This window comes from Scatophagus argus, chromosome 13 (genome assembly GCF_020382885.2).
Source record: "Scatophagus argus isolate fScaArg1 chromosome 13, fScaArg1.pri, whole genome shotgun sequence".
In the NCBI taxonomy this organism is placed as follows: domain Eukaryota; kingdom Metazoa; phylum Chordata; class Actinopteri; family Scatophagidae; genus Scatophagus; species Scatophagus argus.
In genome coordinates, this window is record NC_058505.1 from 1,389,169 (window position 1) to 1,842,382 (window position 453,214).

Consider the following 453,214-nt stretch of genomic DNA (forward strand, 5'->3'; position numbering starts at 1 on the left):
GAAGCCTCAGCTCCTCCGACCTCCAGAACCCGCAGCCAGAGCGCCTCCCGTCCCGCACGAGACCAGTCAGGTTTACGGGATCCAAAGGTGCGTGTCGTCACTTTTATTCACTAAACTGTGCTGCAGTTCAGTGACTTCACTCTGTGGCTTCAGAGGACAGATTTTCTGAGTAACTTGAACACGTTCTCATTAAGGATGTGCAGATGTGAGTGCACTTAATGTCTGCTGTTACATCTTTGTATTTATTTTCTCCTTTGTCCTCAAAGTTGGACTTTTTTCCATTAATCTCGTGACGCTGCAAACTCGGTAATAAATATTACTGGCTGTGGAGGCAGAACATGACTTTAAGTTTAAAAATGTTCTCTATTTTATCGATGTTCTTGCATTAAAACTCCTGCCTGTGACGCGTGCACATTCAGGACTCACTGCGTTGTGCATTTTAGCAGCGTGATGTGAAGAGCGAGGCTTTAAGGATGAGGTCCTCGTGCTGGAAATCACGTTTGTCTTCACTTGTTTGTTCTGCAGATGGTTAAAAAGGCCAAGACGATGATGAAGAACTCCCAGAAAGGCATGAACCGCCAAGGCAAGAAGGGAGAGGCAGACAGACACGTGTTTGACCTCAAACCCAAACACCTCCTGGCTGGAAAGAGGAAGTCTGGGACCACCGACCGCAGATAAACCTCTTTTTTCTGGACTGTTGAGACCTGGACGCTGTTTTGGAAAGAGTTGCTATTGTGTGTTTGTGTCTCTTTTCCCCAGCAGTTAAAAGGACGTGAAGTTGTAATGCATAAGATTTCAGTCCAGGTGGGTTTTGCGACACTTGATGTCACTGGGGGTGACCACAGGTGTGGTTTAATACTACAAGGAGACAACACACAATACAACAGAACTGGTGTATTTGTTTGTGGCGCAGGCAAACAAACTGTTGTTTCAATAAACGAGTCGGACAGTAACTGGTCTTTTTCCATCATTGTTGGTCTGATGTATGGTGCACATGGTGGGAACCTGCAAAGAGCAGGTGCAGTGAGGAGTGGGTTACCTCACTGAGAGGGTGGAGGTGTGCAGCTCCTCATCTAACAGCTCACTGTGGCAGCTTCTCTGACGCATCTCAAACTCATCTGCTGTCACAAGTACCGAAAAGAACGGCCTTGTTATGTTTTACATGCACTTTTGCTCATCAATACAGTTAAATACAAAGCTCATTGACAAACGTAGCGTTACCTGTGATCGTAGTAAAAGTCAACTCACGTTTCGCCAGTCGAATGCTTTTAATGTGAAAGTGCAGGAGTAGGAAATTGTTTGCAATCCCTTGTAATGCAGTATTTACCTCGTGTTGCCCGAGTTGCCAACACGAAACACTTAATTCGGCATGTGTTTCATTCATTAAGAAACGTCTACAATGCAGTTACTGTGTATGCCGAATTTACAGGAAGATGTCTTTTTATTTATATGAGACCTTTTAGAGTTAAGCAGTGTAGGTGCTAGCGTGTGGCGATACCAAAGAAAACGATAACCTCGAGAAAAGTGTGGTCTGGCGTGATGCCACAGCTGATCAGGGTGTGCTTTTATTTCTACACATTTGTCTTTTATTGTGAAACGCCTCCGGCCGGAATTGGCTTCGTTATCTTCTGTCACGTAGCGGAGCTCGTCAACTGTCAACACGGATTCCGGACAAAACCTGCGCCGCTTTCTCGCACATTGAGGAAAAATATGATGCAAAGGACGACATTTCCCACAACATCCCGGATCAAAACGTTGTATTTGTAGACTTTTTGGTAAGTTTAACTCGATGTTGTGAAGGTTTGTCTTACGGTTAGCGTATTAGCATGCCTGGCACCACCAGCTAAAGGGGATAACGGTGGCTTTGCTTAGCTGCTTAGCTGTGTAACAAGGTTAACATTGTCTGCATGTTGGCGCTCTCTTACGGCCGAGGAATTTGATTCTGTCTCGACCAGCCTTTTACGCGTTTGTCCTCCACATGTACGGCGACCTGCTGTTTGTTGTGTGTTTACGTTGCCCTCACATCCGTAGGTCACAGTGACAGTCAGCAAGAGGAACTGCCAGCCGGGGGTGTCTGGCAGCTAAACAAGGCAGTTCCTTAATTCAGTGGGAACAGACGGTACCAGGTGACGGAGGCAGTAATGTCTCTGTTGGTTTACTGGCAGGCTGGCGGTAGGAAAACACCTGGCCGATGTGTCCGGACACCTTCTTATGTGTCAGCTCAAGGGCAAAGCTGTGTGCCAGCTGGAGCCAGGCTTATGTTGTATCCGCACTGTGATATGAGCATCCCAGAGACTGACATCTGCACTGCTTTTAACAGGTGTTATGGTGTATACGTTTAAAGTGAAGTATCACCACAAAACCGACCACCCACAGGCTATTAAACATATTTAAAACGGGAGGAGTAGACCACCTTCTCACATCTATCATTGTAATAGTGTGTGTGTTTTAAAGATAAGAATAAATATAAGTTAAAATCCCACATTTAAACTAATTTGTCTCCTTATTTCCCATCCAGAGTTAGAACATTTGAGCTTTCTCCAGTCAAACGCTGGTTACACAGACGATTTGCTGCCTTTGGAAACAGGAAGTCAAGCTCCTGTTGCTGTCACACACTTCTCAGTTTGTGCGTCAGTTGTCCTGGGTGTTTCACCTGAAGGTTCCCACTGAGGGTTTGTTGAGCTCCGCAAACCGTTTAACACTCATTAACTTCCTTCATTTCACACTTTCTCACGTGGAAGCTGCCAAATGAAACCTCCGCCAAGTGCCACAGAGCTGTTTTCCACAGAACCTATCAGACAATGGGAACCAGTGTTCTCGTGGTGCTTTGGTTACAGTATTTCCTGTCATTTTTGCAGACCGCGGTTTCATCTGGTTTGAAAGGAGGGATGCCGGTGGAGAGCGGGAGCAGCAGCGCCGCCGCCCGCCAGGCTAAGCAGAAGAGGAAGTCCCACAGCCTGTCGATCCGCAGGACCAACAGCACGGAGCAGGATCGCTCAGGCCTGCAGAGAGACATGCTGGAGGGACAGGTGAGGACTCGCTTACACAGCGCAGATAAGCAGGGACACTAACGAACCAGTCAGTGGTCCTCTGGAGGTGTCGACTGCTCCCCTCCTGCGTCTGTCATCGTTAGCTTGCTGTCCTGCTGTTGTGCTCCAGCTGTAAGCCCTAAGCCAATTAGGTTTTAATGCTCCCATTTAGAGAGCACATAATGCTTTATGTTGTTGCTGGCTTAAGCATGCCGCAATTACCGCCTGATTGTTGTAAGTTTATTTTCACTCCGTAGCTGAACAGATGGACGTATCAGCGGTGCTTGTTTTCATCGATGCCCTGTCGGTGTTTAAGACTCCCTGAATGTGGAAGCTGAATTTGATGTGTGGTTGGACAGACAAAAGTAATCATGCAGTCCCAGTAAGCAGAGCTTTTCTGGATTTTGACAGAGGGCCTGTTTTCTGCCAACAGTGTAATCCTTTCCTCATGATTTTTTTGCTTTTTCACCCTTTTGGTGCCAGTCCTCTGATAATCTGGACTCCTTCATGAGACTGGAGGTAAGTTTCAGGTGTCCGGCCCGCCATGTTTCAGACAGTAGTGTGACTCCCCAGTAGTTGTTAGAGCGAGCTTTGCTTGCGTAGGTTTGATTAGTATTGTGTGGTGAACGTCTCCATTTAGAATCAGTTTTTGTTTTCCCCTTAAAAGATGTGATGTTCTAGATGCTCCAAAGACATTTAGGGTTTAGTCACGGCTGCAGTAGCTGAGTAGACTTGACTGTGTTTTGCATTTGGCGCAGATACAAACCCAACCCAAGATCACACGACTCACAGTGACGTTATTCATTGGGCAGTTTACTAATCTGTGGTTCTGAGAGTAGAAATAAAAGTAGCAGGTGAAATGCAGTTTACTGAAACAGCAGCGATATCTGGTGCAGCTGTTAGCTGCTCGAGGCTCGTGTTCAACTGTCTGCCAAATCTCCACAGAGGATCCAGTGAAGAATGAACTAAAAAAAGGCCTGTTGTTGTAATCCAGGTATTGCAGGGTGTGTCCATCAGATGGGTGTGCCTCAGTGCAGTTTTACCCATGAATCCATGTGGTGCGAGTTGTGTCCTGTGGCTGAGCTCGATGTCTTTGTTGTGTGTAATGAATAGTGCCACATAAATAAACTTAATCAAACAAGTAAGTCCTCCTAACAAGCTGAGAGGAGTTTCTTCGTAGGACCCGTTAAGCTGGACCACAGCGTGTCTTTGTGTACCTGCAGCCTACAAACCTTTCTGTTGCCAGCATCAGCGTGTGGATGTTCACAGCACACTTGACTGATTTTCTTTAGAGAAAATGCAGAGTACGCAGCGCTCACGTGCAGTTTCATCGCGATTGGACAAAGCCTTGAGGACTTCCTGTTTGGCTTCTGTGGCCTCTGTGGCAGCAGGCCTGCCTGTAGTGAACTGTGTCACTGCTGCAGTCGCCTTCTCAAGTCTTAGAATTTGAGGAGCTTGCAGGGGGATTGTGTCAGTGTTTGTCTTTAAATTGATTTAAATGGCTCAAAAAATCTTGTTGTTTATTATTAAAAATGTAATATCCAGTAATACAAAGGTTCACCATCATTCTTTTCAATCATTTTAACTTAATTATGTTGATATAATCTGCAGCATATTGTCATTTTCTTCCCATTTTCTCTTCACTTTTTGCTCCATAATCATGATCATATTGTGACCATCAGCAGAAGATTTGCTCCACTGTAAACCAGTAATGAAAGTCAGAGTGAAGCTGCTTCTTCAGGCTGTTTGTGCTCCTTGAGCCTTTGATGGATACTTTTATTGACTACTTCCTGTTTGAAACCAAGAGTTCGCTCATATTTCCTCCCTCAAGGTATTTTTGTGTGATGAGTCTGGTTTGCAGTGCCAAATGGTAAACTCGTATTATGTGAAGGCTTTCGTACTCAACAGACTCTCATCTCCATAATATTTTACAGCTTAGTCATGTTTCCCTTCTGTACTTTGTCTCACTTTTTTCAACCCTGACTTTTTCTTCTTAATTTTTATGCCTATTTGCAGCCCAAACCTTAATACATCTGTAGGCAGTATAAAACATGGATGGATCTTCTGGGTCAGAAAAGCGAAGCCTTAACCCTGCAGTCTCTCTAATGTCCAGCAGGGGGCGACTCGGCTGGCTTCAATGAGAAGTCGTAAGCTTGTGAGAAAATGAGTGTACTTCTCAGCTGATTTATGGCCTCAGTAAAGAGTTTGCGGATGAGTTTATGGTGTCAGTCACCAGCTTCAAGTCTTCTTCAGCACAGCGTGATGTTCACTTTGTAAGTTAGGCTCGTGTTTAGAGTCAAACACACCATAAAACAGGGGATGCTGTCGGACGAGGATGCCTTGTTACTGACAGGTTGCTACCGCGGCGTGTCCTCGGATTCTCAGTCAGACCCAATCAGGAAGTCCTCTCCAGCTCCACCCTCTTGATTAATCAAGAGACCCTCATAGTGACCGATGGTGAAAACAGCTCTCAGCTGCAGCCCGACACAAACGGTTCATATGATCCTGTTGAAACTCTTCTGCTCACGTTTGGTTCATGTTGTCCTTTTGTTCCCCTGCAGGACTCCAAACTGCCTCTGACTCTGAGGAGCAATCTGCTGGACCTGTTCAGTCAGATCGAGAGGGAGTTTGAAAACCTCTACATAGAAAACCTGGAATGTAAGTCCTCATGAAGGTTTTGATTGGAGTCTAAATTAAAAACAAACAGCAGATGGAGCCAATATACCCAGCACAGCAGCAAGCTTCTCCACAGGCTAATTGTTAACATTCAGATGGAGATTAAAACACCTTTTTGTGATTTTTTTAAATTATTATCATTGTTTGGAAAAAACAACTGGACTTTGTGATTTGTAACCACACGTCTTCCAGTTTCCACAGCAGACCTGAAGGAGCTTTTACTTGACACGATTAACATAATCGCTTTACACAAAATAAAGTGTAGTGTGGTCATATGTTAGTCCTTAATGGGTTACATCATGACATTGAAAGTTAAAGTGATTAATTCATTACAAGAACAAAGATTTTTGTGTCAGTTCAGTGTCTTTAGAGAGTCTGTCTTGAAGAGGTCTCTCGGAGGACTTTGTAAGCAGAATCATTTCTGAATGTCCTACAGTATCTGCTTTCTGACCTGAACCTGGTCTGATCACAGCAGGTAGAACCAAGACCCCTATGTGGTCAGGGCCGAGTGCGGTTGTTGTTCTTGCTTTCAGTCTTTTAACGTGTGACCTGTTGGACTGTCAGTACGCAGAGAAATCGAAACGCTGAACGACCGTTTGGCTGCAGAAGGACAGACTTTCGAGGGGGCAGATTTAGCCAAAGGAGCTCTGAAAACAAAAGGTGAGACACGTTATGAGCATTAGCTCTTAAAAACTACTGGAGCTGCAGTTTGTACCTTACATTTGTCTTATTTCTGACAATCCACAGCGAGTCACAGCACCAGCCAGCTGTCACAAAAACTAAAGACGACCTACAAGGCTTCCACAAGCAAGGTATGAATTTATTTGCTATTTTTCTGTTCCTCAGAAGGAATAATTATCCAGAAGATTGTATATGATTATTGTAAACATTATATGTTGAAGTCTGCCTGTATATGTGTGTGTTAATATTTATTGTTGTCATCAAAGTATTGGATTGAGAAAATGTTGATGTGAAAACTGTGAAGGCAGAATTCAAATGTTAAAAGGTTTACCTGATCAGCTGGCTTCGTTGTTTTCTGGCTCGTCAGAGTAGCATCTCATGTCTGCGAATGTTCAAGAGAAGAACTGCTGTCTCTTTCACCTTTTTGCTCGTAGCCGCGTTCAAACTCTTGCCATGCCAGAGTAGGTGGATCCCGCAACTTCAGCGTAACCGGTTGGGAGTTGTGGGGTGGAGACTCATGGGTAACTTGTTGATTTCTCCCCCTTGTGTGCCAATATGCATGAACAGCCCAGCCAGGGGGTGGACGCTCCCTCCCCGAGAGACTTGGTCATTCAAATGTAGGAGTTTGAGCTTTTCTCTCTGCGTGAGATAAAAACACGACTTTGTTATCTCACTAACAGCCTCTTTCAGTTGCACCTCCTTGGTTTTGGTTTAGCTACTGGTCGGCATTCACGTAATGGTACACGATGGAGACATCTTTAACATGAAGCCGTTGTTACCTCAGAATGCTTTTTGTGCCCTGACTGAGTGTGCGGTCTGCTGTAAACGCTCGGCCATGTCAGATTTTGCTTTTCTTCTGAAATTCCTTTCATGATTAACATTCACAAAGACTTGAATACTTAACATCTGTCAGCAAAGGTCTATCAGATACAGCAGCTTTAAAGGGTCAGTTCTCTCAAAATTGCTGCTGATGGTACCCAACCAGGTGAAATCAGTGGGTTTTCCATTTAAATATTCTTTATGATGTTATTGTGAATGATGTAGTATGGCACAGCCCCATTTTCACAGGATTATACACTAATGAAAACACAGTTATGTCACAGTTGTGCCCCTGAATCACGATGCCGCGGTTACGATTCAGTATATCGTGATGCTGTAAGCGCGGCCCGTGTTCTGTGTTTGTGCTGACTTCTTCCTGTCTCCGCTGGCGTTGTTACGTTGGAGTGGAAGAATCAAATGGCTGACGACGGACTGCAACACTGCCGTCGAGCTGCCCGGGCTTTAAACATGACACAAAACGAACCAAACCTTTGCATGTAAAACATTCATTAGAAATCTGCACAGAGTTTCTGAGAATCAGTTCAGTGTTGCAGGAGAAAGTGTTGCAGTGTTCTCTATTCCCCCTTAGGTCTCACATATATTGATTTGAAAATCCATACTGTCAACTCATCTACTGATAATGAAACTGATCGTGAAACAAAAAAGCAAAATCTTGCGGCGTCTATGGCAGACTGCACGCTGACGCTGCGAACTGCAGAGCCTTAACTGCTGGATGCGTTAGATTTCACAGATCCTCCAGGCTTATTTTGCAGTGCTTGGCGTTTCCTCTCACCCTCCCGTCCCCGTTGGCTCTTTTTGAAGTGTTACGTCAGTGTTACATGGGAACGAATCACTGTCCACCCAGAGTCAGTTTTTCACTTTCTGTCTGCATCCTATGACAAACCTTAACTCGGCAACATCATGTTAGGCTGATTACAGACGACACACAAACCACATCGCTTCACACTCATGTAGCAGAGACCTCAGCTGCTTGATAAGTTTTATTTGTTTTTACCAGAGGTTCTGCTGTGCTGCTTCCTAACAACCAGCAGCCACTGGTTCCCAATCCGCTTGGCACTGGTGTCCCCACTGTCAGCTGATCTGACATCTCCGTAACAGATGTGAAGGATGTTCCATGTGTCGCCTGAGATGAATGATGTCCTTCTTTGTGCTCTCCTGCTTCCTTTCAGTTGGAACTTATTTAGTGGTCTGTGCCCAAAACGAACCAAGAGTCCAGTTTGTATCATCCCCATCTTTAATGTAAACACCAAAGCTCCATACAATTGATAATAACTACTGATCAGTTTCCTCTGTCCCGCCATAACTGTATTTATTGATTTTTTTGGCCCCTCCTCCCCTTCTGGATTTTCTTCCTTCATTGTGGTTTGCATTCATTATAATCCTGTACTGATAAATGCAGCAAACAGTGCTGATACTTGAATGTGTCTGCACTCGTGTTGATACCAGATCTGGGTTGACTGGTCATCGATGGTGTTTGTTTTAAAGCATTCGGAGCATCTGACTGGTGGACATCAGCCCCGATTAAAACAAACTTAAAACAAATACCAATAAAGATTTTTCGTAAGCCCTTTTGAACCCAGGACTGATATGAATAACACTGTCAACCGAAGCTTCTTAGCCCTGGCATACTACAAGGACCCTGCTGAGCAGCTCCTCAGTTCTGCTGACCCGCTTCCTCCCTGTATCAGACCAGGGTTCCTACACGGCTCTGCAGAGGCATCATTTCCTGCCTTTAAAATGTTAGTGAACACAATGTGGGGGAAGATTTTGTAACCTTCATATTCATTGAGTTGGACTTATTGAAGGTATAAACAGCATATAAATGAATCTCTAAATTCATGGATGATGATTTGATTTGATGCAGCTTCACTGACATTCAGCATTTAGAATCAGTAATTTGACTCTGGTTGTGTCTTAAACCCCCAAACTGCCCGTTTATCGTCCTCTGCCGGTGTTCATATCAACACTGGACATCAAACGAATGATAGCACACCCAGCCAGGAGATGCAGGAGATGCCGCTTTGGGCAGTCAAAGGTGTAGGAACCCTGCTAGCTTCAGTGCCACGCTGAGATTTCCTTCTGTGTTAATGTGACTCTGATGTCGGCGTCAGATCGTGTCCAGTTTCAAAGCGACCACGTCCAGGGCTGTGTGCCAGCTGGTCCGGGAGTACGTGGGCCACAGAGACGGCATCTGGGACCTGAGCGTCACCAGGACACAACCTGTGGTGCTGGGCACCGCGTCGGCAGGTATTTCACTCACCTTGGTCTTACCTTCAGTGAGAACTACTGCTCTGCCTTCCTCAGTTAAACGTCAGTGCTCTGCTTCCCACACTGTTGAATATGTCAGAAATGTGTTTGTCATTCACACTGCAGAAACATAATTTCAAGCTGGATTTAATTTCAGAAACTCTCTTAGTATGAAGTCTGTACACATCAGCCATGTGCCATAAAATTCTGTTGAATGTCGACTCTACATCACGTGCTGTCTTCCCTTTGTGTCCGTGATGTGTGTGAGCAGACCACACGGCGATGCTGTGGAGCATCGAGACGGGAAAGTGCCTCCTCAAATACCTGGGCCATCAGGGATCAGGTTAGAAATGTCTCACTCACAGACAGAGCCTCAAGTCCAAAACATCAAAACATGAAGCGAGTCCAAAGTTTTGCTCTGCTGTTGTGGTTTTGTAAGTTGGGTTTTGGCCACACGATGACCTGCTGAAGCCACGTCAAAGTGTCCAGCACTCAGTGTTGTAAATATCTGTACGCTGCATTCAGAGGAAGTGGTTGTACTCTTCTCAAAACGTGTTTCATTTTCTTTGAAATCAAAAAGGCCAATTAGAAACGACTTACAGAAAAGAAACATCTCAGATGGTTACAACACAAGTAATAATTAAGTATTATATCATGAGTGTGTATCATGACGTGATAAAATACATCTTTGTCTCTGTCTCCGCAGTAAACTCCATCAAGTTCCACCCCACTGAGCAGATGGCTCTAACAGGTAACGATCCAAAACTCCTGGGTGGTGACAGCTGCAGTGCTGTCACAGCTGGAAAATAACATCACACACAAACCTCTGGTGGCCTCACGTGGACGCAGCGCAGAGTTAAAGACTGTCAGATTGACTTAAGCCTCTGCAGCAGCTGGGAGAGCTGTGAGCTGGGATGTTTTGGGAAAAGTTGGCTCGTTTGAAGTCATAGGAGAGAATACATTTGTAAAAGAGTAGGAAATCTAAAGAGAAATAAACAGAAAAATAAACAAGGCAACATGCGGGGAAAAGCAACGGATTTCCACATTACGTGTTTCCCCTGTCTGTCCTCAGCCTCTGGAGACCAGACGGCTCACATCTGGAGGTACATGGTGCAGCTGCCGACTCCACAGCCTGTCGCCGACGTCAGCGTAAGCATCAGCAGCACCACAGCCTGTTTGTGGGCGTCGCTTCGCCCCTGACGTTGACGTCTTCATGAGCTGAATCTTTATTCCCTCGCCTCTCAGCAGCAGGCGCCCTTCGATGACGACGTGGACTTTTCGGACAAGGACGAGGCCGACGGCGAGATCGAGGGTCCAAACGACTGTCCTTCTGTCCGTGTGCCCACCACGACTCTGCGCAGCCATCAGGGCGTTGTGATCGCTGCTGATTGGCTGGTGGGAGGCAAACAGGTGGTGACGGCCTCGTGGGACCGAGCGGCCAACCTGTACGACGTGGAGACCTCAGAGCTGGTCCACTCACTCACTGGTAGGATGACGGAAACATCACGTGTGTGTTGATTATAGAGCTCAAACAGCGTGTCCACCACATGCTCAGATGTGCCTGCAGACATTTCTGAAGCTCATTCATTTGCACAGAGTCCCTCTGAGTCGAGTGCAGGTTCTGTTGTGTGTCCCTGACTGCTATCAGTGAGGTCAGAGGTCCAGCCGAGACCACGGTGGAGCTGACGTGTGGAAGACGCTTTGGCAGCAGTTTGTCAGCCTTGAGACGCGCTGTGGTTCAGCTGCTGTCAGATCAGTTACAGAAGAGCACACGGCAGACACCATGAGCACAGATATGAGAAAAACTGTGTGTGTGTGTGTGTGTGTGTGTGTGTGCTTTCAGGTCACGACCAGGAGCTGACCCACTGCTGCACACACCCCACCCAGCGTCTGGTGGTCACCTCATCCAGAGACACCACCTTCAGACTGTGGGACTTCAGAGACCCGTCCATCCACTCTGTCAACGTGTTCCAGGGACACACTGAGTCAGTCTCTCTCACACACACACACACACACGTTATGAGCAGTTAGCACTTGTTGCCAGCCCAGCAGAAACGAAACGTGCCGACCCTCCCTTCAGTCTAAACAAATCTTTTTTGTCACCTTGTCAGCACGGTGACGTCTGCTGTGTTCACCGTCGGGGACAACGTGGTGTCTGGGAGCGACGACCGAACCGTCAAAGTGTGGGACCTGAAGAACATGAGGTCGCCCATAGCAACCATCCGCACAGACTCTGCCGTCAACAGGTGTGTGGGCGACGGGGGTTTACCTGCAGTGTTTGACGAACAGCAGTCCTGTGGTTTCACATTATTCTTAATTTGGCTGAAATGGGAAAACACATGTTGAAGAAGCTGATGTAGGTTGGATGTGGTGCTGAAACGATCGTCTGTCCATCCTAAGAAACCGTCACCAATAATCGATATGGTGAACTAGTTGAGTAAAATGTCAAACTTTTGCTGATTTATGTGATAATTTGCTCCTTGTGTCTGTTTTACATATCAAATCAAACATATTTGGTTTTGGAATTGTCAGTCGGACACAATGAGGTGTTTTGGGCTCTGGGAGGTTGTGCTCAGTGTTTTCCAACATTTTCCAGCACGTAATAGACTTAATGATGAAATTACAAAATTGGAAACATCTGCTAGTTGCTTCCCTCGTTGGATCAGGACTTTGAAATCTGCTCCTCACTGAATCGTCCTGTGTTGTTGTGTCCAGGATCAGCGTGTCCGTCAACCAGAGGATCATCGCTCTGCCTCACGACAATCGGCAGGTCCGCCTGTTCGACATGTCCGGGGTGCGACTCGCTCGGCTCCCACGCAGCAACAGACAGGTCAGTCAGAGGAGGAGCAAGAGCCTCCGATTGGCCCTGCAGGGCTTCCATACGCGCACGCACGTACACACAAAGTATAGCAGCATATGTTAGTCAGTACTGCTGTAGTAGTCAAATTGTATTCATTTGTCTGTAAGAAGACTCTGGCACTGAAGGTACAGGCTTGTGTTAATTCTTCTGGAACATTTTGATTGGTTGTCGGTGCAGGGTCACCGGCGTATGGTGTGCTGCTCCGCCTGGTGTGAAGACAACACCTCCTGCAACCTGTTCACCTGCGGCTTCGACCGACAGGCCATCGGCTGGAACATCAACATCCCCGCCCTCCTGCAGGAGAAATGACCTCCACCTCCTCCTGCTGCCACCTTACAGTGAGCCTCCACCCAAAGTCTGTCTCTGGAGCTTCACACCGTCACGTCCTCGGGGCTTCAAAGGTGGCTTTAAGAAGTTTGGTCCGGTGGTCGGTTGTGTCTGAACGCTTGTCACGTATCATCAGCAATCGTTTGAGCGCTGAAGGAAAACCACAGACTTTTAACAGCCGCCTTTTGAGTCCACAGGAGGTCAGCGTCTGACACTCGAAGCTCCCTGAGGTCTGGAAAAGGACTGAATGTGTCACATTCTGACTCACCACGCTAGGATATACAGAACACGTGTGTGTTTTTTGCGTCAGAGTGATTCCTCGCCAACAACATCACGCGTAAACCACTGATGAAAAAAGCACAGACGAGGTTCTTTGTCTTCTTGCAAATCTAATCTGTGCCACTAACGTGTTTGGGCGAAGAATAATCTGCTCATTTTCTACAACAATTTGGTTTTTAGTGCATTTCAGGAGCTAATTAAACTCACCGTTTAGCTTCTGCTTTAATTGCATTTCCTGGTTTTTATGGCTAGAGGCAAAATGGCAGCTCAAGAAGGAAGCGAAAATATTTTTACGGTCAGTCTTTTAATTCTCTGTCACGTTTTCTGCCTGTGGAAATAACTTGACGAGACGTGCACGGTCTGCGTGGTGTTGGGCTCGTCCTCCATTTTGGTCAGCCTGCCGTTTCCTCTTGAAAATCACTCGAAATGTTGCGTTTGGCGCTTGAGTTGAAGAACATCTGTAAGCCACATGAAACACGTCCTCAGAGCTGTGAAGACCCGAGACTCCGTCGCTGTAGAGTAACGTGATGCACCTTCTTTCATTGCCAATAGCTGTTTGTTGTTTTAGGACAAAACGCCTTTGCAGCTTCTGTAAATAGTCAACACAGTTAGGATGGAAAATAACCCGACAGCTCAGTGCTGTTAGTTTCTGCTGGTGGCTCGTGGGATTGTTGCCTGCTCAGCCAGACGCTTTGGCCCTTAACCCAAAAAGGGATTCATGGTCCTGTCCTGTCTGGTGCCGGATCAGTTCGTACTGCTGCTGTGTTGTTACATACGGTGATGGTGATTGGCTCTCGGACTGAACCTGAGCGTTCAGTCACTCATGCAGTCGTTGAGTCTGTTTGAAGGCCATCCTGGTAATGTGCTGGTCTGGTCTCTGTTCAGGTTATGTTGGTCTTATCCGTGTGGAGACTTGAGGGTGTGGACCGAAGCTCTTCCTGTTCTGTACCGTATGGTTTCTCCTGCATGGCCGTGACTGGTCCCTCAGCTCAGAGTGTTGCCGTCTGGATCACCGGCTGTGTTCGTTTGTGTCGTACAAAGTGTTAGTTGTCCTCCTCTGAAGAACCTTTTCAGAAACTAAGGAACTCCAGCTGTGATTTGACCAGAGGAACCAGGGTCTAAATTTATTTCCTGGGTTCGCCCTGGAGCCAGTCGTGACTAGAGTCAATATTAGGTCAATATTATTTACTGATGTTAGTGGTATGTAGTCGATTTTGTGCAGGCTTTAAAATTTCAAGATAAAGACTGAGAGAACCAGGAAATGAATGAGAGCAACAAAAGATTTAATTTAGTTTTAGTTTAGACAAGGGTCTGACTTCTGGGGGAGAACATGTTGTCCCTCTGAAGGTCCCTTCTTGCGGGGCACAACTTTGCAAAAGTGCACGAACTTTGAGGGAGGCGTTGCAGCATTGAATATTTCTGATTGGTCGAGTAGTTGTCTCATCTTTGTTCATGCGCCAGTTTTGAAAAACTGCCGCTGCACATCAGTTTGGACCGACGGCCGTCATTGGAAAGTCGTGCAAAATAAAAAAACAACAGGCTGAAAGAGTTTGAAAAGTAGTTGATGAAGTTCTGCGTACTTTGGGAGGAAACCGGACTCCGTGAAGCCTGCACAGTCCTTCAGAGTAAGACGAAGTGTGACGGCGTGGCTTCTCGAGCGGCTCTGCTGTGTTCAGTCGAGGGACACAGAAATGAGCTGAATCACGTAGTGAAGTCTGATTTCATTCAGCTAAAAACGAGATACATTTAAAACTGGTGTTGAAATACGTGATCGCTGATGTGGGCTCCAAACGTGTCCTCCAGCATACTTTACTGACTGTAACAAAGTTCATCGCAGCGCCCTTTAGCCGTTCCTGTTCAAACAGTGTTGTGAGGATTCTGTCAGTGTCATGTTTGTTATGGTACCTTCAAACCAGTGAAGTCCCTGAAGAGTGTCGTGATGTGTTTGATGTCACCTGCTTTGCTGTCCCACTGCCACTACAATACTCTGCCAAAGCCTGCGTACGCAAGGAGCTGTAGTGATGTGTGTGTGTGTGTGTGTGTGTGTGTGTGTGTGTGTGTGTGTGTGTGTGTGTGTGAGATGATTTCACCACATCACGAGAGCAAAGTCTGAGTCTTAATGTAGTTTGGGCTGCAGTGCGTCCGTCGTCTTCTGCGGTGGGACGATGAAGAAGCACAGGTCCCAGGTCAGTTCACCCTGATTGTTTCTGCGTCCAGCTGTACATTTGTTGAGTGAACATTCAGACAAGCAAAACAAAAGAAAAAGCACATATTTAGTGAAAGCCCAAAGTTTTGATGTGAGTGCTTGTGGTGACGCTTTAAAACTTTGGCCGTGTGAAAGCAGCATTTGTACGCTGAAGGTTACAGCAGTCGTTTTCGTCAAAAAGCATGTGAAGTGTGAGCCTCCTCTTACTTTAAACATTCGTGTGATACAAACCGAAGCGCGGCTGGTTTGGCTGTTCAGTGCGTCTCAGCTGCAGTAGTTTTATGTCACAGCCCTGCATTTGTTGTTATTTTAAATTCATGTCATCACTTCATGATGGGTGATTTGAGTTCACCTGTCAGAGACTTCACATCCACATAAAGCTGAGCTCATTTTGTCATTTACACCAGGGATGGCAAGTGTCACGTCACGGTTCGCGTTGGACTGAAAGTATCAACTCCTAAAAACTATTTCAAAATATTCTAGTTTATGTTTAGAAAATACCTCTTTCTTGTGAGTAATTATTTATATTAGTGTTCAGGTGTGGTATTTTGCTATATTTTTCACTGTAGGTCACCTTTGGTCTGTGAGGAATTTTTAAAAACCATTTTAGCAGAAATGGATGCAGAGACCATCAGTGTGAGTCGTCCCCGGTTTAACTGACAAAACATTTGGATTTCTGGAACGTGTGATTTCTGTCTTATCCAGTATTGTTTTGACAGTTTAAACACATTTTTCTGCACTCAACTGCATTTTCTGCCAGCGCTGAGCCAGTCTGCTGCCACGTTCATAATTCACCCGCTTTAAGCGGACGTTCACGTCCTCGGTCACAGTTGACCACGTCGCCACATCGTCCCACCCGCCGTCGCGAAGCCGTGTTGAACTGTGGCTCCTCGGTGTTAACAGTGTTTCGTGTGATCAAAGTGTGGTTGATGTAGAAGAAGAAAACGCCACAGCTCGGAGCTGCGGGATCGACCTGGCGGCAGTCTGTGGATTATAACTGTGTAATAAGGGACAAGAACCTGTTTGTGAAATCACAATAAACCCGTCGTGCTGTTTGAACATTTTGTACTGGAGTGGTTTTTGGGTTGTACGTGATTGTCTCTTCAGAGGATTGGACACCAAACAGCAGCTGGTGAAGACAGTGAAACATCCGACAGCTAAAAGGTCTAACATTCATCAGGTGAACACAAAGACAAATGCCTTTTCTCCATGTCTGCTTGTTTGCTAAAACAAAAGTTAAAATATATGAGCTAAATTAGTTTAAAGCTGCTCACGACAAGGTCATGATTTCTGGAAGGAGACATTGTCTTTTCAGCAGTTTCCTTTCTGCTTTGAGCAATGCAAATGAAGTGTAAACTAGTTCCATTATACTATACAATACATATTCTTTCCACTACTGTATACTAATATTAGGAGCTTGCTTTATATTTGAAGTTATCTAAGCAAACATCCACTGACCTCCACTGTTTGTGGATGTTGATGCTGAAGTATAGCTTTGATATGATAAAAGATACTCAAACACAAAACACAAAACACTAACACAAATAAGATCATTTATTCCCAGGGATTAAAAAGACTCATGACCAGTATAGCCCACATCCATTCTGCATACCTAATAAAAGTTTACATCACATTCAAACTGGTCGCTCGCAGTAGAAGTGCTCTTACATTCCTTAACTCAGGAAACTTATAAATGAGCAGGAGGAGACACCAACCACACGAGAAGAATTTCCCTGGAAAGTAAAAGCTTTTGGGATGTTTGTCATTACATTTATCATTATCATGTAACATTCAGTAACATATTTCTGTCTGCAGTAAAAGCTTGACTCCACATGTTGTAGTGCACACAGTGTTTCACTAGGTGGCAGCGTGCTTTCGATGCTGAGTTTCAGAATGCATGAGGGTGGAAAACATCAACCTAACTGAACAAGGGAGGGCATACAGTTACATCAAATTACTGAAACATCAAAACACAAATTTTCTCAATGTAAACAAACACAAAAAACACAAAGAATAAAACTCAGATGTGACTCTTGGTTCTGTCATGTAGAAACCAGAAGCTGTTGTTACTAATAAAAATGATTTTGCTTCACAGTCATCTTCTACATTGTAGTAATCACATTATGGGAGCTATAAATCTTCTCACATATGAAGTAAACCGCTTAGTGTTAGAGTTAAGACTTGGTTTTTGGTTTGGTTTTGAGTAGGTGTGTAGTGGTTATGGTTAAGGTCACAATTTGCTAAAAGTCAATACGACGTCCTCTGAAATGACAAAACCATGTCTCTTATGTGTATTTATACTCCTATTATGTAGAGTTTGTGAGGACCAGGGTGGACTTTAGACCTTATGCGGACACTATTGGACAGTGAGGACATTGGCCTGTGAAGACTGTGTCAAAGAAGGTCCCTTAGAAGTAAATAAATGTACAGATGCAAGATAAAATTGGATGAATGAGTCCATCTTCAGTATCTTTGGGCATCTAATGATGTTCACACCTGGGCAGCAAACACGACCCACACTACACCAAATTCACGGTGTCTTTCGGCGTCTGTTTGCTGTGGCCTTTGGAAAACAAAAGGAGGAAGAAAATCTCCCTTAACTTTCACTTGAGCGCGTACAGAATTATTCCAAAACAGTTGGCCCAAAAGCTAACCTGGAAGTCACAGCAAATGGTTTGAAATTAAGCTTTGACTGACTGTTTTTTAGATTTGTATTACATATTTGTAGGCATTTGGCAACATATAGCAACATCTAACTTCTAATTGTAGTTAATTTTAATTAGCTGAATTGTGTTTTGTGTCTAATTTGGATTTTTGTAGATATCGTAGCTAAAAGTATTAGCCAGATTACATATAAACTCATAACTGGTGTGTCTGCAGCATGACAGTAACACTGCATTAGTGGTGCTCAGCTGACATTTACTCATTCAGCCTTAACTGTACAGTTGTTTCTTCAGTTAACTGACCTTAATAAAGAGTTAAATTCAAACACTGTATATTGCTTAGAAAATGTCTGCTAGCTAAGTGGTTTTAGGTTTAAGTTAGCCAAACAAGCTGGCGTTAGCTTCCAGAGCTTTTATACTACTGAAGCTAATGTTACACACTAAAATGTCTGCTCCAGCTCCTGCTCAAATTTCATTTACTTTTGTGTATGTGTTGTGCTCGTTTGCATAATCAGTTATTTACTTGTCTGTCCCATGTCTCTACAATCATCAGTGTTTATCATTTCTCATAGAAGCTAAACGGAGGAGTGTGGGAGGACGGTCTCATCCACATATTCAAAATGAAAAGCACATGAGAACTTCATTCTAATCCTCCACATCCAGCCTTTAGCACACATTGATGTTGAAGTGACCCAGTTCTGGAGGTTTTCTGAGCCAAGATCCCAGCCCTGCCCCCTGCAGAGTGCTGGTAAACTGCACCATTGCCCTTTGGTAGCGTCCGGCAGCCATCTTGGAGGCAGAATATGTCCCTAGAGGGGCTTCTTCACCGCTCAACTGACAAAGACAGAAGTTTAACATTATTGCAAAATTACAAAAATAAACCAAGATTTGTAGATACTTGGGGAGATATTCTCCACTGGTTCCACAACTGAAAAACTGAAAGCTGACTGAGCAGCCTCAGCGCTGGTCCATTTCTGTTGTGTCCATGTTGGGTTCTCTGCTAAGAATAACTTTTGTCAATCATCTCTTGTACTGTTCAGCCTCCTCAAAATGACGCCTGTCCCACCAAATGTCATTTTTGCACAGCAGACATTTTGACCTGTCAAAGCCCAGGTGTGACAACAGGTGTAACAACATTAACCCTTTAGGTTCCCCCTGTGAGCCACACCGATGGTTCATCAGCCGAGACCTGGAACTGAGGCGTCTAAATGGACGAAATGTTTGGTTATTGGTGGTTATTAGCAGTGAGAAAGCTCCTTTAAAGCCGCTCCAAACTGAACTGACTACTCAAGCTACATTGTTGATGCTGGTGCTTTTGGTACTGAACACAGTCATGAATCAACCACATTGCAAAGTCTTCGTTTTTTATGTATCATATGTCAATCAGGGCTGTCATGCTTACGTGTCCCATCATACCTACTGATCCATGTTTCTCACATTAGGGAGGTCTAAGGTCCGTCTTTAACTTGTAGTTCTTCTGTCTCGCTCCCCCTCACTTCAGTCAATTCTTTTTCAACTCGTCGAGTTTCTAAAATACTGCGTCATTATTTAACTCTGCCCCTCATTCAGTCTTTGTAGCTTTGTCTTGTCTCCGTCTGAGCAGAAACATTTCAAAATCTTTTTAAAAATGCTCTGTGTCTTCTCCATGTGATATTTAGAGCAGCTTTTCCTCCGCTACACGAGTCCAGCGGCTTTTGTAAATAATTATGACTCTGCCATCATCAGATTTTAAACAGCGATCGCTGGGCCCAGCACATGCATATTTCAATTCACAGTGGAAATTAAACCTTGCTTTTAAAAGACAGAAAGACCGATCGCTTCTGTGTGCTAACGAAGTAGCTGGTAGACCTCAGTACGTCAGCTTGTCTGTTCATCTGTTGTGGTGTTTTAAGTAAGCCACTTTTATCTGACATTGTGATTAAGTGCTTCAACAAGCAGCTGCCACATTCCATCCCTGCCTCAGACTGTATGGAAGCAAAAAAGGGCATTAATTCATTAATTCTGTATGGAAGCATTAATATTTTGAGAGCGCAGCCTGCAGTTCACCTTTTGCTTGCATGTGAAACAGAAAAATATATGAACTCATAAGAATGTGTGAATTTTTGTTTTTAAGTTTTTGAGGCTCAAACTCAAGATACACTATATAGACAAAAGTACTGGGACACTTGACATCACAGCAACAGGGACTTTAATGACGTCTCATTGTAAACACTCACACAGCTTTGCAGCTCTAACAGCTTCCACTCTTCTGTGAAGGCTTTCCACAACATGTTGGAGTGTTTCTGTGGGAATTTGTGCCCATTCATGCAGTAGAGCATTTGTGAGGTCACACACTGATGTTGGACCAAAAGGCCTGGCTCACAATCTCAAAGTTGGAAGCATAGCATTGTCCAAAATGTCTTGGTGTGCTGAAGCATTAAGATTTCCCTTCACTGGAAGTCAGGGGCCGAGCCCAAACCCTGAGAAGCAGACCCATGACGAGGGGTGTCTGGATACTTTTGTCTCTATAGTGTATTAATGAGCCTTATGTGCTTCCATACTGCTGGGTTCTCCTGACAAGCCTCACTGTTTCCAGTCTCTGACCCACCTGATGCTGCAGCCTCTGCCAGCGGGCGAACATGGAGCGCCTGCAGAGCCGTGACGCCGCCCCTGAGTCCTTCCTCCTTCCTGTGGAGGTGCTGATTTCCTCGAGGCCTACGTCACCACAGCTCCAGTTCGCGCTGACGTTCGGCGCTTTTCCTGCTGGCCGACCTTCACTGCTGCTCAGGCCTGTGCAGACAGCGAGGAAACCACAGGGAAGGTTTGAGGACAGTTACCCTCTGAGACTGGTGTTCTCATACAGTGTGTACTCACTTACTGACTTCTTAACCCCTGTCATCCACAGTCTGTCAGTGGGCCTCATTACTCAAAAACTTCGTAAGTCTGAAATCCTGTCTTATCGTAGGATAGGAATTTAGTTTGCCACGTTGTTTTTATTAAAATTTTTAACACCATGAAATACAGTCACATAATATACCGTATAATACAGCAACTGCTCTGCAGACTCAAAACATGATATTTTTTTCTATTTTTTTTCAACCTTTTCAAGTTTCTTCAGGTTCTTCTGTTTATCTCATACACTTCAGGTGTGTTAAACAGGTAGTTTGAGGCTGCATGTGGACTTACAGCCGAGCAGCAGCTGCTGCCGTCGGTGTGGGAAGGGCAGGTGCTTGACGGGGGCGAGGCGTCGTGCCATCGCCCTGCCCAGGTGACCCGTGTGGCTGAGCGTCCCCACCGTCAGGCTGTGCAGGTAAACCGGCTCCACCAGGTGAGAGAGGAGCGCCCCCTGGAGGCCCAGAACGCTCCACCTTTTGAGACGAACAAGTTTAAAACACAAGTGAGGTTTGCCTGAACTGAGTGAACATAAGATGAAAATTCCAAGTTGTCTCCAAGTTGGAACAAACTGAAACTGTCCTTTAAAAATTATGCACAATTTAAAGAAAAGAAAACTCACTTCGCCATCTTGTCAGTGCAGGACATGGTGATGAGAGGTCTGCCCTGCGACACGCCATCCCATGTCTGATCGGCTTTTCGTGCTGTGATAGGCAGCGTCCCCTCACCTCCGTCCACCTTCACCCTGAGGTGACAGTGGAACCTTCTGCTGGGATCTGACGTGAAGAAGAAGAAGGAGAGGAAGACTTACAGACAAACACTCTTGTTTTTAGCAGCACTTTGGCCCAGACTGAAATGTCTGCGCAGCTATTGGATGGATGTCTCTGACATTTTGTGCAGATATTCATGGTCCCCATAAGACTGAATCCCCCTGATCCCCTGACTTTTTCATCTCATGCCACCATTAGTTCTACTTGTGCTGTTATGAGTGAAATATCTGCACAGCTCCTGAATGTACTGGGGTTGGTGGACTGGTTCAGACGTTCACGTCTGTCTCAGGATGAATTGACAGAATTGAATTGAATTATGATTTCCTGTCGGGGTGGGGGACATTAAACCTGCCTGAGTCTCTGCCTAATGATGGTGTACTTGAACGTAACATGTTGGAGCCTACATTACCCAGAATGCACAGGATTTTTGCAGACTGGTTGTGGTTGTTCTGTGCTCAGCTGTGGGTTATTCACAAACAAATCGTCATTCTTATTCAAACCCCAGACTGTCCTGTTGTTGCATTGTGATGTTGTCTATTTCTGCTGGATTCGTCTTTGACAAAAGTTCTCACTGTTTGACACTAAAAACTGATGTTTGTTTTGGATCGTTTTCTGCGTGTGGCCCTGAAGTAGCTGCACAAAATCCTTGTCAACTCTAGAAAACATTTTATTCAGTCGCCGACGAGAAGAGGAAACCCGGACTGAGCTGCTTAATGAAGCCAGCAGTATTTATTAATTCATGCTTTCACAGAGCTAAAGTGTTTTATGGCAGATTTTACCTTTAAAAATAAATGAAACTGCCTGAGGTTAGTGGCTTTGTGCAGCAACTAAGGACAGAATATAAATAGCTGCAGAACATGTAGATTATTGAAGAGATCTATAACGACATACTGTGCCGATGACAAGGTGTGAATGTGCACCTGGGTCAGGTAGAGAAGCACAAATGACACGTATCATCATTATCAGAGTCTCACATGCAGCTGAGCTCTCGTACGGGCAGTTGAGTCGAGCGTCTCCGCACGGCGACGAGCTGACGTACATGTGGAAGAGGACGCCGTCCTGCAGGCGGAGGACGCCACCGCCGCAGCCATCTTTATTTGGTACGAAGATGGATTGTTCCTCACAGTCTGCTGGCTTACTTCACAGAGGACACCGAAAAGAGAGACAGAGACAAAACGGATGACAGAAACTAAACTAACATCTGACTAAAGACTGACAGCACAAACTTAGTTAGATAATTTATGCAAAACTCTATCAATCCCAGCTGTGAGGATAACCAGCAGCTTTTAATCGGTCAGTTTGTAGTTACTGATGAGTTTATTTGCACATTTTGAGATGCGGGAACCTAAAATATTGAAGAAAACATATCTGCTTCTGTGTGACTGAAAAAGCAATAATCAGAGCTGAAGTTAGAAAAACTCTCCTGATTAGAAATGAGTCAGTTTAGAAGTCAAACATTCAGCTGATCTGCTTCGTCTGTGCAGATGTTTACGATCAGATTTCACTGACAAAATGGATGTTACAAAAACAAACGCTTCTCAACGTAAAAAGCAACCACAGAAAATCGTTTGCGGGTCGGAGCTCAGGGTCGTACCACAGCAGCAGCTCCAGCTGAGCGTACAGGAAACGAACCAGCGCCCTCCGGCTCACGACCTCAGCGTGGCAGTCGCTGAGCGTACCGCCGTGGTCGCTGACGCTGTCCGAGTCCAGACACTTGGTCCCTGTGGCCAGAGACACAACCTGGGCTGATCTGAGGTCGAATCCTGGAGCAGACGTGTAGGACAGGAGAATGTGAACTGCAAAGTTCAGACTTTTGGTGACTTGTTGGGCCAAAGATTGACTTTCTCAGTTTTGGCCTCCACCACTCACCTCTGGTCATGACGATCCCTGCCAGGACCTTGTGACGGGCGTGCGAGGTAGACAAACAGTTGTCTGTCAGCTCGTTGTATTTCTTTCTCACCAAGTGGAAAATGGACTCTGCGAAGAACTGCAGAAGAAGAAACGGTGCACGCAGAGTTTACAGATTTGATATGTTTCCATGCAGTCCTGAGATAACTCAGGACGCCTTGATGGAATTTCTTCAAACTTGGCACAAATGTCCACCTGGACTCAAAGACGAACTGATTAGATTTTGGTGGCCAGAGGTCACCATGACCTCACCTGTCCCTGTTCCCTCCTCGCCTTTAACTCAACTCATTACTGCTGCCCACATTCTGTATAAAGTTGGTAGGAGAAACTGAGAGGCTACATTTTATTTCAGCTATATTTGAACCTGATGACATTAAGACTTATTTTCCCCGGTAGCCACCAACACCCAGAAAACCTTCAAACGAAGTGTGTGGAGATGCGCCAGCAGCTGTGACGTTCGCCTGGAGCACGAGTACGAGCTCGCCAAGAATCTCTGACAGTCTGTCAGTGATGTCCGAGACTTTTCTCGCTCCAAACTGTGCCGAGGAAGAGAAGGCTCACTCCTGCTTGTCAAAATATGCCTAATTATGTGTTTAGAGGAGAGTCACTCTTTTGGCAGACATCAGAAAGTTAGGTAGTTAGTTATATGCAGCAGAGCATCAAAACAAAACGACGGCGTGGAGATAAAACCGCGGTGACCGTTAAGATCGTGTAAATATCAGCCGTGCTAAATGTCCTCACATTTTTCTGCCGAACATTTGGGAGAAAACAAGACGTCTCGACCCATCAAACTCTCTCCTCAGTCTGGAGGAAGGAGATGAAATGTTTGACAGTCTGAATTGAGCCCAGTAGAAGCTGCAAATAATTCATGTTTGAGAAATATGATGGGTGGGTAAACCAGACGTCCACCGACTGTCTAAACTTAAAAAAAAAAGAAAATAGATCATCATTTAAATGATTTGGAGGTCATGTTTTATGCAGCTTAATTACACAATGAATAAGATTAGTGAGGGTTTGTGGGCACAGTTCAGGTTGTCCTGTCAGCGGTTTTACAGACGTCTCTTTAACTTTGGTGGACCACAGTGGACCTGATGTGGTCTGACTGACATAAACACCAACACGTTCAGACCAGTCACATAGACCAAAGCAAGAGCTGGACCGGCTGACCCTGGTCCCGTGTGGGAACACTGTTGTGACTGTTTCGTCCGGTTCCGTCGATCCTTCACACCGCACGTTAGATGATAAACTGGTCTGATGCACAATAAAAACTTTAAAAAATGCAGGAAGTGGAAATCTAAAACCATTTCCACTTCCTGTGTGGACAGGAAGTTAAAAGACAAAGTCAGAGCTCGTCCTTGCTGCTGAAACATACAGTATAATGTTGTCATGGTGATGTCACCTGTTCAGAGTCAGCTTTAAAAACACAACACATGTGATACACTTAGAATTCAAACCCTGCGTGTCATTAATTACCCCAAACTATGGACCTGACCTCAGGGTCTGCATCGGAAATGTCTTCTTTGTTTCTTTGGAGGGAAACTCCTCTGCTCGATGTTTTCTGGATGACTGTGGCACAAGGTCGTGTGTAATGAGTGTGTTAAACAATTATCTGTCAGATTATTATGCTCTTCACACCACCTCCTCGCTCCACCTCAATCTCCTCGGTCTGCCGCCGCCCCTCCTTCATCCCTAATGTGCTGTAATAATGTTCATTAATGCGTCACGCCGCCTGACAGACAGTTCATACTGAAGGGGAGCTGATGCTAAATGATCATCTGGGGAGGATGTGCAAAAGAAACTACACAAAGAGGAGGAGGGAAGCATCTGCAAAAGTGTTGAGTGTTGGTGGTTCAACCTGAATACGACTAAAATCAAATCTGGAGCATCAAAATGCTTTTATTTTCATCTAAAATGTTACCCTCCTGTCTAAGGATGCTCTCATCAAGCCTCCCCCCAGGGTTTAATAAAGGCTCTACATGTCTTGTCTGAAGACTCCATATTCTTTTGCATATTTAGATGACGGTGTGGTTCAGTATTGGCCCTGCTCAGCTCCGTGAGGCTGATCTTGGAAGACGAATCTTCTTGTATTCATAAAAGGCGACAGCAAAAGACGCAGCGGACAATTCGACTATAATGAAGTTGTTTGGATGCTACAGACGAGCGTACGGGACAGCATCCAGCTCTCGGGCCTCGGGACATGATGGCCATGCTGATGTGTGGCTCACTCCATTTGGTAGCACACGGCGCAACTCGGACCCATTAATCCAGACCATTTAAAAGACTGACGAGAGCTAAAGACACAAGAGGCGAATTCAGTGTCGCTGCTTCAAGCTGATCTGCTGTCTCAGAGTCAGGGAGCGATGTCTATGACATGTGAGGGGCGCTTAAGTCTGGGGCAAATTCCTTTTATTTCTTATTTTATTTATCTGATTTTGTTGACATTCTAAATTGTTGCAATCCTTAAAATAAAGAAATGTGTCTTTGTTTTCAACGCTTTACTTATGCAGCCTGTAAGTTGGGGGGTGGGGGAGTTAGACACAAAATTACTGTTATTTATTACATATTTATTACTAACATAACAGAATAAACCTAAGGAATATGTAAATTGGAGAAACAGCAACTCACAGAGACTAACACCACTGAACAAATGAGATCTGGACTAAACCAAAACTGTGTGCTTACTCTGAAACTGAAAACTGAGTCCTATATAATCCGAACATGAATTAAAAATGAATTAAAAATGACCCAGTTTTATCAGCTGAACTGCTGACTGTATATAAGATGGCAGACAAGACAGAACATCTGATCGCCCCCTGGTGGCTGGCTGCAGTACAGCTCATAAGCTCCTCCCCCAGCGCACATCAGTCATCTTTATGTCAGTGGCTGAAACAGGAACAGAAGATGTGTTTGATCCAGATGCTGTGTGGTGACATCAGAAGCCTGACCAACTCACCTGAGGTAGCTGATCTTTGGCTCTACTTGCCTGGATGACCTTCCTCTCTGGTCCCAGACTTATGTTGTAAAGAGACTGTAGGGCGGCTGCTGCTGCCTGGGCTTTGGCCAGCCTCTTGTTGCGACCACACCCTTCAAACACCCTCCCCTCCACCCTAACCACCATCACAAAACTCCTCATTGGCTGGCCATGAAGTCTCTCTGTCAGGCACATGTACCTGAGTCCAGGTCGCAGCTCACTGAGCAGCACCACCGGGCTGAGGTGCTCTAATAGTGAGGCGCTAAGGGCTCGTCTTTTCGGACTTGCCGATGAGACCAAGTCCAGCGTGAGTCGAACAAGCCGTCTGTGGTTGTAAACGCTGCGGCAAACCTCGTTTTCTGCTGCTGTGTTGCAGTGCAAGAGATCGCAGTTTTCACGCAGCGATGGCTCGAACTCTTTGAGTAACGTGTCGGGGATGTCCGGCTTATCTGCTGTAAAATCTGTGGGAGTGCTGGTGAAGTTCCACATGGTGGCGTGAGCCTGGGAGGCGTTTGGGAACTGGATGAATGACCGGAGAGCCAGTTCTGCAGCCCTCATCTTCGCCTGCTTTTTTGTTGGTCCTTGCCCCTCGAAGCGGAAACCATTCACCTCCACGCCTACGGAAAACACTGGGGCATGAAGCGGGCCAGTCTTTGACAAGACCTCATATTGCAGACCAGGTCGTAACTCGTTCAGCTGCACCAGCGCGTTCTTCTGAGTCACAGTCCAGGCTGCTCTTTTACAAGTCAAGTGGCTTTGGTGGAGCAGTCGTTCCTTTCCATCCACAAGCGGCTGCTTCCTCTTCAGAGCTCTTGGTGCGTGTTTGGGGAAGGTTGTGCAAAAAGTTGATGGATGATACTTTTGTAGTGAGTCACAGTCCATCTGTCTTTTCTCATCCTGATTCTCCAAACTGCTCGTACCTGTGGACAAATCCAAATCATGACATGGAAAAACAGGAAACAAGAGCCAGAGACTGAACTTTGAGCTAAATGCTGACGTGCCTCCAATGACATGCAAATGTTGGGCAGATATAACGTTTACTGTGTCCACCATCTTAGTTTAGCCTGTTAGCATACTAACATGTCCTCATTAGCAAGAAACGCAGACACCAGCTGAGGCTGATGGGATTCTTGTTAGCCTTGCAGATGTTTGGTCCTAATCCAAAGTTTTGGACCAGGTTACTGTGTGATCAGCCTAATTTTTGGAACCAATGAATAATTTCAAAAATCGAAGGCGGAAAGACGAAAACACAGTGTTAATGTGTCTAACTTTACAGTTCAGGTGGAAACCGACTGTAGACTTTGTGTTAGTTTCACTTTCAGTTTGTTTTTGGATAAAACAATGTTAAATACAAGAATGTGTCGCTCTGTGTAATGACTTCTCTTTTCATCCACCGTCTCTGCTCTTTACTCTGCCTTTCTGCAGTCTGCCATGCACATATGTGGTTACAGGTAACCATGTAAGAATCCTGGTTGCCTGGTAAGAAACCTGGTTACCTGTGTAAATTTAAAAATGTAATGTCAGTTTATGCCGTGAGAATGTTTCATAGCCAAATAAACTGCTTACCCACTTGGAGTGTAATACAGTAAAACAATCCGCATAATTTCAACATTTTCCTCGGTTACGTGGCGCCTGTGGTAACGTGGTTGTAGCATGTTGTCAATGACAGCAAATCGTGGAAAATTTTCAGGTGGGAAGACTTACTTGAGTTGTCTGCGTCCTCAGCTGACGATGCTCCAGGATCCCAGCGTCTGATGAGGGGTGACAACGTGTTGCTCCGCCCTGAAAGACAGCATCATCAAACACACAAAGTCACTGAACACTTTCTCCACAGCAGGATGCAGTACTCACACTTCTGTGGTTATGAACTGAGCCCAGTTACAGACTCTGAACGCCTCGACTGCATAGTTTCATATTCACTCCCTGCCATTAAAATAATGAGGTGGACTGAGGTAAACACATTCATGGTGATAGTGCAAACGTGGTGAGTGAGGCCGGCAGGACCGTTAGAGTCCCCACGAAATGGACGGAGTGAAAACAAACAGAAAGGCGGCAGGCGGGGTAATTGAAAGGTGTCGGTGATAAGGACTGAGGTTCTCCGATGGGAAGCGTCCAGGGACTTAAACTGAACGAGAAGCTTTGCCTTGTTAATCCAGTCACACAGTTTTTGAATCAAGCACAATAGTTTTTCATTAGATTTCAAGCGATTTGGCAAGTGGTCTGAAGGTTTCGCAAAGACAGGAGTCCATCGGTGATAACAACAACGCCATCTTGTCAAAGATAATCATGTTTCTCCACATGTGGTGGTTTTCATCTTTACCAATGAGTTTTCTTTGGGAAGACGTCCAGTAAATTGATTGTGACGGTGCCACAGGGTTTGCAGAAACAAAGAATCTGTAGAGACTCCACTGAGTCATTTTGCACCAAAAATATTTAAAAAAAGACTTGATTTGGTAATTGTTTAAAACATGTCTTCCCTCCTGAAACACCTCATTTTCATGTTTTGGCCTGTACTCTCTAATTAAACTTCGTCTTCCATGGGTTTGATTGTGGGATTTTGTCTTCAGGAAGCAGCAGCTCCAGGCCTGTGATGGATCACCTGCTGGTCCCCACTGGCCCCTGAACCAGTGACCCCGTTTATCCCCGTATTGATTTATCTGGTCTGCTGTTTAACAGCAGTTGTTTAGCAGTGCATGTGTGGCACAACAAACTCCACACTCAGACATAAACACAGAGAAACATGAGCTGCAGGGACACAGTTATATTTCATATCTACTGTTTATGAAATATTAACGTCTGCCTGCTGCTGGTGAAACGTATTCTGGATCAACGCTAAAATAGCGAGCCGTCTCAAAGGCACTTCATTATTCACTGTTAATTATATCAGTTTTCCCCTCACGCTCTGTGGCATTTTGATAAAACTTTACTTTAAGGTGCCTTGAAGGAAAATTATTTTAAATGATTTACAAAACCAAAAAGCAGCAAAAACAAATCAAATGAAATCAGTCGTTCGGTCCGGCTGATGCTGCACTCCTCCTAAGCCCTAATGAATCTGATAATGACTGGTGTCATACAAGTTGTTTGACTTCTGAAACAATCCCAGTAAGATGAAAGATGCTTGTTTTTCCTGGTGGGTAATTTTACTGCCCATTTGTACCCCTGGTGACTGGTGATTCTGGAGGGCACTGCAATGCAAACTCAGAGTCATTAGAATAATGAGGATGCACACTAAACTATCCTGCATTAACCCTGCACCTTGCAGTTCTATTAGGCGTGTGATGCCATTAAGTGGTGGGCCGATATGAGCGAGAGCCGCGAGATGGGAGGTGGATGTAATGATGTGAGTCTGGAGCTTCTGAAGGCCGCGGCAGGTGGAGATCCGGAGATGTTTTAATGACCTGCATCATCACCGCTAATGGGGCCATTTATTTTGGGATGAAAAAGATAATAACTGTGTTTGTCTTTGCGTCGTATCAGCTAAGCCCTCGCACCTTCCCACACCTCCTGTCATTTCCACTTCTTCATTCATTCATCTCTCTCTCTCTCTCTTTCTGAGTTTCCACCCTCTGAACCGAGTTGCACTTCATTAACTCACAGCCGTTTGTGAATTGCAGTGTTGGACTTTACACTTGGTTTATGTAAAGGTTAACCAGGTTGCAACGTGACAAACGATTTTCTTAATCCACCTGTAATCTTCACGGCTCGCAAATCTTCACAAGCAAACCTGCAAAATGGTTTTGTGAAGCAAATTCATCAAACAAAAAATGTCAACAGTCGAGTGAAGGAGAAGCACAGCCGTCCCTCACAGACAGAAGATTACAAATGTGTTCATCTCTCCAGTTAGTGTTCCTCTTCCTCCCATAAACGACTCTTCTTCTTCACCCTTCACCTTTCTATACTTCCACATCCCATCACATGGCAGAAAACTCATCAGCTTTGGCTTTGGCCCTTTCACTCGCTCTGTGGTGAAAGCAGAGTGAGCTGACATGAGTAGAATTTAAGATTTAAATAAAGATTTGCAGAATAATTAAAGGAAGCAGTGCAGGTTTGAAAGGGGCTTCGTCATATCATCTTTGCAGGTAAAGGCACAGAAAACAGATCTGCTCCGAGGTTTCTGCCCGTTAAAGGCAGTTTGTCTTCATCCTTGTCACTGAGTGTCCATGGAGGACAGGTGTGTCTCTCTGTGGACTGAACTGAAAAGCACAGTCGCTGTGAGCAGGGTTTGAACCTGCGCGGGGAAACCCCATTGGATTTCAAGTCCAACGCCTTAACCACTCGGCCATCACAGCTGCACATGCTCACTTCAGACCAGCATCGTGGCAGTGAAATACTGATGAAATTTAATCGATTGGCTTGATGCACCTGAGCATCAATTGTGTTTTCTTCATCACAGTCGGGGTGAATTTGTGTCCATATACACCAAATAAGATTAAATGTTGTCAGACTGAACATCTAAGCCAAAATTAATCCCTTTTTGAACAAAAGCATCACTGACAGCAGAAATGACCCCAAAATGCTGATATTAATACTTCACAGAACCAAAGCTGAGAACCTGCTGGAAGTGAAGTGAGCCGAGCAGAGATGGGAACAGGAAGCTTGTGTTGCTTCATATTCCACAGTACTCGTGTTTATCAAAGCTTGGAAGCAAAGTTTCTCCATCCAGCCGCCGTTAATGAACCTTATTTAATAGAATAATGAAATTAGGCATGGCAGGGGGGAAGCGAGAAGCGCCCGCTCGCCGTCCGGTGTGTGTGTGTGGTCTGACAGCTGTGGATAATCTCATTTGCTAAGCGTAATTAATGGCAAGCGGTTTCATTTACTTGTAATGTGGACTGTCTTTCCTCAAGGACAAAGAAATATGGAAACTTTCTGAATTAAATTCTATATCTGCTGCCTCGGTATTAGTAAATGATAGTTGTAACAGTCGACGTTTGGTCCATTGTTTTCACATTTAATCAGATTTCTTTGACCTTTCTTGCTCATTAAATTACTCTCCTGGGATTCATGTGAGCCTGAACATGAAGACGTCCCAGCAGACTCCCGTTGCATGTTGTTCAGGCAGCTGTGATGGCCGAGTGGTTAAGGCGTTGGACTTGAAATCCAATGGGGTTTCCCCGCGCAGGTTCAAACCCTGCTCACAGCGACTCATTTAAACAGCACTTTGTGTGGAGCTGCAGGTAGACAAACTATACTTTTCAGTTCAGTCCACAGAGAGACACACCTTTGCTCCATGGACACTCAGTGACAAGGATGAAGACAAACTGCCTTTAACGGGCAGACCCCGGGACAAGCAGCTGCATGGTGTGCTGTTATGTAATTTAGTATTTCATGATAAAACAGTGAGAGTGAAAAAAAAGACCGTATGCTGATTGATCACAATGATTCAATGCTGCACTCAGCGATGTTTCTTTACTAACAATGGGCGAGGCAGCAGGCAGCTGTGATGGCTGAGTGGTTAAGGTGTTGGACTTGAAGCCCAATGAGGTTTCCCCTCGCAGGTTCAAACCCTGCTCACAGTGATGAAGATCTCAGTTTCCAACAGGGTGAAGACCTGTTTGGATGTGACCCAATGAAAAGAGATGGATGTGACTGAAAAGTTCTTCTCTATGGTTTCCAAACTCAACTTTAGAAACAGAACCTTTTTACCTGCCATCTCTGACTACAACAGGCTGTAACGCTGCCACACTGAGGGCTTCGATCGCCTCTCTGTGGATGTGTAGGCGGGTTCGGAGGCTGACAGCACCTTCACATGAGCTCACATTAACATCTGCACTTAATGGACAGAGTTCACACCCTCCAATAAACATGAACACAGACACGTCCTTACAGCAACACCACCCACAAGTCACACAGAAAATGATGAATGATTCAGCAGCTTACAAATCACATGTTGTATATAATCACTTATTCTTATCATTCAATAGATTATCACAAGTTAGCAGTGATTCAAATGGAAAAAGCTTTTGCGACAATGAGACAATCCCAGTGACAAATGAAACAGTTGATATTTAAACATCAACACCCACAAGCTAAAGGTTGGCTTCATGAAGCACTGACAGGCCGTCCTTTGGTCTGCTGTCTGTATAAACAACAGACCAAAAGACATCATGTAATGTTGAAGGAGCTGCTGCTAGCTTTTTAGCCTCTTTTGGCTTATTGTGTTGGTTTTATGGCACATTTAGGCAGCTGTTGTCAGCGGAAAAGCAGGCAGACGCAGTTGGAGAGCAGCTGGTGCACAAAGCGGAACACGTAGCAGCTAAAGAGGCAGATGTTTTGGTGGAGCTGGTGGAGATCGATGAGGGGTGAAAGCAGGCGGGCAGATTCAAACAGGATGATGATCTGCAGGATGTGTGCGTAGGAAACTGTTTGATGACATGTTTGTCATAACAACGTTTTAAGGTGATATGTCACTGTTTATTTATAGCTTGTACTGCTGCCCTCTAGTGGCCAAGAAGAAAATGTTTTCGCTTTCGCATCGAGTTCATCTCATTTCAGGTTTTTCAGGTAAACAGAACTGACGTCTTTAATCCAGTGCTTTTATTTTGTCATCATTTTGTCCACCTCCTTTAGCTGCTGTGGGACATTTTGTAGAGCAAACAACTAATTACTTAATCAATACAATAACTGGCTGATTAGCTAACATTTAAAATGTTCTGAATGTTTAAGGCAAAGCGCTGCATGTCCTGTTGAAATAATTAGTCTGAACAAAAACCGCAGCCCTGCTGATGTCAGCCACTCAGCCAGCCACCAAACACACATATCTGCTCACACGCTGACTGAAACTTAAACTGGTTCACCAACATGTCATCTGCACTTTCAGTGTTTTCCAAATGGAGGATATCTGACTTTAGAACACTGCATTCAACCACATTTGCATTTATGCGGCATTTGCAAGCTGCGTTTATTTATGTGTTGTCTAATTTAATTGCTGCGCTTGCGTGTTTGTGATTGGTACCGGATTTGGTTTTCCTTCGTGTGCAGGGAGAACAGACTACAAAGCTTTTCTGCATCTAAATTTAGTTCAGTGCAGCAACTCGTCCAATCACATGCCAGCAACAAAGCCAGACAAAGCTAAACGTCCACTTTCAAATCAACAGACTGATGATCATTATTTGGAAATGAGTGATTAAATTATTGTCTGAAACATATGGTAATGTGCAGTGAAATTGCACTGAGAGATAATAACACTGACAGCAATAATCTATGGCAGGCTGTTGACTGCTGACAATGGCCTCGTTTCAACTTTTAATGCCCTCATCTGCTGCTTTACTGTCACTTTATCAGCGTGAAAAATTGTGTTTCATTTGTCTCTAATGGTGGACCGTGTGTGTTGCTGGTGACTCGATGTTAAAAACTCCTGTCTAAGGAGTAGAGTCCAGGGTAAAACCACATGACAAGTTAGACTTTATATTTTACCAGCCGAATCCAGCGGCCACTCATGACAGATGGTGGAAGAGGGATTCACTTTGTTCAAGTCAAAGCAACAGCACACGTATGTAACCACACTGCTGACAGCTGAGTGAGGCCCTAACCCTAACCCCAACGCCCCAGAGTACGTCCACGTTAAGCAGGCTACACATTTAAATTACCCAGTTTCCCTCCAGGGGTTAATAAAGTCATCTGTCTGTCTGTCTGTCTGTCTGTCTGTCTGTCTACACATCTTTTTCCTCTCCATTGCAGCCATCCGTGCACACTAACAAAGCATTTTGGAGCTTTTTTCTCCAGAAAAGCTTTATGTGGACATCAGGGGCGTGTCCAGAAGGAGGGAGGGGCTAAATCTGACTGGCCACCCCATTATCCCAAAGTATGATTGGCTGTCTGCCCAGCAGGAGGCGGGACCTTTGTTCAAACCAGCTGCTTGGCGAGTATTTTTGAATGTGCTTTGTTGTATGTAGCCTACATTTGTCTTTGAGAACTCAGTGACTAAAGCACGGAAGCTTTACTTTTTATTTTTTACTTTTGTATGGTCCCACTCACTGTTGTCATTGGTAGGACTTCTTTTTTAATTCAAAAGCTAAATGAATGTAAATAAAAGATTTAAACGCAGGAATTTAAGACACGGTGAGACATTGCAGTATTGCTAACTAAAGCAGACATGACAAACACGTGAGTGAATGCTATTTCATCATCAACGTCTCGTCTTGATGACTGCAGCAACTGATTCAAGATGAAAATATCAGAACCAGAAGTACTCATCAAGACATCAAACTGTTGTCCTGTTAGAGACACTCTCATCAGTCCTTGTCCTTTAACGTGAAGTCCAGCCTGCATGTCAAGGGCTCATAAATCCATAACAGTTTATTTTGTTATCTCGTCATAACAAGATAAATTAACAGCATTAAAAAGACAATTGGAAGCGGGGCCATTCTCAATTGTACAGGAAACAATCAAAGGAAGGATTTCAGATTATCCGGAAGCAATCAGCCTCGGTGGGGTTGGCGTTCGCCGCAGTTCCCCTCACGCTGAGCTGCAGAGGAAATGGGACCCTTAACCCTGGTGGAGTTAGGGCCACACTTTACCCGCTGAACATCCCTGCAATTAAGTTAAATGGGCACACCAACCATATTGCTGATGTTTTCATGAAGCCGCAGCACCAGAGAAGAGCAGAGATTGCAGAATCAATCAGTGAAATTGCACACTGACATGCGCCACTAAGTTTGACTGCACGATGAAGTTCAATTTATCCAAAATGCATCCAATATCCTGATATGTCCAAACAATGACAGAGCCGTCACAGACAGCAGCTGTTTGCTCCATGTTGGAGAATCATAATCCTCAATGAAAGCTGGACCATCAAATATTTTCTGCCACGGCATTTTACAGCCAACAAATGACAGTTAATTTGTCTGAAAAGCCAGCAGAAGGGGATTTTAAAAACCAAATGGCAATTTGTTCTTCCTGAAAAGCCTGCAACAACTTCATCCTGTCATCTGCACTCAGTGAAAAATCCTCATTTCATCATGTGACTTTTAGTTTTTGTAATAAAGAAGCTGAAATACTTTTGCTTGATTTTAATTGCAGCCACAGTCAGCCGTGTTTGACTTTGTGTCTGAGTAAAATGAGGATCTGCTTCACAAACGTGAAATAATGATCAGCTGGCCTCACCAGATGTTGGCTGTGTTGCAGTTTTGTTGTTTGCCAACTGAAAGCGACGTATTTGTGGGGTTTTTTACCCAATGATGCGACCTGGAAACAATAATTAGGATGCGTATGAGAAAGGTGTTTTAAAATTGCGCCAGTTAATGTAGACATTGTTGAGTTAGTGCTGAGGGAAGGAACACCACAGTCTCCTGACACGAGTTTCCCTCCCGCTGAGCTCAGTCGCTAACAGAGGTGGCTGCCGTTTGAGAGGAAGATGCCACCTTCTGTTTCTCAAATGACAGCTGGCCTTAAAGTACAGCTCATTGTTGGATACAGTGCAGGCATTAGCTAAGTGCACTGCGGCCCTAAAATAGTAGGATTTGAGGAGCTACACTGAGTAATCACTTTCTGGAAGCATTTATTTTTCAGAGAGGACACGCTTTCACTCCAGTGGTGTACGAAAAAGGCCATCGGGTCGTTAATGAGAGTGGAATAGGCTTAGCGCACTTTGAATAACCATTGGACTTAACACAAAAGCCATCATGCAGAAATCTGCAGCATTTACTGAGGATTAGCGCGAGGAGAACAATGCCAGTTTAATCCTAAAAGGCCGACTTGTTGCCCAGGCGACTGTAATTATGATTGCAAGAGACATTTCATTTATGTACGTACATGTATGTGATACAGGGCCAACAGAGAGTTAACGTGCTGTGTCTTCAGCTTTGTGGGACCTTTGATCCACCAGTTGAGCCTCTGAGCCACTCGAGCTTGTTGTTTAAACGTCAAATATTAGTGACATAAATGTACCCTGACAGCAGTGTGACCTGTGTCTCCTCCAGGAGATTTGATGATCATTTTATTCGTCTCTGGGTTTAAAGAGGATGCACACCAACTTTCTGCACTTTCTGTTAATGCACTTCGTCTCCATGGGAGGTTCTCATTTGAATGTTGTAGTTCTGTTATTTGGTAGGTTTTGGTTTTAAATCGTTGCTCTTCTGCTGCTTGTTGCTGAAGTTTTATTACTCTTGATCCACACTCAGTCTACTGGCTCAATCGCCCTGACATCTGACACAGACGTTCATGTTCCTCTCAGGATGAACTGCAGTAATTTGGTTATTTTTAAACCTTTTGGCCACCACCTGGTCAAAACTTCAGCTTGGGTGATGACCAGATGCCTGCAGAACAAATGGCTTGTCCATTAGCCTTAGCTTCACATTTAGCACTGATGAGCAAATATTAGCACGGTAACATGCCAACCTTAATGGTTAACAAGTCAGTCATCATACCTGTTGAACATCAGCCTGTTAGCACACTGATGAACGTGAAGAGCTGCGAGCACAGCTGAAAGTCAGACACTGAAGAAACAACCTCATTGGCTGAGTTCAATCTCAATGACCACAGCAAAATACACACCAAATACTGAAGAGGAAACTCATCATTTTTCCAGTGGGCATTAAATCAGACTGTATGAAGTAAAATAAAGTCAGTATAAACAGAAAAACACAAGAGGATTGTGGTAACTCACATGACATGTCACTCTGAACGCACTTCATAAAAGCATCAGCTAAACTCATGTAATGTGATATAATGTCCCAAAATGACAGGAAACACATGGGGGTAAATTATGGGACGACTGGAATTAAAAGTTTAAAGTATAAAAACAAACTTTCCAATCACAAAGAGACGAGGAACCAATCACATGAGCCTCACATCAACACACATGCAGGACCAACCTTTGCCTTGACACCTCCTCCTCCTCCTCCTCTTCCTCTTGGACTTCCCTCTGATGTCTGACCTCTCCATGTCTCTGCTGCTCGTCCTGCGTCTCCAGCACTTTGTCCTGCGCTGCTGCTTCTCCTCCTCTTCCTCTGTGAAGATGAGAGAAGCTTGAGACGGCAGCTGTGCAGCGAGCAGCCCTGAACGGCGACTGACTCCCCCCTCCTGCTGCCGGCTTCACGAGGAGGCGGCAGGCTGATCGGGCTGTGACATCACGAGGACAGGAAGAGCTGTGATTCAGCATCTGGAGAGCTCAACGTGTCAACATACTACAGGACATCTGATCACATTACGCTCATTTAGCTTTTGTTTTGTGCTTTACATGTGCTGCATTCAGGAAGAATCTCATCAGGCTGCACTTTTTATCCAAAGTTTAAAGGAATTAAATGTGCACCAGGATTCCTGAGATGGCAGCTCAGAAAGATAACATTTACACCATAATCTACAGGGATGATATTTACACAAAATATTACTGATGTATTGAAGATAAATAAATACAATTTCAAGAGATGTTTTTTGTTCAGAAAATAAAGCCATAAGTTCCATCGACTGAGGATGGACCTGGTCCTGGCATTTGTACCAGCTCACCAGTCCAGCGGGGGAAGAAACCAGTGAAACAGCCGGACCGTTGACTGGATATAAAGACAGACAGCCGAAACTCACTGTTTAGGTCCTTTAATGTCTTAATAATGAGCTCAATGGTTTATCCCCCAACCAGTTTTCATTTTGTTTCAGACAGAGAAGATAAAAGCTTTCATACGTGTCCGATTCCAGACCTCCTGCTCCTCTTTAAACCAGTCACTTCATTACTTTGCATCATAATACCAACTTTGCATAATCACCTTTATTTCCAATTAGCAGCAGCTGTCTAATCCCTGCCAATCAACCTTTCTCGAGCTGATAATCTGACTGCGTTACATCCAAGCGAAGATGCAAATCGTCCCCTCTGTTTTGCGTTTCGTTGTTGCTGTGGTTCACTCCTCTTTGGTGTTTGCTGGGTTTCGATCCTCTTGGTTTGCAGGTTTCCAGCGACTGACTCCCTCTTCAGAGGATTAGTGAGATACTGTACCTGGTTGTGTACCTCCAGGTGTGCGCTGTTTGGATCCTGTGCAGCCTCTGGGACTCACATTTCTTTCCAACACTTCACTTCACTGACTCCCAAAGCTGTGCTGCTGACTTCTTCTTTGATTATCCCCCTTTTCTTATCTGGTGCCTTCAGTCATCCTGTGTGGAAGGTAAATCTGAGCACAGCAGACTGAAACGAGGAATGAACTGAAGCAGCTGTGTCTCTCACTGGCTGATTTGGCTTTGTTTTAGAGGATTATTCTGTTGCTGGAGAAAGGATCTGACTTAAAATCACACACACACACACAAGAGCATTTGGAAAGTGACAACAATGAAGCATACGTCACTCGAGTGGATCAGAATGACTGCCAGTTCTTTGGTCCAGACTGAAATATCTGGACCACCAGTCATGGACAGATGCAGCAAGTGCACATGGGAGAAGATCATCTTGAAGGCTTTCTGCCAGAAAGAGCGGCCAACATGCCGCCGTGGGTTGTATGCTATTTGAAAGAACTGCTGTCACACAATGTTGGACAGTAACATGCTAGTTAGGCTGTTGGTAGGCAGAATTTTTGGAAGCTGTTTCCAGTCTCCATGCTAAGCTAATGCTCCTTCTACACACAGACGGCTTTGCAGCTCCAACAGCTTCCACTCTTCTGTGAAGGCTTTCCACAACATGTTGGAGTGTTTCTGTGGGAATTTGTGCCCATTCATGCAGTAGAGCATTTGTGAGGTCACACACTGATGTTGGACCAAAAGGCCTGGCTCACAATCTCCGTTCCAGTTCATCCCAAAGGTGTTGGATGGGGTTGAGGTCAGGGCTCTGTGTGGGCCAGTCAAGTTCTTCCACACCAAACTCATCCAACCATGTCTTTATGGAGCTTTGCTTTGCGCACTGGGGTCGTGGCCAAACATCTGATCAAAACACAATTTGATCAGAGGTTTGGACCTCTAATTAGCTGCTCTACTCCTCAACACTGTGAGAAGCTTTACGTGGTTCCTACATTTTAATACCCTTAAAGCATCCATTCATTTTTTCCAAAATGTTTAAAGTATAAATTTATTTGCCTCAAATTGTCTAACATGTCTGGAGTTTCAGAGATCTCTGACAAATAAAGAAAGAACACACAACCCTGAAAACAGTAACACACAACCTGCTTTGATGCCAAGTGGGCAAAGATGAGCCAGAAACCACAGAGTGTGCAGACATATACTCCTGAGAAGATGGTCTGATAGAAACAGAATATTATAGCAAAAATAAGAACATGTCTATCATCTCCTCCTGCTGTTTCCAAACATCCTAACAGTTAAGGTGAGATAAAGTGGATGTGAGACTTTAGCGTCATGCAGACACAACAGAGAGGCCATTACTGCGTCTGATGAAAAACAGATAGATTGTACTGTACTTCAGCCTGTGGCTAAGATCCCACAGGGCAGGGACAATGAAGTGCTCGCCAAAATGAGCTCCACATCGCAGCAAATAGGACACAGCAGCTTCCCTGCGAGCTCCTGAGGCCAAACATTATACTGTACATTAGATCCATCTCAGTGTTCGCGCATGAAGAGCTGCGACTGCGGCCCGAGGGCTGCACGTACAGGATGGATGAGGGCGTATTGTTGAGTCATCTGGACGCGTGTCATATTAGAATTAACATATTCATAGTGTATTATGATGCCTTCATCAGCACTGAGGGATTGTGTTCCTGTTGCTTCACTATCAGCTCCTATTGGTCGGTCGGCTGCAGACTCTTTGCTTTACGTTTACAGACACCAGTGCTGCACAGCACTTTGTTATTATGGAGGTGGATATTATTATTAGAAACAGGAGCAACAGTTTGTAGCTCCTTCTCTCCTTCCTTCTGATGTTCCCTCTCTCCTTCCTTCTGATGTTCCCTCTCTCCTTCCTTCTGATGTTCCCTCTCTCCTTCCTTCTGATGTTCCTTCTCTCCTTCCTTCTGATGTTCCTTCTCTCCTTCCTTCTGATGTTCCTTCTCTCCTTCCTTCTGATGTTCCTTCTCTCCTTCCTTCTGATGTTCCTTCTCTCCTTCCTTCTGATGTTCCTTCTCTCCTTCCATCCCCTCCTCTTCTCTGTCCCTTCTTGATTTGCATTTTGTAGCTTCTCCTTTTCTGTTTCAGTGTGCTGGTTGTACTGTGTTTTGCTTTCTGTGAAGTGATTTGAAGCTTCTCTGACTTGGCACACTTAATTCCTTCTTCTTTCCCTGTTGGCTTCTTTTTCTTCTCTTTACAGTCTACCCTCACCCACCTCGTCACTGTGTGTGTGTGTGTGTGTCAGTTTTATTGTTTGTGAGAGCGACGGCGTGAAGTCAGCCACCCTGGTCACGCTCGAGTGAAGTGGCGGGGAGTTTCATTACGCTGTGAAATAACGATCACTCCGTGATTAAGTTGATTAGATTCCATGAATATTTGAAAGGCGAACCAAATTGGTGATTAAATATTTACTGGTGCTTTCGTTCCTGACAGACGGCGAGATCAGATCACATCTGACTGTCTGTACTGTACTGGAGAGTCTTTATGTCTTATCACCGCACTCCAGGATCATATAACTGTAATCATATGTTAATCAGGTTTATTATCGTCAGCTTTAATGATGTTTATCTTTAGTTAGGCGGGTGCTCACACTGGATGCTGTATCTGCTGTGATTTCTAATACATAAGTAGTCCACTGAACTGAGCTGTCACAATCTGCTCTTCTGTTTTTGTTTCAATTCAAAATACTCCTCAGAGGAGAAACTTGTTGAATGTGGTCAGAATCTGCCAAACTACAGGGGGCAGCACATCACCAGAGTGACGGCCAGCTGCTCGCCGTGCTGTTGGCTACAGCCGCCGTTGGCTCAGTGGGGCGATCGGACTGTCGCCTCTAGAGGTACAGAGTGGTACTGCATGCTATGGTTAGCGTGCTAACTTCAGCCTTTGACATAATGTCAACGCTCTTGTGCCTTCACATTCTGTTGATGATGTTAATTTACTTTTTGAACGTTTAAAACAAAATTCTGGCCACATCATGCAATTTGCACCCATAAGTGAAAGTTAAAAAGGGGACTAAATGTGCCTGAAGTATTGAAAGGTAAACCACATATTCTGTGACTGACATGTTATTATTTATTTCATTACTACTGAGTGATGATTGGCATCAGTGTATACACACTCAGCATTTTAATAAAGTGAAATTATTTAAAAACATTTAGGCTACAAGGTGTTCAGTCTTTCTGAATTTCTGCTATGTGCATTTGTAATACTTTATTCAGACTTTGATCTAATATCTTGTTGTGGATCATTGGATTGTTTGACCTACTAGGCTCAAAAACAATCATTTAAATAAAAGTGTCTGCCAAGTTTCGAGTGGAAAATGCCTTTTTGGTGGAGCTTCTGGTAACCCTCTGAACCCTCAGAAGACTCTGCTGTCTTGTGAGGGTTCAGGAGGCAGGATGGTTGGAAACCATTTGTTTAATCACTGCATCATACAGAAACAGATACTGCAGCATGACAAAAGTTCACAGTGATGCATTTTGCCAGCTGATACAGTTAAAAGTGTTCCGAATTAGCCGTTAGCGGTTTCTGTCTTCATTGTCGTGAAGACGTGTCGTGTTTCAGTCAGCCATCACTGACTGAAACACGATGATTCTCAGGGAACATCTGGAGTTATTAGGAGCATCTTTTATGTCTGAGAGGATTTCTGATTGATGTGATAGTCAGGTAAGTCTGTACCGACGAGGTGCAGCTCACACTGAATCAGTTAGGATTTTTCTAAATATATCTTCTATCTAACTGTGTAAAATTATGTTTCAGAACAACATTTCAAGTAAATGCAATTTCTTTCTTTCTTTCCTCCACTGAATATAAAGTAGTTTATATTAAGTAGTTCGTGTACCAAAGAAGACATTTTCATATGAGGCCTAAAAATGGTTTATTGATGTGTTGTTTGTTACTGGTTTTGCTTTGTTCAGACATGTTCACCTGAACAAGCCCTTAAAGCGACATGGAACACTGGCGCCTCCAAGTGGCAACAAGAGGTAACAATGAGAAGTTCAGGGACTTTGAGCTCAACGACTTTATGTCTGCATTAGAGATGCAAACCAACACAAATGAACTGAAGGCCAGAAGAGCTTTTTTACTGACTTCAGTGTCGCCTGAACCTCCTCCCTTGTCAGTCAGTTGGTGGTTTGCTCCGTGTGGTTTCCCTCCGCCTCACCAGTTTGTTCTCTGGTTACTTTATGCGTCTCTCCTTTGTTTTTTAAGATGTTATCACAGCAGACTTTTTGATTTTTCGGCCTGCTTTCTTGGTGTTAGTGCATTTGGGTCATGACACACACTCTGAGGCTGGCGAGTGTCACGCAGACATGAATGAATAATACCGAAAATTAGAAAATCTGACAACCTATTTCTGTCATGAATAATAAAAAACATGTTGTGTGAAGTCTTTTAATCTGTTGATGTGGGAGGTCAGACTTATTCTGAATGTTCAGCTTATCTTTTCTGAAGCTCACTGTCTTCTTCATTTGCTCAGCACCACAGCCGACACCGTTTTAAGTCTGCTCTCAAACGTTAGAAGGGAGTCCGCCTCCCGGACCAAAACTGGAAGATGATTCCACAGTAGAGAAGCCTGATAACTGAAGGCTCTGGTTCTCTGGAATGAAGACCTGAATCACTCTACCTTTTCTTGATCCACCAAAGGAGGTCCATTTTTCCCGGTCATGGTGGTGTTCTGCTCCCTTCTTCACCAAAGTGCCTGAGACATTTGGCTGCCAATCTGACAAAACTATAAAGTTGACCACTGACTGTTGGCTGAAGGTGTCCTCACAACACCTTGGGTAGACCTGTGAACCTCAAGGTCAAGCAGGTTTTCTTATAGTTTTTGGTTTACCATCCTCTCCAAGAGCCAACCCAGATACTTGAAGCACAGGCAGCACAGATATGATCAGAAGTCAAAACCTTCATGTCTAAGACTTCAACACCGCAGTGCACAAACCTGCCAGTAATGAGCTCAGACCCTTTTCAGGCACTGGGTTCCAAAAGCCAATACCAGCTGGAGTCACTCAACTGCTGCACCGGCTGTGGTTCCTCCCTCACCCTTCTTATTCATGAGCGAGTTTACTGCCAGTTTCCACAGCCAGTGAAAGGTGCAGGCCAGTTCATGGGCACCTCCCTGTCAGGGGGCCCCATACCCTGTCCTTGCTGTTCAGACTTTAGACCCAAGGCAAACATGTCCATGAAGAACAGACTGTCACTTATTTTAATTTGATTAAACTTACGGAATCTTTCACCTTTGTTCAGTTTTAACTCTATATCTTTGAGAATCTTAAAGTCAGTAGGACAATGAGGCAGCACACTGTCGTGTTGCCAACACGCCAAGTAATAATGTGGAACAAAACGCAACATGAATCTGTCAAACCACTCCTCTTCCTGGAATGAACCAAAGCTCAATGAACCCTCCTCCTTCTTCCTGCTCTCAAACACAGTCAGCTCCTCTCTGTCCACATGTTTCCTGTTCCCTCCCCTTCAGATCTACAGTTTGAAGATGGGTGGAACCAACATGGTGGTGAAGTGCAGGAGCTGACAGGCCTCATTCACTGCAGAGACACATGTTGTTTAGATCAGAGCTCAGACTGGTTTCACTTTTGAGGAAGTGAAAGTCAGACAGTCGTTGTTGCTGAGAGGTGAAATGGCGCAGAAAGCAGTTCAGCTGGACCACGAAACCTTCTGTTGTTCGATCTGTCTGGATCTACTGAAGGATCCGGTGACGACTTCCTGTGGACACAACTACTGCATGAACTGTATTAAAACCCACTGGGATGAAGAGGATGAGAGGAGAATCCACAGCTGCCCTGAGTGTAGGCAGACCTTCACACCGAGGCCTGTCCTGATGAAAAACACCATGTTAGCAGTTTTAGTGGAGCAGCTGAAGAAGACTGGACTCCAAGCTGCTCCTGCTGATTCCTGCTATGCTGGACCTGAAGATGTGGCCTGTGATGTCTGCACTGGGAGAAAACTGAAAGCCCTCAAGTCCTGTCTGGTCTGTCTGGTCTCTTACTGTGAGAAACACCTCCAGCCTCACTATGATGTGGCTCAGCTAACGAAACACAAGCTGGTGGAGCCCACTGAGAAGCTCCAGGAGAACATGTGCTCTCGTCATAATGAGGTGATGAAGATGTTCTGCCGTACTGATCAGCAGTGTATCTGTTATCTCTGCCCTGTGGATGAACATAAAGGCCACGACACAGTGTCAGCTGCAGCAGAAAGGACTGAGAGGCAGAGAGAAGTCGAGGTGAGTCTACAAAACATCCAGCAGAGAATCCAGGACAGACAGAAAGACCTGAAGGTGCTTCAACAGGAGGTGGAGGCCATCATTCGCTCTGCTGATAAAGCAGTGGAGGACAGTGAGAAGATCTTCACTCAGCTGATCCGTCTCATGGAGAAAAGAAGCTCTGATGTGAAGCAGCAGCTCAGATCCCAGCAGCAAACTGAAGTGAGTCGAGTCTTGGAGCTTCAGGAGAAGCTGGAGCAGGAGATCACTGAGCTGAAGAGGAAAGACGCTGAGCTGAAGAAGCTCTCACACACAGAGGATCACACCCAGTTTCTACACAACTACCCCTCACTGTCAGCACTCAGTGAGTCCACACACTCATCCAGCATCAACATCCGTCCTCTGAGATACTTTGAGGATGTGACGGCTGCTGTGTCAGAGCTAAGAGACAAACTACAGGACGTCCTGAGGGACACATGGACAAACGTCTCAGAGGCTGAAGTGGATGTTTTACTGCCACAACCAGAGATCAAGACCAGAGCTGACTTCTTAAAATATTCATGTGAAATCACACTGGATCCAAACACAGCACATACTCGCCTGTTGTTATCCAAAGGCAACAGAAAAGTAACATTGATGTCTGCAGGACTAAGCTTTCCTGATCACCCAGACAGATTCATCGATAGGATTCAAGTTCTGAGCAGAGAGAGTCTGACTGGACGTTGTTACTGGGAGGTGGAGAAAGGCAAGGGAGGCGTTACAGTTGTAGTATCATACAAAGACAACAACACTGTAGATGAAAGATTTGGAGATAATGACAAGTCTTGGGCACTGGGATTTTACAAATGTCGCTATGAATTCAAACACAACAATGTCCAAACTGCTGTCTCAGGTCCTCTGTCCTCCAGAGTAGGAGTGTACCTGGATCACAGTGCAGGTATTCTGTCCTTCTACAGCATCTCTGAAACCATGACTCTCCTCCACAGAGTCCAGACCACATTCACTCAGCCTCTCTATGCTGGATTTTGTCTTGACACTCCAGCTGGAAACACTGTTGAGTTGTGTGAGCTTAAGTAGGCAAAACTTATCGAACAGTAAATATGAGATACTCAGTTTTTTCATCAAGAATTAAGTGCAAGACTAGCTGACACTTTTTTATCATCCATAGTAATCTAATTATTGCATTTCTTTTTATGTTTTTGCAAACCAAAATGTGAAACAGATTTCCACTAGATCTCCACTAGAGGTCGCTCTTACATATGAATTCCACCATGAGACACTGAGATGTACTTTACTGCCATTTACATCATAAAGCCAAAAGTTTGCAGACACTCCTGAGGCCTCTGTGCACTTGAGATGTGTGGCTCTTTTTCATAGTTTTGTGTGGATCGTTCAGTCAGAGCTAAAGGAAATCTTAACGCTACAGCATCCAACAGTGCACCTCCATCTTTGTTGTGACTGTTTGGGGAAGACACTTTCCTGTTTCCAACACCAACAGGATGATCTGGAACGCAGACTGAGAGTCAGACCGTCGTGTGTGACGGCTGAATGGGATTAAGTGCCTACAGTCGGGTTTCATGTTCTGGTGGGACGACTGAGATGATAAAACCTGTGGGTGTCCTTTACAGGTGTCCACATACTTTGTGTGGGTGTCTACAAACTTTTGGCCGGTGTACGTCGACACCAGCGTAGTTGGCAGACATGCAGATGGAAACTGCAGCACATAAATATTTCAGTAGTGATCATACAAGAAAAATGGGTCTGGGTTCTTGAGGGGTAAATAATCTTTTGAATGTCCAGTGAACGTCTTTGAAATAACTTTCTTTTCCCTCACACTTTTAACTTAGAATAAATGTAAATATCGCTGGTGATCATCCTCTCATCTGCTACCAATGTGCCAGACAGATGTTTGTTTTTCTCCAGCTGATTCATTTTGCTGCCTGATTTGATGAAATCAAACATGATATACGATGCATTAAAACCTGTGTGAAGGGTTTGCTTGATGAAATCCTGACTTGACTGTGACTTGATATGAAGGATGGGACTTTATTTTATGTCTTGTGACTGATACAGTAATTCTGTTTCCGTAGCCAATGTGTTTTGTCCTGTCAATCAACCTTTAGTCTACTTCTGCCTTTTATCAAACTAATTTAATTTGAGGTTTTTGTTCATGTATCCCCATAACTTTTTATTCTTTCCCTTTTGTTCAGTTCTGTATTATTTTTTACTGTCTATTCTTACTCATACTGTAATTTTGTGCATTTTTAAATTGTTTCATATTTACACACAGTACAAATAAACTCCCAGTGTCTCCTCTTGATGGACTGGCGTTATGTGTTTCCGGTCAAAACAAAAGATGGTTCGTGCGTGAGGTTTTTGACATGGATGTGTTTTTTTGTTCGGTTGTAGCCGCCTGCTCCTCCCGGGGCGGGTGGTGTAGCTCGGACATGAAGCTTTGAGGGCTGTGTGGTCGCTTCAGAGTGTCAGGTTAGTGAAGAGCAGCGTCGCCGTTGTTGTTTTCGTGTTATTTATTGGTGAACCTCTGCGGGTTAGCTGCTAGCTGCGCGACTAGCCCGGTAGTTAGCCATGAAGTGAAGAGGGGCTTTTCAAAATAAAGTCCCAGCTAAATCGATGATCACATCCTTTTAAAGATAGTGTTACGGCAGTAAGTGTCCACCAGTAAACAATGTCAGATATTTTGCCCATTTTTGAATGTCTCTAGCGGTTTGTCTTCTGATTAACTTTGCACATTTTATTTAGCAGTAAGTCGTTGGTAAACTGTAACCTTCTCTCAGTTGCTCTGCTGTAGCTAACGTTAGCAGCTGAAGTCGGTTTGTTTGTTTGAGCCAAGTCCTGCGTAGCTGATTGAACGCTGAATTTAACCAGGCAAGCCGAATTTATCAATAGACACAGGCAAATCATTCATTTGTGAGAGGTTGGTCACACATGTAGGATATACGAACCTATAAAGAGAAAAAGTTACATTTCTAGATAATTAATGGGACACGCTGTGACACTTATTTTTAATTGCTTTTACTCGAAATTGTTCCTTGCGCCTTAAATGCACTAGTTATTCCACCATGAAACATAGCTACATTAATTACGCCGTTTAGACAGCTTCACGGGGTTATACCACACACTTGGTGATCAACTTGATTCAGCTGCTCTTGGTTCAAAAGACGGATACTTCGCAACAAGCTGAGCTGTAGTTGTGTTTTTACGCTTTTATTTTGAAGCGTCCCTTTCGTATTTTCGAGTCGTAAGAACAGCAGCTTGACTGAGAGCAGCGGGGACTGCGGTGTTTCGGTGCGGTGTTGTTATCAGCAGTCCGTCACCACACTCCTCGGACTTCTCTCGTCTCACACTCGTTTTTATCGACAACTCTTCTCCTTTCCCGATATTTATTTTCCATACGCATCTCCGGGGATTTACTCAAACATATCATCAGTGAATGACAGGCTCTCTCGCCCGCCGGGAGGACAGCTGGTGCGGTGATAACGTCGGGGGGGGTGATGCCCTTCAGTGGGAGAGGAGCAGTTAGGAGGAGAAGGGGGGCACCGTCACCTCATGTGCTCAGAGGAGTGACATTGTGACTGTGTGATCTTCATTGGCAGGAGTGTCAGGGATGCGGCGCCTGCTCTGCAAGTTCATTTCATCCCCGCCAGCTGCGGAGCGACAGCGTCCTGCTGAGAGAAGCCATCCAGTGGAAATGCGGTGCATCTGCAGGGAGACCTGGTCCGGGTGCTCCGCCGGACAAGCTGAGGAGGCCTGAGCGGCCTCCGCCTCCGGATTAGATGGTGGCAGAAGGCAAGTGTGCAAGACAAGATAAGCAAACCCAGAAGCTGTCCTGGCCGCACTGCAGATAAGCAGAAGCTGCGAGTCTGCTTGCTCTTTGGCTGACATTGTTGCTTTTCTGGGCCTCTTTCTGTGCCAGACTGTATTTGTGGGAGTAGATGTTCCTATTAATAATACATGTATTGGGCAGCAGCCTCTGAACTATAAATGTAAGCTTGGAACAGTGGGGGTTTATTCTTCTTAACGCCTAAGTAAGGTGGATTTAGCTTGAAATGATGGCTGACCACGAGGAAGCCGAGTTGTCAGAGTCCCTTCAGAAAGAGGACGGATTCTCCAGTGAGCAGGAGGAGTCGGGTACAAACTTTAAGTCTAAAAGTTTACCTATTTTAAATGAAGAAGGGCCTCAAGAGGAAACCTTACTGTCCAGTTCTGTGCGCATGTCCATAACGGCAGAAGAGAGTGCAGAATTCATCCAGCTCCCGGCCAAGACTGAGTCCTTCCAGGCCGAGTCCCCGACAAGAACGAACTACCTGCCCAAGCCGGGGAAGTCGGCGCTGAACAGGCCCAGCTCCTACATGGAAAACACGGAGATCCGTAGGAGTAAAAACATGGCGAGAAGGAAGCCTCCGGGGTTTTTCACTTCCAGACTGGCTCAGATTCGCCTGCCCAGCAGGAAGTACCTGGGCCTTGTCTTACAGGACTCTCGCTGTTTCCTGTTCTGCATGTGCTACCTGACGTTCATTCAGTCGCTCATGGTGTCAGGCTACCTCAGCAGCGTCATCACCACCATCGAAAAGAGGTACAGCCTGAGAAGCTCCGAATCCGGCCTCCTCGTCAGCTGTTTCGACATAGGGAGCCTCCTAGTGGTCGTCTTCATCAGCTACTTCGGCGGACGGGGCCAGAGGCCTCGCTGGCTGGCGGTGGGCGGGGTGTTCATCGCCGTGGGTGCTGCACTCTTCTCCTTACCTCACTTTATCTCGCCGGCCTACCAGATCCAGGAGGTCAACTCGTCCTCTGGCAACGAGGGCCTGTGCATGAACAGCAACGCCAGCGGCAGAGACCGTGTTGACATCACTTCCTGTCCCAGAGACCAGGAGGGCAACGAGCACAACCTGTATGTGGCGCTGTTTGTTATCGCTCAGATCCTGGTGGGCATGGGCTCCACGCCCATCTACACGCTGGGACCCACCTACCTGGACGACAACGTGAAGAAGGAGAACGCCTCGCTGTATCTAGGTAAGAGTGGGCATCAGCCCCGTGATGATTGGTTTGAGTGAGTGTCAGGTGACTTTTGTTGTTGTGTTCGTTGTGAAGTTCCAGCTCGTTCCAAAGAAGCTGTGTTAAAGTTCAGTAGAAATGGGGACACAAGACAGCCTACAGCGTTTGTACAGGTGAAAGCTCGTGGTCACCTTCAGGTATTCTCCGGAGAAGAAGAACCGTTAACCACAGCTAGCTAAATTTGTGGTTCCACGTGACTTTAGTTTTGACTTGATATTTCAGCAACGAGAGCCGACACAAGACAAAAATCTCGGAGCCGCATGTCGGAGTGAAGAAGAACCACCAGCCGACCAGGTGTGTCATTTAGCGACAACACCTGTCTTTAACCATCCGTCAGAATGTCGTATTTCTGATAAAATGTGTCTGAATTAACTCCTCTGTTTGTCTCACCGTTAGACTTGGTGGTTGGTGACAGATAATAACAGTTAGTAGGTTTTAACTTTCCTATCAGTTATCAAAACGTTTTGTCCGACCAACCGTCCAAAACCCCAAAATACTAAGTTTACTTTTTTCATGCGACAAATGAAGGCACATTATAGAGGCTGGAATCAGCAAACATTTGGCTTAAATGAGTAATCGATTATCAAAATAGTCGCTGATTCACTTTCTGCCAGGCGACTGGTGGATTTATTGACTAATCGTTTAAGTTTATGATGTAGTTCTCGGTTATGTTTTTGATGCTAACTGACGGTTAATTGTGAACATTAAAAATCACACAAATTGATTTAAGAGTAACAGAACACATAATAATCCACGTCCCAGCTTTGTGCACCGAGACGTTGTTGTATTTAGACAGGAAACGTCCGCAAACCTCAAGGTTTAAAGCTCACTGTAGTCTGAAACGTCGCCGACTGCTCAGACTCTGACAATGTACGGCTGCAGCGAGCGTCCGGCCGGCTCAAAGGCACTTCGGCAGACAGTTCCTGTGCTGCGTTCATGCGCCTTCAGCGCGGCCTACATGTCAGACACTCGCTCCAGATAGTTCTGCTGCCAAACCAACTGCGTGACCTTCGAACCCCCCTTCACATGCTTCCCCAGAAGCTCTCGCCCCAGTGGACTCAAACAAGGTAAAGCCTAATTAAACCAACAAATGAGAGCTGAGTTATGAAAGAGGGGGAAGGTCTTATGAACATTCCTGCCGTTGCCCACAGAGGCTCGGTGCTGGTCTGAGGCCCTTTTCTTTTTCCTCTTTTTAAAACAAGCCGAGTGAAAGAGGGAGGCTTTGATAAGCGGAGCAGCCGATTGGTGGTCACCTGCAAACTTTCTGGAGCGTGAAATGTGATTGGACAGTGTCCAGGTGCTAATAGAAAACTAAAAACAGAATAATGGAAAATGTTTGTAAATGTACCTCTTACACAAGCCTGCTGGTCCTAATTTTAAGGCAAAAGATGCCCTGTACCAAGAGTCTGTGGAATATGGCTGACATTGTTCTTTTCAGCTTGACTTTAATTGATTTATTTAAAAAAGGAACTTGATGGTGACAATAACTGCTAGTTGAAGCCCCGCCTTCAGCTCTGAACTTTTAAAACAAAAGATTTTTGTACGATCTGCACAAAAAAACATTTAAACTAACTTCAGCCTGCAGCAAAAATTCTCCATCTGCTCTGCCAGCCACTTTGGCGAGTAACCAGAAAGCGTTTGTCTGGCAAGGCCCTCGTGACCAGTAAACTTTGGTACTCAGTCGCTTTTGCAACTGCTGAATGACGACTTGTGTTTGCGGTGGACAGCAGCAGGACGATGCAGAGCATCCCGGTCAGCAGGAATAAATGCTGTTTGGCTGCAGAAACGTGCTGGTGTGCTCGGTTGGTTTAATGGCCCCTGCAGTCACGGGAATGAAGCCGCCATCCGATAAAACTCAGCACAGTTCAGTCCAGTATCCCGAACAGTTCAGTCCAGTATCCCGAACAGTTCAGTCCAGTATCCCGAACAGTTCAGTCCAGAATCCCGAACAGTTCAGTCCAGTATCCCGAACAGTTCAGTCCAGAATCCCGAACAACACAAACCAGTAAACTCCTCTGAGTGTCGTGTAAGAGTCAGTCACACTTGTTATTATTTTCAGGGTGAGGGCTGCTGTGTTGTTATTCATGTGTTCATTGCGATGAAAGATCTTTTCGTCATGTCATGTCCACCTTTGGATGGGAACACGCAGCATTGTGTGAGCAGTGTGTGTGTCATCTGATTGTCTGCTCAGGACGAACCCCTCCCAGCTGTGTTACGGTGCAGAGCGTTCGTCTGCATGGTTTGTCCGAGTTGAGATCTGCAGTGTGTTTTATGCTGACCATGAAGTGTGCGCAGAGGGCCGGCTGTAGGCCTCTCATGCTGCTTAGCCTGCTTAGGTTATTATGTTAGTGGCGGAAGATGAGATGAGCCGAGGCAGATGATGTGTTTATCAGATCTGCAGCTGCACTGTGCATTCAGCAGGACTGCTGTGCTCATTCAGGCAGACACTTTGAAGACACAGATTGATCAAGTGCTTACAAAAGCAGAGGCGGAATTTCCTGGCACTGAAATCGATCCGACCAAGGTGTCTTTGGATTCATATCAGCTGCTAATGGAGATGAAATGTGAATCTTAATTGTGATGGCTGAGCTGAAGCCAGGCTCCAGGGTCAAAGCAGGATCTTGACTTTATTTTGCACTTCAGTGAACTCCTACTGTGAGTGGAATTACAACAATAACTGATGAAACCTTAATAAGAAAAGGTGAAGTGTTTCTGGGCTTTCCTACACTGTTTTGTGCCAGTGCGGGTGCAACACACTCGCTGTCTGCTGTGGAACAAACACTCTGGTCCACGTTGGCCCTGCTTTGCGTTAGCCTACATATGAGATCATGCCCAAAGGCGTAACAGACATCCATTAGAATAATTCAGCACAGTATTGCTTTGTAACCCCAATAAGAGACGCTCTGTTTGGCTCTCATGCACGGCAGCAGGCCACGCTGCTGCCACTTGAAATTTTAATGTGCCAGCTCAGACGCAGTATGGTCCTCAGTGAGTTTAACGGCCCCGGTCTGTCATGTTACAGCGCTGTGTGTGTGTGTGTGTGAACTCAGACCTGTGCTTCCTGTGTATGCTGTAATTTAAGATCTCAGTGGACTCTGATGCTAAAAACTGAGCTTTTCGCTCAGCTTTCAGAACTACTGATGAAGTACCGTCCCGAGCACCAGCTGTTTCCCTCTGCGTAGTGATACAGAAAGAAAACACACCAATCAGCCGCTACCTTAAAACCACCTGCACGATGTAGGTCTGTAGGTCCCCCTTGTGCTGCCAGAACAGCTCTGACCCGTCAGGGGAAGAGACACGGGACCTCTGGGGGGGTTTGTGGTCACCAGCATCACAGTTTTGGATCCTCTGGATTATCTTGATAAGCAGGATGCACTAAGGGGAAGTTTAGTTTCTCGTTCAGCTTTTGAATTGACAGTTAACAGTTTTGATAAGTGATTGATTGGTTTGGTCTTTTATTTTGTTTTCCCCCAAAGTAAAATGTCAAACATTTGCTGGTGGAGCTGTAGATGGGCAGCCATGTTGTCCAGCATTCGCCCTCAGCTGCAGGCTAAACAAACAAAGTGCAGGAAGCCTGTTCACAGGGGGTCTGATGTCCGTGCTGGCAGCCCGTTTGGGAAATTGTAACGAGACAGTGCTGTGTCAGCAGGTTACCATGACAACGCCGCGCTCATTGTGCCTCCCGTCTTTCACCTCGCCGCGGCCTCAGCCGCGTCCGTCCGTCTGTCCCCTCTCAGCTCTCACCTCTGCTGTCCTGAGAGTGTGTGGAGAGGAAGTGCTGCCAGTCACAAACAAATTCATCCATCAGCTGGCCCAGATGTGGTGAAACCTGATCCTGAATCGTGTTTGTGACTCGTGTCAAATGGCCTGAAAGAGCACAGGCTCGTTCACTGAGGTTTACGTCTTTAAACCCTCTGAGGAGCACGCGGTCATTTCAGAATCAGGTTTATTAACAGAGTTTTTGCAGCTCACAGTCAGGTGGTGGTGTGTGTCGCGGGTCCGGGCTCGTGTGATCGGGGCTGTGGAGCAGCAGGTGTGAAGCGGCGACTGTGTGTGTGTGTGTGTGTGTGATCGGCACATTAGAGGATCATTGCGGTGCGTTCAGCAGGCACCAGCAGAACGTTGCCTCTCAGTTATGTGCGCAGACAGGAAGAAGAAAGCATAAGAGCTAATTGACTGGAAGAGTCGGCGTCGCAGTGAAACATGACTCACAGCACAGTTCAGAACGTGTCTCAAACCAGATCTGACCAGATCAGACTGCCTGTGTGAGCCTACCTGTTGTATAACAGGCAACATGGTGTATTAAAACACACACTGTGTAACTCCAGCACTCTGGATGGCAGGTCTGCTGGGATCAGGATGCTTTATATTTCTGTCTGCTGTGGGCGTGTTACCCAAAGCCACGATACAAACGTCCGCGGTGTGGACGACGGGACCACAGCACCCCCTCAAACCCGCCTCCTGCTCCTTGTTCTGGGCTCGTTTTGTGTCCAGTTGATACCGATCATTAGTAATAAAGGAGATCAATAGCTGTTGTTCAGTTTACCCGAGTGCTATACTTAAATACATTTTGAGGTACTTGTGTATTTCACTTATCTTCCACTACATTTTGGAGTTAAATAACTTCAGGCACTTTGCAGATTCAGATAAGTAATATGAAATAGAAATCTGCTATTATGAACAATTTCTGAAAATGTGTTTGTTTTATCAGCAGTCAGCTGCAAGCGACACCCAGCGACACTGATAATCAGCAACATGTTGAGTATCAGGTAATCAGACCACCTGTAGTTTTGTACTTGTGGAGATTTTGGTTCTTTGGACGCGTCAGTCATCTTGTTTGACACAAGACTATATTTTTAATATAATCGAGTTTCCACCCAAAAGACACAGAACTTCCAGTCGCAGGAACTACTTTTCTAAAAGGTTCCTTCAGCCTCCACATTTGGCTCAAATGTCCACTGGGACTCAAAGACGAGCTGATAAGAATGTGGTGATCAGAACTCAATGTGAGCTCACAAAACTGAAGAATTCATGCACAGGACAAAATGATGAAGTGATGACATCTTCTCTTCAGAAGGTCGCCGTGATGTTTCCTGTCCGTCATTCAGCAGCAGAACTCGGGATCTGAAGGGCAGGTTGGGACCAGATTCCACATGTGGTCCCAGACTGAACTGGTGACTCTGATCTTCAGACTGTGCTGATTGTGTTGATCTTCTGAGCTGTCAGGTTCAACATGTGTGTGAAGCCTCCACGTTTTCCAGTCTGTAGCTTCTCTGCAGCAACATCCACATTACAGACTTTGTAGTCCACCACAGACTCAGTGGTTTGATGATCCTGAGCTTCAGCTGCTCTCACTGCATGCATCATATGAGTCTGGACAGACGTGGATGGAAACTAAGACCTGACTGGTGTACAGGATGTACGACCACAAGGAGTTTCACACCTTCACAGCTGTGGTGCCCTGATGTGTCTTCTGAGTCCCGTCCTCTGTGTTGTTCTCTGCCTCTTCCTCTCCATCTCCACGTTTTCCACTTTTTCTTTTTTCTCGCTTTCTTTGTGACATGTCGCCGCTGCTGCCCGGTCGTCTGCATGCCAGCAGCCTGGTTGTCTTTTATCCCCCAGCTGATGGTCAGCATCACGTTGCGTAACAGGGCAGCCCGCCAGCTGAGGGTTTTCCCTCTTCTCCTGCTAGATAAGGGATTATCCTCTGTGCCGCTGGGTCCCCTTGGAAAGCCCAAGTCCTCAATCCCAATGCGTTATCATCCCAGGCTGTGGCTCAACCAGTCAGATGATGTAATAGTGGAGAGGAGAGATGTGATGGAGGCTCAGAGGATGTGTTTCTGTGAAGGTGCTCTGCAGTGCTCTCACTGATGTTGGCGTTTTGTGAAAAAACACTTTATAGACAAAAGTATTGGGACAGCTGCCCATCACACCAACAGGGACTTTAATGATGTCTCATTGTAAACACACAGACAGCTTTGCAGCTCTAACAGCTTCCACTCTTCTGTGAAGGCTTTCCACAACATGTTGGAGTGTTTCTGTGGGAATTTGTGCCCATTCATGCAGTAGAGCATTTGTGAGGTCACACACTGATGTTGGACCAAAAGGCCTGGCTCACAGTCTCAAAGTTGGAAGCATAGCATTGTCCAAAATGTCTTGGTGTGCTGAAGCATTAAGATTTCCCTTCACTGGAAGTCAGGGGCCAAGCCCAAACCCTGAGGAACAGCCCCATGAAGACGATCAGAGAGATGAACATCAGTTAAGCCTGGGAAATCTTACAGCACGTCTATGTCATTTTTTCACAGTTTATTTCAGTTTTATGGGGGAAAAATTTTTTGACTATAAACTCATTGTTGTGGTCATTTATCAGATGAAACCGGCCTAACTAAAATAAAAACTTTCTTGAGTCTTTGTTTCAGTTTCTCTGCATTTTTTTAATCAGTTGTCATTATTGATTCATTTTTCCACAAAGGAAATGTTGGATTTGTTTTATTTTTCAGTCCCAGCAGTGAACGCTGTCCATGTATGCATCACTAGCAGGTTGTCATTTTAAAAATTAAAATTAAAACTTCTACATGAGACGCTTTTGAGGCCACTTTGGTCGTGAAGTCGGAGCTCCCAGTGAGTTCCCAGGACACTTAGATAAGTTCCTGGCCCTGCTTTGAGTTTTTAAGTCACGCCACCAAAATTTTTGTGTTCGCTTTCAACTTCAGCCAACGGCTTTAAGATGTTAATTCCCTCTAATTGGAGAAATCTTGTTCCCGGTCTGAAACAGGCCCCTCATTACACAGTCATATGATCTGCACACATGACCTGCACACACGGCCTTTTGTACAACAGTCTTAATGCAGGTGCTGCTAGTGCCTAATGCTGCTTAGTTTGACTCAGAGCGTTACATAAGGGTTAAAGTTAGGCACTGAGCTGCAGACCTGACCAACTTTGGCACACATATTGACATACAGCGGTTGTTCTTTTAAAAATGCTCGCAAGACAGAGACAGTGCAGGGAGGTGAAACCCTGTTTCTCCTGCCTCTGTTTCCCGATCACCAGGAGAGGACGAGACAGAACCAAGTGGACCAAAGCTGCTGCTCAGGGTCAGCCATGGGTCCATGTTAGTCAGGTCCTGCAGAGGCAAGACAGGCGGGTGTCACTGAAGAGGTCCTGGACTATGAATTCCTTCACAGTCCACATCACAGAAACACACACACCGTACAGACAAAAGTATTGGGACACCCCTGTTGGTGTAAAGGTCAGGCGTCCTGATACTTTCGTCCTTGCAGTGTGTCATCAGCTTTGCTGCTCTGTGGAGGTTTTTAGCCTCTGTTAGCTCCTGATTTTGGTTTTGTGGCACTTTTGCTGTTCACTTCCTGTCCATCTGCTGAAGCAGTCGGCTGCTAAAGAGCCAGATGTTTTGCTCTGGAGAAGGTTGAGACCAAACCAGAGCTATGCTGGTGTTCCTCTGTGTCTGCTGGGTGTGGAGACGTCAGCTGTTTCACTGAAAGCAGCTTCATTAGATGGTAATATGTGAGGAATTTCTGTGCGTGAGCTTGTTGGGATTCTTTTATGCCACGTTGAACACTGTGCTTGTCTCTTTTCTCCTCTCCTCAGCCATCATGTATGTGATGGGAGCTCTGGGACCGGCGGCGGGTTACCTGCTGGGAGGAGTCCTGATCGGCTTTTACGTGGACCCCAAGACTGTGGTCAACATCGATCAAAGCGACCCCCGCTTCATTGGCAACTGGTGAGGACCGCCTGTGTGCTGTTTTCAGTGCCTTCCTTTGGGGGTTTTTAATCATGTTTTACTCTTCTTTTCATTCAAACAATGAATCTTCTTGTCCCATTGTTAACAAATCTCATCAGACGACCAAAATCGCCTCTGATAACATGGACACACTTGTAGTTTATTTTGTCACACACACACACACTCAGTGTCCTGCTGCCCCACATACTCAATAGAGCACCAAATGTGGATTCATTTGCCACTGAAAATGGTGGTTGGAGTAACGTCTGTTTTAACACTACATGACTAAATGTCTTACTGAGCCTTTGAAAAGTTCAAACTGTATATTTGTGTAAGATTAACATCTTCAGTTGGTAGGTAAATAAGCCTGATAGTCTGGGGTTTGCTGCCGTCTTTGACACTCGGGAGATGCGTCAGTATGAAATGTACTGTTTCTCCATTGTGCACTAAATGTGTAAAGTCTTATGTCCAGTTTGGAGGCCTCAAAACCTCTTAGGGTTATGCAACCCGAGCAGAGATGCTCCTTTACCTAAACAAGCAGAGTCAGCTCATTTCTGGGCTGAAAGTGTGATTACTGAAGCTGGTTTCATAAGAGTGAATCAAGAGGAGGAAACTCAGTGTGACCTCAGTCTTAGGAATATTGAAACACGCTCAACATAATGTGGTGTCAACACGATCATCAAAAACCTTCTTGATAATTGAAATCATACACTATATAGACAAAAGTATCCAGACACCCCTCTTCATGGGTCTGTTTCTCAGGGTTTGGGCCCCTGACTTCCAGTGAAGGGAAATCTTAATGCTTCAGCACACCAAGACATTTTGGACAATGCTATGCTTCCAACTTTGAGACTGTGAGCCAGGCCTTTTGGTCCAACATCAGTGTGTGACCTCACAAATGCTCTACTGCATGAATGGGCACAAATTCCCACAGAAACACTCCAACATGTTGTGGAAAGCCTTCACAGAAGAGTGGAAGCTGTTAGAGCTGCAAAGCTGTCTGTGTGTTTACAATGAGACGTCATTAAAGTCCCTGTTGGTGTGATGGTCAGGTGGCCCAATACTTTTGTCTATACAGTGTGTATGTTTGGTGTCTCCTGGTGAAAGCTAGGAATGAATGCCAGGATACACTGAATCACATGATGAAGGCTTTTGGTTTTGGTACCTTGAAAGCGCATAAAAACTGTACGAAACAAACTGAAAACTGCACCCAATAAAAGACAGTGAAGCACGTCTGAAACTGAACTGTGGACAGGAAGCAGCATCACTTCAGGTACATGAGATGTTTGCTCTTCAGGCTCGTGTGCGCATCATTTATCCATCATGTGTAAAACTGTTGTGATGTATGAGCCGCTGTTAGTCATCTATTTACAGCTCTCGAGCTGACAGCGCAAAGCGGTGACTCACGAGCTAGCAGCCACGGGCTTCCTGCCTGAACTGCAGGTGATGATGGCGGGAAGAAGGTGGACGAGTGGCGCAGTGATTTGCCACAAGCCCGACTCCAGTTTATTTATTCATTTATGTGAGGCTCAGTGATAAAATGATCCATGCAGACTTTATTTCAGCGGCCCTCTCGTCTGTCCAGGTGGAGCGGGTTCCTGCTGTGCGCCGTGGCCATGCTGCTGGTCATCTTCCCCATGTTCACCTTCCCCAAGAAGCTGCCGCCCCGACACAAGAAGAAGAAGAGGAGGAAAAAGCTGAGCATGGACGACATGTCCAGCGACGACGACGTCCTCAAGGAGAAGAGCAACAACGGCAAGAGCCAGACGGTCACCTCGTCCATGGGCTTCGGAAAGGACATCAAAGGTACCGGGAGATGCTGATGTCACTGATGATGTCAGAGTGTAATGGCCGACACGTGCAGCAGTATAATGGTATAGGGTTCACGCAGGACAGTAACCGTCTCAAAGTATCGTCTGTTGCTTCCTTCAGTGTGAAGTTGTGGCGAGCAGGTGAGGGTGCGCTGTGAGAACAGCGACTTCCCTCTTTACAAACATAATGCAGAACCTTTTCAGCCGACCGGCGTGTGAATTTTCAGGATCAAAACACGCGTCTCATCAAACGACCTTCACTGTCCGCCCTTCCTCTCCTCCTCCTCCTCTTTCAGACCTCCCCAAAGCAGCAGTGAGGATCCTCAGCAACGTGACCTTCCTGTTCGTCAGCCTGTCCTACACGGCAGAAAGCGCCATCGTCACCGCTTTCATCACCTTCATCCCAAAGTTCATCGAGTCTCAGTTTGGCATCCCAGCCTCCAGCGCCAGCATCTACACCGGTGAGTTCGCTCGTCGCCCGATCGAACGTCTGGTCCGCTCCGAAATCTTCGTCTGTGAAACCGTCTGGTTGTCTTTCACTTACTGCTGCTTTTAAAGCGGATGTTTGGTAATTTATTACTCATAAAATTCTCATGTCGAGAGGCGTTTGAGCATCCTGGAGGCAAAACAGACAGGATGCAGACCAACCGGAATGTTAGCTCAACATCCTGGACTAATTTCTGCCGGTTCAGCGCTGCTCTGCAGGTTTTATGTGAGAGCAGGAGAGGCTCAGCTGAGCCCCGAGCTGCAGGCCAGCACACATTAATAATAAAGAAACTGCTGGTCTTCAAGTGAAGGGGGCACCTGGGACAGACGGAGCTGGAGCTCTGAGTCCAACACACACACACACACACACACACACACACTCAGTCACATGATGAAACACTTGCATGCTTAAACAGGCTGATGCCTCACATACTCAAGTGTGTGCGTGTTAGTGAGCTAAGTTTTACACACAAAACATTTCAGATTGTGAGCTTTACAACATGCTGATGTCAGCGTGATAATATATATTCTACAATACTGAAATTAAAATTCAATCTTAAGCTTAAGATGCATAAAGGCTTCAGTCTGTGACCACTCCAGATCATCCACCAGCTACACTATATAGACAAAAGTGTTGGGACACCTGCCCATCACACCTACAGGGACTTTAATGACGTCTCATTGTAAACACTCAGACAGCTTTGCAGCTCTAACAGCTTCCACTCTTCTGTGAAGGCTTTCCACAACATGTTGGAGTGTTTCTGTGGGAATTTGTGCCCATTCATGCAGTAGAGCATTTGTTGTTGTTGTCTGCTGTCACAAAGTTGGAAGCATAGCATTGTCCAAAATGTCTTGGTATGCAGAAGCATTAAGATTTCCCTTCACTGGAGGTCAGGGGCCCAAACCCTGAGGAACAGACCCGTGAAGAGGGGTGTCTGGATACTTTTGTCTATATAGTGTTGATGCTGCAGCATGGACACTTTTCGGTGTTCCAGTCAGGCATCAGAAAGCTCCGTTAGAGGTGGCTGAGGTGTGCTGAACAAACTAATTTTATCCAATAAAATCTACGTTTCTGCAGCTTTAGAAACCGTTTTGGTCACAGTCTCAGTGGCATGAGAGTGTTTGTTCAGAGAAATTCCTTCTTTATCAGAAATGTTTTAGTGTGCAGTTGCGTAACTGTCTCAGCTGTAGGTGGTGTGGGCTGTGAAGCCTCTGATTAAAACTGCCACTCAGACATATTTTCTGATTATGCCAGCATTGAGTGGGTGAAGTGAAAATATTCACCGGTGACCTGTTCAAGGACTCGTGAAGGTCTCAGGGCCGCAGTTTGGTTTCAGCCTCGGAGTCTTCACGCATCATTTTCAGTTCAAGAAGGGGAGCTGAGAGGTCGAGTGATGCATCTGTCTCGCCACACTCATTCAGTCAGGTTTTCCTGGAAAGGCAGACTCATCACTTTCCATTTAGCCAAGGACTTCCTCCATTTAATTCGGGTGTCCCTGAATGCCTCATGCTGAATGCTTGGCCTTGCTCGTCCAGAGAAGAAAGAGAGAAATCTCAGCCACGTGCGAGTTTATTTGGTTTGGGACCACTGATTACAGAAAATCACTTCTTACAAAATGACGTTAATGTCAGTTCTTAGCAGCGTTTGACTTACAGCTGAAGCTTTGCTGTAGGAAATGAGCAGTGAATTCAAATGAGAAGTGAAGTCATGTCTCTGCACCACAATTTAAGATCAGCTCTCTGTAAGACGCTTCAAATAAAAGCTGCACGTTTGCTCACCAAGCAGCACACCTTAATATGGGCCTTCCTCCCCCCCAGGTGTGATTATCGTGCCCAGCGCCGGCGTGGGCATCGTCCTGGGCGGCTACATCATCAAGAAGCTGAAGCTGGGAGCTCGCGAGTCGGCCAAGCTGGCTATGATCTGCAGCGGAGTGTCCCTGCTCTGCTTCTCCACGCTGTTCATCGTGGGCTGCGAGAGCATCAACCTGGGAGGAATCAACATCCCCTACACCACCGGGTGAGCAGGCCAACGTCCGGGCTTGTCTGTCCGTCTGTCTCATCTGAGCTGGACACTCGTCATGTGACCGTGGAGGACGGAAGGAGACGCACTGGAAGGATAAGGCCGACAGAGACGTCCTCTCGGCACATGAGTAGTCTGCGTCTCCTTTGTCCCGTCTTATTCTCTGTCTCTGTCTGCGCTGCCGTCCAGTCCACAGTCTTTATCAGTCATTTACAAGGACGGGGACAGCAGCCCGCCCCGCAGGGTGAGAACCACTGAGGCGACTCCGTCCTCACCTCGCCAGTGCGAAGGTGGTGAGCAGGACGTAGTTTGACTTGTTCTCGGGTTTCTCAGATGTTTTATTTAGTTTTATTTTTCCTCGCAGGCTTTAAGTTCTCAGGTTGTTCTCGGCCTGCCTGGTTTTCCTGAAAGCTTTGAGGGAATTTCGTCAGATTTGACACAAACACGAATTGATGACCTCATGTAACTGAAGAGTTTGTGTACTAAATCTGATGGGGGAAATGATGAAGTGATGACATCTTCTGTCCAAAAGGTCAAAGGTCATCCTGGCCTCGACGCCGTGATGTTTCCTGTCCGTCATTCAGCAGCAGAACTCGGGAACTGAAGGGCAGGTTGGGACCAGATTCCACATGTGGTCCCAGACTGAACTGGTGACTCTGATCTTCAGACTGTGCTGATTGTGTTGATCTTCTGAGCTGTCAGGTTCCACATGTGTGTGAAGCCTCCACGTTTTCCAGTCTGTAGCTTCTCTGCAGCAACATCCACATTACAGACTTTGTAGTCCACCACAGACTCAGTGGTTTGATGATCCTGAGCTTCAGATGATGAAGCTCTCAGTCAGTCACTGCATGCATCATACGAGTCTGGATGTGAACTGAGACTCGACCTGGGTGTCGAGGTGTACGTCCACGAGGTTGTGGTCTTAGTTGAGTCAGATTCCAGAGACTTTGAAACGACGCTCAGCCTCAGTCCTGGTAAGTCCAGGACTAAAACGAGGTGTTTGGAAGCTTTCGTTTCTGCTGACTGCAGCTTGGCCTTTGTCGTGGTAAATCATCTCGCGGTGTGACGGAGTCAGTGGTAGTTTTTATCGCCCCATCTGTGGCCGACGTCGGGCAGGAAGCGAGTGTTCAGATCGGTGCGGGATAACAGATAGCGAGCCAGTGAACGGAGGCGTTTTCTTTTGGACGCAGCGTCCCCTACAGCGATTACATGGCAACGATGGAAAATGTCCAAGGACAGCTTGGAAGAGAGGATCTTTGGCTGACCGCCCTTTTTTTTCTCCCTCTGGTCTTTTTGTATTTCCCTCCATCCGTCCGTCTGTCCTCTCTGTCCTCCTCTCCACATCTTTAGTTCTGTCTCTGATGCTCTTTTGTTAATCTCATTTGGCCTCGTTATCTTTGTCTTTTATCTCTCTCTTGTCCGTCAGTCTTTTTCTTCTTCCCTCTTGTCTGCCTTTTTTCTTTCCTTGTCTCCTTAAGGCCCTGTTTTCTCTCTAATCTGTGGAGCTCGCTTCCTTCTTGTCTCCTCTGTCTTCGTCTCGCTTCCACGTCCGTCTCCTCTCATTGTCCTCTAGTTTTCTTTGTCTTCATCCATCACTTTACATTCTCTCTCCACCCCTCGTCTTTCCCTCTGGTCCTCTTCTTTTACTTTCCTTCCCTCCTTTCTCTCCTCATTTGCGTCTTTTCCAGAGGACAGTAAGCACTTTGACTTCCTCAGTAAGAGATTAACTTATTCACTGTGTTCCGCTTGCGTTCCGCTCGCGTTCCACAGCGTTGATCTTCTCTCAGCCTTGCAGCGACCTGCAGTCATGACCGTTTGTGTCAGAATTCAGTGATGACTGCTTGTAAATCCGTTTCATTTCGTGACAAACAGTCTGAGTTCATTTTGCTCATCTTAGTGTAAAAATCCATCCAGTCCAGAGAGGCAAACTGCAGTAAGTGTAGTCTCTGCGCGTTCAGCTTTTTGACTTTCCGTGCGGTCCAGGAGAGCTTCAGCTGTCGTCGATTACACGGAAACTAACCGCACTTTCCTTTGAGTCCAGTAGCAGAAATGCAGCTTAGCTTTCAGAGGAGTCCTTAAACTGCTGCTGTGGATTTTCTCCCTCCAGACCGACTCTGACCATGACCCAGAGGAACCTGACCGGCGGCTGCAACGTCAACTGCGGCTGTAAGATCCACGAGTACGCTCCGGTCTGCGGCTCCGACGGCATCACGTACTTCAACCCCTGCCTGGCGGGCTGCAGCAGCGTGGCCAACGACAGCACGGGGGTAAGACACACGAGGCGCGTTTTACATCCGTCAGATCTGATCGCAGGAATCGGCTTCGTCCTCTGTGAGATGATGTGAGGCTGCTGCTTTTAAAGCAGCTGAAACGCTGAGTTGAAAGAAGTCGGTGTCATTCGGTTCGTCTAAACCTCCACACTCGTCTCCACCCGCCCTCCAGATTCGGAACTACTCAGACTGCGCCTGTGTCCAAAGCCGGCAGGTCATCACGCCGTCGTCCGGCGCTCAGGGCGGCAACCAGCTGCAGCTGGTCATCGTCAAGACCTACCTGAACGAGAACGGCTACGCGGTGTCGGGGAAGTGCGACCGCACCTGCAGCACCCTCATCCCCTTCCTCATCTTCCTCTTCATCGTCACGCTCATCACTGCCTGCGCCCAGCCCTCCGCCATCATCGTCACCCTCAGGTGAGACCTTCTTTTACTCAGACAGCTCAGCACGCTCAGAGGTCCATATTTTCTAAAGAATCTGAATGTGACTGATGATGTTCTTTAAAAATCATCCAAAGAAGCCCAAAAACTTAGAAAAGTTGTCTTCGTGAAGTGTGAGTTTAAACTTGAACGTTGTTTGTCTCTCTTCCTGTCTGAATGGCCTCAGAAACGCGTCAGCTCAGTGTGGCTTCATGTGGCCTCAGCAGACAAATTCAGTTCTCAGCGATCTGGTGAACCAACATCTGACTTTATTCTGTGCATTTATGTTTTTGGTTTTACATTCCCAAAGTGTAGATGTTGTGTATAATTGTGGCGTCTTCAAAGCTGGTCTGATGATGACCACTAGGATGCGCCAAAGTCATAAATCAGACACGTGCAGGAACTGCAGGACTTGACACTCTGAGGCAGATGACCAAACACGATGAAGATGAACAGGCTGACGAAGCTGCTGGCCTGATTGGACAGCAAAAAGACCAGCCCAAAGCATCCTCATCCCATACAGGATTATCACTTAAAAATAAGAGACACTTTGTTGTTTTGCATAGTAAATCCTGTTCACCTGGTTTGTGTGCGGTCCACCTGTGGTTCTGTGTGTCGCAGGTCTGTGGCGGAGCAGGAGAGGCCGTTCGCTCTGGGAATGCAGTTTGTTCTCCTCAGGACTCTCGGTGAGCAGAAAAACTTCATTATTTTAAGCTAAACGTCCTGCTGGAGGAGGAGATGCTGATGTCACTGTGGCCGAGCAGGGAGGGCAGTGAGAGACGCTTTGCATTGTGGGAAACGTAGGACCCAGCGTGTCCTGGAGTTTTGACTGACAACAACTGTATTGACACGCATGAATCAGCAGAGTAAAATGTTTGATTCCTGCTCACGAGTTTTCTCTCTTTTTCCTCCTCTCTTCACTTCCCTCCTCCTCTCATGTCTTTCTCCTGTCTGTCCTGCACTCAGCTTACATCCCGACTCCCATCTACTTCGGCGCCGTCATCGACACCACCTGCATGTTGTGGCAGCAGGACTGCGGCGTCCACGGCTCCTGCTGGGAGTATGACGTCACCTCCCTGCGTTTCGTCTACTTCGGCCTCGCCGCCAGCCTCAAGTTCCTCGGCTTCCTCTTCATCTTCCTCACCTGGTACTCCATCAAGTACAAGGAGGAGCGGGTGGAACGCTGGCTCAAGCGCCACCTGTCGCCCGTCGACACCGTGGGCAGCCTCGTCTGCCACCCGGGTGGCCACAAGGGCCACGCCCGCACCCGCTCCTGCCCCGTCAACATCCCCCGCACCGACCCCAACGCTCTGCCCGCAAACGCTCCACCTCGCGCCGGCGCCCTGAACCGCGGCGTCAGCACCCAGAGTTGCCCTGGCAACGAGCTTAAAGCAATAACTCCTCCCCCTCCGGCCACGCCGTCGCCCGCAGCGCCGCCTGCCCCGGCGCCGGCCCGTTCGCTGGAACACGTCTCCGTCCGAGTCTGAGTTTCAGAAAGGGGGGTGGACAATGAGGCAGGTCTCACCCACTGACATGACTTTTATTCTGAAATCCAGTCTGGATTTTAGCCGCTGCCAACGCACCAATCATCACGCGGAGGTCCTGCCGTCATCTCATCACCAAAGCGGCTTTTGCGTTTTGTCTGCGCCACCGGCCTGGACGTCCTGATCCACTCAGAACCTGCAGGTCTGCAGTCGAATGATGAAAAGTTTGGCGAACCAACCAGGAGCGACACGAACAGTCAGTTTGCTCAGTGAAAAGGCTGAGGCGGTCTGGAGTTTCCTTTGCGATCACCAGCCGGCGCAGTAAGCGGACAAAGACTGGATGGCTCATAAACCCCCACCTGCCCCACCTGCCCCCACCTCCCCCTCACCTCGGCAACATGTGCCTTCTGTCACCGCGGTCCTCACATGTGCAGCATCCGTACGAACAAACACTCGGGACACGCTGGACGTCCCGCAGACTGTGGTCACCCTGTAGGAACACGAGTCACATGACCAGATACCTCAGCTTCGCCAAACCTACGGCCTCCCCTTCGCCTCACGTCTGCCAGCTTCTTCTTCACTTTCATTCCTCCTCCCTCACGCGAGGGATTTTTGTTTCGCACTCACAGGAAACAAAAAACAACACAAACCCCGTGGAAATGTGACCGATGGCATGGTGCTACGTGAACAACGATGTTTAGTGTCCTTTCTGTTCTTCTTCTTCTTTCTGGCGGTTCTTCAGGGGTTAAGAACACTTGAAAGGAGCCCAGCTGGATGACGGGTCACTGGGCTAAGCAGCTTGGCATGCACAGAATGCGTTCCTGTGCAGCGCGAGGCCTTTTGGCGCCCCCGTGACACAATGACATGTAGTATTACTGCTGGAAGTCGGATTGTTTGGCTTTCGCCAGCTCCGTACAAAGCATCCATACACCCGAGCCGTCCCCCTCCCGACGAGCCGCTTGACCCGAAAAGAGTCGACCACATTCCCCAGCTGGACGAGTCACCAGGAGCCCGCCGCTCGTCTGGAAGGACGAGGTCGGACTGGGAAAACGCTCTGAGCGCGTGTCAAGGCTCAGCCACTCGCTAACCGACACCAACATCTGGACCGAAGCTGCAGGCAGACGCGGTCGCCCATCAGCGCGTCGCGTGCTCGAAGCTGGAACAGTTAGAGGTGGAGTTTTTACTCGGTGAGATCTTCAGAGGCGGTCAGGAAGAGGAAGGATCGAGAACGTTTCAGCAGTAACGAGTCAACGTTCAAATCGTATCCCAAACAAAGACAAAACAAAAACGGAAGCAAAGACGTGACAATTTGACTTTTATAAGTAACTGAACTGAAACACCAGTTAACTTAAAAAATCATCTTTTTAAACTCACCAAAATGATTTTTCTGCTTTGAGCAGCCCGAAGTTAACCCTAAAACAAACGTGAAGCATCCAGTAATGTTCCCATTTGACGCTCAGAGGATCAGTTACTCAATTCCAACTGTAAAGGGTTAATCCGAGGCGTTTCTGAGCTGTGAGAGCTGCAGAAACACATTTTGGACAAGCTGAAGCAGTGTTATTTCCTAATAATCCACTCACTTCCTGCCTCCTGGCTCGTGACGGGCAGCCTGAATCACTGAGTGCTGAGATCGTATTGGTTTGACTTCTGCTACAAACCCATCCTTCGCTTCTCGTCTCCCTGTCCGATCTTCAGACCTTCACGAAGACGCGGCGGAGGTTCGGTGTCACATGTAAATATGTAGGTGAGCTGTCCTCTGGGGACGCCTGCTGGACAGATGTGGAACAGCATGTAGGAAGGCCTGAATTCAGCCAACATGTCGTCCTGGAGCAGCACAGGACAAAGAGGACAATGTGAGACAAGACCAGACAGTATGCAGTAACAGCAGAAGTGTTGTTTGATGGACTGGTTTACATACAACAGGTATTCTTTTATTTTATTTTATTTTATTTTATTTTTTTTTACATTTGAGACTTTTGATTCAGTGAACACATGGAGGTTATTCACACCAGGACTGCAGTATTCTCATCATGAAATGATCTGATGGTTTTCTGGATTAATGGGCAATAGTTTTGTGTCAGTAAATGAAGAAGAAAGCCCCAAAATCTGAGTTGAATTTAAAAAATGTCTTTTGTCTTGAAATGATCAAAGACAGTTGGGGAGTCTCAAATGTAAAGACGATTTGTAAGATGTGAGAAGCAAGTCGGAGCTGCTCTCAAACTTTTAATTCTGAGAAAAATTTGATGCGCGATGTTGAATGTTCTGCAGACGTAGATTAGAGCTCATTAGAGATGAACTGTTTGGAGGACCAATAGGACGGAGGACGATGATCCCACACATCCTGCCAGTCAGTTCGTGTCCCTCAGACGAGAGAGCTGCTTCCCCGTAAATGACCGTGTGGTGTGATCATCCTGCGCCCGCCAGGAAGCAGCGAAGAAGAAAACTCAGCGCATGGTTTCAGTACTCATCACGGTAGAGACAGTAGACTAGAGTAGAAACACACAACTTCCATTTTCATGTAAAGCAACAACACGAGTCACTGACAAACTCCGGGTCTGTCGTGTTAGTGAAGCACCGAGACACGCGTCCACCCACTTCCTGTTCCCCTGTGCCGACATTTCACTTCTAATCTGCTGTTTCAGTTTGTTTGTGTCCTGTTCAGCTGGGGTCAAACCAACAAGCCACGCCGAGAGGATGAAATGCTGAGTCCACTTTCAGATCATGAGAAGTCAGCTGGTCCTTCACCCAACCAGAGTCCTGCCAAACCGCAACCGAGTCTGAGCCCAAATCCACCTCTGAAGTCCTGCAGAGCTGGAAATGTGGCGGCGACCGGCCCGACTCGACTCAGCAAACGTAATGTGGACGTTACTGTTAACAGATAAACAAACAGAACGCAACATGTCAGCTGCCAGAGCCAGGCTAGCTTTATGCTAAGCCAGGCTAGGCTAGCTTTATGCTAAGCCAGGCTAGCTTTATGCTAAGCTAGGTGAACCACATGCTAACTGCAGCCCCACAGTCGCCACTGAGACATGAGATCGATTGACACCAAACTGCTCCTTTAACAACACAAACTCCTGTTATTTCACGTAATCAGCGTTTTTTTATCATCACTTCAAGGAACAGTTTGTTTGTTTCATTAGCTGCTGCCGTAATCCCCTCATTTTGCTGCACACGTGATATTTTTCTTGTCATATTTTGTCTCAGAAACCGTCTGTTTGACTGATTTTAAATTTAGCTAAAAATAAGCACAATTTGTGTTTTTATCAGTTTCCAAAGTGTCCCGACGCACATTTTAAGTGAAGGAAGGCAAGAACGACGACGTGGTTTGCAGTCAGTCTTGTGGCCTCAGTGTTTCATCCTCCAGCTGTTTGATTGTCTCTGAACCTCCTCCTCTTCAGGACGAAGGAGTCGTTTTACCTCCGTGTTTCGTGCCGTCGTTTCATGTAGTAATGTGGCATCATTTCCAGACTGGGACTGCAAAGACTGAACCCAGACGAGCTCCTTCAGGCAGACGTAGTTTAGAATATTCGGTTTTTCTTCTTCTTTTTTAAAAAATCAGTATTGTATTTATTTGAGCAGGACGGTGTTTTTGACTGGTGAGAGGCAACATGTAGATTTGTGGACACACTGTTTACAGATGCCTTGGATACTTGACTTCTATCAATAAAAATGTGAAGCTGAAGTCTGCGTTCTGTCGCTTCTTCTGACGATGCAAAACTGCCCTAAAAACCCCCGAAGTCCACCCTTAGTTTATAACCGGCCGGCATCCGTTAGAACCTTTAATTTATATGACTTTTATGACCGCTGACATCACGTGTGTTTGGGTGCAGTCACGGAGCCTTATGAATGCATTATAACGCACTGTGAATGCCCCATAACACGCTGAAAGTGGTGTGAAAGAAAACACTGACTGACTCTTATTGTGAAAAGAAGGAGGAGGAAATTAAACTTTAACAATCATGAGTCGAATTTAATTTTGCTTTGCAGTTTTGGTTACATTATGTAAGTAAATATTGAACACTCTGGGCCTCCATACTTGTGGAGAATGTTGACAAAAGACGAGAGCGCAGGATTTCACATTTTAATGATGCTATTTTACAGAGAAGCTTTTGGTAAAAACAAAGCGATTTGGCTTGCAGGACACGCGTGAAGACACGGACGAGTTTTTCCACCAGCAGCTCACAGATCCTGCGTGTTAACGTGCTGCAGATTCTTCTTCAGTAAAACAACACGTCACACTCCAGCCTTCATACTGTCAGACTGATCCAGTGTTCTGTTAAACCTGGAAGTAGTCAAACATTCATGAGAACCGCAGTAATCTGTAAATATTCCTTCTGTCCTTTGCTACAAATAAGCTCAATACTGGCCAAGAAACTCCTTTCTGTTCTTTATGCAGAGTCTGTGGTGAAAGCTTGTTTTCCCACTGACCTCAAACCCAACACGTGTACAATCACCAGCTAAAATAATAAAAAAAAAAAGACAGTAGAAATAAAAGAACAGTTTGTTTTTTCTGTCTAAACTGAAGGCTGTGGATTCTGATACTGAAATCAAGCTGGAAAAATGCCATCAATTAAGATGATTTCCCTTCAAAAGTCCAGAGTCCAATAAATGTGGTGAAGTTTGTTTTCAGGCAGCAGGTTTCAGTCCCAGCGTGAACGCAGAAGGCCGACGTCAGAGTGAGGCGAGGAAAAACTAAACTGGCAGGACGTGGAAGGCAGCAAACAGGAGCCACTTCAGACGCCGACGACCTGCGGAGGAAGGAAGCGACAACAGACGAGAGGAGGTCGGTGATTTGGGGACAGGATACGGACCGTAACCGCACGTTACTCCATCCTGTTACCTGTTAGGTCACCCGCTGAATGAGCCCCTTTTCTGGATCAGGTTTGTCATCCAGGTCCTCGTCAGAGTCTGGAGACAGTGAGAGGAAACAGCAGAAAGCCTTCAATTAGGAAACAGACTCTCAACAGTTTTCATCTGAAGTATGAGGACATTAAGCAGCGCGGCATCATGGGAGTTGTTGTCCTCATCGTTAAAGACGTAATACAGAGACTCTGCATTAAAACGTCTACAAACGGCCAAACCTTCGTCACATATTTAGATTAACAGTTCAAATGTTTCAACGGTGTTCAAACGCAGAGAAACGTGTGATTTTCCTCCAGTCGGTGGTGCGTTTCACTTTCTGTCGCTGTGGCGTCCAGGAAGTCGTGAATAAAACTTTAAAACACGGACTGGCAGTGACTCAGGAAGCGACAGACAAGTAAACAACACGTGTTCAGTCAACAGACCTGCCACAGACTCCGGCGGAGAGTAAAACTGTCCGTCAGATAAAGGACCCGGACACATGAGAGGAGCTCGCTCTGCGGCGTCCGCGATGGACAGGAACCCTGAAACACAGGCAGGAGGACACGTGAAGGGACAGCAGGGCGACGGCTACGTCCTGCAGCACAGCGTTAACCGTACCAGTAGTATTCGCAGTATAAGTACAGTATCAGTTAATTAAAAAATAGTAGCAGTACTGGGTAAACAGAATACTAGCGAGTATTATTACCAACCATAGCAGTAAGCGTTACAGTAGCAGTAGAAGAGGTATCAATATGTAGTAACAACAGTTAGCAGTAGTAGTGATACCAGTGGTACTGTTGGTAATAGTATTAGTGGTAATCATACTATTAGCAGCAGCAATAGTTACAGTATATAGTGAAAGTATATACTTTTTACTGCACTGCACTTATCTGACAGCTGAAGCGACTTTTCAGACCAAAGGTTCAATGAAATAAAAGAACACTTGATAACTTAAAGTGGTACTTTGAGTGTAGAACTTACTTTAATGTATTACCAGTAAGTAATGAACTGAAATACTCAGAGGTTCAGCAGTAGTTGCAGTAGTGGTGAGAATGTGAGCAGCAGCAGTACTGCAGTACTAACAGCAGTACTCACTGTTTTCATCTTCGGCCTCCTGAGGCAGAACCTTGAAGTCCAGGAGCCAAGTTTCAATCCAGGCCAACACGAAGGAGATGATGGGCAGCAGGTACCCGAAGGCCCCCTGAGACAGCAGCTACACACACACACACACACAAGCAGAACTAATCATCATTTTCTGCAGCACATCTATAATCACAAAACTACAAATCTGAGGACAGAGCGAATAAAACACATGAAGTTCGGTCGTTGTTGAGTCTCACCTTTGATAAGATGACCTTAACGATGAGGAACGCGCAGCTGATCGCCGTGGTGATCTGTGCAAACACAGGAAACGCTGATGAGAGACGCCCACGCTGCACACATTAACCTCGAAGCGGTCAGATCTTAGACCATTTCAGAATGTTGTTTTGTGTTTTAGCATGGTTATACACTATATGGACAAAAGTATTGGGCCAGCTGCCCATCACACCAACAGAGACTTTAATGACGTCTCATTGTAAACACACAGACAGCTTTGCAGCTCTAACAGCTTCCACTCTTCTGTGAAGGCTTTCAGGCCACAAAGTTGGAAGCATAGCATTGTCCAAAATGTCTTGGTGTGCTGAAGCATTAAGATTTCCCTTCACTGGAAGTCAGGGGCCGAGGCCAAACCCTGAGAAACGGCCCCACAGACAGGGATGTCTGGATACTTTTGTCCATGCAGTGTATTTTAGAATGTTAAGATAATCCTTTATTTGTTATGTTTTCACTTTGTGCTTTAGCAGTTATGCTTGACCCTCATTTGTTCCTGTATTAATTTTAATCCTGTAATGTAATCACACTTTTTTGGTATTTCTTGGTTTTGCTTTTGAAATTTCTAACTTCTGTGTGACAACTGAAATATAACTAAAGTTAAATTAACGTGTAGACACTGGCTTTTTTAAAAAATATATCTAAATGTAGGAATGATTGTAAGGCCTTGTGGTGACAATAAAGTCTTATTTTCATTCAACAAATGACCCCCCTAATCAATCACGTGCAGGAAACAACACACAGTCGTGGGGCAGTCGTGGATCAGCGGTTAGGGTGTCGGACCCGTAACCGGTGGATCGCTGGTTCGATTCCCCGTCCCGGTGTCCATGGCTGAGGTACCCTTGAGCAAGGTACCTAACCCCCACTGCTCCCCGGGCGCTGCACGCGGTCGCCCACTGCCCCGGGTTTGCTGTGTGTGTGTGCACGTCACTTGGGTGGGTTAAATGCAGAGCACGAATTTCGTTGGAGTGAGTTCCCTCCAATGACAAAATATGTCACTTTCTTTCATCTTTTTTCACACACAGCATGCAACTTTTAACCCAGCAGCGCCCTCTGCTGGCACACACAAACACATGCAGTCAAATCAAAACTCACCGCGATGGCCCACCAGTGGCGAAGCTTACAGACGGCGTAGGCCAGGATGAGGGTGGCGAACCTGAAAACAGCCAGGAGCTGAGGAGGGAGGGAAAAGAAGAAAGTCAGAAAGAGGAAACACAGCAGAAAGTGAGCAGCGACAGGATGACACAATCACAAATGGAGAATCGCAGGCAGGAAGGAAGAGACGGATGGAGAGAAAAACAAAGATAAGAGGAAGAAAAACGAGCTGATCACGTGTGATAAACATGTTTTTCTTCTGCGAGGGCTTACAAAAATGTCAAAGAAGGAGGCGTGGTAGTCGTACTGCAGGACTTCTTTCTCCAGCTGCGTCTTAATGCCGCCGTTCACCTGCCAAACACGAACACAAACTGCAGGTGAACACACTCCAGTCTTTGAGCATGAATCACCACCAAAACATGTAAACACTGGGCCCAGAAACAGAAACACTGCAGCTCCTCCCTCACTTTGACCTCACAAACAGCTACAGAGCCTGCATCTCTTCATTCGGGCAGTGCTGCAGGTTACCAGGTGGACTTAAACTTTTGTCAAGAGGAGCAGAATATTTTGGTTCGAGGGCCGCCTTTGGCCCACGGGCGTCACGAGAATCCTTCAACGTTTTAGGACTCGAATGAAGAGGCTCTCTGTTGAAATGACAGGAACGCCGAACTGTGACGAGGCTGAACTGAAACCATCTAGCGGAGGTGGTCTTCACATCATCAGGAAGCTGTGAAACACTACAGGAAGTCAACAAGAGACCCAGAGGGGGGACGGCTGCTGGCTGTCGGCCCCGCCTGGCTGGATGCGGTTCACGCAGGCGGTGGTTTTGTCAGTACGAGTGGAATGAAGCGCCTGGCAGGAAGGGCCGCTTGTTGTTCAGACTGATGTGGTGACTAAACTTTTTGGTTGTGGGATTTCCCAGCCCAGCGGCGTGTTTACTGTGTGTTTATGAAGCCTTTAGTTTGAGTAATTATCGTTCTTCGCCCCACACACACACAGCTTTTGGTGTAGCGACAAACAGAAGTAGAATCACATCTAAAAGTTAACAAATATCTATTTCTGATAATAGAACAAACCCCCCCCAGCCGACTATCAGCAGGATGGTTCTCCCTTGTGAGTCGGGTCCTGCTCAGAGTTTCTTCCTGTTAAAAGGGAGTTTTTCCTTGCCACTGTCTGCTTGCTCGGGGGTTCAGGCTCTGGGTCTCTGTGAAGCATCTAGAGACAATTTTGACTGTATAAGGTGCTATATAAATAAATAAAACTGAAATTAATATGCAGTTCAGACAAACTGATGTAAGTTTCCTTCTGCAGATGTACAGAAAAGATAAATGTTCTTATGTGAAGCTGCTAACAACAACTTGAGTTTGAATGAAAGCATAGCCCCATCCAGTTCTATTAAATTGAGATGAACAGCACCACAGGTAAGAGGAAAATGTGTATTTTTCTTGGATTTTGGGGACATATTTTAAAGGTTCCTACTGGCTAAAATAAAGGCGGCCGCGGCCTCTTAGTGCTGCCACCTGCTGTCCTTCTCTACAGCCTGCAGCGCAGCACGAGTTTGTACAGTTAAAGTGAATGCTTCCAGTCATTTGGAAACGGGCCACACTGAACCTTGTGTCGGGTTAACATGCAGCGTCTGTCCTCTCTCAAAGATCTTTAACGAGCAAAGGCCACATTCTCCCAGTGAAGCTGGTCCTGCTCACAGTTTGGACCCAGGAGCTTCAGCATTTGGATCCAGCAGCAGGTGGGAAAAACAAGGTGCACCAAAGGCTACAGCTGGTGCTTCAATGAGCCACACACATTTCTAATCATCACTACACATCCTATGGAAACATCAGGTCAGTCTCTGTACCTGCACATAACTCAATATCAACGCAGTCAGGCTGGGGCCAAAAACCCTGATACCTCCAGATCCCCCGTGCTGCCGTAGGGCCTCAGAGAGCTGCTGCACACTCTGATTCAGGAGCAAAGATGGTATTCAAGTTAACCAGCGCTGCTTTGACAGCCTGACTCTGGTCTGAGGGACAACCAGACGGCTCACACTGAGTCTCCACAGGCGGATTCCCAGAAAGGAAGGAAACCCTGAACACACATTGGAGTTCCGGTCCGACGGGTTTACAGTGACGGAGACACGAGTTCAGCATCAAGAATGATTTACCGTTAGCAACGTGTGTGTGTGTGTACACAAGAAAACCATTTCCTCATTGACAGCACAAAGTTTTATAGCTTGATGACCTCAATTCAATTCTCCAGCAGCACCTGATTGGGTTTCTGTTGGGCCTTGACACCATTCAAACCAAACCACCTGATCATAAAGCCATCGCTGTGTGTGCGGTACATGAGGAGTGATGCTCGCACAAAGTGACACATAACACAGAGCAACACACAATGAGCGACGTCAGCTGACTCCTTCACCTGACACGCAGTCTGTAAAACGTCAGAATGTTGTCAAGTGAAATAAAATCAAACCCACTGAAGTCCACCATGCCATCCTCCTTTGGTAAGAGTCCAGTTCTGTTCTGTTCTGTTTTCTGTTCTGATGTTCAGTATGTAGCACACAAACACAGACAGGTCTTACATTGAGCTCTATGATCCAGAGCAAGGTGATGAACAGGAGGTCGAAGGTGACGAAGAGGCAGAAGGTCCTCCTCACGTCCGAGATGCACTTCTTCTCCCCGGCTTCGTACGACTCCACCCTCGCACATGTGGGCGTGGTGCCGGCAGAACCCACCCCTCTGCCGGTCAGCCGGGAATCGATGCTGCTGCACCGGCTGTCCATCCTCGGCCACGCCCCCCGAGCAGGGCCAGCCCCGCCCACCGGTCAGCACAAGGTGGTCTCGGGTAGAGTCAGAGGAGGCGGGTCATCGGAGCAGGAAACCACGCCAGTTTACGGGATGTGGACTCAATCTGCGGAGGTAAACGTCATCACTGCATCTGCAGGGAGGATGAAGCAAAAGGTGAGAAAACATGATGACATCCAGGATCATGTTCAGTTAGCCTCAGCTGATCCGTTAGCTCGTCGTCTGGTTCGGTCGAACAGCCTGTAGCTTTACTGTACTGGTTCACTCTCATCAACCTCATGATATCAACCCTGAGCAGATTAAAATACCGACTAAGTGAGTAAACTAAGACAGAGAATTAAGTGGAATTGTTGAAAATGTTGAAATAAGAAAAACATTTCCATGTTTTCCACTTGCATTTGACTGGCAGCAGTTGCTGACTGTGTGCTCTGCTAGTTGGCACAGTGATGCTCTTTGGGTATTATTTAAACTGTATAGCTTCCCAATACACTATATGGCCAAAAGTATGTAGATACCTGAACTTTACACATGTACACAACATGATGTTTGAGGAAGTGAAACTTGTTGCTTTTCTGCACTAACTGTAAGTCGATCTGATAGGAGGAAACCAAAACGAGAGCAGACACACAATTCAAGCAGATTTTCTCTCTCATTATAAATCAGTTGTGTGGTTTCATGTGATCTCAGAATAGCTTTCCATAAAAAATAACTTTCACCGCTTTGTACCTTTTAAATGACTCGTTCTGAAGTTTTGCAGTTAAATATAGTGTATATATATATATATATCTATATATATATATATAGTATAAAAATAGATCTCAGGATTTTCATTTTTATACTATATATATATATATATATATATATATACACTCTATATTTAACTGCAAAACTTCAGAACGAGTCATTTAAAAGGTACAAAGCGGTGAAAGTTATTCTTGTTGAACTGCAGGTTATTATAAGTAAGCTTATTTCATAGGAAAATGAAACAAAGACCTTCCACTGCTTGCAGCTTCCTCTTCGCATACTGATTTGACTGAGCACACATTTTTTTAGGAAAGATTTTCCATGACAAAATTTCAGGATTTCATGTTAAAGATCAATCTATTCAGAAAATCACAAGTTTAGATTAGCTGCTCCTGATTGGCTCAGACAGGTGTTTGGGGGGGAACTCCGCGGCTTCACCTCCCAATCGCTACTGCACAGACTCTGGCTCCAAATGACGTCATATACCGTACTGCACTGGTGAGAGCTTTCATTCACAAAATAGAAAATTAATCTGCATCTGTTGATGATTAATTATTTAAATCATTGCACAATAAAACGCCAAACACCTGCTGGCTCAAGCTTTTCAAATATGAAGACGTGTCATATATACATCTAAATGAAATATCTTTGGGTTGTGCACTGTTGGTGAGACAAAAACAGCGATCTGAAGACATGACTGTGGGGTCTGGGACGCCGTGATGGATATGGTTGGTACTTGAGATAACGCGCACTGTCTCAAGGCCCACAAACTGCCCAAACCCTTGATGACACCGCACTGAAAACTTGAGGGAAATGTTCGTGGGCGCTGGCTGAGGCTCCTCAGCAGCCCTGAAGCCGTAAGAGACCGCTGAACGTGGATGCTAAGCCACAGTGGGTGAGCTAGCAGCAAATTAAAGCTGCTCTGGACGATGCTTCCCTGCACCACTTTGGCAAAGTGAAGCTACGGATGACAAACTGCAGCAGGAAGCGCAAAGTCCAACACCGTCTGCTTCGGCAAAAACACGAAAAGGAGGCCAACAGGACCACCAGATTCCCCGGCACTCATTTCACCTGCTTAGCCTGGTGAATTTATGAGATAATGAACATAAGACAATGAAATAAGCCGAGGCAAACACTCACAGCGCAGCTAGGACGCCGTCCGAAGATGCGCTAACACCATAGAGCTGTTTACCAGCATCGTTCAGTTCACCTGACAGCTAGCTAGCTAGTTAGCCGGAAGACGTGTACTAAAACCCGGTTTTTAAAGGTCCCATTCATGGTTCTTACCTTTTAAATTCGCTCCTTGGTGTATTTAAATTTTCTGAATCAGCTCTCCGGTTTCGGTTAGCAAGTTTCAACCACAACAGGGCAGACGAGTCATCTGTTTCCTCCTCGTCTTCTCGGACAGGTCGGAGGTGGGGAAGACAGAATGAAAATGTGACGCAAAGGATTCTGGGACATGTAGTCGTCCGAAGTCTGACTGACCTTTACTACGATTCACCATGGCAACGGCCAGTGAGAGAAAAAACGCCCCCAGTTTTCGTCCGTCCAAGCTTGATGCTTAATCATTTCACACGTCAATACTGGTGAAAAGGTATTGAAACTAAAAATGAAATATTAAAACATAATTCAATCAGGTTAGGTTTAAGTGTGACAGGCTTACGTCTGACATGTTAAACAAAGTAAACACCATTCAGGGGTTATTTCAGTGTGCAGCAGCTTCATCACAACGTCCTCATCTGTCCTGTTTCATTAGTTAATTGAGGCTGAACAAAGTAACATTTGACGGGAGGAGACTAACGATCCAGTCTGCGCCTCAGAATTCCCTCCGGACGTAAACGCAACTCCCCTCATCAGCAGACTCCTCAGTGAAAGAACCTGCCGTTCTAACGGTGGTTACTGGGTCGATCTCTGCTAAAACGTGCGTGACTTACTGACTGAATGAATGAATGAATGAATGAGGAAATGAAGCAGCGGTTCGGCTCTATAAATGCCAGGAGACAGACAGAAACTCGGGGTTTACTGAAGAAAATCTACCTCTGACCAGGTTACGTTCACAGACTGAGTCACCACGAACCGCCGGCAGCACAGGCAGACTTCGGGGTCAGGAGCTTCAGTAGTCTCAGGCTGCTGAACCAGAACAGCAGAAACTTCACCGGCCTGAACTGTCTAAGTGGTGAACCTCAGAAACCAAAGGATCGAGAGCAGGATGGCACCTGTCTGTGCGCTTCCTCATCTGTCTCCCTGCATGTCTCTGTCTCAGGGACCGACAGAGAGACACCGCAGTCTGCTGGTCGAGACCGGAAAGGACTCACAGCAGCTGCTTCAACAGCCCAGGAAAAGATTACAGCCGTGATGTTTCCCAGAGGAGAGACAGACGCGTCGGTGGTTCTTCCACAAAGAGACAGGAATATAATGTTTATGGAAATGTATGCGGGCGGCACGGTGGTTAGCACTGTCGCCTCATAGCCAGAGGGTTCCAGGTTCGAATCCCGGTCTGGGCCCTTCTGTGTGAAGTTTGCATGTTCTCCCTGTGCCTGCGTGGGTTTTCCCTGGGTTCTCCGGCTTCCTCCCACAATACCAAAAACATGCACATTAGGTTAATTGGCTGCTCTACATTGCCCCCTAGGTGTGAGTGTGAGAGTGTGAGGTTGTTTGTCTTTGTGTGTTGGCCCTGCGATTGACTGGCGACCAGTCCAGGGTGAACCCCGCCTCTCGCCGTAGTCAGCTGGGATAGGCTCCAGCTCCCCCGCGACCCTGACGGATAAGCGGTATAGAAAATGGATGGATGGATGGAAATGTATGCACCAATAAGAAATATGTGTAGTAAATATAACTGAATTGTGAAAAGGATGTGTTGATTTGCACGTAATGTTTTACTTTTCGCCTTCATATACGACTCGTCTGCATTTACAGAGTTTATTAATGTCACACAGTCGTGTCTTGCATAAGCATTCAATGTCGGGAAACAACTCAGAAAAGAAAAGTTTGCGTTTTGCTTCCTTGGCAGAAATAATAATTTGTCGACAAGCTGTGAGCGTCTCCACAGGTCCTCCTCCAGTCATTCAGATCCACTTTACTTTGGGGCTTTGATTTCAACCTGCTGGCAGAACAAATGATGCACAAACGAGGTTCTCTAAAGCTGTAATCATCATGACCACAATCAATAAGGAGATTCACTGTTTTCTCTAAGAAGGAACAAAGAATTTTCTTCTCGTCTTCATTCCAGGCTATCAAACACGGCTGATGGAGAATCATGTTCAAACATTTCAAACACGAGTTACTTTCTTCTGTTAAGATGGATGAGGACACACAGTGAACGTTCAGATTAGTACGAGTCAAGAGCCAAAATACCACCAGCAAAATCAATAACTTATCAAACTTAACAGGATCTTCTGACTGACAGAAGGTTGACACCACAGACCGCCATGTATGACACAGTTAGAAAGTTAGAAATAACATTTTACACATAACTCACATGAGGCTGTTAGCCTCCTGACTTCCTCTGGCAAAGCAATAAATGTAAATGTAATTATAAATTTCCTTACAAAAGTACAAAGTGGTGAGAACAAAATATTGACAACAATGTTTGACTGACAGCTGATCTCAGTGCAGTGAAGAGACGCCACAACAATCAGCTCTCAGCAACAAACATGAAGACAAAATGAGTTGAAGAATTAAAACAGAATTGAACCCACAGCCCATTAAAGGACTTCTGTCTATTTCAGTTTACAGAACTCAGCAGTGTCTCCACAATCATAATAAAGTCTAAGTCCAGCATAGAGAGGCTGAGTGAATGTGGTCTGGACTCTGTGGAGGAGAGTCATGGTTTCAGAGATGCTGTAGAAGGACAGAATACCTGCACTGTGATCCAGGTACACTCCTACTCTGGAGGACGGAGGACCTGAGACAGCAGTTTGGACATTGTTGTACCAAAAATTATAACTGTTTTTGTCACAATATAATGACCAAGATTTGTTGTTTGACCCAAATCCACATTCATGTCCGCTCCCTGATCTGCTGATATTCTTGTATGCGACTGCTACACGAACTCCATCTCCTCTCCACTCCACCTCCCAGTAACAACGTCCAGTCAGACTCTCTCTGCTCAGGACCTGAGGCCAATTAGTGAATCTGTCTGGGTGATAAGGATAAGACTGAAGTTGATTCATTCTTGTCACCTTTCTGTTCCCCTCAGATAATAACAGCTGTGTGTTTGCTGTGTTTGGATCCAGTGTGATTTCACATGAATATTTTAAGAAGGCAGCTCTGGTCTTGGGCTCTGGTTGTGGCAGTAAAACATCCACTTCAGCCTCTGAGACGTTTGTCCATGTGTCCCTCAGGACGTCCTGTAGTTTGTCTCTGAGCTCTGACACAGCAGCCGTCACATCCTCAAAGTATCTCAGAGGACGGATGTTGATGCTGGATGAGTGTGTGGACTCACTGAGTGCTGACAGTGAGGGGTAGTTGTGTAGAAACTGGGTGTGATCCTCTGTGTGTGAGAGCTTCTTCAGCTCAGCGTCTTTCCTCTTCAGCTCAGTGATCTCCTGCTCCAGCTTCTCCTGAAGCTCCAAGACTCGACTCACTTCAGTTTGCTGCTGGGATCTGAGCTGCTGCTTCACATCAGAGCTTCTTTTCTCCATGAGACGGATCAGCTGAGTGAAGATCTTCTCACTGTCCTCCACTGCTTTATCAGCAGAGCGACTGATGGCCTCCACCTCCTGTTGAAGCACCTTCAGGTCTTTCTGTCTGTCCTGGATTCTCTGCTGGATGTTTTGTAGACTCACCTCGACTTCTCTCTGCCTCTCAGTCCTTTCTGCTGCAGCTGACACTGTGTCGTGGCCTTTATGTTCATCCACAGCGCAGAGATAACAGATACACTGCTGATCAGTACGGCAGAACATCTTCATCACCTCATTATGACGAGAGCACATGTTCTCCTGGAGCTTCTCAGTGGGCTCCACCAGCTTGTGTTTCTTAAACTGAGCCACATCATAGTGAGACTGGAGGTGTTTCTCACAGTAAGAGACCAGGCAGACCAGACAGGACTTGAGGGCTTTCAGTTTTCTCCCAGTGCAGACATCACAGACCACATCTTCAGGTCCAGCATAGCAGGAATCAGCAGGAGCATCTTGGAGTCCAGTCTTCTTCAGCTGCTCCACTAAAACTGCTAACATGGTGTTTTTCATCAGGACAGGCCTCGGTGTGAAGGTCTGCCTACACTCAGGGCAGCTGTGGATTCTCCTCTCATCCTCTTCATCCCAGTGGGTTTTAATACAGTCCATGCAGTAGTTGTGTCCACAGGGAATCGTCACCGGATCCTTCAGTAGATCCAGACAGATCGAACAAGAAATTGTTTCCACCTGAACTCCTTTCTGCGCCATTTCACCTCTCAGCAACAACGACTGTTTGGCTTTCACTTTCATCAAAAGTGAAACCAGTCTGAGCTCTGATCTAAACAACATGTGTCTCTGCAGTGAATGAGGCCTGTCAGCTCCTGCACTTCACCACCATGTTGGTTCCACCCATCTTCAAACTGTAGATCTGAAGGGGAGGGAACAGGAAACATGTGGACAGAGAGGAGCTGACTGTGTTTGAGAGCAGTAAGAAGGAGGAGGCTTAGAGATCCTGTGTGTTTAACACGTGTTTACAATGGAGCTCATTTATCACCTTAAAACACTGTTCACTTCAGCTCAGAGGAGGTAAACTCTTTTCATAATCAGGAGGTTTGGAGATGGCTCCACAGTTTTCAACAGCAGCTGATTGGTCCGCTAATTCAGATTAATCAAACTTTTCATTGATTACAGTCAGTCAAATAGAGTACATGACAGTCAGTCTCTGCTGTAAAGATACTGAAACGCCAACAATGTAATAAAATATGATGAAACTGTTTTAGATGTTTCACATTTAATACCACAAATTTAAAGAACCTCCTATGCTATGACAGGTTACCATCCAAAAAATTATTAAACTGAAATCAGAGATAAATTTAACATATTGCTTTTTATTATTATGCAGTTCTGCATGTGGTTTGTACAGCTGTATAGGCCGTTATCCAGACACACCTGGGCAGGTATAATCAGTGTTACTCACTATATTTCATTGATTTCAGTGTTTCAAATGTGTTAGAGTGGAGAACTATTGAGTTTTGTCATGCTAATGTTTCTGACGCGCTGACGTAAGGCGTAGGTTTGAGTAAATATAAACAGCTCTCTTACTCAATTGTGAGGCTGTTCTGTAAAACAGAATTTTCTAACAAATGATAAATATAGCAACTTCTGATCAATCTATATCAATTTCAGTCTTAAATTAACAACTTCCGGTTGGCCACACCCACTTTCGAGCTAAGCCACGCCTTTTCCGAGAAACAGAAACAGGTGTGCTTGCTCAGGGGGGCGGGCCTTCAGAGCTTTTCACCTGCTGCTTTCTGTTTAGCTAGCATTTTCACTGCTGTTTCTCCCTGTAACTCAGGTCTCTGGTTAGCCAGCGCAGGTAAATCAGTCGTGTGTGGACATGTGAGCACAGCTAGTTTTTGTGAATTGCTTTATTGCTAACATAGCCCATCTTGATCTGGGGTCTGCCCCGAGGTTTCTGCCTTCTTAAAGCCAGTTTTTCCTCGGGTTCTCTATACTACAGTTTAATTAGAGAGTTTGGTCTCGACCTGCTCTAACTGGAAAGTCTCATATGAGATAACTTTTGTTGTGAATTGGATTAGGGTTAGGGTTAACCCTAATAAACTGAATTGAAATTGAACTGAATCATCATCAATCAATCATGTGAGAAAGTGAAGCAGGAAGTGATTTCAGACTCAGAATGCTGTTGAGTATCTAAGGTCAAAGGTGAGGCTTCAGCAGTCCAACTCGGCCATCCTCTGGGGCCGAGCCGATTGGCAGGTGCTGGGCGGGGTGAACACGTCAGGGTCGCTGATGCCCAGCTGGAGGTTGAAGAAGCGGGTGGAGGTGGTGACGCTGTTGTTCCTGGTGTAGGTCTCCTGCACCGGGTAGCAGTCCTTCAGGGTGTAAACACCCACCCAGGTCTCGTCTGGTGGGGACACGAGCAGACATTAAGGAACAAAGTGCTGGATGAAGAAAAACACTGAGTCAAAGATGCTCTGAAATGTCATTTATATCATCAGTGGATCAGATTACTCTGTGTAATGAGAAGAGGATCGCTCACAGCATTAAGACCAAACTCTTCAGCTCGCAGCTGAAGAACCGCACGTCTTCTCAGCAGGATTCAGCAGAACATGGACTCTGATTCATGTATGATTTTTTAAAGGTCGGTGGTGTAAAAATCTCTTTATCAAATTAGAAAATCTTCTAGTAGCACCCCTTGATTTATATAAATTTAAGAGACTTCATTTGCTTTCCAGTGGTGTTCATAGCTTTTTGAACCTGCATGATTCAAACAAATGCACCGTGGTGTTAAAAACCAAACTTACGTTTGCGTGCCGGCTTCCTGTCTGACCACTCCTGAACCTCCACGTTGTCCCCAGGGCCTCCGATGAAGTACTGGTCCTCGAAGGTGGAGTTGTCTGGGATGTCGAAGGGATCCCAGGCCTCCGTCAGGGCAATCTTTGAGCAGTCCTTGGTCTTCTGATCAATCTGGAACATCACCGTGTTCTGGTACAAATAAATGTACTCAAAAAACCTGGAGCGGACGGAGAGAAAAACAGTCATTGACACTTTGGCCCCTCAGAGGCAGCAAAACGGGATGAACATCTGAGATATTAGTACTGTATAAAGCTGTTTTGGTGAATATGTTAGCATCTGACAAACATTCATCGAATATTCACTCGCTTTTAGCTCTCTTTTGGTCTCCACCGACTTCTGAGAAAAATATCTGCTAAATGTTCCACTTTCTTCACCTGCTGGTTTCTGTTTATGTCTGCTGGACAGATAAAGATCAGTGTCGGCCCACATCAGTCGATCTGTACATCTGATGAGAGCTTGTATACTGAAAACAGCTACTGTTGTATATTTTAATTTCTGTAAAATGTGCCAAAGCTAAAGCCACACTGCTAACTAAACAGAGCAGAGTGGATTAACAGGCTTTGCTCTTGTTTACCGACCAGATAATATTTCTCAACTGCAGACTTCGGTCCTGGCAGAGTCGGTGTTGGTTTAGTGCTTCACCACTGCTGCAGTCAATAACACACACTTTCATACGGCAGCTAACAGGGCTGCACTGCAGGGCCGTTACAGGACAGTCACGTGGAGTCGATTCAGAGAGTCCAGAAGGGCGAAAATGCAACAAACTATTGTTCATAGACTCTTACTGTAAATGAAAGACATGCACTGGAAACGTAAATATTCTTTATACAGGTGTTAAAACAGCTTATAACTTGTGAGTAACTGCTTGCTAATGTTCTGTAGCTCATTACAGAACATTATTAAGAACAACTGTTGGGTTGCCAGGTTAAGAAAACATTTTGGACTAATTTTGTGTTAAATGTCTAAATATATTTTTAAAATGTATTTTTGTGATTTTATCATTAATGCAATTATTTTTATTGTTAAGTAAGATAAGCTATTAATGCAGTAATTAATACAAACAAGGTTTGGGTTGCCAGGTTCTTAAAAAAACATCTTTGACTTCTCACTTGGTGGAACAGGACTGCAGGGGATTCGTTTAATGTTTAAAACAGCAGACAGACCAACAAAAAGCAACGCCAGCTCAGGTGATGTTTCACAACCTGGCAACCCAAGTTAGTTCTTCTTAATGGCTTCTCACTGATCTACGGCTTTAACAAACCAATTATCAGCACTGATAAGGCCCTTAATAACTCTATAAGATGTGCTTCATCAGAAAGTCTGCAGTCCTGTCATTATTATTGTTGTTATTCATTTATTTTTTATGCTACGCATGTTGGTACATTTCTCAGACGGATCTTACCTCTGACACGGGGTGTGTTTCTTGTTCTGCTGCAGGACTCGGATCCTCTGGTTCAGGCCGTCGTAGGAGACGGCGGCCCGGCTGTTCCTCCCGGTGCTGTGGTCGTACACCACCCACCGGCCCTCCCACTGCAGCGGGGCGAGGCAAGGCCCGGCCGCCCGGGAGCCGCCCGGCCCGCGGAGGCCGAGGACAGACGCTCCGGCAGCGGCCAGGAACGCGAACAACAGGCGGCGCATCGTTTGTGAAAAGCGGAGTCCCGTTAGCTGATGTTGCCGTTATTATTATGGAGAGCGGACTGCACCTGCTGCTGACCAGCGGGCTTTCCGGTTTGGGTTTTCAAAATAAGTGTATGTGTGAAGTTTTTAAAGCTAAAACCCATCATATTAAATAAGTATGTTTTATGGAAAACATAAATACTCAAAACACAGTACACGTAAATACATACATAGAAAATAGGAAGATTTGCTAGGTTTATTCTTATTTATTCTTCTGGGATATAATTATCGGGTTATTAATATAGGGGGCTACCACTATTTTCATTTAACTGTTTTGTATACAAATGTAAGTAATTGCATCAAGTAAATGTGTTGGATTCCACCACAGGCAATAGAAATATCATATTATAACGTTTATAAATGTGTTTCTGTTTCGCAAGATCCTTCATATTTCTATTTAGTTTTCGTCTTAATTTTTTATGTTGATTCCTAAAATTCAGAGTAAAATTCTGGATGATTTGGCTCGTTGTCAGGTAATACATTACATGTATTATTGTATACATGCACGTTATATCCGCAGCCCCACCCTCCCATCAGTCGCATTCTTCTGACGTCACGACGTGGCGCGGCAAGATGACGCCTCTTTACCAGCCAACATGGCGAAGAAGCAACGTGGGAAAACAACCTCGACCTCAAAGACAAAGGATTTTGATAAAGAAACGGAAAGTTTCGGCTCAATGCTTTCGTCCAGTGACGACGAGGCGCCGGAAGAGGTGACCTTTGAAGACTCGAAGGCTCAGGCTTTGCGGAGCCTGAAGCAGGCGCTGGACACAGCCAGGAGGTAGCTAACTGCTGGGCTCCGGTCTTCCTCAGCCAAACTCCATTCAAAATAAAGCACATCTCGGAGTAGTAACGGGCACTATAAAGGGGTTATTTTTCTCAAAGTGTTCACGTATTGTGGCTTCTTTGGGTGCACTTTTCTTAACTTCGGCTTGTCCATTCACCAGTGATTGAGAAAGGATGTCGTGTAAAAATCTGAGGCGTGTATGTTCGCGTGTGATCGAGACACTCCGTGTTTGACCGCTGATCAGCTGGAGTTTGGTGGGACGGTTTTTGAGACAGTTGCGCTGCGTGCTGCCACAGTTTTAACATGAAAACAGCCTTACAGCCGTTTAATGAACATTTGGTGTTTCATTTGTGTTCTCACTGAAGCCAACGACACATGTCGGTGTTTGCAGGGAGAAGGAGCTGCTGAAGGAGAAGAGGAGGAAGAGACTGGAGTTATTCCAGGAACAGAAGGTCGGTGTGTGTTGTGTTCAAACTGTATATAAGTATATGGGTAAATATCATTCTGTTTTCTAAAATATAACATTCAGAAAAAATCGAAATCATCAGAATGAGCTTGACGTTATTAAAGGCAAAGCAGGAAGTGCGCCTGAACAAACTGTCCTGAACTCCACTGCGTGTAAAATAGTTCCGCCCCCCCATGTGGACGTATTAAATTATTAAACTGGTTTAACACCGAAGTCAGCGAAATCTTTGGTCTGCACACACACAAACCACCACAAACGTAAATGTCTGAACATTTCTGAGTTGTTCAGTGACGTAGTTATCGGAAAAGTAAACAGACTTTATGGACGTTTCCAAGGAGATGATGAATAAACAAGACTGCACAGACGCTCAAATTATTTAACTGTTTTCAACTTTCTTCTGGTTATTATTTTTAAAAGCCTCTAAAATTACTATTGGGAACAGAATGATTCAGTGTGTTCAGGAAAACTAACACGAGTGTTGCTGGTCGGTTTGTTTACTTCCTCTCAGGGAGGGAAGTTTGACTTTCTGCGTGTGTGTGTGAACTTAAAGGCTCCATTCACGGGGTTAAAAGGTTCATTTATCACTTATTTAATCAATTCGTTCATTCTGCCGTTCACCACAGAAAAGGAAACTCCTGTCAGCTGACGTGTTGGAGGAAATCGACTCGGCTCCTTCAAAGTAAGTTTCCTGGTCTGACCCTTTCAGGTCATACGTGTTCTGCTGCCGTCTCTGCTTAGTGACCACGTCGCTCTGCTTTGTTTCCCAGGAAGCAGAAACAGTCCGAGGATGAAGGTAAAGGGACTTCCCACCTTTTTTTGTCAGATTTTAAACATTTAACTGACGATCTCGTCCAGAGTTGTTGACACAGCACAGCAGAATAACTTCTCCCAAACTGTCGTCACCCAGCGGGTGAGGAGGAGGAGGAGGAGGAGGGAGAGGAGGAGAGCAGGAAGAGGAAGAGGAGAGGGAAACTGGCACACACTCGGAAGTATGTAAAAATCAACATTTCCAGGATTGTTCCAATATTAACCATTAATCCCTAAATCAAATGACATTAAAGGACTTGTTCCTGTCCGTCAGTCTACAGAGAAACTACACGGTGACCACGGTGACGGAGCGAGGGCCGACGTCCTTCCAGCAGCAGGCGGCCGAGGAGTTCGTCCAGTCCAGACTGTACGGACCAGGAAGCTGCAGGACCACAAGTAAGAAGGAGCCAATCGCAGTGCAGCGAGGCTGTCCGGGCTGTTTGGTTCACCAGTTTGATGGCTCACAGCTGCTGCTAAAAACACTTCAGAGCAGCAGCGCCAAGTGCTGCTGTAGCTCAGACGTTACTGCTGGAACCAGTAAGGCCCTCGTATGATATCGCAGTCAACACCATCTCGGGGCTCTCTAGAGCGCCAAATGTGAATTAATGCTCCGCTGAAAATCGTCCCCAGCAAACACACGATTTCCTCTTGGTTGTTTGAGTAAAAGCTACAGTGAGCAGCTGTTTGAGGAGATGACTGAGCCTCATTTCTTTGGTCTGAGCCAGTGGCTTTGGAGCAGAGACAGGAAGTCAAAGTGTTTGATTTTGTCATTTCATGTGATTTTTGGAGAGTGAAGTTATAGACATCACAAATATGTAAAAAGCAAGCTACACTCTGTGGCAGTAGTCTGTAAAGACGATGATCTGTCTCAATTTGAGCTTTGCTACAGCGACGTCCCGTCTCGTCCCGCTGAGGCGTCCGTCCTCCCAGGACGCCTGCCGCGGAGACGACGGCAACACTCGCGGCTTTCAGCTGAAGGTGTTAACACTTCATTTCCTCCTGCCTTCAGGTAACGAGCTGCTCTCCCTCCAGAACAAGAAGGGGAGAAATAAAAGTGCCGCAGTGCAGTTTGTCAAGAAAGACTGGGGTACGTTCAATACAATTAAAAAGGATTTTTCAACGTTGATGATGCATACAACAGATGAAGTGTGTCCAGGTGCGGCACTGGCCGAGCAGACGAGTGTTGAAACATCTGGACGGCCCTCTGGTTGCTGGCTGCAGCACAGCTCATAAACCAGGCTCCGCCTCCTGGTGCTCCTTATGATGTAATCGTAACACGATGGCACCACTTTTATTTTGACTTCGCTGATGTGCAGTGGGAGGAAGTGGAGACTCATCGGCCATCTTTACATACATCACCAGTTGATTCTGGAAGCAATTTTAAGACGTCTCTTTGCATTTAAAAGAAGTGTTTCACAGTTTTGACATTTTATCTTGAAAATAATCGTCCATGACATGATTCTTACCTTAAATGTTGACTTGTCTCTTGTGTCTCGCCCTCCAGCCTGTAAGGAAAAAGCCAAAGCGGAGAAGCTGAAGAAGAGGTGGGTCCACAAGCAGCAGGTTCCCTCCTGAAGAAACCCTGGCAGCGCAGACTCCTTCTGCACCCTGACTTGAACACCAGCCGCTGAGGCTCGTTGACTCCGAGTTCGGAGAACAAATTGTATTGACTTAATGTGGATGCATCAGCAGCTGGAATCCGGTTCATCGCCAGGATCCAAGCAAATGATCTAAACGTATCTGAGGACGATGTGCGGGTGCAGCAGACTTCTCGTATCTCTCAGAACCTGAACCGGAACACTTTTGGGTTCCTTTCATTCACGCTGCGAAAACGTTTAAGGAGCAGAACTGACAACGCGGTTCTTCTGGATTTTTATCTGTAAGAATCTGACGTTCTGCTCGGTCGTCTGTAACATGACTGTGTTAATAAATGCTTACTTTGTACCACATGCGACTGTCCACGCTCTCACTGCTTCAGGTGCACAGCTTCTACATGGACGTCCTTTAAGTGAGATTGTTTTTTGAACTATCAGAACTGTCAGATTTCCCATCGACTGACCCCTCAGCAGGAAAGAAAATCATCGAAAGTAACTTGAGCTTTTAAGTTTGTCAATCAAGATTACATTAGCTTATTACTGAGTCAGTAAAACAGTTGGTTACTATGGTGCAGTTAATGTGTATTATGCTTTGTAAAGCTTTATGACTGCTCTCGTGAACACAGTGCCTTCTGATGCACAACATCAGCAGTCATAAAACATTACAGATGTGACTTGTAATGAATTACAAATTCAGGTGTCTTATGGAGGCTCTTGCCTGGTTATAAACTAGAGGCTGATTATAATGCATTATGACTGCCTACACACACCTTAACAATCAGCTGTAGTTGAGGACTCGGTGTGCTACAACAGTCCAGTTAGTTTTCACTGAATGTGTACACTAAAGGGAAGAACATATTGAAGCATCTTTAAAACACGATATAGACAAAAGTATCCAGACACTCCTATTCATGGGGCTGTTCCTCAGGGTTTGGGCTCGGCCCCTGACTTCCGGTGAAGGGAAATCTTAATGCTTCAGCATACCAAGACATTTTGGACAATGCTATGCTTCCAACTTTGAGACTGTGAGCCAGGCCTTTTGGTCCAACATCAGTGTGTGACCTCACAAATGCTCTACTGCATGAATGGGCACAAATTCCCACAGAAACACTCCAACATGTTGTGGAAAGCCTTCACAGAAGAGTGGAAGCTGTTAGAGCTGCAAAGCTGTCTGTGTGTTTACAATGAGACGTCATTAAAGTCCCTGTTGGTGTGATGGGCAGCTGGCCCAATACTTTTGTCTATATAGTGTATGAAGCTGTTTTCAGATTGAAATACAAACAGTTACCAGGATTCTCATCATTCAGGATTAAACTGAACTCAGCAGCGTTTGGAAACAGACTTCAGCTCTGGGCGGCAGGCAGCATCCAGACAAAGTGCCATCATCATTTGTCATTTTTAATATAAATCTTTTCACCCTCACACAAATTGCACTTTTTTTTCTCCAAATGGACACACAGTCAGCAGTGGACAACTTACTGGTTGACATCTTCCTTGTACACCGTGAACTGGCTAAAAGAAGGAGAAACAAAAAGAATAAAATAAGAGACATCTAACTTGATCTTACCACCACTTTACTATGGCATGCATAGGTTTCAGACCTTACTCAGAAAGAGACAACAGACACTTTGTCTAAGAAGTTTTCTAAAAACGATGCTGTGACTGCTTTGCGATCCAAAAAAAAAAACCAAAAGAAAACCAAAAGAAAAACGGAAACTAACCAAGGGACAAATAGCTCGGTTCCACCGTGAGAAGTCCGCTCCGGACCCCTGGGAGAACCTCAGAGGGGGGGTGGATGCAAACGGAGGCTTCACACACAGCTGCGATGTCCTCTTCCTAAAGTATTTGGTTCTTAGTTTTGAAAATGTGGTCGCCACAGTGCAGTTGACAATACTGGATGTTCTTTTACTACGGTGCTATTTTCCCCGCCAACGCCTTGAGAGCTAACGGAACACGTGAGGCCAGAGGAGGAGACGTTCGACGAACCTCGTCTCTGGGGGCTGATGGGTAGACGGAACAACGTGAGGGCTTTTCACACCTGAATGCTCTTCCGACAGCAGCTTTACAAAATTTACCGGGACAGCAGAATGGCATGAGGGAGCGACGCAGATCTCAGCTGGGGACGTGTTCACGAATCACCTCCTTTCGTCAGTCTGAAATTTGCTTCAAGTATGTTGGAAATACTTGAAGTTGTGCGGCAGATTTCAGACAGACCGCATGTACTGTGCACCGCAGGAAGTTGGTATAAAAACGGACTGACTGATTGTAATACAGCTCTATTTACACACGTTTTCTAAGAAAAGTCTGACAGCACATTCAGCAAACACTGCTAGGCTTGCTTGCTGTGCATCTTGACAGCATTTTAGCTTTGCCACTCCGGGAACCACGAAGCAGAAACAGCTAAAGCTAGCAAGACGCCCTCCTTCGCAGGATGAACACCGAGCACCGAAAGGTTTTGGCGGGAAGCAGCACAACGGTCCTTCCCCAATGTTGAATCGATGTTTAGAGTCTTGAACCCTGAAGGGTTACGATTTTCTTCAGTCAGTAGCAACGCTGGCTCTCAGGTTTCAGTCAAAAGATGGGAAACGCCCACTCAGAGGCTTGTAGCTTTGAGGTCGTTTCCACGCGTCCAAAAAATAAAATAATGGAAAAACAGCTGCAGTGTCAGTACTGAAAAATTAAATTTCAGTTTAACTTTGAGCTGATTTAGAGCCTGAATTTGTAGCAGCCCAGTTTTACTGTTGCTTGTTTTTCTGGTGCGAGTTCAAGTCTGAAAAGCCCGTCGCCGTTCTGCTTAAACACAAACAAAAAAGCAAGCGAATCCAGCTGTAATCGAGGCCCGGGGTCGCTCAGCTGCTCGGCTGGACCCTCCTACTCTAAACCGGGGAGGAGGAGGAACAAAGGGACAGTTTGGCTCCTGAGTTCTTTGTGGGTTAAGGATTAGCATAGACATTAATATGAAAATAAAGATCAACAGTGTTTGCATCAAACCTGCTGTGCAGCTGAGGGCGACAAAGAAAAACGGGCTCATCACAGGGTTCCTACGCAGGGTTTCGGAAATCCCACAAGTTGGCCAGAAGCGTTTGAAGTGTCTTTCCCATTTACTGCCAGTGTAGTAAAGACAGATTACTTCACAGCAAGTACCACAATACGTGAAACTCAAGTTGTAAATTGCAGTTTAAGGACTCCAAGATCTGGAAGTGGTCAAATATAATCAGCTTTCCGCCTGCGTAGGAACCCCGGAAACATAAAAACTTGTACAGACGAGGAACAACCAGCACACTTCAGGAGTCGCTGGTGTCAGTACAAAACATTAAAGGATTGCTGTTTTTTTTTTCAATGATTTCCTTTCATTTGATAACTAAATAACTCACTCTATTGATATAATTCCATTTTGTTAAATTCATATATAAACGTTAACATGTACACACGCTCGTCACGGGTTATCAGTGGAATCGGGACCTTTATTATAATAAGTTGGTGGAATTTGCTCTTGCTGGCGCTCAACAAATATACTGTGAATGCAAGTAACAATAATTAATATAATGATAATTAGAATAATAATAATAATCATCATCATCATCTGCACCATACCTTGTAAACCTGCAGAAACTAAAAACAAAACAAGAGCCAGATAACCACCCCTCCCCACTCCGCCCATGAAAAAACAAAACAAAACAAAAAGATTAAAAACAGGGAACGTTGGGTCGACTGTAGGTTCTCTCCGGCTTCCCCGAAGTCCCGAGTCCACATGCGTCGCACGAATCTGCGACGTCCTGAAGTGAGTGGAGGGAGGGGAGTCGGTGCAGGGGGGTCGGGGGGGGGGGCTGTCCCTAATGAAGCCTCGCGCTGGCCCAAGTTCGAGCCCTCGGTAAGCCTCTGAGGACGTGGACTCTGCACTCCTGGTCACAGCAGCAGCAGCAGCAGCAGCCTGCCTCCGTGTCTGCTTGTTTGCGTGTTATCTGTGTGTGTGCGTTTAAGCCAGGTTTACAGGGACCACGACAAGATGGTCGGCCTCAGCGGTCACTCGTCCGCTTTATTTTTATGTTGTTGTTTTTTTCTTATTTTTCCTTTTATAACTTGACCAGAGTTTTTGTTTCTCGTCTGTCCGCCCCGGCTCGATGCCCCCGGTGTGTGTGTGCGCGGTGGGTTCCTGCAGCGAGTCCACACGAGTTCGGCTGCTCTTGGCTGGCGTCCCCGCTGTCAGTCAGAATGATGCGGACGCAGCCCCAGAGGGCTGCAGGTGGGGGTTCACGTGGCCAACCGAGGTGGAGGCGTCATTTCATATTGACAATGGGAAGAGAGGTGGGAGGTGGTGTGTGTGTGCGTGTGTGTGTTTCTCTGCGTGTTTTAAATGTGACCCTAAGATGTGCCCAGAAACGACTCCTGATCCTCGGTGGTGTTCAAGCCAGTCTGTAAAAGCGGGACAGGAAGTGAGTGAGGTGGTTTACTTTCTACGACTTGTTCTCGTGCAGAGGAGCATCTCCTCAGCTAATATGAATACACTGATGGCAGGTGGCAGGAGACGTTTCTGGACAGGTCCTCAGGTCCTCAGGTGTGTGTGTGTGTACAGGGCTAGTGCAGGTAATCGTCCACAGAGGCGAAGGCGCAGGAGCCGCTGCCAGTTCGTGCCATGATGGCGAGGCACTGGGCGGCCTGACCCACGGCCTGGGCCAGGGGGGGCTGCTTGGGCAGGTTGTGAGTCTCTGCAGAGAAAACGGAGGGAGAGGAGGCACAAGAACAGAGTCAGGACTGCGGACACAAAGAACAGGAGTGATGATGAGTGGCTTGTTGTGGTCTTTTGGTTCTGTACTTGCACCCGGGTTTCAAACTGGCCATTTTAAATGACAGAGTCTGGTTTCTCCACTTCCCGATGCTGATTATGTGAACGTGACTTAAGCCAACTGTAACCCCAGCTCCTCAAGGTAACTACTAATGCGGTCCCATCTGGATGTGTTTCACAGCCACAGCGAGGACAGCGGACTCACCTAATATTGCACTGTTGAGCGTGGAGCAGACAGGCTCTCTCTGAATGGCGTCCAGCTGGTAGCCCACCGGGCTGTTCCAGGGGTCCGAGTAGGCCAGCAGGCTGAACGCATCCTGCAGCGCGAGACAAACAACAACACATCACACCGCAGCATTCTGTCCTATTCTGTCTGGTCAACAACAGACGATGGCTTCCTTCTTGTGTGTCAACTTGTAAACGCTTTCTTCTGCCCCCTAGTGGTCAGAAATGCAGCTTTAAATCTCTGCTGACATTACTTGTACTTTAAAACTTCCTTTAGTCATTTATTAGTTCCAAAGTTCGGCTAAGAGTCCTATGACTGAGTTATGTACATTTTGGGTTCAGCTTCATGACTGACTTGTACATGAACTCTGCCTGCAGGTGACAGCGCAGACCAGGTGAGCTTAGCGCTTTGAGTGTTACCTTCAGCATCTTTTTGTTGGCCGAGTTCTTGCCACACTCGCGGCGGAGGTGTTCGCTCATGCTCTGGAGCTCCCTGCCGAAATGGATCATCCTCTCGATGGCCGCCTGGCTCCCGCCACACAGCTGCCTCTTGGACTGAGCCGACTCCACCTCTGCAGAGCCACAGCCGGTTTGGCGTGCAAAACGTTGGTTAAAGACAGCTTGGGCATGCAGCAGCTGGAGGGCTTCCCCAGCGACTCGCAACAACAGCAACAGCACAATACGTCTTACAAGAATAGTTTGAGTTGCTCTCCGGTGATGTTAGAGACAGAGACACACACACACACACACACACTCTGTCTACCCACCCATGTCTGCGTCACAGTCGTCAGGCTCTGTGGTGTGTTTGGAGCTGCCGTTGAGGAAACCATTGGAGGATGATTCTGTCACTCCGTTGGTGAAGTGGTCAACCTCCATATCCACATCGCTACTGAGGGAAGAAAAGGGCCGAGAAAGACGACGTGTGGCACAATGAGCTCGTGTGGAAAAACTACCAGAGAGCATGCTGGAGGTCAAAACGTCCGTGATAAACCCTGAGAACAGCTGATTCCCAAGTTCCAGCACCGTTAAACAACACAGAATTTGGTTTTGAGTTGGTGATTAAGATATCCAAGATATTTTACACCGACATTAGGACGTATCCGCAGCTTTCTGAGGTTTTTTCCTAAAGACATTCAGTGTCACAAAGGAGCCAGAAAACAGGAAACAGTAGAAAGAAGCAGATCGGAAACCATCCAGTCTGAATCAACAACATTCTGAACAACATTTTTAAATCCAGAGTGAGTCGTCTCGCCTCCTTCCCATCTTTGCTGAGCTGCACATGTGCAGTACTGATCGGATGCCATGAGACAAGGTGACCGTGGTTGCATTTACTTCAGTCTGTCAAACTCAAAGCCGGCTGAATGATGCTCGAGATGCAAAACTGACAAATAGCCGTGAGACCAGCAGAGTCATGTGACCCGCACATGAATGCTGGCTCACAGTGAGGTCAAAGGACAGATGTTGGTGGATGTCAGTGTTGGAGGCCTGCATCTGCTCCAGCTGAAACCACACCCAACTTTGTACTGACCCAAGGTGGAGATGCTCAACCACTGGAGGTCAGCAAAAACAAGATTTTCAGCTGCCGTTAAGCCAGGAGTTCATGTAAATCAAAACATCAGCAGAGAAATAATAAAGATGAGGAATTCTTGCTGATATCACAGCTAGTTTTTAGGACCACACAGCCAGACCCCAAACATGAATTTAGCTTCCTAAGCAAACAAAAGGCCGTGTGTGCCTACCTGGTTATGGGCTGTTGGCTGCGGCTCCCGTTCAGGCTAATGTCCGACGCTGGGAGGGTGGAGCCTGAGCTGGGGGGGCAGGGCTTGTGACTGTGAGGGGAGGAGCTGTGGCTCTTATTAGATGTCACACCGTTACAGCAGTTGCTGTCGAACCCTGAAACAACAGCAGAGAGAGAGAGAGAGAGAGAGAGAGAGAGAGAGAGAGAGACAGGGACCTTTTACACTTTTAACACAGGATTCACCAGAGAGTAAACTCAGTGCTGATGAGCCCCCCTGAAAGTGAACATTTCAGGTGTTTCCTGCTCCTTCCTACTCAGAGGCCGCAGCTGAGAAATGAATTCTGAGCTCAAACTGTGTCATCTGATGCCTCACCTCAAAAAGAGAGGACTACGATTACTGTGTTTATTTATGGTTCAACACGATTACTAAACCGTACCAAAACATCTACAATGACAGAGATCATAAAATACAGGCGTGTGTGCGACTGGTCACTGAAGACATTTAAACGCTGCCACATGCTGCATTTATGGCTCGACTTGCAATGAGGATCCGATCTGTGCCGGTAACATGAAGGTGTTCAGCTGTCGCCCCACATGCCGTCTGAGTTTCTGTTTGAACAAACTTCAAAGCTGCATGGGATCACACCAAGCCCACCGTGCAGAGCAGACACCAGGCTATAAAAAGGCATGTTCTAGCATCCAGATGTGAATGCACAGAGCACAGCTGGACCGTACCTGGGAGGTAGGGCTGGGAGCTGCTGGCTTTGTGGCTGGGGCTGCTGAAGGGCCGGGGGGAGCCGGGGTAGCTGTCCTGAGACTTTGGGCTGCGACCTCCCAGACACCTCACCTCACTGTCCGTCCCATTCACCATCTCTATGAACTGTCTCACCCTGAGGACACGGGGAGACGGGAAGGAAGGGAAGAGCATGCAAGGAAGGAGAAGGAAGGAAAGAGGAAATAAATCCAGACAATCCCAAGCAAGGACAAGAAGAGCATGACAGAAGGAGAAAAGCAGATGAAAGAAACAACAAAGAAAAATAATTGAATTAATAGTATTATCAAACATGAGGCCATGGACATGAAACAGAGCGAGTCCATTTACAGGAAAACATAAAACAATGATAAGATCAAACTGGTTTTCAACAATTTTCTCCCATTAAACCAAAAGATCCTGAGATAAAATCCAGCTTGTTTCAACATAAAAAATGTTGACTTGCAGCCCTGAGGCCTTCTGTAAAAAAAAAAAAACAACAAAAAACAACAACAAAAATACAACAACATAACACAGTGCTGGTCTTACTTGAGCATGAAGAGAAGGTCTGGGTTCCTCTCCAGGAGGTTGGGGTACAGCTGCTGGGTGGTCTCGATGGCCTCGCCCATTCGACCTGACAACACCAGCTTCTGGATCTCTGCAAGCCATTACAATTAAACGCAAAATGTCTATTGTGTTAAATTTAAAAGAATTTTTTATAAAAAGATGAGTAACTTTGCAGTTAAAATCTGGAATACAGCATTTGACTTTCTGGACACTGCACTCTCGTAGAATAAGTCAAATCTCGTAATGAAGGAATGAATAATCACATTAGCTCAGTTGGCACATGGATCTTCTTTATCATGACAATTTACACCCACGCTGACTCCTACCTGTAAGCTTCTACCTGTAAAGTGTCTGACAGGTGAGCCGCCTCAGCTCCAAAGAGGATGCAGGAAAGAAAAGAAGCTAATCACCCAAAACTAAGAAACATCGTGTTTTCACTACCTTAGAATGAGCCTTTAGTATCTACAAAAGGCAGCGGGTGCTCTTCCACAGAGTCCACCAGGACGTTACAGCAGCCCAGAGCTGACAAACTGAACTCAGTCAGGTTAAAATGTGCTGATGCCTTGTCAGAGAGCTGGAAGTGACGCCTGATTTTACACAGCTGTGACAGACTTTGACAAAAGGTAAACCCCCAACTGAAAACTGAGAACATGTACAACCCACTAAATGCTGAGAAAACTCCCGGTTCCCATGTGTAAGCCGGTATCAACACCATGTAGAAACATGTCAACACAGACGGACTCACTCTGTCGGTTTTTGATGGAGGCCAGCTCCTCGTGCACGGCCTGGTCTGTGGATTTGGCGAAGGCTTCAGCTGTGGCACAATAGCTGTGATGCACCAGGTAGGAGGCCACCATCCTGAATGAGACAAATGAAAGCAAACACACTCAGTGGCTGCTGTCTGCCAAAAGTACAACTGGTAGTTCCAACTACAGCACTGCAGCGAGCCAATGAGCAGAGGGGCTCTGTGCGCAGACCACAGATTAACACCGTTTATTCACGTGAAGTAACGATACGGAGCTGGTAGGAACATCTTATTTATGACGGAGAAATAATTTTGTCATAAAAACATCCAACTGGTATTAATGGGAAACTAGCTGGATCAGTCAGTACTGACATGACAGGCTCCCACAATGCATTAGTGTTTTAAGGGTGAATCTGCTTCTTGACTGTTGATTAGCACACAGTCAGGTCTGCCGTTCAGCTCCCGTGATGAGGGAGGTTTGTGATCAGAGGCCGTCGCTCTTGCCGGCTTGCCGTCCTGTTCGTGTTGCTCTAGAAAGACATCAACTCTTCCCATCCACCAATCTGACGTAAGCTTAAAAACGTCCTGTTTTCAATCCCAGGCCGTGAGGCGACTTTCCCTGGATAAAGGCAATGGCGCCCTCCACTCCACCCCACCCTCAACCTCAATCCACATCAAATGGAGATTAAACCCATTCAGGACAAGTAATCATAGCAACAGAGAGCTAATCCCATCAGTGCATGGCACGAAGAGAAACCGAGTCCCACAGCTTTAACTTCTGGATCACAGCTGCTGCTCTCCCACGGAGGGCCGGTCCATATGGGCCTTGATCCTCGTCCCGTCACCCACAGCGTCCACTACTTCTAATACTCTCACTGCTCGGCTTCAACTTACACATGCCAATAGTGCAGCCAAAAACACATAATGAACTATGCAGAGTAAACCCACAACCTTCCATTAGCCCAGTCTGAGCATCTTCATCAGAAGGATAAAACTGAGTCAAGACTAGCTGCTGGAAGCGTTTGTGTCTTACTTCTGGATCATGGACTGCCACTCGCCCTCGCGCTCTCCGATGGGGAAGCGGTCAATCTGAGCCTGGATCTTTGTCCTCCACTCACGCATGTAGTCCTCAATGTCGAACACGAAGGGGTGCTGGCCGAAGTTCGCATCCACCACCTCCCCTGGAGTCTGCAGGCCCACGGTCGGGTACAAATTAGGCTGCGGCAGACAGACAGATTACAGAGTAAAGAATTAGGATGATAGAGCAAAGGAAGTTCGGGAATGTAATCTGGACAATAAATCAAAACAGGAAACAATGAGAGGAAAAACAGGAAAACAGAAAATCTCAGGAAATAAGCTTGTCTACAATTAAACCTTAAAACTGGATTTACTAACTGATTCTGCAATAAAACTGCAGTAGCAGGTCGACGGGATTCAAAAGAGCAGCAAGACTTGTGTGGCCCAGATTGACCCCAATACATCTATAACGCTGATCAATGGACCGGTTTGTTCTTAGCAACAGATGGCAGAGCGATTATATGACTTTCATATTAATAAAAAGAACATGTCACCCTGTGCCACCATGTGCCTCATTGATGTGTTTTTATAGTTTCTGGACAACAATGGAGCTCTGTGGCACAGAGGAAGAAGATAAATGAGGCTTTGGATACACAGACAATACTTGTTCACAGCATGAAGTCAGTGTTGGTTTTGGTCTTTAAATATGTTGTAACACCAGCATTGCTTCAAAGGAGGAAGCTGCTCAAACACTCAGCCTGGACAAATGAAGGAACGGATGGAATATCAGCACAGTACTGGACAAAATAAAAAATTGTCAAAAGGATCAGTAAATTCTAATCTACTTTAGACAAAGAGGAAGACGCACCAGCTTTCTGTCACATTGCTGTCACCACAGTGCGAGCATACTGAAACACTTCCCCTTAAATAGGATGCAATTCATGTATTGCTGGTTTGGACAACTAAAAATCTAACAAACTGTTTCAGTGCAATAAATGTCATGTTGGTAAAGGAGTTTCAGACAGAATCGGAAGCAGCGTGTTGCTTACGCTAGTAAAAATGCTCAGCTAATGTCACTGAGGTACAGAAGTTTGGCACAGATCCGTTTTACGTAAATTCATGTTCGGTAGTACCAACGTAATTCAAACACCATTTGAATATGAAATGTTAATGGGATTAAACAGGAAGACTGACAGCACTAGCATGGAATCATGAAGATCTGAATACTACAAACGTGTTCTGACGGACACGCAGACAACCACACACCAAACAGGAAACTGTGAAATCCGGGATGTGGCGTGTTTAAGGGTTTTCTGTGCAAGTTGTTGACATGTTGCATGCCACTGCCTAAAGGTTAAGCACATCAATTCCTTCTTCCCAGGAAGTGTTGTTGTTTTTAAGTCCCTGATAAAATCTGTGACGACAGGATGAGGAGATAAACTAAAATACGAGGTGAGGAGGTGCGACTGGGCACTCTGTTCCTCCATTTTTAATCACAGCCTTGACTTGATCAGAGGAGCTGGTGACAGACAAGAGGCAATCACCACCATCATGTGAGAGACAGTTCAAGACATTCAACAGCACAGAGAAAGAAAGAAATGAATCAAGGTCTAGTCCAAGAGTGAAGGTCAGTGATACTTCAGGGTGAGCGAACCAGTTTACATTAGAGTTAGGAGCAGTTAAGGGTTGGAGAACAAATGTAGTTGATCAAAGTCCCCACAAAAACAGTAGTACACAAGGTGTGTGTGTGTGTGTGTGTATGTGCATCTTAGAGCTGCCTCCGTCATGGTCCAATAACCACAAAGGTCAGATGTGCCGAGGTGACGCACTTCACTGCACAACTCTGGAGGAACATGAATGCCTGGCTGGCAGCCAAGCCTGTTTCGCTGCTCAATGGATTATTGTTGCAGCTAAGACTCTTATTTTCTTCTCCCACGAAAACAGCCGGCCCCGATTTCATTTGCCACCGAGCGAGAAGGGAGGAATAAAGAGGCTGAAACAAGTGGCTCCCTCACAGCTCGGTGTGGTTAATGCACGCATGAATCCCATTCGAGTTAATGTCCGTTTGGTGTGGGAGTCGTTCACATAGTGAAGCATGGGAGCCGGCGGGAGCGAGACTCGCCTGACGGGGAGCCGCAACAAGAGGCGTTTTGTTCACACACACACACACACACACACACACACACACACACAGCAGCTCAAGTGATGTTTAAAAATAGTGATAACAAATTCTTTCACCATTTGGGGGCAGCAAAAGCAATCAATGACACCAACATATCAAAACCTTCCATACAGGACAGAGTTAACAGGTCCATGTTGACAGGTTACAGCGACCACACGGGACACATGACTGACGCGTCCTGTTTTGTGTCAAGTGCACGGTCCAACGATCTATTCAAAGTCATATTCACTACAGTTTCAATGACTGCATCTACAGAATTAGGTCACAAAAGACAGCATCCTGTCTGTCAGTCTTTGTCTCTCAGAACAAAAATCTCATGATCACATCTGATCCTTATCAAACTCGATGTACAAAGACTGGGCTGGCAGCAGCAGCGCTGTCTGTCCGAGTCATTTACCGTATACAAAGATGGACGACACGAGAGCTCCCAAAAAGTGAAACCAAAGCATATGCATCGCCCCCTGGTGGCTGGCTGCAGTACAGCTCATAAGCCCCTCCCCCCTGTGTAGGCAGATGGGACATACCAAACTAAAAGCTCAAAGTACACATCAAACAAATTTTTCCAAAAGATGGTTTCTATATTTTCTGTTCATTTATCACTCAGATTAAAAAGAAAAAACGAAACACTGCGTCAGGCCTGTGACAGCCATAAAATAAAGCAGTGTTTCCCAACCCTTTCTGAGCCACGGCACATCTCTAACATTAGAAAGATCGAACGGCGTGCTGTCGGGCAAAAACGTACAACCGCACAGCCGACAACTGTGCCTAAAAAAGTACGCATAAAGCGTAAAGTACGCTTCATTAGTTATGCATAAAGATGAAATCAGATTAAAATGATAGAAGTTTGATTTAAAAGCTAACTTCAAAATGAAAATATGGATAAAGCCTGATAAAGGTAACAAAAAAGGAGAGAAATCATTAAACATTAACAGTAAAAACATTAAAAGTACAAAAGTGACTCAAAAAGATTAGGTTCAACCAAAACGCAGACTGAACAACAACACCTCAAATTATATGATTTAACCCATTATAACATTTCAGAATGCATCAGTTTCAGGTGTGACAAGGCGAAATGTGTTTGAACTTGTTTCTCCTCACATGCGCAGTCAACATCTGAAGCACTCGGGTTTTCCAGGCTCCAATCCCTTTTACAGAGTGTAAACAGTCTGACTGCAGTGGCCAGTCTGAATCAAACATCTCACTTCTATAAATAGCCTCTTGTCATACAGTTCTGATTAATCATGGAAACAACACAGGAGTGAGCAAAATGTGAGTACTTACTGGTAGGTCTGTGAAGGCAATACCTGCATAGGAAGAGAGAAAGTGTCAGCACGAGGGAGTCACTTGTATTTCACCACACAACACCAGGCTACAGTCAGCAAACCACACAGCAGCAGGTGCAAGGAGAAAGGCTGAGTTAAAGCAGTTCAGAGGAGCAAAAGGAAAGGCCGCGACTCTGAGCAGTGCATGTTTGTATTCAAAATAATTCAGTCTCATGTCATACTTAAGCTACGATACATTACATAAAAGTTTAAACTTTCTCAGTTTAAGCTGAGAAACTCAGCTGAAGGCTCAGTTAGTTTCTCACTGAGCCTTCAGCTGAGGTCAGCGGGGAGGAAATCTGAGGACAAACCAGTAGCCAGATTTCCACAATCCATGTAAACACCTCCTCTGATTTCCTGTGCCAACTTCATTTCCCCATTCAGACACACAGAAGTTGCTTAATGCCAAAGTACTACATACTAATACATCATTACTGCTCACTGACAATACTGTTCCACAGGTTAATACCCATACATCAGGTCAGGAGCATAGTTTTGTACTGAGAAGCTTACCTAGGCTGTGGCCATTCTTTGTGTAGAAGCAGGTGTTGTTGATGAGGTTGACGCAGCAGCCAATCACGTCGCCTGTTGTGAACGTGGGTCCGTAGGGCTGCCCGGTGCCAGACGAGCAGAAGGAGTGGCCGTCGTCTCCGTGGTAACCGTATGAGTGCTTGTCCCAACCTGAGGGATGTGAGGTGTCAGAGTGAGGGCACCGTGCAGGCAGTGAAAAGATGCAGTAACGCAACAGATGGTTCACTCTTACACATTTTAAACACACAGAGTCAAAGGTAAGACAGCAACATGGACACAACTTGTCCCTGTCAAAAATCATGGCTGAGCAATAAAAAACATCAACCAAAATGTAATTCAATTGCACAATTAAATTTAACCATACTTTTAAGGAAAACATGATACAGTGCAGACAAACCGCATAGTCAGCTAACCAGGCTTTGGTTTTTAATGCTTGACAAAATCATTATCCAGTATCATTATTCCAAAGCTTCAGTAAATACTGCCGTGTGTTGTTAACCGAGACCTGGACAAGGACATGTCACACATGAGGGCTTGGACACCTGCAGGGGTTCAACGTCATGTTCAAGGACTGCAGCAGGACACAACCTTGGACTAAATGAGTCAGTCTTTTCAAATCACTGGGACAGATGTGTTCCCTGTGACTCCAGTAAGACACAAGGCAGCATTTCCACAGAGCAGGAAGCACTGAATTTAGAGACTTTTAGCTTTTTTTGGCCTTCATTTCCCCACTTACAGGCCATCTTTGTTTGTACTCATTAATTAACCTGAGTAAATATCACCTGTTGTGACCACTTCTATGAACTATTTCAATTTTTTTTAATGTTAAACAAAGCCATGAATTTGAAAAAAAGAGTGTCCAAGTCCTGCATTAGTCCTTGACACCTATTTATATACTAACAACTTTTGAAATTTGGAGATTAAAAGCTCCAACGCGGTCAGAACAAACATTTCAAGAGAACCGAGCACATAAGCACTTTCACATGTTTGTGCTGAGTGTGTCTGTTTGAGCCTTATATCTCTGGGGCCAGAGGAGGAAGCAGCACGGCCTCAGGGCTGTTTCAATGTTAGAAACCAAGTGGCAGGATCCTGTGAGTTACTGCTGAGCTAATCTTGCCATTGCCACATTCACTGCTGGAAGAGAGCACTCAACTCTGAAGCAGTTTGGCATCAGATCCTTGATAATTAGTGAATTTTCATTAGCATATATCCATCGGCTGGGACTCTGCAGTTTGCTCGGGGCCTCCTGTTATCTTTGCAGGAAGAGGGTTGAGCTGCTGGGCGGGTCCAGTTTTCTAACTGGTGAACGGGTGCTGAGGCTCCTGTGAGGCCTGATAACCTTCACACCTACCAACGCTGTCTCAATAGCACTGTGTCATGCCTTGTCATACACTCACAAGTGGGTGACACAAGAAACTTGGACCATATTTATATAAATCTGTTTATTTAAGCACTAAAAACTTCTTCTCAGTGTATCTCTATCACGTGGTAGGAGAGGGAACACCTGACTCACTGAATGGAACAACCACATTCATTTTCCTGGCCTCTTCCTGCTCATCATACATGTGTAGAATCGAGGCGTTACGTAATATCAGGGGTTTATTTTTAATAAAACATCCCAAAGGTATAATGTTCAATACGTACACTCCTCTTTCTATGAAACTGACGACAAGATGCTGAGACAGCAACACGGATGAAACTGTGGGTCCTATTTGCCTCAAGAAAGTTTGGGATACAACATGATTTCATTCAGCTGCTAGTTTACCACCACCGCCTGCACATCATCCCTGTTCAGCCGAGCAAGACATGTCTAAGCAGGCTAACTGTATATTAGATAAACAGCACTGTAGGCTACACAGTGTCAATCACACTTCAATGGCTTATGGCACCAGCAGCTTTTATGTTTTGTTTTTTTTTAAACACAAATACGTCATATGACCTCGGTGAAATGTCAGGAAGGTATGAAGAAACCGATCCATGCAAACATGCAATTGGAAAACTGACAGATAAACCTTTAAATAAGCTCTCACAGTCACACCTACACTCGGTGCATCCAAGGCCAGTCTGTAGCAGACAAAATGACACCCACACAAATACTGTTGGGTATAAACTCCTGCAGACACGCTAACAGACAAACTCTTCTCACCACACCCAAAGGCAGTAGCACTGAACACTCAAGTGTCATCTTACCAGGGAGTCTGTTCATGTTTACACCCTGAGCTGAGAGGCCGATGCCCATGTACCTGTGGAGCAGACACATGACAGTTTAGTTAGACATGTAAAAAAAGACTCTTAAATAAGTAACCAACCGCCAATCGTGCCTTGACGAGTAACATCTCAACATCTTCAATTAATGCAAAACCTGTGAGGTTACTCAGTAAACATTCAAAGGAAAAACACTGGGGCAATTTTGCTTCTCTTACATCCTCTTCATCTGTGGTGCTTACAGTTAGCATGTTAAAGTCATTTATCGTGCTAAAGTTAGCTTCTTATGTTAGCATTAAGTCTTGTTTATTCTTGACACAATGCAGGTGAGGAGCATATTGTCACAGTGAGTAGCTGTGCTCCTCTCAATCAGATCCAGGAAACCCCACAGGGATCAACAAAGTATTCTGATTCGAAACAGAAGGTCACGCTCAAAGACAACGAAGAATTTTGCTTTGCTGTAGCATGCGGGCAGTGTGAGCTGCCAGGTGTTCTAAATTCTCCAGGTAAAATCTTGATGCTCCCCAAAATACTGAGTATTTCATGTTTTTGGACATTTCAAAGAAACTCTTAGCAGAGATTTGGACAGCTTTGACGCTAAAAATCAGGATGATCCTGGTCACACTGGAGATGTGGATCCAGCCTGGACTTAATGTGGATGCAGAGACGGACAGGATAAATGGCACATATTTAATCATTCTTTTAATGAATGATTGTGTATTAAAGCAACACAAAACAATATCCATTCTAAACTATTAACCAATGGTGCCAGTAGTGCAAATGTTCCTCTTGAGCCACCATCACTCTACAGTTGAAGCACTTCCCAATTCGGTACTGTCTCTTTGGCTGATACCACATAAGCCTCAAAGGGAGCACACTTCCTTTCCTGCCTTGCACCCTGGTACTGCTATTCTGGCCTCAAACTCCCTAAAATATAGCAAAATTGGGAATTACAAAGTGTGATTAAAGGTTTTGAAATACTAGGCCAAAGAGATCAGCACACTGATCAGGATTCATGTCCCTGAGATCATGAATATGTGTCCAAAAATTAAAGGGAAATCCATCCAGTCGTATTTCCTACATGTGTGGCTGTCTGGCAGGAGTGCTGAACTGACAGACCAACTCACACTGCAATCACTGGTGCAAAGCTGCAAGTGTGGTTGAAAATAATTCAGAATTTACTTAAAGTGAGTTAAATCATTTGGCACTTCTATTTTCAAGTATTACAGGCGCTGCACTATGACAGAATCCAATTAAATGAGTAGAATTTTGGGGGGGTCATTAAAGTAGTCAGACTTCTTGGATCAAGGAGGGTCAATTGGTTTCAAACAGCCAGGGAAATCATGTGACCTGTGGCTCTTACACTGTAAACATGAGGCCCTGTAGATGACTTAAGTCTCAATTTAAGACTACAAATTGTTCTCCAGTCCTCAGAAGATTTTAAGCATATTCATGTTTCAGTTACATTTTGAAAACATGAACAGGTTTTCCAACATGTAAAGTCAGTAACTTCAATAATCTCACTAGTGCCCCCCATGATGATAAAGTTTCTTGTTGTCCCTCCATTTTGTTTTGTGTTAAAAATATTCCAACTTCACAGGGCTGTGCACTCAGTTTTCATTAGTGTACAGCTCAACTGTTCTATCAGCTCAGCACTAACATTAGCATTAGCAAGCCAAGAAGCTTACAGTTAGCATTTTAATATGCTAACCATTAGCATGTAACATTTTGAGTTAATTTTGTCATTTCAACCATAAGAATATTAAGCTCAATGAAACATCCAGAGAACAAAACCAACATGATACGAGTGTCAAGATAAAAAACATGTCATATGCACACTGTACGCTTACATTACAGCCACTGTGCAAACTTTTAGTACATCAGAAGAGTTTAGCTATTTAGATACTTAGTATTTTGAGGTGCTACGTGTTAGACTAAAGTCTTGTAGAAACAGACCGTCTAAGCTGCTAATGACACCAAAAGCATCGTGGTATTCCTGAACGTTTGGCTGTTCTGTGTTCTTACCCATCTCGGCCTTTGCTGATGATCTTCACCTCGAAGTAGTAGACCCCACAGGCTGCTGGGATCGGATGGGTGGCCCGGACAGACGCTGCATCTTTAGGGGTTTTTCCATGACCTTTAGGAAACAGAAACAGACACAAGGGCAACAGAGTGTGGTCACTGGTCATGGACAACTCGATCTATTCATCTTTACAAAGAAATGCTGCAGAGAGACAGAAACTCTTCCACAGCAACGTAGGCTGATGACTACCAATTTTGGTTTTGTCTGTCACCATCCATTTTGATTCAAGGCACACTGAAGGACTGTATGTAGATTTTAACAGGAAGTGGAGAGGAATAGGCCCACAACCTTGACAATCATGCTGACTTGATCAAACAAAACATTCAACATAATGTCAGTTGTGTCCCGTAACTGAAAGAGCACTGCTCTGAGCAGATCAGGTCAAAGTCATCGTCAGAAAAAGGTGGGCTGTTCTGCAGAGACTCAATACCATAAAAAAACTGCTTTCCAAAACAGGTTAATTAATCAACAGTTGGATAATTAAAGTTACATCCATGATTCTGACACATGTACACAGCGACCAGCTGAGGTGGGAGGTGGGATGTAGGGGGAAGGGCCAGCTTTAAAATAATAACAATAATAATTTAAAAAACACAAAAAACAAAACCATTGTAAGGAGACAAAAAGTTAGCTTAGCAATCCCAAAACATCATGCTGTTTCTCAATTAACTTGAGCACAAAATGTGACAGTGGGATAACATTATCACCTTAAATGCTCTAAATGTCTGTAAAGCTAAAGTTATCTCAAGCAGCTACAGTGTGGAGCTGTCAGCAGCAATATTATGGTTCAGACATGTTTACACAGTCAGATGTTACTTAGCAACACCTTGTGGGACAATCTTACTTTGAAATAGTGATCAATGTCCAGTATACTACTGACAACCCTTCTAGCTAAACTGGAACTCCATCAGTTGTTTTTTTTTCTTAATGCTACGTTTCCTTGGAAGGTGCAGAAAACAGTTTGGGGAAAAAAAAAACCTGGAGAGGAAGTCAACGACAAGCAACGGCATCTGACTGTTTCCTGCACAAACAAGAGAAGTTTGTGATGTGCTAGATACAAATCAGACCTTTTTAATACGACACAGACCACAACACAGACATGAGTTTAATCTACAAAAATGGTCAGAATTTAAATCTCAACTGCAATGTTGGCCCAGAAATAAAAATCACACAGATATTTGCAAACTGTTGATGTTTGAGTGATGGCTGATACAAACAGTGTCATTAAAGGTGTGATCATCCCATCAGAGTCTATTCCAAAAATCTGGCGTCATCTGGATCTTCTTGTTTAGGAATCCTTTAAAATCAGTAGAAATAAAACTTTCCACCATTTTACATTTGCTCCTGTGACAAAATGGTTGACAGATGATGAGGCCATTCAGGTAAAGGACACACGGAAAATGTAGAGGCTGGAATCAAAACTAAGTACAGATTATTTTCACTGTTGTTTAATCTACAGATTATGGTCAGAAAAATCCTATCTGAAATATAGACAAACATAAACTAAGAGTGAATGATGATTTCTTAAAATTTCCAATTATGACCAACCAGAAATCCAAAACCTAAAGATTCAATTTAGAGACAAACCAAAAAAGCAGCAAATCCTCACAGTTGAGCAGGTACAACTAGAAAAATTTTGCCATTTCTGCCTTAACCAACAACCCAAAACCACTGATGCAAGACGAAAACATCGATCTACAAATCATCTTCAAGATACGGCTTTATTCTGAAATTCTCACAGCATCGGAGTCACCGTTTCCGTCGCAGCAGACGTCCTTCCTAAACATTTAAACGGTGCTAGCACCAGGCAGAGGATGGCAAGCAGCCAAGAAAAAGACAACGAGGATATGCACTCCCCTCTCAGGAATAAATCAGAAGCGTAGAAATGTTTTGGATTTTGGAGAAAAGATGGGTCAACAGACAAAGCACATGCCATACGCAAACAATGCGTTTACGAGATAAAATTCTCAGGAAACACAATCTCACTCAGCATTCAGCCAACTTCCCCGTACCGGTGTCCATGGCTGAGGTACCCTTGAGCAAGGTACCTAACCCCCACTGCTCCCCGGGCGCTGCACGCGGTCGCCCACTGCCCCGGGTTTGCTGTGTGTGTGTGCACGTCACTTGGGTGGGTTAAATGCAGAGAACAAATTTCGTTGGAGTGAGTTCCCTCCAATGACAAAATATGTCACTTTCATCTTTCATCTTTTCATCTTTGTTGGTCTCATTACTTCTCTGCTTCAACAATGTTAGGTCGAAATTCAATTACTGTTTCTGTCAGGAGATATAGTGACGTTTACTAAAGTACAAGTAAAACATGAAGAGATCCACAATATGTTTTTTTTAAAACCAATACCAATAATTAACTGCTTCTGATGGCTGACATGGTAATGATAATGTCACATTTTTGTATTTTAAAACTAAGTTCACAAGCTGTAGTTTAAGCACACCTTGAAGTAAGACAGGTTGAGACCCAGTGAGAAAAGAGGGATGATTTAATATTCCATAGCTTTCAAAAGATTTATCGTGTTAGACCATGCAGAACAGGTAATGTGAAATTACAATTGTGTTGTCTTCCTATCCTGTCTCTATTTATCAACTACAATTTCACTATGAACCAATAGCTGATAATATATAGTTCCCATTACAAAGCCAATATATATTAAGCATCCCTAAATAAATGTAATAGGTTAAGCTATGGGTAGAGAAAACAAGCCTGCTCACTGCTAGGCTAATTTTTACAATGTAAAAGGCCACAGGATGAAGCTAATAATGCTGACTGGCAAAAGACAATCATTTTCAGTTATTAAAGCTGAGTTTTAGACTTTTGTTAAGTGTCATTATGTGATGATGTGTGTGTGTTAGTGGGCTTAATTTAAAGTATACTCTGGTTACAATTACTTAAAATTATTTATTTGTCTTTTTTTCTTTTATGACCAAAAGTAGGAAATAAAGTTGTAACATATTCATAAGTTATATGCTTTTGATGTTGTCAGAAATGACACAGATTATTGTCTTTACAGAACTGTTTTGTAGGAAATGTTGACTAATTCACAGTGATTTAATTCACAGAAGTGTTCATCAATTAACTGTTCACTCCATTATTATAAATATTATATTACACAAGTCTAGGACAAAAAGCAAATATTTGCACTTAAGCAGTTGGAACCAGTCATTTTTTTTAATAAGCAACTGACTGATTATTAAAAACAGGTGCAAATTATTCAACCAATCATCCTATTATTGAATTTCCTTGCCATTTCAACAAGTTATTTTACGTATTTACACAAATAATTAATGGAAGACCCTCTTATATAGGTAGATAACACTTAACGTTTGATAGAGATGACGACAGATGAGCTTATTATTATTATTATTATTTATGATCCAGAATCCATCCCATGTGATGAGATCATTTGGCACAGAAAAGCACAGTTGATCAAAGAGGCCCTAAAATTTTCATTCAAGCACTGCTGTGGAAATACAACATTCAAGAAGTGTGACTCTTAAGTGCTGGTGTGCTTTAGCTCCCTGTAAAAGTTTGCACTGTCTGAATGTTAAAGTTGCACAACAGCTGCACACCTGCTAAAAGACATTCAGGTGAATTTTCTAAACAGAGAGAACATTCTAGCTGTAACAAGGAAGAGTGTGTGTGTGTGTGTGTGTGTGTGTGTGTAGAGGGCCGGTCAGACCCAGAATAGTAGAACACACCCAGGAAGCACAGTTACACCTTTTTTTTTACTCTAGCCTTTTCTTGTAGGCCTGCACCAAAAATCTTCTTGAGTAGCTTTACTGAGCAACTAGTCAATCTGAATGTCAGACAAGACACTTGATATTAAACCCTCAGCAATAAACTACTAGCGTCTATCCTGTCATCAATAACTACTTCACTGGAAGCCTATTAATTCGTCTGAGTAGGTTAGACTAATCATGATATTCGACACTGTCATTTAACTACCCAATAATGCTATATTAGCCTGTCTAGCCCATGTCCATTTTGACTCACGTTGAACGGTATGAATGTGTGACTCACATCGAGCCTAACCACTCTAAGAAGTACTTTGTCTAAGGATGATTCTTCATTTACAAGTAACATGTTATATTTCAAATGATAACTGGACAGATTGTCCGCGGTGCACGCAGTATGGTGACAGCTCATAAAGCTGACAAACTGGTTAACAGGCAAGCAAGGAAGCTAACAAGCTAGTAGGTCAATTTTGGCTGTGAATACACCTCGCCAGCTGGTCGGGTTGCAAGATGTCCTCTGCCTTGTTGTTGATGAAGCTCCTAGCTTAGCCTACTTTGTTTTTAGCCACAACGGCAGCTGGCTTTGAACCGCTAACCAGCAGGCTAAGCTAATGTTAACAAACTTGGCGTTAGCATTGGGCAATAAAGTGCTAAACTTGAGTCTGTCTTTGTGTCATACCTTTATAGTGTACACGGAGATTGTTCTGAGAGAGCCCGATGTAGCTAAACTTGTCCTTCGGGCTCCAGGAGCGGGGAAGCGGAGTCTCATTTTCATTAACGGCTGGATAGAGCCGTCGGAGTCGCTGGTTGAGCTCCTTTTCCTGCTCGTTCAAAACAGAGTCTCCGTGGACAACAACCGACATCAGAAAGCCACAACCCGACGACTGTCCAGACATGACTACGACCCGAGTTTCAGTAAATTGGCTTGTCAGCAACAAGCCAGAGCCACTTGTGTCAGTCAGTGTCAAGTTTTAAGGGAGGTTTAGCAAAGCTAGCTAGCAGGCTAGGCTAACTGGCTTCGCTTGTCGTTGAGAGGCAGCCAGAGCTGGTTAGCCGAGTAGCTAACCTAGCTAACGCTTTTAGCTTGGCCAGCAAAGGCAAAGCGATCGCTGAAATGGCTCAGGTTGACATTAGCGGACACAAAGCTACAAATAGAGACACTAGAAGAAGACTGTCTGCCGCACAAGATTAGAAGAAAGTAGCTGAAATACAGAGGAGAAGGTCGTTGTTGAGAGCAAAGTGACAACTAACGTTAGGCTAGACGGATCGACAAAGTATAATGAGCTCAGCTAGCCTCGATCTTTTGTTTGTTGTCGGAGAGCTATCCGCAAATCTGATTGGCTGAGGGCAGCCCCACTCACTTCCTATGGGAATGTGAAATAAATACACAGAATGAACAGTGAACGTTAAAACAGGACAAGAACTACTAACTCATCAGTTGGTTTACAAGGTAGACACAGTCATTGAGTCATCTTCATCATATTCTGTTCATCACCTCCTCTCATTTACTTACATCATTATCACTGTCACCATCACAGCGCACATTGTGTTTAATATGCTATCATAGGCCTGTCTCTTTATTCTTTATTTGTACAAATCAGACATTTCACCGTGAGCAAATTTATACACTGTTTTATATTTTTATAGCTAAGGACAAAACGGCTTTCTTTGCAGTATATGGCATTAGCTACTTGACTTGCACTGTAATGTACAAGATGTGAAAATGAATAATCATTATTGAGTATATATTAGAGTCGAATATGGTCATTCTTTCTTTCTTTTTTCTTGCATTTAATTTAGTTCTAATTTAGTAATTGTATGCTGTTTAAATCAGCATTTCAATAGTATTTTTTTCTTACTAACCTTGTTAGGCTGACACTGCAATTGTCCTTTGGAATTAATGACATACTCTGTCCACCTGTCTACAGATGGACAACATCTTAAAGGAAAAACAAACATAAAGTGTCTTAGGAAGGTGTTGTGCCACCATAACAAGATTACATGACTCTACAGCTTTCTGAACCTGACTGGAGGGGTGAAACATCATTCTAGTTATTCCCTCATTTGGTGTTTTCATGACAGTGCTGTGGACTGCTGTCCGACACGTCAGTACAAAGTCTCCCATAGCTGTTTAACTGGGTTGAGATCTGTTGAATTCAAAGGCCGTAGAATATGAGCTTATATCTCTGCAGCACCGTACATAGAGGTCTTAGGCTTGACGTCAGTGCTGTTGTTTCTTCACATTCTGTCGATAATGCCTGTTCATTTTGTTGACGTTTTAAACTAAAATCCCAGTCATAGCTTACGAATTGTACCTTTAAACACATATTTGTCCAAGAATATGCAATATTTCAGCATAGTCTCAACAGAAATAAAAATGGTACACTGATTTTAACTTAGAAAGTGCACATATTTTAAACAGACATTGTGCTGCTTACAAATGATCAAATTACCCCAAACTAGGAACAGAGAAAATTATCAGCATGTCATCTGTTGGCTCATTAAGGCTTTAAAATGAAATGCTGGAATCAGCTTGATATGACAGGCGACTAGATGCTGCTTTAATCGTGTGCAGCCATTGAGAATCGTTGCCTTAAATAGTTTTCTTGTTTTGCCTTGTGAATGTGTGCATTTTGAAAGGCTCTGTATGTCTGCGTCTGCCAGGGGGACATTATGGGAAGAATAAGAGCAATAATGTCTTAATTCCGCCACAGCACAGACTTGATGTATTCTGCAGTAAAGTGGGAAAATATCTGCATATTTCAGTATTGGCATCCGCTTTGGAAAATTCTGGCAAAAATCTGATTTTGTGCTTCCTTACCCCAAACTAATGAACACACACTGAATTTAAGGCCTTTGGGACCTCCGGGGGCCAAGGCCTTGGGGCAGATGCACCCTGCCATAACACACTTTAACAACTAGTATCTAATACACTGCAGCTTCATTTCTCAAATGGTTTCCAGTAATCTATTGTTCACGATTGCCAGTGAATTAACTAAAATAAAAACCATTCTTTAAACCATCATGATTTGTTGTGCTGTTTTTGTTTCCAGTAGCTCTGATCTGACGTATGAGGAGGCAGACGAAAGGCCGGCGGGAGGTTTTGCAGCCTGTGGATGTCCCACACACCAACATGTGGGAATGTTCATTGCATCAATAAAAAGGAATCTGAAATGATGTTATGCTCCCTGTAGGAAGCACTCGCTCAGATCCAGAGTCCTCTGCAAAACAAACGATAGAAGGCCTGGGCTGTTTATTATCAGCAAGACGTGCTGCAGCAGGAGAGCAGGGACAAACTGTTCTGGGAACAGCTCCTCAGTGTTTGTTTTATATGCTGCTTGGATGACTGGTTGGGTGGAGTTTAATAGCATCATGACAGCGATGAGCCAGAACTTCATATCATTGCAGTACGGGTTAAAGTCCTGGACTGCAACAGCCACAGCCAGAACCTAAGTACTTGAGACGTACTTTTTGCAACTTTGTATTTTTTTTAACCTTTTTTATCCACCACATTAATTTGATGGCTACAAGTTACCTCTCTTGCACTGATGATGAGTGATTTCACCTCTAAAATTATTTGCTTGAAATTAGAGAAAAAGACCCTCAACATTTCACCAAAAAGCAGTCCAGCTTGGAAATGTCTTCTTTCCCAACACATCAACCAGCTCACAAGCCTTCAGATTTATCTTGCAACCCTTTAGAGGGGCTCAGAAAGCTGCCCCCGGCCAGCCTGAGGAGGTCAGGGATGATGCCCAGGATGATGCTGATAGTCGTGAAGACGTTCTGAATGTGTTTATGCTGGCTACGAGACGCATGCATTGAAATGAATAAAGCAGATTTGCAGAGGGCCCATTCAGTGGACCTTGTTCAGGGTCCTTGGCTTTTCTGTGAACAACATGTGCAGCACATTCCTGATGTGCTGATCAACAGATGTTGGTGTTAACATGTAATGTAGCTACATAGATGCATGAATCAAAAAGCCTAACAAATAATTTATGACACTTCTGTTAAACCTCAAAGAATCAGACATTTTAAAACATAACTGCTGTTTGTTTCCAAGAAAACTCCACAGGGGATCTTTAATGCACAACATGTTGTTTTAAAGCCTTTTTATTATTACAGTTTCAATTGGACTTACGTGGTGCACATTTCTACAGTAATTTGTGCTTAGTTGAGTTTCCACAAAGTAACAACTACTTACCAACTGTACAGAGAGTGGGGGACAAACTGGTCTGTCGGCAGGGGCCCACAGCTCTTTGTGCCCCGGGCCCCACAGAGGGTTTTTGTGGCCCTGACCTCTACAGTTCAGACAGTATCTGGTCATGATAATAACAACATGACAGTTTCATTTGACTTTCAAATTCTTTGTGCAAACACTCCTGCAGGCTTTGCATCATCTTTTGACTCAACAGTTCGAGATTTTTAAAGTGAGGTTTCTGTTTTGTTTGACAGAGAATCTGCTGAATCACAGGAGCATCATCAGTCATCAGTCAGTCTCTGCCATCAGACCTTTTCTGGTCATTTGGCACAAACCCCGACAAACTGAATGAGGCTCTGGATGTTCACTGTCGGTGCAGGACATCAAGTACAGGAGGAGGAGAGCTGTCACAGCACCCTCTGGTGGTTCATGCTGGGGATCACCACAGAGAATCAGACACGCTGTAGTGAAGGCTGATCTACTTCAACAGTCCCACAGTCAACAGTGCAAAGCCTCTGACAGCATTCAGTCATCTCAAAGTAATTTTTCCTGCTTTTCAAAATTATTCTTCTTTCCTTTTCCCCCCACAGAAGCAACAAGAGCATCAAGTAGGAATCTACAAAGGTGTGATCCTTCACCAGCATCCCACCCTCACAAACTAAACTGTGCTTGACAAAGCTTCTGGCTGCCAGGGGTTGAACGTGGGTCCCTCAGTGAATATACATTTCCTCTGCCTGGCATCAACAGGAAAAACACAGTTTTTGTTTTCTGAGAATAAAGAAGAACCCAGTTAAAAAACATTCAAAAACTACCAGGATGACACAAATCACAAAATTTTCAAGAAAAATGGATTGACTTAATTATTTTCAACACAACTACCAGTGAGTCATGTATAAATGGGTTCTTCAGCTTCAGCAAAATTCACCTTTAACAGTTTATTTTGGGGTCAGAAAACTGTGTATGTTTATGTAAGTGACTTCCTTATACGATGAGAAAACACACTTGTTACTGCAACGCCTTTCAAAAACTTCCAGGACTTTGTGATTTTAACACATTTGCTGCACTCATGACATTTATGACACAACCTGAAACACATTAGATGCTCAGGAGTTAGAGACTGATGCTATTAACACCTCAAATACCTCCTGGTTTCTCACTGCAACTGTAGGATATTATTTATAATATTTAGCAGATTCCACCAGTATCGGTTTTAGCTAAATCTGAAAGTTTGAGCTCTATTGTGTATTTAGTTAGCTACCAAGCTAAACACAGATTAACATGTATAATAATGGAAAGCCCTAATCTGTGGGCTCCATTTGTAATGGTCTTAATGTGTTTGATCTTTTCTTCACAAAAGAAAAGCAGCATTTTTTTCTCCCATTGAAATACGGTAAGCGTCTACATGGTCAGTTACACAGTAACATCCCCCATTAGTGAATTCTAGAGATCCATTGTCAAGCATATTCAAAGCAGGCCATTCATGTGGTCCCATTATGGTGGCATGCAGTCCCATAACTCATGGCAGATACATTGGCAGAACCCGTAAACCATGATCATGACCAGGCTGGCAGGAACCAGGCTCACCAGCAGCACCCCGAGCGTTGTCCTCTGCATGATGAGCAGGTACACTCCCAAGGGCAGCGAGCTGAAGTACAGCAGCCCCAGGACCCACACCAGCACCCGGGCTGAGGTCTGGCACAGAAGGGCCGCACAGTTCCACACCGTCCACCTCTGCGTGATGGACGCCATGGAGTCCAGACTGGATGAGCGGTAGCCCTGGTTGTGGTCTTCAGTGGTTACCATCATGGAGCCTGGTGGAGGCTCCATGATGGTAATGACCACAAAGTTAGGAGAGCCCCGGATGGAAGAGTAGGTAGTAGAGGAAGAGGCAGAGGAGGAAGAGGAAGAAAGAGATGTCACAGGTGGGTTCATCAGCGAGCTCAGGCTCCTGGGGTTGAGGAGCAGCTCAGTGGCCGCCTCCTGGTGGAAGTGGAGGTTCCTCTGATTCCTGTTTTGAAGGGCCAGCGCCGCCACTAGGTTGCAGTCATCAGGCAGGCTGCTCACTGCCTCCCCTGGCAGTCTGGTAACGTAGCGGCAGAATGGGCACACCACAGCATTGGGAGGCGACTCACCCAGGTCCAGGATCTTAGTGAGGCATTTGGCGCACAGACGGTGGCAGCACTCGAGCACCTTCGGCCTGCGACTCCCCAGGTTGTAGGCACAGTAGCAGATCTTACACTCCAGCTCCTCTGAGCCCAGCGTGTCCACGTGGCCACATCCACCTCCACCTCCACCATCATCCGTGCTTTGCAGCTCAATCATCATCCTGTCTCCAAGCTCTGTCCTGCCTCGAGACAACTGAAAAATCCAAGCTAAAGCTCAGGTCCAGACTCAGCGCAGAGGGACACGGCAGGTTTCCCATAGATGGAGACGGCGACAAAGGTCCACTTCATTAAAGGTCTGGGGTTCATTGTGGCTGTCCAACATGCTCCTGCAGTGTGTGTGTGTGTGTGTGTTGCTGAGGTTTGGGAGATGATGTAGGAAGTCCTACACGAGTTGTGACCTCTGGGGTTTGCCCGCCTCTGAGCAGTTGGGGTAATGGTGCTTCGTTTGGGGCAAAAAAAAATCCTTTCATGGGTCAAGTGAAAAAGAGAAAGTGAGAGAGAGTGAAAGAAAGACAGAGAGAGAGAGAGAGAGAGAGAGAGGGAGAGAGGGAGAGAGAGAGACAGAGAGAGAGAGTGAGAGGGAGACAGAGAGAGAGAGAGAGAGGGAGAGAGGGAGAGAGAGAGGGAGAGAGAGAGGGAGGGAGAGAGAGAGGGAGGGAGAGAGAGAGAGGGAGAGGGAGAGAGAGGGAGGGAGAGAGAGAGAGAGAGAGGGAGAGGGAGAGAGAGAGAGATAACTGTTAACACAGCATTAGAAGAGAACAAACAGGCGAAGGCACAACAAAGCAAAGCCTGTACAAACCAGAGCTGGAATTTTCGAGCCTGATCTTTTGTTGCTCAGTGAAATTCAGTCCAATTAGTGACTCACACACACACACACACACGCACACACACACGCACACACACACAACATTACAACCTCTATCATCTACAGTTCTCTGTTAATGGTGTGTGAGTGTGCATGATGATGTTTGAGTGCATGTGTGTATTAGTGTGTATGTAATAAATGAGTGTTTGTGTGTGTGTTCTCTGTACAGTTTGATGTTATTTCACTCCTTTATGAAGATTTTTCTTTGTAAAACAAAAATCCTGCAGCTTTATGATTTCTACTTTCTTGTATATTTTTGCTGCACATTATGGGACTTCATGTACAATTCTTCATTCTTTTACGATCAAAAGTTGAACACATCCCAACCAATCACAGAACTGCCATCTGAAACAAAACAAACAAACAATAACAACAGTATGGTTGTTTCTGCTTGTGTTCATGTGATCATCTGTGGTGTAAAAGGTTCCCATTCAACACTGATCGAAGGGCCTTCGGGAGCATTTGGGGTTCAGCTAGGACCCTTCAACCAAGCAGCTGGAGCCCAGAATTGAACCAGCGACCTCCTGGTTAATGGACAATGCACTCTACCTCTTGAGCCAAGACGTACCTTGTCAGTGTGGTACAAGTACCTAAGTAAAAGTACTTAGTTAAATTTCGGTGGTTTGTTGTATTGATGAAAGAAATGTTTAGAAAACCACAAACAAGTCAGTGTAAATCAAATCGTAACCTGAGGTGGCAGATCAGAAAACACTCACATGGGTGGTTTTGAGTAAATTAAATAACTACTAATTTGTGGATGAAAGTTCATTCATAAGTTAGTAGTAGACTGGCAACGGAATGTGGAGCAGGTCGTTGTTGGAGATCGCGGTTTGGTGCTGAGCTCTGATCTGGATTCGGGCTCAGAACGGTGCAGGCAGCAGCGTAAAATGGGTCATCATCTCTTTGTAGTCTCAGTTTCCTCATTGCCCCCCAACACGAGTTCATCCCGACTCTGGCATGTATGGCCCAGTCTGCTTCCTGTCCAGCAGCGTCTACCACACAGGCTGCATTCATCTCACCATTATTCTGTCTGTCTAATGCATCATTCAGTCTATAAAATGTCAAAAATAAGGACACCAAAATGAACTGAATTAGGCAAAACATCAGATTTACAACCAAAATGATGGACTCAAAGAAATCAAAGAAATGTATTAAGTTGCAAATACTTTTATTTAAGTAACATTCTCAATGCAGTACTTCAATTTTTAACAGAGTATTTTAATTATGTGGTTTTAGTATTTTGCCTTAAGTAAATTATTTGTACATGCGTTCAACCACACTTCAACATCTCTTACAGTGTAAAAAATCATTGACATTATAAAACTGGCAAATATAAATTTGGTGTAATGATAAATACATCATTACTGTATTATTGATAGGTACTGTATCGGATTTGACAGTTCGATTTAAAGCTGCGATAACCAATTTATGACCACTAGGGGGCAATCTGATGGAAACAGTTCATAATGGTGTTATGGTTAACAAATGTCAGTTTACACTTGGAGCCCCATTACCATCTTAGTGTCCATCTGATGTCTCTTTAGCTGTGGTTTGATCTCCATAAACCCACCAGCTAGTTACTTTAACTCCACTTTCTGTTTGCTGTTTGGTGCTGTGCAAAATTATGAACTCAAAGATGCCAAAAGCTCTATGGAGCCGCAGAGGAGAGTTTCAATGAACACACACACACACACACACACACACCTGACGTCAATGCCCTGAACCACAACAAAACAAGCAGCAGCTCAAGTCCGCCCGCTTCAAGTCAAAGAAACTGAAGTGGACAAAATAAGACAGGAAAAGCTCCGATGTTGTCTTTCACAACAAAAGAACCATAAAAATAAAAAAAGGAAATTAAACCTTCAGGGAAAATAAATTCAGCAAAGTTTCTAGTAGTAGTAGTTGTTGTTTTAAAAATATATGCAAAAATATATCTAAAATTATTATATATTATGAAAAACTTTTTTCACTCTTTTTTCCTCGATTTTATTCTCTAGTAATGTAATAGATGTTTTTTACACGTCCACAGTTCAAGGAATACCTTTATATTCAGGAGAGTAAACGGAAAACAAATGTTAATCCTCCACATTTATCTTGGGAAAATGTCAGTAGTCAAGACCCACCGGATGTGGACCACTGCTCTGTGGTTATACTGCTAGTCATCATAACAACTTAAAAAACCAACGTGAGCAGGCGCTTTGACTTTTTATTACTTTTATTTTGAAAGTCACGAAACCGGAACTACTATCATATAACGTCCGGTTAGCTTGACACCGAGTTTTCCAGGAGCTGCGGACCGGCAGAGCGGAGGGACCGCGGTAGTTTTCCAATGCTCGGGAGTCGGGAAACAGGAACCGCGGACAGCGGGGAGGCGGCTGCCGGACCGTCGGAGCCGCTGGACCGGGCACAGCGCAGGGAGGAGACGCCGCCCGGCCGAGCCGGGTGTCGTCTCACCGGCCTGGTCAACTGGAAGCAGAGACCGTGCAGGACTTCAGCCCTGTTCGCTGCAGCCAACACGGTGTTCTGGTAGGCATCATGACGCAGGGATATCAGCTCCTGTCAGTTACAGGGAACATTATCAGCACTTTGGACTGACCCCAAACCTCAGTAAAACTAATATTTTTAAGATGCTTTATGTTTTTTTCTTTAAATCCTTCCTTTCATGGGAATTATTGTAATCCTGTTCGGCCTTAAAGGGCAAACACTGACTTTTATAGCCACCCATACTGGACAAAATGGTAGCCTCTTCTTTATTTCTTAATTTTGGTGTCATTGTTGAGAGGGGTTTCTCTGTTTATCCTTTTTGTTTGAAATTGCTTCTAAAATTGATCAGAGTTTCTCATATTGTCTAAATTCATAGTAATATCCACATGTTTATATTCCGGGCCGTCGGCAGGATTTCATTAGTCACATTTAATTGTTCCACGCTGCTATGAATAAAATGATATAATTATGGAGGCATAGTTACATTTTAATGTAGTCAAATGAATCGAATATCGAAATCGAATATTCACTATTTGTCGTGAACATGACATTGACAGCTAACAAGATCTCTGTAGTTAAGTGTAGCAATGATTTTAGACAACCTGAATTTACATTTTGGCCTAAAAACACTGAAATGTGAAAGCACTGACTTTTTAAAACAACCAAAATCCTTTAATGTGTAATTTTAAAAACTCCTCATGAGTGAAAGCCCCCCAAGTTTCCAGTGTTTCCATTTTATTTTTCCATTAAATGGTAAGCCAAGGCAAGGCCTCCACAATCCTGCATCGTATTGATACTGACAGCAGTAAGTAAAGAAGAAAATGATTGAAATTGCAGGATATAATTCATACTAAAATGCAGTATTCATTTAATAAAGTCATTCCTCTGAGCGTCCAACAGCAAAGATGACAGAGTAAAAATAGAAAAGCAGATTCTTTTTACAACAAGATGTTTTGTTTCCTCCTCAGGTTTGTGGCCTTCAGCTCTCTCCGAGCCTACAGCCTCCTGGCCGTGCTGCTCGCCCTGCTGGTCGTCACGGTGACCGTCAGAGACGTCGCTCGATCCAGATCCACAGGTAACGTGAAAACACCTTCTTAAGTACCCCAGGGACAGCACAGTGGAGCAGATCAACTGTTATGACCTTTTCTGATTAAAGAAAGAACCTGCTGCGTAATCAGTCAGGTGATCAAACAGGAAATACATCAGCAGCTCCCTAATAATTCGACTGATTCAACACATATTAGGCAGGTGAATCAGATTTTGTTTTGGAGCGAGTGAACGCTGGCAGCAGCAGATCCAAGCTGCTGGATGCGAGTCGATGAGTCAGATGAGTTCGCCCTGATGGCGACTCGTTAGCCTGATGAGTCAGTTGGAGACGAGGATGAGACACACATGGTTACGCGTCGGCCTGATGGTTTCCCTCCGCTGCACTCCCGTTCACCTGCAGACGCACCTTTTCTTCAGGCCAGGGAGGTTTTTTATGAGCAAAAGGGAGATGAGATGCAGTCTATCACTACACTGCTATGTTCTCCAGAGGAATGATGACAGCTTTACAGGTTCATGTCTTAGCCCGATCTGTACACAGCAGCACCACATCAGGCCGGTAGTGGGAAATACTGTCGGCCATCTTTACTCGCTACGCCTCAGCCTTTATTACCTACAGGCATAAACTGCAGCATATGAACTTCTTTCTAAAATACAAAATTGTGAAATTATTGGTGACCTTATCGACATCCCTCTCTCTGACCTGTGCACTCTTGATAACGGGTGGATGTAACGTCTCAAAGGGACAGTTCACCCCCAAAATAAGCAGTTTGCCAGTAGAAGTGAATGGACTGTTGTCGTGGTTTTAGTTGAGTTGAGTATGGATTTCAGAGTTTATGAGGTGCACCTGAATGCACCACAAAGTCCATGTCCCCGTTGGAAGTCAAAGTCATCACAGACAGCAGATCGCCCATAAATGACACCAAAACGCAGGAAATACTTCAGTATCCTCTTTGTTCACATACTTTGTGTACTTTTGGTTTTGGTTTGCTGTGATGTTCAACACTTGTGGTCTTTCAGCTTTGTGTTACTAACTTGCACAAAAGGATTATGAAGGGTTCATAATGAGGTGTAACGCAGGTGTGAGCAGATATACAGACACTGAAACTGTACCTGCTTCTACAGCAGTCTTATTTTTAATTCATTTACTCTCATTATTGTGGCTCATTGTTTTCCTGTGATGTGACCTACTCATTGATTATCAGTAACAGATTTCTTCTTTTCCCGCAGGAGCTCACTTATGGCGGCGCATGACTACAAGGTAGGACAGTGAAGAGTATCTGATGTGTGTGTGTGTGTGTGTGTTTGGCGTCAGGCAGCGATTCCACATTTAGTTTAGAAACAAATGTGAGGGGCAGCTCTGCACTGAAGGCACGAATCATGTGATTGGTTGAGTGAAAAGTTGATGGGCGGGGCCAGAGTTCTGCTGTCTTTTATTAAATTGCCCAAGTTAACTTGACGTTTAACCATAACTATGGATGTAGTATGTAGCTCTTGTGTATTGAAATAAAACAGACTCGATATTTGTTATATGTTTTGTTGAGTCATGTGCTTACATCATCCCATATGTTTCCAACAACATTCAAACTACTAACATATGAAGATGGTTGACACGGTCAATGCACACAAGTGACTGGAACAGGACTCGACTCTATCGGCTCACTGTGGTTTGACTCGTTAACACTCTTTCCATGCTACGCTAACAGCTGAGGACAATCGATGACTCCGTCACGTTGGGCTTTGGACACATGATTTTGTCTAACGACACCTTTAACAGATGTGGAATGGAGGCTGCATTCAAGAGGGCTTCTTTTCTAGCGTTTCTTTTGATTTAATCTCTTTTGGTTATTGTTTGGGTCTCTTCCTCCGTCAGGACTGGAATCAAGCGTACATGTCAGCTGTAGGTAATTTAAGTTACTCTGTGTCATGATGTAAAACTGTCTCATTTGGAGAAAAAAATGTAGCGTGTGTTTTTGTGAGCAGTTCTTTGGACATATTTTTATTTCTTTTGACCAGTTTTATACATTCATGATTGAAGTTAATACCCAACATACATAATAATACATAAATCCATTGTTTAACTTACCAAAGAAAAATATTGCAAGAATTCAGGTACAAAATAGTGTCAGCACAGAAATCAAAAAACACCGACCGAAGTCATTAACGGAACACTTGGTTCCATTCTTTGTTATAATTTACATTTTTATGGATATAGATAGATAGATTCTAATTAATTATAGATTCTAAAATTAATAATTGATTTAGATATCACATTGTAATCTTCTGGTCTCCCTCTCTATTTTTTTTTATTATTTAGATGTTTTCATTTTCGCTGTTTTTTCTAAACTAAAATCTATTTTTCTGTCTCTTTTCAGTCCATTTCAATGTGGATCAATACAGATGATGTTGCTCTTGGCCATGTGGTCAACTTATTTTGCATGTGGATGTTTTTTATTCATGAAGAGAAGATTTTGAAAACATCCTTAAAGTTTTTAGCTTTTCCTCAAGAACTGAAATTCTGCTGAAATCCTTCAATTTAATAAACAACAAAGTGTAATAAACTTTGGAGTCAATATGAAACCTGGATTGCTTTTATCACGTATTTTATTTTCCATCCCTCCACCATATCTGCTTTGCAACTTTTTGTCTATTTCAGTTTACAGAACTCAGCAGTGGATCCATAATCACAATAAAGTCTAAGTCCAGCATAGAGAGGCTGAGTGAATGTGGTCTGGACTCTGTGGAGGAGAGTCATGGTTTCAGAGATGCTGTAGAAGCACAGAATACCTGCACTGTGATCCAGGTACACTCCTACTCTGGAGGACAGAGGACCTGAGACAGCAGTTTGGACATTGTTGTACCTAAAGTTACACCTGTTGTTGTCACAATCTAATGCCCAAGATATGTTCTTGTACCCAAATACACATTCAAGTGACCTGCCTGATCTGCTGATATTCTTGTATGCGACTGCTACACAAACTCCTCTCTTTCTCCACTCCACCTCCCAGTAACAACGTCCAGTCAGACTCTCTCTGCTCAGGACCTGAGGCCAATTAGTGAATCTGTCTGGGTGATCAGGATAAGACTGATGTTGATTGATTACTGTGACCTTTCTGTTCCCCTCAGATAATAACAGCAGTGTGTTTGCTGTGTTTGGATCCAGTGTGATTTCACATGAATATCTTAAGAAGTCAGCTCTGGTCTTGGGCTCTGGTCCTGACGGTAAAACATCCACTTCAGTCAGTGAGACGTTTGTCCATGTGTCCCTCAGGACGTCCTGTAGTTTGTCTCTGAGCTCTGACACAGCAGCCGTCACATCCTCAAAGTGTCTCAGAGGACGGATGTTGATGCTGGATGAGTGTGTGGACTCACTGAGTGCTGACAGTGAGGGGTAGTTGTGTAGAAACTGGGTGTGATCCTCTGTGTGTGAGAGCTTCTTCAGCTCAGCGTCTTTCCTCTTCAGCTCAGTGATCTCCTGCTCCAGCTTCTCCTGAAGCTCCAAGACTCGACTCACTTCAGTTTGCTGCTGGGATCTGAGCTGCTGCTTCACATCAGAGCTTCTTTTCTCCATGAGACGGATCAGCTGAGTGAAGATCTTCTCACTGTCCTCCACTGCTTTATCAGCAGAGCGACTGATGGCCTCCACCTCCTGTTGAAGCACCTTCAGGTCTTTCTGTCTGTCCTGGATTCTCTGCTGGATGTTTTGTAGACTCACCTCGACTTCTCTCTGCCTCTCAGTCCTTTCTGCTGCAGCTGACACTGTGTCGTGGCCTTTATGTTCATCCACAGAGCAGAGATAACAGATACACTGCTGATCAGTACGGCAGAACATCTTCATCACCTCATCATGACGAGAGCACATGTTCTCCTGGAGCTTCTCAGTGGGCTCCACCAGCTTGTGTTTCTTAAACTGAGCCACATCATAGTGAGGCTGGAGGTGTTTCTCACAGTAAGAGACCAGACAGACCAGACAGGACTTGAGGGCTTTCAGTTTTCTCCCAGTGCAGACATCACAGGCCACATCTTCAGGTCCAGCATAGCAGGAATCAGCAGGAGCAGCTTGGAGTCCAGTCTTCTTCAGCTGCTCCACTAAAACTGCTAACATGGTGTTTTTCATCAGGACAGGCCTCGGTGTGAAGGTCTTCCTACACTCAGGGCAGCTGTGGATTCTCCTCTCATCCTCTTCATCCCAGTGGGTTTTAATACAGTTCATGCAGTAGTTGTGTCCACAGGGAATCGCCACCGGATCCTTCAGTAGATCCAGACAGATCGAACAACAGAAGGTTTCGTGGTCCAGCTGAACTCCTTTTTGCGCCATTTCACCTCTCAGCAACAACGACTGTCTGACTTTCACTTCCTCAAAAGTGAAGCCAGTCTGAGCTCTGATCTAAACAACATGTGTCTCTGCAGTGAATGAGGCCTGTCAGCTCCTGCACTTCACCACCATGTTGGTTCCACCCATCTTCAAACTGTAGATCTGAAGGGGAGGGAACAGGAAACATGTGGACAGAGAGGAGCTGACTGTGTTTGAGAGCAGGAAGGAGGAGGAGGCTTAGAGATCCTGTGTGTTTAAAACGTGTTTACAATGGAGCTCATTTATCACCTTAAAACACTGTTCACTTCATCTGTCAGCTACTGTACATGACAAAAGTGTATTTTAATGTTAGATCCATTTCAACAAGTAAAACAAATCAGTTACTTTTTTAACTCTGAATCTTACAGGACATGACGACATCAAATTTTGTTAATTTGGTGACAAGTATGTAGATGGTGAATCATCTTGTTTTATATTATTCAGATTTATCAGATCAGATCATCTGATTTTCTCAATGTATGTTTTTCTCAATAAAATCAAATGCTTTATTTTCCTTTTAAACAATGCTGTTTTCCAGTGTTTTCAAATGGTTTCCAATTTTCCAGTGTTGAAATTGAGTGCTTTTCTGCTATTGACATTCATCAGCTAAATTCATATTTTCATCTAAACTAGAGTTCAGCAATCTTTAACATGAAAAGAGCCATTTTGCATGTTAATTAGTTAACAGGCAATTAATTAAATAAAACCCCCCTTGGAGCCACGAAACCTATTTGACCACTAAACTGAAAGTAACACCACATATAGTTTCCTTAAACTTATGCTTTACATATAAGAACTACAGTATGTTACTTTTATGAAATTAATAAACTTTAAACAGAAAACAACAGTTTTTTATTTTCTGTTTTTAACAACACAAAACACATAATTATTTTGTACTTCAAGAGAAAAAGACACTGGCACTTATACATTTATTTTCAAATAACATAATATATGGATATATCAGGGCTGTGGCAACGTTAACGTTAATTAATAAATCCCGACAATTATTATTTTTTATTTTATCGCACATTAATGCAGTTTTTTGTGAGCAAAGGTTAGACAACTAGTGAGCAACAGACTTTAAAAATAATTATTATAATAAAAACAACAGCACGATAAAATACTTGTAGGTGTTAATTAATTATCGTGTTAACGCATACACAACAATAATGTGTTAAATTGTTAAATCGGCCATTATTTATTCACATCATTTTTTTCCCAAAATATGCTCGCCCTCTCTTAGCCATGGGAGCCACAGAAGAGGGATTAAAGAGCCGCATGTGGCTCCAGACTCGCGGGCTGCCGACCCCTGATCTAAACCAACAACATGCCTCTTAGACCCCTTCCCAACTAGGCTGCTCAAGGAAGTTTCACCCTTACTTAGCACTGCTCTATTAGACATGATCAATCTGTCCCTGATAACAGGCTATGTTCCACAGTCTTTTAAAATAGCTGTAGTCAAACCTCTCCTTAAAAAGAACACTCTTGACCCAAAGGTTTTAAGCAACTATAGACCAGTATCTAACCTTCCATTTATTTCCAAGATCCTTGAAAGAACAGTCACCAATTGGCTACATGACTTTCTTCATAGTAAGAGTTTATTTGAGGACTTTGAATCTGGCTTTAGAGCTCATCACAGCACAGAAACAACATTAGTCAAAGTCACAAATGACCTCCTAATGGCATCAGACATTAGAAGGTTGGACCTTAGTGCTGCATTTGACATCATAGACCATTCTATCTTATTACACAGATTGGAACACCTAATTGGCATCAAAGGAACTGCAAGAAGCTGGTTTCAGTCTTATTAATCAGATCAATCTCAATTTGTTCTTGTTGATGATCATCGTGCATCGTCCATACCCACCAAGTTAGTCCTGGTGTTCCCCAAGCTTCTGTCCTCGGGCCAATGCTCTTCACCCTCTATATGCTCCCCATTTGTGATATTATTTGGAAACACTCCATACATTTTCACTATTATGCAGATGACACACAATTGTACTTGTCAGTGAAACCAGATGAAACAAATCAGCTAGTCAAACTAGCCAGACTTGCAATTTTCTACTTCTAAGTTTGGACAGTTGATATAACAACTCTAGATGGCTTAGCCTTGACTTTAAGCTCCACTGTAAGGAATCTAGGAGTTATCTTGGACCAGGACATGTCCTTTAACTCACACATAGCGAATATTTCAAAGACTGCATTCTTTCACCTCCGCAACATTGCAAAAATTAGGTACATTCCGAGTCAGAAAGATGCAGAAAAATTAGTCCATGCATTCATTACCTCTAGACTGGATTATTGTAACTCCCTTCTATCAGGCTGCCCCAATAAATCTATAAAGACTCTCCAGCTAATCCAGAACGCTGCAGCACGACTACTGACAAGAACCAGCATAAGAGATCATATTTCTCCTGTACTGGCTTCTCTACATTGGCTACCTGTAAAATTCAGGATAGATTTTAAAATTCTCCTCCTCACATATAAAGCCCACCAGAGCTTTGCGTTCCCAAAATGCAGGACTACTTGTGGTTCCTAGAGTCTTCAAAGGTAGATTGGGAACCAGATCCTTTAGTTATCAAGCTCCTCTACTATAGAATCATCTTCTGGTTTCAGTCCGGGAGGTGGACACCCTCTCTACATTTAAGAGTAGGCTTAAAACTTTCCTGTTTGATAAAGCTTATAGTTAGGGCTGGCCTAGGCCGGCCCCTAGTTACGCTGCTATAGGCTTAGACTGCCTGGGTCCTCCCATGACGCACTGAGCTCTTTCTTCCTCTCCCTCTCCTTCTGCACACATTTATGTCCCATTAAGGCATATTACTAACTCAACTTCTTCTCTGGAGTCCTTGTGCTTTCTGGTCTTGCAGGTTCCCATGAAATTCACTGCGATTACTACTGTTTTGTCATAATTTATTTTAATTCTCTTACTACTCTGTACAGCTATTACCATTATTATTGTTAGTACTACTGTCATCATAATCACCATAATACCTTCTGTATGCTTCATCATTATCAATCGTTCCTACTTCTAGTATTATTGCTGTTGCTACTCATTTCTGTTTGTGTGCTCCTTCTCTCTCTCTCTCTCTCTCTCTCTCTCTCTGGTCTGGACCTGCTCTAATTGGAAAGTGTCTCGAGAAATCACTTTTGTTGTGAATTGGCGCTATATAAATAAACTGAATTGAATTGAATTGACCTCTATAAAGACGACCGATGTGTCTCCACTTCCTCCAAATGCGCAAAAGTGAAGCCAGAATATTCCAGATGTGAGTGCTGTCATCTTGTTCTGGTGATGTCATTTGGAGCCAGAGTCTGTGCAGCAGTGATCAGGCATCTGTGCTTGGCTGTCAGTCATGACTGTTCAGCCCCTTTTTATAGCATTAAATAATTAATTAAGACCAAATTGATCAGAAAAAATGAACAGTTGAACATACACCAGCGTGATAAGGACTACCTAAAATGACAGAAATCATCTTTGGGAAAAATTTATTTGACGTGTACTTTGAGTTTTTAGTTTGGCTCATGTCCCATCTAACATGGAGGGGGAAGAGTTTACTGCAGCTGTACTGCAGCCAGCCACCAGGGGGCATCCAGATGTTTTCACTTCCATTTTTGTGAACCCTCGTGTCACCCATCTTTATATACAGTCAGTGCTTCAGGTCCCATGAATGGGGTTGGGTATCTTTTGAATTTTAGAGACTGGTTCCTGTGCAGTCTGAGTTTTGGTACCAAAACCAAAAGCCTCTTTAGAAAAATCCAAAAACTTAAAGGATGTTTTGAAACTTTTCTTTTCATGAATAAAAAACATTCACATGTAAAGTTGACCACATGGCCAAGAGCAACATCATCTATATTGATCCTCATTAAAATGGACTGAAGAGGATCAGAAAAATAGCAAGAAGATTTTAGTTTAGAAAAGACAACGAGAACTAAAACATCTAAATTAAAAATAGAGAAAAGAAGATTACAATGTGATTAATAATTTCAAATTTTCTTATTACTTAAAATTTATCAACACCACATCATGGAACCGACTGTCCCTAAAGGACTTTTGTCTGTTGATGTTTACAGAACTCAGCAGTGTCTCCAAAATCATAATAAAGTCTAAGTCCAGCATAGAGAGGCTGAGTGAATGTGGTCTGGACTCTGTGGAGGAGAGTCATGGTTTCAGAGATGCTGTAGAAGGACAGAATACCTGCTCTGTGATCCAGGTACACTCCTACTCTGGAGGACGGAGGACCTGAGACAGCAGTTTGGACATTGTTGTACCAAAACTTATATCTGTTTTTGTCACAATCTAATGCCCAAGATATGTTATTTCCTCCAAATCCACATTCTTTCCAGCCGCCCGATCTGCTGATATTCTTGTATGCGACTGCTACACAAACTCCATCTCCTCTCCACTCCACCTCCCAGTAACAACGTCCAGTCAGACTCTCTCTGCTCAGGACCTGAGGCCAAAGAGTGAATCTGTCTGGGTGATCAGGATAAGACTGATGTTGTTTCATTCTTGATACTTTTCTGTTCCCCTCAGATAATAACAGCTGTGTGTTTGCTGTGTTTGGATCCAGTGTGATTTCACATGAATATCTTAAGAAGTCAGCTCTGGTCTTGGGCTCTGGTTCTGACAGTAAAACATCCACTTCAGTCAGTGAGACGTTTGTCCATGTGTCCCTTAGGACGTCCTGTAGTTTGTCTCTGAGCTCTGACACAGCAGCCGTCACATCCTCAAAGTATCTCAGAGGACGGATGTTGATGCTGGATGAGTGTGTGGACTCACTGAGTGCTGACAGTGAGGGGTAGTTGTGTAGAAACTGGGTGTGATCCTCTGTGTGTGAGAGCTTCTTCAGCTCAGCGTCTTTCCTCTTCAGCTCAGTGATCTCCTGCTCCAGCTTCTCCTGAAGCTCCAAGACTCGACTCACTTCAGTTTGCTGCTGGGATCTGAGCTGCTGCTTCACATCAGAGCTTCTTTTCTCCATGAGACGGATCAGCTGAGTGAAGATCTTCTCACTGTCCTCCACTGCTTTATCAGCAGAGCGACTGATGGCCTCCACCTCCTGTTGAAGCACCTTCAGGTCTTTCTGTCTGTCCTGGATTCTCTGCTGGATGTTTTGTAGACTCACCTCGACTTCTCTCTGCCTCTCAGTCCTTTCTGCTGCAGCTGACACTGTGTCGTGGCCTTTATGTTCATCCACAGAGCAGAGATAACAGATACACTGCTGATCAGTACGGCAGAACATCTTCATCACCTCGTCATGACGAGAGCACATATTCTCCTGAGAACCATGAGCTTGGAGTCCAGTCTTCTTCAGCTCCTCCACTAAATCTGCTAACATGGTGTTTTTCATCAGGACAGGCCTCGGTATGAAGGTCTTCCTACACTGAGGGCAGCTGTGGATTCTCCTCTTATCCTCTTCATCCCAGTGGGTTTTAATACAGTCCATGCAGTAGTTGTGTCCACAGGGAATCGTCACCGGATCCTTTAGTAGATCCAGACAGATCGAACAACAGAAGGTTTCGTGGTCCAGCTGAACTCCTTTCTGCGCCATTTTACCTCTCAGCAACAACGACTGTCAGACTTTCATTCCCTCAAAAGTGAAACCAGTCTGAGCTCTGATCTAAACAACATGTGTCTCTGCAGTGAATGAGGCCTGTCAGCTCCTGCACTTCACCACCATGTTGGTTCCACCCATCTTCAAACTGTAGATCTGAAGGGGAGGGAACAGGAAACATGTGGACAGAGAGGAGCTGACTGTGTTTGAGAGCAGGAAAAAGGAGGAGGGGGCTTGGAGATCCTGTGTGTTTAACACTTGTTTACAATGGAGCTCATTTATGACCTTAAAACACTGTTCGCTTCATCTGTCAGCTACTGTACATGACAAACAGGTTAATTAATCACTGATGTAAAGATACTGAAGCTCTAATATTGTGATAAAACATAATTATTTCATAAAGGCAAGCAAGTATAAAAAGTTTATATTAATGTGAATCCCACAGGGCATAACAACACAATATCACTGTACTGTGCAGTTAAGTTGGTGACAAGTATGTAGATGCTCCATCAGCTTGTTCATATTGTTCAGATTTTTGCCAACACCCTCTGATTTTCTCCATGTCCTTAAAATCCTACACTTTATTTTCCTGTTAAAGGCTGTGTGAATTGTGAAACCTCATGTTTTCCAATGTTGCATTGATATGTCCAGCGATGGCTGGCATGTCTCCACTTCCTCCCACTGCACAGAAATGAACCCAAAATGTCCCTGATTCGAGCTCTGTCATCTTGTTCTGGTGACATAATGCAGTAGTGACTGTGCATCTGGGCTCAGCTGTCAGTCGTGCTGTTGAAAAATGAACACTAGAACAAACTTCAGCGTGATAAGAACTACCCAAAATGACAAAAATTTATTTGAAGTGTTGGAGTTTTTACTTTGGCTCATGTTCCATCTGGTAGCATGAAAGCATGAAGGGGGAGGGGCTTATGAGCTGTACTGGTGCCAGCCACCAGGGGGCAACACAGATGTTTTCCTATCACTTCTGGGGCAGCTCTCAATTCAATTTTTTTTCAATTCAATTTTATTTAAAGTGCCAGTTAATAACACAGTTATCTCAAGACACTTTACAGGTGTGTAAACAACAACAACAAAAAACAACCAAAAAGAAGAGAATCTGAGAAAAACAGGTCCCAGGGCAAAACCCCACACAAAAACTTCCTTTTAACAGGCAGAAACCTCGAGCAGAACCAGGCTCAGTATAGACGGCCTTCTGCTGTGACCACCTGGGAGGGAGAGGGGGGAGAGGAGAGACAGGGAGGTGGAGAGAGACAGGAGAAGGGAGAGAGGAGAGAAAAAGGAGAGAGAGAGAGAGAGGGAGGATAGAGAGAAAAGTGCAGAGCAGGAGCAGCAGGATCTGGGCAGGGCCATGAAGAGGGTTCTGGATCGAGCAGCACTATCAGTGCTGTAAGCAGGGCCATAGAGGGCTCAGGATCCAGCAGCGGTACCAGAGGGTAGGAGATTCTGGATCTTCTGGATTCTGGAAATCTTAAATTCTACTCTAAATTTTACTGGAAGCCAATGTAGAGAGGCAAGCACAGGTGAAATGTGGCCACACCTCTTAGTCTTAGTTAGGACACGAGCTGCAGAGTTCTGAATGAGCTGCAGAGTCCTGAGGGACTTTTTAGGGCATCCTGACAAAAGAGAGTTACAGCAATCCAGCCTAGAGGTAACAAAAGCATGGATAAGCTTCTCAGCAGCATCTAAGGAAAGGACATGCCTGATTTCTGCAATGTTACGAAGGTTTTTGTTTTTAATGTGCGTGTTGAAAGACAAGTCCTGATCAAAGCTAACACCCAGGTTCTTTACAATGGTACTAGAGGCAGGAGCTAGTCCGTTATGAAAGGCTATATCATTAGCTAAAGATTGTCTAAGGTGTTTTGGACCAATTAGTAGAACCTCAGTTTTGTCTGAGTTCAACAGAAGAAAGTTGTGGGTCATCCAGGACTTAATATCTGCAGCACAGGATTGCAGATGTGTTAGCTGATTGCTTTCATCTGGCTTCATTGATAAATACAGTTGGGTGTCGTCAGCATAACAGTGAAAATGTATAGAGTGCTTTCTAATCACATTGCCTAGTGGGAGCATATAGATTGTGAATAGGATCGGGCCAAACGCAGAACCTTGTGGAACACCGTGGCTAACCTTAGTGTGCATGGACGAATTGTGATTTACATGTACAAAATGATGTCTGTCTGATAGATAGGACTTGAACCAGCTTAAAGCAGTTCCATTTATACCAATTTGATTTTCTAGTCTCTGTAAAAGAATCTGGTGGTCAACAGTATCAAATGCAGCACTGAGGTCCAGAAGGACAAGTACTGAAACACAGCCCTGGTCAGAGGCCATTAACAGGTCGTTGGTGACTTTCCTAGTGTGGTCTCTGTGCTGTGATGTTCCCTAAAACCTGACTGAAAGACTTCAAATAGGCTGTTATTATGGAGATACTTGCACAGCTGACTGGCAACGACTTTCTCCAAAATTTTTGAAGTGAAGACCAGGTTGGAGATAGGTCTATAGTTTGCTAAAACTCCTGGATCAAGAGTGGCCTTTTTTAGCAGGGGTTTGATTACAGCAACTTTTAAAGTCTGTGGGACATAGCCTGATGTCAGGGACAAAATAATAATGTCTAGTAAGGAGGTGCCAAGTAAAGGGAACACTTCCCTGTAGCCCAGTAGGAATAGGATCTAAGAGACATGTAATTTATTTTTATATACAGCTGGAGGTCAATCCGATAAGCACCCTTGCATTGAATTGTCATTTTGAAGGAAAAATTATAATTGAAACAGTTCTCAGAAGTAGATTTTTTAGTTGCATGATTCTACGTGCATGCCAGAAAGAGTTACTGAACATAATTTCTGGCCAATTGTGACACGTCTGATTATCTACATTCACGGTTACAGCAGAAGCACTTAAAGACTAAAAGATACACATGAACCTGCTCAATTAGAAACAAAAGTATGTAAGTATGTGACTTACTGTTTGTTAGTTTAGAACTTTTTTTAATATGGTCGATGCTGATTTCTGAGCCTTGTTTGGCTGAGTGGTGGTGGTGGGCGGGGGGCAGTCACATAAGTCACCTGGTTCAAACTCCTGTCCTCATTTTGAAAGTGACTGTGTGTGTGTGTGTGTGTGTGTGTGTGCTTCTCGATGCCGCTGCCAGCTCTGAAGGCTCGGTGGGATAGAACGGAGGTGACAGGGATTTGTGGGCGCCAGGCTGGATGCAACATATCTGAGTTACATAAGAGATAGTCCAGGTTGGGGGTCGAGTCTCAGAGTGTTTGGGCACAGCGACACGCAGAACTGATCAGCTGGGGTTCCGTCTCGGTACAGGGTACGGGAATGAGACATCAGTGGCAGCAAATCGTCCGTTTTGCTGTGAGTGAGTTTAGGGCAGACAGAATTGAAAAGGAAACACGACTACAGCTTTAACATCATCTCATTTTTGGGTTGTGAGACATTTTGCTGGTTATGTAGGCTATTGAGTCTACACAGAACGATCAGGGGGACATCCAGCACAACTTAACCTTTAACCCTCAGACCTTCGCAGTTTAATTGATACATTTCTCACAGCATCAGCCAAAACTGAACATCATCCACTTTGTAAGGACGGCAGTCGGACTGGATTCTGTGAGATCGTACAGGTGTACCTAATAAAGTGTACAATGTGTAGGTATGGACAGGAAAGGACAGAGACGGGGTATATGTTTTGTTTTTCTTGCACAGTGGAAACAGTTTGTCTTAATCCACATTTCCACCTCCAAATATCTTTCTCTCTCGTCCGCCTTCGTCCCTCCTCTCCCTCCCTCTGTGACATTTAGTCGGCAGGCTGGTTTGTGTTGTGTGTCACCTGCTGTTGTCTGTCAGAGGTGTCTTGTTTGTAATTGTACATCAGACTCAGAGTGAGTCTCAGGCAAAGGTTCATGGGAGATTAGCTGCTGACCCAAAATGCAAGCTGACAGCTGGGATGTTTGAACCAACAACACCCCACCCGACCCGACCCCACCCGGACTCTGTGTGTGTGGAGTGTAAAACATACACTATATAGACAAAAGTATTGGGACTGAGCTGCAGAGGGGGGGCCATATTAATGTCTGTGTATTTAGAATGTAAGACAAAGACCGACAAAGCGCGAAGAGTTCACTCCCTGTTGGTGTCTTTGAACCACAAATTCTCCCCAACTTTAACCCAGTAGTTTTTATCCATAGAGCAGGTTGACTCTAACTTGAATCTCTCACTCAGTTGTAAACCGTCTCAGGAGGCTCTGATTGGCCTTCATCCTGCGTTATCACGGACGTGCTTTGTAGATCCACTCGGAGGACTTGTTGGAGTGTGAGTGTGTCTCTATGAGTTTCAGGAGATCTCTGCTTTGTGAGCACACACTCTGAGTATGAGTAGACAACACATCATCCTCACATGTGCACAAACGCCATGTGACTTCACATGAAGTTTGTTTTTATGGCTTCGCAGAAAGACTCAGCGAGCTGCTGGTGGTTCCCACAGCAAACACAAAGTGTCTTCAGAGCAGAGAAACCTGAGCGCAGTATCATCACTGTGTGTGTGTGTGTGTGTGTGACTCAGCTGTTTCTCTGCAGACGGAACTGATCCAGAGGTGTGACATGAAGCAATTGAGCCAATCAGATCATTTGACACAGAGGGGTGTGCTTCAGAGCAGGCCGTCTGATTGGACGGAAGGCGACGGGTAGGAAACAACACAACAAAGCAGCTACGAGTGTTTCATCACAGCCAAATGTTGATGTGAACAAGTCATCGAAAACAACAGTCAGTGTCAAAAATTTTTTGTGGGGAAGAGAAAAGCTGAAATCTCATTCATCAAGTGGTACATTTAAAAAAAAAAAAAATTATGAGAAATTCAATTTCAGAAGTCATCATCTTTAATTCTATAAAACATTGTAGTAAGAACCAACAATCCGATGTAAGTAAGTGGGTACATGAAAAGAAAACAACTTTTTGGTTTTCTGATTGATTATGGATATCATCGGGCAATGCAAAAAACTAATGTCAGAATTGGTGATAGGCTGACATCATTACTGTTGTTTTGTTTGTTGTTGAAGTCTTTACATGCTTTTAATTTGTAGGGTTTACATTTCTGTCTCCTGGGGTAAATAACCTTTAAAGTTCAGCAGCAGCAGTGCATTGTGATCCTTTTTAATATTGTGTAATCACCTTACAACTCCTGACAAAGTGACAATATCTTAATTTACCCTCAGCTTTCGACAAAATAAAGCAGCAGCATGTGAAAAGTCATTCTCCTCCGATAATCCCTGGTTTTATTTTATCTTTGTAGTGGATTAATAATGTGTAGAGTCTGCTTTATGCAGCTCACAGCAGCATCACACTTGAGGTTGTTGTTAACCGGATTACTGTAACTTCCTCTGTGCTTTGCCAACTCTTGACTGAAGCAATGGCAGCAACTGACTGACACATTTTGAGGTGTCCGTAAGCCTTCTCATGCTTATCCCCAATTCTAGATCAGGTGACCCTCGTGTTTCACGTCTCTAATGTCCTGTGTACCGAACATTATGTTTACCATAAAATAAGGAGCATCTGTGTGACATCTAAAGTAGAGCTTTGCGCAACTTCCAGGAACTTGTGTGTAGTAAAGTCCCTCTGCTGCACGACAAAATCATGTGACTTGCAAAAATAATAATATCTTCACATCTGAATTTAAAAACCTGGAGAAAAATGTTTGACGGTAACACAACCAGCTGCAATAATTATTAGCCAACTCATGTTATGTAGTATGAGCTCGAGTTTATATCACAGTAAACCGTCTCAGTTTCTTTGATGGCAGTCCATGTAACATCTTTTTTTGTATCTTACATAAAGCTTACTTCCTGTTGTGAGCTTATTTCTGATGTCATTTGAACTTTGATGTCTGTATCCTAACTGATTGACCACCACTGCCACTGGTTCCTACTAGGAAGTAGTTGGATCACCCTTGGTAAATCGCTAAACTGTCGTTTACTTCTTGCTTTTTGTAGAGATGACTTTATGAGTCTTAGAGGTGCTGGTTGGTGAGCCAAGCCAGCTGTTTCCCCTCTTCAGTCTCAAAGCTAAGCTAAGTCAGGTGGCTGCTTTCAGTAGCTTCTTATTAAGTAAACTGATAGAGGGTTTCTGCCCATGTCTTGCAGGCCCAGCGGCCCACCGTTCAACTCTTGACGCTTTCAACTGTGACAAGCTGAGGCTGCTAGGTAATGTTAGCTTGTGACAGAAAGCAACACGGATAACCACCAGGTAATAATCCAAGTGTAATCCATCATGGATGACTGAAATGAGACGATAGTTACGAGAAACCCATTGAGCCACCAAACCTCAAGACTTTTCTTGGTGGGGAAACGCTGTGATGTGAGTGTTGTGCTGATCTTCTCAGCTAACTCTCAGTAAGAAAGCGTATTTCTACAGACCTTTCCTTCAGGAACTCTGTCGCCAACATACAAACAACACTGTCAGTCGCACATGTCCCCTCTCGCCTGGCTGTCGATGCCATATTGGTGATACAAGAGGAGGCGTGTTTGGGAGGTTGACGGTGTTGGGGTGGTGTTGGTGGTGGAGGGTGTTGCTGTCTTCACACCCCCCCCCCCCCAACCCTCATGTCTCTGTCCTCATGATGGCTTCCAGTTGGAATTTAGTGTGACCGCGGTTATTTTTAGACAAGGCTGCTTGAAATACACCAACCGGGGCTTCATTCAGGATAAACAGAAGCTGCTCTCGCACTGTGTGGCACGTAAAACCAGAGTTTGGCTCAGACCTGAGCGTGTGCTGCCTTTTTCTTTTACTGCAAAGACAAGTTCTAGCTGTTTCTCGTTTGACAAAAGTGTCTCTTTGACCGTCCAGCATTCGCCTTTGATAGTGTCGTCAAATCTTCTGAAGGTACCCAAAGATCTTGAGATGTCTCCTGAAGATCGTGGGGCAGGACTGAGGTATGGCTGGAGGTGTGTGTGTTTGAAGAAAGTAGAGAAAACATAAAGAGCAACAGCTTGTTTGTTTTGTAAAGGGTTTTGTTTACCCAAATCACAGAAAAACAATAGATTCTTACTTCATTCCTGAAATAGTTTTAGTTTTATTTGTCTCGGTTTGGAGATGTGTGCCTCAGAGTTTTATTACACCACAAAACAATGGAGGTAAACGGGAATTGAACTCAACTCATGCAACATGTTTTTCCTGGTAACTTTTGACTGAGGAGACAACTTCACAAACAGATATGTGGTAACTGAAATTTTCCCCTTTTTTGGTGATTTGGGTGAATTGAACCTTGAAGGATTTTGACATCCCTTAATAAGTTAACAGATCGAGGACTGCAGTCTCATTGTTGTTTGTGATTGGACCGTGTGATGAGTGTTTTACTGTATTTTTGGACCTCATCACATCAAACTGTGAGTTTCAGTCTAAGCAGATCAACAACGTGATTAACGCTGCGTAGATCTTCTTGGAAAGCAGCACACATCATTGCATCATCTCTGCCTATTGGTCCATAACACTGGTGTCTTACATTACTTGTAGCTCTTGGTTTCATGTCTTGGGCAGACACATGCAGATGGGCCTGCAAAGGTATTAACTGTAAACTCGATCAGCTGGCATTCTCACTCCATTAATGTCACTCACTGTATACGCGGCTGTAAGCAGAACATAAACAGGTATTAGGTGCATCAGAGTGAGCCTTTCTCTGGTACATACCCGCACAGACAGGTGGGTAAACATATTTACACTCGCCCTCCTTCAGTCTCAAGTGAAGCGCTGGGATGTTTTTGCTGCCATTCCTCACATTGTTTGTCTCGCTCTATTTTTAAAGTGCCATCGCCGGGGCTTGTTAGAGGCTCAGACATGCCACTCCCTGTGTTGTTTCAGAGATTACTGATTGGGTAAAAACTGATATGTGGCCGACAGCTGCTCGTGTGGTGCCGCCATGCTGCAGCCCTCTGACGTGGCTGTTGCTGACAAGCTCTCTGTTGAAAGTTGGACATTTTTCTGTTGGACTGTTGACTGAAGTCTTCAGATTAGGGTGAAAAACATTCTTGACTGATTGGTCAGTGGTGGTTTGCAATGATCTGGAAACGCGATGCGTTCGTGTGGTAGCATGTGACGGAGGGGCACAGAAATGATGTGATTCGTATCTCATGACATTTATTTCTATCAAGTTGTGCAAATGCTTCTGGATTCAAACTAGTGAGGTCAAACAGTCAGAGAGATAAATCCAGCCTACGTTGATTTTTTTTCTTGTGTGTCATACAGCTACATAAACCATGTTGACAAAATTATCCAGACAGACCTATTTATGGTTGGATGAGTTTGGTGTGGAAGAACTTGACTGGCCCACACAGAGCCCTGACCTCAACCCCATCCAACACCTTTGGGATGAACTGGAACGGAGATTGTGAGCCAGGCCTTTTGGTCCAACATCAGTGTGTGACCTCACAAATGCTCTACTGCATGAATGGGCACAAATTCCCACAGAAACACTCCAACATGTTGTGGAAAGCCTTCACAGAAGAGTGGAAGCTGTTAGAGCTGCAAAGCTGTCTGTGTGTTTACAATGAGACGTCATTAAAGTCCCTGTTGGTGTGATGGGCAGGTATATTCCCTCAGGTTGGACGTGTTGCCTTGGCCAGCTTTGTGCCTCACATTACTGATATTAATGTACTGTCTGCACTGAGTTTTGAAAGGTGTGATGTCATCATCTCGCTCTCTTTCTCTTTCTCACTATGCTCTATGTCACTCACTCGTCCAGATACACTCTCAGGTACTGAAATTTGGCACAAATCAATTTAACATACATGAAAAGTACCATCACTAGCTTCAGAATAGAGTGTCATGACATGCTATTTCATACCAGGGTCATGGTATTCGTTTCTGATTTGTTGGATTGTACCAATTGTGCCAAATTTGTTCCGAAGTTTTTGTCAACTGTTTAATCAGATAGCCACACAGTAATTTATGCTATTTTACTATGCAATTCTGCCTTTTATAACTAACCTAAACATAGGCTGAACTGATGACAAGCAAACCAAGACAGTGGATGACATTTTGGCTTAGTCTGTGGCGTCTCACGGTTTCTGCTGTTGTTTGACGCCGATATGATAAAGAAAGCTCTCCTGCTGTTTCATGTTTCCAACTGGTCCACAGCACCATTTTGTAAAAACCGAACGTCATGTAAACGCTGGTGTGATCAAAGAGGTGGATGTGAAGCTTGAGATCAGTGGCATTTCCACCAGGAAGTACTCGGCTGTAGCACTAAGAGCAGTTTAAATACTTCCCCAAAGGTTTTACTTAGATGCAAAATGGTGTGGCCAAATTCATCATCAGCAGTGTGTCAACAAAATTTTAACAACTTTGCCTGGGAGCCAGATTTAGGTATTTTCTCTTCAAAATTTAAAGCATGGACTACCTGAAACGTTGGTATTTGGCTCACACAGTGGATGTATTTTTAAATGGAGTTTTCTTATTGCTGAACATGGTCAAACTTTTCCCCATACCACTGAACCTTTGTCTCCATGTGAACGGGAAAACAAACCGTATCAAACTTCTCATCCACTCTCCAGGTGATCTGTGACATGGTGAGACTTGACTCAGTGCTTCATCCATGAAGACTCTGAGGACTCTTTCCAAGTAGACGTCTGTCTTTCACGGAACAGTATCGCTGTCACATGTTTGACCCATCATGTTTCCCTGGAAATCAGCCCCCTGCTCGGGTCATGCGCCTGGAAGTCGAGAGGGGGGGCAGTGGGTTGACCTTTCATCATGAGGGTCATGTGAGACAAGGCTGGGTGTTTGGGTCAGGTGGAGGGGTGCTGGGTGCATGTGAGATGCTGTAGCTCCTCGTTTCCACTCGTGCTTGCTTATAGCAATCTAGCAGATACACTATATAGACAAAAGTATTGGGATGGGTCTGATTCTCAGGGTTTGTTCTCGGCCCCTGACCTCCAGTGAAGGGAAATCTTAATGCTTCAGCATACCAAGACATTTTGGACAATGCTATGCTTCCAACTTTGTGGCAACAGTTTGTTGAAGGCCCTTTTCTATTCCAGCATGACTGTGCCCCAGTGCACAAAGCAAAGCTCCATAAAGACACGAGTGGCTTTAGTTTGTGAATATAGATTTAAACAGCTATGTGTTAGGAAGAAAACCGACCTGGGGAAAGGATATTGCTTAACAGGACTTACATTGTCAGCAGCTGCCAGCGAATGCTAATTTGCACCACTTTGAATGTCAGAACTTTCCCTTTGGAGGTGCCAGCAGGAGGGATAAATGTGGAATGTGGCAGATCACTTCCTGGAAATTTAAATAATGCACTTGCTCCACAGTCACATGAACAGGTACAGGTTTGCTTGTCTCAACAACTCACTGGGTTCTGCCTAAGCCCTCTGGTCCCTGAATGGCTGTTGACCCACCAGGCCAACCTGTGCAGGGATGATGTTACAAAGCCAACCTGCTCACCTGTCCTGTAAAAAAATTATCAGATCATGGGTCATATTGTCAAACCCAAGCTGGCTCCCCTTCTCTGCAGCAGATCATAAGGCTTATAGGAAGTTTTAAAACAGACATCACATCTGACCTTCGCATCATCAAAAGGCACTAGACCAAGATCACACGATTTCCAGTGAGCACAGGAACCTCACAGCTGCACCGACTGGTGGAAACCTGCTCAGCTGTTGTAGTGACCAGAATGCCACGGTGATTTCACATCTGCCAGTTTCCAGGACAGCTGCTTTCACAGGGCATGCACTTTCCATCCTCTGTTTGACTGAAGTCATTTCATCGGAGGAAGACTCAGTTTGATTAGTTCAGTCCACATCAGAGCGGAAATTTGACTTGGTCTGCCAGTTTTTGTGTGTTTTAAAAACATCTTTGTTCCTGTCCGGTCCTGTCTTTGATATTTGTATGTTTTTTATCCTCCGCAGCATGTTCAGCGCTGACTAAACCCACAGGGTCACAGCTAGTTAAGCTAGCAGAAAGGAGTGTAGCTAAGAGACAGAGCAGGACCCTTTTCTATTTATCGCACATGACCTACCCAAGAGCCTTTTATAGCCGTTTTATGTGCACGGAGCACGAGGGCTGATAGTTGCTTAAACTGGAGATGATTGGGGACCCTGGAGATGGAGGGGAAAGTTTTATACCTCACCAGGTGACCCAGAATTTCCAGCAGGGAAACAGCATGGAAAGCACTTCCATCTGTCTGTTTAATCATCTTGCCAGTTTTATGGTGGGCCTCTTAATTTAGACTATGACATTTGCATTGGACTGGCTTTTCTCTTGGACTAAATTTCATCAATGACCCTCAACCAGTAGAATTCTAAGCCTCTGAATAAACCTCTTCAATCCCTCTCTTTGCCAAGTCAAATGTCGGTACTATTTCCAATGCACTTACCACGTATATAATTACACGGTGAGCAGCCACACATGCCAACAAGACAATTCATTTGAGAAGCACATTTAAAGACAACACAAACCGAACAAGAGAACGTAGACCGAGAAAGTCCCAACAGCTTTGGGTCAGATGATCTCAGAGTCCTGGACCAACAAATAGGAGCCAGAATTTTTTCCAGGTTAAGGTGTAAGGGAAAGACTCAACTTTGGCGATTGTCTTTCTTCTGCCCTGCCCTGTTGCCAGGCCCATAGAGTTCCTCTGTCTACCCCCGTTTAAACCCATGCGCTTCGGCCGTTTTCAGACAGTTTATGGTCTGACTGTCACCCGTTCAATTCATAGAACCGTGGTTATGTATGTGATTTGTATACTGAAATTCAAGCCAGTAGCAGAGGGGGAAGTACAGAGTAGCAGAAAATAAAATACTCAGGTGAAGTACAGGTACCTCCAAATTATACTCCAGTAAATTGTGCTTAGTTACATATTCATTCCTGGATAATCTTTTCATTATCACCACAAATGTTGATCAGTTCCAAATGTCGGTTCGCAATGACAAAAGTGGTCTGTGAGTGTCCTCACGGGTCAGACAGTGGACAGTGGACAGTGGACAATAGCAGCACACGCAGACTTACCTTAAAGATGGCTGACCTTGCTTCTATCTGTCTGATCCTGTAGCTGGGAGATCATCAACTCGGGCCAGGAGAGCCGGTCTGGGACTGGACCTCAGCTCGGCGACTCCCTCAGGCTCTTCCTCCAGGAGACGTCGGCTTTCAAACAGCAAAACCCGGGCAAGGTGAGGCAGCGGACGACCCCGGGCGAACCTGGACCTGTTTGATCCCCTCTGACATAAAGAGATTTAGCCACTTGGGGACTTTAAAAGTTGATCACTGCAAAATCTTGATTCAGTTTAAAATGAAAGTAGAGAATCACACAGTTTTCTTCCAGAGATGCCAGAGGAAAGTCAGTGCAGTACATGTTGAAATGTAAAAAGTATATATACACTGTATGTTGTTCAGCTTTGTGAAATTCATCTGCTTTGTGTTTGTTCGAAATTCTGTAATTCTTAAAATACAATTGAGCCGTTTGACCATCTGCATCAGATTATCAGGTAATGAAGAATCACGCTGCATGATGAAATCTCTATAACTGGTGTCCTTGTGAGCATTTTAAAGGAATAATTCACCTTATTAGGTGTTTAGCTGTGACGTCTCCACAGATTTTCTGCATATTCTAAACAAATAAAGACGCTGCCCATTAAAGCGCGTTAATTACATTTCATTCATTCATTTATAATTAACTCCTTGTGGTATTATGTTTGCTGGTTGTGTTCCTGTGAATGTTTTTATTTTCCTTGACCTCAGGCCTTGAGAAAGAGATCCTAATCGTGCATGAGACATTGAGACACCTTACATAAAGATTAAAATAAATTAGAAGCAGCTTCTGTTAAAACAATCTGCAGTGTTTTTGTGCCCGTTGATTCGTGTTCGAACTGCTTCAATGCACATTTTGGTGTCACTCTGTTTGTGTTTGGTTTCTTTCTCTTCTAGTTTTGCCTGCTGGTTTGCAGTTTGTGCACTTTCTTTGCTGTCTTAGGACGCTACATTCCAGGGATTGTTATCTCATATATTTTAGGTGAGTAAACCAAAGTTTCGAGACCATTTCTATCATGCTAAAGAAACAGGATTTATTTATATGTACTATAATATGTAAAAGTGGACGACGTGTCTTCACTTCCTCCCACTGTACCAAAGCCAGAATATCTCGAAGCCGAGCAAAACAACGATGGTTTAAATGACGTTTAAGTATGATTTTAGTATGTTTATGGATCCTTATTTGGTTGTATTTGGTCTCTCTCCTTCTGCAGTGCTGGGCCTTTTCCTGTGGCCTCTGATTTCATCTCAGGAGGTTGGTCTGTGGCTGGAGCCAGTTCTGCAGAAGCTGGACTTTGGCGTTGGGGACTTCCTTCAGAAAATCAAAGAGAACCATGGTAACTATGAAACTGGATCCCGGATGGGTTCAGAATATTTTCAGTACTAGCATTCCAGATATTTAGACATAGAGATGCTGTTATTATGCCTGTAAGGTGCTATGAAGTTGTTTTCCACAGTGCTGGATTTTTACTGGGACAGTAAACATAACTTTTGTGAACAGTGCAGACAGGATGAACTGCTGATGTCCTTCGCTTGGCGTGTTCAGTGTTGTACCAGCAAACTAAATGTTTTCTTCCTTCCAGAGAGGAGAGTCATGCAGGCCCAGACCGAGAAGGAGGGCATCGAGTCGGACCTCTCCTCCATGTTTCCCAAGGTTGGCTGATCATCTCATCTCAATCTAATTAAGCATCTGTTGCCTGACAGGCTCCAGTTAAAAGCTAATTGAAATTCAGCACACATGATCCACATCAGCATCACGGCCTGTGCCAAAGTAAAGACGCTTTTTAAAAGTCGCTCTGCAAGCCAAACACCTGGTTATCACGAGCCCCGAGAGGATCCTTTATTTCCTCATGTATAAATAAAGAGGATGCAGGATGCAGATGGGTGAGTCATCACACTAGCAGGACTCACACCAGAGACGTGGACCCAAGTCACAAAAATAAGGACTTGATTTGGATTGACTGTTGTGAGACTTGAAAGCAAAGGTTCACATCTGGCAGATTGCAGTTTGAACAGTTTAATTCCATCCTGCTGTTTCCAAGGTCAACAGTCAACCTTAAAGCTCAGAAATGTTCAAGCCTTAACCTGTTGACCTGTTCTCTCCCTGCGTCAGGTGTTCAGTGATGGGCCTAACAGTTAATATCTCTGACGTTTCATTAAAAGGAAAAGTTAAAAAAAATATACTCAGAAAACAGTCAAAATTGGTCGCATTTTAATCTGTAAGGTTAAATGTTCACTCTCATAAAGTACAGAAAGTACAGTATTTTGTGCATATTATGAAGGAATTTGTCAGAAGACATGACATTTCAGTGTACATGATGTCAGCGTGTATTGATTGTGTCCTGTAGGCAGGCTGATAACTGACAATGGTGACACCTGCTGGACACTGTGGTGTACTACATATTCTTAGCTCTGCAGATGGCTCCTACGTGGATGTTAATACAATAATAATAATTAGTTTAATCACCGACCAGTGAGTGCACATCCCTTCTCAGCATTCACAGACTGAATGACTTCAGTCGGGTTTCATCCACGAGCAGCTGACGGGCTGACATGGCCGCTCTCAGCACGCAGTCCCTGTGAAGGTCACATCAGACTTTATGGCCGCTTCATTACATCAGTAACGCTGACAGGCGATTCCTGTTGATTGGTGTCATAAGTTAAGACTCTTTCTCCCATCTCTCAGTCTGTTAAATCTGCTGCTGTATTTGCTTGTGAAGTTCGGTCGTACAAACATGTTTGCTTCGGGCGGCCATGTTTTGCCAAGAGCTTCAGTTGGAAGTCAAGTACACCGACTCAGAGCAACCGATTTCTGACTTGTAACGGATTGCAGATTTACTTACACGGCAGAAAAAGGATTTTAATTGCTCCACCCACTCGGGTCCGAGTCAACCAATCAGCAGCTGTGTAAACCTGCCGTTTCCCCTCCTGCAGCTCGACTCCACAGCGTGTAAGGAGATGTCTGTGTCGGACACAGAGGTGTCGGACGTGACGTGGACGGACAACGGGACTTTCAACCTGTCAGAGGGACACACACCGCAGACGGAGAACTCAGAGGGTACGTCTGTGAGATTTAGAAATGATCTGACTGAACTGAGCCGTTCACCTTCACTGTTCACCTTCCATTTTCAAGCTCCAGTAACTTCATTAAAAATCCAAAACTAATTATAGTTTGTTAAAAATCTTTGTTTTTGTCTCAACCTCGCAGACTTCGACAGAGAAGAAGCCTTCACTGGTGGTCTGCCAGAATTCCCTTCACTTGACAACGGCGCAACGACCAACGGCGACGACGACGACGACCTCAGCCTCGGCCTTCCCTCGCCTCCACCTCAGTCCCAGGAGCCATTCAAATCCAAGCACACACCCTCTCTTCACAAAGACCAACCGACCAACAAAGTCCTCGATTTAGTCAACCAGATGGCGGGCGACGTCATCACCGCCGCCGTCACAGCCGCCATACACGAGAGGATAGAAGCAGCGGTCGACCTCGCGGCGCTGAGCCGCCCGGAGCGGCTCCCAGAATCCACCAGGCTGCTGGAGCTGGCCGAGGAGTCGGACAGCGAGGTGGAGGACTTTGAGCTGCTGGACCAGTCAGAGCTGGAGCAACTGGAGGGGGAGCTGGGGCTGGGAGAGGAGGAGGCCAAGGCCAAAGAGGAGGTGCAGGCCAAGAGTGACCAGCCAGCCTCCTCGGGATTCTTCTCTAAACTCATGAGACGCCACTGATTGATGACGAGTGCGGTCGGCAGAGGACGAGGAGGACGGGTTTCCATTTATCTCTTTACCCAACATCAACATTTCAAAACTGATCAGGCTGTCAGATGTGGAGGTGTGAGTGACGTCACTTTGGTCAGAAGCCACGTGCCGAGATCAGATCACACGATATCAGCCGGATCAGATCCTGACCCGGCAGACGTGCCATCATTGGTCATTCCTTCTCTCACCGAGTTTGACCACGCAGAAGACATGTCCCGTGCTGTTTCCTGCCGCCGTGCGCACACGAAGCCAAAACGTCCCAGATGTGAGCGTCAGTGACCACCATGAGATTCAGAAACTGGTGTAATCTGATCCCGGCAGGTGGTTTAAAGACTGATCAGTTGCTGTGGTTACATTTGTCTTTTCAAAACAACTTTTATCATGCGGTCACGTTTCACGGCGAGGTCAGTTTAGCGTAGATGGTCCTAACACGCTGTTTGTTGAAGGCTGATGCTGTAACACAGCTGGAAGATAATCCACACACTTTGCTGGGAACTTTTTACTTCCTGTAGCTCAACACAGATGAAACGTCTTCTCATGTTGTACATGTTGATTAGAAATGCTGAGTAGGGGATTAAAATAAAGTGATAGCAATCAAACTGAACCGTTCACAATTCATAATAAAGATAATAATAACTTATACTGAAAAGGACTTAAACATTCCCATGCAAACAGATAAAAAGCTCTCATATCCAACCCCAATTACATCTGAAAATTGCATTGAAAAGACCAGTCGAACCACAGCAAAATGCTACAGTGACGCTGGGTGGAAAGATTTCCTGTTATATATTATTAATATGTTGTATTATTAAAACTCTGTTGAGTTTTAATCCAGTGACAATCACTAGCCATTTAAAACACCTTTAATACTCACTAAACTACCACCAGTTGGAGAGTTGGCTATGATGGTTAAAAAGCAAGAAATCTTTTTTTTTATTATTGTTTTTTAATTTTATATGAACTTTTTTTCCCTTTCATGTAGTTGAGGGACTATTATTTTATTACAACATGCAGCAGGTCTCACAATACTATGCATGGAAATCCCATTCTGAGACATAAATGTATTTAAACATTTTACTTCCAGTGCTTCAGGTTTCACATGGCTCCTGGTGATGAAATGGCTTTGGGATCATCCTCCAAGCCGTCAAAATGTCAAGCGACAGTTGTATTTTTGTTCACTTACACACTCACAGTTAGCTCAGGCTCAGTCAGCTCACAGGATGTTTTTCAGATGAAGCGACGGCAGGAAAACCACAGCGGAGGAGAAGCTCAAGCTTCACGTCTCATTTTGTTTTAATTCTTTCTGGTTTTATCACTGAGACAAGTGAGAAAATGGCTCGTTTAAAGCCACAACAAACTAATTTTGCCATAAAAAATCTGTAAAAGAATATGAAGAAAATGTAAAGAAACATATGACTGACTTTTATATTTTCACATTCTTTATTTAGTTATTCATTCTTTTATTTATTTCTCTCTGTGTTTCTTCATTTCTTTTCTTATTCTTTCACAGATTTATTCTTTTTTGTTGCACTCTCATGCCTCCGTATGTGTTGAAAGACGACTGAAAGACACCATGCAGGAAGTTTTTAACGGTTTTATTCACCTTCTGCTCATCAGGATCCCTGATGTTACAGTAAATGAATAAAAGTAAACTGAGCCATCGCACGGCTGCCGTCTCCTGTTGGACGGCGGGACATCAACATTAAGCTAACTGAATGTCAGTCCATGTTGATGAGGACCGTATGATCAGAGCTGGCAGAGTTGGGGTTGTGGGATGAGATGCGACCCGGTTTGGTTAGACTGAACATAACTGGGATCTGGTCCGGCTTTGGCCCCTGGTGAAGTCTCACATGGAACCAAATCAGCCGTTGAAGACCTCTGCTCCTCAAGTCACAGGATGTTCCAAATTCAGACTCAACATCAGGTGTAATTTAGTTTGAGAGCACTGAAAGTAAAATGTTACGAGGTGGCTTATTTCCATTTGGGCCTTAGCGATTGTGTAACGACGTAAGGCTGCCTGCTGTGTCGAGAAAGACTGAACGGTTTGTTTGACATGCCTCATGCATTAGGGGACATTGATTTTGTAATAGAGACACACAGCAATGTATAAAGTATCGTGCTGAATTAATCATGTAATGCCTTGTGTTAGCCCAACTCTACAGGCATTGGCGCCTATGAGGACTTGGTAGTGGCTGCAGTTCATCTCTAGCTCACATGTGATTAGTGTACACAGCAAAGAAAAGCTCCGACCTTCAACTTCCAGGCTTCACTAAATGACTTTTTAAGTGTTTAGTAAATTAATAAAAACAATTCAGGTTTTTCATTTTCCCTTCTGGTTGTATCACGAAGGCTTCCGTGCGGTTGTCTAAAAGGTGAGGCATCGTTTTAAGTTTGAAAGCGTGTTGGAGGGTCAAAACCAAACTGCATTCACAAAACGGGCTTTTATGTAACTAAAAAGTCGAGAATGTCAATAAAATGTTGTGGCACAGTCTGTAGTTTCAGAGTGTGTGTGAGTGTGATGGCAGCTGTCTGGCTCCAAGTCTGGCTTATTTCCCATAGATCCTCGTGTTAAAATGCCCAACTTCACAACTGAGGGACAAACCACAGCTCCCAGTTCACGACGTCCACCCAGGGCTGAATTTTTATGTAACTCAGTCGTTGAAATTATATTAATGCTTGAAGTTTTGCATAAGTGAGGGTGTGGACACTTGTGACAGGCTTCGCCTCAGCTAACCAAAGCCACTGAACCTGTTTGTGGTGCACAACCTTTCAGACAAACATCAGTTGAATGATGTGGCTCGCTAAATGGGACAGGATACTATAACTACAATATGTTTATCTCAAGTTGTGTCCCTTTGTGTGGCGTTTCTGAATCCATAAATGGTAAATTAAGTCAGAACTGAGGATGGTTCAGAGTAACCAAACCGCCTTTTCTGAGCTGAAATGAACCTGCAGCAAACACACACCTCCGTTTCACTTTCGATGTGGGTGTGTTTTGGTGACTGAGGCTTTTAGAACAAGAGATGTCATTAAATCTTCACTTCATCTGCTGTCCTGCTCAGCACCCCATAACAAAAAATATGGCCCGACATGGTAAGCACATGAAGCTTCTCAGAGTACAACACGCTCCACCTGTGTTGGCGCTGGCGTTTTCAGTGATCACGAGAGAGGAGTGTGATTCCCCTCATCCACTCTGCATTTCTGCTAATCACATGACGAGTGTGCAAAGTTGACGGGCATTGATTTCTTTAGACACATCCAGTTATTTTGTGTGGCGATGACAGCTTTTCTGTAAAATTCTGACCGTCAGTGTTACCTCCAGTTTTCTCTGAATGCAAATCTTACTAAGTCTGTCACCAGAAAAGTTTGATACTGGACAAAAACTGGGATCGCATGCAGTGCCAGCATCTCTTTTGTCAAGGTTCTTCTCTGTACCATAAATGTCCAGCAGTCACAATGCACAGGTGTGAAGTACTTGAAAAACTCAAATTGATAACGTTCACTGTCTTCTTCAGAAGCGATGAGACACAATAATGAGGAGCTCAGGATTGTGATGGTGGGGAAGACTGGAGCTGGGAAGAGCGCCACAGGAAACACCATACTGGGGAGAAAGCACTTTAAATCAAAGTTCTCCCCGATATCTTTGACTCAACACTGTGCCAAAGCCCTTGAGGAGGTGGATGGACAACAGGTTGCTGTTATCGACACTCCTGGTCTGTTTGACACCAGCAATGATGAAGAGAAGACCTCTAAAGATGTCGCTCAGAGCATTTCTTATGCTTCTCCTGGACCCCATGTCTTCCGGGGTGTCTTGTCTTCTGTCTTCTTGTCTTGCCATGTCTTCTGGTCGTCATCAAACTGGACAGGTACACAGAGGAAGAAAAGCAGACAGTGCAGAAGATTCAGGAGATCTCTCGAGAAGAAGCAGACAAGTACAGCATGGTTCTCTTTACCCATGGTGACCTGCTCAAAGGAGAACCTGTTGAGGAGTTCTTGGCAGACAGCAAAGACCTGCAGGAACTTGTGGCCAGATGTAACAACCAGTACCACGTCTTCAATAGTGACCAGCAGGATCGTTCTCAGGTCAAAGAGCTGCTCAACAAGATCAGAGAAATAACAGAGAAGAACGGAGGAAGCCACTACACCACTGAGATGTTTCAGAGGGCAGAGAAGGCGATTGAAGAGGAGAAACAAAAAATCCTTAAAGAGAAGGAAGAGGAAATGCTCAAAGAGGAGGAGAAACGGAAGAAGAAAATAGAAGAAAAGTATGAGCAACAAATAAAGAAAATGGAGGCTGACAGAGAGAAGGAGAAAGAATTAATGGCAGCTCGTGAGAGAGAAAAAGAAGAGGAAGTGAAAAAACTGAAAGAAGAGAAGGAAAGGCAGGCTCGACGGGAAGCTGAGGAAAGTAATGTGATACTTAGAATAATTCATGGCTTTATTCAAGAAGTGGTGAAAAAATTGGTGAAAACTGTGGCATCCCGGTTGGGATTAACTGAAAAATGAGCTGGTTTGCATTCAAAATCATGATTTGTGATGCAGATTTATCAAATTGTTGAGACTCCTTGCAAATCTTCACAGTCCTTTTTCTCTTGCTTGCTGTGATTTGTAATAGTTAGTTCATGGGTGTTAATAAACGTCTTTGGGTCACAGATTGTCAGGAACAAAAATGTTATGATGCTGAAGTGATTTAACCAAAATGAAGAATCCTTTTCTGAGGTCATTACGGTGTTGGTTGTATAAGCACCTTTTCTCCTTCAATAAAAGATTTAAAGGATAGTTTCTGTTTTTTCAATTCTTAATACAATACGCACATGCAGTACATACACAGCTAATGAATCTCATTCAAGGCTATAAACATAAACACAAACACAAAGTTAAATAATAAAGAAGGTCAGTTCAGAATGAAGGCAGGCAGGCAGGCAGGCATCAGGACGAAATGTTCCCTGGAGTGAGCGGATTTCACTCCATAAACCTGCAAGTCTGTAAAACATCCACTTTATTTAAACAATCATTTGCCTCAGCTAACCGTAAACTGTGTAAGAAGTAGTATTTTATTGACATTTGAAAGTGTACAAGTTCCGGTGACATGAGCAGTAGGTGGCGGTAATGCGCCTGAAATGATGTTTGCCAACCGCCAAAGGCCTGAAGAAGAAGAAACCAGGAAGTGAAAACCCTCGTGTAAGTGTGGTTTGTTGGGGCAGAGTGACGCGGGAGTATACATCACTAATAAAGACATCCAGGACACCTTGAATAAGTAAGCAAGCATTGGGCATCAGCCGCCTGTTGTATCGCGGTTCTGTCGCTGCTGTTAGCTGTTAGCAGTTGTTTACACTGGAACGCATTGGGTTTGGAGAGCCATTTTGCTAGCCAAAGTTAGCGGCGTTTCTCTCTCAACACAGCAGCAGCAACACGGTTTAAAGGTTCATCTATATATATAGCTAATTTTTGTTTTGCTAGCATACGGTTGGTACCGTTAGTTATCGCTCTTTCGTTGCCGTGTGAGTTTACTCGACTGTTAGCGAGCTGCTGTGTCGGTAGGTATGCTAAGCTAACCAGCTAACCAACAGACACTGTGAAAGTTACTGTCTGGTTTGTAGTGGAACTGCGTCAGCTCTCTGGTCTTTTTGGACTTTGTACAGGGAGATATTTTTCATCGTGATGGTGATTTGATCATGACACAAATGGAATAGTTAAAATAGTATACTTGTATGCAGTCGATTTAGTTTGGATAATCAAGCGTTTCAGTTGTGTTTTAAGCAAACGTTCACGCATTTCAGCCTCTCAGGCTGATGATTTGATGATTTGCTGCTTTTTTGTCATAATGTTGGTAAATTAAATTTATTTGGGGCTTGGTCTGTTTGTTGGACAAAACAGTTGGCAGTGTAATCAGTGATGAGTTTTGTTTTGATCCATGTGTGGGTTTGCGTCGTGTACAGTGAGTGTTTAAGCTCTAGTGTAGCACCTGGTCCCTGGAGGGCTGCTGCCTGCCTTCACTGTTACTGTACACAACTGAAGTGACAATAACAACCTCTTGACTCCTGATGTGACCTGTTCCTCGTATCTCCAGGTTGCCATGGCCTCCTACACCTGCATCAGCTGCCGAGTGGCTTTCGCAGACGGCGAGGTGCAACGAGCGCACTACAAAACCGACTGGCACCGCTACAACCTGAAGCGCAAGGTGGCCGAAATGCCTCCGGTCACGGCTGAAAACTTTCAGGAGCGAGTCCTGGCACAGCGGGCAGCCGCCGAACAGCAGCTGAGCGACGCAGCGACCACTGAGGGCTGCGCCGTCTGCAACAAGAAGTTCTCCAGCACCAACGCCTACCAGAACCACCTGCAGTCCCACAAACACCAGCAGGCCGAGAAGCAGGCCCTGCTCGCCGCCCAGAGGAAGGTGGAGAAGATGAACGAGAAGAACCTGGAGAAAGGACTCGGTGATGAGAAGGTGGATCACGATGCCAGGAACGAGGCCCTGCAGCAGGCCCTGAAAGAGCAGCAGCGGTCGAGCCCGGCCAAGCAAGGAAAGACAGGAGACGCAAAGCAGAGGGCGGAGAAGCTGGAGAAACCTCCCAGGATGTTGTGGCTGGAGGAGCAAGCCAAGAGGCGAGAGAGAGAAGACGGAGCCACAGCTGTGGAGGGTAAGGAGGAGAACTCAGAGCATCATGGACATCACTGAATGTGTATTTCATTAGAGTGATGAGTGTTATTTACAAGTAGCCCGACACAGTGAGCTGCGTTTGACTGTCCTGCTGTCAGAAACCATCAGCAGAGCTTCACCTCAATCCGAAGGAAACCTTGAACCTGCTCAGTCCCACAAGAAGGAAAATCTAAAATGTCACCAGATTTATCTTCCAGACAAAACCTTTCATGTTTGTAAAATACAAACTCCGGAGTTTTGTTCTGTGATTTTCAGCATCGTGTTATGTCTCAGGGTAACAACAGCTTGTCTTTTCTCTGTCCTGAGCTTTAGCTTCATTAACTGCTGTGAGTCTGTCAGTGTAATGAGACTGTTGATTACATCTTTTATAAAAGACTAATTAGAGTAAGATAGAAGTGCAGAATGTCAGCTAGTTTTAATTAGAGTTCAGGATGTTTTGTTAGTTTTTTGTGTTTAAAAAAGTGACACCATGTTCCAATAAAAACCTTCCAGAAGAGTGGGAGGATGTCGAGGAGGAGATGGAGGAGGAAGAGGAGGATGAGGAGGAAGAGGAGACGATGGATCAAGAGGAAGGCGACTCTGCAGCTCTGTGTGACCCTCAGCCTGCCGCTCTGCCGGGCTCCATCGCCGTCACCGACTGCCTGTTCTGCTCCCACCACTCCAAGTCACTCATGAAGAACGTCGACCACATGACCAAAGTCCACAGCTTCTTCATCCCCGATGTCGAGTTCCTCGTCGACCTCAGGGGCCTCGTACGCTACCTCGGTGAGTCTGGTGTGTGAAGGTGAGGAGAGCTGGTGGCCGCGCTGTGCGAAGGAGTCCAGACCTGAATGTGTCGTGTTCACTCGACGTGTCGCGCTGGCGGTTTTGTTGTGCCTCCCTGGCTGTTGCTGCTCAGCGTGTGCTAACGGAGCCTCCTGTTACGAGCTAAGGATGTCGTCTTACGTTTCAGGGGAGAAAGTCGGCGCTGGAAACGTGTGTTTGTGGTGTAACGAGAAGGGCCGTTCGTTCTACTCTACAGAGGCAGTGCAGAGTCACATGACCGACAAAAGCCACTGTAAGCTGTTCACAGACGGCGACGCTGCCTTGGAGTTTGCAGACTTCTACGACTTCAGGTAAGGACACCACTTCCTGTCTAATCCGTCTCCTTGTTAAGTGGCGTGTTTCTCCTCCTACAGATCTGACAGCACAGGAAGCCTTTTAGGCTTCGTCTTCATCTGTTTGATTCACACTTTTTGTTTGTTTGTTTTTGCCCACAGGAGCAGTTACCCTGACAGGAAGGAGGGAGAGGATGCTGACATGGACGAAGAAGAGCTGCCTGATGAGAAGACGCTGGAGTACGACGACGACACGCTGGAGCTGACTCTCCCTTCAGGTGACCTGATTTGTAGCCAAATGTATTTCTGCTTTGTCAGCCTCGCAGTCAAACAAACAGTTTGTCTCAGAAAGTGCAGAAATAAATTCTTAAATAAAAGCAGCTGTGGTGTTTTTCATATGAAAATGATGACTTACCGAATTCAATTGTCCGCTAACCCAAGAAAAAAATGAACTGCAAGCAGTTTTCTTCATTGTTTCTTACTTCACATTTTGTGTTTCCAGCTTCCATAACATGAGGATTTACTGCTCTCAAACGCCTGGGACTTGAATGTTTTTGGGTTTTGCACTTTCAGACCAAAATAAACAATGCAAAGCACGAGAGATCGCCAGGGGGAGCATCTTTACTCCAAGCTCGACTAAACCGGTTTTAAATACGTGTGTTGAGGATAATTTATTTATTTGTTCATGTCGCTCTGCAGGCGCTAAGATCGGCCATCGCTCCCTCATGAGGTACTACAGGCAGCGGTTCGGCGCTCAGAGGGCCGTGGTCCTGACCCACAATAATAAGGCTGTGGGCCGAGTCCTGCGGCAGTACAAAGCTCTGGGCTGGGGAGGAGAAGCAGGTAAGAGCCACAGACATCACGGACGTTTCTGTCTGTAGTCTCACTGAATGTCCCGCCCACAGCGCTACCTGATTGGTCTGATGGTGTCTCCTGAACATTTAGACCCAAGTGGATGTTCGTCCTCCCTCTTAGTTGTCTCATTTATGAGGCTCTGTTCCATTCAGCTTATCTTCTCACTTGTGAAGCACTTTTTCACTGTAAGGTTTAGCATGAGCTGTGAGTGAGTCCTGCTCTCCGTTAACCTTTTGTGTTAGCAGAGATCAGCCCCACAGGAAGACGATCAGTGGACACCGTTTGATACTCTGACTCATCCCAGATCTGATTTATTGTGTCTGGGGAGTCCCAAGGAGCTCGGATTTTCAGTTGTTTCCTTTGCTGTGTTTGGGGGGTTTGAGTGTCAGCTGTTGTCGTGGAGATGACGTGTTTATTGACAGTTTGGATTCACTGGTGAAGTTACTTCCTTCAGTTGCTCTCAGGAGTTTTTGCGGAGCTGTCGGACCCACTGGATAAAGACCTTCTGGGGCTGTTTGTGTCTGCGCTTTGAAGTTTTGAAGTTTAGTTTCATTTTCTTTCAGATGTCAGAAACCTCCTCTGCTGCTCACCCTGAGGTTTCTCCCATTTTTTCCTGTTAAAGGTTTTTCTGGGAGTTTTTCCTCAGTCGATGTGAGGGTCGAAGGGCAGAGGATGTTGCTGATGTTATGTTAAGCCCTTTGAGACAAACTGCTTGTAAAAATGGACTATACAAATAAAGTTGTCTTCATTTTACTGCTAAGGCAAGTTTGCCTTCAGCTGTAGGGAGTCGTGTTAAGTCACTGCTGGTGAAAACCCAACATTTCCTGATGTTGTTGCTTCTGATAAAAGCCTGAAAGTAACGAGATAAGCTCACGAGGACCCCCTGTCCCTCCTGTCTCTCTCTTTCAGGCAACGGCTTCCACCAGAAACAGAGAGACATGCAGTACGTGCAGATGATGAAGTCAAAGTGGATGCTGAAGATGGGAATGAGCCACAACGCCACCAAGCAGAAGCACTTCAGAGTCCAGGTCATGTTCTAAACTGGGCCCGGAGGGAAACGTGGACTTTGCTTGTTTTCCAGCCAACAGGACTTTGAGCATTAAAATGTTGGTTCCTCGCTCAGTGGCAGCAAGAAACATGAGAACGCAGCAGCCATGTTGATTTGAACTAAACTGCAGCAGAAAACGTTAACGGAGAAAAATCTTTACCAGCTTCTTCATTATGAAGCGCAGATGTTCTCCGTAATGCTTCTTCAAGCAGGTTCTTGGTGCGTTCAGGTCCACCATAAATCTGCATGAAACCGACTCGAGGTGGAACTTCTGTCATCTCGGCCGCTTTGGTGGAGATCATGTCTAGAAATTTATTTTGAAAAAGTGAAAGTGACAGCAGATTCATATTAAGAAGGTGATTTTAGTATTTGGTTCAAATCAGTTAACCTCCTCATCATTCATCCAACCAAATAAATGAGCTTCGTATTTGTGGGATAAATGGCTTCCTTCTTCAAGAATAATAACTCTTTTACTCTGTTTTAGTTTTTGAAGAAACAACTCAGCTAAAATGAGTGTTTCTGTCAACAAACAACTCGGCCCTCTGAAGTGTGTGTGCAGCTCGTGTGTTACAGTCGCCATCTTGTGGTGAGGACGTGTAACTGCAGAACTGCGCTCACTCTTCATATTCACATTGTTTTCATGTCATTTATTTCTAATGTCCAGGAGCCTGCAGCCAGAGCACTCATTTAACACACAGTCTGACTGGAACTGCTGAGTAGGTGTCCATTAGCAGGAATTATTGGACACCCTGCAGCCAATCAGAATCCAGTATTCACTGTGGTCTAAAGCACGTGGCTGAATTATGAAAGAATTTCTGTCATTAATTTTCAAGATTAAGATCAACAAAGACCATAAATTCAAACGTTAAACTTTGTGTCATTGATTTCTCTCCTTCCTCCTCCTGCTTGATTTCTTTTCTCACCTGATGTGAGGGCACTGAAAGGTAAACACAGCTTCACCCTCCTCCTCCTCCTCCTCCTCCTCCCTCTTTCTTTTGGTGCTGGAGTCACATTTACTGGTGATCTTTGTTCACGTTTGAAGTCAGGTCGTTTCCTTCCTGGTGTTGCTGCTGGTACTGAAGAGGACGACTTGGGCTCATCTTCATCCCTGTCGCTCTCCTCAGGTACGTCAGATTTATCAATGACTCTGAGGCTCGTGCAGATGATGTCATCGAAAAGTGATGGGGCTTCAGCAGGATGCCGAGCCACCACGCCATCCCTGTAACGAACTCACTCGCTCCATTTGTCTGTGTGCTGCTCCACTTTATCCTTGGCAGGCTCTCCACTTCCTCTCGCTGGCTGGGGGGAGTGTTTGCGGCGTGATGGTTTCACTCTGCACAGTCCCACGCCGTTATACAGACTCCACAGGAAAGAATAGAGAGGGGGGAGGGGAGGCCAGCAGACAGGCCGACGGCGAGAAGGAGACTAATTGATCAGGACGACTTGGGAGAGAAACGGTGCAGATGGCTGAGAGGCATTAGCACTGCGGAAGTCATGGGAGGAGGTGACGGCTGGACCGACGTGTCTCTCTGAGAGCCGTCGTTCATCGTTTTGGTTTTTATTCGCTTTTCAGATGTACTCCACCTCGTGTTGGTCGAGGTGTCTTACACACAGCAGCTCCCCGAAACTCGCATGAGGTCACCGAGTTGGGGGTTTGTAATTAAAGCTGCTGGAAACCTGCCTGATTGAACTGATTAGACTGATTGGATCACAGCTGCTTCTGATTGGATGGTTTTGGTCCAAAGCCAGCATGGAAAAACTATTTATAGCCATCCAAGCAGTGTGGCTGTAGGACAGAACTGCTGGTCTGTTGGTCCTTCACTTTGCTCCAGACTGAAATATCTTGAGAAAACTATTGGATGAACTGGCTTGAAATTTAGCACTGACGTTTATCGCCCCCAGAGAACGAATCTCGCCAACCTCACGCCTTTTCCTCTTGGTGCTCTCATAGTGATGATCAGCAGATGTTAGCATGCTAGCAAAGATGATTTCTGTGACCTGTCAGCAGGGGTCCTAGCATGTTAGCATTTAGCTCGGCTACAGCCTGTCAGTGCGGCTCACACGGCTGTGGGCTGTCGAGTGTTCAGATCACGTTTAATCAAGTGCTCCTCAGTCAGAGAAGGCAATCAGCTGTTGCTTGATTGATCTCCTGACTGCAGCTTCATTACTGTCTCGTTAGCATTAATTAAGCATAATGTATTCCTCTCAGCCTCGCAACATAAAAGTTGGTTGGAAATGTGACCTTCCCATGTGGAAAACCTCAAATCACTTGTGAAGATACGCCGTTCACGTGACATCATCCCACTTTTAGCTCACATCGTGAAGAAGTGAACTTCATGGGCTGTGATTTGTTTCTGCATGTGGGAACTCCTGAAGAAAAGCCACGTGTGAATCTGTTGAGTAAACGATGTATTCACGTTAGCGTGCTGAACCTCTGATGAAGGGTTGCTTGCCAGAGTCTCCTGTGACAGATTTGGTCTCGCTGGCGGCGCTCTGATGTGGTGTTTCCTGTATGAGCAGAGTAAAACCATCTCACAGGTCTGTTAGATGTGTATTAACTGGGCGGGCGCCACCCTACCAGACAGAAGTTAAAGTCCAAAAGTAAATTCAGAGCCAGTCCATCTCAGGCCTCCCAAACGGAGCGCGTGGAGGAGCAGCTCAGCCGGCCCTCCCTGCTCTCAGCACGAGCCCGGTCTCCCTCCGAGCCCTGGGGACCTGCTATTGATCGGTGCCTCGTAGGTAGTGATTGGACATGAGTGGATAATTTCCTTTGCTGCATTAGAGTCCATTACTGGCCTGCTCCCCCGGAAAGCGATAGACATCCTCAAAAGAAAGAAAGAAAAAACACTTGCAGCACCGTGTTTGTTTGATAATAGATTCACATTTGAAATGCAAAATATGAGTATATGAGTATACTTTAACACTATTAGAAACATTTTTTTAATTTAATTTATCTCCAATCAGACAAAAAAAACCCCACAATAATCAGAAAAATGCTGAATATCTGACCCGATTGTCTTTCTGTTCCCAAAATAAGAGAACACGTAACTGCTGCACCGCTCAGACACATGTGAGACAGATGTGGACCAGCTGAGTGCTGAACGTCCTTCTCAGGGAACCACAGTCAGGGACCGAACCTGGATCTAAGCCCATCTCCTGGCGTTCAGGAGCTCTGGACTGGACTGTGATCAGCCGGACTCGTCGTGTGGGATTTCTGACCCGTGCAGAAGACTTTTCCCACTGAGGAGAAATCTCTCCATATGACCCCTTCAGGAACCCTTCAAAGGAAACAGTGTGGCCCCCCAAAATAATTAAATACTCATACTCTGGCCATTGATAAGCTCTAGTGAATATATATATATATATATATATTTGCGTTTAATTAGTGACACTAAAATGAAATCCGCCAAACCACGTTCCTGTCGTGGACCCTCAGAACTCCCTTAATGGACCCCTAAATTCTCATCAACCACCTTCAGAGAACCACAGGCTGCTGTTAATGGCTCCATCACTTACAGGCGGAGGCGCCTCTTTAACATTCAGGGGGGTTAAGCCACCAGCCTTGATGATGGAGGCGTTTGTTAGGCAGCAGGTGAGCCCTTTAACGCGGGGAGGGAGCTGCGGGTCGCCACATCTCACCGCATCCAGTCCTGACGGGCTGCTGGGCTCGGAGTGCGCGTCTCGCTTTGGAAAGTTATCTCCTCCATCATATTAATGGGATAATAATGTGATTGATTGGTCATCTCCCGGGGGAAGTGGTCCTCTCTGCTTCCTGAGAGTGCAGGGCTCATCAGACCACTCGCAGCTGACTCAGGAAGGATTCCTGCTGCTGAACGCTCGACCAGCTCAGTGGGGGGTTTCAGCCCGGCTTCTCCCGGTTGGAGGACGGTCCTCCTTACTCCACCGCTGCGGTGTAGCTCCCAGCTTCCCCGGTGGGGACCACAGACGCGGAGGAGGAGGAGGAAGAGGAATCAGGACGGCTGAGTCCCGTTGCGATGCATGGAGGCTGCTTGGAAATGCTCCCCGGGTCTCCGGAGCGCATGAGGCGGTTCCTGCCGACCGACGGGCCGCAGCACCGGGCGGATCCGGCCGCTGATCCGCAGCTCCACCGAGCTGCCACCCCATAGGCTCGGCCTGAGCAGCAGGGCTCGGCTCGGTATCAGCCGAGCGGAGGCACATCCTCCGACAGCGCTGTGATCGGGGAGCCAAAGGGCTGCATCACATCTGCGCCGCAGTGGTGACGGGTACCGTGTGAGCCATCGGGGGGGCATCTATGCAATTTTTGTCTCTTGTTTCATTTTATTATGAGCACAGAGGAGGGAGAGGAGGGTTCAGCCCGCGCGGAGGCGAGGGGAGGCACCGCCATCACCCACCGCCACACCTGGCATGAAGGCGAACCGCACGGCTCCCAAGGACGTCCGCAACCCGACGACGAGGACGAGGCAGAGCAGGGAGGGGAGGAAGAGGAGGCAGAGGGCTGCCGGGAGGCCCGGAGCTGCGGGGATGCGTGCGGGGCCGACAACGCGGGGAATTTTTCCAGTGAGGACGGGGCGGTCGGGGGCTGCAAGCCGCAGGCGATGCATTCAAACTGCAGCAGCGAAACCTGCATCCCCACTCCCAGCTGCAGGATCTGTTTCCAAGGCGCAGAGCAGGTACGGGTCCCGTCCGGGCTTTCATTGTCTTAAAGCTTCTGCATTTAAAGTCCTGCTCTGTGAAGGTGAGGGCACAGTGGTCACAACACAGGAGCCTGATTGGCTGACAGCCCACATCATTAAACCGGACTACAGCTGCTGGAGGCTGGTCTGACTGGACCCATTCAGTGGCAGAACCACAACCAAATGAAATGTGGAGATTTAATGTGAGACAACAAAATCAAAACTGATGAGTGAAGGAAGGAAGTCAGACTGGACCTCCAGCAGCTGCAGCACCATGGACAGCACGCACATCAGCAGCTCGGGAGGGCCCCGAGGGAGGCCCCCGAGGGAGGCCCCCGAGGGAGGCCCCCGGCTTCTTCACAGCTGAGTTAGCAGTAGTGGAGAGCACCAACAGAGAATAGTTCATCTTTTTATCCTCAGATTTGGTCATTTGGCAGATTTTCCTAATGAAACAAAGTGCTGCTCACACACTGTGCATCAGTAAAATCAACCCAACAGGAGAATGTAACGTAACAGTCTTCAGGAGAACACGATGCAGAAGCAGTTCTTTCACATGTCACAGTTTAAATAGATTTTTCTAATAATATGTTAGGAATACAGGACGTGAGCTTGACATGGAGTATTTGTACAGTGTTGTAATTCTGCTTTTATTGACGTAGAGGATCTGAATCCTGCACGGATGTTGCAGCAGTCAGTGACGTGACATGAGACGGCTTGACGAGGTTTAGTGGGATGTGAGGGGCTGAGGTGCAGGAGTTTTGGTTATTTCTGACTGATGCGCTCATATGAATGTGTAGCAACAGGTGACGCATCCACTGCCGTCCCACTTCAGGTGCAGCTGATGTGGTCGATCTCAGCTGAATCGGTTTCTGAACACGAACACAACATCAGTGCTGTAAAAAGTGACGCCAAACCACAGGACTGCACTTAATGTTTGTGGTAATATGATGTCAGGAGCTCCAGATGTCCCAACTCATACCAAACTTCTGGTTATACGTACACTATATGAACAAAAGTATTGGGCCAGCTGCCCATCACACCAACAGGGACTTTAATGACGTCTCATTGTAAACACACAGACAGCTTTGCAGCTCTAACAGCTTCCACTCTTCTGTGAAGGCTTTCCACAACATGTTGGAGTGTTTCTGTGGGAATTTGTGCCCATTCATGCAGTAGAGCATTTGTGAGGTCACACACTGATGTTGGACCAAAAGGCCTGGCTCACAATCTCCGTTCCAGTTCATCCCAAAGGTGTTGGATGGGGTTGAGGTCAGGGCTCTGTGTGGGCCAGTCAAGTTCTTCCACACCAAACTCATCCAACCATGTCTTTATGGAGCTTTGCTTTGTGCACTGGGGCACAGTCATGCTGGAATAGAAAAGGGCCTTCAACAAACTGTTGCCACAAAGTAGGAAGCATAGCATTGTCCAAAATGTCTTGGTATGCTGAAGCATTAAGATTTCCCTTCACTGGAGGTCAGGGGCCGAGCCCAAACCCTGAGAAACAGCCCCAAGGTCAAGGACAAGGACCCCTGCGAGTCCACAAACCTCACATTTGGGAGGACTCATGTTGGGACTGCATGTTTCTGCACACCAGAGGTTATGTTAACATTCTAGGATAAAGAAATGTAAAGATTTATGTTGTGACTGTGCTGTGCTTCAGATCTGACTGGGTTTAGGCACTAAAACCACTTAGTTAATGTTACCTTAAAAATACCTGCTTTAGTCATCAGAAACACATATTGTTCAAAATATCCAGTTAACACATATTGTTGACAAACCCAACAGATTTGTGGTTCACAGAAACATTCAGCTCTGATTAATTCTGTAAATACTTAAGACGGTACGACTGCCTGATGCTGAATGTCTGATGTTAAAGTGATGAGACTTTAAATCAACACCATTAAAGTTGCCAAAGTTGCTGCTGTGCTGAAAAGTCCAAATCCCTAAGAAGATGAAATCAGTGATGGCTGAATGAAATCAAGCTGCCTTTCCTCTGGCAGGTGATTATCGTCCACATCACTTCCTCTTTGCTGATTGTTCAGTTGACTCTTTCAGTGCAGAAAGTGAATTTAACGTGCAGTCAAAGATACAATACGGAGCACTTAGCATTAAAATGTCAAAAAGTGACTAAACCTCTGTTATATTTGAGTTGTATTCTGACATCATCCCACAGTGCTCAGACTCGGCTAACTGCTTTTCTGACTTCCCACACACTCAGAGAGTGAGGAAGGAAGTCGGGAATAAAACTTTAAAACACGACCTCGTCCGGGAACGTTTCTGCCCGAGTCCCATCAGATAACAACTCCCATGAGCCCACGCTGCATTACGCCTTTTGCCCAGTGTTTTCTGAGAGACCCCTAGTGGCAGAAACTACACACTGCATGTTTAAATGCCATTCTGGAGGGGAGAAGTTGATAGTTCAGCCTCAGTCTGTATTTGACTGAACTCTAAATCACTTTGGAAGTTTATTTCAGATGCAAAGGAAAGTATGAAAATTCTTAATAAGGAAAATAAACCTGTGCACTGAGAACAGAGAATAATGTTGACAAAACTCATCATATCCTCAGAACATCTGTGGTGTTTTTGCTTCCTGCTTTATGTCTTCTCATGGTCAGCTGTCCAATCAGTAGATGCCAAGGACTCAGTCATAACCTCTGCTTGATGAATGTCATCGCCCAGTGAAGCATCAGTCTGTCTGCACGTCTTCCTGGACGTGGATGGACAGATGTGCACCTGCAGGGACAAATGAGCACTCCGTCCAGCCGTCTCTGAAACCTGACACTCTGCAGGCCTATTTGTAGTGGGACAGCGAGCCTCGATGAGGGACGATTCATCCTGGCCAGAGCCTGAGGGAAAGCGAGGAGTCCGGGCAGTAAATGCCTAAGTGAATATCCTGTCTTCTGAACGTGGGCCGCAGCCTATTAGCACAGCTAATCTAATAGCTCAGCCTCCGGGTCCAGACTGATATTTGATTTTGATACAAGGCCGCAGGCTGGGAAAGCTCACCAGTTAGCAAGAAGATTGGAAAACAGAAATCTGACACTTTAAATATTCGTGTCAGAGCTGACAGAGTGAGGACGAAAAGGCGACTTCCTTTAAGAAACCGCTGCTTCATTCACAAAACCTGCTTTTCATTGTTCACTTTGGAAACAGCAGCCGAGCAAAGAGTGTGAAGTCGAGGTCCTCTGACACATTTTGTCTGATGTCCGCTGAGGAAGACCACCAGAACAAGCCAGTAAGAGCTTAGGCTGTTTTTTGACAAGATACTCTTACTTTTAGTGTGTATTCAGTGGTGGTCACAACACAAACTCCATCACTTAAGTCAGAGCTTAAGTACTTTCAGTATCCAGAAGTTCATTTTGTCTCTGATGTCACGCCCTTCAGCCGAAGCCTTGTTGACCTGGAGTAAGTGAAATCTTTTCATGAGTCCAAAAACACGTTCAAATTGCCTGCGACGTCGGTTTTATCAACTGCTGAGCCGCGTCTGCTCAATCGAGCAGCAGCCTCCGAGGTCCTTTTCAACCCACAAGGTTAATATGACATGATGAAAAACGAGCTCTCTGACCGCTGACCTTAACGTACTATTAATATGCCACTCAGAGCGCCGCCGGCAGGTCAAAGCTACAGTAATGGCTGCTCGAAGGAAGCCTCGAGGAGAAAAACAATACATGGCAACAAATAGACACGGCTGTAATGATTAATGTCACGCTGCATCGTTAATATCCGCAAGCGTTGTAGCTTTGAGAAATGACCATCGATCTGAGCGATGCTGCTAAAGCTGATGTACGAGCTGCTGAGGCCCGACTGAGGCCTGAAAGCGAGCGTTTGATGGTTCGACGGGAAAGCCGACACACAGGTTGATACTGGGCCGACCGTTCTGATATCCAGCCTAAAGCACATCGTTTCTCTGTGGTCCTCACAGAGAGACAGTGGAGACGAGTCAGGAATATTAAGTAGCTTCACATTATGGTGGGCTCTGATTCGCTGAGAGCTGAGGGAAACCTTCTTCACGGCCGAAATCTGCTTCCTCTGAGCTGATTATCAAAGCCGGACAACAAAAACAAAAGAGTAAGAGTCTACATGCTAACATGCAGGTGTGCTGGATTCTGATTGGCTGCAGGGTGTCTATTAATTCCTGATGATGGACACCTACCGAGTAGTTCCAGTTAAACTGTCTGTTCTGCTCGACATTAGAAATACACTACATAGACAAAAGTATCCAGACACCCCTCTTCATGGAGCTGTTCCTCAGGGTTTGGACTCTGACTTCCAGTGAAGGGAAATCTTAATGCTTCAGCACACCAAGACATTTTGGACAATGCTATGCTTCCAACTTTGTGGCAACAGTTTGGTTATAGCTGTTAGAGCTGCAAAGCTGTCTGTGTCTGTTGGTGTGAAGGTCAGCTATCCCAATACTTTTGTCCATAAAGTCTAAATGGCATGGAAAACAATGTGAATATCATCCTCAGCTTGTGGCTCCTTCATGTGGAGGCTTCAGAGTCTTCTGTGATGAAGACAAACCCTTTCTTTCTGCCTTGTTGCTGTTGTTTTTGTCCCCTGCAGTGTATTCATATGTGACCTTTGCCCTCTCCCCGGTCTCCAGGGCGAACTGCTGAACCCGTGTCGGTGCGACGGCTCGGTGCGTTACACCCATCAGCACTGCCTGCTGAAGTGGATCAGCGAGCGAGGATCCTGGACCTGCGAGCTCTGCTGCTACCGCTTCCACGTCATCGCCATCAACATGAAGAGGCCGTGGCAGGTGAAGCACTGCTCTCGTGTTCCTGTGTCGCGATATTCTCACCTGTGCAAACACTCACCTGCTCACGTTTTTATCAGTAAAGTTTTGCATTTACAAGCTCAAACCTTCCAAGCTAACAGTTTAGTTACTCTGCAGGGGGGAGGACGTCAGCACAATAACTCACGTTTCACTGAGTGGGAGTTTTTAGAGCATGGAAAGTACGCTATAGGGACAAAAGTATTGGGCCAGCTGCCCATCACACCAACAGGGACTTTAATGACGTCTCATTGTAAACACACAGACAGCTTTGCAGCTCTAACAGCTTCCACTCTTCTGTGAAGGCTTTCCACAACATGTTGGAGTGTTTCTGTGGGAATTTGTGCCCATTCATGCAGTAGAGCATTTGTGAGGTCACACACTGATGTTGGACCAAAAGGCCTGGCTCACAATCTCCGTTCCAGTTCATCCCAAAGGTGTTGGATGGGGTTGAGGTCAGGGCTCTGTGTGGGCCAGTCAAGTTCTTCAAAGCATTAAGATTTCCCTTCACTTCACTGAGCTCAAACCCTGAGGAACAGCCAAACTGAATACTTTTGTCTACATAGTTTAACGTGAATGGATGGATGGATGGAGTCTCTCTTTATGATTCAGGAAAGATGGCGACCGTGATTGAGAGACATCAACAGGTGATGTCACCTGTTGGTAGGAAGCTCAGTGTGGAGCTTTAAAGAGTTTGAACACCACGTGATGCTAAAAACATGCTCCTCCGTCTCGTTCATTAACACAGAAGTCACATGTTGAATGAACGCCCACTTTGTAGGTTTACGTGACAAACTGCGAACTCACGGACGTCCACCAAACAGTGTGTGCTCAGAGCGCCGGCCACCTGCTGATATGTCAGAAACTTTGAGCGCGTTTAGCAGCCAAAAACACAACACAGAACCGTAACTGAACCAATGAGCAGCGGACTGACATCCCCTACAAACCAAATAATCTGCACACACGCTCACACTCAGTCCTCTCACATCTCTGAACACAACGAATCTGAAATCACCCTTAGTTTGTTGAGTTAGGCGACAGGAGGCTTAAACAAACCCTGAATCATGCGGTCTGTGAGGACTAACGTGAGCGCAGACTGAGCAGCAGAAACGACCCGGAGAGCCCGTTTGGCGGTTTGGCGACGTGAAGGGAGGCCACGGACTGAACGTCAGTCTACTCACAGCAGCTGCTGGATGGACTGACGTTACGTTCAGACGTTCATGACGTCTGACTTTTCCTCTCACTCAGTATTGACTCAAACTTTCACATTTTATTCCCGAGGAAATAAAATGTGACTGACACCATCAGAAAAGCATGCGACCAGTGAATTCATGTGACTGCACGCTCGTTTGCAAGACGTACACGCGGTCATTCCTGAAGAGATTAACCTCACGCTGGTTGTTTGCAGATTATTTTCACGTAATATGGAGATGGTGCTGATGTTGTCAGTTATGAAACAGTAGCAGCCAGCAGCAGCTTGTTTCCTTACAAATGCCAGAGAAATATTTCAATAAGTGAATATAGACATCACATATTTTAGCGTTATCAGCAGAAAAATCAGAAAATCTCTCATCTCAGAGAGGAGCTTCTTCTTCTTCTGCACATCTAAACTGAGCAACCTTCTGTGCATCCAAAATACTGAGGAGGAGGAGTTTATTCATACGAGCGCAGTAATAACGTGGGAGCTTTCTGGCATCTTGAGGCAGATGCAGTGTTGCCTGTGAGCCAGCCGAGTGTTTCATCCTCAGCTCTCCTTCAGCTTAAAATATCTGCATGTTGGATCTTCTCTCCGGCTGAAGAACATTCAGGCCTTGTGTGGTTCTGTTCGCTCCAGATGGGCTTCGAGTCGCTGGCGGGCTGAACAAACACGCCGCCGAGGCTCAGCACATCGCGGCCTGCCTCAAGCCTCTTCCTCTGAAGCTGCTTCACAACCATCCACTCAGCACCTGCAGCATCTACTGCTTTCTGTTTCCTCCTGTAAGGGAAGTTTTTCCTCAAACTAACTGAAAGAGTTTGGTGTGGACCTGCGGTTCTTCTAACTTGGTAACTTTGCCTGTGAATTAAATGAACTGAACAGAACAGAACTGAACTGAAGTGAATTTATTGATTCGGCTGTGTTACACCAACGTGTCCCCACAGCTTTTCCCTCCTCTCGTCCTCCTGCTTCACATTCTGCATGGCTTCCTTCCACTTGTTCTTGGCCTCCCTCATCTCCTTTTTGTTGATTTTGTTGTGCTTGTAGCAGGTTTTCAGGGCAGCGTCAAACTGCCGGGTCATGATTTTGCGTTGCTGCCTTCTGACGTGACCCCTCCTGTTCCGGCTGAGGTGGTTTCCCAGCCAGGTGAGGGTCCTGCTGGTCAGGCCGGCAGCTGCCTGTAGGACGGCAGAGAGGACAGGCTGTTTTAGCCACGAGGCAGCATGTTTTGCTAACTCCCGACGCCTCGTTTCCACGCAGTTTGGTTTGGTTTGGTTTTCAAAGTCTGCATGTGTGCGCCCAGCAGTGGCGTTTGGCTTGGATGCCCAGAACTTCACTGATTAATTAGTGTCACAAACGGCTCTGAAACACGCAGGAGGTCGTCATCCTCGTGCTTTCGTGGCTCTTGGTGCGTTTACTTCTTACCTTTTGCATCCTGTGTGTGGCGCTGCTCAGCAGTTTGGCCCAGCTGAAGGACAGTCTGTCCATCTGCGTCTGTCCCTTCACACACATAAGGACATCCGGTCACACAGGGTTAACACTAAAGGACCAGTTCAGGCCCTCACACTTAAAGTGAAAGGTACAAACTTTTACCAGATGCTGTTTGACACGACTTCACATGTCAAATCACTCACATGATGGAGGCGTGTGCGATTTTAAGACGTGTGGCATGTCAAACATCATTTGGTGGCATTTTGCTTCTGTGGTGGAAGAAGTACTGAGATGCTTTACTTCAGTAAAGGTACTAATACCACACTGGGAGAATACTCAACTACAAGTAAATCCTGCTCTTAAAACATGACTTAAGTCTTATGAGCAGAATGTAAGAAAGTAAAAAGGTAAATGTAGAGAAGTAAAAGTACAACATTTGCCTCCGAGATGAAGTATAAAGTTGCACTGAATGGAAATACTCAAGTAAAGTACCTCCGATCTGTACTTGAGTAAATGTAGTTGAATAATTTGAGCTGACAGGAGGCATGACTCCATCCTCACATGTAAAACCTGACGACGTTTAAACGCGTTCAACATGTTAGAGTACACGTGGACTTTTCCGTCTGCACGAGCTTCACTCGTACTTCAGATGATGTGTTAAAACGTGTTACCGTCCGGCTGAGGATGGAGTGTGTGCGCGCGCTTTCCATGGCTCCTAAATGCCTCAGGAGTGATGAAGAGGAGGTGAGGAAGCAGCTCTGCGCAGTGCCTTGAATCCAGCTGAGGTCTCACCTGGAGCTGAGGTCTCACCTGGAGCTGAGGTCTCGCCTGGAGCTGAGGTCTCACCTGGAGCTGAGGTCTCGGCAGGGTTCGGCTCGATTCGGTTCCATACACGGGGTTCTGAAACCCTCATAACGTCACCCAGCTCTCTTCTCTGCGGATCATAACTGCTCACAAACATCCCGGATGACGAAGTTATTGAAGAAGTCGCCGGTCGACGGTTTCAGACTCGGTGTGTTTTGACGCTGTGCACGAACACGCGTGGAAGTAACTGATGTGCAGAAATGGAAACTGGCGCGCACTTCGCATCCTGTTCCTGCTGAGGAAATTCATAAATGCATCGTGTCTAATAATTTGTGCGTGCAAGTTGAGTGTGAGCAGGAAAAACACATCTCCCCACGATTCATTCAATCACAAGGCAGAAGAACCTGGAGAGATGAGGGTAAAACACGCAGGTCAGTCCACCGGAAGCAAAGGGCGCCCCCTGTATGGCGTACATCCAGAGGTGCATTTTGTTCATTAGCAAAAGCAATGAAGATTTAAAATTTAGAGGACACTGATCCTAAATTCATTCGTGATATGTGAGGCTCATGTGCCCTCATATAAAATATCTGATATGCACTAAATAGACAAAAGTATCCAGACACCCCTCTTCATGGGGCTGTTCCTCAGGGTTTGGGCTCGGCCCCTGACTTCCAGTGAAGGGAAATCTTAATGCTTCAGCATACCAAGACATTTTGGACAATGCTATGCTTCCAACTTTGAGATTGTGATCCAGGCCTTTTGGTCCAACATCAGTGTGTGACCTCACAAATGCTCTACTGCATGAATGGGCACAAATTCCCACAGAAACACTCCAACATGTTGTGGAAAGCCTTCACAGAAGAGTGGAAGCTGTTAGAGCTGCAAAGCTGTCTGTGTGTTTACAATGAGACGTCATTAAAGTCCCTGTTGGTGTGATGGTTATGTGTTGGCTCTCTTGTCTGTGTGCAGTGGCAGTCCATCACCATCACCCTGGTGGAGAAGGTGCAGATCATCGCGGTGTTCCTGGGCTCTCTCTTCCTGGTGGCCAGCATCTCCTGGCTGCTGTGGTCAGCCCTCAGCCCACAGGCCATCTGGCAGCGCCGTGATGTCCTCTTCCAGATCTGCTATGGCATGTATGGCTTCATGGACCTGGTCTGCGTAGGTGAGCCCAGGAATGACAACACACAACAGCACATTGTCAGGAATGGGATGGATTGTGTTTCAGTCCCTCATTTGCTCTTCTAGTCCAGGTTCTCAAACACCTTTTTCTGAAACTTTAATTGTTGGCATTGTGTGTTTCTGCAAACCTCACGTGTGTTACGGTTACATCATCCGTGTCACGTCAACATTCAGGTTACAGCCAGCCAGCAAACTGCCTCATTTTAGCGACTGTTGTGACATTTTGCAGGCATGATTGTGGCGACTAAAGCAAATCCTTTCACGCAGATGTCGGGAAGATTTCTAGCCGCTGTGTTGTTATCACATAGTCATGGATTAGAATTGATTAGAATCAATGATTTCTGTGCAGATTTCTGTACATCTATCTATATATTTATCTGTAGAAGCCTGGGAAAACAGATGCAGTTACAACATACACTGCTTTGCTAGAGGTGAGGGATGTGAGTATTAATGAAAGCTTAAAGATTTGTTGAAGGCCAGTTTGAGTGGCACATTAGTGTGCTTTCACTGTGTTTTTGACTGGCTGTGGAATTTGGATGTTTTAACAATCAGTACTATGGTTTCACGGAGATTTTTAGCCTCTTATCGTGATCTTTGGAAGTGGCCTCAGGATTTCATCTTAATCTGTGAAACAGGTGGCCGAGTTCCGCCTTGAGTCAGGCTTCTCTAAAGTCTCCCCTGAAGCCTGTTTAGTCTGGGAATTGTTTAAAGATGTTGCTGGAATTGGGAGAAAGCATTAATGGAGGAGCGGAGATGAAGCATGTTGAAGAAAAAGCAAGAAACAAACACCTGATTCAGAGTGTTTCCTGGAGTTTGACTGTACTGTTAGTGTCAGAGGATCAACAGTTTTTTGATCATGTCTTTTTTTTGTCCTCATGACAGGCTTGATCGTCCACGAGGGGGCAGCAGTGTATAATGTCTTCATGCGCTGGCGGGCCGTCAACCTCCACTGGGACGTCCAGAGCTACGATAAGGCAAAGGACATGGAGGAGACGAGCACTGGCCATTCCTCACTGGCCCCCAGGACGCTTTGGTTGCCTCTCGTCACCTTTGGACCCAACGGCCCCTTACACCCCACCCAGCTGGGGCCGCAGCCATGGACCTGCCTCTGTTTGGCCCCCTTCTGCCCCGGCTTGTTGCCCCGAAACAACCTGAGCCAGGACACTGACTCCGGAGAGGTCGTCATTCGTGTAACATCAGTGTAACGCCAGGCGGTATTTATGCAGGAACAAAGCATCTGATGGTTTACACTCAGTGGTAACAAGCTGAGCTTCTCCAGGCAGTTGATAGGATAACGTGGTTGGATTTATTTTTTTTTTAATCTGATTTTACAAAATGTTTTCCCACTGAATTAGGATTATTTGTCTACTCTGGGGCTGGTCCTCACAACAGTCTCAGCAGTTAAAGTGACTGACGTGTGGTGTTGTTGCCTTTGTGTTTTATTCTCAGCATATACTGAACCACGACCCACACTCACCTTCACCTTTTCTTCATCCAGTAGCCATGTGAAATAAACGCAGCTAAGGACTGATGTGTACTGAGGCAAAACATCTTAACATTAACTTCAGGTATCCTGCTAATGCTTAATTTTACAGCACCACCGTTTCCTGTGATTTGATAGAAAGAAGCTGATATGTAACTGTACACTGGGAACATGGAGACTAAGTTCGAAGGATTCACCTGTCATAATTCAATTTCCAATAAAAGAGTTTATTATTGGGTTTACTGGGTTTTACTTTGGTTCAAATGGAGCCGTTATTTCAAGGGAATTCTTCTTGAAATCAACAATCCATTTGTAAAGTGAAGTCCCTGGCTCAGAACTTGGTCTCTATTCTCCTTGTAATTAGCATCAAATTGTTAGAACATTTTGGGCCTGTAAAATAAAGCATTGATTATGTATTACAGCAGCAAGTCTGTAGGTCTAAAGCCTCGTCAGTAGCCATGTGAAGTTATCATAATCATTACACATCAGAAAACATTCGCTGGATGGCTGCAAACTGAGAGGAAACGAATATTCCGGGACGCTTACCACTGCTGGTGCAAAAACCTATCAGTCTAAGCTAGACTTGGTGTGGGTGTGTTCAGACTCACTGCGAAGGGGATTTTAGTGGTGCTACTGTTGCACATTCGGTCAATGCACATTTCCTCAAGGCAGCACAAAACTGAGACGAAGATTTGTAAGTTTGGCCTCCTGCCAAATCAGAAATCGGTCGTCACGAACACAATGAGCACAATAAATACGTCAAACCACCGGTAATTTAGCCTGACTATCAGGCTAACTGTTGTAACATGGATGTAGCCAAGGCTGGGCGTACACTGTACGATTACAGCCTGTTTCTACCTACTTTCTGAGCTGCACAACTCATTTTATAGTTAGGTCAAATATCAGATGAATTTCTGATACGTGACCAGCTGACCATCACACCAACAAAGCTGTTCATGACATTGCAGCTCTAACAGCTTCCACTCTTCTGTGAAGGCTTTCCACAACATGTTGGAGTGTTTCTGTGGGAATTTGTGCCCATTCATGCAGTAGAGCATTTGTGAGGTCACACACTGATGTTGGACCAAAAGGCCTGGCTCACAATCTCCGTTCCAGTTCATCCCAAAGGTGTTGGATGGGGTTGAGGTCAGGGCTCTGTGTGGGCCAGTCAAGTTCTTCCACACCAAACTCATCCAACCATGTCTTTATGGAGCTTTGCTTTGTGCACTGGGGCACAGTCATGCTGGAATAGAAAAGGGCCTTCAACAAACTGTTGCCACACAGTTGGAAGCATAGCATTGTCCAAAATGTCTTGGTATGCTGAAGCATTAAGATTTCCCTTCACTGGAGGTCAGGGGCCGAGTCCAAAGCCTGAGAAACAGCCCCACACTGCACCTGAATTCAATTATAATAGTAAAGAGGGGTGCAGTGGTTAGCACTGTCGCCTCACAGCAAGAAGGTTCCAGGTTCGAATCCCGGTCTGGACCTTTCTGTGCAGAGTTTTCATGTCCTCCCTGTGACAGTGTGGGTTTTCCCGGGTACCACGGCTTACTCCCATGGTCCCAAAAACATGCAATTGGCAACACTACATTTCCTGTCTTCGTATGTCGGCCTTGTGATTGACTGGCGACCAGTCCAGGGTGTCCCCCACCTCTCGCCTGTATTTAGCTGGGAGTGGCTCCAGCCCCCCGGCAACCCTGATGGACTAGCGGTATAGAAAATAGTTGGATGGATGGATAGTAAAGAGAGGGGTATCCCAGTACTTTTGTCTACTACATTATGTGCACATCGTGAACTTTACATCACGGACAATTTACGTCGTACATGAGTTGGAATTGAACAACAATATCTCTAATTTGTGCAGTGTATGCTCAGCTTCATGTGTGTACTGTAGCCGTCATCAGCTATTTTTGGCTAATAAAGACAAAAAAATCTCATTCATGTTCAGTCTGAGTTCACCTTCGATCAATCAGCTCATCAACTTTAGCTTTACTTTGTCAGTTGTACGTGTACTGAGCTGTGCTTGCAGCCTAAAATACTGAAACTTTACTATTAGCATTTTAACATGCTATAACTAGCACAAGATCATGTTTTAAGCATGTTAAAATGCTGAGTTTTACCGTAACGTTGAATGTGTTAGCATGCTAACACTGGGTTGTTCTGAGGCCGGGAAACCGTTTGTACAGCTTTGAGTTTCAAACTGGGCCTTTCCTAAACTGCTGAACCACGTAGAGAGCTTTGCATCTTTATCACTGTGCTTCCTGGGGGCAAACCGCTTTGTGTTTTGTACAAATAACTCTTACTTAATAGAGGATCTTTCCCAACGAGTGCTTGATGAACAGGGATGTAGGATTTTAACAGTTCAGACTGCACATTAGCACAAAAAGAACCATGATGTCAGAAAGATTATTTGGTTTCATTTAACAACAAAGTGAATATGAATGTTTGTTTGAATGCCATTCTAACTTGATCCTCAGATGATTTGTGCCAGTATAAATACATCTGTTGAAAACTGTGGTTTTGATCTGTCGGTATGCCGTTCTGTTGAGCTTCCAGGAGCCCTGCGGTGTTTGGGTTGTGGGATTTTGCGCTAGCAGATGACTTTGGGGCTCTATTCTTGACCCTGTGTTATTTGGGTCATTTGATTTTTTTGGTGCCTTAGGAAGCTGAGTGACGACGTCCCAACGCGCAGCACAGAAATCACTTGAATGTGACTTTTGCTGTTGGCTGTATTTCTATTTCTTTTGAATGTAACATGGATGTAATGTATAAAGAATATTTATATAAACAGAGAGCAGTGTGGGTTATTTGCATGATGTGAAATTGAAATTAATTTGGCTTTAAATCTGCACTGCCAGACAAATACATGACTGAACTACAAGGACGACTGACCCCTTTCTGAGGACTTCACTTCCCCGGATACCTCAGGGTGACGGCAAGAACATCCTGACATCGAGAACCATGAAATGAAGAGGAAGATCCAGTGCTGGTGAGTCCAGCTTATACAGTATGCACAGCTTGTTGCAGCTGTTTAAAACCTTGTATTTTTTTCTTTTTTGATTAAACTTAATCATTATCAAGTAAATATTGATTGCGAAGAGTAAAACAAAGTCTAGCAGAAAAATGAAACTTAAACAAACAGTCTGCCCGATAAGAACTTGTCTAATATGGCAGAAACCACCTCTGGGTAAGATTTATTTGATGTGCACTTTGAGCTTTTAGTTTGGCTTGTGTTCCATCTGCTAACATGGAGGGGGAGGAGCTTATGAGCTGTAATGCAGCCAGCCACCAGGGGGCGACACAGATGTTTTGGCTTCAATTTTGGGGAGCTCTCTTGTTATTCATCTTTGTAAACAGTCAGTGGTCTAATCTGAGGCGCCATGATGTCAGCAGTCACTGCCCTCATGATAACTGGTCTTTAGGTCACAGTCTCTGGACTACCGATAGCAGGACAAGAGAGGCGTTTTTGAGTTTTCATTACCAGATAATTTATCTTCCCGCTCTTGCCATGTTACAGTTTGAACTTTTTTGTACCTTGTTCAAAAATATATCATACAAATATTAATTCTCAGAAGTAGAGGAACTTGTTTTTGACTTTAATCAGCTTTGTTCATTCGCTGCTCCCCAGACACTCAACAGTAAGCAGTAAATGGAGATTTCACTTTGCGCTGTCCTCTCATTAATTCAAATAAACTCAAATCCCATTAAACTCGTGTAAACTAAAGAGAAACCGCGACACCGAATGCACCTTCAGACCAAATATGTAACCATTTATTGTTAGAATCATCCTTTCAATACATAACACAGCTAATACAGATAAAAAACAAGAATCCAGTATTGTGTTAAGTATCCAGTCAGTCGGATGCGTAGAGAAAAATACAGCAAGATTTTTATCTTGAGAAAATCGCCATGTGGTCATCATTCAGGAGAAAAAAATAGAAGGCAAAGATTTAACAGTATAAAATGTACAGCCACATGATTATATAATAACATTGCACATTATACCAAAAAAGGAACCACGCGTGGAAAACGAAATAAGTGTACAGAATATACAACAAGGCACCGTGGAAGAAACCTGCACACGCGTCTTTGGATGGATCTGCCGCCTGCGGAGCTCCAGTGAAATGTTGTAGGAATGTTTCACTGCAAACCGTCCAGCTGAGCGAGTCGCTCAAACTAAAAATCCACAGCTCATTGTGATGCTCCGGTCACCGCCGTCTACGTTACCCAAAAGAGAATCACGTCATATTTTACAGCCCAGTGTGGCCCACGGTAACGGAAACTGTCAGGCTTACGGTCAGATTTTTTAAAACATTTTTTAAGTGCTTTGCAGCTGCAGAAAAACAATTACATGCAGACAGCAACGTTTACATATCTGTTAACCATTCTGCCTGAGAAACATCCCAAATCAAATTGTCCAAATGTTATAAAGAGCACCAAAAACTGGGGTACGTCCCAGCAGGCAGGGAATAGATGACTTCAGGCCTCTGCAACGAGTCGTTTTAGTGGCTGATCGAGAACCACTATGTATATCTCTATAAACATAAGCTGAAATCACAACAAATTAGTTCCCTGGAAATTGGAACCAAAAGCATTTTGATCTCTGTCCACACGAGATGAAAACATTATTGACGTCCTCCTCGGCTAATGCAGTAAAACTGCTGCTTTTCTGTTGCCGTGTGTCCACGCTGGGAAACAGAGCAGTGACCAATCACGGCGAGTTAGCAAGACACACAAGATAACAGATTTGTTACTAGAAAAATAGAATTGAAATAGTCGCGTTTAGCTTGAGTGACTGGCACAGCTGGACAGACTTGAAGAGTGTGAGTCCATTGGTAGTTAAAGGGAACGTGGGAGCACCTTCCAGATTCTGCTTACGTAGGACCGAGTGGCATCGATAAGACAAAGTCCAACTTTGAGTCCGTCCTGCTTTACTTTGAACAGGCACTTGTCTGACCTCCGTATCATCAGCAAATCAATCAGAAAACAATGAATCACAAACGGTGAAATGCTTGAGACGAGTACAGTTGCATATTATTTACAGTTCATCCTGGAGAAAGTCTGTATGGAAGGTCAAGTCCCAGAGTTTTACAAAGCAGACGACGAGGCTTCTAGGCTTTCACTAGTTTCTTTTCTGTGTCTTCTGCTTTCTTCTTCTTTTGTACATTCGGACATTCAGATTCACACACACACACACACACACACACACACACAGCCTCAGTAACAAATCACTCCATCCTGCAACAACTGCAGCACTTCAGAATCAGAAAGAAATGAACAGTTTCATTCCAAAACAAGACACGTCCACACTGTGAGACTGAGCTGACGACATGAGGTCGTGTTAAACCTCCTTCTGGTTTTCTTTGGTCTGAGAAACGGTGGAATTACGAGTTACATGTTTTTATTCTGGTATTTGGCTTTGTTAGGAGTCTAGGTGTGATTTGTGATTTGTACCCGAAAATGAGCCGATTAAAAGGCTTGTTTGTTTTTGAAAGGCTTGTCGTTTGTTTTTGTCGATGCAATGGGCCACTTTTATTTTGAAAGTGGACTCTTGCTGTTAAACACAACATTGTTATCTGAGACTAAACTTTATTCTCGTCAGAAAGTTCGTTAAGTCTGTACATCCTGGCCATCAAACCTTAGGTTCAAGGTTCTCGAGCTCTTCGTGGCTTCAGGAGGCAAATTAATTAAGAATTAAAAATACTGAAGTCAATTTATCAAATTTTGTCTATGATAACTTCTGTGTAGGAGAAGTTAGATGACTGAAGCAACAAACTTTAAATGCATGCTGACTTGCATTCTTCTGAGGATCATCCATTGACTTTCTAATCCCTGGAACCTGTTCATCATGATGATCTCCAGTGTTTTCAGCTTTACTTTCTCAATCACAGCCTCTGGGAGACTTTCGCTGTCCTGCATGTCAAAAGAGTTGCGGTTACATCACAGTTACGAGCAGTAAAAATAGAATCGATCACAGTGGGGTAACTCTTTCCTTTGTCGACCCTGAAGTGTCAACTAAAAACAGAACGTCCATCCAGCTCGAAAAGCTTTCCGTTTCTTTTGTGACTGATTGTGTGTCAATGTTTAATGTTTTGGAAGGAAACCAGTGAAAAAATAATGAGCTAGTTAACATTAAGAGCATTGTGGTTTGTCTCCAGCATTCAGAGTCAGTCCCGAGGGCGGGCGTCCGTGCGTGGCGAGCGATGACGACCACACTCCACCCTCTGCGGTACCACGACGAGTGGCCATAAGTTCAGACGTTAAAGGACGGAGTTCACCAGGCGCTGCACTGGCTGCCGTGGCTGCTGACGGACTGACAGTTGCTGTAGCGCTTCTTGACGATCATGCTGATGTAGGCCTTCATCAGCTTGGCGATGTCCATGACCTGCAGAGGAGAGGAAGAGGAGACTTCATCACACCAGCATTTCTGATTGGACTTTCAGAACTCATTTATTCCAGTGGAATCACCTGCCAAAACAGATTTGTGCAGGCTGTAGAGCTGAGCTTTGAGCTGCTGGCTAACCGTAAAGGGATCTGGCAATTACGAATTAAGAGTTTTAAAGGAAGCGTGTTGTACGAACCATTTGTGTTTCAAAGAGCAGCTCTCGGCCCTCCACGGCGATCTTGTATGCGTTGGCCAGCGGTGCTCCGAAGGACAGAATCTGTTCGTACGGGAAAACCTCCAGCGGCCACGGTTCCCCTCGTTTGTACACTGATATGGCCTCCCGGCTCACGCCCAACCACAACTCGGACGGGAACGCGCCATCTCGGCTCTAAAGCAGAAAACAGCAAGCATGAGCGCTCAACAAGCACAAACGCTCGTATTTCTTGTGTGTTTATGACACCCAGACTGCCATTACGTGTTACTATAACTTGTCATCACTGGGCTTTGTACGCTAATGGAACAGAGAAACTCTCCTTTCACGAAGCGGCAGCCATCAGCACGGCCTGACTCTTACTGACTTTGAATACTTTTTTGGTGCCAAGCTAATGGCCTTGTTGGTGATGTATGACAGTGAAGTGTGAGAGACTCTACGAGAGGCCATGTGACCACAGAGATATGGAGGAGGAATGTGCAAACGTCATATCTCTGAGTAAACATGTGAGAGGAACATCTGGAAACTGAACTAAACGTTTCAGTCATGAGTGGTCTGACAATTTGTCACGAAACAACAAAACGTTCGAACTAGAGAATCCAACAGACAGGCCCTGGATGTGAATTCTGTTACCTCGACGTTGAACAGCGTGGATCCGTATCCCTGCCACTCCTTCACGAGGGTCATGTATTTGACCATGGCCTGTTCCTGGGTCATCCCCTGCAGCTTCTTCCACTTGTCCATCACGCTGGTTCTCACCGCCGCCGCCTCCTCCCTCATCCACACCTCCAGGCTGTTCTCCTCCTCCAGCTTCTGCCGACTCAGCGAGCCGCTCCGGAAGCTCCGCCTCAGCGTTCCCTCCAGGAAGCTCGAGCGTTTCCTCTCCGCCGTCCCCGAGCGGTCGGCCACCGAGCCGGTTCCTGGTGCGAACGCCTTGGCTGAGTTATGCACCCGGGCCCGCAATCGCGCCATGGGGAACACCTGGGACATTTCGGGCAAGTTGGCCTGAGGGCTGTGGTCACCCAGGAGATACTGAAGTCTCAGCGCCGCCAGGAACTGAAGAGTCTCCTCAGGGGCCGGATACTGACCACGGATGACGGCTTCGTGGGCCTGTGGACAAAGAGACGACTGCCTCAGTAAGGAAAGCGACTCCAAGACCCTCGAAGAGAATTTGATTGACTAGAAACCTACATGGTTACCGTTAATGAAATGAAAGTTATTGCAGTAGTTGAAAGGTTAAAATTCTGAAAATCTCAGTCAAGACGGATTTTTTCTTGACTTGATTAGAACTGAAAGGATTAGTGAGTTAATTAAATTAATTACAAAATACTTTAATACATTTATTTTCCTTGTTGAGGATGCTTTAGGAAGCAGAAGAGGAGCCAGAGGACTGATTGGTCAGCTTATGTCTTACCTGTTCAAACATGAAGGCGAACTCCACACTGTCCTTGGGAACGTTATCCGTGTCCAGGAAACAGTACAGCTTGAAGTAAAACTTCCAGCCGGTGTTGTGTTCATCTGCGCTGGCCGAAAGCCTGGAGACCAGAGGGTGGGTTACCGAAGACCGGAGGACAAAAACATTTTTCTGCTTCGCACACACACACACACACACACACACAGAGTGACGCTTACTTTTCAAACTTGGCGAGCACGTCGGCCACCACCGTGCGGCTCTCGATGGCTTTCTCTGTGGTGTCGTTGTGTTCAAACAGAGCAAACATGTTCCTGCTGTCCTCCATGGCCAGGCCGCGGATCAGCTTCTCCACCACCTGACACACACACACACACACACAGAAGAAGCACTGTCTGCAGTAAATTAAATAATCAAAGATGCCACCGTTAAAATCCCACGATGCATCTACAGTTGTGATTCCAAAACAAGTTGTGCAAAGCAGAAATGAAACAGAATGTGATAATCTGCTAATCCATTCTGAGACGTGCTCAGCACAAAGAGGACAACATGTTTAATGTTTCACTGATTTTTCATTGATCAGCTTCATTGATTTTTGTAAATATATGCTGATTGAGAATTTTCTGGCAGCAACACGTTAAAAATAAGTTGGAAGGGGAGCAACAGAAGCCTGGGAAAGTTGTGTCCTGCTCAGAAAACACCTGTCTGGAGCGCTCCACAGGTAAGGCTCAGGAACACTTCCGCAGCTAATCTGAGAACTGCTTTTGCTGTCACCCACCTCTCCGGCTGTTGTGTGAGAGTTGATGGTGATCTTGCAGGATCCTCCTCCGTGACAGTAAACGGTGGTGCTCATGTCCTGCCGGGCCACTATGGAGCGGATCTCCTCCTGTGACGGGACGTTCTCTCTGGCTCGAGTCTTTTTCAGGGAGTCGAGGGCGAAGGCGGCGTAGCGATCCATCTCCGAGCCGGGGAAGAGCTCTCTCGTCCTGCGGAGACGGTAATTTGGTTACTTTACAAGAAACGGAAAATGAGCAGGTTTATCTATAACCCTTCTGTAAACCTTCAGCACCTCTTGAGGTGGAACTTGAGGTATCTGAGGATGCTCCTGGTCGGGACGAAGGTGCAGGACATGCAGGCCAGGATCTTCCAGCTGCAGAGGTTCCCGGGGCTGCCGGGGTGCGGCGGCCGCGTCGTCTGCTTGATCAGCTGGCAGAAGAGCTCGTCTCGCAGAGGTTTCAGCTCCTGGCCGGTCTGCAGGATGCCCTGGATGATGGGCACCGGGTCGGCCACGCCCTCCAGGTGCTGCAGAGAGCTGAACACTTTCAGGGCTTCGTCCTGCAGAGTCGTGTAGCTTCTGTTTCTTGGAACTGAAAGGGACGGAGGGAAAGGAGGTGAGGTGATGGATGGTCTGTGATCACTGCTGGACTGTGACTTGACCTGTGGCAAAATGCTAGTTTGTCTGGGAGGATCTCCAACCTTCCATCATGCGTACGGCGTAACAAATAGTCAGCTTCAAAGAGCGCGCCACCAAACTCCCTTTAAAAATCTATCGATTTAATTTTCTCCTTGCTGGTGACAAACAGCACAGTGAAATACTTCAAAAACATTTTGTCTGTGTCTTCCAATGAATTCTGTATGAAAAAAATAATAACAAGATATGATACAAATATTGACAAGTTCTCAAACTCATTTAGACAAATGCTGGAGAAAAGGTGGCACTCATATTCGCAGGTTTTAGTCTGCTTAACTAGAAGGCAGCAGTTAAGGCACTTCACGCTAAAACGAGAAGATGAACGAACAACAGACAATACGGTTTTTGAAAACCCAAATGTTTTTGCGATGCCACTGTTAAAGTAACGATGTGATGGCAGCAGCTTATTTCTGCAGGTGATACTTGGTGACTGCTCCTCCTCCTGAATGCTCAGAGACTCACCGCTGAGGTGGATGTCCCCGTAGGGCAGCGGCAGCAGCGGTGAGTGCAGCGGGTGGTGGCTGTAGCGGAGGATGGGGTTCCTCTTGTAGATCTGCTCCACCACCTCTGAGTTCAGGCAGTTCTCCTGCAGAGAGCGGAGAACAGACAACTTTTCATCACTTGACTGCTCTGCTGCTCCAGCAGGTGCAGCAGGTGCAGCAGGTGTATTTTAGGACTGAGACCTGAATGTTGGAACTTTAATTGCTTTTGGAATTGATTAGTCACAATTAAATGCTTGTGTTCTCCAGTTTCCTCTCACTCTAAACACATCTGTATCACCTGTATTAGGAACTCTTACTTAACTGCAGACGTGAGTGTTGGCTGTATCTATTGGTGCTCTGACCCATTGACTGTATAAAGATGGATGACACGACAGCTCACAAAACTTCTGGGACTCAAAGTACACATCACATGAATGTTTTTCCCCAAAGATGGTTTCTGTCATTTTAGGTAGTTCTTATCAGTTGTCTCAGACGGGTGTGCAGGTGGGAACTCGATACCGCAGCTTCACTTCCTGTTCAGCACTGCACAGATTGTGGCTGACATCACCAGAAAAAAACTGGCAGCACAACTGGCGAATATTTTGGCTTCGGTGTATGCTGGGACAGACTCAGACTCGGTAGGATTTGTGGCAGAGTAAAACATGCTGTTTTAACTTTTAAAAATGAAGAAAAAGTGTTGCTGAATGGCACTGAATGTGACTGCCTTTAGTGATCCCTCTTGTATCGCCCTCCAGCTTCTTCCGTTTCAGTTTCCTACCTTGATGTCCTGGATGAGCTGCTGGGTCGGCGTGTCGAGGGGGGCTTTGCCGTCGATGACGTTCTGGATGGAGTTGGCCCAACGCGTGGCCTCGTTCAGCAGCTTACAGTAGAGACGGTACGAGTGTTTACGGCCGTACACGATCACGTTCCAGTATCCTGTCAGGAGAAAACAGGTTGCGCTTAACGTGGCGAAGGAAAGGAAACGTTCAAATGGCACTTTCAGCACTCAGATTCCAGACACAACACACACTGGGATAAGATTTCTTACCGGTCTCTTTGAAGATCCTCTCGTCCGGCTGAACCACTGAGCAGAGGCTGTTCAGCACCAGCGTTCCCAGCTTCAGGGCGTTACGCTCTGAGCTCTTGTAGTAGTCCAGGGAATTGTGGGTAAGCAGGAACCAGCGCTTCTTCAGCTTCAGTGAGGCTTTGCTGCTGTTCTTCATCTCTTTGTGCAGCCAGCCTGGTGGAAATAAAGGAATCAGACATTTGTGTAGCTGGAATATTGTGTCCTCTCATTCTACAAGTCTCTCGCTTTCTCAGGTTTTAATCCCGTTTTTAACTTCAGAAAAACGCTTAAAACTTTAATGGAGTTTGGTGTGAGCTGGCATATACGTAAACCTGCCGATTTTCAAAGTTCAATCTGTTTTATCTGCAACATGTTGATACAGTTTTCAATAAACGTATAATGATTGTTCTTCTGCCTAAATGCATTCTGGGATAGACTCCAGCCATCGACAGACGTAATGAGTGAAAACAAAGTGTGTTGTGACCGCGCTGTCACCTCGGATGATGAACTCCTGTCCATCGACGCGGGTGTCGCCTTTGGAGCGCTGCAGCAGAGTGATCCAGTGGTGCATCTCCTCGGGCGTGTCGGCGTTGCAGTGCAGCACGCGGTTCGCCGTGATCATGACAAAGGAGTTCGGCCTGTGACGGTTCAGAATGCAGTTGACGGTGATAAGAATTAGAAAAACAGAGCGAGAGATTTTCCACAAGCTCAAAAAACATTTTCAGATCAGATGACAAACACAAACTGATACAGGAACTGTTTAATTAGCAGCTCCCCCTAGTGGCTGAGTTGAAAACACAACAAAAATGTAACATGATCCCTCCTTTGTAACTTTGCAGGTGATTTTTTTTCCTCCAAACGTTATAAATAAAAAATACAACCGGAGACACTGCAGGAGAAAACACACATGAGCTGTCGTCCCTGTGAGGGATATTAAACCTAACGCCACTGCTGAAAAGTTGCCTTAGGTTTCAATAGAAGAGAAATCCAGGCCTGAATGGACAGCGGTGGACTTTTCCTGGTGTGTTAAACAGAGCGTGTGAAAGAAAAGCCAGAAGATGTGATGTTTGATGAAGGTTCTCACCTCTCTGGATTATCAGACGCACAAACAGAATCGATCATGCCCACATCCAACGTTCCCTGAAAGCACAAGCAGAGAAGTTCAGTGACAAAGTTCAGAGTGCGTTTACGGAGTCTCTCATACACACACACACACACACACACACACACACACACACACACACACACACACACACACACACACACAGAGATAAAAGCAGCAACACATTTGTTCACAATCTATGTGTCTCGTTTGAATGAATGTCTCTGACAGAAGAGAGAAACTGGAACATGGTTGCATGTTGCCGTTGAGTAATGAAAACAGGTGACTGAACACACTGTGACTGTCGCCTCTAGAGGTGCAAAGTGCAGCGTTACAACTCCATTTCCCACAGTGCTTTGCTCCCATCTCAGTACTCACCACAGCATTCTGGGGGTTGGCCTGCTCGTCGTGCATCTCTCTGATCTCCTGCTCTGTGGAGCCGTGGACCTGACTCAGCACGCTGAACCATTGGCTGTAACCATGGAGACGACATCAGCAGCATCAGCATCGAGACAGCAAAGAGGATGCGCACGAAGATCTCAGCATATGAAGTTTATCTTGTAATGATTTGCGTCAGATTGTGTCACTTGTCTTAAATTTGACTTCAGTTTGGAGGTCAGCTACATCTGAAATGTGTGTGTGAGTGAAATGGGAATTCAGCTGGTTGTGTCTCAGACATATGCAGCTGATGTTGGCTCACACTGAGAGAGAGGCAGCCATCACACACACACACACTTCATCTTCTCGTCATGGCAGATATATGGAGGAAGTGAACTGTCCCTCTGAAAGGAAAATCAATGTGTTGCCCGGGGCAACTGGCACAGGAACCCCATAGCGACGACACCTCCTCCTCACGATGCCGTGTGTGACTGTGAGTGTGAGTTAAACCTGAAGAAACTGGAAGCAGTTTCCTTTAATTCGGCTGAGACAGGATCTCTCTGGATGTATGACATCAACTGTATGTGTCAGCCCTCATGGAAAATGACAACGTGATTACGTGCATCAGTGTGGTGAAAGGTGCCGATTAGTCTCTTAATCCTGGTTTCCTGTCTGTCAAACCTGTTCTGTAAATCAGTCTGGAGTACATTTGGATTACATCTCTGATTAACGTACAATCAGTCTTTGGAGACATGTTTGTTTTCGCTAGTGTGTGTCTGAAACAAACACACAACCCACCTGGCGTCCTCGGCCGACTCGGCGATCAGGTGGTAGGTCCTCTCTGGCATCACAATGTCGATCCCGTTCTCCTTTCCGGTGTTATCGATGATTTCTCTGCAGATGATCACAACAAAAACAGGTGAATCTCTCCACACAATCTGTTCGGTGGGTCGTTTGTCGTTGTCACCAACAGGATGCCACCAAATCATACGACGTTACAATCCACAGGCTTTGTTGTGAGCAGTTTCATGTAGGAACTATTTTCTTCCAGCATCACCACGCTGAAAGCAGAGTGCACCTCCTCTTGGACGAGTAAACTCACTAAAGTTACAGCTCGTCCGAGGAGGATGCCATTAATGTTTACGTTCCAGCTTTCAGTTCTTTGTGTTTAATTACTCTGTTAACAATAAGAAAATCGGTTTTCGAAGCCACTAAGACATTCATATTCTACAGAATGCAGAGAACCCACATGTTTCTGGGAATTTAAACCGACTCCGCCCTGTTTGATGACATCATGCTGAAGATTTTGAGGCGGAGTTTCCTTACCTGGCAGCGTGTATGTCCAGCACCCCCTTCATCTTCTCCTCGCCGTCGTTCTCAAAGTACATGAGCTTGCTCTGCCGCAGCACGAACCAGCGGCGCTTCCAGTTGCGGCGGGACAGCGTGGACGAGCCCCCTCCCTTCTTGTGCAGCCAGCCCTGCTTCAGAGCCTCCTGCTTGGCCCGAAACCACAGGAAGGTCTCGTCCTTGAGGACACACCAGCGCCGCTTCCACGTGTTCATCAGTCCGCCTGGAGAGGAAAACATGAGGTTTTTACTCCTGTGTTCACACTCTGCTGCAAAAATATCTGAAGAGGAGGGCGGAGATGTTAGGAATCACATGACATCTGGTACATTTAATCACCTGGAGGGAGGAATTTGATTCAAGGATTGAATATAAAGAATAAAACTATTGAAACGATTGCTAATTCTATCTTGGATTTGAGGAAGTCAGATATGTAAAAAGAACGTTTCTCTATTTTCATTGCGAAAACTCTTTCTGGTTCGCTTGGAAAATAAAACAAGGATGGAAATGTAGGAAGGCCGAGGCTTATTCTTCATTTTCAGTGAAGTGTAAATGCGCTGATGATGAAGATACCTTTGATGTAGAGGAAGCTGTGGAAGTACGGCAGTGTGACGCAGCTGTAGACGGAGTCCCGCCGATACGACAGCTCGTCGTCAGTGTCGAACCTGTCGAAGTCGTCCTCGCTGTCCTCAAACTGAATTATCAACAACAGGAAGGACACGTTCAGGAGGCGCAAACTCGGCTTTACAGGATGTGTTCATTGTGAGTAGTGGAGTCTGCGGTGTATTACATGTTGATGACATGTGGGACCTTTTCACTCAAGCTCTCAACTTGGTCCCACATTCACGCAGCTGAATAAGATGGACAAACTCTGATCAAAAATGTCTGCGAACCCAACTCACCGATGACTGAGCCCCCTCCGAGCTGAAGCGGTAAGCGCCTGAGCTGTTGTAGGTGCCCACAGAGCCGCGGTAGTCAGGAGACCACTGGCCGCTGCGAGGGTTGGAGAAGGCCACGCTGCCGCTGGACACGATGGCACCTTCATCGTAGTCGTCCTGGTCGTAGTCCGAATCCTCGTCCGGCGGTATGAGCTCCACAAGGTCATCAGACTGAGCCTCAGATGAAGCCTGGGGGTGGCAGTAGGCCGAGTCGCCGCTGGAGGAGGCACTGTGGCAGGCGGGGGGCACCGGTGGTAATGGCAGCGGCTGGTGAAGCAGGGTTGTTGGCGGCAGCGGTGGGATCACGCCATCGTTGGCGTACGGATCTTCTTCAGACGAGTCGTCGCTCGTTCTGATCCCGCTCGTTCGCTGACCGTCGGAGTGGCCGTGCTCACTCGGGTTTGGCGAGTCTTTGAAGGCTTCATCATCAGCCCCGAACCCTTCATCGACCTCTTCCTCGTCGTTGCCTCTCCTCCTTCTGCCCTCTTTCTCCTTCTCTTCCCCTTCGACTCCCAGCGAGCTCTCAATGTTCCTCACGCACTCGTCAATCTCGTCAAAGTTCAGCGAGTCCAGGAACTGCTGCGCCGCCTTGCAGGCTTCGTCCTCCAGACGCCGGAGCTCCTGGTCGCGCAGAAGCTGCAGGCGGTTGAGGGAGGCCTCCGTCAGAGAGAGCTCCTGCTGTTCCTTCTGCCTCTGCAGCGCCTGGATCTCCCGCTCCAGTCGCAGGATCTCCTCCACCTGAGACGCCTCGTGAGGGCGGACTTGGTCCTCTGCGGACTCCAGCTCCTCCAACACGTCCGCTAATGTTCCAGCTGCTACTGCAGGCTGAGGAACTGACTCCTCAGAGCGATGAAGCTCTTCCCGTCTTCTGGCCTCCTCAGCCTGAGGATGGAAAATAAAACTGAAAACAATCTGATGGAAACAGTTTTTAGAGTGATGTTGCCACATCCGCGTCATCTGCATAAAAATGATTGTTCTCTGTAGACGTGGATGAATTATTGTCTTACTTACACCTTTAAGAAAAAGAGGGCGTTTAGGGCCAAATTGCAGACAGAAATAACCGGATAAGATGGACATTTTTACATTCTCAAAGTGGACATTTGTCTTTTGCAGTCTGACAATAAAATGTAGAGTGTAAATACTGAATGGACACAAGATTTCATAGTAAACTTTGGCCTGTGTCTCTGTTGAAGAACATAATAATGAATGTGAGATACAAAACGTGATATGAAAAACGTGGCTTGCAGATGAGCTCAAACACAAATGGATGCTCGATAATCCGTCTTATCGCACCTCTCTGGCGAGTCTCTCAGCCTCCAGCTTCTGTCTCTCCCTGCACAGACACAAACACACAAACAGTCGTCAGCCGACTGAAACAGGCAGGAAGAGATAACATTTACCAAAACATGAGTAATTACATTTCCTGTCTCATCGCGCCATGAAATTCCCATAAAACCCATCAACGATACAGGTTGTTAAGGTCAGACAGAAATCCACCCAAACAGCACAAAGCAGCATTTCATAAACCCAGTGTACAAAGGCATCCTGGCATTACTCAGCTAACTCAAAAAATCTAAATGAAAATACATCCACTGTGTATTTGTTTGCAGGATTGTGGTCCTGCTGTTGGAGGGGGGTTTGGAAACACATTTAGACCATCATGAGACAGCAGCTGACGTGATCTGAGCTCAAAGCCCTCTGAGGATTTCGTGTTGATGGACTTTTCTCTGTTGTCTAGTGGTGATTGCTGCTCATTCTAACCACAAGCTTCTGTTGTTTATGACAGTAAATGAAGGTTTTGAAGACGTCACGTGTAAATTCTGATGACAGTTTACAGACTGACTGATCGCTCATTAGCAGATTAATTGATAAAGACGACAAACTGTGGGCTGCAGTCCTAATACTTTGAAGTGACGAGCCCACCTCTCCTTCTCCTCCTCCATCCTCCGGCGGCGCTCCTCCTCCTCCTCCTCCTCTTTCCTCCTCCTCCTCTCCTCCAGCAGCTGGCTGTAGGCCCGGCGAGCCAGCTGGCCTCGCATGCGTTTCTGGAAGGTGAGCGCCGCCCAGCGAAGCAGCAGGAACCTCCTCCTCCAGTAGAAAGCCCGGTAGTTCTTCTGAATGACCACGATGCACTGCAGCAGCTTCCTGTACTGCTTCCTGGCCATGTAGCCCATGACGTGGGCCTGAATGATCATGGCTGCCTTCAGCACCTCCATCTCCCTCTGCTTCTCCAGCCGATGCTCCAGAGACTCGCGGAGAAACACCTGAGAGACGAGGGGAGCGAGAGAACAGGTGAGAAGGATAAGAACGAACCATAATTGTCACAGAGTTAAAAAATGAGGTGTCAGGAAAGGACCAATGGCAGCGCAGTATTCCGTTTTCTTTCCTGAAATGAAAGTTTACCGGCTTAAACAGCTTCTCATGACATGCAGAACATTTCCTTTAATTGGCTTTTAAACAAGTTTAATATTTATTAATGAATTCGTCCAATTTTGACTTTTAAAACTGTACCAGTTCTACGATCACACCCTTTAAAACATTTCCCCTGTTCTGCTTTTTTACTGAATGAAAAATGAATTGGATTAACAAAGATCCTCCCCTCATTGCACACAGCAGAATACAACTGACTCCAGCCTTTGCTTAACACGCTCTATTACACACACATTATGAACAGAATTAAAACGTGACACTCCCTCCTTTTCTGTACAACATGTCCATTTAACAGACACCTCCAGAAGAACAACTGAACTGAACAAAGCAGCCGACGTAAATCAGATCCAGATCCTCCTCTCCTTTTGTCTGCACCGCTAAAGAGCGCACATTACAGCAGCGACTGATTTCAGCCACGTCTCTCTGTGAAAAGACATGCAGCTGCCCGCTACAGGAGACAAGCCGTCCTGCACCGACAGAGAAACCGGGCCCACCGAGGGACGCCGGGGGTTAATCCGATTAGGGAGGGAGGAAAATGAGATATGGGACGTGGTCTCAGGCGACAGAGATGGTGGGGAAATGTCACTGTGCTACAGGAGTACAGACTGCCTTTCTCCTGTTGAGTGATGTACCGTGCTTGTGTGTGTGTGTGTGTGTGTGTGTGTGCGTGTGTGTGCGTGTGTGTGTGCGCGTGAGCTGTTGGCAAAGTGACAGAGACTTGAATCCTCAGCAGTGAAGCACTAATGAGATTTTCAGGAGGAAATGCAAACTTGTCGGGGTGATTTGGATGTCACTGACAAGCAGGTTAATTAACAGAGAAACATGCAGTACATGCCCCAACACGTGCACACACACACACACACACACACACACACACACAAAACCACCTCCTACATTCAGGCTTTGTCAGGTTGTATTTAAAGCATCAGAGCTGATTAAAACCAGGCTGATGTTAAAACTCCAGCTGCACCAACACGTTAAAATACTCGGTTACAAATAACAGCCCAATAATATTCTTTGTGGGGCAGTCGTGGATCAGCGGTTAGGGTGTCGGACCCGTAACCGGTGGATCGCTGGTTCGATTCCCCGTCCCGGTGTCCATGGCTGAGGTACCCTTGAGCAAGGTACCTAACCCCCACTGCCCCGGGTTTGCTGTGTGTGTGCACGTCACTTGGGTGGGTTAAATGCAGAGAACAATTTTCGTTGGAGTGAGTTCCCTCCAATGACAAGATATGTCACTTTCCTTTTCCTTTCCTTTCCTTGTGACGCTGACAGCTCAACGACCCCTGTGGCCACAAGATGTAATTACATGTGGATGATAAAAAAGCGTTGGCAGTTTTTTCATTTAGAAGAGACAGAACGTGTTGTTAGTTTAATACATAATAATGCTTTATATTTTAGAAGACGACCATGAGCTTAGTCTGGAGGGTGACCACCTAAAACAAACAAACAATCTAATTAATAAAGAAAAGCAAGAATGCCCTCTAAAATGTAGTGGAGTAGAAGTATGAAGTGCAGTGTAAGTGCAGCTCAGTGCAGAACTCGAGCGAATGTTCACTGGACGCTAAAGAGGCGAACTGTTTGTACTCATACAACACAAAACCGACGTTTTACTTCAGAGTGCTGCTCTGATGGTCAACACGCTGTGCATCCGTCGTGAAGAAAACCTCACTGAGATTTACTGCTTCCAGCGAAAAGCTTTCACTTGGCTGAGCATGAGTCGTCGGTTTCTTTTCACTGTCAGGACTACTGATAGATAAACAGATGTTTAAAGGAACAGTACACCCCAAAATCAAACACACAGGTTTGCTCTTCTCTGAAGAGTTAGTTTTGGTGTGAGTTGCAGAGTTTTGGAGGCGCAGAGACGTCTGCCTTCTCTCCAGCATACCAGAACTGATTTTGGGTGAGCTGTCCCTTTAAATGTGTTTCTACCAACATTTCTGGATGTTTCTGTCTTTGTGCGTACAGACAGATTTATTCGAGGTCTTTGTGAGTCCTTACAATGTGAAATCAGATTTGTGCTCCCCAGGTGTAAACACGTGTATAAAAGACAACACACAGGCCCAAAGTGAGACGTACACACACACACACACCGTCACTTTACTGAACGACTTCCAGCAGGACCCACACATGCTCGCCGAGCGCGACTGCACACATTTGCATCCCAGTGAACTGAACCGCTAATCCTTTTTAATCATTACTATGCTAATTAGCGCAACAAAAGCCGCGCTAAGCCTCTGCACACTTTTGATTCGTGCTGTCGGGGCCTTTGGGGAGCGCCGCTCGCCGTGACAGGTCAGGCCCGTGGAGAGAACAGAACCCTGGGACAGGCGAGCAGAGCCGCATCACTTCCAGGAAATTAAGTTTGAGGCTGTAAAAAAAAAAAAAACAAGTCCGGGACAATAGTCAGGACATGTGCCGACTGAAAGGAGCTGGAGGACGACTCGATGTAAATCTCACTGCGAGAGGCAGCGGGACAAAGTGGACGAATCCCTCTGAGGGAGATGGAATTGATTTAACGGTTCACAGGCAATCGCAGCAGCAGGAGGTTCATGCTGGGGGGTGAAGGCAAACCAAAATGTGTTTCTGTTCTGCTCTCAGGACTTTCTGTCAAGAGGACGTGATGAAAAACCAGCATGAGGACACGTCACAGTCCACATGAAGGTTGTGTGTCGTGACAACAGGACACGGCGTAGGGAGGAACAATTAATGAATCTTATCTCTGTGCTGATTTCTTTTGAAATCACTGCAATGCTCTGTTAATTCTCCGACAGGTGTCTCCTGTCATCTGATTTCACCGCTCCTTTATTTCACTAATCCATTAATCACTGAAGCTCTAGAGAGAAACACAACTGATGTTTAGCAGGCTTTAATAGTCTTTTAATTTTTTTATTCCTCATTTTTGGCATAAATATTCGCTGCAGAACAGATAAACCGGTCTCATATTTTATCATTCAGGTTGTTCTGCCCGAGTGCTGTTGTCTTAATTCAGTTTCTTGCAGTCTTGTTGGTCTTGGACAGACAAACACACACACACACACACACACACACTCTCCACTGCTGTCACCTCTTGCAGCATCACACGGTCATGCTGTGATTGGGGATCTGTGTACCCCATCTGTCATTTCCCCCACAGCAATCACACACACACACACACGCTGGCAGTATGTACACTCTTTCTGATCTGGTGTAATGGAAGCACAGAGCAACAGACCGAGGGGATGGGGACTGGATCCAATAACTGTTGGCCTCCACGCTTCAGGTGCTCTGGACTTCAATCATTCATGATCTCTGACACACACACACACTTAGAGCCTGCAGTCACACGGGTACCTGAGCTCGAGCTGGATTTGTGAGACACGTGAAGCCAAATTAAGCCTTGAGGGGAGCAGTCAAAATGGACTGAAAGCCCCCCCAGTGAGTCTCCATCCAATCATATTCCTATCAGCACGGAGGATGCGGATCAGCTGGAGTGAGCCGGAGGCAGGATGAACGGCAGGACATTCAACAGCTCAGGGTTTGACAGGAAAAAGTCAATTATGGAGCAGAGAAGTGAGCTGGGGGATATACTGCACAGGAAATGCAAATCTGTGGCTGTGAAGACAGTTGAATAAAGCTACTGATTCACACGTTTTCCTGAAGGTCATTTGGTCCCAGCCCGACTGAGACGTGGAGTCAGATCTCATTTACATGACATCAAGAGGACCCCTGAACACTCCTACTTCATAGTCACGGCAAAAGTTCATTTCCCAGTGGGAAACCTTATGCAATAAAAGCATCACAAAACAGGAAATGAGGATGACGTCATGTGAGCAGGCGCAAGAAAGCAAACAACATGCGTCCTCACCTTGGTCCTACCCAGCTGCCACTCTGCACCGCTGCTGTCGTAGACGTGCAGCAGTTGGACGCAGCGCCCCCTGGGGTCATCTGGCTGCATCACGCCCCGCATCAACACCTTGTACCTGAGGAAGCAACAGTCCTGTTTTTATTTTACGGATTTAAAGAGCAGTTTCTCATCTTGACCTTCACACTTCAGGTATTTTATAGCTCAAATGAAATTATTAAAAATGTTAGTTTAGATGTACAAGTATTTATTTTATGTATGAGATTGTGATGTCAAGTTTCAATCAAATGTGAGATTTTTACATGTAAAATAGGAAACTTTGCATGTGTGGCATTTCAGCAAGGGGGAGGAATGTGTGACTGAGTCGATGGGCTGCAGGTCTGGCTGCAGACACACACCTGGAGCAGAAGTCGAGGAAAGGTCTCCGGACGGGGAAGCCGGAGCGGCGAATCTTGACTGTCTCCAACATGCCGGAATATCTGAGCTGGTTCAGAACCAACGTCTGGTCGAACTGGTCAGGCATCTAGAGGTGAGGGGAAAACGTAGGATAAATACGAAGCCATTTGGCTGACGACATACACACACGCACACACACACGGTTTGACATGTGAAACAGCCAGCTGTAGTCCCTAAAGCACAGAAATACAATCTGTGACACCACAGGACGTTTTCACTGATGCTCCTCTGCAGTTCAGTCAGTGCAGCCAGCCGCTCTCATATACAACACTGTTAGAACAGTATCGACAGCCTAAGACGTCAAGCACCATGTGATCCCACCATCCAGAACAGGCTTTGACGTGGGTGTCATTTGATTGATTTTGGATTCCTGTTTGAGAGCAGGTTTTGAATGCTGATTGCTCTTTTTATACAGAGTACTTCACCATGATCACAGACCAGACAGCCAAAACCACGAGCGAACCAAGAGAGGCTAAATGTCCTCGTAAAAATCTCCTCCAGAAACCGTCAAACCTCTGTCAACCACACGCCGCTCACACATGCACTTCCACATGCACGTATCACCACAGACGCTGCATCCCACTCGTTCACGACTCTGAGCTCAGGGAATCACAATCACAAGTGCATACGACAGCAGCAGCCAGCAGCAAATCAAAACCCTCCAAAAAACACACTTGGCATTGACATACCATCATTACTGCATTCAGCGAAAATCATTTTCCCCAGGAGCCCTCTCACCCTGTAACCCCAGTGGGCGTAGGGGGGGCTCAGAATAAGGGCCTGCTTTCATACTGGCTCCTAATGCCCCCTTTATTCAGCGCCCATCTCCCCTGATAGCCTGTTGATGGCCCATTGGAGCTGCTGAGATGAAGGGAGGCCAATTCACTAGCAGATCTTCACTGAACGATTGAATGGCGCTCTTTAACTACCGATGGCCACAGAGGGGACCTCATTAGCATGTTTCACATTTGCATAAGGCCGAGTCGCGGCGCACAAAGCCGAGCCGTGTCAGGAAGCTGCCCTCCGCCTCCCGCCTTTCTTCTTCTCCTGCTTTCTATCTCCATCGTTACCTCTTTTTGCTCAAGTCCTGGCTGCTTCTGGGACGTCAGCAACCAGACATTTTGGGAGGCTAACACAGTCGTAAATGGATCAGCTCCTTCTTTCTTTTTTAATCTTTATTTCATTCATTCAAAAATCTGGAGACGTTTCAAGCTGTCAAAGCGCTGCCTCTGTGTGGTTCTGAAAGACTTTGTGCTCATTTGTGCTTTTTCACTTCATTCGTGATGTTTACTGTGGTAGAAAGGTCCCTTTTATCTGCTCCATTCAGTTTTCTTCATTAAGGAAATTCACAATTTAATGAACAAACTTGAGCTGCCTGAAGTGAGGATGAAAAGCTCAAACTGAACGACTGCATCCCAAAAGATAAGAATCCTTATGGTTCTCACACTGAAAAATGCTCTCCGGCTGTCATAACGACAAACACATGAATACAGCTTCTGTACCCGAGAAACTGCTGCTAAGGTTACAATATTTTAAAGGAGGTTTAAGTTCATTTATTATATGGTGCAGTATCCATCTGATGTCTAAGTGCTCACTGCATTCATGTTAGTACTCCTCTGATACTCATGTGTATCAGAGTCTGGCAATCCATCAGCTCAGAACAACAACAGTGATGTGAATCAGCATCCAGACCATCTCAGGTCCCTCCAGGGCCGTGACAACAATGGCCTGAGGGGTAAACTCTGTGTCTTTCTCAGTCCAACTTCCCTGCTAAAAGACTCAAAGCTCGGGGCCTTCAACAGGACAAAGGGGGGCGTGGCAGTCAGCTCCCGAGGGGGTTGGGAACCGGGGAGAAGGGGGACAACTCTGGATGAGCCGTCCATCCTTCAGCTCTGGTAAGAAGGTTCAGAGGGCTGGGACTCTGAGTTGGTCTTCTTCACTCAGCAAAGGTTCCCCTTTTTCTATTAATTCGAAACAAATCTGTAGTGCAGCTTTGATCAGGCGTTTGGGATCAAAGGAAGTCAGGATGAGGTTTGTTCCTCTATTAAAGGCTCAGCTGACCTGCAATGACATTTGTGCAGTGCAGACTACAAGCCAGGATCTCAGACCGGCATTTGAAATTTAGAAAACAATGCTTGGTGCAGTTTTGCCCTTTGAGTTTGACAAAATCTGCTTGTGTCTCCACATGGAAACAAAATGACACAGTTTGTAAAATGCTTCAAGTTTGTGCCACAAATGTCTGTGCTTCAATCTCTCTGTGTGAGATCAATAACGTTTAGGAAACGCCGCTTGGGTTTTGTGAAAAGTTCATTCACAGTCCAGGTTTCATCTTCATCATGTCATGTTACACGACTCTCACAGTGAACACGACTCTCACGTTTTCCTGAAGAGCGTGGACGATCCCCTGGGCTCACCAAAGGTGACCTGTGGAAATGAATGACTTTCTCTTAATACTTTGTGGTTAAGGACCAGTCAGCTGTCCTGCCATCTTATATGACAGGAAAGTGGTCCTGTGGGATCCAGGAAGAAGGATTTAGACACAAGCTTGGGCCAAATGTGCCAGATGACTTTTCATTATGGATTTATCTGCCAATTAATTGATTTATCAATATTTAATCACATTTTAAAAAGTGAACAATTCTCATCACAGTTTGTCAGATTCCAAAGTAATGTCTTCAGGTCATGTTTGTTGTCCAGCCAACAGTCCAAAAACCAGAGACTCTTTACTTGGAACCACTTTCCTGTCATATAAGATGGCAGGACAGCTGACTGGTCCTTAACCACAAAGTATTAAGAGAAAGTCATTCATTTCCACAGGTCACCTTTGGTGAGCCCAGTTTTCCCGGGATGAGGGGATCGTCCACGTTCTTCAGGAAAACGAATGGAGTCGGACAGAATTAAATCCTTTTATTCCAGCTAAAACATTTCAGGGAAATGACTGATATAATCTTCATGTCCAAAAATCCGAGGTTACATCTTCTGCTTGGTTTGTCTGTCCAGCAGTCCAAAGGCGCTCGATTAACAATCACATCAACGGAGAACATCAGCAAATCCTCACATCTGAGAATACTTGGCATCTGCCTGATCTAAAGCGCTGGAAGACCTTCTCTCTCTTCAAACAGGACTAAGAGCCTGGAGAACCGTGAGGACTCTGTGTTTCTTTGTCAGCTCCTGAGCGTCCGGCGAGCCAGCAGGGATTATCACTCACTGCTCAGTGGGGGCTCCTTCACAGAGTTGTAGTGAATCCCCACAACAATGTTTTCCACTCATAGATGGACAGAAATCCAACCTAAATCCCATCCTGACCCTGCTGGATTTAAGCCTGACCCTGTTTGGAGGAGGATTCTTGAGGATTTTCTTTTTTAAAAATGACACAAGGAAACCTGCAGAGGTGGTGCTGCTGAGATGAAAGCAGTAACTACAAAGACAGGCAGACATCATGTAGAAAATCACTTCTGCCTTCTTGCTGCAAATTCTCATATTAAATAAGAGCATCAGACAAATGCTGATAGCATTTTTGCGCATAAATTACAAATAACCCACTGACTGCACACAGCAGGTCCGGTCCTCTCATAAAAAAGAGAAACAACACATTTAAACATGCTGGATGAAGAGCAGCTATGATGGAGGGAGTTGGGATTCAACTGATCAATTAGTGGTTTGTTAGCAGGGAAAAATAACCCTCACACAACCCAGGGTCACACAGTTCACACAATAGTCACAAAATTAAATCTACCGGATTCGTGCACATGGAGACAAACTGTCCCATGTGTGTCCATGTCAGGGTGAATTAAACACATCCACGTACATGAATCCTGCAGGTTAAATGTTAGAAGAGCCCTGCTGTGTTATCCAGCACACGAGCCCGAGCTGACGCCTTGGAAATTCTTCATTTTCAATTTTTAAAATCTTGCCACCTCGCTTAAGGACGTCACTGACATTATTTTCCATCTTGGCATCACAGAGATCAACTTCAGAAACGACAGATCATCTGATCATCAGATTCTGACGGATCAACAGCAGTGAAGTCCGGTAACCTTCAAACAAAAGTGAAAGCCCGTGACAGCGAGAACTGAGCTTCATCAGATGAAGCCCCTTCTCTTCATCAGATGAAGCCCCTTCTCTTCATCTGATGAACAGCCTCCTCACTACATATTCAACCTCCATCAAGCTTTGCCCTGCAAGCTCGATTAAAACACTCATCATGCACTTACAAAGCACTGGCTGGCAGGCTCCACCTCAACTCAAATGTTTGTTTCTCCTTCTTGAAATTCGATGTGGATCATTTTGGTTCTGAAAGCCTTCACGTCCAATTAAGGAGACGGCGAGCAGGAAGCCTCAGAGGGACCGCCTGCTCGTCCAGTGCACGGCAGCATGAAATTACACAGCAATGATGATGCTGATGGGATGAATTCTTATTGTTAAAGTAAACATAATCTTTTTAGTCCTATTTTGAGTGGTGGAAAGACGACATGTGTCTTCTTGTAGATTCTACAGAGCACCCGAGAACACAGACAAGCTCCAACAGCTTTCCCACCTTTGTACCAAATCTAAACTCCCTGCAATGTGAAAAATGCAGCAGTCCATACATTGATTTAGACTGGTTTGAGTAACTGCTATATCTTGTTCCAGAAATCTAAACTGACTGAGCAGAAGAGCATTTGACAACTCATTCAGACATGCTGGCTTGATAATATGACTCTCTAGTCTTCTTTTTCTGCAGCTCCACCAGAAGCATCAGTTTTACTTTTATGGCACTGATTGTTCTCTGAGAGCCGATAGAAAGAAATCAGACTTTTGTATGCAAAAGCCTGGAAATCAAACTGCCTGAGAAAAACGAGAAACTCGCTTTGTGCATCTGTCACGCAGCCGAACACACGCCGCCGCTTCTCGCCTCATTCCAAAGCACTAAAACCCTCCACTTAAACCTCCTGAGCAACAAGCGTGCACTTGAACGCATCGCTTCCCATTTAAAACGTGCATCAGGTCTCACCGTGCCTCGTCGCTTCCTGTCTCGCTTCCATCAGGGTTTGTCAGATCGGAGAAAATGACAAAACTTCCCAAAGCTGCAGTCTGTCCTTGTGTCTCTCGCTCACACACACACACACACACACACACTCTCTCGCTCGCTCTCTCTCTCTCTCACACACACTCTGCCACCACAGAGTCAAACAAAGGCTTTCAAACCCAGAACTCCACTCCCCTTTTTGTGTGCAGAGGGGAGGGCCGTGGTTGCCATGGCGATGCGTCTCCTGCTGAGGCTAATTTGTGCGGGCCACTTGTAGGGCCGGTGTGTGTGTGTGTGTGTGTGTGTGAGTGTGTGTGAGAGCAGGCTGTTTACATTCAAATGTGGTGGTGACTTTTGAGTTAACTGGTCTCAAACCGGTGCGACGCAGCTTCATACTGGCTGAACTGACTGTCAGTTGCAGCATCTGTCAGCTGCCTGTCGAATCGTGTCACTTATGATCAGTCTTTTGAAAATCTGAGACAGTTTCCATAGTAACAATAATAAAGTAAAACAGTGCGGTATATTAATCACCTGAAACTTTTCTTGAACTGCTGCATCATTCGCTTCCTCAATTTATTCAAAATTTTCTCCACTTCTACGTTCATTTTATTATCTTTCATTCAAGTATGCATTTTATGATGGGATTTTACTTTACAATGAAGATATTTACACTGTGTTTATTTTGCTATAATGAACACCTTAGGTACTCAATTGGAAATGGTAAAGTTGGATTATTTAATTTTTATCAGATCTCTAAAATTCTGCTTTCCCACTTCAAGAAAAATAAAATTAAACCTGACAAAAGGTCCGTTTTGCGTCATCACAGTGGAAGGAATACAAGCACCTGGCATAGAGCTGGACAATACAGAAGTGTTCCAGTGAGCCCTCTGCTTCACTCAGCTCTAATGTGGACCTGCTGACTCCAATGTCTTTGATCAACACATGCAATTTAATTCTGCAGACTTTGTCAAGTCTGCTGTCGCTGCGCTGAAAGTTAAAACTGAGAAATCTGCCGTTGATTCTTGAGTCCACCGTGCCAAACTGGCCTCACAGACCAGGACTGGTCCTGCAGGCGTGCGTGTGTTTTGATGTCCTCGTTTTATTTAGAGCCAACAGTCTGTCCACACTATTATGCACTGGGTCAATATATTGATATTTCCACAGAGACTCCACTTACCATCTGCAGGAGTCCCATGAGCCTGCAGGCGTTTTCAACCCACCGTGACAACACTGCGCCGAGAGCAGCCGCCTGTCAGTCGGTCCGTCCGTCAGTCCGTCTGTCTTTTTGTCCCTGCTTCCCAATACGCGCAAACAAACCGGAAGAAGGTTTCCTCACTTTTTCTCCCTCCGTCCTCTCTGACACCTGCTCAGACCCAAGCAGGCAGATGACAGGGACGTCTCTCAGGGGGGGCTTTTAGGGGCCGCGTGCCGTGTCGCCCTGACCCTCGTGTCCCCTGGGGCAGGACCTCCACCCCTCACCTCCTTCACTCACTACATTAAGCCCCATCCAAAAGTCATCATCCTGCCGTGTTTAACATGTGATCAGAGGAGGAGTCCAGACGGTCACGTTTCGCCTCATAAAAACACGCCGGCTGTCCAGCTGGTCCCTCAGAGGACACTGCAGATACCCACAGTGTGCATCTTATCTGTGCGTCCACGTACCTTTCTGTGTATCCACTTATTAGTTAATCTGCAGCTCTGCACTTCTGAATCTGTTGGTGTCTTTCCATGTTTTATAGCCACAGATCTTCAGAGTGCAGATGCTGCACTAAATCACGTTATTGGAGGGTTTCTATAAATACTGTGATCATATTGTTATTCAGAAATGTTAAGTGTAAGTGATAATTGTGCAGTGAAAATATGATATTGTGACAGAAATCTGGCGCCATTTTCCTTTTTTTTACGCCGGACTAAATTCAAAGTCAAACTGAATATGGAAACACTGTGTTCATACGAGGCGGTTAAAGTGTGTTTAACTGAGAGTTTAAGTGCTTTTAAATGGTTGCTTTCTGCCCTGCTTTATGTGAGGACGTCGTAGACAAAATGTGTGTGTGTGTTATATGTGTGTATACACCATCTGATATACAAAGAACACACACACACACACTCACAAAGTTATGAACAAAGGGTCCTGTGTGTGCGTGTGTGTGAATCACAAACCGCCTCAGAGTGACGGGACAGATGAGTTACATCTGCGTCACAAGCCTCCGACTGTCCTCAGCAGACTCCGTCACAGCCGCACGCCAGAGAAACGAGTGGCGTGACAACACAGGATGTGGACAGAATATACGAACACCATTCTGATTCAGCCAAAGGGACAAAAGGGCCAAAAGGGACACCGTATGCCTTTTATAGACAATAAAAACTACCACCAGTTGAAAAGAAAATTCCACAGTGAAATAACTGCACTGGAAGCATAAACTTTGGCAGTCAAACACTGCTTCACCTCATCTTCATTTCCTTTAAACACTAAAACCTGAGCACAAAATGCCCAGTGTTTCCTGTCCTTCAGGTCGGGAGCGGCAGTCCACAGCTTTTCACAGTCGGCTGCCAATCACATCAATTAGCTTCTAATTAAGAGGATCACATTGTGTGGAGGCAAACCATCGCTGACGACCATGCATAGGAACCATCAATAATTACTGACATCAGCAATCAATATTAGATTAGATTCCATGTTATTTCTCGTCAAACTTGACACGTGACGACCGCAACGATGACGCAGTGAGTGGACGCGTCCCTCCAGACAGACATCGATAAGAGTTTCAAACCACAGACTGTAGACGAACATGTGACGTCAGCCACAGAGGACTTCTGGATGCCATTTTTCCAATTACAAGCCAGAAAATAGAAACCAGAGCAAAGAGGGTGGAGCCTGGTTGGTGCTGAGGTGGAGGGAGGGAGCAACAAGCACCAGTCCAGCAGACACAGTCCAGAGTGGTGGTTTGCCTCTGTGTCTTTTAGTCTTTCTCAGAATCTTTCATTGGTCTAAAGCGCTTACTGCCCAGTGCTGCAGCAGAAAACCATTTTACTTGTTAAATAGACAGAAAACTGCAGTATCAAATTCTTTTTGTGGACAACATCAGAGAAACAGAAGCTCACTTTGAAAGGGACGGAACATTTGTTGTGAAAAAACAAAATCGCCAGAATTGTGTTGGGGGACAAAAAGATCTTGAGGATTTTCCTATTCACTTCAACAGAGTTTAAACACTGATAGTTATATTTTTGTTTGTGCCATCTAGTGTCCAACACTCTGAAGCATCAACTTCAGAATTCAGCCGTGGCTTCTATGTACTTCAAACCTGTCCTGGTAGTATTCATGGTTACATTTACATTTATTTATTTATTTCAGAATGTGGTATCGTGAGTAGTACTTTGACGAATGTGTACTGCTGTATTGTTTTACACACGTTTCAATGTCTTATGGTGAAACCAAAGCAAATTTCTTAATTTCATCATTATTTTCTAATATGCACATTTTAATTTCGATTTATGTTGTTTTCTACTGCCTATAAACTCTGCTTTCTGTCAGCAAAGAAAATGAAAATACTTTGTTCATGTGTTCAGGTGTTCATGTCTTCATTCGTTGTCATTCAGTGGTTCATTAAACAGAGTATTCGGTTAATATGGATCATCTCCACACAGTGAAGACGGCGAATCCCACCACTCCTTCCTGTTTACCATTTGTGTACATTATCCCCACATTCTGCACCTCTCCAGCCTGTTGCCGGGCAACCCGGGGTCAAAGGGCACCCAAAGGGGGCCAGATGATTCTCATTCCTGTCTGCGGCTGGTTGGTGGGGAGGACTGTTGGACTATTAAATGATTCACACACAAACACACTCACTCACTCACTCACTCACTGTGATACTTCAGTGCGCTGACATCCTGACCTGCTAATGTTTGCTCAAGGCAAGATGGTGTGTGTGCGCGCGCGTGCGTGTGTGTTTATGAATACTTCCATCAGCACTCACCTTGTGTGTATTTGGTTTGATGCATCGAATGAAGTACGGGTCAGAAGTGCTGAGTGTGGCCATCAGAGAGTGCAAAGAATCCTGCAACAACACAAACACTGCTGTTACTGCGAGTACAACTACTATTAGTGCTACTACTATTACTCCTGCTACTGCAGCTTCCACTTATACCAGTACAAGCACTAATATTACTGCTATTTGTACTCACAGCAGAGGGAGTACTACACCTACTCAGGCTGCTACTATTACTGCCACTGATTTTAGTATCTGCTCTGGTATTTTGGTTACTGCAGCTACTACAGCCATCTCTTCTGGGTATTCCTACTGCAGGACTGATGAACACTGAGTACAGATCAGTGAGCTGTGTTGTATTTGTGTACTCAGCCGCAGTATTCAGCAGGAATGAGGACTGACGACGTGTTTGAGGACGACTCGACAGTGAACGTGTGGTGTGTTAGCGGCCGACCTTAAACTGCGAGCTGACGGTGGGTCGTCGGTGTTTGGTGCTGATCTTCAGAGTGTCCTGTTTGTTTCGGCTCAGTACGTGTTCAAACAGATCGTAGACAAAGTCCAGCCTGACGAAAGCGAAGGAAACAGTTAGAGAGGAGGAAGACAAACACGGCACAAGGGCTTCCTGTTTATTAGTTACTGCAGTTACTGTAGTATTGATAAAACACCACACTAATAATTTTCTACAGCCTAGTGGCCTCAGTCACACTTTGGATAAACTTCATTTCAATCTCTATTTTTATGTGTTACAAACTACCTGTAACGCAAAATAAAGTGAACAAATATTTAAATCAATACAATATTAAAGCCTCTCATTAAAGTCACTTATTATAGTATTTCTGGTAGAATAATCAAACTCTTAATTCACACAGAAACATTCAGATTAGCTGAATCAGCTGTGGAGAAAACAGCGCAGACAGGCAAACTTTCCACAGACCTTATCAGTGAACAGACTGTTCAATCTGCTCTGGAAAAGACACCAGTTATGTTTGGAAAAGTTCAAAGTGTTCACTTGTGCTCATGAGCTGAAGGTTTGCACTTTGAATTGTCGGTCTGACTGAGCCAATCGCAGGCCGACGAGCCCCTGACAGCAGAGCATTTAACCCCGAACTCTTCCTGACGCGTAAATCACAACAGCAGGAAAGTGAGAAGCGCTGCAGCTCACCTGCTCTCCCTCAGCAGGTTCAGGATGTCGTCTCTGAAAGTGTCCCTGTTCTTCTCCAGCATCCCCCTCACGTCGTACACCACCTGCAACGAGCCACAGGGGGGCGTCAGGGAGTTTCAAAGGAGGAACAAAGAAAGAAGCGGCAGCGAGGGCTTTCCTCTGCATACATTCAGTTTTCAGTATTAAGCAATCTGACAACAAAGAAGAATAGAAAGCCTCAGCGATGTACACTAAAACAACACATTATTAAGGTCTTACCTCCCCTGCGTAGTGCTTGACTCCAAAGTAGTGCACAGCAACACGTGGTTTCACATAGAAAGGGTTTTTCTGCAGCAGGAGAGAAAGAAAACCTTTAACTCGATTTAGACAAACACTCCTCTGTAACATCACAGCCGCAGAGAAAAGAAGCAGACTTTAGATAATCATAAATCACATCTGTGATCCTTCCTGTTCGGTCCTGAGGGCAGAACCGAAATTATACCTGCATGAAACTGGGAGAATTGTCTGTTCTTAACACTGTCATTAAATAATAATAATAAAAAGACTGCGATTTATTCTTTGTCTGGTTTTGATTTACTAAATAATTTGGTCACAATCTGGTTTAACAAGGCTGTAAAGCTTAACTAAGAAAGAAAATATTGAATGTTCATGTTTATTCCAATTAAAGCCTCTCCTACTTTCTATCACATCCGCTTTTAAACGAGTGTGACAGAAATATCCTACATTTCCTAAAAACATTCATTCAGTCCAGGCTTCACATGTTACATCTAATCCTTTTCAGTGAGCTTCTGTCTGACTGTAATGATGCACAAACAAACAGCTCAGAGCACGCTCTCAGTGATATTTATCGGTCTGTAGTCGCGCTGTGGTCAGGCAGCTCCTGATGACATGCCGTCTCACGTTGAGGGCTAAATGAGAGCTGCTGTAAAGTGCTGCTGGGTGAAAAGGTCGTACTGAGTGCTGGCTGTGGAGTTTCTCCAGTAAGGTGTCATCTGTGGCTTTGGGGAAGTGACTCTCCTCATTCATCAGTGCCAGGAGACCCAGTTTCTATGGAAACGCAGACAGAACTTCATCTTAGTTGTTATTAATCGTGAAGTTAATATTTTTTACGTTTATCTCCCATATGCTCCTTCTTGTTTCAAAACACAACCAAACACTTTCAGGTAAACATTCATCTTTCGTATCATCTTCATCTTATTAGTTAGCTAATCTTGCCTGCAATAAGACTTTCTTTCTCAAACAATTTGTTTTGAAAGGCTTCACAGAAACGCTCTCTATCATCATCATCATCATCATCATCATCATCATCACCACACTTGAGCCTGACACGACTCGATATCTCTGCTGGATGTACCTTCTCGATCAGATCCAGACACTCTCCGTTGTCCATCCAGTTGATGTCGACCCAGACGAGGCCTTCCCTGCAGGAAGTAGCACAAATGAAAACACAGCTGGGTCAGAGACATGTCGCAACAGCAAAGGAAGAAATCGACGGCAAAAAAAGTGTAGCTGCAGCTTTGCAAATAAACAAAGTGGTCAAAGTGGGAGTAACTTGAAATCATGTTTTGCATGTGCGATGTTAACGCTCGACAGACGAGGTGCAGCGTCTAGCTTACATGCTAGCTTAGCCGATGCAAAGCAGTGTTAAAGACTGAGACTTCATCTTATTCCTCTGAGAACAATGCAGTCGCAACGTTAATTTCTTCCCACAAAAACACGCCTTCACCAATTTAAAACATGACCAAAGCTTGGAGAAAAAGTTAGTATGAATGTTAGCTTTAATATCAACTGACGTTAGCTACACAGCCAACAATACACGTAATCAAAACCAAGTTAAGACCACAATCTGACATTTTTTTTAAAAACAGGAAATTTATTAAATTATAGGAATTTATAGTTTCCTACTTACATCTGGAAGCAAGAGACCTATCTTAAGTTAATGCTAACGTGTGAGGTAGTGAGAGCTAGCCCTAATTAGCTAAACTAATCTTGGCTAGTTAAGTTATCTATCCTAGCTTAATTCCAGCCTCTAACTCCAGGAGAGTTAACACAATTTCATGCACCTGATGTAAAACAAAACAATTCATTGTGATTAAACACGTACTTGTTATATTCAAGTTGCTCCAGGGAGAAAATGTGCTTGTTAAAATATTCCTGAAGCTTCTCATTTGCATAGTTGATGTTGAACTGCTCAAAACGGTTGACCTGCAGGGAACAAAATCAGGCAGATTTTAGAAACAGATGGAGAGTTAATGAACAGGAAAACAAGAAATCCCTGCGGTGGCTTTACTGAGTTCTTCATGAACAATTAAAAAACAATTAAAACACTTGGGAAAGGCAAAATAAAAGGTCATACTCAGTGAACGTGCTTGTGTGAGGGACTGGAATTTAATTTAGTCAATTAAATCAAATAAATCTTGGCTATCCTGCAGGGAATTTTATATGATCAGACCCAAAAAAACTGCTGGAAAGCACTGGAACCCCTGAGTTTTTATTTTTTCCTCAGTATCTTATTTTTTTTGGATTTAATTTTAGGATTGTTTGGTTAGTAAGTGTGTGTCTAACAACGCTGAAGGTCTTTTAGGGTGAATTTATCCTCTAGTCCAAACATACCTCGAAGTTCTCAAATCCAAAGATGTCCAGGATGCTGATGGACTTGAAGTCTTCTTTGCCCCTGATACGGTTGTTGAGCTTGCAGATGATCCAGTTGAAACACTGGGAATAAAGTGCCATGGCCATGGAGTCTCTGGAGTCCACCGCCTGCAGAGGAGCAGGGACGAGGACATTACAGCCAGTTAACTTCAGTGGTTTAGACAGAAGGTTAGCTGCATTTCTGTCTTTTACATGATTGTTAACTGAATATGTTTGAGGTTTGGGCTGCTGGTCAGACAGAACAACACATGAAGAAATCACTCTGGGCTGTGGGGACTTGAGATCAGGAATTCCCCACGTTTGTAGACTAACTGATTAATGAGTTAATCAAAAACTATTTCCAGATTAAGCAATAATGGGAACTCTAATTACTTGCAACCACTCTTTCATCATTACCAAAAGGTACTGCAATTTAAAATGAGCCTCAACAGCTTGACCTTTCATTTGCATGTTATCCAATGCATATTATTTTTGTCCAGTCATGCAACCAAAGGGAAACGTCCAATGACTTTAAGATAAGATAGGCCTGCATTAGTCCTGCTGAGGGGAAACAATACATGTCAAGATCAGTTTGCTAGTTAGTAGTCATGGTTTGTTCTACTCAGCCTGTGAAAGCAGCTCTATAATGTCTTCTCTGTCAAGTCTCAGAATACAATGGTAAGCCTAGCTGGATTTTAAATGTTTCTATTTTATACGTAACACACAGTGAACAAATGTACGGATGTGTCTGTCCACGTTGGAGTTTCCTCGTGCAAAATGTAACGTCTGAGTTGTCTCCTGAAAACGAGGAGACATCTCTGATTCAGAATCAGTGAACATAAAAATGCTATCAGCTGTTGCCATCAGATTTGGCACTCTGTGAAACGAATAGTCCTCATCGTTGTGGTGGAAATGTGGATCACACTTTAGTCAGGATGGCAGGTTTACTGACCTGTTCCACAGTGAGCGGCGTGGAGATCTCCTCTCCCCTGAGGATCATGGACCGATGGGTCAGAACCTCAGCCAGCTGATCTGAGTTAAGCCCCAGGAGGTCAGACGTCCGGCTGAGAGCTGCAGGAACACACAAACCTCATCATCATCATCATCATCGCCTTGTCAATAATCAATACCTGCTGTCACCAGCTTTTTACACGTGACCTTTAGCTCTTGAAAATCAAATCGGTTTGGATTCGATGTGGTGCGAAGGAGGCTGTGGTGGGCCAAATGAGGGCGTTTGCACAAAGGTCAAAGCTGTCTGTGTCACACAGAGAAAAGGTGTGACGACCGGAGAGAAGGTTAATGAAGGCTAACACACCTGACGTGTTTGTTCACCAAACTGTGGATGAACGGCTAGTCTTTAAACACCCTGTAAGGTGTGTGCAACTCGTAACTAAAAGTCCCAGAGACAGAAAAACAAAATATAAAGAGGGAAAGAGGTTTTCACTGTTTCTGAGCAGAAGAAAGACAAGACGGAAGGCCGGCTGAAGGCCATCAGTCATTGTCTGCCAAAACGCCGCAGGTTAAAGTAAAACACTGTGCACACAAGCAACCTGATTCTCTCCAGCTTTGAGCACAAATGTGTTAAAGTCCATGTTAGTCAGCATAGTCCATAAGAATGGAAGCAAAAACAAAAGAGCTGCGTTCGTGTTTGAGGTTTATAGCGATTTCTGGTGTCATAGCAAAGTGCCTTTTTTTTGGCTTTTTTTTTTTTTTTTACAAAAATAAAACAAAGGAAACAAAGGAAAGAAGAACTGCTAACAAGAGGGTCTCACAGCTTACATGACATGGCACAACATGACCACTAGAGGTCCTTGTCAGGTTAATGTAAACATTCAGGAGTTTAACTGCTGCTGCTGCTGTTGCAGTCAGACTGACTGAGGATTAGAAAGTGAAAACTCTCTGACCTGATTTGGAGGAGACTTGTGCTCCTCCGGCCGTCATGAACTCGATGTTCCCCGCGTGGAGGATCCCAGCCAGGAGGCGCAGGATCTCCCCAATGTTCTCCTCCGTGAACTGCATCGTTCTCATGGAATGCTGGGAACCACAAACAGACAAAGAAGTCGATGCTGCTGTTAGTTCATCATTCATCAGCGGCTGAAACTTTTCAGTTTCACCAGGATCAGATATGCAGTGAGTGTCTTACTCTCACTTATGATTCTGAAAAAATCAATGAATGAGTCGTAAATCCAAAAATATGTACAGTTTGCATGTTTTAATGTACACAAGGGTACAGAAAAACATTTTTAATGTGACCAGATTACTGCTTATAGCCTTCAGAGAGTGAATGCAGTGTGCGTATGAATGCACAGGTAAATGTTTTAAAAGTGTACCAGAACATCCTGAAAAGTGTCGTGGTCGTTGATTGTCTTGTCAGTGAGGGAACCCGACTGTCTCAGGTAGTGGTAGCTGTCAGGGTGGGTCAACCCGAACGCCTCTGCAACAACACGAACAAACGTATGAACACGGTGCACGCTGTGATTTGCTTCCTTTTGAACATATTTCAGCTTGTGTATTTCTGTTAGTAAGAATTCAACGGTTGATATTTGCTCTTTATTCTACTCTTACTGTAGTTCATAACAATAAGCTTAACTATGAGTTGTACATCTCTAACTGTTTTACTGTGCAACTGACTGCTTCCTGTGAACAGAAAAGATGTGAATGTGGTAAATCATATTTTATAGGACAGATTTGTGGCAGTCAACACTGTCTCATTGATAAACCGCCCTGTTCAGACTCACCTCTCTGCTGGCTGTTGGTTCCTGCTAACAGGGCGTAGAAAATGTGGTAGTTCCTCTCTCCTGGGTTCTGCCGGACCACTCGGTTCTGTAGGGAACACAGTACACAGTCAGTCATGCACAACCTTAAGGTGGCACTTCAGTCGAAATATTTTCCTGAGCATCAAGCTCAGCATTCAGACGTCTCTTGCAACATAATCCAATTCTTCCCCTCTCGCAGCTTTGCCTTTAGTCAAACAGGCGGGCTAGAAGAGCATCATGCTGCAGAAGGCATCCGAGTCTTTGGTGGGAGGAATGACACTCACCTTTTCTAAGAGGTCTGTGGTCAGAAAAGCGTCAGTCAAGGCACACAACAGTTGGACACTTCATGACTCCACAACCAAACTGCTAACATTCTGCAAACGAGCAAACGTAGCCACGCTACAAGGTGGCCCCAACTTCACGAAAGCCATATTAAATACTGGCTCAACAGGTTAGTCTCTGTCCCACATAAACACATGGAGGATTTCGTTATTATCCACCTCCTCACCTGACAGGTGGAGGTGGCTCCTTTAGTGACCATAGCTGAATCTTAGCTCGTAACGTTAGCTGTAACGTTAGCCTCCAGGTTATCGCGTGCCTCTTCAGCCTGGCTGAGAGCAGCTTCCTGCGCTGACTGAAAAAACAAACTGTCCATAGCCACCATTGTTGTCTAAAGCCCTCACCAGCTCCTCCTTTTTCTTCTCCTTTCTTTAGTGGCTTAGAAATTCAGAAATCCAGTTTTACCTAATAGTTAGTTTCTGTCAACCTTTTTGATGTGTGGATGCTGCTTTTAAGAAATAAAAAAGTAACTCAAACCATTTTCATAACAGGAGAGTACATAATGAAACGGTCTCCATGTTACTGAAGCAAAAACAAACATTTAGTTACGCAGTTTTAATAAGAAATGGTGTGTATTTTGGTCTTGTACATCTTTACCCCTAAAAGCAGCTTTGCCCATTTCAAGTACTTCCTTCCTGTTTATTAATCCTGCGCAGGAAATACTCAGAGGACAGGAGCTGGCGGCCACTTCACATTATGAGGGCTTTAAAGGATACAGTCGACTATTCGGCCTCCCTGGATGTTGCCCTTCTGGCTGAAATGCAGCTGGACAAACTTCCCAAAGCGGCTGGAGTTGTTGTTGTAGACCGTCTTAGCGTTTCCAAAGGCCTCCATGATGGGACTGTGGCGTGAAGAAGAAGAAGCAGGATCATTAAAGACAAACAACGCTTCTATGGGAATTAAACTGTTCCTGTGTAAAACCATAAAAGAGATAATTACCTGCTCTCCAGGAGCGCCTCCTCCACACGCGACGTCCTGTCTCTGGACGATACCTCCAGGGAGTGCTGGCTCATGCAGGACAGGAACTTCAGGATCAGCTTGGTGCTTTCTGTTTTCCCAGCGCCGCTCTCTCCACTGAGGGGGATTAAAAACACACGAGTGTTAAGACTGAGAATCCTCTAAAGTGCCTTGAGCAAGGCACTGGCCTCCCCGTGATAATAACTATCACTTTATTTAATATTTCAGCTGAAGCACAAAGTTAAGTCAAAACGTGAGAAATAAGCTCACATTAAGCAGGTAAAAGTCAATGTAGAGAGAAGTTTCCCACTGAGGTGCTGGAAAATCACAATATAATTCTTATTCTTATTGTTGTTGAAAATGTTGATATCCATTTTCTTCTGATTATTATTCATGTTTTAGTATTTTCTATGATAGTGGCATGTTATTGGAGCTGTACTGATAAGAGCAATAACAGAAGCAGCTAAACATCTTGTCAGAGTTCATGTTTGATCCCAGGTTCCCCTCCAGAATCCTTCAGCATCAACGTCTGATTGTCCAGCTTCAGTTTGGGAACACTTCTGTCCCTGAGAATGTGTCGTCATTTAAGGATCACAGGAAACCTTAAGGGTAAATGTTCCAAAACTCAACCACTAGATGGCGTGCTGGACACTGCTGATCAGCCATATGCTGACCTTTGCTCTGCAGGATGCAACAACAACACACCAACAGGCCTCAGAATCACACATGAAGATCAAACTGACAGGAAACTGAAATAAAAGGGCACAGAAGCATCGCAGAGTGGAGACGCATGACAGCAGACAAACAACTGTTTTAATTATTGTTCAATCTGCCAGGCAGTTTAATCAGAGCTTCCCAGAGCCCATCCAACCAACAGTCCAAAACCCGAGACTCTTCACAGACTTTACAGTAAATCCATCACAGTTCAGTAAAATAAGACCAGGATTTCCAGACAGTGACAATGCTGTTCAGGATTTTGGCTGCATGCACTGTAATCTCTGCACCTTCAAACAGCTGCTCTCCACTCCCTCTGATGATGACTATGATTCCTATGTCAAACCGCCTGACAAACTTGATTTGTAATCACTCATCATCATCATCATCATCATCATCATCATCATCGTCCCACTGCAGGCTTCGCTCACACACCCACTGACCAGTTAAAAGGCAAGATGAACTTTCCTTCTCTGTTTTCTGACGAGCTTCAAGGATGTTTGGAGTGATTCAAAATTTAGGTGGTCAAATAAATAAAGAAACTCTTCTTTCCGTATCTTCTCTTCGTCTTATAACACATCTTATATTCCAAAACGACGTGTATGCAGTTAACGTTTTCTGAAAAGTGAAGAAGTCGTCACGGAGCACCTGACTTAATGTGATTGTGTCAAGAAAAGCAGCAAATCATTCAACTGGAAGCTGGAACCAGAAAATGTACTTTTTTGGCATTTTGGCTTGTTGCTTCCTCCTGATTGTGTTTGTTAACAACTGTCAAGCGCCTGAGGGCCACTGAATGCAACACAGAATATTTTAAATCCTAAGAACTGCAGGTGCATCCTACTTTTCCACATCAGTACGAGGCAACAGGACTGAACGCAGTGAGGGAAACCCTGACCTCGAGTGATATTAAACATGAACCTGCAGCCACAGTGTGTTAATTATTAACCTGTAAACCCATTCCACAAACACTGAGAGCAGCTGAAGAGCGTTAGATTAAGACACATTCGTCAGCCCAAACAGGACGCTTCACAGCAGAGGTGACCTTCACTACAAAATAAAACACACCAAGACCTTTGGAAGATGTGCTGGTGCTCATAAACAATAACTACAACAAAGGCTCCGGCGGCTTTCTTTGCATGAATGAAGGTTTGAAAAACCTACAAAGGGGCAAACTGGTTACAGTTAGCTTGGTTAGCTTAGTTAACCCCATAGTTGCCAAAAGGAAAAACAGACTGAGCTTGATTTTCTGTCTCTCTTATGAACTGGATGGAAGTTTGGAAAAGCACAGTCTGTTTAGTTAACTGTCACATGTGAAGTTTGAACACAGCCATTGAAAGTCCTCCGTTTGACATTTTAATGTTAGATTTTCAGTAGGTGTGACTCATGTCAGCGACAAAACTCTTCATTTGGATAATGGCTGGGTGGCTCCCCACAGTGCAGTCACAGTGAGGGGTTTCAGATGAACTACTGTAAACTGTGATGACTTTTTTGTTGTCAGTTTACTTCCAATAAAAAGGCTTCAAAATAGAATGAGAAGAAAGATGCGGAGGAGCAATTTTTTACAAAACTGAACCCTGCAGAAGTCGCTGAATTCAAATCATATTAATGTATGTGTGCTAACTGGGACTGCAGGCCAGAGGCAGAAAAGGAAAACTGATAAAACACTGAGAAAGATTCAAAAGCTCCAAGTTGGACCAACCCAATAAGGACCAGTGTCTTCCAACAACAACCTCACAATCCACGCAGAGATCACTGACCCATGAAAGTGTCTTGTTTTACAAACTGAATGTGCCTTTTCCATGAACTGCCAGCAGACTGAGGCAGTGCTGCCCACTGCCCCTCAGTCTGCTGTCACTCTGCTGTCACATGGACGGACTACATCACAGCAGATCGTCCTCCTGCAGAGCTGCTGGTGGCTCACAGGCCTGACGTACATACCACACAGTCACAACACTGAGAAATGCATCCTCGCTCATTCGCTTATCTCTCCTCTCTCACCACTGGAAACTAATCTAATAAGACAAAAATGTTCTTGCTGTCCTTTTCAGAGATTTCAACCTTTTAAATCAAGCTGGAGATCATCAGCCAAGTCAAAACAAACACACACACACAAAAACTTTAGTTCACGAGTTCATGAACATGTTTTATTTAGAGTAATATAACTTTGTGTAGTGACAGGCTGAGAAAACCGGTTCAAAGTACTGATGGGGCTTTCAAACAGTATCTCATTTATGGCTGGAGCCCATAAAAGTTATTTTAAAATGAAGGTTTAATCTGTAACTGATTAATATACTCAGTGATTTATTGGTATACAACGATTTTCAAAGAAAAAAGGCACAAAAATGAGTACAAAATGACTTTACGTACAGTTTTATTTCTTGGATGTTCTGCTGTATTTGCGTGTATAAATCAGTGTCTGTATATAAAATGGACGACATGAGAACCCCGAAAGTGAAGCCAACAGACCTGGATCGCCCCCTGGTGGCTGGCTACACTACAGCTCACAGACCTGGATCGGGTTTGAGAGTCTTCAGTAATGTTTCAGATAAATTTAAACTTAAACTTGAAGAGAACCCACCGACATAAACCTGGTAAAGACTTGTTAGCTTTAAAGCCGATTTGTGCACAAAACTTTCTGTGTTCTATAAATAAAGCTGAACTTGCACCAAGATCAGTCATGTCCGTCGAGCCAGTGGCACAGTCCTGATGGACAGAAAACAGGACTGTGGATAACGTAAACTCTCAGGGTGTCTGGCAATAGCTTGAGACGTGGCCACGCTGCAGATGTGCACAGATGTTATTACAGGATGTGCTGTCATCGCCCCACATGGGAAGGTCAAGCCAGATACGATTTGGGTCGTTACCTTCTTTGCAAACTGCTGTTAGGAGCATTTTAAAACATCAACATGTTATGGTCATTTTCAGATAATAATTACCATTAACACCTGGAGGCACAGAGAAATCTATTAGTAGCTTTTATCTGAACAAGTCAAACAGTTTTTGCTTTTGTTTCTCCAAACTGAGAGCACATTTTTGTTTTCTTTCTCCCCCTCAGTGAACAAGACAAATATCTGCTGCCCTGCTTTCAGTCCTACGGTGGCTGACAAGGTCAAACGAGCAACAGCCCAAAACATTTTAACTGGGAGAAACATGCAGTAGCCTACATTTAGAGCTCCCCCTAGAGGCCTGGAGGGCCTCTGTTGTGCAGACCAGGTATGCAGCGCTTCTCTGTCGCATTAGTTTTCTGGGAATGTTTTTGACTTTGCATTGTTTTGATGTTTTTTTGATGTTGTTTTGATGTTGTTTGATACATTATCCTAAAAAACTTGTCACTGATATGGCAGTCTTTCCTGGATTTCACCTGGTGTCTTTCTGCCTCCTCCTACAGAGACATGAATCTCAGCCTCCAGTTTTTGGCTGTCTTCTTTACAGCTGAAGAGAAATAGTAAACTGAAACACAACTCCAGATCTCAGCAGCGACTCTTTCCAGCAGTGGATGAAAGTGTGTTAAAGGGACTGGATCTTACTTTAAAGGACTTGGTGTGTGTAACTCATTTAAACAGTTTAGACTACAGTGACGGTCAGATCTGAAAGGGTCTGCTAAATGGAAGTTGTTTAAAAGACCTCTGGCTGCATTCCAGCTTATCCAAACTGGAACACACACACCTACACAGCACCCTGCCTTTGTACCAATCACTGGCTCTCCACAGACTGTTGCCACCCAAGGAGGAAGAAGGGAGTCTTCAGCGGCGCGACTCAGCGACTTGGACGAACCGCCATCGCTCTGGACATCACCTAGCGGAGCTGCACACTAGAGTTTCTGATCAGAGATGAAAAGTGAAATGAAAGAGAAAAAAAACCTCCATCCATCTACACACATCGTTTAATCTGGTGCTGAGTCTTCTTAAGAACTGAGAACTTTTTCACAGGAAAAAAAAGTGAAATGATCTCACCAGGGAGCGTTTAAAGATGATTAAATGTTAAGATGGACTGGAATGCACGTCGAAACTCTGCAGGAGATGTCCTGCTGCCAGAAATGTTAAAACTTAACAAGTCAATTAGTCGAACATTAAAATCTGAACTTTTCAGCCACGCGAGCAGGCTGACTTTAGAGATGGTGGGTTGGCCCAGAGTGAAAGATCTCAACAACTGCTAGATGAATTTCTGTAAAACAATCATGTTCTCAAAGACATGAAACACTTCTGTGCTGCTCTGGTTGAAATGTACACGTGTCCAACAGTTCCATCCCTGACACAAACTTCGACAACTGCTGACCAAATCTGTTGCTCAATCTGATGGCGTGAACCCAACACCCTGAATTGTGAAATCAGACAAAACAGTGATTTGGTCTAATTGTCAGTTACACTTGGGCCTGAGTGTAGCTGTGGCTGGTGAAGTCCAACTTAGACTGATGTGCAGCTGACAAGTTTAGTCTGAGATGTCCTAAAAGGGCCACCGTACAGAGGATCTACCCTTCTTGGTTTAGCTTACAACATGTGCTCTGCTACAGCCCAGGCTCACACTGCATATTTTTTGTCCCACTGGAGGTAATTATCTTAAAAGAGGCTGGTGGTGTGTGATGCATGTCAAAACACCCACACCCATTGTTTTCTGTATGAACCTCACCGCCTCCTTCCCACAGCCTCCAACCGCAGGTCCACATCTTCCAGGACCAAGTGCCAGACCTGAGGTGTCTCCTCTGGAATTCTCTGCCTAAACACATATGCAACTGGACTCTGTTGTTTAAAGTGTCTTTTATCGGTCTTATCTTGAAATATCTCGGGGTTGACACGTGTCGCCATTTCCTTGTGTCGATGTCGACTCTCCTCGAAGGCTCAGATCGGCACATCACGGCTGCAGAAGCTGCAGTTCTTCTTCCATCTGCACGATGCATCTGTTGATGTACTTCAGATGAATTCCCATCCACTCAATGATTATGTTTCCTGTTGTCTGTCGGGTGTTGCAGCTGTGACTTCAGGCCTTTGGTCTTGTTAAAGATAGAGCGAAAAAAACACACACTGACTGTGTTTGGTTTGTCCACCAAACCACAAGAATCCAGTGTGATCTGTACTCCATGAAAAAAAGAAAAACTATTTCGCTTTTAGGCACTGAAACTCATCCTAACTCATGCATGACTGTAATTCAGAACAGATCAGCTCTAATTTATGTGAGGCATTAAGAAACACAAAAAACAAACACAGATGTTCTTCACAAAATGTTTTAACAACCACTCGTCTCATGCAACACCTTAAACCAAAATCATCAGACGTGTTTCCTGCTCTCTTCCTCTGCTGTGATGCATTCCTTCCATTGGTCACAGTTTAGTCAGATTATTAATCTAACTCACAGTGCAGATGATGCAGTTAAATCCTGCAAAATCCCAAGAGAAAACCTCTCAGGTATGTTTTCCCAGGGCTTTGCTGCAGGGCTTTTGTGACCCCACACATGCCTGAGTGATTAACAAGGCTGGAGAGTCTTGAGTTTGACCTCACACCCGCCTCTGGGGTCAGCAGGTCAGGGGCTGGCGGCTGTGCAGGATAAAACTGAGCCTTATGATTGAATCAAATCTGAGCTGTTTTGGACACAACAGCAGCCAGTCAAAACAACATCAGCCCTGAAGGGGTTTCAGATATTCTGTGCTTAAATCTTCACTGTGGGAAGAGCAGTAGTGCACATCCTGGCTGAAGCGGGTGCACAAGCTCAAGCAATGACTGAATTTCAATTTTTCAGTGAACTGTTCCTTTAAACGTCTCATTCTAAAACCTACACTCTCCAGGTTTTAGTCTTTCCACCAGGCGCTGAACCTCCTGTCGGGAGTTTTCTCAATTCAGACACCAAGAACATTGATGAAGTTCAAAACTGGTGCTGGCTGATCTGGTCCAGCTCGCAGCCGGTGTTCCAGTTCATCCCGAAGGTGCTGATGGGGCGGAGATCGGGGGCTCAGTCGAGATCTTCCACTTCAAACTGGGTGTGGGTCTTCATGGAGCTGAATTTGTGCACGGTGGCATCAGAAAGGGACAAACACTGTGAACGGCGTGTCTGAAATATTTATTGTGCTGGGATTTCCCAACACTCAAACTAAGATGCTGAAAGCAGTAAAAGCAGACCCAAATGCAGAGTAATAAAAACACAGATTAGAAGTCTGACTCAGACTCCTGTTCTGTTGCTTTATAGTCCAGAAGAAAATCCGCCACGATGGCATTTCTGGGAGTTTCATCACTGGCGGTTCAAACAAGCTGTTGCTGAAATCTGCAGCAAAGGGGGTCCATTAAAACCATGCAGCAGGTATCCACATCAGTGAAAATGCAAAGTGGCATTCGTGAGCATTAATGAGCAGATGTCTTGTGTTTTCTTCCTCCTCTTCTCTTCCATCAGCTCCTGTTTCAGTCACCTCCCTCTGCCTGGATCTGGTTACCCACAATCCCTAAATCCGATGAGAAAGCTTCCTGCCTCGCCTGAAAGTGCCAGCTTGCAATTTATAGCTCTTCTTCCTCTCTCTCTCTCACACACACAGACACACACACACACCATGAAGTGATCCTTTCTCCGTATGGGTGGGGGTGCTGCCATGTCACATGTTTTACGAGGGTCCGCTGTGTGTGTGATCATTGTGAACCAGACCACGTACTGTGGCGGCAGCGAGTGTTAAAGTGATCCTAAAATCCAACTTGAGATATCAAACACACAAACTTTACAAGCTTGAAACCTGGCTGTAACATTTCCGCTTTGTGGAGTTTCTAGCAGAAGCGTCAGTTTGCACACATGAGCTTTTTTTAAAGTTTGTTTTCCTGCAAGTCTTTCTCATCGCCTCTGATCAAAGGAAAAAAGTAAGTAACTGAACTTAGACGATAACGTCATCAGCAGGCACATCTATACTGAAAATTAAAATGAAAGCATAAATTCAAGCTTTTTCCCTGTTGACTTTCTAAGGTGAGCAGGTTTTTCTGAGCTGCTATTGCTGCTACAGGACTTTGTGAGCTGTGACTGTGGCTAAAGGTTGGTCTTGCATACAACACAACAAGTTTGGCCCCACAGGAGTGTGAAATGCAGAGGAAAAAATCTGCATGTTTGGCAATAAAAAGCAGAAAATGAAGAGCCTGCAGTCAGCAGTACTGAACCACTGTTGGCAGATGGAGGATAAGTGGAGTGAAAATGATTGAACATTATTTAACACTCGACCTCTGACTGATTGGAGCTCAGTGCAGCCTCAGCCCTGACGGAGCTTCCATCCTGATGCCCACACAGATGAGCCCTCAGGACAAACACTTGCTGTTCCACCCTGCAGTAAACATCCATCACCCACAGCAGCAGCAGCAGCAGAGGAGGTCCAGCACTCCTGCTTTCAGAGTATCAGAGCAGAGAGGAAGCTGGAGTTTCCAGCTGTTTATTCTGGGCAAATTATTTTTAAATTATTATTTTTGCGTTTGGAAAAGGCCATCTGATATCCTGCTTTATCAATTTAGAAACCTTTTAACTTTATAACCAGCCGAACAGAATAACCACAACACAGCCCACGGTCGGAAGATGAAATGTTCACTCTAGAAATCTTCTGGAGGATGCAGATACTCAGATTTAGAAGTGGATAATCAACCCTTTCAGTGTGTGTCTTGGGAGGCTCGGTGTGTCATTTACTCCCTTCTGACAGACAGTAAAGCATCAGGTTGTGTTTTAGCCGAGACAAGAGTTCAGGTCACGACTGCGGTCTGTGGTTCATCCTCTCTGGTCTCGTGTGCTGCTGCTGTCATGGAAAAACTACACAACCAGATTGGTGTTTATCTTCTTCTGGAGTTAAAGATTCTGTGGTAAATTAAGTGTCCTCATGAATTCCAGGCCCTCAGAAGTGGTTGAAAAGTCTGTGGTGTAGTTTGAAAAACACACAAAGTTTAGGGAAGGAAATTAGAAAAAACTGTGAAAAGTAACGAGCGACGAGGCTGCTGGTGAACTCAGAGCAAACACACAGCAGATCCATGGCACTGATACGTCTCTGCTCAACAGAATGGCGGCATTGTGAGGCGTGGGGCCTTCGCCGACGACAACATGACATGTTTGTGTTTACGCCTCGCTATGCACGCCCTGCTGCGTATTCTTCCTACCGACCAACATCCTGCCGGACAAAAGGCCTCCTGTGCTCTGAGCAGAAAGACGAAGGCAACTCACACCAGAAAACGACTAACTGAGCCTGAACAAGAAACTGGGCCCACGGCAGAGCTCAAATAATGTGCTTAAATTAAACCTGGTCAACCCGTAATGATATTTGTATAGGTTAATGAGCCTGAATTATCATGCAAAACCCCTTTAGATGTTAAAACAGAGTAGACTGAGTGGATAGTTGATTATAATTTAAGATAATGGGAAGTGCCACCCCTGGCCCCCCCTTCTGCACACGCCCCTGTAAGCCAGCAACCGCCATGTTCTGCTTTTGGAAAAAGCACTAAAATATTCTCAATGTATTGTGCGCTTTGATGATGTTGAGCATTTCAGGGGGGCAACCTTCATGGTGATCTATCTGTCCTTGTTCAACTCAATTTAAGTCTGTGGTCCCTTTCATGCTGCAATGCTGGACACACACTAACAATTCTCATAACATTAACAATGAAAGCAAAGCCACTGTTCACTTTCTGCTTTCCTCACAAACTCAAACCAGCTTATGTTGCTGAAAGGTGGTTGTTGGCGATGCTGTTAAAATGGGACACGTGGGTCTCATTACCCATAATGCCAATGAAACAGGACCAAACAGGCCCGTAAACTAATGCCAGCTAATTGTCAGAAAACTGCCTGAAGCAGCACCTCACAGCTTGCCCCCACTAAACCTCTCAAGCTGTGTTTTTATCTTATTCTGCTTTACTTGTGGTTTTACAACCTCTCCATGTTTGCTGAAAGGGTCAGCTTTATGCCACCAGACGCAAGAGAAGACAAGGTCGGCCTCAGGTGAGTGCTGTTGTCTCTGGACAAAGGGTGGTCATATGACAGCTCGAAACAGTTTTTAACTTATGTTTAATGCTTTGCTTCTTGCAGAAGGAGAAGCAACTAGAGTGACGTGGCTGGTCTTTGGTATCTGAAGCTGCAGAGATGGGACACTCTGCACACTTTTGCAGTCTCACTTTGGAATTCAGGCTGATGATTCAGGCAAACGCTGAGAGAACAACTTGTTCTGTGGCAGCTTTGACTCGATAGTCTTGTGGCAATGCAACAACACCAACAGATCTAATCTCTGATTAAAGTAATCCAATTCAAGCCTCCAGAAGCTCTGTTATCTGAAATTGAATTGACGACATTATCTACACAGCATTAGCACACGTTCGAGCTCGTCCACCCACTTGGACAGGGTGCAACCCTAACCCTAACCTTAACCCTAACGCTTTTAGTTTACTGGCTACAGTGAAGGGTTCGGCTTATGAAAGGGTGTAAATGACATCTTTTCAACTCAGTTTGGGGATTCTGGAGACTTGGATTTTGCCTGTAACTATGTTTTCTATGCAATCTCAGCAGCACAGAATCCTTCAAGGATGGAAAAACTGGTGCTTGAACTCAAAAAGAACCTCAGAAATGTACTAGCCGGAACCCACATATTATTTGAAAGCTGGGAATCGAACTCATGCAGAGCCAGACCCAAAGGCCAGACCCAAATTAGAGCCAACTGGATGTATAAAACTTGGATCTGGGTCATGGGTCGGGTCTCCGGTCCCTGTGAAAACCTCTAGAATATATTTCCCCTGCAATCTTTAAACAGGGTAGGTTGGTCCCACAGTCTGTTGCTCCCCGAAACTCGATAGAATTATTCAACCCGGAGAGAAATGATCAGATTAAGTGTTGCCGTGGTTATCAGGCACGTACATTTACCTGTTGATCATACCATCAAACACATTCAAAACTCCTTCTCACAGGGCTGGATCCGATCAGTCTCTTCTTATTGAGATGGTTACAGGAGAATTAGTGCCCATGTAAACACAGCTAAAACGACCCACTGTTGGAAACAACAATGCACCCATCAGATTACGTTGCTCTTACATAATTCTCTTCCTCTGTGACTGTCTGAGAATCCCCACGTCCACACAGGAATGAACCGAGTCCACTGGCCACGTACTGAGGATACCTCGATGACCACAAACACAACAGTTCCTGCTGTGTCGAACCCTGTCATGTCCTCTGCATCCGCTCTTTTGCTAAATCGGGGTCCAAACATTTTCATTTCTTAGACATAAAAATAACTTGTTTTGAAGTCTGTCTGACAAAACAATGGAGGATGTGAAAGTCGTCCAGCTGAAATCAAAGAGGAAGGATGTGAGGAAGGAAAGCAGTCGACAGAGGATGCAGATAGAAGGAGAGTGTGTGTGTTTGTGTGTGTCGTGGCGTGTGGCGTTCAGATCCTCAGAGCTGAAGCCAAACTGCCCGGGGGACTTGAAACTTGACCAAAGTGTTTGGCAAACTGAGTAGAGAGCGAGCTTAAGACCACAACACTATTTTTTCAAACAGACAATTAAAGGTCTCGATGTAACCTCCGACAAGAAAGGTACGGATATCCTGACTGGGTCGTCACCTTCAAGTCAGCAAAACTATGAGGCCTTTTTCCGCCTCTTACGGGATTTGAAAATTTGAGTTTGATTCAACTTCAACCTGCTTGATTCAAAGACCACAACCGTAACCTACCTGATCAGGACACACTGGTTTTGCAGCCTCTTCCACAGTGAGCGGTAGCACTCGTTGGCGATGGCGAAGATGTGCGGAGAGATTTCGCCGAGGTGGTGTCGGCTGTACAACTCCATGGCCGGACGGTCATACAGGCCGGAGAGCAGCTGGTAAGGGTTCACCGCCGCCAGGATGGAACCAATGTACGTCTGAGGACCAGGAGGGAGAACGGAAAGTGTTAGGAACACAAGCTAAAATACAGAATCAAAGAGTGGAGATGTTATGAAAAAGTCAATACGTAAAACCCATTTTCACCAACGCGGTGATGTGAAAACGTGCGCCATGTTCATGTTAGTAACTGCAACTGCTTTACAGACTGGTGGGCTTGTCAACACAAAGGCTTACATATCAAATGATATATAAATCAGTAAAGACAGAATTTGGTATTATGACAATTTTCCACCTCTGCTAATGGACAAGGGGCTCACTAACTACACTGACTAAGCTAACTAATCTAGCTAACCTTACAACACAGGACGCCGTCAATGTTTACATCCTTCCCTTTTGCGAGCACGAGCCAACGAGTCAGTTCCAAACACTGGTTATCGGTCTGCCTGATTACTAATAATCCTTATTGGCCCTGAAGAAAACGCATCAGTCGATTCCTTGTATTTACAGTATTTCATCTGTGAACCTGTGCATCATGACTTGTCAGTTAATAATCAAAAACATCTCTGCGGCCTAAGCTCCACGGACGGTGGATGCCGGAAAACAAAACAAGCATCCGAAAACGCAACTTGGGCAACACACAGAATCTGCCTCAGCAAAGCTCAGCAGCACATTTAACAGGTCTGACCTTTTCTCTTCACGCCCCCACCACCACCACAACCAGAAAAATAAAGTGCACGTTTTCCAAAGTAGCTTCGGATTTCAGAAGTTCAAAGCAAAACAAACCAAAATGCTGAAATTGAAGCTTGTGAAGCCAGAAGTCTTGGCAGCAGCTTCAGTGCTGCGGTGGTGACTAATGGATAAAATAGGCAAGTTTGGGAAAAAGGCAGCACAGAGAAAACGACTGGATATTCCTACCACCGGCCTCGGTTTGAAAAGGTTACTGCAGCATCATCGGGGCTCTCGAAGTCACTGCTGTCGGGAATATTCAGCGCCATCATCGGAGGCGAAGGTTTGAGCAGTTGCAGAACATTCACTCGAGCGTAAAAACCGTGATGTGCTGTAATTAAAGCTTTTCCATCTCAGGCTTACGCTGCAGCGAAACAAATCTTACTTGTTCCTTAGTTGTTACTTTAAAAAACACAGGAAGGTCATTCACAGGTTGGAGAAGTTCCTGATGATCACTTCCAAATTTGGTTCCCTTTTTTGTGCACAAACCCTAAAATGTACCATCAGCCCCTTTGATTACAGGAGCTTAAAATCCCAAACTGAAAACCTATAAACGTGAAAGACATTTGGTTCATTTGAAAAGTGAAACATAAGTGACACTTCCTGATCACAGATTTCTGAAGACGAAAACATTTCGGTCCGCGCAGCCTGCAGCTGAAGTGAAGATCTCATTACAGTCAGTGCACTGTGTTCCCATAACACACATTAGGATGTGAGTGGCTGCTGCCTGGAGGAGGATGAGGAGACGAAATGCATTTAGGAGGAAGAGACAGAGAGGACGGGAGGACATTTCGCTCTGCAGAGCATCTCGCTCCTCTCTTACTCAGTTCGTCTCCGCCGGGCCTCACTGACCACAAAAACACAGGATGGCGTCTGAAAGCAAACCGTGCTGTCAGTCTCCTGTCAGTCACACTTTAATCACACTTTCCCGCTCATTTCGCTTGTTTCTACCAGGACTAGATCTTCCATCTGTAGCTGTTTATTATCGTTTCATTAGCTCTAATACCGTTAGTGAAAGTGCTATTCCAGTTTATTATATTAGGGAGGAGCTTAGCCTCAACAAGCAGATAAGTTAGAAACAGAACGCTCCTTAGAGGTTAATCGAAACTAGTTTGTTTAGTTTGGATGTATTAGAGGGCGAAAAGACATCGTCTGCCATGACATCGTGTTCAGTGGTGAACTCAAATTACAGCCATAATAACGATAATTAGGTTAACGCATGCCGATGTGTGGAGCACGGAAGGAAAGCCAGCGCAGGTTTCATCTGAGCAGGTTCGTTTGTGTGGAGAGTTTGAGCTGAATGGAAACAGCTTCTGCTGCCTTGATGTATTTTCCACACACCAACAGTTAGAGACAAAAGACTCAGCTTCCAGTGTACTTCAGTCATGAAATTCAATCATTACACGCATGACAAATATTTAACTTTGGTCTCAGCACAGGTAGTGCTGCCAGAGGGCCTCTCACCACTTTTTGCTGAATGTTATGCTGCTGCAGCGTCAGCCTACTGTGACGTGACTCGTGGCTTTGTGGAGTTGATTTGCCATCATGGCTGCCACCATCCTGTTTGTTTATGAACAGGCGGATTCGCTCAGCCCTCAGCGTTGACTCCGTGGCTACAGGCTTGCATGGGAGTAAAAACTGCAGCGGCGTCAGGCTGCGTTCAGACACACAACAGCCCCGAGTGGAAGAAAGGCAGACCAAACAGTGGCTCAACTTTGGCTCTAATAAACCGTGACCTCATTCATATGTGCAAAGTTGTAAATGGGTCGTAAAGTCCCGTGTCACAGTAACGTCAGCTCTCTCTGATAAACCTTCAGAGTGACGGACCTGTGGCCCGAAGCAGATCTCACCTGAAACCACGTGGCTGCAGGCCTGTTTGCTGTCTGAAAGTGTTTTTGATAGTGTTTAAGTGTGTTTGACTGCGTGTGTCACTGTGTGCTCAGCCATCCAACCAATGAGCATCACTGTTTCAGGACCAGACGTGGCGTTTGAGTATTTTACTTTCACGTCTGTATAAACATGACAAAGCAGAAGCTGTAAAAGGGCAAATGAACCTACGGAGCAGACACACAGTGAAGACTTAAACATGAAGACACTTTTATCATGACGCCATTCAACTAAACCCACACGTGCACATGAACTACAGAAACCTTTAGGATAAGACTGCAATGCTGTCTGTGAAGCTTCAGACACTTCAGCAGAGTTTCTGTCAGCAGATAACAACTGAATTTACACTTTTGGGTGAGCCGTTCCTTTAAAAGACAAGGTCAGGTCGGCTTGGCGTCACCTGCCCTGTGCTGCTCGTCAAACCCTTTGCACTAATCTCCGCCGGCCACAAACACATCCCACTGACTGACTGACCTACATTCAGCCGGGAGTGCATTTGAATGTCAGTTGAAGTGACAGTATTTACATGACAAATCCTGTGCAAATGAGCCTGCGCTGCAGCAGGCAGAACAGGAGTGTGTGTGTTATAGTAAGGCACAGCGGATCATAAATCAGCGTGTGTGTGTGTGTGTTATCTCTCAGAGCGTAAACACAGTGTGGCAGCTCTCCGCTCAGGTGAACGAGGCTACGAGCTGCACTGTAAACAGTTTACTGAGCGACTGATTTCTGGCTCCGAGGCGCACGGGCATCGCTCAGCCCGTCGTCCAAATGTCTCTGCAGATGTTGAGGCGTGTCGTGTTCAGGATGTGTTCTTGAGTTCCTCTTTGTTAGGAAAGCCGACACCCTGAAAGAAACCCCCTGCGACTCAAACTTTTCCACCGCGTGACAGCTGAGGTTTTGACAGCCCATCAAAGAAGACACAACTAATGTCGTTATGAGGTGTTTTATCAACAATTTTTATGTTTTACAGCACCTCATATATTATCACTACAGTGACGGACATCATGACTCAGGTGACAGCTGATATGTATAATTTGTTGATTAATAAATTGGTTGATGAACAAAAACTTATTAGAACTGATTATTAAAGTCACTGTTTAAGCACATGTCTGTGGAAGCTCACTAAATAAAGTTATAAATGGGGAGGGAAGAAAAGACTCCCACTATACTGAATTTAATAGGCCTGACCTGCCACCCTGAACCTCCCGCCAAGAAAAACATCAGAAAAGTCACGTGTGCTTCAGCAGCAGCCTGGAGCAACAGAAAGCTTTGGGTAAAAGTCGTGCCTCACCTTAACTTCATGAATTACAACCATTTGGACTCAATTAGGTCCCCCTGTTGCTCCGTCCTGGTAACGGTTTCCACGGCAGCAGTCTGGCTGACAGCTAATTGGCTGTGACTGTCATCAGAAGCCCCCCCCCCCAATTGGCTGGTGTGATTAACCCACGGCCCCCCATCCTCCATCCGTGGTGTCGACTTTCACAGTCAGACCACGGAGGTGAAGCAACAAACGTGATCTCCACATTTACACTTACATTGTCTGAGGTGTTCATGACGGTGGACCCGTAGACCGACGGCTGCTACCAATACTGTTAAGTCACCAACGTCAAACAACATTTTCACTGTTTTCATGCCAAATGTTGCACTAACTGGTTGCAGACTGTTTTCATTTTCGTCTGAAGTGGAAACAGACCAGAGGCATCACTTTTATCTAACTGCTAAAGAACTAAGAAGACAAGAAGGCGGAGTGAGAAGATGTGTGACTGTGACTCTCTGATGATAACAAATATCAATAACTACAGGAGCCAAAATCTTTCAGCTTGCCGGGTAACAAACTGCTCGGAGACCGGATGTGTGGTTTAGCCCCCCGCTAGCTTGAATGGATAAAACAACAACAGTCCTTTAAACTATACTGAAAATAGAAGGTCTGAGCTGCTAACTGAACCTTCCTGTTGAGAAAATCATCAGAAAAGTCACGCGTGTTTCATTTTATAAAAGTAACAGTACAGAGTGGTGACAGCTAACACAAAGTTCATGACAACACAATGTTCTGACTGTATGCAACGCAAGGCTGTTCCACAGGTCCAATCTGATTCAGCGAGAACCGTGTCCATCTGATCGTCAAGTGAATTTAAAGCAAACTTTGAAATGTTCCGAAAAGAAGAAATAAATGAAGAGCGTTTCCATCAGCTGGTTAGCAGCGAAAAAATGAGGCTACACAAAGCGAAGGTCTAAGCTACATCACGCACGACTGTTAACAGAGCAGAAGAAGAAGCTGAGCATCAGCAGCGAAACTGTATCCATCACCTTCTCTGGTATAATTCATGCTAAAAATGTGCCCATAGTGAAACACATAGTGATGATTTGGATGGAGGAGTGGATTAAGCTGCACGAGTGGTTTTCATGTACGCTCGTGGTTATGTTCATGTTCCTTTTTCTTCCAGCCACGGACGCTTCATTCATTCATCATCGGATCAGCTGTCACTGGAAACGTCTGCATCAGTGAATTCCAGCTGACCACATTGTTTGAGTTACTACAGCGATGTGCAGAAAATATCGCTGTACTTTAGATATATTATATAGACAGAAATATCCAGACACCCCTCTTCATGGACCTGTTCCTCAGGGTTTGGGCTCGGCCCCTGACTTCCAGTGAAGGGAAATCTTAATGCTTCAGCATACCAAGACATTTTGGACAATGCTATGCTTCCAACTTTGTGGCAACAGTTTGCTGAAGGCCCTTTTCTATTCCAGCATGACTGTGCCCCAGTGCACAGAAGAGTGGAAGCTGTTAGAGCTGCAAAGCTGTCTGTGTGTTTACAATGAGACGTCATTAAAGTCCCTGTTGGTGAGATGGGCAGCTGGCCCAATACTTTTGTCTATATAGTGTATCATGCATCTTATATTCAGCAGTAAGTGAAGCTACAGAGACCTGATGTTCACAGAGAGGCGTCACTCACTACTGATGGTGTAACTGTAGAACGGAGGGAGGCCTGCAGGCAGTCGGATCGGCCAAGAAAATAAGAGCTCTCTGAGACAGAGCCAGATAAATGCACTGCGAGGGAAATGAAGACCAGATGGAGAAGGATCAGAAGCAAAGTGCTCGCCAACCTGCCTGACTGACGGCAGGAAATGTAGGAGAGGGCAGTGAGGGGGGGATACGACGCGGTTACCGTGTCAACAAGACAAATTCCTGCACATTTGTTACACTTGGCGATTAAAGCGACGCTGATCCGTTGTTTGTGTTTAATATCGCTGCTGACGGGACGGAAACCCCACATCTGCTGAGGTCCAATTGTCCAGCAGAGGAGAGCGCTGATTCTCTCAGCGGCGCCCATTTATTATTCAAATGACGCAGTGGCAATTCTGACAGGTTTCTATGCAACATGAAACCTTCTGGAGACGTATGAAGTTTTGATTCCAGTGGGGGGAAAGAAATGTATTAAAATTCAGTTTTGCTGCCCGACAGGAGGACGGCTTCACGAGACAAATGATGCTCAGTGAGAGGACGAAGCTGCGGTGCAGAACTGGACAGAGCAGATCAGGTATCCTGTCACGTCCTTTTGCTTTCCTGTTTTAAGCTATGAAGCAATTGCAGCATGTTGTGGTTATTCCACATTCCAGATTTTCTGTTAACAAGATAATTTAACAAGTGACAGATGGCAGGACAACATCTGACAAAAGATAATTAATCAACCAAAAAAATGCTTAAAATGGTGCAAAACATGTGCACACAACCACACAGGCCTGTAAAACACCATACAGGAATTTGGTGCAATTAAGTAATCGTTAACTTAACGTCAATATACAAGCTTTAGTTAGTTTTATTTTCAAGTTAAATAAAATCAAAACTTTATAGTTTTTCCTCGCAGTCCACGTTACAACAAATGGCCGTGCAGAAAGATGGACGACATGACAGCCTCCCCAAAACTGATCGAAATTTGGTTTCACAGGAAATGACATCAGCACGCAGTATTTGTGTAAAACACCTAAAGGAAATGACATCAGGAGGGTTTTCTGGCAGAGCGTGAAGCCGGTCGACCGTTTTCTCCACATCTGACAGTAATCAGGACTCGGAGCCGGACGGCGGTCTCAGCTCAGACCTCAGAAACGTAAACGTATCTTCCCCCACATGCACACGTTCTGCTTTTCATAAGGACTAAAGTGGGTTCGTGTTCCAGTTTGTCTAAAGGAATGTGCATGTGGTCTGTGTGTGGTTGTTTACCGACGAGGAGTTTCATTCCAAAAGTGCATATTCACTGTGAAAGAAACGTGACATGAAATCCGATGACTGAAAATACGGAATCATCTGCATTTGTTTGGGGGAAAAAACCTTTAAATGTCGTCATCTGCCGGTAAATCCACAGTTCACACATTAACTGCCGTGCTCGAAGGTATTCAGACAACAGCGAAGGATCAAATGAGGTGATCAGCAGGTCACTGCCAACGTTTAAACAACTCAACAGGAGGTTCTTTTTGTCCATGAACGTCGAAGGTGTAGCAGCAGTTGGAGGCTGCAGTCCGGAACCAGACCAGGAGACTTGTTAAAATTAGCCAACTGAGTCACGAGATTCGAGTCAGTGCTGGAACTTGGCAAAGATCAGAGGCAGCAGCTCTTACGGTTATCACAGCAGGTGAAATATGTTTGTTTGTGGCAGTCAGGATGAGCTGAAAATGGAACATTTATTCCATGTACATGAAAATTAAATATCTTTTGTTCCATACTATCAAAAACATGATCTTTCACAAGCCTAAACCAAACCACAGATGGGATTCAAATCCTGGACTCTGGTCTGACAGTCCTGGATGTCCGACATCCACCCAGACCCCCAACTGTGAGTCCACCGGTTTAGAAATGTGGTGTTTCAATCAGTCAAAGAGATGTGGTGAAGACATGAAAGATGTCAGAAAGTGATATACACTATATAGACAAAAGTACTGGGACGCCTGACCATCACACCAACAGGGACTTTAATGACGTCTCATTGTAAACACACAGACAGCTTTGCAGCTCTAACAGCTTCCACTCTTCTGTGAAGGCTTTCCACAACATGTTGGAGTGTTTCTGTGGGAATTTGTGCCCATTCATGCAGTAGAGCATTTGTGAGGTCACACACTGATGTTGGACCAAAAGGCCTGGCTCACAATCTCCGTTCCAGTTCATCCCAAAGGTGTTGGATGGGGTTGAGGTCAGGGCTCTGTGTGGGCCAGTCAAGTTCTTCCACACCAAACTCATCCAGCCATGTCTTTATGACATCACATTATGAGGTTGGTTGTGAGTTGTGACTTCACGAGTGTTTCACTGACATCTGACACCTCTGTGGTTACGGTTTGGTGAACTATTAGGCAACTAAAATTTGGTTAATGCTTGGGAAAGATTGTGATCGTGGTATAAAGAAATAAATGTTGACTGATGGTTTTAAATGTCAAAGTCAGACCATCCGCCCTCACTTCCTCCATAACCACTAACGTCCACTGACTCCACGGCAGCTGCTGGAGATGAACGGCTGCAGCTCCACAGGGTACACGACCGGTTTTCTTCTCAGTTTTCACACATCGGGTTTGTTTTCATCTGCTTCTCTTGCTAATGTGTATAAATGTGAGTATTTACTGACATGAATTTTTGACATGTCAGTTTTGATTGAACTGTTTCAGATTTTCAAACCAGTGAAGAAATCTTGTGTCATATCTCCTTCCTCTTCTTTCTTTCTGCCTGAGAGGCGTCACAAACGGTCAAACTGCTCACTGAAAAGCACATCGTGTATGTTTGTTGACTACTGGCGTCCACATGTGCTGCTCGATTCTGCACGGTCAGGCCAAATCAGCCTCAGGGAGTCGTGCTGCACAGGAGCAAAGGTGAAGCTTCAGAGTTCGGCTCGTAGCTGTTTAAGTTAAAGTTAAGCCGTCTAAAAGTAAGATCTGCCGCCTTCACGTAATGAACACGGTCACTGAAACTGCACAAACGGCCCAAGTCGTTAAAACTGTGCAGGGGGCTTCAGGCAGACATGAAACAAGTCAGCTTTGACTCACAGATTGGTGAGTTTTAAGGCTTCTCAGATAGCAAAAAGCAGCAGAAATGTGGAGGCCGCGTCGACTGTTAGCTGACTTTGAGCTGTAAACCGAGACAAATTAGGCAGTTAAGGAATTTCCTGCTTTTAGTTGACATCATACAATATATTTATATAAAATATGGGAGACAAAAATTTACTGATTTGACTGAAGCCCCACTGGGACGAGAGAGAGAGGGGAGAGAGAGGGGAGATGTTGACACCATAATACCCAAACAGAGACTGTGTGTGTGCGTCAGGGGCAAGAAGAAAATAGATGGGGGGGGCAGATGAAAAAAGAACAATGTGTGATAGAAAAATGAGAGAATGTGTGTGTCAGTGTGTTACAGAACAAGCCAGAGATTCCTGAGTGTGTGTGTGTGTGTGTGTGTGTGTGTGTGTGTTTCCACTGGAATCTGCAGAGGAGACGAGTGAGGCCACCAGTCGACAGCACAGCTGGTTATAATCATAGCAGCTAAAGACTGTACACACACACACGTATACACTCACACACACACACACACACACACTCCAGTCTGGTAGCCCCCAGGCTAAATTCCCTGTTCAGCTAAGTAATGCTAACACCAAAGAAACTGTGCTGGATGCCTCCTCAGTTTATCCAAAACAAAAATATTTTTCCAGCAAAACAACCAGAAAGCAAATAAAAGTTTCAGGAACAAAAACCGTGCTGCTATAGCAGATCTGTAGATGTGTGTCCCGTCATAAATGCATTTCGTCCCACAGATATCACTACCCCCCCGTCTGCAGGACCTTTTCCTGGGAGCCAATAAAAAAGGTTAAAATTTCTCTGTGAATAAAGTGTTTTCTATAAAAGTCTCTGTGGCGATAAAGGGGTTAAAAACAACTTTGACATACTGCACAGAAATATTCCTTTTCTTTCAAAGAAATTACCAAAATTGAAACTTTTTTCTTATGTATACATTTTGTATTTTTTTTAACCATTAGCTTACATTGCTTTCAACAAAAGTGACTTAAAATACATGCATTTAAAAAAAACGGTAAAACTATAATGTAAAGCTTCCATACTTTATTCATTAAGTCCTCAGAAACAAATTTGTATGTGCAAAACTAGCCAACATACAAAACAACAAAGCACATTCAGAAACACCAGTCAAACTGTTGGTTTGCACTGAGGCCCCGCCCCTCACAGGGGAAAGATAACCAATCATGACTATGGTTAACAAAGTGGATCAACCGACCAATCAGATTTCAGGGGCCTCTCTTCTGGACACGCCCGTGGAAATGTGTGTGATAGTTGGACTCCATACTTTGTTTGCAGTCATAACTGTTGTATGTAACAAAGAAAATGCAAAAGGTAAAACATGTGACACAGCACCTTGTGAACGTTCATACATTTTCATCCAAAGCGTGTAGTAAGTCTAACAGTGAAATAAGCAACAATTTCTTTAATCGTTAAAATTTTGTGACCTGTTCAAAGACACAAAAATAAAAGCTGTTTGGTTGACTGAAAGTTGACTTTCAGCAACAGAGCCAACTCATTAATTTAATTCTCTCAGTCAGTCAGCTGGGGTGCACTCAGGAATTTCAGGGGCCCCCGGCAGGTTATGACTCGGGGCCCCCGGCAGGTTATGGCTCGGGGCCCCTCGCTCTCATGCTTTAGCTGTCACCGCAACTTTCTCTGCCCTTTTTCACTGCACGGACTTTTCCAGGAACCCAAGAATCCTGAAAGTCAGAACTTTACCTGCGACCAAACAGTTGCAGGTGAAGAGAAATGGTAACTCTGCATCTTACCTCTACACACACACACACACACACACACACACACACACACACACACACCACCCTGAGTATCCACAACTTGCAGTCTTTTCATAATCTTTGCACATGACAAAACATCCTGCTCATGTTATCGTCAGGACAGACATTAGACAGGAATGCAGAGGGGCGGGGCGTCCACGAGCAGCCATTTTTCACCAGGCACATGCAGTTACTGCATGTGGCATCACATGAGTCATAATAATAATAATAATAATAATATGAGCTGAGGGTTCGAGTCCTGTCTGTTGTTGGGTTCAGCCAACAAAAGCACTTTAGTTTAACTCTGGAAAAAATTTGGTTGATCCGGTGATTCTGGTTGCACCTTAATAAAATATAGCTCAGGTCAGGATTTGTGTAAATGACGCAAATATTTCATTTTTAAGTGACTGTCGCAAAATTTTGTCATTACTTCACGAACTCCGGTGATACCTGAGTATCAATAAGCTTCTGGGTTTCACAAATCCTGCCAGCAGGAAACAGGAAGTGGTTCCAAACCTGAGGTCAGGAGTTCAGAGACCCTGGCAAGTTCTCAAGTCGGCAGAGAAAGAGAATCACTGAGGGCTCTGTGCTGCATATATAATGAGCCACAGGTAGCTCGTAAAGATAATGAGCTGGTATTTAAAGCTGTGACTTCATGGGGTATCAGCCTGCTCTGAGCACCACATAGATGGCCTAGCTGGACCTGCCGGCTCCCTGGCTTCAGCTCCTAGCCCTTCCCTTTGGTTTACCATGACCCACTTCACCAAAACCTCTCCTCTAATTTTCCCTCTTTGCAGCTTCTGGCCCAAGAAAAAAAGAAAACCCCGTCAGAGTGCAGATTGGGCGGCTGTGATGAATTGGCTGGATAATTTTGACCATACGGGAGTGTTCAAATGTGATTAAAGTAACGTGATGGCATTTGTCAAAGGTTACTGTGGCTAATGCGTGCAGAAAGCACAAGGCCGCCTTTGTCGCCGGCTTGTTTTGCTGAAGTAAGTGCTGGGTCAGGTTTGTTCATTAAGAACAAAACAAGACAGTAATGGTTGAGAGCTATTTGTCCCACATAGTCCTTTGTTTTCCATACAGTAGACTTTCATAGGCTGCTTTGCTGTGACTGGGGTCAACAGGAACAGAGCTCCTTTGTTTGCTAATTAGCTCAGTGTGCAAAGAAGGACAGTGTGGAATAAATTACTTGGACAGCACATGCTTTACATTGTATAAAGACTAGTATGATTTATCAACATGAAAGTACCATTCAGTTTGGAGATTCAGGTGTGTTATGCTAGTAGCAGCTAGCGTAGCATCCAGCCTGCAGCAGAGCTGAGGAGCAGCCGCAGATGCCTGCTCCACACCAACACATTTCTGTCATTTTCAAACCTGTCTTCATTATGACATGGACAAAAAGCTTGTTGGAAAGACTGATGAAAGAGACACTCGGTAATAAAATGTCCCGAGTTACAACAGCTAGTGCAGCACAGGCTAACAAGGAGAAAACTTCTAAAGGGTCAGAGAGACGCAACCACAGCTTTTGTTTTACATGATCTCCATTTTCAGATTCACTGTGGTTTTGCTCCAAAGCTAACAGGCTCTTAACTGTTACTGTCTCCCAGCTTGGACGACGCGGTCGCTATCAGATCCGAGCCAAGACCCATTAGCTCGCCGCCAAACCCCCAGTGAGGCCACCGCTGGAATAACCAGCCCCTAAAACGAGCGTCAAACCAAACAAACACAAACTCTAATCGTCCTCTCTTGGCAAACTGTCGCCGTTGGCTGCCGAAAAAGGAACTTTTGTCCAGCACCGGAGTCCAGCACCAGGCTGAAAATCTCTCTGCTTGATGGGTTTTATCACCTGTGCCTTTCATCACCTGGTCAACACTGTAGTCGTGGAAACAAGCTGCACTCCAACAATATGTAAAAGCTCCCGAGAAAACATGGTGGAACAGAGAAAATTAACCACACTCGATTTGTTTTCTGTGATTACAAGAACTCGACTCACAAAGTGATCCAAGGAAAACAATCAACTATTAACACGTTAGATCATATAACTAACGTAACATAATGTCTTTACTGCTTAACAAACACCAGGAATGCTTTTTTTGCTAAAAAATATAAGAAGTATAAGAAGTGTTTCGGGACAAAGACCTTAAACTGCAATACGAGCAAGCTGAGAGAAAAGTTATGCCCCATATAGTAAAGAAAAGCCGCGTCTGAAACGACTGTTGGCAGAGTTTAAGACAAAACCACAAGAGCTCAAAATGGAAATCTGAATAAAACTCTAAAAAACTCAACAGTAATGTCCCTTTCCAAAAATCATGACCCGGTTACTCAATCCACAGATAATCCACAGACCTCAAAGTGAGTTCTGTGACAGGGACAACCCTTTTGTTTTAAATTCTAATCTGTTATATATTCCTCTTGCATTTTGTTATTGTTCTTTTGTTTAGTTCTGATTTGTTCTTGTCTTGTGTTTCAGACTTTGTCATTACTGTTAATACTGATTCAGTACTGATTCAGTTTATAGGATGTGAAATGGAGGAATAAACATTACTTTTAAGACATACTCTTTTTTTTGCAGGAAATGATTAAATGAAGATTAAATCTCAGTTTGATCCACGCTGCATTCACGCTGTGGTGTTAGAAAGGCAGAAAAGCAGCCGGACTGATTCATATTGAGTAAAACCACTGAAGGTGTCTGCACATGTTCTCAGTATTAAACACACCTTTCAATCAACTCCACGTGTGCGTTTCACACCAACCTCGAGCTAAACCTTCACCGTCTGCCGCGGGTAATAAATCAGAGACTGAAAGCCAAACTCTTCTCGACAGGATGTCCACGGGGAACGCCGCCGAGCACGGATCATTTCAGAAGGACACGACCTCCTCCGTCGTCTCTTATCTGCCTGCGTCTAGACCATTATCTCTGCTCTTACGTAACGATTGAGCAACATCTGAGATTCCTGTGTGCAGCTTTTGTGGAGAAGGCAGCGAACCCGAGCTGTCAGCGAGACGCGGCAGATAGAAGTCAGTTTGTCTCCGGCTTCGGATGTCATTCGCCTGAGACGCTTATTTAAAGTGCGGGAGGTTCAGTTCAGCTGATCGATGAGATGAGTTCAGTGTTAGAAGATGAATCTGTGTTGAAGCCGTGCAGTGTGGCTGGACTCACGTAGATGTGTCCCTGCTGGTAGCGCAGGAAGAGGTTGCGCATGATGGCGCCGTCGTGGAGGTCCTCGAGGGTGGCCATGTCCTCCACCCCTCTGATGCTGCTGGGGTGCATGGGCTGCACCTTCTGCCGAGTGAGCGCGTTCTGCTTGTAGGTGTACACCTGCGCCAGAAAACACACACAACAGGTGTAAAAAAATAAAATAGGCTCAAGTTGTTTTTCCACACATCACAACAAAGTGAACTTTTCACTGATGCTTTTGCTTAAAACGCACCTAAACCTGAATCTAAAACTTGTTTTCATAAGTTTACTGAAGAGATTTTAAAACCACAGGAAAACATTCAGTGCTGTTCAGTCGCGATGGTCCGTGACTTCCTCTGTAAGTCTGCTGCGGTCGGCATCAGGCTTTCGGTTCTACATCTTTATTTTTACATTGGGCTCTTTCTCCGACTGGCTCGATGAAGGCTGAGTGAGCCAGTCCAGAACAGATGGAGACAGACAGCAGCAGACCTCAGCAGCTTTCCATGAATGTTAAACAAGCCCTGAGATATTAAAAGAATAACATGACAATCCTCACATTCTTTAAAACGCACCCGAGTCAAGTCAATTACTGCAACACAGTTTTGTCACAGCAATAATGACTCCCCATAGAAAACAGCTGTGAACGCTGTGACTCGTGAACATTAACAGAAAGCCTGGACGAGCTCAGGTGTCGTCCTCTCCAGAGGAAGACGACGTGGGTCAACATTTACTGCAGCAAAAAATCAATGTGCGCTTTAAGTGTGTACAAGAGTGAAGCTTGGTGAGAGAAGAAGAGCTGAAAACCTCCAAAACAAGCAGCAACATCCAAAGTATCACCAGTACCAGCATGTAGTATTTGAAGAGGCTCAGAGATCACTTTGCTGCTGATGAAACATCAGTTCATCAGCTTCATGCTTTAAGATCATTAAAAGACAGAAGAGAAAAATTAGGAGAAGAAATTAATTAGAAAAGGAATACGAAAAACAGCAAGCGCAGACAAAGAGACAAAAGAGTACGGAGGAGGAAATAAAGTCACAGTTTAAATCCTCTAAATCCATTTATACAAAGTCTAACCGTCATTGTGTTGTTGAGATAAAACAGATGATTTCCAGATTCATCTGACATGTCTGCTTTACTGCTCTTACACATACTGTATACTTATACTGTATTTACAGTACTGTAAGTATGTCATGCTGCAAATCTGCTCTGACTTTACATTATTTATATTGGTGTGTTACTGTGGAGTCAAGTCAGTTTTATTTTTACAACCCAGAATCACAAATCACAATGTCAGGAAGGGAAAAACTACCCCCAAATAAAACCCCTGAAGACTGCAAATTGACACATGAAGTACAAGAAGGTCAGTCCATGAGTGGAGCTCTGCAGTACTTCGTGCCTCTGGCTGCTGTTGTCTCCTGTGGGCACCACATTTACCTTCCTCACAGCTCATGTTTCATGCCAGCCTGCACACAGGTGACATATGGCAGACAGCCGAGGCGAACACGACCCTGAGCTGGTAACACGACGAGTCAGGAGCCTGATGGGGGTTCGAGCAGGCGGCTGCTTATCGTCTGTGACTGAGGACAACAGCTTCTTGAGACAAAACTCTCTGTGAAGCGTTTGTCCTACCCTGGCGGGTGATAACTCCAACCTCACATCCTGTCACCCTGACAAAACCCTCTCATCACAGTTTATTATCATCTCAGTCACAGCTTCCACAGTCTGGTCCTGTCCAGTTTTACAAGAAAACTGCAGCTCCTCAAACGGCCACTTGAGGTTGGCTCCAAAAGTGAGTCAGTCCCAATAAGACCCCCATATCAAAATGTCCAACAGGCAGAAAGAAATGTGTTTATAGCTTTTGGTCTTCGTAGCTGATCTCCCAGTTCATGATGACTGTACAGTGTACAGGTGGGACAAACAATATGGATAACAGACTGTCCATGAAGTCTGTGCTCCTCATCTTTGGACTGGAGTCGGGTTCTGCCGAGATGCGACGGGTGGAGCCACCACACTGAGCTTAGTGTGACTACGTCCATTCAGCTGTGTGCGTCACACTGCAGCTAAATGATGCTGCAAAGCAATGCTAAGGCTGAAAACGGAAAGAAACCTGTTGGTGATGTGGTCACATGACTTCCCTGCCTGTTACAGCAACTGCTCCGAGAAGCCGTCCGGGAGAAGGAGAAATATTTACTGTCCGTCTGTCTGCAGCCTTAATTTAAAACCCGCCTTGTCTTACGCCTGCAGCGCTTCTCTATGCATGAATGTCGACTGTCTGCTGCTGTCCAATGTTTAGGCTGCGTTCACACCTGTTAGCACGCATCCACGCAGCTGCGCATGTACCCAAAGCTGAAACCTGAAAATGATTTGACTCTTTAGCAGGCGAACACGCAGGCGACGTGTTTATTAATGCATCTCTCAAGAAGCACAAACACAACAGCTCCCAGTCAGCGCTGGAGGAAGTACGATCAGGGACGTCCTCAGGAAAGCAGTCAGCTGTGGTGCAGTAAAAAGTCCAATATTTCCCTCTGAAATGCAGTGGGACAGAAGTAAAAAGTGGCATGAGAAGAAAATACTCCAGTAAAGTACATGAACAGGTACAGGAGTCAAAATTCCTTTATTTATTTATCCCTGAAGGGAAATTCTTGTTCTTACAGAAAATTAGAGTAAATGCAAGCAAACAGGTTTTTCTGCTTTCTGCTCAAATTGTGCAGAAAGAAAACCAGCAAACTACAAAGTGTCTTACACTGAGCTAAAGTGTTTTACTCTTCAAGGTTTGAACTTCAGTCAAAACATTTGAGCCTCATCTCTGACATCAGCATCACACAGGGAGGACAGTTTGTCCGTGAAAACGCGTCCAGTGGTGACCGCGAGACGAAAACATCTCGACATCAGCTCGAGACATGATGGATTTCCACATCAAGGATCGACCCTGGAGTCTCAAGACACAAGAAGACCACACTGACATGCAGACAAAGGAGCTGCTTTCTGCAGTGACATCAGCTCGGGACAGTCCGCTCGTGAAAAGGAAGAGGACACCGAGGTTAATTAAGAGAAGGCCTCAAATTCTCATCACTCTGCAGGAGCTCGCAGGAGCTCTCGGTGGGGGTCCATCACTGCAGCATCAACACAAGAACATCAATGACTTCACCTCATCGGCTTGTTGGAGGAAATCTGGCGCCTGAGGCGACGCTGAAGGCGTCCTCGTCGTCCGACTCTGTCGAGGACACCTTGGCGGGAGCTCTTATTTACATTCTGGGATCTTCAGCGAGGTTTTACACCGTCAGACTAGAACCACGTTGGCTTCTGAGTGGAAAAAGGAGAGCAGCCAAGCCCGGTGCTGTCTCAGCCTTTTCCATAAACAGCAACACCACAAGGAACATTCAGCAACACACACAAACACAGCCAGACTCTGATGTATTTCAGTGGCTTAAAACCTTTTGTGGCTGCTGAGCCTGAAGAGCAAAAAAACCCTCACAACTCACTTTGTCATATTTACATCTGAGGCTCTCAGCTTCAGCTACAGGCTGATGTTGATTTAATGATGATGACTTCATTTAAACTGTTTAAAGCCTGCAAAAATAAACTGAAGCTCAGCTGTAAAAATATGCTTTTTAAATCTTGTTTGGCTCCTCATATTTATTTCACACCCACATGGGCGCTTTGGAAAAGCCATTCACACCTTCCACCTCAACTAATTTTAGCTGGATTATCTGCTGGTTTTCAGGGAGCCACGTAAGGCACTTTTCTGAAAGCAGCTTTACTGTCACTTCCGCTAATGCACACAAAGATAATAACCTCATGATAACCTGGTCTGAGCAGTAGGCCAGCGTCTGAAGCCTTTTCACGTCTTATCAGAACACATTTCTTTGCTCTTCACGCATCACTAAAGGTCATCTACATCAAGCTTTTCTCGTCACTTTAGAATGACAGGATGTGCAAAAATGTCATCTGATGAAGCACAAAAAGTGAGGAGGAGGAGGATGAGGTGGTGTCAAACAAACTAAAGTAGACTTTTGATTTTAACCTAAATCATACTTTCTAAAAGTCAACTGAAGTCATCTGCTGCACGTCTAAAACTGGCAGGAGAATCAACCATTTGAAACAAACGCAAGATTCAAATTCTCCCACCTCCTCCACTGAGACCATCAGGAAATAAAGCCTAAATATGAAGGACATGTAGGGACAAACTACATGACCAGCTCCTGCTGCGGTTCAGCTCCAGTCAAGATGCCCGTTTGAGCTGTTTGGGACTTCAACAAACAGACATCAACTTGACAAACAAATAAAGACCTGACCAACAAAAAGCTTGTCAATGCTGCTGGTTTTCTCTTTTGGCAGATTCATTTGGTTTTGTTTATCCAAAGAAATGAAAAGTTATGGAACTGAGCGGTCAATCAGATCGAACAGCAGAGTTTTAACTTCCACCGCTGCTACAAACCCGCAGTGGCTTTGAGGCAGGAGAAACCTGCCAGTTACAGGGAGATAACGGACTTGTTAGACCAGTCCAGTGCACACAGTGTTTACAGCCAACAGTGGGACATGTGCAGTCAGGTGGTGGAGACGCAGCTTCAGCTCTCCGTCAGCTGCTTCCTCCGTCCTCGTTCCAGTCCGCCTGGCGTCTGAGCGACCTAATTAACATCAGCAAACACATTTAGTCCAGTAGGTGAAGCATCCATGATGTTTTGTTCTGTCAACATGACCAGGAACTTTGTTTATTTTTCTTAAATATTTACTCCTGGCAATGAAAGAATGTGGCTTTAAGGTTAAAGGAACAGTTAACATCTTGAGAAACACGCCTACTTACTAACAGATAGATAAAAAGATTGATACCACAGTGAGGTATCGCTGTGACATCAGCCTGTGGTTTGAGTTTGGCAACCATTTCCTTATGGAGCTTTGATTGTGAGGTCCAGACCAGTAAAACCAGACAGGATGAGGACGCTATCTTTTTGTCATGGACAGTAACCATAGTGTCACAGTCCCCATCCCACCACAATGTCCACTGGCTTTGGCCTAATTAGGTTTCTAATTGGTCTACTTGTCTCTGAGGGAAAACAAAGCCACAGGGCCCGGCGCTAAGCCTAGCGACAGATGCTAACGGAGGTAAATCTCTGTGAAACAAAGCCATTAGACAGCATGGGGGGGTCAGCGCTGTAGCCTCGGATCAACGGGCTCTGCTCCCGGATCATTCAGGATAAAGTTTGTTGTTCTTACTCATGTGGATCAGAAAAGTGAATTCACATTTGTGACTGTGAATTTGAGATAATTAGAGGACTCTTAACCAGAGAACCAACCATTGAACTACTGTGGAAACGTTTGCAATGAAGCAGTTAGTCTGATACTGAAACTCATTCATTTGTTCGTCTAACCTTCCAGTACCTCCACTTCCACATTCACACAGGCTAATGATAAGCATAATAATAACTCTGTCCATATAACAACAAAGTGCATCGTGTCTTGTGGGATACATTTTTGATTTTTTTCCCTCGTAGCCTCAGTCAGTCTGAAGCTCTGAAACTCCTCCTGACATGTTGGCAGAGAACCAAAACGCTCTTCGCTTCAGTAACATTTAACGACCGCTCTGACTTTCTCATCAGCCGTCGGTTTGTCAAAGCACGAGGAATGAAACTCTTCATTATGAGTCTTCAGGAGGGAAAGCTGAGCCCTCGCTGCTGCCCCTCAGTCTTTCTATCTGAGAGCAGGTAAAACCTCCGCCCGCCTCAAGCTTCAGCCCCACCACCCATCATCATCATCATCATCATCAAAAGCAAAACAGCTGCTCTTTGAATCACCATTCATCTCCTGCTGCATTGTCCTGCAGTGAGCTCAGGAGGAGGAGGAGGAGGAGGAGGAGGAGGAGGAGGAGGAGGAGGCCGTCCACGCCGTCAAAAACACTGAAACCCGAGCAAGACGAGAGGAACCCTGCGACCCCACACACACACACACACACACACACACACACACACACACACACACAGTACAACCACTCGAGACCAGTTTAAGCTGTGAAGCACACGCCACAATGTTCAAGCAGATGAACAACAACAAGCGCTGGGGATAAAAATGTGAAGCGTGTCCTGAGTCAGAACCAGAATATGCTCAGTACATTTCATGGATTTAGCAATCAGATTACATTCTCACAAACGAATCAATTCCAGTTAATTCAGTGGCTTTTCCCCCTACTGTTGACGTACTGATGCATCACGCAGTTTGGAATTAAGAAACTTTGGAATATCACAGCATAAAACCTTTTTTCTCTGTTTAAACAGTATAAACGTGTGCAAACAGGCTACTTTAGCAAACTGGCCTGAACCCCAGCACAGCTGACACAGCTGACAGGGACCTGGTTTGTTTACATGACGTAACAGAAGTGCATATGTTTCAGATTCAGAGAGAAGAAAACACCATCAAATATTCTTAAAAACAACCTGCCTTTAATGCGCAGAAATAACAACCTGCAGGGGGCAAAAAGCTGCTTTAGGGGTAAACTTTGGCCAGGTGGTGGCGCTATACCAGAGTCTTGCCTCAACATGTATGTACTATATAAAGAAATACACTCAAATATACACTATATAGACAAAAGTATTGGGACACTACACCAACAGAGATTTAGCACTGTCAAAAACATCTTGGCATAAAGTTTCCCAATAAGAGATGAGTCTGGATACTTTTGTCTATACAGTGTACTGTATGTACTCACACAGCAAGGAACACACACTCCTCAGCATAATGAACAAACACACTCAGAGACACATACAGTGTAAACTACATGCACACATGTAGATTAATGTGTTAGCAGGAACACACACACACACACTGGAGTGGGTGGAGTTTAGAGGGGAGAGCTTCTCTGATTGGTCAGCACTGGTTTTCTTCACAAAGAGCAACATCTGCTCCGGAGCTGAACAGGTGACGTCCATCTCCAGTTACACACAACGGACGGCTGGCAGACACACACACACACACACACACACACACACACACTTATGCATATCAGTCTTTGGATACAAACACACAACATGACAAACACACACACAGGGGCTGCAGTTCACTGACGTCCTGTTTCAGGGTTTGAACCTGTGGCTTCTCTGCTACAGGACGGTCCTGTGAGGCTCTTCACACACTCATCTCACTGCAGCTCGCTGCTTGCAGTAGAAATGATTCTGAGCAGCTCATGCTAATTCCTCCAAAGCTCTTAAACAGGCCGAGGGTGCTGAGAGTCTTGCGCTGCTGTCATTTCCCAACATTTCTCTGCACAGCAACAAACACATGGTGGCGTAGAGTCAGGCTGGCATCGCTTCGGTAGCACAGCTAGCGTGGCTAAATGCAGTGCAGCTCTACACGACAGCAACCTCCTCCAGCCGAGGCTGTAAGCGGTGCTGTGGAGGGTCATTAGCTTCAGCGAGTCTCTGAGCGAGCAGGAGCCGGGAGATAAGAATGCCTTAATCTGCTAGTAAATCTTCAGGACAATACGCTGCCTCAACATGACCCTAAATCCCTGAGCGCTCACATTTACAGGCCGTCGTCTGGTGGCGACCCTCTGCTGCTCGGCGCGACACAGGAAGTCTTTGCTAAAGCTGTCAGCACGGGAGCGTAGCGGCGAATACATCCACCTCGACGGTTCACACAGCTGATTGTCTGTTGGCCCGACTTTAAGGCTTGTGTAAAAGTAGGGAGCAGTGAAGTTAGAGACTGACTCAGCCAGAGGATCCCCACCTGAACTGAGAAACACCAGCACTTTACTGCACATTGCTGGCAGAATCAAGGCCCGTCTTTACGTCTCCCGTGTTTTCCCCCCTGAATAAAACAAGACAGCATCAGGCCGTCCTGATGTGATGTATGACAATCCTAACAGGAGCTCTCAAACCTCGCATTGTCTCCCGGTTTGCAGACACTTTCTGTTGCTGTTCATGCACGAGTTAGCTGCTAACTGCCGCTAGCTGCTTTTTAAAACTCCCAGCTGTGGGGTGCACATTACACCTTCAACCGGCTACCTTTGATCCAAAATGTCGAGGTGGAGTAAAGGCACAACAGTCCCGTCTCAAGAGGCTGTGTGAAAGGAGCTACTTGACAAACTGACATAAAAGAGTCTTCTAAGAGTGTTGTGGAAGTCGTAAACCAGCTGCTCACCAAGCTGTGTTGGTTTTCTGCAGAGCAGATCAGCTCTGTGTGTGTGTTTGCACCATAAATCATATATAATCATGTTGACGCGACTCAATGCAGGTGGCTTCGTCTGCCATGTGATCGCTTTAGTGTTTGGAGTCAAAGCAAAGCTTCAACAGCAGAAGACTCCCACTGTGTGAAGGTACACACATCCTGGTGGCTCCACAACACCTGATGGTCCATCCAAACCTGTGGAGTTTAACACCTTGAGGAAAAGATCACAGCTCACTATGGCCAAATGTTTCATGTCAAAGCAAGCCACAAACTGCTTGATTCTTAAAAACCAACTCATGTCACACATAAAACTCACTGTGACCCTCATTCCACGTCCTTCACCTTGTCTTTATCTGCTGTTGAGACAACACGTGGACCAAAGAGGTAATGCAGAACCATATGGGGTTCAGGGGATTTGCCACATGATGATGAGCTGATCCCAAATTATGAGTGGACCTCTTCAAGCCGCTGCTCTTTTTAAAGGTTTACGACAGCATCAGAAGACGGTATGTCCTGTCAGGACAGCGAATGTGATCTGTGTCTCATGTTTCTGTGTCTGTGGGACAGTAAGGTCAGCTGAGGCAAAGGCAGAACGTTGTATTATTGTCATGGGGTGAGAAGTTAATCACTGAAGTCATCATTCTGGGGTATCTGTTCCTTTAAACATCAGGACAGAAATTCCTTTCACCCAATCAGAAAGTCAACGTTCAAGGAACAAAAGTTCTTCCTTATAACCTAAATGATGACGTACACGTTGTTACAGTCTGCAGCCTCACGTCTGATCACCAGAAATCCCATCCCAACACCTCCTGGACCAGGCAGTACTACAAAAGGGCCAAGGACTTTGTGGTAAACAGGAAGTACAGGCCAGGTCCATAAGGGCCGGAAGAGGACAGGATGTCCTGATGGGATTTTAAAAATGTCTGTGTGGTTTCAGAGAGAAGCTGTCCTTACCTGGCCATAGTCTGTGGCAAAGACAACAACACCTCCGGAGCACGAGGACACGGTGCTGGGAAGATACTGCTCATCCTCCCACAACCACACCCGCTCACCCTGCAGGAGAAGAAAAAACATGTTAGAGTTCCACGTCAGCTAGTGGAGGTCACTGCTCGGTGAAGGTCCACATACAACAGGCAACAAAACACGAAAGCATTCAGGGTAAATCTGAGCTCTAAATGATCATGGAGATGGAGATCACGGAGAGATCGTTCACGTTCACGATGGTATTTTGTGATCTCATGAAAATGTGATTTTCGGGGTCATAAAATTTTCTAAAAGGTGCAGGAAGCCGCTTCCATCTGTTGGTTGCCATGGGATTAGCACGGCTTTGACCTTTCTCTGACCAATAGGAAGGCTGGCTGTCGTGGAAGTCTCAGCAGTGTTGGGTTTCGGAAATCTCTACCTGCAGCTGCCTGGGAGGCCAGTAAAGCTTCATGTTTATTGATGCCTTTTTTATTGAGCCACGGCAGAGTCAGAAAGCACTTTCATACCTGTTGACCTGTTGAGTTTACTGCTCCTGGTTGCTACAGTGTTTCCCCCCGGCTAACAGCTGGATATTTAATCACTAGCTTCCCCACTCCGCTGTGTTTGTGAAGAATTAGCTGAGAATGTGGGGAATTCAGGAAGAAAGTCTTAGCTGTATGTTTGGAGGTTTGAATTTCAGTCTTTCTATATTCAGAAAAGCTTTTGGATTGTGATACAGAACTTCCTCCAGTTTTTGCCTTCCTGTTTTCATAAAGACATGGTTGGATGAGTTTGGTGTGGAAGAACTTGACCGGCCCACACAGAGCCCTGACCTCAACCCCATCCAACACCTTTGGGATGAACTGGAACGGAGATTGTGAGCCAGGCCTTTTGGTCCAACATCAGTGTGTGACCTCACAAATGCTCTACTGCATGAATGGGCACAAATTCCCACAGAAACACTCCAACATGTTGTGGAAAGCCTTCACAGAAGAGTGGAAGCTGTTAGAGCTGCAAAGCTGTCTGTGAGTTTACAATGAGACGTCATTAAAGTCCCTGTTGGTGTGATGGGCAGGTGTGTTAATACTTTTGTCCATATAGCGTAAGACTTGTTTGATGGTGCTTGTTGGAAAGGGACCGATCACAAGGAAAATTCCTCTTGCTGAACTGAGCTAAAGAAGCCGAGGGGCCCTGCAGAGTGGATTCCCTCTTAATCGCATAGCCACATGTGCTGCTGCTCATTAGCGTGACAGGCTAATGCTAATGGGAAAAACAAATGCTGCACTTTTGTGAGATGCCCCTCATGTTTCTGAACCAGACATATGAACGACCTTTGACCTACGAACCCTCATTCTGACAGAGTCATCCTGGCGTGGCGGAGGGGGGCACCTGGCTGGGAAAGAGTTAGAGGATGAATGGACAGAGTAAAACACACACACACACACACACACACACACACAGCGTAAAGCTCAGGTCTGCAGTGTCAGCAGTGGATCAGAGCGTAGCTGCATGTTGTTCTAAACCCTCAGACGTCCTCTCTGAAGAGGGAAACCACAGGATTCAAAAGGTCCTGGGGAGAGATAAATCTGCCACTCAGAGGAAGCTCATAAACTAACTTTTGATCCATAAAGCCTGTCAGAGAACTGACTCGTCTTTCTTTACTTTTTTTCATATGCAGATTCTAAAGCAGGGGTTCTCTTTTGTACCTCAGGGCCCACTTCTGACTGCTTAAACATTTCTGAGGACGGCGTCACCGCCTGCCTTTATCAAACTTAATGTATCAACGGTCATATTTCACTTCATCACACTTGGGAGCTTTTACTGGTGCAGAGTTGCCTCCTACATCATGTTTTTTTGGACTTTTTAAAAATCTAACTATCTAAAGACAGTGATTTTGTCTTCAGATAGTTTGATTTACTTTTGATGGTTTTGGACATTTGAAACACAGAATAAGATCAACTTTGCCACTTAAATGAAGGCTAATTTTCAGAAGTAAAACACACCCAGAGAAACTTGACTGTGATGTTGACAGCGGCTGACGTCTGGCTCTTTGATGCTCCACACAGGAACCAAACAAAGGAAGATGTTCCATTGTGCCGAGCACAAAGAGAAGCCGTGTGTTGTTTACCAGCCCACGCCATACGGACGTTCCTCACGTGCACCACCAGAGGAATCTGACGCTCGCCTCAAGTTCGCGTGGAGAAAGAAAGAGAACCTGGCGTCTCCCACCAGCACACTTTTCAAGGCTCTTTTACCACCAAAGACACACACACATCCATGCTCTCTGTGGGCAGCGTGTGCCGCCCGCCCTCTCTGAGCTCAGGGAAAGGAAAGAGGGGTCCGACAGCAGCGCACATCTTATTGTGCCTCCCTCCCTCCTCTCTTAATCCACTCCCTCCCTGCCTCCCCCCCTGCCTCCCCCTCGTCACACACACTCTGACCCACAGAGCTACTGGCCCAGATCTAAATGAGGCTCTGAGCCAAAAGCCTCTGCTTCATCTACTCTCCCTCATTCATCACCACTGATTGCCTGAAATCTGAACATCAAAGACCTCGTTTGTGCTTTCCGATGGACCAAAGAAACTCAGGACCCGAGGTGCACAGCTATGCAAAAGAGATAAACACACAGGAAAGCTAAGACACGAGGTCTGTAGCATTTGAACAATGTGTTGTGGAACAAACGTGAAATGTCGTCAATCTGACCAGTCGTCCATTTAAAACAACATTTATTTATGTTCCTGAGTCTGCAAAGACATGCCAGACTGGCCTTCAGACCATCTGATGACATGACTGCTGGAGATGATATTCCAGACATTTTGGCAACTTAAAGGAACCACACTTAACATCTCTTAAATAACGCAGGGAAACAACTGCTGTTAGGTGGATTTCCTAGCAAAGCAGAGACATGAAAGGAAGCTTGGGCTTCGGCTGAGCTAATGTCAACATGTGAGCCGGGGACCACTAAAGGGTCTGGACTGGGACTGGGAGCAGTGGATCAAGGCCCAGCTGTTGCACCAGTTCAACCGCCGAGCTTCTCATACCAGTTAAACAGACTGGGGTCAGGCTTAAGCCGACAGGTCGGATTATTAAAGTGGGATGTCTGAACGGGTTGGGGACTCCAAACTGAGAACATGTTCGTATAACAAGCGATTTATCCTGAAATCTCGACTCGTGAGAGGAGAAACAGACGACTTTGTCATTGGAAATGTTTGGCTGCAGTGAGGAAATGATGTGTTGCTTTCTCTCTGAGGACACTTCAAGGAAACAGCCTGAACCAACACGGAAAGCCTGCAGAAATGAAGTCAAAGTGTGACGCCGCACCAGAGCAAAGATGCAAGAAAAGGGTGAGAGTAAGACAGCTTCAGAAGCCGTCGAGCTGTTTACTTCTCAGTCCACTCAGGTCGTAAGAGCTGCACTGTCCAACATCCTCGCTCATTAAATCAACTGTCCACAGAGACGCGTCTTTCTGGCCTTTGTCTCAGTCCTGACACGTCGTCCCTGCCAGAAACCAAAACACAACGCCAACCGGCCGCCCTGAGAGCTGTGGGAGTGAAAGCGAGGCAGTGACCCTCCTCCTCCGGAGTGTGTTTTCCCTCCGTAACCTCGACATGTGTGGCTAATGCTCGCTCTGCAGGACGCCGGGTGTGTGGGCGGGTACGACGGCGATCTGTGGCGCTCAGAGCATTCGTACACCATCGGGGTCTGGAATGAGCAGCTGTCTCATCTGAGCGGTTCCACTTCCTGTGCTGCAACAAACAGGGTCCTGTGTCGACCGCAGCCATCCTCTCCCTCACAGCCCTCAATGGGGAAGCCCGTTTTGTTCTTTTTGGTTTGTTCTGCGAGCACTAAAGCTCGACACGACTGCTGGTATGTTCTCTGAGATGATGATGATGATGATGATGATGATGCTGCTGCTGGCTGCAGTCTGAGGTTCAGCTCCACATGTGGAAGCGCTGCTGGTGAGGACAGCAGGGAGACGTTTACAGAGAAAACGCATGTAAAAAACCTCCACGTGGAAGTTTTCCTTCATAAACCATATAGACAAAAGTATTGGGGCAGCATTACACCAACAGGGACTTTAATGACATCACTAGAACAGCTTCCAGTCTTACATTCTTACTGCACATGTTAACTATATGAAACGGCGACTTTCACACGACAGTCACATTCTCATGAGGGACAAACGAGGCGCCGTAAGTCCGCGTGTTTTCCACCGAGTGTGTGAACACCGTGCTGCCCCTGCTGAACTTTCACCTCAGCACATCAGCAACAGCTGTGGTCCTCCATCACTTTCTGCTCTGAGGGGCTCAGGATGGACTGAAGGAGTAAAAAAACAAACGCTGGACACCGTGAGCATAAACCACAAAGTGAGGACCGTGAGTTTGCCAACACGCGAAGACAACTTCACCTGCCTAATCAGAGGAGTTTTCACTGCACAGCGGATCAACAACTCTTCCTCATATATCCTCATCACAGCAGCTTCTGTGTGGGCTGAACACTACAGTATGCGTGAGTATCAAGTACACCGTTCATATACTGTCTGGATGTCAGCATATTTGTCTTGGAAATGTGCTGGTGATATTTTAATACACACAACATCTGTGGCTCTGAAAGATGAATATCTGGATTGTAGTCTAATCTCCTTTGTGCGTCCTCAACCTGCTCACGATCTTCATGTATGAGAAGCTTTGTTGTTTTACTCTGCATATTGTGCGACTCTGACGGCGGGTTTTGACTGAGGGATCCCTCCTCACATCAGTGAATTTGGGATATAAAGAAAAACGTAAATAATCAGCTCCTCCTGATTTAAATCCCAACTTTTCTGAGACTTGGATATTTTTTTATTTATGTTCCTGTGCGGCTTTTAACACATGAAAACTTTTGTTTTGTTAAATTTGAGAGCATCAAGTAAAGTGTTCAGCATCAGTACTGAAATGTAACACTGAATTAACAGCAGAATATCTCAAAGGATACCCGCTGTGGCTGTCAGTGTGCCGTATGAACAGACACTGTAAAACTCTAAGGCTTGGAGCTGAAAGAGTTGAACTGATGATGTGCTCCTTGTTTGTACAAGCCCCACATGTTCTGCCTCCCTCCAGCATCAGCCTGAGAGCAAACGCGCTGGTGTTGATCGCTTGAAAGCGTCCTGCAGCACTTTCACAATGAGCGCTTTCAAAGGTGAGCAGCGGATCAGAAGCGGCGCGTCACGCACCATTTGTCTGATGTCTGAGATCAGGGCCGATGGCTTTTGCACTCGTCGTTTTTCATCTCAACCGTTTTGAGTGCAGGTGCGCTCGCCGTTTCTCTTGGTTTCATGACCCATGAGGCCTCGAAACCTTTTGAAAAACACTCGGCTATCAAAGAGGAAGTCTGAGAGGCATCACCTGATGCTGCGACGGTTTGCTAAACGCACATGATAAAACTCATCATTCAGCCTGGACCAGACCGCGAGGGACTCCCAGAGCAAACGCAGACGCCTTCATCACGTCTGCAGTCCCGCTGGTCCGGCTGTTATCAGGCCTTTTGTTGTGCTGTGATAAGCACGCTAACGGCTGATTGGACCGATTAATTATTAACTTTAAGAAGGAACTGCGTTTTACGACTGGGGTTAAAGTGAGCAACCGTCTTACTTATTACCACACGGCTGTTTTGGAGTTTGTCTGCCTCTCATCCAGCCAATAAGGAGCAGGAAGACAGACGCAGATTTCAAAATGAAAGCTGTGCAGGGGAAGGAATCTGACAGCGTTTGTGATCATTTTTGAAATTTCAAAAGCAGCCTTTCGTCACACCACTAATTTGTCTGAAGGTTTTCCTCTTCCCAGAGTGTGCAGGTTTTAACCCTACAGAAGGTGACTTTGCAGGACAAATCTCACATCCAGCTGCTCAAAGAGTTTTGGCAAAACCAGCAGAAGAGTTTGGGACTTGAGGGTAAAGAAACAAAGTGAAAGTATTCAGCTGCTCCCCCGTGACGACGGCGAGCGACCGCAGACAGAAACTGCCGTCTGGGAAAAGCAGCCAGGAGCAAAGTCCACGAGTGCAAACTGATCTTGAACCTTTGCCAGCGTGTGGCACGGACCAATCACCTCGCAAAAGCCTTTGTGGAGAGCCAATCAACACGGGTTCAGCTGCAGAGGTCATCCAGGTTTGAATGGAGGGACACACAGAGCGAGAGCAGGGGATTGTGGGAACTGATTAGGGAAGGTCTGACCTTTGGGAAGGTCTGGGAAAACCTAACAATGACTCACACACACACCAAAATAAACACACAATCCTGTGTGATTAAACAAACATGTGCACACACTTCTCTCTCACACACACACACACACACACCAGTACACACATGAATAAACACATACATGGCGCCATGCAAACACCACACAGCCAAGCGTTAACACACGCAGACGTTTTGTGACTCTTGAAATGATGATCTGAAAGAACTATGTGTGTGGAAAGCTGAAGCTCATGAAGCTTTATGAATGCATTATAACACACGAATGCTGCATGAAGGCTTCACAGAAATGAAATGAGTCACAAGACAAAACGCCAGAGCTCAGTGAGGTTAGGATTCGTCCTTTGCAGGTCCTGAATGTCTGAGAAGGACTTTCAGTGCAAACGAGTCGCTGGCTGAAAATGTCACTTCAGATTCCACATTCAGCATCTGATTGGTTGAGTTTTTTCTCGTCATGCTGATTGTAAACACGAGTATCCCAGTTTTCTCTGACGTCTTTCTTACTTTAATGTTCTTCCAGCAGCTCGTTTCTGCTGTTATCGCCAGTCAGAACCAAACTCTTCTCTAATCCACTGAGGACTTGAGTCCATGATGTTATGCTGAGTTAGGAAACAACACTACATGGACAAAAGTTTCCAGACACCCCTCTTCATGGGGCTGTTCCTCAGGGTTTGGGCTCGACCCCTGACCTCCAGTGAAGGGAAATCTTAATGCTTCAGCACACCAAGACATTTTGGACAATGCTATGCTTCCAACTTTGTGGCAACAGTTTGTTGAAGGCCCTTTTCTATTCCAGCATGACTGTGCCCCAGTGCACAAAGCAAAGCTCCATAAAGACATGGTTGGATGAGTTTGGTGTGGAAGAACTTGACTGGCCCACACAGAGTCCTGACCTCAACCCCATCCAACACATCAACATGTCAGAAATACACATAATGTATTTACACATAGTGTATTTCTGACCTGTTGAGCCTGATATAAATTTGCTTTTGCTTTAAAGGAAAAAGTTCCCCATTCACGGATGTATTATATACATTAAAAATGTCTGATGTGAGTGTGATGTGGTTTTCGCAGGAAAAAAGAACACTAACCACATTAACATTCTTATAACGACATTAATTCCCTCCTTAATTAAAAATTTCAGGACATACGGTTCAGGATTCATTCAGGTCTCCACACTCATGCACGCTGAATGCTGGACCGTGATTGGCTTCCAAGCTATCTGTGATGTCACAAATCCTGCTCGTAGGCTCCACCTCTTAAAATCAGGTTTTCACTGAGCTCCGAGAGACTTTTTTCTTTGGAAGCCTTAGCATGAAAACATTGTGGAAATCCTCCAGTAAACGACATCGCAGACAGAAACTGGAGTTACAGAATGAATTTGTCATAATAACTGCTGCCTTCACTCTATTGAATCTCCAGGCCTTAATACCCCTTAATTAGATGTTACACACGAGTCACCCACCCGACTCAGCGAGCACCACCACACGTTGCTCCACGCTGAAGCCTGCAGCTCATCATACATGACGTGTCATTTCATACAACTCACTGAATGGCGGCTGAAGGGCTGAAGGGTTCTGAGTGCTGCTGCAGTCCAGCCTGCGTGTGCATAATCAGCAGGTTTCAAACAGCAGGGAGGCGTTTGCTCACACACACATGTTCTTATGTCCTGTGCAGAAAGCCTGAGCATACTGAGTCAGGCCTCACCGCGATGGGAAGGTTCAACAACCCACGCAATGCAAGTATCCATAAAGCCTTATTTTAAAGGGTTTGGAGAACAGGATCAGTTTACCACAGTTGGGATGCTGCACATGATTTATCCAAGTTGCCACAGAACTACATCGTGACATGAGCTTCATCTGTTCAAACCGTTCATTCAAATAAAATGTTAACAACTGCATCGCTGTGTGGCACTGCAGCTACGATCAGAGACCGAGCTGCATTCAAGGACAACAAAACCAAACAGCAGCCCGGCACAGCAAGTCGTCTCCTGAAATGTCTGGCAGTGACTACAGAGGAGAAATGTGCAGAGCATCCCTGACCACCAAGACAACAGCAGAAAGCTGCAGCGCCACACAAAGTTAACAGACCGTCGCCGTGACGGAGCACCTGGTCTGAGGGCCTGCAAGAAAAGAAAATCTACAAACACATCAGAGGCTGCAGCAAATGTCCAGCAGAAATCTAAAATGTTAAGCTGGTGAGTTCAGACTGCACTCCAAAACGCGAGCACGAAAATGACAAAGGAGGCTCCTCAAAGGAAGGAGGAAGGAAGGAAGGAGCAGAAGCTCTTCTCCTTCCCGCCTGCTCATCACACTCCACTCGGCTCGTAAGGTCAAATCCCGGAGAGGCCGAATCTCAGCGTCTCTGACGGAGAAGGAAACCCTGTGTGTTGCAGGAGCTCTGTGGACCCATCCGGCCAATACAAAACTCCCTCTGAATATTCACACATTTTAGATTTGGACTCTGGAAGCTGATCTTCCTCAGGCTTCTCTGTGTTTCTACAGACGAACAGGGTGACTCACTGCACTGTGGGAGAAAGGAAGCTGGTGGTTGGTTGGTTGCAGGGGCCGTTTCTGTGGTGACTGATCATGATGATGATGATGATGATGATGATGATGATGATGATGATGATGATGATGATGATGATGGAGAAAGGAGGACCGTGTTTATCGCACTGAAAAACACGCCAACAGACAAAGACACACAAGCAGCTGTGAACACACACATACAGTAAGTCTGTGAACACACACGCTCTATTGTGGATGATCTCTGACTAATTGCTATCACATGAACACACAGAGGACTGGTTCACAGCAGCCAATCAGACGCTTTGACTGGAGAGCTGACTCCTGGCTGCATGAAGCCGCTTTCAGGGCTCCTTCATGCAACTTATTCAGTCTGTTCACACACAAGCGAAGTCTCCCCCAGGATTCAAGCTCCAACTCCACCATCGTGGTTTGGACCTGTTTTTTCCCCATCGTACACACAAATCTAAACATCCCAAAATTCACTACACGTGCACGTCTAACATCCCCTGCAGTGATTGGTCTCACGCAGCACGAATGGACGATGGACGTTTAGGGGGCAATAAAACATTATGTCTCAGTGCAGAGAAGTCAGTAATCTGAACTTTAACACACGAGTCAGCTTTGAGAGGGTCCCTCAAAGAGCTGAGTCAGTGTGCAACACAACATCTAACCAGCCTGACTAACCTGCTCAGCCCAACCGAAGGACTAAATGCTGGAGGAGGTAAGTCTGCGTCTGCAGGACCAGGAACAAGGAGGGTGAAACTGATTTCACTACATTTACTCAGCTGCCGTGGGTCACCGCTGAGAGAAAGCGGATCTCCGACGGCAGGAAATGTGAAATTACAATAATACATTACAGTGGAACTGAACGCCTCTTTCTGAACACACAAAGTATTCAGCTAATAGCTTCAGTTACTGCATTTACCGCTGAGCCCCTCAGAACAGATTTAGAGCCAACGCTCACATCAAAACCAAAACCAAGAGGGGAAATGAGGGGCAGATGGAAGGCCAGTAACGAAAAGCAATAATGAAATATGAAATCCACATGAAAGATTTAGCCCAAAGCTCTGACAACCTGCAGCCTTTGTGGACGTACTGCGATCACGGTGAGCTGAGGTGAAGCTCAGACCTCAGCAGCTCTGCGGCTCCCATATGTTTGGTCGACATTTAGACGTCGAGTGTGGTCTGACTTTTGGATTGGTGTGTGATCATCTGCGCCAGCTGGCAACACACAAACAAAATGTAAACCAAGTTTATCAAGCTGATTTACTACATGACTTCTAACTGATATGGCAATGGCTATTCTAACTTCTGATTGGTTGTTTCCAAATATTGTCTCCTTTATTATTAATAATCAGTATCAATAAAAACATTGATCCCTGGTATTGATTATGCATTGTTTCGTTCCTGCTTCTATTGCTTCTACTTCTATTTGATTTCATCTGCTGCTGTTGGACCCCGTGACTTCATGTGGACGTTGATCTTACCTGCGGTTTAATGTGGACAGAAATCCTGTCCACCAGAGAAGGAACCGCAGAGGAAAGATGAGAAACAGCATACAGAGCCATTTCAAAGAGATGTTCAACACGCAACACCTGGTAGGTGTGAATTATTAACAAAGCAATTGTCAGCAGGGGTGAGAGGTCACGTCAATCAGCAGCCGGAGGTGGGAGGCGTTGGCTGGAGGCTGAACAGGAAGCAGCTGCTGAGCGTCCTCCTGTCCTCAGGAAACGTCCAGCACAAAGAGACCTGATCGAGACGCGTCCACCAGGTGATTAAAGGTGATACTGACTGAATAGGACTGTGCTTTTCAGCAGACGGTCAGCCTAAGAGTCAGCTCACCCAACAAACAAATAGCCATAGTTTCTGAAAGCCTTTAAACCTAAACAAATGGAGCACTTTCCCACGCTGCCTTCTCAAAACTTCAGAGATGTCAAGTTTTGGGAGATGAAGCTCTCAGTATGCTCCTCAGCTGCTTTGTGGATAATTAAAAGGCATGTAGCTGTGGATCTGGAGAGCAGCTGTGGGGTGGATCCATGTGAGCTTGCAGCTGACTTGGGAGAGACTTGGAACCTCTTTTGGTTGGACGACAATCAAACTGCCAGGGGGAAAATACAAGAAGGACTGTTTCATGAGTTGTGAGAGAACAAAAGAAACGCTCAGCAAAACACACACAGGCCTGCGTTTGCTGTACGAAACCAGTTCTGTGGCAGGATCAGTTTGATCCAGCTCAGCAGGTGGTTCAGTCATTAATGTGAAAAGAATGTCACAACAGATGAGAACAGAACATCCTGTTAGACTAGATGGACAAAAGTATTAGGACACCTGACCATTACACCTAAAAAAGCCTGTGAATATTCTCATTCATCCAGGTCATGGTTATCTCAAGGAAATTCAATCGAATGCAACTGGACTTAGTTATTTGTCTTTGAGGACGTTTCACCTCTCATCCAAGGGGGTACAGGCTGTGGCTCAGTCTGCTCTCTGGGAACATCAAGGCTCTGTAGCTTCACTTACTGCTGAATTTAAGATGTGCGATACACCATATAGACAAAAGTATTGGGCCACCTGTCCATCACACCAACAGGGACTTTAATGACGTCTCATTGTAAACACACAGACAGCTTTGCAGCTCTAACAGCTTCCACTCTTCTGTGAAGGCTTTCCACAACATGTTGGAGTGTTTCTGTGGGAATTTGTGCCCATTCATGCAGTAGAGCATTTGTGAGGTCACACACTGATGTTGGACCAAAAGGCCTGGCTCACAATCTCCGTTCCAGTTCATCCCAAAGGTGTTGGATGGGGTTGAGGTCAGGGCTCTGTGTGGGCCAGTCAAGTTCTTCCACACCAAACTCATCCAACCATGTCTTTATGGAGCTTTGCTTTGTGCACTGGGGCACAGTCATGCTGGAATTCCAATTTCAGTAATAAAGACATGTGTCCCAATACTTTAGTCCATATAGTGTAGGTAAAAATATATTTTTATTTATCAAAAATTTGTAAGTCTTAGTCCAGATGTGAAAGATGAAAGTTTCTACAAACCAAAGCAGAAGCACATGGGACATAAACTCACAGCTGATCCCTGCAGTGTCAGACTGCTCTAATGACAGTTTTCTCTCAGCTCAGAGCCGTCATTATCACACTGCTGGAACGTTTACTTTCTCATCTCACCTCTGCAGGTTGTCCAACAGGTAGTTTTCTCTCACTAACAGTCAAACCTCGTGTCAACATGAGTTCAGTTTGAGCTTCAGTGAACAAACTGTCTGTTATCCAAGTCAATAAGACGTCATCTGTCAGTTGAAAACCTTCTAAAGCAGCAGCATATCAGGAAAAAAGATATCAGTCTAACTTTATTAATGCAGAAATTTGCCTCATACTGAACAACCAGTCACTTTTCTAATTGCTCAATCTTTCATAAACTTGCTTGTGGCCTCCTGTGTGTCTGAACATGTCTGACTGGAGTCTTTCTGGATGAATCTGTAGGATCTAGTGGTGAAACCTGCCTGATCCAGCAGGATGTATGAGGTTTCACGGTCCTGCAGACTGCATCCACAAACAGGAATCCCTCAAAGACACGTGAGTCCCAACAAGATATGATTCTATACGTCCCTGTGGCTGTAATGGTCATCTTACAACATCAAGAGTATTTTTGTTTTCTCAGGAATCACAAACATTTTAACAAAATTGTGAATGCCTGAAAGTTGGAATCTGACAAATAAATCTAACATGAAACCAACAGCAACACACAATGAAAATTCAAAAACCGTGACAAAGCATCAAACTCCATGTTTTTCTGTTTTGGAGCCATGAACTCGGCTCATCCACAGTGTGGACCGCTGAGCAAACAGTCGCCCTCCCTTAGCTTCCTGTTCACAAACAAACCTTGAAATATTTATTCATCAGAGCTATGAACCCGCGATGACAGCGAACATTTGTTTCGTTTGAGCCGCTGTGCCTCATTCACTATTCAGCAGCTTTCATTATGTTGTTCTGATAACTGAGTGCTGATTCACGCTGTACGCCGACGACACCAGACTGTTAATGAGGCGAATGTGTTTGAGTCATGAGTGCATTCAGTGCTGTAACAGACAAAAGACAAAATCGAGGTCTCTGAAGCCTCTCAGAACAGTGAAATCGTCCTCCATTTTCTTCTTTGGTGCCATCACATGGGCAGGAAGTCCTCACAATGGGCCTGAATGGTGTGCATGTGCATTTTCACCGCTCGGTAACGTGTTGGAGCCGCTTCTGATGTTCCCTTGAGGAAACCAACAAACTCCTCAACACAAAGGAAGACTTAAGTTAGACTGGGAGGCGTGGAGCATGTGATATATGAATACGCAACAGACCAGTGCTGGAGAGAGCATTCATGCCTCGCAAACAAACCAGCCAGTGTAATTACAGGCTGAAAATAAAACAATGTGCGATGAATCAAATCACAAAGAGAAAACAAATGTGAAGATGTCAGGAGGTCAGAGAGGGAAAAGCTGGACTGGAATCGTCTCCCCCTGAATATCTGATTGAGGCGTGTGGTTATGAGCAGAGGCTGATGATGAAAACAGGTGTTTACAGCTATGACCAGGCCACGAGCCAATCACCATCAGCGGAGGACACAAGGCGCTAACACAGCAGCGATTAGCGTGGGATTGGTCTGTCAGACCGAGTGAAAACGCTCCACAGCCGCTTGCGCCTTCTTTTTGAAGACCATTTCAGGTCCAGCCTGTGAAACGAGCTGCTGGCTGTTGGACTTGTTACAGCCGACTACTTGAGCTTACACTGATCCAGTTGTTTTTTTTGACTTGACCCTCTAAGGCTGAACTCAAAAATATTATTTCTGCTTCTGAAAAATGCTTTTGGTTCTACTCAAAATTGCTGATGTAAGTCCAGTCCAGCCACCTGCACTCTCTTCATTTCCTTCACACTGGCTCCTTATTTCAAGTTTAGTGCCAGCACCTGGTGGCTGGCCCAGCTACAGACGACTGACGAGATGCTTTTGGCTTCCCAGCCACATGAAACAACAAAAGGGGGTGGAAAAAAAATCTTGAGCTCTGAAACACTTTTAACCCCCCCACTGGAACATAAACACATTTATCCTGTGCATGCCAGAAAGATGAACACGTTCAAAAGAGATTTGAAGGAGGACAATCAGCTTTGAAGTGAAGAAACTCTAACTTGCTTTTCCTGTCTGGACTCTTGGCTGACCGACTTCCTGCTTTTCAGATATTTTTATCCAGATGGCGGCCATTTTGGTTCATCTTCATATCAGTTAGCCCAGGACACAGAAGGGTCTAACCAGGTAAAGACGGGGACCAATTAGATCAACAGCTGATGAGGTTTGTGGATCAGTTAATCCTGCAGGTGAGAAAGCAGCAGCAGCATGTGGCTGTAAAGAGCGTGAATTCAGTCAGCCGACCTCACATGGCTGAAAGAAAAGAAATAAAATAAACACTCTTTTTCATTACTTGCTGTTTGAACGAGGAGGTGCTTTCAGGCCGTTTTTGGTTTCCAGAACAAAGCGGCGGTGAATCCCACAAGCCCAGGCTGTAATCTCAGTTATGCTTGCCGGGCAGCTTCCTTGTTTTCTCCTCACTGAGTCAAACATGCAACATCCACAGAAAAAGGCAGCAGGGTTTTGTCTGCCATTTTTGGTCGGGCATGTCTTTTTTTGGTGCGGGGGGAGGGCTTCAGGACGTAAAACAGACCAGGACTGGGACTGGTCAGTTTCTGTGTCGTTCAGCCACACTCACTGTGTTCAGGTCCTCAGCAAACCCCTGGCTGTTTTGCAGTGAAACTTTATGGACAGTGAATCAAGGAATGATTGATCAGATTGTGGTATGGACGCAAATCTGGTATTTTTGGCATCAACGTTGGCGTGTTTATTCCGGCACAAAATCTAAATACGGCCTGCATGTATGTGTCTCCTTCTGCTTGTAACCACACAGTTATATTTTCCAGATTTCGTGAAGCCAGACCACAGGAAAGCCTGCTCTTTATCAGATAGAGCCAAGTTATTTTCCCGTCCGAGAGCTATTAGTCAAAGGAAGATCAATGCTGGGCTGTGCACGATGCACTGCAGTCGTTGTTCTTTATTAAAGGGTAGGAAAGTTCAAAAATAGGGAATGATAGAGGATTTCAGAATCAAGGTTTCAACTTTTAATCAAGTCAAAAAATCCCTGCAAAACTGGTTCCTGATTGAGCAAACGTCCTGCCTGTGACTCATTAGTCACCACAACCACGCGTGAAAAGCGATTCGCCGTCTGAAGCAAACGAGCCAAATCAAACTCATGTGAAGAGAGGAGTTCTGAACCCCACGGAGGAATGTGAACGAGACCCTCAGATCTGGATCAGCGAGGCTCAACTCACCGGGCTTAGACCAGTTTCCAGCACTGAAGACCACTCAGGCCCGCAAACGAGGGAAACAACCAAACTCCCCTCACTAAAGCCCACCTGACCTACTTTCTGTCTGCTCTGTGTGTGTGTGTGTGTGTGTGTGTGTGTGGTTTGTGCAGTTCTAAGACACTGTTTGCACAAGTGTGTGAAAGCAAGAGTGGTAAAAAAAAACAAAAAGTGTGTGCACATACAGTTACATGCATTGAGTAAGTTTTGAGGAGGCGTACTTGAAGGATACTGTGTGTGTGTGTGTGTGTGTGTGTGTGTGTGTGTGTGTGTGTGTGTTACAGGCAGGCTGGCAGCTGAGGCCAGAGCTGCCATGTGTTGCCCAGCTGTGGTCGCCTGGCGCTGGTTTTGCAGAATTGTAGCGGAGGGAACGGGCAGAATATAAATACTGTCTTCCCCTTTCTGCCTTTTCTTCTGGGACAAACAACAGACGCCTTGTTGTACAGAAACTTCGACATTTTTACCCTGAGAAACTCACTGTGTGGCTGCACAAATTAAAGCAGTAGTTCACCGAGACCTGAAAATATCTGGAGCCGTTTAAGGCTGGGAAAGCAGTGACACACTGAAACAGGGTCGGGTTTTCTTTCCAATCTTAAAGTCCTTCTCATATAACTCAAACAATTTTTATGCTATTTAAGGTTTCAACAACAGCCTTTCAATTATTTTTGACATATTCTTTAATTAGCTCTCTGTATTATGCTTCCATTGTTAGTGGCAGAGTCTGCCACTCCTGCACAGGGAACCACAGGGAACAATACAACATGTAATCCAGCACAACTTTACCTCGCTGATGTTAGCCACTCTGCTAACTGCTGGCTCTCGAAACGCTGTGCTCTGCTGATAGAATCCAAACATTTCCTACAGCTGCTTCACAATAAAAGTGTCAACCTGCTGAAACACGAGGAGGCTTTTATTGTGAAGCCGTCACAGGAATCTCCATCAGGCTGCGTCACTGCAGGTGGAGACATCATGGTTGTCTCAACGTGTCTGCTCAGAGCTGTCAGGAGACCTGCTGCTGAGCTTCTGTCAACACAAAGTCCTCGGCCTACATAATGATGTGGACGTTCGTCTCTGGGGATTTGTTTTAATTCTTGCAAACAGAGGAGAGTCATTAGAAGAGGAGCTAACAGGCACTTTTAGCAGTTTACGCAAACATCAGAACTTGAACAACATCACAGAAGTAATAAACACCTTTTGTCTTCCGTGTGAAAATCCACTCCGACTACCGACTTTCTTTATTTGGGATTTCTAGCCTTTCAGCCCTTTTGATCAATCCATCATCTACGTTCAGTTCACATTCTGCCTCTAATTTCTGAATCCCTTCTATCTCGGACAGATCAGAGTGGAGGAAACGAGCCTTGATCTACAGGTATAAGACCCCTCTGAAGCAGCTCGGCCCACTAAGCTGATAACCTTATTTATTCTGTCTCAGGCTGTTTGTTCAGTTTGGTGTGAGAAAGACCCGATCCTGCTTCAACCCACAAGAGCTTTCAGCCTCCTCTAATGACTTTATGGCTTTTTTGGAAAAGTGTCAAGTCACTGAGTGCACTCGCACAGACAAACAATCGAATGATTCTGGTGGTTTGGCCGTTGAAGAAGTGGGTTAAGAGGCGCGGCGAGGCTGCAGTCTGAGGAGAATTACTCTGCAGTGCAGGAGGAAACCAACTGGAAGCGTCTCTTTGATCACAGGACAACCCAAAGAGTTTCCAACGCCGTGTTTCACACAGTGGAAGCGCGTAAAGTAAGCTCTGACGTGAAACAGTTCTTCAGCACATGGGACACAACCTTCACCAAGAAACTATGGAGAAAATGTCTTTGCAGGACTGTTGGAGGAATTAGCACAAGACACCAAGCTGGAGGAGGAGAAAAAAGATCCATTAGTCGATTAAACTTACCGATTAGATATGAAGAGAATGAAGAGAGGAAGACGATTACGTCTTAATGCAACTATCGCTTTTTAAAACGTGGCTCCACGTTAGAAAGATGGCCCTGAGCTAAACGCTACTTCTGGTTAAGGAAGTCGAGCTAAAAAGGCATCCAGAGTTTGAGCCAACGAAAACAAACTTGTTTATTCATCCGTTAACATTCCTCACAGCAGACAGAGATAACAACAGGCCACATGAGGATTACATGGGGACTAATATGTGATGGTGTAAATTAGATGTCCAAAGTGTGCCAAACACACACTCTGCTTCCTAACACTGCAGGCAGTTTAAGTTCTTCTGTGTGTTCAGCGTCCTGCTGGGGTCTGATGACCGAAAAGGAGATCTGCTCACTGAGGTCCATTTAGTGGATCTTCTGGAGCTTTTGTCCACATCACAGGGTCCTCGTCAACAGCCAACATGTTGCTGCCATGTCGATTTAAAGTTTGAGGTTCAAAGTTCATTCATGAGCTGGAAAACAGCAGCTGAATGCACATATTTCTGTCTGTACAACGATACTCCGGTGAGTACGTGCTATTTGTACATGTTTGAACCACGTTGTGTATTCTGAGGCCGAGGTTCAGCGTTCGGCAGAGCCTGAGCTCCACCTCGTCCTCTCCACCTCTCAGACCTCAGTGACAAAAAGAGGCGTCCACAGGCTGACAGCAGGGAGGACGGAGACAGACGAGCGTCTCTTTCTGTTTCACTCAGCAGTGAATGAACACGAGGCTGATCTTTACCCGAAGCTGTTGCTCATTCAGCGCGGGTTTTGTTCAGAGCAACTGAAGCAAGTCAATTGGTTGATTAACCGCTCAGTCACTGATACAGCAGAGGGCCGTCACTTCTTACTCACCTCAGGGGAAAAACTCTGTTTGTGATGACATGACGTGGCATCTCACAGGCGTGTTTATCCATATTAGTCACTAATGAAGGTAAGACAATGAGTGAATGATCACGTAAACTGGGAATCTGCAAGTCATCGGTCACCAGTAATGCGGGACAAATTCAGCAGAGTTAGAAGCATGAAGATCCGGAGTTGCTTCCCACCTGGAAGAGGAACTCAAACAGAGACAGCCGACAAATAAGTGACTCATAAGTCAACTGAAGTAACTTAACGAACGTCTGGAATCAGGAGTGAACTGATGTCTACAGAGCTGAGATGCTCTGATTGCCTTTTTGGCTCCAAGCTGCATAGAAAACAAATCAATCAGCTCATTAATGACCGCACTTCTCAGCTTTTCCTAATAGCCAGAGTAAAAATACTCTGATGTACCACTGAGTACTGCGAGGAGCCCTTAGAGGAGCAGAGCCGCACTCTGCAGGGCAACAGGATGGCATGAGAAGGAGCTAATTACTGGAAATGGATGTTTGGCTTTTCAGCCTGCACTTGTGTTGTGTTGTGTGTGTTTGTGTGGACGGGGCTTTCCAGGAAGCTGCTGTCAGCACAGAGTCTAGGATCAGATAACCCGCCTCCTACTCCTCTCCCAGACCCGATCAGGAACAGAGCCGCATGTAGCCGCAGGTTTAACAATATCAGAATCCCACTTCAAGGCTTTGGCGTCAGATTTCTGGTTGATTTTACGAGTAATTAATCAAGACTTTGATTGCGGGATCAGTCCTGAGGCCTGAAGGTTAGGATGGGAGCCATAAAGCCTCAACATGTCCGATCTGAATGCAGCAGGGGGACCTTTAAAGACGTAAAAACGCCACCATTCAACATCGCAAAATAACAAAAAGTAAAACGTAACGTTGGCTCAGACAGGAGCAGACAGTTTCAGTCAGGCTCCGGCGGTTCGGGTTTGAGAAATGATAAACATCAGAATGTGCAGTTAAGTGCAAGTCTGCATGTTAATTCACTCTTCAAAGACTTCTGGGTAAAAAAGAGAATATCTTCCTCCTGCAGGTGTCTCCGTTAAATCATTAAAAAGTGCTTTGCAGACCAGGTGATCCTTTGTGGGCCAGGTGTGTGTGCGTGCCGTGTGTAAACTGCCTCCAGGTATTCGTGAACCATAAACTGCAACTATAAAACGACCTTACGATGTTAATTACACACATCTTTTGTCTCAGGTGTGTATTTGACTGACAGGTGGGACAGAACAGAAGGTGAGAACACGTAAATCACATCCTGGTGAAGCATTTTCTCTTTCAGTTGTCAGATGTTTCAAAATGTTCCAGCTTTACTACCAGGTCCTTTTGTTTTGGAAAGGAGGGACGAAGAAGAAGAAGCCAGCCGCCGAGTTAACGTTAGCCTCAGCTCAGCCCGCAGCGCGTCCTGGTCTCCTGGGTCCTTTACCCAGGACACTGCACACATTAGTGAAAAGGGTTAGGCAAAAAGCAATAAAACGACTCCAACTGTGACTTTTTTCTGCTTAAGTTTCAGCTCAGTGTTTACTTGGATTATTTTCTTTATTATTAAAATCTGGAAAATGTGTTCTGGTAACAAAAGGCAAACCAAACTCAAAATAAAAAATTACAAATCAATTTTGCACTCCTGAGTCCATAAGTAAAGACGCTGCATCACACGATCAGCAACACCCGTGTTTCATCGAATGCCCTCTGCAGAGGACCAACACCTCATCAGAGACAGTAAATCAAACAGGGTCGGATCCATGTCTGCAGTCAAAACATATGTGAGCTTGGCCTTCAGCTCATCCTGGTGTGAACCATAACGCCGCCCGACCTCGTCCTCCATGACGGCCTCTTCGTCACAACAACGCAGGCCTACATACACACTGTTGCCTTCTAAATCGTGGATTAACCCACAAATTGAGACAAGAAGCAGATGTGAAAGAACCTGGAGGACAGTATGACGGAGCACTTTGGACATCGAGTCAGAAACGTCTCATCAGATCGGATCCCTCGAGATGTGAACGACAGCGAGGTCCTATAGCGTCAGCCATGTTGGAAAGTCTACTTTAGTTTGGGCGGCTGCACCAGAATAACTCAGAATGACTCGCCAAGTCCCAAAGCTAGAAGCGTTTTGAATTGTTTCTGTGGATTACTGGCTGCTCTGATAAATCAACATGACAGAATAAAGAAACGTGAGGGGGGTTAGAACGATAAGGTCTTACCAACAGGCCAAAGGTTCTGATAATAAGATGACCTGAAGCCCTTTTGACCACCGTAGGAACAGAGAGATCTCCGCTAACGGTTTAATTCGCCGTCATTGTTCCTCACACATGGTGGAAATGCAAACAGGATTACACAAAAGGTGCCCTCAGATCCCACTTTAGCTCCTGTGGCTCCTCAGTTTCAAGAACTAATTTCAGCACTTAATTACATGCTGGTTTTAAACCAATTTTCTGTCAATAGTTGAACACGTTTAAGTCTCAGCACTGTGGGAAACCTGCCTCGCCCTCTTCTGCTGAATGAAACTCACAAGTCAAAGTTACTTCAGCCACCGGACACTTTAAATCCACACCTGATGTCTAAGTTCCTGTCTCACCATCGGGCTGCCGAGCCGATCTTTCAAAATGAGAAATTTCATTTTTGTCGTTGGTCTCCACTGCAGCCTAAGGAGGAAAATAAAAACAAAGAGGTTTCCTGTCTGGGTCTGGAGCTGCAGGTCTGAGACTTTGTTTGATTTCCCACAGTCACAGCTGCCCCTGTGGCCCACATGCCGTCAGTCGAGAGCAGTGAAACCAGTTTAGATTTAAGGAGTGGAGGCGGCCCTGGATCACAGCCAGAGAGTCTGCCTCCTTGGGAAGGTGTTATTTCAGCAGGGGCGTGAAAAGGCCTCAGCAGGCCAGCAGCCAAGCATCAGAGTGACGTGACGAGTAAAAACTCCCTGCGAGTGTCGCTGCACGAGAACATCTCTCTGACAAACGTTAGAAGGCATTTCAGCTCCTGCTTGTTGCAGTGTGACCCTTCAGAGGCCCCTTACAGTAAACGGCCATGTTTATGACAACAGTGACGTGAGTGAACAAATGTCCTTTCATAGGTCATGTGTTGCCAACTCAATCACCTCTTCACAACTGAGCGACTCCATTCTGCGAGGAAGGTCGTGAGATGTGGATCTGAATTTAGACCAGATTCAGGTCCTTGTTGTTCAGGTGTCCACACACTTTTGGCCATGTTGTGTATCTCCATAATTAAAATAGTTGGCTTTTATTGAGTCTCCCATAGCTTTAATGTTTCTTTTACTCTTTGTTTAGGTAGGAAAAGGAGGTCCATCAGCCATTCGCCTCTGAGATTCCTCACACTCTGATTGGTCACTTGTCAAGGTGACCTGGAGGAAGTCCTGAACGTACAAAAGCTGCACACTGAGGTGCACCGCAGCTGTCCTGCGAGGACAGCGAGGAGCTTCTGCAGTGCACAAAACGACAAATCTGCAAGCTGTTTAAATTCCTTGCGGTTCAGGTGTCAGGTTTCAGCTTTAAAACAAGCCGGGGAGCCTCAGAGGGCGGACGGAGAGGCGCTCGGACGCAGCAGCGAGACTCCGGCGTCGGAAGGCTGCGTTAAAACGAGCCAATATAAAACAGGTAGGGCCTCTGTTTGCTGTGGTGAGCCTATTAACGTCTATGATTGGCCCGTTACTTTTTATGGATTTAATGAGGAATGCAGGCGGCTGAAGCTCGCAGCAGGAGGAGAAACGAACGAGAAGCTCTGAAGGTTTCGGGGCTGCTCGGAAACCTGGAGAACCAGCATTCAGATCCCGACAGGCTCAGTTTGCGACCATCGCCTTCCACGCGATTTTCAAGAGAAGCAGAATCAGCTGAGCTCAGACCGCCGTAACGGCTCGCGTCTGCCGAGTGCGCGTCTTCCAGAGTTCATTTTCTGACACACAAACGCAACACAGCTCTGACATCCTGACCGTCTGCAAATCAGGAAATCTAAAAATCCATATTTCATATCCATAAAGGGACAGTTCACCCATCTACTCACAGACGAGAGGCTGAGTAACTAAGCTGCGTCAAAGCAGGACGCTCTTCTCTGTTTTCCTGTTAATAACAGGATGAGTTTACCCTGAAATAAAATCTGAGAAAGGATCATCTCAGGCCTCAGGCTCCGCCGGGTGTCTGATGAAAGCTGCTGCTGAATAAATTTGCCTTCACTGTCTCAGACAACACAGTGTCTACTGTGGACTCCTTTAAGTTCCTGGGAACTACAATCGCCCGGGATCTCAAGTGGAAGTCCCACGTAGACCTAATCAGAAAAAAGGCCCAGCAGAGGTTGTATTTTCTGCGACAGCTGAAAAAGTTCAACCTGCCTCAGGAGCTGCTGACCATCTTCTACACCTCCATCGTCCAGTCTGTTCTCTGCACTTCCATCACTGTCTGGTTTGGATCGGCCACCAAACAGGACAGAAACAGACTGCAACGGACAATCAGGTCTGCAGAAAAAATCATCGGGGCCGACCTGCCCTCCATCCAGGACTTATACCAGTCCAGGGTCAAAAAACGGGCAGGAAGCATCACTGCAGACCCCTCACACCCTGCACACAAACTATTTGATCTGCTTCCCTCTGGTAGGCGTTACAGAGCTCTGTATGCCAAGACCACCAGACACAAAAACAGTTTCTTCCCCCAGGCTGTCTCCCTGATCTCCCCATAAACCACCTGCCATTGCGTGAACCATCACACTGATTGCACTACCTCATTCCACTGTTTGCACTACATGTATATATATATATATATATATATATTTTTTTTTTCTTGTAAATATTTATTCTTCTTTTATTATTATTATTGCTTTTTTGTATTTTGTATGGTGCACAGGACAGAGAAAAATCCGGAGTCAAATTCCTTGTATGGTCACACATACTTGGCAAATAAAGCTGATTCTGATTCTGATTCTGATTCTGATTCTGAGATGGCTGCAAACCCACACCTGAGGCCAGCCTGCTCTGTGATTGGTGGACAGGTGAAGCCCACGGCTCACCCCGCCCACCAGTTCAAACAAAAACAAACCCTGTAACCGTCTGACAGGCCCAACACTCCGCAGCTCCTCAGAGCTCAAACTGAGCCGCCGCTGCCTCTTCATTGGCTGCAGTGAATCTGGATAGCAGCCAATCGCTGGAGCCCACCGACCAGGACTTTGTGCTGTGCAGCCTCGAGGGCCCCAGTCTGTTAAACCTGAACCAAACCTGCCTCGTCCTGCCTGCCCCAGCTGCTGGTCTTTCACTGTTTCAACACACCATTTAAGAGATTTTTACACTCGGCAAAACGTCTTCATTTTTGTGGGATCCGATTTTCTCCACATAAATATACAAATATAGTGAGCAGGTTTGGGCTTCTGATACAAACATGTCATATCATGTGCCAGTATTCAATAGATTTGTCTTATCAGGCTTTAAAGAGGCTTTATAAAAGACAGCTTTATAAAGCTCCACCGATTAGTCGATTCGAAGAAAATTTGTTGCCAACTATTTTGGTAATCATTTAATAGTTTCAATCCTTTCCCAAGCAAAAAAGCTTGGGAAAGGAAAAAGCTCAGCTTCTTAAACGTGAGGACTGGACTCTGGAAAGTGAAACTAAACTAAATGATTAATTGTTAAAATAACCAGCAGACTATTGTATGATAATGAACATCACTGTTCACTGCAGCCCAGTTTGGCGTCATCACCCACTGAGTGTAAGACACGAGCAGTTTGAATCGTCCTACTCTGCTGACTTCTCTGCATCAGACCTGCACAGGATGTAAAGTGACAGGAGACACGAAGCCCAAGTGATGAAAATCTGCAGTCTGACTCTATTTATAGTCCCCGGACTGACTCTGGTCCAGACTGTTTTGGCTGCAGCTCAGTAATCAGAGAGAGACAGAGACCTTCTGCCAATGGACATGTCCTCATCAACTCGTTCACGTCTCTGCAGTTTGGGACAATGTGCTTCCTTCAGTGTTTAGATGCTCAGACTGTCCTCAAACATCTACAGAATCGGATTAAATGAGTAAAAGTAAACAAGAAAGTCCTGCAAAACACAAAATCTAAGAGTAAAAAAAAAAAACTGGACTTTTAAACAATTTCACAGAAATTAGCAAGCACAAAGAACAAGCACAGGTGAGAACAGGTGAGAAGAGGCGTCGACACAAAAGGAATCAACACGGAATGAAACACAAAGCATCCACTGACATCTAAATATACCCATGATGCTTTGCAGGCCTGAGTGTGCACAGACAATCAGTTGTTTTTAAACACAGCAAATTTACTGAGGGAGTAAACCCTGTGACAACAGGACGACGGCTGAGGGTTCGAAGCCCTTTGACAACAGAGTGTCTTTGTCAACCGTCCTCAGCATAAACACGCAACACTCCGGTTTCCAGTTCACATTCCTCCCGGCTCAAACTGCTGGCCTCCGTCTGCGGCGGCTGGAAGCTGCTTCGCTTCCTCGTCAAATGGCCTTTTCCTCAAAGACTGGGCTCTTTGTTTCGGCTGCGATTAGCTGGCAGATATAAAGGCAGGCAGGCTGATATTTGAGACTATTGTGCCTGCCTGCCTGCCTGCCTGCCTCTGGCGTCAGAAATATCCCCCCTCTCAGACTTGAAGGGAGAGCTCAGCAGCCAGATGCAGCGTCCACTCAGACTCTGCAGCAGGAAAGAGAAAAACCCGAAACCTCACGAGCCCCCACGAGCCTCGTGACCTTCGGCCTCTCGTACGGCAGGCAGGACCGAGGATCGCTTTGAGCGTTTCCTAATCCAGAGGCAGCGTGCCAGCGATGTGACAGCCGCCGCCATGAGCGGTGACTCAGGTGTTGCTGCCGTTACCTGGCCGACGTCACGGCACTGAGGTGTGGACGCTGATGGTGTAAATGAGTGAGTCACAGCTCATGGGAGGTTTACACAACCGGAAGGTTTCAGACTGTCAGAACTGTTTGGTCTTCACGTTCTAACAGAGGATTCAGTTATCACTAATCAATGTTTTCAGCTCTTTGTGTGACGACTCAGCAGCCTCATGACAAAATTCGTGTTCATTTTCTGTTTGTTTGTTCCAAATAAAAACGGAGGTGTGACTGAAACCAGGATCTCCTAACTTAAACCAAACCAAACCGCAGATGGGAATCAAAACCTGGATTCTGGTGTGATAGTCCTGACCCACCCAGACCAGCACCCTGAGACTGACATCCACCCAGACCAGCACCCTGAGACCGTGCAGGCACAGAACCTGGTCCTCACGTTCGGGGAGGGTTTGATGGAGGGCTGTGATAGCACGTTGGCTGACAGGATGTTTGAATCCCTCTGCTGGCTTTCAGATCAGCAACCGTCCTTTATCACACGACCATTCAGTAAAGATCTCCCTGCTGGCGGCTGGCCAACCGAAAGCTCCGGTGGGACGCACGTTCAGACTTCTATTAATAGGTTTACTGGACGGTTTTTTTTCTCGGAGGAAACGAGAAAAGAGGTGCGGAAATACCACGGATCCGCTGGGACCCCGTCCAAACCCCCAGGCCGACCAGCACGACCCCTCTGATATTCCTCTCACTTTCCTGCAGAGCTTTCCAAGCCTCTGAGAGTCATGATGACTTCAGGGCTCCAAGAGGAAGGCACAGCAGTGTGTATCACCTTTTACCTGCACATTACAGCACGTTAACAACTGGCGGGTTTAAGCTCACTTCGCTGGACTGTTGCGGGGCTGCCTCGGAGAAGGTTAACGCACAGAATCACACAAACACCCTGAACCTCGTAAGGAGTAAAGTCTCCTGAATGAAACCCCGGCGGGTCCGACATGCTGCATGAGAGGAGCAGGAAAACATCTGAGCCTTCTTACCTCCGTGAAGAAATTATCCATCGCCCTCGTTATTTTAATCCCCGAGGATTTACTGTATGGAAAGCGCGCGTCCGGTCGGGCCACCTCATGTGTTGTTAGTGTGGCTCCCAGCACACGCGGAAAAACAAGCAGATCCGACAGTTTCAGTCCATCACGTCCCCGCGGAGTCCGTCCGTCCGTCAGTCACTGTGTGAGGGGCTACAGTAGGAAATTTACTCTTTGTTTCTCCTGCTGCAGAGACCCTTTAAAAACTTTCGGAGTCCGGACTCCTCGGTGCGCCTGCGTGCGTCCCCGTCGGTGCTCCGCTCAGTCCGGTTCGGCGCTGGTTTTGGCCAGCGCTCAAACGTGCAGCTGAGGCGGCTAAACGACAGACCGGTCAAACTTTGGAGACCTCCACACAGTCAGTCACTCAAACCGGTGGACAATAAACCTGAAGCTCCACCTCCCCGCCCTGCAGCGCCCTCCTCCTCCTCCTCCTCCTCCTCCGCCTCCTGCTGCCGCGGCCCGCCGTCTCTCGGACTCCTCCTGCTGTCGATGCGAGGAGCCCGAAGCTGAATGAGTGAAGCACCGGAGGTGATGAGGAGCACAGCGGACGAGGAGGAAGATTCGACTGAAAACCGAGAAGAGTTCGGCTTCAGGAAGCCGCTCGTGTGACGTTTCAGAAGTCACGTGACGCGTCACACCTGAGAGGAACTAAAATGAACTGTGAGAGGTTCAACTCGACTTCGGTCACTACTTTCCAACAGGATCACGTGGTCTTCATCAAACAATAACAATCAAAAAAACAACATTTTTATTCCGTCCAATAAAATAAAAAGTCCTGATTTGGTCAGCACCTTAAGGCTGCTGTGGGCAGAACAAGAACGTGTCAATAAAATGGAATTAACGTTTTAAAACTGACACGAATGTGTGAGTTAATCTTCATCATTTAGATCCACACAGAGTGATCACACACAGAAGAAACTCAGACATCAGACATGATCTCAGCTGAACAAATCCCAGCAGCTTTAACATGAACAGGAGAACAAAGTGCTGAGGAGCTCCTGGCTGCTTCTGCTAGCACCCGTCCAGAAGTTCTCTGGATCACTGAGTTCACTGGAAGCCTGACGGTGAAGATGAGTCACGTTTTGTGCTGCTGTCCATCAGACTGTCATTGTGCCAGACATCTGCGAGAACATTTGCTCTGAATTTCACACAGAGGCTGTGAGATGTTCAGCGTTAACCTTCCTGCTGCAGGTTAACAACCCTGAGCCTTCACCCCTGACCTCCATCCTGTCATCTGGGATGTGGTGCCCCCTGCTGCTGACTGACAGGACAGCAGCAAACCCGAGCCCCTGAGCGCTGGTCCCTGAGAGCCGGCCCCTGAACAGCGGCCCCTGAGCATTAGCCCCTGAGCATTAGCCCCTGAATGCTGGTCCCTGAACATTAGCCCCTGAGCACCGGCCCCTGAATGCCGGCCCATGAGCGTCGGCCCCTGTGACCATCAGCAGCTCGGAGCAGAGTGGGAACGTGGGAACGCAGAGGAGAGAAAAGGTGGCCTTTTGGCATCAGAAGTGATTGTGTGCAGAAGTCCATCGCCTTCATTAATGCACAGCAGTGACGGTGGGCGCCCAGCTAAGTGCCTGAACTCATCAGCGCTGGTCTGTTTGTCTCCACCCGCGCTCGCACTCCTCAGCTCACCTGTCACAGGTGACAGCGCCGCCTCAGTGACCCTTGACCTCTCAATCCAAGCTGCTGATGGAGGTTAAGTGACGCTCGTTCTCTGAAGCGAAGCCCCTGAGGGTTCTCCAGTCAGGGTCAGCCTGGATTTAGTGACAGTAATGAGTTGAGTCCACCTTTAACACCAGCGTGAAGGCGGCTCCGCCCCCTGCCTCGACCTTTTGTGTCGCTGACGTGTTGAAGCCCTCAGCTGTGAGGGAACCTCTGCGTGTTGGAGCGTGTTTACCACAAACCAAACTTTGCTTTTCCACACATCCAGTGATTCTGTCAGAAGAACAAATGCATCTTCGCTCTGCTGAATTACACAACACGCGTCAGTCTCCTCAGTCTCCACGGTTTGCTGTTTGAAACGAAACCTGAATCAGAAACAAATGGATGCTTTGAACATGAATTACGTCCAAAAATATCAGCCAGCCTGTGATTTACAGCTGAAGGGCTGAAGGTTGCAGGATCTCAGAGCTGTCGAGATATTTTCTGATGCTGTGAATTTATTCGCCAGGCTGATTACACTCTGTGTGCTGACAGAAACAAGATCACAAGGTTGGGTCCAGTTAGTTTCAGCTCATTTAACAGAATAATATTAAGTCAGTGTCACAGCTCCACCTGCTGATCGGGTGAAGCTGCTGAGATGCGCTTGAAAGCTGACAAATGGAACCAATCAGCTGCCATCTGAAGACTTTTAGCTAATCTACACTTTATAGACAAAAGTATTGGGACATCACACCAACAGGGACTTTAATGACGTCTCATTGTAAACACACAGACAGCTTTGCAGCTCTAACAGCTTCCACTCTTCTGTGAAGGCTTTCCACAACATGTTGGAGTGTTTCTGTGGGAATTTGTGCCCATTCATGCAGTAGAGCATTTGTGAGGTCACACACTGATGTTGGACCAAAAGGCCTGTAAAGCCACCAAACAAACATTTCAGGCTGAGATCTCACTGAGAAGTTGGTTGGCTCTTGTTTGATTCTTTGCCAGCATCTCCAAACAGCACCAAAACAGGATGAGGAAGACAAACATTTCCTGTGGTCGATGTGAGATAAAGGAGCCGGGACGCGTGTCCATGGTGAGGCCGAAGCAGACTTTGTCCCCGCCGGCGTCCTGCTGAGAGGACGACTGGCTGAGGGTGGTGAGTCCGGTAACGCACATTTGATTTGCTGAGTCACTTTAACTTGAAGGTTTCACATTTTTAAGTTGTGTGATTAACACGGTAAAAGTCTTCACATTCTCACACATTTCAGTTTCAATGCAAACTCTCAGCCTGGTAAGTAAGCAGCATCTGTGAGTTGAAAATGTACCTCTAGAATAGAAGATTAAAGTAGCATAAAAAGGAAATACTCAAGTACAATTATATGTAATGTAAGTGTACTTAGTTACTTTGCACCACATTAATGGCCCCTACAAGCACACTAAACGCCCCGCAGACTCCTCAAAGCCTGGAGGCGGGAGATGCTGATAATTCGCTTGCAGTCAAGCCTGTCTTCACCTCCCTGTGATTACTGAGGGCTAAATGTTCATCTGAACTGTTTACCGACAAATGATGACGCAGCAACCTCTTTAAATCTGGGCAGGGCAGGACAGGCCCAGATGTTACTCATTTCAATCAGAAATACGACTAACGGCTGATTGTGGCAGGACAAAAGTATTGGGACACCCAGTCTTCACACCAGCAGGGATTTTAATGCATTAAAGCGCTTTGTTCAGGTGTGTCGCGCTGACAGTGACTCCATGGTCACCTTCCCCTCAGCGGCTCCCATCATCTCACCTGCACACCGACACTGCACAGGTTTTTTCTCCTATTTTACTTATTTATTTTATGTCTACTTGGAGCTGCTTGCCTGCCTCAGATGACCCCGTGGTGCTCCTGTGTTAAAGACAACGAGCCTCTTTGAGTCTTTGAATGTCACCTTAAGATGTGACGTTTAAGTTCTGCAAACAGGCCAACGAGATCGGACGATCTGACGACTTGACAGAAACCAAAGGGATGAAGCTGAGCTACAAAATCAAACAGGAAGTGATTGAAGAATGAAGAAATGTACTGATGTTTACATTTTTAATGTTTGTGTTTTGACCACAGTTCATTCTGTAGTTCCTCATCAATGACACACTGACACAATGTAGTGGATCCGCCTGATTAAGTTCAACTCAAACGATAAACTTCTGCTCTGCTGGGTTCTACATGAAGACACTTAAACTGATTTTGTTCCCTCAGCTGAAGCTCTGTTCGGTGAAGAGGCAGCTCCAGCTCAGGGTGGTGTGAACTGTGAGTGTGGTCTGACAGCAGCAGAACCAGACGCTTCAAAGCCACTTTTGAACTCCACTCTGATGTTTGAAACGGCTTCTTATTTCGACCTCAGGCCACCCCCTGGCTTCGGCGAAGCTTTCCACTGGCCGCGTGGCGACGACTCGCTCTTCGGTTCAGAGTGAAGATGAAAAGGTGCAGAGGTGCCTTCAACCACATGAGTCAGCTGCAAATGAAAAACAAGTGCGGGAAGGGAAACGCCGGCTGGAGCTCATGTCATCACATGTGAACCACAGTGCACTGATAAAGACAAAAATAAACATCCCATAAACACATGACGCGATCGGTGCAGGCAAACGCTTTTGCTGGCTGGGAAGTTAATGCATTTTAACCTTAATTTTCCTTCACAATATGTCTGCTGAAAGTGTTGAGATTCCCGCCGTCCTCACCTTCCATTATCATCATCATGTCACCCGGATGTTAGCTTGTTAGCTCGAACCACTCTGCGGGTTCTTCCACAGTTTGTGTGCAGTGACCCTTTAAGTTGAACAGCTCGGAGGCTTGTTCAGGTGTGTTTTCAGCACGTGTGTGAGCGAGCACAGGGGGGTGCAGGATCTGCAGCAGGATTTATGAGCAGCTCCGAGCAGAGGTCGCGTACAGCGGGGTCAGTCGGTGACCTCCCCCTAATCCCCACATACCTCCTGCTGGAGGGCAGGGCAGCGAGCTGCTCTTCCCCCCGGGACTCCCTCCAGAGCGGCTGACCCGCTGACAGCAGCCTGCTGGAGGAAGACACCACAGTGTGAAACGGCTTTTGACACCGTTTGGTCCTGCACGTGGACTGTATTAACACATAATATGTGACATGTTTTGCATTGGAAACGTATAAACGCTTCACTGTCATGTCAGGTAAACAAACGCTGGATCACCGCTTCCTCTGTAGGAGGCTTCACAAATGAAGCAAGTGTTTGCCTGGGCTGCCGCCTGGTGTCCAACAGGCGGTACTGCACAGAAACCGCTGAGAAGCTCGCAAAGCTCAATCTTCTCTCGTGTTACTTTCAGCAGCAGGCCTGATCGTGTACATCATACAGTTAACTTTGCTTAGCACTAATGCAGCAATCATTTCACATCAGATTTTTCCACGTAACCCCCCAGGACAGATTCATGCTCAGGCCTACTTAAGACAGCTTCATTAAGTAAAGGATCCGTGATTTTCTTCCACCTGCACGGTGTCCAGTGCGCTCAGTGGTGCATCGAGAGCACCAAGTCCTCCGTACGGAGCTACAGAGCCGACAGCGAGCGGCAGGGGGCGCACAGAGGCAACGAAAACACACACACACACACACACTGACGACGGACGATGGAGTATTTCCACTAATACAGGCGCAGAGGAAATTTATTTTACCGTCCAGGGCGCAACGCAAAATTATTTATCTGCTCAAACAACAAATCCACCGAGTAAGTACAAAGTAAGTACCAGGTCTGTTAAATAGGCTTGTAGGCTAAATGTACAACTTTAGTATTCGGAAGCAGTAATAACAACATGGTGAATGTTGTAGAAATATGGCAGGAATGTTACAGCGACAACACTGGAGATCAGCTACCACTCAGTAACTGAACACCTCATACAGGATCCTAAACCCGCTACAGGATCCTAAACCCGCACCCAGTGGACCCATCATGTCCACCGACTCTCACTGGTGCGTCGTAACGCTTTATTGACCACAGCAACAAGACATGAAATACATGAAATACATGTTCCTCAGGAGGCAGATCTGTGCGTGTGCTCTGTGTGCGTGCGTGCACAGTCCGCGCGCGCGTGCACGCACGTAGGGATGCGTGTGCGCGCAGGCGGAGGATCGCCGAGTCGACCCGTAACGTGCAGCAGGCACAAGCCGCTGGGCGCGCAGGAGAAGCCGCAAAAAAATTACAGCAGCCGCGACTCGAAACTGCGAGGAGAGCAGAGGGAGCGTCGGAACTTGAGTGTGCACGGTAAGAGCCGCCACGGCCGTGGGTTCTCCCCGTTTCTCCCCCAAAAACGGGTGCGCTTGTGGATGCTTTTGGCTCTTTTATTTTCATCTCTTTTCATCTCTTTTGTCTTCTCCATCATCTCTCCGTTTCGGGGAGCCCGGGGCGCACGCTGCGTGGTCAACGAGACAAAAGCTTTCGATTTGATGGGAAATCAAGAAGAAAATTGAACAAAAGCTGAACTGATTTGAAGGATTTAGAAATTCCACAAATTTCCTCTTCTGTCCTCCCTTTTTTCCCAGGCGTTAAAACGCGCACGGGCTCAGAAAAAGGGGTGTGTACCGTGTGGAGGAACACGCGCTTCGCCCTCACGCACGTTCTCGTTTTCCCCACTTTTATGGAGGGGGAAACTGCGCTTCGGCCGCGCACGCGCGTCCTCTCACGCGCTCTTTATTATCATTTATTGATTGGCCCCGGAATTGTTTATGATCAGTTATATAATTACTGCAGGCTGCAGCACAAACGGGTTTTTCTCTTTAATTTCCATCCGGTAAGCAGCTGAACATCCAGAAAGAAAGACGCCTTCTCCACCTCTTTGTCTGTGTGGAGGTGTGACACCGCTTGGCTGCGTGCAACAAGAACACACACACACACGCACACACACGCACACACACACGTTCAGTGGCTCTAAGCAGATTATGTCATGATTCAGATGAATTATTGATCTCATATTTCCGTTTTATTGCACTGAGAAGATGGAGGAGGATGGAGGGGCAGACGGGGATTTGGGGAGCGTGTGTGTGATGTGTGTGTCTGTCTGTCTGTGTGTGTGTGTGTGTGGGTGGGGGTTGATGTAGAATTGTGGAGGTGTACCTGAACAACCACTCCCCTCTCTCACACACACACACCCACACACACACACCGATGTTATTTGTGCAGCGAGTCAAACTTTATTAGCCATCCTCCGTCGGTTAATTGTCCGGTCCTTTGTTTGCTGCGGCACGCATGCGCAGTGGGAGAAGGGTGTGGATGGGGAGAGATGCCACTTTGCCTGTCAATGGGATGGAGAGGAGGCGGAGGAGGCGGAGGAGGAGGATGGTGGGGTTTTAATTACTGCTCTGTTTATTTAAGGCGGAAGGATAGAAAATGATAATAGAACTAAAATGAGCTGTGTGGTGCGCGTGCGTGCGTGCGTGTGTGTGGTGTGTGTGTGTGTGTGTGTGTGGAGATGCCAGACGCCGGCCTGTGTGTGAATGGAGCCACGTTGATGGTGATGCTGCTGTAGCAGCATTTGACCGTATTTTCACTGTAATAGCAAAGCAATCAACTAGTCGATCAGTCGATGAAGAAAATTAATAATAAATAACGCTGATAATCAATTAGTTTTATCAGTAAATCATCAGTAATGAAAAGGGAAAATGCCAAACATCAGCCTCTCAAAGGAGGATTTGCTTCTTTTCTCAGCTTCACATAAATATCTGAATATTTTTTGTCTCAGTTTTCTGGCATTTTATTGATTAAACAAGCGGTCGCTTGGTCAGAGAAATAATCTACATATTAAAAATTTTCATTAGTAAACCTGAAGGCGTTTACACTGGATGGACGGCTGAGAGAGGTATTCTCATCAGGGCCGTAAGTATAATAAGCACAGGGGGGCACATCCCCACCCTGAACATTCAAATATGCTCAAAATGCCCCCCAGCCGTGTGACGTGTAAAACATTATTAATACTACAGGTTCTACCAACAGTACTGCAGTACTGTTGCTTGACTGCCTGTCGCTTCGTTTCATTACTTGTGTGTGTGATATGAGTGTTTTGTGGGCCAAATTGTTTTTGTGAGTGATGTGTGTGTGTGTGTGTGTGTGTGTGTGTGTGAGAGAGAGAGAGAGAGAGAGGGATCTTCCATAATGATCCATGCAGTATTATGTGATACTCCTCCCAGGTTGTGAATTCTTTTTAGCGATCTGCAGTGATGAAAAGTGAGCAAACATAACAGAAAGCCATTCTGAGGGGGTTTTATTTTATCTGAGTATTTCCACATGATGCTACATAGTACTTCTACTACTACTACTAGATAATTCAATGTGAGAGCAGGTGTGTACTTGTATGTGTTCCCCACAGTAGTTCTGTCCTATATGAGAAAGCCTTGACATGTTTAAAGTGCGTCTCAGATCCCTTAAAGCCAACAGTGCTATGTTTTAATTTATCCACAAAATCGTTTGGTGAAAATAATCCTGTTACTGTAGTGTGGCTGCAGATTTTGAAACAGAAGAAAGTCATTAACAGTGTGGAAGCATGGAGCACTCTGATTGGCCATGTGACTGTGACATATGAGCCCACCTGGGGACACTTGTCAGGTGTCTTTACGCTCTGTCACACTCGTTTTCTGTCACTTTGCTGGCAGCTTAAATACAAGAACAAAACAAAAACACCAACATTATCTGGTTATTGACTTGGCAGCATGTCTCTGAGCCGTGCTATAAGATCACCATGGTAACGGAGGGACAGTAGTAATGTGCCCTGTCCGTCCGGCTGCCGATTGGCTCGTATAAATCGAGCTCTGAGTGAGCTCATTCATCCTGCTGGACGGAGACGAACAGAAACCTGATGAGAAGTTAGGACGGTGACTCATCCATTAATGCAGCCGTCAAGGTGTGTGTGTGTGTGTGTGTGTGTGAGAGAACTCTTCATTCTGACACACACACACCTATACAATATATGGCCAAAAGTATGTGGTCAGAATTTATAGAGGACAAGAGTGAGCTGTCCACATATTTTTGTCAGGCAGAAATGAGAGGTGTGTGTGTGTAAGTGTGTGTGTGTGTGTGTGTGACAGGGTGGGGTATCATGTCACGTCATGTCTCCCCTCCTCTCAGCCCCCTCCTTCACTTAACGATTATCATAAAAGGAAGTGAACTCTCTGTCGACGCTCCAGTGAGTCATGTGATGAACAGGATCACTTTCACACGACGTGACGTCTGTCTTAATTAAAGCATCAGCCGGCGCGGGATGCAGACGGAGGCTCGTTAGCTCACAGCCGAGCACATGAAGCAGGACGATGGGAGGCGCCAGCTGCTGGAGGAGGGTGGAGAGCGGCTGCAGCTGCAGTTTGAGTCGCTGCTACTGCTGTCACTAGCATATACTGCTACTTTATGCTACTATGACAGCAAGGTGTTAGCGTGTCAGAAACAGCAGGTGAAATCATCTCACCTCAGTGTCAGGTTTCTGGGATTCAGTGACACGCAATGAGCTGTTGTGCTTTTTGCTCTAATGTTTCATTATGAAGTAAATCTTGATTTGACGACGTGATGCCTTCAGGTCCCGGTGGACTTGGCTTTAACGCTGCAGTTCTGTCTGCCACTGGGTAGGCTGCTGCTGGTGTTCAGTCAGGCTGACATCGTTTCTGTCTCCTTTCACGTCTCCACTATGCACTAAGTGAATGGAAAACATTTAGTCCAGCTTGGGACAGAAACAGTTACATGACTTGGAAACACCAGGTTGGTGAAAGGAGAAAGAGGAGATGTTACCAGAACTGTCCTCAGATCTACACCCGCATCTCCACATGACCAACCAGTGATGTTTGCTCAGGTGCGGCTTTGAGTCCGGTCGCTCACAGTACCGAAACTGTGCGTCTGTTTGTATTGAGTGAGTGGGTTTGTGAAAGAAGCCACAGTGAGCACAGAGCGGCTCACAGCAGCATGAAGGTGTAAATGCTGAGTGTTGGCTGAGTTTTCACTCTGCCTATAAAGAGTCTATTAGCTGCAGGGAAACCAGAACGAGTTGCCATTTCACACTCAGACTCGGCGTACAGCCGGGCTGCCTTCGGTTTGCTGATCGCTCGGCGTCCGTCGCCACAGCGCGCTGCTCCGACTGGAAAGAGGAAGTCGAGAGTTTCCACGTCATCTCAAAGGAAGAATGACTCTGTGTGTTTTCTACAAGTTTATCTTGGTCCTCTTTAAGTGGAGTCGGTGCAGCAGACGGCTTACAGGGAAGATGGAGGAGGTGCTGATCAAGTATTTTTACATTTCCCAAAAACACTTTGCCTCGCAGTCTAAATGCGACTGTCCTTTTATGGACGTTACAATGAGTCGTGGCTGCAGCGAGTCGCACTGAGGTCACGTCCTCGGCCTGTTCTCTTCAACATCTTTCAGGTTTCCAGTAAAAGCTGTTTATGGAGAGTTTTGTTACCCAGCACATTTTGTTTTAGTTTTATTATTAATAACCAAGACATGCTCTCTGAAAACACATTAAAATAATAAGACTTACTTAAAACCACCTGCGTGATATTCTCGTGCTGCCAGAACACGGGACCTCTGGGGGGGTTGGTGGTCATCAGCATCAGAGTTTTGGATCCTTTGGGTCCTGTGCATTGAGAGTGTTTGTCAGAGAAGACACCTGATTGCCAGAACCCAAATGTTTCCCTGCAGAACTTTGCATTGTAAACAGATGATTAAGGTTATTCACTTCCCTTCAGTGGTCTTAATGCTGTGGCTCATTGGTGTATACATTTGCAGTGTATTTGCATTAATCAGAGTCTTCAGATTAATATTGTGAAATGAGTCTTTTACCAGCCAAATTGAAAATAAAAAGCAGGCAAGTTTGATAAAAACAAAAAGCAGGCTTTAATAACGCAAAGCTGAAATTCAGCCAAGGAGAAATTCACAAGTTAAACTGAGAACAAACAGGAAGGCCACAGGGAACACAGGCAACAGTCTGCAGGAAAACAAAGCAGCAAGTGCAGGCCAAAGCTGAAAGAGTGAGAACACACTGACTACATGCACAAAGAGAGAATTAACCAATGAAACCAAGACACACAAAGACAGGAAGTAGTGACAACAAAACGCAGGAGGAGAGACTCTCTCAGCATAAAACAAGAAATAAAACCCAAAACCCTCACGCTGTCATAAACCAAAACTTCTGGCTTCTTTAATTTAGCTTTTAAGGCTCACAACCCGACTTCCAGCCGTTCTTTTCATCAGACAGGCTCCGATGAAGCCACGCCCCCTGGCTGCTCTGCACGTTTTGCTCAGCCCCCTAGTGGCTACGAGAAGACGCACGCAGCTTTAAAGACGCTGGCTCATTTCATCATCCGCCCTCACGTCCATAAATATCCTCACGTTTTATGTTGTCACAATCAACAGGAAGCTGGGAATGTGTGTGTGCATGTGGCTGCACTCTTAACAAAATCTGTACCTTACATTAATTGGTAACATGGTTTTACAAAAGCTAAAATCGCGTCTTTGACCCGAGGTTTGATGCGTCTTGCAGTCATTTTTTTCTGCGTAAGAAAATGAAAGTGGAAGTGGCGGCCGGCCCCTGCTCGTGTCCCTGCCTGCTCCAGTCCCCGCCGGAGGTTTGACGGCGGTGCAGCATGTCCTCGTCCTCGGCAGCTCTTTCACCATGAGCGCCATCTGTCACATCGCGCCTCGTCTTCCAGGAAATTACAGCTCAAACCGAAAGCGACAACGTTATCTGATATGTACCCCGGCGGGACGGGAATGAACTCAGCAATCTCAGCTCGCTCTCTGCTGAATCCCCAAATCCACTCACTCACCCACTCAGTTGTCCTTGTGGGTCTGAGAATCATTTGGCGAAGGCAGATAAAGGGACAATCTGACCATATTTCTTCCACCAGCCTGTCCTCTTTATCTGTGCGGGAGACAGATCTCGTCCTAAGAGCAGAGCCGGTAGTGACAACATTTGTGAGATTTTAATGGCCAAACGGCTTCATTTGAGACTTGGATAGCAAACTGGCACCTGTTACTGCGGAGTAATTGCTGTGAAAGCGGAGCAGATTGTGGAGGCTTTTGCAGCAGCACCTGCTCACTAAACATTTTACGGAGATGTCACTTGTGGTTTTGTTAAGTAATAACTCTTGGCTTTGAATGAAAGTGAGCTTTTGTTCAGCGGCTTCAGGTTTGTGTACCGTCTGAATGTAAAGAGCAGTAAATCCTGAGAGAAGAAAAAGAAATTTTCTGCATTCCTGCCTCACGGTCTCATGAGTGTTGACTGCAGTGGAGGCACTTATGAGATTGTATTGTCAGTTATTAACTGCAGGAATTTCCTGATGCAAATATGCGGTGTGAATTATAGATCAGTGTGAACCTCAGTAAAAGTTCACATTCATATCTGCCGGCTATGGGACAGATTTTTTTTAAAAATAAAGTGACGTGGGCAGCAGCCATCTTGTTTGGCCCACCAGTGAGACTGCAGCCTGCAAGAGCAGGAAATCTGGTGGCAGTGCGTGGCAGCACCGACGACTGTTGTTTCAATAATGATGTCAGGTGAGAAAGTGATGAGAAGAACAGCATTTAAAGGCACAGTTACGTAATTAATGAATAAAAACTAAAGATGTAGTTTGATGAGGCAGCGAAGCAGCGTGGGATTGTGGGAGCTGAAGTCTTCATTGCTGCTGATGAAAATCTGACGTGACTCAGGCAGAAATGTTCACCAATACGTTTTAAAGTTTTAACGTCTACGTCAACATTTAAATTGCTCATCAGGCCACAAATTAGAATTCACGAAGGTAGAAGCTCCTCCCACCAGGACTTGATTGATGGAGTTTCTTTCAAACATGCAGTAAAATATTTTCCTTTTTTTAGGGGGGCATTTGGGGACAACAGACACAAGTTGTGAGCACCACATTAACATACCATCACCTTTTAAGTGGATATGTTGAACCTCTTAGTGTAAACAGTAGCTTACACATCCAGCAGTCACACAGCATGTGGAGTTCATGTGGAGTTGCGTTTGATGAACGTAAGTCCAGTGTTCCTCCTCTTTTAGCTCTGCTTTTGGTCTCCACCAGCACCTGTGAAGTATATCTGTCTCTTATGTCCCCCAACACAGGAATATGATGGACGAATGAGCCGAAAGTACTTTGAAACTGATGGGAGCTGCAGTTTGTTTTCATTCATTTATTTTGTATTCACGTTTTTATTTCATACAAAGATCTATTACACTTTATCGTATTTTAGATTTACCATTTTAAGCACATACAGTAAGACTACAGCTGAACCAGCTGCATTAACTAAAGTTAAAAAACAAACTGAAATGGAGCCAGTAGAAATGGAAGGTTGAGGTCACTGAAGTGAAAAATCTCTCTCTGAATGTCGCTGTGTAAAATGTAACTTCTCAGTTCAGAATGAGCTGTTTTTAGAAGCAGCTCCTGTTACAGTTAGCATTAAAGCTGGACGAACAACATGAATCCACTCAGCAGTCAGAGGGAACGTGTCTGAGCCCGGCAGCCTTCAGAAACCATCGGCATCTCGGCTCTTCCTCTCTGCTGTCTCTTCTTCTCCCAGCAAATCTCCGAAACAGTACAGAAAAGTGTACGTGAATCTTAAGCAGCGCAGAGTCTGAGAATAATGAGATGGTACAAGAGAGTTTAGACTCGTAGGTGCTCGGCCTCCTCGTGTTTGTGTTGCAGTCCCAGTTCTGTCAGCTCCCATCGACGAGACACGAGATGACGGCGGGATGAAAATTACAGGAAAATCTCTCACCGGGTAGTTTTTTTATCCTCAAGTGTGAGACGTGATCAAGGGCTTGTCTGAAACGCTCAGCGCTGTGTGTGTGTGTGTGTGTGTGTGTGTGTGTGTGTGTGAGAGAGAGAGAGAGAGAGAGAGATGATGGACGGGTGTGTTTTCTACGTACGTAGTTGTTTGCAGTTACAGTCAATATATTCTTTATTTTTGAATATTTGCAGTATTTTCATTCAGTTTTTTTAATTTAACTTTATTAAACTTGATTTTTAATTATGTAGAAATATATTGAATATATTTGTTTTAATTTTAAATCTTATTTATAATGTACCTGCAGTGTATTTCAGGTCATAAATGATGTATTTCTGAATATTTGAGTATCCTTGAAATGAGTGAGATGAGTAAAGATACGTTAGTAATGAATGTAGTCACCTTTAAATTAAAATGCATTTATTTTTATTCAATCATGATGTAATGCATTGAACTGAACAAAGACAACAAGTTTCAGCTCCGTGTGAAATTCTGAATTTTATTCATTCTGAATAAATAAAATCTGATCTGTTGCATCTCTCTTGTGCTGCCTGCTCTGCGATGGCACAGTGGACACCAATTAGAGTTCAGTCTAGACTGAGCGTGTCCTCAGCGGAGTCGCCGACCCGCCTGCCTGCGTGGTGCTGGCTGATGTGTGTCTTGGCTCTCGCCCCCCTGTGGCTCTTTTTGGGGTTAGCTGGAGTTTAGAGTCGACTTTGTCCCGACTCCTCGTCTGGCCTGCCACCCAGCGCCGCTGGCTGCAGGGCTGCCCTCCTTCTCTCCCTCTCTCGCTGTCTCGCTGTTGTGGCTGGAGACAGCGGACGACCGCCACGTCCAATTTCTGTCCGCCGGCGTCTGGCCGCGAGCTGACGACGCGCTGGTGACAGGGGTCATTCAGATGTGACGCTGAGAGGGCCAGTTTAGCCGAGCCAGACAGACTGACAGACAGCCAGACAGACGGAGGAAAACAAGGCAGGCTGGATGTCTGAGTCTGCAGCTGATATGTTGCAAACAGATGCAGTGCTGTTGTTAGATCCCAGCCTAAAGCCACTTTGACTGCTGCGTCTGTGTGTTTGGTGCTGAGTCCGGTTTCTGGTCACTTTGAGCTCTGGTGGAAACACGACTCAGGTACAGCTCCTTTATGCTGACCCGTCGTCCCTCCGGGGGAGACGTTTGGCCGGCACACCTGAAAACAATCTAAAAACCAAGTTAATGAAGAGGAGATATTTGATTGTAATCTCAAAGATGTTGATGCTGTTCTGCTTCTTTTAGTTCAGTCAGTTCAATTTACTAACTGACTGACCCATTAAAAGGCAAAAAAAACATTTTTTATGTGAGAATGAAATGACGTCCACCAGATTTGGACAAAACAAGGCGGCTCTGACATGGGACAGACCTTATCAGGCCTTATCAACCCGTTGGAGACGGCAGAGCACAAACTGGCACACAGCTGATTTGTTAATTATCATAATCAAATACCTCAGGATGCCTCAGGATTGACAGAAGATGTTCTTTGGATTATGTAATCTCTTCAGAAGAATACGGGAATATCCTGAATGGACCTGAACAGCCTCCTCTGGTTTCAGTGTTGCCACCAGATGTTGGCTGCGGGGATTTGCTTCCATACAAGAGAATTAGTGAGCTCCAACACTGACGCTGGGTGATAGGGTCCGGCTCGCAGTCAGCCGTCCTGTTAATCCCAGTGACGCTGCATGGGGTCGTCTGTACCATCGTGTTTAATCACCACTTACTTCCTGTTTAAGCCCCGCCCAGTGGTTGGACAAATACAGACACAGAGAGTAGTGTACTCGCTCATTGACGCCAGTTCTTTGACACAAAGATGGCTGGAAAAATTTCTTGCTGTTTTCAGATGAAGTGACCTCGAAAGGCGGCGAACGAGTCAAATGAAGGTGTGGTTGATCTGTGACCCCGTGGCGGATGGGAACCGAGGGATTGGGCCGCATTCTCACTCATAATGAAAGATACTGCAGTTCTCTGTAGATTTTCTGACATTTGGAGCAACAAGAGTTTCATTGCCTCCTTCGAACATCAGAGGGAATCTTCCTCTCCCTTCAAGCGTCAGATTTATGAAACGCTACCGAAGACGATTCCGGTGAAGGTGCTTTATGTTTTCCTGTGCACTCGGATCTCGCCGGTAAAGCGGATCACAAACATCACAGAAGAGTCCCCAGAAAGCAGTCAGGAGTTATTACCTCCGTCTCCAGGCTCAGAGTCAGGAGGAGCAGAGCAGCTCTAGGATCTTTATTACCGACAGCTCGAGTCCTCAGCTCTGACTGACTGAGTCTGGTGTGAGGCCCAAACAAACACAAAACCCAACACATAAATGCTGAAGGCAGGGGTGACGTTTTACCGGCTCGTCAGTAAATTGTTAGGGGACTCATTCACTGCAATCATGAACACAGCAGTCCATCGATGCTGTTGTACTTCATAAAGTGAGCAGCCATGTTGGATGTGCTCAGGGTTAGTTTGGTCACACAAAACAGGAACCTTCCTCAGCTGAAGAAACATAACCAGATTTTGATCGTGGAAAACAAGTGCTGTCTGAAAAGTAAGAAGCTAATATAAAAGCTAGTGAAAGGCATGTACAGTAGCTGCACACATTACAGTTAATGAGCAAAAAGATGCAGAACAGCTGATAGTCTTTCAGAGGCCGTTTCCCATCAGAATTTCTCGCTCGATTCCCAGGACTTTCTCAGAAATGTCACCAGGCAGCAGCCCTGCAGAGATATTGATTGATGTTGGACCGTGTCTGGCTCCGGGTGGAAGCCGGGGGCCTCGGGGATCCGTGCAGACAGATGGAAAGCAGGATGGTGTGGGACACTAGGATGGCAGAGCTGCCAGTGGTGGGCTCAAAGCTGCAGTGCTATTGATTGACATAAGAGATAGAGCCCCGCGAAGCCGAGCTGAAGGAGAGACAAAGAGAAACGAAAAGCGTTCGGCTCTGAAACAATCCCCGGGTGGGTTTGGTAGCCACATGAAGCCTTTATGTGATACGTGCAGATATGTACCTCTGCAGTATCCGTAGCTCCAGGAAACAGCAGATAAGCAGTAATTAGACATATCCCCCCCTCCCATATCTTAGACTATCACAGATAAACCAAAATCTCTGTCTGTCTCCTGATTTCTCATTTCTTAAAACACTTTCAAGGTTGCAGTGTTATTGGTACGTTTCTCCACACTGATGTCAGTCAGCTCGGCTGCTAGAATTAAATGCTAAAACTGTACATTTGCTGGTTTTGTTGTGTAAGCATCACAGAAACATTCCTAGTTTAAGTGTAAGTGTTCTGGTCACATGTGTATGAGCAGAAGCTTTCAGCGGTCGGCGATGGCGTGCAACAGCTGCCCAGCGAGTGACCGCCGCTCGAGACTCTTTGTGACACCAACAGCTGATATGCTGAGGCATGTTGGGAGATTTTTCAACAAAACATGACCTTTTCCTAACCCTAACTAAGTGTTTTAGTGCTTAATCATAACCGGACCTCAAATTGAAACTAAAAGGTGCAAAAATGTAAAATTTCAACTGAATCCCTGGTTTGCGGAAACCCAAAGTGCGAAAATTTATTCTGCTGAAAGCCCTGTTGGTAATTCAGGAACTGAACTTAAGTTATTGTTGCCTTCACTGGAGGAAAAAACCCTCGAGTCCAGTGCAGGTTTTCACGATGACACTGAGCTTTCAGCTACTAAATCTTCATCAGAGCTAAACGTCTTTCCCAGAGCTCACGTAAAGCACGCTGATGGCTTGTCATGCGGGTGCACAGGAGAAGTGTACAGTAGTTCATTTCATGTTACAATAAGTCAGTTCAGACAGCAATGAGGAAATCAAAAGAAAGCAAATGCAGAAGTAATAAAAGGGAAGGAAATACTGCTGATTCGCTGCAAGCTGTTCAGGATAACAGTGTCAGATAAATGTGAGATGTAAATGTGATCAGCTCTTTCAAGCATGCAGACTGAACACATGACACAAATCTCAAACCAATCAGAGGCTGCTGACATCAACAGTTTCATAGACCCTCAACAAAGGTTTTTGTTGTGTCTGTGGAGGTTCATCTCAGTCAGTAGGTCATAAGATGTCAGGAAAAAGTTGCATCCAAATCACTGGACTCTGGACTGGACTCTACTTAATGTTTAATCATGTCTAAAACTGTGGCTACATTTTCAAAATAGTGAAAATCATAAATATAAACCAACAGAAAATATCCCTCTTTAATATGCATGACTCATGAGACAACAGCTAAGATGTCCAGATGTCCCTTTCATGGCTTGTACATCACTTTTGTAAATATTTTCATGACAAAAGTCTTAAAGTCACGTGTCATCACATCTCATCTGTGACATCATGTGAAAAACATGAAATAAATGATCATGTTTTGTCTGTATTTTTGCGTGATAGTGTTCTGTCAGCTTGCTTTAAAGGGACAGTTCACCCCCAAATGAAAAACTACATATTTTTACTGTAGTGATGTTTACCCATCTAGATAGTTTTGATGTGAGTTTCAGGGTTTTGGAGATAGCAGCCGTGCGATTGTCTGCCTTGTCTCGAATATAATGGAAGCAGACCTACAGGTAAGAGGAAAAATATGTGAATGTCCCCTTTAAAATCTGACATATCTAGTTATCGATATCCTTTTTTAAAGTTCATCCATTGTGTGTGCTTTTGCTTGATACCTCTTTCTGCAGACCAGTTTGTCGTCTCTTTTCTGACACTGAACACCTGTTCAGGATTTTCAGGTATTCCATTGTTCTTTGTGTGCTTAAACAAGACAAAAAAGGGAAGGTATTCAAATAAAGCAGCAAACAATGCGGCTGTACATTATCAATAACATGCAAACACAGCTGAGAACACGAAGCCTCAGTCCTGTTCGTGACAAACAGTGGCTACAACGACGTGCACCATCTTTACAGGCTTATTGAAATCAATTTTTAATATTGTCTGTTGTTTTCAATTAGTTGATTCAGTATGAAAACCTACTTAACATGTGCTGTCTTCAAATCCAGTAATGAAATAACTGGTCACGTGAAAGAAGTTTGGTGTGTCCGCGCCACAGGTACATCATGTCGTTTCTACAGGTGAACAGGTAATTTTTTCTCCCATCCTGAGTCAAAAGCATCAAAAAACAGTCAGCTCGCCAGGCGGGAGGCCTACTCTCATTTATGTTCAGCAGTGCCTGTGAGGAAAGATGCACAGACGAGATCACGATTCCTTTGAAAGTATGCAAACCGAGTACTTGACAGCACTTGAAGTCTCCTGTCTTAACAGCGTGTATCTCAGGCTGGGTGGCGGCGGCGGCGTTGTGTGTCGGGAGGAAGGATTATTGGCAGGAGCCTGTGATGGAGTGGAAGATAGAGCTGGCTGTCACAACAGTTTGGGAAGAGTCCCTTTGAAATGACAGAGGACTAATAAATCCACCCTGCGCCGTCGCCGACTCCACTCAGAGTCCATTTTGATTAGTGGTTTATGATGTGCACTTTATTGCAGCTTATCTTACATGTACAGTGTGCACTCCTGCTCAAAATGGCTGCCGTGTGGACTGATCAGAGAGGATGGCAGACTGCTGCTGTTAAGGCTTTCAGCGAGGGACCATCGCACAACAGATTTCTGGAAGGGAGAGAAAACCTGCGGCATTCAAATTACACGTCACAGTACAAAGAAAAGAAAGCAAAAGTCCGACGCTGACATTCGTCATTATCATCCAGCTCAGCTAAAACTCAAAAACAAAGTTGACATTAAAATGAACAGTCTTTGATGTGGTAGGAGACATCCTGAAATCCAAGTCTGACTTCATCACTAGAAAGCACATTTTGTTGGGACAAACCGAGGAAGTCATCAGTCAGACAGGTTACCCAAGTCCGAGATGAGCATCAATATGGCTGCCAGAGGACGCATTATGTTAGCTGAAAGCCCTCAGTCCTGGAACATTAACAAAGACAATACAGAACAGCTGATCCATGACACACACTGTGTTTTTGTTAAGACTCACACAATGCTGGTCACTGTGTGGACGCAGACCGAGCCGACAGTGTGCCCTGGCAGGACGTGAGAATGGTTTGTCCTGCAAGTATGACTAAGACCTTTGATCAGATCGGCCATCGTACAAAAACTGTGATTGGTCAGAAATATCAAAAACTCACCTCGGTGTCATGAGATTTCGTAGAAATATACCTTCAATTACTGCTCCAGGTGCTAAAAAAGAAAATAATCATGTAAAGACTGAAAGTATTTCAGTCCAAATTATCGGTCAGTGAAATCCAGAAGTGAGTTAACAGCTGAGGCCAGAATTGATGATGTAGGCTTCAAATCACACAATCCAAAAGGTTGCAGGTACTGCTTTACTCTCCCATAATTCACAAGAAAGACCCCAATCCTTTTCAAAGGACTTCATAATTAATGCCATTGGCTACAAAAGGCTGAATCACCGTACAAGCACAAGAATTATTGCACATTTCCAAGTTATGTGTGCATCTAACGCTATAGGAGCACAGGCTTACGTGTCTGTCTTCTAGAGCTGGATGTATTTTCATTGCTTTTTCAAGAGAGTGGTCCTTCACTCAGCTGAAAAGGACTGTATAAATGAATATTTTATGGAGTGTCATAGTCATTGATATGCTGCAGCCACCCCAGACACAGACTGCTAGTCATTATTCTGTGGCATTTTCTGTTTTCGTGTGCAACACAGTCGTGATGGAGAGGATGGATTTCTGTGAATGACTGAATTTAATGCATAAATTACACCAAGTTATGTCCAGTGTTGCCCATATACATGCTGTACAAAGTGGATCATCCACTAAATGGTGAGCACAAAGTCATGGCTTTTATTTCTTCACGTCTGGCGTGTAATATTAGCAGCTCGCTGAGGCTGTGTCACTTCACAGAGCTCGGGTTTAGCACTTCAGCTTGTTTGGTTCCCCTTTTGAAACCAAGAGGAAATATTAATAAAGTGGCTTTATAAATAAATTGCTCTGGCAGATTCACTGGTATGAAAACACCGGTGGGTTTTGGCTACACTTTGCAGCTCTCCTAATTGAGAGGATTCAGAGCGCCTTTGACAGATTGAGTGGACTGCAGTGCATCGCATGATTTAGTAGACGGAGGGGGCAAGTTGCCAAACTGAACATTTGGATGGTTGGCAGCATCCAGAGCTGCACTCAAAGGAAAAAGGAAGCAGGCAGCTCATTGCTTCATTTATTGCTGTCTGCACATTTGGTTAAGTAGTCTCTGATATTTAATTGAGTTCCACCTGGGCTGTTGAAGTGCTGATTTGTTGGCTGATGTGGCTCCCAGTGAGGCTAGCTGGTCATTGTTAACATATTGCTTTCCTGCAGATTTACTTGGTTTCTTTTGAAAAACTACACTAAGCAGTATTTCTATATGAACAACCGATCAAATGACTGCCTGTAATTTGTTGCTTGTAGTGACGAACCTACAGAGAATCAAAACAAGATGACTCTGCAGTTTCCCTTCAGCTCTGCTCAAAGTTTGTTAGCATCACATAACTTTACTGTGTGGTTCAGTCTTCCTGCTGTCATCAGCCTCCTTTCCAGCAGCCAGCAGGCAGCTGTCTCAAGCAAAAATAAAACCACTGAACACCACCTGCCCATCTCTAAGTGACAGATGAACAAATTGGTGACTATCTAACTAGCTAACTGGTAAAGTAGTGGAATGCGTAGAGGCTAAAGACCCAGATGTTTATCCTGTAGAAATAAAATGGTTCTAGCTGATGTGGTTGGGAAGATTTCAGTTTGTCTCAGAAAAAATCTGGTCTCATTTTATCTGTACTCAGAGCAGATTGGAGCAGAATCTGGTTGTTTCTTCCTCCAGAAGCTCCGGTTCTGCCAGAAGTTGTCTCCTCCAGAGCTTCTCGATGCTCAGCAGCTGAGCTGCGGCTCTTTCCCTCCATTCTAATTGGTCTTCCCTACACAACACTTTTTCACTAAAGATGAATATTTTCAAATCACACAAATACACTTTGTATTGGCTTTGTGCTGTGTAAAAAATTCACTTCATGTTTGGTGTGAACACAAGGGAGATTTTTAAACTGATATTATGAATGAGAGATTTGCCAAAGGAATATGTCAGACTTTAACAGATTTTTCAGGTAACCGACCTTGACGGAGAGGACAAACCAGAGTTAAAAGCGTTAGACTTCTTATCATCAGGTTAACTCAAAACGTCTCCTGATGAATGTCAGTGTCGCGCCATATTTGCTTTTAATTCACTCTCCCAACTGCAAACGTGCAGTAATGAAGATGTGAAGATCATCTGGTCAGGACACTGAAGCTACACTCCGATTGTGTGCTTGTGTGTCGATCATTCTGTGCTTGTTTACGTCTTTTCTTCTGCTGTTAAATTCCTTGTTTGTATATCTGTGTGGTTTCCACCATAAATAGGAATCGCTGTATGAACAGGAAGCTGTTATCTGCACACGCAACCAGTTCCTCCCCTGTCGTTTCACCTCGGGAAGCAGTGAAACTGAAGAATCTCTTCAGACTCTTTGTCACTCTGACAGGCTGAGCAACAAACCAGAACAAATGTGGTCTCTCTGTACGGCTGTCTGTGCTCATCCGACGGTGTCACATCTATTTGTCTGCATGGCCTGTGGCCAGCGTCAAACCCTCAGCTAAGGACTCGCGTTGTTACGTTTGCCAGCGTTACGATTCTTCTTTGGTAAGAAAGAAGGGACTGTGGTGTGTTTGATGAGAGTCGCTCTTTTCATCGTTGTGCATGAATTTCGGAGGGTTTGTTAGTCAGAACCATCTGATAAGTCGTCCAATGGAAACTGTTTGACAAAGGTCAGGCAAAGAATCCTTGACATGTGATTGGATGACCTTTTGTTTTTTTTTCTTTTTTAGAAAAATCATTTGTGTTTGGTGCTGTTCTTTAATACAGCACTTTGTAACTTACTGTTTTTATTCAGTAACGCAACAGGATCAATAAAGTCTATCTATCTTTTCTTTTGTTGAAATACTCTACAGCTCTGATACAGCTGATGCAACAGTAGCATGTATGCTAACCTCTTGTTGCTACTGATCGGCATTTGCCCACGACTTCCTGCCTACATCTGGTTGGTAATTGAGTGTTGCACAATATCAACCAAAACTTAACCTTTAAAATCTCCAAATGGCAACATTATGTTTGAAGAAACATATTAATGAATTTGACCAGACATTTGCTGCCAGCCGTCTTTACAGTTTCGACTCAGTACTCTGGACCGTTTCAGTCTGTGCCCAAAACACGTTGAGGTTCAATAAGAAGCCCTTCTGTTTGTACGAGTTGTAATTATAGAAGGAACATGATTAAGGACATGAAAAGGGGAAACTGGAGAGATACACTGGAGAGTTTGGGTGCTTTGTGAAATCAGGAAGTGATGACTTACGCAAACATTTTCCATTAAATCAGCAGAAATGCCACCGAGGTCTGCCCACACTGGAATTAAAACCAGTAGCTTTTGGTGTGATGGCAACCAAACTACAACAATACTGGATCATAGCATGAAATAACCATGAAATATAATACGTAGGATTCGGGGTTTTTTTGGCCGTAGTTTTATTCTGGACTCTCATTTGAGAGACTCCACATGTCTTTGTCTGCACGAAACACAGCGTTTATAAACTGTGTGCTGCTCGTACAAAGTCCAGGACCATCAGACCAGAATCCAGAGTTCATGTCCTGCCTGTTACGTTTAACCACAAATCTACACTCCAATTCAGGGATTCGCTTTTCCTCATGGAGGACTCTAAACAAATACTTCTAATGATGGTGCTTTCAGGAGGAAATGTTCTGTCTCATGTGGACATGCTCCACTTTCTATTCCCAGAGACCCGAGATTTCCCAGAGGATGTGAGTCCTCTGGGGGCTTTGTGGCTATTTATGGAGAAATAATTCGGGAACATTAGTTTAATTTTCATAAAGAGGTAAATAAATGCTCAAGTGCTTTTTTGTGGGCTTCTCATCTGTTTTGACAATCACAGGCAAGTGAATGTTTCTTTTCAAACTAACTACAACATGTATATGTGAAGGACTTGAGTTTATTAATCTTATCTTAAAACTCATCCAGACTCTGAACTGTCTGATGTGAAGGTTTCTAAAACTTAAGCTTTCAAAACCAAAGCTGTCGCATCAAAGTTCATCAAGTTCAAGCAGTTCAGGAGAGGAAAGAAATACGAGAGTTATGGAAATCCACTGGCTCTTGTCCAGGGTAAACGGTGGAAATCACATAAACCAAACAAAGAGGCAAGAAAGCAAACTGTGACGACGGCTCAGCGGCTTCTTCTTCTTTTCTACAAATTAAACTTGGATTTTTTGGAACTTCAAGTTTGTAAGTGAGGGAGGAGTGAGACTGAGAGCCAGCATGGACAGTCACGCTTTCTCTCCATTATTTCTGATTTGAATTGACATTTGGTGCCATTGGTCTTGACCTTTTCTCTGCTATCAGGCAGTGCTATTGTCATTAAACCTGTCATTCAGCTCTTAGGTTAAATGGGGTTGGTCAGCGTAAATGTTGCCCCCGAACGTTAATGCCAACCAGTGATTGTGTTGAGGGTTTAGGTTTAAAGTTTGCATTTCGGTTTTCCATTTTATTTGGTGACAGCACTGTGCTAAGGTCTGGTCGGGTTTGGCACAAATAACTCTAAGATTTTTACAGTTAGTTAGCACATTGACAGGATAAGGACATGATTCTCCACTGTGCGAGTCGGGTTTTACTCTCTTTTCCTGCTCGTCCCAAGTTTGCTGAAGTGATATCAGACTTACCTTACGTTTTCAGCCCGGGAGGTTTCACCGTCACATCAACAAGGCTGCAGGTCTTATTGTGCAAATTTCCCTGCAGTTCATCGTGACTCGCGCCTTTGGAAAACTCCTGAAGAGAATTTAAAGTGAACTTCTGTCTGTGAGCAAGACTTCACTGAAAGTGACTTTGTAACAATGGAAACAATGTGTTGGGAAGAAAACGCAAACAGAAAGTTAGATACCATAACAGAAAGGAAAACTTTTCTACCCTTCCACCACCACTTTTTCTCTCAAGGTCTTTTCTATTTCATGGCCACACTGGGTACACAGGAGGGCTTTATTGCCACCACTCTGACCTCTAGCAGTGCTATCTGTAATGTTGTTGATAGACAAAACTATCCTCAGTGTGCCTGGACGTCAGCTAAAAGTCTTAAGTGCAGAAGGTGATGCGGATTTGTGGAGGCCTGACATTTACCAGGTGACACAGAGGCTGAATTTGATTGGCTAAAACTGCTGAGGTGAGAAGGCTGCAGAGATGAATCTTTGTTGCAGCTTAATGATTGGTTGTTTCCTGTTCAGGTGCTTGTTCTCAGAGGACAGCAGCGGTTAAGATGGCAGGAAATGATCCGACAGCCAAGGCGGTGACCCTTTTTTGGCAACTTGACCTGACACTGTCTGACTTGCACTGGCATATTAAACACCACCCATCTGGTACAGCAGGCAGTTAAAAACAAACACCCCACATGGTCTGATGCTGACGAGGGAGGGTCCTGAGCTGGACTGTGTCAGCTGAGTATCCGGTCAGTGTACGCTTACTGCACTCGAACCAGGCCACAGGTCACCATGAAGAAAGAAACGAAGCTCTGCGGCTCGTCCAGCTCATTCATGCACCCGGCGAGGACTCCCACCTGCGGCGTCTAGTAGAGCATATTCTACATCGCAGTTTTCTCATAAAAACTGATGAGTCATGTAGTGGCCTGAAGCTGGTGTTTGTCAGCAGGTTCACCCCCCGTTACTGAGTCACAACAGACTGCAGCTTCTCAGCTGTTTCTGGAGATCATTTTGAACAGCGTGTGACTAATGGTACTCTGACAGAGTAATACAAGATGCAGCAATTTTTATTATTAAGTTAGTTTTTGTTTTTTTTACCAACAGCAACAAGTTTGCTCCATCAAAAACCGTCATAAACTCCTGCTGTAATCCAGTCAGGACTGATGTTTCTTTAATCACTTTTCTGAGGTGAAAGAAGTAATTCATGTTTTGTTGAAATGTGTGTTTTGACTCAAGTGAGCACGTGTCAAAACGCCATGTCCAGAGTTTCCTGTCTGCTTACCGTCTGAGTGGCTTTTCATACAAACACCGCAGGGTTTATCTGAAGAAAGTCTAAACTCGGTTGCTTGTTCTGTCTCTGCACGGGCATTTTTTAGCCGTGCTATCTCTTTAAATGTGAATGTTTGGCTGAGTTTACATTTTGCGACGCAGGGCCCCTTCTTGTTTTCTTTATGGCAACCTTGAGGCTGAAGGATGGTGTGTGTGTGTGTGTGTGTGTGTGTGTGTTTGGAGCTGTGGGCTTTTCAGAGGTCACATATTTCTCACACACACACACTGTCCCCATCGCTCATTAATAAACACTGTGTGTGTTTATCTGTACACACATGAGCCAAAGTGGGTCTGCTTTTGTATGCGTGTGTGTGTGTGTGTGCATGCGTGTGTGTGTGTGTGTGTGTGTGCACATGCGTCAGTGGTGCCTCACTGGCCTTCTGCAGAAACACAGCCTGTCACACTGATGACTGGAAGCTGTTTTTACCGTCCGGTCGTCACATCACCTCCACAACATGCATGATGTGCTTGTAGACAAGTGAGGACCCTCAGTGCTAACAAAACCGTCAAGTAAACAGTGTGACTCGGCTCAGCTGGTCACAGCTAACGTCGACACCGAAGCAGAGCCCAGCTTTGTTGACTTAGCCTCGTTCTAACCTATTGAGACAAAGCGTTCAGTCTCAGAAGGTTCAGGATATCAAGACTTTGGGGGTGATGCTAACCTTTTCAGTTTCTGAAATTTACACCACTAGATGCTTAAAAAATGTTTTATTTTTTTATTTTAGTTTTTGTCTTTGTTCCTTACAGCATTGAAGACGTTTTATTCATCAGATTCACAGCAGAGCAGGAATTTGAGCGTGGTTGACATGTTTGGAGGTGACATACAAAGTGAGCCGTCCTAAAATGTGGTTTATAACCCCACACTGTGTGGTGTACATGAACAAGTGCGATAAGTGCAGTAGGTCAAAGTTGGACCAGGACGTTTATAAAACACAGTCACTTAGTGTACTTAGTTTGGCCCATCTGCTAACATGGAGGGGGAAATTAGACGTTGAGACTAATGAGTCTCTAACACTGTAGTTTGTAGTGAGAGGTTTGAGGTTTTAACGAGTAGTTAAAGTCGTCTCTCTCTCGTCTTCTCTGATGGTGTTTTGAATTAAACAAGCCAATAGCTGAGTGAGTAAGTATCACAGGAACCATCTTCATTGGAGCGCCCTTAACTGGGAGCTGTCCCGGATTGAATTGGATTTGATTGATTTTTTTAGTTTCGTTTCCCTCTCTGTATATCAAATATTTATGGTTGTGACAAACAGCTGTTCTACCAGGCCACCCAGGAAAGCTAGAAGACAAAAAAAACGGTCCATTAATGCATTAAATTAAATCAGAGTATATCAACAGAGCCGATGAAGACTGAGAAGCTCGCTGTAGCCAAACTGGGTTTGTGTATGTTAACATTGGTGTCAGGGATACACTGAAACTGAAACGCACCACACAACCACGTACTACTGATGCTAAATATTATTCATTTTGATACATTTGGTTCCAGGAATTGTCTGCTTTTCTGCTACTATATTTGCTTTACATTCTTTCATTTAACAGAAGTCAGGTTACAAACAAAATTCAGTTAAACAAGATAAGACATTTTGTCAAAGCTTTAGGAATTGATTGATATGAGCCAATGTTGATTATTACTGATCAAGGAGACAATAACCAATATTAGTCGCAAAAATGATGGAATGAAAACTAAGTTCAATTTTTATGTAAGTGTTTCACTTAACTGCCACTACTTTCATAATCCATTAATCTGTTGGTTATTTTCACAATGAATCCATTACTCTCTTATGACTTTTTATTTACTGTCAGCAGCAAATCTTCACTTTAAGTTGCTGGAATCACCAAAGGTTTGACATTTTTGTTCAATAAATGCAGTTAGACAAAAGTCCTAGGAAGAGTGTAATGGTAAGATGTCCCAATACTTTTGTCCATATAGTTTATTATACTTACTAATTTATAAATGTATGGCACATAGCTGCTGTGTATGTGTGGATGGCGTAGAGTTTGACTTCCTGCCAATAAGCAGCCGTTACGCGTTGCACTGCAGTCGTTTTAATCACAGCTGCCGTACGCTGCTGATGCTCATGAACACACAGTACTGAATGTACGTGTGCACGGGTCACATACAGAAACACACACAGAGTCACAATCACAGAAAAGGCCGTCGTAGAGCACTGGTAACGTACGGCGAGCCTCGGCGGCATCATTCACACAGTAAACGGAGCCCTCGGTTTTCATGCAGCCCACATTAGGAGCCTGCGATTAGCCGTCGATGTCCGTGTGATCCATGGGATTGGGTGGGCCTCCTGTTTTAACACAGCACTGGTGCTGTTACTGAGCAGACAGATGCTCCTCTGTCACCATGAAAGTGACTTTAGCTGTTGAAAAACGGCTCCCCTGAGAAAGATGCATCACTGAGGAATGTGGTGTGAAGCCTCGTAAACAAAAAACAGCAGAAGAGAGAGTGACGTCTTCGAATCAAGTCAAAGATGCGCAGAACAACCATAACTAACAACAGACATGTTGATTGCTGAACGGGCTTTTAGTTTGTGCTAATGCACAAAAAATGTTCATGTGACATTCCTCACCTCCTTATTTGTTTTAGATAAAGAGGAAACCTCCTGCACTCAGTTTGCTCTCAGAGACTGAACTTCTGCTCCAGATGGAGAAGTTACATATTTACTCCTGAACTTCTCCTGTGCCTCCTCATCTTATCTTCTCATTACACAGTGACTGCTGCTCACATTAACGGTGTTTGCCTTAATGCAGCAGCTTGTCGCGTCCACCAGCTGACACATCCACAGTTCAAAACAGATTCAGTCAAGTCAAAACTCTAATCAGTCTAAGAGTCAGCTCTTTCAGGCTCGAAGGGAAGAGGTTCCTGGGTCAGAACGAGTTTGGAAGAGCAAGCAAACATATAATGAGAAGTGATGTTTAGAGCCCACAAGAGGGCTCGTCCTCCTCGATTTGAGCCAACGGTTGAATTTGTTTCCTCGCTGTCTTCAGTCGTCCTTCTGCTCCACCGATCTGAATTCATGGCACTTGATTGGATGCGAAGTGAGTTTACTCCCGGTGTTGTCGGACATCATCTTCATTTGTCTAAAGGTCTTGCAGTGTGAAGCTGATCTGACCCTAAAAGCCAGATTTGCGGCGCGTCTTGTTGAGGTTTGTCTGTCAAAAATGGCTACTAAATGTCGTGTTGTCGTGTTCTCAGGTGCTCCGAGTGACGAATCTAAAGGTACTTTGCATTAGCTCTGCAGCTCCTGTTCCTGCAGAGGTTAAATACCTTCACGTCAAGAGGGCCTGATGTGATCATAAAGAGACAAAATGATGACAAAAACTCTTCTGCATGAAGGCCGTGTTGCTTCAAATGAAAAACTAGAAACTCATCTTACTCTGCTGCCAGCAGTTCCAGAAATTGAAAATTAATTATTCTTCTAAGTCATTTTTACGCATTAATTACTCCAGTGTTTCCAGCTGAAACATGTGATCATCTGTGGTCTTGTGTGGTGCTTTGAGCTGTTTGTCCATCAGGTGTGACGACAGAAACCCACAGCAGAACTCGAGTCCAGAGGTTGCGAGTATGGATCCATACGAGCAGGCCCTCTGTGACTGGTTGAAGTCCATTTGTGGTGTTAAGTGCAACTCACAAAGACCTGAAAAGCTGAAGTGTCGCCCTGCGTGTTTGTGAAGACGTGTTGAACCTCAGCCGTCTTACCTGGTTAACCATTAAAGTCTCGTTTCATGTGCTCGGATGTTTGAAAGAGGCGCACGAGTCAAATCAATGCACATAACAATACAGCAACACTGCTTCAAGGACTGTACGAAGGACACATTAACATTGACTCATACATGTAATTTGATTCTGGTTCAACTCCTACTTTGAAAACCTTTGATGTGTAATATGATGATACATAACTACACAACATCACGGCAGTCACGTGGCGTGATGCGGAAACTGAAAACTTAATCATTTCTCTTTGCAAAGCAGAACTGTGAGCCAGTCGGATTCCTGCTCTTTTGCACGTTGTTGTTGCATCCCGAACTCCATCGCATCCAGCAGCAGGTTGCGACAGTTTTTAGTCTGAGTTTGCGTCACCTCCCAGAGGGCCAGCCGGGCGAGTCCGGTCACGTCGTCCCCCCACACCCACACTGCTTCTCAATGGGATACAGACTGAAGCTCAGTCAGCAGTTCATTACTTCACAAGGAGTAATAAACAGGAAGGACATGTAGAATTCTTCAGCTGAAAAGCAACAAAGTTGTGCGTTGAGAAAGCCAGAGAGACTGAGCTTCTCTGAGGCAGAGCTGTCTGGTCCAGGTTTTCAGAGGACGTTGTGTAAAAACTAAACTGGCCTTAAGGTTCACTGGTGGGTATTTGTCTTCGGCCTCTCTGAGTCTCTTTTCTGACATAAGAAAACAGAGTGAATGCATCTGACGAGTCCAATCCCTCACATTAACCACAGCGTTGGTGGCGTCGACAGTCTTCACAGAATGTGAAGTGGCCAGGTGCATCTACAGGTGTTTCTACCCTGTTCTTACTGTTCTACATTGTGTCTTCACCTTTTGCAAGTTGCTTTAACGCAGCTTACATACTTTCCTATGAACCTTCAAACCTCTTGACCTCTTGACAACTTTAAAGATAGTAAAGAAAGTAAAAACATCTGGATGGCCCCTGGTGGCTGGCTGCAGTACTGCACATAAGCTCCTCCTCCTCCATGTAAGCAGATGGGACACGAGCCAAACTAAAAATTCAAAGTACACATCAACTAAATTTTTCCCAAAGGTGGTTTCCGTCATTTTAGGTGGTTCTTATCACACTGTGGCCTGATCAACTGTTCATTTTTCAGATCAGTTTGGTTTTGTTTAGTTGTTTGATGATATAAAAAGTGGCTGAAACTGACAGCTGAGCACTGCTCTTGATTGGCTCAGACGGGTGTGAGGATGGCACCTCGATACTGCAGCTCCACCTCCCGGTCACTACTGCACAGACTCTGGCTCCAAATGACATCACCAGAACAAGATGGCAGCACTCTATTTTGATATTTTGACAGTGGTAGAGTAAAACCAAAAGACCTTGCGGTTGACTGTGATGAACTCCACAGTTTGCAGAGAATTGTAAAAGCAATTTTCAGGAAAACTTATCAGTTTTTGTTTCTGTCAGTAAAAGATTTCTCTCATACATGACTTGGACCAACAGAGGACACCAAACCTTTGCAGTGATAATCACATAACATTTTCATACTTTCAGTACTTTTCATTTGGGGTGAAAAACTGACCTAATTAGCTGCCGATGAGACGCAAACGCCTGTAACACAATGAATTATGGGTATTTTTCCTTAAGCTTGGAAAGCACCTGTTCAGACGCTTCACAGAGCCTGACCTGGATGTGTCAGGCAGCGACATTTTACAGGAGAAACAAGGCCGGAGGCTTCGCTCCATTTCACAAGACATCGAGATGGGATGATGAAGTTCTGCAGGTTGGAGAGCAGAGGGAAACAGACACCTGAAAACGTTGGTAATTAATTAGACGGGTTTACAGGCTTTATTTCAGTGCTGGCTGTGATATTTAACATTTTCATCCAAATTTTCCAATCAGTTATGGAGCAACAGTTTTAATCTCTCCTGGGTCTCCTTAGGTCATAAAATGTCAGCTTTCTTTCCCCTCTAAATATGTGACTCATCAAGTTTAGATCATTTTGAGTCAGTGCCCATTCTGGTACACTATATAGACAAAAGTACTGGGACACGCCTCTTTGTCTTTGAATTCAGGTGTGATATGGGTCTGTTCCTCAGGGTTTGGGCTCAGCCCCTGACTTCCAGTGAAGGGAAATCTTAATGCTTCAGCATACCAAGACATGACTGTGCCCCAGTGCACAAAGCAGAGCTCCATAAAGACATGGTTGGATGAGTTTGGAGAGCGGAAGTGGAAGCTGTTAGAGCTGCAAAGCTGTCTGCGTGTTCAGAATGAGACGTCATTGAAGTCCCTGTTGGTGTGATGGGCAGCTGGCCCAATACGTTTATCCTTGTAGTGTATATAGCAAGGTCACGTTAGTGTTTGGCACTGAGAGATCACCTGTGGAGATGTGGAGGTCAGACATGGCCACTAGATGTCCTTCTTTAGGAAAACCTAAATGTCCCTGTTTTCCAGCATTTGATGACTGACGCTGTCGGTTTCAGGATTGTAAGTCTTCAAGTTTAGATTTTGAGGTCGAAGTGAAAAACCTTCTGGGACTCTTGGAAATATTTCCCTGCAGCTACTGAAACACACACACATCTGATTGGCTCATGGGTGTCTGTTTAAACTGCATGTCAGGAGGTTTGAGATGCTGCAGACTGCTCCACAGTTTAACCACTGTAACTATGGCAACAGTACGGACGCACCAGTTTGCTCTGTGATGACACTTAAAGCTGCATCGACCACATTCGCTGAACAAAGTCACAATGTGATGACATATTGGACTCAGTCATTTTGATGGTGCGTTGTCATGACATTTGGTTTTCTAAAAACAATATTCAGAAACAAAACCGACATGCGCTCAGTCTGTTGTTGCTATGGTCACACATGAAGGGACAAGCAGCTCATTTGTGCTGAGTTACTTTGCATCCAGACAAACTTGTGCCAGACGTGGAGGTCATGTGAGCGTCTGAGGGGGTTGGGACTGTGTGGAGCGAAATGCCACTGAATCCAGAGGGAGGGGACGCCATCCGTTTCACTTCTCTTGTTTTGTTTTGTGTGCCGTCGGTTTCCTCCGCAGCTCAAAGCGTCCGGAGCCATTTTGTATTCGGTAAAACACGCCTCAGCAAAGCGTCTCGCTGGCTTTCGTCTCTGCTGAGCGCGTCCTCTGACTCGTAAGCAGCAGCTGAACACACAGCGGCTCTCTGTGGCCGCTGATCAATAACCATTTCCAGCCTGGGAGTTTTCTCAAGCCCTGTCAATTTGAGGATTGATTCTCTAAACACCGATGAATGTGTGCGTGTGCGTGTTTAGCATTGGTTTGAATGCACATGGTTGCGTGTGTGTGTTCGGCCTGAGGCCAGAATGAGCAGTGGGCATCTCAGGGTGATTAAAACAAAGTGATGACTTCGTTTAGATCACTTCCTGCTTTGGTATTTGACCGAAAACAAACTGCGCTTTAAATCCAAAGTGATTATTGACTAAATAAAATGCTGACTCAAAAAAATAAAACTTTTAGCAGCATATTGTAGTTAGCAGGACAATCAAATTTATTAAAAACAAGCAAAATAAATCGACAGAACGTTGTGAAAGCCTTCGTCCTGCACACAGCTGGAAGCCGCTGCAGACTGGAAGAGTTTTCTGCTGCTGGCTCTGACACGGGGGGCCGGTACTAAGCTTTGGGCTCGCTCCGGTATCCTGACATTCACTGGCAGCTCGGCGCTTTCAGGGCCGGAATAAAAGTGGAGAAAATGTGGTGGAGACGGTGGGGGAAAATACTTTTGCATCAACTTTGGCTGTGATGTCGTAAGGCTGGCCAGGGTTTGGAGCTCGGCGCTTTAAAATAGCTCACTTCTGTGGGAAAATCATACCAGCACAACATGAGCGTCTCACCTCGTCATGGACTCCAGTCTGTCATTTCTCAGGCTGACTGTGAGCTCCCAGCATCCTCTGCTCCCCCTTTTCTTCCAACTCAGTGCGGAGGATTTTTTTTTTCTATTTTATTTTTATTTGTGTGTGTGTGTGTGTGTGTGTGATTGGGCCAGATTTTCTGCTCCAGTTTTCCAGCCGGTCCGCTCAGCTCTCTGCACTCGTCTGCTGCAGTTTGGCCTTGAATCAGCCAGCTGGATGGCAGCGGGAGGAAGTGTTCAGGCCTGTGTTATGAATTATGGCGTTACATTCATGTCGAGAGCACAAAGGGCAGATACTTCAGCCAACTGCTTCACTGGATTCCTTCACATATCACTAACACCAACGCGGTGTTAAGTTATCGCATTTATTTATTTACAACAAACTTTACAAAATAACAGACCAAAACAACAAACTGTGGCTTTACTGGGGGTTTGCAAAACAAAACCAAAACTAAACCTCGGTGTCCATATGTAGCGACAGGAACTGTTTAACAGAGAACAGCAGTGCAGTTCATCCAGTCCATCACGTCGGTGTTGAGTGCTGATTAAACACACAACATAAAGCGACAGACTGACTCTAAACCTGCACCAACCGGACTGCTTCACTAACGCTCTGATGAGGTTGGACTGTTTGAAAATGGAGGTCAGTGTGACACTGAGTTGTTTTTAGCACCAGGCTGTCTTCAAAATGGGTTACTGTCACTGTCGGTGACCACGAAAACCACGTTCCTCTCAGAACGTCAACTTCCAGGAAGAAAGAGACAGCAACGCTAATGCCAAGTGACACATCTTTCATTTAGCGTCATTCCAGCCGAGTTTATTTTATAGGCCACAGTCTCAGCGTGTTTACAGGCAGGCAGCAGCAGCGGATCGGCTAGCCGCTAGCAGCCGTTTAGTCTCCATCCCAGCTAACGTGCACCTGGCTACGAGCCTTTTAGCTCCAACCTGCAGAGCACGTCCTGTAGTCGGGTCAGACCGAGGCTGGTTAGTGGCCCTGCAACAAGCTGCACCAGAGTTGAACAGAGAACTGAAACCTCTGCTTTATGAATGTTAAATAAAAGGTGTTTACTTCCAGTCTCTCTGCTCTGACACCAGACTGTCCCTCCTGCAGCTCCTCCTGCTTTCTGCTGTCAAGCCGATTTTCCAGAGGACATGAAAGCTGAGCGAGTGTGTCCGAGCAGCTCGCGGGGTCGTCCCGTGACAGCTTTAACCTTTAATGTGTCATCTTTGATGGCAGGAACACAGAACCTGCCAGGCCAGGCTCGCCGCTGCTCCAAGGCCGGGGGATTTAGTGAGACCCCGGGACCTCCTGGAGACCTCCATCTGCCTGAGCAGAGGGACAGGAGGACAAATCTGACCTGCAAAACATGTGCCAAGAGGAAGCGGAGATCCTCACAGAGGGACAGAATATCATGCACATGCACCTTGCATATCAGCCAGAGTAAAGCGTGTGAGGAGAAACAATCGAGTGCAAACCAAACCCATCAATTCACAGTCTGAGCAAAAGAAAGAAAAGGTACCTCGGTAGCATTTCGGTACAAGGTGCACAGACTGGAACAGAAAGAGGAGGAGCATCTAACCAAAGAAAACGAGAAGCGAGGAAAAGAGGAAAAAGAATTCGGAGGATCGAAGACACTGCAGGTGAAGCCAGCGAGGGCCGTGGAGAGGAGGGGAGGCCGCAGCGACGATGGAGGGACTACTGCAGGAAGTGGGAGGTAGCTGGGAGACGGGCAAAAGAGAGCAGAGGCGAGCAGTGGCGTCGGCGTGTGGGCGTGACAGATGACTCGCCAGAGAGAGCGAGAGAAAACCAAATGTGAGGAGGACTCAGCCATCTGCTCCTTCGTCTTAAAGCGCTTTGCAACTCTCCACTCGCGAGGCAAAAAATTTGACGGTGGATTAATAATGCAGTCTGAATAGTTTTTCACAGGACGCCGCGGTGGTCAATCATGTGTTCTGTCAGCTCAGCAGCTTGTGCGGCTGAGGGCTCGGACAGTCGCTGGTTAAAGGAAGCAGCTGCTGAGCGCAGTGGAAAAGCAGGAAGAGTTAATCTGGTGTCTGTGCGAGTTCCTCAGGAAAAATTAACGGAGTTGAGAAAGAAAAGCGTTTTTTTACTGTAAAGGAGTGTCAGTCCTGTTGGAAATCCATCAGCTGATTCAGAGCGGCAACACGTCCTCGTCTCCAAATTGGCGCTCTGTAGGTGTTGTCTTATGGGCCACTTATGACTTTAAACTCGGCAGCGCCAGCCTGGATGGCGAGTGAGCTGAGTTTGTGAGGAACTCGTTCTGTAAATCGTGTCTCAGAAACATCAGAACATCTGAAGCTACAGATCGTTTTCCAATATCCTCTGATCAACACATTGAATTCAGTCTGGCCACACCCACTTCTGGCTCAAGCCCCGCCCATTCTCACTGCGGGTACACGTTATTGATTTGGTTTAGCTGCGTGCTCATCCCTGTGAACCAAGTGGTTTCTGTTGTTGTGTTTTTCCTTTCCCGCCGTCGCCCACGTGAAGCGCTGCTGCAAGTTCACGTGTGGCCGCTCAGACTTCCCTTTGTGCTCGTGTGACTGCGCTTTGCAGGTTAAATGAAGTCTTTTGTTGACCCGCAGCGTTTTGTCCAGGTTGTCTCGGCCCTGCCCCGGCTCTTCAAACGCTCGAACCACACGCCCAGCGGCGACAAAGCGGCCTTCGGCTGAACAGAAGCCACTGTGGACTGTGAAGTCATTGTACTGGCAGCACAAGCCGGGAGTCAAATGATGTGATGCAGCAGAGAGACCTTCATTGTGGCCCGTGTTAAGCGGCGGCAGGAGCGGCGGCCTCGGCGTCCGCTGGACCTTCAGGGCAGTTTTGCATGAATAGTGGAGTAATTCAGGGAGCGGCGACGAGGTGATTAGCATTTTGAGTGGATTCACCGCCAGCTCTGTTCCCATTGGCAGGCGAATCTGTGAGTAGCCAGCAGAAGCTCTCGGCGGTCGGGTTTGTTTGGTGCTTTCAGAGACGCTTTGACAGGCTTAGGCGACCACACACAGGAAGGACGAGCTCGTCCAGGCAGTCCGTCAGACAGACATGATGTCCTCCTGCGACTTCAAACACTGTGGATGAGGTGAAACATCTTCAACCTCACAGAAATCCGGTCGTCTTTGCTCCTGATGTTCAGATGTTCCTGTCACATTTTACTACAACAGCTTTCGTAAAACTGTTTTTTTGTTTTTTGAAGGCAAAGAAAATGAATGTTTGTACTTTGACCTGCACATGACAAGAGGACCAGCAGAAGATTTGTGTGCTTGTTTTGAAAATGAAAGAACATTTGAATGAAAATATATCGAAACAACTTTGATGTGAATCTGACGTTTTCTTCTCTCAGAGTGCACACGGTTTGTCGTTTGAGGAACTGGACTGTTTCGTCGGCAACATAGTTGAAATATTTTCAACAACGTGTTTGATAAGCTGCACAACTGAATTTACATGAAGCAACAACATAGAAAACAGCATTGAAAGTAAAACAGAACAGATAAACACAAAAATGTCCAGATAAATAAACTAAAGAAATACTGTGTCTTTTATCTGATCATGAAAGGCTTTAGCATGCGGTCGTTTCATATCTGTTGGATTAAAGCTGACGGTAGGAAATGACATCACATTATGGTCACATTATGGTACGTTTTGAGATGTGAGCTCTCTGGGTGCCTTCAGTCTTCAGACTTTTCCCTGTCAGAAATCTGTCAGGCTTCTCAGTGAACTGACACAACTTCTCTTCCTGGCTTTTCCTAACCAGCAGAACCGCCTGCCAAGTTGGTTTTGGTTTTAGCTTTAATTAAGCATTCAGACTTGATGTTAGAAACAACAAATCGTCCCGTCCTCGACTCTTTGCTGCTAATAAACCTGATTTGTTGGTGGTTTTGAAGTCCTCTCCCCCATCGAGCAGACAGATGGTGATCCTTCAACTGAAGGAACGAGCCAGGGATCTGCAGGTGTGTGTGTGTGTGTGTGTGTGTGTGTGTGTGCGCGCGTTGAGCCTGTGCCTGTATGTGTGTGTGTCTTGAGCCTGTGCCTGTCTGTGTGTGTGTGTGTGTGTGTGTGTGTGTGTGTGTGCGCGCGTTGAGCCTGTGCCTGTGTGTGTGTGTGTGTGTGTGTGTGTGTGTGTGTTGAGCCTGTGCCTGTGCCTGTCTGTGTGTGTTGATCCTGTGTGTGTGTGTGTTGAACCTGCCTACACACAGTGTTGTGTACCTGCTCAGTAACTGATTCACCTGCTGCTCTCCAGTCTGCACAGACCTCAGGTTTCATTCAGGTTTCACTCAGTTTAAGAAAATCACGCGTTAGAAAGGCTGCTGGCGAAACTTTCTGCAATAATTAGTATTACTGTTTCCACTCGTGTCTGAATGTGCTCAGCCTGATCTGAAAGAGGAAAACGTCCTGCTGGGCGGCTCTGAGGAGCCTTTGGTTCTGCTGAGGAAACACATCAAAAATGCAAACTGCAGCATATCGTTTCACTGGGCGTCTTCTTCTTCTTCATGGCCTTACGTGGACATGACGTTTGTGCACGGAGAGTCTGTTTGCTACAAAGCCTACTCTTCATCATAAATCACCTGAGGAAGAGGAGCAGTGACGCTTCATTCTGTCAGGAGACTTGATGTTTGTGGCTCTTGCTCACATTTGGTTTGTTCTCGTCCAAAGTGTTTGCTTCGTATCAGACTCTCTTTGCAATGAATGAGTGAATGTTTCAGTGTTACTAAAATGTGTCCTTCCTGTCTGTTTCAGAGGCCAGAAATCCAAAATGGGAGGCAAGCTGAGCAAAAAGAAGAAGGGATACAACGTAAACGATGACAAGGCCAAAGACAAGGATGCCAAAGCAGAGGGGGCATCTGCCGAGGAGAGCGAAGCGCCGAAAGACAACAAAGACGAGGCTGCCGCCGATGCTAAGGAGGTAGCAAACGACACGGCGGCCAAGGAGGCGCCAGCAGCAGACGCTGCAGCGCCTAAAGAGGAGGAAAAAAACGCCGCTCCTGCTGCAAAGGAGCCCGAGAAACCTGCCGCCAACGCTGAGCCCAAAACGGAGGCACCCAAGAGCGCAGAGCCCGCCAAGGCTGAGGAGAAAGCAGCTGCTCCCGCCCCGGCCAAAGAATCGGCCCCTGCCGCCAAGGAGCCCGAGGCTAAGGCGGCGCCGACCCCAGAGAGTAAAGATGAGGCCGACGGCAAAAAGACTGAGGCCCCCGCGGCACCAGCAGCCAAAGCCGAGGCGGCCCCCGCCGCCTCCCCTGACCCCAAGCCCACAGAGGCGGCTCCCGCACCAGCAAAGGAGGCCGCCGCAGCCCCTAGTTCAACACCAGCCGCCGAGCCCCCCGCCAAGGAGGCGAACGCCACAGAGGCACCAAGCAAGGATCAAACCGTAGCAGTTCAAGATTAATGGACAGCTTCTTTTCGGAAATGAAAAAATAAAGTACCTAACTCAACGACGATGAAGATTAAAAAAAATGAAAATGAAATTAACTAGCCCACTCATATTATGATGATAATAACAATAATAATAATAATCGTAATGATGATGATTTGTTGAATGAGGAGGACTGGAGCAAACCACCTGGAGAAGTTTCCCGCCGCTGCAGATGATTATTGCTATTATTATTGTTATGTTTTATTTTTTTCTGCTGTAGTATTTGAACTTTGATACGAGTCTGTGCCATTCCATCATCCCTCTCCCTCATAGAGTCAAGAGGTTTACCCCATCTCCGCCCACACGAGGCCTACGTTCATACCTTCACCTGCACCCTCAGAATTTGGGGAAACGGACTGAGGGAAGGGGGACGGGGGGGTTATGAAATCACCTTACCGACTGGACCACTGAGTCTGTCCACGTCCCTTCCGCTCATCCTCCTCTTCAGAGTGTTGGCTTTGGCTCGGTACCTTCAGCTTTTTGATGCCGTTAAATAGTGGCTGTATCCTTTCAACCCCCCCGGCCTTTTCGGTGTTGTTTGGTTGTGTTGCTGTCCGTTTTCTTCCTGTGGGTTTCATGCCACTTTCTCTCAACGGCAAAAACTGGAGTCCAAATTCACGGCGAGGGCTGCGAATGTTCAGGCTTTCTAAGACATTCTGCTGGTTGAGAAAGGCCGACTTTGCAGAGCAAAACACATTCTTAGATGTACAAAACAGTCGTAGGAATTTTTCAAATACACTTCTAGATTTTGTACTGAAACCCTTAGCTATATTATAAGTGAACTAAGTGGTTTTTTAACATTTGTAATATGCTTATAAAATCTGCAAAGCCTCGCTGAAAAGATCTCTGCAGTGTTCTTAGAAAGTCTGGTGGAAATCTCTGATCCTCCATCCAAATCTGATGACAAATTTGAACAAATTCTTTTATTTTGAAAGACAAATGTGCTGCTGACGTGGGTCCTGGAGACGGTTTGACTTTGCTTAGGATACCAACTTGGTGACGTTTTCTGCATCATGAGGAAGGTTCAGTTGGGTCTCTCAAAACTAATTAGACAAAACCGGCTCTTAAGCTCTTCTCTGTGATTGTATTCGTTTTCTGCACTGGAACTCAGATCCTCCACTTGAGTAGAAGCTGCACCACAAAGGAGACGAACTACAGTCTCCGTAACTCCAAGTAAAAGCTGCAAAATGTTCTTAAGGAGCAAAAGTATATTGTGAGAGGATCTTGTGGTGCTGCTTTTAAAGTGCCCATCGCAGGTTATTGCAGTAAAGAAACCACATAAACTGGTGGTACAAAATGAGACGAAACCCTCAAAAACGACCAAAAAAGTGTCCATTTTAGCTCACGATCAGATTACGCCTACGTGAGCCGACTTTATCAGCCGGTGAAGGTGAGACACTCCAACCCTGTGGTTTTTGTGTGTGAGCCAGATCACAGTGTTGTCATTAAAACATAAAGCTTCAGCTTATCCAGGGTTTGCCCAGACAGCAGTTTGTTTGGTCAGTTTGGCATTTTCCTGTCCTGTTTAATAGCAAACTAAACATCTGGAAAATGAGACAGCAGATCCTTCTGAAACCGACTTTTACTTTACACGACTGCAGCCTGAGCGATGAAAACGTCAGCACTTTGGTATCCACGCGGGTCTGCAGCTCCGGGACTCTCGGTCTGATCCCAGGACAGCACAGGAGATTTCACTGGAGGGTCAGAGCCGTCGCCTTGCTCCCCGTTTCTACGGCAACCGTACGCCACGCTGTCATTATGGGATGGAGAAGCCTCGCACACGAAAAGGGAGCTTCATCATTTTCACCCCTCATGCATTGTACTTTACTTTTCAGAAATATATACTGCATATGTGTACATGTATGCAATGGTGGAAGACAAAAGTACTCACACTCTACTCGAGTTGTCGTATTACAAAAAATACCCCCAAAGCCCCGCATTGTCATTTTTTACAAGGTACAAGTATACATTTGTACCTCTTTGTTTTTGGGATTGTTGTGCTTTAGGTTCAGAAGGAAGGAAGGAAAGAAGGACGAAAGGAAGATAAAAGGCAGCTTGGTTGCTTTTCATGACTTTAAATGAGCCGATAAAGAAAGGAAGTAACTTAAGTAAGGAGAGAAGGCAGTGAGGAAAGAGTGAAGGAAATGTCTGATATTTCATATTCTTATCCCTTAAGTGGCCAGTTAAATATATCGCAGTAAAATTTAAAAAATGTGCCCCTGACATGTGCTGGACCAAATACTAAGTGGAACATAACCCGTCGTATACGACACCAGCAACCCAAGATGCTTGTGTACAAGTACTTCTGTAACCTCCGCCTCTGCGTATATGTACGTATACATGCATATATTTACTAAAGTCAGCCATCCATTTGCCAGCTTTTCAGTTCCATCCACCTGACGCACGACGTTTTCCTCCCAGCACTCGTCAAACCGTAGCAGAAACAAACAGCCGAGGAGCGTCACGTGTCACTTGGTTCGCTTTTTCTTCCTCTCTTGACTCAGTAAATTGCATGTCCGTGGTTGGGTGAACCTGTAGTCCTGTCTTTTTGGTCAAGTGGAAAAAAAAAAAGAAAAAAAGAAAATTATTATTTCTCAGTCTGCATCCATGGCAACTACAGTTGATATTTTCATTCCATGTCTCAGCACTGCTATTTCCACACCACTCGCTCATTCAAAACAAACAAAAAGATGATATGGAAATTGATGCATTCAAAATTATATGTACTTGTATAAATGGTGCAACAGTAATAAAATGTAAGAAATTGACGGAAACTTGATGGATTTTGTGCAAGTCAACTCTGTGGCGCAGAGGAAGAAGATTCACTGGTGGTTTTGATCTTTTCACAGTTTGTTGAACGTAAGAACATCGTTAGCCATCAGCCGCAGCATTAAGACCTTTAAGTAATCAGGTGTTTACAGAGCACATTTCTGCAGGAAAACCTTTGTTTCCTCTTCCTGTCAGCAGCAGCCTCGCCCCCAGCGGGGCACTGACACATTTCAAAAAGCCCAACGAAGGCCTGCAGACCACCAAGACCCCAACCTGATCGAGAATCTGTGCAAGGCGCCGGAATAGGTCCAATCCACCAGCACCCACCAGGACCGCAATGCACAGGACCTAAAGGGTCCCACATTCCAATGCTGGTGACCACAAACCCACCTGACAGCTCGGCGGTCAAGCGAGACCTGGCAGATATCACGCAGGTGGTTTTAATGTTGTGGCTGATTGTCGTATCCAGCTCGCCGGGCGAGGAGCGGGCTTCATGCTGGACAGGCTGTTGCTATATGACAGGCTTCACTTGATCTGTGTGGGTAAAGTCTGCAAAAGGGACAGTTCACCCAAAATCAAACAGTTTTTTTTTATTTATTATATTGAAGGAAGGCTGTCGTCTCTGCAGCCGATTCTTCCAAAACTCTGCGACTCACACCAAAACTGTCTCCATGGATAAACGTCACCACAGGTAAGAGGGCTGAACTGTTCCTTTAAGTATTTTTATATTATTTTTTCTTCTTAAATTACTGACTGAGCTGAGTCAGAAGTGATACTTTTTGATATTAATGTCGGACACAAAGTCAGGCCATCTTCAGCCCAAATCTGATTGATTTTTCAAAGTCTGCACAGATGAAAACCTCGGGAAACGTGATGTTTTTTTTTAAATGTGATTACAATTGGATTTGTTCCAGCTGAGTCTCAGTCAGGCCACTCAGATCACATTTCTGTGTGTGTTTCACGGCGCTCGGATCACGACGCACACTCAGCAGAGCCGCCGAGCAGAATCCAGCCTTCACGGTGGGATCGTGTGGAGGCCGAGAGGCTTCTGCCTCGGAGAGCAGAGTCGTCACCACAGCAGTGAATGGTGGTCGGTGGTCTGAGCTGAGTGTGGACTTGAGGAATGCAGCAGCTCAAGATATTTTTAAAATACTTGTTGGTGGAGACCAAAGCAGAGATAAAGTGATAAAAGATAAACTTTTCCCCTGTTAGCTTAAGAACTACCAGAAAGTCACCTGGTTTTTAAAGTGCTTTGCCTCCTGCCTTTCCTTTTCATTTGGCCTGAACCCAATCAGACTCGTCCGGTGATTCACACCTGAAGCACCTGGCACAAGTTCATCTCCCCGTTAGTCTGCTCAGTGGCAGACATTAACAGCAGGACAGACTTTAAGGATCCAAGAGTGAAGTTTGTGTTAAATCAGTGAAGAGCGTCTGATGGATCTGAGTGATGACACAGACTGCACTGATGCCACAATTAATCAGTTATCTGTAAAGCAAGCTGCACTTTTTATTTTATTATAACTTGAGGAGTCGTCATGTTTCACACAAGTCTTCTTTATGCACATGCTAACATTAGACACAAAGCAAAGAAACACGGACTGATGGGCTCTGAGTTACAGCAACATCACAAAGAAAGGAAAAATGAGCCAACGGAGCAGCTTTTATAGCTGAAGGAGGCTGACGCTGACAGGTGAGTCACATCAGCTGACGAGCACACGACGCAGCACTGTGTTCTGATTGGTTGGTTTGTAAACATGGTCAATTTGACTCAGGCTGGTGGATGTTTCACAGTGTGATGTAAAAAGGTGTCACTCACACTGACGATGGTCACTGTTGTGTTCTGTTTGTCCTCATTCAGCTGTTGATTGGGTTTACTCTCACCACCATCAAAATGCTGTTCAGTTCAGTTCAGAGGGAAAAGCTCCATCTGGCCTCATGTGGTGGACATGAAAATGATTTTAAATGGGTGTTCATGTCGGGAATAAGTAACTTTTTACGGATAAAGTTCACCGTATGGACTTGATATGTCAGTGCTCAGTCAGAACTTGTGTCTGCTGCCCCCATGTGGACAAACAAGTCAGTACTGAAGATTTAAACCAAATCTAACAGCAGCCAGTTGTGTAAATGTCAGCTGGCTAAAAAACATCCAACACATCAGCCAGTAGATCGATCAGTCAGTCACCAACAGCCTCCCACAAACCTGAGGCTCCTGCTGGACGAGAACGTCACTCCGCCTTCTCACATAGAAACAAGAAAATTCAACAAATACAAAGGGATGAAGCGTCGCCACGAGGTGATGACTGACTGATTTACGTCTTCCTCTTTCTCCTGGCTCACTGGGAGGACAGGACAGTAAATCAAGGACTTAATCTCACCGCTGTGATTTACACGTGTTCAAACGCCGTTTCTCACCCCGTGACACCTTCGCCGTGCCTTTCCTCACGCCACAACAAGGCTGGATGAGATGTGACGACATGCAGAAGCAGGAAGTGAATGTTACGTACGATAAAGTCGGCTGTGTGAAAGAGTCCAGAGGAAACTCCGCACTACGTGAATTCATCAGGTCTGATTTGTGAGCAGGAGGCAGGAAAAGTCTTGAAATATTTTACTGAAATCAAAGTACTGCCTGATATGTTTCCCCAACATAACCAATCAGATTTGGTGCCTGCACCCAAATAAAATAAATAAATGAAAAGACGTCATGGGGCACAAAGCTCGGTCTCCGGTTTACCTGACTTTGCTGGCCTACGTGATACGTGGCCTGGGCGGAGACACGGTCTGTAAGACCGCTGAACAAAAGGGTTTGTAAAGCCTATAGCCTTTACTCAACGACATGTGCGCCGGTGCTCATCTGCGGCTCTTTCAGGGGGAAGATGTAAGCTAAATCCTCCAGCCCACAGGCGGGCAGAGGGGAGCTACACGACCACATCTTAACAAACAAGCAACACAGACAAGAACCACAGGAGACAGCACGGAAAAACGCTGCCTTCATAGTGACAGAATATTCCAGCCAGGAGCGGCGCTGACATGAAGCTCCCTCGATGGCTGTGGAACGTTTGGTGGGGTACGTTGTCGTGGCTTGGCACCAGGATCCAAACAGGAAGTGCATCTCATGTGACGTGAGTAACGCCAACTCGCCCAGGTTGTTCCAGGCTATAGATGGTTGCTATGGAAACTGGGGCCGTTAGTGGACTGGATTCCTTCGTTTAGCAGAAGAGATGTTTCTATGTTTCCGTACGTCGGGATGGCAAATGTCATCACCGCCCAGATGGACGGCGTTTCCTTTCTTTGGCCTTCCCTTCCATCCCTGAAGCCGTCGGTGACTAAATATAACCATAAAATCCTTAACAGTGTTGAAGCTTTTACAAGCAGAATATTTGACCTGATTTTACAGTTTGATGTCAGTTTTGTGAGCTTCTGTGTGAAAGTGGGACACACTTTTCACTTCAGAGCTAAAACGTGGAAATTATTTTATGAGATGTTTTCCGACTTTACTGAGCCGGCGCTCCACGGTGACATCTAGTGGCGGTGAATGTCGTATTTAACCTTTAATGTTAAGCAGAATCCAGTTGGATCTCATGTCTCCATCTAGCAGATGTGGTTTTGTAGCCTGGTGTATGAGGTTGTAGGAGACGCAGTTGGCTGGTGTGGACACGTGAGACGGCAGGCTGACTGTAGTCGGTTTCCGTCTCTGTTCACTGAGACTCAGCAGTGTGACACTGAAGACAGGTAAGACACGACCACAGGAACACACGTGTCACTTCCTCTCGCGCTCAGACATTCCTTCTGTAGTAACGTGTGCGTCAGGTGATGCACTCTGACATTTCTACTTTTGTTTGTTTGCATTTGAAAGCACCGTGTCTGTCACAGATATTAAAATGCTCAGAAGCAGAAGCTCTGACCTTTAGTACGTGGAGCCAATCAGAACACACACACGCACACACCCACACGCACAATGGCACTCACAATCACACACACAATGGCACTCACAATCACACGCACGCACACACACACTCACACACTCACACACACACTCACACACACACACACACACACACACACACACTCACACACACTCACTCACACACACACACACACTCACACACACACACACACACTCACAATCACACGCACAATCACACGCACACACACACACACTCACACACACACACACACTCACACACACACACACTCACTCACTCACACACACACTCACACACACAATCACAATCACAATCACACAGACTCACACACACACACACACTCACCACACACACTCACACACACTCACACACACACACACACTCACTCACACACACACACACACTCACACACACACACACTCTCTCTCTCTCTGTCATGGTAACTACAGGCTGCAGAGCTTCACGTCAGCAGGCTTCCTGCAGAGACACAAACCGGCTGAGGACGGATGGAGAATAACGATGGAGAAAAATCAAACTTTTGTCTCGGCTGCTATTTTCTGTCACAATGCAGCCGTCATCCCCATCAAAGATAACGTCTGAGACAAAAGAGTGAGACACGCAGTGATTACAGACACACGATGCTGTCAGTGACTGTGAAGTCGCGGCTCCACAGCGCTGACATGAGTGCAGCAGGTGTTCAACAGGAACGTGTGCTGCAGGTAAACATCTGACACGCTGATGCTGACCGTTCTTCTCTTTAACGGACGTCCTAACCCATCGGGTTGGGACGTCCCTCGTTACTGTAAGACTGGAGCTGCGAAGCCCTTCAGACGCCTTCACTGGGTGATTCAGAGCTTCTTCAACAGCCAAGAGATAAAAAGCTTCTCATGCCACAACCAAAATGTGCGATTTAAGAATAAAAGCATGCAGATTATCAGATACTGCTTCCTGTGATGGAGACTGCCTGTTCTTCCAAAGTCCCAGAACTCTGAAAGCTGTCCCATTGGACCGAAAGACCACAGACCTCCTACTGCTCTGATGGCCTGTTGTTTTGAGGTTTGGCTTTGGATTCCTCATTTGGAAAGATTATTAAGAGAAAACCCCCACAGACTGAGAACCATGAACTGAGCAACAGTCGCTGAACGACTGCAAGGACAGTGTGAATATCCCCAGCGAAGGGCGTTTGCTTTGGGGTTAATGAGCTGTTGGGCAAAGGGGATTTGGTCCAGTGGGGCATTTTTCAGAATATTTTGGCCTCAGAGAAACGGGCCATCAGAACCAATACACGACAGTCTCGTGTTATGCTAACCGCCGTCTGTGTTGATCAAAGGTGAATGGGTCACAGTGCAGTCCAGGACCAACACCAGAATCCAGCGTTCGAATCCTGTGACCGTGATTCTTACATGGAAATAAAAACTCAGAAGTGGACTCATCTACAGAAGTGGAATTAATTATTTCACTGGGTTTGAATGGGACGTTAGTGGCTTAAGTCCAACATCAGTCTGAGCCGCTTAAAACACGTCAGTCATAATGCTCGTCTCTCAGTGGATGGAAGCAACCTTTTTAATCGTGTGCGTAAGTGTGGACCCGAGGGGACAGTGTGTCCAGAAGCTGGTCTCTGGTCTCTGGTCTCTCCTGTCTCTCACTGGTTCCCCTTTTGCTTTCTCTCCGCCAAGCTGGTCCTTTGAAGCCCGAGTGAGGAGCAGCACGTTCAAAGCGTCCGTGTCATTTAGCTTGCTGACTGCGAGCAGGTCCTTACCCAGCCTCCATCACTCTCCATGTTCAAAGCAAGGCGTTGTGGGGGAGGATCAGAGAGAGAGAGAGAGAAGGGTGGAGAGGGGGTGTAGATGGAGGCGAGGCTCTGTGGAAGATCAGTCAGATCCTCCTGACACGTGGATACTCTGAGTCGGGGGGCCTTCGGGCCACAAGTGCAGAACCTGCCGCCGTCTCTGCTCGGCGGCTGTCAGGGAGGATCTGTTAGGATGTTCGTCACCTGATGATAATCAGACACGTTTCGGGCTCAGGGGACATCGAGAAGGATTTAATGTAAAGCTGGAGATGAGAACTTGATATATTCTGCTCGTGATGCTGTTAGGATGAATGTGGGCTCCGGGGGTTGCAGGTCCTCAAGGTGCAGACTGTAATATGACAAAATCTGAACTGAAACAAAGAAAATCTCAGAGACGTCAGCAGCAAGAGGGTTTCCTGATTAAAGAAGTTTTTGGGTATATTTTGCGTGTGGGTATTTAATTAAGGTTTAATTTATGGCCCAAAGTGCTGGACAAATGAAGATGTTGGCGTGATGATGGAGCTGGAGGATGTTTATCCATCATGGAGGCACATTTTAAATGGAATGAAGTAGGACTCAGATAATGTACTCTTTAAAAGTAAAGTCTGTCCTTGTGATGAAGGCAAGTCCTCACTGGGTAGCTGACTGAAGCCTGACTAAGAGCTCCTCTGCTTTGGTATCTCCAATGGGATCTTATTTTGAAAAACGTCTGTATGGTGAGATAATCCATAATGTGCTTCTGCGGTCGCTTTTAGCCACTCCTTGGAGCAAGTGAAGCATGAGGGCACTCCTGAAATATTCAGCGTTTCCCATGATCCCCCTCATGTTTCCTGGTCTCCCTCGTTCTTGCATAATCTTACATAATGTGTTGAATATTTAAAGAAGCGGGTTGAGCTCAAGTGCTTGTTTGTCGCTGGAGGAAGCAGGACGATAGTTGGATTCACTCGAGAGGAGACAGAGACAGAGACAGAGAGAGAGAGACAGGGGGACAGAGAGACAGACAGAGAGAGACAGAGAGAGAGAGACGGCTGCTGGAAACATTGTCTCTGAGACGGATGCTCCACCCTCAGGTGTAGACTGAATTCTTACTTTGTAGTCGCGGGTCAACGTGATCTTTGGACTTCAATCCAGCTGCTGGTTTTCAATAAAAGTTGAGAAGCTGAGACTGCTGACTAATCATTTCAGTCATTTCTCACTGGTTTCACCTTCTAAAATACAAATAACTGCTGGTTTTCTTTGATGATAATCTGTCAGTTGGTTGAACAAAATTACTTGAAAGTGCGTCCACTTTGACTGTGGCACATTGTGATGTGCCTTTTAAATGTTTCGGACGTTTTATATATCAAATAATGAATCAGTTCAAGAGGACGTTTGTCTACGGATTAATAAAAGAAAAGAAGAACTGAAATCGTCGTAGCAGATCACCACACTGACTGCCAACTGCTGCTCGCTTTACTGTTTTTTTTATTGTTTTAAACTAAAATTCTGGCCGTAGCTTACGTGAAGTAAAAAAGCTAAGTTTCAGTCTCATCATCTGTTTTCCTTAAAATAATCATTTAATCTAAATATAAATATGGGACTAGGAGGAAAAGACACCCAGTCTTTGGCCTTAATTCTATTTCTTCATTAAGGGAGATAATAAGAAACTAATGTTTTTGTCAAATTAAGTATCTTCCGTGTAACAAAATAAACGGAGCATTAACTGTAAAATTACAGGAATTTAAACTTAAACACCGAATGCCTCGATGCCTTTTAATTCAACGTGTTAATAAATTCTTTAAAAAGAACTAAGTGATCGTGACATTTAAAATAAAACAATGGAGCACCTGGAGACACTGGCAGAGCAAAGGAGTTTGGGTTGGAGCCTGAAGATCGTTTTTAACAAACCTCACAAACAGACAACAACGTCAAAATGACAGAATTAACGATCACTTTAATTACTCCCAGGACGCAGGAAACGACGCCACGGCGGCCGAGACGAAAAGCAGAGGGCTGAGAATAACTCCAGTTACCTGCTTTGATGTCCAACACATAACAACCCCATTGAGAAATCAGTCGAAAACACGCCATGAAGAACCTGAGCGTCGGCCCACCGCCTCGCTGAGCCGCCTCATTGGTCCGGGAGCTTCCTGCATCGTCGTGATTGGCTGTGGAGGCGACCACGGTGCAGACTCTCGCCTAGCAACAGGCACAAGCACAGCCACTGCAGAGCAACACACACACACACACACACACACACTCCTGCCTCCGTGTGGGGGAGCAGCTGAGAGATCGAGCATGTGGAGACACACAGAGAGAGAGGCAGGAACACAGGATGGCATATGTACATGAGCACACAAACACATAATCACAGGGCTGAGGATGCATGCAGTGTGAAGCCTCTCACACACACACATGAACACACACACACACACACACACACACAGATACTGTAAGTACATCTTGTACTGTCTTGTTTAACCCTTACATAACCGGGCTAACGTTGGCTACAGCGAGATCAGTTCGGTCTCTTAGACGTCTAACGGCGCCTCAGAAGAAGTCGAGTCGCTGTGGAAAAATTGAACAAAACAGGATGAGACCATGACCAAATTTTAAAAAGACAACATAAAACGTTTTAAAGTCAGCCCACTTTCCTTCCCGCTTCAAAAGCGTCTGGTCTCTGTTTCTCTCTGGTCCACTTAGGGCTCCCTCTAGAGGCCTGGAGACCTTCTGTTGTGCTGACTGGACTTGCAGCAGACTTGAGACAAAACTCAAACTTTAACTTTTTGTTTGAAGGGAAAGTCTCAAACTTTAAACTGAATACACATCAACACAAGGTGATTTTTATGCTCAGCAAGCAGGTGGACAATTAAAATTTCACAAATAAAACTATGACAAAGCTTTCGGGTTCTTCTCAAGTTATTGAGACCAGAAGTGAAGCGGGACAATAATGAAGTTCACTCATCGCCAGCGTTGTGGTCAATAAAAGAGAAAAAAAGAACAAAAGGCCATTGAGGAAAATCTGCAGCAGTCTGATGCCTTTGATTCAGGTGTCCACGCGTTGCAGGACAGCAGGGATGAAGAAGGTGCTGTGAGTGCGGTCTATCAGTCCCTTTGACGTGTCGCGTCTCAGAGCCAGTGAACCGTCGTCCTCTCGCTGTTTTCCAAATTTAGATATCACAGGTTTGGCAGACGGTTACAGAGACTGACAGGCCTGGGAGAGCGTCAGCCATCATGCAGGTCTGCTGTCAGTACCTTCTCTGCATCTCCAGCTTCCTCAGACTGGTCTGAAACACAACACTCACACTCATTTAAGAGGGAGTTTTGGATGTTTTTGGACAATTCACGCTACTGCAGATTAAGTTATGGTAAAATACACAGAAAGGTGCTCCTCGTTTACATGAGGCATCACTAGCACAGACCTTCTCCTTCTCTGTGAGCAGAAGGTCTTCTCATGACGTTTTCAGGAGCTCGTGCTTCACAGTCTGTCCTCTGGCAGTACAAGAGGAAGCTTGAGTGACACGAGTTCATGTTGATCTGTTGAACATGAGTCAATGCACCAGCGTCACCCGTGGGAACAACAGCTGGTGATGCTAGCCTAATTTCTTTGTGCTTCGTTGAGTTTTGTGACACTAGAACACTACAAGCCCATCATTTCCTGGATGTAACTACAGAAACTTCATATAAGTTGTTCTCAAGTATTTCCACGTCGATGAGCCGTTTTCATGTGTGAGAGCGCCTTCCAGCCTCACAGAGCTGTTCTCTACACTCACACTTTCTCCACTGAATTATTAAAATCACTTTCATTTGCCAAGCACAACAGAAATGTGCGGGAGTCAGTCGCTGTGGTGCTGCTGTGGACGAGTCAGGTGTGGCGGTGGCTGCGTTCCTCAGGCTGCTGCTGAATGATGCAGTCAGTATTAAATCTCATTCCTCCCTCGGATGCTCCTCCTCCACGGCGGCGAGGGAGCGTTCACAAAGTCTTCACCTCTTTGGCGCTTCAGCCAGCCGCTTCTGTCTGTGCTAAACGTCTTCAGCTCAGATCGCGTTCTTCTCCACAGTGTTTATCATATGTCTGGTTACGGTCCAGTCTGCTGCCACTGACTGGGGCTCACTTCTTCTACCGATCGAGTACTGCAGAGCGTGGACGTGACTGCCAACCACAAACACACAGACTCCCATAGATAAAGAATGCTACACGTGTTGAATGTGCAGGTATGACTTTGGTCATGTGACCTCTGGTCGCAGGTTGGTTCCAACGGTTCTCACTGGGCAGAATGGCGTATTGCAGAGTGACGTATAATATTGGATTATAAATATTGATGCACTGACGTGTCTTTGATGTTGAAGCTGGTAAATGTGATTTGGTTGTTTTGTTAAAGTAAAGTGCAGTCTTTGTCTTTTGCAGTTTTGTGGATCTTCGTTCAGTCATTCAACAAGCGTTTGTGCAGCTCAAACTGCAGGATGGATTCGACGCTCCTGCTCCCTCCCTCCCCTCCACCCTGCTCAGTGTGGGGTCGGTGCATCCGTCAGGCGCCGGGTGGGAACCGGAGGGCCTGTTGATTGTTGTAATTTTCATCTCACCCCTCCTCCCTCCTCGTCTTTCGTCCGCAGCCACCTGCCTTTTTTTTCCTGTTGGTTTCCAGCTGCTGATGCTGCCGGCCTCTTAGGGGAGTCGGTGGTTTTCATTGGCTCACTCGATCGTCATGGCAACCCCATACTTGGTAATTTGCAGCTCTCAGAGATGATGCAGCGAGTTGTTAGATGTATATGTGTGTGTGTGTGTGTTTGCTGAATGTGTTGTGACGTCGTGATGACGGTGGTGCAAAGTGTCACTAAAAACCTGCACAAGGTGTTTGCACCGGTTGCAATTTTACCAGGAAGTACAAGTACATTAAAAGTATAAACAAACAAACAGTCAGACTTTGGCTCTCAGAGCACACAGAGTATCTCTGAACCGAGCTTACAGTAAAACTGAAGTGTGTGGAACAGGACCGTCAGAGTCTCAGATGAAGCCGGGTACTCGCTCCACTCAGCAGTGGTCACATCGTCCCAAAGCGCGGCGAGGACCAGGCCAGTCGGGTCACAGTGACCTGCTCGTCCTCAGCTTCTCCATGTAACTGCACACACATTCACAGTCTGCATGTGCACTGGCAGCACAGGAGTGTGTCCTCGTTGTGGGTGACTGACTACACCTGCTTGGTTTGTGCTACATGTGTGGTTAAAGTTAAAGTCACATGCAGCTGTCAGTGCCGCCGTGCGTCAGTCTCAGTTACCGATTCCATCAGGTTTATCGTTGTGTTTGTGCAAACGTGCACACTCACCACACAGACGAACGGTTAAGGCTGCAGTTTGCGCTCTGTTTTTCTGCTCTGGTGGCTTCAGCTGGCGCTCGGCTCGGTCTCCCCGCCGAGGACGCCCATCACAACCTTTTTAGAACGAGCAACAGAGAGGGAGAGAGAGAGAAAGCATTCAGTTCTGGCTCGTTCGCCTCAACAAGCTTCAATTTGTCTCCCACTCAGAGACCAATCAGCTCGCTCAGCCCTTCGCCCCTGAGACCTGCCAGCAGTTTGGATTAGAAAATGGAGCTGCGCTAAACGGCGCTCAGCGGCGTGCAAGGTCTTCAGCTGGATGTCCGCTTCAGCTACACCTGACCCGCTGAGCAACGATCGCCTGGTATGGACAGAGCGAGTCGGCCCATTTGTTTAAAGAGGGGACAAAAACAAGCTTAACTTGTGCGTTTCACACGGATCGTTTCAGCATCAGGATCTTCAGTTTGTGTCGTCTTACATTCACGTTTGAGCGGACCTTCTTAGAAAAGAGTTAAAAGAGTTCATTTATTTATAGCGACTGGCGGGACGTTTTCTGTCTGTGTTTGCTGTTCTGGTGTCTCGGCTCCATTTTGGCTCACAGACGTAAAATGTCAAAGGAAACGACAGACCGACGCGTGCGACCGATGAATCAGCCAGCAGCGCTAACGCTAACAATGAAATACAGCAAAGTTTGCAGTACAAGTCAGGTGCTGTCTGCTCTTTTTTCTCATTTTCATTAGATGTGTGAGCCTCGTGCTGTTTTCTGTTTCTTCAGGATATACTGATGGTTTGCTTAAGATGGAGTCTGCTTTATGCATATGCAAGCCTGAAAACAAACTCAGGCCCGCGGCAAAGTCACTCGGCCGGCCTGAGGACATAACATCCAAATGAAAACGGGCTTAAGCCAGTGAGTTCTGTTTAAAAATAAAAATAAAAACTCAGGATTTATTTTCGTGAAAGGACCTTAGTATCAGGTTTTGGCCTTTTAGAAAGAAGACACGCAGTTTGGCTGAGACGTGAAGACCAGAGGCCAGCTGTGAAAGGCCTCAGAGCTTCAGCTGTCAGCATCACAGCTAGTGTGGCTGTTTGTGGGGGGACTGCTGTCACATCCTGTTAGGTGTGTGTGAGACAGCAGCTGTGTGTGTGTGTGTGTGTGCGTGTGCGCGTGCGCGTCTGATGCTTGAGATGGCTCCTTGGACGTGGGTTGAGCCCTGACAAACCAAACACCACCACCCTCCACCACCCCCAGCCAGTCTAGCAACTTGTCCTTCCCCAGGGCCCCGTGTCTGCCATGTCAATCCACACACACACACACACAGACCAGCTGTGTTTGTGTCAGTCCTCGGCTCGTTCTTTATGAACATTATGATTTATTTGCCGCTCGTCTGTTTCCACGGCGCTTTGCTGCATTTCCCCTCCATCGATCCGCTGGCTTTCCCGCTCTGAGGTGCTGAATCTCAGAACCTGAACTTCAGAGTCAGTGAAGTGAGAGTTATTTTCAGTCAGCCTCGTTGCAGGAGGCACAAAGATTACAGCATCTTCTCACTTTTGTTCATCATATTTTCATGGGGTGTAATGGTTGCTAAGCAACAGCAGCAGCAGCAGCCTTGTTGAGCAACACAGAGAGAAAGTGCAGACAGGCTGAGTGGGATTTGATTAAAAAAGAAGAAATCTTAGATCTTTTCTCACTTTGCTCGTCCAAAACACAGTTTGTCTGTAAAATTAGTTTTATCAGCCGATGTGAACTTTCTGCAGCATCACAGACTGCACTCTCATTATTTCCACACATTTCAGCAACATTTTCCACAGTAAATTCTTAGGGTTTTTATCTTTACTGTCAGTCTTTGTGTTGTTTTCATGCTGGGAAGTCGCCCATAACCTCTAAATTCTTGTTAGTTTTACTGTCCTGAGCTTCTCTGGAGGACAACAAACCAATCCGAATGTGCCTGAGCTGCCACGTCCGTACCAGGTTTTGTCTCAAACAGTCCTTCAGTCCACTCACAGCTGTTTGTATCATCAGGTTTCTGTGGAGACTAAAGGGAAAGACCAGTGCAAAGCCCCCAAAGCACCACAACCTGGTGTTTTATTAAGCTTAATGTTTTAAATGGTTAATGACAGCTTAATCCCTCAAAGGTCAGTGTAATCAACATTTGTTGTTTCCAGTTTGGTTAACATCTGCATGACAACATTCCTCATATTTGAACTAAGCACCTTTTGGATTTACTCTGCCTTCACAGGCTTTGGCCTTCATTAAACCGTGAGCAGACCTCCTGGTCACATGGGTGAAGTTCAGTCAGGTCTAATAAAGTCCTGAAGTGGCTCCAGTAAGGAGGATTTGTAAAATATTTTCTGGTGGTAGAAATCTAACAGCTTTCTTCAACTGTCCAGCAATTTAGGTTTTCTGGTGTTGAATGCAGCCTCACAGACTTTTTCCATCTTACTGGACTCTTGGTCAAATCGTTTCTCCTCGGGATGTTCACTTTATTGTATCTTATCTTCGATCTGAGTGAGCACCAGCCACGCCGCTAAGTGCTGTCTGACTCGGTTTGTAAAGACAGGCTGGACGGATCGGACAAGGACGACCCTGCTGGACTATCGGGAGGTTTAAGGTTTCCACATGTAAACAAAAGCTGACTTTTAACTTGCTGGTCTCTTTCACTGTCACAGCTGTAGGATTTCACATCGAAGCATCGGCTGAGTGCCAACATACACATCAGACCATCGATCAGACCTCAAAGTGAGGGCGGTTGTACATAGAAAGAAAAATCTACAGCAACAGAGTGGAGGAGCAGACGTCGCAGTAATCAGAGGACTGGAACAGAAACGTCTGTGACCCTGCAGTGGTCAGTGAAGATGCAGATGTGCCAGCTGTGAAGCTTCAACTCGAAGACGTGTAATGAATCTTATTTTCTGTAACAGCGCAGAAAGTCATCAAATCATAGCAAAAGGCTCAACTGATTTTCCAATAACCTTCAACAGAAGACCGGAGCATGTGGCTCGCCGGTGCTTGACGACACTTGATGCGTGTACTTTACCGAGGGCATCCTCCCAAAGTTCCTCAAAGACCTCCTCTCCCAAATGCAGAGATCAGGACTGGGAATGGATCTGAGCGTAGATGCGTGACCTTCAGAACAGGTCCTGGTCTGAGGAATGTGACTAAAGGAGAGTCAGCAGGTACATCAGGAATCTCCCATGGAAAGGCAGGGCCAGTTCGTCACATAACCACTGGAAAGACACGACGGTGTTATCGATATCGAGGTCTGTGAAGGATTTGATGCGTAGGTTGGACCGAACAGCGAGCGTCTGCCAAAAGATGGACAACAGGCATCATTTGAAGTTCTTGGGGCTGACGTAGAGCTGATTCCAGACACTCAAGGATGTTTGGACAAATTTTTCATGTAGCCAGATGAAGGGACTATGATGGGTTTTTCATCCCACCATGATGCATTATTTCCCTCCAAATCTAATTAATAAGCCGCTGCTGTCGCCTGTTTTCAGATGCTCCCCATCGAGCAGAACTGAGGCATGTGATAAATTACTTCCAGCTTTATTGAAAGTCTGTCTGTCCTTTGAATCAGGCGGCCCTCACTCTCCTGAATTATAGATGGTTAAGCTCAGTGATTACAGCACATTGCCATACAATTGCCTGCGTCAGTCAACCGGAGCGCCATCGACTGTCCTAGATTCACAAATACTCCCTCGAGTGTCTCTCCTGAGACGCAGGGGACAACTTGTCTCCGACTGCTTCTGTTTAAGCGCTTTAGAGGCTGAGAAGTGCCAGAAATTCATCGAGAGTGAAACTATTTTCAGCCCTTTTCAAGTCAGGTGGTCTGATGAAGGCTGTGGTGGGGCTGTTGTCATGAAATCTGGAGGTTATTTTTGGCATGAAATTAACAAGGCTGCTGCGTTGTTTTTGTCAGCGTGAGGCAGAGAGGAGAGCGGGAACAAAGTGGGTTCAGATAAACCTCTTACAGTAAAACTTGGAGGCTTTGTGCACAGCGCGACACCTGAAACATAAGTCACACACACACACACACACACAATATGTGTTGTGTTCACTCAGCAGCTCAAAGTGTCTGCCGATGTTTAATCAGACTAAAGAAGATCCCACGTGAAACAAATGGATCCTCACCCGCCCGCCACTTCGCTCGTTCAACAGCAGTTTCATCACAGCAAGTGACGGATGAAATGTTTCCTGCGTCCGATTTCTCATCGGCCCTGACAGCCACCCCGAACTGCTTGTCAAACAGCACAGCAACAGAAAAGGGACACAACGCACAGCACGTACGTGAAACATCTGGGCGAGCTGTTGATTCTGGCGCACGATTTTGACTCATTTAAAACTGTGTGATAACTGCGTTTTAAACATCATCAGTCTCCGTCACTTGAATGCGTATGACATGAGGACGAAGTGTCGTTCACACGTCACCAGCTGTGATCAAACTGTGAACAGTCAGAACAGTCAAATATGAAACATAAAGGTAAGATTTTATCTGCTAAAATCATCAGTACCTCTCTGAGAAGCTGAATGCCTTTGGACACATTTCTTGATGTGACAACACGTCTGACCAAACAGGAAAGATGAGCGCAGTAAACCTGAGCTGTTTCGTGGCGAGCTGTCGGCGTGCTGGTCCTTCCCCTGCTGCCTCGCGGTCCACACCTTCACAGAAAACATGAAGGAAATTTGACTTTTGTGTGTTTCATGTTTCATTCCTCTTCGTTGCAGGTTTTTCATGAATAAGTCACATTTAATGCGCACATTTGTGTTACTTGTACTCTTAAATGTCTAACTTAAAGTATAATTGGCACATGTGCCTTATACAGTACATTATTAAGGTATTAGTTGTAGTAGTCAAGATATCTCTGCAATTTAAACCATCTGAAATGGAAAACAAGCAGAGACACGATGAGGGAGCAAACAGAGGACATGAGACGTCCACATGACGTGTCTGCGATGTGGCGGCGCTTCCCTTCATGACGCTTCACAGGATTAATGCAGGATTTAGCGCTTTGTGTACACACAGTAATTGACTTTGCAGGCTGATACCGAATATTAACATGAACTCCAGATGCCCCCCCGCCTGTGAGGAAGGACGCGAACTCGTCATCAGTCTGCGCTGAGACGACGTCCTCATCTGTCATATGAAAAACTCCCATTCATCACTTCATGAGCAAGAGCCTGAACGGAAAGACCCGTGCTGACGAGCATAACGAGCTGGCACAAAGAGAGAGGGAACAACCTGAACCTGAACAGGTGAGGCTGAAAACCCTGCGAGTGTGAGCTGAGGAAAAGTCCTCTTAAAACACAGCTCGGAGTCCTGCTTCCTGTGGCTCGGCTGTAGTTTTGTCTCCCTGATGATTTCCTGTTGACGCTCTCAGTCAGGTTCTCCAGTGAAGTGCTCATGAGGGACACGATGTGTCCTGGACTTTGGAGAAGAAGAAGAGGCCGGTTTCAGGTTTCAGCATTTTAGTCAATTCACAGCTTAGAAAATGTTTAAAGCCATCAGACGTCGACCCAAATGGAAGATTTTTGAGTCCTTCACCTCCACGCTGTTTGTCCTTTGACAGTTTCTCTCTTTCCTGTGTCACCTGTCTTCAGTCCCTTCAGACAGACAGCTGGTGTCTCTTCCTGTCTGCTTGCTGTCCCGTCAGTCCTCCCTGGCTAACAGACCACATGATGCTGACATTCTGCTGAGTGCAGACTGAAGGACGCGACTTATTGTTCTTTCCTTCTCCCCGTTGGGCCGGTTTGTGTCTTTCCCTTTTGTCCTCGCTGACCCATTTGAGCACTTTCAGGTGCAGCGGCGGCCCAGCGAGACTCGACGATGGGGCTCCGGGGCTTGTTGCCTAGCAACAGGCAGGAAGCCGAGCTGTGTGGCGGCGGTGGTTTTATGTAACAGTGGGCCTGATGGCTGAATGTAGGGCGCTGAGTCTCTTGGGGGGTGGGGGGTGTTTGTGTGAGCCACCACGACCCCTCCCGGCCCTCACCCGTCTCCCGGTGGATGGAGTGGATGGACAGGAAACAGAAAGAGCACCCAGCGTGAGTAACGTGCAGTCCAGCTCTGTCTCTCTCTCAGCATGTGAATTCGGGTGGACGGTGGTCATCAAGTCTGTGGGCGAGCTGACGGGTTTTCTGCTTGATAACATTTTAAAAAACTGCTAAAATGATCTCATTTTGCCAGTGCAAGGTTTTATAATGAAAAAGAATCAGAAGTAAACCATGTGGACCAAAGTATTGGGACACCTGACCATCACACCAACAGGGATTTTAATGACATGGCGTCCTAAACTAAATGTGGACAGCTCTGCAGCTACAACAGCTTCCACCGCCGTCACCTGAATGCACCATGAGTTTTGGTGGAGAGTGAAGGTGTCAGATATCGACGTCGTCTGTGATTTAGCTGAAAGAGCTAAATAAAAATAATCTTGTTGGTTGTGAATGAGGATAATTGGAAGCATTTTCACAGTCACAACCACGTGGAAACGGCTTCTCTCAACTCTGGAGCCGCTTCACGAAGATTAAACGTTGACGCTTTAGAGAGAAACGACCGTCTGACGTCCAGTCAGCTGAGCTGCTCCCCGACCCTCAGCTCAGCATTTCACAGCGAAGCTTTTTGTTTTTGTGTTTTATCAGTCCTTTGAGTTTCACGTTCTGCTGCTGAGTCTCTACAACTTTGGAATATTTGAGGCTGAATAAGGCTGAATATTTGCAAAGGTTGTGCTTGTGTTCAGCTTCCACCGTGTGAGTGTGTGTTAAGTTATGGCTGCCTGGTGTGTGTGTGTGTGTGTGTGTGTATCCCCCCTCCCCCCGCCTGTTAGCCCAGATGGCGGTCGTCTCTTTGTGGTCAACTGAGGAGCATCACCGGCGGGAAGGAGGCGGTTGCCATGGCGAAGGCGACGTCTGACTCATATTCAAACAGATTCAGAATTTGTTGTTTTGAATTGAGCGTTTTTCTGTTCGCACCAGCAGACGCGGCTCAGCTCTGAAGCGTCGCGTTCCTGCTTTAATAAATCAGTGTCATCGGGTCTGTGCACAGGAAGCAACAGGAGAAACTCCTGCTCTTCATTAAGTCCTGATGGCGGCCGAGGGGTGAATAAACGCTCGTCTCTGCTCTCCGTTTGGACTCGGCTGCTTCATTTGGTGCAGACAACAGGCTCTGCAGCTCTGAGGTAATAATCTGAGCTCAGCTGTGATGCCACAGGCTGTGTGTGTGTGTGTGTGTGTGTTTGACATAACAACAGTGCAGATCTACAAGCTGTCAGGCTGTTATTACATACTGGATGCATGACAAGACTGAGACACATCACTCTTTAGCATGACTAGTACTTATACTGTGTACTTCTACTTCTGAAAGTGCTGAGACGGCCTCAGAGGAAAGGTCGTACTGTTACGTAAAAGGTTTGTCCTCAGAGGACGTTTCAGGGCAGATTCAGCTCTTACTGAGGAGGTCCAACTCCTCACACACTCCTGATCAGTTAGGATCAATACTCACAAAGATCCATCACGTGTTGGATGACGCAATGGACAGCAGAACAAGCTGCGAGCGCAGAGTTAGCAAACAGTCGTCTGTTCACGAATTCTGCAAATACGAAGCGACGTAATCAGCGCTGTGCTCGTGTTTTTGGTAAACGATGAACTAATGAACGTTGCTAACACCAACAACACTCAACTGAAGGTGTCTGGGGCAGTGGAGGACTCACAATCACCCAACAACGAAGAAACTGTCACAGAAGACGTTAAGTGATGGATTTTATAGACTTAAACTATATGGACAAACGTATTGGGCCACCTGTCCATCACACCAGCAGGGACTTTAATGACGTCTCATTGTAAACACACAGACAGCTTTGCAGCTCTAACAGCTTCCACTCTTCTGTGAAGGCTTTCCACAACATGTTGGAGTGTTTCTGTGGGAATTTGTGCCCATTCATGCAGTAGAGCATTTGTGAGGTCACACACTGATGTTGGACCAAAAGGCCTGGCTCACAATCTCCGTTCCAGTTCATCCCAAAGGTGTTGGATGGGGTTGAGGTCAGGGCTCTGTGTGGGCCAGTCAAGTTCTTCCACACCAAACTCATCCAACCATGTCTTTATGGAGCTTTGCTTTGTGCACTGGGGCACAGTCATGCTGGAATAGAAAAGGGCCTTCAACAAACTGTTGCCACAAAGTTGGAAGCATAGCATTGTCCAAAATGTCTTGGTGTGCTGAAGCATTAAGATTTCCCTTCACTGGAGGTCAGAGGCTGAGCCCAAACCCTAAATGTAGCAGTTTTGCTGAAACCCTAATAGTAGCGTGTTAAATTATTACATTACTAAATGTAATATAATACGGGGATCAAACGCTGAAAACAAATATGAATGTGGGCTTGTTCATCTGAATGTGTGTGAACTGAACTTGGAGCTCACACTGAACATCTTGTCTGAGCCCACCTGAGGGAGGTAACTCTGCTCCTCTGTCTTCTAAACCCACATAGAAGTGATTTCAAAGATCACCACAGGATCCTGGTTCTGTGTAAAAATGTTTAATCATGAAATCATGAAAACTGGCGCTGAGCTGGACTTTTCCTCTCTTTTGCTCTGGTCTGTTGAGCCTTTTAAGCCAACAGGAAAAAGCCATTAGAAGAAATGGATTTGGCTGTGGTGCGTTTGTGGTCAGTCGGGTCAGAGAGCTCTGGGAGCAGAAGTGAGGCGAGCACACGAGGAGTTCAGCCTCAGTTTGGACCTCTGAGCCCTGCAGGCCGAGCCAGACCCTGTTGGCTTGCTGTGGTGTGTTTCAGTGCTGCTGTTCGACTTGACTGACAGCAGGCTACTCAAACACGCAGCAGAGGATCTCTGGGTGTTTGCATACTGATGATCCCGAGTTTGCTCTCCTGTTGAGTAAGACTTTTTTCCTCTCTTCACTGCTGCTTTTTATTCTGCTTCATCTCACGTTTTTGGTGCCTTTTTACAACAAAAAAATAAAGACGAGTTAAAAGGGTTTGTGTCAAAGTAAAAGTTTTGTTTCTTTTTCATCCACATTTGAGGTGGAATCTTTTTAAGATGCCAGCAGTATGTTTGCATGATTCTGAGATGATTTCTCTAACATCCCAGCTGATAGATGTGGTGTCTTTGGCTCTTTTTAAAGCCAACCACTCATGAGAAACTTTGTGGACTGAAGGATTTTCCCTGCAGCAACAAAAACCAAACAGTGTGGAAGGCAGGTGAGAAGGAGCGTCTTTAAACAGTCTTACCTTCAGAAGCAGGTGAGCTGATTCTCTGTGACGAGCTGACTCCGCCCATTAGGCTCCTGGAGGGGCGGGGCCTGCTCAGGGGGGTAGTGGTCACACCCTGCACTGTTAACCTGAATGATGTCTGCTCAACACCAGAGACCTGTTGGTCTGCACCTCCAACACCTCCAACACACGTCAGTGCAGAAACCAGGAATTGGCGCCAAACTTTTTCGTGTCATAAGATTTGATCTGATGAGATGATGCTTTGAGAAAGTCAAACATTCTGCCTCTATGAGAATATAAATGGTTTAAGCTCGTTCCTTCACTGGGACCGGGACTCGTTCCTTCACTGGAACCGGGACTCGTTCTCTCACTGGGACCAGGACTCGTTCTCTCACTGGGACCAGGACACACACATTGTGGCTGCTGTATGGTACCTTAGGCAGGTGTACAGGTGTGATTCCTTGGCTGCGAGGTGTAAAAGCAGCTCTTTCTTCTTGTGCGTCGAAGTCACACCTTCTTCGCTCGTTCTGGTTCGTGACGTCACCAAACGTCACGTAACTGCAGAGCAGCTCGACTCGGCCTGAACCTGAGCAGGTGTGACAGTAAACACCTGTGGAAGCTTCGACAGACGCTCACTGCTGTGTGACTTACAGCTCTGCTTTCTCCTCTGCTGAAAGATTCCCTCACACGTTTGAAATGTAAAAAACTAACACACACACACACACACACACACACTCTGCACCCCCAGCATGCCAGTGGTCGCCATGGCAACTCCGTTCTCCACATCTCCTCCTCCTCCTCTTCCTCCTTCATGTCTAACAGAAAGAGAAACAGTCAGTTTTGTGTTTGTCTGCTCGTTCACTGATTTACTGATTTATTCATCAGTGACGTCTCTAAGCAGACAGAAGAAGGACGGAGGAGGAGGAGGAGGAGGAGGAAGCTGCAACACCCAGCGAGAAACACATGAAATATTGTCAGTCTGTGTCTTCAGGAAAAAAGTACATGTACTTGAGTACGGTATTGAAATGAAAATTTAAGGTACGTTTTCCTCTCACGCCACTTTCCATCCACTACACTTCAGTGTTCTTCAGATTTTTGGTGTCTCCGATTTTTGAGGTGTAAAATAATTTTAAAATGCACCACGTGTCTGTGCGGTCTCGCTCGTTGTCTGGTTACCCGTCATGAGTACGTTATCAACTAAATGTGGAGCAGTAGAAAGTACAATATTTGCTTCCATAACGCAGTGAAGCAGATGTATAAATTAGCATAAGACTGAAATCATTGAAACTTCACATCCTGTCGTCTGAAAGGCTGAGAGCCTCAGGGAGGCCACAGGGTCAAAGGTCAGAGGACGCATCGGTCAGAAAAGCATCCCGACTTCCCTTCAGTGGCTCATGTCGGTCGGCCTTCATGTGTCCCTGAGCTTCGGTCTGTCCTCAGCCTGATGCACGACCGTCCGCCACACGACGTCAACGCTGCACCTTAACTTGTGTTTTCGGATGTGAAACGTCTGCGGGATAATCTCACTCCTCGCCAGGCTGCACACGGACACACACAACAGGCTGTTTTCAGAAGTGCTTTATCAATGAAAGTTAGCGGAAATGTTTCACTTCCTCTGCTGACAGTTTTGTCATTCCTGCCTGAAAACGAGGAGGACTGATGTTCTCAGGTTCAACCCCTCGACAGAGCAGACGACGAGGCGGCTGCAGCCACACCGGGATCAAGCCTGCTGATCCGCCTTTGGGGCCGAGAGCCTCTGCAGTGTCTCCCTGGGCATCTCCTGCCACCTGCTGGCCGTTCGCACACAGTGCAAGAGGTCTGTGTCGAGTCACAGCTCTGCTCCTTCAGTTCACTGTCAGGTCGGATTACTTTCAGACGAAGCCAGTCACTGAGTACAAATTACACGTCAGTGTTTGTAATTAGCAGCATAATCCAGAGGAAGTATTACACCTCGTACTAAAAGCCACAAAGGTTCTTTTTTCTCTTTAAACGTCTCAAAACATTTTTGATGCTAACTCAGGGCACAAAGCAGACTACATGTGTATTGTGTTAAAAAAGACCCAAATCACACATGTAATGAAGTGATTTTTTGGTAATTATGATCTAATTATTTTTCCAAATATAATCTGGGAAGATTATACTCATTATATGTCTTTTATAGCTATGAGCTTTTGGAAGTTGGCTCTCATCCTTTTCATGCCTTTGTGTTCAGATTGTGGCGTCTGCAGCCAAACTGTACAGAAGATCAGCTCTGATGCTGATAATCAGTCAGAGTCCAGATGGCTCAGGATCATCCAGCAGGTGTCTGCTTTCATTTCCAGCTCCTCCTCCTCCTCCTCCTCCTCCTCTTCGTCACGCTCGTCCGATGATGTCATTCATCACAACCTTTTCAGGTAGAAGTCAGAGTTCTTTCTCTGGCGTGGAAATGAAAGCTTCTGGTTTTGTCTGCAGTCGAGCGTGAAGCTCTCACAGCTTGGATTTTTTCTGCTTCAAGGTGAAAATTTGAACTCAGGCTCTTTTCATCTGATGCACCGAAAGAGGAAGAGGAAACCATTTTATTCTGTAATGTGGTTTTGTAATCGAGTTAAAAGTCCTACAGAGTGGAACATGAACTCAGAGGACATCAGAGGGTCACGCTGACACTAAACTTCACTGTGAGATTCTCATCATCACGCCTGATCACCGGCTCACTCAGAAATCTTCAGACAAATCTTGACCTAAATGAGCTCTTTCACTAAAAGTCACGAAGAGAAATGTGTCTGAGTGCAGGCTGTACTTTCACAACCACAACGAGCTGATCAGACTTCCTGGTATCAGAAAACCCAGAGCTTTTCGCTTCCAGCTCCACTTTGTGGTTGTTAATCTTTATTATTTGCTATAATTTAAATCAATCACAGCACAGATTTCCTTTGTTATGATGTGCTATGAATATGAAGTGTGTCATTCTGCCACTTTTTAACAATATATGCCAAACAAATGACTAAAAACCAATTTCTTTGTATTTTTATGTCAAAATCCGACGTTTTCTTCTGGTCGTGAGTCATACATAATATATCATAAGATCATCACAGAGATAACCGTAAGATTTCACGTCAGAGGAGGCTGAGCGTTTCGGGCCTCACTGATTATCATACAAAAACACAACTTTATAACTTAACTCACTGATTTTGATGAATGTGGCTCCTGTTTTGTGGAGAAAATATTTGGATCCACAGAGTTCCCTGATAAACACATGGTTTGTCGCTGAGGTAACTGCTAACTGCTGTACCAGACTCAGGAGATGCTAGCTGTAACGTTAGCTTACCAGGGTGGTGACGCTTCTGTTTAAGCTCAACGTCCTGACGTTTTTTTAATAGTCTATCTTCATCCCAAAATGTGCTATATGTGGAAATCAAAGTGTGCATGAATATAACATCTGTTAGAAATGAGATGATCAAAGTTGACCTCAGACCTTCTCGCAGTCAGACAAGTTAAGCACACGTGACAACACAAAAGCAACCACACACTTGGCTTGTATAAAAAATTAGACCCCTTTTATTGTGTTCTCAGATATAAAAGAAATACAAAAAAGAAACATCGACACCGGGTCAGAGCGGGACAGGGTTTCTGGGTTCAGGGCGGGGCGGGTTGGCGGCCAGGTGGGCGACATAAAAAGTAGAAGTGGAAACGACAGGAGGAACGTCAGACAGTCCGAGGGGATCGGTCGAACAGACATCGAACAGATGAGGGTGGATGAAAACAGAACGCGGTGGTCCCGTCCAGTCCCTCCCTCCCTCCCTACCCCACCTCCTCCTCCACCTCCTCCACCTCCTCCTCCTTCAGGAACAAAGTGGAGTTTCAGTTCTACAAACATTCATCAAGAACAGAGCTGCTTCAGGAGGCAGAAATCATCTCGCTGGCTGAGTTAAATCTGAGGGGGAGGAGCCAGAGACACTTTTTCATGTTTCATGTTTGGTTTAACCGACAAACCTGAAGATGCCTTTAATGAAAACATGTCAGTGACTTCATTCGCCCTTGCAAGACATTCATGAAAGGTCAGCAAGTTTGTTCACGAGGTTATGGCAAACCTCTGCAAGGCTAACTCGCTAACTGACCTCGTGTGAACTCGCTGCATTTCCTTAAGCATGAAGCCTGCATTGTTTACACTCACGGATACTGAAGCTGGATGTCTTCTTCCTCACCTTCGTTGGCACAATGAAACTCCACATTAATTAATTACGTGATTCGATGTTCATGAGGGTGTTGGTGCCTCACGCCTCGAGTTTTGAAAAGCCAAACCAAACTTGTGAAGGCTTTTGGCTACCCGCCGCCCTGACTCAGGCTGCAGGGGTGTTTGTATTCTGCCTGCTTTAGTCGCTCATGACATCCAGGTGAGCATAATTCAATCTTTACCCTAAAATTTACAGAGTTTGGCGTTCAACCCTGGCAGTCACACTCACATATTTCTTTAGAGAACCAAGGAGAACCGAGAACCAACCAATCAAGGTCAGAAGGGTTTACAGAAACCTAATAATAACTGATTACATTTTGTCCACCACCACCACACTTTTGCCACATTTTGTCATTTATGTATAAAATGGATTCTGGCTCCAGCACAGGATCTTGATATCCCTGTTATTAATCCTACCTACAAAACCCTGACTGGTCAGTTGTTCTTCCAGATGGACAAGTAAACAGCAGAACAACTTCTGAGATGTGGGCAGCCATTCAGAGGTCTTAAACCAGGTGAAAATTTCAGTGCTGGAATGCTACAGTGTTGACCTCCACCTGCTCTCAGGTGTGTCTGTCCAAGTGTTAGTCATTCAGAAGACCAGCGTTCTGCAGCTGCACCCACTGAACTCAACCACTGAGATAATTTCTGCCTGAAGAGCAGCTCAGCCTCTGAGAAATCCGAGCTGAACTCAAACTCCAGTCCGCTCTTCAGGACAGCTCGGTCTTATCAGCTGCTTCGGTGTGATGCCCCCCTCCCACCTCGGAGCCACCGGGCGCTAACAACGTCCTCCGGTTGTAGTGGTGGTGACCCTTCATGATGCCAGAGTTGTTGTTCTCGTTGAGGATCTGCTTTTGCTTCTGCCTGTTGAGCGACTGCACCAGGCCAAGCACCACGGCCGCCAGCGAGTACTGGCCCGTGATTTTGCGCGGCTGCAGGATGAGCGGGTTGGGTTGCACGCGGCCCAACAAGAAGTGTGTTCGGATCTTGCCCTCCTGCTCGCTAATGCCCTTCACGTAGATCTCTCCGCGGTACTCAAAGGCGAAGCCGCGCTCCTTCAGGATCAGGTAGGTCTCCTCTGGGACCTGGATCTTGCCGCTGACCCCTGTGCTGTCCATCCGGCTGGCCAGGTTCACCGTCTTCCCCCAGATGTCGTACTGAGGCTTCTTGGCGCCAATCACACCTGCCACCACCGAGCCGTGGGCCATACCTGCCGAAGACACACAGGTGATCAGTTGCTCAGTCATCCAATAAAATAAAACAAAATAAAATGAAGGAAACGGAAGAATGAATCTCCTCCCTGAGAGCGCTTACCGATCCTCAGCTCGAAGTTGTTGAAGGAGTGCTTGTTGATCTCCTGGATGCTCTCGTTGAGGGCGATGGCGAAGTCGGCCAGCGCACACAGGTGACCCCATTTATCTTCACATTGCTGTGGGAGGAAGAGGAGAAGAGAAGAAGAGTCAGCTGAACGACAGGACCAGCCGGAGGCCAGAGATGAAACAGGAACCAGACTGGAGTGTCAGAGGAAACAGTTTTTAACGTGCTGCTCAGGTGTAGCCGTCCTGATGTCACCGTGGTGGACGTGGAAGCTACAGCCAGGTGAGTTTCCACATTCAGGTACACAGTGTACATTTACTGACTACTACTTCTCGCTCGTCAGATTCTTTGTCAGCTTTTGGCACAATTTTTCATTCTCTGCTGAGTTTTGCACAACAGCTGACGTAGTCCACATGCACATTAATGCATATAGCTTTACTTTACCTTACTTATTCATACTCATATTTATATTTTATGTTTACTTTTGCATGATCTTTTTCAAATTGCCTATTTTGTTAAATTATTCTATTTTTTTAATATACCTTAAACTTCTATGGCATTCAGTGTGGACAGCAAAGTAAGTATTTCATCGTACAGGGAAACCTGTTTCCTGTTCATACGATAATAAAAGCTTTGAATCTGAATCTTTGAATCTTTGTCTCGTTGCTTATTTTTTAAATCAGATACGTCCTCATTTAAGCTCTACTTTATTGTCAAGACACAACAACATAAAACCAAACCCAGAACAACAAAAATCAACAAATCAAAAGAAGCAGGCTGAAATGCCAACCAAAAAACAAAGAAGAAAACAACAGAAAGAGCGAGAAAAGAGAAATCAAAGTGGAACACAGCAGGAACCTCAAGCAGCAAACACAGAACATCTGAAAAGCACACTGACTAAACACACAGCAGGCTAATGAGAGGCAGGTGGGCCTAATCAGGGCCATCGCGAGGCAGGAAGTGTGAAGCAAAACATGACATATGAGAAAGCTTTAAAATAAAACAGGAAACATGTAAAAGCCCAAACTGTGGCACAAACAGCACTGAGCATAAGAAAAGCTCCTGTGCAGCTGCTTTTGGGAGGTTACGAAGGCTCGGCTGGCTGTCGGCCTCGCTGACGACCACATCTCATACTCAGCATTTTCAATTAGCAGTTTTGGCTCTGATGCAGCAGGTACTCAGCACAGTAAATAATCAAATACGTGCAGTGGAGTTAAATTGAATTAAAAAATTGTAATGAAAAAAAGTTGGAAATACTCAGGTAAAGTACTTCATAACTGTGCTTCAGTAGAACAAGAGTAACTACAGTACAGTACGCAGGCCTGTAAATCCTGCCTGCCATGCACAGTGAGGAGCTGACCTGCTGTCTCCAAACTGTCTCCATCACAGTGACAGACTCCTGAAGTAATGATGCTTCCAGAGATGTGCGTTTCGTGGCCTGGCTATAAAGAGGAACCCATCAAGGAGGTCAAAACCTGCAGGATCTTACCTGTTTTTCTGGCGACAGACCAGAAACGGCCATGTAGGTGCTGCCAATGGTCTTGATCTTCTCGATGTCCTGGAAACGATCCTCACCGAGCAACTGAGACAAAGAGATTTTGTTCATTCAGCTGGTGGATTTTTGATTGCATGATTGTGTGAATGTTGTTCTAACAGGACTGCACACTTTTGACTTTCAGTGTTCTCGTATCGAGACAAACGTTAGCCGGACGCAGCTGTTGGTCTGGATGTTCACCGCCCAGCCTCCAGCCACACATGAACGCAGCGTAAAGAGAGAATGAAATGTGTCCCTAACATGGCTGAAAAACTACCATCTGCTCAGAGTGCATAAACACAAGACTCCAGGTAAAAAAGGCAGCGAAATCCCGACACGGCGACTGTTTTGAGCTGCAGCAGCAGAATGTGAAAGAGAAACGAGACGCAGACAAACCAGTTCAGATCCGTTTCTGTGGAAAACACTACGCTTCACCTTCTCTTGCTGAACGTCTCCTCCTTATTCTCCACCTCTAATATGAGTCCCTGACTGTCTGAGGGTGAAGAGAGTTTGTGTGAAAGTGAGAAGATCGGCCTGAGGCGACAGTGTGTCTTGTCTCTGCTCTGATCAGGAGATTTTTTCTGTCAAAAACTCTTCAGCTGGGAGACTCGATCAGAACCTGAAGATGCCCCAGACTTCGGTCTGTCCACAGGGCATCGACACGTGCCGGAAACTCGCACTGAACTGCTGGAGTTGCAGCGGTCTGTGAAATGCCGGCTGAGATGTTTTCCAGAAAAGTGAATCCAGAATTCAAACTTCAAGCCTGACATAAAGGAGACCAAATGATCAAAAAGTATCTTGTAACAAAGTTCAAATACTTCAAATGCTCACCAAATTAATCTGAAAACACGTTCTATATGATTTGTCACATGATGGACGTACAGCGGCCAATCAGGACGGCTGGTGATGTGAACGATGGATGCTTTCTGACTGACTCAGTGAACGGCAGCTGAAGGGCCCGAACAGTTCGACCACAGTGATGCACTTGAAGATCTGCAAGATCTCCAACCTTTGCTTTTAGCACAAGCCCACTGTGAAAATGAGGAAACTTTCAGAGGGAATCCTGAACTGACCGATCACAGAGCTGCAAGTCCTGCTACAACACAGAGTTTAAAAGCTTAGCAGTCTTTCCTGTCTGACATGAAAACCGTGATGTTTTGGCCCCTGCATTAATGGGTTCTGAAGGGCTCAGGGGGGCTTGTTGTCGACGGTCCCCCCGCATGTTTCAGAGCTGATGTGACTGCACTCTCACCTCGTCAAAGTCGGCGATGATTTCGTTGAGCAGCCTCAGGCACTCGACTCCCTGGTTGTTCATCTCAGTCTGGGAGTAGAAGTCGGCGAAGCCTGGGATGGATGCAAACATCACGCCCACGGCGTCGTAGGACTGGGAGTACAGCTCCTGTGGGGTCACAGATCGCACAATCGTTGTCACATTTGTCTCGATAAAAATCCAAAATTGCTCTCACCTGTAGTCAGCTGGGATAGGCTCCAGCCCCCCCGCGACCCTGACAGATAAGCGGTATAGAAAATGGATGGATGGATGGAAATTGCTGTCTCATTCAGAGATAATTTATATGGGCTTTAAAATGGAACATTTTTAGCCTTTGGAGTTTTGGATGCCTACATGAGTAAATCAGATTATTATTATTTTTATGACTATGAGTTTTTGGTTTCGGTTCAGATGAGAGTTTTCTTTCAGAGTAAGTGAAAGGTCCCTGGTTTTGTCTGCCACCCGACTGCAGCTGCACTACACTGACTGCACCACCAGGGGGCAATGTTGACATGTGACCGAGCAGCACAGCAGGCCTGTTGGTGTCCTCACACACTCTTGTCGCGCAGTGATTCATCATGTGGTTGTGAAAATATTTTAATAACAGGCTGGTAAACATAATGTCCAGCCATAGTTCAACATTTCATATTAATAATTAAGTCTCTCCGTATTCTGCCTGACTTCTCGATGTAATTACCCACCCATGGAAATAACCCCGTGACTTCACTGCGACATCCCGGCTGACATCATACACACTTAATGAGCTCAGTCAAATGTCAAAGCTACGCGGTAAAAGCTGGTAAAAGTGGAGCTAATCAAATCTCTGCAGGACCACGTCAGTGTTATAGTTAACCTACGCGGATCGATGGCTCCTCCAGAACAGCTTCAGTCCTCAGTTCACTTCTCCAGTTTGGTTGAGATCTGGTGACTGCCGGTCTGTGAGACCTAACTGTAAACGTCCTGACTGTGAAGTCATGTGCTGCTGTTTGAGGTGAGGCGCTCACAGTTTCTACTGTCATGCACACTGTCATGTGACAGTCATGACACGGGACCTCTGGGGGGGTTTGTGGTCACCAGCATCAGAGGTCTGGATCCTTTGGGTCAGGTGATCAGTGTTCTTCACCTGTCAGTGATCTTAATGCTGTGGCTGATTGGTGTATGTTTAAAACCGAACTTGTTCCAGCGATTAGGTTGCTTTTTATTGACAAAAACCTACGAGTGTTCAAGCAAATAAAAGCTTAAAAAAATAACGACAGCAACAATAAGCCTAAAAATGACAGTGTTGACATGAATGACACGCGGTTAATTCTGAAGACCAACAGCACCTCCTCGGGGGTGTAGGAGCATGTTAACGACCCAGTGCTCCAGTATCTGAAGCACGGAACAATAAACAGCCTGTTCAATAATGAAACAAGTGATTAGGACCCAGCCTATCCTAATGGATGCATTTTTAATCACGTCCTTTTTAATTAGGAGCAGACATGGGAACAGAATGATATCAGCTCTCCTCTCCTGGCATTCATAATTCATCGGTCGCTCGCCTTTTGTTCGGGGAGGAAACGGAAGATCGGAGGAGCCGATAATGAAGGAGCCGACAAGGACAATACGGCGATTTGACTCCTGCGTGCGAGAACCGTGAGCTCAGTCATTACGAGTTGGCTAACGAGAAGAACGCAGCTGAGAAAAATGGAAAAAGAGAAGCTATTTTCTCGTCACCTTTTCCCCTCACATTGAACAAGAAAAGCCACAATGTTTTATTTTTGTCTTAGCTAATATCAAAGCCCGGTGTTGGATGTTTAAGCCCCAAGTCGTCTCATCTTTCATCTTAATTGCTGGCAGCTCATTACAGAGTGACTCTGAAGCTGGTTATTATGACGTTCTCACATTTCTGAATATTATTTCTGTGCATATCAGCTTTAATATTCACAGGCTTGTGGAAAGGAACAGGCCTCAGATCAACATGTGGTTTAATCCACGTCACTGTCTGCCTGACTGGACGCTTCCTGTTAAAGGACATTTTAATGCTGCAGACAGTAACGTTTGTCTGCTGCTAAGGGAGCTCAGCACACCACGACCGCGTCTCATTTTCCAAATGCCACAGATTGATGAAGACGTTCTCTTAATTAGCTTGTGTTTTGTCTGTTTGCACGTGCTTTCTGAGCTCTCTCCACCAGCCTTCTCTGCTGTTTCAACAGGAAATTGTGTCGGTGCACAAAGTCAGTTCCATAAAGGAACGGTCTGCAAGGTTTGGTGTGGAAGATCTCTGGCCTAAACCCCATCCAGGACTTTTCGGACGAACTGGAACCTAACCTGCCAACAGTGGGGCTGGACCTGACAGATGCTCTAGTTGAGTGTCCACCCACGTTTACCTGTCCAAACACTGTAGTATGACCTGAAAGGACGGACCGTGTGGGTTGCAAACATCAAACAGCTTTACAGAACAGCCATCAGATCCGTGAGTTAATGTGTGTGTGTTCCCATTAGACCTTTAACAAGTGCAGAGCAGCTCTATTCAAGGGAAATTAAACGCAGCAAAGGAAAAGGGCAGCAGAGATAAGGCGAACAAAAGGAGAAACTTTGTAAAGTTTGACTCTCTGCGGAGTGAGTCACTGAGAGACAAATCAATGTGCTCTCTGCTGCAGACTGACAACATGTTATTAAAATCAAATCAAACGCATGCAACCAAAAAAAACTCTCCAGCTGAATGAACTAATTCCCTCCCTCCTCATCTCTCTGTACAGTTTGAAAAGCGATTACGGAGCCTTTTCTTCTCAGGCTGGAACACCGAGGCTCGGGAAACCAATTGTAATGAAGTCAGGGGACTAATTTTGGGTCTGTGCTGAAGAATGAGGTGAAATGTGCTTTACAAAAACACTGAGCTGAGTACCGAGCTTCAGAGTCACTGTTGTGCTTCAACGGGGCCTGGCACGTTATGAAAATATTCATCTTGGTTCATCTTGGTTTGGTGTTTGACAGAAGTCGAAGTCTTGTGCTGTTTTTCAGTCTGAATTGTATTTTACTCACGAAATCTGCTAAAGAGAAAGAGAAAACAAAGGTGCAAGCTAAGATTTTTGCCCAACATTCTGCTGTTAGCCTCCATCGTGGTTAACAGACGCACTTCCTGCCTGTTGACTGACTGTGCACGCTGTAGTTGTGCTAAAAGAGATGCACGACTTTGGTATTTAAGAAGAACTCGAGTCTCGGAATTCACATAAAGCGAATGGAGTATCCATGGAGACGGAAGAACGCACCTCCACAGTGTTTCAGGACTGTGTTCAAACGTGTGACTGGGTTTTTGTGCACACCTCGTTGTCGCGGTCCTTCTCCAGGAAGTGTCGGGCCACGTGGCTGGGCAGGATGTTCCTCAGCATGTTCTCGTTGTGTTCTCGGAGTTCCTTCATCTCGTTGATCTCCTCTTTGGCCTGGACACGCCACAGGAAGTCCAGCCGGGCCGTGTACTCCAGCTAAAGAAACACAAACAGGACAAACACAATCATCACTTCCTGTGTCTCTGCTCCCATTGTAGCCCTTTTCAGATCCATATTAATGTGCGATCATTCATCTCTACCGCCTGGTCTGGCGCTTTCCGTCCACAGTGCTGCACGATATTTCTCAGCCATTCACGCATTCAAACCGAACTTTCTGGGGTTGATTTTCTTCTTTAAACAAACCTAGAAACCATGCATATGGAGTTCAACACATGCATGATTCATAGTCACTGTGATCTGCATACAACTAGTGCCGCCCAGTGATCAAAGGTTACCACCGAATGTCCTGGGAGAGGATCTGTGGACTCTCAGGGCCTGAAAATCCACACTCCTTTCCAGACCGGCCTGTTACCTGCTTGTAAATCTGACCAGAAATCAGGGAAAAGTCTGTTGTTTTTATAATGTAAATGATAATTTAAAGGCTGAGCTGCTGTTCTGTAATGAACGGCTAAATTAAAAAAGTCTGTTAGTGGTTGGATCAATTATAGAACACAAGCGAGTGCGCTCAATCTGAAGTGCTCGAAAAGGATTCTAATAGGCAGCGCAAATTGCCTTTTGGATTGTACAATTAATGCAAAATCATTTGAATCCATCAGAACCAAACAAAAGTCGATACCATTTCGTTCGTACTCCTAGGAAAGAGGGCAGAATAAAATTTCTGATATTGAAAATTAAATTTGGAGCAGGCACATAAGCCCGTGAGAGTATAAACGTGCCTCTGTGGCGATTTGGTGGAAACAGTTTTGCGATAAATCCTGGTATCAATTAGTCCCTTAATCATATGAGCGAGTACAAAACTTAAATCTCATTTTCTGGTTTTCTAATTAAGAATGCAAAGCCCACAGGGCTGGCTGGCTCGGCAGTGGGGTAATGAGATGGTCGCCGGTGAAATAAAGGGGCGCTCAGGCGTTAACCAACATGGACTCCACAGTGCACAGCTGGATGACACTTCGATTAAGCCTCAGAGAAAGTAAAGAATAAACGACACAAACAACATTTCACTGAGCTGCTGTCATCTTACACACTGTGTGATTAGGCTTACAGTCACATGTTCTGAGTTACGACCACTGACTGAATGTAAAGATGGAGGACATGAGAGCTTCTCTAAAGCGAAAACAACAGTATCGCCCCCTGGTGGCTGGCTGCAGTACAGCTCATAAACTCCTCCCCCTTCATGTTAGCGGATGGGACACGAGCCAAACTAAAAACTCAAAGTACACGTCAAGTAAATTTTTCCCACAGATGGTTTCTGTCATTTTAGGTAGTCCTTATCACACTGATGTTTGTTCAAGCGTTCATTTTTCTGATCAGTTTGGTTTTATTTGGTTAGTTGATGCTATAAAAAGGGGATGAAGGCCATGATTGACAGCTGAGCGCTGCTCCTGATTGGCTCAGATGGGTGTGAGGGCAGGAGCTCGAACCAGGTTTAGGCTTAGACTGGGATTAGGAATGTACGTCTCCTGTGGAAATGGAAAGTGTGTGCAAGCTAAGCTCTGGTTTCAGCTTTTCAGTCACTGTTAAAATCCTTTGACATTATAACATAAAGAGTATAGGACGTTATATCATATTGTTTCAACATGACGACTTGTTATTACATTTACTCCGATCTGCTGGTCTGAAACGGAAAAGTGAGGTGTCAAAAACCCTAATCATTTCAAAATAAGAGTCTTTGTGATGAAATGCTTCATGTTCACTGTGTCTGATAACGTAATCGTTGCGCTGACAGGAAGCAGTGTTCATGACGAACAACCTCATCTCACTTCAGTGCTCGGTTGCCATTAGTTTGTTGTGTAATGAGAGCACGGCTCAGTTTCCTCTACTGAAGCAAAAAACATCCTCATACAGCAGAATACGTATAAAAGTAAAAAAAAAAACTGCTCACATGAATACATTACATCATATTTCTCAGTTAAATGCACAATACGACTGTGAGCTTAACATTATACTGTAATCATTCTTCTGTCTGTTTGTGTCTTTTGTCCAGATTTTCCCAGGCTCTCGCACATGATTTGTTGCATATTTGCAACTTCAACATAATTCAAATGGAAAATCTGTGCAAATTATGTGTTACTGTGAAGACAATGTACATAACACTCATATTTAACAAGCACCGCATGGGAGCCTGAATGACATTTTTGTAATCAAAGAAAGACGAAGAATCAAAGAGTGAAGGTTTCCTCAGTCGTCCTGCTCTGAAGACTCTTCGTATGAACACAGTTAGAGTATTTAAATTTCTCTTAAGGAGAACTTCCAAATGCTCCTATGATGGCGGCGCTCGTCTTCGCTGAGGAACAGGTAAACTGGTGACCGCGTTGGTCAGAAACAAGTAATGTACGTTAATACGGCTCGTCGCGGTTCACTGCATCATGATGGTTGTTTCACAACTCTGATCAGGAAGATCGATACCCAATTATCTAGTGATGTTTCTCCACGTTAGGTGGTCTGTGCTCCTCTTGCTCCTGCTCCATCTCTCTGAGGAGGTCCTGCTGAGCTGATCTGAGCCCATGTTTAAGGAGGCTGGAGAAGGAGTTCAGCTCGTGGTCTTTGTTGTCATTTTGTCGCTCTGTATTTGGCTGCTGTGTTGCGGTCGGTGTTAGGGGGGTGAAGCTTAATTTTGACCTCCGTTTAACTAAAAACCTCCAACTCGTCTGTTATATGATCTGTGGTCTCTCTTTGTTCCTCGACGACCGCTACTCCAACATATGTTAAACGTAAGGTAATTTTGAGGAGACAAGGCAACGTAAGCCTGAGAAATAAAAAGTTGCTTCTCTCTCACCCAAAAATGATTTTGCACAGAAGAACCAGAGCCAGCGACAGAGCTCACATTGTGCCTTCAATCTGGCACATCCAACCATTAACGGTGCACTAAAGCGAAAGCCGGATCACATCCTGCACTCCGGACCTCCCTTCAAAGAGTCTCTTCTGTATTCGTCCTTTTCTCTCGGCGACGCGTCTCACACAAACAGCCTTTCAGGGCATCACGCTGCGAGCTGTCATTGTCTCTGCTTTGACAAACAAGTGGCAGAACTGACCCTGGGAAAATCAATATGCCACTGGATGACTTCAAATGCGGCTGCTTTCTACTTTAATGGGGCTACAAAGGACCCTCAATTACAGCCGTCTCTCGTCCAGCTCTGACCGACGCTGAGCTGCTGAACTACATGATCAAAGGTTGCCATAGAGAGAGCATGAAAGCAGCGCGGTGATGCCAGTTCTCCTTCGTGCTGAGATCTTCACCAAAATGGCTTGTATGTACCAGACGTGTGAGCAACGCGGTTTGTTTCTGTTCGTAGCTGAAGACGTGTCACGCAGGTCAGATCTTACACAGCAAAAACTCCTGACAGGACGGGCTGGAGTTGTGGATGTGATGCTTCTCCTTCGTCACAGCTTGCATGTGTTTACGAGTAACCAAAGCATATCTTCCTCTTTCTTTGGCCTTCATTTTTTATCTCACAACTGCTCAGATTTACTGAACATCCTTTTGGAGGGATTCATCCCAAACACTGGCAGCTGCTGTCCTCATGGTAAACTGTCTGTACTTGGTTTTATTTGTCCAGGTTTTAAGATATCTGAGGTTTTTACAAGGAAGGTGAACCAGACTTAGTTTGTGGCACTCACAGAAGATAAAAATTACATTTCAAAATACAATTTTCATCAGCAGTATTTGTTTAAGCTCCATTTCTCTGGGCAATAATTTGAAGTATTCCTCAGTAGAGGCTCAGTACTCGCAGCTCGAAGGCCAACAAGTCACGTCATGAGATTTAGCTTCAAGGGTCACTGCAGATGAGTACGAAGCAACCAGTAAGAGATTGCTAAAATATTCATTGTGACGTGGACAAACGTTTGTTTTCATCTTTTTTCACTAAAGTCTGGTAATTTGAGTAGCTCTGCGGCGACAAATCACAGTCGACTCAGTCGAGTTGTAGTGAGATTAGAGTGAAGCTAACAAAGTCACATCACAGCAGTTAGCGTTGACTTTATTCTTCAAACAGCTGCTGCAACAGACTCCAGCTGGAGGTTTCTCACAGTTTACCCATAATGCACATTGCTGTCCATCACAGTCAGCAGCAGCTGGACACAAAGCACATTTCTGAAGCTGGACTTCTCGTTGTCTTGTTTGAGTAACGTCAGGGCTTCTAATGTGATGGCTACACAGCAACAAGACTGATGCGACTCTTGTTAGCATGAAGGTGATGTTTTTGGCTTGTTTGTCAGCAGCTTTGCGGGCCCAGTTCTCACTAAACTCAGTGGAAAAGCTGAACATGAACCAGCAAATATCTGAATCACAGGGTGCATAACCAAATTCTCTTTAGTTGATGCTGCCTTGGTCACAGTCTCTTGGTTCTCACTATTGCATTGCATTGTGGGGTATTTATGGTAATTCTTTGGACAATCTCCCATTCAGCTTTAAACTGAACTAACGTGCACCTTAAGACACTTCAGACGCAGCCTTTGTTGCGTTTGTGGCTGCTGCCGCCGTGAAGTTTGTATTGTTTCTACGTCTTTGTGTTGTCTGCTGTGCTGTTAAAGTGGCAGCTGTTCAGTTTGTCAGCTGTCATAGAAGGGAGGACGGACGCTGACGCTATGTGTGATTAGAAATGATCAGAAACCGCAGTTTTCCAAAGACTGAACAGCAAAGGTGTCGTTTTGGGGAGGGGATATGGTGGTGAGGGCCTTACAGCGGACATGAAGTTTGGTCACTACGTTTTCTTTTACAGCTCAAAGCCAGTGTCTGACCAACTGAATATCTGACGCTGCTTACATCTTCTCAGAATGGAGAAGGAAGGTTCAGTCAACGTTCCCTAACAACAAGATAATTCGCTAGTGCTTCCCTGACATCTCTGGGTGGGATGTGCAGAACATCTAGATTGTGTCTTGGGGATTAACAAAACACCACTGATGACAAAAGTGTTGAAGCTGGTGTCGTCTTACCTGCTGGCCGTGATAAAACACAGCGAGGAGGAACATGGCCATCAGGAGCAAAGACGTCTCTTTGGTCCCCAGGAAGTTTCTGTCGGGACGAAAAATAAAGAAGATGATGCATTGGATCGAGTTCCCGCCCAAACACCCATCTGAGCCAATCAGGAGCGCTCAGCTGTCACATGACATTTCACCCACCAAACATATGAGGAAAAATGAACACCTGAAAATACATTAGTGCGATGACACCTAAAGTGGAAAGATTAGGAAAAGTTTCTCTTATATTTGCTCTTTCTAATTAGTTGTATAAAAACTTTAATGGCGCTCACCTCAGCTGAGCTGTAAAGTTAGCAAGCTTAGTTAGCTTGGTTAGCTAGCCTTTCGTCCATCGGTGGAAAATATGTATTGTTAATTTTGGGGTGAACTGCCCCTTTTAAGATTAACAAAATTTTAGCATGTTAGTATTTAAGTTCTTGACAATAAATTCACACCACTGAGTTCATGAATTTCTGTACAAGTTAATAAAATATTACATGAAATCACACAAAGAGGTCTTTTCATCTTGACCTTCTCTCTCTTGTCTCCCTGAGGGCCTTAAAGATATGAGTCTGAGTCCCTTCAGCTCCCTATGGAGCCTCTATAGAAACCTCTGCTTGGAGGAGGTGCGGGGCCTCATGCCAACAGGTCTCAGGATGTCTTTATTCCTTGTCACTGTAAAGGTCACTGTACTCTCACTGACAACGCCTGTGAGATGAGTTTTCTCACATTTGCAACATTTACGTGCAGACATAAGGTCAACGTGGCTCCCTGATGTGTTTTTGAAGAGAAGGAGGAGGAGGAGGCGAGGAAACAGATGGAGAAATGACGAGACTTTAATGGACGTGTCCTCGCTTTAACACACCTGCTTTATTAACATGAACTTTCCAAGGAGGTAGTTTCAACATTTTCAAATTTACGCAGCAAAATCTGACTGAACACGGAAAACTGAAGTTTCATTCACATGCAGAGTTTATATTAGCTGATAAAATAACGACTAAAATGTCTGATGGTAATGATGAGACATTAATAAATCAATTCATTAAAAGTATATAAAATAGCCTAACTAGTCTATTTTTACATAAACACTTGCATTGTCCACTGAAATAATACTCTACACTACACTACATACAGTATTCCACATGTGCTGCGTGGAGAGAGCCTTGCTTTTCAATCAGAGAACCAAGGTTACAGTGTAACCAGGCCCTCGACAGGAAAATGTTTGTCAGCTGTCAAACAAACTACTCGGACTCAACAGCTCAACGTTACACCCGGACGTGCGATTGTAAAAAACACTCACTCTGTGTTGTGGTGGACGGTGTCGTAGCGAACAAACAGCGAGGTGTAGAAAGCTTCGGTCAGCAGCGAGTAGATGGCGATCATCACCAGCAGCACCGCCAACTTCAACACGGAGTTCAGCCGCAGGAACACGGCACACGTCACCATTGCCAGCACCCCCGTGAACACAAAATACTGGGAAAAAATTAAATGTATGATCAAGATCATTACATCCGTCCTGTACTTAAACAGATCACTTTACAGTACATTCAGAAGTGGAGTTGAACTGGAGTATATGTAAGAAAGATAAGTTCTAAAAAGTGAGACAAATGTTGATGTTCCCCCCATGGATTCACTGTCATGACTTTGGTGGAACACTAAAGCCTACATTTCCCACAATGCAACTCAGCAGCACCTTTTCATGAGACTCTACTTGCCTGGTAAACCACATCCATTAAAGTGTGCAGGCTTTACGTCACCGACTCGTAGCTTTCAAACCACAAACTGAAACACCTCTGATGACGTCACTGTGACATCATCAGGTGCGATTTCCTCTTCCACAGCCACCGAAGATATTATACAAATGTTCTATACTTTCCTTTATGGTCCCAGCTTTTTAACTCTAATGAAATAAACAACTCTGTCATAAGCACGAGCTAAACAGCAGCCACGTACCTCAGTCAGAAAAGGACCGGATTCAGTCCAAGCTTGGAGCTACAAATATGTTACTCCTGTACTGAGTCCATCAACTGGCTGCATATTGTGCCAGCAAAATAACATAATTTATGTGTCCTGTGACATTCTGATGGCTCCATCGGTCGCCGTTGTCTGAGGCGAGACCTCCCTCTGGGCGTGAGCAGATGTCGGAGATGTTTAATTCATCATTTTTTTTTCTGCTGTTGCAGAAGTGAAGAAACACAACAGATGGACCTGACTGCATAATTCAGACATTTAGTGGGTACCTCTGGGTAGAAGCAGATGTCTGGGATGGAGGCCGACTCGTTGTACGTCTGGTTCCTGAAGGTGCTGGACTTGTCGAAGTCGCACCAGAGCTGTGAGAGACCAACAGGGGAGATTATTGTTGTTGTACACAATCAAACTGACGCGGGACCACAGGAATGTAATATGCAACATGTTATATTAACCAGCTAACAATGGTGATGGACAATACTGTACACTGCTGCCAGCATAATCCCTTCAATTTTTAGAAGTCAAAATTCATGTTTAAAATTATATTGTTAAATTAAAATTCATCCTCCCTTTTGCTACACGCATTCAATTTTGATTCAAGGTGATACTGTATAAATTATATGTTTAAGGCCCTCACTTGTTTCCTGCAAAACCTTGTAGCAGTGCAGCAGTGTCTGTGGAGTGTCTGTGTACCGTCTGTTGTGTGTTATTGGGCAGAAACTAACAAAAGTGTGGTATCATTCACGCCCTTGAAATTACATTTGCAAAACTGAATTCTGTTGTCACAAAACCTTCAAAACAGTTGATCAAATATTCAATAAAATTATCATGTACAAATTTCAGCAGTAAGCTTTCAAATGTGGAGCAGATGTTAACTGAGGCTTCTTTCTAAATGAGGACACAAATTCACAGTTGTTCCATTTTCTGGAATGAAGTTCTTCCTGCTCTCAAACACAGTCAGCTCCTCTCTGTCCACATGTTTCCTGTTCCCTCCCCTTCAGATCTACAGTTTGAAGATGGGTGGAACCAACATGGCGGTGAAGTGCAGGAGCTGACAGGCCTCATTCACTGCAGAGACACATGTTGTTTAGATCAGAGCTCAGACTGGTTTCACTTTTGATGAAAGTGAAAGTCTGACAGTTGTTGTTGCTGAGAGGTGAAATGGCGCAGAAAGGAGTTCAGCTGGACCACGAAACCTTCTGTTGTTCGATCTGTCTGGATCTACTGAAGGATCCGGTGGCGATTCCCTGTGGACACAACTACTGCATGGACTGTATTAAAACCCACTGGGATGAAGAGGATGAGAGGAGAATCCACAGCTGCCCTGAGTGTAGGAAGACCTTCACACCGAGGCCTGTCCTGATGAAAAACACCATGTTAGCAGTTTTAGTGGAGCAGCTGAAGAAGACTGGACTCCAAGCTGCTCCTGCTGATTCCTGCTATGCTGGACCTGAAGATGTGGCCTGTGATGTCTGCACTGGGAGAAGATTCAGAGCCCACAAGTCCTGTCTGGTCTGTCTGGTCTCTTACTGTGAGAAACACCTCCAGCCTCACTATGATGTGGCTCAGTTTAAGAAACACAAGCTGGTGGAGCCCACTGAGAAGCTCCAGGAGAACATGTGCTCTCGTCATGATGAGGTGATGAAGGTGTTCTGCCGTACTGATCAGCAGTATATCTGTTATCTCTGCTCCATGGATGAACATAAAGGCCACGACACAGTGTCAGCTGCAGCAGAAAGGACTGAGAGGCAGAGAGAAGTTGAGGTGAGTCTACAAAACATCCAGCAGAGAATCCAGGACAGACAGAAAGACCTGAAGGTGCTTCAACAGGAGGTGGAGGCCATCAGTCGCTCTGCTGATAAAGCAGTGGAGGACAGTGAGAAGATCTTCACTCAGCTGATCCATCTCATGGAGAAAAGAAGCTCTGATGTGAAGCAGCAGCTCAGATCCCAGCAGCAAACTGAAGTGAGTCGAGTCTTGGAGCTTCAGGAGAAGCTGGAGCAGGAGATCACTGAGCTGAAGAGGAAAGACGCTGAGCTGAAGAAGCTCTCACACACAGAGGATCACACCCAGTTTCTACACAACTACCCCTCACTGTCAGCACTCAGTGAGTCCACACACTCATCCAGCATCAACATCCGTCCTCTGAGATACTTTGAGGATGTGACGGCTGCTGTGTCAGAGCTCAGAGACAAACTACAAGACGTCCTGAGGGACACATGGACAAATGTCTCACTGACTGAAGTGGATGTTTTACTGCCACAACCAGAGATCAAGACCAGAGCTGACTTCTTAAAATATTCATGTGAAATCACACTGGATCCAAACACAGCATACACATGGCTGTTATTATCTGAGGGGAACAGAAAAGCAACAAGAATGAATCAACTTCAGTCTTATCCTGATCACCCAGACAGATTCACTGGCTGGTGGCCTCAGGTCCTGAGCAGAGAGAGTCTGACTGGACGTTGTTACTGGGAGGTGGAGTGGAGAGGGAGAGGAGTTTGTGTAGCAGTCGCATACAAGAATATCAGCAGATCAGGGAGTGGACATGAATGTGGATTTGGACGAAATAATAAATCTTGGTCATTATATTGTGACAAAAAAAAGTATAAGTTTTGGTACAACGATGTCCAAACTGCTGTCTCAGGTCCTCCGTCCTCCAGAGTAGGAGTGTACCTGGATCACAGAGCAGGTATTCTGTCCTTCTACAGCATCTCTGAAACCATGACTCTCCTCCACAGAGTCCAGACCACATTCACTCAGCCTCTCTATGCTGGACTTAGACTTTATGGTTATGGAGACGCTGAGTTCTGTAAGCTGAAATAGACAGAAGTCATTTAATTCTCAATTTAATTGAGTGTTCAGAGTTCAGAACTCTTAAAGGTGAAATACATCCCTTTCACTGTTGTGTGTCGTTTACACAATGAAGTTTAGGGGGGAAAGAAGAAAGCAGCATTAAGAAAGTCACAGTTCTGGTAAGTCTAATTGCTGCATGAAGTTTCCACTGTCTTACTGACTCTGAACATTCAGATGTCACAACGTAAATGGATTATTTACAGCTTTTTCTTTTCAACAGTTTCAATTCTTTTGGCTAAACAAAACATCTCATACTGTGAAGCTTCTGTTAGTTTTTTATGGGACAATGTTGTACAACAAATGCTGCTTTATGCAGTTAGACACCAAAAGGTCATTATGAGCTTGTTTAATGTGTCTTTAGGGAAACAATGACTTGTGAGCCAGTGTCTTTCACATGCTGAAGAACAGCAGCTCTGCCAAGTCTGGTTAAACCTCAGTGCTGCCACAACAATGACATGATCACATGATCCTCACTGTTTTAAAGTTCAGTAAATCATGACACATCACTGGAGACCTTTTGTGACTGGTTGTAGGGTTTATTATAGATGTAAATGTAATTTTTTATACAATTTAAGGCCTGGGTTGGTGAAATTGAAGCATTTAATTGTATTGTTTTGCAGTATAACGAGACATCAAGCTCCATTTTGTTTCATCACTAATGTTAAAGCCTTAAACACTTTCTGTCACATCTACAGTGAGTTATGAGCCTCCATAAGACTCTTGAACTTATAACTCATTATATGTAACATCTATAAGGTTTTATGGCTGTTGACTTAGTGCATCGGAAAGGACCATGAATGCATTATAATACAGTATGAATGCACTACTGATGAGGTGTTGATAGAAAGTGTTACGACCCGGGGGACCTTCTGGGGGACCGAGTGTGTTGTGTGTATCAAAGCCTGATATCCCTTATTGCTTCTTGCTTTCTGTCACAGAGTTTCATGGTTGTTCAAAAACTATTAAAAACACACCAGTGAGCCACACTGTTGCACTGTTCCTTCATTACCCTGCACTCACACTCTGCAGTTTACTCTGACTCAATCCCTCACGCACAGATTGGCTGTCTAAGAATGACTGAGAGTGTAAGAATAACAAATGTATGTTAATCCGCCACTGAAAATAGTCCCTTGTCCCGTTACTAAGATACCAATTAGGTTTAGACACTACGAATGAGACACAATAATCCCACACACCACGAAAGCCCAGGTGAAGGAGCCTTTTCACTTCTTGGGGTCCTGCCACAACTGAAACTCTTGGGGTCTCGGAAGAACATTTAGTGAGCACAAAGAGTGAAGTCAGAAATCTCACGACTCTGCTGTGCTGAGTTTGCATCCTTGCGGGTAGACAACCAACATTCAACACTCTGTTATCAAACAACAACCTGGAAGTGGACTCTGAACTTACTATATTGATCATGGCTGCCAGGAAGTTGATGAGGATTGAGACGAAGACGATGACGTTTCGCGCTGCGTACGTCTCGTTGATCCAGCAGCAGGCTTTGCGCAGGACCAGAGGCAGACACTTGTAGTCTTCTGCTGTCGTAACCAGGACCAGACAGGAGTGGAGGACGATGAGGACCGAGAACTGGATCACCATGGTTACCGTCCTGCAGATAAACGATACACGGCAAAATAATGATAAAACACGTCGGCTGAAGTCTGAGGATACAACATTTAAGGATTTCCCGATATGATAAAATATCATAGACATTTTCATTTTTTAACTGTAAATAATGAATAAGAGATCAAAAATAGAATATGCAGAATACAACTTTATTTTATATTGTCATAATAGATAAATATTTATTTGATTGCATTGAATGTTTTTTTAGAATGAAATTTTTCTTTGTTTACTCCGGAATAAATACATACTTACTACATTTAATCAGAAAATACACTATATGGACAAAAGTCTCTTCATGGGTCTGTTCCTCAGGGTTTGGGCTCAGCCCCTGAAGGGAAATCTTAATGCTTCAGCATACCAAGACATTTTGGACAATGCTATGCTTCCAACTTTGTGACAGCAGACAACAACAACAAATGCTCTACTGCATGAATGGGCACAAATTCCCACAGAAACACTCCAACATGTTGTGGAAAGCCTTCACAGAAGAGTGGAAGCTGTAAGAGCTCACAGCTTTACATTTTTGTCCATTGTATTGTCATTTCACAAAAATACTACCACTTGTTCAACAGTAACATCGACTTTTTGGACGTACTGCTGAGCACGTATCACTTCCTGAGAGACTCGTTGTCTTAACTAAACTAATTTATCAAACTATATTACACCTGGCAAAGTAAACCTTATACTCAGCTCTTATTAAATGTTACTGACATTACAGCAGAACTGTTTTGATCGCTGTCCACCATTGGCTGCTATGTTGTTGTTGTTGTCATCGTGATGTATTGCCCTGTGGGATATTTATGCCAGCATTCTGTAGCATTTCCCTTGGAACAGTAGGACTTAGCATACTTCTGGTTTCATACTGAGCCTTTGGATGCAGCCATTGCACTGAGTGACGGACATTTTTTTTCTGCATAACACTGACATCAAGGGGACGTTGACATTTGACATTTTGGACATAAAATCACTTAATCATTTTATCCTGTTAGACATTTGTTAAATTTTGTCAGTCCTCACTCCTGCTCAAAATGACGTCACCAGAACAAGATGGCAGCTCTTGCATCCGGGATATTTGGGCTGGAGATGTGTCATCTGTGTTTATACGTGTCAATCATATGGACAGAGTTGCTTCTTTAAAACCTTTAAAATGTGTTTTGGAAACACTGATGGAAGAAGCCAATTGAAGAGAAGCTAACTTGGAGGTGTGTTGGTACTGTGGTTCTTTGTGAACTCTTAAAGTTTCTTTCAGCTAACAGTCAGAACTGTCCACCGCGTTGACAGTCCGTACTCTTTTACCTTGCGGAGGGAAGCAGGCTTTGGATGGTGGTGATGAAGATGAGCACGATGAAGGCGCACACCAGGTTGGACTTGAACACCTCGTCCCTCATCTGCGAGTACTGCAGTGTGAAAGGGAGAAGAAGAGGAGAAACAAGTTTTCAGGCTAACAGAGAAGACTGGACACGTCGACGTGCAGCTCAGACACACCAAACGCACCGACACAGATGCATGCAATGGTTCAACCACAGGCGTTAGAGAGAGACAGGAGCCGGTGGGTTAGCTGTGGGGTCCTGGGGAAGGTGCAAAGCTGGCAAGCACAACGCTCTCCGTTAGCCGTTTGCTAGCAGCTGGTAGCGGAGTCAGATACACAAACGCAGAGCTAACACAAAAAAAAAGAGGCCTGACCGCAAAGCTATGAACGTTTTAAAGCTAACCAGTTCTTACAAGTCAACCACTAAAATATCAGAAAAGCAAAAACAGCAAATATATGCATTTATTTCAGTGTTAAGGTTTGGCTAATGACTTTCTACTTTTCCTCTACTACTGTGAACTGACATTAGTAAATGTTGTTGGGTGAAAATCTACCTTCACCTGATAGACTGGAACTAAGAGGAAACCTTTTCACAGTCAGTCTCTATAACTATTATTTTATTAGTTCATTTGTCGGGGACCAACTGACAGAATGACGAGAAGCTCGCCCAGATGGATAATTCCATCAGCCAATTTGGCCAGATGTCAAAGAAATTAATGGACATTTTGGAAAATGCACTAATTTGCTTCCTTATCAATCTCAAGTCTGTGAATTACATATGGAGCTGTGGATTGTAAGCAATTAGCTTAACTTAGCATAAGCTGCTGCACAGGCAGAAACATAAAGCCAGCAAGTTGTGGATTTTGGGATTGTTGTGCCAAGAAACAAACAGCACGTAGCTCCCTGTAAAACCATGAACTGAGGTTATTACATTTCTACCTGACTCTGGGAAAGAATCCTAAAAATCTTATTTTCCAAAATGTTGAACTTTTTAGATACACTTTCAGCAGAGAATAAAATGTTTTTTCTTGTAATGTGAATATGTTGAAAGGAGCATTGCAAATTTCCACTGTTATTGCTTCTGTTTAGATAAAAGACGGAAACGGGCAGGGATGTGAGACTGTGGACATTATGATTTCCTGATTTCAGACTGTCACCAGCCTGGACTAACAGTCTGACTCATCTTAATCTCAAACTTTCTACCCGGTGACCCCCGCTGCCCCATCCTCGCTCTGTCTCTTTCTCAAAGGGTGCTGGGAAATTAGCAAGATGATGCGTCACGTTTCGTCACAACTTTGGCAAAAAAACAAAAAGGAGAAAAAAAAGGTGGAGGTAGGCCAACAGCAAATCACTGCACATTTACTGAAGAGACTGAGAGGTCAACAAAAGATAAGGTTCTCGGAAAAGTTTTGAAGATGGCAGCGGGATTCAAAGGGGAACATAGATGTGGAGGCGGGGAGAAGGGCCAATATGAAGGTCAACTCAAAGGTTAAAGGTGATCGTATTCATGGAACAAAAAATGGAGGGGGCTACAGAAGTGCATTGCATTCACCAAAGAAAACATCAGACACATTTTCTTGTATTTATGACTTCCATATCTCGAGATTCTGACTTAAAAGCCTTGTAAGAGAATTGCCTGTGGATCAGGAGCATTAAGGGATCAGTCAAAAGGCTGCTATAAGCTATTTCATTGGATTTCTTTGCTATGGACAAAACAAGTTTACTTGGCGTCAGCTGTTGACAGCACAAATTGCTGCTCTGTAAATACACCCATTTATAGTGTTAATGTACCATAGCATCAAACCAAAGAGGAAACAAAGCAAATGAAGCCCTTCAAAATCTACTTTTCTACTTTCATTTCCCTCTAAGTGATTTTATCTCTTATCTCTTAACCTGACCATTCTTTACCACTGAAGACTCCATTAATTAGAAAACGTGTAGCTTTCCCTGATTTCAGCGTGATATATTTAATGTTTTTATAAACATCAGCATCTCCAACAGAAAGTTCTGTGGGTTTGAACAGTGCATGGTTACACAGTCTGTATTAACTGACCCAAAAGCTGATTGTTGGGGAGATAAACTGAGGTGGATGTCATCACAGAATTTCTTAATTATACTGACATTTTGTCGTTATTTTACAAAGATCTGATTCTTACTGACTTTATCTTTTTTTGTTTTACAAATGTTTTATAACACAGCTGCAGCAATGCAATTTCCATCAAAATTAAAAACCTTGCAGTGGTCTAGTGATCCAGCCTTTCATTAATGAACTCTAGTATCTATACACTTGAAGGTCTTTTAATTTGAGAACACATCACAGAAACATTTTCTTTTCTTTCATGAATGCAATGTGCTCCTGTAAAAAAGGAAAAAAAAAGTCAAACATTCAACTTTTTCCACAAGACTGTAAAAGGGTAACAGGTCCATGGCATGGACTTTGAGTCATGAGTAAACTGAAGGAAGTTCTGCAGTCTCTGCAAAACAAATCAATATTGCCAAACTTCAGTGTTTTCACCCAGCTGACTATTCTCTGCTTATGGAAGTAAAAGTCAAAGCTGATTTAATTTTTAATTTTTTTTTAAATTTCAGAATCAAACATGAGTCATGGTTATGTTGGTTTATAGTCTGAGTCTACTGTAGGAGATTAGATTCACGGTGTCTATTCATGCATGTTAATGTGGAGTCTGAAGTGTGCCGGCTGAATAATTATACTTCCACAACATTTAGTTAAAAACAATTAATAAATTAATTTTAAAAGTTCTCAAGAACAATGTATTTATACATATATTATCTTATTATGTTGTTATACTGTTGCAGCAGTTTGACTAGTTTGACATTAAAAATTATTTTATTTTATTCTGGTATTGTTCTGTATTTGCTTGTTTAAATTGCTAATTAAACTTTTTCAAGTACAAATGTTTCAATTCCAATCTTTCCTTTTTAATTTCAGATTTTTTAAATTTCAATGCCAAAATCCTTTCTGGCTGACATTAATAAAATTTTAAATTCAAGTACAAATGATGATTGAAATCACAAAAAGAACATTTTTAAATTTTTATTTTTTTATTTGTACTTATTTTTACTCAAATACCTAATAATTAGTGGCTGTGAGTCCATAATTATTCTGGTGGCAGACTTCAGACTCCGTACACTGGAGGACCAAACAGAGGAAAGTAGTGTGTGAAAAGAAAGCCCCAGCCTTGTATATGTATGAGGTATTGCATGATTTTCACATAAGTTTCACATCATCTCTCGGTTATGCCATTAAGGTTTGCATCAGTGACTCATGTAAATACTGTAAAATAAAATAAAATGCTATGCTTTATTCCTCTGTGATTAAACAGGTGCCTTTAGCTTACTCATGATAGGGAAAAAAAGAGAGTTGGTTCTTGTTTTGCTTCTGAGTATCTTCATCTAAGAATAGATATGAGCAGGGAGAAAGAAAGAAAAATAAACAGTTATCTGTCTAAAACCCCAGCTACCTTCTGTTCCAGGCTGGAGTCTTTAAACATCAGTGAGAAAGGCTTGATATGCTCTCTTCTCAACTTATCGCCACTCCGTAAGTCGATGGCGCTCTCTATTCGCTTGTTAATTTCCTCAGGACCAGAGTGGACATGCAAAGCTTGTGCGAGATGGTTTGGAAGCAGATTTATCGAATTTCTCGTTAGGGCAGCCAGAGTCTAGGGGGGGAAGCACATGCACATAGAATGAACCTGCTTGTCCCCCTTTTGTTTCATTCAAGTTACAAATGAAAAAGAAGAACAGACACACGCACAAAGTTACGTTCATTACATACACAAAAGAAAAAGAAATTTAAGGTAAAGGAAGAAAAGGGAAGACCAAAATGCAACGTTCGCAGTCAGACAGGCAGCTCAGAGCAAGTCATGCATCTGTCATTCACTCGCAGCATTTTCACTCGGCGCTGGTGTTAGTGGTGACAAAGCTTGTAATTATGCTCGCATTATGACAAAGCTGTTATTTATGTCCACAGCTGTGATTGGAAAAGGGTTGGACAGGAAATGGAAACACAGAAAACAGGTGGAAATTAAAAAAACTAAACAAAACAAAAAGCCTGAAATGGAGGACAAAAGAAAAACAAAGCCGAGAGAAGATGAAGACTTCATTTGTAAAGTGCGAGGATAAATGCACAAAATTACATCTAATTCAAAACATTTATGTCACTGTGCTCATCTTTACCAAGGGAAACTTTAGAAAATAATCACGTTTTCAAAAGAATTTAAAGGCACAGTTCACTCCAAAATCAAAATCCACAGACCTTGTTGTGTGCAGCTTCACGTAGGAAATGTTTTACTTCCGTATCACCAAACGTGCATCTGCTCCTGGACAAGAGGCTCGTGGTCGTGACAGGATGTTAACAATAATGATTTGGAATGTTACTTAGGTTAGTTAGCTTAGTTTGCTAGCCTCTCATCCGTAGGTAGCTGCACTTTATTTCCTGTGCGCTGACACAGAAAGAAAATGACCTTCAGTAACCAGGCCATGATTTCTGGAAAGACACATTTGTTGAGTGTTTCAAATGCCCTTTTTTTGGTGCTTTGAGCACCACAAGTGTCATCTAGTTCCATTAATTGAAGAGAAGGCAGACACCTCTACAACCGATCCAAAACTCACTACAAACCTGGATGGATAAACAGCACTACAGGGAAGAGGAGGAACATGTAGTTTTGGTTTTAGGGTGAACTGTCCCTTTAAAAACTTCAAAATGTTTCAGCAGTTTTGAAACAAAGACTTAAAATGCATTTTGTCCTCAACCAGGACAACCTTGTAAGACATTAATATGAAATACTGTAAATGGTGACTGGATGACAGCAGGTTTTTAAGGGCCTCCTCAGGTTTTAATTTTCCACTTCATCACTTCCCGTCTCGCTTCGCCTTCCCTCTCTCCTCCTAACAAAAATACACTGAAGGTCGTAACCTTCCACGACTCTGTCTTGTTTTTTTTCTAGCCACCCTGATGGTTTTTCATTTGAATCTCATCAACTATTCTGTTTTATTTTTTTAGTTAAATCTTCAATTATATTTTCATTACATTAAATATCCCAGCATGAATATCCAAACTCACCATGTTTCAGTTTTTCAAACACCCTTTGAAGATTTTTAAACTGCCAGACTGACCCCACAAAAAGTTTTTGACCTTAGTGTCCTCATTAATACCTGGCTGCAGACAGATAATTATTGTGAATTATTTATCACCTTGATTTCTTCTTGTTGGTTATGGAGCTTACTGCAGTAACGCTCCATCAGAACACTTCTGGTGATCCTTTCTCTCCTACATTTTAATTATCCAACTACAAAAAAGGTAACCGACTCAAATTTTTCATGTCAGTGTCCTTGAACACAACAGACAAGCAGGTTTTCAGTCACTGCATGCAACTTCATTAATATGCAATGACATTGGAACGAAAGCATAAAGGCTTTAAAGCTTTGGTGGATTGCTAATCTCAGTACTCCAGCCAGTATACCAAAGCACTTACAATGGACAAATGAGTGCTTGCTATGCTATGTGCACTAGTCAAGTCTCAGTTTCCATCCACATCTGTCCAGATTCCTATAATACTCTATGTGGACAAAAGTATTGGTCCAGCTGCCCATCACACCAACAGGGACTTTAATGACGTCTCATTGTAAACACACAGACAGCTTTGCAGCTCTAACAGCTTCCACTCTTCTGTGAAGGCTTTCCACAACATGTTGGAGTGTTTCTGTGGGAATTTGTGCCCATTCATGCAGTAGAGCATTTGTGAGGTCACACACTGATGTTGGACCAAAAGGCCTGGCTCACAATCTCCGTTCCAGTTCATCCCAAAGGTGTTGGATGGGGTTGAGGTCAGGGCTCTGTGTGGGCCAGTCAAGTTCTTCCACACCAAACTCATCCAACCATGTCTTTATGGAGCTTTGCTTTGTGCACTGGGGCACAGTCATGCTGGAATAGAAAAGGTCTGCTAGACCACAATGTCCAGTGTCAAAGTTGTCTCCAGTTGCTGCAGTACACATTTGTCATCCACAAGCTTAAGCATATTAAAAAAGCCGTGGTCCATTGATGGGCTGCACTGTGCGATAAGTCAAGGTAAAACGCTGTCACATTTGTTAAAGCGAAGCACTTGAGGTGGAAGTGATAAAGGTCATACGTGAGGAGTAATTTTCTCTGAGCCATTAGCTCCCCACCATTAGCCCTGAGCTAAAGCAGCCACTTGGCAACTTTGGACAAATTGCCCTTTGGAGTGTCTGAGTCCCAGAAAGCCAGCAGCCATTAAAGTGATTATGAGACAAATGTGTGATGCGTGTGAGAAAAGTGTCTCTCACCAACTCTGGCCAATCAGACGCCTCAGCTGCTCTCACTTTGAGTCCTGGTCATTAACAAATTAATCCCTCACAGGGAGATCATTTAAAAAGTTCACCAAAGGGCTGATGTTGTCAACGAAACTTCTTTTACCTGTCAGCCCCCTTCTAACTTTCCCTGAGTGTCGTTTCAGTCTAATTGGAGCCACCTGGAGAAGACAGCAGTTCAAAGGTTTATCACTCAGTGCCCGACACACACTGAGACAACTTCAGTATTCAGCTGCGAGACACGTAAGCAACTGACCAGTCAAACCTCTCACTCAGTCCTTCCATCAGCGCCACAAAATCACTTGGAAGCAGTTTGAGTAAATTTCATTATACCCAAATGAACCTGAATGAATGTAATGTACATTTCATACAAATGCATCACACAGCAGTACTACAGCACCTGTTACAACATGTTCTGATTACATGGGTATGAGCTGAATTGATCAAGAGGTGGAGGAGCTGCTGCTGCTGCTGGTGGTGGTGGTGGTGCTGGTGGTGAGGCTCCTTGGCACGAAGGATACCAAGCAAGATTCAGAACCACAAACCGGCTCATTGTGAAGCTGTCTTTGTGGCACCGACAGCAGATATTTTGAAGCACACACCAGGTGATTTTCCAGCTGTGTTTGAGGTGACAAAACCAGGTGTTTGAGTGAACCTTAAGTAAACCTGACCAGACCTTAAGCACAGCGTTTTCACAACATGAAACTGAAAATAAAAATGCAAAGGAGCATGAAGTTTCAACATAATTCCTGCACGGTTTGCAGAACAGTACAGTGCTAACGTTTATTCTGCCAGCTGGGCTGAACAGCCACACTGACTCACATAAATTTATGTTTAAGGAAATTAACACACTTCACCTTGTGAATTTTAATTCATCTGATAAAAATGAAATAAAATACGTTTAAAACGTAGACCTTACCTAAATGTGCCTCTGCCAGAACACAGCACTCACTGAATTTAAATTGGCCATTTTTGCTCTCAGCACACAGTGAAGATAAGGCAGAGAGCTGAACTCAAGCTGAACCTGAACCTGATGAAGACCTCTGTTGCATATGAATGAAAACGTGTGGCCTGCGTGTCAAATCATTAACATCTCAACAGTCCCGGAAAACACCGGAGCTTCATTAGAATGAAGACAATCGGACGGCATTTTGTGGAATCAGATGAGTTTGTGTTCGTGGACGATGACATGTGGACCCTCTAATCAGCTTGTTTTCATGAGGATCTCAGCTCACACGGTGGTTTTATGTGTGAGTGTTAACGCCTTCCATCTAACGGCGTCATTACTGAGCCTTTTCACCTTCAGCCCATTTCAATGTCCACACTGTGTATTCCTGTCAATACAACAATCTGAATGATTCAATCGTTATAACGCAGACTGATAACCTGTGTCACCTCATCACACACTACGGTGGTCAGAAGTGTGTCAGAGTCTGGCTGCTGAGAACTCAGAAGAGGTGTCAGGTATCGGGTTTTTGTACTATTATGGAAGCTTAATCAATATCGTTCTGTTCCTCCCCGCTGATTTACATGATTTAACGTGTCCTGTCTCGTCTGTTTAGTCAAAAAGCAAACTGTGAAAACAACACGTTATGGTTTTTCAGTCAGACTATTTCTTGGCTGGTCACTTCCTGTTGTGAGGTTGCCTGGCAACTAATAGAGTCTGCAGGAAGTCGGTGCTGAGTCGGGATCATGAAAATATTTCATGCCCCTGCTGTGAAATCCGCTAAAATGTGTTCTTACCTTTTTGTAATCGGTGCTACTCACTGTTTCACAAACTCAGCTACGGCTGTTGCTGTTGTACTACCTTTTAAAGAAAAGGCCCATCAGTATGTGAGGAGGGATATTTTAACACTTTCTTCCTTTGTGAAACATTTCCTTTGAAAAACCTTCAAAGATGTCCCTCACGCCACACGTATTCTCTTCTTTCCAGGGACTCGATGAAACTGCACGAGTCTGTCATCGAGCTAAATATTCAAACCCAGGATGACACTTTCTACAGAGATTCTGTGCACTAAACTGCCGCTCTGCGAGTCAGGCTGAGACACGTCTGAGAACACTGCAGGCGCTCCACTGCCACTGAAAATAAAGGCTCAGCTGTGCTGTGGTGCTAGACCCTGTTCTGGGACCAGCAGGGTACCGCATGGATCACAGGAAAGAGGCACAACTCTACATCGGAAATCGAATCGAACATCAGGATCGGATGCATCATAGGCCACTTCACAGAGTCAATAAGATCCCTGCCCTCAGCCGTCCAACCACACAATCACTCAGAGGGGACGGTTGCTATGAGCCCGGCTGCCATGATTGTTTTTGACCTCCCTGAGGAAACATGCAGCCTAAAGGGCACATGCTTCCATGTCTGACATTTCCCTCCTTTAAAGCGGCCAGTGTGATGCTGCCATGAGCTGTGGTTGGCTGTATAGGGGACGCAGTATGGGGTTACATGTTATGATACACATTAGTAACAGGACATGTTTGTCTCCTGGAAATGCCAACATATGATGCCAGGAAAAGGCCAAGCGGAGGTGGGGCGGGAGTGTGGGTGGACCAGTCAGCGTGGACACACACAGTGATATCAGAGGATTTTCATGTGTCTCACATGTCTGGTAGTGTGACACATTATACTTGGGAGGCAGAGAGTACAATTCACTGCAACATGACTTGTTTGGAACCGGTGTTCTTCAAAGGATTGTAAGCAGGCCGTTATGTAAACCAGAAACACGCCGCGGGGCACATGAAGGATCTGGAACAGCACTGTAGTGCACACTGAAATATCAGACAGATTGCACTGAAACTTACAAACATGTACAAATATCCAAGGATGGATTCTCACGGAGCTGTTGATCCTTTGGATGTAGCACCAACAGGTCAGCATTTTCACCTGCTGGCTAGCATTTCTTTAACAGAACTTCTTACAAACATCCACCTTCTGAATTCAAGTTTCTCTCTTTCACAAAGCCAATATGAGCTGAACTTTCTTGTTAAGTCATCATAAAACGCACGTCATTCAAACACAAACTAAAACTCAACCAAAGCCGTCTTGGTTCGTCTTTCTGCTGTTTATGCAATCACCTCTGATTTGATGGAAACAAATCCTTTACTCACCAAGTTAGACATGTTCAATAATCGCAACCTATTGCAACCTCCCAGGCAGCCTTTTGACTGCTTACAATCTGACAGCAAACTGGCGTGTAGACGCTGGACACAGTCAGACAGGAAGCACACGTCACAGATCTTTTTGCCGTTTCTACGAGCCTCAGCTAACCGACGTGTCAAAGTGTCAGTACGTGACGAGCTGAACGGGAACGTGTTGTTCCTAACATGGCTACTCACAGATAACAGCCGTCAGGTTGAGCTAAAAACATGAGCAACCAACTCAAGGACCGGAGCTGAACCGGGGCTGATGGAAGAGAGAACATGTTGGTATTTATTCACATATTCTTGCTAACGGGCATGTAGCCCGCATTAAGGCCGGTCTTTAATGTGACCAGGCAGGTGGAGGCAGAGTGAATTAAGGTGGAGCTGCAGTGTGTCTCAGACCACCGAGCCTCCCGACATCGTTTGAACATTCAGCAGACTCGCCTCAGCTGACGGGAAAGCAAACGTCTCAGAAAGCCCAGCATCAGCACGGACTGGCTGATGCTGGGCCAGAAAAGGAAATGTGGAAACGAACCCGTTTCTTCACAGTGCAGAGACACCGACTGGGTCTTCTGAGGAGACATGCAGCCTCCTTTGAGGCGAAAGCGCAGTGACAGTGCTGTGCATCATGGGAGCCAGCAGGCACACAGTGAAGCATGAAAGAGGTGAAGACAGAGCCACTCAGCCGGGACGCAGAGCCTGCACAGAGCTCATCGGCCCAGTCTTCCCTCCTGATAAATCAGTCCTGTAGTACTGACACACTGATGGACAGGATATGATGTCATTTATTCATTAGTCCTCAGTGTACTTCATAATAAAACAACAATTAGCACCTTGTGGTTGGACGCCTCCACGAACCAGCCAACTCTCACTTTCCATCCACGTCCCAACCTGCCCTTCAGTTCCCGAGTTCTGCTGCTGAATGACGGACAGGAAACATCGCAGGGAAGCTGACCTTTGACCTTCTGGATCAAAGATGTCATCACTTCATCATTTTATTCTGTGCACGACTTCTTCAGTTATGTGAGCTCAGTGAGTCTTGATCACTTTTGATCAGTTAGGTTCACTGTGCAGCACCACAGTGAACGCACTCACATAATTTAAATCCAATAAAATAAAATATGTGCCGTCTCTCGTTTCCTACATTTCATTCACTCCTCCTCTTTTTATTCCTCTGTCTCTCACACACACACTAATATTCCACCTTGTCCTCAATCCAGTGATGCTGAAAACTGAACAGACCAACAGGAAGTGAGGACGGGGACCCGCAGGACAGAAAAACCACCGGAGAAGGAGAATTTCGGCTCCAGGCGGAGCCGGGCGGCAGCATGAAAGACACTTTAAAACGTCTCGGAGAAGCCTTTGATATGCAAAGAGCCACTCTTTGAAACGACTGTCCTGACAGGCTGTCAAAGACGCAGCTCGTCTCAGAAATAACATTCCTCAGCATCCAAACGCACGCTTACGCCCGGCGCTATGAGCTGTTCAGGTCCTTGTGTACGGTGGCGTGGAGTCCAGCGTTCTCTCAGAGCTGCAGGGCGGAAAACTGAAACGCTGTCGTGGTGCACATGAGCGCTGACGACTTCTGCTTCAGATAGACAGACAGACAGATACTTTACTGATTAAAGGAAAATACAATGTGTGTTCAGCTAAGGATGGGTCAAATGCAGAAGACAAATTCAGTGTGTGTATGTAAAAATATATATACTGTCAATAAAACAGCTGATTCTTCTTAAAATGGTGTGATGGTGAAGTTCCTCCCTGATAAGCAGCCATGCAGTCTAACAGTACATCTAAGGCTTTTATTGTGAAAGGGAATCTGTGTACAGGAAACGTGAGTGAAATAAAAGTTCTTGATTCAAACTGCGTAACTAACAATTATTTTTATTATTGATAAATCTAATATCATCATTATTATTATTACTTTCTCAATTAATCACTTCTAATATAAAAGCGAGACGTTTCACATGTTCCTGATGAGATGTGATTAACAGCCCGCAGCAGAAGCAGCAGGTTGGAGAAAGTCACCGTTTGGTTCTGGTGGGGGAACATGGAGTCCCGACCAGGCGGCGTGTTTTTGCTGCTGGGAGGCGGCCAGCAGCCAACAGCTTGTCCCCTCCATCCAATCTGGGACTGCAACTGTGGCCTGAGCTTCAGCCACTCCCCTCTGATGACACGTCTGTGAGTGTGTGGGGGGACAGCAGCTCATACGTCCACGTACGAGTCGGGGAACGGCTGACATCGTCTGGACCGAAGCCCAGGAGTAAACGCAGGCGAAGTTTGTCGGCCCTGCTTGTTGTCGTGATTCACATTCATCTCTTCTGTTGATTTTATTTTGGGTGGCAGCAACTAATGAGGCTTAATTTATTTACACAGAGCTGTTCCAGACCAGACGTCCCAAAGTGCTTTCAAATAAAAGACAAAAGTAAGACATAAAATACACTGTATAGACAAAAGTATTCAGACAGGGGCTGTCTCTCAAGGTTTGGGCTCGACCCTGACCTCCAGTGAAGGAAGACCCTTTTCTATTCCAGCATGACTGTGCCCCAGTGCACAAAGCAAAGCTCCATAAAGACATGGTTGGATGAGTTTGGTGTGGAAGAACTTGACTGGCCCACACAGAGCCCTGACCTCAACCCCATCCAACACCTTTGGGATGAACTGGAACGGATGACTACAAAGCGGTCTGTGTATTTCAAGTCCAGTCTCAATAAAGTCCCTGTTGGTGTAATCGCCAGGTGTCCCAATACTTTTGTCTGTATAGTGCATGTGGCTTTGCACTGTATAAGATCAGAGGGAGCAGGTCAGGTATGAACTCTCATGTCATGTCTTGCCTTGACTTAACGCCCAGCAGGACACACGGTAAAACCTGTGCAGATGACAGTTTTCATCACAGTCCATCTGGGTTGGATACTGAACCTGGTACTTCTAAAGCTCTGTGTTATGATACTGAGTTATGGAAAAACACCTTGACCCTGCACCATTTTCTCAAACGTTCTAACGAAAATCACCAACAATGTCCACATGATGCCTCTGATTTGGGCGGACGGGGACGCAGACAGATGAAGAAGGGATGAAGAGGATGTTCAATGGGCCACACAATCAGAAGCTCGTCATCCTCACAAACAAGCAGGCTGACACACAGTCTCTCCGCAGAAAGCAATCCGCTCATTCGCACAAATAAAGACAAAACAACCAACAAACAGGCGGGACAACTGAGAAGATCCCATGCACTGCAAAAAGCGTCCATCTTTGTCCAACTTTGTCCTGCAGTGAGGCTTAAAGTCTTATTCTAACAAAGTCTGCACACAGTCTCCAGGTCATTTCATTCCTTTCTATTTGGTTAAATGGCTAAAATGTCCTGGTAGAAGAACTTCCTCCTGTGAAATGCTGTTTGAACAAAAATAAAAGTTTAATCCTCAGCTGCAGAACAAGTTTGCTGCTCGGACTGACGTTTTTTTCACAGTGTGACAACTGAATTACAAGCAGCGGCGGGACTTACATTCTGCTTCCCCACAATGTTGTCGAAGGGAAGCTCGGGGCTCCAGGACGCCTCGTTGAAGGTGGCGCTGCTGGCCCGGCGGTCGGCCGAGCTCGCCGCCTCCTTCATGATGTCTTCCGGCAGGGTGAGCAGACTCTCCTCCGGCTGCTTGATAAGGTACGTCTCGATGTTGTGGCGGCGCAGGAAGTCGTTGCGGTCCTTCCCGTGTCCCTCCTCCACCTCGTAGTCGCCGTTCAGACAGTCTAAAGCAGCTTTGGAGATGTGGATCCTCCTGGAACAAGACAGGAAGCCACAAGGGCCATAAGGGATTTTATTTACCGTCAGATGGTGGAAAAGCACCACGGCAAGCCGACTGAGACGCACTTATCGGTGAGTGCTCGGTGTTTTGGTTGAGTTGAAACCATCTTGTCTGTGGCTCACAAAAACTGCAGAGAAAGTGGAGCTTCATGCACCTTCGTCATGCAGCACAGGTCAGGGTTACAGCCCGGCTCAGTAACGCATGCCGGCAGGATACTTAAAACCAGAGAACTAATCCCACCCTGAGCCTCAAGCTCAAACAGGAACACAACAGTGACAACACAAACAGAATTTGGCAGAATGTACAGAACATGTCTCTACTGTCTCTCCCCCTCTCCCTGTCTCTCCTCTCCCCCCTCTCCTGTCTCTCCCCCTCTCCCTGTCTCTCCTCTCCCCCCTCTCCTGTCTCTCCCCCTCTCCCTGTCTCTCCTCTCCCCCCTCTCCTGTCTCTCTCCCTCTCCTGTCTCTCCTCTCCTCCCTCTCCTGTCTCTCCTCTCCTCCCTCTCCTGTCTCTCCCCCTCTCCTGTCTCTCCTCTCCTCCCTCTCCTGTCTCTCCCCCTCTCCTGTCTCTCCCCCTCTCCTGTCTCTCCCCCTCTCCTGTCTCTCCCCCTCTCCTGTCTCTCCTCTCCCCCCTGTCTTGTTGTGTTTCCTTGTTGTTGTTTACACACCTGTAAAGTGTCTTGAGATAACTGTGTTATGAATTGTCACTTTAAATAAAGTTGAACTGAATTGAATTGAAGTTTTTTCACCTGCTCGGAAGTCGTGAACGCAGGAGAGAAAACAAGATCAGACTTAGAAACTGGAACAAGTTCACTCACCCTGGGATCCCTCCAGACTCCAGCTTGTTGGCGATGTCCACGTCCCAGGACCAGACGTCGAACTGCCACTTCCTGAGTCCCAACACGCCACACAGCACGGAGCCCGAGTGGATCCCAATACGCATGTCGATATTGTGTTTCGTACGCGATCTCACGTATCTGGAAGAAACACGAGTGTGGTGACCATCAGAAACAGCAAACTTTATTCATGTTTAGATTATGTAAAATGATTAAAGATATGTTCTTGATGGTAATATAAAACACATGGATAACAAACACTTTACCCTGTGAGGTTCATGGCTTACTCACGGACACATGGACACGAAGACTGAACCAGCAACTCTACCCTTTAATAACTCACCAGCTTCATCCTGACTGATGACTCGTAATAAATGAGTCACAAATGGTATGAAATAAAGTTTTACTTTGTGCTCTTGAGTTAAAGGGAAGGAGTCGGTCTGAGATATTCCTGGGGTAATTTTGGCTCAGTGTTTACAATGCAGCGTCTGTGTGGAATAATTAAATGAAAATACGTGAAATTGACCTTTGGCTAGCGGACAGACAGGCAGCACTGACTGACAAAACGCTGTTCACAAATTCACCAAGAAATAAACACAACACACTTCATGCATATCAGCGAGCCTGCAACAGTGGACTTCAGCACACTCGTTATTAAATTTCTCATTTCATACTTTATTATCCCCAAACACAATAAAAGCAGAACAAACTGAAGCTGATAAAAGTCAGTGAAGAGCGTGCGGGGATGTCACGCCCGTCCCTGCCTCCCGGCCTCATTTCATGCTTTGTAACAGCAGTGATGAATGTGAGGTGAAAGGCATCCTGGGAGTTTGTGACAGGTGCTTAAAGTCAGTCGACTGCTGCCAAACGACTTCCGGGAGCTGGAAATGAAGTGCAGTTCAGTCATGAGGATGTTGTGATACTTTACTGACTCTGAAGGGAAGTCCTTCACCTCCCTGTGGAGGAGCTCAGAGGTCAGCACCCAGTCAGGGATGGTCTCTCATGTACATCAGTCTAGTACACTATATGGACAAAAGTACTGGGCCACATGACCAATATGGACCTTAATGCCGTCTCGTAAACTCACAGACAGCTTTGCAGCTCTAACAGCTTCCACTCTTCTGTGAAGGCTTTCCACAACATGTTGGAGTGTTTCTGTGGGAATTTGTGCCCATTCATGCAGTAGAGCATTTGTGAGGTCACACACTGATGTTGGACCAAAAGGCCTGGCTCACAATCTCCGTTCCAGTTCATCCCAAAGGTGTTGGATGGGGTTGAGGTCAGGGCTCTGTGTGGGCCGGTCAAGTTCTTCAAAGCATTAAGATTTCCCTTCACTGGAAGTCAGGGGCCCAAACCTGAGAAACAGCCTCACACCACACCTGAATTCAAAGATAAAGAGGTGTGTCCCAATACTTTTGTCTATATAATACATCTAATATGAGAAGGGGAAAGACATGGAGCAGAGGACAGCAGGCTGGACTCGAACCCAAGTAGCTGCCACGAAGGGATTCCACCCTTCTGTACGTGGGCCGAGCCCTCTAACCGTGTGCTTCCCCTTTTCCAAACATTTCTGAAGCTCAAAGGCAGTAAGGCTTTCTGGGTGAATCAGTAAGTGATGCTGACTGACAGAAATGACCCACCAGTCCTTGGACTGATGCCTACGACGTCTCTGCTGAAGGGGAGCACAGACAAGACCATTTGATGAAAATAAGTAATAAAGTTTTTGACTTGGGATGAAGCTGGTTCACCCTGAAAGGTGGAGTCAATGGACACAGATCTGATTCTGTTTCATAGCTACTGTTTTTGACGTGATGCATGCCAATCCGCCCAACAAGCTGCTGAGATGTTTCGGTCTGCAGCAAAGCTCACCATCAGTAGACTCGAATGGAAAGAAATCCACAGCCACACTCATAAACATGCTTATTTTTTGTTGTTGTTTTCATCACGGCACTCGTGTTGGACCTCAAGGACTTTATCAGGAACATTTCATCTTGATATGCATTGATGGTGTTGATACACGAGGTTCTTTTTGTGCGCAGTGCCAATTAGCTCCCCTCTTGTAAAAATGGCCATCATCATCAATAGAATAAAAATGTGATGATGAATACATCCAGTAAATTCAAGTTATTAAAGTGGTACAAAGGAAGCTCCATGTATAAACACAATAAGTGTCACACACTGTCTGTCTGAGCTCTGAGTCACCACTTGAAGCAGGCAAACATTTGGAGCCAAAAAAAACAAAAGTGTTCACCGCTGCTGTCTGGTTTTTAAGCCTCATCTCATCCGACCTGAACCTGGTCTGACCAGAATCCACTCCGTCTCTGACGTCTGTCCCATCAGCACCTCATAACAACAGTAAACCTACAGAATCCTGCTGTGTTTTATTGCCACTGTATGACACCGTGACCTTCTCAAAGCCTTCACAGAACCACGTCAGCTGTGTCCACAAACACCGTCTGCTCAGAGGCTCGAGAGCGGGACGTTCAGCAAAAACACAAAAAAATCCCTCACATCAGGGCTGAGCGCTGAATCGATTCTTTTAATGAACACCTGCAGACAACAACAACCTGTCTGAAAGACAAAAGGACAACAACACGGTGGAAGTGATGAGAAGCAGCTTGAGACCGAGAAAGGCAGCTCTCATATGGAGTTAAAAGCCAACAAACAATAACATGTTTTTAAAAGAGGCAGTGCAGGAGGCAGCCTAACACACCGACACATTCAGAGCTTCAACCGAGATCCTGACGAGATGTGCGGTTCTTAAAGGTCAGACGGGTGAGTTAGAGCTGCCCATCCAATGTCTTAATCTTAAGTCCATCATTCTGATTCTGAAACATACAGAGAGACCAGGATGTGGGAGATGGGGGGACGATGGGGGGAGAGAGGGAGGAGGGAGGTCTGGCTGACGCCCATAGAGTTGGTTTGAGATACACTGGACACACAGCACAAACCTCACAGCTTATCCCCCACGCGATGCAACATCCTCCCTCACCTTCATGCTGAACGTTGGATCAAATCAAAGATAATCAGAATGAAAAGCTTTGCAGGGCAAAATGCAGGACCTGTGAGCCTTTTCAGCAGCGGCTTCAGACTTTTTACATGGACTGAAGATTACACATTTCATTTAGGAAAATGACACCTTCACTGACGTGTTCTTTCCCTGCCGTCTCGGTCGCCATCAGACGTGTGATGTGGTCGCAGCCTGTAACTGTATGCAGTGTTTGTCACTGGGAGGGAAGCTGTTCTCAGATCAGAGACCTGGCGTAGCAGGAAAAATGAGATCAACACCTCCAGGGGTGAGAGACGTTTGTTTTGTTAAAGCTGCAGGGAAAACAGCACACATGTCCTGCTTCTCAAATTCAACATCCACTGTATAGACAAAAGTATCCAGACACCCCGCCTCATGGGGCTGTTCATCAGGGTTTGGGCTCGGCCCCTGACTTCCAGTGAAGGGAAATCTTAATGCTTCAGCATACCAAGACATTTTGGACAATGCTATGCTTCCAACCCCGTTGTTTTCTCCATATAGTGTATGTGCAAGTAAAAGTTCAAAAATACTGTGTGTGATCTTCTGCTTCAAAAATAAATAAACTGCAAACCAAAAAGCAAACTTGTACCATGTTTCATGCACTGAGTCAGTAAGCAGTGATTGTTAAACATAAATACAAACTGTGTTAAGCCTCTGACGCTGAAACACGTCACACACATAAACTCCTCCAATCACCGTGACTCCAGTGATGGCACGAAGAATAAACCCCAGAAACTGTACTCTGCAAATCCTTTTACATTTTCCACAGTATCAGCAGTAATCCAGTACATCCACAGTTACAGCGCAAACAGAAAGTGCAGCCAGAGGCGCTGGCTGATGAGGAAGGCAAGAGCCCATCGCCACTAAGCCTGCTGCACACAGCAAGTTAAAGAGCAAGTTAGAAACCAACAGGATGTGATGGACACTTTTAATCTGTACTATCATTCACATGACTTGCAGTAATAATAATAACACTAACGATGATCTGAAACAGCTTGGTGACACTTGCAATAGAAACATAATTAAAAACACCTCAGCTCTGGTAGCGTATCCGTGTTTACAAATGCGGGACAGTCAAAACTCTTCCTCGCCGGCTGCCACGGCCACCTACAGCCAGCCCATTTCCTGATATGCCCTGATATCTGATATACACACATCACTTGAGAAGTTGGCCTACTTTTGCTGCATTTTTGACTGTGTCTTATTGTAAGTTCAGCGCATAACTGCTGTTATGAACAAAATCACGTTGTTGTCCTTCACGGTCGTCAAAACAGTGTGGCAGCTGCTCAAATATGCTTTCCCATCCTATGATAAAGCATAAAAAATAAATAATAAAAAATAGACAGGGAAGCGGGGGAGGGGGGTTGCATTCAGAAAAAACAAAAGCTCTGAATTTGTGAGATCAGAGCCGATAATGCTGTTTCTGTTCCCACATCGTTTCACATCACAAACACACAGTTTAAAGGTACCACAAAACCCACAAAACCCACAAAACTGATTCTCAAAGTCATGACTGTCACACCACACGAATGTTCAGCTTCAGCGTGACTTACATTTCCCCAGGACACCACGTGTCTGTCCCATACACTCTGTGGTTTGGACCAACCCGAGCCTCCATCACTACAGTTCAGTGCTAAAAGCAAAAACCCTTTGGGAAGAAGACTGTACCTGATGGTTTTGATCATGCTGAGGCCCATCTCCACGCAGCAGTGGGCGTGGTCCTGTCTGGGCTCAGGTAGACCCGACACGCAGTAGTAACAGTCTCCCAGGATCTTTATTCGTAGGCAGTGGTGCTCCTGCAACAACAGAACATGTTGAAACACACAGCAGGCAGTAAATTCGTTAGATGATCCTCTGGGAACAAATAAAGCCATATGTTCATATGTAAAAGTTGGAGACTTTTCTCTTTACTTGAGTTTCTCATGAGGTTTGTACGAGGGGCATTTGAAGGCACCATGGTTGAATTTGTCAAGTCAAATTTGTTACTCGTCACGTGACTCGAGTCCACACTTCTGGTTCTGAGCAGTCTTTAAACCACCAGATGTCTTCAGAAGAACATTGTCAGCTCTCTTTTTTCTGGAAAAACCCGTCCCACATGTTGGAATGTTTCCTTGACCTTCCTTCCTGAAGGTCATTTTAACCCTCTCAGTATACTCAGACAAATGAAAAATCAAACAATCCGGCGCTTCTTTGTCAGTCCAATTGAATTAAACGCCTTTCCCAGACCTTCACCATGCAGTTTTCGTTGCCTGATTTGAACCACACCCCGGCCAGAGAGCCGTCAGATCAGACTCTGCCCACAGAAATTGTTTTTGGACTCGCCGTGGTGGTTTTGGAAGAAGCTGACAAACTATTGGATCATTTCAGCGTGAGTACTTGATGGTCCATCTGTGAGCTCAGTCTGTTCATAACACTCAGTCCTACAAAAATATGACTAAAGACGCAGCTTATGGTGAGAATGTGAGGCTTTGAGGACAGAGACGAGCGCAGCAGGAGCTGGAAAAGTCTCTCTTCTTCTATTGTTTTTCTTTATCCACATGAACCTCGACTGGAGCTGACCTGACCTGACCTCGACTGCTCCAAGAAGAAGCTTCAAAGCCTGAGGGAGTTTATAGTCCTCTAAACCTCGTGACAGAATCGATCACTTTAGTTTAAATAAAATAACACACACACACACACACACACACACACACACACACACACTGCTGGAGTCAAAAGCTGAGTCACTTACGTGTGCGAGGCGGTCGAAGCGTGCAAAGAGTTCGTTCAACATTCGCACCAGCTCCTGCGCTGACAGCGTCGTGGAGAGGTTTGTGAAGCCTTTAACATCTGCGAAAAGAATGCTGAATAAAATACGGAAATGTCACTTTGATATCCAGCTCAGTTCTGTCACACCATCCAAACACTTTAATGAACCTTTAATGCATCTTAAACTCCGTGTGATCACCTAAGCTGTGACCTCGCTCAGATCTCAGAGAAGCTAACCTGACGACCCGAGGCCTGATGGAAAGTCAGGCTCTGACTTGTCTGAGCTCTGCGTTACTAGAGGAGGATTTTATTAAAGTAAAGAAAGCAGTTTGGTTAAATTCAAATGAGGTTTTCTGCCAGTTTCAACAACTTAAAACTTAAAACCTTTTAAGGCATTTTATTATGAAAGCACTTTGAGGCCTCACATCCACACTGGGAAAAAAACAGTACAGAAGATATGAAAGAAGCTGCAGTTCCAGAATAACTTTGCAAAGTAAAGAAATGTATTTTGTGGTGATCCTCAGGATGTGAGCAGATCAGCTTCAGGTGATGGCAGCCGTTTTCTGGTGGACTTCTAATGTGACTCTGAAGCCCTCATACTCAAATCTGAGCGTTTTCTTGCAGCAGGTTTCAAACTGGTTATTTTCAACAGGCTTAAATCTGCCACCGAATGTTCCTAAAGGTGTCTGAGGTCCTATCATTCACACTGTTGGACCCTGGACTTTTTAAGGACCTGCAGAAGCCCAGCTGACCATGTCATCATGTGGAGCTGCACACAATACACAAAGTTGATCAGTGGGTTCAGGTGGTTGGCGAGCGCATATGTTTGCAGGTCGGAATAGATTTTTTTACTACTCGATTTGCATTCGACCGCAGCAGCTGTACTGCACCCGAGTGAGTGTCTGCAGCCATTTGGGTTCAGCAGCTCTGATGGTGCGTCCATCACCTGCAGACTGACAAAGCCTGGCACACTTTTTATATTTCTGGTGAATCAACATACACGCGAGACACTGCCAATCAGCAGCCAATCACTGCAGCTGTGATGTCACATCCTGTTGTTGTCTCCGCATCCAGAGGACGACTGAATCACAACATTCCAACCAAAGCGCTGGCCTCACCTGACATTCTCATAGCGGTGGATGTAGATTCTGTGAAACTGATGCTGGAGGTGTTCGTCCTCTACATTTGTCATGTCGTTGATCATTTCCAAAACTACAAAACGTGGCAGGACTGATAGCACCAGTCTCTCCTGTGGGGGGAGCAAAATGAGTGAGATCAGTGCTCTGAAACAGCAAAACAAATGTGAGCAATAATCAATCAGCTTCTTTCAAGGCGTTTGTTTTTCCACCTCACCAACATAAAGGTTTTTATGGCTCAGTATCCATACTGTATGTGTGATTATATATGGACTGTACCACATGGAGATATGTGAGATGTTTTTGCAGCAGATTGGAACTTTGTAAGCTTAAAAAGCTTCACATATGAACATTTAAGTACACATGTTGGGTGTTTCCTACAGTACAGTTAAGGATTAAGAGCAGACAGGAATTAAATGGAGACACAAAGTCAAACACTGCGCATTAAGCAGGCAAACATGAGTGAAAAATCTTGTAAAAACAACTTACATAAAGGTCTGTCTGTAAGAAATGATTTAAAAGATGAGTCTGACTCTGCCAGCTTAAGCTCCTCAAGCAGGATCCTACAAAGCCTCCAAAAAACCGAATCTTTCTCGTGGTTTTGTGCTCACGCGCTGCCACTTGGCAGAAGCAGAAACAGATTTGCAGTGGGAGCCACGCAGCAGAGTCCCTCACTAGTTTTTGGCCTCGGGGATCTGCACCGGCGCCAAGCGACTGCATCTTTCAGATGGTGAACACACTAAAACTCAAGTTTCTCTACCCTGAAACCCCGCTAACGCTGAAAAACTGTCAGAAAACCAGCAGGGTTCTGGTGCTCCACACAGAGAGGACACGTCCAGTAACTGAAAAGAATCTAAAACAACATAAAAACGGCTACATGTTCCAGGTTTTCATCAAATGTGGTGCAGTGACGCAGACTCTGGTGCTGCTCGGGAGTCCGGATGCGACACCAGCGATCTGCAGACCACACAGAGGAATCGAAGGAAACGTGTGATGGTGGGGGACCGAACTCTGAGGAGGACACCTGCTGGGACTGGAGGATCACATCAGGCCAACACCACAGCACTCATCAGATCAGGGTTTCCACAGTGGAGATTCATTATGTTTTATTAATATTTTAAAGGTTTGCAATCTTCAAACTGTAAAAAAATGAAGCCACAGTACATCTTTAATTTGTTGTGAAATTAAACCATAAATACGCTGAAATTATTAAAAATTGAACTTCTTAAAGTATATCTGCCCCTTGATTTGCAACAATTCATATATAATAACAGACAACATGAGATACACGTGGGTTAATTCAGAGCTTTGCAGATGTTTTTCCTGACTCAGTTATATTTTTAACAAATTTATTTTGAGCAAACGCTTTAGCTGGTCAGTTAACAGCCAGATCATTTAGCAGCCAACCTGAGAACAAACAAAAGACAATAATCAACAACGTAACACTTTACATTAAACTTTTACATCGCTAAGCTAGGCTAAGCTAAGCTAAGCTCAGCGTAGCTCAGCGTTTCTTCAGCTGTTCCGAATGGTGACACAGTGCTGCTCCGCCAATGATATGCTAGGTGGGACTTCTCACCTGTTACCATGGTGACCAGGAAAATGGAGGAGAACCCCGTTGTGGTCGATCAGACAGAAACTATCACAACAGAGAGAAAAGGGCTCAGGTACACCTGACACGCAGCCTGCTTGTTGTTCTGCGTAGTTAACCCTCTGCTAACAGAGCGCTAAATTAGCTGCCCAGCTAACGTGAAGCGTCTATGACACACAAAAGTCCTTCATGTCATCCTGAACTGAGTAAACATTTCAGACTGTTTCTGCCACAACTCTTGACAATCAATCGCTGTTTGTGAACAAATGCATTTAAATTCATTTTAAAAAATCAACAAAATACCAACTGATAATTGTGTGACTGTAATTATTACAATCAGCACAAGCAGGTTTATGCCAGCGCTTATAGAAACGGATGCTCGTACAGCTGATGTGCGTAATGCTGTTCTGTCTGTGGTGCTGCAAACAGGACACCTAGTGGTAAAACCATCACCTGAAGCTCAGGATCATCAAACCACTGAGTCTGTGGTGGACTACAAAGTCTATAATCTGGATGTTGCTGCAGAGAAGCTACAGACTGGAAAACATGGAGGCTCTCAGATCTCAGAAGATCAGCACAGTCTGAGGATCAGAGTCACCAGTTCAGTCTGGGACCACATGTGGAATCTGGTCCCAACCTGCGCTGAACAGAAAAGTGTTTTGGTTCGTGTGAAGTCTATTCTCATCAACCAACAACAGCTCAGCTGATCGTTCTTTCTATCTACTGATTTCCCGGTCAACATTCAGCTGTGTCAAGCAGCCTCAGCACCAGCCGCAGGGTGGAGGTTTGGTACGCCCCGGATGTCCCGTACAGACAGGTGAAGCAGCTGGTCTAACTCAGGGAGAAAATGCGATAAAACGCTGCTCTTCAGGAGAGTCGCGTGCGTCCCTCCTGACACGATGCGTTAAGACACCACCGCTGTGCAGGCTTAAACAGAAAACAGCAGCTGAGCGTGTTGTGACGCTCGTCATACGCCGCAGGTGACCCTTCACTGCCTCCGCTTCTACCTGCACACACACCAAAAGTCACATATTCAGTCCGACACAGGTTTACGTTGGCAGCTTCGCTTTGTCTGTTTCGATTTGTTTGTTACAGAAGGCGTGGGTCAGCTGAGTGTGCTGGAGGAGCGTTTGTGCACCTGCACGCTGCCTCCTGCCCTCAGCTCGGCTCTGCTGTGGTGCGTTGACCTGCTATCTGTGCCGGAAAGCGGAGCATTCCCAAATTAAGGTCCAGACAGACAAACATTTCAGTGGAGCGTTGCTAACACTCGGGCTGCTGCATCACAGCCAGGCGCTCCGGGGGTCTGGTGCTGGAGACTCACTGCAAGAAATGCTGCCTTCACGGAGTCGTCTGACCCTCTGAGGAGCTCGCTTTGTTCAGTCAGGCCCTCGCGACTGTTGGCACATCGACAGCAGATATTTTCAGGAGAATTTCCAGTCGTGTTTGTGGTGAAGAAAAAGCTTCAACACAAACCCTCAGGATGTTTACTCCTCATCTGTTTTGTTGCAGATTTCTTGACAGTGACTGACAGTGAACCTGTTACACACAACATGGCGAGTGTTTCTACTTGATAACTGCATTCACATCACATTTTCACATCACGTCTCTGAACAAGTTTACTCCAAAATACAACAACACTTTTGTCTTTTTCTCCTCACACAACAGCTGTAAAAGACCCCTCGGTTTGGCTTTTCTCAAGAATTACTGATGATATCAGTAATTACACAGTGAATTCATTTCAAGTCGCTGTTGCTAAGTTAAACTCCTCTAATCATGTGAGTGTTTTGCTGTTTGTTAAAATTCTTTCCAGCCACAGCAGCGAGCGAGTTGCTCGGCTGGACATTTTTTGCAGTGTGGACAGTTGACGGGGGCTGTGTGTGTTTGCTCCACTGGACATTGTCTCCGGTTTGGACAGCTGAGAGCCAGCGGACTCAGTGTCAGATTAGCTCTGAAAGTCATTAGCGCAGCTTGATTTTAGCTGCGAGTCGAAGGCCTCCAGCGGCTCGCTGACTGCGTCCTCGTCTTCAGTCCGTTCACTGGAAAACACTGTGTTCCCTCGTCCTGCTTTTGCTGTCGCTTCAGCTCGGTTTCCAGCTTAAAGCCAGCGGTTTTTAGACCCAGTTTAATGTCAGTCTGTGCTTCTGGACTGAACTGTTAGCATTTTATTCCAAACCTGTCAAGAGCAGATTCTTCCAAGACTCTCGAGATGAAGAATTTCTTGTTAAAATGACTTTCATATTCAGAGTCTTGTCTTAAGTAAAAGTATTGATTCCACACTGAGAAAATACTCTGTGACAAGTAAAAGTCCTGCACTGAAAATGTTACTTCAGTAGTAGGATCAAAAGTATGTAAGTACAATCAGGAAAATGTACTGCAAGTATTAAAAGCAGTAAATCTAAAAACAGGATTTTCCTGTTGGCCCGTCGTGGTCGAGTCCCTGAACTGATGCTGTTGTCTTCTCTCTGTGTGGAGACAAGTGAAGACACTCCAGCTGACAACAACAACTTGTTAGGTTACAGTCAGTGCTATAAGTGATCTTCTTCACATTGTCACGGCAGCTCTTAGTTTTTGTCTCTCCACATCACACAACAGAGAAGACACGCAGAGAGACGGAGTCCATCTTGTGCCGTGGACAGAAACATGGCTCTGTGTCCCTGCAGCATGTTGACAGAAATACCGGGCCCTGATTGGTTCACATGGAGGTGGTTTGCTCTGGGCGGGGCCACGTCTCGCTCCATTACAGCCATCCCCGAGCTCATCAGAGCCGAACCCTTCCAGGAAACACGACGCCGTAAAAGCTTTCTGTGGCTTCTCAGAGCCTCGCCGTCCACTCGACTGCGTAAACAAAGCTGTGTGTGTGTGTGTGTGTGTGTATTGTTCCTATTTGAGCGTGTGTGTGTGTGTGTCTGATGCACAGCTTGTGTGACAGCAGTGGATCGATGCAGCGTCCGTGTTATTCTCATCTCAGCAGGCTCATTAGCTGAGCTGCTAACATTCGGTCCTGTCGACTGAAATCCATCAATCGCTTTGCTTCCTTCATCAGACTCGCTTCACACTGAGCTCCGTCGCTAAACGGCAGGAGGTACAAACGCACCACAAGAAGAGTCCAGCTGCAGGTTTCCAGACCCGATCAGGACCAGAGACCGGAGAAAACACACCTCCTCCGAAACAAGGCCATGAGCAGCACCATGAAGAAAAACCGTGTGGGAAAGACAATAACAATCCAGTCTACGTGTTTGAGCCCCGACTGGACCAATCAGGGAATTAATGCAACCAGACGTGGCTTAGGAAAACAAAATAATTTGAAACATAAACAGAACTACAACAGCTGTTTCTGACATTATGTCATCACTGTTGTTTCTTCACATTCTGTTGATGTTAGTTCATTTATTTTTTAGTTTTTATTCTTTCACTAAAATTCTGGACATTTCTCACAGGTTGCACTTTTAAAGCCTTTTTCAGTCCAGCTCGAGGTCATGATGTGAAAAAAGTCGAGAGCATCCATTGTGCTAAAGCAACCAGTAAACCGACTGTAATGTGAGGAGAGCAGTTCACGAAGCTGAGCCTCAAAATTAAAACTAAAGAACAGAACAGTCAGAGAACCAACCAAACCTTTAGACATTTTGAACATCTGTAGCAAATGTTCCAAAGTATGTCCAAAGATATTTCACTCTGAATGTTAACCTCATGGTGGCGCTACAGAAAAGGACACCAAAGTCTGCAGGCCTCATCTTCTGGGGTTCCTGAATGTCTGTGCACAAATTCATGGTAATCCATTTAGTAGTGTAACCAACGTGTTGTCGGACCGACGTTCGCCGACCCTAAAGCTACCATGGCAGGAACATCAAAACCTGCATCAAAACCAGCGAGCGACAATGAAACCGTGACCTTGCGTGAGCAGCGTCTTGAGTCTCGCGTGTGGACTCACCTGTCTCTGGTTCTCTGTCTCGAGTCGCAGCCGAGCCTCGATGCAGCGCCGCGTCTCCAGGAAGGCCTGACGCTGAGCCCGGTCCGACAGGTAGCTGATGAAAATCCCCGCTGTGTTCATGCACATGAACAACACAGCCTGAGCCGCTACCTGAAACACAGACAGGCAGACAGACAGACAGACAGACAGACAGGGTGAGATCGGTTCAGCTCGGTTCAGCTCACACAGGAGCAACAACAGCAGCTCATTCACTCAGCACAGATTTACCAACGCTCCAGAGACAAACCACCAGGCTCCAGTCGTTCCTCAGGGATTTCCTGATGAGCTCTTGGATTTTGTTCTTGTGTTTGTCAGACTACATTTCTCACTTCTAAATAACCAAAATGTTATTGGGAAAGAAGTGAAACTCTCCAAAACCTCTGCAATCCAATTAATCTGTTATCTTTCAAGCCCTCCAGGTTAAAACTGGAAAATCCCTGATTGTTCCCGGCTACATTTAAGGTTTTGAGTTTGTCCCATTGGCCAACATGGAGGGGGAGGGGTTTATAAGACGCACTGCAGCCGGCCACCAGGGGGCAGGCCAGATGTTTTGGCTTTGTTTAGGGGGAATGAAATTCAACATTCTGTTTAATGTGTCTGCAGATGAAGTGCCCCGTTTGTCCACAGATGATTGCAGCATCACACCTCTGGCTTGACTCTGGACGGGACACCCTGCCATGAAAAACAGTCTAATCAATCTCTTCTGAGGCTTTTGACAAAACAGATCAGGCTGATGTGGACATGAAGTGAAGACAAAAGCACTGAGGGGAAGTACTGCAAACTGCTGGAGTGATTTATGATGTTTTCTGTTTAAAGTGATGAGGCGGCTCGTCTGGACCCAAACTGTGGCAGCTCGGAGAAGCTTCGGGTTGTGCAGCGGTGGGTTTTCTGTGGCGAATCAGTCGAGTAAATTCACTCCTGCTGATTTAAAAAACATCAGGAGCAGAAGTCTCGTTTTCCCAAGAGATCCTACGTGCTTCTCAAACTATTTTCAAGTAACCAGGAAGGGGAGAGCAGCCCCGTAACGCTTCAAAACCACACACTCAGAAAAACATGACTGCCTCTGAAAGACGACTGCGTGAGACCGAAGGTTTCATCGGCTGTGATGCTGCAAAGTGAGGAGCGGTTTGCCCGTTAAATCATCAGGAAGTGGAGCTGATGTAACGCTCTGCAACACGAGCGTCCTCCTCAGCTGCAGAGGGGATTTCGCCTCCGCCGCCTCCGCCTGCGCCGCCGCTGCAGCCCGGCCGGCTTCCTCCTGCCTGCTGGAGCTTTACATGACGCAAGCTTTGACCCAGGTTGGCTGAGAGTTCAACACGTCTCACAGATGGAAACCCTTCACTGCTTCCACCTTCACACACACACAGTATGGTGTGTATGGAGAGTAATTACAGCCACAGACAGGTCTGAACAGGCTCCGAGCAGCTGCTCTAATGTTTCTGTGTTTCTATCAGGATGTCACTGGGGACACTTTTTATGGCCCCACAGCGAGCAGACTGAACCGTGTCTGCAGGTGGCTGATAAATTTGTCCATCAATGAGTCATGATTGTCCACCGACACCTTCTGACTTGTCTTGGGACCAGAACTCTGGAGTCTCAGTCTTTGGAAAAAATCAGCTCTATAAAGCACAACAATAAAGGGATAATTCACCCCAAAATCAAAACTATTGATTTTTCTTTTGAAACGTAACTCAGCTTTCCATCAGCCTTTACAGAACCAAAGAGCCTAAACCAAGAAAAAGTGAGCAGCAGGGGTGTCCACATTCTTTTGTCCATATATTCAGACGGACTGTGCTGTTCAGACGAGAGCATATCTGTGTGTGTCCCCCATAATCTGTTAACCCACATTAACCCCCCCGACTGTTTGGGGCCAATAGCCCTGAGCCTGGAGCTGGACATCATGAGACCGACCTGTTCAGGTGATCCACACAACACTGGTGACTCGTTTTAAACCCAGAAACTACATCGGTGCCGAGGCAGGTCTGTGCTGTAATTCACCACCTTTGTTCTGCATGTCTCAAAGTGAAACAGAGTCTGTAAAATCTAACACAGTGATTAGATGCTTTTCTCATTAGCATGAGGCGCACTGTAGATCAAAGCAATGGTGATTAAATGACTTTAAGCCTCCTTTATTGCTCCCACTTTTCTATTTTGTTTTTCAGGAAGAGAAAGTGCTGTTGCTCTCTCACTCGAGGCAGAGTCGTGTCACAGCTGATAAAAAGCTCAAACAGACGGTTCGGCGTCCTCCGCGGCTGAGAGAAAAGCTCTGAAGAGCTCCGCCAAGCTCTTCCTCTGCAGTGAAACTGCTGCACCGACAGCACATTTCAAGAGGAGCAAAACAGAGCATGAAGAGGGGATTTTCTGATTTGGTGCTCCAGACGGCTCGATGCTTTGTGGAGAGAGGGATGACATTTTGTAAGGGGGCGTCCCCCTGTGTGCCTGCTGGCCCCTGCACCACTCTGCCCCGGAGTCTGCTGGTTAGAGCTGCGAAGCATCAAATGCTTGATTCAGGCCTTTAAATGAGGAGCTACGCTCAAAGCAATAAGTTCTCGGAGCCAAACAGAAGAATCTTTTAAAACAAACCCGAAAGCTATTTGTGCTGCTGTTTTCTGACCTACCACCTCCATGCTTCAGGTTTATACGCCAACACTGACTGAGGCAGGATGTGGACAGACGTCTTGTGAACTGGTGCCAAAAGAGAACTCTCTTTAACACAAGTTTGTGTTTTAATGGTGCAAACGGACGAATTCGAGGGCTTTCTCAAGTCTGGCTGTGGTCTATGGGCCTCTGTTCACTCCTGATCCAGTCTACAGGCTCCAGGGGATATTCTCCAGTGCTGTTACCTGACAGCTCAGAATTTTTTAATTATGTATGGGAATATGACTCACTGTTTTCATTTCTTCAGACGGCGGTCGAGGCAGTCGTTAACTCAGCCGGCCTCTGCTGCTTGAGGAAACCCTCCATGTTATCATAAAGATGTATTTGACTCTATAACTACATGTGTGTAGGAGCATCTTTCCCTTAAGCCGTCTTCTCCCCTGAGGCTGAGGAGCCTCCCCGTACATTACGCCATGTTATTGTGTCTTATTGTGAATCTCCTCTCCCAGGACGCCGTCAGCACTGAATCAATTTCTGAGTCGCCCCCTGAAGGCCTCTGCTCCTCCCACGGAGATGAAAATTAAAACCCCATAAGCTGCAGCAGCTGTGGAGGCTGTGGCGGCGTCTACGTTGTTTTGGAAAAGAGCAGCGCCTGCTCGCCATAAAGGCCATCAGCATGGAGACCGCCGGTGCACTCATTAAAGCAAAATGCCAGTGATGTGGATGTTTTTAACAAGGTCTCATTAAGAGCAGTGGGCCAGGAAGACACACAGCTTACAAACAGCTACATGGAAAATAATGAGGCAGGGTTAATAATAGTAATAATTATCATAATGTTTTCAGTCTGATTCAAGGGTGACGAGTGGCGTACAGCATGACATGGAAAAATAAAGAGGCACGTTTGTAGTCAGTCCTGTAAATAGATGGTGAGGAAGGTGAAACATAAACACCTCAACTAAATTTCTCCAGAAACCCAAAATAATGCAACTGAGCACAAGACAAAAAGAAAAGTGAATATAAAGAAAAGAAGGAAACAGATGTTTTTATGAAAGAATGAAAGAACTGCAATCTCAGAGCAAGTCTGCATTTTATCATTTTGTCTGTGGCATCATTATTCATCTCTTTATACACTTTTTCTTCTCTAGCATCTTCTTCATTTCCAGGGACAGCAGCATCCTTCAACACCATGTCCCAAAAATTACCGTAAAATTAAGAGCTATTTTGACTCTTTAATTCTCGCCTATCGTGGATGTTTTACATGTTAAAAACACAATTTAAATTTAGCCTATCAGGTACAGAGGGACCGTGGAGTTCTGGTCATGTCTGTGCAGTAGCGATCGGGAGGTGGAGCTGCAGCATCATGTTCCCACCCACACACCCCTGGCTGAGCCAATCGGGAGCAGCACTCAGCTGTCAATCATGACACTTCAGCCCCTTTTTCAAAGCATCAAATAACCGATTAAAACCAAAATGATGAGAAAAATGAACACAATCGTCATCAATGTGATAAGAACCACCTAAAATGGCAGAAACCATCTTTGGGAAAAAATTATCTGACGTGTACTCTGAGTTTTTAGTTTGGCTCGTGTCCCATCTTCTAACACGTAGAGGGAGGGGTTTGTGAGCTGTACTGCAGCCAGCCACCAGGGGGAGCTCTCATGTTATCCATCTTATTTTTACAGTCAATGCTCCACAGTCAGATGCAGAGTCATTTGTGCGTCATAACTTTTCCCTTCCTTGACTCCATGCAGTCAACACATTCTTGTCTTGCATTTATGCGTTTTAAACTGCACTGTTTCAATGAGGAAATGCATACCATGTGGCGCCGGACGTCCCACTCACTCACAGCAGTGAACGCCACGCTTCAGTTCACTTTGGCCACTAAAGGAGGACAAAATGCCAAAGAGCTCAGCTGTGTGGGGACCCGCCCACCCCCTGAATATCCAAATGTTAAGTGTTGATTTTTAACGAAGCTCCAGAGTTCAGAGAAAGGTCACTGGATGTAAAATGTGATGCACAAAACATCCAATATGAACCTGGCCTGGATTAAGACTTCAATTTAAACTGTCCACTAATGCAAGCTCACAGCCAAGAAACAACACTAACATGCGACTCTCATCTCCCGACCTTCTCATCTCGTCACATCGGCACGATGATGAGCCAGTGTCACCTTTTAATGCAGAAAAGGACCGGGACAGAGAAGGCAGGCAGCCAGATGTGCAGACGCCCGCCCAGCATCAATATTTCAGAGCTATCAGCTGCCTCCCTGCACAGTGAGTGGACTTCCATCACATTCACAGCGCAGACTGTACAGAGTTACACATGGAGTCAAGCCACGTCTCTTTAACCTGCTCTTGGTGTTTGATGACAGCAGTATGAACACACGTTAGAGGAGCAGCTGGCGAGGAGCAGCAGGACTGAACTTCCTGCCAGCGCCGGTCTCTGCAGAAAACACTCCTCTGCCAAATGAAGAGATGCGCTCTGAGGCTCCGAGGGACAGAAGAGGACAGCGAATGATTAACCCGGCTTCACAGGCGCTCGGTCATCTGCCCGCGACTAGATGGAGATATTCCACAGTCAGCACGGACCGTCGAAAGATATCACGTTTTAAATTTAACGTGACATGAACGGCCTGGACTGATGACTCACAGCTGAGTACAATAGCACTGCGATGTGTGTGAGCACACTGTAGAAAAACAAGCCAAAGCTCTGTGCATTGTCTGACCACATTTACTCCACCTGTTATCCAGCAGTGATCAGTCCCTCTGTTTTAGAGGAAACCATCATGAAGCTCTTTTAGAACCTGGACTGGACTGGGACCTGTGACAAACAGTCCATACAAGCTTTCTCTAAAGTCACGAGCCCTGCTAAAGCGGGATGTTTCAGATCAGTCCGCAACATCATCACCCTCTCTTCCAATGACCAGCAAAAGCTTTAAAAAGTCATCAGCAGCAGCCACCTGCTGAAAACAGACGCACTGAAGAGACTCAAATGAACCAATCAATCAATCAGTATCATCATTACTGGACAGTGTTTTCTCACATCGCAGGCCTAATGAGGCCATGATGACTTACAGCTCTGTGTTTCTGGAGAAAAACAGCCAAAGTGTCAAAGTGAGCGACTGCCTAAACGCTGAGGGCCAGGCCTGAACATGCAGGAGAACAACGTGCCTTGAAAAGAGTCACATGTAACACACACGCACACGCACGCACACGCACACGCACACGCACGCACGCACGCACACACACACACACACACGCACGCACACACACACACACACACATACACACACACACACACACACACACACAGGTGAGTGAAGGAAAACGCTGCCCCAGCACCGCAGGCTCACATCACAGCAGTGGTTTCATAACGGCGACCTCTGACCCCCTGACAAACCTTCTCTGTGCTCCTGCTCGGCGTTCTGTCGTGGCCTCAGGCAGAGCTTCTCCTGAACATGTGATCCTGACATTTCCCCACAGCTCAGCCTGCAGCTCAGCAGCATGCTCGCCTCTTTAATGTCAACTTATGGGCGTAACGTCTTGTTTTTCTGCCTCAGAGCGAGAAGCTCAAGGCAGCCATTGTGGCGAGCTCCGGCAGCTCCCTGCGTGGCGGTAAACAGCTCTGATGGATTGTTGCCTGAATGCACAGGGTCACTGAGTGCTGACACTCATATCTGACTGATACATACTGTGTGCAGTGTGCACGATGCCTCCTCGTGTTCTCTCTCACCCGATCAGAGTTCATCTACATTCTTCTCGGGGTGATTTACTGATATCGCTGATGTGATCCTCGCTCGGCGAGATGCTACATATGAGCTCCTGGTTTCTCGTCAGATGTTGGGAATCTCAGCATTACTTTATCATGTGCCTGAGGAAGATATAAAAATTATACTACATAACAGGGCTGTTTAGTTACAAGAATCTGGTGAAATAATACATGTCACAATACACTGGTGATATATGCTATATGAACAAAAGTATTGGGACAGCTGCCCATCACACCAACAGGGACTTTAATGACGTCTCATTGTAAACACACAGACAGCTTTGCAGCTCTAACAGCTTCCACTCTTCTGTGAAGGCTTTCCACAACATGTTGGAGTGTTTCTGTGGGAATTTGTGCCCATTCATGCAGTAGAGCATTTGTGAGGTCACACACTGATGTTGGACCAAAAGGCCTGGCTCACAATCTCCGTTCCAGTTCATCTCAATCCCAGTGGAGGTCCTGCCTTGACGGATGGGTCTCTGCACTGACACTGCATTATTCTCATGTTTTTGTCAAATATTCTGGTCATCCTGCACGTGAATCGACACACTAAAAGGTTTAAAAAGAAGGCAACAAAACATTTCCGCTTCAGCGTTTTTCTGACTGACCACAATGAGGGCTGAGCACGAGAACTGCCATGAAAATAAACTCAAGAATCAGAGCGGACGGTCGTGTTTGTTCTTGAAAGGCGAGCTGAGGATGATTCCCTGAAACTGTCCAAGCGGCAGATCCCTGAGGGGGAGGCAGCAGCTCGAGAACAACAGCCTGAGGGGGAGGAGTGAAAGTCTGTGATACTGTAGCCGCTGAAGGCCGGCCATCCCTGGAGACACCCGACACATGCAAGACGACAAGCCGCTACAAGCCCGGAGAACAAGCCCATACGGTCCAGAGGGCCGCGAGGACGAACATCAACTGCAGGAGAGGGCAGCATGAACAGAACTCTCAACAGCTCTGCAGCTCCACAGAGCTCCTCAGACCTTTAGCTCCTTGTTTCCCTTTTGTTTTCAATTTATCAGTTTTAGCTTTGATGAAATTTTGTGTCAGGGGAGGAGAGGATGTTAGCTCGTCCAACAGGCTAACATCAGCATTGAGGAAATACCTTTAGGTGTCTCGGAACAAAACAGTTCGTCTGTCCAACGTTAAGTAATTCCACATTACACCTGCATGAGCCAGCAGTCTTTAAACGTCCATCACAGTCCACAGAGGCCTTTCTCGGTTTCCCTGCCCCATTAGGAAACGTTTGGCTGCGATGATGTCTGTGTTTTTACTGACGCTAACGCTCCCTAAAAACTAATGGTTTTCCTGCTTCCAGAACCTTATCAGACGTGACAGATAGTTGTTGTTGTGTAATGCCAGAGTGTCAACCTGCACACATCCCCGAGGCACAGTCACAGCCAGCCAGGCAATTTCATTGGCAAGTGTCAAACTGCTCGGTTTGCGGTCAGAGTCCCCCTGCGAGCCGCTCCGACACGCAGGGCGTCCTCAACCAAGCCAAATTAATGCTGGAATCATGAGAAACGACTAAAAAATCTTATTTTCAGGACATTTTTCCTGAATACGTATCACTCCAGGTCAAGACTTTTATGTCTGCTGCAGTCTGAACTCAAACTTCTTCAATAGTTGTGTAACGACCTGAACTGAAATGACCTGAATCTCAGGACAGCAGTAAAATGCTCGTCCTGAGCCTTCAAGGCCAGCCTGGACACATTTTGACAGACGACCATCAGCAGACACTTGGTCTGAATCCTGTGAGAGATGTTTCTGTTTTCAGGCGCCGACTTCAATCAGAAACAGGACAAGTTTGTGAATAAAGTCTTTGTGGTCCAACATTTGCACCCTGAGGGTTGAATGCAGACGCTGTTGGTTCGTTTTTCCCAGTGCCTGCTGTTTTTCCACGTTTCAAACAGATAACAGTAATCCAAAAGTAATCTCATTTAAACGCTGACCCCGGAGGAGAGCGGTGAACGCTGCTGGCTGTCGCCCGGTGCTATGAATAGATTACAGCTGGGAGGTAATCCCGTCTGAAATCATCCTCAATGTGAAGAATAAGCCGAAAATCACCCTCACTTTAAGCTTAAAACCTCACTCAATATGTTCTCAGTCTCAAACAGGCCAAATGTTGCATATCAAACCCACTTTAATCTGTGGGGTGAATATTTAGAATATTATATTTGGACTTTAGAAACACTAAAGTGGGGAAGAAATGTGATCTCAGTGTTGGTTTGAGTACGTCTCAAACTGCTGATCTGATTGGAGTCTCAGAGTTGACCAGAAAACATGAGAGGCAGCTTTGTGCTGAAAACTACACTACGGACAAAAGTATTGGGCCAGCTGCCCATCACACCAACAGGGACTTTAATGACGTCTCATTGTAAACACACAGACAGCTTTGCAGCTCTAACAGCTTCCACTCTTCTGTGAAGGCTTTCCACAACATGTTGGAGTGTTTCTGTGGGAATTTGTGCCCATTCATGCAGTAGAGCATTTGTGAGGTCACACACTGATGTTGGACCAAAAGGCCTGGCTCACAGTCTCCGTTCCAGTTCATCCCAATCCCAGTGGATGTCCTGCCTTGACGGATGGGTCTCTGCACTGACACTGCGTCCCTGCAGCCATGACCCCGTCCTCAGTTCTTCACCTGTTTCTGGTCATTATTGTGTTCGTGGACCTCAGGGGACCCTGCAGGACGGGTCGCAGGGTCATCTCACCACGCTGTCCATTAAGAAAGAGCAGCAGAGTGTCCTTTAACCTCCTGACTCAGCCTCAGGCCACAGGAGGAGCAGTGAGGAGCACACAGGGAGAGCAGCACAGAGGACGAGTCCCAGCGGACATTCGTGTTTGGTTCTGGCTTTTTGGATGTGTTTGAATTCAAGTTCAGATGCTGTTTAAAGTTAAAGTGGTTATCGATTTGTAGATCGACTGATCGATTAAACACTAAGCAGCTCAGTTCAGCAGGTGCATTGATCTCTTTTGTGTGCCCAGCTCAGTTCATACTTCACAGATTTTTATTTCGTTTGATTTTTTTAGCTGATGAATAAGGAAAATAGGCTTAATGCTAACCCCTAACCCTCAGCCAATAATCACTGGGATATCAGCAACACTAAAGAACACGACGAAGGAGGATTAACTTGATACTGAGCGCAGAGACTACAAGACCAGTCCATATATTAACTTGTGTGATCGCAACACTAGAAAATTACGTGCAGCCCCTGAATGCACCGTGTAGAGATGTGAGAGGAGTCCAGTTTGAGGGTTTTTTTGTCTCCGTTTTTGCCCTTTTGGGGACAGGACTGACAGTCCAAAGTGGTGATGGAGCAGCAACGGCAGGCTGGAGGTGCTGGGGGCCTGCGACTCCAGTCTGTTGGTATTCCGGTATTATTTTCAAATATCTGTGAAGCTCTGAGCTGTTTTGGAAAACTGTAATGACCTCATTGGGTCTGCTAAGTAGAGATTTTCAGCTGTGTTCTTCACTTGTCAGGCTGAAACAGAGAAGGACTTCCCCAAACTGTTGGAAGCATAGCATTGTCCAAAATGTCTCGCTATGATGAAGCATTAAGATTTCCCTTTACTGGAAGTCAGGGGCCGAGCCCAAACCCTGATGAACAGCCTCATGAAGAGGGGTGTCTGGATACTTTTGTCTATATAGCAGATGTTCTTTTACAAACACCACACACACTCCTGAAACGTCTTTCCACAGCCCACGTGTCTGGTTGTTACTGGATCACAAGCTTTCGTGCACCAGAAAAGCTTTGGGAGAATCGTGATGCAGCACATTTTGGTGGTCTGCCTGCAACCGAGGTCTCAAAAAGACTCATCGACTTTGTTGAATTTACGCCCAAGAGCTCACCAGAGCACTCAGCCCTCTCACATGACCCAGCAGCTGTGCAGCAGCCAGTTGGTGTCGACTCAGCGTTTGGCATGAGAAACTGAATGACTTGCAGGTAGCTTTGGAGGTCGAAAATGACACATTTCAGGAAGTCTGGATGATGAGACATGACGTCTGAATAAAAGCAACACTTCAGAGAAAGAAAGACAAAAGTGGAGAGCAGCTTCCACGTCCCCTGAAGGCAGTTACAGGACAAACCGTGAAGTAAAACCACACAAGGTTTCATTTATCAGGTCAGGATGCTCTTCTGGCTCTAAAACTCAAACAGCAGACAGAGGAGGAAATGAGCCACGGCGAGGCGTCTTTTTTATCGTTTTAGAGCCCAGACTGTGCTGTAATTCTCAAGGCCAAAGGTACAAACGCAGTGACAAACGGTGGCCAAAATCCTCTGAGTAAAGTTTGCAATGAGCCAAAAACTAAATCAAGCTTTTCATTTGTTTTATCTTCAAACAGACGTGAGGGACTGAAAGTTTCTCAGACAGCGTGGACTCCCAGTACGCCGAGTACAGTTTATTTTCACTAGCGCATTAAATGAATACTAATTTTTTTTACAAATTGATTGTCAATATTTATTGCCACAAATTGACGAAAACAAGTCCCTAACGCACAGAGGTTTTGCACTGTAAGACTGATGTTTTCCAGGAACAAAATATCTAACTGAGCTGAGCCTCACAGATGCTAACCAAAATTAATTCAAGTGCATGTGGAGGAAGCTTTTGTAGTACTCCTGAATTTAAAAAGTCACTTTCCTCCCGTCGGAAGCCTCTCTTCAGAAAAATAATAATATAAAAATAATAAAGTCATTTTTGGATGATTAAATTATAACAATGTCTGCTGCGTTCTAATTGGATGAATGGTATTTATGTCCTGATTTGGGGGTTCATTCATGACAGACGAATGAGAGTGAAGGACGGTAAAAGCTTTTCCGTCCCTACCAATTTTTGGAAACGCCTGCAAGGTCAGAGCACAGAAAAAGTAAGTGAAAAAGTGTGCCGTTAAAAGCTCAGACAGCAGTTCCTGATGGCCCCTGATACTTCATTAAATATTAAGAGAGGCTGAGTGCAGGGTCTGGTAACAGCAAGATTGTCTGAGATCAATCGTGTGAAGCCGGCGAGATAAAGGACGAGGAGGAGGGCGAAAGTGAGGTGAGGGTGGAGGGGGGTGAAGGAGAGGACATAAAGGACTTCTTCATCCCTCTGTGCCTCCCCCATCCCGTCCCCCTCCTCCCTGAGTCAGTCCGAGGACACGTGGCTGAAAGACTGGGGAAAGCTGCTGCAGAAGTGAGCTGTCATCCAAATGACAACCAGACCTTAAAGGTCACAGCAGCAGGACAACAGGAACCGTGTCAGGATCAACATGGCTGCCTTTTGAGAAGCAGTACCCGAGCCAGCAACTGCCAGGCCCACCTGATTCTCACCGCCTCACCCAGCTGTGACGAGCGAGAAAATACAGGCCTTTATGTGGGAAAGTTGCAACAAGAGGGAATGAAACATGTGCAGGAGGGGGAGGGGCTTATGAGCTGTACTGCAGCCAGCCACCAGGGGGCGATGCAGATGTGGTGGCTTCGCTTCTGAGGAGCTCTCGTGTCGGTCATCTTTAGAGACAGTCAGTAGTTTGACCAAATGATTGTGGACGGTGCCAACTGAGCAGACAAAGTGGACAGAAGGCCGAGCTGCTTGTGCCGCAGTGAAATCCTTCCCATGAGCCACCACTGGCACCACATAAATAATCACCTCAATCACCCAGCATGTACACAGAAACATACAATTACTGCGTGTGCATGAAACCTGTGATTTACATGCAGATGCAGCTGTGAGAATAATCACAGAGACGTAAATTTTATTCTGTGTTTGCTGTGCGTGGATGGCGCCGCAGCGTTTTCAGTGGAGACTCCACAAAATGCTGCATTTAAACCATGAAACGGGGTCGTGATCAGCCTGCGGCACAAAACATCTGAGAGAATCAGTCAGGAAATCTGATCATCTCTTTCGCACTGAAGTCTGAAAGGTAAATGAAAGCACGCAGAATGGACACAGACGCCTCGTTGTGATGGCGGTCGGCTGACGGCGATGAAAAAAGCCCTTTTAATGTTACAGTGCATGAAAGCAGGTCATGCTGACGGCAGGAGATGGAGGAAGCCTGCATGTAGAGTCCTTATGACACACACATCTGGTCTGTTTTATCTCCTTTTCTTCCTGCTGTATCTCGTCTGTGCAGCTGGCGCTCCAGGTAAGCCGAGTTTGACCTTGAAACCGGTTGAAGAACGGCTGATTGGCGGGTGTGAAGCTCCTGCTGTGTGTGTGTGAGGGAACAACATACAGCGCTCGTTGAACACACACATTATCACAAACACACACACACACACACATACAGAGAACAAGAACAACCTAATCTGTTATTTACTGACTCAGTGTTCATTTAACTGCAAGTAAAAAGGCTAAATGACTCGAACACAAAGGCAGCCGTCAACACGGCAGCGACCGGAGGACCCGAGCCTTTCAGGACGAGAAGAAAGGCAGGCGGCGGGTCAATATGAGCGTATTGTTTGGAGTGCGAGAGGATGGGATGCGACCGTGTTGGTGTGAGGGCCGATAGCGAAGCCTTGGACGGGCCGGAGACAAAGGATGTGTGGCCAGCAGAGGGGACGGAGCGGCTCTGAAGAGACGGATCGATGGGGGTTATTCCCCGTCTGACGGGAGGGATCGGGCTCAGAGACGTGAGAGACGACCGCAGCACCGGCACGAAGACATCTCATGGGACAAACAGCACGCCGCTTTCAGGGACGTTTTGCCTCTCGCTTAATGCGTTTTAATCTTTTCATAACTTTGAGGTGATTTCTTACTCGTGTGCCCCATGATCGCAGTTTAGTTAGTTTTTAGTTTTGTTAACATTTCAAAGACATTTTCTACTTAGTTAATATTAATAATAAACTCTTTTTGTTTACTTTGCTAATTTACCTTCATCGTGTCATTTTGAATTGTTGATTTGCAGATTGTAAGAAAGCAGTCTGAACTGGACTGTGGACCAGAACCTTTACAGTCCTGCTTCACACTTAAGTGCTTACACCACAGCATTTGAGTCATGCATCAGATTAAACCCAGCCTACGACGATCAACATTAATTAACCACAGCAGTTTCATAAAATCACAATAAATATGATCTGAAAAACAGAAACCAGCTGTTCGAGTGGCCTTGACAGTCTGGTTTCAGTCTGTCTCCATGCGCTGGTGTTTGGTGTCAGGCTGAACCTCCTGAAGTGCAGACTTTAAAACGCTCATGAACACACAGTGCAGGAGCACCTTCAGCCCCTGAGCCTCCTCTTCTTCCTCTAATTAATCTGACAGTCAGAGTCCTCCCCTCCTCGCCTCTCCTCTCGCTCGTTAATATGTGTTTTACATGTTCACCACATCCTTAAGCAAAGACAATTAATACGCGCCGATTAGCGCCGCCTGAGTCGAGGACGTTTCATATCACAGCGAGCCCGGTCTCCCTAACCCCAGGAGAGCAGCGTGAGCCGTTCTAATCCTCCCTCCGCCTCCTCCACCGCCGTCGCCGCCGCCTCCGTCCAGCTGCACGAGCTCGGCCGCAACACAGCTCGCATGTCACCACAGCCGAATTAAGACAGAGCATGTAAGACCTTTCCAGGTCAACTCATATCAACACACTAAAGCAATCCCTCCCGCCCACAGCGTGAACTAATACTCAGAGGAAAGACACCAGCTAAGACGCACAGCGCGACAGGAAGCTAATGAATTGAGCAGTGAGTAAGGGAAGAGTTTACGTGAACTGTCATCAAGGCAGGGATCCATCAGAGTCAACACGAAGACGTTAACCAAAGACATTTACACCAATAATGAGTCCTGTCTTCTGAGCAGAGACAAAAATCTTTGAAGGACTTTAATGATACTAGTTTGTTCATGTCGATCTTGAATTTGGTGATTCAGAGGTCAAAGTGGAGGTTAAATGCTGCTTCAGTCGTACTTTGGTTTAATATTCTTCGTCTAATCTTCGTTCTGATTAATTCCTTGATTATCGTTAATCATTTGTTTTACAAAATCTAGTAAATGGTGCGAAAATGTCCCCGAGTCTGAGGCGACACCTTCAAATGTCTCCCATCCCCACTCCAGTCATTTTCCATCACTGCACGAGCTGATTACCTGGCAGACTGAAATCTTGACTAATGTTGGTGCTTGACCTTGCAATAAAACATCTTGCGGCCTAAACCCGACCTTCAGCCGTGTCACGGGTATGACTGAAGCAGCTCAGTCTGATGTGGTTAATTCAGCCAGGTGTACACGACTTCTGAGCTCACATGAGCCAAATCAGACGCACCTGCAGCGAACGAACACGTGGCCTGTCTGAACTTCACTGCCATCTTGATATGTGGGACATATACAGTAGAACGAATTTTGTCAAGCATCGCAGAAAGTTGTTTGGAGCAGCAAATGGAAAAGCTTCCATGGACTGAGAACAGGTTGTTTTGTTGGATCTGTCCGGTTTTGTCTGTTTGTAATCTGACTCAATAAACCCAGAAGACTCGACAGTCTGGGGTCAACCTGACTGGGAATCGACAGCAGCACAGTCCAAGCTAACGTCTTCAGATGTCTACCGCCTGCAGTCCAAAACCAAGACATATTTACTTTACTTCCACTGTTCATCCAGTTGTTCCCAGTCTGAGGTTCTGCAGACCACAGGGCCTGGATAAACAAACCTCGATATAAAACTCTGTTCAAATTGTTTTTCAGTCAGAGTACAAGTTTTAAATATGGCTGAGAAACCTAAACCTGCTGATGACTCATCAGCATTAAAAAAGAAACTAAGACCTCATCTCCACAGTCGTCTTAAGTTTGGCTTTACTGAAGGACCGGACACGCTTCATAATGACAGCACGAAGCCGAGCGAAAACGATTGGTTAAAGGTCGGGCTCTGCTTGTGTGAGAGTCGAGTCGGGTCGAGCCTTCAGTCGGTCTCCTCATTCGCTGAGGCCACACGTGCATCCTGTGATTGGCTGTTTGACCAGTTTCTGTTTCTTTCTGCTCTGTTGTATTTCATGTTTGGTGTCCAGACTTCTGTCCTCAGGTTTATGATGCAAACTCAACTACAGATTACCCTCAAGAAGCCTGAACAGCTCGAGCCTCTCGGGGAAAACCGGAAGCTGCAGTGGAGCGAGCTGACACGGAGAAACTCTTCACATGTCACGGCTGATGTGAAGAGTTTGGTGCTGACGTGAAGGCCTTCACTCTCAGATGAGACGCTGCACTCGAGAACGTTTAACGCTAAAGTGAAACACACGGCTGTGAATGTGACACAGCGAAGAGACACGCCCTGAGTCGCTTCTGATTTTCACCTATTGAATAATTCACCTCAGGTGAGGGTTTGCTATCAAAACACACACACACACACACACACACAGCGTGTGGCAGCTTGTGACCGAAAACATTCATTTAAAATCATCTCGACGTGTTAAATCAACGGTTCTCAAACATGTGGAAAGTGGAGGATGAACCAACAAACTCCATCAAAACCTAAGCAAGCAAATGAGTCAAAGTTAAAAATAAATCAACTTTTGACTGATGAATAATGATGTGATTAACTCAGAGTACATGCCAGTGGCTCTATAATCACTTCAAAACACTTTTAGTCATGACAGCACAGACACACCACTTACAATCTGAGGCCTACACGGTCCAATCAAAAAGCACTTCTGCTGACTTTTATCCTGCGTAGTCGTCACATACGCGTTCCCGTGTGGCTCGATTTAACGCACGATGACCACGTTTGTTCACATGAGACTGTACCCAGTTTTCGGGCCCACATGAGGCCAGAGTGGAGACTTCAATGGACAGAAGAAAACCTTGCCGAGACCCATTTGTCCTCCTCCACACACCAACACACAACAGGGAACCAAAGTGCTTTTGTTTGCTAAACCGAGCCACAGATGGGATGCGTCTCCGGGGTTTGCGGTGTGAGAGTCCTGGACTTTGTGCACCCAGACCTCCACCCCGTGACTGTGGATTTCAAAATGCAGAGTGTCATTCAGTCACAGGAATGCAGAGCAGGGATGAAAAACAGTCCTGCTGAGAGTCCTGAAACGCAGCATTTATGTTCATGCCAAGAAGCCTGCAGATTTTATTTTGTGACTACTGGACGAATAGCCGTGATAACACGCTTGAGAACATCATGGAGGCTAAAAGGTGTGTTTTAGCAACCACAAAAAGTTGAAGACTTTTGTTCCGCCTGCATCAGTCATCCAAAGGAAGTGAACAGCAACTTTATGTTTCAGCCGCTGACTGAGTGCCTTCGAAAGCAAAGACTCCAGGAAGGGAACTCTGAGAAGACTGCAGAGTTTTAGCATTTCCTTCCCAGTGGCTTAAGACTGTGAGCTTCACTCTGTCCTCACTCCCACAGAACGGACAGAAAGCAGCAGCTAAACGTTTTCACACTAAAGCTTCCCCTAATCCTAATGAGGATCTGATATGAACCACAGATGAGCATATTCAGAGCCCTTTTAATCCCAAAATTTCAAGGAACAAAAACTTGAATTAAAGGCTTTATGTCTTCAGCTGTGACACACGACGAGCTGGACTAACGTCATGAGAAAATATTCCACCGTCTGTCAGTTTAGAACTGATCTGATCTTAAACATCACGTGCAATACGCAGCTGAAACACTGCAGCGTGTGGTCTGCATCTGACAGCAGCTGGCATTCAAAACAGAAAGAAAACACAAGACAAAGAAATCAGACATCTTTAAAATTTCTACCAGTAGGGGGTGCTGAACCTGTTTAGATCTGCATTTCAAGAACTCTCTCTCTGTGTGTGTGTGTGTGTGTGTGTGTGTGTGTGTGTTGGACAGCTCTTGGTGCTGAAGCCTCTCAGCATCCGTCACTAACTGCCCCAATTCACGATTAAAACAGAAACTTTTCACAAAAGCAAAACCAAGTCAACAAAAGCAACACGTGGACAGCTGATCACTGAGGAGGAAACAGCTGATCAGGTCCCACACGTCCATCAACAACTCTGGACCTTTCTGCAAAAACAGGCCCTGAGGAGCACACACAATAATAAGGAGAAGGAGGATGAGGAGGTGAATGAAGGAGAAGAGGAGGAGGTGAGGAGGGAAGGAAGTAAGGAGAATAACACAAGAAATGTGTGGAAGAGATGTGGACAAGAGGGGAGGAGAGGAGGGGAGGACTGTGGGAAGATGGATGGAGATGAGAAGGAAGTCAGTAAAGGAGAAGAAGATGGAGACAGAGAAAACAGGAGGAGAGGAGGCTACCAGAAGGACAAAGGAGAGACTGAGGAGGGAGAGGACTAGGAAGGAGAAGGAAGAAAGGGGGAGAGGAGGTGAAGAGGGCCAAGGGAGGAAGAAACGGAGGAGGAGAGAAGAAAACATAGAAGTGGACAAGAGAGGAGAGGAGAGCAGGACTGTGTGGAGGTGGATGGAGAGGAGGAAGAAAAGGGGTTCAGGTGAGAGCTCACCTGGTTGGTAGAGAGCTGTGCGTTCTGGGAGATGAGCAGCTGGACCAGGATGTGGAGCCCCGAGGTGAACAGGCCGGCCAGGATGGCCCAGGTGAGCGGCAGCGGCAGCATGCTGTAGGTGGCGAACAGGGTGAACAGCACGTATCCCACCCCGTCACCCAGCAGCCCGTAGCCCAGCCCGGCCGCCAGGATCTGCGTGGCCATGGCCACCCAGGTGACCACGCCGCTGTACTGCAGGTAGCTGTGCGACGTGGTGTCCTTCCGCACCACCACTAAGGCACAAATAACGACTTCGATGCCCGTGAAGAAGCCCAGGAGCGTCCCTTTGATCGGGTCCATCGGGGAGGAGGCCAGGGTGAGGTGCAGCACCAGCAGGGTGAGCTTGGTCACCACGTCCAGGATGTTCATCACCACCACCGACTTGCGCCTCTGGCCCAGAAAGTAGCGCTGGTACAGCCGCTCCAGGTCGCGGGACTTGAATGCGTTCCGCAGCGTGGGGAAGATGACACCCCGGTACGTGTAGCCCCAGTTCAGGAAGAAGTCAGAGTTGCTCGGCGCACAGTCGATCTGCAAGAAGCCCAGGTCGCTGCTGGCGCGCTCCGGGAACACCTTGGTCCCGCCGTTGTTGTGCCGGTCTCCCACCGACGTCCGGCCCGCTGACTGCTTCCGCGCGCCCTGGCTCGGGTCGTAGGGCTCGTCCGGCGCGATGCCCTTCACCCCCCCACCGCCTCCCCCGCCCTGCTCGTGGATGAACCGCTGCTCGGTGATGTGCCGCACCGCGTTCTGCCACAGCAGCCGTTTGGGTCGCGCGCTGCCGCTGCCGCTGCTGTTGCTGTTGTTGCTGCTGCTCGGGGTCTTGTTGATGGTGTACAGCTCCTCGCTCGCGCTGGAGCACCGCACCTCGGACAGCTCCATCACTGCTGCCGCTTGTTGCTGTGGTGCTTGGTTTTTTCTTCTCCTATCGCTTGTGTCGGTTGGTTTTATCCCAGTCTTCCCGGTGGTGAGTTAGCTCAGCGATTTTGGGGAGACGACGTCCTCTCGTGCGCATTGAACCGGGGGCGCGTGCTTCTCTCTCGGGTTGCGACGAGCACGGCACGGGGTAAAGCGCGGTTGGAGGTCATCGTCACGCGAACGATTCCACTGAAGAAACAGCACGTAAATCCGACTGGAGCGGAAGACCATGTCCCGGATTAACCGCGTACCACCATCGCCACGCACCGTGTCTCCGGGCTCAGGGCTAAAAATCACCGGGCGGCGGGTCCAAGCAGCAGCTCGAGCCACCGTGCGCCGTCCGTCCGCACCATCAGGGCGCCGCGGCGTCACGGAGAGCCGGGATCCGGGAGAAACAAGGCGGAGGTTCTGGGAACACGCGGTGTGAGACAGCAGCTGCCGCAGAGAACCAGATGTTTAAAGAGACCCCAAAGAAATGGCTCGTGCGTCGTTGGCACAGCTGGGTCCGTTTACTTTGCCATTCTGTTCCGAGGCGGTCAGCGCGTGCCTCTGCAGAGAAAAGAGGGCTGAAATAAACCACAACAAACAGAAATCCGTTAAGGTCAACAGCCGACACAAGAGGCCAGCAAAGAAACAAATCCGCCAGTAGAATCCGTTTCTTCAAAACGCGGCGAACACTCAAAGGTGGTCAACTTGTCGTGGCTCGGCAGGGTCCGCGGACAGGATCGGTGTCGCGCGTGCGAGCTCCGCAGCGCGGATCAGTCCTCCTTCTCGCGCCTCGTTGAATGCAACACCTGTTTTTTTGGGGAGGGTGTGGAGCGGGGCCGAGACACGCAGACACACTGTGCCGTCCTCCGTCACAGTCCTACTCGGCTGTCTCTCTGAGGGGACCGCGCGAGGAAAAGCGACTCGTCTTCATGGAGGGTGTCCAAATAATAACGTCCTGTATGTCTGAGAACCGGAGCCTCCTTCCTCCTCCTCCTCCTTCTTCTCCTCCTCCTTCCTCACGTGAGTCCTCCCGATTTTCCCCTCTCCTCCTCCTCCTCCTTCGTCTTCTTCTTCTTCGTCTCCTTCAGCTCCTCTTCGGTGCTCAGAAGGGCGTGCAGCAGCGGCAGCCGCGTGGAGTCGATGTGCAGAGAGCGCGAGGCTGGTCAGCGAGAGGCACGGAGCGAGAGAGTCAGCTGGGCTCCGGCTTGACGTCACACTCACCTCTGTGTGTGTGTGTGTGTGTGTGTTCTCACAGCCGTCTTTATCCCACGCTCCGTTTCCACCCTTCATGCCTCCCCGTGTCCCCACGTCTTTCTGTCTTTCTTCAGATTCCTCGCTGTTTGTCTCGCCCCCCTCCTCCTCCTCTTCGTGTCCTCACTGAGTTCGGTGAACCTTGAACGAAAGCTGGCTCGGTTTCGGCCTCTGCATGGGTCCACCGAGGGGAAATTTCACTGCTTATCCTCGTAACGCCGTGGACTCCGTGGAAACAGCAAAGCGACGCCTCGGCAGCATCTGCATCAGCAGTGCTGAACTTTTCCTCGTGTTCCATCAAACTGTCTGTGGCTGAGACGGCGGGTTTTGAGCATGTGTGGCGTGGAAACATCCCTGCTTCCGCCACACTGATGTAGGCTCATCACAGGTAACACTTTGGCCTCCTGCACACCTGGACCTTCCCGCCCAGAGTCGTGTCCGCGCGTGGAGGCTGAGAGGCCCGCAGAGAGCCAGTGCGGACTGTGTTCGCTGCATATGAACGCGCGTGGTTTCTTAGCTATTTGACATGAGTGACACGGGTTTTGGTGTCCACATACTTTTGGCCATGTGGTGAACACAGCGTAAGCAACAGGGTGACGAATAAACAAGAGCACTCAGTTGTTGGTAAGAGCATATGGATAAAGTCAGGAGCAGTCAACTGAAGCACAAACAGCAGGAACAAATGGACACGCGTGGTATTAAAGGACAGAAAAGAACAACGGGACGACACGTGAGCGGACTGAAGGCCTTATTTTTGAAAGAATAAATGAACATAAAAGACATGTTGTAGCCCTCATTGTAAGTCAAATTAGACAGTAATTTAAATAAACTGTAAATAATCATAATTAGCTGTCAAATCTCTTGGGACTCCAGAAATGTTCTGAGTCAAAAGATAATGACAGAAGTTTGGCTGTTGGGTGAACTGCTCCTTTAACGCTGTGGCATGTGTTGACTATGAGGCTGCGTTCAACTGATCTGTGCTGTGGTGTTTTATAACGGGGCTCACTGCATCAGGCAAGCAGGCATCAGCTGGTGTAGCAGTAAAATGAGTCATCTTGGACTCATTGTCCCTCAAAGCTCGCACACACACACACACACACGCACACACACACGCACACACACATTGACTCATGTTGGTTAGAACAGGTTTGAAATGATTAGTTCTCTTGTGGAAACACTGAGACGTTTTGGGACATAAGCTTCTTTTGTGACTCAGACATCAGAAGACAGTTTTGTCCCTGTGTGTCCAGGACAGAGACATGATGGGACACAGAGCCCGGACGGCGTGGTGAGAAGAATCATCTCGTTGACGTGTTGTTCATGTTGAGAGACGTGAAAGTCAAAGGCTTTTCTTGCAGCAGCCGCTCAGCATCAGAGCTTTTTGGTATCCGGCTGAACAACAGACTTGTTCATCTCAGTGGAGCCAAACTCGTCCTCCCTCACTGCATTCACGTCAGTTTGCTGGAGTGTCACTGCAGTGTGTTTTACTCTCAGAGAAAGCTTAAATGAGCGCAGATGAACGTTAGCTGTAGCTTTTAGCCACTTAACAGCATGTTTGAGTGACAGCACTGACATGAGCTCCACTTTGTGGCCAGACAGCCTCAGATAAAGATTATTCTTCTGCCTGGAGGGGAAATGTGCTTTACTTCATGAGGGGGACAAAGCAGAGTCTAGAGGGAAATGACTGGAGTCTGTGCTGAGTGAGGTGTTCAGCCAGAGGTGGCGCTCACGAGCTAACTGCTAATGTACAGTAAGGTATTCTGGTTGTTCGGGCGGATGATCACAGATGATCTTGCAGGAGCGACGTGAGGCGAAAATGTGCACAACATGAGCTGTATGGAAGGAGAAACACGATTGCCGAGTCTCATTCGGAGGTCGTCGGACAGCAGCAGCTCGGGTTGGAGACGCAGCGTTAGCAGTCTCCATGACTCGTTTTTATTTCAGCTGAGTTTCTTACGTTTGTTCACAGCACTGAAACCTTCCAGCACACGTGGACCAAACAGAAACTCTGCCCTGGGAAAACTTAAAGCAATACCTTATTCCCATCAGCTGACTTTGTATGCAGTGGCCTCTGAAAGTGTAATGTGTCACACTGTGTATTCATAGTCATGTGTTTGACATTTGCTTTGAGGGCAGAGTGCCTTTGGTTGCTGCCCTGCTTCTGATTTGTAATTCTGCTAATCTTTAATTTAGGTTTCATTCTGCCGCCGCCCTCGGTGTAAGCCACCTTAGGTAACAGCATCACTTCAGCAAGCAAAATGTGAATAATATTCTGACTGATTCAACTTGATCATGAATCTTATCTGAGGCTCACAGGCCCTCAAATGTTAATCACAAACAGTAAACTTCAAATTAATCATGAGAGAGCTCCCCAGAGATGTTTTTACAATCATCCTCCACAGATCGCTCCTCACCGTCTTGCCCACGGACTCCGGGTGAAGTAAAATTAATTCAGATTAATTCAGAGTGCCGTCAACAGGCCCAAAATGTACACACAATCGGAGAATGAAACGTGTGGCCGTCCCCTGCTGTGTGCGAGCATCTTGTCCCGCGTCTCCTTATCCGAGAGAAGCAGGGCCAAGGCCTGCCAGAGCTCGCTGGACTCGGATTAGATCGGCTGAAATTATTCCCTCCTAAACCTTGAGGAGCTGCAAGGGGTCCTTATGAGGAGAAGCAACCCCCACTTTGACTCACGCATGCCTCCAGGCTAGAGGAAAGTTGCCTCATTGCTATTCAGTCTATTTTTACCCTCCTTTCGTCTGCCGTGTCTTTACTGTAGCTTTTCTTCCCTGCTGATTCCCAGGAAGGGAGAATTACTGAAATCCCTCCCCAAATTGAACCACACTGAACACTATGAAGCACCAGTAAGAGCCGGCTATTGTTCAACATACCCTTTATTTGTCCTTATAAGCAGGGCGTCATAACCGATAAGGAAAAAATATAGAAACTGCAGAGCCGCAGTCCCCATTGAGTCCAGAAGGAAAGCAGCTTCAGAAAGACATGAAAATACTGTCTGTTTTTTAAACAAAAGTTGTTAGTATAAGCAATGTAAGGACTATTCATTATCAAAATGTAATCGTAATGTTCAGTAACGAGTGGTCTCAAACGCAGCCTCAGGGGCGGGTTTTAAAAGGTTTAATGCAAAACCCAGATTTCAAAGATGAAAGATGACAGAGAGCGGACTTTGGGGAGTGGATGATGAGGATGATCCAGTGGCTGCCTGGCAGGACGAAGGCAGATCAGAGGGACTCAGCTCTCAGTGGTGACGTCATTAAAACCATTAAAAACACTTGAACAAACATCAGTGTGATGAGAACTACATAAAATGACAGAAATCACCTTGAGGTAAAGTTTATTTGAGTTTTTAGTTTGGCTCGTGTCCCATCTGCTAACATGAAGGGGGAGGGGCTTATGAGCTGCACTGCAGCCAGCCACCAGGGGGCAACACGTATTTGTTTTGGCTTCAATTTACATTACTTTCCTGAGTCCATTTTCAAGGTAAATTTGCACATATTTTCATGGTCTGATGTCACAGAAAACACAACAAACGTCGGCACCAGGGATTATGTCGGAACTTTCCTTTTTCAGTTGAAGTTGTGACAACTCTGTGCTTAAGTTCTGGTTAGACACTTGGTCAAACACCTGGTTAGAGTTGGAGAAAGGTCAAGTTTTGCCTTCAAGCACCTGTTTTAGTTGTGACAAACACAGGTGAGCAGTCTGATATACCTGTAGCGTCACATGTTGTAGGGTAACCTGAAATCCAGGACTCAGTACATCACCTCGTCACCTTCAGTGTTAGCTAGATATTGTGTTAAAGTTACTCTCCTGCTTTCCTTTACCTGTTCAAACCAGCTCACCATGAAGCACATTTGATTGTTTTGTGTTCATTAGTCATGAAAACATCACATTTCCTCTCCCGCCGTCACATTAAAGGCTGCACACATTATCAGCAGAGCGTCGGTCTGCGTCGTCCCTCGGCTGTCAAAATGTCGCAGTCCCCCCCAGAAATTAAGCTGTTTGCCACTTGGGCCTGCTCACTGGGGGTGTCAGCCCCTGACAGCTCTGCAGGGCCGCGCCTGGCAGCTCATCAATTCCACTGTGCCGTAATTTGAGGTTTCAGTGACGAGATGACAGGAAATGAGGGACGGCCAGCCCTCCGTTTGTGTGCACAGGGCTTAAAGTCGGCGAACGAGCCCAGCGAGGACGAGCGTGTCCTTTCCCTGAGCCGTCACCGGACTGTGTGTCAAGACTGCAGTCCCTGTGTGGACCTTGTCCCCCAGCCCGCTGCAGAGCTAAAAGAGGCCTTACCTTGAATAATGGAGGGAGACACGGGAAGGTTTTTAGCTCTGCAGGAGCTTTTACTCTCATCATTTGTCCCCACTGGAGGTCACAACCTGCCAAGTGCAGGCTGTTGTTTCAGCTCTGCTTTCGCTTTCTGTCTTTTGCCCGTTGAGGTTTTTAATTTGTCCCTGCATCCCCCACAGCAGACTCGTTTCTCATCTCAGGGAAACCACAATTGGAGTAAAGATTTGCTGAGATTTACAGCAGCGGAGAGACAATTTAATGCTAAATTTTACGAAGCCACAAGAGAAATGTACTCCCTTACAAGACACTGAATCCAACTTTTAATGCAGTAACAGTAGAGAAATGATGTACCTCTGTCTCTTGTTATTTGAGTTGTCTGCCCATTCGTCCCATTCCTGTCCATCCTGAGTGATACTTCTGTGTTACTGCATGAGAATCAGACTGCAGGGATGACGTCATCTGAAGCTGTTATACAGAGGAACTGCTCTGAGATCAGTCAGGGTGATTTTACTGAGACGATTCACTACGAGAAACTGCATTCAAATCAAACTCATTAGGACGTGAGACATCCAAAAAAACAGCATAAGTCAGTCACTAATTAATCATAAATTATTAATTATTATGCTAATAAAACATCACCTGATGACACGCTGCAGCCTTGATGCTCTGCTTGAAGCTCACTGAGGCAGGATTTGGTCTGAGGCTCAATGAAGAGGCTTCAGTCTCATCACTGCAGACTACACAGTACGTTTTTGTCTTTTGAGATGGCCACAGTTTAATTAAGTGATCATGAAGCAACAGATTCATGCCATCCAGCTTGATAGACGTGGCAGGTTGGACTCCAGCAGCCTTTGATGCCCTCCCCATTTCCTCTCTGCTTCCTCATCCTGTCAAATAAATGTGTAAAATGGCTGCCAACATTATAAAAATACTTCACCTACTTTCATGAGCAATAAAAACGAGTTACAAACAAACCAATCGACTGTGACGTTGGCTCACTCACGTGTCGACCACCTCCTCGCTCTGACGTGTCTCGCTCTTGGTGCTCCCTCTCTCCCTCCCTCTGGGGGGCGCCATCTTAACCTAAAGGGAGAAATGAGGTGGCAGGAGCAACTACAGCACCACACTCAGAAGTGACGGGAGTGAGAACAGGCAGACTCGGGTTGAAGACTTAAATCACCTTGAAAAAGTGACGAATTCCTAACGGTAACAAGTTGTCATCACAGGAGGACTGAAGCTGTCTGATCAGACGCTAAAACCACAAAGCAAGTCAAGTCAAGTATCATGGTGTCAGCATCTCCAGCGTGGGTGTCGTCAGGGCCAACCGGGCTCCAGCATCAGCCCCCCCTCCCCACCCCCCCTCTGGATCTGATCCCACCTGTTATCTGCACCAGCACTTCCTCTTCCTCTCCTCAGACTGCGTCCACCTGCTGTGAAGGTCATTTGCCACTTCATTTGTCAAGCCGCTTCAGCTGCCCATGTTTCATACCTCACCACTTACAATTTCCTTCCCGCATAATGATTTATTGAATGTTACGTGTTTGTGCTTGTCCAAACTTTGTCGTTTGCATAGCATGAGTAATAACGTTATTAATTCTCCCGGCAGGCTGGTTTCTGGTCCATTTCCCCCACAGACGACGAGGTCTCGCAGGACTTCTCGGGCACACGGTTTGATTCCCAGTGTGTTTCAGAGTAGAAACGTGTTAATTATCTCATATTGATGATACGCGTGCCCCCCCGGTGATTTAGAAACAGAAGCACCGCTTGTGTTAAACATCAACGTGACAGCCGTGTTCATGTAGTTTTAGATTTCTACATTTAAAGATACACTATATAGACACAAGTATTGGGGCGCCTGACTTACATCAATGGGGAATTTGGTGACATTGCAGGGGCCGAGCACAACCCCTGAAAACATACCACACCTGAGCTGAAAACTAAAGGTCTGTCTCAATACTTTTGTCTATATAATGTATCCACCAGTTTCTTAAACGAGCGACTGGACGTGAGAATCTGGCCACAGAGCATGTTGAGTAATTCTATTTTTACGGTTAACAATAATGTTTCCTCTGGTTTTAAACTTGACTTGATTTGTTTATTTCCTTTGCATTTTAATGGTGTTTTTGTTATGTCTCCGATAACAACTACAGACAGTAATAAAGTAAAGAGACAACATGTCGATGGACGAGCAGTGATTGGTTGGTCGGTGGGTGTTCAGCTTCCACAGTGTTGTGAGATGATCGATGTTGTTCAGTGAATGTGAAAAGGTTCAGCCTGATTCGAAGTATTTCGTTTCCTTTCCGTAAATATTCATTCTGACTACATTTGGCATTTCTCTGATTAGAGAGTGAGTCAATTTTACTCCCAAATTTCTCCGTTTACTCTAATTCGGCTGGAACGAGAGCAAACTGTGATTGTCCTGGCCTGCTGCCAGGTGTGAACGTATGAGCGAAGGAGGCAGCAGGTGGGAAGAGACCCACCTTTCTCCAGTTAAATAAAGGTTAATGATTAGACAGATTAATGCTCGTCTCTGCACTGAGCCATCAGGGTTCAAAACCGGAGCTCTGCTACAAAACAGACTGCAACTGAGGCAGATAATCAAGCAAACAGACTCTCTTCGTTCCCCGTAGGATTCCCGCTCAGCAGTGGATGGAACAAAGAGGAGCGGCGAGACGGAATGGAGGTCTTGTTTTAGTTTGCCTCGGTGCAGCGTTGTCTCAGACTGAATCTGGGTCAAACACGATCCGAGAGGCAGGGCCTCTGATTATCCTGACAGGGAGACGAAAAGAAAAAACTTCAGAGCAAGAACACAGTAACTCACTGAGGATGCAGCATCCAGAAAAACTTCAGGTGATTGGATACGACGGAGGATCAACAGATTGATGCAGTGCAAGGAACCCGAATTTAATTCCTGTTGTAATGTCGTTATCCTGCTTCCAGACCTCTGAAACCGCCAAGCTAATGAGAGGCTGGACTGAACACTGCTGACGTTAGCAAGCTGTGTCCAAATCAGATAGACGTGGACTCCGTAAAGATGCTGAAAACCTGTTTTCTCACACACGAGAGACTTTGGTCTGAGCTCCTGGTGAAGTCGTCTTACCCTCACGTACCAAAGAAGGCAGAAGATTGAGAGCATTCAGCTGGGGGAGATAAGTCAGCAACACGATAACAGCAGAGCTTACGTGTGGGATGTTAGCTGGGAACTCAACACCGGCAGCTTGGTCAGATTTTGTGTTCACGTGAGGTAAGTTAAACCTGCAGTGTCTCCCCTCTCTGACTGTGAGAGTAATTACTTGTAATTATGACAGAATCTGTTTTTCCTCTTGAAATGAACCTAAAGCTTAAAGTTCCTGTTCCTGACATGAAAAATAACCAAGTCAGGCTTGTCAGTCCAGACTAATGATCTTCTGTTAGCTAGCAAACATTAGCCTGTTAGCTCATCATGTTCTGTCTGTGAAAGGAATAAAGAATGGCTGAAAAACCAGCATGTGACCTTCCTGATTGCCGCCGTTCTCTGCTCATTGGCTCGCTCCTAGTCTACTGAATGCTGTTAACCCTGAAGGTAAAGGAAGATCTTGAAGATCTGCTGTATGGAAACGTTCTTCTTCTCAGTTTTTGCCGGTGTGTTATTTTTATTCAAGTTGTAAAGCGAGTGAAAAGCCTCTGCTTCCCTGTGCAGCTAGTTGCTTGGTCTTCAAGTGGGAGAGGAACTTCCCAAGTTTTACTTCTATTTCCTTTTGATGAGAGCAGCTATTTGTGGCCGTGGGAACACAACGAGGGCGCCACACAGCTCAAGTGAGGATTCCTGGACGTCCGGCCGACCTCAGCAGTGCGTCTCCGTCCTCTGTGAGACAGAGGCATGCAGATTGTCCTGATGTCGAGCAGGTTTCGACTCAGCTGCGGTTTATCTGACGGATCAGAGGCAGGCTGGGAAATGAGAGAGGCTGCAGGAGTCTTATCATCACACACACACGCACACACACACACACACACTCTGCACCTCCTCCTTTTCCTTCATGCTCACCTGCACTTCACATGCCACCATCAATGAGCGGCACGTCGACGGTGTGTTACAGCAGCGAGTGTGTGTGAGCGTGTTTGTGTTTATGGCTACACACACATCTGCACCTGTGTGTGTGTGTGTGTGTGTGTGTGAGACGTATGCATGCATGACTTCCAGCCATATGTGTGTGGCTGTAAACATGCACAGGCTACATATGACCTTCCTGCAGCAGCGAAGAATGTGTTCATTCACACGGGAAGCAGAAAGACGTCAGTGAGTATGGATCTTTCTGCGTACGTGTTACCGCTAGCGTAGCTAAGAAACAGTCAGTGAGTCCAGAGCTTTGGTCACCAGGACATTTCAGTTCATTTGCATGAAGATGAATTATTTTGGTGAACTCTGTCACAGTTCCTTTTGGAAAACGTATTCCAGGTGACTGTGTGTGCGCAAAAAGAAGCACAAACATTTTGTCTCCAACCATTTGTGGTGTAAAAGTCCCCTCCATGCTGTTCAAGTCAATCCAATTCAACTGGAGCTCCACAGTAAAACGGTGTTACAGCTTTCTGCTGAGCAACAGCTAAGCAACAAGCAGGTGAACAGCTTGTTCTGCTGGTTAGCACAATGCTACGACGCTGTTTCACTGAGAGAAGACGACCTGTTAGCTCCTCACATGCACAACCACCACCAGAAGAACAAAAGACAAATCTGCTCCCACAGAAATGCTCTGCATGCGTATCTCCGCTGAGCAGGATGCTAGTTTGGAAGTCTAAGTAGCAGAGTATAAAAAATTACATAACCTGATCAAAACGTCTTAAAAGCAGCTGATCTATGGTGAGAATCGCTCTCACGTATTCCGAGCGGTAGAAGTTTTTAATCCCGTGCTCAGGATTAAAGAACAGGGCTGAGATTGTTTTGATGATGACGTGAGGCGGTCACGGAGGCTGAGGCCGGATCTGGAAATGATCGCGTTTGAGGGTAACGCGGCGGTTTGAGCCTGCTGCAAATAACCAACTGTGCTGGCATCATATCTGAGAGGCAGCCTGAGGGGATGAGTCATCCAGAGGACTCTTTTTTCCTCCTCCTCCTCCTCCTCCTCCTCCTCCTCCTCATTCCTCCGCTCCCTCGCTTGTAATCTGCTGCGCTCAGCTCGTCGTCCATTTGGCTGCTGGTCCTCATCGTTTGGCTCCGAGCCGCGGCGTTAATCATCTGTGATCGTCCTGGTAATCAGAGAACGCTGGGATATTATCAATACAGAAACATTTCTGTCATACTGATTGTCCTCTTGAGCTGAAGACAGTTGAGATGCTGATGTGAACTAAGATTTAAAGTCCTCATTATGTCTCACCGTCATTTGCATCATCTTTTCTTCAGAGCTGAAATTTGGATTTTAATTTGTCTTGACTTGTTTCTCTTCTCCTGGTGATTTTTCTTTTGTTTTCCTCATTTGTTGATGATCACATGGCCCACTTGAAAGTCATAATTGAATTTTCAGTGACGCAGGTGAGCGTTTATGCTGAAGAACATCACTTCCTGTGAACGTTCTGCGCTGCCTCGTGGCAGGTGGGAGGGGCATGTGCATCTCTTCAGGGTCATGTGTACTATTTGATTATAAAGGACGTATTGTGGTCTGTTTAAGAGCTCGACTGTGATCCTGGAAGTGTGTGTGTGTGTGTATTCTAACTTAGCAGAATTAGCATTACTTAGCATTAGCACCTCTGGCAACAGCCTGGTCATTCTGAACATTACTGAGCAGGTTCTGAAGGTGAACATTAGCAGAACTGAGGCTGGATTCTTAAACTGCCTCACTTTAAAATGAGGTCCAGTGTGTTCGGTATGTAAATAAGCTCAAGTGTTTTCGATCAGATGAGTGAGAGAACATTTACAGAACAAGTGACACAACAAATGGGGATTTTCCTTCATCAAGAGTTCAGCTAGTTGGCACATTTTACTGTGAGGATACCTTGTAAAAACTACATTATCTGTACTGCAGACTCTTTTCAGCTGAGTACTCGTAGCTGCCTTTACGTCATATAAACTGGAACCAGATTCCACTTCTGCCTGATATCCACGTTTGGGGAGACTCCTTTGATTTGATGTTAGAAAACATGGAGGAGCAAACGTTTCACACGGCGCCCGTCGGAGTGGAGGAGGCCTTCGCAGCAGTCGCTCCTGGGTGATTTATTAAAACGAGGCTGCTGCCGCTCGGCCGCATAACGACGTCGATCAGCACCACCTTCACCCCTGTTCCCCCGTGGGTCGCCGCTTCAAACAGGCAACGCAAATTACCTCAACGCCGAGCTCATCAGCCGGGTGTCCGCGCTGCCTTTCATTTGCTGCTCAAACAGCAGGACAGTCCAGTTTGTAATCATTTAGTTTAATGTAGCTCACAGTGAGTCAGTTCAAACTGCTTTCATTTAGTGTCATCAACGCATCAGTGGGTGGGGCTCTGAAGGTGTTTGTGGGCGGTGCTCTGGTCTGCCTGTTCACGTCAATCCTCCAGTTTGTTCAGAGACAAAGTACAAAATCCCACAGTGAGAATTTCCCACAGCAGGACCAATAAAGGCTGCTGTGTCGTTAGATGGATGTGTTAAGCTGCAGTTCCTCTGATGGCCACTAGTCCAGAAAACTGTGATCGTCTTGATTCTAATGGGAATTTAAAGAAAATTTCAGTCTAATCGTCACCACGCTGCAAACTAAACTGTTAAAACTATTAACATGTCAGCCTTTCATTTGTCTTTTTTAGCATTTCATTGAGATGAAGGCTAAAAATGGATAAGAAACGTCATATTTGGCAGCTTTATATAAACCCATAAACATCATAAAATGCTAAATAATAATTTTTTTCCGTTTTTGTGCGGTTGCTCTCAGGCCTTCCTGTGAGAGCACAGCAGCAGCAGATGTCAGGGTCCCAGGCTGGACGCTGTCAGCCTGATGTATGGAGTCGCCGAGTGTTCACACGCTGTGTCACATGTCGTGTGTCTGGAGCGCCGCCGAACTCCGGCCACGCCGAAGCTCCTTCCCCTCAGACCCCTGCAGCTGACAGAACATGTCGCCTGCCTGAACGATGCAGACTCTCCGTCTGTCGGTGTGTTTTCGCCGCTGGTCTGCGGCTTCCTGCTGCCAAAGCAGTGAAGACTCTGAAGCTGCTGTGACAAAACACCTGCAGGCAGGAAACAGAAGCTTCCTGTTCAGGTGCAGATGTTTAGATCTGAGAAATGTTCGTTTTTATGTGTCCACCTGAGGTAACATCATGATGGAAACAGGCGGTTTGTCATCAGTAAACTGACTCTAATGTTGGCTTCCTTTGTGGCCTCCCAACGTGAGCCGACGTTGTTTGCGTCCATTTGGAAAGCGAGCTGCGGCTTCATGTCTTCCTGTCCTGTTATCGTTGAACCGAGCGTTACGTTGTCTTGTTTTCCTGCTGGTCTCTCGCCACTGAAACGCTCAGTCGATGGTGGCCGTCGCACTTCTTTCAGCGTGTTCACCGTCCTTCCTGTTGCTTGGAAACAGACACAAACTGGCCATTAAGTCAAACTTCATCTGTGAAGTACCTTTCACACAGGTTAGTGCAACTGAAACGATAAAAGGTGAGACAATAACGCGTACTCCTGACACTACGCGAACCAGGTCTGGCTCTCAGGGCGTCCGTGTGTCTCATCCAGACCAACACGGTTCGCGGCGTTGGTGTACCCTCAAACAGATCTGTCGTTGCTGTGCCTGAACCTCAGCAACACGGCGTTTCACGTGAAACACGTGTTAAGACTCCGTCCGCAGCGTCAGGATGGAAACGCACAAAGCACGCCGTGACAAAGTGTGGTCATGTGACAGGCTGGATGAGGACGTGCTGAATCTGAAGACCAGAAGAAAATCCAACACAGGTGTGACATCATGTGTGTGCGTGCGAGCGTGTGTTTACATCAGGTTACTGACAAGTCAGGGTTTCCTGCTGCTGAGTGATGAGTCACATCAGTGTGGGGACCAGTTGTTGGTGTGTGTTGGTGAAATCATGTGTGTGTGAGTGTTTAAGATCTAATACAAATCTTAAAATAACCGTGTGAGTGTGTGTGTGTGTGTGTGTGTGTGTGTGTATGTGTGTGGAAGAGGAGCCACTTAATGAGCTGCTATTTTCGACCCTCTCCAGGACAGGATGTCAGGATGCTGTGGCTACACGGCGGCGGGTGGCGAGCATCAAATCAGCTCAGACAGAAACGGACCAGTAATGAGCCTTCGAAATCCAGACAGCACTTCTGATGTGTCAGTGGGCATGCTGCTGCTGTGTGTGTGTGTGCGTGTGTGTGTGTGTGTGCGCGCGCGTGCGTGCGTGTGTGTGTGTGTGTGTGTGTGTGTGTGTGTGTGTGTGTGTGTGTGTAAGAAAGCCTCCCTGAACAGCGAACGCTCTCTGAACGGCAACATTAATCTAGAAAAGCGAACGGGATTTGCTGCAGATGAAGAGTCTGATGTCACACGATGTTCTGAGCTTATTTTAGTATCTTCACTCACATCTCGAGCTCGAGTGGCAGCTGCAAGACGAGAAAAACTCTGCTCAGAACAAACAGGCCGACACACCTGGACTGTACCTCAGGACTGATCGTCCAGGTGATCCAAAGCTAAATGTCACTTCATGATTTTACTGTCTGCCTTTGTTTTCACTTCCTGATTAGTTTCAGCTATTAAAGGAACAGTCCAGAAAAACGCTTTTACACTCTTTAAACATGCACTATGTAGACAAAAGTATTGGGACGACTGACCTTTTCTCCGCATTCTGAATACATAATGTATGGAGTTGGTCCCCACTTTGCAGCTAAAACAGCTTCTTCTGGGAAGCTTATCAATAAGTGCCGTGTTGGCAGCCATCGCACAGACGGACAGAAGAAGTTGAAACCCAAAACCGGACTGGTGATAAGTTTGTCATGTTTCACTACACAACACGAATCACAGTCACGGCGGGCGCCACGAAGCAGCTGCAGCAGCTAACGACGTGATCTGATGGCTGATTTTTTAAAGATAACTCAGTCAGATCTTTCTGTTTACTATCTGCTCGGATCACGCAGCAGTCGGCGTCGTGCTGTGCAGCACCGAGTGTTTGTTTTTGGAAACCACGAAACACAAAGATTGAACCCCACCGGATGAAATGACTTGTCAGTTCCAGTCCTCCTCCACGCTGCAAGAAAAGTCTGATCCTCCCGGGTTCAGAATCACGCGGCTCTGCGTTCAGATCCCGGCATCTTACCTGAGAGAGTCAGAAGATCTGATTGGACTGTTTCTCAAGTCAAGTTTCCTCACTTCTTGTGCAGAGACCTGCCCTTTAAAGCAGGTTCTTAAAACCAGTTAAGCAACGACTTGAGGATGTTTCAGAACAAAATCGCTCAGTAAAATTGAGATTTTTGTCTGTTAGGACGTGATGGCGTAAACATGGCAGTTCTTTTGCTCTTGTTCAACATCCAGATTCACTTGCAGCTTTGGTTTCATCCTGAGTCGAACGGGTTGTGCAGCAGTGGCTTTTGGCGACAGACACTTTTTGCAGCGTGGGACGAGGCGAAGCAGAGCCAGGCCGGCGTGGTCGGCGTGGTCGACCTCGCTCTATGATTAAACTGACAGTTGGGATGTCGCAGAGCGCCAAAGCACTGCTATCGAAGCTGAGAACTGGCTGCAATAATTAACGGCTTCGACTGCACGAGGAACAATGTGCCAGAGCAGCTGAGAGAGTCAGACACACAGTCAGCGGCCTGATGGGAAACAAACTGAGGCTCTGCAGTAGGAGGCTGGATGGAGGCCGAATGTGCAGCAGTGCCACCTAGAGGTCAGCCTCCGTCAACATGTCCGTCAGAACAACCACCGAACGCGTACGAGAAGTGTTGGCACCGGGACAGACCGTGGGAGCAAAGAAGTGGACAGGAATGCATTTAAGGAAGTCAGAGATTTATTTACATTTTATTAATACTTTGATTTATGAAACTAAGATAAAAACACTAACATCCATCCAGGAGGCTGCAGCCTATCCCAGCTGACTACAGGCGAGAGGCGGGGTTCACCCTGGACTGGTCGCCAGTCAATCGCAGGGCCAACACACAAAGACAAACAACCACACACTCTCACACTCACACCTAGGGGGCAATGTAGAGCAGCCAATTAACCTAATGTGCATGTTTTTGGTATTGTGGGAGGAAGCCGGAGAACCCGGAGAAAACCCACGCAGGCACAGGGAGAACATGCAAACTCCACATAGAAGGGCCCAGACCGGGATTCGAACCTGGAACCCTCTTGCTATGAGGCGACAGTGCTAACCACTGCACCACCGTGCCGCCCAACAAGAAAGCATTTAAAGCTAAGCTAAGCTTTCTCACTGTTCATCTTTGTGGTAAGTTTGGGTTTAATTAGTTATTTGATGCTATTGAAAGAGGCTGAAACATCATGACTAATAGCTGAGCGCGGCCTCTGATTGGCTCACAGACTCCGGCTCCGAATGACATCACCAGAACAAGATGGCAGCAGTCGTATCAGGGATATTTTGGCTTCACTTGTGGAGATACGTCAGAAATCTTTTTATGTGTCAGTGTTTGGAACGGTTCACCCTGGAGAGGACAGGAGAGAAATGTGCAAAGTCTTATTTTTATTTCTAAAGAAATGAGGCTGAGGCGTGACGCTGCAGATGGCTGAACGTATGATCAGTTCCTCCTGTTGTTTTGCTCCAGCTGTTGATCCCGGCCCACCGGCTGTGGGGATGAGTTGTGTCTGAGTGTGTCCTCTGCTGAATAAATCCACACACACTCCGAGGTCACACCTGTAAATACTGACTGCAGGAAGTTACTCTCTGCTTCACGTCACGGCTTAAGGCACACGGACAGGACGAAGACAAAGAACAGGACAGAACGCAGGTCGGCGGTTTGCGCGGGTCCACGTGCGACGGCGGCAGACAGGTGAGCTGAGCGCCGTCAAAGTGGAACAGCTTTAATCGTCAGTCTAATGAATTAAAATGTGATGTCCGTCTGCCTCGCTGAGTCATTACCCGCCTTCATTTCCTGTATGGACAAAACCTTCAAAAGCTTCATCGACAGCTTCATAATAACGCTGCCATTTCTGAACGATGCCAATGGAATTAAAGCAGCTGATGGTGTTAATGTTGTAGGTCTGTGACTGATATAACGTCTTATAAGGTCTGAATGTCAAGTTGTTACAGAGAAACAGTCTCAAATCAAATTACAAATGTGACCAAACTCACAGCTCATCAGGACGATCCAGACAGAAGAAGACGAGACACCACAAAACCAGAAGCTCCACGACATTCACGACCGATCAGCCTTTAACAAAAGATCAAAACATGCCTGACAGATTTCATTTCTTACGTGGCCACGATGAGATCTGATTGGCTGCCTGGTCAATACGTTAACCTAAAGGCTGTGCGTCATCACAGGAAGTTACTGAACGAGAAAAGCGTATTAAAGGCTTTGAAGTCTGTAATTAATCTAAATGTTTGTACGTTTGCTCGCCATTTTAACATTCTTCACTGAAATAACGAGGCGTCCACACGGTCAGTCGTTACTGGACGGGATCTGAATCAGAAACGAGTTCCCCTGTTTCAGGAGGTGATGCTTCAGTCCAGGAGGAGGAGGAGGAGCTGCTGGGTCACTCACTGTCTAGACATCCAGCTCTGGTGCTGTGACAGAAATACACAGTGACCTGGTGTATCTCTGTCCAGATAACACACACACACACACACACACACACACACGCTGCAGCACAGTACATTTGTGAATACCTGTGGACGTCTCTGATCTTTAAATTGCTCCTCTATTCAAACGTGTTTTAGGCAAAGTCTGAGGCTTTTACGTCACACAGGAAGGAAACACGTCTGTTATTTCATTAAGAAGCGCACCTGGTTTTTATGGCTGACTCTCGTTTGTCAGGTAACTCGTTGTCACATTAAATCCCCTCCAGGTGTGGCGGCACCACCTCACTTTCACTGTAAAATATTTCCAACAACATCCAGTAACGATTAGAAAGAAAAGCTCAGAATACGGAAAAGCAGTCAGCTTAAACCGGAACAGGGGCAGACAAAGTTCAAGCTGTTAATGAAATGTGAAATTGATGTGCATTCATCAGTTTTTTACAGAACAGCCTCAGAACTGAGCTTCACATCGACGTTATCGACCACAAGACAACAGAACCAGTTGTTACGAAGTCGGACACCCAGTGAGGATTCTCCCTCGTCGTGAGTGTGGAGACTCTCACACAGATGGTGTTAAGACCCGCGTATCGCTGCTGTAACCAAGAGTCTTTAAAGAAAACTCTCTTTGTTTCCAGTCAGCTGATGTTTTCTCTCACGGACTGAGGAACAGTTTCATTTAGCCCCTGTGACAAACCTGAGTCTCAGTCATTTATTCTGATTGATGCATTAGCAGAACTGAGCCTGTAAATCTGTTTCACACTCCAGTTCCCTTTCAGGGCCTGATGGGGACGGACCTCCACCCACCCCCCCACTCACCCCCTCACCCACCCCCTCACCCACCCCCTCACCCAGAATAAAGTCCTCGTCCTCATCATCGCCCCATCAACAGCGTTATCATCACATGGGTCTGTATTGATCCGAATGACAAACCTATTGATCCACAGATACACTTTGATTTGATAAAGTACAAGACCAGCCGAAGTGCAGTATTTGTACCACACATGGTAATAGTACTGCAGCTGTCAATCAAACTGCTTGTATCAAACTTTATTAACTGAATCGTGTATCCCAGTGTCCTCAGTGCAGATTCAATTGTGAAGCACTGTTTGTTCCTTATTGATTATTTATTTATTTTTACTGAAAACGGTGTTGGGTGTCACAGTGAGACACAGTTACCGCCTCAGACTGCGGCTCTGATCGAGTCTGGATTTGTTTCAGTCGCCAGTTTTTTGGCGAGTTTTTTGCAGCTTTGTTTATCCGTCACATCTTTGTTATTTCTCTACGGGCTGAACTTGCGTCCATCGCGTTTCCCTGATTGGTCCACCTCAGGGTTTCAGTCTGTCTTTTGACTGGGACATTGTCCTGGCTCGAGCGAAGCTGGAGAGTATTCTGTGTGACCTGAGCCAGGCGACAGCAGGGCTGATCGAGGATGATGTGTTTACTGACACTGGCCATGGGTCAGTAAACACACTGAGGAGGGACAACACCTGAACGCCTCGCAGCCCCCACCGGCTTTTACTCTACAAGAGGACAGAAGAAGAAAAACTGCTTGTCTCAGGATGACCTGCGTTCTCTCATCAGCTCTTTTATACTTTGTAGTTTTGTCTTGATAAAATATGCCGCATGTGATATGATGTGATAGCTTGTACAACATGTCGGTCGTGCTTTTGTTTATCAGCTGTGATTAACATGTTTAGCTGGCAACCCGCTCACAGTTGCTGTCGTACAGTCTGAGCAGCCACACCTGTGCAGTAGCTGGTCATTAGGTCAGCACCTCACACACACACACACACGGAGCGTCAGCATTTAACCTGCACAGTCACATCTTCACAGGTGTGACTTCCTTTAACTGTGACAGTAAACACAGACAAACTCCCGTCTTCAGCTGGTTGGGCCTCGTCACTTCAGGTGTCGTGTTTGGATATTTTTTTGTTGGCAAAGAGAAGCAAACTCACCTTCCATATTTTGACGAAGCTCAAAAGTTCAGATGAAGTGAAATGACAGAAAGGAGGACTTCGGCCTGCGTGTCTCCAGACGCAGAGAACGAATGAATGAACGAATGAACGAGCGAGTGCAGCTGATGAAACGGCGGTGCGGCGACAAGAAGGACACGGAGCTCAGTTAATCTGCCTGCAGTCGTCCATCAAACCGAAGCGCAGCACAACCTTTCTCACCGCTTGATGCTCTGTTGTGGAGCCGAGCGTCGGCTCCTGCCGGGGTGCAGCATCGATCAGCTGGATCCCACACACAAATTCACATCTCAAGTCTGAGGCAGCAACGCCAACATGACAAATAGGACCAGTAAAATTTAAATGTCTGCAAGCCCTTCAAACAAGCTTCTGCCAGAGACTTTCTTCTTCCTTTATGTCTTCACACTGCAAACATCTTCAGGATGTCATGCTTTTGTTTGGATGGTTTGTTGACTTATTCACTGTAATCTGAACTGGGGGTTTGAACTGAGGACCAAGTGTGTAAGTCACCATGTTGGACTGCTTCTTCTTCTTCTTCTTCTTCCTCTTCTGGTTGAATCATTAAGGATCGGTGCTCCCTGTAATCAGACTACTGCAGTGTGTCCCTAAACTAAACTGACACCTCTCAACATTTAATTAAAGTCTAAATGTTTATTCATCATTATCATAATAATGTTTTTAAATGCCACATCAGATTGTTCAGTGCATTATGTCTGCTGCAGCTCGTATACACACACAACAGCCACCCAATGAGTCGCTGACAGGAGGTTAAATAAGACAGCTTCGACCTTTCGCTGTTGAATTCCACTGGGCAGGAAACAAGCGCGTTGGCAGAACGTGATGTTTTTCCTGCAGCTGACGGCTGTTCTTAACCTGCCTCTTCAGCGTGGTGTGGTTTTCTGCTGTCTGCTGGCCTCCACACTTTCACCAGAGAGCTGTTAGGATTCGTATCTTGAGGTGTTTTTATCTCTTTGTTTACTGTCTTTGTGTGATTCGTGCAGTTGGTTTTTCTGTTCTGCCTGTCCAATCCGGAGCAGAGTTGGGCGGAGTCGCTCCTGTACGGTCACCTGCCTGCACACCTGTTCCTCGTCTGCCTCCAATCACTCAGCACTGCCCCTGGATAAGTAAGACCGGCTGTTCCTCGCCTCCCTGGCCAGGTTGTACCATCTATCTTATTGGTGTCTTGTTAGGCTCAGTTTTTGAATTTTATTGTTGCTTGTTCTGAGAGCACAAATGTTGTCCTCTTTGCTCAGGATCGTCTCGATCCTCCTGTCTGCCCTGCTTGGCTCTGTCTCTGGACTGGACCTCACCTGCTGACTGGTTATCTGCCTGTTTTGTTTTCCGTTCTTGCGAACTATTTCCATGTTTTGTACTGAATATCTCCACTAAAAACTTTATTAATCGTTTACCTGAGTCTCTCGTGTGCTTTTTGGAGTCCTCTCTGAAACCCAAACCTTAACAAGAGCGACACAGGACACAGCAGAGAGCAAACTTTGAGTTGAATAAGAGCACCAAGCAGCATTGAAAACCAAAATGTCGTTCAAGCTGGATCCATTCATCCTTCTCCAAACTGCTGCCACGAAGTTGGAAGCATAGCATTGTCCAAAACGTCTTGGTGTGCTGAAGCATTAAGATTTCCCTTCACTGGAAGTCAGAGGCCGAGCCCAAACCCTGAGGAACAGCCTCACACCACACCTGGATTCAGTAATAAAGAAGTGTGTCCCAGTATTCTTTGTCTGTTCAGTGTATCGATCTATTGATATGAACGTGTTTGCTGTAAGTCATGAGTTCAGATTTCTCTTGAGGCTTTGAATGTCAGAGGCCCTTTGACAGCAGGGGACACATGGGAATTTGTTACCTCTGACTTTCACAATGTCCTACTTACGATCAAAGAAAGTGGGAAAGCGAGTGAACCTCCAACCAGCCCTCCAGTGACGAGGATGAAGAGGATGGAGTGCTGTGAGGCCAATGTCACGCTTGGTATGCATGCCAGAGGTTCTACAAACACGGTGGCAGGCTTCATCGCTTCATCAACAACCCCTCTGCTCCTCTTGTGAGCCATTGATCAGGCAATCAATGATACATTATCCTCCCGGTGACCTGAGATCATCATCAGGGAGGCGCGTTTACATCGACTGGCACAATAACAACTCATTACCACACCATCTGACATCCACTGTTGGGCCGCCATCGAAGACCCAGGGGAAGACCGGAGGCCGCTGACGGTGACTGATACGCCATGTCTTTGTCGGCGTCCACGTGGGGAAAGAAGGGCCAGAGGAGATGAGGAGCAGATAGAGAGTGTTAGTTCTCCAGCAACCTCAGGCTCTGTTTCAAATATCACTTCTTTAATTAGAGACGCCAAACAGCACAGCGAGGATGAAGAGGAGGAAGAGGTCGGATCTAATCAGGACAGCTGCCTTCAACGACCTGCTGCCTGCACGCCACTCTAAAGCAGGGCTCTGCGTCACGTTTTCAAACTGAGCGCTTCAACCGCTCCAACGAGTCGTTAAACATCACAGGGAATTACTGTACGGTCAGGGTCTTCCTCTCCATCTTCATCAGTGAGCTCATCCACAATCATTCTGTCCACAGAGAAGGGAGGAAGTCATCCAGAGAAACCGCAGTGAGGGTTAGCATCGATAACGAAGGACAACTTGTTCTGCACTGTTAATAAGGTTATACACTGACTGTACTGTATGTAAGCATGGACTAAATGACATCATCTGCGTCCCCCTGGTGGCTGGCTGCAGCACAGCTCATAAGCCCCTCCCCCTCCATGTTAGTAGATGGGACACACACAAATTTGAAACTCAAAGTACACGTCGAATAAATTTTTCTCAAAGATGGTTTCTGTCATGTTAGGTAGTTCTTATCACACTGATGTTTGTTGAGGTGTTCATTTTACTGATCAGTTTGGTTTTATTTAGTTATTCTATAAAACTTAGGTGAAATGTCATGATTGACAGCTGAGTGCTGCTCCTGATTGGCTCAGAGATATTTTGACTTCATTTTTGTACAGTGGGAGGAAATGGAGATGTGTCAGCCATCTTTGTGATATCACTGCCCATAAGGGAAGTGAGGTGACCACACCCACTTAGGAGACAGGAAGTTGAATTTACGCCATTTAATCTGACAGCCTAAATTCTTGCCTTTAAAAAAATATGATTGATTTATTGAGTTAGCTGGCTGTACTTATCTCAGTCTTTTCTATTTCACAAACAGCCAACCCCTTACTGATGTTACCTTTGTGCACTGTGATCTCCATGTCTGCTGCGTAGATGTACTGTTACTGTGTAACTGTACTGCGAGGACATGTCAGTGTCACAGAGAACAGTCATTTAACCATCACAGTCACATGCTGATTGTACAAAGCTCTCCGTCACGGACGTCGCCGCTGACCTTGTTGTTGGAGTTGTGGAATTAATGTGTTGAGAAGAACAAGTTTCCTGACTGACATGCATATGATGAATGAATTATCCGCCCAGGCAGCTCTCCAGACTGACTGATTGTTTTTCAGCTGCTGAACTGATGAACAGTCTCTGCAGCCGCCCCGAGTAGTGAATCATGGCCACAGTGTGCGCTTGGTTTTCCGTTCGTTCTCGTGCAGTCTGGAGTAAAACACTAAAACAAATCACTTTCACATCCTGTTGATGATACGGTGCAGGTGAAGCAGGGCTCACAGCTTCGATGCCTCCCTCCTGAGGGACAAAACAACAGCCAGATGAACGGAAAGATGAGCAGTCAGTCGTTCAGAAACAGACGCTCTTTGCTGTGTGTTCACACAGGTGGAGGAGTTAGTGGATTCACAAGATTTATGTTTTATGTTTGGTAAAAAATCTCTCCCTGAAAATACTTCCATACAGCCGGTTGTTAAGTCACGTGGCTCCGTGTATGTTGTAGTTTCACCTCGCTAATACATTTGCGTGAACACACGTGTCGTCTCACCGTAGGAGGTGATGAGGTGACGTCGACACACAGCGTTTGTGCGATTTGGTGTAACGTGTGAAGGTGTACAGACTCAGCGAAGGTCTGCTGAGGTCAAATCTCAGGGAGCGGCTGAATACGTCTGCTGGATAACAACACTTCCTCCTTTGATCAGACCCAGCAGCATTCTTAATGAGGCGGCGGTGCTGGCGGAGTCTGCCGTCTCCCGTGGATACAAGTAGCTCTAAATCAGTCAAATGAAAAAGTCTGACACGGTGGGAAGCCTGTAAAATCCTGCCTCTCGCTCTCACGCTGAATTGAATCACAGTGAACGATTTGCAAAAGATACTGAGCATTTCTGTATTTATACTGTACATCTGTACTGATGTTGTGTATTTCCATATTGTGTGTGAGGTCTTCAGGTGTCTCTTGTGATATCCTCTTACTTTGTTATTGTTTCCTCTTGTTCATTTTTATATACACTTTTTATCTTGCCTATAATCTGCACGTTGTCTTGTGTAAATGTACCGCGAAACGAGGGACGCGAGCCCTCAGACTTGATTTTGTGGAGACTCAGCACAGACTCTTTCCACCGAGCGGAAGACGTTTTCACAGCAGAGCGAGCAGCCTGACATCCAGAGCACCAGACTGAAGCTATGAAGCCAAAGTGTCATCTTCAGTGTGCACTGATTGGTCGTTAGTGAGCACATTCAGTCAGGCAGGAAGCACAGTGTGAAGACTCAGGTGCTTCACACCTTATCCTTCATTACCTGCCACTCCGTCGTCTGAGCTGCCATCCATCTCAGGGTTTAGTTAAAGGGCAGGTTCACATTTTTTAAAATGGTTTATCTCAGTACAAAGACAGGATTGTATCACTCCTGTAACCGCCCCTCTGGACCGCACTCCATCCACAGAGTCCTATTGAGAACACCTGAGACTTGGGACTAGATGTCAGCGTTCCCTCACCTTCTTGTCCTCCTCCGTCTTAATTACTGTTACAACACTGAGAATTTTCCAAGTGAGAACAGCCAACTAGAACACAGGCAACATACACCAAATATGAAATATTTTGTCACGCCTGAGATGAATCCACAAAACTTTTACCAACTCAGTTCACTTCCACAGAGCGATTCACTTCCTGTCTGGTCCAGTTAAACACCAAGCAGCACACAGACAAAGGCTATTTGTAGGTTCTCAGACATCTGAGTCATGGTCATTAAAGTGCCTGAAGTGAAAGCAACCAGATTCCTTTTGCAGATTGTTGAAGACGTTTCACCTCTCATGCGACAGGCTTCTTCATGTCAGAGATCAGCTGGTGCCAAATATTTCCCCCAGCAGCTGGTGGAGACCAAACCAGAGCTAAAGGAGAATGAACACGGGACTGGCCTGCGTCTGCAGCAAACATGTGAATGTTAGCCAACAGGTCTGCAGCTCTGTACGATGATAATAAGGCCATGCTGTGTTTTGTTCTGCAGACCAAACAGTTCTTGCAGATTTGCTCTACACTATGATTGTCTCATCTGATTTGGCATCAGGTGGAAGACACCTGCTGCATGTCTGCACTGGTGGAGCTGCTGCCATAAGCCCAACAACTTTGTTCTTTTTCCTTGTGGCCTGAGAAGCTGATGTGGAACATGTTTTATAATTAAATAAAGGAGAGCTAGTTTTTTTTAACCATATAACGGATGCATTAGATACATCTTTGGTTAAGAGAATGAAACTATCTTACAGCCTTTTGGGATAGTTTTTAGGGATTTTTTAGGATATTGCAAAGTAAACTTGAGGGACATGTCTCCCAAAATAGAGATATAATATGATATGAAATAAATCTCTTCCATTTCTAGGCACAAAAACAATCAGAGTAGAGCTCAGAGCTTTGCTAATAATGGAAGGATTTGGAGGCTTTTAGCAAAATTGCAGCAACTCGAGGTCACGAAGGGCAGGAAGAGCTTCACTGTGCTTCAGAGGTCTTCACCAGCCTGATTTCAGGTCAGACCCAAACAGACAGGAGTCACAGTCAGTTAATCAAAAATAAAGAAAAATACACCCAGTTTCAGCACCGTTATGTTTCATTTTTGACCACATTTGACCTCATAAATTAATTAGAAAGTATCCCGACAGACCTCTTCATGGGGCTGTTCCTCAGGGTTTGGGCTCGGCCCCTGACTTCCAGTGAAGGGAAATCTTAATGCTTCAGCACACCAAGACATTTTGGACAATGCTATGCTTCCAACTTTGTGGCAACAGTTTGTTGAAGGCCCTTTTCTATTCCAGCATGACTGTGCCCCAGTGCACAAAGCAAAGCTCCATAAAGACATGGTTGGATGAGTTTGGTGTGGAAGAACTTGACTGGCCCACACAGAGCCCTGACCTCAACCCCATCCAACACCTTTGGGATGAACTGGAACGGAGATTGTGAGCCAGGCCTTTTGGTCCAACATCAGTGTGTGACCTCACAAATGCTCTACTGCATGAATGGGCACAAATTCCCACAGAAACACTCCAACATGTTGTGGAAAGCCTTCACAGAAGAGTGGAAGCTGTTAGAGCTGCAAAGCTGTCTGTGTGTTTACAATGAGACATCAATAAAGTCCCGGTTGCTGTGATGTCAAGTGGCCCAATACTTTTGTCTACATAGTGTACACTTTGATCTTTGTATGAGTTTTATTTTATTATTTTATGTTCGGATTTTATCATATTGTTCTTGTGCATTGACAGTACTTGCCGTTTCAGAACTGAACTGACGAGGAGGCAGGCTGGATTTGTTTGCTTGTCCTGAGAGCCAAACAGGTCGAGTACCCGATCCCCTCTGCTTCAGAGCAGCCTTGTTGAACCCCTCGCATTTCAAAGTGTACAACCCCTGAGCCTCAGACCCTGCAGGCCTCCATATCTTTTGTCCGCTGACATTTCCTCAAGAGCAGATTTATTGGCCCACATAATTAAAATGGCTGGCGTCACATACTGCAGCTCAGCTACCTGCTGCCACATAAACGCTGTCGGAAAATGTGACGGATGGGACACCCGAACGTGACTCTGAGGCCGAAAACAAAACATCTGCACTGTAAATCTTTCAAAATGTTGTCTGTATAGACATCACGTGGCTGATCTGCATCGATGAAGGCGGCGCATGCGAGGCCGAGCGTACGGCGGGCAGGGCAGATTTACTGCGGGGAAACGGATAAAGGTTGTCAGCCACAACATTAATCTCACTTTGCAGAGCATACGTGATTTTAATCTCAGTTTGCAGATAGCATGTGTGTGTCTTTAATCCATCTTTAACACTCCAGCTGGATGGAAACAGGAATACAGTAGCCAGGATCAAATTTATCTCAGGATTTGATGTGACTTTACTCTGTAACGTGATCAGATATGGTTTCCCCACCGAGGACGTATGTTACTGCTCTCACTGGGCTCAGATGACTTTTTTAATAAAATGTCGGCGCTGAACCACAGAGAGAAAAGTGGATACCTTTTCTGCTCAGGTAGACCCTCAGACTCTCCTTCTGACAGGACTCACTGATCCATCTGGAGACGGGAAGGAAAAATAACCAGCGAAGGTTTACACATCTTGTTGGAGGAAAAAACAGATATTATTATTATTCCATTTCAAATCACTGCCTTCATTGTCTCTCACTGTTTGTCCTCCTACCACTCCTGCTTTGATTCCCATCCACAGAGATTCTGCCGTTGGCCGAGCGTGGAGGGGATTTGCGGAGGATTGATGCCTCGGTCGAATTTAAACACCAGTGTTTGCTTTTTTTATGCACACGCTGAGTCTTTAATTATTTGCTCCAGAAGCCTTTCTTCCCACTCCATCGCCGTGCAGCCTGTCGCCTTCGTCTGTTTGACAATCAGCCACCTGCTCGCTGGCTGCAGCACAGTTTGACTGCAACCAGAGCAAAATATAAATGGACGGACTGGCAGAGCGTGCACGACTCGCTGCAGATGACGCCGCAAACACGGCGTGGCTGCAAGAGCGGACTGAACTCGTGACCCCGCGGCTGAAGCTCCAGCCATCCATCAGCAGGAAGCACAACAGTAAATGAACCTAAATGATATTGATTTTTACTTAAACTCCCTCCTTATTATCTTCCTGCTGCTCTATCAGTCAGTCGTAAACGGATCAATGAGGGTTTCGTGCTGCTGACCCGTCTTCAGTGCATGTGATGATGATGCTCCTTTAATCTGATCTCTGCAGATTGTTCAGGTCACACACCTCGAAAGGCACCGAGTTCATCATTTATCATCACGTGATCAATACTTTTACAACACAACACATTTATCGTTCTTACTCTCTCCTCGTCTTTTTGTTCTCAGTGGAGATGAAGTCCACGAGCCGTCTCCAGATCAAATGTTGGGATTGCTTCTGAAAATCTGTCTCTCCCCACCCTCACAGTCACGGTCCTCGTCTGGGCTGCTGTAAACCACCTCCACGCCAAACTGGCCTCAGCTGGTCTCAGGAACTGGTCCCGGTTTCCAGCTGTGTTCTCTGGTCGGAATCTGAGCCCCGTTGCCTGTGATGACCACCTCCCATCTCAAGTCACGGTTGGCCAGAGCCTGATTACAGCACAACGGGTTGCTGTTGGTCGACTTATGGAAGTAAGGACTCATTATAACAACACTCGCTGTAATTAAATCATATGTTTATTGTTTAGAAACTTTTTAGTTATAAATACAGCGAAGCAAACAGACGGTGTGATTTATTGATCAGTTTATTATCGTCAGCAGATGGTGATCTGCTCATTTAGTCACCCGGTTCAGTTTTATTTATGTTGTGCCATAAAAGTGGTCTCAGGTGTGGTCCTTGTGTCAGGCAGTTCTGCTGTTTTTTGTGGGTCCTTGATGTTTGGAAGTTTTCCGTTTAAACTTGTGAACCTTGCCCAGGTTCACTTCTTGTCCAGGTCCTTGCCGCTCAGGTTCCCCGTGTATTTCTGGATTTCTCCGTGGATTGAATCTTGGTTTGGACTGTTTGTTGGACAGGTTACTCAGCTGTCACTAGACCACATGCACTCACCTGCTGCTCGGTGGACCGGATGCCTTGTTTAAAAGATTCTGCCACTCTGAGCCACTTCACTGAAAGCAGTGTAAATAGTTTGTGAACTAAAGACTGAATTTAAGCTTTTCCACTCGTCTGTTTTTGGGTTCCTGTTCCCATAACACTCATGACACTTTACAATAAAGCTTGTCTAGACCAAACTCTTTAATTTAGTCTTTTGTACAGCGCGCTTACAGCTTAAAACAATGCAGCCTTTTATGGTGATGTGTGAGAAGTCACAACCGTAGAAACAGAAAATGGTGGGTCACAGTTTTAACCGTCAACTCACAGCTCTGCTAGCTGTCAGTTAAAGTACACTAATATATACAGAGGAAACAACACACAGAGTCTAAGGCCTCAGTGTGTTTACGCCGACTGTGTGCTCTGGTGCAGCTGCTCTGAATAACCAGCAGGGGGCCGGGAACGCGTCAGGCTTCAGAATCAGGTCACTGAAACAGAATAAGAGCTTTATGCTTTTCCCATTTTCCTGCAACATTTTCCTGTTGCTCGACTTAAATTGTGAGCTTGGAGGAGATGCTGACACATCCTCAACACCCACGCTTTGCAGCTTTCCCACCAAGGGGCCCGGGGCCTCGTCTCTGCTGAGTCGAGCTCTCTGTTCTCTCTCTGTTTGTGGGGAGGAAGGAGATGATAAATTAATGTTCTCTTTGTCTCGCTCTCTAATTTAGGATTTCCACCGAGGGATGTGAAGAACACTTAATCCACTTCTCTGGAATGTGAACAGAGAGGAAACAGGTGCTGCGCTGATAAAACAAAACCCTGACCACAGATGATTTAAAAGGTCCATCCACGATCGACGTATTGATCCCGTCGAAGCTTTTATCGGTTTTATAGTGTAGAACAGCGATCAGGTTTCTGTTGTCACTCGACACACAAGACAAATCTGTCAGTATTTCTAATCTTTTCCTGAATTACTGTACGTTTTTTGTGATTTGCTAATTTGTCCTCTCCTTCATCATATCTAATACAAATTAGCTGCATGTTGCTGAGTAAAGTAAGTTTGCTTGCTAACAGAAGCTTGCGGGATTCAAAGGAAGAACAAACACAAATTCTTTGATTAATGATTTAGATGCACAAATGAACTGCATCTGAACGGCTGTGAGTGCAGGGAGGAGCAGGATGCTTTTGAAGGATTTTATCGGTGAAAACAAGTGCAAGTGATCCTTCCAAAACATATTTGATAAAATGTATTATAAAATATATTTTGCAGGCGAGCAAGACTTAGTACATTTGCACCCAAATCCCCCATTTTTAGAGTTAAGACCGTCCTCACGTTTCCCATCTGAGAGGTCAAAGGGCAGATTTCTTCCATGCACGTTCAAGGCATCAGCAGGCCAACAGCAGCTCTGCAGAGTCGCTTCATTTTTTCCTTCCTTCTTCTCCCCCCGAGCCGCTCTTCTGTTTCCGCCTAAAAAATGACTGGTCTCCTGTTGGAGGACTGCTGAGCAATTTAAAAGCTAATGAGAGAAAATTAAAATGACACAGTGTTTCACTGGCGAGACATCTCTCTTTGATCGAGTGGCCCAATTAAAAGCCAGGCAGATAAAGAGACTCGAGGGGAGCTCGTTCTTTGTTCGCTTTTGTCAGGTGAATTAAGGTGGGGCTTGCTTTGAACTGCAGACCAGAACATCATGCTGCCGTTCAAATTGGACCCAAAAGGGGAGTGCCGTCGTCGGCCCACCAGTGAATGTGAGTTGGCTCGCGTGCTTATGCTGTGATTGTCGTGATTTTTCTTTTCATTGTGTAGCCGAGCATAATTTTCATGTGATGTTAGCTCGTGTGAATACATATTTTAAATTTTAAACTGGCAATATTTTCTGATGTGAAAACACACCGCTAAATGATGGCTAACTTCATCTTTTATGTCCATCAGGTTAGGATAAAGAATTCCACGTATGAAGCTTGGAACTTTATGTTTGTGGGTCACGGAAATATGGACCTAAGATGTTCAGTTGTAAAATGAACCCGCCACGCACCACATGCCATTTTTCTGCCACGGCGTGTTAGAAAGTTTAGTAGCAATGTTGTGTGCTTGTACTCGCTTTGTGTTCTCCCACCCTCATGAGTGTGTTTTCATATCAGATCAGATGATGAGTGTGCTCCAACACAGGTTCACGCCACAATAAGGCGGCTGAGAGGTGAAGTGGCTGAGCAGCTGCCTGTGAAAAGGAGGAGGAGGAGAAGATCCTGTTAGTCTCTGCTGCAGACGATGATGAGCTCAAATCGTGGAGGAGAACAAACATCCCTGACGGCTGCCTCCAAACCACAATCTGAACCCGAAACAGGTTGGCCTTCCTTCTGCATCTTAACGAGCAAGCTGATCACAGCCGAGCATTCAGAGCAAACGGCAGAATGTGAAGCCAGGTACACTATGTAGACAAAAGTATCAAGACACCTGCCCATCACACCAGCAGGGACTTTAATGACGTCTCATTGTAAACACACAGACAGCTTTGCAGCTCTAACAGCTTCCACTCTTCTGTGAAGGCTTTCCACAACATGTTGGAGTGTTTCTGTGGGAATTTGTGCCCATTCATGCAGTAGAGCATTTGTGAGGTCACACACTGATGTTGGACCAAAAGGCCTGGCTCACAATCTCCGTTCCAGTTCATCCCAAAGGTGTTGGATGGGGTTGAGGTCAGGGCTCTGTGTGGGCCAGTCAAGTTCTTCCACACCAAACTCATCCAACCATGTCTTTATGGAGCTTTGCTTTGTGCACTGGGGCACAGTCATGCTGGAATAGAAAAGGGCCTTCTTGAACTGAACTTTGTTTGAAAATCTTTGTTACTGAGAAAATCATTTTCACTTCAACTACTCAACAGTGGACGAGTTCACGCTGAGTTACAGAAGAGATCATCGAAGGCACAAATATGTTTTCACTACATCGTTTAATAGGAACGGTTTGTCTCTCAGACGAACGATGCATCTCTATGGCACCACTTCTGTTAAAGTGAGCTGAAACAGTTGGCACTGGTTCATGTGTTCATGTGTTTGGTACATACTTTCTGTGATATTTTCTGTATCTGCGACGAAGGCACGTTGTTTTTCAGACAACATTTTGTCTTGTTTCTCTTTATTCTGAACAGAAAAAACAGCCAACTCAAGAAAATGTGCCGGCAGAGGAGAAGAAACAGCCCTCCATCCCGGGGAGGAGGTAAGCAGACTGTTATTTTACTGTTGTCCAAACTGTTTCTTCATTTAGTTTTCAGGTGATTTTACTGTGTGAACACAGTTTCAGTTTTTCAGTGGGAAACCCACACTCACACTTCATGTAGCGTTGAGACCACGTGTGTTGAACTGGGAGTTGTTACAAATTTTTCATCATTTTTGACCTTATGAGCAGCAAAAATAAATAAATAAATAAATATTGGGTGCACCTGAAGTGCCAAAGTTGGAGTCACAAATATTTGGTGTGTAAATGTGGGAATAATTGTTTTGTGATTCTGTTAAAAATGACTGCCAGCACCAGTCAGGTGTCAGTAGAGCCAAGTGATGCTGGGAAAGACAAGAAGGCCAACAGCAGCAAATGGAGCGATCGCGTCTTCGGTCACATTCTGGTACATTTGACAGGAGGAGTCGCGGCCTTGCGTTTTCCTTCTTTAAGTCACCTGTAACATTTTCGCTTTAGTGAGCACAGATTACGTTACGGCTAATCTATAGATTTTTACGGGCTAACGGCCCGGTGATGCGAACAGGAAGACGCTAGTTTTAAGTGTAACTTTTGACAGTCATTTTGCGTGTCATGCACACACCGTCATCATGGAAAACACGCGAAGAAATGCATATGATGCAGCTTTGAAGTTAAAAGCAATCGAACTGTCTGTCCAAGAAGGAAACAGAGCTGCTGCACGTAAGCTTGGCGTAAATGAATCAACGGTGAGACGTTGGAGACGGCAGCGTGAAGAACTGACGCAATGCAAAAAGACGACAAAAGCTTTCAGAGGTCATAAAAGCAGACGGCCTGGACTTGAAAACGTATGTCATGTTACAATGTGGACACCTGCGGCTTATAGTCAAGCGCGGCCTGTATATGTACAAATATTATTGTCTTTATTTAATTTGGTGGGTTCGTTCCATAGTCCAGAAAACACGGTATGTTATTATGCCATATAGTTTTTCCATATTGTTCCATACTTTTTTGGTTTTTCAGTGTTCCTGAAGAGAAGCCCTCGGCAGACAAAAGGTGAGACACTTCAGTCTCAAAACATTTTACGGGTTTCTTCCTGAAGGTGTCCTGTCTCCCTCAGGATGTTGGCTGCTACAGTCTGGTCAGCATCATCACGCCACTTTGGCGTTTCAGGAGCAGGTAAGCAGGCAGAATGTGACCTTCATGAGTTCAGACATGTTGTAGAAAAATTTCCGTTAATTATGGAAATTCCTGATGGCAATTAGTCAATTTATTTTAACAAAGCTGTTTTTGAAAGACACTTTAATCTTTACTTGTGACAATCACCATTTATACAGAAACTATTTTCTGTTTTTACTTGAACTTTCTGAGTTTGGTTAATTAATCACTTGCTAATGCTTTAACGATGTGTTCAAAGTCATTATCTAGAACGAAAACCTTTGCGTTGCCAAGTTGTGAAGAGTCTTTCAGGGTTAATATTTGTAAAAACCTTTAATTAATAACTTAACCTTTTGTGCCTGAACACTGGATGGATCGTTAGAAAGTGGTTTCACTGAGAAATAAGGACACAAATACAAAAGCTTTTCTGACTTTGTTAAATGCTAAATCACCTTCATCCCATGCACCATGTGTTCACATAGTAACAACAATCTGTCTCCTGTTAGGACACTACATCTGTGACAGCGTTCACTCTGACAACGGTCCAGGTATGATCCCTCGGCTGTCTGAATCGGTGGTTTTGAGACAGCATGGGTACACTGCAGGTCCAGAGCGTACGTCCTCACATAGCATATAGGAAACACCAGATGGATAAGGTTAAAAACTTGATTTTCCCAGAAAATGAAGCACAATACCAGATGTGGATTGGTGTAAAAGGTGGGTAAGTAAGGAGTTGGGTAAGTGTTTTAATCCCACTGTGTGGAACTTTTTCACATCCAAACTATGAACAGCAGACATTTTCTACATTTTAAGGTCATGCTTTGCAAACAGGGATCTCAGTTAAGAAGCTTAACGACAGCCCAAGTATCATCTCTTGAGTTTTATTAAGCGAACAGATCATCAGCTTATAGAGAGAGAGGAGACTTTAGCAAATCTAGTGGAAAATAGTGCAGAGAGGGAGGGCTGGAGAGGTATCGGGGTGGTATATGGGATTAAATTCCCTGTGCCTGAGGAAATGTTGGCCATACAAATATAACTATTTTCAGGCTTGTCTTGGCTGAGGACATTTTGGGAAGCTTTGGGCAGAATGTTGGAAAGATAAAAAAGTTATTTTTGTCTTGTGGAGCCCGTGTTGTTGTATGTATGATGTCCGGAGGTTTTTACTTTACACCATTATCAACACAAGCTAAGACTAGCACTACACGCTAGCTGGTGTCACTCACACAAATGAAACATCTGGTAACAGGAGATCAATGGGAACAGCCACTCTTGTGGATCAAACTTCTTTAAATACGTTACTATTAAGCGACATAGCAGACAAAAACCATGTCATTGTTATGCTCTACGCACGCTCATGTTAGCATGCTAACAAGCTAGAGTCTAAATGAAAGAGTACATTAAACGCGGTGGCTCACAAAACATTTCTACCATGCTAATAAGGTGATACTAAACTTCTCATAAGGTGCAGCATGAGTATTGAGTGCTGCTATTACAAACTAGCTTGTGTAATTCAACCAAAAAGCTGTGATGGTGTTCATGACAGAAACTCCTCCCTCCTCTACAAAACATTTGGCACGCAAACATACTTTGGAAACATAATACGTAATGTGGTGTACTACTTTTCTTCACTGGTAAGCTAATTTTAGCAGCGATTGATCTGCTAACTGGGAACAAAAGAGTTCAGTGATGAATAATTGAGTTGAATGCTCTTGTGTGTCTCGCTGTTTATCGACGTCGTAGCAGACTGTTGGCTGATCTGCAGGCAGGACGCTGCTGTAACCTTGGCATCTTATCTCTGTGGACACGCACACTGTTTGTGTTCTTACATTTAGCTTTTTACACAGGAGGTTGTGGTTAAATCCTGCATTGAACATATGCTATATAGACAAAAGTATCAGGACACCCTGCCCATCACACCAATGACTTTTGGCCCCACACCACACCTGAATTCAGTGATACAGAGGTATGTCCCAATACTTTTGTCTATATACAGTATATTAAGTGCTTTTTATCACACCCCATCCTACACCCCCCGCACACACACACACACACTAAGTGCTCACACAATGGGAGGTTAAATGAAGCTGCACAAAGCCGTTGATCTTCCTCAGAGAATATCTGATGACCCGTGGTTTTTATTCAGACTGCACAAGGACAAAGCTAAAAACAGCCTCAGACACGGCAAATGTGCAGCGTTTGGAGGTGTGTGTGGGTATGTGTGTGTGTGTGTGTGTGTGTGTGTGTGTGTGTGTGTGTGTAAGACCCAAACAGGGTCAACAGAAAAACAGAAACACTGAAAAACAACAGACAGGTGAAAACATTGATCTGTGGGTGCAGTGAGTAAACTTTACACATGACGCAGTGCTTCAAAGTAGGAATTACAGTATTATTCACGTGTTATGATTTTAAAAATATTTTCTTTCTATCATTTTGCAGCACCTGTGTGAAATAAAATAATATGCTGAACTAGTGAGGAGGTAACAAGCACTTTCAAACAAAAGCTGACACTTTACTTAATGTAACAAAAATGATATTCGGTTCAGAGGAAAAGATCCTCTTTAGGTTCATTCAAATGAACAAAAGGGAAAAGAATCCGTTTCAGTTCAGCTCATGACAAATCCAAATGCTCCTGCCGCTCGGGCAGCGAGTGTATCAGCAGTCCGCCAAACGCAGCAGGTCCTCTCCACAGTGCGGGGAAGGTTAGAACCGTAATCCTGGTGGGCTCGCCATCTTGTGTCTCGTCGTGTGTGTGTGCATCTCACACACACGACGGATGACTCTGCTTCTCCAGACATTCGACAAAAAAAACCTGACCTGTCCAACAGCTCATGGAGGAAACTCCATCGATGCTAATGGAAAATACAAAACTCCACAATGGCTGTAAGTCTGTAAACTGCTTCATTTCCAACGGAGCGGCGCCTCTGAAGTCACAGCTCTGACTTCTCACATGTCATCTTCACATCATGTCACATCTCACATGTGAACAAGCTCACATTTTTCATGAACACAAAGTACATTCACATACGGGTTCTTACACAAACTTACAAAATGACTCTCAATGATCAAGCTTGGATCAATCAGATTCAGTAAAATTCGAGTCTTGAGGGGCCGCATCAGCAAAGAATTCTCATGGCAATCGACTGTGTGGGGAGTCAACAGGACGTCAGTCAGGAAGCCTGAAGAACCGATTCTCAACGAGCAACTTTGCACCAAAATATCCATGTAGTTTAATATCATTTTTCTTCGTGATGTTGCCACATTTTCAGATCTCAGCAGCTGAGTTTGATCAGTATTGTGTCAGTTATTGCTCAAAGAAATTACCCAAATAAACCAAAGACGTGACAACCAGGAATCATCCTTTAATACAACAGCTTGTAATTCAGAATGAATGGAGCAGAAACGTTGGGATGGACGCCGGATGAGCGCTCGTCGGTTTTGACTCGAGCGAGCTGCTGTGTCGCTGCTGTGCTGCACAAAGAGACAGAGAGCTGCTGGCTTTCATTTCACTCCCTGTTTTCATTTTTCTTTTTGTCTCCGTCCCACAATACAGCTGGACGAGCTGCTGCTGGCGAGCTGCCACGGTTCAGCTAGCATGATTTCAGCCTGCGTGCCGTCACACACACACACACACAAGAGACTTCACACCAACAATGACACAGACAGCAGCCTACAGGCATGCCACACACACACACACACACACACACACACACACACACACAGTGGCTTATGCTCGCTAATCGTCTTCTCATTCATTCTCACACTAACTTGAAAAAAATATGGAAGGGATTTGCTGAGCGCTGGGCCAGATGTGCTAATACTGATCCAGGAGGGTTGACCTGGGGGGAGGGTGTGAGTGTGTGTGTGTGTGGTAGGGGAGGAGAGGATATCACAGTGAGTGTCCGCCTCCCCCCTCTCCTCTCTGTGAACAGAAGCACAGGAAACAATCTGCTCCTCGTTGTGTGCTGATTTCTCTTCGTCGAGGCTCCTGCAGAGCCACAGCAGATTGGCAGCTTCATAAACATCTAACGGTGAGGTCGAGGGTCAGAGTAACTGTGACGATTCAGGAGCTAATCCTGCATCACAGAGGCGAACGCAAGGAAGCCACAGACTAACAAACACGCACGATGGATCAAAGGCCAAAAGGATGGCGGTGCGTCTACCCTCACATACGTGACACCTGTACAGACCTGTGTGTGCGCCGATCACCACAGCATCAAGATCACTGACAGGTGAAGTGAATAACATTAATCACCTGGTTACAATGCACAGGAACCAACCGACCTAATATTATGCCAGATGATCTGTGTCCTTCCCCTGACAGGTCAGAGCTGCTTTGGCACTTTGGTTGTTTTGCAGACGAGATTAAAAAGGTTAAAAAGGATATGAGTTTTAAGAAAAGATAGCAAAGATAATGATGGATCAGGATAAAAAACTGGAATGAGCCTTTAAATCAGTTTTCAGGCAGCGCTGAATCATAGATTGGAACTAAAAATAGCTGAAAACATTTCACAGGGAATAAATAATCCTGCGAAAAGCAGCAAAGCACATTTTCATGCCAGAAAATAGTCGTTTCTTTTATTTAAGCCTGATTTTGTCTTGCACGCAGACTCTTGGACATGAAACATCCCATTAATTATCATTATTCTCACAAGCAGACGTGTGATCTAAATGTGCCAAATGTTCCCACCTGCTATAAATGGCGGCACTTTTCTAATTAGCGTCGGGCTCCTCCAGCTTGTGAGGGTGCGGGGAAGTCATGAGGTGTCAAAACAACCGTTAGTGTCTGCAGCCAAATTATCAGCGAGGCGATGAGTAGCACCCGGGCTGCGAGATGCTAATGCAGACGAGCTGGGTGACAGCGGCTGTTTGCAGGCGGTCAGCCTGAGAAAGGTTAAACACTTCACTCTCTGAGATGGGTTCGAGCCCGGGACATCTGTTAGGGTGTGATAAGACGCTCGCCGTGGTAATAACATGATTCATATGTATAGCTGCTGAAATGTTGCGGCGGTGGGAAGTATTTATAGCCATGAAGCAGTACAGTGCAGGCACAGCACAGACAAGTTGACAGCAATTTGATGTGTTCAGGGACGCTTCAAAAAAAAAAAAAGAAAAAAGAAAGAAATCTGGGGGTCGGCTGCCGATTAACGCACAACCAAATGAAAATGATCCCCCGTAATCTCCCATAAAGTATAAAGTTTATTGTCAGATGACATCATGTCTTCAAACGCACCACCAGGTCGTTCTAAATGAAAGGATGAAACCATAAATGAAATGACGTTTCACATTCAGAAGACCATTCACACTGATGAAAGCCTATTACTAATAATAATCCCTTCCCTTCTCAGACAGACGTCTGTTGTGTACGATCGTATTTCTGCTCTTCAGTTTTCTGCCGTGCTGTTAAGCACTTTGGACTGCTGTGCAGCGTCTGTATCGTGTGTCTGCTGTGGAATAGCTCGAGGACAGCACCGCCCCTCCACAAATGTCCTGGAACATCATATTCATGCCTTTGTGGCGCTGCTCCTCAAAGACTCATTTCTGATGTGTAGGACGAGCGCTTGGCCTCGAGGGCCCCTCATTGTGCCAGGCTAATGGTGTGCATGTGTCGCAAAACGGCCTCTCATCTTCAAAAGAGGGCATATGTTTGGCTTTCAAAGGCCCTCGGGGCCATTTGTGTCCGTCTTCCTTTCCGGCAATCAGTGGACGAGCTGCTGCCCGCGTGCCCGGACCGCCGATACGCTTCAGCGGGGAACTCGTGAGTGTGGGAGGCTGCCGGACTCGTCCACACATGCCACTAAGTGGATGCTGAGCAGGACCGTCCCCCCAGAAGCCTGATAGGCAGAGATTCAGCCCACCTGGTCTGGGAGCAAGACTCTTCAAACTGGTAACAACCAGGCTGTCTTTGTCTTAGCTTCCATTCTATTTATGTGGAATAAATTTTCTGTGTGTCCTGCCCTCCTTTGTGACTCTCGTTAGACGAAACGCTGAGAGTCTGTGACGCTCATCAGGTTGAGGACCCTGATGAGGACGAATTTTAAAAGCTGCAATAATCACAGAAAAAATTGGACACGCAAATTTTCCTCACCCGGCGGATTTGGCATTCTTCTGCCACGTTCTTTCTCTTGTGATAATTACACGCCACAGTGAACAAACTGCTGGCCCTGAGAAAGGTTTATTCACTGTCCACTTATTTCAATCACACATTTTAATATCACCCACACACATTTAGAAGCTCACCGCCGCTGTCATACCCCGTCAGTCCGGGTATTGTCAGGGGGTTTTATTTGCTTCACACTTGGTCTAACCTGTAATTAAAACTCCCTCGACACAAATAAAAAACAGACGCATCAGCAGAGCGTGTGCAGCTAAATGTGAAGCGTTTAGAGGAACACAAAAAGCCTTTTGTTTTGACCTCCATCTGTTTGGATTCCCTACAGAAGCTGTGGTTCTGCTGCTTTTTTACTTTATTACAGCCACGTCCTGCTCAGTCCACAAATGATTAGGGATCTAATCCCACCATCCCGCGACTGATGTCACCATCCTGCCAACGTCATGCTGTGGCTGTGGTGGAGGTTTGTAGGAGCAGCTGATGGAAACAGCCATCAGCGAGCAGAGCACCTCTGGATTCAGAGCTCTGTAACCCGGCTGGCACAGGAGGAACTGAACTGTTTAAAGCTGATAGACAGCCAGGGTGTTTCCAGGGTGTATGATGACACGTTTAAACCTTCTCACGCTGTGAGGTGAAGAAGTGAAGCCTGAATGTGTCGCATGCGAGAGCTGTCGTCATGTTCTGCGCACCCACTAGGGGGCAGATCCAGATGTTTTGCTTTATTTTTGGGGAGCTCTCATGTTGTCCATCTTCATATACAGTCATTGGTGCGAAAGGGTACAATCACCATTTATCCCCAGGTCACATGACTCCGCGGTCATCATGAGACCCTCCTTTGGACGGACTGTCCGCTCCCTATTAAACCCCACTGCAGCCAACGAGGTAGTTCACAATGAACAAGAGAAATTATTTACACTAACCTTTGCACAAAAACATTTTCATATTTCAGTTTTTGCAAATATAGTATCAATCATATATGATAGAAAATAACTTCTAAATAAAAAATGAAAGATTTTTTGTTTCTCTCACAAGGCAGATGGTCTTGCCCATAAAGCGCTAGCATTCTGCTAACGTATGCTGATTGGTCGGTTAAAGATTCACAACTAGCAACGTTACATTACAGGAGACTGATTTCATCACATAAACATAGCCACAATAATACAGTTTTGGTTTTGTGTGTTATTGTATTTTCCAAATGAAGCGTCGTGAACACAAAACACAACACACAAACATGCATGTAGCCATGGCAGCCTGGTGTAAGAGCTGGACCCTTTGCAGAGAGCAGACGGTGGGATGATTCCAGTGGTTCACTGATAACAACAAGACTGTCACAAAAACACAAAGCATGAACAGATGAATATTGGAAAATGAGTTGGTTAATTGTGTGAAGGATCATTGAGACAAGCGAGGACAGGTGGGCAGGGAAGGTCAGGTGATGAGAGGGAACAGGTGAGGAAATGGGTGAGGCAGTCAGGTGGTGGGAAGGAGGGAAGCCCCGCGGTCCTGAATACTGTGCTTCAGTACCGTGTGTTGTGTGCTTGTACTCGCTTTGTGTTCTCCCACCCTCATGAGTGTGTTTTCATATCAGATCAGATGATGTACCGACATCAAGCCATTGTGCTCTTCCACTGAGTGTGCTTCAACACAGGTTCACGCCACAATAAGGCGGCTGAGAGGTGAAGTGGCTGTGCAGCTGCCCGTGAAAAGGAGGAGGAGGAGAAGATCCTGTTGCAGATGATGATGAGCTCAAAACATCCCTGGCGGCCGCCTCCAAAGCCACAATCTGAGCCTGAAGCAGGTTGGCCCTTCATCTGCATCTCAATGAGGAGTTTGATCACAGCTCAGGAAACCGGGGCCACTGCTTTCAGGTACGAGAATACATCTGGGAGACAAATTAAAGACGGAGGGAGACGAGAGACGTGTGAAGAGCCAGAGGGAGTCGGGGGAGTTTAAGAAGAAAAGCCTGTTGTCTGGGACCCGGTCGGACCGATCGTCTTCTACACCGAACGATGTGATGGGTTTTCGTTGCCAGATGAAACAAAACATCTCACCTGGAAATCTCACACTTCTAATTTGCCTCCAGATCTGCTGCTTCTTGTTCAAATCGTGGTGATTACAGTTAGTGAAGTCACAGAGCTCCGGGTGTCCAGAACCCTCCGGACAAGTGACCAATAAGTGATTTGTCACTGATCAGAAAGTTTTCAGCTTTGAACAGGTGGAGAAGTCAGAAATGGAGGAGAGTGTATTACTTAAACAACACACACCCTCACACACTCTCCCTCTGCGGCAGCCATCGCAGCGGGAGGTCGATGACTCATCCCTGTTGCTTTTATGCAGGCAGTGCATCAATCACCTTCTCCTGATGGGAGCAGATGGCGCGTGGCAGCTCAACCAGTGTGGAGAAATGTGTGTGTGTGTGTGTGTGTGTGCGTGTGTGTGTCTGGAAGTGGGTTGGTGCTGCCAGCCAGCGAGGCAGAACAGTTGGATGAAGACTGATGCAAACAGCAGCACTGAGGCCACCGGAGAGCAGCCGCCCACAGACAGGAGCGCTCGGTGATCGCTGTTGAACCGGCGCCAGGCGACCAGCTGCTGTGAAAGAAGAGAGAGAAGAAGAAGAGGGAGAGGAAGAGGGCGGGGCTTTGGTCGGAGGGGTGAGTGACTCCTCGGTGGAGCAGGAGACGAGGATGATGAAGCAGAAGGACGTCAGGTTGTCGAGGTTGTTTATGGTGGGATCAGTGATGAGCTGGTGCACGTGAGCCAGCTGTGTGTGATGTGTGACACTAATGTCAACAAACTGTTGCCACAAAGTTGGAAGCATTGCATTGTCCAAAATGTCTTGGTATGCTGAAGCATGAAGATTTCCCTTCATAAAACAGCCCCATTCCACACCTGAATTTAATAATTAAGAGGTGTGTCCCAGTACTTTTGTCTATATAGTGTACGTTGGTCTGAAAAAGATGCACATGTATGACATGGACACGGAGAGCAGCTCCTCACATGATAAAGTGCCACATTCTCCCTCCTCACACACACACGCACACACACACACAGTGAGGAGACTTGAGGCAAACAGCACACACACACACATCCTCTCTCAGATGCTCTGCGTGCAGCCTGACCTCACACCAACACACAGAAACAAACGCACGTGTGGCTGTTTGCCCTTCGGCCCTCAGCTGCATCTTTTCCTCTGACATAATTTAAGATGCCATCTTTTTGTCCACTTTTTCCTGCAGTCAGATGGCAGAGCTCTCAGGGCCTCGGATGTGCGTGCTAGAAAAGAGTTGATACGTACATATAATATCAGAGCTGGTGAACTGCATGTCCGTGATGCATACTGATGGTGTCGCAGACTGACTGAAGCTCTGGGAGGAGAAAAAGCTTCACAAAGCTCGGGGAGGAGTCCCGAGGGCTCCGAGGGGCCGGACGACGGTTGAGAAATGTTGTCTTGTTTTGCCCTGAAGGTAAAGTTTTTGCTGTAATGCATCCGTGATATCAAAGTGATTATGTAATCACGCAGCCACACTGCTGGGGCTGATGGGCTCTCCTCATACAGTCCTCTGGGAAGCAGACAGCACCAGTGAGGCTGAGGAGAGGAAAACAGGCGTCGTTTAGAGGAGACGCCATGTTGACAAGCACACTGCTTCAGTGTACAGAAGCGTGGAGGGTTTAAGACCGACGTGACGTAGCCCACGTGGTGCAGTGGTTCTCACTGACCCCGGCTGCTCCAAGGTATTTCCACAGCGTGGTATTACTACCTCATCATGTGTGTATTTGTCTGTTGTGAGTCCTCCCTCCTGAGAATCAGTGAAACATCTTCACATTTTTAGCTCACAGCAGACTGTGTGTCCTGTTAACACCTGGGTCACGCGTTACAATCGGGATTCCTGATTCGGAGCTCCTGAGGTTAACCCCGAATGACAACACGCATGCTAACACGCTAACACCTCGCTGAGTGTTAGCTTCAGCTCGCTGCTTCTCTGCCGTCGTGGCGTGAAGTCAGGATCTATTTGTAGATCAGTTTGTTATCACTTAGCTGCTCAGGCAGACTGATCCTCCAGTTAGATTTCTTTTCCTGTTGATTAAATCTGCTCACACCTCACCTGCAGCTTGCGAAGACTAATCCCTTCAGTTTGTCTTGCAGGAGGAAAAAAATGCCTTTATTGATGGACAGTTTTGCATCTGTTGGAGAGGCTGGCTAACTAAGCTCACTAAGCTAGCTGATGTTAAGGTTCAGCTGAGCAGGATGTTGTTTCACACGTGAGTCACTTTCTAAAATCAAATCAGATCTTTAAGTCCTGAAGCTCCGTGTCTGCTCTGTGAATCACCTGTCCTGTGTCTCCTGCACCACTCGAACCCAGCACGGTGAAAACCAAGGCAGGCTCCATCCCTGAGGACCGTTCACACGCCGTCACCGCTGCGTTCAGACAGCCTTTCAATGCTGGATGTAGTTCTGTTGTCTGTGAGCCCCCAACCCTGAGACGGCTGTCTGTCTGTCATTATGTGATCGCTCACACTGAGCCAATCAGCAGCTATAGAGTCCATAGATTGTTTTAAAACACTCAATAATCAATGCCAGAGAGCCAAACTTCCCAGCTCTTGTAAAGAAGTCTCTGCGACACTTTTCAGTTTGGGTCAAAAATTGATCCGAGTGTATTGATTTATTGGCTGAGTGCAGGCGTCAGACTGACAGTTTACTTTCAGCAGCTGAAACCTCAGTCGATTTCTGTCCAAACTGAGCCAGACTTCGTATTCTAAAAACGGCATCCAGCTGCTCTGTACAAAGGCTGCTAATGGCACAGTGTGTGTGTGTGTGTGTGTGTGTGTGTGTGAGGACAGGGTGTTAGTGTGCACACACAGCGTTCACATGGGGAGCCCATTTCCAAATGTCAAGTGTTTGTGAAATAAATGTCAACTAGCTCAGGAATGAGAAATCAAAGGCCTCCTTAGCGCCGGCTGCAGCCGATACGACAGGAATAAGATAACGACTCGGCTGACAAAGAGCCCGAAAAAGAAGGAGGAAAAAATATCGCATCGAATTTCTGTTTCCCCGACTCTGAAAGAAAGAAAGAGAGAAGCTGAAAGCCACGGCGAGGAGGCGAGTGAAGACGGCAGACGGTCTTTGGTGCTGAAGCTCTCTGAGTGTCAGCAGGCTCGCTGGGAGGTGCTGGGAGAACATCGTGACTCGGTTCTTCTACAGGAACGTCTGGTCTCGTCCAGTTCTCACATCACCGCAGGTCAGCTGATGTTTAAAGCCGTTTGACTGAGTGAAAACATTCGATTCGATGGAGTCCCGTCCAGAGACGTTCAGAGGGTGAACAGTCCTGGGCTTTGTCTCATGTCTCGCCTCCATGCTTGTCTCAGTGACTTCACTTCCTGTCTTTGTGTTTTCACCTGTTTCACCTGTCCCGCCTACTGTATTTAAGTCTGTTTGCCTTCCTCCTTCTCATCTCAATACCTTCGAGGTCTAAAGTTTGAGCCTTTTTTCCAGGATTTCTAACTTTTGTCTGCTGTCAGATTATTATTATTATTTTTTTTGTCTGTGTGGACTCATTGTCTTCTCTGACTTTGACACTCGCCTGTCTCACCAAGTCTTTTGCTGATGCACATGAGAGTTGTGATAAAGACTCAGTAGTGGGTTTTCAGACTTTTGTCCAAAAGTCAGATCTCCTGTCCTTAATGAAATGTTTAAAGATCCTGTTAGCATGAGACTGTGACTGTAAAGTCAGATAACTTGTGAGCGGATCCACTTTCACTGTGTTCTGTCCTCTGACTGAGTGGTTTATGGATGCACTGAAAACACTCGCCTGCCTCTTGCTTTTCCTCACTTAAAGCTGCCCTTCGTGCCCCACTTTCAGCCTAATCCCAGCCAAGCAGAGATTTGTGTTGTGCATGAGTGTATGTGTGTGTTCATGTGTGTGAGCACAGCAGCTCAACTCTGCCCTCTAAGGTGAGAAATGTGGTTACTGTAGGTCCTCTCATAAATCTGCTGTGTTATTCTGATGTTCGAACTCCTGCTGATTTATCCACATTCCGGTTTTCAGTCGGGTCCTGAGTGATCAGACGGGGGAAAGAGTCTAAAAGGAAGCAGGACAAGAGCCGACTGAGTGTTTTAAAATGGCCCACGATGACGTGCACTAATTCACCCTGCGCAGACTTTTCGATCGTACGGCACATGAAAACGGATAAAAAAAGAAACGGTTTCATGACATATTTACGGCAGAAACACAAACATCAAGGGAAAACAAATCAACAAGAAAACAGATCAACAAGTCAACAAAGGTGAGCAGAGAAAACAAGTTTTCTGGATCATCCAGAGCATCATGGAGGCTGTTTATGAGTAAAAAACAATGAAGAATAGAGAAAAAAGAATAATGAGAAAGTAAAAAACAAAATAAAAAAATAAAATATGACTGAGGTGTCAAATTACTGAAATTTTCTTAACACACATAGAAATTTATAATTACAAGGTACATTGTTGTACTTGTGTTGTACTTGGATAGTAATACTGCTTTCATTTGACTAGAAGGCTGAGAAATCACAGAACAGCGTTAGCATCAGCATGCTGACATGTAGCTTAGCATGCTAACACTTGCTAATTAGAAGCTGAAGCTGATTGGAACGAACAAAAGATTCTGACGTGATGATGACACCAGACCAAAGGTCCAGCGATCAAAGTGTGGACCACATTTTGTCTAGCAGCTGTTAAGATATTTCATGATGTTTTCTTCAGTTTCCTCTTGTGGAGGGCTGGAACTGTCTCTCAAGTAAAGTCACAAAAGCATGTCAAGGTAAGCTAATTTTTCCTCAGGTTTTCTTACCCTGTCTGTCTTTTCAACACACACACACACACACACACATACATATATACACAAACATCCACTTACACAAGAGGAATGTCAGCAGGATTTGTCTGAACATGATGTGATATTTCACTGAAAAGGAGCTTTGACCTGATGGGATGCTGCTCGAGGCTTTGAATAGAAATAAAAAAGGTGAAATAAGTGGAGAGCGTAAAAAGAAAAGGACAACTTGTCGATTTAAATGTGTACGTTGGTGTCCTCGTTAAGCAGACAGTATTTCTTTTTGTTTTTCTTATATAAATTTCACTTTGTCTACAGTTTTAACCTTTCACAAAATGTAGATCACATGTTACCGCCTGCCTGTCTGTCTCTGCAGGTGAGCAGACACCTGTCGTCTGTTTCAGGACCGACTTCTTCTTCTTCTCTCCCCCTCACTCCCTCAGACCCCTCGTCTCCTCCCTCTGTGGCGGATGACTCAGGCTTTTCAGACGCATCGATCGCAGTCGGCGTGTTCCTCGCTGTGTGCTGTGGGACTCCTGCCTCCCCGGCTCATCAGCTCTAATGTGAGCCGCCTGGGAGCCGCCGTCTGACAGCAGCTTTCTGAAAGCCACAACTCAAACAGAGTTCAGACCGAAGCAATTTGAAAACAATTACAACAAACGCTCAATAAACTCTTCATTTTGAAACTTTTAAAACTTAATTTTGTCATGGTAAAACGTTCAATGTGACATCGTTTAGATCAACAAGACTGAGACCCACTTCCTGCAGGCCTGACCGTCACCTTGCGTTTCCTCTGGCAGGTGTGATGGCAGACAGCGGATCATAAGAGACAACTTTGAGTGAGTTGCAGAGGTTGAATGAAACGCGATTTAACGATTTAATTCATTTTAGTAAGATCACATGATCACACAAGGTGGCGTTGAGCGTATCTGCTTTGCGTTGTTTCAGACGTTATGGTCTTCTCACCTAAACTCCACCGAAAGCCTCCATCCTTTCCTGCATTTCTAAAACCACAGACGGTTCAGAAACGAGACGGCTGGCTGAAGAGTCACTTCCTGTGTCTGTGTCACATGGTTTGTCCACAGCCCTGCCCTGTTGGAGACCAGCCGCAGGTCCTGAGCCTCGCCGACAAATGCTGGACCCGTTTTTCACAGGACACAACCCGACACACAGAGCTGCGGTTGTGAGCTTACGAGCCAACAGGTAGAACTGAGAGGCTAAATCGTTTGTTGGCAGCTGGCTGGTCGTGCCTTCGCTGATGCAGGCTTGATGGATGTACTGAGGCATTGTGGGTAATGTGTTTGCTGTGCAGGTGATTCTGCAGGAGTGAGACCTCTGTTATTTCCCATCTCAGACTCTCACTGTTTCTGCAGAGCTCTGATCTCACAGTTGCAGGTACACTTTGTCTCTGCTTTCGTTCCTCCACACCTCCCGCCTCACCTCCGTCTAAACGCTGCTATTCTTAGCCGTCAGGTGCTGTGACACCTTTCACATCTGGCAGAAACCAGATGACAGCCTGAACACCGAGTGCAGAACAGTTTTGCTGTCTGTCATTAACTCTTCCACCGATGAAACTTGTGGTTTCGCTGTTAGACTCACTGCAGAATGACTCAGCGCTGAGGGAAGTTTTTCATCTTCTGGTTCAGTCAGCTGTTTTCGTTGTTATTCACAGATTATCTGCTGATGAAATTAAAGGTTAGTTGCGTGTCAAGCTTGATTTGTAACTTGATTGTCATGTCACTTTAAACAAAAAGAGATCCAGCAAAAGGAAGTGACAACATATGAAATCATTCGGTTTATGGGTGACTGAAGGCTGATGATTCACCATCTGTTGACAGAAAACAGTCCAACCAAACTCTCCTCCCTGCTTCACACCCGTCGTCTCCTCTGGTTTTGAGGGTGGATCTACAGGTTTAACAGGTCAAGTCAAGACAGGACTCTGCTGTGATGCCGGACGCCTCTTAAAGCATGTATTTTGATGGAAGCTGTGTTGTTGTGCACCTCCGCACTAACAGGCTAACTGACAGGACAGAAGCGTCTGCTCTCGCTGTCTGGATCCCTGACACGATCACGTGTTTGTGATGAGACATTTCTCATGTTAGCTCTCGGATCAGGTCTTTGTACCGTTCACACCGATTTGCCTCCGATCCTGGGCTTCTCCCCTTCGTTTACTGCAAAAGCTGCTGGTGAGCGAAAAGTCAGGGCTGCGGTCCTGAACTGGACACGACTCAGCTGTCCCACCTTAGCACGGCCCTACATGAACTCCACTGTGCAAACGCATGGGGGGTCGAGAACGCTCTGAGCGCCAGTCTGGGACCGCTGACACGTCCGTCCAGCCTCCTGCAGGCTCAAGCATCTGCTGCTGTATCCAGAGTTTGTCGGATGCTGGATGTTTCAGCGGAGGTTAAACTCCAGCAGTGGCTCCTTTCACGACTGCACTGCGGCTCCCGGCAGGCGTCCGTCATCCGCCCACGCGAGCCTTTGAAGCGCAAACCGAGGCTTTCGACAGCACTTTTCACCTCCACCTCTGGGCGCTGCAGGAAGGCCTGTGTGAAAGACTGAGTGTGCACAGAGATGTAAGTCTGCAGCAACAACCAGACTTCTTCTGCCTTTAATGTGAAGGCTGGTTTAATAAGGCTGGTTCACAGGTAAACACGTGTAGCCACTGCATGTGTGTGTGTGTGTGTGTGTGTGTGTGTGTGTGTGTGTGTGTGCAGCAAAGGGAGAGTCAGCAGTCCACAGTGTAAAAGGAGGTTTTTGTCCTCCTCACCTGCGCTCTCATTTATTTCTTTCACAAAGCTTTTCATCAGATTGAGTGCACTGAGAAAAAAGAGAGTAAAAATACTGCACATTTCACAGTACTGGATAAAGCCATCGATCTGTCTTTTTCAAAACTCCAGAGACCATCTCTTGTGAAGCGAGCCAAATGTCTTCATTGCCAAGCGTCAGTGTGCAGTTGGAATAATAACCTGTTTAACACGAGAATGAAAATTTGGTAAAATTCCTTTTTATTTCTTTGGAATATTTCATGATAGATTTCATGACACAGCTTGAGTCCCTGAGTTAAACTTAAATGGTGACTCCAGCTGTCGGCCTTCAGCAGATCAGACTGATGGAGTCTGTTTGTCCACAGAGTTGGCTCGTCAGCTGGTTCTGACTGAGTGCGTCCAAACGTCCCAAAGCAGCCAGACAATCAGCATCCTGCTTCCAGCTAATGACAAACCTGTGACTGTCTGAATGTCTCACTGGCTCCAGCTTTTGGCTCATTACACTTGTCAATATTCTGCTGAGGATCGCCGCTCGCTCGCTGCTGCCTCCTGGACTGCGAGGACGGAGTCTCGGCGAGTCTTCCACCTTTGAATTAAATAGTCCTCAAAGACTAAAGACGTCACAAGAAGAACTCGCTTTTCCCTCAAACGAAGCACAGAATTTCAGTGACGGCCACAAATCAGTTCAGCGCGCCTCAGTTAACATTTGTGACTTAGCTCCTGCATATCTCAAGACTGTTGCTATGGGAAACTGTGCGTCCACAACAGATCCACGTTTTCCACTTCCTGTGGTCTGAGCTGCAGGTGGCCAGTGCACGACCTGCTGGTCGAGGTCACTTTGTGTCTGTGACGTTAACACTTCAACACTCACACCCCATCGAGTCAAACTGAGTGTCACACCCTCCCTGACGTCTGATTGGTTTAAATGGCGAGTGATGTCTCCCTGTGTTAAATCCTACTTCCTGTTTCAGCAGTAAGCACCTCACATCAGGCAGAGTAAACACCCTCCTGGTTAAATAATGTTAATACTACAAAAAGCCTGTCAGTGAATCGTCGCTCAGGTCAGTGAAGACACACACACACCTCCAGCTTTATCCTGAGCCTGTGTCACTCTGTACAGTGGTGACATGTGGACGTCCCTGCATTAGAGTAATTACACAAACAGGATCTCTCTCTTTTTATTTGGAACATATTTTATTTATTTTCCAGGGGTGCTGTCTGTCATTTGACTTTAACGGGCGCACAGCTCGCCATCTGCAGGGCCAAAGCCTTTAATCACCTCTAAGTCCATTGGACGGCCTGGCAAAAGGTCCTTAAGAGCTTAAAAAGCACAACCGGCACACTTTCACACACATTCACACACACACACACACACACACCAGCTCTGAGGGATGCATTCAGCTGACTTCTGTTTTGGTCTCACTGTTGATCTGGATGACAACATTGAACTGTGGACACAGTACGAATGGGATTAAATTCTCCAAACAAACAAACAAAACAAAGCAACGTGTGTCCAGAATGTTTTACAGTTTAGTATGAAATGAGACTTTCAGTCTTGTAATACCTCTTGTGTGCTTATCTTCGCTTTTAAACTTTTTTCTCATGGCTGCAAGACTGGCATTCAAAATATTCATTATATAGACGAAAGTATTGGGACACATCTTTATCTTTGAATTCAGGTGTGATATGGGACTGATTCTCAGGGTTTGGGCTCGGCCCCTGACCTCCAGTGAAGAGAAATCTGAATGCTTCAGCATACCAAGACATTTTGGACAATGCTATGCTTCCAACTTTGTGGCAACAGTTTGTTGAAGGCCCTTTTCTATTCCAGCATGACTGTGCCCCAGTGCACAAAGCAAAGCTCCATAAAGACATGGTTGGATGAGTTTGGTGTGGAAGAACTTGACTGGCCCACACAGAGCCCTGACCTCAACCCCATCCAACACCTTTGGGATGAACTGGAACGGAGATTGTGAGCCAGGCCTTTTGGTCCAACATCAGTGTGTGACCTCACAAATGCTCTACTGCATGAATGGGCACAAATTCCCACAGAAACACTCCAACATGTTGTGGAAAGCCTTCACAGAAGAGTGGAAGCTGTTAGAGCTGCAAAGCTGTCTGTGTGTTTACAATGAGACGTCATTAAAGTCCCTGTTGGTGTGAGGGGCAGGTGTCCATATTGTGTTGTTTCATTCTTAAGCTCTGGTGAATCCCTTGAGTCCAGGTTTTATGCAACAGATTCAGTCAAATCTGTTTTTTCTGTTATTTTATTGCTGTAATTCTGTATTCTCCCTTATAAAAGAGATCTCAGTGG

The 453,214-nt window shown here is 45.5% G+C and overlaps 21 protein-coding genes, 2 long non-coding RNA genes and 3 other non-coding genes across 36 annotated transcripts in view; 14 read left to right on the top strand and 12 right to left on the bottom strand.

Annotated features, from left to right (window-relative positions):
* Positions 1–953, top strand: part of gtpbp4 (GTP binding protein 4) — a 6,503-nt gene extending 5,550 nt beyond the window's left edge. The window contains exons 16-17 of the mRNA XM_046407967.1: positions 1–87; positions 526–953. The exon at positions 1–87 is cut by the window's left edge and continues 57 nt beyond it. Of these exons, the coding sequence (XP_046263923.1) occupies positions 1–87; positions 526–678 (240 nt within the window). The 3' untranslated portion in view covers positions 679–953. The remainder of the gene's footprint in view (positions 88–525) is intronic.
* A 448-nt stretch (positions 954–1,401) lies between these two features.
* Positions 1,402–16,204, top strand: LOC124069149 (WD repeat-containing protein 37). Of its 2 annotated transcripts, none has more exons than XM_046407979.1 (14): positions 1,402–1,775; positions 2,859–3,029; positions 5,591–5,687; positions 6,270–6,365; positions 6,453–6,517; positions 9,338–9,473; positions 9,745–9,816; positions 10,180–10,224; positions 10,546–10,622; positions 10,719–10,959; positions 11,317–11,458; positions 11,585–11,719; positions 12,189–12,303; positions 12,511–16,204. In XM_046407979.1, the coding sequence occupies exons 2-14, from the start codon at positions 2,889–2,891 to the stop codon at positions 12,640–12,642; spliced, it is 1,494 nt and encodes a 497-aa protein (XP_046263935.1). In that variant the 5' UTR covers positions 1,402–1,775; positions 2,859–2,888; the 3' UTR covers positions 12,643–16,204. The 2 variants fall into 2 exon arrangements, with proteins under 2 accessions (XP_046263935.1, XP_046263936.1); XM_046407980.1 differs by having other exon boundaries at positions 10,722–10,959.
* A 410-nt stretch (positions 16,205–16,614) lies between these two features.
* Positions 16,615–28,322, bottom strand: LOC124069137 (double-stranded RNA-specific editase B2-like). 2 transcript variants are annotated; one of them, XM_046407959.1, is made up of 9 exons: positions 28,033–28,322; positions 26,311–27,248; positions 23,319–23,436; positions 23,044–23,212; positions 22,424–22,587; positions 21,302–21,455; positions 20,974–21,155; positions 20,396–20,577; positions 16,615–18,642 (listed from the first exon to the last, which is right to left on the bottom strand). In XM_046407959.1, exons 2-9 carry the CDS (start codon positions 27,208–27,210, stop codon positions 18,475–18,477), a joined length of 2,037 nt encoding a protein of 678 aa, XP_046263915.1. In that variant the 5' UTR covers positions 27,211–27,248; positions 28,033–28,322; the 3' UTR covers positions 16,615–18,474. The 2 variants fall into 2 exon arrangements, with proteins under 2 accessions (XP_046263915.1, XP_046263914.1); XM_046407958.1 differs by lacking the exon at positions 28,033–28,322 and having other exon boundaries at positions 16,616–18,642; positions 26,311–27,767.
* A 2,213-nt stretch (positions 28,323–30,535) lies between these two features.
* Positions 30,536–30,617, bottom strand: trnas-uga. Its single transcript has one exon. It is a non-coding gene; the product is annotated as a tRNA-Ser (tRNA).
* Positions 30,618–31,389: 772 nt separating this feature from the next.
* trnas-uga lies at positions 31,390–31,471 on the top strand. Its single transcript has one exon. It is a non-coding gene; the product is annotated as a tRNA-Ser (tRNA).
* A 294-nt stretch (positions 31,472–31,765) lies between these two features.
* On the top strand, positions 31,766–31,847 carry trnas-uga. The gene has a single exon. It is a non-coding gene; the product is annotated as a tRNA-Ser (tRNA).
* Positions 31,848–43,689: 11,842 nt separating this feature from the next.
* Positions 43,690–46,830, top strand: LOC124069147 (tripartite motif-containing protein 16-like). Its single transcript, XM_046407977.1, has one exon. The coding sequence runs from the start codon at positions 43,931–43,933 to the stop codon at positions 45,587–45,589; it is 1,659 nt and encodes a 552-aa protein (XP_046263933.1). The 5' UTR covers positions 43,690–43,930; the 3' UTR covers positions 45,590–46,830.
* Positions 46,831–46,857: 27 nt separating this feature from the next.
* On the top strand, positions 46,858–70,281 carry slco5a1a (solute carrier organic anion transporter family member 5A1a). 2 transcript variants are annotated; one of them, XM_046407948.1, is made up of 11 exons: positions 46,858–46,999; positions 48,127–49,543; positions 57,194–57,326; positions 58,912–59,132; positions 59,434–59,598; positions 61,442–61,640; positions 63,751–63,910; positions 64,086–64,330; positions 64,955–65,019; positions 65,300–67,740; positions 68,086–70,281. In XM_046407948.1, the coding sequence occupies exons 2-10, from the start codon at positions 48,580–48,582 to the stop codon at positions 65,818–65,820; spliced, it is 2,673 nt and encodes an 890-aa protein (XP_046263904.1). In that variant the 5' UTR covers positions 46,858–46,999; positions 48,127–48,579; the 3' UTR covers positions 65,821–67,740; positions 68,086–70,281. The 2 variants fall into 2 exon arrangements, with proteins under 2 accessions (XP_046263904.1, XP_046263905.1); XM_046407949.1 differs by lacking the exon at positions 48,127–49,543 and having other exon boundaries at positions 46,868–46,999.
* Positions 69,885–78,115, bottom strand: stard3nl (STARD3 N-terminal like). Of its 2 annotated transcripts, XM_046408000.1 has the most exons (9): positions 77,958–78,115; positions 75,704–76,059; positions 73,399–73,476; positions 73,126–73,203; positions 72,000–72,053; positions 71,755–71,872; positions 71,103–71,201; positions 70,658–70,725; positions 69,885–70,565 (listed from the first exon to the last, which is right to left on the bottom strand). In XM_046408000.1, exons 2-8 carry the CDS (start codon positions 75,902–75,904, stop codon positions 70,661–70,663), a joined length of 693 nt encoding a protein of 230 aa, XP_046263956.1. In that variant the 5' UTR covers positions 75,905–76,059; positions 77,958–78,115; the 3' UTR covers positions 69,885–70,565; positions 70,658–70,660. The 2 variants fall into 2 exon arrangements, with proteins under 2 accessions (XP_046263956.1, XP_046263957.1); XM_046408001.1 differs by lacking the exon at positions 73,399–73,476.
* Positions 78,116–79,575: 1,460 nt separating this feature from the next.
* Positions 79,576–82,268, bottom strand: LOC124069143 (tripartite motif-containing protein 16-like). The gene has a single exon (XM_046407973.1). The coding sequence runs from the start codon at positions 82,133–82,135 to the stop codon at positions 80,390–80,392; it is 1,746 nt and encodes a 581-aa protein (XP_046263929.1). The 5' UTR covers positions 82,136–82,268; the 3' UTR covers positions 79,576–80,389.
* A 292-nt stretch (positions 82,269–82,560) lies between these two features.
* Positions 82,561–85,893, bottom strand: epdr1 (ependymin related 1). The gene is made up of 3 exons (XM_046408003.1): positions 85,566–85,893; positions 84,112–84,320; positions 82,561–83,711 (listed from the first exon to the last, which is right to left on the bottom strand). The coding sequence occupies exons 1-3, from the start codon at positions 85,799–85,801 to the stop codon at positions 83,518–83,520; spliced, it is 639 nt and encodes a 212-aa protein (XP_046263959.1). The 5' UTR covers positions 85,802–85,893; the 3' UTR covers positions 82,561–83,517.
* Positions 85,894–86,370: 477 nt separating this feature from the next.
* nol7 (nucleolar protein 7) lies at positions 86,371–89,849 on the top strand. The gene is made up of 8 exons (XM_046408002.1): positions 86,371–86,621; positions 87,019–87,079; positions 87,717–87,772; positions 87,861–87,886; positions 88,001–88,082; positions 88,175–88,296; positions 88,910–88,987; positions 89,405–89,849. The coding sequence occupies exons 1-8, from the start codon at positions 86,437–86,439 to the stop codon at positions 89,473–89,475; spliced, it is 681 nt and encodes a 226-aa protein (XP_046263958.1). The 5' UTR covers positions 86,371–86,436; the 3' UTR covers positions 89,476–89,849.
* A 3,089-nt stretch (positions 89,850–92,938) lies between these two features.
* On the bottom strand, positions 92,939–112,727 carry ranbp9 (RAN binding protein 9). 2 transcript variants are annotated; one of them, XM_046407969.1, is made up of 14 exons: positions 112,071–112,727; positions 107,587–107,698; positions 105,547–105,599; positions 103,339–103,506; positions 102,785–102,807; positions 99,338–99,522; positions 98,305–98,417; positions 97,542–97,650; positions 96,977–97,131; positions 96,243–96,396; positions 95,271–95,389; positions 94,924–95,075; positions 94,484–94,595; positions 92,939–94,201 (listed from the first exon to the last, which is right to left on the bottom strand). In XM_046407969.1, exons 1-14 carry the CDS (start codon positions 112,285–112,287, stop codon positions 94,071–94,073), a joined length of 1,803 nt encoding a protein of 600 aa, XP_046263925.1. In that variant the 5' UTR covers positions 112,288–112,727; the 3' UTR covers positions 92,939–94,070. The 2 variants fall into 2 exon arrangements, with proteins under 2 accessions (XP_046263925.1, XP_046263924.1); XM_046407968.1 differs by having other exon boundaries at positions 95,271–95,392; positions 112,071–112,726.
* Positions 112,728–117,080: 4,353 nt separating this feature from the next.
* rnf182 (ring finger protein 182) lies at positions 117,081–117,914 on the bottom strand. The gene has a single exon (XM_046408560.1). It carries the CDS (start codon positions 117,912–117,914, stop codon positions 117,081–117,083), a length of 834 nt encoding a protein of 277 aa, XP_046264516.1.
* Positions 117,915–120,739: 2,825 nt separating this feature from the next.
* retreg1 (reticulophagy regulator 1) lies at positions 120,740–148,508 on the top strand. The gene is made up of 9 exons (XM_046407991.1): positions 120,740–121,145; positions 122,072–122,178; positions 123,378–123,408; positions 144,109–144,226; positions 144,981–145,065; positions 145,298–145,420; positions 145,667–145,737; positions 147,018–147,141; positions 147,292–148,508. The coding sequence occupies exons 1-9, from the start codon at positions 120,949–120,951 to the stop codon at positions 147,804–147,806; spliced, it is 1,371 nt and encodes a 456-aa protein (XP_046263947.1). The 5' UTR covers positions 120,740–120,948; the 3' UTR covers positions 147,807–148,508.
* On the bottom strand, positions 124,734–126,877 carry LOC124069144 (tripartite motif-containing protein 16-like). The gene has a single exon (XM_046407974.1). The coding sequence runs from the start codon at positions 126,463–126,465 to the stop codon at positions 124,795–124,797; it is 1,671 nt and encodes a 556-aa protein (XP_046263930.1). The 5' UTR covers positions 126,466–126,877; the 3' UTR covers positions 124,734–124,794.
* Positions 130,497–132,266, bottom strand: LOC124069148 (tripartite motif-containing protein 16-like protein). Its single transcript, XM_046407978.1, has one exon. The coding sequence runs from the start codon at positions 132,048–132,050 to the stop codon at positions 130,542–130,544; it is 1,509 nt and encodes a 502-aa protein (XP_046263934.1). The 5' UTR covers positions 132,051–132,266; the 3' UTR covers positions 130,497–130,541.
* A 2,455-nt stretch (positions 148,509–150,963) lies between the features above and the next one.
* On the top strand, positions 150,964–152,748 carry LOC124069166 (GTPase IMAP family member 9-like). Its single transcript, XM_046408006.1, has 2 exons — positions 150,964–151,636; positions 151,678–152,748. Exons 1-2 carry the CDS (start codon positions 151,357–151,359, stop codon positions 152,340–152,342), a joined length of 945 nt encoding a protein of 314 aa, XP_046263962.1. The 5' UTR covers positions 150,964–151,356; the 3' UTR covers positions 152,343–152,748.
* A 132-nt stretch (positions 152,749–152,880) lies between these two features.
* znf622 (zinc finger protein 622) lies at positions 152,881–158,367 on the top strand. Of its 4 annotated transcripts, none has more exons than XM_046407988.1 (7): positions 152,881–153,017; positions 153,907–154,477; positions 154,990–155,262; positions 155,450–155,612; positions 155,757–155,872; positions 156,294–156,437; positions 157,359–158,367. In XM_046407988.1, the coding sequence occupies exons 2-7, from the start codon at positions 153,913–153,915 to the stop codon at positions 157,487–157,489; spliced, it is 1,392 nt and encodes a 463-aa protein (XP_046263944.1). In that variant the 5' UTR covers positions 152,881–153,017; positions 153,907–153,912; the 3' UTR covers positions 157,490–158,367. The 4 variants fall into 4 exon arrangements, with proteins under 4 accessions (XP_046263944.1, XP_046263943.1, XP_046263945.1 ...); XM_046407987.1 differs by having other exon boundaries at positions 152,952–153,093; XM_046407989.1 differs by lacking the exon at positions 152,881–153,017 and adding an exon at positions 153,064–153,211.
* Positions 158,368–160,872: 2,505 nt separating this feature from the next.
* On the top strand, positions 160,873–174,058 carry march11 (membrane-associated ring finger (C3HC4) 11). The gene is made up of 4 exons (XM_046407998.1): positions 160,873–162,149; positions 166,756–166,911; positions 171,326–171,518; positions 172,418–174,058. The coding sequence occupies exons 1-4, from the start codon at positions 161,802–161,804 to the stop codon at positions 172,738–172,740; spliced, it is 1,020 nt and encodes a 339-aa protein (XP_046263954.1). The 5' UTR covers positions 160,873–161,801; the 3' UTR covers positions 172,741–174,058.
* A 2,703-nt stretch (positions 174,059–176,761) lies between these two features.
* myo10 (myosin X) lies at positions 176,762–272,057 on the bottom strand. Of its 2 annotated transcripts, XM_046407935.1 has the most exons (40): positions 271,400–272,057; positions 245,618–245,716; positions 236,489–236,647; positions 222,737–222,924; positions 211,358–211,492; positions 211,135–211,259; positions 210,364–210,377; positions 210,062–210,146; positions 209,654–209,757; positions 209,228–209,357; positions 208,276–208,394; positions 207,306–207,452; positions 206,797–206,897; positions 206,047–206,113; positions 205,647–205,739; positions 204,951–205,019; positions 204,693–204,775; positions 203,985–204,093; positions 203,519–203,599; positions 194,479–194,603; positions 194,084–194,198; positions 189,730–190,070; positions 189,100–189,139; positions 187,771–188,688; positions 187,442–187,562; positions 186,851–187,094; positions 186,323–186,418; positions 185,525–185,618; positions 185,129–185,184; positions 184,540–184,682; positions 184,027–184,218; positions 183,757–183,914; positions 182,959–183,082; positions 182,095–182,392; positions 181,804–182,011; positions 181,247–181,383; positions 181,029–181,149; positions 180,248–180,724; positions 179,600–179,791; positions 176,762–179,403 (listed from the first exon to the last, which is right to left on the bottom strand). In XM_046407935.1, exons 1-40 carry the CDS (start codon positions 271,418–271,420, stop codon positions 179,293–179,295), a joined length of 6,240 nt encoding a protein of 2,079 aa, XP_046263891.1. In that variant the 5' UTR covers positions 271,421–272,057; the 3' UTR covers positions 176,762–179,292. The 2 variants fall into 2 exon arrangements, with proteins under 2 accessions (XP_046263891.1, XP_046263892.1); XM_046407936.1 differs by lacking the exons at positions 245,618–245,716; positions 271,400–272,057 and adding an exon at positions 236,760–237,368.
* A 3,100-nt stretch (positions 272,058–275,157) lies between these two features.
* On the bottom strand, positions 275,158–276,658 carry LOC124069169. Its single transcript, XR_006845027.1, has 2 exons — positions 275,810–276,658; positions 275,158–275,660 (listed from the first exon to the last, which is right to left on the bottom strand). It is a non-coding gene; the product is annotated as an uncharacterized LOC124069169 (long non-coding RNA).
* Positions 276,659–277,193: 535 nt separating this feature from the next.
* basp1 (brain abundant, membrane attached signal protein 1) lies at positions 277,194–312,737 on the top strand. The gene is made up of 2 exons (XM_046408004.1): positions 277,194–277,349; positions 309,297–312,737. The coding sequence occupies exon 2, from the start codon at positions 309,313–309,315 to the stop codon at positions 309,940–309,942; it is 630 nt and encodes a 209-aa protein (XP_046263960.1). The 5' UTR covers positions 277,194–277,349; positions 309,297–309,312; the 3' UTR covers positions 309,943–312,737.
* Positions 312,738–336,757: 24,020 nt separating this feature from the next.
* adcy8 (adenylate cyclase 8 (brain)) lies at positions 336,758–403,428 on the bottom strand. 2 transcript variants are annotated; one of them, XM_046407946.1, is made up of 18 exons: positions 401,819–403,428; positions 384,047–384,196; positions 378,510–378,640; positions 377,375–377,486; positions 376,312–376,439; positions 371,598–371,756; positions 370,483–370,753; positions 360,974–361,171; positions 357,479–357,579; positions 355,964–356,165; positions 351,970–352,059; positions 351,030–351,202; positions 349,706–349,784; positions 344,591–344,749; positions 341,268–341,414; positions 339,971–340,063; positions 338,479–338,593; positions 336,758–338,374 (listed from the first exon to the last, which is right to left on the bottom strand). In XM_046407946.1, exons 1-18 carry the CDS (start codon positions 402,731–402,733, stop codon positions 337,875–337,877), a joined length of 3,723 nt encoding a protein of 1,240 aa, XP_046263902.1. In that variant the 5' UTR covers positions 402,734–403,428; the 3' UTR covers positions 336,758–337,874. The 2 variants fall into 2 exon arrangements, with proteins under 2 accessions (XP_046263902.1, XP_046263903.1); XM_046407947.1 differs by lacking the exon at positions 360,974–361,171.
* Positions 352,633–355,540, top strand: LOC124069145 (tripartite motif-containing protein 16-like). Its single transcript, XM_046407975.1, has one exon. It carries the CDS (start codon positions 352,859–352,861, stop codon positions 354,524–354,526), a length of 1,668 nt encoding a protein of 555 aa, XP_046263931.1. The 5' UTR covers positions 352,633–352,858; the 3' UTR covers positions 354,527–355,540.
* Positions 403,429–421,764: 18,336 nt separating the features above from the next.
* On the top strand, positions 421,765–423,365 carry LOC124069168. Its single transcript, XR_006845026.1, has 3 exons — positions 421,765–422,453; positions 422,990–423,109; positions 423,206–423,365. It is a non-coding gene; the product is annotated as an uncharacterized LOC124069168 (long non-coding RNA).
* Positions 423,366–453,214: the final 29,849 nt, after the last annotated feature.

Coding starts and splice junctions, on each gene's coding strand:
- epdr1 (XM_046408003.1), bottom strand. CDS start 85,801: ATGCGCCGCCTGTTGTTCGCGTTCCTGGCCGCTGCCGGAGCGTCTGTC. Junction 84,321..85,565: donor AAACACACCCCGTGTCAGAG/GTAAGATCCGTC, acceptor CGTCCGCTCCAG/GTTTTTTGAGTACATTTATT. Junction 83,712..84,111: donor CAGGAAGCCGGCACGCAAAC/GTAAGTTTGGTT, acceptor TGTCCCCACCAG/ACGAGACCTGGGTGGGTGTT.
- retreg1 (XM_046407991.1), top strand. CDS start 120,949: ATGCTCGGGAGTCGGGAAACAGGAACCGCGGACAGCGGGGAGGCGGCT. Junction 144,227..144,980: donor AACAGCAAAACCCGGGCAAG/GTGAGGCAGCGG, acceptor TTTCTCTTCTAG/TTTTGCCTGCTGGTTTGCAG. Junction 147,142..147,291: donor GCAGACGGAGAACTCAGAGG/GTACGTCTGTGA, acceptor TCAACCTCGCAG/ACTTCGACAGAGAAGAAGCC.
- stard3nl (XM_046408000.1), bottom strand. CDS start 75,904: ATGGACAGCCGGTGCAGCAGCATCGATTCCCGGCTGACCGGCAGAGGG. Junction 72,054..73,125: donor GCCACTGGTGGGCCATCGCG/GTGAGTTTTGAT, acceptor GTGTTTGCACAG/ATCACCACGGCGATCAGCTG. Junction 71,202..71,754: donor GGAGGCCGAAGATGAAAACA/GTGAGTACTGCT, acceptor CCTGTGTTTCAG/GGTTCCTGTCCATCGCGGAC.
- LOC124069144 (XM_046407974.1), bottom strand. CDS start 126,465: ATGGCGCAAAAAGGAGTTCAGCTGGACCACGAAACCTTCTGTTGTTCG.
- march11 (XM_046407998.1), top strand. CDS start 161,802: ATGAGCACAGAGGAGGGAGAGGAGGGTTCAGCCCGCGCGGAGGCGAGG. Junction 166,912..171,325: donor ACATGAAGAGGCCGTGGCAG/GTGAAGCACTGC, acceptor GTCTGTGTGCAG/TGGCAGTCCATCACCATCAC. Junction 171,519..172,417: donor CATGGACCTGGTCTGCGTAG/GTGAGCCCAGGA, acceptor TCCTCATGACAG/GCTTGATCGTCCACGAGGGG.
- rnf182 (XM_046408560.1), bottom strand. CDS start 117,914: ATGATGATTGAGCTGCAAAGCACGGATGATGGTGGAGGTGGAGGTGGA.
- basp1 (XM_046408004.1), top strand. CDS start 309,313: ATGGGAGGCAAGCTGAGCAAAAAGAAGAAGGGATACAACGTAAACGAT.
- nol7 (XM_046408002.1), top strand. CDS start 86,437: ATGGCGAAGAAGCAACGTGGGAAAACAACCTCGACCTCAAAGACAAAG. Junction 87,080..87,716: donor AGTTATTCCAGGAACAGAAG/GTCGGTGTGTGT, acceptor CGTTCACCACAG/AAAAGGAAACTCCTGTCAGC. Junction 87,887..88,000: donor GAAACAGTCCGAGGATGAAG/GTAAAGGGACTT, acceptor GTCGTCACCCAG/CGGGTGAGGAGGAGGAGGAG.
- LOC124069148 (XM_046407978.1), bottom strand. CDS start 132,050: ATGGCGCAGAAAGGAGTTCAGCTGGACCACGAAACCTTCTGTTGTTCG.
- LOC124069143 (XM_046407973.1), bottom strand. CDS start 82,135: ATGTTGTTTAGATCAGAGCTCAGACTGGTTTCACTTTTGATGAAAGTG.
- LOC124069166 (XM_046408006.1), top strand. CDS start 151,357: ATGAGACACAATAATGAGGAGCTCAGGATTGTGATGGTGGGGAAGACT. Junction 151,637..151,677: donor TTCTCCTGGACCCCATGTCT/TCCGGGGTGTCT, acceptor TCTTGCCATGTC/TTCTGGTCGTCATCAAACTG.
- LOC124069145 (XM_046407975.1), top strand. CDS start 352,859: ATGGCGCAGAAAGGAGTTCAGCTGGACCACGAAACCTTCTGTTGTTCG.
- ranbp9 (XM_046407968.1), bottom strand. CDS start 112,287: ATGTCTGGACAGTCGTCGGGTTGTGGCTTTCTGATGTCGGTTGTTGTC. Junction 95,393..96,242: donor AGCCAACAGCCCATAACCAG/GTAGGCACACAC, acceptor TTCTTCCCTCAG/TAGCGATGTGGATATGGAGG. Junction 94,202..94,483: donor GCTCAACAGTGCAATATTAG/GTGAGTCCGCTG, acceptor TTTTCTCTGCAG/AGACTCACAACCTGCCCAAG.
- znf622 (XM_046407988.1), top strand. CDS start 153,913: ATGGCCTCCTACACCTGCATCAGCTGCCGAGTGGCTTTCGCAGACGGC. Junction 155,263..155,449: donor GGGCCTCGTACGCTACCTCG/GTGAGTCTGGTG, acceptor CTTACGTTTCAG/GGGAGAAAGTCGGCGCTGGA. Junction 155,613..155,756: donor GCAGACTTCTACGACTTCAG/GTAAGGACACCA, acceptor TTTTGCCCACAG/GAGCAGTTACCCTGACAGGA.
- LOC124069149 (XM_046407979.1), top strand. CDS start 2,889: ATGCCGGTGGAGAGCGGGAGCAGCAGCGCCGCCGCCCGCCAGGCTAAG. Junction 3,030..5,590: donor GAGACATGCTGGAGGGACAG/GTGAGGACTCGC, acceptor GTTCCCCTGCAG/GACTCCAAACTGCCTCTGAC. Junction 12,304..12,510: donor TCCCACGCAGCAACAGACAG/GTCAGTCAGAGG, acceptor TTGTCGGTGCAG/GGTCACCGGCGTATGGTGTG.
- slco5a1a (XM_046407948.1), top strand. CDS start 48,580: ATGATGGCTGACCACGAGGAAGCCGAGTTGTCAGAGTCCCTTCAGAAA. Junction 61,641..63,750: donor AACATCCCCTACACCACCGG/GTGAGCAGGCCA, acceptor TTCTCCCTCCAG/ACCGACTCTGACCATGACCC. Junction 65,020..65,299: donor TGTTCTCCTCAGGACTCTCG/GTGAGCAGAAAA, acceptor TCCTGCACTCAG/CTTACATCCCGACTCCCATC.
- myo10 (XM_046407935.1), bottom strand. CDS start 271,420: ATGGATAATTTCTTCACGGAG. Junction 211,260..211,357: donor GAGGCGCTCCTGGAGAGCAG/GTAATTATCTCT, acceptor TTCACGCCACAG/TCCCATCATGGAGGCCTTTG. Junction 206,898..207,305: donor TTGGATTTGAGAACTTCGAG/GTATGTTTGGAC, acceptor TGTTCCCTGCAG/GTCAACCGTTTTGAGCAGTT.
- LOC124069137 (XM_046407958.1), bottom strand. CDS start 27,381: ATGGTGGACACAGTAAACGTTATATCTGCCCAACATTTGCATGTCATT. Junction 23,437..26,310: donor CCAAAGATCAGCTACCTCAG/GTGAGTTGGTCA, acceptor CTTCTTCTGCAG/TTCTTCGCAGAGTCCATTTT. Junction 20,578..20,973: donor GCAGCAGCTGCTGCTCGGCT/GTAAGTCCACAT, acceptor CTGTCTGCACAG/GCCTGAGCAGCAGTGAAGGT.
- LOC124069147 (XM_046407977.1), top strand. CDS start 43,931: ATGGCGCAGAAAGCAGTTCAGCTGGACCACGAAACCTTCTGTTGTTCG.
- adcy8 (XM_046407946.1), bottom strand. CDS start 402,733: ATGGAGCTGTCCGAGGTGCGGTGCTCCAGCGCGAGCGAGGAGCTGTAC. Junction 378,641..384,046: donor AGACAGAGAACCAGAGACAG/GTGAGTCCACAC, acceptor CTCCCCCCACAG/GAGAGACTGGTGCTATCAGT. Junction 356,166..357,478: donor AGCCTGCTTCCCTCCGCAAG/GTAAAAGAGTAC, acceptor GTTTATCTGCAG/GACGGTAACCATGGTGATCC.